We start from the raw sequence: 576716 nt of genomic DNA on the forward strand, positions 1-576716 counted from the left end.
GAGGGTTTGTTTTTTCTCAACCTCCTATGATGACCCTATTGATTCTCCAAGCACAAGAATGCTTAGACTGTGGGTTCCTTAATACAAAGTGACCTTGGCCCATGTCCACCATGAACCAAGTAACAGACAAATAGACAAATAAGCTCATTTGCGTCTGGACAGACTCAAGTTGCATGCGTTAACTACTCTCCTGCACTGGTGTCAGTGTGGGTCTGAGTCTCAGTTCTACCTCTTACCAGTTGTAATAATTTGCGAAGCTTCTTGCTTTATTCATTTTTTGAGCTGCTGAAAGATGGCAGCAGGACCTGCCTGTGTCCTGAGAGGCAGAGCCCGTGTTGTGGACATGTGGCCTGTGCACTTCACAAGGGCCCTGTGCTTTAGAAAGGCACCAGGCTTGGTTCAATGCTCTGCCATCTTGAAATTCTTAGTGCTTTCTGAACAGGGGGGCCTACATTTTTCCTGTGCGCTGGTATCTACAAATACAGCCTATCCTGCTCAGGGGCCTTTAGGAGCTTTAAATGAAATTTTATATGACTGCTTAGCCTAGGGCCTGGGCTACAAGAAGTGCTCGGTGAATGTTAGGGAGAGAGGGGCGCTCAGGAAGGAGGAGAGGGACCCTGCAGTGCCAAAGGGAACAATGTTTCTACCTGCCTTGGGAGAAAAGACCTATGGGTCTGGAAGGGGAGAGGGTCCGAGGAGAGGCCTGGTCGGGGAGAGGTGAGCAATGGCAGAATGCCATCCCCCTGGACTCCAGCAAGAAAAAGCTCTAGCCTGGGGCAGAGGCCCTTCCAGCTCCACGTACATCAGTTACGTGCTGGGTGACAAATCACTGGGCCTCGGTGTCCTTTCCAGTGTTCACGGTGAGGATTAATTCTCCTACCACAACAGCTTCTTTTGTGCTGGATGGACACTGTGTTGTGGTCTCCCCTCTGTGAGTGACCAGGAGCAAGATGGTGCCACCACATCATAAGTGGGCTCTGGAAACAGAGCACCTGCTTGGAGACCCCCTCCCAGCTCCTAATCCCAAGTGGCACCCTTTCTGGCTCTTTCTCTCAGGTCTTAATCTTAGAACCGCAGCTGCGATCACCAGAGTCTAAGTGGCCATCTGTTCTGTTCTTTCTCAGAATTTTTTTTGCACAGTGAGCCCATCATTTAGGGGAATTGTGAACAGAATTTTGAAGGCAGCGGTGACGGGGAAAGGGAAGATGGAGGAGAAGGACTCCATGGACACTTTGCTATACCTCAGAGATTTTCCCAAGAGGAAAATTTCAGGGGGGAATGCAGAGCTATGAGCCCAGGCTGCGATCCCCTGTGAAAGTAGTGAGTGCGCTCAAACCCCAACTTCCTTGTATGCTGTAGCCTGGGCTGTGGAGCAGGTGGTCCCCGACTCTCCTAGAAGCAGATCCCGAGAGCCACCAGGGGCCAGAGAAGCAGGACAGGGCCGGAGCAATGGCTCCTGCAGGTGGGTGGGTGGGTTTAAGAGCTGGTCTCTGAAGAATGGCTATGACCCAGAAAACCCACATAGAGGGATCTTGAAGTGGATCCTCTGGAGAAATGAAGCAGATGAATGGCAGAGCCACACCCACAGGGGTGCTCGGGCCGCCGTAGCAGGGAAAAAAGAGAAGGGAGTGAAAGAAGTGTGGTTTGGGATACCAGCTTGGACTGACATGATGGGAGACAATCGCCCACCTCTCAAGCCTGTTTCCTCAGGAATACAGGAGTCCAGTGCTATCCACCTCACAACAGGACTGTAAAGAACTAATAGGCTAGGGCCTCCCCTCGTGGGCAGGCGGTTGAGTGCAGCGCTGTGAAGCTGTTTGCAGCCTCTGCAGCGCTGGTTTGATTCCTGGCCAGCCAGGAAGCTACCCACATGGCACGGCAGACCTCTTCTGTCTCCCCGCTGCTCCCCTCAGCAGTTTGTTTCGGTAGATCTGCCTGTTCCGTTCCCTGCTGTGTCTCTGGTGAATCCTCTCACCCTCCTGTACATTTGGTCTGTACTCCAATTGTTGTATGCATAAAAAAATCTTAAAAAACAAAACACTAATAGGCTAATACCAGGGGATTTAGAAATGATGTGGACTAAATGAACATCAGCCGGTGACCTGGCTTGCTGGTGGCCCAAGAGAAGCAGCATCTTCTCCTTCCCCCTCAAGAGTTTCACTTTTTTCTGCGTGGTAAGGAGGAATTTTTCCTCTAGTCAGGAGAGGGTTAAAGGCTGGGCTTAGGATTTCTGCCCCAGTCACCTGCCCCCACCCTTGTATCTGCACCCCAGAACTGATTGACTTGCTCCTGGCCCTTCCTGGAAGCCAGGCCAGACCCAGGGCTGCCAGAGGGAGAAGCCCCTCCTTCAGGCCGCCTCCTTGTTGGACAAGGGAGGCACACTCTCCGCTGGCCGGCCTCCCTGAGCCTGCACATGCAGACACGCAGACATCACCTGCAACAGACCACACTCATCACACCTTTCCCGGCCATCCCGCAGCGGACTCCCCAGATGAAGCGCACAGATGAGGCCCACATCCACACCCTCCAGGAAACCAAGGGCGCACGCGGGCAGCGCACGCAGCAAAGGCCCAGCAGACCCTGAGGAAGCCGCCCAGAGAGAAGCCGCCCAGAGAGAAGGGCCCCAGGCTGCTCACGCCGTTCACCACGCGCTGGGGGCTCACCACGTGCCAGGTATTGTTTCAAGCCTTTTCCAAAGAAGAGTTTAATTCTGAAAGCAGAAGCAGCTACTGTCTCCCCTACCCCCCAGTTTTACCGACGAGGAGGTAAAATAAGATGCCCGAGGCCACGGAGGGCCCGGTGGGGCCATGCCCGGAGGCCACCTGACGCCCCAGCCTCGCGCATCCCGCAGACGCGCTGCTCCGCGCCCCGCCCGCCCCACCCCGGCGCTGCTCGGCTCGCTCGGGAGAGCGGCCCCCACCCGGTCGAGGACGCCGGGCGGCCCTGCGGGAGCGGTCAGCCCGCTGGGAGGACGCGCCGGCCGGTGAGGGGAGCAGACATTCCGGCGGAGGCCTGGGGGCGGCGGGGGGGGGGGGGGGCGCGAGCGCCGCGGGGGGCCTGCGCAGGGGCCGCCGCGGGGCGGGATTCGCGCAACACGGACGGTCCCAGCCGCGAGCCGCGCCCGAGGGGGGCCGCGTCCACCGCCCCGCGCAGCCGCAGCTCCAGGGGCTGGAGAGGGGGCGGCCGCCCCGACCGCGCCCCGAGGCCGCCCCGGGCCTGGGATCCCGGGGGACACGGTGCCTGCCCACGCGCCCCCGCGCCCCACCCCGGCGCGCCCACTCCTTGGTGTGGCTTTTACGGGAAAGCAGCGGCCGCCCGGGTCGGAGGGGCGTGATTTATGGCGCGTGGGGCAGGCTCTGGGCTCCAGGGCGAGACCCCAGCGGGCGCTGTGGAGGACAGAGCTTCTTCTCGGAGGTCGGGGTTTCCTGGGGACGGGGGTTCGGCTGCCGAGAGAGTCGCCACCCCGAGGGCCGCATGCGTTTCCGATTCTTTGTGCGCTGGTTGGTTTGGGAAATGAAGCCGAAGTTTATGAAAAATCGTTTGCTCTGAAATGGGGTGCGCATTCGCGGCGGAAACACGCCTAGCCGGAGCCGAGCCGTCCAGGGGCAGAGGATGGGTCGGATCCGGGTCAAATCCCCCCGCCCCACCCCCCGCGCCCCAAATGCAAGTCAGGGCTCGAGTCGGGACCCAGCGAGAGTCTTCGGGGTACGCGTCCTGGCGACACCCACCTACAGCTCCAACTTGGAGAAGTTTTGCGCCGGCGGGCGGGCGGGGACGTGTCCCGGGCGTCTCCCAGCCTCGGGGGGCGCTCCCCAACCTCCCTGCAGTTTGGGGCGCGATCACAGAGGCCCGCGAGGGGGGCGGTCTTGTTCCAGCGGCCCCTCTTTCTCCCGGCTCCCCGGGGCCCGAAGAGCGGGTCGCAGCACACGTCACGCAGCAGGCGTTGCACATGTGTGTGCAGGAGCCTTTCCAGAGGGGCCCGTCCGCACGCCCGGGTGTCCCCCACCCTCCCGGGGGCGTCGGGGGGGCCGGGAGGCGGCTCGGAGCGGCGCGGGCCGCGGACCCAGCGCGGCGCGGACGGAAGGTCCAGCCGGGACGGCCGGATCCGGGGCGGGAGAGGTGCCCGGGGGGTTTCGGGGAGGGGGCTGCGCCCCATTGTTCACTCCGGGCCAATCAGGCGCTGCCCCTGCCTTCCGGCCAATCCCCGGCCGCTCCCGCCGGCCGCCACCCCGCCCCGCCCCGCCCGGCCCGGCCCGGCCCGGCCCGCCCGGCCGCCCCCAGCCCCCCGCCTCCCGCGGCGAACCCGCAGATCTGGGGAAGCTTCGTGACGCCACAGGTCCCGCCCCCGGCTCCGGCCCGGGCTGGTGCGTGCTGACGTCATGCTGCGTGCGGGCCGGTGCGGAATCGCTCCTGCAACTCCGCGGGGCAGGAGTTAGTTAGCCAAGAGCCAGGCTGGGCGCGCGACCTGGGCTCCCGACCTCGGCCGCACGCCGCGCGCGCAGCTGCCCTCTGCATGGTGGACATCATCCTTCGCCATCCTCTGCGGGGTGCCATGGGGGACCCCGCCAAGAGTAAGTCTGTCTCCGTCTGGGTGGGGGGCGTGGGCTTCGTATGCATTCGTTTTGATGCAGATGAAGGGTGAGTGGATTCTACAAGTGGCGTCTATTTGACAGGACGTTGGGGGGAGCCGGAGCGCATTGCTTTCGTCCTGCAGGACGGCCTGGCCCCCCCAGATCCTGCTGTGCTAATTTATAACTGGACACCGTCGCTCCGGCTCGCTGGACCGCTCTCGGGCTGGGAAATAGGCTTCGCTTTTGCGCTAAGGCAATTAGGCTTGATTTAAGGATGTGGGTTTTTTGTTTGCTCGCTCGTGGGCCTTTTGGCCTTTGCAAAATGGGAGATTCCTCTGTCTCCACCTGGGGTATTTAAACCGAGCCACGAACGCCAGCGAGGCCGAGCGAGACGACGCCGAAGCCGGGTGTGTCGGGCCGAGGCTGCGGGAGAAGGTGCCGGCGCGCCGCGCTCGGGGCTGCCGCGGTGCGTCCGCAGTGCCCGGCCGCCCGCCGCGCTCCCCTCGCGCCCGCACGCCGGCTGCTTGGCCGCACGACGGGCGGATGAAATGGCCGCGTCTCGGCGGATGGAACAGCGGAACATGGGGGCGGGGGGCAAAAAGCCTGAACAAATTCGGATTTCGCGTCTCGTTCCATGCGCGTGGACCTTCGGGGCGTCCACCTCCTTGTCCTCGCGGCCGCGGCTCTTGGAGGAGCTGCCCGGCCGGCGCGCGCGGCGGGGCCGGGCGGCCGGGTGCGCCCGGGCCGGGGCGGCCGGGCCTGACGCGAACCCCGCGCTTGCCCGCAGAGAAGCCGGGGACCGCCACGTGCGTGGGCTGCGGGAGCCAGATCCACGACCAGTTCATCCTGCGGGTGTCCCCCGACCTGGAGTGGCACGCCGCCTGCCTCAAGTGCGCCGAGTGCAGCCAGTACCTGGACGAGACGTGCACGTGCTTCGTGAGAGACGGGAAGACCTACTGCAAGCGGGACTACGTCAGGTGAGGCCCGCGGGGTGCAGGCTGCGCGCCCGCCGGAGGGGCCCGGCCGGGGAAGGTGGGCGGCCGCCCCCCCGCCCCGAAGGCGCCGCGGGGTCTGCCCCCCAGCGCCCCGGGAGCCCGCAGCCGCCGGCCGCCGAGGCGAGGCCCCTCCGGGTCGCGCTGACGCCGCCGCGCCTCGGGCCCGCAGGCTGTTTGGCATCAAGTGCGCCAAGTGCCAGGTGGGCTTCAGCAGCAGCGACCTGGTGATGCGCGCGCGGGACAGCGTGTACCACATCGAGTGCTTCCGCTGCTCCGTGTGCAGCCGCCAGCTGCTGCCGGGCGACGAGTTCTCGCTGCGGGAGCACGAGCTGCTCTGCCGCGCCGACCACGGCCTTCTGCTGGAGCGCGCCGCGGCCGGCAGCCCGCGTAGCCCCGGCCCCCTGCCCGGCGCCCGCGGCCTGCATCTGCCAGGTAAGCGTGAGCGCGCGTGCGGGCAGCGCGGGGTGCAGAGGCCTTGCCGCGGTGAGGGGGCCGCCGAGGGTGGAGCAGTGCGCGGGGGCGCGGGCCCGGGTTCCTGCGTGGCCGGCGAGCATTGCGCGTGGTCGGCGTGAGGCCGGCCTGTGCGCGCGTGTGCACGAGCCAGGGGATGGTGGAAATGTGTGTTCTTCAAGGCCAGGAAGGTGTGGAGCAGGGGTGCGGGCCACAACAGGGAGCTGAACTAGTGCCTGCCTGGGTTTGCAGGGGGGTTTCAAGTGCAGTTGCCAGAGTGGAAAGAAAGGGTTGCCTGGGGATAGGCTGCAGGGATTATGGCTGCTCCGGGCCTAGGGCCGGGCCTGGGCGCTGCCGCCAGGATCCCCAAGGTAAAGGTGGTCCTGAAGGCGACTCCTGGACAAAGAGCTGGGGTCTGCGGTCGTGTTTTGAGGCCCAGTTTGTGGAACAACTTTGTCAAGTGCGCCCCGCTGGAGAGGGGAGGGAGGCAGAGTGGCCTGGGAGGTCAGGAAGACACCTGGGGGATGCTCTGCATCCTCATCAGGGGCCACGCAGAGGAGGGGGCCGAGAGCCCAGTGGGGAGGGCGTGGGTGGTGCCCTGCCGGGCAGGTGGGCACGGACCTCACGCACCGGCCTCTGGAGCAGGGCAGGCCTCGGGGCCCGGGTGGTCTGGTCTCGCGCCTTCTCTCAGTGTCTCCCCTCCCGGCTCCCTCTCCTGTAGTGAGGAAATTGGGCTGAATGAGCTGTTTGTAAATATTTATCCAGGCCTGGGGATGCCGGAGGGGCATGTAAATTAAAGCGGCGCGGCCGGAGTCCGCGGGCTCGCAGCCCCGGGGCTGGCCGGGTGTGCAGCGGCAGGAAGCTGGGGTCCGGCCGCGCGGTCTGCCGAGGAGGGGCTCCCTTTTGTTTGTTGCGGGTTGTGGGACGCGGGAATCAGGCCTGTTTCTCCCGGGTTGAGAGAACCAGAGGTCCCTCTAGGGGAGCAGGCGCGCCGGGGCGCTGGCCCGGGAACGTGGCGCCCGCGGGAGGACCCTGGGGGGCCAAGCCCCAGGGCGGGAGGGAAGGCGCTGCCCTGGCTTGCAGGCCCTGAGCGCCCCGGGCGGGTTCTTCGCCACCCGGGGCCTGGTGCTGAGCGAGCGGGTGCTGAGCCAGGGGGAAGAGCCCGCGCGGCCCCGGGGCCGGGCGAGAAGCACCCCCCGAACCCCCGTCCCCCCGGTGCCCGAGCCGAGCGCCGCTGCGGGCCCGCGGACCCCCCATCCCCCCGGGGTCCCGGGCGCGCCTCCTTCCTCTTCCTCTGAGACTGCGACTTCCTCCGGAGGGTTCCGCGGGCCCCGCAGGCCCGAGGCGGGCTCTCCCAGTTCGGGTGGCTGGGGGAGGCCCCCCGGAGCGACCGCCCGGCCTCCGGGGCCTAACGCGGGGCTCCCCCGCCCCGCCGGCGTTCCGGGGACAGCGACGCGGGCCGCGCAGGGGGCCGGGGGCGACGCACGCGCACCCCTCCCCGGCCGGGGCGGACGGGTGGGCAGAGGGGAGCAACGAAACGAAATCCACGGAATGGGGAGACGCGAAGTCGCGGGGCGCTCGGCCGGGGGCGGGGGGCGGCGGCCGGGCTCACCTCTCGCCCGCGCCCCCCCAGACCCGGGGTCGGGCCGGCAGCCCGCGCTGCGCCCGCACGCGCACAAGCACACGGAGAAGACGACCCGCGTGCGCACGGTGCTCAACGAGAAGCAGCTGCACACGCTGCGGACGTGCTACGCGGCCAACCCGCGGCCCGACGCGCTCATGAAGGAGCAGCTGGTGGAGATGACCGGCCTGAGCCCGCGGGTCATCCGCGTCTGGTTCCAGAACAAGCGCTGCAAGGACAAGAAGAAGTCGCTCCTCATGAAGCAGCTGCAGCAGCAGCAGCACAGCGACCGGACGGTGAGCGCCCGCGCGAGGCCGGGGGGAGGGGGGGGGACGTCGAGGCCCGGCCGCCCCCTCGGCGCGCGCTTTCCTGGGCGGGCTCGGGAGAGCCAAGGGCGCTGGGTTCCCCCAAGAGCGCCTGGGGCGTCTTCAGAGAAGGGCTCAGAGTCGGGGGCTTAACGCTCTTGTTCTTGCGTCGGAAATCGGGACTTCTAGAATCTCCCCGGCGCGCGGGGAGCCCCGGGCGCAGGGTTGGGGCCCGCGCGGGGAGGGCCGGCTTGCGGGCCGGGAGGGAGGGGCAGGTCTCGCATCCCCTGTCTGGCCTCCTCAGCACCGAGGCTGGCCTGCGGCCCCGCGCCGGGGCTCCAGGGTGTCCTCGCTGGGGAACCCCCGTTCACCCGGCTGGGGCCAGCGTGTGGCCCCCCAGCCGTCCCCAGCCCCGAAGCGCGCTGCAGGGCGCGGGGCCCAGGGTTCAGCGGGGGCAGCAAACTCCAGGCCTAATTCCCTCCGCCCACTTGTGCTTCCTCCAGAGCCTGCAGGGACTGACCGGGACGCCCCTGGTGGCGGGCAGCCCCATCCGCCACGAGAGCGCCGTGCAGGGCAGCGCGGTGGAGGTGCAGACCTACCAGCCGCCGTGGAAGGCGCTCAGCGAGTTCGCGCTCCAGAGCGACCTGGACCAGCCCGCCTTCCAGCAGCTGGTGAGGCGCTGCCCGGGCTCCGGGCGGGGCGCCGTCGCTGCGCGAGTGGGAGGGGTGTTCCCCGGGCGCGAGGGGGTGAGGGGCCGCGCCAGGCTCGGGAGAGGAGCGGGGCTGGCTTGGCGGCGCCCTCCAGCCGCTCATTCGCGCGCAACCTGGTGTCCCCGGAGGAGACCTGGCGGGAGACGGGGCGGGAGGAGCCCCCGGGGTCCCCCGGGTCAGCTGGGCGCCCGGAGGCCTGGCCGGCCCCTCCCGAGGCCTCGCCCCCGCCCCCGCCGGCGGCCCGTCCCCCAGGGACACCCCGACCGCGTCTCCACCGCCCCCTCCGGGTCTCCGCCCCGCAGGTCTCCTTCTCGGAGTCCGGCTCCCTCGGCAACTCGTCGGGCAGCGACGTGACCTCCCTGTCCTCTCAGCTCCCGGACACGCCCAACAGCATGGTGCCGAGCCCCGTGGAGACGTGAGGGGCCCCTCCGGCCCGCGGACCTCGCATGCCCCCTGCATGAGACGCACCCACGCTCAGGCCCGCGGGCCCCGAGAGCGCGCGCGCCGGCCCCGTCGCCGCTGGCCCTGGGAGAGGGAGGCCGGAGGCGGCCGGCGCGCCCCACGTCCAGGAGACCCGACGGCCCGGCCCAGGACCTGTACTTTTTCAAAACCAGAACTTGGGGTTTCCTAGCGTTAGCTCTGCCCCCTCCCCTGGAGTAGCCCCCAGCCCGCCGGCGCCCCGGGCACGTTCCCGCGTGGGCGCGGGGCTCGGCGGGCCCCCAGGACGGGGAGGCGGCCGCGAGACCCGGAGGAGCCGCCGCGGGGCTCCCCAAAGCGCATGATGCCGGACAAAAGTAGAAACGAGACTTTGCTTGAAAATGTTTTAAATTATCATTCGACGGCGGACAGTGTGACTTTGCCACCCAACAACCGTAAGTTATTGTTATTTATTGTGCGAACAGCCAGTTGATAGCGGGACGAATATTTTGCTCTTAATAAAATAAAACCCAAAACAACCCGACGCCCGCGGCTCCTGTGTCCGCGCCCGCGCGCCCGGGGTGTCTGCGCGCCGCCCCGCCGCTTGTGCTCGCGCCTCGCGCGCCTGCGGGTCCCCGCGCGGGGGGCCGGGGGGGGGGGGGCTGGGCACCACACGGGGGGCGGGGAGGGGAGGGGGTTGGGCACCGCGCGGGGGGGGGCGGCCGGGGCGGGCTGGGCACCGCGCGGGGCGGGGCAGGCTCGTGGGACGCGCGGCCCCGCCCCGGCTCCTCCCCGGGCCTCGCGGGCGCTGGCGGGCGGGGTGGGGCGACCCTTTCGCGCGGGAAACCCGCGAGGCGCGGCATCCCCGGCTCCGGCCGCGGGTCGGGCGCGCTCCGGCGTCTGGTTTTCCCTTAAGCCGCCTCCGTCGCGAGCCGCCCCGGCCGGCGTCCCCCAGGCGCGGCCGCACCCCGCGCCCCTGTCCGGCCGGGCCCTCGGGCCTCGCGCGCGCGGCGCCGTCGGAGGGAGGCCGGGGCTCCTCCCGCTGCGGCCCGGGCCGGGGCCTGCCGACCCGGGGCGGCCCGTCTGGCCCCTGCCGTCCCCGGACCCGGCGCGCGACGCGACCCGCCCCCGCGCCCACCGCGCGCGTCTAGACGGAGGCGGGCGGCCGCTTATCTGCTCTGGCATCACCTGCAAGCGATCCCGGGCCCGCGCCGCGGCCGCGCCCAGAGCCAGTCTGGCGTGTCCTCGGTTTATTTTCTTTCCGGGCCGAGCCGGGCGGGCGGGCGGGCGGCCCCTGGACGTGCCTGCCCAGGTCACTCGGTGTGACATTTCAAACCCGCCGCTGGTTTTCCTGAAAACCGGCTTCAGTGGGCGCAGGAAGCGCCCCGAGACACCGAATCTCCAGCAGCCCCGGCGAGCGCGGCCCGAGGCTCAGGTTCCGCCCCGGCCGGCCGTTAACCCCTGGGCGGCCGGACCCCGCCGCTGAGGACTCCCCGGGGGTCTCAGCGCCCCGGCCTCTGGGGAGGCGCCCCGCGGTGTCCGCGGGGCCCGGGGCTGGTTTGGGGAGAGGGCGGCGCCCCAGGGAGGTGCCGTCTAAGTCAGGTCGAGAGGAATAAAATGCGCCGAGGGGCAGCTGGGGCGCGGTGGGGCCTCGGCCCGTCCCGGGACCGCGGCGACCCGGAGGCCCCGCGCGTTCCCCGCAGAGCCGGGCGCGGAGCCCCCCTCGCGGGACGCGCCGGCGGGGACTGAGAGCAAACGGGGGCGGGTGGGAAGGGGGAGCCGCGTCCACGGTGCCCCCCGAGCCAGGGGAACGCGCTCCTGCCCGGGAACTCGCGGCCGGCGCTGGAGCCGGAGGCGCGGACGCGGGGGGCTCGTGAAGACCAGCCTGGCCGCTCGGGTGCGGGCCAGGCGCGCCGAGGCGTCCTTCCCTGGCGCGGACCGTCCCCTTCCGATCAGAAATGGAGAGGTTCCTTTACTTTCTGGCTGACGACTGTCTTGGGGACTAACCTTCCGAGAAACACTACTTTCCGAAAGTCTTGGTGGATCTGGAATGTTGGGTTTTGTTATGTAAAAAAGGAAACAGTGGGTTCTTGAAGACAAGATTTCATGAATGGTTCATTAGTCTGGATTTTTTGTTTTCGCAGACCGCAGCATTTGGATGCTGCCATTAGAAACATCTCCCTACCTATTTACACTTCATGTCTTCATCACCCATACATCAAAAATCGAATTCTTTTTTTTTTTTGATAGTTATGAGTGTCTGCGTTTGAATTTTGGGAGATCACCCAGATCACTGAGTCCTAGGACGCCGACATTTATCTGTTTTACTCTACAAAACATCAGAAGCTCTTCTGTACATTCTTCTCGCTGCCCAGAGGGGCGCATCGTGTCCCATGGGGGTTTCCAGCGCAGGGGACTGACTTTGAAGCTGTATTGCAGGGGTCCCTGGTGAGGTGTCAGATCTACGCTGGGCTAGTTCCATTAATAAATATCGGTTTTACAGGTTCCCGGGTTATCTTGAAATATCTTCTATAGTACAGGAGGGATTTACTTATAAATTAAATTACCTGTAACAATTACACGTGTTGTATTTTATGCTTACTGAACTTTTAAAGCGAGATGCCCAATTGTGCAGTAAAGTCAGTTCAGTAAAAGAGGCCACAGGTGGACAATGGGAATTAGTTACTTAACTAGATTAAGATTAACGAGAGTAAGATTTTTCTGAGAAGATTTATCTAATAATTTGGATAGCTCGGTGTCATTGAGGCAGGAAAGGGATTCCCAGAGAGGGACGGGTTTACGGCTATTTACCACAAAATTTAATACACATTGAAACGCTGCAAAATTCCGGGAAATTCAGAGTCCCTGTGGCAGCATTCCCACCGAACTTTAATATTTAATGGATTGTGGGACAGAAATCAGGCTTTTAGTTTTGAATATGAAATAGCTTAAAGTCAGGTGGTTGTTGTTTTTTTTTTTTCCAGAGCCACAAATACTGGGTTTAAATGACACATTGTGCAAAATTGTTCTCCAGAAAACGCGCGATTCTGCCACTGATGCCCAGGGGAGGGCATGGACGGCCACACATGCAGTGAGCTGTGCTTCCCCACACGACACTTTCCCCCAAAGAGCAAGGGAATTAACTGAATAGCTGCGCGCTGGAGAGAGAAAACCATGAACGAATAATAAACTATTTGCAGAGAAGTTCCAATGGGTTGTGATAAAAGCAGGAAATTCAGAGTTTACGAAGCTGATGAAGGGGAGATTAGGAGCTTTTAAATATGGGTCTGATTGATGTAAAGGTAAACTCTCGGCAAGATCCTGGGGTCCGCGGCCTTAACGAGGCCTGCGCGGCCAATCGCGGAGCGGCGCCCTGTTGATGGAGCCGGAGCCCGCGGGGTGGGCGCGGACGGCGCTGGGCTGAGCGCGCTGACGGGAGAAAGGGCAGGAGGAGACTCCGTGGGAGCCAGATGTGGGGTCGGTGTGCGAGGGGCTCCAGAGATGGAAAGAAACGCCCTCGCCTTCCCCCAGCCCCCCTCAGCGAGCGCGCGGGCGGCCGGGAGGGCGGCTGGGTCGGCTCCGGCGGGCCGGGCCGGGCCGGGCCGGGCCGAGGCGCTCGCAGCGGAGGGGAAGGGCCGGGCGGGGGCGGGAGCGCAGGAGCCGAGCCCACCCGGGAAGAAGCGGCTCTGCGGGGGGAGTGAGCGCCCGAGGCGGGGGCCGTCGGGGGGAGGCGCGGAGCCACCCGCCGGGCAGCCCCAAGGGGAGAACCCGGCGTTCCCCGGGCACAGGGGGGCCGCGGGGCGAGGTCCGGCCCTGGGCAGCCCGGGCTCGGGGCGCCGCACCCCAGGGCCCGGCGCGGCGGGGGACGCGGCGGGGGCCCTGGGCGGGAGCAGCCCCCGGCCTGCTGCGGGGCGCCAGGGGTCACGAGCCTGCGGCTCCCCGCCCGGCCGAGGGCCCCCTGCTCCCGCGCGGCGGCGACCTGCCGGCCTGGCCGGATTCCGGGTGCGAGAGCCCGGGAGGCGGGGGTTGGGGGGCGGGTGGGGGTGTCCCGGCCGCGCGGGACCCGGGGCGCGCAGCTTGACGGCCGGCTTGGCCCCGAGCTTGGGGAACCCCCGAGCCACCCGCCGGGGACCGAGCGGGGCTGGGGTGCTGGCGGCCCGTGTCTAGCGAGTGGGGAGGCGGGGTGCAGGCGCTCCCCTGGGCGTCACGCGCCCGGGCCCGCGGGTTGGGAGCCCCGGGGAGCTGCGCTCTGCTCCCGGGTCCACGCGGCCGCGCCCGAAGGGGGCCGGAGACCCGTGGGGGGCCAGAGACCCGTGGGGGGCCGGAGACCCGTGGGTGCGCGCCTGGAGGAGCCGGTTCCTGCCGCTGCCTCCCATCCCCCCGCCCCGAAGCGGCGGACGCGAGCCCTGAGCCCGGCTCCCCGCGGCTCCTGGGGGGCGGGGGTGTCGAGCTTGCTCCGCGCCCCGGGGGCACCGGCTCCGAGGACCCGCGCCGGGGGTGGGGGGGGGGAGACGACCTGGGGTCGCGGCCCGAGTCCGGAGACGCCCAGTTCCCGCCGGGCCCCAGCGGCACCGCCCCCCCTTCCCTCCCCCCCCCCGCCTCCCACCCGCGTCTCCGCGGAGGACGCGGCACCCCGGGGCTCCCGAGCCCCGAGGGGCGAGTTTCCCCTCGAACAACACGCGGACGTCCTGCAGTTCCCGGTTTTGCCCCCAATAATCTTGACCCGACGGCCTTTCAGACCGACCCTGGCCGGTCTCGCTGCGGTGAGGTCGGGGCTCGCCTGACAGACACGCCCCGGCGCCCCCCCCCCCCCCCGCCGTCGCCTCAGGCGGGCCCCGGACCCCGGGGACAGGGCGCGGGACCCCGGAGAGAGGCCGCGGAACCCCGGGGACAGGGCGCGGGACCCCGGGGACAGGGCGCGTACCCCGGGGAGAGGCCGCGGGACCCCGGGGACAGGGCGCGTACCCCGGGGAGAGGCCGCGAGACCCTGGGGACAGGGCGCGGGACCCTGGCCGGCAGGGCAGCCCGGGTGCGCGCTGGGGGGACGCGCCGTGGCGGGAGACTCGGGGCGACTATTCGACCAGACGCTCTGGACTTGGGGCTACGTTTTCCTTCCAGTTCGTGGCGCCACAACAAGAGTCATCTTTGCAAACAGAATAAGTTATTTTATTACAACAACAAGACAGACGTGCTTATTTTATGCCTAACTTCACCCGGCTTACACGGTGTCATCAGAAAACAGGTCACCAAACCCCAAAACATTGTGCATGAATGAAATAAACTCAACCTGCAAAATTAGAGCGTGGAACATGAAAGTATCTACAGTCATTATAAATAACGCGGAGCGCACCCCGTATCTACAGAGCAGAGGGAGTAGAAACATAGGAAAAGTGAGTTCAAGGAACAAGTAGAACATTTGCTTGAACCATTTAAAATATTGAGGGTATCTGAGTACAGAACCAACCAAAACATTTATTTTTTCTCCCTTTTTAAGAAAAACTGCCGAGCTTCTTCCCAGGCCTGCTGAGGAAACCTGTTAGCCAGTTCAAGATAGTCTTGGGAGTCAAAGCATTTTCCTGACCAGAAAAAAAAGAAAAAGAAAAAGAAAAAGTTAAGTAATTTGATTAAAAAATTAAAAGTTAAAAAAATCAAAATTATTTTGCTATCTGAATAAAAATGAAGACACGCACTTCAAATAAACCAGATATAGTTTATGTAAACAAAGTACTGATCTCTGTACTATAAAAAATATAGACCTTAATTACAATCTGTTTTGTGCTAACATATTCAGATATTACCCCACGTGAAACATTATGAGGAAAATGGTTTTGGATTCCCGAGCAAGAAAATAATCAGGAGAAAATAGGTATGGTGAGCAAAATAAAATGACATTCATGTATTTTTTCCTTAGTTAGCCTTGCAAGAGCAAATGGGTATGTAAACTTGGCATTTGTTTTCTAAAACAGTCTACTTCATTTCAAACATGATTTTAATTTAAATATAACGTAAAGCCTGCTCTGAGCTGGCATTCAGCAGCCCATCTGACAAAGCAGCTGGGAGGGCTGGGAGCCCTCCTGGCCGCGGAGGTGGGCGAAGCAAATACTCTGGTGGCCCCGGCAGGCAGGAGCAGCAAGTGCGTGGAAATCAGCAGCTTCCTGGGCACTAAGAATGTAGCGCTACCAGGAGTGCTCTCTATCCACTGGGAAGGCACAGGTTCACCTGGGCAGTGGACTCGAACATTGTGAAACATTTTATGGGGACTCAATCTAAGTAAAAGGTGCACTGATGTCCAAGGTGCAAAGTGGAACTTAGTGAGAACTTTTTTTTTAAGCAAGGAAGCACATACTATGAGCTGTCACCAATATAGTGATGGCTCTTAATGCACAAAGCAGAAACCAATTTCCCATTGGCTGTCCAGTGAGTCCAGCCACTGCAATTGGGGAAAACATGCAACTCTGAGAAAGATGGTCTTTGGGGAAGAAAGAGGGTCGAACCACCCATAGGCCTCAAGCCAGGGCAGAGGGCAGCCTCCGGGACTCTGCATCATATTTAAAATAAAAAAATGTTTTATAAGAAATAGTTACAGATGATGCTGATTTTATTTCACGAGCCTCCGATAGTTTTTTTAAAAGCTGTGACCAGTTCTGGCTCAGACACATGGTACCGACTGGGATGGGACTTGAATTTCTAGTTTGAAAAGAGCTTTCTGTTTACTTCGCTCAGTACCCGAGAGTAAATAAAACAGGACACTTTTTCACAATTTTATTACAGTTTTAGTTATATTCCATTCTATGTACTTTTCAACACCTGTGTGGTGATGATAACTTTGTGTGTGTGTCTGTGTGTGTGTGTGTGTGTCCAGTGTGACCCTGTCCAAGTCAGGAGTTCCTGGAGAGTGCCCAGGGAGGGTCTGCTGAGAGTGGGCCTCTGGTCACTTAAGGGCTATCAAACTGATGGAAGAACTGGATAAAATCTGAATTAGGGTTCCATTAATCAGAGATGCTGCAAGGATAGCCAGACAAAGAGCAACTTGTACTTCTCAAGTGCAAGCTGGGCAGTAGAATATTTAAAAAGGTAAACATGCATTTTTAACTTCAACATCTCCAACTCTAGTCTGACTAGAGGAAATACTGCAGCAGGAATGCTATAGGATAAAAAGTATTTCTAAATCTTTTGTTCTCCAAATTCTGCTGAGCTGATGACTTTTCTCCATGTAAAACAATTTTATATTTTCTTTTTTTTTTTTCAAGATTTATTTATTTTTATACAAGAACCGAGGTACAGGCCAGATGCGCAGGAGGGTGAGAGAATTCACTGGAGACAGAGTGGGGAACAGAACAGGCAGATCTACTGAAACCCACTGCTGAGGGGAGCAGCCGGGGAGGCCGGAGAGGTCTGCTGCGCCATGTGAGATTCTTGTTGGCCGGCCAGGTTAGAACGGGCGCTGCAGAGGCTGCGGACAGCTTCACAGTGCAGCGCTCAACTGCCTGCACCACCAGGGAGGCCCCAATTTTATATTTTCAATAAAAAATTCAAGTATTTAAATTTAGGTAGAAAATACAGGCTACTTTCGGTGACAATTTTATTTTGAAGATAGACAGGGAACCAAACCCATGTGATTTTAGACTTATGTGCAAAATGTAGCCAGTATTAATGATCTGTCTCCTGTGTTACAAAGCTGCTCTTTAGTAATTATCTGGCATTTATTATATTGTGTATGAGGTGAGTAAAAATTACATGGAGATGTTTTGTGCTTTCCTTTCACTTCTGTAATTTTCTCTGCATATCTTGGTGCACTCATGCTCGATGACAAAATTGATTTCTTTATTCACCGAAGTATACTTGTATACAAATCTCAAATATTTTAGGTGATGTAACAAACCGATTTCTTTAACAGCTCCAGAAGGTGAGGTGAGAAACATGTCTGTTCAACGGACAAACACACATTTCATCTCAATAAAGACATACCTTTTGGCTGATAAGACTGGTTATCTGCCTGACCTGGAGTCTGTGCAAAATCCTGTGTGAAACAAAAAGGTGTTTTTATACCAATGCTATGAATAGACGATTTCGCTCAGGGCTTTAAAAATGCTTCTGAATTTGGAGACAACGATTTTTAAATGAGTTCAAATATAAAAACTGAAAAAGATGTTATGCTGTCTAGGTTCTTACAAAGTCGAAGAGAGTTAACTTTTAAATCTTGCTGTCTATGAGGGAAACTACAACTTTGACATTTTTAAAGTACAACATATATTCTGCAGTTTAACCTTAAAGTCTGATAATTTTACTTTTAAATGGAAAGTGAGAGAGTATATAATGTGTAAATTTTCAGAAGTCTATGACCAACTACCAGATCCTGATCTTTTAAGATATAATTTTTATTGAGCTACCATTATTTTACATCTTTATTCATTTTTTTCCCAGTAAAGAATTTCTCCCTTCAGGTGTGCCAAAAATATCGTTTTCTGGTGACTTAGTAATCTAACACACGGGGACAATGCAGAACCATTTCATTAAAAAAAATCCAATGCATACTTATTCATTCCTTCAGGCACAATTATTTATAGAAAAAAAGTGATTTAACTCCACTAACCTAACACACTATCCCCAATAAGCATTGTAAGATGTTCTCAGTGTATGTTAAATCTTTAAGCTACATTAAGTGTGCTAAATGCAGTGGAAGAGAATAGGAAGTACTTTGAGATCAATACCAGATGAAAACAAGTAATGTACATGATCTTTATTTTAGCTTGTGATATTATTTGTATTTTTAAAATACACATAGTTTTAAAATTTATTTTATTTATGCACTGGGGTGTAGGCCAGAGGTGCAGGGGGTAGAGGATTCACCAGAGACAGAGTGGGGAGTAGAACAGGCAGATCTACTGAATACGCTGCTGAGGGGAGCAGCGGGCGAGACAGGAGAAGTCGGCTGCGCCATGGGGGTCAGCAGACTGGTGGGCATTGAACTCATGTGGCAGTGGCTGGTGATAGCTTGATAGCACTGAGACTCTACCCCTGTGCCATCAGGGAGGCCCTCTATTGTTTGTATTTTTTAATAAATTGCTTTCCAAGCAGCTGAAAATATAGGGGCTAAGTTGGTACAAATGCAAAACGGTCTCTGCGTAGCTCTCACTGCCTGGTTGAGTTCTCTGCTCACGCCGTAAGAAGTGAACCTTACCTCCTTGGCAGTTCCTGTCCTTTCCCGCCTTAGTTTTCTCCACAGCACTTAACACTATCTGACATGCTATTTGTTGCCTTTATTTATCTGTTTCTTGTTTGATTCCCGATACTTTAGTAAAAGGTCTGTGAAGGCAGTAATTTTTATTGTCTCATTCACTGCTGTATTCCGTGTTTAAAGCAGTGCTCAGTGCACTGTAGGCCCTCCAAAAATTATCCATTGAATGAAAGAATGAATGATCGGAATTTAAAAAGATCAGTCTTAAAATCCTTTATAATGTATCTTCTATTGATTTTATCCTAAGGCTCTGAAGAATTCTAAATGCCCACATGCTGGTTATATTAGACTTTAACCAAGATTTAGTCTAACCATGGGCATATTTGAAAGCCCATACCCTACCTGTTGTGAATGTCTTCGAAACTTTTTTTAGGAAGAAGAAAAGGAACCCAGACTCAAAACAGAACAACTAAGCAGAAAATGAAACATTTCTAAATAAAATCGATGTAGTTGTGCTGGTCATCTAATATGAGGACATTTTACCACTAGTTGCTTTCTCAGGGGATGAGGGCTCAGGGGGACCTTTAGCCATCCCTGCTGGATGGTACCACACCCTTCACCAGTGACAGATGCACGTCGGCCAGAAGAGGGAATGATACTAACACAGAGCTCTGCTTTCTGTTTCGTTATTGTGAACAAAAGCACTGTCTATTAATTACATGTGCAAATGGAACAAAAACACATTGGTTTTATGGTAGAACATTTGGGAAAAAAATGGAAGATTTTCAGTAAATAATGATTTACAACTACAAAGGAATCTGCATTTTAGCAATTAGCAAATGTTTAAGAATAGCCAATTTAATTGTTCTATTGTCAGCTGACTGAGTTAATTTAGTTGCGAAAATACTGCTTTGCTTTGCTGCCAATCTAGTTCTGATCTCCATCCCACAGAATTTAACTGGATCAGAAAAAAAGGACTATACTTACAAGTTTTAGCTTAAGAAAAAAAGCCATGTGTTCTTCTGATACACACATCTGTGCATATATATGAATCACATACGTAAAAAAATTTACAAATAGGCTAAACTTTTAATTGACTATTTTAAGCAATTCTTACCTATTTCATACAGCTAGACTGCAAGCAGGATGAATATAACAATTAAAGCCTTCCATCAGTCTGGCAGTCTTTTAAAGACATTTCTTTAGTGTGGGCTCACCATGCCATTAACTGGAAAATAATGTTTCTTAAAATCCTCCAGGTGAAAATTATACAATATTTAAACCCCAATCCTACTGTTCTGATATTTTAGAAATTAATTTTGAAGCACAGAAATATGTGAAAAAATTAAAAGGTAGCATTGATGGCAAGACTAAACTACTGGCTCACTTTCACTCACCTTAACATATAAATAAAGCCAGAGAATTGGGCATAACATGGAAGGTACCTGGATGAACGTGGCCAGTAAAACACAGCTCATCTCCTGCTCCAGAATGATCTTGTTCTGACGGTTGTTGTAACAAGCAGCAATAAGCGAAGGGAACAGCACTTTGATCAGCCGTGGGTCGCTGAAATACTGGAAGGGCAACTGGCAGAGCTTCTGCAGCACCGTGGGGTGGCGGCCTGACTGTACGATGACCTGAGACAGAGGAGGAGCCTCAGGTCAACTGCCAACAAGCCCCGACCTCCCCACACAGTGTCAGCAAGAACCCTGGGGAACAGGCTGAGGGAGCATTACGGCGAAAAAGGGAAAAAAAAAAAAAAAAAAAAAAAAAAAAAAAAAAAAAAAAAAAACTAACTCCTCACCCGAGCTAAATTAAAGTGGTATTTGAAAAGAGAAAAGAAAGAAATCTCATTTTCTAACTTGTGAAAAAGATTCCAAAAGTTCGACAGCCATTTAAAAAGTACTATAATCCACGGTCAAGGGTGCAGCTGTCGTGGATTGAGGAGGCCGACAAAGTGCCCTTGGGACACACGCTGCCGCAGCCAGCACCTCTGCACACGGCTCGCGCTGGAGAAAGGTGCCCTCTCCCGCGGCCCTGCCCGCGCAGCCACCCTCAGAGGGCTCCCGGGCTGCGCTGCATGCGGATCTGTTAAGTCTGTCCAGTAAGCCCTGGAAAGAAAGGGGACGGGAGGGGGACGGGAGGGGGACGGGCACAGTTTCAGCGAGCACAGGCTCCCAAAGACCCTTTCTTTGCCCGCGCTCCTTATCTGCGTTTCCATCAGTGCCACTGAGTCTGAAAGGAGAGTTGTTTAGATAAATGAGACCGTTGTCTTGAAGCAGTCTAGGTTTACAACTGTGTACATTTTTAGAAATGGGGCAATGCAATTAATGGGCTTGCAGAGAAGGCCTCCTAATTTACTCCCCAGGCCTACACGATAAACTCAAAAATGTCAAAATCAGATCTGTTTCAAGTAACCTTGATTAGACAGTTCTAATATGAAAGAGCCGGTGACCCAAACCCCACTTCTTGGTATAGGAGGATGCGCAGAGAAGGCTAGGCGCACTGTGAAATCTAAGGTCAGGACTGTAAATTGTACTTGGAAAAACACAATTTTACAGGTACACACCCAGACAGGACTGCATTCAAATTAAAACCAGAAGGACAGAAAGAAACAGCAGAGGCAGGAGAAACATAAATTACAGGGATTTACAAGTTTTCAAAGTACTTTTAACAATACTTTAAGAACACACTCAGATGATAATGCAGCTTGGTTTAAGAACAAAATCAACAAAGTAATAGTTCACATATTTTAGTTCAATAGCTAAAATGACATCAAAAACCTTTAGAGAATGTTGATAGGGACTTGTTAATACCTTCAAATCCAGCAGGAATTTTAAAGACTTGCAGTGTGACAATTCAGCACATGGCTATCTGCTGCCATTTCTGACATTAGCTGAGAAAAATATGCCCTATCATCTACTTTATTGATAAAGCATTTATTTAAATCTTTATTTTAACCATTAGCCACAGATTTTGTAGCACAGCCAAACGATCACTACTTTAGGATTTATAATGATGCCATTATTTTAAGTCTCTTCCCTCCCCCACCCCGGCCCCGACCGAATTTTTCTTTGGCGCTTCATTGTTAACATGCTATTACTGCTACGGTCACTGATGGAAAGGCTGTTACTTTGGCCAGAGGCTGCCACAGGCACAGTGTCAACTCCAAAGTGGCAGCGCTGCCTCCTGGTAAGTTTGCACAGAACATGAGCGCTTACACTACCCAGAACTTACACTACCTGGACTCTTGAGCCTCATTGGGGTGAGGTAGGGCTCCTCAGAGGCCTGTTTGGGCCCTTGCTAGCAGAGCTGACCATCAGTTGCCAGCTGAACAACTGAGTTCCCAGAGGTCATCAGCAGTGTTGCGGGATGACCTGCTGGACGTCACTGCTTTAAAGTCCCTGAACTGCATAAGACAAATGTGGATACAGGCAGGCGACTGCTTTGGGGCCAGGAGTCCTGTTCACATACTGCTCATGACTGGACTTAACCAGGCCACAATGGAAGTGGTGGCGAGAGCAAAAGCAGGATAGCTGGTCAGGAGCCTGCATTACTCAGACTTGGTGGGCAACAGCAGTCCCGTGGCACACAGGGTGCAGGTGGTAGCTCATGGCCTGAGCGTAGCGGAACGGTCAGCTGAATTAACCTCAGAATTTGTCCTTGGGGCTGGGTAGCCAGGCTGGCATGCCAACAGCCTCACCTGATGGATGTGACCAGGAGAGAGTTACGTGAGAGGCTTTAGATGGAGTGGGGGCTGAGAGCAGGGCCCAGTTTTATTTCATCTAGTCACTCACTCCCAGACCTGAGGGTGGTCAAATGTCACCTTGGACTACTCAAGCTTTCCAAACTGAATAGAAAGGCAACAGAGCTCAAGGGATGTGAAAAGTTTTGCTGAATGAAAGTGTACATAATTCAGGGAAATCTTGTGTTTACAATATGGGGTTTTGTATTTGCCTAGTATGTCAAAGGTTGTCCAGGAAAAGGGCTGCTGATAAGTCAGAAGGTGGGCTCCTCAGGCTGACCAGGACATGTCTTCCTGGGAGCACACAGATCAATGCTAAAATAGAGGGCCAGCCCATAGAGTCCCCTCAGAGCACTGCACCAGGGAAGGGAGTGGTCTGGCTACTGATTTCTTTGGTGGTGAACATCATCAGATAGAGACAGTAGGCAAGAGCTGGCCCCATAATAATGAGCACATGCCTCTCAAATGATTTCCACCTTTGGATGCAGAGCAGAGCTCCAGGGAAACCAAGGGGACTTTCAGCAACATTCAGATCCAAAGAGACTGAAACTGAACTTTCCACTTGCTCTTCGGTGCAATTCAAAGCTGGAGGGGTAGGAGATCTCTATCCACCAGCTAGCTGTAAAACAGTGATAAAATAATGACAGTGCCCAAGATAGCACCAAAGGACTTGTTCTAGGTGCGAGACAGGTCACAACACAGAGGTGTGTTGTGTACAACTGCAAGACCACTCAGGCTCAGTGGTCAACAATAGGGTTTACTGAACAAACAGGAGACTGGGGAAAAGGGAAGTTTCCAAGGCTAGACAAGGTGCTGCTGTCTCACCCCAGATAGTATCTGCAGTGTCCAGAAGTCCCCAACATAGGCCATTCATAGAAGGTGAGGTGACACTGCAGCAGACCACAGCCATAATCTGAAGGCTGGGCCAGATGCTTGACCCACCATGATGGACTCAGCAGCACCAGGAGGTGGTGCCAGAGAACCAGAGGCTGCGGTCAGCTCTTTGTGAACTGTTGGTATACATCAACAGCAAACAGTTCTTTGAGACACCAGGCTGAAGCCGACAGAGCTCCTTGCAGACGATATCAGAGGTAGGGCTGGAGGCATGTGCAGCAGTTGATCTCTGTAAAAATCTGTGGAGGTCTGAAGGTCTAGAAGCCCACAGAGGTCTGGTGAATCCTACGGAGGTTGTTTGCTCCATGCTTCTCTCTCTTCTGAGGCAGCCTGCTGAATCCTTCTTTGAATGCTTCCTCTCCAAAGGTGGGTCCATGAATCCTTCTCTCTTTGGAGGCCGGGGCTGACTCCTTCTCTCCTGGCTGCTGACTGACTCAGGCTGGCTGTTGCTCTGCCTTGTATCCTCTTCAGGGCCCCTCACCCTACAAGCCTGATCGGGTTGTTTCAATCCGAAGTATTTGATTGGACTGTCTGCACCAATCAGCTTCCTTTCCATTCTCAATCTGAGTAAATTAACTCAACGTTCAGTAACAGATGGGTCCCGATTGGCCCATTCAGCTATAACCTGATAGGTCCATTTAGGATCCTAGACTCAGACGTGAAAGGGAGAAGCCTGGCCCCTGCCTAGACTGGCCTGCACTGAGGTCAGGGCAGGCTTATGGGCTGAGAGCTCTGGGGGGGGGGAACACCCGCAGGCAGCAGGCCAGACTGGTGTTTCAGTCCCATAGAGCCGCGTTGCCCCACAGGGATCTAGTTACAGAAGGAGGGAGAGCAAAAGATCCCCCACTTCCTCTTCTTTTTAGCACTATCAACAGTTCTGGGAAGAAGGGGTGTAGAAAAAGGGAAAGTGCATGTCTGGCAATGTGTGCTGCAGGTTGGTGGAAAGAGGGTCGGAGGCCAGCAGGCTGGCATTAAATGGGATCTGGAGCAGACAGATGGACACACTGTCTCTTCCATCCGCGGACTCTTGGCCACCCACTGGGCTTTCTGGTGGCTGGCTGTGCTTCCTGCAGGGGGAAGCATACTGAGGCACAAGAGTCACAGTGAGCTCTAACTCCAGCAGACATTCGCTGAGTGCTCCTGTGGATAAGGAGCTATGGTTAAGGATGGGCAGAGAAGGGCCTTCCCTTCACACACCAATGACGGTGCAGCACGGTGTGGAGGTGCCATCATAACTCTCAGGGAGATGAGACTGTACACACAGGACAGGGACGCAAGGGAGCCTGGGCAATCAGCAAGGGAAGGATAGTTCCTGACTGAGGTGAGAATGTAGAAACTGAACTGAAAAGGTGGGCTGGACCTTCAAGGCTGGATCACATCTAGGCACTGGGAATTGAGACAAGCAGCTCCCAGACTGAATACTGGTCTGGTCTAGTCTGCTTAGGCTGCCAGAACACAGTATCATAGACTGGGTGGCTTAAACACAGAAAGTTCGTCTCACAGTTCTGGAGCCTACGAGTCTGAGACGAGGACACTGACTCTGTGGGGTTCTTGCGCAGTTCTTCTTGTGGCATGAGATGCTGTATGTTCACAGGGCCTCCCTCAGTGAACGTGCCTCTCAACCGCTTCTCATCTGGCCACCAAACCTACTGCGTTAGACTCTACCCTTAGGACTTCTCTTAACCTGAGCACCTCCTGAATGTTCTGTCTCCAGTTACAGTCATGCTAGGGGTTAGGGCTCAACATATGAATTAGGGGGACCCAGCTCTGATCTCTTGTTGCCATTGGGCAGATGATGTTTCATTGTAAAAACTATCTTTGCTAACTAGGTGTATTTCAGAGTGGATGGCTTTTCCTGTGACAGCTGTCTCTCAGGGCCAGAAGACATCCATCTATGGGCTCAAGGGTGCTGGTGTTAGGCCATATGGGCTGTAGGCCTGGCTCTGACCAATTAACCAACTTAAGTCTCATAAAATAGGGGTGAAGGCAGTCTTCAATGTTTAGATGGGGACCACATGAGGCCATGTCTGCCACCCCAGTGTGAAAATGTGAGGTATGAAGTTCAGTTAGCACACCAGCCCTGCTGCCCTCTCCTCTGCCAGAATATGGCTCTCACCCACAAGCCCCCTCCCAGCGCAGAGGCCTAATGCATGCTTTCCATAATCCCACCCAACTCTCCACAAGGGCTGCTCATTAGAATGGGGTCTGGGAGCAGCAGGTCCTGCTCTCAGGCTGAGACTCATTGCCACTCAGCCACGGCTGCACACTCCCCCTGGCCCTGCCCGCACAGGAGAGAGCTATGCAAACAATGCTGGGGCTGCCAGCCAGGGTCTTGTGGTGGCGGGGGAGGAAGTGCATACTGACAGCTCTGAAAAGAGAATCCCAGCATAAGTATGTTCCAAAAAAACACAGGTAAGTGGTACAGAGAAATAGGCTTAGCCTATGTGAACGTGCGTGTGTGTCTGTTGTGCTAGACCTGTCAATCTGAAAAAAGAGCAGGAAGGGCCAAAGCTTATTAGCTTATTAGTGTTGCGAGCTCTGAATGCAGACCCAGGATGAGCTTCCCTCGAAACACTTAAGTAAAATCCTTATGCCTAGGAAGTTTTCCCAGTGAGCACTGCCAGAGACAGCCTGTCCCTTCCACCTACAGGCACGCAGCAGCTACCTAAGTGCGTGTTGTCTAATCCCTCGTCCCCAAAGGGCAGGGGTTGTCTTTACTGCTGTGTCCGCCATTGCTCTGCCGGAGGGCTAGGCCCATCAAAGTTCCTGGAGTGAATGAATCCAAGTAATAGACGGTTTCTAGCTGACGAACTCACCTGTGCCTTGCTTGGGGGAGAGCCGAGTTAAATCTCTTCTCACATTCTGGCTTGGAGGCCTCAGTGGTATCTCCACATCTACTTCCTTGTTAGAGACTTGTGTCTCCTCCAACTTATTTGTTGAAATCCTAACCCCAAAGTGAAGGCATCAGGGTAGCGAGGACTCTGGGAGTGATTAGGGCATGAGGTGGAGCCCTTGTGAGGGGTCAGTGCTCTTATAAAAGAGGCTCTTGAGCCCCTCTGGTCTTGCTCTCCCATGTGAAGCTGTGATGAGAGGCTGGTGGTCTCGAGCTGGATGAAGGCCCTCCCCAGAACCAGATTAGGCTGGCACCCCGATCTAGGACTGCCAGTCCCCAAACGTGAGAACTAAATTTCTGTTGTTTACAGACTATATAATCCATGATACTTTGTTGCTGCAACCTGAGTTAAGACATCCCTAAAGAACGGATTTTGTGATGAGCTGTCTGTTACTCGAGAAGGAAGCTGGGCTTGGGATCTTGGGTCCCTGGGATGCCTGGCTTGGTTATCAGGAGGGGTCTGGAAAAGACCCTTCCCCCACAAGGGTGGTCTCGCATTTGGGATGAGGTAATCCAGTCTTTTAGGACACGGCATTGCAACACTCAACGTAGAAGGATGCCTGTCACTGGGCCAACAATATTCAACAGTCTATGAAGCCTCCACCCACATTATGAGTGGCAAGACCTGTTCTGGGGTGGGCAGACAGGGATGAGAGGAAATCAAACACTCAGAAACTCTGAGACTTGTCCTAGGACTCCCCCCTACCCCCACCCCTCCGCCCCCAGCCTGGTGGAGCTGGGCCTGGAAAGCTTAGGACTCTGCTGGCTCCTCCATCCCCGGTCAGGCCCACCCACGGTTGTGAGACTCCCGAGGTCACCCTGTCCTGGGCAGAGGAGCTCTCTGTTGCTGGCCCGAGTGCATTCCTGTGACTGGCTGCTAGCCAGCTTCTTGTGGGACTTCGCCAGCCCAGATGAAGATGAGGATGACATACTGCCACTCTAAACACACTAAACCAACCGACACATGCAGATTAAGGCAACACAAAAGGCCTTTCTTCAGAAACCTATATTCTGCTTGGCTGGGTATCAAATAACCAGTCCTTGGGTATATGCTGGGCTGTGCCAGGAGTTTGTCTTAAACGATCAGATGCAAGAACTTGAAAGAGTGGGCTGGTTGGTGAGACTCACGTGAGTTAACTGCTAGAATGTGTGACCCCCAAGAGGAGCACTTTCTTGTGCTGTTCTTCCAGTCGGCTGCCTGCTGGGTTTTCAGGGCTGACAAATCTGGTTTTATGTTCTAGAAAAAATACTATCACGTATAACATATTCACAGTGATAATCCCTGGTCTGACCTGAACAGTTTTCCCAACTGCTCAATTTAAAGAAGGAACAGGGCAAGTGGAGGTAGGGTATTTCTGTTAGAATTGCCATCAGCCTGGGGGGTTTTCAGATTTCACATCTGTAGAAGGACAGCGGCTACACTCCATAGGGTCTGGAGGAGAGTGGCTAGGAAGGCCTGTGGAGAGTCCACCGTATTATATAAATGGAGAACAGCACATTTCGCCTCACCCAGAGGGCCCCTTTCCTGCAACTGTGACCACCTGGAAGGCAGCCAAGAACCAGGAAGTGAGCAAGCAGTTCTCGGAGCAGACAAATTAGTCTATTCATCAAATATTTACTGAGCATCTACTCTGGCCAAGGGTGGTGTGAGGCCCTGGGGAGGGGCCAGGGAACAGTTCAGGCATCCTTGCCCTCACAGAGTGTCCCGTCTTTCCATAAGCTGGTGACAATTCCTCATAGGAAGTTCTGCAAGCTCTGACCCAGACACCAACTCACAGTTGGGAAGTGGGTGTCCAGTCTACAGTAGACTGGAACCAGCAAGTTAGAGGGAGGCTGACTGAGACAGGATTCCCTCCTGCCAAGTGACAGGAACAACAGAGCAACAGCAAGCAGCGTCAGCTGACACTTGTAAGTACGGGGCTGGAGATGAAAATTGTTTTAAGCAGAAACGAGAATTCACAAAGTTGCCTGGAACTATTTGGTGTGTGGTGAATATGCGTAACCTTTTCAGCTGGTCTGAGAGCAGTACCGCTTTGGAGTAAAATATCTTATTCATGTTAACCTATTACCTTTACTTGTAACTCTACACTTGAAAAAATTTACTTCTACACACGCGATAATCCTCTTGTGCCTAACACTGCACTAGGTACTCATTTCTTAAGACATCAAAAAACAGTTAACATGTGAAGTAGAATTTCAGTCGAAGAAGGCAGGAAGCTAATATTGAAAGAATGTTAACAAATAGTTAACAAATGTTAAATAAACACCGTGCTTTAAAGGTTAAGTTTGGAGAGCTGCAAAATTTACTTCTATGGGAACAGCCCATTCCCTGTCCATACCAAAAACTAGAAAAATTTTCTATAGAAGCTTCTTGTTCATCTCCCCCCCCCAAATCTATCTGTTTTTGTCTGTCTGTATAAATGTCTGTCCATTGGCCTCTCATCTCTCTCTCTCTTAGATATAATCATGGTGCCTTATAGAAAAAAAAAATCTCTCTAGAACTCACATTCAAGAACATAAAACAAAATGGTCAAGCCGTTTACCTTATTATACTCTGAATCCTAGTGATTTGCTAAGAATATCCCCCAATTTTCCCATTATTTAGGAGCTCCATCAGCATTTTGCTTTATTTCTTTTAGCCATCCCCCTTCAGATTTCCCTCTGGAAAATTTCTAAATCCTTTCATGGCTGGGGCCCCGGTGTCCTGTCTGCCATGGACCAGAAGACACGCTCTCGGCCCTGCCTGGTTTCAGATATGTGAGAACCGTTCTCCAGGCTGTAAGCTCGCTCCAGATAGGAGCTTGGGGCCTTTTCTTCACTGTTGTATCCCTAGTGTCTGGCATCACGCCTAGCACAGTGCCTGACAGAGAACAGGTGCTCCATAACCACCTGGGTAATGAATACCTGAGGATGGCTCTGGTTCCACACCTGGCTCCAGGGCCTACACCTCCCACCCCAGAGCCTACACATCCCTGGGCTTTCCGGGTTCTCAGATGACGCTGTCTTGGTTTGGATTTGCAAAACAGCTGACTGGGGACTTTGGTCAGTTTCTAGCTAATGCTGCAGAGTCTTGGTGCAAGAGTACGGAAAGCAAGGGTGGCTTCCTTCAGCAGGACTGCTGAGCCAGTGTGTCAAGCCCAAGGCCAAGCGACTGCCCTCAGTCAAGTGTGATGAGGTGAGTGGAGTGTGGAGCCACACAGAAAGTACACAGATAGTTAAATCAACCGAGGTAAATTTCTTATGCCTAAGGATTCTTGCTTTGTTTCATTCCTTTTCTTGTCAGAGACAACATGTCCTCAACAGAGGGGCAAAAATAGGTGTCTAGACATCTAAATTTATTAAAAGAGACAGCCAAAAGAGTCTGTAAATCACTAGAACAAAGAATATTTTTCTAGCAAAGCAGAAACAAAGCAGTTGTCGCATTCCTCTCTGAAAACTGGTCTTGCCACAATGTGAGGTGGTCAGCCCAGGGCTCCAGCCGAGCCCCTCTGTCCACACTGCTTCTGACAAGTGTCACTGCACTCGAAGGCCGGGCCCTGGATATGACTGATACGACAGGAGGGGTCTTGAGCCTGTGACCTCCAGGAATCATACAAAGAAAATGGCAAGCCCCAAACACACATATCTTGTTTCTCAAATCTCATGCCTTGGGGGCTGAGTAAGAAGGATGGCGAAGCCGCTTTATTTAAATATCACAGGAGAACAATTTGAAGAGTGTCGACATACATAATCAAATCAAATTCAGAGAAGAGAAACACAAAGATTCCCTGGGCCAGCACTGTAGACACATTCCTTTCCTCCCAAACTTGCTTCTGTCATAAGACAGATTTCTAGGCTGAGATTAAATACAGAGATCTAGGCAGGCTGTGTGGGAGGTAGATCCTTTAAGCACTGGCCTTCGTCCCGGTGGTCCCCTAGACTCATGCTATTTAGCACTGGCAGGGGACAGGGAGGAAGGAGGAAGAAGAGGTGAGGGAGGAAAGCCAGGAGTTGGGGTCTCGGCTCTCCCAGGCTTGGGGAACCAGGAGATCCTAGAGAAACAAGGCTCTCCTTGCATAGTAAGGGGTGAGCGGCTGTCCTGCCGTGTCGCTCCAAGGAGACTGGTAAGAAGGTGCCTGGCTCTGCTTCCTGTGGGAAATAGGTTGTGTGTGCGCTTGGCACCAAGAACAGAGAGGTGAAAAGAGGTGTCTGGGCAGACTCCTCCTCCAACAGCACTCTGCTCCTGCAGGGGAGAGCAGTGCTTCAGAGCCTGGCCTCTGCCACAGCCCCGGGGTGCAGGTGCGGAAGTCCCCACTCTCCACACACTGGAGTGGGCTTTCAGACACAGCCTGAGCATTTTAGCTGCCTGCTGGTAATGTGGAGGGGCTCCTCGGCATCCCTGACAGGATCCTTTCCCAAGCTCTTGGCCTGGCCCCCCGGACTCTCCACTGCTTGGGCCCAGCCCACTTCTATTTTTTTTTTTTTTTTTTGGAGAACAAAACAGGCGTATTTATTGAAATACACTGTTTTTTTTTTTTTTTATAAGTTCCCTGATGGTGGAAAATGTTTCTTATCCATCTTTGTGTCAGCCATAATGTGACTTTGTGTCTCTGATCACAGTGACTTGAACATAGTCAATGCTAAATAGTTGTTTTTTTTTTTTTATAAATTTTATTGTTATATTCCCCATACAATTGCAGCCCCCCCATTCTGACCCCAATCCCTCCCCTCCCGCCCCCCACCCCCCAAAAAGTGTCTCTGTCTCATAGTTTTTTGTTGATTTTGATTTTCACTTTCTTATATTCATTTTCCTGGTCCCTTATTTAAGTTTTCTAGATTCCTGCTATGAGTGAGACCATCCGGTATTTTTCTTTTTCTTTTTGGCTTATTTCGCTGAGCATGATCCCTTCCAGCGCCATCCATGTTGCTGCAAATTGCATGTGTTTATCTTTTTTGAATGCTGGGTAATATTCCATGGTATATATGTACCACATCTTCTTGATCCAGTCATCTATTTTTGGGCATTTGGGTTGTTTCCAAAGCTTAGCTATTGTAAACAGTGCTGCTATAAAATAGGGGTGCAGGTGCCCTTTGGAATTGATGTTTCTGTGTCCTTTGGGTAAATACCTAGGAGTGGAATTGCTGGATCATATGGAAGCTCTATGTTTAGTAGGTCCAGAAATCTCCACACAGCTTTCCACAGTGGTTGGACCAGTTTGCACTCCCACCAACAGTGCAGAAGGGTTCCTTTTTCTCCACACCCTCGCCAACATTTGTTGTTGCTAGTTTTTTTAATATGTGCCATTCTCACTGGTGTAAGATGGTATCTCATGGTAGTTTTGATTTGCATTTCCCTGATGACAAGTGATGTTGAACATTTTTTCATATGCCTGTTGGCCATTTGCATTTCCTCTTCAGAGAAGTTTCTTTTTAGCTCTTCTGCCCATTTTTTGACTGGATTATTTTCTTTGTTGTTGTTGAGTCTCATCAGCTCTTTGCAGATTTTTGTGATCAGTCCTTTATCATTAGTGTTGGGTGCAAAAATGTTCTCCCAGTTGGTGGGGTTTCTCTTTGTTTTTGTTATTGTCTCTTTTGCTGTGCAAAAGCTCTTTAATTTGATGTAGTCCCAGCTGTTTATCTTTGCCTTCACTATCACTGCTTTGGGTGATGTGTCTGTAAAGATGTCTTTGATGTGCAAATCACGTAGTGTTTCGCCTATATTTCCTTCTATATATTTTATGGTTTCAGGTCTTACGTCTAGTTCTTTAATCCATTTTGAGTTGATTTTTGTGTATGGTGTGAGGTAGTGGTCAAGCTTCATTCTTTTGCATGTAGCGACCCAGTTTTCCCAGCACCATTTATTGAACAAACTTTCTTTGCTCCAATGCATATTCTTTGCTCCTTCTTTTCTTAAGCTCTTGTTCCCCCGCTACCTCCTCAGCTCCGGTTAGAAAGAACAGCTTGCAGTTCTGAGTTGACCCCCTATTTCACATCTCAGTGCCTTTCCTCATGGTTTTTCCTATGCTTACCAAGCTTTCCTCCCTCCAGTCCACTTTGAGGTACCAGCTGAAGTGTGACCTCTACTATGGAATATTTGAGAGGAATTTCCCGCACAGATTCAGCTTGTGCACTGTCTGTCCTCTGTCCCCCTGGATGTCAGACCCTCCTAGGCAGGGGCTCTGTTTGTTTGGCCCCACAGTGTGCCAGGGGCCACTGCACGTCCGTGTCTGCTGAAGGATGAGCCTCAGCACCAGCGCTGCTCCCAGCCTGTGGCTCCCACAAGGGCAGGGCCTGGGTTGGACTCCTTTCTGCCTCTTCCAGCACATGGTCTGACAGGTCGGGCATTTAGAAGTTGATGAATGAGAGAAGGAATGAGTGATGGATGCTCGTAGAGTCAAAATTCACAATACTGGCATCTCCCTGAGTACAAGTTACCTCTGTCCTCTGTTCTGTGTTAGAAATTCTTTGTCCTTCCTTCACATTGTATAGTCTATGAGAAAAGTCACCTTTAAATGCAGCATGTTTTAAGTTCCCTTCAGACACATCTTACAGCAAAAGAAGGTTGAACTAGATTACCTCAGATACCTGGCTAACCCGAAAAGTCACAGATTCTATACTCTGTCAGGAACTATACCTAAAAGTGTTGTTTCCATTTTTAATTTACATTTGAGAAAGAACACTGTCTACAGAACACAGACCTTGGAAATTATAAATATACATCATACCATCATAAATTTGAGGGACTGTTTAGGATTTTCTGAATATTTACATTATCTATATCTCATCTACCACAGAGAAGGAGAGTGGGAGGAAGAAAGCTGGTCACAGAGAGCCCTAGATGATGTGTCAGGAGGCCTGATGCCAGCGACCTTGAGCAGGCCCTTCTCTCTGGCAACGATGGGAGCTGGACTAGATGATGGCTGAAGGTCTGTGGACTTGATTCTGATAGAATCCTGTGCAACACGAGCTCACTTACATCAACACCCTATGCGGTCCATATCTGCACAGATACTGTACCTCCACATGGGGAGAAAAAGCTTAGACTATGTTTTACTTAAGAGTGAAAAAAACTACCACACAAAATATGCTTCTCCCAAATTTTCAACTAGCAGCTACTCTGATTTTCTAATGCAGCTTCTTTGAGAGAACACACACATGCAACTGAGAAGCAACAGGATGTGTGAGTGGGGGGTTGGGCAGGGGATGGACAGTATTAATAATGCCTTAAAACACAAATAGTCCAGGTGAACTTTGAACCTTTCCTGTGAGGAGAACTTGGGTCGGACCTTCCTCACCATGGCGTCTTTGGGTGGTGTGAGAGGAGCAGGGTTAATAACAGAGCAGAGGCAGCCAGGGAGCCTGGATAAATTCCATGGAGCGTTTATAGGCTCACCAGCACTAGTCTACGACAATTTTATTTAATCATAAAAATATAATAGTCGTCAAATCTTTTTGTAGTTTCAGTTTACTGCTTTCTCAAGTGAAATAAATGGTCTCTCAGATTTCTTTTGCTTTCATCTCTCTGCCCTAAGTACAGTAGGATAAGGTTCCAATTAAGGCCCATTAAATGTTCACATTGATTCATGCGTCCCCTTTTCCAGTTTCTCTTCCTAACACAGTCTCAACGCACCTCTGAGTTATCTGTCGTGTGTTTTCAGTTTAGCAATTGCCCATATAGAGGAGAAAGATTTGGGTGTGAGGTCTCCCTCCTACTTCTGCAGCCTGTGGTGAGGACTGGACATTCTCCTTCACCATCCTCCAGGCCAGCATGTGCTTATCCTGTGTGTCCAGGGGCAAGGCTGGCCCCTTGGGAAGGGAGCCAGCAGCTGGCCAGAGTCGGTGTGACCTCCCAACCCCGGTGCTAGGCCGTGTTGGTCCCGCGTGTTAAGTGGCAGCCCAGGAACCTGACAGGAGGAGCCCGTGGCACTTCTACATCTTTAGGGTTCACCGAGGAGCCTGCAGGTAGGGGACACACGGAGGAGAAACATGCTCCGACAGCAGAGGTGGTCTCTCTGAGGAGGAATCTAGAGTCAGAGGCGGCTGGTTGCATATTCCAGGGCTTTTCCCATTAAAGAAAGAAATCTGGAGGCAGAAAATGATTTCAACATCCCAGCTAGCATGCTTCTAGCTGAGGGAGTGCGCAAATCCTACTGCGTGTCCTAATTTAGCCTGTTAGCAGTGTTGTCCCTACTTTATAATGAGGAAATCGGTGGCAGGAAGTAAGAGGCAGGCCTAGGACCACAGAGCCAGTGGCTGCCACAGCTGAGGCCACAACTTAGGTCACTTGGCTCAAGTCCATAATCCTTTTTTCAAGCTATAAAAACACACCACTCATGGCTTAAAGCGGAGACCAGCCACTGACGGCCGCCATGATGGACCTCAGCTCACCGCTGCGGCATGTGAGGGCAACCAATGGCGCATGTTCTCGAAGGGACTGCATGTGAAAAATTGAAGAGGCACATTTTGAATGCCTCAGAGAAAACTTGCTACTAAAATAAAGAGTATGGTGACTTGGGGTCTTTAAGTGTAGATTTACTCTCGTGTGGTCTCTTAGCGTGGGGTTACCTACCAAGAAGCTTTATTTATACCAAATCGTAGTGAGTGAAGCAAACTGGGGACATGTGTAATAAGGATGACATTTAATTTTCACAACTTCTGGTCTCCGGGCGCCAGCTGGGGAGAGCTGCCCTCAGGATCGCCAGCCCAACTGACCACCTTGGAGAGGGGATGGGCTGGGAGAGGACCTCAAATCCGTATCCCGCACCTTCCCTCAGACATCGCTGTTTCCCCTCCCGTGGCATGTGCCACACCTTAAACAGGGTCATTCCTGCGGGATCTCTAAGCCGCTGGGAAGGTTCTATTTTTTTTTTCTTTTTTTTCCTTTTCTTTTTTAATTTGGGAAGTTTCTTATATAAGAGACTCAAAGATAAATAGCCTATGAGTACTAAAGAAATGTTTCCTAAATTTTTAGCTAGAATAGAAGTCAGTTCAGGAGGTTTGGTTAGTAAAACAAAAGCGCCTGCTGCATCTCTCAAAATCAAGGGCCAGTGTGGCCTTTTCTGCAGTCTACACCGAAGGGGAGTTGCTGCATTATCTCAACATCTGACCACTCATTCAGCAAACACAGTTTAGGTAACTGCTATGTGAAGAGACACTGCCTTCAAGGTTCTCACATTTCGTGGGAATGGGAGGGTGGGGATGAGACAAACACAATAAACATCCAAGGACTGTAATGTGTTCACGGAAAGAAACAGAGAGGACACGGGGCCGTATACCCTAAGAGTTACTGTGGCCAGGGAAGATCATACTCAGGACATCTGAAGAAATGAAACACCTTTGGAAGCCCCCAAACCATGCTGCTTTCTGAGGGCAAAGTGTTCTAGGTAGACAGCAAGAGCAAATGCTTCGGACAAGGGGTGAACGGCAGGGGTGGGGTGGGGTGGCCCATGACACAGCAAGGATGCCAGCGTGGCGAGTGGGCTATTTATGATGACTGTGCTTAGAGATGAAAATGATCACATTCATCTACTTATGTCGATCTGGCCAAGACCGCCCATGTCGTCTTAGAATCCACGTCCATCCTCTGTCAGAGCGCCCGGCCTCGCTCTTCCATGGACAGGAAGCCAAAGCCCAGGGAAGGGCAGGACATGCACAGAGGCACAGGGTGCGGCTGTGGGGGCCCAGCGATCCTGACTGCACTGGTGTTTGCATGACGGTGAGGGAGTTACACGAAATTCACGATCTCATAAGAGATGTGTTCTCTGTGGGAACAGATTAAGTCTCTCCTGTCCATCACAGAGTGACCTGTTAAAAAGGTACTTCTATGACTGAAAGGCAAGGCAGAAGAAAATCAGATTTACTGTTGGTCATGTGTTAACAAAGCCGTCCTCTGGCCTGGTTGGCTGCTGTGTTCAGAGGGAGATTTCTAAGCAAGCTCAGGCTGGCGGAGTTCAGCGCACAGACCTGGCAGCAGCGTTCATGTGTGACCTCCTCAGAGTGCCTGGGCTGGGCACCCCGGGGAGAAGGAGCCGACAAGCTTAGGAGGTGTCTCCCTATGTGTATTCTCTGTTCTGCCTGGCCTTGGGGTAGAGCTCAGCGGGGGCCGAAGAACTTCCAGTTACCTTGCAGCTAAACCAAGGCCTCCACTGGAGTATGAGAGATTCCAAGTCCCATGTGAGCGGAAGCTAAGTGGCTAGCCTTCCACTTCCAAGTTTGCTGTTAGATTTCAGGACAGTTACTTTACTGAAGAGTTCTGAAGCTGAGTTCCCTAAAAACGAGAAACGGAGAAGACCAGTCTTGGGCAGTTTATCAGCACATTTGTGCGATAAATGTTTAGGCAGAAGCTATTTTAAACTAGGTAATCTATTGTTCCAGTTTAGGGAAAAAGACGCTCCCCTCCCATTTTTCTTTGGGATTGTAATATTGAAAGTAACTATAAAATGGCTATACTGTTGTATTCTTAGGCAGTTTCTTAGTATTTCTTGCATTTTTTTATTTTATGAAAGGAACTGCAACTGTCACACAAAGAAAATGCAAAAACAAGAATACTGTGTTACAGATAGAAGAGGCACTGCCACCCCAGGAGACAGCCTGGGAGGCCCCGTGGCAGCTCTGTCCCTGCACTTGGCCAGGGTGGGAGAGTTTACCTAGTGGGTGTGACCTAGGACCATCTGCCTGTGAAGAAAACAAAGAGTCAAGAAAGAATGTTTGGGCAGGAATTAGGCCTCCTCTGAAAGTTCCATAAGCTGGAATGAGGTTCTGGAAAACTGCCACTCTTAAAACACAACTGCTCCCTCACCTGCAAATGGTACAAATGGTACACAACTAAGAATCAGCCCTGTTTCTGTGTGGGGAAATGTTTGCAGTGAGTACTGTATCTACATTTTAGGAACTTTTCGTCAAAGGTTTCCTTACTAAGGAAACCATTCAGGTTTCCTTACTAAGTTATCAAATGATAAAAGACCTAGAAAATGCATATCACAGCTGAGGCAGAATTAGTTTCCTGCGCCCCTAATGTCCAGCTCTCTGGCCTGTTCTGTTGTCCCTAGAAGCATCTGGGAGCCTCTGGGACAGAGCAGAGCAGATGATTACATGATCTGTGTAGATTTCTCCGCAGAGAAGCTGATGGGGGAGGGCAGGCCCCAAGGGCCCTTCCTTTCAACTGTCACACAGACTCTTGCTGAAAAATGAAATCTATCGGTCCTTCCAAATGAAAAAGTCACTCACTAACTAAAATGAATATGCAAAGGTGCTTATTCCCAATACAGTAGTATGCAGGCAGTCAAATCATCTGTCATTTGAGTTAATTTAATTATCAGACCTCATTTAATTATCCAATATAAAATGTAAATAAAGTGAAGGGCTGACAGCACATACTAATTATGTTCATTATAATAATTAAATGGGAAGGAGTTTAGAAAGAGTCATGAAAATGCCATAAAACATAGGGAAGCTTTTGATTAAAAAAACATTTTAATTAGAAACTGCAACCCTATAGGAAACAGGTGACTGGTGCCTCCAAGGATGGGACATTACTTTTATTACCCAGGTTTCTCTTCTGAACTCATCCTTGCTGTCATGGGGCTCAGTCCTCCCAGTTAATAGACTAAATGCTGGCAAATAAACAGTGTCAATCAACCCTTTATGCAAATCAGCTACCTAATAAAATAGCCTGGGGTTGCAGCAGAAGTTCAGATCTCTTGTCTTGTAAAGAAAGATACAAGCTGTTTCCCCAGTAGGAAATAAAGAATCCCTGTGGGCAAACAGATCTTGCAAATTAACGTGACTTCTGACTAATGATCAGCAACATTAAATGAATTGAGCATTATAATTTCTTCTCTGATTTAGAGAAAGTGGTGTCAGGATAAATAAATTCACTTTCATAAAAACAGAAATGAGGTAAAAAGGGCACTAGCTAAACTGCCCATTATGAGGATGGGTTCTGCTGGTTCTTACTTAGCAATTCCTTTTCCTTTGCTAAGCCTCGGTTTCTCCACGTATAATGTAAGGGAGCCAGACTAAATATCTCAGAGCCTTTCCAGGACTCCATAAATCTGTAACTGAAGCTGGACAAGAGCTTAAAACAAGTTTTTAGAATAAATAAAGCATCTTTTTTTTTAATTATAGAAAACTCCCCAATTCTACTGGGAAATGAACAGTTGCCACCCTCAAAAGTTGGAGGTTCCTTCCTTCCCCTGTCCTGCCAGGATGCCTGCTGGGCAGGGAGCTCCCGGGCCAAGCAGCCAGGACACCCTCTGTGCAGCCAGAACAGCAGTGCTCAAGGTGGCATCACCAAACAAGGTCCCCGGATCACTGTGTGTGCCTGTGCGTTTATCAAGATAGGGGAGCTAAGGAATAGTCTGCTTTTAAGAATCAGCTGCTATAGAGGCAGGCAGCTTCTGCAGCTGTCTGGTGCTGGCAAAATCTGGAAGAGAGTGAGGAGGCCTGGGACAACCACAGAATGGCTTGGAGTCGCCCAGCAGGCTGGAGTGCCGTCTGTCTGGTTCCAGTCCTGGCTTTTCACTTCTCACAGATTGAATGACAGGGCTCACAGGCCAGGACAATCCAGGACAATCACTTCTGTTTTAAATTTTGTATTTTTTATTCTATTGTGGTAAAAACATATAACATAATTTACCATTTTAGCCATTTTTAAGCTTACAATTCAGTGGCATTAAGAATATTCACAATACTGTGTAATCATCACCACTATCCATTTCTAGAACCAATCTACCTCCTTATGAGCAAAGATGCTCATGCCTTGAGGGAAAATGATTTATCTAAGCTACTGTCAGGGCTGGGGCTTTACTTGCTAGACTATGGTTCATGTGCATTTGTAAAACACATCACTTATCTCTTCCCAGGACTTTTAGGATCTTCCTGACAAAGGCACACATCCATGTCCCCAGAGGTTCCAGACAGCATGCAGAAGTGCAGATGGAGCTTCTCAATGTACTGTCTGGGTAAATGGGTATCATCTATGCGGCACACGCTTCAGAGTTCACTGGTAGATGGGGTCTGTGACACATCTTTTTTAAAGATGTATTTATGTATGCACACAAGAGCTGGGGTACAGGCCAGAGATGTGGGGGGTGAGAGGATTCACCAGAGACAGAGAGGGGAGCAGAACAGGCAGGCTGACTGAAATACACTGCTGAGGGGAGCAGTGGGCGAGACAGGAGAGGTCTGCTATGCCATGTGGGTAGCTCCCTGGCTGGCTGGGGGATTGAACTCATGCTGCAGAGGCTGCCGATAGCTTCACAGGTTGCGTCTTAACCCCTTGCGCCACCAGGGAGGCCCACATCTTATTTTCTTAAGCAATGTGGAAGGGAAAGTGCCATCGGTTTAACTTTGTTAAGACCTGGGTTCTGGCCCTTGTCTTCCAGCGATTCTTTAGCCTTCGAGAGGGGATCACTTCACCTCTCTGAGTCCTAATTCCTCACCTGTCTGTGAGGTAGGAATAATGTCTGTACTTACAGTCTCACTTAAATGCTAGTGAGGTCCAAGAGACAACAGGTGGGAAGAAGAGTATAAAGACTTCTACAATAATCAGGAGTTTTGCTTAAAAACAGCATCTCCATAAGGTGCAGAGTGTCAGTTTCTGACAGAAGAATTACTATCATTTCTACCAGTTTATTATTTCTTCTCTACTTTTTATCATATTCTTTCTTCTCATAGATCATTGCATTTCAGCAGCTGCCTCAGGTCTGAACTGGCTTTGCTGAACTTCCACCAAGTCAGAAGAGGCAGTCCAGTGTATACTTAATCCCTCTGGGAGGTAAGGAGTCAAAATAGAAAAGTCTGGCTTTTCATACTTTTCTAATTTCTTCTTCACAGTGAGCTTACCTCTTAACAGTGGTCTCTGGACTCCACTGTATCTTCTTCTCCAAGGAAAAGTCTCTGGTCTCTGTGTATAGCTTGTATGGCTTCATGCTCTCTGCCCATTTAATGCGCTTTTTTTCTTGTCCTGACATGCTCAGTCATTACTTCGGCATCAGACTCAAGTCAGTTCTAACATGCCATCTCCAAACACCAGTCCCCCAGCCCTGTCCCCCATTCACTCTGGTGAACCCAGAGATACTTAGAACGTGTATTTTATCTACAGGAGAGGATTAGTCTATGATCCTGTTATAGCAGAAAAACTCTCTGAAATCCCTCAAAGTTCTGATTTAGTCAATTCATCACAACAGATTTGGTTTAGACAAATCATCCCTAAATAGGAATGTGCTAAAGGAACTAACTTATGTTGTAGAACTGCACACAGCAGAAAAGTACCACACGTGCAAACGGCGTACCTCTTTCCAAGGGCAGCAGACATTGTCTTAACACAGAGCAAACAACTCAAGTATCAAAGTATACAAACAAGTTAAATATAAAACAAATTAAGTATAAACCAGTATGCTGTTAGGTAAACCATGGGCTGTCCACATAAGATAAAGTCACGCAGCCACTAAAAATGACAGAGTTACCGCGACATAACTGTCCAGTGTATAATGGGGGACACGAGTCCATGTACAGTATGATCTTAGCTCTGCGAAAATATTCACAGAGGCTGATGTAGGTGAAATGGGAAAAGGTACACATGTTTAGTAGTAAGTTCTGGGGAGATAACTGATAAAGTTAACACTGTATCATACATTTGAAATTAGATTTTGAAAGTTCTTATAAGAAAAATAATATAACTATGTGAGGGGATGGACACTAATGACAGTTATTATGATGATCATTTTACAATATATACGTATACTACCTTATCCTGTTGTACACTCAAAACTAATACAGTGTTATGTCAATTATACCTCAAAACCTGGAAAAAATAGTCACAGAAAAGGGGCTGTAAGGGAGCTTGCCAAAATAGTAGCAGAGGCTGTGTGAGAGGGTGAGCTCATGAGTGACTGTGATTCCAACGTGCCTATTTCATGATATGTGAGGGACTCTTTTGTAATCATAAAAATAAAAACAAACTTTTAAATGAAATTAAATCTAATTTTTATGTTTACATATGACACTTGTTCTGGGAGTGGCCTGCATAAAATTTTTTTTCAATATTTGAATCATGAGAATCTCTCTAGAATGGACTGTGTGCTTTCAGCCTTCTTGGAGGGAATGCCCAGAACATGCTTCCATGACTAGTCAGGGTCAACATCAGGTACATCGACAGGAACTTGAGAAATAACATTCATGGCTAGTGTTCCTTGGGATCCAGTTGGCTATGTTTTCTGAGTTCTTGGGTCTACAATGTACTTTTTAATCCTCTTTCTCCTCATCGGGAAGAGAAATCCAGCTCCTTGTATGCAGCATCTCACCTTGTACTTGGCTTTGACACCACAGTCATCTCTAGTCCTTCTCTTACCCTGGTCTAGTTAGCTACAGGCTAACAAGCCTCGTAAGCACATTAGTTAGTGATCTGCCTAAAATAAAAACTGGTAAGTGCAGAATGTTGGGGGCCTTTTTCTTATCTATACTCCATACAATTAAGATTGTTGAGTAGGAGGTTTTAAATAAATGAGGTTGTTGGGAATTACTGTTTGATGAGTTAGTTATGCCATAATTCTGGTTTTAAAAATAAAGAGCAACAAGGTGCCTTGTTGTTATGATTTTTATAAAATCTGCAACACAGATTTCCCAACTTCTTAAAGCAGCAAAACCCTACTTACAGAGGCAATCTTGCCCAGAAACCAAATCATCAAAATAGTTAAAAGCAAAATCACTCCAGGTGACTCACTGGGGAGAGGCTCTGCCTGCCCTTTCAACGCCTGTCCGGTGCCATCTGGCAGCCTCCAGGGACTAGCAGAAGCCAAGGGCCAAGAGCAGCTTCATAAAGCACCTGATTCTAAAGCTATTTGCAAAGTGACGCGAGTTGAAAGATACAAGCTGCCTCATCCACAAAAAAAAAAAAAAAAAAACACATGGATAGCGCATCAGAATCTACGTGGCCAGGAAGTGGATGCGTTGTGTGGCCTAAGAATATTACACTGTTTTCTTTTCATAGCTCTGAAAGGAGACTTAGTGCTAACCCAGTACCGAGCAAATCTCTTTGGAGAGAAGAAATCAGAGACATAGTCACAAGCCTGGTAAGGGCCTCGCTCAAGAGAGATGGGTTCCAGCAGGCCAGCCTGCCTTTTCTCACTCCAATACCTCACACTCTCAGTGCTGGGGAGCGGCTGCAGGAACTTTCCGGGGCCTCTTACCTGGTTATCTGAGTGGTTGACGGTGAAGTAGCCCACACAGACGATGACCTCATGTAGGAGGCTTTCACAGGAGACTTGGCTGCAGTGGCCTAGCAGGGAGCTGGCGATGTGCCGGAAGGCAAGGGACAGGCCCTCTGCCCCTACAATAGACTGACAGAGACAAGAGAAGTTAGAAATCCCAGCTCAGGGAGAAGCAGCACTGCAAAGCACCAAGCAAGCCTGGGCCCTGTGTGCTTTTCTGCCATGTGCTGCAAATATTTAAGGAATTTCTGAGGAAGACTAACGATGAGTTCAGGGGTTCTTGTCCTCATCAACGACCATATTAAATGCAACAGTTAAACTGAAAAGGGACAGAAAACAGAGCACAGCACACCAAATGCCTGTACTACCTGTGCCAAGACATTATCCACCCAAAGCATGGTTATCTATTGCGTTTTTAGTAAGTTAAATTTTCTTGTTGTACAAAGTCTCACTGCAGAAAAGTCAGAAGAATAAAAATATTAAAATTCACCTGTAAATCTACTATTTTGCTAACTTCTAATATTTTTGTTTCTGGAGAAAATATTTTCTTGCACAAAGGGATAAAAATATAATTCTAATCATTTACTTAAATATCACACAGAAAAGAAATATAAATAACAACTGGTTATTCAAGTAAACTGCTCTGTAAACTCAAGGCTCCTGAAAGAATGTAAAAACAGTAATACCACCCCCCCCCAAAAAAAAAAAGAAAACAAACCACCACGAAGCCCCCCAGAGACGAGGCTTCTGGGATCCTTTCTCCAGACAGGCCAAAGGCTGTCGGTGGCCGGTGACGGGAGGAGGGCCTGAGTCTGTCTGTGCAGCCTGAAGTTTCTATTTAATAAACATGTCAAACAGACAGAGCGACAGGAGGGCAAAGGGGAGAGGCGAAGCCCGAGAATACACTCTGGAATGAAGCGCCGCTGCCGGCCTGTGGGAAAAGGCAGAGTTTAAAACTCATCTCTTGATTTGAGGTCTTGGTAGGCTTGATCCAGGTCAGATTTACTGCAGCTTGCAAGTTTCAATGAATTCACTTGCCTAACGGCAAAACACATGCCTTTCCGGGAGGACTGAAACAAACGATGGCTGAATTCGGAGAGGACCTCTGCCTCAGTTTCGTGGTCTTGAGACAAAATGTTTCTCGGGCTCCAAAGAGACTTCAGGAAGGCTTTGCTCCTTTAAATCAAGGAGTGACACGTCTCGGCTCAGCCCTTATTTAATTAGCTGTGTCCAGCATGCTGTGACCCAGTGCCCTCTGTTTAACCTTCACTGATAAGAGCAGGTCAAGGGGCATGTAAGTTTGAATATAAAAATTAAAGCAATTTTTCAAGGAAACGATATTTCCTTTTTTAGCCAGAATTAATTGCCAAGTCAGTACATTGATTTGTTTCTTGAGACCACCTTCAATTGTAAAAACTGTCAAAGTGTGTGCAATATACAATATCCCTGATCGCAAGGCCATCTGTGCCAGTATGAATTCAGAGTGAAATCAGGCTCTTGCTGAAGGGAGAAAAAAATTCTGACAGCCTTATTAGTATACAATGAAAGAAATCAGCTAAGAGAATACTTTTAACAGGCAGCCTTTTGTTCACACCGCATGATAATTCTCACAGTCGGAGAGCACGCAGGTCTGCTGAGCAGCCCTGGGTGCTGGTGTACCGGGAACGCTGATTCAAGTCTTGACTTTGACTCAGCACCTGCAAGAGCGTTCTTTATCTTCAAAAGCTGAGTGCACACACATTTCTCAAGGGTGTGCTATGTGCTAGGTAGCTCTGTGCCTTTATGTAATCTCACTGAATCCTCAGACTTGTAAGGTAGGTTTTTTAAAATCTTCATTTTATAGATGAGAAACTGAGTCTTAACGGTTCAAATGACTTGTCTCCGATGGTCCAGCTTGGTAGCATGAAGGCTCCACGCCTGACCGCAAGTCCAGAAGTCTGATGGAGACGGTCCATAAGAACTTTGAGCTCTTGTGATGCATAGGGTTCAGCTGTCAGTATGTACAAAGTCCTGTATAACATTTACCTCATTTCAATTTTCTTCTTCAATTCCTTTTATTCTCCTGTCTTCAATTCACAAATTGTCTCCCAGATTTATCTGAGGTCAGGTCTATGCTGTTTCTAAAATCTCTATTCCTATCTTTTATAAATGTAGCCCCTGAAACTTCACTGTGGACATGTAAGTTGTTTTGAACTAAAACATGAATAGTCTCTGGCCATATCTATCATAAAAATAGTTCTTTTTATTCAAAACTCACCCATTGCTTTGAAAAACAAATCCTGTGTATCTGTACTGTATTTACTTGAACATTAAATGTTTCTTTGGATGTTCGTCTACGTTAATGATGTCTGTGTGATAGATGAGCTGCTCTAGCTTGCTAAACAGAGTGTGTTCCAACCAATGACTACAAATCTTTGTGGTACCCCATTGAAGGGTGGGGTGTAGGACTTCTCTCCTTCAACCTGGAGGGGAGGCTTATGACTGACTTCTATGTGACTTCTGAGGCTAAGTCATAAAGTCATCCAGCTTCTTTCTGATTCTCTTGAAATACCTGTTTTCTGGAAGCTTCCACTCAGGACCCAGACATCACAACGTTTTGAGAAGCCCTAGTCTCATGGAGAAGCCTTTGTAGATGTCTGGCCCACAGTCCTTGTGAACCTAGTTTTTGAGTCAGCCCAGGTATCAAACACGAGAAAGACGGTGACTCCAGGTAACTTCACTCCCCACCTCTTCCCTCACCTTTTATTCAGCCTCTAGCTGAAGCCCCCTATCATGCAGTTGTGACAGGCCATGCTCACTGTGATGAGCCTTGTCTGAATTTTGGACCCACAGGATCTGTGATCATAATAAAATAATTGTTGTCTACTAAGTATTTTTTTAATGCATAGAAGCAACTGGAACAGTTAAATCACCATGTATAAACATCCCGATGCTCTAGGTTTTGGGCATTTGGGTCCCCACACAAGGTAAGGAGTCAGGGAAAAGCATGTGCTGGATCTTGTGCACCAAAAAGGTGGCAGCCAGGAAAGGTACATACAGGTTTTTCTGGCCCATGTGCTGGGTACCTGAGAACAACGTCTGGAGAAAGTAAGAACACTGCTAACAAAACTGACTAAAATAAAGGAAGACAGGAGAGTCAGAAAAAAAAAAAAAAAAAAAAGAACAGAGACAAAAGAGAAGAAAAACCAGAAAGGAAAGAAAAGAGAAATGTGGGGTTGAAGGAACAGAGAAGATGTTTCCAGACAGAACCCAGTGGATTTGGGTTTTCATAAAATACAGGCGTATGTTCAACCCAGAGGCAAGAACAACTGGCATTTTCTGGAGCAGAGGTCTCCTGCTTCAGGGATGGCAGTACACTCTCAGACCTCTAGCCATTATACAGTTACCACCTTAGGCTTGCTCACCTGCTTTGGAAACTAAAAAGCATTAACCCTAAAGAACAGATGTCTGCTTTTGCACTGAATAAACTTCCACTACAAAGTTGAAAGATACTGAATAGAATGACACAGCATATTCATTTCCTGGTGTGAACAGAATGGTATGAAGAACTGCACCCTTGTCATCAGCTACCAAACAGAAGCGGTTCCTCCAACTCCAAGTGACCAAAGACCGCCAATTTCATACATTTGTATCTCTGTAACCTTTTCTCTCTGAGAAAAGCAATTTGTATAAATTATGGGTTCATCATCTGCCAAGTTTGTTCCTTTTTAATGAAATCATTTGACAGTTAATAAACTGCAAGAGAAAGTCTCTTCCTTGGGGCCTGCTCTGTTCTAAAAGTTCAGTGTTTCTGAAAATTAAATTTCCTACATGGAAAACAAATTGTTTCTAAGCAGACAATCTGATGTTATAGCATAGAGTAATTTTCTATCATCCCCTATAAAAACTTAATTAATGGGGGTTTGTACACTTAACTATGCATGTACTTTATTTATTTTTTTAAAAATAAATTTTATTTTTATATTCCCCATACAATTGCAATCCCCTTATTTTGACCCCAATCCCTCCCCTCCCCGCTCCCCACCCCACATAAAGTGTCTCTGGTTCATAGTTTTTTGTTGGTTTTGTTTTTTACTTTCTTATAGTTATTCATTTTCCTGGTCTCTCTCTTTTTTTTTTTTTAATAGAGGCATGTTTTTTATTTATTTATTTTATTTGTTTGTTTGTTTGTTTATACATGCACTGGGTACAGTCAGAAGCGCGGGAGGGTGAGAGAATTCACCAGAGACAGAGCGGAGAGCAGAGCAGGCAGAAGGACCGAAGGACACTGCTGAGGGGAGCAGCGGGCGGCAGGAGAGGTCTGCGAGCCATGTGGGACCCTCCTGCGGTGGCCGGGGAGCAGCCGGGGATTGAACCGGCGCGGCAGAGGCTGCGGGCAGCTTTGCAAACCAGCGCTCAACCGCTGCGCCACTGGGGAGGCCCCATTTTCCTGGTCTCTTATTTAAGTTTTCTAGATTCCTGCTATGAGTGAGACCATCCGGTATTTTTCTTTTTCTTTTTGGCTTATTTCTATGCATGTACTTTACCTGATCAGTTAAATCATGCATAGGAAGTCATACATAAAAATAATTTATCTAATTTTGATTCTATTTATATGAGAAATCATTTCTCTAACATTTAAAAGTTGATGGAATGGTAATACCTTTATCTAAAGAAATTGAGACAGAAGGTTTCTTGACAAGCAGCAGAGTGGCATGGGTTCTGTTTGGGATCCGAGAATCGAGGGTATCAGTCCCGGCTCAGCCCCATGTAACCCAGGGAAATTACTGAATTGCCAGCTTTTCCATCTGTAAAATGGGCCTAATAAATATCTTGCAGGGTAGTCATGAGAATTCACTGGTAGAGCATAATACAGTCCCAGAAGATAGCAGCTTAGTGAATGGCATGCACCGTTTAATATTAGCAGTTGTGGTGTCAGTGATTCCCTTCATCGTACTTTAATGCACAAGAACAAATCCTCATCACTGGTACGCCGAAATATTAACTCTTGGTTGGTCAACACCACACTAGCTAAAGCTGAGTACCTGAAAAGCGGGCAGATCAAGAGCCGCAAAGCTGTTGAAGAAGCGTAGGCTCCGAATGGCCACTTGCACTGTATTGTGAGCGTAACTCTCCTTGGGGCTGGCGGTGCTGGGGTCCGAGACGGCGCCGTGGAAGAGCACGCAGTAGAGCATGTGCAGCACCCCAGCCAGGTCTGTGGCCTGAAGAGCAGCTGTCAGTCCCGTGCTGTCCTGGTGATTATCATCAAATATGCTGTATGACCTGACAAGGAAACATTCAACTCTTTCAGAGAAATCTACTTAAAGGATGTTTGCATTTTTATAGGTCAAATGGAACAAGACAAGCAGACCGTTAAAAGCAAACCATCTGAGTTGTGTAATAAGGTAACAAGAAACCTCCAGGAATAAATGCAGCCCCCGCACCCGAGTGCACCGTGGCTTGCCCTTTCCTTCCCCAGGGAGACCAGGCAGCAGTGGCAGCTGAGCACTCTGCAGCCAGGGTGGAAGCTGCCAATACCCTCCCTGACCTCTGCATCCTGGGCAGCCCCACTTTGTTTAGATTCTAGGTCTCAGACCACTGGACAGTGTCCATGAGGGCTGTTGTGACTCAGCGATCGCAGTACTATAGCTTCCTTTCTGGACACACAAAGGGAATCTTCTGGGGGTGCTACCCGGAAAGCATGTGGCCTCAAAGACCCAGTATATGATGGGGAGGCACTTCAGTAGTGCCTTTGAAGACACTATCCCCTCATCCAGGAGTATTGGCGAGAGATAGCAGCCGCCAGGCTCCCAGGAACAAGAAGGTATTGGATGAACTTGATGCAAGTCAGCATGAAGTGAGTTTAGCCAGTGTGGAGGGAAGTACTATGGACAAGAAATAATGGCAATAGCAAATTAATTTCTGAAATCAACAGCAAACCAGCAAAGTTTTGTTGAATCCACCGCACTCCTGAACTCAGGTGGACACGAAGCATCAAGTGAGCAAGAGCTTGCAGTTTTAGTAAATGTGGTTGTCAAGTGTTCTTTTGTTCTTTCCCCCCCACCCCAAACTGCACCCAGACGTCTCTCTATGGAGGGCCTCTCCCTTTCTCTTAGCCAACATGCTGCAGGTGGAGTGGCCTCCCTACTCACTATGCTCAAGGGTGCATATGCCTAAGGTAAGCTGTGTATTTTCTTTCTCTGGCTGTTCATCATGGTTCTAGAATGAAAAATGTCTCAGTTAGAGTTTGTGGGATGGAGGAAGACTTACTGAAATGCTTAGAAGTCCCTGCGTTTTCTCCACTGGGTTTGAACCTGAAAAATGCAAGGTCTGCACCTGCTACAGCCACTTGCTCTAACTACCGCACATACCCTCTGATCTCTGTGTTTTCCCAAGTAGGTCGGTCACCTTCCTCCCAGGTCATGGCTATTTCTCAGGAAGGGAAGATGCAAGCCCTTGCTCAGTGACTCCCTGTAATGTGATCTGCAGAACACTGAGCAGAAGGCTTTGTGTTCTGGCATGGGATGAAACCCTTCCCTATTTTAGCCCCCACTCAGTCCCCCACCTTGCCTCCTCCTTGTTGTCGCTGCTTTCAGCTGGAATCTGGAATGGGAGGGGAGTTTCAAGATGTAGGCTGAGCTCATTAGCTTGCCTGGAAGCACTCAGAGTTATCACCAATTCAGTAAGAATTCAGAATTACTGGCCGGCAAGTTTCTAATATCTTGTCTAATTTTCTAATACTTATTTTTAAACAAAGGGATTATTTTATTCATTTTAATTTGCTAACAGCAAAGCAAAGTGGAGTTTTATTCATAACCAAGGTAAGCATTCTGGACGTGCACTGTTTGTGATATGCTAACAATGTGCTAAGATGACCTTGTATACCTTGTTTTCCTTCTCAAGAAAACAGCTCTCTTATGAAATACTGTCATCTCTTTATATGGCGGGCTCTGCTAAATACACTCTTTTTTTTTTTTAAGATTTATTTTTGCATAGAACTGGGGAGTGGGCCAGACGTGTGGTGCACGAGAGGACTCACCAGAGACAGAGTGGGGAGCAGAACAGGAGGATTTACTGAGCTACACTGCTGAGGGGAGCAGTGGGAGAGACAGGAGAGGTCTGCTGTGCCATGTGGGTAGCTCCCTGGCTGCGGTGATAGCGCTGAGACTTAAACCCTAGGCCACTGGGGAGGCCCCTCTATACTCACACCTTTAACCTCATCTCATTCTTAGTGTTTCAGAGTTGGTGGAGAGTTATTCTCCTCATTACATAATGAAGCAGCTGAGACCTAGAGAAATTAGTGGAGATGTTTTAGATGATTCGTATTTGTCAGTAGCAAACACAGGGACACCAGTGAGGACTCCTGTCTTAAGGGCAGAACCTTGTCCAAAGACCAAAACATCCAGGCCAAACATTCATGCCTTTTCTTAAGTCAAATCTTGGGAGTGACTGAATATTGCTAAATAATGTGTCTAGAGACTATCCTGTAATCTTGTATCATCGCTTATCTTATGAGACTCAATAAAAGCAAAATGTTGAGGAATGAACTTTTATACAAACTCCACGAGCTAATGTCAGTTGGCCCTTCCTTCTGTTATAGCCGTAAGAGTTAGGGGTCAGACTGGGACTAGAGACGTGAGTTAGATTAATGTGTCTGAGTTTACTATAAAGGTTCCAAAAAGGGTTCTGTGTTTGTTTAACGCTGACTCCCTGTTAGAGCCCAGGATAAGTCAGAAGACACTTCTCTCTCAAGCTGGTTTCTAATAGGCTTTCAGAGCCTTGGGGCGAGTGACACTACCACCAGTGATTGAGGACACTGATTTCCCTTCTTACTGCCTTTGTTGTTTTTAAAATGCTTATCAGCATATTCAAGTGCAGATATTCAGGAATAAAACGGCAGCATTTAAGGAATTTTTCAAGCATTTATTAGATGACATACATTCATTGCTATTATTTTTTCAGAGGAATAAATGTAAAAATCTTTAAAAAAAAAGTGAGCAAAGGCCATCATAATAGTTCCTTCTCTCCACTCTATTATGTAGGAAAATACTAATCAGATTATAAAACAACATATCTGAGGGTCTTTTACAATATTCTCCGGATGAAATAAAAATGTTGATTCAAGAAAGTTAAACATCTAAGAACTCAGATGTGGAAATGGTTCAAAATGCACCTAATATATGCACATAATGCTTCATGGAAAAGACCATTCATTTATAAGTGAGTAGAGTTTGTCAAGAGGAGTGGAGGCCAGAGGGCTTGTCTGTTACATTTGGCTTCCAGAGAACTAACACAGAGTTGAAGAGACTTTAGAGAATGTTTACTTTTGAGTTAGCCTGAAATATAGATAATTTGTCCATGAGCAGATCACAGGCTCCTGTTGGTCTTGTCAGTTATAATCACTTTAAGCCTAAATGTTTATAATAAAAAAGTAAAAGACCTTATTCATATCAGGCATGGGGTATAATGTTTTCTTTTAAAAATAACATGAAGATATGAAAAATCTGATGTGGAATTTTGTATTATTATACGCTGAGATTTTTCTCAATTTTAGTGGATTTTAAAGTGTTTTTGTTTGGTCTCTAGGAGTAGAGATCTTAGTAGTATATTTATTTCCTTTCATTAAAGACTAGATTCAATTAGGAAAAACTGTAACTGGGCTAGCAAGACTAGAAATCCTGTGTTGCTTAAAGGAGAGCAGTCTCACACAAAACAAGCAGTGATTTGTGTGCGCCTGCGTCCTGTGCCATCCATCCGTCTTTGGTGCTTTAAATCACTGACATACCAGGCCGTAGTTAGCCCCAAGCAGCTGTGCTGGGCCTAGGTGATAGGACAATCCCTTTTCCCGGTATGCTCCTGGCTTGTTGGTTCCATCTCCGGGTGCCCTGATTCCTGGCTCGGTAACACCAACCTTGACAACCTTCAGCGCTGGTGTCTTCTAGACTGCGCTTGGACTTTGGTTTTGTTCATGCTTTAGTTCTGGAAACTTGAGGCATCCTGTGAGCACCTCCCATTTTAGTGCCTAAATCCAAGAGCACTCCACTCAGGGGTCTGCACAGTGCTGTGAGCTGGATGGCTGATTCAGTGACATCACCATTCATTAGGCTTTCTGGGGAGCACCAGGGCGTACTAGCTATTAAAAAAAAACAAAAAAACCCAAAGTGCTGTGCCCCAGTGACCACCCAAGATATGTCCAGACAGGAAGAATAAGCCCCTGACCTACAGGAGCAGTGCCAGTGTCCCTTTTATATTGCTGCCATGACAAATGACCTCTGCTGCTGGCTCAAAACAGCACAAATCTATTTCCTTACAGCTCCGGAAATCAGAAACCCCAAACAGGTATCACTAACATAGAATCTCTTCTGGAAATTCCAGGAGAGAATTCATTTCCTTGCCTGTTCCAGCTGTTAGATTATGACTACATTCCTTGGTTAGAGTTCCTTCCTCTCTCTTAAAAGGCAACTCTCTCCCCATGACTTTCCCGCGTCCCTTTTTCTCTTCCAAGGACCTTTGTGATTATATTGGGCTCAGTGGATAATCCAGGATACCCTTCCCATCTGAGGTAACATGAATTCTGGGTATTCAGATATAGCTATCTTTGTCAGGACCATTCTATATCCCCCCCCCCATTTTTATTGTGGTAAAATAATACATAACAAAGTTTAACATCTAAACTATTTTTAAGTGTACAGTTCAATGGTCTTAAATAAATCATCATGTCATGTAACCATCACCATCAACCATCTCTGTAACTCAGCAAAACTGAAATCCTGGTGGCGCAGGTGGTTGAGCGCCGCACTGTGAAGCTGCCCGTAGCCTCTGCAGCACCGGTTCGATCCCGGCCGCTGGAGAGGGTCCCACATGGCACGCAGACCTCTCCTGCTGCCCACTGCTCCCCTCAATAGTGTACTTCGTCAATCTGCCTGTTCTGTTCCCCGCTCTGTCTCTGGGGAATCCTCTCACCCTCTGCACCTCTGGCCTGTACCCTGGTTCTTGTATAAAATACATAAATTCTAAAAAAAAAATAAATAATACCTTCCCATTCCCCCTCCTCCTATCTGCCTCTGACAACCACATTTTACTTCATGTCTCTATGAATGTCCTTACTAACTCTAAGTACTTCATGTAAGTAGAATCTTCGTATGGTATTGACTTTTGGTAACAAGCTTATTTCACTTAGCATAATGTCCCAGCTTCGTCCATGTTGGAGCATATGGAAGAATTTCCTTCTTTTTTAAGTTTGAACAATAGTACATTGAACGTATATACCACATTTTGCTTATCCATTTACCCACAGATGGACACCAGGGTTGCTTCCATGTCTTAGAAATGCTATAATGTTTTCCATTGCAGCTGTCCCAGTTTACGTTCTCATCAACAATGCACAGGGTTTCCAAACTTCTCCAAATTTCTGCCAGCACTTGTTATTTTCTTTTAAAAAAAAATTTTTTTTTTGATAGCAGATATATTAGAATGGGTGTGTAGTGGCATCTTATTATAGTTTTGGCTTGCATTTACCCATGATAAATGATGTTGAGCATCTTTTCATGTGCCCATTGGACATTTGTATATCTTCCTTGGTGAGACTTCTGTTCAAGTCCTCAGTCAATTTTTTAATGGGATTTTTTTTTGTTGTTGTTGTTTAGTTTTAGGAGCTTTTCATAGTTTCATGAGGTAGTAATCCCTCATCAGATATTTGGTTTGCAAATATTTTCTCCCATTCTTTAGGTTGTCTTCTATTTTTTTTGATAAGTAAATTAAAACATTTTCATTAAGTCCAATTTGTCCTTTTCCTTTATTGCCTGTTCTTCTGGCATCATTTCTAAGAAATCATTTCCAAATTTTAAGTCATTAAGTTTTTTCCCTGTATTTTCCTTGAGAGCTTTATAGTTTTAGGTCTTAGAGTTAGGCCATGATTTGTTTCGAGTTAATTTTTATATATGGTGTTAGATAAAGGCCCAACTTGATTCTTTTACACTTGGTTATCTGGTTTTCCCAGTACCATTTTGTTAAAAAGATTGCTGCTCCCATTCAATGATTTCGGTGATGATTTTGGCACCCTTCTCCAAAATCATATGAACATATATGTTAGATTCTATTTCTGGGTTTTCTGTTCTGTTCTGTTCTGTTCTGTTCTGTTCTGTTCTATTCTATTCTATTGGTCTGTATGTCTGTCCTTATTTTGTAGTATTCTGGAGGGCATTGTTTTGCCCACCACAGTGGGTCTATTCATTCATGCAATCGATAATTATTGGGGACCAACGTTCTGGTAAGCACTATTCGAAGCACTGGGATTCTGCTAAAATCTATGCCTCTTTAAGTTTTATCAGAAAACGTTTTATCATTTAAGCCTTCTTAAATATTATTTAAGAAGAACTCTACAGAAAGTAAGGAAGGAAGCCATATGGATATGTAGGGAAAGGGTAGAGGAGTATCAAGTTTCAAGACTTGGAGCTAGACACATGAGTAACATGTTCAAGAAACAGGAAGAAAGCCAGTTTAGGTAGATTAGGCTGAGTGATTGGAATAATAGGAGATGGTGTCAGAGAGGATACAGGGAGAAGATCAGGTAGGGTCTTATAGACCTTTGCAAAGACATTACATGGATTTCAATGAATGAGACTGGGAGTCATTATAAGATTTCAAATGATGTAATCTGACTTAGATTTAAAAGTAATCACTATACCTAATTGGTCGAAAAGTTTTTAGAAGAGCCAATGCAGAGCAGGGAGACTAATTAGAATGCTGCTCCAGAGAGGTCATGATGAATGAAATAGGAAGGTAGCCAGGGATATGGTGAGAAATGGTTGAATTGTGAACATATTCAGAAGGGAACGCCAACAGGATTTCCTGATGGATTGGGTGTCGGTGTGATGGAAAGGAATAAAACACAGGTCAATGATTTTTGCCCTGAGTAGTAATAATTACAGAAATGATGAAGACAGTAGCTAGAGCATGCCTGGGGAAGAAAACCAGGAGTTCAGTTTTAAACTTGTCAAATTCAAGATGCCTATTACCTAAATAGAAATACTGGATTTAAAGTTGGTTAAGATGAACTTCTCAAGGGTAGGAATTTTTGTCTGATTTGCCCACAGGTTAGAACAGTGTCTGGTCTGTAGTAGCTACTCAAAAAGTATTTGTTGAATGACTGAATAAATATACAAGCCTGAGACAGAGGAGTGGCCTTCAGATTATTTGGGTGCCATCAACACATAGACAGTATTTAAGTCAGGAGTTCACGTATTGAGTAAACACAGACGGTAGTCTGAGGATTGAGCCCCAGGATACTGTGTCTAAAAAGTGGGAAAAGAGAGGCCAGGGAGGAAAATTGAAAAATAGAAACCAGTGGACTAGGAAGAAAACTGGGAAGTGGGTATCCTAGCAGCAAAGTAGGATAGTGTCAAGGAGGAGGAAGCAATCAAAAAAAAGTTTACTAGATATAAATGAGGACTAAAAAAGTTATAGAAATGATGGTTAAATCTTATTTTTAGATTGTAAAAAGCTAACTGCATATGTTTAGTATGAGTCGAGTTCAAAGATAAGCAGGGAAAAAGTAGTAGTATGTTAGTTGTTTACCAGTGCAAATGAGGAAACAGTGTTGTTTGATTATCAACTACAATAATTTAATTGCCACTGAATTAACAGCAGTACAATGTAAACAAAACCAAGGTCGATCTTCCTCTAGTGTGCCATGTAGCTGCACGGGAAGAAGTGGGTCCAGAGCTGGGTGCTGTACGGCATTTAGGATACTGATGCGTCAGAAAGTTCCTGGGAAAGTGAGTTTTGTGATAAAAGAACCTGGAAACAATATCACCTGAGGAACATTCAAAGGAACAGGAGGTTTAACTCAGAACTCGAGGACATGAAGGTTTCAAACTGAAGTGGTATTATGCTGTTATAGACCTCATTGGAGAGACATTAAGTGAAAGCAGCTTTTAGATAAACTTATGGAAAATTTTCTAACCATTAGAACACCCAAAAGTGACTGGCTGTTGGGGAGGTATTACATTTTTCTCCATTTTGGATGAAGTAGAGGATCGCATCCACTGAAGTGGCAGAGGGCACTCAAAATACTAGTGGGCATGGGACAGGATGATTTATAAGATTCTGTCCAATTTTGGGAAGGGATAACAGATGTGAATCTACTCTGAAAATCAGTTTCCTGTACACAAACATGCACGCACATGTGCGCACGTGCATACACATACACATTTTATGGATACAAGGGATGTCAAAAACAGTTTGTTTAATGCAGATATAATTTGGAGCTCTGTTGACGGGATTGGGGATGGCTTAGTGGTGATGTAAGCACAAGAGAAAAGAAGACGGGATATGGGCGGTCCTTCTTCCTATGTTAAGAGTAGCCCAGGTGGTGGAAGTAGGGAAAAATTGGTTAAGGGGGTCAAGAAGTACGAAGTACAAAATTCCAGTTGCGGGGCTATAACGAACAGCATGGAACTAGTTAGTAAGACTGCTCTGTGTCTTTGAAAGCTGCTGAGAGAGTACATCTTCAAGAGTCTCATCAGAAAAAATTTCTTTTTTTTTGGGTAACTATATACGGTAGCAGATGTTAACCACACTTATTTTGGTTATCCTTTCACAATATATACAAATATTGAATCATTTTATTGTATACCTGAAACAAATAGAATGCTGTATGTCAGTTATACCTCATCAAAAAAAAAAAAAAAAAAACAAACAAACCAAAAAACAGGCTTGAGATGCTCTAACATAAAATTGAATAAGCCCAAGGGCCTTCCTGGTGGCGCAGAGGTTAAAGACAGCACTATCAAGTATCACCAGCGCTGAAGCACCAGTTTGATCCCTGGTCAGCAAGGGAACAGCACACATGGCACAGCAGACCTCTCCTGTCTCCCCTGCTGCTCCCCTCAGCAGTGTATTTCAGTAGATCTGCCTGTTCTGCTCCCCACTCTGTCTCTGATGAAACCTCTCACCCCCATACCTCTGGCTTACATCCCAATTTTTGTATGCATAAATAAATAAATCTTAAAAAAAAATTGAGTAAGCCCAAGAAATGGGGATCTGGCATAGATGAATGATATACACTGGTATCTGCTAACTCTGTCAATGAACAATTATTCCCTAAGTTCTGATTTTGATTCTAACCAGGTGCTGGGTACCTGGAGGGGAGTTCCTAGGCATTTAGTCTCTTTCCTTAGGGAAATATTTCCATGTGAAGACATAAAACATGTACACAGGACAAGGGAACTAATGGATTGGGAGTTGATAAATATCAAGTAAGAAATATAAAAACTAGGTGCCTATTTCTGAGGTTAGCATTCCTTTGTTTGAATTGGACAGGGTTGGGATAGAAAGGTAAAAGACAAAGGTTCTGGGTCTTCAAATCATGACTACAATCATGACAGAATAAGGTAGCTAAGAACAGCTAACTTTGGGTGAGTGTCAATGAGCTCACCATTTGACATATTAAATTATAAGTTCCTTGTAGAAATTGCCAGTAGGAATTCCACAAGCAAATGTCTATCAGGGCCTAGTTATAAAAACGGCTGTATCCTTATTTGCTTCTAGCTTGATTTCCTTTTTCCTACTATTTTCTTTTGTTCTAATTTCTTCATCATTTAAAAAAATAATTTTTGTAAGTCATCTCAAATCTTTTTGGAATACGGTGGGGTATGTTATGTATATATTACCTACCTATTTAATACATATGTATACATACATGCATATTTACATATAACACCTTAGGCAAATGACAGATGAGTTAGCCCCCAACTATCCCTATCCTGTCCAACACTGTGAGAGAAAAATTATCAAGTTCACGTTTATGTGATAAGGAAACAGGTTTTGAGAAGCTCTCTGCCAATGGTCACAAAACTAAAAGAGCAGGAACCACACTCATCATATGTTCTAGACTCCTAAAATTGTTTCAACACTATACTACACAAGGGTTTTCCTGCCCCCTCAAAGTCCCTAGAGTCAATGGGAGTCCAATGGCAAGTATATCCTGGAGATTCTGCCTAAGGCTGGCAAGCTTACACATGATGGTACTGCCAGTCTTTTTTTTTTTTTTTTTTTTTTTAATAGAGGCATGCTTTTACTTATTTATTTATTTCTTTGTTTGTTTTTTTGTTTATACATGCACTGGGTACAGTCAGAAGCGCGGGAGGGTGAGAGAATTCACCAGAGCCAGAGCAGGGAGCAGAACAGGCAGAAGGACCAAAGTACACTGCTGAGGGGAGCAGCGGGCGGCAGGAGAGGTCTGCGCACCATGTGGGACCCTCCTCCGGTGGCCGGGGAGCAGCCGGGGGATCGAACCGGCGCCGCAGATGCTGCGGGCAGCTTCGCAACCCAGCGCTCAACCGCTGCGCCACCGGGGAGGCCCCGGTACTGCCAGTCTTATTACTTCATTATATCCTCTCCCCTCCAGGAGTGGAAAGTCCCTGCAGGCTGTACCTAAACCTTGGCCTGTGGGCTAGGGCCCAGGCAGCTGCCTTTTTTGGTGTCTAGCCTATGGTAGATACACAATCTTAATTGTCGCAATCAATGACATGCCCATCTTCTTGTCCCTGTAAGTTGACAAGGACTGTATTACCTGTTGGAATGAATTGTTCAGGAATCTCTATACTAGCAGTTGTTCATTTTGGATACAAAGATAGTAGAGAGATTCCTGTTCCTGTATTCTTCTCACTTTCCAGATCTGAAGGATATAGACATTCTTCCTTATCATTTGAGCAGCTGTTATATTTCCTTGAGCAAGGAGGGTGGCTGGGAGATAACTCATGAGGAGAAGTTGAGCCATAGAAAAGGTGCTCAACACAGGTTACTTCCTTTAGTTCTACTTGCTTAGGCCTATTAGGTTTACTACCTTCCCCATCTTGCAATACCAGGAAGCTTTTTGTCCAAGGACAGGGCCTAATGACAACCAAAGATATAGGAGTTAGGAGTGAGTGATGATGCCAAGTACCAGATATGAGACTTCAAAGAGAATAGAAAATGGGTAAGAACAAGATACTGGGAGCACATTTATCTTTAGGGCAGGTTGGAATGTGGCAGATGGTATTTTCCAAACATAACTACAGCAATGCTTCTGGTCCAAATGCTCTTCTAGACCCTTTGCAGTCCCTGCAAGGAGGTGAAGTGCATTTCTCCCCACTAGGGAGCTGGGTGGAACTTTGTGACTGCCTGGACGCCCAGAGCTCAGCGGAAGTGATGCCGCAGGATTTGAGGTCATACAGGGTGGTACTGTTCATCTGGCTCCTCCCTTGTCAGCATGTTCCTTCCTGGAACCTGCCCCCATGCTGTGAGGAAGTCTACCTTAGCCCATGTAGGAAGAGCACTCAGAGAGCTTCCTGGCCAACAGGCAGCATGAATCACAGGTCTGTGTGAACAAGTGCTTAGATGATTCCGGTCTCTGGCCTTCAAGCCTTCCAACCAAGGCCCCAGACATTTTGGAACAAAGATAAGCTATTCTCTTTGACTCGTGACTGAATTCCTGATATAGCATCTATGAGACTAATAGATTGCTGTTACAAGCCACTAAGTTTGGAGGCAATTTGTTATACAGCCATAGTAACCGGTACAAGAAGAAAAGCAAAGGTCAACGTGCAGGACAGTGAGGCCAGAGAACTTCAGGGAGAAGGGCGGGATCAGAAGATTCTCTATACTGCCAAGGGGCACAGAAGACGAGTACTAGTGGGCAGCAGTGAGGAGACAGATCACAGCTTGGTATAAGAACTTTTTCAGCATTAAACTGATGAATGGCTTAACAGGCTCCTAAAGCAAGTAACGAGTTCCCTGTCAATGGAGATAATAAAAATATCGACTGGATGAAGTTATTGAAGATATTCAACTTTTTTTTTTTTTTTTTTTTTGGGACCCTCGCCAGCGGCCGGGGAACGAACCAGCACTGCAGAGGCTGCGGGCAGCCTTGCAGCCCAGCGCTCAAATGCTGAGCCACCAGGGGAGGCCCGAATCTGAATAAAATAACGGACTGTTATTTTGGTCCTTTCTATTGAACAGAACGTGACAACAGATTAGATTTGGGGTTCCAGAAAGAGAGATGAGAAGAGACAAAGACATTTGAAGCCCGATACCAGGGAGGCTAGTGATACATATGTAAAAAAGAGAAATGATGAAGGTTTAAAAAGAAAGAATTCTTTTCCTTACATTCGTCCCTTGCCTGAATGATGGTCACGGTTCCTCTCACCTTCTATCTCCTCTCTGGAGAGGAGACAGACATGGTAGTGACAGATGCTCCCAAACTGTGAATGTTCTTGGCATGTCAATTCCCTGATAAAGGCTTTCAACGACACCACTGCTCCTGGAGTATGGCAGCAAACCTCTTCACAGGGCTCACACAGTATTTTTACGTTTATTGTTTCATTTGACTCGAAAAATGACTATGTCCATCTCAAAATTCAGTTAAAGACAAAAAATATATAAAATAAAAAATTTTAAAAAAGAATCTGTTCTTTATCTTTTTCTGCGCTGATGTCCTTGCTTAAGCTGTTTTCTCAAGTCTGCACGTTCCAACCTTTCCTATCTTTCAAGGCCCAAGTTACATGTTAGCTGCTCTGGAAAGCAGCTATTTCCTACCATCAAGAGTGTCTGCTCCCTCCTGTGGACTCCATCAGTGCCGATGTGGTAATAGTAGTCAACACTTATTAAGCACTGACTATGTGCCAGGCAGTGTGCCAAGTGCTTTCCATGTGCTTTATTCTTCCTCAGCCCTTCTCCTCACGTCATACCATGGTCATCTGTATATGCCTCTTCTTCCCCTACTGACTTACAAGGTCATTGAGGACACGACTGACAGATGAATCATTTCTGCTTTCTCCCCAGCCTAGCACAGGGCCTGGCACAGAGCAAGTGCTACATAAATATTTGTTTAATGAATGAATGAATAATTTAAGCAGGCAGAGTTAAGTTTACCTATGATCAAACAAATGGTTTTCAAGTACCCTTAACCACTTGAGAGCCACTCATTTATATCCACATAATTAATGGGCTAAATTACTACATTCTTATCTTTTCATGACACAGATTTCCAGGGACCTTGGCTAGAATTAACCTGTTAATATGGATTATGGATATGAAAATGAAAATCACAAACACGTAAAACAACATATTTCTTTTTTGGTAAAAATATCGTAGCTTTCAGAAGCCTTCTTCAATCAGAATCAGCGAGGTTTCCAAGGTCCCCTCTTTCTTCTGTGCATCTGTGAGGGCTGTAAATCCTTGCTGTGAATCTACCGCTACACGGCCTCTTGCCTTAGTGCCTTGTTGGGAATACAGCAGGTGACTGCTGATGAAGTGAAAGAAAGGCCTGTTTGGCCACGGTTTGTGTCCCTCATTATCGTTCTGCTTCTACTGGCATGGTCAAAGAGTCAGACCCGAAAGACTCTCAGTGAGCACCAGCAAGTAGGGCAGTTGAGCTGCTGCTCTGATATCTGAAAACTATCCTTTTCTTTTTACTTCCATAGGACCAGGAATGGAAAACTGGGAACAGTAAGCAACAGGCATTTCTGAAGTCCTATTCTAGATGACTGAATGTTGTTTAAGTGATTAGGAATTACAGTTTCTGAACAACTCCCATATTAAAATTCTGGAGTAATCTTAACATAAAACCAATTCTTTCACTGGCAGATTACAATTTCAATTTTTACTTAAAGAGATGCAAGTAATTGTTCAAAATCAAGTCAGGTACAAAAATCATCAGTTAGTGCTTTCCTCTCCCTTGTTGAGGCAAAGATTAACAGCATCAATTCTGACTCCAAAATCATCTCTCAGAAAACCTAGGCAAAAATGAGAAGATTAAGGGCAAACGGAGAGTAGTACAGAGGCAGACCTGCTATAACAACAATCACAAAGGCTGGGCCCCCGGCAGACTGTGAAGTGTTTACACAGAGCCCTGTGCTATCAATTAGTCCACTTAATTATCTCAGGATCTGCCAGCTCACAAGAGGCAATTCTGGAAGGCCCTCTGGCTCCTCTTTGTCTTTTATTCCTGTTGGTGACAAAAGGGCTTTGAGGACAAGCCTTCCTCGACTCTCTGGCTCTGGCTGCCTTGTCCTGGAAGCCAAAACAGGCATTATGGGAATTACTCACCACGTAACAACCACTGCAGAACCCCTCTCCCCTAGCCACAGCTGTGAACTTGTGCAAACTCTACTTAACACATGGACAAAATGCTTTCAACAGATCCCTGCAGTTTAGAAATAAAATTTCTATGAAGAAATGAGAAGTGGTATGAAATGACTGATAAATATTAGAAGTAAACAATTTTGAAGAGGCAGAAAAACTCCCTGGGTCTGGTGGTCCAGCGACGGCCAGGAAATGCTAAAGAACGGAGGGTGAGGGAAGAACGGCATCAGAGTCATTCTCACGATGCTGCTAACATCCCCTGGGCAAATTAAGCCTGGATATTTTTTCTAGACTAATCCGCTTTTGTGGACTATGAATAGAAATTTGCTGAGCAATTGAGGCTGGAGACTTCCCACTGGGACAAATGGATTAAGAATTGTTAAAAACAACCAAGAGTTAATCATTGATTTATTCAAAGACCAGTTCTATTTCAACAGAGACAATTTTACTGTATTTTTAAAACATGTATGTATATGTGTACACACACACATACACATACCTACTCTGGACTACTGGGATAATCCTTAGGCATGTCTAGGACTAAACTCTTATTTCCCAAGTGTTTCTATTCCCTAATTTGGCCACTATGCCACACACCACTCAAAGTTATAAAAAACTGGAGAGCCATTTTTTTTCTCCAGATTCCTCTTCTGTTCCCCTCCCACAACACTGAGCTGTGTGTTGTCTATCCTTTAGACTTACTCCATCGCTTCTCCATTGCCACTGATCCCACAGGTCCTCACTATTACTCACTTAGATGGCACAAGAGCCTCTTTATTATTCCAGAAGGAATAATAAAGCCCCTAGGCTCATGCCATTCCAGACATTTCTACATTTTCAGAAGTGATTATTCCATAACTGAAAATTGATTCTGTTATTCTGTCTCAAACGCTGTCAGTGCCTCTCTGCAGCTCTGGTATCGCTCATCAGGCTCTTGTCTCCCTTTTAGTATCCCAAGAGCTAACATTTAGGAAGCTCGTTCAATACCGTATCTCCTGTCACTCTTCTCACCCTGGTGCGCAGTTATCTCAAACTGCACATGACACAACATCCTGCACTTCTAGATCTCTTACTTCAGGTTGCTCCAAAGCAGATCCTGAAACAAAGCAGATCCTGCATCCTTTGGATGCGAAGAGTTTGTGAGGAAATAGAAAAAGGAAGAGGGGTGAGGACAAAACCAGGTAAAGGTGTGTTAGTAAATGGGTTACTACAAGGCCTCGCTGAGAAACTGTACAGAACATGCCTCAGCACCACACCACTGGGGTTAGCAGCAGTAAGATGCTACCCATCAATTTATTGCTGGAGAGTCCTGCCTGGAGCTGCTAACACCCCTGTACTTCTAGCAAACAGTTACTTGTTCAGAAAACATCCTCAGGCAGAAAAATACAGGAAGCCATTGGCAGGCAACCTCTAGATGGTGAAAAGCACCAATAACACCCGCCTTATGCAGTGCACATTTTATGCCCTTTTCCTCCACTGAATTCTTTCCTCCTCTTATCTTTTGATGCTTTAAGGTTTAGTTTAGGATTGAAGCTCTTCTTTGCCCCCACTGGAAATGCTTCATCTCCTGTACACATTTTCTCCCACTGCAACTTCATATTGCAGCCATTACTGTACAGTCTGACTCCAGACTGGGCAGTATCTCTAGTACTTACCTTGGTGTCTGGCATAGGGCAGATGCTCAATGTCTAACAGACAAGGATATGACTGTATGTATCAAAGAGAAGAGGCTCCTGTTCCATGTATGTAAATGAGAAAATCTTCAAGGAAATGAAACACATCCCATATTTTGAATAACATAGAATCAAGTGTGTATGAGGGAGCACTGCATCAGGAGGCTGAGCCCGAATTTAAGTTAGTTTGGCTCAGCAGCTTTCTCTATGAAAATTAGTGTCTGTGAATGACCTTTAAGTTTCTTACATGTTTCACAGATTTCAATAGACCAAACCTGTATGGAAGTGAAAGTTGAAGCTTCCTGTACAATAACTGCACAGGGAAACACATGCATGATATTTATCAGTGCTCATGGAAAGAATAGAGGTGACGAAGACTTAGATCATCGCTGCTGTGTATACAGAGCCAGTGTTGGAAGTGGTTTCTGTGGGTGAGAGGATCACTTCCAGGAAGTGGCCTGGCCATTGCACAGGAGCTGGCTGGGGCAGCATGGCAGCTCCAAGCTGACAACAGCCAATGGCTCCAGGGGACCTGTCACTGCTGCCAGCCTCTGTGCAGTGCGATACACCCAGTTTCACTCAGATCACAGACCCAAAACATTCACTTCCAAGTTCTCATCTAATTCCTGGATGGCAGAGTCTGTCGGCACTTCCAGAAGAAAACAAACTAAGTAGGCACTGAATATAGGCCATGCTTGGCTTCCTTGACACTTCAGGCCACCTTAATCCTCCTAGGAATGTGACTGGGCTAGAGGGATTGGGTAAGACTAGGTGGGGTAAGAAAAACGGACTAAAAGGTTAGGATTATACATTTTAGAAAACCAATTCTCTCACAATTTTCAGAACACAGTCACTGGCATTCTGTGTACACTAAATATAGATGGATATTTCTTTAAGCAGGAAGACCTTAAAAGTTTCAAATAATTCATTTTTTTCCTTGACAAGATGCTAAAAAAATACCTAATTTATGCTGTGCAATTTAGAAATTAATTCTAAGAAAATTCTTTGGTGGAACATCCCCTATATGCCTGTCAGAAATGTCATATTACTATCAGAAACACTAAATTAGCATTGCGAATAATTCTTGTTTGGTGGGTTGGTAAGAAAAGGACACAAGGGAGGATTTCCCTTGCCCTTCCTACAGAATTTTCACTTTTGAAAAGAGTCCACAGGGTGGGGTGAAGGGTCCAGACAGCCACTAGGTCAGCAGTATTCACTGGCCCATTGGCTATTGTCGTGCGCATGGGTCATATGTGAGTTCAGATTTGCTTTTTGTGGATGGCTCCCTTCCCTTATTCATGGAGGTACTTTAGAGGAAGCGACAGAAGGGAAAATAAATAAACCCAGGAGGCTGTAATTAAAAGCACATGGTCACGGACACTATGAGGCTGTGCTGTATTGTGTTGTGCTGAGGGTTTGGCTTGATCTGGTCTAGGATTTGTCACTGACTGGCTGACTCGATTCCTTTGGTTCTCAGCGGAAGAGAAACAAGATGACCTCAAGGTTTTCTACCAGCAATAACAGGTTTATGACACCATTAAGAAAAACAGACTCTGGCAGGAGTGTGTACCCAGGAAAAATGAGAAATGGAAGCCAAGTCCTATTGGGAAGCCAGCAGGACAGAGGAAGGACAAAGAGGAAGAGGCCAAGAGCAGCGTGTCTCTATGAAATGACCCTATTTCAGGCAAAATTCAAGAGATACTTCAAAAGTTGAGTCTAAAGTGACATCACGTAGAGACCTTACCTTCTGGTGACAGCAAAGCAGAGTGTACACATCCCATGTAAGAGACCTGAAGCATGCTGCAGAAATTCAGTCATCTTGGGGTTGTCATCCACTGGGCCTTGCACAGACAGGAAGCAGCCACAGAGCTTGTCAATCAGGCCTATGTTCACCATGTAGCTAATGTGGGGAGAAATGTGTGTTACTAATCTGTGCAGGCCACAACATTTCACCTTCAAAGATAAATCTTACCAAACATAACACAGGTTTATGTAAAGCACCTCAAGTAGTAATTTCCTTAGATTTAATCCTGAGTGATCACTATTTCTGTAAGTTATTCTTTTCTATCTTCTCTCTTCTGGTTATTTTGATGCTATTTTTTTAAAGAAAGATTAAGGAAAATACTATCTGATGGTCGTTACTGTTCTAAAGAATCTGATGATAGTTGCAATGATTCATAATGACCTCTACAGTCTTGAAGAGAAGTACTTTTGAAAGTATGAGGGAGTCAAATTCACCAGAATCCAGGAATTCTGAAAATAATATATCACCCAGATACTCCTGTTTTCTTAAACTTCTAATGCTAGTTGTAGGTTCTCTACTTTTAAAAATTCTATCACCATTAAGAATATAACAAACAGTGGGGATCTAATGCTTTCTATTATAAAAAGTACCAGTCCTGAGAGTTGCCAATAACATTTAAGAAGTTATTTTCATCTTTTCAGTCCATTAAACAGTTTTCTCTAGTTCTTTCTTAAGCTGGACCAGCAAAAGTAGCTCTTTTATTAGTCCACAAAACAACAATCATTGAAAGTAATATTTCAACACTGTAAACGACCTTGTAGATAAATCTGCTATAGCTAGAGATTTTATGCCTTTTCAGTACTACTGCCTTAGGAAAAGGATAAGAATACAAAATACACCAGCTCTGAAAATCAAACACGTAAACTTTGAGTATTATATGCTAAGGAATTGATACTTTTGCTCCTCAGTGGATTAGAATCCGTATCACTAGTCATTTACCAGTACATCTTTTTGTAAAAGGAAGGAAAATCTGATGAATAATTCATATTTGGAGCTTCTTACAAGGTTAATACCTAAAAGGTGCACGATACACCAGAAGATGTATCCTGAGCTACCGAGCATCTATTACCATTTTAAAATTGGGAAGTATGAAATGTTGGCCACCAGACCTATTCTCTTACAATGAAGGAAACTGAGGGACATACACATGCATATAATAAGTCTTACTATAAACTGACTTAATAGAATTAGACCTTTAAAATCTACTTATATTGCCACAGAACTTTTCAATTTAGAAAATGTTTTTATATTAATCATCTCAATCAATTACCCCAAAGATCCCCGAAGGGAGGCCTCAGTGACAGCTTTGGTGTTTGACTGCCCAGCACATTCTATTCTCCTATTCCTGGGGTGCTGGCTGGTTTGTTTAATATAGAGCCTCTTCCCCCTTCCCCCACCCCACTGAAGGCAGGAGCAACATGCCTCAGGAGAATCAAGAGTGTTCATTATTTTGGCTGTCACAGAGTTCCAGGAATGGGTAAATGACCTCACTACTAACCAGTATCGTCTATGGGATTAATATATGACCCTAGGAAGAATCTCTCTCCACTGGGGAAATCTAAACTAAAAGGGGTGAGTTGGGGCTTCCCGGTTACATGGAGAACATACGTTTATAAAATGAAGTCAAGCAGAGAAAGCAGAACTGAGAAAAGAGATAAAGCCACAGGGGATAACTAGAGCCTTAGCATCTGGCTCCAAACTCTGACTTTTCCACTGACATAAGCCATTTTACCATCCTTTTTTTTTTTGTCTTAAGTTATCTTGACTTATGATTCTAAAAGGGCTCTAACCATAGAAAGCAGAAAATTATTTTTTCTTATTAGTAAAGTAATAAAGGCTCATTACGGTAATTTATTTAACATATAGTACAGAAAAAAAGAAGAGGCAGCATAAAAATTGTCCATAATTTCACCAATGATAACCACGGTTTGATGTTTCCTTTCGTGTTTTTCTATCTCTACAACTCTTTTTGTTTTCCCTTGCAAAGCCTTACACAGTTTTTCTCAATCTAAATTTTGCTGATTATATCTGTGTGGTGTCATTTAATATATTTTTTGAACTATGTATTTCCTGTAAAATACTATAGATTCTAGAGGTCTGATTACATACATAAACATCACTTTTTAATGGCTGAATTACAATATACAGTGAAATATTTCTGGAATTTTTGCTAGTTTTCAATATTCACCATTACAAACCATTTGTGATATTTGTGGGAAATAAGCTAGTTGTGTACAATTTATAAATGTTTGCCAAATTTCAATTGCTTTCTAGCAATACAGACACACACACACATTTTCTTTATACATTCATCTGTCATAGGTGGACTTGGAAACAACTAATATAAAGAACATATTAGTTGTTTCCAAGTCTTGGTTACTATAAATGACAAAATTAAAATGGGCGTACCGATACCTTTTTGAGTTAGTGATTTTATTTCCATTGGATACACATCCAGAAGTGGAACTGAATAATTTTATATTAATTCTATTTTTTATTTTTCGAGGCACATACTGTTTTTCATAGTGGTTGTATGAATGAACATTCCCACTAAAAGTGCACAACATTTTCCCTCCCATCCTTGACAACATATTTTTTATACACGAAAGGCATGTTTTATTTATTTATTTATTTGTTTGTTCGTTTGTTTATACATGCACTGGGTACAGTCAGAAGCGCGGGAGGGTGAGAGAGTTCACCAGAGCCAGAGCGGGGAGCAGAGCAGGCAGAAGGACCGAAGTACACTGCTGAGGGGAGCAGCAGGCGGCAGGAGAGGTCTGCGCGCCATGTGGGACCCTCCTCCGGTGGCCAGGGAGCAGCCGGGGATCGAACCGGCGCTGCAGAGGTCGCCGGCAGCTTCGCAACCCAGCGCTCAATCGCTGCGCCACCGGGGAGGCCCAACATTTTTATTTTTTATTTTTTTCACAATATTTGCTTCCCCCACCCCCTCAGGTGCAGTCCCCATAGAATTTCCTTCCCCAATGCACCCGTGCACCATCACCTCAGTCCCCTGTGCTCCTCCTTCCTCCCTCTGATCCCTCTCTCTCCTTCTCCCCTGCAGGATGTCTCTGATTTATAATGGTCTGTTTTTGCTTTGTTGTGCTTTGTACTGTTGTTACTATTTTTTTTTTTTACACTGATATCTTATCTGGTTCCCTTATATTCCTGCTATAAGTGAAACCATCTGATATTTTTCTTACTCCTTCTGGCTATTCACTGAGCATAATTCTTTCTAGCACCATCCATGTTGCTGTGAATGACATTAGTTTATCTTTTTTGAAGGCCAAATAGTATTCCATTGTGTATATATACCACATCTTCTTGATCCAGTCATCTATTTTTGGGCATTTGGGTTGTTTCCAGGTTTTACCTATTGTAAATAGTGCTGGAATAAACATAGGGGTACAGGTGTTCTTCTGAATCACTGTTTTTGTGTCCTTTGGGTAGATCCCTGGGAGTGGAATATTGACATTTTTTAATCTCATTTTGTGACACAGCCATTCTGACAGGTGTGAGGGGGATCTCATTGTGGTTTTGAAGATATATCCCTATGGGTTTTTTTTTTTTTTTTGTGGTGAGATCTTAAAAGTTCCCAACTATCACTGTATTGCTGTTTATTTCTCTTTTTTTCTGCTAGTATGTTCTTTGGGTTCTCTGATGTTGGGTGCTTAACTGTTTACCATTGTGAGAACTTTGTTGATTGACCTATTTATCATCTAGCTTAAAAATCTAGTTTATTGGATATAAATATATCTACTTCTGCTTTCTTCAGGGCAACATTTTTTGGAAGCAAATTTTCCAAATATCTTCATTCTCAGTCTATGCCTATCCTTAAAATTAGAGTGAGTCTCTTGTCAGCAGCACAATTTTTGAGCTGTCTCTCTATGTCTTTTGACTGGAGAATTAACTTACATTTAAAGTAATAATTGATAGGTAGGAACTAACTATTGCTACTTTGTTAATTGCTTTTTTACACAGTTTTGTAGCTCTCCTGTTCTTTGCTTCTTCCTACTGTTTTCCTTCTTGATTTGATAAATTTTTTTGTGGCAGTATGCTTTGACACATTAATCTTTTATGTGTCTACTACATATTTTCCTTTGTGGTTAACGTCTGGCTAAAATAAATTTATAACATCCTATTTTAAGTTGGTAACAGCTTTGATAGCATAAAGGAACTCTATACTTTTACCTGTTCTCCCACTTCAGGTTACTGATGTCACAATTTGCATCTTTTTAATAGTTTGCTTTCAGTAACAAATTACTATAGCTACGGTTATTTTTAATGCATCTGATCTTTAACTTACAGAGTTGTAAGTGAATTATGTACCTCCACTACAGTAGTAGAGAATCTGATTTTGATTACATATTATATTATCAGTGAGTATTACTTTTCCAAATGTCTTTTGTGATGTCACTTATCAACTGTTTGTTTCAGCTTGAAAGCCCTTTAGCATTTCCTGTAAGGTAAGTCTAGTGATGATGAACTTCTTCAGCTTTTGTTTGTTTGGGAAAGTCTTTATTTCTCCTTCATCACTGAAGGAACAGATAGCATTCTTGGGTGACAGTCCACGCCCCACCCCGATATTTGGAAGACTCCATTGGAGAGGGCCATAGGTTGGGCTTCACAATCAGGTTGCCTGCTGGCTGTGCTCTGCTTTGGGCAAGGTAGCTGCCTGGGTTCTTTGATTGGAAACGGCCTCCACTTGTACCCAAGAGTTGGCTAGGACTAGAAGCCATGCTCCTTTTTGAGATGGGGCTAATAGTTATGCTCTGGAGCTGCCCAGGGTTTCTATTTCAGTTTTCCTGGCTATGCAGGGTGACAGGCTATGAGCAACAGTCAGGTAGGGCTGCTGGCCCTGCCTAAGCAGGGCTGTAGGACGGGCTTTGTAGCTGCCTGGGTTCTCTGATTAGATTTCCTGGTAGTTAGTACTGGAAGTTACACTGAATAGTTGGGCAGGATTGTGAATATTTGCTTCTCTGCCTGGGTGGGGCAAAGGACAGGATTTATGACCAGATGGCCCAGTGACTAAAAACCCAAATGAGGCAGAATTGCCAACTGAAATTCTGGGCCAGACAGGGCTATGGGCTTTACTATGCAGATGGGCAGAACAGCTGCGAGGCTTTTCTACTTGGGTACCACTGCATCAGGGACCCATTTTACAAAGATCTGAGCGCTGATGCCGCCATCCCTGCCTTCCTTTCTGCCTTTCTATTTGATCACCAGTGGTTGAGCCCTGCAGATTCCTACAGAAATCCCCATTAAGTGTTTCTCAAGCGGGTCTCCTGCAATGCCAGTGGAGCTGGATGTCCACACTGGGCTCTTCCCATTTGAGAAACCATAGGGATGAGGGAGCACCTCTCAGTGCAGCACTGTGCTGGCCTGGGGGAGGGGCTGTGAGGTCAGAATGCAGCTGCTCCTTTCACACTTCTAATGTGCTCCTTCTTAGTCTCTGAGGTCCAAATGTGGTGCTTCAATCTCACACACCCCTGAATTCTGAGATTTTCACATTGAGATTTGGGTTATAATCCCAAAATACAATCTTAAATGCTGAAATTCCAAAAATCAAAATACCTGAAGTTTAAAATTCTGTTTAAAATTCTTTACAAGACATGGATGGCGCTGGAAGGGATCATGCTCAGCGAAATAAGTCAGAAAGAAAAAGAAAAATACTGATGGTCTCACTCATAGCAGGAATCTAGAAAACTTAAATAAGGGACCAGGAAAATGAATAACTATAAGAAAGTGAAAATCAAAATCAACAAACAACTATGAACCAGAGACACTTTTTGGGGGGTGAGGGGTGGGAGGGGAGGGATTGGGGTCAAAATGGGGGGGGGTTGCAATTGTATGGGGAATATAAAAATAAAATTTATTATTTAAAAAAAATAAAAAAAATTAAAAAAAAATAAAATTCTTTACAAGATATTTACTTACATTTTTTAAAGGGGGATTTATTTGAGAAAGTATAAAAATATGACAACACTTCATAAGTCACTTAATGCAATAAAACACATATCAAGAGAAATTTTATCTTTCACAAATGCAGATGTAATCTCTTACTGAGGAACTGTCAATGTTTTTATAAACACAGAGTATGCTTACACACAAAGTCAACACTGTGATTATGCACTTTTATGGATTCAAATTTGCAAAAGTGCATAAAATGAATTACAACTCTCCAAAAGTCTTTATATAATTTATACCTCCACTATTGGAAATGATCCTGAGGTAAAATACATAGCATAGTAAATTGTAAAAAATAAATCACTACAATTGAAATTAGTAAAAAAAAAAAAAAAGACAAACTTAAAGAAGAACAAATAAAAGAAAAACTAAAAAGAAAAATGACATAGGAAAAAGCGTATTACAGGGATGGGCAATTTGCACGGAGGTAGTCCATAAGAGGTGGCCATATTTCATGACCATTAACTGCATTTTAAAGTTTTGCTGCTTCTCCCCCCTTTAAGATGTGGCTCTCCATGAGTACATTTTCACATTCATCTTTGACGTGATGCTGCTCTTTTTGAAACTCCGCTATGGTTTGACAGGCATCTACAAGAGCATTTCCTTATTACACTTTCCATCTTCAATGCCAGGCTTCTGTGTTGTTCTGGGGATGTGGTGGTCTGTTCTGCACGTACTCAATTACAGACCATGGAAGTGGTGGGAGTAATACAGCCATGCTGTTTGTCTATTTGTCTTTCTATCCTACTGTGCACATATACTTATTTTTGAATGTGTCAGGAACTTCACTGATTTCTTCAGGCAAATTCAAGTTTAAGTTATTAAAGCTACTGGAATCTCATCATGATTTATTTTTATTTTTATGAATTAAGACCCTTAATATAAATTTTTTTTTGATTTATTTTTATTTTTTTTATTTTTTTTTTTAATTTTTTTTTTTTTTATAGAGGCATGTTATTTATTTATTTGTTTGTTTGTTCGTTTGTTTGTTTGTTTGTTTATACATGCACTGGGTACAGTCAGAAGCGCGGGAGGGTGAAAGAATTCACCAGAGCCAGAGCGGGGAGCAGAGCAGGCAGAAGGACCGAAGTACACTGCTGAGGGGAGCAGCGGGCGGCAGGAGAGGTCTGCGCGCCATGTGGGACCCTCCTCCGGTGGCCGGGGAGCAGCCTGGGATCGAACCGGCGCCGCAGAGGCCGTGGGCAGCTTCACAACCCAGCGTTCAACCGTTGCGCCACCGGGGAGGCCCTTGATTTATTTTTAAATGAAAGTTTTCATTGTTGCCAGAATCCCATAGGGGATTATGGTCAGTCCACTCATCTGAATTTCCTGCCACAGTGGGTTAAATTGGAGAAAGTAAACCTTATTGGTAACACCTTGAAAGCTGCCTTTAGAAACCTTGAGTTTACCTAATTACAAATTGGTCATTATGGTTTGGAGGTTCAATTGAAATCCCTTTTTTTCTACAAAGTTCACTAACTCTTCAAATAATATTTATAAAATGCTTCACCTTTTCCAGTCATTAATACTTAGATGAGCAGAAGAGTTCTAGAATTTTTGGATCCAAAAGGCACATGAATTACATATAGCTTATAGAAAACAATGGGGACAGTTTTGAAAGTGTGAGCCATTATTCAAATTGCAACATCTATTAGTTTTTCTATGCTGGATTTGGTGGTGAGTATACGAAGTCTTTGACTTGTTTGACAGTTATATCACTGACCAAAAAATAGTTCCCACGTAATGTGTTTTGTAACACTGGAGGAACCTCTATATCAGCAAGTGTCTTTGGGCCAGAAGTTTGCTGAGGTTGTCAGATTGTATTTTTTCTCTAATGAAGGGAATTCTTGAAGACAAGCAAAACATTATGTGGAAAGGAGCAGAGGTCATACACAACCGACTAATTTGGCAGGAGAGAGTTCTAGTATTTTCTATCTGTTTTTTTTCACCTCTTCTCAGGTTTCAGGATTTCTACACTTGGGACTGTGATTTTGGGGATTTCAGACTTTGGGAATTTTGCCCCAATTTCAACATTAGGGATTATGGTATTCAGGAATGTATGTTTGGGATTATAACTGACATTGTTCACAATGGGTATCTTCTTTATAGATAACTCTGCTAGTTGGTCTTCTTGTGAGGGGACTGAAGTAAGGAACAACTTATGTCATCATCTGTTCTATGACATAACCAGTTCCACAGATCTTGTAAATAGAGGATTACTACAGAGAATCAAATCAATACTGCTTTTGACAACCAGGAGCATCACCTGGAGCGTTTGCCTTCCATGTAATAGTACAGCACGGTTACTATACTATTGTATTTTAGCATATCTCTCTCACATCTTAGCAAAGTTCTGGAGGATAGAAGGCCAGATCAAGGTCAGCAGGGTTAGATTCCTCAGAGGCATCTCTTTCTGGTTTCTGGATAGCTGCCCTCTGGCTGCTTCTTAACATGGTAGTCTCTCTGTGCATGTGCCTAATGTTCTTAAATATGGAGTTTTTACAACTGAAAAAAGTTCATAACTCCAAAAGAAAAATGGGCAACTCACAAAATAGTAAAAATGGCCAGGGAACACTTAAAAAAATCATCGTTAATATAAAAATGAAATATTATTTTCACCTTTTAGTTTGGCTAAGACTCAAAAAGAATGATGATAACCAATACTGTCTAGGTTGCGGGTACAACATTTTTATGTAGGCAAATTTGGCAATATGAAGTAAGACCCTTAATATAAACTTTTTCGAGGCAGGGCTCCATAAATTATTAAAGCGCACCCCACTGAAGAGCACAGGTGCCGTTTTCTTCTAGCCCTGATGAGGCCCTGATGAGCTACAGTTGTGGTTCCCTGGAACCTGCCAGCCCAGGAGCTTGCCCTGACTTCAATGCTAGTCCAGTCTGGACAGCGGCAGGGCTTTTCCCCTTTTATATCAGGCTCCAGGATATTGGAAATGGGCTTAAGAATGGACCGATTTGATTGCAGCTTAACCAGCACCAATCAAACAGCTGGGTTTGGCGCTCTACCCCTACTTGGATTCCTAGTGTTCAGTTACAAAGTCTAACTGGTGCTGCTCCCCCAACACTTCCTGTGCCAGTTATGCAGACAGAGGATAGTAAAGGATCATAAACCTCCCAGTATGATGGGAGCTCCCATGGACACCAATCAACTAAAAGGACCAACTAGGTTGAAAAGGTGGGCCCCCTGGAGAGTACTGAAGCCAGGCTCTAACTGGCTTGTGTAGAGTGTGGAAGAGGGTTTGAAAAGGAGAGAGCCGGAGAGGCAGTCGGATTCACCTGGAAGACCTTCACTGAGCTGCAACACTGAACCCTAAACTCTGGGACCATGCCTTCACAGATCTGAACTCAGAGACTCAACTCTGACGCTGCCTGCTGAAAGACACCATAGGTCCCATGCTGGGTGTTCGTAAAGGAGTCAGTTGCTGTAGGCTTTAAGCCAGCATCTCTGAGAGCTATAACACTGGCCCCTGCCTCTGACACACCCGGCACCACCCGCTGGTGCTGGTGCCTTTGGTGCCGTCTGGTCTGGTGTCCAGTGCTGCCCGGCCTGGCCTTTGATGGTTGTTGCTGTGGTGCCAATTCTGCCGAGAACTTTGAGACCTTTGTCACCTTCAACCTTTGAGACCTTCGAGCTCTTCCTGACCTGAGAACTTCGTGACTCAACCTTTAAACCATTCCTACTGCTTCTGCCTCTGCTAACATTTTTCTCTTTCCTAACTTCTCTCTTCTTTGTAAATAAACCCTGTTGTTGCTGAACCTTGAGCCTGAGCTGTGTCCTGCAATGGCAGGAGTAAGCACATGGTGAGACCCACCAACTGTGACATTTTGCACACGCCCCCACCCAAAGCCTTTCATGGTTAACTTTGACTCAGAAATTCTACTTTCAACATTTATTCAAAGAAAATAATCAGTTGCAGGGATAGGTAAGTGTACAAATATGTTCTCCACAGTTATCTGTAATAGTAAAAAACTAAAATAAAACTATCTGTAATAGCAGATTACTTGAAGCAAATCATTGCCATACAATGAAAGCAATCAATGCCATATACTTGGAAAGCCACCAAATATTAATTTTCAAGTTTCTATTGATTTGGAAAAATGAATTAAAAAATCATGTGGCAAAGATATGCATACATATTACAATATTTTTAGAAAATAACCACGTATATGTGCACCAAAACCAAAACCATAACGAACCCAGTGATTTTCTTTGGGTAGTGGGATTAAGAAAATTTTTGTTTTAAAAAATATCCAGGGTGTTCTGTTTTCTAAGTTACTTCTCATTGGGCACATACCACTTTTATAATTAGGAAAAAGGTTATTTTGAAAAGGGAAAGAGGGATAGGGTGGCTTCCTGCTATTGCAAGAAAGTCTGAACAACTTATAGTACCATCAATTAAATGAAGCTGATAAACTGAGAGAGGTCTATAAGGCAGAATCAATATCTGCTAAAGATTCAATTGTGAGGTCTGTGAGGAGACTTTATTTGACAATGATCAACTGATGGATTAAATAACTGAATTGAGTAATGGTGCCACTGATAAGGACAGAGGACACACAAAAAGGAGCTTTTTTGGGTAGAAAGATTATGCATTCAGTTTTAAACTTCTGGAGCCTGATGTGCCTGTGGTATATCCTGATACCTAGGTAGGTGGCAATGGTCTGTTTGTCAGAAAAATAGTAGGCTAGAATACAGCTTGATAACTTCTTGAACATATGCCTATGCTTGATAATTTTTGATTGATTTCCAGAAGGCTTGTATCAGTCTCCTGGATTTATCTATTTGCCTCTTGGTTAAATAGTTTGATTTCCCTGTTTTGAGAGACAAAGATCAATTTCTAATTGGACATGATAAAAAGAATTATATTACAGTAAAAGATCACTAATAGTCAAAGCAATCTTGTGAAAAAAAGAAAGCTGGAGCATCACATGTTATTTCAAACTGTGTAACATGTGTAACAGTTTCAAACTTATTTCAAACTATTACAAAGATATAGTAATCAAAACAGTATGGTACTGGCATAAAAACAGACACATAAATGGAACAGAATCAAGAGTACAGAACCCATCCATACATGTCAACTAATATTTAACAAGGGAATGAAGATATTCAACGGGGAAAGGATAGTCTCATTAATAAGTGGTGCTTAGAAAACTGAATACTCACTTGCAAAAGATAACTTAGGGAAATAACTCCATGATTGGTTTTGGCAATAGTTTTTTGGATAGTAACCAAAAACACAAGCAAGTAGACCAGGTCAAATTAAAAGGTTTTTGCACAACAAAAGCAACCACCAGCAAAATGAAGAGGGTAGGGCCTCCCCTGTGGCGCAGCGGTTGAGTGCTGGGCTGTGAAGCTGCCCGCAGCTTCTGCAGCGCAGGTTTGATCCCTGGCCACATGGTGCACAGTCCTCTCCTACTGTGCCCGCTGCTCCCCTCAGCAGTGTACCTCGGTTCTTCTGCCTGTTCTGCTCCCCCACTCTGGCTCTGGTGAATTCTCTCACCCTCCTGCGCTTCTGACTGTACTCAGTGCTTGTATAAATAAATAAATAAATCATAAAAAAAAAATGACAAGGGTAACCAACAGAATGGGAGAATGTATCTTTAAAGTACATACCTAATCAGGGATTAATATTGAAAATATACACTGAACCTTTAAAACGCAATAGCAAAGAGCTAAATTAGCAAAATCCAGTTAAAAAGGCAGACATAGGACCCAAATAGATATTTTTCTTAAACACATAAAAATGGCCACAGGTACACAAAGAGGTGCTCAACAGTAGTAATCATAAGGGAAATGCAAATCCAAGCCAAAATGAGATACTACTCTCACACATCACTGAAGTTATCAAAAAGATGGTAAATAACAACTATGTCGTAAGAGGGGCGCTCCTCTACCCTCTTCGTGGGAATGTAGACTGGTGTTGCCACTATTGAAAACTATAGAAATTAAAAACAATTAATAAACCTACCATATGAACCATCAATTTATTTTGGGTATATGTCTGAAGGAAATCAGTCACTATTTCGAAGAGACAGCTGTACTCTCATGTCCACTGCAGCATTTTAAAAGCCAAGACAAGGGAACAACTCAGGTGTTCACCAGCGGGTGAGTGGATATAATAAAAGTAGGGTGTGTATATATTTGTATGCATACATATGTGCATATACATATATCCACACACACACAACAGTACTCTTCAGACATCAGAGGGACGGAAATCCTGCTGTTTGTAATAATATGGATGATCCTGGAGGGCATTATATTGAGTGAAGGAAATTAGACAATTATTACAGGAATTTATTTATATGTGGAATCTGAAAAAGTCAAACTTGGAATAGACGAGAACAGAATTGGGCTGGAGTGGAGGGCTGGAGGGAGGCGGGTGATGAGAAGGAGATGTCAAAGGGTACTAATAAGTTCTGGGGTTGTGATATAAGGAATGGTGACTCTATAGTCAACAGTCCTGTACTGTATACTTGGAAACTGTTAAGAGAGTAGCTCTTTAACGTGTCACCACACACGAGGTATATGTGAGGTGATGGTAGTGTTAATAACCTTATTGTGTAATCACTTTATAATATTGTGTAATCACTTTATAATATGGATATCAAATCATCACATTGTACACCTTAAATATACACAATGTTATATGCCAACTATACCAATAAAGATGAAAAACAGAACTGTCTCTTCAGAGTTGGCCCATTTCCCGAACAAATTTCAAATAGGCATTTTAGCTTGTTTACTGCTATCCTATAAACCATGTTGCTTTCCTAGAACTATGCTAAACACTGTGACTGCCAATCTTTTCATTTTATAGAAAAAATTCTGACGTTTGATAGCCAAATGATGCTATTTGGATATTCTGTAGTAGGTGTTTTTATTTTTGTTTTTGTGTCCCACGACCTGTGTGTGTCTGGCACAAAGTGAGCACAGATGATCACACTTTACTCTGGTAAATATTTCTGAGAATCCTTTAGATCTAGAAACTTGGCTGAATCATGTAAGATAGTAAGTGCTGTCATGATCTCATCTCTGTCAGAAAACTTCCACCTCTCCTCTGCCAGATGAGGAAAAGGAAGAGACAAAGTCAGGGTGGTGGCCTGTTCCAGGTCTACCTCAAGGGTGTGGGTCATCAGATTTGAGAGATGGTTTCTGCGTCTACTTAAGGGCCTCACCAAGCCAACTAACAATGCATAATCTCTAAGAAAGCAACACTCAGGTAACGCATTTCAAGTCAGAGAAAGAGGTTTGTTTTGAAGTACTGTAATTGTCCATCATTCTTTTTAAGTTATATGAGTTATTTGCTTTGGCAGATTTTCACTTGTTTTCCTCAATACCTTCCTCTTTTAGGGAGAATCTGGCAACTATAATAATTTATATGAAAATGTAGATACATTCTCCTGGAATGGCCACTGGAATTGCACCGAAGCATCTGGCCGGGTCTTCTGCCTCATCAGAGCTGAGGCATGTGGCTAAGTTGTCTGGATGATAAGAACTCAGTGTGCTGCATCCCACGACAGCCCAGGGGACAATGCAGGGCAGGAGCATTCATCAGCAGAAAGGACAAGGTTCCACAGTGACCAAAGGATATAGGGAAATTGAATGAGATCAAGTAACTAAGAGAAAGGCCAGGGAGGGTAAAAGTCAAGTGCTGTAAGATAAATGGCTGTGGACCCAAAGGGCCTAGTACTCTTGGGCAATAAATATGCTTGGGGAGAGAGGGCAGGCAGATGGAAGGGATAAGTGAACAAAGTAATCAAGGGTAAGAAAGATACTGAATGAAACAACTGCTCCCAGGAAAGCGCTACATGAAACCGAGTGAAATTTATGAACTGAGAAAAGAAGCAAATGCAGAACAAGGCCTTTTCTTTCTCCTATTAACCTACCAGAAGCTTCAGATAGGAACAAACTGCATGGATTGTAGAAGTCAGGCATCAGTGCAGAGCGCAGAGGAGCTGCTGATGGCAGGGCAGGTGACTGATTAATACCAGATGGAATCTTGTTGGGAAATTAAATGTCCTATCTGATTCGAGATTCATGAAGGAAAAAAAGTTCTGATATCCAAACAGGAATAAATTTCCCTGGAGAAAAGCTGACCTAGAAGGAAGCAGGGCTGACCTTGAACAGGTGTCAGAAATTATGACATCTGTGCAGTGGAAAGCACGCAGGTGGCTGGGAATTTAGCTGGGCCTGAGTTCCAGTCTCAACTCCCCTACCCACTTCTTAATTTATTTACTACCTAACCTTGGGCAAAACACTTAACCTCTCTGAGCAATCTCCTCATCTACAAAGTCAGAATTAGAGACCCTACACTCGACAGTGCTGCAACGCTTCTTTCTCACTGCTTTACACATAATGGCTGCTCCATGGATGGTAGCTATTATTATTGCTTTAAATCTGAACCAAATTTATAACCAGAGATGACCTGAGATAGGAAAATTCACAAACATTCCTTGAGTTGGAAGAGTCAATAGCAAGAACATTATAACAACTTGGATACAACATATTCTAAAAATCAAATATCTAAATATTCAGATTAACTATACCGCGTCTCCTTAAGAGGATCTTCCTTCTCTCTACAAAATGTGGTATATTTTCTATCAGGAATTTGAAAATGTGCTGTGAGAACCATCACCATTACATGGGTCCTGAGGTTTAAATGATTTTAATATAATAATTTTTTAAGCAAAGAAAACAGTTTCAAGAAATCTCTACTTTACCTGATGAGGTCCTGAATACGACTGTTAAAAGCATCACCTTGTGAGGACTTGTTTTTCATTTCCTGTGTTGATATTTTTGGTGTAGCTGGCCGGCTGTTTCCATCTGGTTGATTGGCAATCAAGCAGCCAAAAACCACAGCACTGACTTTGAGAAGTCCAGTTGTCAAGCCTTCAAACACTTGCTTATTTGTATTTCTTCCTAAAATAGCATTATTTTCATCTGGAACATAAACCTAGATGAAAAAAACACCACAGTAATTGTCTTTCAATAAAACCACCAAAAAGGGGCAGAGATGATATGACACATTTCTGGAATTATAAATAATTCTGAAATTCTAAAGTGGCTTTCTGAATGTTCAAGTATTGGGTCTGCAATCAGTTCCTGGGTGCAACTGTGGATTTTGTCTGTACTAGCTGGGTGACCTTAAGCAGGTTACTACTTCCAAGCTTTAGTTTCTTCATTTATGAAAGATAATGGCACTTGTGAAATGAGGAAATAATAGACTCTAATAAATCAGCATGTGTAAGCTCCTAGAACAATGTCTGACACATTGGCAAGTCCCACAGAAGAGCTATCTGCTACTATAACTGCTATGATGACGCCAACCATTATGTAGTAGTACATCCTCTCGCACAGAGAATGGCAAGTACAATGGCTAGATATGAAATCACCAGTCTGGAAACTGTGCCTTGGCCTGCTGCATGAAACTACACTCTTCTCAGGGAGAGGTGGACTGCCTTCTGAAGCCTCATTATGAAGAAAGTGGCAAGGAATAAGCTAACGGTGGGAAGGACTGACCTGGATTTGGGACTTGGTGGGGGGTCCGGGCTGGGGATAAGATGGCACCGTATTTAGATGCCAGTTGCTTCTCTAGCAGAGCACATGATTTTGAGCAATAATTTCACATTTCCGAAACTTTGTTTCTGTATCTGCCTGTCTTGTAGCACCACAATGATGTCTGGGGACATAGTTGGTAAATAATTATACTTCACAAATGCACTTACTTGGTTTAGCCACCAGCCCCTGCCTCAATCTCACTCTTTGTCTACACCATTTACATCAAAAGATAGGGAGCTTGAATTCTAAAGGAGGAATTTTATACGCAAAAGCAATATTCCTTTTTTTTTTTGGTTGACTTACTTTCCATGAAAGTCTCTTTTCTGGGAATAGCCTTATGACTGCTCACCATAAGTTATTTCTGACCATTGAACCATTTCTCAGCCAAAGTAATTATAGCAGGTCTTTCTGCAGTGTGTGCTCCAATCAAATGATGAAAGTTTCCTTTGGAACACTGTATTAGCTATCAAATAGTCACAAAAACTATCCAGATTGTGAGCAGCATAACCTGGGCTATCCCAGAAAGTGGTATCAGGAGTGGAGTGTGAACCCAGGATTTCTATGTAAGTCAGGATGACTTAGGTTATACTGCAGTGAAATATTTGTCAAAAACCTCCGTGAATTTCAAGCAATATAGGTTTTTCTTTTTTTAGGCACTTGTGGGCTACACTGGATTGTGCTTAGAAACCACACATCTCTTGTCTCCTTTGCCTGTGTGCTGTCTGAGTTTTCCACAGATTTTTCTTTTTCTTTTCTTGAGGCAGAGGCAACATTAGTTTACAACATTGCATAAGCTTCAGATGTGTATTTTCTCACCTCATGAGCTGTATATATCACCCGATTGTCTAGTCACCATCTACCACCAACGGGTACCCTCTGCCTATTCCTTCACCCAGTCTTCCCTTCTGGGCACCACTGTTTTGATGTCAAACATTGCTTGTTTTTGTTTTTCAAACAAAGTTTTATTTTTCATTCAAATGACAAGTCCATCTCAGGCTCTAGGGCTCTCTTCTGCATTCTTATTGACCTTACTCTGGAGCCCAGATGACAAAGCAGACCCCGTTCAGACAACACTGCCTAAAATAACTAAGAAGACAAATGACTTAATCCACACTGTCCGACAGCTGCACTAGCCACATGTGGCTATTGAACAGTTGGTTAGCATGACCTAACAATTAAGTTTTTAATTTTAATTAGTATTAATTTAAATATAGGATAGTATAGCTACAGTGGCAGAGAGGAAAAAAGACCTCCATCAGGTCTTGTGTAAACATTAAGTATGTTATCTGAAAGTGATACATATCAGTTTTGCTCACAAATTATTTAATTTTTTAAATTTTAACATTTATCTAATTTTTTTTTACATTTTTAAGACAGTATTTGCTTCCCCCCACCCCCTCAGGTTGAGTCCCCATAGAATTTCCTTCCCCAAGGCACCCATGCACCATCCCCTCAGTCCCCTGTGCTCCTCCCTCCCTCCCTCTCACCCCTCTCCCTCCTCCTCCCCTGCAGGATGTCTCTGGTTTACAATTGTCTGTTTTTGCTTTGTTGTGGTTTGTACTGTAATTATTATTTTTTTTTTACACTGATGTCCTATTTGGTTCCCCTATATTCCTGTTATAAGTGAAACCATCCGTTATTTTTCTTTTTCCTTCTGGCTTATTTCACTGAGCATAATCCCTTCTAGCTCCATCCACTTTGCTGCGAATGGCATGAGTTTATCTTTTTTGATTGCTGAATAGTATTCCATGGTGTATATATACCACATTTCTTGATCCAGTCATCTATTTTTGGGCATTTGGGTTGTTTCCAGGTTTTACCTATTGTAAATAGTGCTGTAATAAACATAGGGTTACAGGTGTTCTTTCAAATCACTGTTTTTGTGTCCTTTGGGTAGATCCCCAGGAGTGGAATTGCAGGATCGTATGGTAGCTCCATTTTTAGTAGACTGAGGAGCCTCCAGACAGCTTTCCACAGTGGTTGGACCAGTTTGCACTCCCACCAGCAATGTAGGAGAGTTCCTTTTTCACCGCATCCTGGCCAACATTTGTTGTTGCTAGTTTTTTTGATACGTGCCATTCTCACTGGTGTAAGGTGGTATCTCAGTGTAGTTTTGATTTGCATTTCCCTAATGATAAGGGATGTTGAACATTTTTTCATATGCCTACTGGCCATTTGCATTTCCTCTTTGGAGAAATGTCTTTTGAGTTCTTCTGCCCATTTCTTGACTGTTCACAAATTATTGGCCAGAACTAATCATAGTCCAGTTCAGCCACATACAGTCCATCTCAACCACACAGGAACCAAGAAATCTGGAAGAGGAGAGAATCAGAACACCTGGTCCACAGCACTACTGACTGCACAACACTGATGCTTCTATTGCGACTATAGAAGTATTACTCAAAGCTAAGTACTTTAGTAAAATGTGATTATATTTACTTTCCTTGTACACATTTCAAATTCAAACATCTCAGGGACTGTTGATTCTTTTCTCTTCTCCCCATCACTCCCCTCCAATGAGGAATTCTTCCTGAAACTCGTCATCCTCTAATCTGAACTGGTTATTCTCTAAGACTTCTACACATCTCTTATTTTGAGATTGCCACTTATCTTCATCTGAAGAATTCCTTTTATAACTTCCTGGGTTAGATTCTCCAATTTTTTGGATTCCATGTCTCCTTTTTCTTTCTTCCTAATGTAATTCATTTTGTTATAGGATATATTTCAACAATTTTATAACAAAGGGATATGGGAAGACAAATTTTGAGACCTTGGATGTCTGATAATACCTTTGTTCCATTATTACACAAGATTGATAGTTTAGCTACACAGAAAATTCTTGGTCGGGAATCATTTTCATTCAGAATTTGGAAGGATTGCCCCAACGCAGTCTCCACTCAAAGCATTGCTCTTGAAAGTCCAGTCTACTGTAATTCCTAATGTTTTTGTAAATAATGTGTTTTGTTCTGTCTGGAAACTTTTAGGAACTTCTTATCCCTGATTACCTGGTAAATATCTTACATTTTTTGTGTGTGTGCAAGCAAAAACTCTACTAGTCTTTTCAATCTGAAAGTGATATATTTAGTTTCTGGGAAATTTTTTCCCCCCATTCTTTCTTTGCTAATGTCGTGGTCTCCCATTCATTTTCCCTGTTGAATTTTGGCCTTGAATTAAGGCCCTAATTTTCTTATGTAGTTTGCTTTTGCTTTTCATCTCTTTGTATTTTATCCTAATTTTTAGGTGATTCCTTAACATTACTTTTCAGACCTTTCATTGAGTTTTCCATTTCATCAATTATATTTTTAATTTTCAGGAGCTCTTTTTGACTCTCTGTATGTTTTTCTTTTTGTGGTATCTTATTTTTGTTTCATGGCTGCAGTATTTTCTCATCTCTATGAGGTTACATTTTTTGAAAAAAAAATTGTTATTGTTTTCTGCATGGCCTGTTTCCTTTGAATTCTTTTCCTATATTTCAGGTGTAGATATTTCTCAGATACATGGTAATCTTGGTCTTTCTGTTCATACTTAAGACTAATATACAGATAGATTAACCAGTATATCAAAATCTGGACATATACTCTGTGTGGTGGGTTAATTTTTGATGACCCTAAGAGATCTTTTTTGAGACCCAGAGATCTTTTCCATCAGGCAATGTCAACTGTCTAAATTTGTAGGTCTGTTTTCCTGCGACACTCAGTTTCACCGGAATGGAATCCTGCATCTTCCAAGTCTGCAGTGTATAATACGGCCTGTCCATTTTCTCAGAGGTTCATAGGAGAAGGGAACTGAGTGTCTTACTGTTTAAGGAACAGAGTTTCACTTAATCATTTTGTTTTTGTCTGATTTCTGTTTGGCCATACTTGGTATCCCTAAGTCCCAATTAACTTTAGTCAATGTCCTATGTTCTGCCAGGGTAGGGGTGGGCAGTCTCTTCACTGTTTATGTAGACTGCATGTACAAAAGGCAGTAACTACCTCTTATTTATACCTTCAACCAATCCCCTTTTTTCTAGTCCCGAATGTGCCCTTGTTTTCTCAGTTACCTGAAAACTAATTCTTAAAGTCTTCTAGGGTTCTGAAGGCTAGATTAATCTTGTATTAAGATTAACAAGGGGCTTTATCCCCAGTGAGACAAATTTTCTTCTGGCATTCTTCCTCCCATTTATTTACATTTTAACTGTTAGGTATTTATCTTTTAATCATCTGCTATACAGATTAAAAAAAATTTGTTTTCCATTCTTTCCATTTTTCTTGACTTGAGGGATATGACTTTACCTATTTACTATAATATTAGTGGGGCCTCCAAACAGAATGCAACTTATGTATCCAATTAGCCACCTTTTAAAAATAACTCAATAAATCTCTTAAAGACACTACTTTTCTTCTTCTTTTTCCACCACATATATGGTCAAAGCATCAGAATGATCGTCCTCTGTCATTCAGACCCTATGGACTCAGAGGTTACACATAACTGTAACAACCTGTGGCTTATTGGTTTACAGAAAAACATAAAAAAAAATAGAAAAGAAAAGTGCAGACCATTTTATAGGCAGGCAGTAGCAAGATGTGACACCAGTTCTGGGGCACAACAGAAGGCAGATGTAAGAGTGCAAAAGGCATGCAACGTGAGACTCACCTTATCTTTATTAGTTAGAATGACTCATTTTTACTTCCTCTGAAATCATTTACTACAAATTAGTTTAACGGTTTAAATCCAAAATAACTTCCTTAAGTTATTAAGAAAAGGTTAAATTATGAACCACATTTATTTGGGAAGAGGTAGTGGAGAAAGAAAGATAAAAGCTAATGTTTATTAGGTTTTTCCACTATGCTCAGTGCTTAAGCATTTTCCTTATACCATCACATTTAATCCTTACATATTAATAAATCAAAGTTCAGAGATATCAAGCAATGTGCCCAATTTCACAGCTATTTAATGGAAGAGCTGGAACTTGAACCTAAGGTTATCAGACTTCTAAGGCCTATATGCTTTCTCTTACCCCTCACTTACTTCCTCCTGTTGGGCATCTCTTTTACTGAGGATTCTGGAGAAGCTCTGGTGGATGGAGGTGAAAATTGGTCACAGGCCACACAGTGCCTTTAGGATATCTTTTTTTATCTATATGTCTAAATGAACAAACAAACAAACAAACAAACAAACGAGGAAAAAGGGGAAGCAGCTATACTGCGAAGGATCTTCTATTCAGAACACTATTGTCTTTTGTCTAGTTTGCTGTCAATGTTACTTGCCAGAGGTAAAAAAAAAAAAATTATTTTTTTTAATTTGGGGAAAAAAACCCTCCTTAGTCGCTCACTCTTTGGGACACTTAGTAGATGAAATGCACACCTAGAGTTCTGACACATATTACAGAACAACACTTGCATTTGAACTTCTGTCTGGCACAGTTCCTGGGCCAAGGGCACACTGCAAATTGAGGGACTTGTCCTTTAGGAGAGCTGTGCAAGCATCTTCCCAGCCTCCTGCTCACTGCCCTGGTCTACTGCACACCTGGCTTACTGGAGTCTGCAACACATTCCATTCTGGGGTGGGTAGTCTGTGGAGTGCAGGGGAAGGTTACCTTCCCAGCATGCAACAGGGCTTGTAACTACCACCTGCTGGCATGTTCCATGCCTGGCCTGGGGAAAAGAGAAGCTATGTAGGTTTGGCTCTCCTGAATCTGTCACTCCGGAGGCAGAAATCTAAAACCACAATAGCTCTTCCATGGTTGAAAGGTATTTCTTCAGTAGATTTCTTTAGAATATATAGGTGTGGTCATTATCTTACTTTTATAATGATTACAAGATGACTTCCAGTATATAATCTTATTGCAAAATTCCACCTTCTTCTCAAAATTTATTTGACTTCCTTAAAATTATACTTCATACAGTTTTAGATTCTAAAAAGAACCTTAGTATAATTTTTTTTTTTCATTTTCTATATGAGGAAATCATGGTCAGAAAAAGACACTTTGCTGAAGATAATGAAACTGTCAGGGCTGAAATAGGTACTGTGCCACTTTTCTAAACCTACTCCCAGAAGAAACAGTACTTATAGTGCTTTAGTAAAATTTAGTATAGTTAAAAGTTATCACTTTTGAAACAAAACAAGTTCACATCTCCTTTCTCCCTACTACTGCCATTCCCCAAAATGGTTCAAAAACTTGCCATATTTTTGCAATATAGAAAGATATTTTTATTATTGGTATAAATCTATCTTTCTGTAGTGTGATTCTGTAAGAGAGAAAATTAATTTGGCAATTGGTGGTAATTCTAGCTAAGCTAACTAATTTCTAACATTCCGGAGTTGGGTAAACACACAGGGTGTTCAAAATGGATTGATTATGAATTAAGCTTACTGAGAACCAACAGGAGATTGTTCAGAAAATTCCTGTTAAGACAATGTCAGAGTATAAAAAATCAAAGGCAAAAAACTGTGCAAGGGCTTTAGCAGCAGACAGAGGTACTGACATTGATGGCAGCATTTTATTTCCTTTAGCTACCAGTCATTAGACATACAACAGCTTTTTTTGCCACAGATTTTATAAAACAGCTATTCTTATAATATATTATGCTTAAAAATAGAACTCATGAAAGGTATTCACCCTGATGATTTATTTGGCTTGAAAGCATAAAAAGAAATTACATAGGAATGGCCAGTAGTTTTTTGACATTATCTTTTTTAAATTCCAAAAACAATATTATGTTGATATTAAAGATTACATTCTATCCCAAATTTATTTTATGCATTCAAAATTCTAATACAATTTCTGAAAACTTTATAGTGCATGCCTTAGTGGTCAAGATGCTTGGAAATTTGTTGTAAAAGCTGAATCATATCATTTTTCTGCTTAGAACATTCCCTGGTATCTTAGCTCCTGCAAAGCAAAAATCCAAGTCCTCATAACTATCAATAAGGCCCTTCCTGATCTGTCTCCTGCCCCAATTACCTCCTTAAATTTATATATTCCATGCTGTCTTTTGCTCTGCTATTTCCTCTCACTGAAATATTTTTCTCCCAGATATTTTCATGACTCATCCCGTTCCCTTTCACCTTCCTCGAAGTCGCTGTTCAAAAGCCACCTTGTTCATAAGCTTTTCCAGACTACCTTTTAAAGTAACATTCTTCTCCCCCCGATTCACTTTCCTTTTCCTGTTCACTCAACTTTACTTTTCTTCTAATTTACTTTTCTTCAAACTTTACTTTTCTTCTATGGTCACCCCTTAAAATATTATATAATTTTTTCTTTCTCCCAAGTAGAATATAAGCTCCACGGGGGCAGCACACTGTTTTATTCATTGCTATGTTCCTGGCACCTAAGACAACCCATACTGGGGCATATCTTTGCAGAGATAGCTTTCATTCTTTCTTGGAAACTCAAACCATGCCATTTGCAAATATGCCTAATGGGTACCAGTATTGTGAAATTGTGTGTGTGGCTTTGCTTAACTATTTCTTGACCTCTCCATTTCAATAGCGACATTAATAGTGCAAGTCACCATAACTCTCCAGACTACTCTGATTATTTAGTCACTTTCCATCCATATTTGCCCCCTCCAATCTACTTTACTATGCACAACTGATTATACCTGACACCACTGCAAAGTATAGCACTATATTTATGATTAGTCACAAACTTTAACCTGACCTACAAAGTCCAGCATGCTCCTGCCCCAGGCTAGCTCACGTGTCCAAATTGACTCCCTTGCTCACTAGGGTCGACCCTTAGTAGACTTCCTTTGATGCACTGAATTCTAGAAGGTCTTTTTTTTCGCTAGAGCTTTTTTGGGAGCTACTCTTATCTGTCTGAATCATTCCCTTGTCTCCCCATTTTGCCTAGCTAATCATTCTTTGGGATTTAGCTTAAATCACTTATTCCCTATTTCAAAGAGGCCTCTTTTGACCTCCCTGACTTGGTTAGGTTCTGTTTATATTCTAGTGTCTTGTACTTCATCTTTGTAGCATGTAACACAATAGAAATTACACTGTTAACTGCATGATGACTACTTCTCTTACCTGGTAAATGTAAACTCTACGATGATTAGGACAAAAGTATTTCATTCACTGTTCCACCCTTAGTACCTAATGTACAGTTCCTTATACAGTATACATGCTTCATGTATATTTTCTTTAAAAAAGTCTAAACAATTATATAAAAATGGGGCTATCATTTGTCCCCACATTATAGGTAAAGAAACTGAGTTTTAGAAGTGAAGAAGTATCTTCAAAATCAGAAATTAATTATGGAGTTAAAATTTGGATCCAAGTAGTTTGATTCCAAAGCTTGAGTCTATTGCCATCCAAGGTATATGAGATACTTTATAAGAGGTATCTTTCTTCCTCTACATTTTTATGTCTTTTTTTGGCATGGTAAATTCACATAACATATTACTATCTTGGGGGCCTCCCTGGTGGCATTATCAAGCTATCACCAGCCATTGCAGATAAGTTTAATTCCCAGCTAGGGAGCAAACCCACATGGTGCAGCAGACCTCTCCTGTCACACCACCTGCTTCCCTCAGCAGTGTATTTCAGTAGATCTGCCTGTTCTGCTCCCCACCAGGATACACCTGGTGAATCCGCTCACCACCTCCCCCAGCCCCCCTCAACCTCTGGCCTACACCATAGTTCTTGTATGCATAAATAAAAAAAATACATCTTCTAAAAATGTTACCATCTTGAAATGCTTTTGGGTGTACAGTTCAGTGGTATTAAATACATTGACACTGTTGTGCAACCATCACCACTATCCATAACAATAACAACTTTCACTGTATAAAACTAAACTCTATGTCCATTGAACAATAACCACCCCCTTCCTCACTCCCCAGCCACCATTCTACTTTGTCTGCATAATTTTGACCATTCTAAGTACCTCATGAAAGTGGAACAACAGTACTTAGACACAGAAGAGACGGAAAATTCTTAGATGCATAAAACCTTCTGAGATTGAATCAAGAAGAAATAGGAAACCTAAACAGACCAATTACAAGCAGGGAAATTGAAAAAGTAGTCAAAAGCTTCCCAAAATACAAAAGTCCAGGATCAGATGAATTCTACCAGACCTTCAGAGATGAACTAATCCTTCTCAAATACTTTCAAATAATTGAGGAAGAGGAAATGCTTCCAAACACATTTTATGAGGCCAATATCATTCTGATACCAAAATCAGACACACAGAAAGAAACTACAGACAGATATCCACAATTCATATAAATGTAAAAATCCTCAATAGCATCTTAGCAAACAAAATCCAACAATATATTAAAAAGATCATATACCATATTCAAATGGGATTTATTTCAGGTTCACCACATGCAAATCAATCAATATAATTCACCATGTCCAAAAATGGAAAGATAAAAATAAAATGATCATATTTATAGAAAGCATAGGATAAAAAGAATTCACATAAGGAGGTAGAAGGAACATACCTAAACATAATAAAGACTATATATGACAAATCCACACTGAGTATCATAGTAAATAGTGAAATATTGAAAGCTTTTCCTCTATGATCAGACACAAGACAAGAAGTCAACTTTTACTACTATTGTTCACATAATGCTGAAAATCCTAGCTAGAGTAATTATGAAAGAGAAGGACAGAAAAGAAACCCAAATTAGGAAAAGGATGTAAAGCTCTCACTATTTGCAGACAACATGATAATAGATGTAGAAAATCCTAAAGACTCCTAATCAGATTAGTAAAGTGGCAGGTTACAAATCAATATAGAAAAATCAGATGTATTTCTATAAGCAAACAAAAAACTAGAAAAGAAAGAAATGAAAAAATAATCCATTTGTGACCACATCAAAAGAAATTAAATATCAAAGAATAAACTTAACAGAAGTGAGAGACCTGTGTAATAAAAACTGTAAGGTATTAAAAGGAATAGAAGAAATGAAGAAATGGAAAGCTATTTACTGCTCATGGATTAGAAGAACTAATTGCTAGAAAGGCTCATGGATTAGAAGAAGATTACTAGAAAGGTCATTTTACACAAAGCGATATACAATTTGGTACAATTCCTATTGAAGTTTCAATGGCATTCTCTAAAGAAATAGCAAACATTATTGAAATTTGTTGGAACCATGAGAGGCCCAGAAGAGTAAAAGAAATACTGCCAAAAAGGGAGGTTTCACAACCCAAATGCCCAAAAATAGATAACTGGATCAAGAAGAAGTGACATATACACAATGGAATATTACTCAGCAATCAAAAAAGATAAATTCAGGGGAGGGGCGGAGCAACATGGCAGCGAGGAGACGCTGCGAGTAAGATCTCCCATTAAAAAAAGTTAATAAGGGGCCTCCCCAGTGGCGCAGTGGTTGAGTACTTGGTTGCGAAGCTGCCCACAGCCTCTGCAGCGCCAGTTCGATCCCCGGCTGCTCCCTGGCCACTGGAGGAGGGTCCCACATGGCGCGCAGACCTCTCCTGCCGCCCGCTGCTCCCCTCAGCAGTGTACTTCAGTCCTTCTGCCTGTTCTGTTCCCCGCTCTGGCTCTGGTGAATTCTCTCACCCTCCGCGCTTCTGACTGTACCCAGTGCTTGTATAAATAAATAAATAAATAAATCTTTAAAAAAAAAAAAAAAAGTTAATAGGGAGGAAAAGCAGCAGGTCCCAGTGAGAACTGGGACACGGAAGATAAACGGACAACTCTAGCAAACTGCCCGAAGAAGAAAGTGGCCATAAAAGAGGACCAGAAGGGAGGAAAGCGCAGAACCCTGCTCCCCTCCCCCACCCACAAAGTCAGCACTCTCCAACCAACAGAGAGGAGGAAAAAAACACACTAAAACGACCAACAAGAACAAAACTGCGCAGCAAGCGGGACTGTGAGTGGAAAGGAACTATTGCAGCCACCACACCCCGAGAACGGGAGCTGTGGAGAACCCTGCAGGATTTGCCGCGGCGGTGAGCCATCGGCTCCGGGCGCCATTAGAGAAGTACAAAGACCCCGGGAGACCTGCACACAGCCCGGGCTGCCTGTAAGCTTGCGCGGAAAAACGGCGTGCTTGGCGCGCTTGATAAGCAAACGTGGATCGGGATCGTGGCTGCCCAGGTCCCCGCACCTGCGACCTAGGCTTGCGGGGAGACGCGCGGAGGCCCTCACTGAGGTGAAAGTCCCTCACTGAGTAAGCAGGAACCAGGCGCCCAGGCACGGGAGCGGGGTGCAAAAGGCGCCATTCCCACGCCACTGAACTGGGCTACAGCCCACATCCTGGACCTGAGGGCTTTGGAACTGAGACCCGGAGCACGAAATTCAGGGCGTGGGTTCTCCACGATGGTGGGGCACAAGGCAGACACAGCACCCCAAAGCCGTTGAGGTTTACCCTACCATTCTCGCTCTGTTCCCTGTCCCATGGGGGTGGGGTGGGTTGAAAAACAGGCCCCCAAGGACAATAGGAGAGATCTCTGGCGCCACCTAGCGACCAGAAAAAAAGTCACTAACACCCCATAGAACAGGGAAATTTCTTAAGAAAAGACTTCTTGAAAAGGGCAGAAGGCTTCTGGAGGACCCAGTAGCCAGCTGGGAAGTTAGCCCACGCCAGGCCCCTTCCGACCAGCAGTCTGAGCCCACAGAGGGAGCGGGAACCCACGTCCGGGGCAGACCGGGCACGCAGAAGAGTGTGCCTCAGACCGGATGTAAAGGGACTGCGTCCCGCTTCGCCATTTTAGAACAGGGACATTTCTTCAGTAAAGACTGCCTAAAGCCAGCAGAAAGCTCCCCCAGAAGCCAGGGATGGTTCCTGGAGGAGCCAGAGGGGAGCGGAGAAGTTCACCAAAGATGCCGGCCAGTCCGAGCAACACAGTGTCCCAATGCATATGACAAATTAGAAAACAGACAGTAGGGAGTAGAAGAACCACATGCAACCTAACAACTCCTCAGGAAAGAAGCACAACACAAAAAGAAAACCACCCTCCAGATTGCAACGACAGTAACTTGGAAGAACTAATGAGCCTTCCAGAAAGAGAATTTAAAATTGCCATGATTAAAAAAGTGACAGAAGTCATAAAGGAAAACAATGATCAGAAGAAGGAAATTGAGTCCCTAAAGAGGGAAAACAATGGTCAGAAGAATGAAATTGAGTCCCTAAAGAGGGAAGTAAAAGAAATGCAAAAGATCAAAGAATTAATGGAGGAACTAAAGAACTCTGGAAAAGCAATGAAAGCAGAATAGATGAAATGGAAGAACGAATAAGTACTCTTGAAGACACAGAAATAAAAAGAACCAAAACAGAAAAGGAAAGAGAAGCACGAAGGAAAAAGAACGAAGCAAGACTTCGGGAACTATCTGACTCCATGAGGAAAGGAAATATAAGAGTTATAGGAATTCCAGAAGGAGAGGAGAGAGATATAGGAACAGAGAAAATATTCCAGGAGATAATTGAAGAGAACTTCCCAAATGCGAAGAAGGAGCTGAAAATTGATAAACAAGAAGCAAGAAGAACACCAAACTTCCACGATGAAAGGAAAAACACAGCAAGACACATAATAGTAAAGCTCCCAAGAATCCAGGACAAGGAAAAAATAATGAAGCTGACAAGAGGGAAGACACAGATAACATTCAAAGGAAAACCAATCAGGCTGACATCAGACTTCTCCGAAGAAACACTACGGGCAAGGAGAGAGTGGAGGGACATAGTCAACAGACTCCAAGAAAACAGATGCCCACCAAGAATACTCTATCCCGCAAAGCTCTCCTTCCTCTATGAAGAAAGAATAAGGACCTTCCCAGACAAAGAGAAACTCCAGAATTTCATTACGACTAAACCCCCACTCCAAAAAATACTACAAGGAATCCTAAAGCCAGAACCTCAGAGGGACGAATAACAACGAAAGAAGACCAAAAAAAAAAAAAGTTATTAAAAGAATAAACAAATAAAATCAAAGGAAAGACAAACACAATGGCAAATACAGATGCTAACACATCAAAATTAACTCTAAATGTAAATGGACTAAACTCTTCAATAAAAAGACACAGAGTTGCAGCCTGGATTAAGAAACAAAACCCAACCTTTTGCTGTCTTCAGGAAACACATTTAGCTACAAAAGATAAAAATAGGCTCAAAGTTAAAGGATGGAAAACAATCCTACAAGCAAATGGACCAAAAAAGAAAGCAGGAACAGCTATACTTATATCAGATAAAACAGACTTCAAACTCAAAAAAATAAAAAGAGACCCCTATGGTCACTACATTATGATCAAGGGGACAATACTTCAAGAAGAAATAACACTCATTAACATATACTCACCAAATGAAGGAGCACCAAAATATATCAGACAACTCTTGTCCTCTCTGAAAACAGACATCAGAGAAAACACATACGTAGTGGGAGACTTCAACACACCACTATCAACAATGGATAGATCAACGAGACAAAAAATAAGTAAAGAAACTAAAGCTCTAAATAAGGACCTAGAGCATTTGGGCTTAACAGACATCTATAGAACACTAAACCCCCCCAAAAACGGAGTACACATGTTTCTCAAGCGCACATGGATCATTCTCCAGGATCGATCACACCCTGGGGCACAAGACAAACATCAACAGATACACCAAGATTGAAATCATACCAACCATCTTTTCTGACCATGAAGGCATCAAACTAGAAATAAACCATAAAAAGAAGGCAAGGAACTATCCTACCTCATGGAGATTAAAAACCACACTACTGGAAGACCACTGGACTAATGAGGAGATCAAAGAAGAAATTAAAAAATTCTTTGAATTGAATGACAAGGAGGACACCAATATCCTAAATGTATGGGATGCAGCAAAAGCAGTAATAAGAGGAAAATATATAGCAATAGAAGCACACATCAAAAAACAAGAAAGAACTCAAAGAAACAACCTAATCTCGAAGCTCAGAGATCTAGAAAAAGAACAACAACAAAAAAACCCCAAAACCAGTAGAAGAAAAGAAATAATAAAAACCACAGCAGAAATAAATGAAATTGAAACTAAAAAAACAATCCAAAAGATCAATGAAACCAAGAGCTGGTTCTTTGAAAAAAATCAATAAAATAGACAAACCCCTAGCCAGGCTCACAAAGGAAAAAAGGGAGAAAGCACAAATAAACAGGATCATCAATGAAAGAGGAGAAATCACAACGGACACAGCAGAAATCAAAAGAATAATCAGTAACTACTATGAACAGTTATATGGAAACAAGTTCAACAATCTAGAGGAGATGGACAAATTCCTACAACTCTACAATCACCCAAAGCTAGATAAAGAAGAAATAGAACACCTAAACAGACCAATTACAAGCAGCGAAATTGAAATGGTAATCAAAAACCTCCCCAAAAACAAAAGCCCAGGACCTGATGGATTTACAAATGAATTCTACCAAACATTCAGAGATGAATTAGTGCCTATCCTTCACCAACTCTTCCAAAAAATTGAGAAGGAAGGGACAATACCAAACACGTTCTATGAAGCCAACATTACACTAATACCAAAACCGAATAAGGACAACGCAAAAAAGGAAAACTACAGGCCAATCTCCCTAATGAACACTGATGCAAAAATCCTCAATAAAATTTTAGCTATCAGAATCCAACAATGTATCCATAAGATAATTCACCACAACCAAGTAGGATTCATTCCAGGGACACAAGGATGGTTTAAAATCCGAAAATCAATTAACGTTAGCTAACATATCAACAAAAAGAAATATAAAAACCATATGATAATATCAATAGATGTTGAGAAAGCTTTTTTTTTTTTTAAGATAATAAATTTTATTGTTATATTCCCCATACAATTGCAGCCCCCCCATTCTGACCCCAATCCCTCCCCTCCCGCCCCCGCCCCCCTAAAAGTGTCTCTGGTTCATAGTTTTTTGTTGATTTTGATTTTCACTTTCTTATAGTTATTCATTTTCCTGGTCCCTTATTTAAGTTTTCTAGATTCCTGCTATGAGTGAGACCATCCGGTATTTTTCTTTTTCTTTTTGGCTTATTTCGCTGAGCATGATCCCTTCCAGCGCCATCCACTTTGCTGCAAATTGCATGTGTTTATCTTTTTTGAATGCTGAGTAATATTCCATGGTATATATGTACCACATCTTCTTGATCCAGTCATGAGAAAGCTTTTGACAAAGTGCAACACCCATTCATGATAAAAGCCCTTGAAATTCTTGGGATACAAGGAACATACCTCAACATCATAAAGGCCATCTATGACAAGCCAACAGCCAGTATCATTCTCAATGGTGAAAAGCTGAAAGCAATTCCATTAAGATCTGGAACAAGACAAGGATGTCCACTCTCACCACTGCTTTTCAATAAAATACTGGAAGTCCTAGCTAGAGCAATAAGACAAGAGAAAGACATACAAGGAATCCAAATAGGAAAAGAAGAAATCAAACTATCACTATTTGCAGATGATATGATAATATACATAGAGAACCCCAAAAACTCCACAGAAAAACTAATTCAACTCATCAATCAATTCAATAAAGTGGCAGGATACAAAATCAACACGCAAAAGTCAGTAGCCTTCCTATACACAAACAATAAATCTGAAGAAGAAGAAATAAAAAAAACCATCCCTTTTATTATTGAAACAAAAAAAATCAAATATTTGGGAATAAATCTAACAAAAGAAGTAAAGGACCTATACAAAGAAAACTATAAAACACTGTTAAAAGAAAGAGAAGAAGACACAAAGAAATGGAAAGACATCCCCTGCTCATGGATTGGAAGCATAAACATTATTAAAATGGCCATCCTACCAAAAGCAATATACAGATTCAAAGCTATTCCAATCAAAATTTCAATGTCATTCTTCAAAGAAATAGAACAATTATTGATGAAATTCATATGGAATCACCAAAAACCCTGAATAGCCAAAGCTCTCCTGAAAAAAAAAGAAGGAAATGGAGGCATCACACTCCCAGACTTCAAACTATACTACAAAGCCATAATCATCAAAACTGCATGGTATTGGAACAAGAACAGACATACAGACCAATGGAATCAAATAGAAAATCCAGAAATAAACCCACAGATTTATGGTCAACTAATCTTTGACAAAGGAGCAAAGACTATGCATTTGAGCAAAGAAATTTTGTTCAATAAATGGTGCTGGGAAAACTGGGTTGCTACATGCAAAAGAATGAAGCTTGACCACTACCTCACACCATACACAAAAATCAACTCAAAATGGATTAAAGAACTTGACATAAGACCTGAAACCATAAAATACATAGAAGGAAATATAGGCGAAACACTACGTGATTTGCATATCAAAGACATCTTTACAGACACATCACCCAAAGCAGTGATAGTGAAGGCAAAGATAAACAGCTGGGACTACATCAAATTAAAGAGCTTCTGCACAGCAAAAGAGACAATAACAAAAACAAAGAGAAACCCCACCAACTGGGAGAACATTTTTGCACACAACACTAATGATAAAGGACTGATCACAAAAATCTGCAAAGAGCTGATGAGACTCAGCAACAACAAAGAAAATAACCCAGTCAAAAAATGGGCAGAAGAGATAAAAGAAACTTCTCTGAAGAGGAAATGCAAATGGCCAACAGACATATGAAAAAATGTTCAACATCACTTGTAATCAGGGAAATGCAAATCAAAACTACCATGAGATACCATCATACACCAGTGAGAATGGCACATATTAAAAAAACTAGCAACAACAAATGTTGGCGAGGGTGTGGAGAAAAAGGAACTCTTTTACACTGTTGGTAGGAGTGCAAACTGGTCCAACCACTATGGAGAGCTGTGGAGATTTCTGGACCTACTAAACATAGAGCTTTCATATGATCCAGCAATTCCACTCCTAGGTATTTACCCAAAGGACACAGAAACATCAATTCCAAAGGGCACCTGCACCCCTATTTTATAGCAGCACTATTTACAATAGCTAAGCTTTGGAAACAACCCAAATGCCCAAAAATAAATGACTGGATCAAGAAGATGTGGTACATATATACCATGGAATATTACTCAGCATTCAAAAAAGATAAACACATGCAATTTGCAGCAACATGGATGGCGCTGGAACAGATCATGCTCAGCTAAATAAGCCAGAAAGAAAAAGAAAAATACCGGATGGTCTCACTCATAGCAGGAATCTAGAAAACTTAAATAAGGGACCAGGAAAATGAATAACTATAAGAAAGTGAAAATCAAAATCAACAAAAAACTATGAACCAGAGACACTTTTTCGGGGGTGGGGGCCGGGAGGGGAGGGATTGGGGTCAGAATGGGGCATTTGCAATTGTATGGGAGAATATAAAAATAAAATTTATTATTTAAAAATAAATAAATAAAATAAAATGTCATCTTTTAATACTAAAAAAAAAAAAAAGGATAAATTCATGCAATTTGCAGCAACATGGATGGAGCTGGAAGGGATCATGCTCAGCGAAATAAGCCAGAAAGAAAAAGAAAAATACTGGATGGTCTCACTCATAGAAGGAATTTAGAAAACCTAAATAAGGGACCAGGAGAAAGACTAATTATAATAAAGTAAAAATCACAATCAACAAGCAACTATAAACCAGAGACACACTATGGGGGGGTGGAGAGGAGGCGAGATTAGGGTCTAAATAAAGGGGGTGGGAATGTATGGGGAATACAACCAAGATGAAAATGCATACATTGTGTAAAAATGAAAAATGATGTAAAAATATATAAAGTAAAATAAAAAAAGGGAGGTTTCAAACTACACTACAAAGCTATAGTTACAAAAATAGTATGGCGTTGGAATAAAAACAGAGATGCACAGAGTAATGGAATAGAGCCGAGAGTACAGAAATAGACCCATTTTTATATGGACAGTTAATCCATAACAAGGAAATTATGAATGTACAATGGAGAAATGAAAGTTTCTTGAACAAATAGTGTGGGGAAAACAAAACAACCATATGCAAAGGAATGAAACTAGACCACTATCTTCTACTATATGCAACGATTAATGACTTGCACACAAGACATGATACCATAAAATATGTAGAAAACATGGGCAAAACACTCAAGACATTGGCTTCGGAGATATCTCTGGGGGACTCTAACAAATGCAAATATAAACAAATGGGACTATGTCAAACTAAAATGCTTCTGCAAGGCAAGTAAATTGTTAATAAAACAGATACCTCACTGAGATAGAGAAGTTATTTGCACATCACAAATCTGACAAGGGGCTAATATCCAAGATCTAAAAAGAATGTATACAACTCAGTGACAACAAACCAAATGACTCAACCAAAGAGTGGCAGAAGGGCCAAAAAGGCACTTCTCTGAAGCGGACATACAAATGGCCAACATCCCATCATCATTTATCATTAGGAAATACAAGTAAAATCAAATACAAGTCAAAACCACAATGCCACCTCATGTTCTAGAGAATGGCTCATATAAAAAATATCCAGAAAAAACAGGTACGAAAGGTGTGGAAAAAAGGAACACTCATACAGTATTATCCAGCTCCTATGGAAAACAGTATGGAGGCTTTTCAATATACTGACCACATGATCCAGAAATTCCACTCCTAGGTATCTACCTAAAGAATGACAAAATCTTTTTAGCTTTTTGAAACTATACATTTATATTTTTTGGCAAATTAGAGACAATTTCTACTAGTATTGCTTGAATTACCTTTCTAGTCATGTTCTCTTCTTGCCTTTTGTGAGTACATAGATTCTCCCATCTTCATCACAGTCCTGTTTGCAATAGCAACATTATGGAAATAACCTAAGTGCCCAATGACAGATGAGCAGATGAGTGGGATAAGAAGATGTGAGATATATATATATATATAGATATATAGATATATATAATATATCTATATATATATATCTATATATCTATATATATATATATCTATATATATATATCTATATATATATATATATACACAATGGAATACTACTCAGCTAAAAAAAAAAACAAAAAAAACCAGACAACATGGATGGAACTGGAGAGGATTATGCCAAGTGAAGTAAGTCAGAAGGAGAGACAAATACTGAATGATTTCACTCATGTGGAGTTTAGAGAAACATACCAAAGGAACAGACAAAACTAACAACAACAACAACAACAACAACAACAAAAAACTCTAGAAACTGAAGCTACCAGAGATGGAGCGTAAAGGGGTGAGGAGACAATGAACCATGGTGGAACATTATAGGCACTTCTATGGGGCATGTGTTGTGATAACGTAGGTGTTAACCTTTACCTCTAAATTACATTCCTTATTGTAAACCAACATTACCTATAAAAAAATCTTATCACTGAGAAATTTATATAAATGGAATCTTTCAATATGAAACCACGGAAGACAGACTTTTTTACTAGGCAAAATGCCCATGAGATTAATCCAAGTTGCTCTACCAAGTTGCTGTACAAAGTTTGTTCCTTTTTTTACTGAATAGTACTCCCTGGCATGGATTACTAAACTTAACTATTCCCCATTAAAGGACATTTTGTTTGTTTCCATTTTTGGCTATTACAAATGAAGCAGACCACATATATTTAATGTGATTACCGATGTGCTAGGAATTGCATCCATCATTTTATTGTTTGTGACATTTATTCTATTTTTGACTTTTAGCTTTTTGAACCTACACATTTATATCTTCTGAGACATATTTGGGACAATTTCAGCTATTATTTTTCAAATACTTTTTTTAACCATGTCTCTCTTTCCTCTCCTTTTAAAAACATACCTATTTTTTTTTTCTTTTTTACATATAGAAGAACAACTAGGGAATAGGCCAGAGGTACAGGGGCGAGAGGATTCACCGGGGACAGAGTAGGGAGCAGTGCAGGTGGATTCACTGAAACACACTGCTTAGGGGCGCAGCGGGTGGGACAGGAGAGGTCTGCTGCACTATGTGTGGGTTAGCTCTCTGGCGGGGGATCAAACTCAGGCCATAGAGTGATAGTGCTGAGACCTGACACCTAATCCACCAGGGAGGTCCCCTCCGCCCCCCACTTTCCTCTCCTTTTTGTACTGTGACAATATAAATATTAGATCTTGTTTCAGCTCTGCCATTCCGTAGGGCTGTGTTCGTTTGTTTTTTTTCCATCTCTTTTCTATATTGTTCAGATTGGGTAATTTCAATTGTTCTGCTTTCAAATTCATTGAGCCCTCCCTTCCTCTTTATTCTGTTAAGCATATACACTGAGTTTTAAAATTTTGGCTATCAGAGTTTTCACTTCTAATATTTCCATTTAGTTCATCTTTATATGTGCTATTTCTTTGCTAAGACTATTTCTTCACTTGTCTATGCATATTTGTTATAGCACACTGAAGCATTTCTATGATGGCTGCTTTAAGATAAATGTGAGATAAATGCAGAATCTGCTGACTGTCCTTTCAGATAAAGATTTTCCTGGTTCGTGGTATGATGAGTGGTTTATCTTGGACATTCTGGATATTATGTGTGAGACTCTGGATCTTATTTAAACCCTGCATTTTGGAATGTTTCTTTTGACACTGTGCTGGCAGGGGTGAGAGGATGCTACCTTTCACCACTGGGGGATGAAAGTATAGGTTCCTCACTCATACCTCCTTCCCCACTAAGATGACCTCTTGGTGGAGAAGGGTGGCCATTATTGTTGGATGAGAGTAGAAATTTAGTCCCCTCATATTAGTTTGAGTGGACAAGGCAGGCTCTGCAGGAGGGCAACAGGATTTGTTACTACCAGGAGATGGCAAGTCTTGAATCCCACCTGGTCCTGTTTGACAGCACTCTGGTATGAGAGAGAAGGGAGTTTCGCGTTTTCAAGGCGAAGATTCAGGCTCTCAATGTCATCTGTATTCACACGGAGGGATGGGGGTTCTCATTAAAGTTGGGTGGGGATAAAAGTGCCAGCTTACCACTCAGTTTTCTCTGAAACCACCATGGTGGAAAGGCACTGCATGAATGCTTAACCCCTTCTTAGGGTCTCCAGTTCTTCCAGAGGATAATACCCACTGTCACTGCAGACAGATTTTCTTGTAGTAATAACAGTAGTGGTGAAAGAGGCAATAGTGACATCAATAGAAGCTAACATGGGTGTGCTTGAGAATACCATGTGAACAACTTCTCCTGGATTATCTCACCTAGCCCACATAATACTACGACAGAGCAATATTGCTATTACCAGACAAGAAAACTAGATTTTGGGGAGTTTAAATTATGGGAGAATCAGGATTTTAATTCAGGCAGTCTCACTGCTGAGCACGAGCCTTGAACTACTTTATTATTCTGTAGTGAAGACTAATCAAGATGACATATGAAAGTGCTTGAAAATTAGAAAGCACTAAACAAGTGTGAAAGAATTTTTATTACCACTTTCCAGAACACTCTGACAAGTGCCCATGATTAGGTAAATGAAAGTGCAGGCTTCATTCAGTGCTAATGAATCATTAAAACATTGTTTTCCATTGTAAGTTTCCAAAGTCTCATTTTTAGCACAATTAAAAGTTTTAAAGATAGAACCTAAGGAAAATACATGCACATACTTTTTTTCCATGGGTAGTTTTACATGTTGCACATCTAGAAATGGGATCTTGATTGTGATTTAATCTCTCTAGGTAGGTTTGAGTGGAAACTTAATAGAGACATGCTATGGAAAATCACTTGCCATGCTAGCTTCTTTATAGAAAAGAGATTAATCTGCGGGGGGAGACCCCTTAACTTAAGGAGGTAGTTACATGTAGGCTATAAAGTAGATGAAATCATATGAAAAAGGGAATGCATATCATCCACATCTCATGCACCCTTGAAACGACAGTATCATTCTCTGATCTGCATGACGCATTCATTAGCTTACCATGACTTTCTTTTATTTAACAACCATTTTTTGAATACTGAGTCCTAATAATAAGTTCAATAATGAGTCCTCTCTAATAAGTTCAATGGTTGACGACAGAGGCACAATCCTGCCCTAAAAGGTACATAAGTAAATAAAATGTAATTAGAATTCCATGTGGAAAGTACAACCCCAGAGGGAAATTCACAGGACTGTGAGGCCTGGCTCAACACACACGGCACAGAGGAGGTGCTCCTGATGGAGTCTCACAGCAAGAGAAGAACCTGGCTTGGGGGCAGGGTGATTTGGGGCAATACAGGACACAAGAAGAAAGAGCATGAAAAGATATGGGAGAGCGTGGACATTGTGGGGGCTGCAGGTGCTGGGTGCAGCCAGAGCAGCAGGCATCACAGTGAGTCACACATGCCTGGAGAGCATCATTAAGGAGTGATTGGTAAGCAAATGAAAGATTCTTTTTAGAAAGAGAACTCTTGTCATAATATGTAAGCTGCTATGGAAGAGTTAGAACCAAAGGCTGCTGTACTGTTACAAATGAAAGTAGGAATAATCTGATTAATAGTATATTTGGGAAGTGGGTGCGGGGAAGAATGATAGAACGAATGGTTGAAAAAGATTTCCTAGGTTTCCTGGCTTAGATGGCAGTGACAGTGACGAGGATGGGGAATACAAGAGAAGGAGAGGAGGCCAGGCCCAGTTCTGGGCGTGCTTAACTTTCTGGGTAGGGAGATGCTGGCGCAGGACTATCAGCACAGGGATAATAGTTAAAGCCGTAAGACTGTCCATGAAGAGTGCAAGGCTTGACAGGAAGGCTAAGGAAAGTTTCAAGCGATTTTGAAAACAACATTTGCGAAATGGGGGAGAGTCTGAAAGGAGATTTTACACAAAGCAACGGCCGGGAAATTCCATCGTGCAGGTCACCAGTGCTCTGGTGGAGGCACTGTGGGCGGAATGGTGCGAGAAAAAGCCACACTACAGTGGGTAGAAAGTGAACATGCAGGTGGAAGCAGAAAGAACAGATGCAAGCAATAATGTAAGATGTCTGGTTGTTGCAGAAGGCACGTGAGGTATGACCAGAAGCCCGCAAGCTATCATTTCTGTGCTACTGGAAGCAGAAGTGCCTAATGACAACACTACACTCAAGCTTGACAGTGCTGCAGGTTTATAAGTGCGAATTAATTTTTGGCAGCCTGGACAAAAACATGCAGGAATGAAATTCTTAGGAGAAAGATTAAAAAACTGCTAGACCCAGAATGGTTAATCTGATCCAACACAGATGACGGTTTTTCCTGTAAAAGTTAGGCAGCAGTTAGTCATTTTCAAAAACATGATGTGCTCTTCATTTTTTTTAAAATTGAGGTTGACTTACAACATTGCATATGTGTGATGTTTTTCTAAAAACACTTATCAACTCTCTATTAAGCTGTATTAAATGTAAAATTTAAAAAAAGGGTTTTGGTTTCTTTGAATGAGGAATGCTCTCAAGAATGTTGATCTCCCACATTAATTTGGGGAACCTATTCCCTTAAGTGACATTTCTCCCTGGATGCAGTAAATCTCAGAGGTGGCAGTATAAATGATAGGAAGTTGTCTTCTGCATTCCACACCTTAGAAGAGCCTCATTGTCCTAGGAAGCCATGCTAGGAAGAGAGTTCAGTTCAAATTAGTGAATGTTGTTCCAATGTCAGGTGTGAAGATAGAGTAATGGGTTTGTGTATGGCTCCCCAACTAATTTTATCTGTGGCATGCTTGAATTATTTAACCTCTGTGATCTGTTATGTCACCTCAAACTTGAAAGGGCTGTAAGAGAGAATCTTTAAAATTCTTTACGGTTCTTGACATTCTATGTCTTTTGTAATCTAAGGTTGCTGAATTAACAACCCTTCTTTTCTCTCTACTTGGTGATTTTCAAGTGTATGTGGAAAGTTTCCTTTCTATGCCTTCTGCTCCAGTCACTCAAACCACTGTATTTCTTCCTACCTAATTACAACTTAGGTTTGGCTTCCTATACTATCTCCTCAATGCAGGCTCCAACCTTTCTCCCTCCTCTTAACTCTAAGAACACCTTATCTTTACTTTGCTTATGGCACTTTTTGTTTTGACATCCATGCCTTATTTTACTAGGCCAAAGACTGGCAAACTTTATACAAGGGTGGATGCTTTGCAAGTCACTGGCTCCATCAGAAAGGCTCAGCTATCATTATGGGAGAGAGAAACCATACATAACAAATAAGTGTGTCTGAGTTTCAATAAAACTTTATTTACAAAAACATGGTGGTTTGGCCAGTGGGTCCTATTTTGTTGGTACCTGAGTTAGATTTTCAGGTTTTCTGAAAATAAGTTTTATATTGTATCATCTCTGCATTTCTTGTGTTGCAGAGTATAATATACTCTTGCCTGAAGCAGGCACAAAAATAAATTGAATGAATTACGTTTGCTTAAAGTGTGAGGAAAAGAAATCAGTTACCCTTCCCTCAATGTTATTCAAATCAAGAAAAAATTAGAGAATGGATACAAAAGCATATGGAGACTGTATAGTTCTTAGCTCCCCTGCTTGTTTCTCCCTTAATAATCCAATCACTGCCTTTATATTGGTGTCTTTTTGACAGAATATTATTTTCCCTTCTAAATCTATCACCAACTTTATAATGCCAAAGATAAAGGACCCTTCCGCATATAAACAAAATCATATTTCCCTCAATTTTTTGTTTTGAGAAATACCAAGATGTCAGATAAAAAACAAAGATTACTATGCAATGAGCAGACTCTTTTATTTGAGCCACCAATTGAGATCATTTTGCCACAAAAGCAAATAAAAAAAAATAACTCTTTATTGTAAACCACACCTATTTTAAGTGTGTATTTTATCGACAAATATATGTACCCTTCTAAGAACCATCACGATGAAGGTACAGAACATTTTCCTCAGCCCCCCAAAGCTCCCTTGAGCACCTCTGGAACCAATATTCTCCTCTACCCTAGAGGCTCCAGACAACCAGTGATCTTTGTGTCATTATAGATTATTTTGCATTTTCTTGAATCTTAAATTACTAGACTTATAAAATAGGTAGACTTTGGATCTAGCCTTTTTTTTTTTTCCACTCTGAATAATGTTCCATGAATTTTGAATAATCTGTCCATGTTACTGGATGTTACAAGAACTCATTTCTTTTTATTGGTAAATATGATGTCATTGTTTAGTTATACCATAATTTAACAATTCACCTGTTGATAGATGTGTGTATTTAAGGATTTTAGCTATTTATGAGTAAGTTTGCTATGATCATTTTTGGACAAGTCTTGTTTATGGGAAAGTGTTTTCATTTTGATTGGGTAAATAGAGGAGTGATATTGCTGGGATGTAGGGTAAATGTACATATATAAGATACTACTGAATTTCAATCTCTTTTAGAACAGAGATTTCATTAACCTACAGTGTCAAGATTCTAGAGAAAGCAAGTTCTCTTCCAAGGAACAAAACTACATACTGAAGTGTGGTCTACATTGAGATTCTCATTTGCTGCAGTCAGAGGTGTTAATGAGACCTAATATTGCTGTGTTTCCCTCTCCAAACAGACTCCTTTCACAGGTGAGAATGAACTGAGCAAGAGCAGAGGCTGACCATAAAAAATGCTTTCAGTCCATTTCCCACATCTCATAAAACACCAAATGAAGTGGGAGAACAGAATCAGAAACTGAGCTGTGTATATGGCAATTTTAATGTCTTGTATCATTGTTTTCTTTCATTTACTAGAAAAGCCAGAGGCCTCCAGCTTGATATCCTGATATACTGAAGCACGAACACAAGAGTGCTGGGATGTAAGCTGCAGGAGGGCAGGCAGAGACTGCATTATTATACAATACTGGGAAAGGCCTACACAGATTGCTCTCTATTCACCTTTCCAATTTCTACCCAGGCCCCCCTACACCTGACCCATCTGTGTTCTCTTTTCCTCTCCATTCCATCTCCTTTCTCAGCTCTCCTGTCTCTTTCTGGGTTCTACTTTGGACTTCTTTTTATTCCCGCTCTCCTATTTTTCTCCCTGCAGGTAGAACATTCTATCCTAGGACATCTGGAATACTAGGGGGTCTCATCTGAGTACTCGGAATGCCACCTTTTCTGGAATCTCTATTAAATAACAACAAATAAATAACAAATAAAATGTATAGTATAAAATGTACAGTCAACCCCATTAGGGAATTTTCATAATGAGTTAAGGAACTGTTCTGGAAACTCCCTTGCAAGTTTTTTGAGATTAAATTTATCCCTTTTTTTTTACAATGGTCATTTGTGAACAGTGTTAGATCTTTTCCCTAAGTCGGAGTTCCCGTAGTTCTCCCACCACCTTAACACCCATGATCCACCACCACAGTGCATCGTGCTCTTCCCTCCCGTGTTTTGTCCCCTCTCCCTACACCTCCTTTGCTGTATGCCTCAGATCTATGGTCAGCTTTTAAGTTTTGTCTTTTTCCTGACCTTTTGTTTAGTTTCTTTATATTCCATATATAAGTGAAACCATCAATGCTTATCTTTTCCCTTCTGGTTATTTCACTGAGCACAATCCCTTCCAGCTCCATTCATTTTGCTGCAAATAACATGAGATTATCTTTTTTGATTGCTGAGTAGTATTCCATTGTGTATATGTACCACAGCTTCTTGAACAACTTATCTGTTTTGGGGCATTTATGTTGTTTCCATATCTTAGCTATTGTAAATGTGCTACAATAAATATAGGGGTGCAGATTTCCTTTTGAATTAATGTTTTTGTGTTCTTTGGGTAGATTTCTAGGAGAACTGTTGGGTCATATAGTTGATCCATTTTTAGTATTTTGTGGAACCTCCATACAACTTTCTATAGTGGTTGGGCTAGTTTGCATTCCCACCAGCACTGTAAGTCCTTTGCAAGTATTTTAAATGTTTCAACTATAGATATAAAGTATAATAGAAGCTTCAGCTTCTTTTATAAGAACAATGATTTTTCAAATAAAGAAATCTTTTAAAGTTCAAGTCCATATTTAAAGCCCTAAAAACAAACTCGGTATTTAAATTACACTGAGACCAATGCATAGAGCCAGTGGAAAAAGGTAAATTATTCCAGGTTTCTAGAATTTATTTCTGTACTTCCTTAAAATACATATATGCTTGTGTGTGTATATAATCTCAAACTTCAGAAAAGTTAACAGTTTGGAATCATACTGCATCAAGTCATGTCTCCTGTTTCTCCCTCAGAACTTTCATGATTTTGAAAAACTTCAAGATTACAGGTTATTTTGAAGACTGTCCCACAATTTGGTGTGCCTATTGTTTCTTCCTGGTTAGATTCAGATTAGTTTTTTTTTTTTTTTTAAAGCAGGACTATCCCAGAAGGCCATCAGTGGCAGACAATTCAAACTTGTTCATTATTGATCATGTTTGTTTTAATCCCTTGATAAGGAGTTGTCAAGTTTTTCCACTAAAAAGTTACTCTTTCACTGTAGGAAATGTACTGTTGAAAATATGTAAATATCTTGTTCTGTCCACACTTTGGTTTTTCTTAGGAAATAGGTACAATATAAATATTTCATAAACAAAATAAATATTTTTATTTTATGAAATAAACAATTATTTTTATTTTGTTTGTGAAATAAACAGAATGAGAATTGGAACAAGATGTGACATACAGTTCTTTCTGTTTAAAATGATACATCAATGGGCCTCCCTGGTGGCGCAGCGGTTGCGCGCTGGGTTGCGAAGCTGCCCACGGCCTCTGCAGCGCCAGTTCGATCCCCGGCTGCTCCCCGGCCACCGGAGGAGAGTCCCACATGGCGCGCAGACCTCTCCTGCCTCCCGCTGCTCCCCTCAGCAGTGTACTTCGGTCCTTCTGCCTGCTCTGCTCCCTGCTCTGGCTCTGGTGAATTCTCTCACCCTCCCGTGCTTCTGACTGTACCCAGTGCATGTATAAACAAAACAAACAAATAAATAAATAAAACATGCCTCTATAAAAAAAATTAAAAAAAATAAAATGATACATCAATTATCATTGGTATCTATTTAAAATATAGACTATTATTTTCCAAAAGGTAGCAGTACAGTGGGCACATTCTTTCCTCACGTTTGAAAACTGAGCCACAAGTAAGTTTCTGTAGGGCACATGCTCAGGCCAGGTCATGTCTCCATCACAATCCCCATCCTGCATCAGCAGACTGTCATTTATGTCACCCAGACTGCTTGCTGCTAGCACTCATTCCTTTTCCCCTGCCTTCACTTAACCTGCAAACTTGACATTCTTTTATTTCTCTAAATAAGGAGTACATCACTTATCCTTCAGGTCTCAGTTTATTTATCAGCTCCTTGAGGAATTTTCCCTGAATCCTGCCTTTAACAGCACTCTGCTTGACTCACCAGAACCTTAAAATGTATTGTATTTCTTTTGGCTTCTGAACTAGATTAAATCTCAAACAGACTGAGAAGGCGAGTTTAATGTCTTAATTAAAAATTTAATAATCTGAGGCCTCCCTGAAGGCCTAATGGTTAAGTCTCAGTGCTATCACTGAGGTCACCTGAGTAGATCCCCAGCCAGGAAGCTACCCAGATGGCACGACAGACCTTTCCTGTCTCGCCCGCTGCTCCCCTCAGCAGTGTATTTCAGTAGATTTGTCTGTTCTGTTCCCCACTCTGTCTCTGGTGAATCCTCTCACCCGCTGCTCCTCTGTCCTACACCCCACTTCTTCAATGCATAAATAAATAAATCTTTAAAAAACTTCACATTTTAACTTAACAATACCAATACATTTAATTTACGTTCTGTTCTTCCATCCTAAGTAACCACTATCATAAATTTTATCATTCCCTTGCTTAAGTATGTTTTTATCACATGTTAGTGTCCCTAAAAAAGAATTTTGCTTGTTTTCACCCTTAATAAAAATGATTTAAAAATTGGTGAATTTAATAATATTTTTAGTATTTTGGTTTCTCAGTTATGACAAATCAGCAAGCAATTATTTTTCTTTACAGTGACACTCCTCATTCAGTGAATACTAGCCTTGCTGAGTAAAGGATTCTGGGCTAGGTTTCTTTTTAAGTATAAAAAGATATTTAGAAATATCTCCATCTAGTCTCTTGGGGCTTGTAACATTTTTACTGAAAAGTCCACTGACAGTATGAATGGTGCTCCCTTTTATCTCTTGATTTTTTTTTTTTTATTTGTCTAGCATTAATTTGTTTGGAACTCTCTGGGCCTCATGGATCACAAGGTCTGGTTAGTTTCCTAGGTTGAGATGATTTCTAGTATTTCTTCAAATAAACTCTCTAAGCTTTTTCCTTTTTCTTCTACTTCTGGGACCTACCCTGGTATGGTTATTTTTTCTTTTAAAATTGTCCCAAAGGGTTCTTACACTATGTTCATTTCAATATTCTTTTTTCTTTACATTGTGTGTTTTCCAACATTGTGTTTTCCAGCTTATTCTTTCTATTGCTTCTATTCGCCAGCAGTTGAATAGTGTTTCTTAGGTCCCTTATTTTGAATTGTAGCTGACTCATATTTTCTTTATCTTTACTTTGTTGTTCTTATACACCCTCCATTGTTTCTTTGAGTTTCAGAAGCATTGTTACAAGTGCTACCTTGCACTACTCTTCAGTTATCTGCAGTTCTGCTGGGCTGAGTATCCTCTCAGGGTTATATTGCTCTGGCATTAGTGGTATGTTCTTCTGTCTTCTCATTTTTAATTTTTTTTTAAATTTTTTTTTAATAGAGGCATGTTTTATTTATTTATTTGTTTGTTTGTTTGTTTATACATGCACTGGGTACAGTCAGAAGCGCGGGAGGGTGAGAGAATTCACCAGAGCCAGAGCAGGGAGCAGAACAGGCAGAAGGACCGAAGTACACTGCTGAGGGGAGCAGCGGGCGGCAGGAGAGGACTGCGTGCCATGTGGGATCCTCCTCCGGTGGCTGGGGAGCAGCCGGGGATTGAACTGGCGCCGCAGAGGCTGCGGGCAGCTTCGCAACCCAGCGCTCAACCGCTGCGCCACCGGGGAAGCCCTCATTTTTAATTTTTTGAAAAATTTTAATGAAGTACCATTATTTTACTACCTTGTTAATTTTTCCACAATATAGGATTTCTTACCTCAGGTGTGGGCACCACAATTCCCCCATCACCACAGTACCCACAGTCCTCTACCCATAGTTCACTGCACTCTCCCCATGTCTTCCCTTTCCTGATCCCTTCCCCTCCCACTGTGGGCTACTTCAGATCTACAGTCAGCTTTCCAGGGTTGGTTTTAAAGTTTGTCTCTGTCTGGCCCTTTGTTTTGTTTCTTTATATTCCATGTATAATGTAACCATCTGCTATTTATCTTTCTTTCTCCTTCTGGTTTATTTCACTTGGGCTAATATTTTCCAATTCCAACTATGTTGCCACAAATGGCACAGGTTTATTTTTTTGATTGCTGAGTAATATTTCATGGGTTGTTATAGGGGCATATCTTCAGAGTGTTGTCTTTGCACTTGTTAAAAGAATCTGAGTACCAATATTGGTGAGGGGGAGAGGGAGGTGGGTATAAAAGATACCAAAGAATTACCCTCTGTAGAATCCCACTGTGCTGTGGGTAGCAGAGTTGTATGGTCAAGATCCAGTGATGCCAGCTCCTCGGTCTTAGCATCTCTTACTGTCTATGTGCACTTGGACTCTAGACTACTTATAAGCACTAGCTGCGGTGCTGGGCATGGACTGTAGTTGCTATGGAGTCACCAGCCAGGAGCCGTTCTTTTCCAGCACAGACCCTAATCCTGTGGTGTTTGCTGCTGTTACTGACAGGTGCTTGAGTGCTTGTTTGTTCAAATGTTTTTTTTTTTTTTTTGGGGGGTTTTAGTCCTGGGGTGTGGGGTGGTGAGTGTTTTGAATATCTCTGTCTGGGCTTCGAGTAGTAGCCTCTTTTATGGGGAAACCAACGCACTCTGGCTTACTTCTCCCTGCCTGTCAGGCTGCAGTTGTTCTATGAGACTCAGACTCAAGCCAATAATCTTCACCCTACAATCCAACCCTTGCAGCCCTCCAACAGTCACCCCATCATCCCGTGCAATCCTGATTTTCAGGCATGTGCCCAAATCAATAGCTGTAAAGGCCTTTGCATAACAGTTGCTCCTCCCTTTCATAGGTCATATTACCCGTTTATCATTATTGAGTTCATTTAAAATTTCTCCAAGCCCTTTCCACTTTGCCACTGTCCCTACTGTGTGCTGTGGTCATCCACATTTTCCCTCAGGTTTTTTTTTTTTTTTGGGGGGGGGGCTTCATTTTACTGCAATTTAGTTGTGAGTATCTGGAGGAAGAGTCTGGTGTCTGCAATCTGCCACCATCTTCATGGTCTCCCAATTATTTTTCTTGAACTATCTTTGTGTGGTTTTGTTACCAACATTGTACCAGCCTCAAATAATGAACTGGGAAGACCTCTTCTTTTTTTTCTTGCTGGAATAATTTAAAATTGAAATCTGCTCCTGGAATGTTTGCTAGAAGTTGGCAATAAATTCATGTATGTCATGTGTTTTCTTTGTAGAAAGACTGTAAATAACCAATTCAATTTCTTTAGTGCTTAAAGAAATGTTCAGGCTTTCTACTTCTCTTTGAGTTGATTTGGTGAGTTACACTTTTATAGGAATTACTTAAAATCATTTAAGCTTCAGGAGCACTGGTATAAAATTGCTTGAATTATTCTCTTAACTTCTTAATAATTTTTTTAATTATCTCCATTGGAATTTGTTTACAATACTGCATATGATTTAGAGATACAGGTTTATGTCTCTTGAAAGGACGTTAACACACCCCAGCCACCCTCAGGGCACCCACACTTCTCCCCTCTTCTGCTCTAGACGCCCACCCTCCCCTCTGGCATCTCAATGTGGATTTCTAGGGCTTGTATTAATTAAGTTTTGACTGCTTTTTTTTTTTTTTTTGGTTATTGTTTCCCTATATTCCACAGATGACAAATCATCATTTTCCCTCTGACTTATTCTGCTTAGCATCACATCCTCTAACCCCATCTATGCTGCTGAAATTGGCAAGATCTCATCTCATCCACTTTATAGGTGAGTAACAGTCGATTGTGAGTGTGCATCACATCTTCTTAATTCTCTCATCTGTAATGGGTATTTAGGTTGTTCCCATAACTTGGGTATTGTAAATGTTGCTACAGTGAACACAGGCGTACACACACCATTTCAAATGATTGTTTTTGCTTTCTTTGGGAAGATATCTTGGGGCACAAATGAGGGTCATATTTTTAATATATTGAGGAACCTCCATACTGCTTTCCACAGGGGCTAGGCCAGTCTACACTCCCACCAACAGTGTCCAAGGGTTCCTTTTCTCCACATATTCACCAACACTTGATATTTCTGGTCTTTTTGATATCGGCCATTTTCACAGGTGAGACGCGGTATCTCATTGTGGGTTTTTTTTTTTGTTGTTGTTGTTAGATTTATTTTATTTATTTAGGCATACAGGAGCTGGGGTGTAGGCCAGAGGTGTGGGGGTGTGTGTGTGGGGGAAGATTAGCTCCCTGGGTGGGACCGAACTGGTGCTGCAGTGGCTGCAGATAGCTTCATAGTGCTGAGACTTAACCCTTTGTGCCACCGGGGAGGCCTCTCATTGTGGTTTTGATTTACATTTCCATGTAACTGATAATGAGCATTTTCCATGTGCACATTTAGCTTTTCTGCCCAGTTTTTTATTTTATTTTTTATTAAGTGGTATGAGTTCCTTGTAGATCTTGGCTGCTAGTCCCTCATAGGCTTATGAGGTGCCAGTATCTTTTCCCATTTGGAGGAGGTCTTTTTGTTTTAATGTTAGTTTCTTTTGCAGAAGCTTTTAGTTTAATACAGTCCCATTTGTTGCTGGAGAGTAGGTGGAGATAAAGGAACCCTCTTCCACAGCTGGTGGGAATGTAAACTGGCCTGTCCAGCCACTATGGAAGGTTCCTCAGAACCCTAAAAAGGTATCTACTATATGACTCAGTGATTCCACTCCTAGAAATACACCCAAAGGACATAAAAGCACTAATTCAAAAGGAAACCTATACTATGGTTATTGTAGCACTATTTATAATAGCCAAGATATGGAAGCAACCCAAACGCCCCCAAATAGACATATGGATCAAAAAGTTGTGCTGTATTTACACAATGGAACATTACTCAGTGATCAAAAAAAAGACAAACTCATGTCATCTGCAGCAACATGGATGGAGCTGGAAGGGATTATGCTGGCTGAAATAAGTCAGAAGGAAAAAGATAAATATTGGATGGTCTCACTTATATGTGGAATATAGAGAAACCAAACAAAAGGTCAAGAAAAGGTCAAAACTAGCAAGCTGACCATAGAATGGAGGCATCCAGCAAGGGAGGGGAAGAGAGAAGGTCAAAACAGGGGAGGGACGAGCACAAGGCAATATAGTGATGGTTAGGGGTAGTATGGAGGCAGGAGAACTATTGGGACTACAATGATATAAGAAGAAAAATTAATTAAAAAAATAGTCCCATTTGTTTATTTTTGTTTTTGTTTCCTTGCAGTTGGGAGACCCACCCCAAAGACATCTCTGCAAACAATATCTCCGAATGTTTTCCGTATGTTTTCTTCTATGTGTCTACTGCTTTCATGAGTTACATGCAACCTTTAATTCATTTTGATTTAAATTATGTGTATGGTATAAGATAATGATCTAGTTTCATCCTTCTGCATGTAGCTGTCCAGTTTTTTCCTAGCATCATTTGTTGAAAAAACTGTGCTTTGTCCAGTATACTTTTGGCTTCTTTGTTGTAAATTAGCTGTCCATTTAAGTGTGGTATTATTTCTGGGCTCTCAAATCTATTCCACTGGTCTGTGTCACTATTTTATTCCAGTACACTGAACCCAGGCTCTTAGGAGATCCACAGCAGCAGTGGCCTGGAGCAGCCACAGGATTCCCTGTGTTATGTCCTAGCCCCCTTTTTTTTTTTTAAAAGATTTATATATTTCTGCATACAAGAGCTGGGGTATAGGCCAGAGATGTGAGGGGTGAGAGGATTCACCAGAGAGAGTGGGGAGCAGAACAGGCAGACTGACTGAAACACACTGCTGAGGGGAGCAGCGGGCACAGCAGGAGAGGTCTGCCGCACCATGTGGGTTTCTTGCCAGCTGGCTGGGATCGAACCCGTGCTGCAGAGGCTGCGGACAGCTTTGGAGTACGGCGCTCAACTGCCTGTGCCACCAGGGAGGCCAGTCCTAGCACTTTGCAAGGTGGCTCACACCTGGGTAGTAGCTATAATTCATGAAGATTTAAATTGTATCATATATGTTCTGTAATCTGTTCTGTATGTATGAGGTAGTGTGGCATACCTATGTGGTATATTGTAGGCTGTTTCATGTCTCTGCCTGCTGCTGGCAAAGGGAGAATAGCTGGAACAGCCTGGCTGGGTGTGCCATTTTGCTCTTTGTGCCTCCTGCCCAGCAGTGAAAAAGGGGTAAAGGGTCTGTTGGTGGGGTGGGGAGGGAAGATCAAGGTTAAATAAATTTCAGTGCAGATCCACTGCCATTAAGCCCTGGGAGCCCATATTAAAACACAGACACACACACACACACACACACAGACAAAATTAGGTTTAATAAACTAGAGTCACCTGCAACAATCAGATTTGAAAAGCCCAAGCTACTTATAGAATATTCTCTAACCAGGCAATGCTATAACACACATTGCAGCATATTTGTTCGATATAATCCACAATACATATGACAACATTGAAACTAAAACGGCTGCAGATCTAGAATGTGGCTGCATAGTGGCTGCGCTTCCTAACATTGGAAGTGCAATGTTAGGAGCAGGGTTGTGTATTGGATTTGACATAGATGAAGATGCAATGGAAATATTCAATGGGAATATGGGGGCTTGAGATAACAAATGTTGACATGATTCAGTGTATGTGTGCTCACTATCTAATAGAATGTTGAAATCACTTGGTATAGTAATTATGAAACCTTTTGGGACCAAAAATAATAAAGAGATAGTTTATGTGAAGACTGTGGGAAATGCCAAGACTAGCAGTATAATCTTAACACCAACCCTTTAAAGAACATATTATAAAAGAAAGCTGCAGAATGGAAAATCAAGTTATATATTATTATATAGCTGCAACATGACTTGCCAGCATAGCATCATACACATTTCATTAAAAACAAATAAGTGGACATGGAAGTGGACCTAATTTGGTCTTCCCTTCCAAAGTATTCAAAGAGAAAAGCAGCCTAAGACCTAATTATTAAAGTGAGTGCAAGATTTGTTTACTACAAAAATAAAATCATGAATTTGACATTTGTTTTTGCCCCAGCATGTGGTCTATTTTTGAGAATATCCCATATACACTTGGAAAGAAATATGCATTCAGCTTTTTTGGGTTGTTACACCCTATAAATGCATACAAAGCCCATCTTGTCTAACCCCTCACTTAAGGGTATTTCCTTTTTGATTTTCTGTGTTGTTGATCTGTGTACTGAAGGAAGTAGGGTGTTGAAATCCTTGACTATTTTATTGCTGTCAATGTCCATTTTGGTTTTTGTAAAGGCACTATCTATATTTTGAAGCTCCTTTATTTGATGCATACATACTGATAAGTGCTATATCATCTTGATGGATTTGATCCCTTAATCATGACAAGATATCTACCCTTTGGTTTGTTACCAATTTAACCTGGACATCTACTTTGTTTGTATAAGTATGGCTCACCCTGTCTTTTTTTAGGGTGAATGGTGGGGGTCTTGTTTGTTTGTTGGATTGTTTACCAACCATTTATTGGGAACCTATGTTTATCCTGGGCACAATGGTGGGCATCCTAAAGAGTAGAAAGTTGGAGTTTGTCTTCTGAACCAACCAGCCACACATTTGAATTAGAAGTCCAGTCTATTTACTTGTAGGGTGATTATAGATATAATTGTGGACTTCCTTTTTGATTTAGATAATAGAATTTCTTTCACTATTTTTTGTCCAGTGTTGGCAAACGCCTTGCCTCTCCCTCTCCCTCCCCCTCCCCCTCCCTCTCCTCTTCGGAAGCCTATATTTCTCCATATCTGAAAAGAGAGTCTTGTAGGACATAGTGTACTTGGATGACAACTGTTAATCTCTGAATATTTTGCATATATTATTCTAGTCTCTCTTTGCCTGTACTATGTCTGCTGAAAAATCTGTCATAAAACTTTGGAAGCCCCTTTATTAGTTACCTGACATTTTTTTTTTTTTTAAATCTTTGGTTGCTTCAATGATCTTTCATTGTTTTGAACTTTAGGTAGTTTTACTCCTATGTGTCTTGGTGTAGGTTTTATTGCAATAGATAATAAGATATTCTTCTGGATTAATGAAATTGTATATTTAGTTTTTTCCTTAGGTTTGAAATTTTCCTTTTTTTTTAGTTTACAGCAATTTTATTTATTTATTTATTTATTTATTTATTTATTTATTTATTTATTTATAAAATTTCCATCAAAATTTAATGTGGTTCAGATTTTGGCACAGAAAGAACATATTTTTCTCTCTACATTGTCAGTGTTCCTGAAAATATTTTTCCATTCTTTTCTAAAGATGAACCCTCATTTGTTTTGCCACTTCATTTAGAGTACCCTTTTAAGGATCAACTGCTAGCCATGACCCAAAATGTTAGTAAGCAACAGATTACCTTAAATCATTAAGAAACCTATACATAGTCCCCATTTAGATAACCTTAGTGTTATACAAATTTCCTAACCCTAAACATGAAACATAATGAGGAAGGAAGTTACATTTATGAACTAATTAGTTCATAAATTAGTTTATTAGTTTACAGCAATTTAAATACTATATATGATTCAGAGGTATAGATCACATCTCCTCTGATGCATGGAACCATACTACCTACCACTAAGGCATCCATCGTCCTTAGCTATAGTCCATTGGGCCACTTCCCAACTTTGCTATCCCCCTCTCTCCACCTCTGCCTAGGGTTTTTAATTGGTTCAGTTTTGTCTGACCCTTTGTTTTGTTTTTCTATAGTCTACATATAACCAGACTCCTGACTTATTTCACTTAACATTATTCCCTCCCGTTTCATCCATGTTGCTGAAAATGGCATTATTTCATCTTTTTAAAAAATAGCTGTGTATATATTCACAGCATTCCATTGTGTATATATACACCACCTTCCTACACCACTCATCTGTCCTTTGGCACTTAAGTTGTTACCATAACTTGGGTGTTGTGAATACTGTGGCAATAAACATTGGCGTGCATATATACCTTTGAATTAGTGTTTTTGCAATCTTTGGGTAGATACCTAAGAGTATAATTACTAGGCCATGTGGTAGATCTAGATTTAATATTTTGAGAAGTCTCCATACTGTTTTTCATAAGGGCTGGACTAATATAACACTCTTGCCACTAATGAATGAGAAGAGAGTTCCATTATCTCCACATCCTCACCAACACTTGATGTTTCAGTGCTTTTTGCTGAATCTCACAGGTGTGAGAAAGTATGGCTGTAGTTCTGATTTACATTTTCCCGATGACTGGTGAGCATTTTTTCTTGTGCCTGCTGGCTCTCTGTTTTCTTTGGAGAAGTGTCTATTTACCTCTTCTGTCCAGATTTTGATTGGGTTATCAGCATTCTTTTTGTTGAATTGAACAAGGTCTCTATATACATATCCTTATATGAGTTCCTTGTTTGATGTATGACTGCAAATATTTTCTCAATCCAGTAGGATGTCTTTTTGCTTTAATGGTATTTTTATTACTATAACTGTTTAGTTTGATGTAATTCCATTTGCTTTTATTTGCATTTGTTTCTCTTGCTGTTGGAGATGAATCCACAAGGACATCACATTGTAGTCAATGTTGTGGAGTGTTTTATATTTTCTTCAATGTATGCTATGGTTTTAGGTCTCGCATCCAAGTCTTTAATCTATTGTTTTTCAACATTTTACTTTGGATATTTGTTTATCTTTGGAGTGTAGGTGGGTCTTCTGGAGACAGCAGAAAGTTGGGTTTTGTTTCCTAGTGGATCCGGCCACTCTATTATATGATTGTTGAACTCAGTCCATTTATATTTAGGGTGATTATTGGTATATGAGGATTTGATATTCCCATTTGTCTTTACTTTTCTTGTTCTATCTAGTTACTTATTCAGTTTTTTTCTTCTTCACTTTTATTGAGATAAAAACGCCTCTTTCAACATTTCTTGTAGGGGAGGTCCAGTGTTGAAAATTCCCTCAGCTTCTGCTTTTATGGGTAGGCTTTTATTCTCCCTCATATCTGAAGAAAAGTCTTGCAGGACAAAGTATTCTTGGGGTGCAATTTTTATCATGAAGTACATATCTCTCCTTGCCTGTAGGTCTTTCTCCAAGTCTGATATCAATCTGTTGTGATTTCCTTTATAGGCTACCTCCTTTTTTCTAGCCACTCTCTTTATTCTTTTTTTGTCTTGAACTCTTAGTAGGTTCATGACTATATGTCTTGGTATGGCTACATTTAGATAACCAGGATTTCTTTTAGTTTCATGGACTTGTATATTCCCAGGTTTGGGAAGTCTTCCTCTACTATTTCTGAGTTAGTTGTCTGTTTCCTCCTTTCATTTCCCCATCTGGAATACCCATTATCCTTATGTTGTCTTTCATAATGGAGTTCTAAAGATCTCAAAATATTTCATAATTTCTCTTTCCTCATATTTCTTTTTTCTTTCAACTGATTTTTTTTTCTTTTTGCATTATGATCTTCAAGGTCATTAATTCCATCCTCCATTTGTTCTAATCTGCTTCTACAGCTTTCTGCAGATTTTTTAATCTCTTGATCTTTTTGTACCTGTAACTTTGTTACATTCTTATTTAAAACTATCTCTATTTACTCTCATTAATTGTATTTCTCATGACATTAAGTTTTTATGTGTTTTCTTCAATTTCTTTTAATTTTTTTTATCATGGTCATTTTGAACTTTGCCTGATAGAAAGGTAAGATCTCCCGTATCTTTGTGGTTGGATTTTGAGTATTGTTCCCTCCTTGTGGTGTCATTATTTCCTTGAGTTCTCAATATGCCATTTGTTGTGCTATTTTGTTTGCTGATTTTTGTTTTAGATCTCCCCAGGTATTTTGCTCTGTGCAGCAGTAGCATGTTGTGAACTTCAGGGAAAAATTTAGAGAACATTCTGGGAGAGAGTGGTACCACCCTAGGTGCCCCAATTGGCAACAAGCTAACAGGATGCCCTTTTTTGTAGGCCATGATCTCTATGGCTACTTAGTTTCTGACTATAATCTGAACACAGGTCCAGAGGACATGTAGCAGGGAGGGATGGGTAGATTTCCCAGATTTCCAAAACCTATTGTCCAGGAGCCAACTGTGATATTCCTGGTGGGTCTGCATTCTCGCATGGAGCAGAGAAGTGCAGGAGTAGGGAAGCACCAGTGTTCATGAGAGGCCTTGGTTTGCACCTGTGCCTACTGCCCAAAGTAGACACAAAAAACTTGCTTGGCACACTGTGTTCACTGTCATTGCTTAGTTTCTTACTACACACTCAGGGAAGGCCTAGAGGTGACATAGGGGGAAGAGATAGGTGGCTTCCTTGGCTCTGCAAGGGCAGGCACAGGCAACCCTGGGAAACAAGTCATCAGCCAGGAGGTTGTCCTGTGTTTAACATTTAAAGAATTATGTTCTCACAGAGCAATATGCACTTTCCATTTGGGGTTTGGAAGAGTCCAGGGTGACTTTGTGGGGGTAGGGAGGGTATCCCTCCTGGTGAATTGGTACCATTCCTGACTTAGTTTTTCTCAGTCTTTTCTAGCCTTTCTGATGGTATCTGTCTCTCCTCCCAGCTGATCTTGGTCCTCATATCTCAGCTCATTCCAGGAGTGGCTGTTTCTTCCAGACACCTATCTCCACCATATCTGAAGGAAGTAATGACTCAAGCATTCTGTCCATCTACTGTGATCCTTTAGTTTTTACCATTTCATTAAATAAGCTCTCCATTCTTCTGTCTTCCTCTTTTGGGATATAATTCTCATCTAATGTTTCTTGAGTCATATATTTCTCAAAATGTGTCTTCACTTAATTTTTTGCATTGTATTTCTCATTCTTCTTCTAACTTGGTACTTTGTGCATCATGATCTTCAAGGTCACCAATTCGATCAACTATTTCGTTTTTTCTGTTTTTTATAGCTTTCTCAAGAATATTTTAAAATCTTATCCATTGAGCATTTCACACCCTCAATCTTTTTATGCTCATTAATTTTATTTCTCAGATCATACATTTTCTGAATTTTGTTCTTTTTGACCAGCTTTGCCCAGTTCTCTTGTACCATTCTCACTAGCCTTTCTGCATTTTCTTCTATCTCTTTGATTTTCTCCGTCATAGCTATTTTGAAATCTCCATGTGACAGGGAGATAAAAATCTTCCATGTTCTTGTGGTTGGATCTGCAGCATTGTTCTCTTCTTGTAACATCATATTCCCTTGGGGTCTCAAGATGCCAAGTGGTATATATTTTTTGGTCTATCAATTTTGCTGCTTTAGATTTCTCTATTTTATAAAAATATCTGTAGCAGTACCTCAGATTTAAACTTCTTTTACTTTGCCAGCAGGTGGCACTATGGTTTTATTTAGTTTTGTTATTTGCTGGCCTCTATTTTCTTTCCTTTTTTTTTAAAAAAATATTTATTAATTTATGCATACAAGAACTGGGGTACAGGCCAGAGATGTGGAGGGTGAGAAGAATCACCTGAGACAGAGTGGGAAACAGGCAGACTGACTGAAATACACTGCTGAGGGGAGCAGCACAAGAGACAGGAGAGGTCTGCTGTGCCATATGGGTAGCTCCCTGAGGGATCTAACTCATGCTGCAGAGGCTGTGGATAGCTTCACAGTGCTGTGCTTAACCCCTTACACCACCAGGGAGGCCCCGGCCTCTGTTTTGTCTTATAGATCCTTCACCTCCTTTGTTAGGTTTACTCCTAGGTATTTTTTTTTTTTTTTGAGTGATTGTAAATGGGATACTTTTCTTAATTTTTTCTTCTAGCCCACTGTTGCATATTGGAAGACAACTGATTTTTGTGTATTGATTTTATGGCCTGCCACTTTAATAATTTGGTCTATTGGTTTAAGTGGTTGTTCTCTGGAGTCTTTAGGGTTCTCTATGTATATTATCTTGTCATCTGTAAATAATGATAACTTCTTTCCCAATTTGGGTTGCTTTTGTAGATTTCTCTTGCTTAATTTTTCTAGATAGGATTTCCAATAGTTTGTTGAGTAGCAGGGGTGAGAGTTGACATCCTTCTCCCCTACTGGAGCTTAGTGAAAAGGCTTTCAGTTTTTCACCATTGAGAAATATTCTAGGTGTAGGATTGTCATATATGGCTTTTACTATGTTAAGATATGTTCCATTTAGCCACAGTTTTTCAAGGATTTACATTATAAATGGATGTTGAATCTTAGCAAATGCTTTCTCTGCATCTATTGATATGTTCATAAGGTTTTTATCTTCCTTTTTATTGATGTGAATTATGTTGATGGATTTTTGGATGCTGAACATACGTCTCTGCTGTTCTAGATCTGAGACTTTACAGTCTGTGTGCCACCAGAGTACTTCCTAAGATCAGCACCTGTCCTGAGGGATGGAGGAAGGGTTGCATAGTCTAGCAAACTACTTTGTTCTTTTCTAAAGACCCAGCCTGTGGGGAGCATCCCTGCTCATTTGAAAGGGTTTCTCTTCAGTCAAGGATGCATGCTTCTACTCCATTTAGCTTTCCCCAAATCAGGATCCTGACTGAGCTGGTAGCTCTATGTGTATATATCCCCTCCCTCCTTCACACTGCAGTATCTAGCCTCTTCACTCAGCTATTGTTTAGTGAAATGTGACTTTCTTCTCTATTGCTTCTCTCTCAAGTTTATGTTGTCTTCACAGTTTTGCCCCAAGCCATGGGACGCCCTTGGTATAGTGTCCTCTGTTTAACTATTAGTGATTTGCTCAAGAGCAAAGTAAGGATCCTCCTCAATACCACCTTGGCCCATGTCTCCTTGTGTAACTTTTGAATCCTTAACACAATCTGTAGCTAAATTTTCTTTTTTACTTCTTATATTATCTGTGACTATTTTTTTCCATTGATCATTTTAGCCAGAGATCTGTCTTTTCAAATTTTTTTTATGAATAACTACATTTTGCTTATACTATCCAATGTATTTTCTAATTTTCCTTATTATATTTTCCTTTTCCTTTTTCTAGATCAGTTCGGTTGCTCTTTTAACCAGATCAAGTTAGATGATAAACCATTTTTGACAGTTTTCCCCTTTAATGATCGTTGTGCACATTTTATGTAATTATATATACTGGGTTTATTGTTTTCTATTTGTTCTTTGTTGTGCTATACTATTGCTCCTTTCTTCTTTTGACTTCTAAGCTATTTCCTAGTAGTAGCTCTAAGGAATTACAACATACCTTGTTAACTTTTTATAGTCTACTTAGATTTGATGAAAAAATGTAGAAATTTTGTAATCTTCTAGCTTTATTTTGATCCTCCCAGCCTTACTACTATAGTTACCATATGCAGTAAACCTACAAATGTTATACTTACAAGATGTTAAAGGTCTTGCTTTAAACAATCACATATATTAAAGATTTGAAGAGGGAAATAACCACTTCTCATATTCTTCCTTCTTTCCTGCAGATGAGGTTTTCCACTGGGTATCATTTTTCTCCTATCCAAGTAACTACTATTGCATTTCTAGTAGTGTGAGTCTGTTTTCAACAAATTCTCTTTGGCATTTTTCTATTGCGTAAATGTATTTATTTATTCCTGATTTTATTTTGCTGGATATAGAATACTGGGTTGACCTTCATCTTCTTTTAGCATTTTAATGGTGTTCACTGTCTTCTGTTTGAGGATGAGATGTCAGACACAATTTGAATCAACCGCCTACAAGCAATGTGGCTACTTTCAAAGTTTTCTCTTTATATTTGGCTTAGCATTTTGACTATGATTTACATGGCTTGATTGTCTTTGCATTTATCCTTTTGGGAGTAGCTGAACTTTTTGATTTGTGCATTTATGACTTTCACCAGCTTTGGAACATGTTTACTTACTCTTTCACAATATTTAAAAAAAATACTTTAAAGACTCATTGTCTATTATCTTTCTGGATCGCCAGTAACATTTACATAATACATTTGCTATTGTCCCACAAGTCCTTGAGGTTCTGTTTCTTTTCTCTCTCTCTCTCTCTCTCCTCCCCCACCTCTTTGTTTAGAGAAAAAAAAATTATTAGGGAGAATAGGAACAGAAATAAAGTGGGACTCCCAGGCCGATGGAACCAGGCCAGTGAGGGGCAAGGAAGTTGTTTCTTTTCTCTCTTTTGGTGTCCCCTCTCATTCTTCGGACTGGATAATTCATACTGATATAACTTAAAGTTCAATGACTTTTTCCTCTGTCACTCCATTTATTAAGTCCATGTAGTAAATTGTTTATTTTTTCACTTTTAATTATTTTTCTTACGTCATTGTAGTCCTGATAGTTCTCCTGCCACATCAACCATGATTTACAGTTCTCCAAGTTTTCACTAATCTTAATATATTACAGAACTATAGCACAATTACCCAAGCCAGAAAGTTACTGATAACAAACAATAAAGTTATCAAACAACTTGTAGAATTTTGCCAGTTTTCTCACTCACATTTTGGGGCAGTGGGGAACAGGAGCTAATCTAGAATCCCATACAGACTTTTTTGCTCAGGTCTTTCTAGTCTACTAGAATCTGTTTTTTCATTCCTTGTATTTGATCACTTATTTGGAAGACTATTCAGTTTGGGTTTGTCTGATGTTTTCTCCTAATAATGATTATGAATTTTGGCAAGAATACTACAAGTGATATTCTAAATTTCTAAGTACATAAGATCTGCGGTTAAATGACAATATGCTCATTGTGATGAGATTTTTGTGACTATTGTAAGATGTGGTCAGTTCTATTCTTTTGCAAGTGGATATCCAATTTTCTCAACAAAATGTGTTAAAAAGACTATCCTTTTCTCATTGGGTAGTTTTTTCTGATTAGATAACCTTGGTCCAACATAATATACATGGCAAAGGTTTTTTCTGGGCTCTGTATTCTGTTCCTTTGGTCTAGGTGTTTGTATTTAAAAGTCAGTACCACATTGTTTTGATTACATTTGTAGTAAGTTTTGAAATCAGAAAGTGTGAGGCCACTAGCTTTATTCTTCTTTCTCAAGATTGTTCTGAGTGAGATCTAGGAGATCATGTGCCAGCCCACATAGATCTGAGGCTGGCAAACCCCACGCACCTGCACACCCCTTTGGAACTGAGTAAAGGTAGAGGGAGGACCCAGCAAACAAAGGTGAGCAGCGAGATCCAGGTGAATGCCCTCTGGCCCGCACATGGCTGTTGAAGGCCGCGACCCCCTGTGAACCCACGCACCCCATCTGGAATAGTGAGTAAAGCCAGGAAAGCAGAAGGAGGACTCAGCCACCACAGGGAGCAGCAACTGCTTGGGAGAGTGCAATTCTGTCCCCCACACAGTGTTAACCTGCATGAATCCCTATGTGCCTGCACTGACCCCACATGGCACTGCAGGTTAAGATGTGTATGTAGGGGAAGAGACCAGCAGCATACAGAGACTTGGTGAACTCCTAAGCTAATGCCCATTAGCCCATCCACAGCATCGCAGTCCTTGAGAAGTCTGGCGTCACAGTGCAGGACTCAGCCTGGCCACCGGTTCCCCCATGTCCCAATATGAGTACTCTGAAGAGATGCCCGCCAGCATCAGTGGCCCAGTGCATGGAACAAGTTGGAGAGTAGACGACAGGGAGAAGGGAAAATACAAACAGCCAAGCAAGCCCTCTGGGGAATGACACTCCACAAAATGAAAATCAGCCCCCAGAACTCAACGACACTGACATGAAAGAATTTCTCTGCCTGACAGAAAAAGAATCACCACGATTAAAAAACAAAAAGAAGAAGAAAAGGAAAAGAGTGATGTTAGAAATACAATTAATGAACTGAAGAATGAAATTGAGTCTTTCAAGAAGGAAATGAAGGAAATGCAGGAGGAGTTGCTAAAGGACTCTGGGAAAAGCAACGAAAACAGAATTGATGAAATGGAAGAATGAATCAGTACTCTCAAAGATACAGATAGAAAAAGAACCAAAAAAAGAAAAGAAACGTGACTTACAAAGAGAATGAAGAAACATTTGAGAAATATTTGATGCCATGAGGAAAAGAAATACAAGTCACAGGAATCCCAGAAGGTGGAGAGACAAAGGAACCAAGAACGTATTCAAGGAAATAACTGAAAAGAACTTCCCAAACATGAAAAAGGAGATGAAAATAGACATACAGGAAGCTAGAAGAACACCAGATTACCACAATGAAAGGAAACTATAGCAAGACACATAATAGCGATTGACGTGGATATGTATATTATTTTGGGTTATTATTAACATCTTGAAAATGTGAAGTCTTTTAATCCATGAAAAACTAAGTCTTTTCAACTTAGGTGTTCTTTATTCTTTCAAGTGATATTTTGTAGTTTTCTATGTACAAGTTCTTTTGCCTTGGTAAATTTATTTTCATATATCTTAATATTTTTATATAGTTGCAAATGGAATTATTTTGATATTTCTTTTCTGTCTTGTTTGCTGTTAGAGCATTCCTGAATTTTTTATGTTGAAACACAACTAATTTTTGTATCTTTACACTATATCCTGCAACATTGCTGGATTCATTTATTAGTTTCAACAGGCTGTTTTATTTTTTTATTTTTGGTGTGGAATATTTCGTGTCATCGGCAAGTGACAATTTAACTTCTTCCTTTTTGATTGGATACATTTTATCTTTTTTTTTTGTAGTTGTTGCTGAGCTAATACTATTCTGAATGGAAACATTGAGAGTGGACATCCTTGTCTTGTTCTTGATGTCTAGTTTTTCACAATCGAATATTTTTATTGTTGTGGGTTTTAAATATTACAGCCTTTATTATATTGTGGCAATTGCCTTATATTTGTACTTTGTTGAGTGTTTTTATCATGAGAGGGTGTTGAATATTGTCAAATGCCTTTTATGCATCTATTGAATTGACTGTTATTCTGTATTTTGATAATGTGGTGCATCACACTGACTGATTTTTATGTTAAACTAACCTTGCGTACCACAAATAAATCCCATTCATTGGTCTTAATATATTATCCTTTTAACATGCTGTTGAATTCAGTATTTGCCAACAGTCTATTGAGGATTTTTAATTTTATTTTTTTAATTAATTAATTTTTTTTGGTGGGACCCTCACTGGCGGCCGGGGAATGAACCGCCGCTGCAGAGGCTGTGGGCAGCCTCGCAACCCAACGCTCAACTGCTGCGCCACCAGGGGAGGCCCTATTGAGGATTTTTTAATCTACTGTATATTCATCAGTTTCCTGCCCTTGTTATCAAAGGAATGTTGAGCACATACAATGAGTTTGGGAGTCTGTCCTCCTCTTTAATTATTCAGAAGAATTTTAGAATATTGGTGTTAACGCTTTTTAAAAATTTGGTAAATTCACCAAAGTAGTCATCTATTAGTGGGCTTTTCTTTATTAGTTTTTTTTTTTTTTAAATGTTGGCACACTTCCTTTAGTTATAGGTCAGTGCAGGTTTTCTATTTCTTCATGTTTAATTTCTTATTAGGTTGTATGTTTTAGGAATGTATTCATTCACTCTAGATAATTTGTTGGTGTACAACTGATCATAGCAGTCTTTTAATGCCCTTTTAATTTTTTGTCACATCTGTTGTGATGGCTCTTCTAATTCTGATTTTACTTATCTAAGGCTTTTCTTTTTTCTTAGATAATCTAGCTAAAGTTTTGTCTATTGTGCTGATCTGGAAAAAACCCCAAATATTGGTTTCATTAACATTCTATTACCTTTAATTCTGTTCTATTCTCTTCTTCACCCAGTTTTACTGAAGTATAACTGACAAAGAACTGTTTATATTTAAGGTGTACAGTATGTATACATTACTTAATGACTAGCACAATTGAATTAATAAACACACCCATCACCTACATGAATTTATCCGTCTTGTAATTTTAAGTTTATACCCTCTGATTTACATCTCTTCATTTCTTCTACCCCAGGCCCTGGCAACCAATGTTCAAAACCAAATCGATGAGTGTCATTCTTTTAGATTTCATTTATGATTGAAAGCATGCACTATTTGTCTTCCTGTGCCTGACTCATTTCATTATTATAACACTCTCCAGGTTAATCCATGTTGTTGCAATAGGAGGAGGTTTTCTTTCATTTTCTACAGCTGGAAAATATTTCATTGTAAATATTTTTTTTATCCATTTTCTATGGATGGACACTTTGGTTGTTTCCAGATATCACTATTATGAATAATGCTGTGATGAACATGGGAAATATAGATATCTCTTTGAGATACTGATCTCATTTTCTTTGGATATATACCCTAAAGTGGCATTGCTGGATCAAACGATATTTCTATTTTTAACTTTTTGAGGACCCTCTGTACTGTTTTCCATAGAGGCAGCACCAATTTTCATTCCCAATGACAGTGTACAAGTGTCCCTCTTCTCCAAATCGTCACCAACATTTGTTTTCTACTGTATTTTTGTAACAGTCATCATAACAAGTGTGAGGTGATATCTCATTGTATTTTGATTTGCATTTCCCTTATGATTAGTTATTAATGCTGAGTAAATTTTTAAAAACCTGTTGACCATTTCTATATATTCTTTGCAAAAAATCTATATAGGTCCTTTGAACATTTTTAATTGGATTTTTTTAATTGAACTATGTAAGTTTCTTATGTATGTTGGGTGTCAACCTCATATCAGATACATGATTTACAATTATTTCCTCTCATTCTGAAGGTTGCCATTTCACTTGGTTGACTGCTTCCTTTGCTAAACAGAGTTTAACTTTTTTCTTTGTTTTCGGTACCTTTGGTATTATAGCCCAAAAATATCATTGCGAGGACCAAGGTCAAGGAGCTTTTTCCTTGTGATTTCAGCCCTTATATTTAAGTCTTCAATCTATTTTCAGTTAATTTTTGTGTATGGTGTAAAATAATACAATTTCATTCTTTTGTATGTGGCACCCACTTTTCTCAATAGCATTTATTGTGAAGCTATCCCTTCTCTTTTGTGTACTCTTGACATCTTTGTCAATTAGTTGACTACAGATGTGTGTGTTTATTTCTTATGCCAGTATGCTTTAATCATAATTATTTCCCTCCTTATTCCAACTCTGGATGGACCTTTTCTTTTTGTAGTTCCTTAAAGTATAAATTTATATTGTTTATTCAAGATCTTCCTTTTTTAATGCAGGTATTTGTAGCTGTAAACATTCTTCTTAACACTGGTTTTGCAGCATCCCATATATCTTGGTGCATTATATTTTTCATTTGTCTCAAGATTTCTCTTTTGATTATTCTTTGACTTTTCAAAAGTGTGCTATTTAATTTTCATGCATCAATGAATTTTCTAGTTTTCCTTCTGCCATTAATTTCAACTTTCATTTCACTTCATTGAGGTAATAGCATATATTTAATATGACTTGTATTCTTAAATTGGCTGGCTTGTTTTGTGGCCTAACGTGACCTATCCTAGACTGTGCCCCATGTGTGCCTCATAGTAATGTGTATTCTGTTGTTGTTCTGTGGAAATGTCACGTGTGTGTTATGTCTATTTAGTCTACAGTGTTGTGCTCTTCTTTTCCTCTATTAATTTCCTCTTTGAATATTAATACATTACTGAAAGTGGGAATTGAAATCCCCCACTAAGTTATTGTGTTGCTGTATTCTTTTCCCTTCAGTTCTTGCAATGTTTGTTCTGTATATGTATTTATAATTGTTTTATCTTCCAGGAGAATTTACCTTTTATTATTATATGATATCCTTAATCTTGTATTGATGGTTTTTGACTTCAAATGTATTTTATGTGATATTATATGGTTTTATGTATGGTTACTCCTGCTCTCCTTTGGTTATGATTTGCATAAACTATCTTCTTCAATTCAATTCTTTTGCTTCAGTTTAAATCTAAAGTAAATTTCTTGTAGATTGAGACTATATAGTTGCATTTTGCTTTCTGATCCAACCAGCCACTATATGCCTTTATTGGTTGAGGAGTTTGACTCATATTTAAAATATTTATTGATAGACAGACTTACTTTTACCATTTTATTAACTGTTTTCTGTCTTATAGCAATTTTGTCTCTTATTCCTTTCTTGTTATCTTCCTTTGTGTTGTTGACTTTATTGTAGTTAACTTGCTTTGACTTTCATTTTCTTTTGTGTATCTCCTATAAGTATTTTCCTTGTGGTTACCACTGGGCTTACACAAAACATTTCAAAGATATTCTCCTGTCAATATTTTGTTATTGATGTCACAACATATTTTTATATGTTGGATCCATTAACATATTTTTTATAGTTATGTCTACTTTTTTAATTTCTATACCTGAATTAAAAGAGATACACAGCTCCCTATTACAGTATTACATCATCCTATATTGGTCTATAAATTTACCTTTATCAGCAAGGTTTATATTTCCATATGCTTTTGTGTTGCTGTTCAGTGTCTTTTTCTTTCCATTTGAAAAACTCATCCAAGAATTTCTTGTAAGATATGTCTAGTGGTGAAGAATTCTCTGTTTTTGTTTATCTGAAAAGTTTTTTACTTCTTCATTCTCGAAGGATAGTTATTCTGGATATAGTGTTCTTGGTTGGCATTTTTTTCTTTCAGTATTTTGAATATACCATTTCAATCTCTTCTACCCTGCAGGGTTTCTGGTAAGAAATCTTCTGACCTTCTTACTGGAGTTCCCTTGTACATGACTAACAAGCTGCTTTCCTTTTGTTGTTTTAAAATTCTGTCTTTGATAGGCTGATCATAATGTAGCTGTGTGAATTTCTTGGGTTCATCCTACTTGGAGTTAATTGGTTTTCTTGAATCTGGATGTCTATTTCCTTCCCCAGAGAGTTTATTTCTTTCTTTATTTTTTGCCCTCTACTCTATTTCCTTTTGGATTACCATACTGGTCCACCATATAGGATACCAACCAACACCTATAGGGTACTGTATAAGTTCCCTAGACTTTCTTCACTTCCTTTCATTCCTTTTTCCTTTTTGTTCCTGAATAATTTCACATGACCTGCCTTGGAATTTGCTGTTTCTTTCTTCTGTATAATCAAGTTTGCTCTTGTACCCCTTCAGTTAAAATTTCAGTTAAGTTATTGTAATCTTCAGCTCCAAGATGTGCTTGGTTCTTTTTCACATTTTCTCTTTGCTTTTATTCTCATTTTGCTCACTTTATTCTCAATAAAATGTATCACTTTATTGATGGTTATTTTGAACTCCTAGGTAATACATATATAGTTATGCACTGCTTAAAGATGGCGGTAATTCTAAGAAATGTATCACTAGGTGGTTATGGCATTGTCAAACATTATAGAATGTGTTATTATCCACAGTTCTTACTTTCACTGGCATAGCAATTCAGAAGGGCATTTTGGAAGAGGAGCTGAGTCATCTATGACTTCCTATTGCTCTTGTAGTACCCTGCCAGTGTGTGCTACAATTTCCTAGGCAATAGTAATTTTGGAACCACCATTGTATATGTGGTCCATTGTTGACCAAAATATCATTATGTGACATATGACTTATCCTGTTTCATCTGGATTGGTTTCTGGAGATTTATATTGTTCCTTTGTATGGACTTTGTTTCTCTGTTTCTTCGTGTGTCTGATAACTTTGTGTTAGAATGTACACATATGGAGAAATAGGTATTTAAGTTTTTATATAATGACTTTATAAAGAGGAAGAAATCATCCAGCTTGGCTAATAAGTCTGGGAATCTCTGAAATCTTTTGAAAAGGGATGAACTTCTCTTTGGTCTGTGTGAGCAATCTGTCAGTTAGAAAGGCTTGTTGGTTTCTTTTCAGGAGATAGTAATCTCTTGCTCCCTGTGGTGTCTTAGCTCAGTATACTACCATTACACTACTTACTATATTCAATCTACAGACCTATCCCAGTCCTAAACAGGGACTTCCTGAATTGTTGGCATCATATCCCAAGCTTCTCTAGAACTGGAATACAAGACGACTACTATTTAGTGAGAGAATAAATGAATTACCTCATATATTTCAATAAGAGTGTTTGATCAGAGGTGAGTGCACAGTTAGGATGGATGACTCTGTCTTTAACTCTTATTGTATATTCCTTTATATTTCAAATACCATTCTCTTTCATCACTCGTTCTGTTCAAACTACACTAATGATTCCTCTTTCACCATTATTACTACACAGATACATTTCATGGAGTAAATTCTTCCAGATTATGTGCATGGGACAGTAGGAAAGCAAGTGATTCGTATTTTAAAATTTCACTTATTATTTTGAAATAATTTTAAACTAACAGATAAAGTTGCAAAAATAGTAACATTCTCTTGACCTCATATCCTTAATAGTAACATCTTACAAAACACTAGTATAATTATTAAAAGTGGAAAATGAACATGGAACCAGCAGACCTTAAGGGAATTTAAATAATATCCCAATAATGTCCTTACTTTGGTATAGGATCCCACATCACATTTAATTAATATCAGATCTCCTTAGTCTCCTCTGAGGGAATGTGTTACCATTCCCCAATATTTCCTGATCTTGATATTTTTGAAAACTACCAGTTAGCTATTGTGTAGACTGTCCCTTGATTTGGGTTTGCTAAACACAAGTATGACAGTTGGCTCTGTAACCTACTATCTATGCGGCCTCGTAAAGTGGGATAATAACACTGATTTTATGTTTTAAAAGTTAAATGAGGCAGTTTCTGCCTTTCAACTATTTCTGAAAGAGTATTTTATTAAAATGATTTACCCATATTTTAATGCCTCCCTTTTTAAACAAAATCATATAAAATTTGCCTTCAAGTGATGGCTCAGTTTTATTACTATTTTATACCTATATGTCATAGTGGGTAATAGTTTTAATTCTGAATCTTCATTCTTTCTTGCTACCGTTCCCTCTCATCATCAGTACGGCTGCTGCTAAGAAATTCCCTTTCTGATTTTTAGCTTGAGAAAAAAGGGGATCCATTTTCACTCATATATTTATCAAAGATGTACAAATCTACTATATTAGGATCTTGGGGAGACTAATGTTATCTCCTGTCCTCACAGATTTTATGGTTAGTAGGGGAAAGGACAGTAGTTAATTATAGTTCAACATGTTTGAACCGTTCAATGTGGTCAATTCTATGGAAGATGCAATGTCTTAGGAGCATATAAGAACACCTAACCTGGATTTGGGGGAAAAATAAGGCTGGAGGTTTCACGGAAAAGGTGTCATTTTTTCTCAGCTAAGGTCTACAAAATATGTAGAAATTAACCAGATAAAAGAGGAAAGAGAGCAAAAGCTTCAGGAAGAGCTATTAGAATTATGTGCTGAGTAAAAGCAAATCAGTTCTGAAAAATAAATCTCCTGCGTTGTAAACTTGCAGCTTGAGAGAGATTTTGTGCCAATACCTCAGGGGCTCAGAAACTTCACCAGGAAACTTCTGGCCCCAGAGCTCTGTTCTGGAGACTGCAGTTGACAGACCTACACTTTTGGATATTATATTAAGCTTACCTCTCTCAACATCTGTGAACTGAAGTAAAATTTAAGGCTACAATTGGCTGTTTGCTCCCATCCCAAAAGTATAACAGAAGTGTGCCTTTCTAACAGAGGAGTTTCTTGCTTTTTAAAAAAATTTAATATTAATGGCCATCAAAAAGTGCTTTTTAAATTTACCTTTTCAGCTCAGATGGAAAGCGAGGTTCTGAGGCTTTCCCAGCTTCCCCCTTTTACAGCACTCATTCCTGTGGTCTCAGAGCTGGGCTTTAATTCCAGTTGGTTCCAGAATCCCAGTCTAAGCACAGAAGTTTGTGATCTTGGCAAATGTTACAAGTATACCCTCTATTAAATATTGGAATTAAGGAGACTCCAATATAAGCTTTTTTCAAATTCAGAGGTTTCTCTGCCAGTTCCTATTTTACACTCCCAATCATCTTCTATTTTTTTTTTTTTTTTAAATCTGAAGAATAAGCTGAATTCTTTAAGTTTTCTCCACAGGGAATATATGTCAAACCTTAACTGCTTCTAAGTCAAAGCAACAATATTACATACCGTCAACTGGTGTATCAGGAGGTCCATTAAGAAGGTAATCTTGTTACTAAACAGAACATTGGTACAGTTTTCTGAACAGTTATTGCAGGTGAGGTTGTAAACATTGATTGCATTGCAGAGAGACCTAATAGAAGGAGAAAAACACCATTTATAAAAACCTGAGCAACTCTTCTCTAAAGAACTTAAAGTACATTAAAAGAATGGTATGAAAACAACAGTCATGGGATAGAAGTCACTTTAAAAAGCCAAGCCAAATATTACTAGGTGCAAGGCCCATCTGCTAGGTATAAAGTTTATAATTTTTACCCAAAGTCCAATGTTCATTAGTACCTAATACCTCTTATTAAGTTCCTAGTTGCAGCAGAAATGGAAATGTATTTACTAGTCTATCTGATAATGTTATAATAATCCAGGTTAGATATCACCCAGGAGATTGGGGGTCTAGAATTTTTGACTAATACCCAGAAAAAGTGGTTTCAAAGCTTCTGTTGCCAGATCTCTTAGTTGAATCCAGAGACAAATGCTTGAAGGAGGGAGAACCCACATGGAAAAGATGGAGTCTCTCCCTGTAAGACAATCACTACAGAGTTCTGAAGTGTAACCACCACACCTGCCTAGAGGTTGTGTGGATGGATGTAACTCAGAGTGCTCACACAGGAGGAGCTAGAAAGTGCAATGGTCTAAGATCAAACTTGGGCCAAAGAAATGCTTTTCTCTTAGGGCTTAAAAAAATGTATGCCATTGTTCAGAGAAACTCAAAAAGTGGAATCTAGGTATCATACAGAAACATTTTAGAAATGCAAAATCTCAGGTTCTACCCCAAAGCTACTAAATAAGATCTCTGTAGGTCAAGGTTTTTTTTTTTTTTTTTTTTTTGACAAATCCTGCAGGTAACTCTATGCACTCTCAAGTCAGAGAACCACTGTCCTTAGAATAGTGGCTCAATAGCTTGACTGAACATTGTAGTCACCTGTAGATGTTTAAAAATTAGACACTGGAGATGGTAGCTGGGGAATGAGCAGTTTTAGACATTTTCATGTTTCAAAAGCTCTATGGGCAATTCTGATGTGCAGTCAGAGTTGAGAACCACAGATCGAAGGACCACTCTGTAAACATTCATTGATTCATTGATTCATTCAACAAATATCTAAGTATTTATGATTTTCCAGGTTCTGTGCCAGGTGGAAAAGAGAAGTGAGACTTTTCCCTCATGGAACTGACCTCTACTGGGAAAGATTGGGTTAGAGAGCCCCTGTTGCACTTGTAATCACCTGTTTTTCTGATATAGTTGTATCTCATGTAACAACTGGTAGTTAATAACTGGTAGTTTTTGAAAACTGGCCTCAGAATATGGTTAATGATAGAGACAACAGAATAAGGTACACCTATGTTAGAATTCTGCACCTGTGATTTGATAACTGAGCAAGTTACGAATTTAACATCTTAGCTTCCATTTTTCTCACCTATAAATCTGGGATAATACCTAAGTTTCATATGGTGGTCAGGAGAATGAAATGAGGTAACAGATGTAAAATACTTAGGACAATGCCTGGCACATAGTTAAATACTCAGTAACTGATAGCCTTTATTAGGGTTATTAATTTTATTATTCTTGCTATGAATGAGGTACAAATAAAATGTTAATAAACTGAATCCAATTAAAACATGCCACAGAAGCTAGTATCTCCAGGATAATAAAATGCAGTGCTCTCCAAAGTTTTTCATGGTAAAATGACACAGATATTGAGAAGTTGTCTAAGTCCGTTAAGCTGAAGGGAGCCAGGAGGTGCCTTAACTGTATCTGGTGTCACTCAATACTTGAGGACAATACAGAAAGGTTGATCATATGTAACCTATTTATGACACATTGGTTGGAAGCTTTTCCTAGAAAATCATTCAAAAATGCAAATTAGCACCATTTCATTTATTAGAAAACATCTAGATTTTGCAAGTGCTTTTTTAAAATGTAATAAACAAAATGTATTTATGATTATAAAAATAATTGTAATAAATTTGGGAAAGAGGCACAAAGTAATAGTAAAAATTTACCAAGAGATAATTTGGCATTTGTATTTCCTTTTTTTCCCAATTCTTAAAATATATGTTCATTTAACAAATATATAATGAATACTTCCCTATGACATCTAATATTTTTATGAACTCTTGCCTTTAATCTTTAAAAGAAGCTACAGAATGCTTTCTTATCAGAAGTTTAAACCATAGAAAAATAAAATCAGAGTTGTTCTAATGAGAGCAGGAGTGGGAGAACTCAAGACCCTACTCTGTTCCTGACTCTCAAAGGGCCCTGAAATTTTTGCTTAGAGGTGGCGTGTGTTTCCTTGGAATACAGTAATAATTACTGAGCTGTGATACAATTAAAAGTCACTTGTGACTTTTTGATTAGGAATGACAACCACAGTATAACATGCATGAGAAAGCGCTCACGGGAGAAAGCATCTTCCTCTTTCTTATGTGCCCAGCTACTCAGTTCCCCATCTGAGAAATCACCATGGTTACTAGTTTATGTACCCTTCCAGAGATGGTCTATGCATATATAAGAAATTCCCCCCTAAACAAAGAATGTACAAGGTTTGGAAATGTGAGGCAGCAGCATCCAGGATCTAATTTTCAGTGTCCAGATTTCAAGAACAAGTGGGGTAACTTGTGCTACTTGATTTCATTTCCCAGTCTCTGATCTGCAGCGTCAAGCACCCCTCTTGGTTCCCTGGATGTAAGAGACAGTGTGTGGCATTAGTGGCTTTCTTTTCTAATCTGTCAACCTCAAAAGGAGCAGTGCCCCCAGTGGACACATCCGATACCGTTTTGGAGACAACACAGAGGCCTACTACCTTTTTCAACAATTTTATAAACATCTAATATCTTATTCTAAATTCTTTTTCTGAGTTAAATGCTTAATCTGAGAAATACTGCATGCCTTTAAAAAGGTAGAACAGTATCTTTTCATATGCATATATAATTTTCTTTCTTTCTTTTTTTAAATTTATTTATTTATACAAGCACTGGGTACAGTCAGAAGAGCGGGAGGGTGAGAGAATTCACCAGAGCCAGAGTGGGGAGTAGAGCAGGCAGAAGGACTGAAGTACACTGCTGAGGGGAGCAGCGGGCTCCATGTGGGACCCTCCTCCGGTGGCCGGGGAGCAGCCGGGAATCGAACCAGCGCAGCAGAGGCTGCGGGCAGCTTCGCAACCCAGCGCTCAACTGCTGTGCCACCGGGGAGGCCCTGCATATATAATTTTCAACTTATCCCTTATTATTGTCAACATTATACATAATGCTATTTTAATAATCGAGAGTTCTGAGTTGACAATCATAGGAAGAAAACTCCTATTTGAAAAGAAAGGAAACTGGAAGGCTATTGGGTATATCATAGGATGTGGAAAACACAAGTGTATAAAGTAACACTGCCTGGACAAATACCAAATCACACACCATCAAAATGATGTGCAGCCTAGGACCATATGGCTGCAGCTTGAACCAAGAATGTGACTTTGGACACTAATGTAGCTGCCTCCACCTGTCAAAAGAATAGTTTGGGATATCCTTGCTGCTTTGCTTTACTTCATTAGAGTCTATGCAAATGTTTGGAATGAGTATGCTGGGTTGTGAAGACTTTGTCACATGCCTATATTCCAGACAAGATGAAGACTGGGAAGTAAACACCTGGCATTATCAGGTTCTACAATGGAAGGACTGCCTTGTACGCTTGGAAACTCTGCAAACAAGGTATGTTCAACAGCAAATATAGGATATATGCACAGTATAACCTATAGTCACAAAAACTGCACTGAACAAATCATTCTGCTTCCTTAGGACTTTATATCCTTAGTAAGATTAATATACAAAATTACAGGTCCCTAAAAACTGTGAAAATGGGGATATTACATTCAGCATGATGTATGACACCTACAGCTCTATAATAATATATTATTTTCTCTGGTTTTGATCTATAATTTTCACGGTCCTGATTTTTGATATCTATTTCTCTTGGTTTTTTTTTTAATAGAATCTTTACAACTTGTCTAAAACTGTTTGTATAATATCTCATTAGTAAATACACATAGAAAGCAAACAACATGTAGTGTCAGAATTTGTCCTAATGTTCTCTGTGCCTTAAAGAAAACAAATTAACTGGTAAAGGATAGATTGTGCATCAACATCATCTCATGCTCAAAACATCTCTTAAGAAACTTCCACAAAGAAACTTTTTCATGAGAAAAAAGGTACAAGGACTGAAAATCTCAGGGTCAAGAAAACTTGTTCACTCAGTAAAACTTGTTTGAAAGACAACCTCTATTTGAAGAGCACCTGTCTTAAAAAGATCACCTCTTTGAACCCAACTTGGGTGGTCTGCCCAAGCGCTTTCCCTGTAATTTAAGACTTAAATGACTGGAAGCACTTTTTAACATCAAACAGAAAGCCTCAGATTTTAAAACTATCTTCTGAGAAGACATTAGAATCTGTCTATTCTGTCAAAATACACTGCGGTTGAGTGGAGATAAAGGCCCTCTGCCCCAAGTGATCACGACATGAGTGAATCTTCTATTAGTAATCTTCTCACTGAAAACGTTTCCCCTGAAAACCGGAGCACAGAAAAGGCATCACAAGCTGGCAGTAAGGACAGGAACATATTTATGTACCACAAGGTACAAGAGAGTACACAAGCCCGGCCCGCCTCAGACAGTGAATGCAGTCCTTCGGGCACGGTGAAGTAGTTACCCAGAAAAGTCCCAGGAGGTTAAAACTGGAAATGATTTGATAATATAACCGAAGACTTGTCAGAAAACACTCTTCACCAGAATCTACTGTTTTACCCTGGAGTCAAGAGAACAGGCATTTTAAAACAACCGCCATGGGCATTTCAAAAGCAGAGCCCTGATACATATTATAATTCATCAAATGCCTTTAGTATTGCATTAGGTATTTAATAAATGCTATACAGTTTACACATGGGGGACAGCAGAAGGTTGTAAGTTGCTGTAGAAGAAATTCTGTGCCAAGTAGGCACAGGAAGTACAGATCATATCAATACAGGTGCGAAGAATAACTTGGAATTTTCTTCAACTAATGTTTTCTCCTCATATAAGTAAAGGATTGGCCTGATGTAGATAAGTATTGAAAAGGAGAGATTTTCACAAAACACAGAGGGTGGTTAGCAAATAGAACAGAATTAGCTTGAAAAAATAATTTAGACTGACCCAGAAACATAGATTGGGATTATATCAGTTCCTTAGGGAAGGAAGAAGTGAGTGCTAAAACCAGAGCCCCAGAACACATCACAATTTTTAAAAGATGCTTGGTTTGCACTAAGCAGTTAGTTAATAAATGAAACACATTTTACATGCACTGTCATTCACAGATTATACTTTATCTTTAAAAAGTTCCACACTAACATAACTTTTAAAGATATTATGAAAAGAACTGGAATGTTCTTGTTGCTGTACTTGTGTAACTAGAAAAATCCAACTACAGTTAGAATTCTAATGACCTAACTGAAGCCACCGAGTGAGTGGCCCGTCCAGAGTGGCGTCTCTCTATCTGCAGGCTTGAAAGCGGCATGTGTGATTCTAGAGGCTGAAAACAGACTCGTGCCAAACCACTGAAAACTCCGGACTAAGCTACTTCGATGTGAGGTCCCAGTCTGAATCATCCTTTTTGGGGCCTGCACCATGTATAGCACAAAGGTGGCTGAGCACACACATGTTTAAGAAAGGGACAAATGGCTTCCTTGTTTCAAGCTGAAACACAAGAATGGACAACTGTGGAAAATAATTAGTCACATTTCCCACACTTCTCCTTTTTAAGTACCCACAATAATAACAGTAGTAACCATACACCCTGCTTAAAGATAAAATATCTTGTGACAATGTACTACTGGTATTTCCACTTCACCTTCAGGACTAAGGGATTTTTTCCCCTTTAAATTTTAGATGATAGTCTCTTCTTTTTTTGACACTGAAAATCCTGGTCCTCTAGAGCAAAGAGGATGATAGAATTAGAATACTCCTAATTATTCACTTGCCTTATGCTATATTACAATACAGATTCGAAATAGCAGTACTAGCGGTCCCAGCAGGAGTTAAGATCACACATTGTGGCACATATTATGGTAACCATGCCTCATCTTCAATGAGGATGTACTAGATATGCTTTCAGAACACAGTCATTTCATACTACATTCTTCTACCTCTCCTCCAGCTAGCTAGTGATATGCTTGTTTGAAGCTTATTCTCACCTGAGGAAGGTCTGCGGGCATATATTCCAAGTTCCTGCATGTTGATAAGACATGTGTGTGCCTTTTTAATGGAAAATTAATTTTGCTGGATAAAATTAATTTTGTGTGGCCTATGTCTTCTTTTAGGGAGTATAGTAAGAATGCTACTCTATTTTCTTCTGAAATAAAATAGTTACGGAAAGTTTGATGATAAATTTTCTTTCTTTTTATATACCATGTACTTTTTGTTCTCTCAATATGCAATTTTAAAATTGAAGTATAATTTGGGCCTCGCTGGTGGTGCAGTGGTTGAGTGCTGGGTTGCGAAGCTGCCTGCAGCCTCCGCAGCGCCGGTTTGATCCCTGGCCACCGGGGAGGGACCCACATGGCGCGCAGACCTCTCCTGCCGCCCGCTGCTCCCCTCAGCAGTGTACTTCGGTCCTTCTGTCTGCTCTGCTCCCCGCTCTGGCTCTGGTGAATTCTCTCACCCTCCCACACTCTGACTGTGCCCAGTGCTTGTATAAACAAACAAACAAACAAATAAATCTTTTAAAAAAACTGAAGTATAATTTATACACAGTTTATACTCACTCTTTTCAGTGTATAGTTTTGACAAATATATTCAGTTGTGAAAGCACCACTACTATAAACTACTATCTTCCCAGCATCCTTGGATGGCTCCTTTCAGTCAATTCCTCTCTCACTCTCTGACACTCATGTATTGTCTTCATATAGTTTTGCCTTTTTCAAAATATTCTATAAATGGAATCATTCCATATGTCACCTTTTGAGTCTGACTTCTTAGAATAATGCATTTAAGATACAATGCATTTCTTTTAATGTTGCTTTTTGTTTCTGAGTAGTATTTCATTGCATAGATACCTTGTAGGTTGTAGGTGCTTATTCACTCACCAGTTGAAGAATATTTTGTTGTTTCCAGTTTGGGGCAAATATGAATAAAGCTGCTATAAACATTCATTTATAACTTTGGTGAGAATATAAATTTTCATTTTTTACCCAGATATTCTGGGCCACATATTTAACTTCATGGGAGGTGAGAAGATTCACCAGCGACACAGTGGGGAGCAAGCCAGGTGGATTTGCCAAAATACACTACTTGAGGGGAGCAGTGGGCAAGACAGGAGAGGTCTGCTGTGCCATACGGATTAGCTCCTGGGCTGGGAATTGAACTCAGACCGTGGTGGTAAAATGCTGAAAGCTAACCCATAGGCCATCAGGGAGACACTCAACTACTTTGTTCACATTATCAAATTTTGTTTTTTAAGCAATTCTAATAGGTCTGATTAAGTATCTCAGTGTGGTTGTAATTTGTATTTCCTAATGATGTTGAACATTTTTCCATACATTATTTGCTATTTGTATCTCTTCTTTGGTGAAGTATCTGCTCAGAGCTTTCGCACAGCCATTAACTTTTATTCTATGATGTATGCAAAGCACCCAAAATACTTCCTAGTCGCTAATATTTTAAAACAAGTAAAATCAGCTCTCCTTGCAAACACAAATGATAGTATCACTTTCATGCCTCAGTTCATATCGGCAGAAAGTAGAAAGACACTAGTGTATATTATTGAACAAATGAATTTCAATTTATAAAGCAACATGAAATATGTATAGACTATTTTTTTAAAAGATTTATTTATTTATTTATACAAACACTGGGCACAGTCAGAAGCGTGGGAGGGTGAGAGAATTCACCAGAGCCAGAGCGGGGAACAGAGCAGGCAGACTGATGAAATACACTGCTGAGGGGAGCAGCGGGTGGCAGGAGAGGTCTGCGCGCCATGTGGGACCCTCACCTTGAGGCCGGGAATCGAACCGGCGCTGCAGAGGCTGCGAGCAGCTTCGCAGCCCAGCGCTCAACTGCTGCGCCACCAGGGGAGGCCCTACGTATAGACTATTAACAGAAAGAATGTACCTGATTATGTTTTTAAAGATTTAATTGTGGCAAGAGAGAAAATTTTACAATGGAATCTCTTTAATGATGTCCCCTAGATATGTTAACCAAACAGATTTTAGATCTACAATAAAGATCAGAATAAAATATACTGAATTAAAGTAAAGAAAAATATTGAAATATAGTACTTGACTATGTATATGTCAATCTTCTAAAATGCTATTTTATTGATGAAATTAGAAGCTAATAAATTAGTACAATTAGATGAACAAGTTTTGGTTAATAAGAAAATGTCTTCTAAGCAAGAAATCTGTGTATAGAATGATGCAAAAATTTAAAAAGGGAAAAATTGTCAATTTTGACATCTTTTGTAGCCACAGAGAAGGTAGACTTGTGACAGAACTTGAGAGAGTTTTATTTTTTTGCAGTTGACACTGGGACATTTGGATCAATGAGACATGGACAATTTCTCCCACTGGCACTGTGATGACTATTGCAAACTTACACTGCTTTCCCTGCCTCCTGTTCCATCCTTCCTGGTTGTAGGTGGGTATAGTGGAGACAACATCCAGGAATAGTCTTGAACAATCAATCTTCATTGTGGGCATATAAATTATAAGCAGCCTACATCTCAGTTTGCATCAGAAGTCAATGTAATAAAAGCAAATGATTATTATACTGCATATCATACTCTACATTGCAACATTTTAATAACACCAAAATTAATTTTTAAATGAAATAATTTACCTAATTATAGTGATGCCTCAGAGCAGAGAGAGAGAAATCTTATAGATGTATTATTTCAAGGATCTTTGTTTAATTGGTCAATTTGGTACAAGTAGAATAGACTAATTATTCCACAGAGACACTTTTGAATTTTACAAACACACACACACACACACACGCACGCACGCACGCACGCACGCATGCACGCGCACACACTCAAGTACCAACCTAATCAGACTTTCTATAGTTGGAAAATTAACCTCCCACTGAGAAGGTGTTATGTTTCAAAGATTACAATAATACATTTAAAAATGTAGGATGAGCATCAAATTAATACACTGATTTTAAACTCCAGTTAAAAACACTATTTTTAATGCTAACATAAATCTGTTAATACATAAGTTATGATATGTTTTTAAGTTGGATCTGGTTATGTAATTTTAAATTCACAATTAAACATGCTGGCTCTGAGAAGACCCCAGGTGGTCTGCAGTGTTAAATAGCAGATTAAAGTTGACACAACTAATTTCTTTACTTTAATCTTATTAGTGGCACAACAGCTGTCAACTGTAACCATCTCTGTGTAGCCTTTTGAGATATAAACAAAATGCCTCAATACAGCAAGTGGCAAAGAGTATTTATCAATCACTATAGCTAATTATCTTGTGGAACATTTTTTCCCCCCTGTTTTGTCTTGTGGAGAGTTATTTACTTTTGGTAAACCCTGATCTAAAAATAGGTATCTAAAATTATATTAAAATAATCCTGTCTAGAAATAAGAAATTGTTTATTAACAATGGATTGTATTCTAAATTTCACCCACATTGGTAAATGCCACTTTACTAACATTTACTGAGGGCCTATGACGTAATGTACATGAGGTGACACATGGGTTCTGATCCTAGCATATCCACACATGTTACTCATGGGAAGTAGATCCTGTGATGAATTTATTTGGTATCTGCCACCTGATCAAATTCTGAAAAGGATTTTAAAGTAACATGGAAACATACTTCTTTTCTAGACATCACTGCTATATCTTCTCTGAACATTGTTTCCTACATGCAAATAGTAGTGTTAGTTCATCTTCCTAACTTCTATCAGTTTCTTTGTCCTTTGCCTGTTATGTGGGAAAATGATTCCACAACCATTTTCTGTGCCCACACCAATAAACTGCTACTAAAAAACTTCAACAAAAAAGCCAAAATCTATCAAAGAAACAGTACCTCTCACACCACAAGTAAAAAACTAAATAAGCAAAATAACAAAACCTCCACACCCAAGAAGTACAGGAATAATGACAGAAAGTTTTTATGAGAGCAATGAAATATTTTATTTTTTTAAAGATTTATTTATTTATTTGTTTGTTTGTTTATACAAGCACTGGGTACAGTCAGAAGCATGGAAGGGTGAGAGAATTCACCAGAGCCAGAGCAGGGAACAGAACAGGCAGAAGGACCGAGGTACATTGCTGAGTGGAGCAGCGGGTGGCAGGAGAGGTCTGGCGCAATGTGGGACCCTCCTCCAGTGGCCGGGGAGCAGCTGGGGATCGAACCAGCGCTGCAGAAGCCGTGGGCAGCTTCGCAACCCAGCGCTCAACCGCTGCGCCACCGGGGAGGCCCAATATTTTATTTTTTTAAAGCAGTGAAAATTAAATGTTCACAATTCAGAACCAATTAACACAGCCATTGTCCCTCTATAAAACCAACCATGTAAGAAATCCACCCAACACAGGCTCAGACTTTAAACTGAAGAGCATTTTCTCCTTAAACCTTCAATAATTTAACTTCTTGTTGTGTGATGTAAAGTAACTAATTGACAAGCCATATCTTCCCATTCATGATGGAGGTTTTTTGAAGACAAAAATCGTATGTCTCAGAACAGAGGAAATTTATCAAATACTTGCAGACTAATATATGGCTCTTTGATGAAACCAAGCAGGTAGTTAAGGTAAAGAAGAACAAATACTAGAATAGGATCTTATTTGCCAATCTGATGACTGAGGAAAAATCGTTCAGTCTTCTTAAGCCTTAATTTCTTCATTGACACAATCTGATCAACTGGTGAAGACATGCCAGAGACTCTACTAAATATAAGTACTATATTTATAAGACAGTTTTACCATTCTTGTATATTTGATAATGCCATGTGTTTTTGCAGGGGTGCAGAACAAGTCCTTTGCAAAGGCCTCTCTTGTTTAATTATCTTATACCCACAATACTAAACAAAGTGCTAAGTATATGCAGTAAGCAATGTGTGTTAAATGACTGAAGTCCATACCAGAATCTGCCCATCACTGACAAACCTCAGCCACCCTCCAGAGAGCATTTCCAACCATAGGTCTACCCACCAGTGCCTCAAGAACTAGCACACACCCCATCCTGGGCTGCACAGCATCTTACCCAACAACAACAACCCTCAGTTACCATTTGGGAGCAATCCCCACCCTGGGTAACTAGTGTAGGCCCCACTCGGGGCCACGAGGACCCTGACAACAGCAATAATCTCCAGTTGCCCCACTGGTGAGCACCTGGCTAAGCATGGCAGGCATAGAGACATGCCTAACAGACATGAAATACACACTGGTCAGGTACTGACAAAAGAAACTGGCAGACAGAATAACACAATGAATGGCCACAGAAGCCTGAAGGGGAATATAATACCATAGTAGGAGAACATAACCCAGACACTAACCACAAAGACATGAAAGATCTGTTCCTCCTATCAGATACAGAATTCAAGCTTGGATCACAAAGAAATTCAAAGAACTCAGAGAAGATGCAGGAAAGCAGATCAAGGATATACAAGAAAATTCACAAAAACAAATGAATGTCCCGAGAAACAACATCAATGAACAAAAGATCAAAAGTGATACACAAAGAAGGAAATAAAGGAATTGCAGGATGAAAAAAAGATTAAGAGAAGATGAAATATAATATAGGAAGCTATAGATATTTTAAAATTTCTTCTTTGATTTGCTCATTGACCCAGATGTCATTTTGTGTTGGTCAGTCAGTGGCCACGAACAAGCAAGACAGAAAAAGAAAAAGAGAAACAAAGAAAAAAGAAGGTATACTTCATGAACTATCCTACACCATGAGGAAGGGCAAAATAAGAATAATGGGTATCCCAAAAGGGGAAGAGAGACAAAAAGGAACAGAGAACAATTACATGCAAACACATTCAACCACCTAGGTGAAATGGAGAGACCCTTAGAATTATACAATCATCCAAGACTAAATAGGAAAGAAATAGAAACACTCCCAGAAAACTAAAGTCCAGGACTAGATGGCTTCACAAGTGAGTTCTACAAATCTTTCAAAGGCAAATAATACCTATCATGTTCAGACTCTTTCAATAAATTGAGAAATAAGAAATACTTTCAAGCACATTTTATGAGGCCAACATTACACTAATACCAAAACAAAACAAAAACAACACAAAAAAGTAAACTGCAGACCAATCTCCTTAGTGAACACAGATGCAAAAATCCTTAATAAAATTTTAACAAACTGAATCCAACAATGTGTTAAAAGGATTATGCATCATGATCATGTGAGATCATTACCAGGAACAAAGGATGGTTCAGCTACCAAAAATCAATTAATGGAATTCACAACACCAACAAAAAAGAAAATAAAAACCATATAGTCAATAGCAACAGATGCTAAGAAAGATTTTTATAAGATTCAACATCCCCTTGAAAAACTGGGCATAAATGGAACATAACTTAATAAAAGTAATAAATAACAAACCCACAGCTATATCACTTTCAATGTTGAAAAACTGAAAGCCTTTCCACTAAGATCTGATATAAGACAAGGATGTCTACTCTCACCACTACTATTTAACACAGTACCCTTGCTAGAGTAACTAGGCAAGCAAAAGCTATAAAAGGAATCCAAATCAGGAAAGAAGTAAAGCTATCGTTATTTGGAAAAAACGAATTAAAACAATAAACCAGTTCAGCAAAGTTAGGCACGCTACAAAATCAACACACAAAACTCAGTGCTTTCTTATATGCAAACAATGAGGGAAAAAAGTTAAGAAGCCATCCCTTTTACAACCTCACCAGATTAATAAACGAATAAACAAACAAACAAACAAACAAATGCCTGGGGAATAAGAAATTAGAAGACACAAAGAAATGGAAAGCTATTCTGTGGTCAGGGATCAGAAGAATCAACACTGTCAAAATGCCAATCTTACCAAAAGCAATTTACAGATTCAACACAATTCCAATGAAAATATCAATGGCATTCTTTTTTTTTTTTTTTAAAGACTTATTTATTTATACAAGCACTGGGTACAGTCAGAAGCGCGGGAGGGTGAGAGAATTCACCAGAGCCAGAGCGGAGAACAGAACAGGCAGACTGACGAAGGACACTGCTGAGGGGAGCAGCGGGATCGGCAGGAAAGGTCTGTTGCACCATGTGGGACCCTCGCTGGCAGCTGGGGATCGAACTGGCGCTGCAGAGGCTGCGGGCAGCTTCGCAGCCCAGTGCTCAACCGCTGCGCCACCAGGGGAGGCCCTCAATGGCATTCTTTAAAGAAATAAATATTACTGAAATTTAAATTGGACCACAAAAGACTATTTAGTGGTGGTATTACACTTTCAGGCTTCAAAGTGTACTATAAAGCCACAGTAATTAAAACAGCAAGATACTGGAACAAAAACAGACATACAGACTAACGAAATAAAATTAGAACCCAGAAATAAAACCACACATATAAGGACAGCTGATCTGTAACAAAGGTGATAAGAATATACATTGGAACAAGGAAAGCCTCTTCAATAAATGGTGTTGGAAAAACTGTAATGCCATATGTAAAAGAAGAAAACTAGACTGCTGTCTCACACCGTACACAGAAATCAACTCAAAATGGATAAAGGACTTAGCTATAAGATATGAAACCATAACATACATAGAAGAAAATACAGGCAAAACACCCCATGACATAAACTTCAGTTATATCTTTGTGGCTTCAGCAAGGCAAACAAAAAGAATATTAACAACTATGACAAGCTAAAAAGATTTTGCACAGTGAAAGAGAGAGCAACCGAAAGAGAGAGAGAGCATACTGGTGGCAGAAAACATTTGCACAGCATACATTTGACAGGGGACTTATACTGAAGATATCCAAAGAACTGATACAACTCAACAAAAAGAAAACAAACAATCTAATCAAAAAAGTAGGCACAAGAGCTAAATAGACACTCTCCCAAACAGATAAACAGATGGCCAGCAGACACATAAAAGTGTTCATCATCACTTATCAGGGAAATGCAAATCAAAACCACAATGAGATACCACCTCATACCAATAAGTATGGCTCACATTAAAAAACGAAACAAAACAAAAAACAAGTGCTGGTGAGTGTAGAGAAAAAGGAACCCTCTACATTGTTGGTGGGAATGCATGCTGGTTGAGCCTGTGTGGAAAGCAGTGTGGAGGTTCCTCAAAAGACTAAAAATGGATTTGCCATATGACCCAGAAATTCCATTCCATGAACACAAAAACACATTCCAGGAACACAAAGAACATGAAAACACTAATTCAATAGGAAACCTGCACTCCGATGTTAACTGCAGCACTATTTACAATAGGCAAGATACTGAAACATAAGGCCCCAGAACAGATGAGTAGCTAACGATGTGGTGTATATACACAATGGACTACTACTCAGCAATTAAAAAAAAAGATAAACTCATGCTATCTGCGGTAACACTGGATGGAACTGGAAAGGATTATGCTAAAAGAAATAAGCCAGAAGGAGCAAGGTGAATACTGGATAGTGTCATGTATATGTGGAATACAGTGAAACCAAACAAAGGGTCAGACAAAGACAAACTTTAAAACCAAACCCCTGAAAGGAGACTGTAGATCTGAGGCATTCAGGAGGGGAGGAGAAGACAGAGGGGAGTGAAAGAGAAGGTGGGAGAGGAAAGCACAATAGATTATGGGGGAGGGCTAGGGGTGCTTTGGTGGTGGGAGAGCTACAGTGACCGCATCTAAGGGGAGAAATGCCATACTTTCAAAATATTAACAAGGGTTAAGACAATGGTACTCATTAAGAAATTCATTAATTAAAAATAAAGGTGATCAAAGAGACACAACAACTTGAAAAACACAGAAAAGAAAAACACTCTAGTTCATAAGGTCTTAAGAGACAGGGTTCAGATCACACATCAGCAAAGCTGGTGTTAACTGTAATGTGCCCATTCTAAATCCCAGCTGAGCTGAATCCATCAGTGAATCACATTACCCTCTTTCAAATTCTATATACAGGTACTTTTGGCATGAGTTCTAGAACTAACCAGGTGGGAAAGTGACTATATTCATATTCACAGAAGTAAATTAATATATAAATGTATAAGTAAATTAATATATAAATATATTTATAGAAGTAAATTTTAGTCCAGAAAACACATATACTGAGGTATGTATTTGTATAATGTAATTTCTGCTCTATGGATCTTAAGAATCCAAGTCTGCGAAGATGATAAAAGAGATGACAAAGTTAGGAAAGTGTTCATAATTTTCAAAGAGTTTCAGAGTGTTTCATTAAAACTGCTGTTTTCCAATGTCAAGAACATCAAGGGATTTGGCCATGAGTTTTACATCAATTGTTAATGCATTGACACATCACCATAAAAATACATTTCTGTTTCTATAAAAGAAATTAAGAAATTTGGACTCACTTAACAGACATTAGCTTGATAACAATCTTTGCTGAATGAATAAATTTGAAAAAATAGGGGAGATGTGAATGCATAGTAACTCAATTGTCAGTGCAGAGAACTGTTTATATGAATTTTGATTTTCTTAAGGCAATAATAAATAGCTAGGGTTAATGAAAACAATCCTCTGATGTGGAGAAAAAGGAACTCTCCTGCACTGCTGGTGGGAGTGCAAACTGGTCCAACCACTATGGAGAGCTGTGTGGAGATTCCTCAACCTGCTAAAGATGGAGCTTCCATATGACCCAGCAATTCCACTCCTAGGTATTTACCCAAAGGACACAGAAACATTAATTCAAAAGGGCACTTGCACCCCTATGTTTATAGCAGCACTATTTACAATGGCTAAGCTATGGAAACAACCCAAATGCCCAAAGACAGATGACTGGATCAAGAAGATGTGGTACATAAACACAATGGAATATTACTCAGCAGTCAAAAAAAGATAAACTCATGCCATTTGCAGCAACATGGATGGAGCTGGAAGGGATCTTGCTCAGCGAAATAAACCAGAAAGAAAAATACCAGATGGTCTCACTCATAGCAGGAATCTAGAAAATCTAAATAAGGGACCAGGAAAAAGACTATAATAAAGTAAAAATCAAAATCAACAAGCAACTATAAACCAGAGACACATTGGCAGGGGGGTGGGGGGGAGGAAGAGGGAGCAGGATCAAAACAAGGAGGGGTGGGAATTTTATGGGGAGTATAACCAAGATGAAAATGCATACATTGTACAAAAAATGAAAAAAATTATGTAAAAAATATATATTAAAAAAAAAAGAAGAAAACAATCCTCTGGAGAAACCATTAGTGTAAAGGAAACAGCAAGCAATCTAGAGATTCAATACATTGTGAATAATGTCCCAGGAGCGATTTAACAATGACAGGTCAAGTTACAGATTCTGTTAAGTCAGTAAGTAACTATTGCTATTACTTGAGAGCTTTGCACATGGAAAGGACATGCCTGAGGACAGACTGGGCTAAGAAAAAGTCTTAAAACTGCTAATTTTATCAGAAAACATGGATCCATCCTTTACCAGTGCGGTTTTGGTAAAATAACTTAATCCCATCTATTAATAGAATGACAATTATGCATTTCTTTTTGGGGGAAAGAGAGGAGCAAGAGGCAATGCAAAGTCCTGAACTTTGTGTAAGGCACCTGAGGACGACATGCTGTGGGATAGATATTTAATAATATAGGGAGACTCAATGGCTTCCCTTAGAGGAACAAAACTAATTCCAAAAATATTTCCCCTGAAATGATATAACCCAAATGCTTTTCTTCCTTCTGTTAATAAGTGCTATAAAATGACTTCACTAACAAAGCCTCATTTGTCTTTTCCACATGATGGACCTTCTTCCTACAGTTGAAATGGCACTGTGAAATGTAATAATAAAGACCTAGTTTTTAAAAAAGCATCATCTTGACCTTCAGGATTAGTTTCAGAGCTGCATATTGCTGCTAGGGCTTTTTGAGAGTGGGCTTGGAAGGAGAACTATTTTGTAATCTTCTTACCTTTTAAACGTCTTAACCTCATATTCAAAATAGGCAATTTCAGAAAATAATTGGCAAAATGATTAAGTGCCACATGAACAAACTTGTTATTACCATGTTTAATGATGGTCCGTTATGATCAAGTCTGAGACAGCAGAGTCTAAGGAAACACACATTTCTGTTGTTTGTAAATATAAGACGATGTACTGGGATTCGACTAAGTTCTAATTCTAAAATTAATGACAAGATAAGCATTTTTAAAGCCAAGGGCCACTAAGAAAGAGTGATAAAGAACATGAGTAGCACTGCTATTTGTTTTTATAGGAATGTTTATAGTTCTTGAACAATACATACATTTTCCTACCTTTGATTCCGAAGATAAGAATGCACTTTTACTTTTAAGTGTGTTTACCTTAGATCCTGGGACAGCAAGTTTAATGCACATAATTTTCTACACAGATTTTCCAAGCTAGGGTTAGAAGAAGAAAGTAAAGTTCAGCCAGTCCCAGCTTGTACCCTTGAGAACTGAACTTGTAGAGTGTGCATTTTCTCTTTATTTCTACTCTACGCTGTGGGCACTTAAATTCATTCTTTTCTTGATATGAAAGAATTCAGAAAAACAACTCTGAGGTCACATGAAAGGCTTCACAGCACATTTTCAACTTTGTGTAAGTTTAAAAAAATTTATATTTACAGGTATTTGTGTTTAAAGGTATCATGCTCTTTTGTTTGGAGGGGACAGAAATTCATTCAAAATATTTCAAGTAAAAAAATCCATCTATTGTAAGACTACCAGGAACTTCCATGTATATTCAGGAGAAAATGAACTACCAGGCCTCAGGAGGGTGGGAAAAATGCCCACCAGGTGACCTGTACTGCTCTCATTTCTAGCCCCATCTCACTCGCTCATGAGGCAGTTCTGGTCTCCTTTTTTTCCCAAATGGCTTTTGTTAGGACTGCTAAACTCAACAGTAAACCCAGCCCTGCAATGGCCATCCCAGAAGTTACTCTACATGATTTTTCAATTCAAATACCGAAGAAAAGATAAGATGGGGTTTTACAACTTTTTAAATGCCTATTCATGATTAAGAAACCTGAATGACCCAGGCTATGTAACAGGGGGGTCCCCCCAGGTAAAGGGGAGATGCCAGGTTCCCTGCCCCACCCAGGGAGGGTGCAGCTGGAGGGTGGAGAAAAGCTGGAGAGGAGACTGACACTAATTGTATTAAAATTCTTTTCCATTAAAGATCTTGTGCACTAGAGTATGTTTTGTCTTGATGCAGCAGATGGCAGAATCCATTTAGAGGGGAGGTTTGGATTCTGGGGTGCCCCTCATTCTGCCCTGTAGCAGTTAGTTTAACTTTTTGGGCTAGATTTTAAGTTCCAGCTGGCTAGTGGAGGGACAGATACCTCAAGTCAAAGGTCTATTCTTGGATTAATCAGGGGCTGGCCATTGAGGGAGCATCACATGGATATAAAAGAACACGGGTGCGATGTCTAAACGTGCAGTGTTCATCACAACCAGAAGAAAAGGACACCAACAGCAGTGAGGCTAAGATGAATATAAAGTAAAGTAAGTCAAGAAGGGAGATGAAAGGGTAATGGCTCAGATGTGACTGTGTCTAAGCCCACAGAAACCACTATTTGATACAGCGTTCCCTATTCTTATGTCCATCTATGAGAGAAAGAACTCACTTATGCAGTCAAACAATACTTACTAAGATGCTGTATGATTTACAAGTAATGAATCTGGGTTTCTTATCCCAAGAAATTAAAATCTATTTAGGGAGATGATAGCACAACAAACTGAGTACCAGATAATACAGTCATTAATAAAGTGTTGAAAGACCTATTCTCCAACCTGACATTTTCCCTCCAATGATTTAGATGAAGATACATTATGTTCTAAAGATCAACTTTAATGTTGGCACAAAGTTAAAGAAGCTAAATTGCAGGCCAAATCAGGATCCAAAAAAGGATCTTGACAGGCAGGGTTAAAATTTACCAGGATGAAGTTTGGACTTAAGGTAAAAGAAGCAAATGTCCAAGTAAAATTAATAGAGCATACCTTCTTAGAAGCCAAATAACAAAGACTTAGGGCTTTAAAGCTCAGCAATTAAGTACTGTGATGCAGAGTCAAAACAATAACAATTACAACAAAAATCACTGATATTAAATAAGTGTTTGCTTTGCAGTAGGCACTTAATAAACATATGTACTTTCAATTCTCCCAACAGCCAATAATTAGCCCCACCCAGTTTGGTAGTGTTAACCACTTTACTGAAGCTCTGTTATACAGTGATTTGGCTGAAGGTGAAAAGCAGAGATTTAAGTTCAGATCTGACTGCAGAGTCTGTATATTTTTCCACAATACCAAGCTGTCTGCTTTGCTTCATGTTGATGAAACTATTTCTCTGGAAAAAATTGTGTCCAGAGGGACACTGTAAGGAGATAAGCAAGACTGAGAGAGAAAAAATAGGGCCAGTTAGTTCTCCAACAGAACAACCTAGAGTGACCTGGTGCATTAACAATTTGGCCCTGTTGTTGCCCATGAGTGTTTGTCAAGAACAGAGAAGACCGAATAAGTAAAGGCAAGCAGGACAAGATCGGTGCAGTGGTCATTTTTAATAGGTCCAAAGATTCACTGGCTTCTTTGTGCTGCTGAAGAGCGTGTGGGATGTGGAATACCAGCAAGTGGTAGTTTTCAATTTTATTATCACTGCCCCTATGTAAATATACTATAAAAACACAACAAAGTTTTGGCCACAGCTCCTAATCACAACAGACCCATTTTCTTATTTACATAATATAGGGAATTCTTTATGCTCAAAGAAAATGACAAACCACCATTCACTTCAAATATTAAAAACTATGTTAAATAATTATTATCAGCATAAGTTGAAAAGAAGGAAAGACTACGTCATCCATTCTTTCGGGCTTGCATTCGGTAGTGAGTCAGGAGGTGGGGCAACATGCGCCATCCAAAGGCAGATACATGTGGCTTGAAAGAGGCTTGCTTCAAGTCAACCTTTCTTAGCACAGAAGACAGCTCTGGTGGAGCACATTTGTTAAGAAGTTTGGTTTTGGAATAGCATGCACCTAAGTCCTCACATGATAATTTGGAAAGGATTCAAGCAGGTTTTTTTTTTTTAAAGATTTATTTATTTATGCATACAAGAAATGGGGTGTAAGTCAGAGATAAGGGGGTGAGAGGATTCACCACAGAGAGTGGAAAACAGAACAGACAGATAGACTGAAATACACTGCTGAGGGGAACAGCGGGCGAGATGGAAGAGGTCTGCTGTGTCATGTGGGTTAGATCCCTGGCAGGCCAGGGATCAAACTCACGATGCAGCGGCTGGCGATAGCTTGATAGCGCTGTCTTTAACCTCTGCGCCACCGGGGAGGCACAGATTCAAGCAGATTTACTGACTTTCCCTGATTCTCACAAAAGCAAAATCACCCACTACAGCTTCAAGACAGTTTCAAAAATTTAAATTTTCAGAAACATTTATAATTCTTAATTTCACATTTAAAAATTTCTGCTGGAACAAAAATTCACTCACAGAAAGATACCTAGGAATAATTAATTATAGTGTATATTAATGAATTAATTAAGGCATCCTTCAAGTGGAAAAGGAGAGGGGCAGAGTGGTAAGAAAAGAGGACCAAGGAGCTTAGGGTCACAGGGGCGATGAAATATCAGCTCGTAGTCACAGGTAATCTACACAGTAACTGTAGATGATCTACAAGGTCACTTATTAGAAATTGGCCAAAATGCCAGAAAATCTCTGCTTATCACTGAAAAAATTAATTAATGCAGGAGAAAAAAACTCAGTTCCTGAGGTAGAGTCATGAAATGCCACGGGGGAAGGGAACAGCGTGCTAACACAGGAGCCCTTGAGGGATGAGAGGAGGGCCTGGGCCTGCAGAGAGCCAATGAAACACACAGGGTCAGGGATATACTTCCAGGAACTCAGGAAGCATGCCATGGAGGGGGTGTGCCAGGGGCCTGGGGGAGTGTGTGCAGGGATTAGGGAATGCTCAAGGCCAGGGCAGGAGTCCATGCAGGAGTGCAATTAGAAAAATCTGAGGAAAAAACCATCTGAATTTAGTCGCTGACTCATGACTACCAGTGTGCTCTACGTGTATATCTTAGTCTGAAATAGCGGTAGAGCTCCTCTTGTCCTTCTCTTTGTGAGCAGCAGAACATTTTCATAACTCATCCCGCAGCACTGAGAAGCAGGGTTAGCTTAGAAATCAGAGTCACGATCTTGAGCTGAGTCAGTGCCAGAAGCCCACCATCCTGCGTGCTGGCTTTCTTAGTCAGTGGGGCCTGATAAAAACACACATCTGCTGTCATACGGTCAGATGAGGGAACAAACTGTAATCCTGGCACCGTGGCTGGCTCGTGGGCATCAGAGGAGCACTGGTCTGGTCTTCAGGGCTTCCAAAGTGAGTGTGCAAATCTTGCTTAGGCTTTTTATGTTTTTATTTTTATTTATTTATTATTTATTTTTTTTAAAGATTTATTTATTTATGCATACAAGAGCTGGGTGGGGTGTAGACCAGAGGTGCGGGAGGGTGAGACGATTCACCAGAGACAGAGTGGGGAGCAGAACAGGCAGATTGGCTGAAACACACTGCTGAGGGGAGCAGCGGGCGAGACAGGAGCGGTCTGCCGCACCATGTGAGACCCTCGCTGGCCAGCGGGATCAAATCGGAGCTGCAGAGGCTGTGGACATCTTCACAGTGCAGCGCTCAACTGCCTGAGCCCCCAGGGGAGGTCCTTTTTTTTTTTTTTAGAAACTGTGGTAACCTCTTCCCCAAATGAGAGGCACAGATACCCCTCAGAAGCACCAGAACAAGTTCTTTACCACGATATTACAAGCAGCTTCTGGGAGACAGGTATTCAATCTAGGTTACCAGCCAAGGAAGGTAGAGTCATGCATTTTGAGACTACCAGAAAACAAGCAAAACAACAAAAACAAACAAAAAAACTATAGGTCCATTTAAGATGAATGGCATGAATTAGGAACAGTTACCAAAGCACTGCTCCCCCAAATCAAATGGCATTTCCTTTCTTATCTCAAATATCTGTTTTATTCTTTCCTTCCTCCCTCCCTCCCTGTCAATGAACTTACACGGAGTGACGACAAGATGCCAAAGCCATACACTGCCAGTGAAGTCCATTTTGATCAGGAATACCAACTGTCTCGGGGTAGAAAACCCCTGTGTGTGTTGGAACTGCCCGACAGCGAGTTCTGGGCTACAAAGAGACATCCTGACTTGAAGGATAGCTGTACTTTCTGCCTTTAGGATCTACCTTGTCAGAAGAGCAGAGGAACGCAAACTCATTTCAGAGCTGCACTTGAAATGTCTCAAGTCCAAGGCAAGCAGATAACCAGACTACTACTTTACAAACTGTCACCTAACATTTAACATAACACTTTGAGGTTAACAAAACTCTCACATACATTACTTCAACTGATCTCCACGGCAGCAATGCCTGGTGAATATGAGTATGATTATTGCTGTTTAACAAATGAAACAGACGAAATGAAATTAAGGCACTTGCCCAAAATTTCCCAGCTAGTAACTGGCAGGGGTAAAACTGAATCCATACTAGCCTAACTCTGAAACTGCTGGTATTTCCATTTTACTAAAATATCTCTCAGGGAAAAAGAAAACATATTCTTGGAATTTGTTTTTCTGTTGAATCCAATGAAGAACTTTTGTTGGGGTAATTAAACATTTAAAAGCTTTCTGAGTGATAAAAACAGACTTTTATCAAAATCTCTCATTTAAACTGTAAATATGAGTTTCTATAAAGTATCTAGAAGTTGTGCAAGTTACACATGGACAGGAATACAATAGTTCTGAAATAACACTGCCTGCTACTACCTTCCAGGTGGTCGAGGAAAGCAGATCTTAGGTCTAATGGCTCTGCAGGATCCTATGACAAAGAGCAATTTGTAGTAAAGACCGAAAATGCAATTCAGTTCCCAGTTTTTTGGCTGGGGCCCTGGACTGGGGCAGTCCTGGCCTCAGACTGCGCTTCCTGGATTCAGGGGCATCCAGTTTCATAGCTCAGGCCTCTGCTCATGTGCTTATTCACCTCTTTTCTATACGCAACACACAAAGTGAGCTTCCCCTCACTTCCATGCATTCCTGCTCATTTTCTGTAAACTGTTAGAACTGCCCAGGAATTTATCAGTTCTCCTTGATTTAGGATTAGAGAGACCAAAGAGATTTTCTCTATAAGGCTTTTAGGCTCAATCTGAGTTGTGTAAGCGACATCCAGCACCTCTGTTTTTCTCCCCAATGAGGAGCATAAGCGTTTGCTATTTAAGCCTGAATACACATAAAAATTTTTGTGGACCCCCATATGGAAACCATAGGGCAGAAATGATTCACAAATGAAATGTGAAAGACAGATGAAAAAACTATACTTACTTAGGAGGAATCCGTGAACCTGTGCTCACATTTGCGGTTGGGACCACAACTTGAAGAATGTGTTCAAGGGCTGTTAATCCACCAGCAACTTGAAATGCAATCTGATCTGCCACATTCTAGACAGAAATAAAAATATAAATTAGCCCAATTTCGCAGGCATGAAATTATAGCCAAATGAAAAATTTAGTTGTACTCTGAAACATTCTATTGGTTGAATTATTCTACAAATATTTACTGAATACTTAGTGCTAGGAATTGTAGGTCAAAAGTGGTGTGCAGAGAATACACGACTGCTGTCCCCTGTGAAGCTACATTTTAGTGGATGAGACCAAAATTAAGCAATTACAAATAAAATAATTTTAATTGTGATAAGTATTTTGAAGTAAATAGAAAGCTGTACTGAGAATAAAGGGGAAACCGACTCTACACTGGGGAAAGGGTCAGCAAAGGCTTCTCTGAGAATGTGGAAGTGTTAAGACGGGTAAAAGGGGAAGGGATGATGTGGTCCAAGCAGAGGAAAAGAGAATTTTATACAGAACTCTTCAGCATTATTATAAAAACAACCAGATTATTTTATAATTAACATTACCACCTATAAGACAAATTGACTTCTACAGTGTTTCCTCTCCCAGAACATTTTTCTTCAGTAATACAAAATAATCTAATATTTTTAATCACATTTAATTAATACTCTTTTTTAAATTACTTCAGCTCTTTTAGGAAAATATTAAGCAGCCACTATAATACACACACACACGTATATAATATATAGTAGCCACTATAATAATCAATAATAATCAAATGACTATGATTATATCTATACAAATACGATGTCTGAGTTGAATATGATTTTGGAGGGAAGGAACTTCTCCAAGTTCTTTGTCTTCCTTTGGCAGGGGGAGAGGAAGCATAAAGTGTATTAGTTTTTAAGATGAAGATACCTTCATCTTCATGTAAAAATTGAATTGAATTGAAACCTGCTCTGGGTTGACTTTACAACTCCCACCCACAATTCTTATACTTAAGTCTCAACCCTTAGTACCTCAGAATGTAACTGTCTTTAATAAAAGAAAACATACACACATACACAAACAAAAAACAGTAATAATAAATAAAAAAACCAAATTAGCAGGCAACTATAAATCAGAGACATTCTGCAAGGGTAGAGGAATCAAAACGGGGGCAGAAGAGCACAAGTGACTATGGTGATAGTTTACGGGTGAACTGGTGGTGGGAATTTTGTGGGGAATATATCTGAAAGGAGAAAGCATACAAGCATAAATGAACAATGATATAAAACTACGCATATATGTATATATGTATATTGTGTGTGTGTATGTGTATGTATGTATGTATGTATATGTCATTAAGTTAAAACAAGGCTTGTTAAGGGGGCCCTAATCCAGCATGTCTGGTGTCCACATTAGAAGAGGAAGAGATGCCAGGGGTCATATGCATAAAGGAAAGGTGCGGGAGGACACAGCAAGAAGGCTGCAGAAACCAAGGACAGAAGCCGCAGGCAGAACTAAACCCGTTAACACCTTAATCTTGGATGTCCAACCTCCAAAATACGAGAAAATAAATTTATGTCATTTAAGCTACCCAGTCTATGGCTTTTTTTTTTAATTTCACTCCATTGCAGACCAATATTTTTGTAAAATGTAACACAAACAAAAGACTGAAACATTAAAAATAAAGAAGTACTAAGTAGGAGACCACATTTAAATATATGCAAGAAACATAAAATTACTGTTAATTTGCTAAAATCTACTCTTGCTTTGTGCAGTTCCCTCCCATGTTCTTGTGACAGTGGCGCTGGCTCATGGACTACAATTTTGAGGAGTCCTGCTCTGAACGCCTGCAGTGCAATAAGGATGATATTTTCCAGAGTAAGCATGATCACGTCACTCCTTGTTAATGCACTTGAACGTCTTCTTCCTCACTGTCTATAGAATAAAGTAAGGCCCACACTGCTTAGCATAACTCTTCAGATATGCTCCGTCTCTAACAGCCTCCTTCCTGCCTTCTCTCTCATCCCAATCTCCCACGTGGCCCAATGCTCCTGTAAACTCTGTGCTTCTGCATACACTGTTTCTCCCCAGAAGAGATGATCCTCAAGCTTTTCAACTTTGTATTCCCACTAAGCTGAGCTGTTTGAGGTTGGGGACCTCGTCTGTTCCATCGCCACCTTCCCAACACTTAAGCGGCGGGGACTGCACTCAGTAAATGCTGTGTCAGTGGTGGCTGGATGACAGTTTTGGGAAAGAAAGCTGATACTTTCATATGATCTTACTTGTGAAAACACAGTCAATAATTTCTCTGGAATGATCCCAGGATAACATCTTTCATTCCTGTGTTTGTGCATGCCTTATAGCATGGTTTTTCACTAGAATTGAATTTCATGATCAAAGAAAGAAGTTTCGTTTTTCAAGATTGAGGGACATGTTCACCTTGAGTCTCCCTAATAACGAAAAGAAAGGAACTTAAAGTCTTTACTTGTGCTCCATTTCAATATAAAGTCTTCACATATGGATGTCTCTCAACTCAGAACAAAGTACATCATGCTTCAAACTGAGCAGATGCACAGATTGATGCAATCTGTCTATAGAAAATGAGAAAGAACTAGGTCAGCGCTGTGGAAGTCGAGGGGAGAAGGACTGAGTAAAAGCAGACCAGTTTAATGTATACATGTACGCCTTAAAAACAAAACTCAAAGCCTTTTATGCGGTGCCAACAACATGGATGTGACCTCTTGAAAAACGTTAGACATAGGCGCTAATAGACATTAAGCAGGAAAAATAAGCTAATTTCAGGATGATAAAGGCCATTCAAAGCCAAATTTTCACTAATGTATTATTGAAACTGAAGTTTTAATTTATCACTTGCAGTTTTTCAAGGAAATAAAGCCAAAAACAAAACCAACAGTAAAATTAAAAAAAAAAAAAAACCAACTTATAAATCTCCCATGGAGTCAAGAAGGGTCCTGCCTGGTTCTGTGTACTTCTGGATTATGGCTGCAACAAGCCACTCTGGGCCCTCCCATAAGCATGGCCACGTGGAAACATTACTTGGTTTACTAACTTCTCCTGCATGTCCCACATCAATCCCTGTTCACCCATCCCCTCTGCCTGACCTCAGAGCCCCAGCTGCTCCACTGCAGCCTCCTCCAGAGTGGTGGCTCACTCACCTCTGCAGTCCCGCGCTGGCGCACCAGGAATGTAAATATGTGACAGGTGATTGACTCAACAAAAGGGTGACCAGATGAAAAGATTCTTTTGGACAGAAAAATGTCCCATGAGAAAAGACAGATGACGTAAGGCAAAGACTATGAACACCCTCCACTGGCTCCATTCCCCCTCCCCCTTCTCTACCTCAATGTGGAAGAAAAGACCCTTTGCTAGTCTAAGACCTTCTCACCTCAGGGAGGCAGAAAAGGATACAAGTTTGATGATGAGCTGCCTAAACGTTGAAATGAAGAGAAAAACCACCTTCTTAAACATGTGGTACTAAACACTACATTCAAATAAAAATGGAAATAACTTTCATACAACAACAATCCAAGTAAACTTACAGGAAGCAGAGAGCCTCCCATCTCCTCTCCCCACCACACTCACTGCTGGGACAATCCTTGGGGCCTCCGGTACACACTGCTCTCTCTACAATCCTGGCTGTTTGAGCATCACAGGGAGAGTACAGGCTCCTCAAATACGCTGTCTTACACTTGTTTCTGTCCCTGTCAGTGTCTAGATAAAAGCAAGTAGGCTACAAAGGCTAAACCGTAATTATTCTCTCTATTCAAACTGCTACCTCTCAACTTGTAGGGTTCAGCCTTTTAGACCCAGATCTAATGTTGCTTCTTCCAGAAAGTCTTTCCTGATCTCCTCAGCTAAAGTCAAAGTCCTTTGTGCATACTGAATTGTGTCTGTCTTGTGGCCCTGATCACTTTTCACATTATTCCAGAGCTATTTGTACTCATGTGCCAGATTGCAAAGCTTAAACTCTCCTAGCCCTATGTCCTCGGTCAGGGTTAAGCACGGGGCACACACACTGTGGGCAACAAGTTTGCTCAACGATCGAAGATATCTCATTATAAAAAAGCAGACTAGGTACCTTTCCTTCTTCGTCTTATCCCTTTCCCAAACATTATGCCTTCAAATAGGTGAAGCTGAGATTCTCAGAGTTTTATTCTGATTGGAGTGGGGAAAATGCTTGTAAGAGGAAATGTATAGTTTTACTTATGTACCTGGCATAGCACCTTAATAGCTCAGCCTTCCTCTGCTCCCTCCCACTGAGCGTTGGACAGCTAATAGGATTAGCTGCTCCATTCTAATAACCCAGCTTAGTTAAAGGCCAGCAAAAATGACAGTTTCAATCTGAATTACATGGCCTGGGAATCCATTCAATTATTAACTAGAGTAACTGTTATTACCTCTCCCAATCAAAGGAGAGGCAGCTGTTGATCTCTGGTGGCCTGCAAAGGCTGGTGGCCTTTGTACTTGACTTCTCTGTAGTCAGTAATTATGTTCTTTGTGATCAGGGAGGAAGACCTTCCCAGCCCTTTAGAAAGAGGTGGCAGATGGAGAAAATTGTTTGCATGTTCATTAGCAGGATAGGCTACATTTGTTCTGAGCATCCGTGACACTTTAAGACTTGTTTAGAGATAATACAAGGAGGTTTTGGGAAGTCCATATATTTAGAACTCAGCAGCCCAATTTATAGAGATGAGAAGATCCTAAAGTGAATTTTTTAGGGTTGTTTTTCCCACAGGGGAAACTCTCTCAATACCGAAGACATATATCACTACCTCTCCACTGACTTTACCTGGTAATGTTGGCCTAGAAGAAGCAAGTATAATGAGCTGGTTCTGTTGTGTGATTTTTCTCTTCTAATGTCAACTTCTTCATATTCCCATAATCTACATAAAGTCTAGGCTTGGTTTATAAGCTACAGACACCCACATTTGAGGGACTCAGGTTCTGGGGTTAAGGATACCACCGGGGTAAAAGTATACGTCTATGGGAATGCTGTGCAAAAAAGAGTAAAATCATAACACACAGTTTGAAGATTTGGTAATAAGGTAAATGGGTCTGAGAGAGGCTAGAAAAGCTTTCCTAAGAAGAGAGGCAAAACTGCTTTGTGATGCTAATTAGAACTTGGGCCCTCTGGAAGGCTCTCCCTGAAGGAACTGAACTGTGCCATTTTTGACCTGTTTGAACTAAGTGAGACCAGGGCAGGATAAGGAGTGCTTGGGGACGGTGCAGGAGTTAAAGGAGGAAAGCAGGGCATGACACCGTACGCTGTTAAGAGATAGGTGAGCAAAGATTGGTTTACAGAATTCATTACTGCTATGCAACAATGTTCACAAAGTTATTTTGATTTCCTTCATCCTCAAATTCTGCAAAGCTGCCAAGTGGCAGTTGTTGGGCCAGGTCCAGCAATCTCAATCACAGAGAGAGATTAAAAATAGATAAATGCAGGACAGGGAGACGGGTGTCACGAGGGGATGTAAAAAGAGCTGCATGCACAGATGAAGTGGTTCCTTTGACTAGCTCTTCAGGAAACAACAGGTGTCAGTGTGGACAGTTTTCTAGTTATTGTGCGAAGAAATTAAAAGACCAAGGATCTATATAAGTGAGGTTCCTTGTGCAATCCCTTCACTCTTCCAGCTTTCTCAACTTCCAGGCGGCCCGCTGGTTCCCAGCAGAATATGAAGGGTGAGACCTTAGAGCTCAGAGGCTCTTCATAGAGACAGCAAGGGCAGGGAGAGACTGTGTCCTCTGCATTTGATGCTCTCCCCATCATAATGCTTGCAGCTCTTCTCTGATTTTTTCTATTATTTAACTGTAAATTATCATACTGATTATTTAATCATAAAATACGCTGTGAGCTGTCAGTTGGGATTATATTTATACGGGAGTCTAGCAAAAGATAGGTACAATAATATTTGTTGAATTAAAGAATAAAAGTACAGCCTAATTTCTGGGCCTCTAATACCAGAAATTCTCTTAAGAAGAGGGAAAATTCATGAATCCAAAATGAGAGAGAAAAGATTTAGAAACATCCACTTGTCTGGCAAAGTCAAGGCCAGAGTACAGTAAGCTAGAAACTGGAAGCTGACAGGCCAGGTCTTGGTGTTAGGCTTGTCTAAAGGGGACAAGCCCAGAAAGGACAGATCAGGGATGCGAAGGCTAATTATCTTTGTTTATTACTGGTCCTAACTCATTTTGGCATCATATTTTTTCACTCTATTCTCAAGGCAAGTAGTCTCCAGATACTTTTATGCCCTTAAAGAAAGAGGGAGACAGCAGTTTTAAGGAGTAAAAATAAACTTAAGTAGTGAACCAGGAAACCAAACTTTTACTTTTTTCAAAGTGACACCCTGAAGGTCTGAGAGTGACATGTTTGCCACATGGCAGGTCCTGGGCTATTATTTTAGATAAGCCCTTGCAACAACTTTGTGAGTCTGGAATTATTACCCATTATAGGAAATCAGAAATATATGTAAGGAGAGACAGTTACTTGCCTAAGATTTCATAGCTAGTTAATGGCATAACTAGGTGGATGGAGTCTAGGTTTATCTGAACTCTGTATGACGGACCTACAAGGAATGTTGGAAAATCCAGTGTGTGGTATAGAATTGTGTTTGACTTTTAGCGTAGTTATTATTAAACACGCCAATTTTATAAAATCTTGAACTAGAGCTATTTAAAATTTTTATACCAAATATTATTTTGAAATAATTTTGGATTTACTGAAGGGTTCCAAGGATAACAGAGTACTTGTACGCCTTAATTCAACTTTATCTCAACTTAACATCTTGTATAACCATGGTACATTGACTTATAAAAACTAAGAAATCATATTAAAACTGTACTATAACTGAACTACAGACTCTTAACTGGATTTCTCCTACATTTTCCACTGAGATCCTTTCTCTGTTCCAGAATCAAATCTAGAAGACCACATTACTTAATACTATTATGAGGACAAGGTGAAGTTACTTTTAGATTAGAGAAGGGATCCTGAACTCTCTTCTATTAGCATTCATTAGCCCCCCCCCAAAAAAAAAATTCTTGAAATGATCCAGACTCAGAGAATGTAAAAGAATGCCAAGTTTGACCAACACAAGTAAGTGAAAAAGGAAATGAGGGCTAAATAGACTCTGAGGGACTGAAATATGAGCAGTTCTTTGAGGGGTGGTGTAGCTCTTGCAACAGTCAGGAAATGGGGAGAAATGTGCACAGCAGGGGGGGCAAGCCTTGGGTGAGGAGGAAAGGAATGTGGGGCCAGAAGTAGAAGAAACTCTCCCCACAGCTCCACTCCCAACTGGCTTCAATACTTTCTCAGTTAGGACGGTCTTTTTAAACACTTTCCTTTCTAAACATCGGTGAAATCTCTGTAGGCTTTGCTTCCAACTTCAGCACAGAACTGCTCTAGAGTATGCCTTCCTCGCTTGGGTCCAGGCTAGAATATTTATTGCAAGTATTTTTCAAGATGCAGCAAGGTTAACAGCTTTGTGATAAGGTACTAGGAAAGTCAAGAACAGTTGTTTTAGAAATGCTCCTGCTAGGAAAGCACTGGGTCTGCTTAATGAAAGAAGGAAAATGCTAGTGATAGGCACTGTTTTCTCAGGTGGATTATCTGGAGCATCCACTCTGGTTCAGAAACCTTTCCTCTGGCACCTAAAGGTACATACGGGAAATGGAAATAAGAAAAAAGGACAAAACCTGTTACTTATGAAACTGATACAAAATGTGGCAAGGAAATAGGCAAAAACGATTAGTCCTTGAGATCTGGGACTTAAAGATGATCGTGGTGACTTCTATTTTTGTCATGGATGAAAAGCGACTGGCAATGCAAAGTTTCTGTTCTCCTAAAATGTCTCAGACTATACCTTCTTATGTGGACAACAGTGTTAAAACCGTTTTAGGCTATCTGGTCTGTCGTCATCATTTTACCACAGCAAACATGATCAAATGTTAGCCAAGTGTCGATGCCGCCTTCCTGAATTCTAACTTCAGAGCAGCTCTCAGGGAGTGAGAACAAGACTTTTACTAAAGGTGAACTAAAATGTTTTTTTTAAAACCCTGATAATTCAAGGCAAACAAAACTCAGAGGCGTCATTAAGTCCGGAGAATACCAGATCATCACAGACTCTTGTTTCTTTATAAAAAAGTAATATAATTCCTTTTATAAGGAATATTCAAATTTATTTTAAGAAAAATTCAACAATCAACTTATACTGTCTTTAGTTTCAATTCTGAAGTAGGTTTTGTTTTTATTTTTATTTTTTTTACTTCCCCCCCCCCCTACCGCCCCCTGAACTAGGCTTTATTTTTAAGCAAGCATATGTATCCATATCCTCCCAATATGGGGACATAAAATCACCATGTGGAAAAGAAATGTAAAGATCATGAAAAAGACTGCAGCTCTGAAGACATTCGTATGTCAACATTAAATGGCATACAATGCTAGGAGGCCTTTTTAAAGCAGGGAGGGGGAGAGGTAAAGGTCTGAGAAAGACAGGCAAAAAAAACATACGGTACAGGAGGAGTCATGCAGAAAGACCAGTGAGGATTGCTAACTCAGTGGTATAATGAGTTGCAAAGTAATTCTTCCCCTAGTAGCTATAGCCCAGAACAATTACTGTCCTCAACTGTGAGTTCTTTAGGGGCACAAATTGTGTGGTATTCATTGCAGAAACTGTTAGCACGGACTGAACCCCAACTCTTCTACTTGTTAGCCATCTGACATCAGGCAAACTGCTGATCCTCTTGATGCCCAGCATTCTTATTCATAAATGAAGGTACATCATTTCCATCTCAAGTAGGTGTTGAGAGGATAAATAAATTGGTGTGCAAAAGTAAAGCGTTCATCATCTTTATAATTTCGTCCCCTTTGTCTAGCAAGGTATTTACCGTATTGTTATCAAACAAATATTAGTTTCTACCACGTGAAGATTGTTGCTTTTTCTAGACTTCACATTTCATTTCCAGTTTATTTCATAGTACTACCCACGACAGCAGACTCTTCCTGTTCTTGAGGACATACATCCTGGGGTTTTTGTGAAATGTCTATTGCACTAAAATGGTTTCTCTCATTACTGCCTACATTTAGCTAAGAGTCTGCCTTCTCACACTGGCAGTCTCACCTCAACATCACTTCCTCAAAGGGGTGTTCTTTGACTTCGAGGTTGTATTCCATCTTCCTATCACAACCCCGAACAACTCTTTACTTCCTCAATCATTTTCTCAAACACCCATCCCTCTTTCTTTCCATTACTTGCTGAAGTGTCAAGAAAGGCACAACTTCTATTTGCTTAATTATTACTGTTTCTCATGCGCTTGGCTTATAAAGAAATCAGTATCTGTTGAGCACGTATATGCGTGCGCTCTCTCTCCCCCTCTCTCCCCTCTCCCTCCCTCTCCTTCCCTCTCCCTCCCTCTCCCTCTGTCTCTCTCTCTCTCACATCCCAGGCATTCTTTCAAATGCTGTCTTGCAAGCACTATCTCACACAATACTCACCACCACAGTAAGAGGTTGATGCAGTAACTATTCCCATTTACAAGAGAAACTTACAGCTCCGAGAAGATAAGTAACTTGTTCAAGACTGTGTCACTGGCTAAGGGCTGAAGTAGGAATCAAAAGCAGGTATGACAGACTCTAGAGTCTGACAGAACTAGGGTCAGTGCTGGGAAGTTTCCCTAGACACCATAGCACTAGATACATAATAAACTTTCAAACTTCTAGATTAGACATGGCTCAACATTGTTCCTAAGACAAAGGTTACTGATGATATGACACAGAAAGGACTCATAGAACCTAAGGATTTCAGGCTAAGAAGGAATTTGAAAATGATCTAATTGCCTTAGGAAAGTCAAAAATGCTAGATGAAGTGAACATGTGCCAGAGACTTTATCAAGGTGGCCATTTGGAGTAGTTTGGCAAATGTCATGTGCTCTGTAATCCTGCTAGATTTTTATGATCTATTTTACAACTTGTCTTAGATTTATAAATGAACAGACTTATATTTTTAAAGATTTATTATTTATACAAGAACTGGGGTACAGGCCAGATGTGTGGGAGGGTGAGAGGATCTACCAGAGACAGAATGGGGAACAGAACAGGCAGACTGACTGAAATACACTGCTAAGGAGAGCAGCAGGCAAGACAGGAGAGGTCTACTGCGCCACGTGGGTTGCTCCATGACCGGCTGGGATCGAACCCGCACCTCGGAGACTGTGGACAGCTTCACAGGGCAGCGCTCAACCACCTGCGCCACCCGGGGGGCCCCAGACTTATTATATTAACTCAGCAATCAATCTATCTAGTACTCAGAAAATAGAAGGTGCTTTAGGAGGCCAAACCTAAGGGTAGCAAAAAACAAATCTAAGATAACTGACACCCGTACTTTGGATTTTGTATTCAAGAAATACATGGTAATAAATAAACTACAGCGGGCCTCCCCGGTGGCGCAGCGGTTGAGCGCTGGGTTGCGAAGCTGCCCGCAGCCTCTGCTGCGCCGGTTAGATCCCCGGCTGCTCCCCGGCCACCGGAGGAGGGTCCCACATGGCGCGCAGACCTCTCCTGCTGCCCACTGCTCCCCTCAGCAGTGTACTTCGGTCCTTCTGCCTGCTCTGCTCCCTGCTCTGGCGAATTCTCTCACCCTCCCGCGCTTCTGACTGTACCCAGTGCTTATAAATAAATAAATAAAAATAAATCTTAAAAAAAAAAAATAAACTACAGCCTCTTTTATTTTAGAATTCATTTTCTGGCTTCCTCAGGTCCTTAATAAAGCACAGTAAACTTGGGATACAAGCAAAACAAATGAAAGCAAACACAGTAACTCACAATGAGTGAGTCATTCTTAGTATTGCAACACTTCGCGACAACACACACCAATTTCTCCCTCTCAACAGACCGACTTTGTGATGTAATTCCCAGAACTAACCCCTTCTTGGTTAGCCAAACCCACCAAGTTCGTTACTTCTATGAAATAAGCTGTTTGGCTCAGAGAAGCATTAGTCTTGAATGTTCAGGCATTAGTTGTCTCAAGGCAAGAAGTAACAGGAAGACAAGTCACAAAATCCACTCAATTAATTGTCTGCCAACGATATGGCTAGTACTTGGTAAATGTAAGAACTATAGCAGCACAGAGGACTGGAACCTGCCCTCAAGGACCTCACATTCAACTAGAATAGAGAGATGTTAAGACAAAGGGGGGGAGCATAGTGTGATGAGTCCTGTGGGGGATACAGGATGCACCATGGGTTTACATGGTAGGAACCTAACTTGTCTGGGTGAAGATCAGGGGAATGACAGGGAGCACATCCTATAGTAGGGGGACACTGGAATTAAGCCTTGAAAGACAAAAAGCCGTTCAGGTTTAAGTATTTAAGTGATGAAGGTGAATACATGTTTGCACAGGCGGGAGAAGGGGGAAGGAGGCAAATGGACTCAGCAGAAGAGAGCAAGGCATGTGAAGGGATGATGTGTACAGAGCTAAAGGGAACAGAATCCACTGAAAAAAAAAAAACAACAAACCATTGAAAATGGTTAGAGTGTGACATGAGTTGGGGGGGGTGGGGCTGTTGAGAAATGATGGTGGAGAAAAGATTTTTCAATGATCTTGTATGCAAAAGATACAGAGTGTGAATCTTATTCTAAAGCAGCGGAGTCACCAAAAGGCTTTAAAGCAGAGAGTGACGAACTTATGTTTCCACCTTTGGAAGCATAACCTGAAAGCTATATGGAGGACAAACTGGAGGAGGTTAAGATGAAAAGGAAAGAACTCAAATAGGGAACCATTATATTGGGATGTCGGAAAAGCCATGATGCATTCTTGCAACAAAAACAGAAAAAATACATCATGACTTTTCTGACAACCCAGTATTTCAATTGAGATACAATTACAGACCCAACACCACCAATGATAATTCAAATAGAAAGGTAGGATGGATAGCTAAAACCCGTATTTACAAGAAAAAGCAACAGGTTTTGCTACTGATTAGATGTGGAGCCAGGGGAAAAAAGAAGTCAATTTATTAATCATCTTTTCTATTTAAGGCATAAGGGATACAAATTGGTGTGGTACAGATCAGAATCTCCGCCATGAAGGATCTTAGAACTCAGTTGGGTAAACTAGGTATAAAAAAGAATCTAACAATTTTCCAGATAACATTTAAGTGCTGTAGGGTAGGTAAAAAGTATCAGGCTTTTCTGCCCTCCCACCATCAGGATAGATGAAGGAACCCTGCAGTCCCGAATGCATGCCTGATGGCAGCACCTGGAATAGGGTGTGGGCAGATGTAGATGGGTTTCACTTGGGCTGAGACTGGGCTTTTAAGGGAGGTGTCAAGGAGACGCCAGCAGGAGCAGAAAAGCCGAGAGAGAAGCAGAGCCATGATAAGAGCAGAGAGAACGTTGAAAGAAGGCCGGAGAGCCCAGAGTAAAGACTTGCTGGGGGCTGGGAGGCCTGCCAGCCTCCTGGTCCCCCAGCGCCCCTGCCTGCCCTGTACCTGGTAAATCCCAATAAAAGCCTGCAAAAGCCACCGAGGGCTCCAGGACTCTCTCCTCCTTTACCTGGTCCACTGGATCAGAAAACCTGCTCAGTGGCGGCCCATTCCTGCCCCTACAAGTGCTAAATGAGTATTCGGAAATCAGAGCACTGAGGCAGAGCAGGAAAGGAAGTATTCTCATGCATTCTACTCATAATGCCAAACGAAAAACTTTAAGAACATTTGACTTTTTAGTAGATAACCTTGGTGAGTAAAACAGTAGCTCAAACTGGATACCGCTACAGAGAAATGAAAACTGGACAGATTTCACAGCATTTGTCATTAGTTACCTACCTATCACTGTTCAATAACATTAATTACATGGAAAAGACAGAGTGAAATATAAAGGAGAAAGGAAAAGAAAATACAAGATAGGCCGCCTTTTTCTAGGAAAGGCAATCTTTCCCCCAAAAGGAAATAGCATATAAAATAGCATATATTATTGGTTTTCATGTACTCTGTACAAAAGTCTACTTTCTCCCTAATTTGCAATTCAAGGATTCCTATGTCATTACCATAGAGTTACCACTATTCTCTAAAGACCTTTACCCTGCTGTAAGGGTAAATCAGGTAAATTTTCTTAAAAATTGCAAGTGGCACTTACAAGTAGCTACTGATTTGGTATCTCTGCTCACAGCTACCCCAGGGCTACCCCAGAGGCCACTGTAAACTGCACCAAAGCACAGACAGCATGAAACAGTTCAAAGAGGAGGCTAAAATCTAATGATTCCATTGTATTTTCCATGCACTAGTCAGCATTAGGCTCAGAGGTAGAACATATGTGAGCTCTGTTAGCTTTTGCTACTCACAGACACAAATGCACCTTCTCAGAATTTACATTTTATTAAGTAAACTGATTTCTGAAAGTCATCTTTTCTCTAGACTGCAAGAAACAGAATTAGCACATTTCATTTGGCACATGAGGGATGGGGCCAAACAATCAGTAGCTGCAGCTACTGGTTATGTTATCTCTCTCTTTTTTAAAGGACAGTAGACTTGATAGAAAGAACTAGGGGTTTTCAAGGTAAACTGGAGGGTAAAAACCATTAAGTCACAAATTTTTATTAACAGATAAGCTTCAACACCTTCTATATACACAAAGATGTAAGGGTAAATCAGGTAAATTTGCTTAAAAATTACAAGTGGCACTTAAAAATTAATTTTCATAATCTTTTCTGGCACCAAGTTGGTACTTATTTAGGGAATTTAAAATGAATATTTTTGTACTAAAAAGCACTGCTGAGTCTACAAAGGAATGACTCAGAACACTGCAGTCCCTAAATAGAAGAAGTAACAAAACGAACAAACTGCATGAGACCATGAGCCACACAGACTGCTCTGCCCCGCGCACATTGCAGCGGAATGAAAATTGCCATGTGGGGTATGACCATGCAAGGCAGACATTGCAGTTATTTAGAAAAACTACATTTTAAAAGGTAGAAGCAGAGCCCTGGCTTTGCCAGTGGCTGGTATGGACACAGAAGTTCCAGAGACACCACTTTCCCTTTTCCGCTCCCCTAGCTCTGGGTGCTGCTGCAGCAGATGGAGAAGCTTCCCACAGTTACTACTCTCTGGGTACACAGCCCCTTTCTTTATGCTTCTCTAATCTGTTCAGTAATTTTTGTAATGAAATCTTCCTTTTAAATGTCTCTCTTCTTGAAATGCCTATAGTAGTTACTATTTCTCTGACTGAATGTCATCCAAGACATTAATTCTTTAGTACAGTCTGCCTACTGTTGCTTAACATTTTCATTATTTATTCAACAAATATTTATCAAGCAACCATTATATTCTTGTGTTAGGTCCTGGGACAGATAAACAGACATATCTACACTTTTGTGGAGTTTATAGTCTTATATTCTAGTTTGGTATATTAATTTCTAGTCACAAATATGTAAAGATTATAAACTCAGTGAAAGTTAGATCCCGAGGTACTATTCAAATTTTTCCTGGTGAATGCTTTAACCAGAAAGAATCTCTAAAAGAAATTTATCACTTTAAGTTAATCAATGTATACAAAGTAAATTTTATTAGTTAATAAATCAAAGTGGTAAGAAGTGTCAACCTTTCCTGGTTGTCCTTTAGTAACCCATTGTGTCCCTGATGTTACAATTAGGTATCACAAAAATATAGATGATATAACTTATGTGAAGTATATTCGTAGGATACACAAAGCTATACAAACAAGATCTCACAGAAGCTGGGAGATTCATCACAGATTTACCCGAGTCTGCATTTGAGTTAGATAAGAAATTTATTAAATTTGTTTCTATGGCACTTGATAAAAAGATATTAGATAGGTTCAAAAAGTCCCCTATCAAATGGACCCAGTGGTCTAATGTGTCCCCAGACACTAGATTACCGATTTGTTTATCATTGTCTTGACTATAATACTGTCAGTGTATTATTCATAAGTACATTATGCATTTTACTGCTTGTCTTAGAGATTTTAATTCAGAAAATACTTTGTGCCAGCAAGAATTTAGTGACAAGGATAAAAAAAAATCTCATTTTTTTACAAGTGATTTACATAGCAATTCTATTGATCAAAATGGACTATTAGTGTATATAAGTATATCATAACATGATTTGTCAATTACAAGGGGTTTTCTATTCTGAAAAATTCAAACTGCTTTGTGAGTAACTTTAATTTTCTTATAATTGCCCAAATCTATGAAAAACAACAATTTAGGTCAAGAAGCATGAACTGAATACACATAATCCAAACTACCATAGAGTGCTTCATCCAGTATAACTTATTCTAGTTTGAATTTGGTGTAGAGCTATTTCTTCAATCATTGTATAGCCAGCGTTTAATGGGTAGTGAGTCAGCTTAAAGATTGCTGTTTTTTAAGTCTTTTATCAAGCAATGGTTGTTTTTTATACATAATCTCACTTCCAAGTTTTACTTTTGGAAGGGAAACTAGTAAAATGATAATTTTCTAATTGCTTAAATTGAAGCTCATTTAAACATATAACTTACAAGATGTGAAAACCTGGACTGTACAGAGAAATACGTGGTTGAAACACATACACAAAATGTGAAACTTTTATTTGTAACCTAACACAGGGTAGGAAATAAGTATTTCAACCAAAAGGTAAATGTTAGCAAAATGCTAGTGGGAGTGATGACTAAGGGGTGTGGAGTTCTTTCTGTGTGCTATGACTATGCTCAAAAATTGATTGTGGATGGCTGCACAACTCTGCGAGTATACTAAAAGCCAGTGAAATGTACACTTTAAATTTACATGCTGTATGAATTACACCTCAATAAAGTGACTATAATGTTAACAAAATGGTCTAATTAAAAAACACAAAATTTATTGACATACTGGTTACCTAAACATTTACAGCAATTCCAACCAGATGGATTAACTTAACTTTTGGGCAGTTAAATGGCACACTGCTTTAAGTAAACATGATACATAAAATTCAAATTAGAATGACACTATTTTATAGAAATATTTTCTACTTTCCAAAAGATTGAGACTCAGTTGATAGCACTGGAGTTATTAAAGATTTTAAGTTATTTAAACTGGAATCTTAAATAATAGATCAGAAATATATATCTGTACAAAATGAGCAAAATTCAGACTAAGACAGAAGTCTCTGATATGTTTCCTTCTCTCACACACATTAGACTGAGGCCCAGAAGTATTGAGTTACTAGTTTTCAGGACAGTCGCTGATTAACCTTTATGGGAATCTGATAGGACCAACCAAAAATCAAAAGAGATTCAGCATCTGTGTGCTTCAGAAAATATATGATAATATAAACAACCTTAAACACCCGAATTTTAAAGTTAAGTGACAGTCAGGGATTCATTCATTCATTCATTCAATAAATATTTTCAGGCCTTCATCCAATGCCAGACAGTAGATGTGTCTGTACAGACACAGGAAGACAACTCACCAAACTCCCTGGGTTGATGCAATAGTGAATGTTCAATCAGAGGCCTCCAAGAACATGGAATAGGAGAAATCATTGCTCGCTGGTTTTTTATGAACATACATGCTTTATAGATGAAAAATCACTATTACAGCATGTTATGTATACTGGTGAGGATGATATACTTTCTATGTCAGTGTCTTAGTCATGAAAAAAGGGGGCATAAATCATGTATCAAAAACCCCAATTGTTGTGTATGATTAGGGTGAATTCACTTAACCTCGCCCACCTTAGTTTCCTCATATATGCCATTAATTCTTGACTCTGAAACTGAAGTGACTGTCAAGGCTGAAATAAGACTATGTTAAACATGGTGGTTGTCCTCTTTGATATTCTGCAGTCTCCCTATGATGTAAATTTATGCTTTTGCTCAATTCTTGAAAATTCACAGGGGTTAAGTGTCGAATACTATTTTTCTTCATTCTCTTCTGGAACTCCAGAAGCCCCTCAGTCCACATTCAGTGACTCTTAACCATTCTCTTACCCTTTCATCTGTTTACTCCAAAATACCTTGATACTATCTTCCAAGTTTTAATTCTCTCTACTTCCAATCTAGATTTTATCTGCAGTTAATTTTTAATTTCAAAAACTGTATTTTGATTTCCTATATTTCTTAGTTCTTTTTAATATTATCTATTTAATTTCTGTCAAAGTTTCATACTTTCCTGTTGATTTGAAATGAGTGCTTTCATTTATCCCTTTGAACATACATATAATTAAAAAATTCTTTTTCAGGTATTTCTGTAAAATTTATTTCATCTGTTATAAATTTAATGAAAGTATTGTTTCATTAAAAACATTTTTTGGCTGTCTTTCCTAACATTTGATTATTTCATGGTATGATTTTTGTTTGAAGGCACATTTTGTTTTAGTCTGTGTATTCCTTTATGCCCCTTACCTAGCAGCTTCCTAGTTGCTTCCCCTGGGCATCCAGGGCTCCAAGTCACATAAATGGCAACTCAGAGGTAGGAGCTCTCCTGCAGTGATCCTGGAGCTACTGTAGATTTAGTAACAGAGCTGACAGGTGGCTTGGTTCAATTTCTGGTTATGAGGCTGTGTGTTCTCCTCTCCCTAGGCCTGGAAGCTCCTATGAGCTGATGTACTAGGCAGTGGCCAGAGGCAGTTTTATGCAACCTCCTTTCTTGAGTGGCAAAGTTCCTACCCCAAGTTCTGAACTTAAGATGTGAACATGGCTTTATTAGGGGCATATGATCCTTCTGTAGTCCACAGGAGCCTAATTCTTGTCACTATAGTCAACCTCTGGACTGCCAGTGTTACAGAGTTGTGGCTTCTGTCCTTTTTATGACTTTGTGTTTCTATTCATTCTGTTTGTAATCCAAAGAAATTTCTATTTTTTTTTAAGATTTATTTATTTATTCATACAAGCACTGGGTACAGTCAGAAGCGCGGGAGGGTGAGAGAATTCACCAGAGCCAGAGTGGGGAGCAGAGCAGGCAGAAGGACCAAAGTACACTGCTAAGGGGAGCAGCGGGCGGCAGGGGAGGTCTGCGTGCCATGTGGTACCCTCCTCCGGTGGCCGGGGAGCAGCTGGGGATCGAACCGGCGCTGCAGAGGTCGCCGGCAGCTTCGCAACCCAGCGCTCAACCGCTGCGCCACCGGGGAGGCCCTCTATTTTGTTTTTGATCTATGTCCCCTTGAGTTTTCTTTAAAAATTTTATATATATATATATATATATATATATATATTTACTGCTAGGCATCTGAAGCACAAGAGATGTCTCAGTGCATAAATTTACTATGGCAACATGACCCAACTAATCTGGAAATCTCGGCTTTCCTCTTGGCTTACATGGCAATCACTCTTAGTGTTTTCTCCATCACTCTCACTAACATTTCATTTGCCTTTGAAGACCTGTCTCCTTGTGCCTAACACAGTGATTAGCAAACTTTTTCTTGAAGGACCAGAAAGTAAATATTTTAAGGCTTACAAAGAGGCAAAATCAAGGCTATCATAAAATGCAATTGTTAATAAATGTAGAGGATATTCTTGAATTTGTGAACCATTAAGAAACTGGTCAGCTTTGGTCCGTGGGGCACAGTTTAACGATCTCTGCAGGAAATGATATTGCTCAGGATGCTCTCTTTTCTACCCTTTCCTTACTCTAAGATTATCATTCCCTTCTTTCCCTTACTTTTCACAGCTAATACTGATTGTCTCTTACTTTTAAAATGCACCTATTTTTTTATCCCTAGCACTATCAACTTACTTTAGTCAGCCACCATTTCACTTAAATATCCAAAATAACCTCATAGACTTTTTTGCTACAAGATCTACTGACCACAGCGAAGCCTGAAGGATCTTTCCAAAAGAAACAGCAAACCTAATTGCTTCACACATTGCTTGAAATCCTCCAGTGGCTCCCCATTTCTATCCTGTGCTTCATTATCTGATCTCTCTATCTCTCAGCCTTGGTGCTTACTCTTCCCCATGCTTGCTATATTCCAGTTACAATGAATGACTGACTAGACTACCACACACTCTTCTGTGCTTCTCTGGGTCTTTTGCAAATGCTAATTTCTCTTCCTGAAACACTTTGTTAAAACTCTTGGATCAAGAAGATGTGGCATAGATACACAATGGAATACTATCCAGCAATCAAAAAGATAAACTAATGCCACTCGCAGTAACAAGGATGGAGCTAGAAGAGATTATGCTCAGTGAAATAAGTCAGAAGGAAAGAGAAAAATATCGGATGACTTCATTATAGGAGGAATATAAGGGGACCAAATAAGGCATTAGGAAAAAATAGTAACAATAAAAAACAACAAAACAAAATAAAAATACACAGACAACTATATAGGGAGACATTCTGTAGGGGAGGAGGAGGGAGAGGGATCAAAACGAGGGTGGGAAGAACAAAAGGGACTATGGTGATGGTGCACAGGTGACTTGGTGGTGGAAATTCTATGGGGACTACACCTGAGAAAAGAAAGCAAACATTGTAAAAAAATGAAAAATGATGTAAAATATATACAAATACATGAAAAAATAGAAAAAATCACCTGTCAAATCTTAGTTTCAATGAAACCTAAAAGTCTCTGAAATCCATTAATAGATTACGTATTCTCATAGTCCCTAGTATATAACTTTTATTCATTGAGTGATTCAACAAGTATTTCTTAAGCACAGACAAAAATCCCTACTTCATGAAAGTTATAGTCCATTGGGGTAGAAAGTCATTAAAAAAATAAATAAATATGTTAAGTGGTGAAAAGAACTACAGAGAGAAAATTAGGTAGAGAAGAGGCACTAGGGGCTCTGGAAGGAAAGGCGGCTGCAATTTAAAATAGGGTGGTATGGGCCTCCCTGGTGGCGCAGCGGTTGAGCGCTGGGTTGCGAAGCTGCCTGCAGCCTCTGCAGTGCAGGTTCAATCCCTGGCTGCTCCCCGGCCACCGGAGGAGGGTCCCACATAGCGTGCAGACCCCTCCTGCCACCCGCTGCTCCCCTCAGCAGTGTACTTCGGTCCTTCTGCCTGCTCTGCTCCCCGCTCTGGCTCTGGTGAATTCTCTCACCCTCCCGTGCTTCTGACTGTACCCAGTGCATGTATAAATAAATAAATAAATCTAAAAAATAAAAAAAGAAATCTTAAAAAAAAAATGGGGTGGTAAGAGAAGGCCTCCTAAGATGGCACTTGAGTAAAAGACTTGAAGAAGGTGAGGAATAAGCCATTCAACTACATGAAGGAAGAGCTTTACAGACAGAGAAGAGTAAGTGCAAACGGTTGAAGGCAGAAGAATGTTGACACATTTGAGGAACAGCAAGGCCCATGACGCTGGAGTACAATCAGTGAAAGGGAAAAAAAGTAAGAGAAAGAAAAGATGTAAAGAGTAGGGCAAATCTATAGCTTTCTAGGCCATTGCAAATACTTTAGCTTTTGGTACAAAGATACTGGGAAGCCATTGGAGGAGGCTGAGTGGAGATGCAATATAATCTGACTTATCAATCACTCTGGATGCTATGTAGTGAGCAGACTGAAAAGTAACTAGGATGAAAGCAAGGAAACTGGTTATTGTACAACTGCCTTTTTTACTTACCTATAGTTAGCGATTAGACAAAAAGATTGTGGGCAGGATCTGACAGTTTAACCATTTTTATTTGCTGAGAAAACGATCTACCTTTTTTTTTTTTTTAAAGATTTATTTATTTATTTACACAAGCACTGGGTATAGTCAGAGCGCGGGAGGGTGAGAGAATTCACGAGAGCAGAGCGGAGAGTAGAACAGGCAGAGTGACGAAGTACACTGCTGAGGGGAGCAGCGGGCACGGCAGGAGAGGTCTGCGTGCCATGTGGGATCTTTTCCGGTGGCCAGGGATTGAACTGGTGGCTGGGGATCGAACCAGCGCTGCAGAGGCTGCAGGCAGCTTCGCAACCCAGCGCTCAACTGCTGCACCACCAGGGAGGCCGGAAAAATGATCTACTTCTTAAGGATCTGTTTTTTACTATGGTAAAGAGGAGACTATTCACATAGTATAACGAACTATCTTTATGTTTCAAGACCACATGACTCTGATTTTCAATGACTAAAGGAACCTGCTCTCAGGCACCCTATTTATTTTTTGGTCACTGTACTCTTTTAAAGGAGGAATGGGTACTGCTACCTTCTAAACCATGTTCTGAGCCATTCAAGTACAAATTATCTAAATGTAGTTTCATAATAAGAAAAATTTAATGGTAGCATGTACTGGATTCCACTGTCTAGAAAGATCTGTTCCAAAGACACAATGGCAAATTTATCAACCCTTTTGTGGTCATACTCATGAGGATCTTGGTCTTACGGTTTTTCCAAATAAATGGTCATAGTGAGTGTACCTGCACATAATTTTGCACCAGGGGAACTAGAGAGCATCTGTTTCCTGTGAACGGGCCATGGATCTGGAAATCATCACCATCATATTAATTCTGTAGCATGGTTTACAAAACAACTTACAATGCTGGGAAGGGAAAGGAGAAAATAACCAGAAGGCATATTATAATTAAAGAACTTTAAAGTTATGTGTGTGTGTATATATCTATATCTATATATATCTACATAAATATATATATATATGACATTCAACCCAAATCACAAAGAATATAGTTAGAAATCAGCTTTGGACTATAAAGAAGAAAGCAATTATTTGATTGAATAAAACAAAAACTTTAAAGTTTTTAAATCTCAGAATAAAACAGTTGGTTATAAACACATTTGCCTTCAAGAATACTAATATTTCTCTTGAGTATATTCACTCAAGAAAAAGTTGAGGGCACTCACAGTCTGCAGTAAAACCTCCTAGAGAATTGAATACAGTTGATAAAGGAAATCAGAAGATCAAAGGCTTGGGAAGAAATGCCTGTCTTCCTTACTGGGCTGGAAAAACACTCCAGAAAGCTATCTTTCTGAAGCTGAAAGGCGACTCTTTCCAAGAATGCATGAAGACAGTCCTGATACTCTCTGATGAGCTAGGCAGTCACATCCAGGTGCACATGTGTGAGAGCAGAGGCAGCTGGCTTCTGTTAGCACACAGAGGTGAGTAATGGCACAATGGCAGTAAACTGTCTGTTTCCATCTATTTGCTGTGAGAACTGATGTGTACCTCAGTTTCCTCACTGGGAAAATGGGGGCCAATACAAGTAACAGGGCTTCTGTGAGGATTAGAGATATGTTAAGATATGTTAAAAACTTAGATTGGAGCCTGACACAAAATAAAAGTCATTTACGATTCTTAGTCTGCACCTGTTTAGTCACATTGTGCAGAGATGGTTCTTGCACTTCCCACTACTTTTGGCTCCGAGGAAAGGCCGCCTTCAGTGTACCCAGGACAACCAGTGGCCTGTTGACCAGTCTTTAGCAAAGTCTCATGAACTGGGTTGTGTCCACATTCTTTTTATCAGCATATTCTTTTTCTGTTAGAATCAGGACATGGTAGAAATCCACAACCCCCAGCAGCATTACACATCTTCTTTTTGATGAAGTTGACAGAACAGAAAATCTGTCTTCCCTGCCCCTCTACTAGTTACACGAGTCTCCTTGTACTCATTTTTCTCTTACTTGGTCCATCAGTTTTGATTTACCCTCTGTAAGACGATCTGCTTATATGAGGAATGAAGTGCAGAAGATTCTTTGGAAACTACGCAGTCTGCAAATACAGGCATAATTACTATTAAAATTATGGGATTGGTGAAATGGTGCATCTATTCTGAGATTTCACCAATTTCTGAGTAGGAAAGTTTCAAATTCATATTTTACTTTCCTATAGCTGTGTTTGAGGCAATGAGAGGAAAAACATCAAAGATTTACTCTGGGGTCTCCCTGGTGGCACAACGGGTTGAGCGCGGCGCTGTGAAGCTGTCAGCAGTGTATGCAGCATGGGTTCGATTCCCTGCCGGCCAGGGACAATCCCACATGGCGCGGCAGACCTTTCCTGCCTCGCCTGCTGCTCCCCTCAGCAACGTTTTCGGTCCATCTGCCTGTTCTGTTCTCTCCACTGTCCCTGGTGAATTATCTCACACTCCCCGCGCCTCTGTCCAGTACCCCCAGTTCTTGTATAAATAAATCAATGTTTTAAAAAAATAAAATTTACCTTGAATGATATTGTCTTTGAATGATATAACCATCCTCTTTAATCAAATAATAAAACCCCTAACCCCTTTCATGACTATATAATCTTTTCAGCAAAGGAGGGAGCTACAATTTATTTTTTAAATTTTTGTTTTTAAATATCCTTGTTTACTTTTTCACAATATAGGATTTCTCTGCTCAGGTACAGCCACCATAGTTTTTCCTCCACCACCACCCTCCACCATGCTTTCTTCCTGCCTTGTTTTCTACTTTGCTCCCCAATCAGCCTTTAAAACAGTTCCACCCAGAAAACAGTTTTGGCACTCTCTCTAATCTAGCCCAATATTGGAGAAGCTTTCAAAAACTACTGCTTCATAGGGCCTCCCCTGGTGGTGCGGTGGTTGAGCACTGGGCTGTGAGGCTGCCCGCAGCCTCTGCAGCACCGGTTCATTCCCTGGCCACCGGCGAGGGTCCCACAAAAAAACAAAAAAACAAAAAAAACGAAAAAACTACTGCTTCATAGATAAAGAAATTGAGGTTAAAAGCTGTCATTCTCACGGGCACCCACAGATCCAGGCAATGGCAGATCTGGGACAAGAGGCTGAGGCCCCTCATTTCTGCAGCACTGCCTTTGCTTGCACGAGATGCCCCTGACTGCAAGGGGAAACACACGATTGTATGCAAACTCCACTAATGTTATTTTTCCCATCACTTATTTTCTTCTTTGTTTGATATATTTTTTCTCTTTTAAGTCACAGGTTAATGTTGACCTTTCGTGCATCACTTATCTATCTCTCATTCATTATTTTAGTAGCCTATGGCATCAAGGACTGAGTTAATCACAGGTTTTCTAAAGGAAAGTATCTTGAACATGATTTTCAAGAAAAGACAGACATAGCGAAGCAGAAGAAATGAGGTCTATTACAGATGCAACATCACAAGGAAATGCGGAGGGAGGCCATAATTGCTGGGTTTCTAGTGTGGGTAATGATCCTAAATTAATAATTCAATACTTATTCAGCACTTACTAAATGCCAAACTCTGCTTTGCACTAGTGGCACATGGTAAAATAAAAAGTCCTTACATTTTAAGAGCTTACAGTTTTTAGAAGTGGAGACACACAAGAAAATCAATAATCATGTAGTAGAAATGACAAATTACATTATGCAGCTATGAGTAAGTTGGGTAAGAAAATTAAAATCAGACAGGGGTAAGGGTTTCTGATGCTGAGATCACTGAGAATTAGTTTTGGAGAATGACCAGGGGAAAACTTTGGGGAGTGGTTGGTTTGGAGGGGAAACAGCATGTAGGCAGTCAAGAAGAAAGTATGTTGCTGAAAATACAATATGCCAATATTTACATACATACACATCATTGATGGGCATAACTTAAGCACTATGACTGAGTAAATGCCTGAAATTAAGAAACAGGCTATAATTTGGCAGTGACCACTCACACAACCACAGCACAAGCAGAGGGACACTCTCCTCTTCCTTAGAATTCCTCCACCTGTCTACCTGTCAGCACATTTTTCTGACCAAACCTAGAGATGATAGGAAAGAATCACCACAGGAAACATTCTGCACATTGGTTTCCACATTTCACCTCTGGCAGTGGGTCGTTAACCAAAATAACAGTATCATTTTCAATTGTGGAATGCCTTCTTCTCATCCTTAGTCACTATAAAACACATTTTTGGAAAAGACTAGTTCACAGTTTTTTCCAAATATATATGACAATTAGTATGAAAATTCTGTGCTATTCATCTTCTTATGCTGCAATTGGTCACCAGAGTGAGCAGGCCTGACAGTTTGTAGATTAAAATGTAAACACTGAGCTCGACTCAGTTATGTTGAGGCCAACCATTTCTGACAGTCTCCACAGCATGATAAACACCGTCTGTCTACAGTTCCCCTGTATTTGAAAGTTACGACAAACATTTTGCTGAAATGTAAACAACTGACATCATGAATGGTGAAGTAGTGGGCTGCAAATTTATCTAAAATCAAGAAAACAAAAATCTTGTTTGACACTAGATAAACCATTAGTGGTCACCAAGGGAGCAGCTTTGGGAGGTCATAAGTGTTGTCATCAGTATTCAAAAAATATGCATCACAGATATTGTCACAAGTTAGTTGAGGCAAGAATAAGTAACATGAAAGAAAAAAGAATTAGAAAACCACTAAGGGTAAAATCTGTTAACCTTAATTTCTTCTTTTTTAAATGATTCTAAGTGGAAGAGTATCAATAAAATTTATAATTGTATTTTTCTATAAAATTTAATGAATCTCATTTTTTAATTTCCTCAATTGCATGGGAGATAATTTTATTACTTTTTTGCACCGCTTTCCTGAAAAATTATGCAAGTCTAGTGCATAAGTTATGTGAGATTAGTCCAGTTCTTTTGAAGACGCTAAGCTGTCTTTTAATTAAGATGGCATTGCAGACCAAAGTCTCTCATTTTATAATTATAAATTATAATGCCAAATTATGATTATGTTAAAAAATTATAAGGTAAGAATATTGCTGATTAAATTTTATGTCATTCTGTAAGTGTTTATAATTCCTACATCTGTATTCCTGGGCTACATATACTTAAAGACTAATAATAACTTTCAACGTGGACACATACTAAAAATTTTTAATTTCTAAATATAAGTGCTTGAAAAATGGAATGGAGGTCACTTCTATACAAGGTAAGAAATCTATGAAGCCTGAAACTTGGCTTCTTATAGTAAACAACGAAGATAAATTATTTTTTACATTCTATATGAGGCAATTCACATTGCACTATATACAAAATGAACACCTTAATTTCCCCAATGATTATCATTAATTTTCTTTAGTCATTCTGCCAATACTTTGAATGTGCAAAATGCATTGCAAAGATCTCTTTTTAGAATGGAGAAGGGAGATATTCCTACTATGCAAATGAAAACAGAAGAATCTGAGAGTCTACCTTGATCACATCAGCTAAAATAAAAACTGACATAGTTTTACTTGTTCTGTAGCATTATATTTAAAGTCAAAACTGTTAAATTCATTTTATAAAACATGCGATAATAAAATTAAAGATAAAAAACATGATTTGTTTACCTGGTCCAGTTCTTCCTACTGGTTAGCTCAGTCTTGTTTTTCATAGAGTATTAGTTACACATTAAGGCCTGGACAGTTTCTTTTAAACTACCATGTCTGTGTCTGAACACACCCGAAACTAGGAAAAGAGGGAGCTCAGCATCACAGCCCAGTTCTAGCTTACTTCTTGACCCCATCTCCACCTGCTTCTGTTCCTTCCAGGTGCAATCTTGCTGCTTTTTCTTCCATTTTTGTCCTGCCTTAAGGTTTTTTACATTAGTCAAGATGTTCTGCCCCATTTTCACACCTTAGACCAAGGCTACATTACAACAGCCTCAATGAAGTACTTTACAGTAGGTTTGGTTCACCCTGGGACTATATTAACTTTTTTTCATCAAGGACCTGGCTCCAAAGTCTAGAACCATATGTCATGGATGGTCTGGGCTTTAATCCCAGTGACAGGACAAACATCTAGTTACTATTTTATGAAATGAAGTCCACACCCTTCAAAAGTTATCTATTTATTGATGTAGCTTAGTAACTCTTAGAGGCAAGAAAGTCTTTCAAAATATAATCTATAAAGCTGTGCATTTTGGTCTCTTTTTCATTCTGTCCTCAAAGAAACTGTAACATGCATCTTAGCCCTTTTTATATAAAACATTTATATAGAGAGCCATTAGTTACTCTTTGTCCTCTTTAGTTAACTGAATAATCTCTCTCACTCATTAACTTTGTGGTTTCTTCAGTAAGTTTTTACTGAGTATCTAATACTATGTCAGACTCTGGACTAAGTAAGTTATAAGGACAGACACAAAAGGATCCTCAAGGACTCTACAGTCTATAAGAAGACAAAACACAAATGAACTATTCCGGAATAGATCTGATTCTCAGCCCTGGCTGCATCTCAAAATTATTGGTGGAGGGCCTCCCTGGAGGAGCAAGGGGTTAAGTATGAAGCTATGGGGAACCACTGTAGCATGCACCTCTGGCCTACACTCTAGTTCTTGTATGCATAAATAAATAAAATAAATATTAAAAAATTATTGGTGGAGGTTTTTACTTAGTAAGACTGGGGGGGGGTGTCAAGGCATCTCTTTTTAATTTTTATAAGAAATGTCAAATACAATGCAAAAGGAGAATCACCCAGTCATCCACATTTACTTTTTTAAAATTCCTAAATCTGAGGCACAGAGTTGAGAACCACTACAATACAGAAATGATGAGCCACGAGAGGCAAACGTGGGCAGATGGAGTTATAAAGGAAGGGCAGCTTGTTGTGGTGGTGAGGACAGACATGTGTGTATAAGCGAATGGATACAGAAGGTCAGCCTGCTAAGAAAGGCTTTTGAAGGATATGACATATAAACTATGTTCTTTCAATGATGGAATTTCCAGTTTTTAGTTTTGTCATAGACATTAATAATTGGAGAAATGGGGATATATCAGGGGCACTCCAAGGTTACAGCTGTCACTAATACAGCTCCCTTTCCTGGTTTAGCTAAGATTCCGAATGGAGAAGGGATTAGATCCCGTTCCTCTGCTCAACTGAACAGCACTTCATATGCTTCAAGGTTTTACCTAGAGTCCTCAAAAAGATAGGAAAAGCTTCTCATAAAAGGCTGTATGCAACACATTAATTTTGTAATTTTACTTCTAGAAGTGTATCCTATAGAAATAAACTCAGCAAGATTTGAAAAATCACAATTTTAGAAATTGGAGAGTATAGGGTAAAATCAAGAATTGTTTTTCTTTTTTTGTGATTGCAATGTCAAAAACATATCTTGGGGACGGAACAGGTGAGAATTCAAAGTAACCCATAATTAAGAAGGTTTTCAAACAAAACATCTTTTGAAATGGTGTCCTAGGACATTGATGTTTATCTCTGTCTCATTTATATTGGGATAGTACCTATAGTAAAAGGTAAAGCTCAATATTAACAGAAATATAGGTCTTAATGTGTGTTGTGAAATATGCTAGAGAGTGATGACAAAGTAGTTCTATGGAAATGAATTTAACACTTATGATTATAGAGTGATTGGTTTACTATTCCCAAAATACGGTCATGCTATCTTTTTCTAGTTTTATTCTGGTAGTAGATATTCTAGTTTTATTCTGGTAGTAGACTTGAAACATCAACACACTTCATTCACATACTCCACAAACAAAATAATGAAAGAGTTGGCCAAAAACCTGCCAAGATCATGTCTAACACTATGGTTCTTTTATGAAAATTTGTAAAAATGGCAAAGAACCTTGTAAACTTTGTAGGCTCAATAGCTACTTAGTTGTATAAATTTTAAAAACTACTCTGAAAGAATATGTCATGAAAGGAAAATACATTTCATAGGCTACAGACTACTTCTGTAATTTGCCAGAATGTTGTAACTTCTTGTGTGAATTATGTGGAATTGTAATACTCAATATCTCATTCACACGGTATTTCCATGACAAAATGCGAATGGCCAACAGGCATATGAAAACATGTTCAACATCACTTGTAATCAGGGAAATGCAAATCAAAACTACAGTGAGATACCATCTTACACCAGTGAGAATGGCACATTTTAAAAAAAACTAGCAACAACAAATGTTGGCGAGGATGTGGAGAAAAAGGAACTCTTCTGCACTGCTGGCGGGAGTGCAAACTGGTCCAACCACTATGAAAAGCTGTGTGGAGATTCCTCAACCTACCAAAGATAGAATTTCTATATGATCCAGCAACTCCACTCCTAGGTATCTACCCAAAGGACACAGGGCACCTGCAACCCTATGTTTGTTGCAGCACTATTTACTATTTATGGAAATAAATAGTATTTATTTACTATTACTATTTATTTACTATTAGTATTCATTTACTATTTACTATTTATGGAAAAAACCCAAATGCCCAAAAATAGATGACTGGATCAAGAAGATGTGGTACATAAACACAATGGAATATTACTCAGCAATCAAAAAGATATAATCATGCCATTTGCAGCAACATGGATGGAGCTGGAAGGGATCATGCTCAGCGAAATAAGCCAGAAAGAAAAAGAAAAATACCAGATGGTCTCACTTATAGCAGGAATGTAGAGGACCCAAATAAGGGATCAGGAAAAAAACTAATTATAATAAAGTAAAAATCAAAATCAACAGGTAACTATAAACCAGAGACATACTGCAGGGAGTAGAAGGGAGTACGATCAAAACATGGGTGGGAAGACCGCAAAGGACCATGGTGATAGTTCATGGGTGAATGGGTGGTGGGAATTTCATGGGGACTACAACCAAGATGAAAATGTATACATTGTATAAAAATGAAAAATGATGTAAAAAGTACATAAAAAATATTTCCATGTAAAATTGTCTAAATTTTTTTTTTAAGTCAGCTCTGCCACTTACTGATGAAGCTGGCCAAATTAGTTTCTCTGTGTTCCAATGTGTTTGTTTTTAAAATGGAAACATTATATTACACTATAGAGTTACGGAATGAATAAGTTAATGAGACAATAGCAGAAAGTGTTAGGAGCATAAATGCTCAATAAATGCCAGGGTTTTGTTGTTGTTGTTTAGCAACAAACGTTTCCCAACTTTAAAATGCCCCATGGAGGATTCACCAGAGACAAAGCAGGAAGCTGTACCCCAGCTCTCATATGCATAAATAAATCTTAAATAAAAAAAAAAGAAAAGAACTACTTCCTAGGCAGCTATGAGAATTTAAAAAAAAATTGCCTCATGGATTAACAATTCCTAGTTTTGGCAAGAATGAGTGGAAGGGGACCCATGGAAACCATGGTATACTATGACACTCTTAGCTGATCTCCACTTAGCCAAAATGATGGCCTAAGGAGACTCTGGCTAATGGACACGCCCCATTTCCTCTGCGAAACCCACAGGTTGAAGCCTACAACCCAGCGATCATTCTTATCTGCATGTGTCACTGTGAATAGTTTCTGTTCCCAAACAAGATTTAGTCAATTGACTTTTTATCACTTTACATGATTTATCTAATGTTAAGTACAGTAATGGCATATTAGGAAAAAGTTTCTATGAAAACTAAGTTGAATGTTTCAGAAAGATTCAAGAATAGTAACCGCTACTGAATACCACCAGCAAATCAGGTGTAAGAGAAGTGAAAGGACTAGAGATGGGGAGGAGGAGGGCAAGTGAAAAATCTAGAGAACAGATCATGAACTCATTGTCTTACACTTAAAAATCTGAAAGTGGAACGTGTATATACTGCATTCTAAGGGTCACTTGAAACTGAATGAAATTCTAAAGAGAACTATTTACAAAGAAAAACCCTGTTGCTATATCAGAAGACTGGTGAACATACATACACTTACAGGTTTCACATATTTAGGTATCATTTATCATGTTTCCCTTGGTTTAACTCTGCGCTTACCTGACTAACTTCTGGTCCCAATTATATTGACTAGGGAGGTTAATACTTTGCAACATGTCTCAGGGATAATTTTTGTTTTTCAATCAAAATTTCAATTCCACATATAGTAATTCTGTCATGGAAATTCAGCCCAAGACTACAATGGCATAGTGTAAAGGAATATCCGCTAAAGGAAGCGCTGTTTGATAAAACAAAATACCAAAAACAATCTAACAAATATCCATCATTAAAGAAGTGGTTAAATTTGTAATTGGTACAACTATTCCATGGACTACCACACAGCCTTTAAAATGAATTTCATGATAAAGTAAAAGAAAATTTCTTTTCATTGTATTTCCTTTTGGATAGTTTGATTTTGGGGGGAAATGTGTAGACATTTTTTTGAAGTTAGAAAATTAAAACCACCTAATTAAAAAGGAGATAATTAGATAAATCTTCATGAGCTGATGTGGAATATTATTTGTAATAGCCTACTAAATGAAAAGACTAATAATACACATAGCTTGCTATCTTGAGAAAAAAATGTGTATGTATACATGCACAGAAATACATACAGACAAAAAATATGGAAGATTATTTTTCAAAATGGTGACAAGTCTTATGTCTGAGGAGAGGGACTAAGAAGGAAAAATAAGAAAGGTTTTCACTTATACCCTTTATAAATTTCTATATTCTTTAATTTTGCTTTTAACAGTGAACATGTATTACACTAATAATCATTTTTATAAAAGGCTTTGTGAAACCGAGGAACCCCCAAATAGAGAATTAACCAAATAATTATGGAACTATCATATGACAGAATACTGGATGGTAATTAAAATTGTATTTGTAGGGCCTCCCTGGTGGCGCAGGGGTTGAGCGCTGGGCTGCGAAGCTGCCTGCAGTCTCTGCAGCACCGATTCAATCCCCAGCCAGCCAGTGAGGGTCCCACATGGTGCACAGACCTCTCCTGCCGCGCCTGCTGCTCCCCTCAGCAGTGTATTTCGTTGGTCTGTCTGTTCTGCTCCCTGCTCTGGTGAATTCTCTTACCCTCCCACGCTTCTGACTCTACCTGGGTTCTTGTATAAATAAATAAATAAGTTAAAAAAAAGATCCATCCCTAAAAAAAAAAATATATAATCGTATTTGTAAAAAAAAAAAAGAGAAAATATGTCAAGTTTTATACATTTCCCATAACACACATTATTGTAATAGAATAAAACAGAAGTGTCTTATTTTATAATTAAATATTTCCAAATATATATATAGTTTTTAAAACAATGGTAGTAGCAATTCTTAACATCTTTAAGTTGAAAGGAGGTGCTATAATCAACATATATTTTCTGAGGGTAATACTGTATCCATCCCAGACCATCAGCAGAGAAAAATCAATGCAACCAACTCAGACATTAGAGACTTGTATGGATTTGCTCCCTCCCTACCCTCCTATGATGGTATATTTTTGTTCTCTTTAGGGGAATTCAATTAACAATATGAGTCTCTTCCTTTGTCAGTGATGGACACCATTGACATTCTCCTCACCACCAAAAGACATGTAAGATGGGCTTACTGATTCCCTGACTTGCTAGTTAACGGGAGAATTACTGCCCACTCCCATAAATGACTCTATGTGCTTCTTGTCATAAACACAGTGACAGCTCCTGAAATCAATCTTCCATGACCTTATTGATCAGGACACTTAGAAATAATGAGACTTCACTGGTGGCAGAGTAATGCTTGAAAAAAGAAAAAAAATACTCCAATGAGGGCTTGCCTATTAACACTGCCAAATTTATCTTTCTTTTGCCCTTTTCCTGTTACAGACACTCACCTAGAAAAATATATGATAAAAAGTGAATAATTTCGTAGTTCGAGCTCTTTTTCTTAATACTTACTGGTAACATCAAATTAACAAAATAAAGATATAAATACAGTTTTTGATCACTGTCCTCCTACCCTTATAATAGCCATACATATTTTTCTAAATAAGGGGAACAACTGGGTTTTTCTGAGAGTAATTACAAACTTAAAGCTACTGAGGAATAATCTGAACATTCTAGAAGGGAGAAATTTGAAAAACTTTTACACATCTGAATATCTTCTCCTTATATGATCTGGATATAGGGTGCGTTTGAAGTACATAAGTAGTTTTAGAGTTGAACACAACATAGAGATCTTCTTTTTTTTTTTTTTTAAATAATACATTTTATTTTTATATTCCCCCATACAATTGCAAACGCCCCATTCTGACCCCAATCCTTCCCCTCCCGCCCCCCACCCCTCAAAAAGTGTCTCTGGTTCATAGTTTTTTGTTGATTTTGATTTTCACTTTCTTATATTCATTTTCCTGGTCCCTTATTTAAGTTTTCTAGATTCCTGCTATGAGTGAGATCTTCTAATTCACTCTTCTCTCATAAAGAAATTGTAGCTCAGCAAAGGAAAGTTGCTAGTCTAAGGTTACACCCAACAGAACTAGGATTAGAATCCAGAAATCATCTCAAGAGACACTTCACAGTTTTCTACTCAGTGAGAGGTATAGGTGGAATTTATCTGGATAAAGAAGGAAGAATTTCAGGGTATCTAGGACAGGGTTAATAAACACAATCATGTTTATTCAAAATACAGACTTGCAGAAAAGAATCACACCATATGTAAAGCACCTGGCATGCTGCATGTCTATGATAAAAAGAAGCATACTTCTGAAGAATGTTTCTATGATTAACAACTTTCTGGTAAAATGCCTCTTGATTTTTAATACCCAAACTTGACAGAACATATTTAGCTCTTATTACAATATTTTAAAGTTTATATATATTCAAAAATACTTATGTATATACCCCAAACTCAGAAATTTTAAACACAATATATGCATTTGAATTGTACTCCAAATTGCACTTGTAGGATGTTAGAATCACATGTAGACACACTTAAAATAATTCCTCCAGTATCAACAAAGGGGATGTATGTTATGCTATGGCATACCAAGCACAACAGCAACAATCATCTAGTTATTAGGATGTTTTAAACATTTTATCCTAATGAGCGTCTATTATTTATATATGCCTTTTACTATTATTGATACATGCCTACTATTATCTGTATACGCCATATATTACTTATATATGCCTTTTTCTTATTTAAAACAGAAAGTAGGCTTTCATTAGAATCCTCACACGAATGGATTCATTTCAGGGATGGATTACTGATGGTAAGAGGAAGGTTTTCAGTGGAGGCTGCTTGCCACCTCTGGGTACAGTGCTACAGTTTGCACCAACAACAGAAGGAACTGCGTGCTATACCTCTCACTCCTATCAAAGTTGAGATCTGGAAATTGGATGTATCTGCTGCTACCCTTACTGGAATGGACTCTTTGTAGAGCTTCCTTTCTTACCTCCTAGACTCTGATTCAAAATCTGATTCAAACTCCGATTCAAAATCATCCGCCTGTGCAAGAGCTGCAAGGGAGGCTAGAAAAAGGTTTCTGGGTTATATTTTAAGAACACTTTTATTTATAAGGCAGGAAATTCCCTAGTACCACAAAAACTAAGACCTAAATCTCATGACTATGGATTAAGACACCAAAATCATTTTCAAGCAAAGAAAACACAGATAAACTGGACTTCATCAAAATTAAAACTTTTATGCTTCAAAGGACAGTATCAAGAAAGTAAGAACATAATTCAAACAATGGAAGAAAATATTTGCAAATCATACTGCTGACAAGTGACTGATATCCAAGATATATAAAGGACACAACTCACCAATATTAATAAATAACCCAGTGTAAAAATAGGCAAAGGATTTGTACAAATCCTCAATGAAGACATACAACTGGTCAATATCCAAATGCACATATTCCACCATATCATTAGGCATCAGGGAAACACAAACAAAAGCCACAATAAGATACCACTTCATAGTTACTAGGGTTTCTGTATTCAAAAAGACAGATATTAACAATGAAATGGATAAATGAGTATCTTCCTACCTTGCTAGTGGGAATGTAAAGTGGTGTAGCTAATTTGGAAAAGTTTGCCAGTTTCTTGAAAACTTAAATATACAATTCATTATACATCTAAGCAATTCCATACCTAGACATATAACCTAAAGAAATGAAAACATAACCATGACCAGATCTTGTCCATGTTTACAGCAGTATTTAAAATAGTCAGAAAGTAAAAACAAACCAAATGTTTATCAATAAAATAAAATGTGGTACATCCATTCAATGGAATGTTGTTGTGGAAGAGTCTGGATAATATGCTAAGTTAAAGAAGCTGGTCAGAAAAGTTCACATATTGCATGGCTCCATTTACAGGAAATTTTCAGAATAGAAAATCCAACTGGAAAGAAGCTGATTAAGTGATTGCCTAGGATGAGGTTAGATGCAAATGGCAAGTGACAGCTAAATGGGTCTAATTTTGGTGATAAAAATGTGTTAAAATTGACTGTGGTGTAGGCTGCACAACTATGAATGTACAAACTCCCACTAAATTGATGATTTTAAATAGGTGAATATTGTGGTATGTGAATTATGTCTCTAACATATATGTGCCTGAGATACATAAATGCGTTTTTATTTTATTTATCTATTTATTTATTTATAAAGATTTATTTATTTATACAAGAACCAGTGTACAGGCCAGATGTGCGGGAGGACGAGAGGATTCACCAGAGACAGAGCGGGGAACAGAATAGGCAGATTGACGAAATACACTGCTGAGGCAAGCAGTGGGCGAGACAGGAGAGGTCTGCCTCGCCATGCGGGATTCTCGCCGGCTGGCCGGGATTGAACCCATGCTGCAGAGGCTTCGGACAGCTTCACAGCGCGGCACTCAACCGCCTGCGCCACCAGGGGAGGACCCTACTACCTGCATTTAACCAATGTTATTTTTTCAAATTACCAGCATTCAGAATATTGAAATATTTCATATTCACAAAATATTTCATATTCATATTTCATATGAAATATTTCATATTCACAAAAGTATAGAGAATAACATAATCAAAATCTATATGCCTACTATCTGCATTTAACAAATGTTATTCTTTCAAATCTGATTTATTTTTTTTAAATGTTACATAAATGGTAGCATAGTGTAAAGAGACTTTTAAAATTTGCCTTTTGTATTTACTAGATTTTTAAAGTAAATTTTTTATTTAAGTATATATACAGGAAGTACATAGATTGTAAGTATACAGCTTACAAAGTGCATGTACTCTTTGCCTCCATTCATTTAAACTGTCAGAACTTAGGTTTTATGATGTAAGACTTTCTTGCTTACTATCATATTCTCAGTACCCAAAGTGTTCATTAAAGTATCTTCAATAAATGAATCAATAAACTGATCCACAATATTCTATTAGATGATGACCTGCAATTTTTTGGTTCTATTAATGGCACTCCCACTACTGATGAACATCTGGGCTGTTTTCAGACTTTTGCTATTCAAATGATAGTTACAAGACGCATCTCTGTATATGTTTCACTGCATACAGGTATAAGAGTTCTTCCAAATTATAAACTGGAAAATACAATTTTTGGGTGAAATGGAACATACACAGCTTCAACTTTGTTAGATCTTACCAAACTGTTCTATAAAGTAGTGTCTGAATTTAAACTCCCACCAGTAGTATATGAGGGATTCTTTTCCCCACATGCTTTCCAACCCACAGTATTTTGCACTTTCAGCTTTTGCCAGAACAGGAGTGACTTATCTGATTTATACTGATATATCTTATTAACTATTTAATCTGATTACAGATTAAAATTACATAAATCTGAGGTTAAGCAACTTTCCAAATATTTAACAGACATTTTGGATTCTTTTTTAATGACTTCACTTCATTTTCTAATGGATTGATTTTTTTTCTTACTGAGTTGTAGGATGATTTTAATATATTTTTCTAGTTGTATATGCTACAAATATCACATTTTCATTCTTAGCATGTAAGTTTTTTTTATGACATAGTACTTTTTGAAGAATTTTGAAGAATTTTATTTTTTACTTTAATGTAGAAATTTAATGTCATATAGCTTTAATTAAATGTTTTTGGATCAGAAATTATTTTTAACTGATATAATAAAGATATATTACCTTCTCATGTATGAAAGTTCCACTTTTTCATATGTAGGTCATTAAGTTATTTTGAAATTAATTTTTATATATGATGTGAGACAGGGGTCATACTTACTCAATACTCATACTTCTGTTTATTAATTGATATGGAAAAATAATTGTCCTACATCCATTTACTAATGGGTCCATTCTTTTTCTACTAATGAATATGCAACTTATGTCATAAACCCAGATTCTCTCTCATACATATGTATATATACACACATATACACAAAACAGTTTCTGGGCAATGTGGCTAATAGTATCCATGACACTTCAATGTCCTTTTAGAACACTGGCTCCTGTTTACCCACTCAATCCCCACACTACCCCACCCTTGTCATGTAGTACACTTCACTTTTCTGGATTAGGCTAGAAAAAAGTGGGTCACTTTGACAGCATCCCACATAGCTGGGAAAACAGTGCCTACTAACAGCCTCTTACTTCACCCCCCAAGAGAAATCACAGGCTGAAAAGTTCTCTCCTAGCACTGATTTGCTTGTCATTGCCTTGGAGAAGTGACACTGGTAAAGTGAAAGTGTTCTTATCTTCTTCAGTGCATATACACATGTTTGTTGTTTGTTGTTTTTTTTTTTTTTTTGACACCTGGACTTCCAGAAGGGTTCACACATCTGTGACTGACTGCCTAAATTGGTGTTCTTTGGGGGTGTAAGAGGGTAGTAAACCCCTTTCCCACCATGTTGATATCACCACCTCTCAGCTACGTTTTACTTAAAATTCATTTGTTTATTCTCATCTTTATTTTTCTTCTAAAGGTCTTTTAGTATGATATTGTAATATTCCATGAAAAAGTTTACTGCAGTTCTAATTGGATTTTGTTTATGATCTAATTAGTATGAATTTGACTACCGATGTCAAGTTGCTGACCATGAATATCCTATTTCCAGTTGGTTAAAAATATACTTTTAATAGTTTTATAATTTTAACCATAAAAGTCATCTTTTTTTTTTTTTTTAAAGATTATTCCTAGACAGACAAGTATCTATAGTAAGAATAACATTAAAAGGCTTCCCTGGTGATGCAGGAGTTACGTCTCAGTGTTATCACGCTATTGCTGCTGTGGCCTGAGTTAGATTCCTGGCTAGGGAGCTAACTCACATGGCACAGCAGACCTCTTCTGGCTCACCCGCTGCTTCCCTCAGCAGTGTATTTCAGTCGATCTGCCTGATCTGTTCCCCACTCTGTCTCTGATGCATCCTCTCACCCCCTACACCTCTGGCCTATACCTCAGTTCTTGTATGCATAAATAAATAAAAATAAATCTTTAAAAAAATAACATGAAAGATTTATTTTCTTTTGTATATTTCTAATTGTTGGTTACTGATCCTGGATATCAAGATGTTTTTGTCTTTGATTTTAAGAATTTGTTGGTTTTCTTGGATTGTCAATACAAAAACATCACTAGGAAATACACAGAACCTTCTTTTCTTTCCTGCTTATCTTTTATTATTCAGGTATGAATTAGGGCATTTTGTCAACATAACCCACAGATATCAACCAATCAGGTTTGAGGACTGATTTTAATCAATCTATGTGGCTTCACTGGTAAATACCAGTCAGATAACAGCACTGCTTTTTCTTGATGTATTGGGCTCACCTAATCCTCTACATCAGTGCAATGTTTCATCATTAAATATGGTATCTGTTGTAGGTTTTGGTAACTACCTTTCAGAAAGCTCTTCTTAAGGTTCGAATTTTAATTTATGCCTTTTGATCTCATCGGTATTTTTGCTCCTTTAATTTTTTATTTTACTTTTATTATTTTTAAAGATTTATATATTTATGCATGCAAGAGCTGGGGTACAGGTCAGTGATGTGGGGGGGGTGAGAGGATTCACCAGAGACAGAGTGGGGAACAGAACAGGCAGATCTACTGAAATACACTGCTGAGGGGAGCAGCGGGCGAGTCAGGAAAGGTCTGCTGTGCCATGTGGGTAGCTCCCTGGCCGGGGATCGAAATGGTGCTTCAGTGGCTGCAGATAGCTTCATAGATTGCGTCTTAACACTCTGCACCACCAGGGAGGTCCTTCTTTAATTTTTAAAAAGACGTTTTATATTAATTTGTTTTTAGATGTGATATCCTTTCATTCCTCTACTAAATACTATTTGATTATGTTGTTTCTAAATTTTAATTCTCACAACTGAATGAGTTAGATATGCAATCCTACCAACAATTTTTAAAGGAGGAAACTGAAGTCTGTAAAAGTGAATAATAAAGCAACTACATGGCTTTTTTGGAATCTGAATTCAGGCCCCTAACTTCAAATCCTGATCTATTAATGGCTGCATTATATCATGTCAACATCTGTTAACTGCCTGCTGATTGCAGGAGTTTAACATAAATTGTTTCATTTAATAGTCACATAATCCTTTGGGATGTGTCAACATTGTACAATTTGCTGAACAGGAAACCCATAGAGATTAATCAATTTGTCCAGGATCACACAATATGGAGGCAGCAGATCCTTGATCCAAGCTTATAATACTGCTTTCATCTGCTTCCTCAAAAACCTTTCCATTGACAGTTCAATTGTCACCCACATCCCATATAACTTTCAACAATCCCATTTCTTCATAATTCCTGAGAATAGAGGACAAGCTAGATAACTGAACTTATTCTAAGCAGAATTCTAATATTCTATGTCAGAGAAAGTGAATTTCCAAGGATGTGTGTGTGTCTATAAAGGGTTTATACCTAGTAATAATCTTTAAGGTTTCATAATTATATTTTTAGTATAATTATTTATATACAGTTTAGGTTTTGTACAAAGAAAAGAATACCAGTTATTCTGCATAATATACAAGAGGTGCAGAAACAGTAACATAAGTCATGTTGGTATGTTAGGGTGGATTCCTTGCTAGTATCCAAATTATAAATCTCACAAAAATAAAACCCAACATTTTTCTTGTTAAAACTTGTGTATCATAGGAAATTTTTACTCATGACTTTTGAAATGATGGCCTCAGCTGATTTGTTTCTTCCCTCCTGAGATGCTTCCAATTACATTTTGTTAACTCTCTTTATAACTTCCTCTCTTCTAAGAATCATACTTGTGAGTAAAACTACAATCATTATATCTACAAGGAAAAAACTGAGAATTTTTAATATATTTGTTCAACCCCCCCCCAACAAGTAGGCCCCCTCTAACTTTGCTCCCACCCTCACTGTCTTCCCCCTGGTAACCTCAATTTTACTTCTATTTTGTCTTTTCTGTCCATCTGCTTTGTTTCCTTATATATTGTACATATAGGTGATTTGTCTTTCTTCTGACTTTTTTCACTTTGCACAATCAACTCGTATTCCTTCCATTTTGCTGTAAATACCCAGATTTCATATTTTACTGCTGAATAGTATTCCACTGCGTGTGTGTATGTGTGTATAGGTACATACATACACACACACACCCCGTGCATTTTTATCTGGTCAGCTAGGTGGGCACTTAGCTTGTTTCCATATCTCAGCCATTGTAAATAATGCTGCAATAAAATAGCGGAGCATGTAACATTTCAAGTGAATGATTTCGTATTCTTTTTTTTAAAGGTTTATTTATTTATGCATACAAGAGCTGGGGTACAGGCCAGAGGTGTGGGGGGTGAGAGGATTCACCAGAGAGAGTGGGTAACAGAACAGGCAGATCTACTGAAATACACTGCTGAGGGGAGCAGCAGGCGAGAGAGGAGAGGTCTGCTGCGCCATGTGGGTAGCTCCCTGGCCTGCTGGGAATAGAACTTGTGCTGCAGAGGCTGTGGACAGCTTCATAGGTTGCATCTTAACCCCTTGCACCACCAGGGAGGCCCTGATTTCATATTCTTTGGATATGTATACCCAGAATTGAAATTGTTGTACCACAAGGTAGCACTACCTTTAGTTTGCCGAGGAAGGTCCATATTGTTTTCTAAAATGGATGCACAAATTTGCATTCCCACCAATATCATCTTATGGTTTCTTCACACCTTGACAAAACTTGTTACATCAGTCCTTGTGATATATGCCATTCTCACAGGTGTAAGATACTATCTCACACCTACTAGTTTTGATTTGCATTTTCATGTTCCTGTTTGCCATTTGCCTGTCTTTTTGAGAAAAGTGTCTATTAAGATTTTATGTGTAAAAAAAAATTTACCCATTTCAATGGGGTTAATTTTTGTTACTGTTTTACTAGAGTTGAACGAGTCCTTTATATGCCTTGAGTATTGTTTATTTGATGTATGATGTGTAAATAACTTCTCCCAAGAGGTAGGTTCCTCTCATTCTGCCGATATTTCTTTAGCTATGCAGAAGATTTTTAATTGGATGTAGTCCCAATGTTTATTTTTGTGTTCATTACCCTTGCCATTGGGGTCAAGTCCCCAAAGTTACCTCTAACGTTGATATTATGGAACATATAACCTATGTTTTCTTCCATTATAGTTTTAGGTCTTACATTCGGGTCTTCAATCCATTTTATTTTTGCATATAAATTTATAGAGTGATCCAGTTTCATTCTTTTGCATGCAGCTGTTCAATTTCACCAAAAACATTTGTCTAAGAGATTTTCTTTACATGTTAATAACTCCTTTGTTATAGATGAAATTTTGATATATTATTTCTTGGCTTCCTATCATGCTCTATTGATCTGCCTGTCTATATTCTCATATTGTTTTAATTACTGTTGTTTATAATATAGTTTAAAACCAGGAAACCTGATGCCTCCAGTTTTCTTCTTTTATCTCATAATTGCTTTAGCTATTTTTGGGTTTCTGTGGTTCTATGTGAATTTCAGTGTTTGCTTTTTTTGTTAACTCTAGTACCTTAAAAATGCCTTTGGAATTTTGATAGGGAATGCAATGAATGTGCATATTGCTTTTGATAAGATGAATTTTGAATGTCCATGAACCACCATCCATGAACATGGAATATTGTTCCATCTCTGCATCCTGTTTATACCTCTTGACAACATATTGTAGTTGTCATTGTGTAGGTGTTCCAACTCCTTTGTTTAATTTACTTGTAGGTATTTCATTCTATTTGATGGCATTATAAGTGGAGTTATTTTCTTAATTTTTTTTTTCTTCTCATTTGTTTGCATACCGGAATGCAACAGATATTTGTATTTTATATGGTAGCCTGCCACTTTACTGTACTCATTTATCATTTCCATTTGTTTTTTGGTGAAGTTTTTAGGATTTCTATATTAAGTTACCTGCAAATAATGATCATTTTATCGATTTTCCAATCGGGATTCTTTTTATTTCTTCTTGTTTGCCTACGTGCTCTGGCAAGAACTTCTAACACAAAATTAAACACGACAACCATGTCTTGTTCCTGATCTTAAAGGAAAAGCTTTCAGATTCTGACCACAGAGTATGATATTAACTGTGGATTAGTAGTATATGATCTTTATTATGTTAAGGTATGTTTCTCCTATACCCATTTTATTGAGTTTTTATTATAAATGGGGATTAAATGCTGCCAAATGCTCTCTCTGCACCTACTGATATGTTCATATGCTTTTTGTCTTCTCTTTTGCTGATGTGCTATATAATTGATTATATCTGTATATGTCAAAACTACTTGGTCATGGTGAATGATCCTTTTAATGTATTGTTGAATTGAATTTCCTAGTATTTTGTTGAGACTTTAACTGTTTATCAGAGACACTGGTCTGTAATTTTCTTTTTTTTGGTGATGTTCTTATCACCTTTTGCTACTGGGGTAATGCTAGCCTCATAAAATGTGTCCAGAAGCATTTCCTCTTATTCAGTTATTTTGAGAGTTTGAGAATAGGTGTGAGTTCTTCTTTGAAGATTTGGTAGAACTTGTTAGAAAATCTTCAAAATTCTTCAAATTTCTTTGAAGAACTTGTTAGAAAATCTATCTGTTTCCGGCCTTCTGCTTGGGGAGTATTTTTGGTTACTATTTCAATTTCCGTAATTGTGATCTGTCAAAGTTTTTCCTTTTTTTTTTTTTTTTTTCTGGTTTGATTTTGGTAGGCTATATTGTTCCAAAACTGCTATATTTCTTTTCTCTGTTATAATTTTTCCTCTTTCATTTCTCATTATACTTACCAAAGTTTTCTCTCTTCTTTGTGAGCTTAGCCATAGCTTTATTGATTTGGTTTATCTTTCTGAAGAACCAACTCTTGGTTCACTGATCGTTTGTACTCTCTGTTGGCTTATAGTTCATTTGTATTCTCTCTGATTTTTATCATTTCCTTCCTTCTACCAACTTTTGGCTTTGTTTTGCATTCCAATTGCAAATTTTAATTATACCTAAAATAAGATTTTTCTTATTTGCCGATGTAGGCCTTTACTGATATTACCTTTCCTCCTACTACAGCTTTTACTGCATTCTGATAATTCATACCTTCACCTGAGTTTACCTCCAAGTATTTTAAAATTTCTGCTTTAATTTCCTCAATGACACAATATAATGATTGAGAAGCATGTTTAGTCTCTGCATGTTAGAGGTTTCCCAATTTTCTTTTGTGGTTTTATTTCTAGTTTTATAGTGTTCTTATCAGAAAAATTATTTGCAAGTGTCCATTAAGCTCACCTGGTCTATTTCATCATATAAGGTTATTGCTTATTATTCTCTGACTGATCTGTCATTGGTTGTATGTGAACCATTAAAATCCCATGTTACTATTGTAATATGGTCAGTCTTTAGTTCTATTAACAATCCTTTTTGTATTTTGATACCTAGTTATTTCATGGAGACATGTTAGTGTTATGTCTGCTTACTGTATTAAACCCTGAATCACTGTATATAATGTCCATCACTGTCTCTTAATCTTTGTAAGCTGTAATCTATTTTATCTGCTGTAAGTATGGCTATACTTAAAGTAGGCTAACCTACTTTCTTAGGTTACATTTTCTTGTAGTATTGTCTTCCAACCTTTTATTTATTTATTCTTTTAAAGATACAGTCAGAATCTGGGTATAGTCAGAAGCGCGGGAGGGCGAGAGAATTCACCAGAGCCGGGAACAGAACAGGCAGACTGATGAAGAAATACACTGCTGAGGGGAGCAGTGGGCACAGCAGGAGAGGTATGCGTGCCATGTGGGATCCTCCCCGGCAGCCAAGGATCGAACCAGCGCTGCAGAGGCTGCAGGCAGCTTTGCAGCCCAGCCCCCAACCGCTGCACCACCAGGGGAGGCCCCCAACCTTTTATATTGAAGCAGCTCCATCTGTCTTCAGAATGTAGATGAATTTTCACAGGCAGCAAATGTCAGAGTCTGGTTTTAGATTCGCTCAGCCACTCTATGTCTTCTAAATGGCAAATTAAGATCCTTTAGGGTGATTATTGAAATACAAAATACAATTCTTTGTTGCCACTTCACTGTTTTTTGAGTGCTTTTGTAGTTTGTTTTATATATTTTTTTCTCCTATTTTCTCTTTTCTTGTGCTTTGGGATCAACCTTGTGTGTTATGTTTGAATTCCCTTTCCAATTTCTTAAATGTTTCTTTTACATTTTTGTTCTGAGGCTCTATACTTATAACCTTTTGGGCAGAATGATGTAAAGCTTGTTTTAATGGTCCACATTTCTCAATTATCTCCACCCACCCTCAGTCACACTGTATATTTAACTCTTTCTAGGTTAAATAGAAACCTAGGTTAAACCTCTTTCTAGGTTAAACTTCATAGGATTTGCTTCAGTATTTCTTACAAGGCTATTTTAGCAGTGGTGAGTTCTTTTAATTTTTGATGGTCTATATGGCTCTTTATCCCTCCCTTATATTCTGAGCAGGATAAATTACTCTTGGTTGAAAATCCTTTTCTTTCATCACTTCATTTTTATTTTATATATGTATGTTTTTTATTTTCAAAGTTATTTTATTTACTTGTCAACTGAGGTAATTTTGATTTGTATCATTGTTTGTGTTTCAGAAGTATAGGACCTCCCCCTTCAGGTGTTATAGGCTCAGTTCTACAGTTGGCTTTCTAAAAATGGTTATTACTTTGACTTTATCTGATCCTTTGATTCTCTATATCCCACATCTGACATCAGCTGGCATTTGTTTTCTCCTTGTGACTTATATCACTTGCCACATATCTCTCCCCTCTGTTCCATCCATACTCTTGCAAAATGGCAAGAGTTTCTTTTGTAACAGCTGAATAGTATTTCACGGTGTGCATATATATATATATATATATATATATATATATATATATACCACATATTCTCGATCCACTTGCCTGTTCTGAAACATTTAGGTTGTTTCCATATCTTGGTTATTGTAAATAATGCTGCTTTAAACATAGGAGTGTAACTTTCCTTTTGAGTTAGTTTTTTTGTGTTTTTTAGATAGATACCTAGGAGTGGAATTGCTGGGTCATGTGGTAGATCTATTTTTGGGTTTTTGAGGAATCGCCATACTTCTTTTCATATAGGCTGGATCAGTCTACATTCCAACACACACAGTGTAAAAGGGTTCATTTTTCTCCATACCCTCGCCAGCACTTGTTGTTTGTTGTTGTTTTTAATATGGGCCATTCTCCGAGATGTGGTATCTCATTGTGGTTTTGATTTGTATTTCCCTAACGATAAGTAATGATGAACATTTTTTCATATATCTGGTGGCCGCCTGCATGTCTTCTTTGGAGAGGTGCGTACTTAGCCCTTCTGCTTGATTTTTGATTGGACTGGTTCTTTTCTTTATGTTGAGTTGCATGAGTTCTTTGTAGAATTTAGGTATTTTGTCAGATGTGTGGAGTGCAAATACTTTCATTCAGTAGGGTGTGTGTGTGCGCACGCGTGTGTGTTTTAGTGAGTTTCTTTCACTGGGCAGAAGTTTTTTAGTTTGACTAGTCACAGTTATTTATATATATTTTTTGTTTTTCTTATTGTGGAGATCAACCCACAAAGATATCTAGGATGCTTATATTGTGGACTATTTTATATTGTTTTCTTCTATGTTTTTATGGTTTCAGGTCTTACATCCAATTCCTTTTCCCATTTTTGAGTTGAATTTCATGTATGGTGTGGGTAATGGTTTAGTTTCATTCTTTTGCATGTGGCTGTCCAGTTTCCCCGACACTACTTATTGAATAAGTTTTCCTTTTTCAACTTATATACTTGGCTTCTCTGTCTTAATTAACTGTCTATATGGGTATGGGTTAATTTCTGGCTCTCATTTCTAGTTCATTAGTTTGTGTGTCTAGTTTTGTTCTAGTACCATACTGTTTTAATTATTATGGTTTCATGGTATAGTTTGTGGTGGTACAATACCACCATTCTTTTTTGTTAGTATTACTTTGGTCTTTTAGGTTCATGAATTTCAGCAATGTTTATTTATTTCTGTAAAGATGCCACTGAACTTTTAATAGGGATTGTACTGAATCTGTATATTGCTTTGGGTAAGATAGTCTTTTCTGGCAATGGTAATTATTCCAATCCATGACTGACCAGAGATCTTTCCATTTCTTTGTGACTTCTATATCTTTTAGCAATGTCTTATAGTTTTCTTTGTATAGATACTTTTCACCTCCTTTGCTAAATTTACTCCTAGGTATTTATATCTTTTGGGTACAGCTGTAAATGGGATTGTTTTAGTTCCCCTTTTAGCTCATTGTTGCATATAAGAAGGCAAAAGATTTTTGTTTTTTTTTTAAATGGAATTTAGTCTTTTTGTTTTGTTTTGTTTTGTTTTTAAAGATTTATTTATTTATTTGTACAAGCGTTGGATACAGTCAGAAGCGCGGGAGGGTGAGAGAATTCACCAGAGCCAGAGCGGGGAGCAGAGTAGGCAGAAGGACCAAAGTACACTGCTGAGGGGAGCAGCAGGCAGCAGGAGGGGTCTGTGCACAATGTGGGACCCTCCTCCGGTGGCCGGGGAGCAGCCGGGGATCAAACCGGTGCTGCAGAGGCTGCGGGCAGCTTCGCAATCCAGCACTCAAATGCTGCACCACCGGGGAGGCCCAGAAGGCAACAGATTTTGTATTGATTTTGTAACCTGCCACTTTGCTCACCTGATTTATTGTTTCAATTAGTTTTATAGTGGAGTCTCTAGGGTTTTCTATCCATATTGTCTACAATTAATAATACTTTTATTTCTTCATTCCCAATTTCTATTACTTCTACATCCTTCTCTTGCCTAATTGCTCTAACTAGGACTTCCAGCACTAAGTTGAACAGTACTAGTGAAAAAAGAACTTTCTTGTCTTGTAACAAGTCTTAGTGGAAAATCTTTTTTGAGTTTTTCACCATTAATCTTTTGGACTGTCATTGTAGACTGTTACTGTTTGTGATACCGTATATTTCTGCTTCAAATTTTATTATTTCCTTCTTTCTATTTGTTTTTGGTTTTGTTTGTTCATCTTTTCCAGTGCCTTCAGAGATAAGATTAATTGAGGTCTTCCTTGTTTTTTGATGTGGAACTGTATTGCTATATATTTCCCTCTTAGTACTACTAATTTGTATACCATAAGTTCTAGAAAGTTGTATCCTCATTGTCATTTGTCTTGAGGTATTTTTTTAATTATTGATATCCTTACTAACTCATTCAGTAGTTTGTGGTTCAGTCTTCATATACTAAAGGTTTTTCCTGCCTTCTCTTTGTGGCTGATTTCTAATTTGATACTATTATGTCCACAAAAGACATTTGGTATGATTTAAATCCTTATGAATTTGTTGATAGTTATTTTGTGACTCAATATGTGGTCAATCCTGGAGAATGTCCCATGCGCACTCGAGAAGAATGTGTATTCAGCTTTTTTGGGTTGATGTGCTCTATAAAAGCCTATTAAGCCCATATGATCTAACTTTTTTGTTTAAGGCTATTGTGTCATGTATTTTCTATCTGATTGATCTGTCCTTTGGTGAAAGTGGGGTGCTGTTATCCCTGGCCACTAATGTTTTCTCCCAATGTCCTTTACAGATTTGACAGTAATTGCCTTATACATTTTGATTCTCCTTTGTTTGGTGTGTTTATATTGATGTTTATATTGTTTTATGTCTTCATGATGTATAGTTTCCTAATCATTATACAGTGCTTATCCCTGTCCCTTGTTACTTTGTGAACTGGAAATGTGTAGAATCTGAGGTAAATAGCTGCCCTTTCCTCCGTTGGGTCTCATTTGCTTGTAGAACTGTTTTCCGACTCTTTATCTGAACCTGTGTTTATTTTGGGAGCTTAGGTGGGTTCACCGAAGGAAGCAGAAAGTTGGATTGTTTTTGATCCAACCAGCCATTCCATGCCTTTTAATTGGTGGGTTCAGTTTGTTGACATTTATTGATTATTGCTATATGACTATCTGCTATTGCCATTTTATCATTAATTTTGAGTTTCTATTTCCCTGTTCAGTTCTTTGTGGAGTGTATTTAGATGGTATTTGATTCAGAAGAGAACTGGGGAGCATCCCAGTTGGATATGAGGCTGCAGCTTTTGTCTCTACTGCCAAATTGCCCTGGAGCCACCACTAAAATGTAGACCTATTTAATTTTTGTGTCTGGCTTCCTTCTTTCAACATTAGATTCCACAGAATCATCCATATCATTACATGTAACTTTAGTTCAGTCTCTTTTTTCTGTAATTTTCAAATGTATGTGTACACTACAGTTTATTCTACTGTTGAGGGGTTTGGGGACTATTTCCAACTGCCAGATAGAGAGATACACAGGGCTGGGTCCAGAACAAAGGAGCTTGTCCTTATGGAGTTTGTGATCTGGCACACTGGCACATGTGGATACACTCTGTTTCACCAACCTGGAAGCTCAGCAAGGAGTCTTGAGGTCCATGGGCATTCTGATAGCACTAAGAAGAGAGACTCATTCTTCTGTCATCACTTTAAATATATCATATCATTCCCTCTGGTCTGCAAGGTTTCTGCCAAGAAAACCACAGATAATCTTATAGGGGTTCCCTTGTATATGATTTGTTTTTCTCTAAATGCTTTCAGTACTTTCTCCATTACCTACAGCTTTTAGCACTTTAGTATGTCTTGGCATGAGTTTGCTTGGGTTTATTTAGCTTGGAACTTTAGCCTCTTGGATCTGGGTATATGTTTCCTTCTCCAAATTAGGAAATCTTTAGCTTCAAATAAGATTTATACCCCCTTTTCTCTCTTCTTCTTCTGGGAGTTTTAGATGCTGATGTTGTTCCTCTTGATGTTATCCCAAGGGCTTTTACACCATTTTCATTGTTCTCCATTTTGCTGGTCTGCTTGGGTGTTTTTCTCTGTCCTGTGTTCCAGCTCACTAATTCTACCAGCTTCATCTTCTCTATTGTTGAGCTCATCTATTGTATTTTTCAGTTCAATTATTGTGTTCTTTAGCTCTATTATTTCTATTTGAAGCTTTCTCATATTTTATGCCCTTGTTATAGTTCTCATTTTATTCATTAATTATTCTCCTTATTTCACTAAGTGTAGTTAGGGCTATTATTTTGAACTCTTAGATAAGTTATCTACTTCTGTTCATTGAGAGTTTTCTTTGGGGTTTTATTTTGTTCCATCATTTGTGGTGTATTACTCTGTTTCTTTAATTTGTTGGAAACTATGTTGTACGGTAAGTGAAAAATTATCAGGCTTTCCCACCCTCCCACCATTAGCATTAATGATGGATCCCTGTGGTCCTACATGTATGCCTGATGGCAGACACTTGGAGTAGGGTGTGGGCATGCATAAGTGCGCACACGTGGGCTGAGAGACTGGGCTTATAAGGGCAGTGTCACAGGCAACGAGCGGACAAGAGCAGCAGAACTAGAGCAGAACCAGCAGAGACCATGAGAGAATGCCAGAGAACCCAGAAAGAGTGAAGACTTCCCGGGCACTGGGAGCCCTGCCAGCCTTCTGGTCCCCTGGCCCCCCCACCTGCCATGTACATGGTTGCCTCACTATATGTAAAAACTCAATAAAAGCCTGAAAAAGCCACCAAGGCCTCCAGGACTCTCCTTTACCCATCTGCCCAGATTATAGAGAACCTGAACTATGCCTTCCTGCCACTACATATGTGAACATCTATAGGTTGAGCTAAACAGCTTCCTTGCAGGAAGCGCTTGGGAGCATGGGCTCCGGGCACACCTGCCTGATGGTGGACACCTGGTGTAGGGTGTTGGCATGTGTAAGTGTCCACAACAGGGTCTAGAGGCTGAGAATATAAGGGTGATGGAAGATGGCAGTGGAGAATGGCTACAAGAGAATGAGTGATGGCTGTGAGAGAAAGAGACCATGAGAGAATGTCAGAGCATTCAAAGAGAAAGAATACAGATTTGCTGAGGCTGGGAGGTCTGCCAGCCTCCAGTCCCCTGGCCAACTTGCCTTGCCAGCCTGTGGTCCCACAACAAGACTCTCTTATCTGCTCCATGCCTTGCTGGCACTACAGATGCCTATGAACTTGTTTGACTGAATTCTACTGCCAGCATATGGTGGGAACTGGGGAAGTAGGATGTGTAGAGTTTACATAGGAGAGTAACCTCTTTGAGAGTATGAAGAATTCAAATCTCGCAAGGGTTGTGGGTGAGATTTGCAATGACCCTCTGCTCTAGACCAGTTGCTCAGTCAGAACTTTCTCAGTAACCTTGAGCTAACATGCCCTTCGGTTATGGTCCAGCTCTTGCCTGCTGCCTCTGCAACCTGGAATTTTTCACTGCAGGCACGAGCAGAGTGATCTGGAAACTATGGATCCAGACAGTGGGAAAGTCATAGTCCCAATAGCAGTCACTTGTAGATAATGGGTGTGTTTTTCCTAAGGTACATGGTGCCATCTATAAGACTGCTTTCCTTGCATCTGTCTCCTAATCCTCATGGGGGTGGAGTGGTTGTGGCTCCAGGGAGAATTATGGTCAGGAAGAAGTTGTGACCCAGGTATGTTCCAGCAATTTCCTTAATCTAGCTTTCCATGGAAGTGCAAGCTCCTGCTCCCAAGGCCTGGGGATTTCAAGCTCTGACTAGAGATAGCAAGCACAATAGGTGAAAGTTACCAGTGATTGCCCCAGGTGGGAGGGATATAACTGTTTTTGCATAACACAGGAACCATAAGCAGAGAGGAGCTGCAGATGTGAGGGGTCACAGGTGGGTCTTGTTTTGCTCTCAACAAGTTCCACTAATTGGACCTTCTCCAAAGGCCTGAACTTTAGCTGCCTATACTTGGAGGCTGTAGGGTCCAGCTGACTGCCAGTATCTGTAACGACTCTGATGGCCTCAGGTGCCCTCACTGCAGTGATGTATGGTGTTTCACCTCCAGTTTGGTTCCTAGATTGTGTTCTTTTTTCTTTTTTTTTAAAGATTTATTTTATTTTTACAAGCATTGGGTACAGTCAGAAGCGTGGGAGGGTGAGAGAATTCACCAGAGTCAGAGCGGGGAGCAGAACCGGTAGAAGGACTGAAGTACACTGCTGAGGGGAGCAGTGGGCGGCAGGAGAGGTCTGTGAGGCTGCGGGCAGCTTTGCAACCCAGCGCTCAACCGCTGCGCCACCGGGGAGGCCCCTAGATTGAGTTCTATTGGATGATATCAGCCCTTACTGAAATCTATCTGCTCCATCCAGTGCTCAGTCACTGATCTTTGGTGCTGAGAATCCTGTTCTCCAGAGGAAGGCCCCTCTACTTTCCACACTGGTTATTTGTGTTCCCCTCGTTAATGATGTCCCCTAGCTACTAAGATCACCAATATGTGTGTAAGCCTTCAGTCACCAAAGAGAAAAGATTCCTTCTAACCCCTTTGGATAGCAACACTTGAACAGCCAACTTCCAAGTGAAATGTTACAATTTTTCCTACCCCTCCACCCCCATCATTACAGTTTTCTTCTGTGAGTGAGAGGCTGAGCTCATCCTCCAGTCCTTCAATCTATTTCAGAGATTGCTGTCTGTAGGGTAAATGATTGTCAGGTTTTTCTGCCCTCTTGCCATTAGCATTGATGATGGATCCCTGTGGTCCTGAATGCATGCCTGATGGTGGGCACCTGGAGTAGGATGTGAGCAGACGTAGGTGGGTACACCTGGGCTGAGACTGGGCTCGTAAGGGTGGCGTCATGGGGATGCCAGCAGCAGAGAACACCAGAAGAGAACAAGAGCAGTGGAATGAAAGAGAAGCAGAAGAGAGAACGAGTCCATGAGAGAACATAGGAGAGCCAAGGAAGTGTGAAGATTCGCTGGGGGCCAGGAGGCTGGCCCTCTCCTCCTGGGACCCAGGTACCCCTGCCTGCAGTGTACCTGGTAAACTCAAAAAAGGCCTGAAAAAGTCACCAAGGGATCCAGGATTCTCCTTTACCCTGTCTGTTCCGATCATAGAGAACCTGCTCTGTGCCTTCTTGCTGCTATACTGTCTTTATAGTTTATTGTATTCAGGGGAGAAGGTAAACCTGGAGGGGAGGTGGTGAGACTGGCATCTTTACTATTCTGTCAATTTGCTGGAATTCCCTTAGTATTCCTCAGCCTGCTAAAGATGGAGCTTTCATATGATTCAGCAATTCCACTCCTAGGTATTTACCCAAAGGACACAGAAACAGTAATTCCAAAGGGCACCTGCACCCCTATGTTTATAGCAGCACTATTTACAATAGCTAAGCTTTGGAAACAACCCAAATGCTCCAAAATAGATGACTGGATCAAGAAGATGTGGTACATATACACAATGGAATATTACTCAGCAATCAAAAAAGATGACTGGATCAAGAAGATGTGGTACATATACACAATGGAATATTACTCAGCGATCAAAAAAGATAAGCTCATGCAATTTGTAGCAACATGGATGGGGCTGGAAGGGATCATGCTCAGCGAAATAAGCCAGAAAGAAAAAGAAAAATACTGAATGGTCTCACTCATAGCAGGGATTTAGAAAACCTAAATATGGGACCAGGAAAAAGACTAATTATAATAAAGTAAAAATCAAAATCAACAAGCAACTATAAACCAGAGACACACTACAGTGGGGGTGGGGGTGGGAGGAGGGAGTAGGATCACAAGGGGGTGGGAACTGTATGGGGAGTATAACCAAGGTGAAAATGCATACATTGTGCAAAAGCGAAAAGTGATGTAAAAAATATATAAAATAAAAACATGAAAAAAAAAAAAAACTTATGCACATGAAAAACAAAAATTAAAAAAAAGTTTAACCTTGAATGAATGGGTACAAAAATTAATTTCATTCTTTACCATTATGTGATTTATTAACCAAAAAAGTTTAATATTCTATACTAATTGAGGAGGAGAAGTTTTCTACATGCCTTACTTCATACAAGAGGTATCTGCCATGGAGGCTACTAAAACAGCCATGGCTGATCTGAAGACAGCTGACATTAAGGTCCTCATACGGGCAATTTCTCATTTTTTCAGTGTCAATATTTCCGAGAATCTAGACCTATATAAATGTGTTTGGAAACAGGAAGTGTTTACTCCCTTCAAGCAATCACTTACTAAGGCGAGCCCAGAGCAGAACACTGCCAGAGAGCAGGGCCATGATGGAACACTGTCAGGATGCTCTGGGCAGAAGCCGCAGAAAGCACATCTCTACACCTGAGAAGTGCAATCACTCACGTCACCTGCTGAGTAGAAAGGGTCTCATGCACAGCATTATCTACTTACTGTTTTAAAAAATTATAACAGCAGTGTTCTGAACATGTAGCTTTCTCAGTGAAGAAAGAACTCTGTTGAATTTTATCAGTTGCATCATCATTAGAGGTTAAGTCATTCATAGTTCCACTTTCAGGTCTGAAACATCATTTTTATGGTACTTCTTATCTAATGCAGTAATTGACATGACATGCCATGTTGAAAATCTTTATATATTATTTTACCACAAAGTGTTTTAGAGACTATGTTTCGTTTCTTTTTTTTTTTTTTAAAGATTTATTCATTTATTTATATAAGCACTGGGTACAGTCAGAAGCATGGGAGGAGAGTAAGAGAATTCACCAGAGCCAGAGCGGGGAACAGAACAGGCAGACTGAAGTATACTACTGAGGGGAGCAGCAGGCATGGCAGGAGAGGACTGTGCACCATGTGGGACCCTTGCCGGAGGCCGGGGATTGAATCGGTACTACAGAGGCTGCGGGCAGCTTTGCAGCCCAGTGCTCAACTGCTGCACCACCAGAGGAGGCCCTAGACTATATTTCTTTAAAATAAATATTAAAATAGTCTTACACAGCTATGAACAAAAATGTGAGTATGAAAAACATTTAAATTATTTTTTTTGCCTCTAATGTTTGACTAAACTGATATGCTAGGGAAATGTGCTTTTGCATCTAACAGGTTTGAGTATCCTCCAAACACTGTTCTTAGTGAAAGGTGGTTAATCACAAAATATTGGCATTTACCTTGCTAGATGAGTGGTGAACATGGTTTTCATTTTTCATGCATAGATGTCTCTGGGATTTTGCTGTAAAGTGAACTGTCTTCTAATGTTTTATAGTTGTAATCAATGAAATACTTTTCTAAATGAAGGCTTGCACTATACAGAACCAGCAAAGATAGACCTCATTCTCTTTTTAACTAAATGCTCTTTGTGTGATATTTTTCTAAGCAGAAGATGACACACAGCTGTTACTGAAGTTTTGCAACATGGCTTGATATAAAACAGGTTGATCTTTAGTTACACAACCAATTTAACTGGGACAGTCATTCCCAAAACTAATGCTACAGGTATTATTTTAATATTTTTTCACCATGTTATATATTTCTTTTGACAGTATGATTTAAAGTGATACTAGAAGGACTATCTCATTGAAAATTAACAAGTTAGGCTATTAAGACAAGTCTTTCTACTGAAAACAACTAAAGGATGAATACAACACTTCTAATAATTTTTTAAAGAGTTAAAGTTACGAGACAGAGAATTGCAAGTAAAAATCCAGGAGAAGATAAAAATCAAGAAACAGGGCCTTGGGGCTCCCTGGTGACGCAAGGGGTTAAGACACAACCTGTGAAGCTGTCCGTAGCCACTGCAGCACGAGTTTGATCCCATGGCTGGCCAGGGAGCTACCCACGTGGCGCAGCAGACCTCTCCTGACTCGCCTGCTTGCTCCCCTCAGCAGTATACTTTGGTCAGTCTGCCTGTTCTGTTCCCCACTCTGTCTCTGGTGAATCCCCCTACCCCCCACGACTCTGGCCTATGCCCCAACACTTGTATAAATAAATAAATAAATCTTTAAAAAAAAAAGGAAAAGAAACAGGACCTCCCTGGTGGCGCAGGGATTAAAGTCAGGGCTATCAAGCTATCTATTCCCAGCTAGTGAGGCTTAAGCTTGATCCCCAGTAGGAAGCTGACCCACATGGCACAGCTGACCCACATGGCACAGCAGACCTCTCCTGTCTCACCTCAGCAGTACATTTTAGTAACAAATTAGGCTATTCTTTTGTTACATTTTTTGTTACATCTATTGTTTTGTTACATTTAGTAACAAAACAGGCTATTAGGCCTGTTCTTCTCTCTACTATCTCTGGTGAATCCTCTCACAACCTCCCTCCCATACCTCTGGCCTGCACCCCAGTTCTTGTATGCATAAATAAATCTTTAAAAAATCAAGTAACAAGTATACTCCTCAAAGTTACTTTTGTTGATCCACAGGAAACATTTACAGAGCAATACAAAGTAATCAAGACTCTGAAAATGTTTTATCCTCATGATAAGCATGAAATTTAAGTCAGTCTCCCAATCCACAGAGATGTAACCTGTGTTCAGGACACCCAAATGGCCAAAGGAAAACCAGGCCTTAACCTTGATTAAGATGGTTCCAGAAATACTCATATTCTTAGTATTTACCAAGAACAAATAAAAATGCTTCTAGAAGAAACCATCATATTAGGCTACCAGTTCTTAAAATTACTGAACTACAATAACCACAAAACAAATCACCAAGGATTTAAAAGAATGAGGTACACCCAGGTGTTTATCTTCGGCTTCACTATTACTGCTTTGGGTGATGAGTCTTTAAAAATGTTATTATGATGTATGTCTTGTAGTTTTTCCCTATATTTTATTCTATATATTTTATGGTTTCAGTTCTTATGTCCAGTTCTTTTATCCATTTTGAGTTGATTTTTGTGCATGGAGAGAGGTAGTGGTCTAGTTTCATTTTTTTTGCATGTGGAGGTCCAGTTTTCCCAGCACCATTTATTGAACAAACTGTCCGTATTCCATTGCGTATTCTTTGCTCCTTTGTCAAAGATTAGTTGTTCATATAAGTGTCGTTTTATTTCTGAGCTCTCTATTCGGTTACAACAAACTGAAAAGCTTCTGTACAGCCAAAGAGACATTAACCAAAACAGAGAGACACCCCACTGATTGGGGGAAAATCTTTGCACTCCATTCAACTGATAAGGGACTGATCACAAAGATATACAAAAAATTCACATGGCTTAACAAAAACAAAATAAACAATCCAGTCAAGAAATGGGCAGAAGAACTGAAAAGACATTTGTCCAAAGAGGAAATGCAAATGGCCAACAGGCATATGAAAAAATGTTTAACATCCCTTATCATCAGGGAAATGCAAATCAAAACCACACTGAGATACCACCTTACACAGTAAGAATGGCACATATCAAAACAAACAAACAAACAAGCAACAACAAATGTTGGCGAGGATGTGGTGAAAAAGGAACTCTCCTACATTGCTGGTGGGACTGCAAACGGGTCCAACCACTATGGAAAGCTGTCTGGAGGTTCCTCAGTCTACTAAAAATGGAGCTACCATACGACCGGGCAATTCCAGTCCTAGGGATCTACTCAAAGGACACAAAAACACTGATTCAAAAGAACACCTGTACACCTATGTTTATTGCAGCACTATTTACAATAGGTAAAATCTAGAAACAACCCAAATACCCAAAAATAGATGACTGGATCAAGAAGATGTGGTACATATACACAACAGAATATTACTCAGCAATCAAAAAGATAAACTCATACCATTTGCAGCAACATGGATGGAACTAGCAGGAATTAGGCTCAGTGAAATAAGCCAGAAGGAAAAAGAAAAATATCAGATGTTTTTCCTTATAACAGGAATATAGGGGAACCAAATAAGACATTAGTGTAAAAAAAATAGTAACAGTACAAAACACAACAAAGCAAAAACAGACAATTATAAATCAGAGACATACTGCAGGGGAGGAGGAGGGAGGGGAGCAGAGGGAGGAAGGGAGGAGAACAGGAGACTATGGTGATGGTGCATGGGTGCCTTGGGAAAGGAAATTCTATGGGGACTCAACCTGAGGGGGGGAGGGGAAGCAAATATTGGTTAAAAATAATAAAAATAAAAAAAAAGAATGAAGTACAAAGTCTCTACTCTGAGTACAACAGAATGAAATTAGAAATCAGTAATAGAAAGAAATGGAAAATTCACGTCTGTGGACATTCATCAATGCAGTCTTGCACAATTAATGGGTCAACGGAGAAATCATAAGGGAAATCAGAAAATATTTTGAAATAGAAAACACAAAATAACTAAACTTATAGAATTCATTGAACTTAAAAGTTGTAAATATGTGCACTGAAAAGACCCAAAATCAGTAATTTAACATTTTAAGGAACTAAAAAAAGAAAAGCAAACTAAACCCTAAGCTAATGGAAATATTAAAGATTGGAGTAGAGGTGAACAAAACATCAAAACAGTAGAGAAAATCAATGCTGAATTTTTTAAAAGATGAACAAAATGGACAAATTTTTAGCTAGACTAAGGAAAAAAGAAATGACTCAAATGACTAAATTGGAAATCAAAGTGGGGATGTTAACCAATGATCTTACAGAAGCAAAAAAGATTATAATAGCACACTATAATCAATTATGTGCTAGCAAGTCAGATAACCTAAATGGAATGGACATATTCCTATAGACATAAGACATTAAAGCTAATTTAAGAAGCAGCAGAAACCTGGATACACCTGTAACAAGTGAAGAGATTGAATCCGTAATTACAAAACTCCCAAAAATCAAAAATTCATGACCCAAATCTCTTGACTGGCAAATTTTGCCAAATATTTAAAGGAAAAGTAATATCAAACCTTTTCGAAAAACTTTTCAAAGTTTCATCAAAACTTTTCCAAAAAAATAGGAGCTGCATGAATACACCCTAACTCACATTGAGACCAATATCATCCTCATACTAAAGTCAGACATAAGAAAAAAAACTGTACACTAATATCCATCTATAGATAAAGGTGCAAGAGTTCTCAAAAACTCCAACAGTTAGCACTCAATGAAAAATTAACAGGTTAAAAGCAAACAAGATATCAGATAACGTGTAAAAACAACAGACAACACACCTTTCAAGAAATAAGATACTGAAATTACAAATAAAGAACATAAAATAATTATTTTTCTGTGCATAAATTAATAAAAGATACACTTGAAAACATCTTCAAAAGTCAAGAAATGTTTTTAAAAAGTCATAGCAGATTTTAATAATACAGGCTTTCTAGCCATGAGAAATAAAATACTGTGATTCAAAGTAAGAATTTGATGGATATTTTTGGGAGCATATCAGAGAAAATAAAATGAGCCTAAATTAAAAAACAGAAAAAGCAGAAGATACTCGTATATTTACCAACATGATAGAGAAGCCACTGAGAAAACTGTTATTTTCAATAAAATGTGCTAAAAAAAAAAAAAGCAAACATCCATATGGTAAAAGAGAAATAAAGCCTCTGCCTCAGTCTCTAGCCTCACATCTACAAAATTCTAGATGACTAAGAGACAAAAAAAAAAAAAAAAAAAAAGGAAAAGCTATAAAACTTCAAGATGAAAATATAGAAAACGATCTCTACTTTGGAGTGGGCCAATAGTTTATAAAGAGCCAACTTAGCAATAGTTACCACAAAATATTGATAAATTTGTTCACATTAGGACTAGATATCTTTAAAGCATTAGAACATTGTGGGACTTGTATCTAGAACATACAAGTCAATTAAAAAAAAAAGAGCAAAATAGCTTAAAAAACATACTGGAAAGAAGAAATTCAAATGTCCAATAAGTAAGAATAGTAATCGAAACATATCTGCCAATAAAGATGCACATAAAAACTACAGCAACAACACCCTACATACCTGTAAGATCAGCAAAAAAAGTCTGATAATATCAAGTATTAGAAAAGAGTGGGTAACAGAACTTTTATATTCTGCTGTAGGAGTGCCAAATGGTATGCTCTTTTGGAAAACAATTTAGCATTATCAAGAAAAGTTAGTTATACATATCCTATGACCCAGGTATTTCAATCTCTGGAGAAATTCTTGCACATGGGTGCAAGGAGAAATGTTCAGAAGCAAAATTTTCATAAAACTACCTAATTGCCCATAATTCATGGAATAGATAAATACCATGTGGTAAATTTGTACAATGACACTGAATATAGTAAAGGAAAAAAAATCTCTACAACAACATAAATTCTTAATTACAAATTTTTGATAGAAGCAAGATACCAAATTATAGAAAAGTATGCCATTTATATAAAGTTCAAACCCAAACACGTTTAAACTACTGTATATTATTCAGGGATGGATTCCCATGTGAAAAAACCATGAAGAAAAATCAAAGAATCTTAAAAAGGAGATCCAGAAAGAAAAATAAATATTTAAAAAGAGATATAAACTATTAAAAGAATACAAAAAAGAATGAAATAGAGACAAATATAGAAAGTGCTTTAAATAGAATTAAACTGGCAGAAGAGAGAATTTCAGAAATAGAAGACTCAAATGCACAAATCACACAATCAGAAAAAAGGAGAGAAACAAAACTTAGGAAAACTGAAGAAACACTATGAGAAATAGCAGATTCAACTTGAAATGGGAAAATAAGGATAATGGGTTTTCTAGAAGGTAAAGAGAAGTAAAGGGAGCAGAGATCCAATTAAGAGAAATAAAAGCTGAAAAAAAAATTAAGAGAAAGATATAAATTGCAAAATAAATGGTTGTAGGGAGGAGGATTCTGGGATGCTGGCAATGGTCACTCTCTATTTCTATTTCTTTTTTAAAATATTCTATTTGTTAACAAGTAATCACTGGGTTATTTGTCGACGTAATTATTTTGTACATATATATGATATTAATTTCTGTGTATTTTATTACATAAAACAGATTTTAAAAATTGAAAATAGTTCACATTTTTCATAATCAGAATTGAAATGATCACAAATTGTGTGAAACATATTCTTATAAATTAGCACCACTAATAACCATCACTGATTTTTTTTTTTTAAAAAATCATCTGCTTTTAAAACAATAGTTCTCAACCAGTTTAGTAAAGTAGCAGGATACAAAATTAACACACAAAAATCAGCAGCCTTCCTATACACAATCAAGCTGAAGAAGAAATCAAGAAAACCACCCCTTTTATAATTGAAACAAAAAAAATCAAATACTTGGTAATGAATCTAATGAAAGAGGTGAAGGACCTATGCAAAGAAAATTATAAAAGCATTGTTAAAAGAATAGAAGAAGACACAAAGAAATGGAAAGATCCGTTGCTCATGGACTGGAAGAATTAACATTATTAAAATGGCCATCCTAACAAAAGCAATTTGCAGATTCAAAGCTATTTCAATAAAAATTTCAATGACATTCTTCAAAGAAATAGAATACTGATGAAATTCATGTGGAACCACAAAAAACTGTGAATAGCCAAAGTCCTACTGACAAAAACAGAGAATGGCAGTATCACACTTCCAAACTTTGAACTATACTACCAAACCATAATAATTAAAACAGTTTGGTATTGGAATAAAAACAGACACACAGTCCAATGGAACCAAATAGAAAGCCCAGAAATAAAGCCACACATATATGGACATCTAATCTTTGACAAAGGAGCAAAGAATGTGCAATGGAACATGGACAGTTTGTTCAATAAATGGTGCTGGGAAAACTGGACCACCACATGCAAGAGATGAAACTAGACCACTACCTCTCACCGTGCACAAAAACCAACTCAAAATGGATAAAAGATCTGGACATAAGATCTGAAACCATAAAATACAGGTAAAACACTACAAGACCTGCATCTCAGTAACATCTTTAAAGAAAGTGAAGGAAAAGATAAACAGGGCCTCCCTGGTGGCACAAGGAGTTAAGAAGCAACTTATGAAGCTATCCACAGGCACTGCAGCACAAGTTCAATCCCTGGCCTGCCAGGGAGCAACCCACATGGTGAAGCAGACCTCTCCTGACTTGCCCGCTGCTCCCTTCAGCAGTGTACTTCAGTCAATCTGCCTGTTCTGTTCCCTACTTTGTGTCTGGTGAATCCTCTCACCTCCCACACCTTTGGTCTGTACCCCAGTTTTTGTATGCATAAATAAATAAATCTTTAAAAAAAAAAAGATAAACACTTGAGATTACATCAAACTGAAAAGCTTTTGTACAGCCAAAGAGACATTAACCAAAACAAAGAGACACCCCAGTGATTGGGAAAAAATGTTGGCATGCCATACAACTGCTAAGGGACTGATCACAAAGATATACAAAGAACTCATACGACACAATAAGAACAAAGCAAACAATCCAGTCAAGAAGAGGGCAGAAGAACTTAAAAGACACTTCTCCAAAAGGAAATTCAAATGGCCAAAAGGCATATGAATAAATGTTCAACATTCTTTGTAATCAGAGAAATGCAAATCAAAACCACAATAAGATACCACCTTACATCAGTAAGAATAGCACATATCAAAAAAATTAGCAACCAATGGTGAGGATGTGGTAAAAATGGCACTCTCCCACATTGCTGGTGGGAGTACAAACTGGTCCAACCACCATGGAAAACTGTCTGGAGATTCCTCTAATTACTAAAAATGGATATACAATATAACCCAGCTATTCTACCCCTAGGGATCTACCCAAAGGACACAAAAATATTGATTCAGGAGAATACCTGTACTCCTATGTTTACTGCAGCACTATTTATAATAGGTAAAACCTGGAAATAACCCAAATGCCCAAAAATAGACGAGTGGATCAACAAGCTGTGGTATATATACACACAATGGGATACTATTCGGCAATCAAAAAAGATAAACTAATGCCATTCACAGAAACATGGATGGCGCTAGAAGGAATTATGCTCAGTGAAATAAGTCAGAAGGAAAAAGAAAACTATAGGAAGGTTTCACTTATAGGAGGAATACTGAGGAACCAAGTAAGACATCAGGGGAAAAAAACAGTAACAAAACAAAACGCAACAACAAAACAAAACATACAGAAAATTATAAACCAGAGACATCCTGCAATGAAGGAGGAGGGAGAGGGATCAGATTAGTTATATCAAGTAGTTTGATGGGACTGTTCAATTGTTAAAAAAATATAAGAATAGTTTTCACAAAGAAGACACACAGGCAACAATTTACCATCTAGAAACAGTGTGTTTTTAGCAAGGTAAGCCTTATGATCTGAAAAGTAATATAAACTATTTTGGAATCATTATTACCTAACTATTATCATTATTATCTGCCTAATCATTATTATCATTTTATCTAACTGATAGAAATAAACATGTAATAAAATGCACAGATTTAGTTTTTCAGTTTGGTGAATTCTGTCAACTGCACACAGTTTTGTAACTACCACCTGAAAACAAAAACACAAAGACTACTTCCTTCCATTTCCTTCTTTCTTTTTTGAAAATGCATATCCTATATAACTTAAACATGTCAGATTATTGAAATAATAATTTCTTGTAGTAGTCTCTGAATATATGAAAAACATTTTCATTTTACTTTGGGCCATATATGGTTGTCATACTAGCTATATAGAGTTATTTATCAGCTGCTATGAGAAACAACTATGTAAGTTGAGAACATACTAAGTGGTCAAAAGAAATTGTTAGTATTGAATGTTTTCCAGTTCTGCTCAACTGAAGAATTCCAGCTGGAAATAAAAGAAGCAAAAACCCAATGAAATCATGAGGTCTGGCTTGAGTAAGCAGGGACTAGTAGGATGTGAACATAATTTTTTGAATACAATTAGGGATTAGTGGTCTATCTCTTTTGAGTTGGGGCATGCATTAAATAGACCTAACACTCAAGTTGGCAAAAAGCAGAAAAAAAAAAAAAAAAAAAGAATGGGTTGGGGAAGAGTTTGTAATCTTTCTACCCACCAAAGTTATCTGTTGATAGGATTTTGCACAATGAATTTCAAAAAGACTAAATCATGGTACACTTTGCTATAGGCATCACAAACTCTATTGTGATTTGACAACTCTCAATTCAGTTCAAATTAATAATGCTGCCAGCTATGTGGCTTGCTTACTTAGGTCCAAGTGATTCACAGCTGAATCTCTATTTAAATTTGGCAGTATTCTAAAAGTGACAGGAAAAGCAACTGGATAAATTCCATGTCCAATCCATCTGCTTTAACTGTTTACTTACAGTAACAACATACAAATGTCTCATGTTACTGATAAACCACAGAAAGCTTCTGGGATGCTGTAACTATCCAAACTTAAATGTAATGTTCATCATCTCTGAGTAATGAGAAAAGTCAACACAAATACAAAACATACTCCAATCAAATTTAATAAAATGGCAAGAAATAAGGGAAATGCCTTTTCATAGTCAAAAATGTTTTAAATATGCATTTAAAATACTTAAACATTTCTGCAACAAACAGATCTTTGGAGAATTTATTTTAACTTGGAAATTAAAGAATATAACCTGAATACTGTCTAACTAACAAAGACTAGAAGACACATAGATGAAACTCCCTAATTATACCTTCAACTCTCCTCTCTGAATAATCTCTCCTGATTTTTTTTTAAAGATTTATTTATTTATTTATACAAGCACTGGGTACAGTCAGAAGCGCGGAAGGGTGAGAGAATTCACCAGAGCCAGAGCGGGGAGCAGAACAGGCAGACTGATGAAATACACTGCTGAGGGGAGCAGCGGGCGTGGCAGAAGAGGTCTGTTGTGGACACAGCAGAAATCAAAAGAATAATCAGTAACTACTATGAAGAGTTATATGGAAACAAGTTCAACAATCTAGAGGAGATGGACAAATTCATACAACTCTACAATTACCCAAAGCTAGATAAAGAAGAAATAGAACACCTAAACAGACCAATTACAAGCAGCGAAATTGAAATGGTAATCAAAAACCTCCCCAAAAACAAAAGCCCAGGACCTGATGGATTTACAAATGAATTCTACCAAACATTCAGAGACGAATTAGTGCCTATCCTTCACAAACTCTTCCAAAAAATTGAGAAGGAAGGGACCATACCAAACACGTTCTATGAAGCCAACATTACACTAATACCAAAACCGAACAAGGACAACACAAAAAAGGAAAACTACAGGCCAATCTCCCTAATGAATAGTGATGCAAAAATCCTCAATAAAATTTTAGCTATCAGAATCCAACAATGTATCCATAAGATAATTCACCACGACCAAGTAGGATTCATTCCAGGGACACAAGGATGGTTCAACATCCGAAAATCAATCAACGTTATCCAACACATCAACAAAAAGAAATATAAAAACCATATGATATTATCAATAGATGCTGAGAAAGCTTTCGACAAAGTGCAACACCCATTCACGATAAAAGCCCTTGAAATTCTTGGGATACAAGGAACGTACCTCAACATCATAAAGGCCATTTATGACAAGCCAACAGCCAGTATCATTCTCAATGGTGAAAAGCTGAAAGCAATTCCATTAAGATCTGGAACAAGACAAGGATGTCCACTCTCACCACTGCTTTTCAATATAATACTAGAAGTCCTGGCCAGAGCAATAAGACAAGAGAAAGACAAGGAATCCAAATAGGAAAAGAAGAAGTCAAGCTATCACTATTTGCAGATGATATGATAATATACATAGAAAACCCCAAAAACTCCACAGAAAAACTAATTCAACTCATCAATCAGTTCAGCAAAGTGGCAGGATACAAAATCAACACGCAAAAGTCAGTAGCCTTCCTATACACAAACAATAAATCTGAAGAAGAAGAAATAAAAAAAACCCATCCCTTTTATTATTGAAACAAAAAAAATCAAATATTTGGGAATAAATCTAACAAAAGAGGTAAAGGACCTATACAAAGAAAACTATTAAACACTGTTAAAAGAAATAGAAGAAGACACAAAGAAATGGAAAGACATCCCCTGCTCATGGATTGGAAGAATAAACATTATTAAAATGGCCATCCTACCAAAAGCAATATACAGATTCAATGCTATTCCAATCAAAATTTCAATGTCATTCTTCAAAGAAATAGAACAATTATTGATGAAATTCATATGGAATCACAACAAACCCTGAATAGCCAAAGCTCTCCTGAAACAAAAAGAAGGAAATGGAGGCATCACACTCCCAGACTTCAAACTATACTACAAAGCCATAATCATCAAAACTGCATGTTATTGGAGCAAAAACAGACACACAGACCAATGGAATCGAATAGAAAATCCAGAAATAAACCCACAGATTTATGGTCAACTAATCTTTGACAAAGGAGCAAAGACTATGCATTGGAGCAAAGAAAGTTTGTTCAATAAATGGTGCTGGGAAAACTGGGTCGCTACATGCAAAAGAATGAAGCTTGACCACTACCTCACACCATACACAAAAATCAACTCAAATGGATTAAAGAACTAGACATAAGACCTGAAACCATAAAATACATAGAAGGAAATATAGGCGAAACACTACGTGATATTCACATCAAAGTCATCTTTACAGACACATCACCCAAAGCAGTGATAGTGAAGGCAAAGATAAACAGCTGGGATTACATCAAATTAAAGAGCTTCTGCACAGCAAAAGAGACAATAACAAAAACAAAGAGAAACCCCACCAACTGGGAGAACATTTTTGCACCCAACACTAATGATAAAGGACTGATCACAAAAATCTGCAAAGAGCTGATGAGACTCAACAACAACAAAGAAAATAATCCAGTTAAAAAATGGGCAGAAGAGCTAAAAAGAAACTTCTCTGAAGAGGAAATGCAAATGGCCAACAGGCATATGAAAAAATGTTCAACATCACTTGTAATCAGGCAAATGCAAATCAAAACTACCATGAGATACCATCTTACACCAGTGAGAATGGCACATATTAAAAAAACTAGCAACAACAAATGTTGGCGAGGGTGTGGAGAAAAAGGAACTCTTCTGCACTGCTGGTGGGAGTGCAAACTGGTCAACCACTACGGAGAGCTGTGTGGAGATTTCTGGACCTACTAAACATAGAGCTTCCATAGGATCCAGCAATTCCACTCCTAGGTATTTACCCAAAGGACACAGAAACATCAATTCCAAAGAGCACCTGCACCCCTATGTTTATAGCAGCACTGTTTACAATAGCTAAGCTTTGGAAACAGCCCAAATGCCCAAAAATAGATGACTGGATCAAGAAGATGTGGTACATATACACCATGGAATATTACTCAGCATTCAAAAAAGATAAACACATGCAATTTTCAGCAACATGGACGGCGCTGGAAGGGATCATGCTCAGCGAAATAAGCCAGAAAGAAAAAGAAAAATACCGGATGGTGTCACTCATAGCAGGGATCTAGAAAACTTAAATAAGGGACCAGGAAAATGAATAACTATAAGAAAGTGAAAATCAAAATCAACAAAAAACTATGAGACAGAGACACTTTTTGGGGGGTGGGGGGTGGGAGGGAAGGGATTGGGGTCAAAATGGGGGGGTTGCAATTGTATGGGGAATATAAAAATAAAATCTATTATTTAAAAAAAAAATTCCCTTTAGGACTCATGGAAAAACAAAAAAAAAAAACAAAAAAAAAAAAAAAGAAGAAGTCTGTTGCACCATTTGGGACCCTCGCTGGTGGCCAGGCATCGAACCGGCGCTGCAGAGGCTGCGGGCAGCTTTGCAGCCTGGTGCTCAACCGTTGTGCCACCAGGGGAGGCCCACTCTCCTGATTTTTATGAGAAATATTTTCATTATTTTTATAGCTTTACTACCAGTATATATGTTCCAAAACTACAAGCACTTTTGTGAAGTTCTATTCTTGAACTTCACATAACTGGAGGTGTAATAGTGTGTAATTTTTTATGTTGTTTTGCTCACTAAACTTTTTGAGATACATCCATGTTGTTACTATGAAATGTAGTTCACTTGTTTTTATTTTTCAATAATATTCCATGATAGGATTATACCATATAATACAAATACAGCCATTGATGGATAGTTGGGCTATTTCACACATTTGGTAATTATAAACAATGCTGTCACTGAACATTGTGTATTCGCAAATATATATGCTTTAATTTCTCTGACTTAGAAGTCAAATATGAGATGCAGCCTACAATGGAAAGCTGCTTTCTAAAGTGGTAGTACCAACTTCTATCACAAACTGTGTGTGAGAATTATCATTGCTCTGGATCTTTGCCAATACTTGGTATGTTCAATCTTTAATTTTTGTCATTCTGATAGGTGACTTAGTACACACTAAGCTTTTAATTTGGATTTTTCAGATTAGTAAAGAGAATGACTATTTTTGCATTTACTTCTTGGTTATTTAGATTCCTTCTTTTTGAATACCTATCCTTGTTACCATTTTCCTACTGGGTCACTGTTTTTTTCCTCTGAATTTATAGAAATTTCTGACATGTTTAGGGATTCATCCTAAACAGCAAGGAAAACAAGAGAATAAAACAGCTGGGACTACATCTGTAAAAAACTTTTGTATAGTAAAAGAAATCATAACTAAAATGAAAAGACACCCTACTGAATGGAGGACAATATCTGCACAACATACATCTGATAAAGGGCTGATATCAAAGATATAAAAAGAACTCATAAAACTCTACAAAGACAAAACAAATAACCCAATCAAAAAATGAGCAAAAGAACTAAACAGACACCTTTTCAAAGAAGACTTTCCAATAGCCAGTATTACATGAAAAATTTTTCACAATCACTTATTATTAGAGCAAGGCAAATCAAGGCTACAATGAGCTACCATCTCACACTTGTGAGAATGACCAATGTGGAAAAGATCAGAAACAACAAATGCTGGTAGGGATGTGGAGAAAAAGCAATCTTCCCACACTGTTAATGGGAATGCAAACTTGTCCAGCCCTTATGAAAAGCAGTCAGCTTGTCTCAAAACAATTAAAAATGGAGCTGTCATTCGACCTAGTAATTCCACTCCTAGGTGTCTATCTATACCCCAAATTTGAAAACACGAATTCAAAAGGAAACTTGCACTCCCATATTTTTGCAGCACTATTCATAATAGCTAAACTATGGAAACAACTAAGTGCCCCAGAAAAAATGACTGGATCAAGATGCAGTATATATACACAATGGAATACTACTCAGTTATCAACCAAGATAAACTCATGACATTTGCAGCAGCATAATGGAGCTGGAAAGAATAATGCTAAGTGAAATAAGCAAGAAGGAGAAAGATCAATACTGGATGGGCACTAATATATGGAATATAAAGTAACTAATAGATAAGGACATGCTTAAAAACTAATAACCCTTATTGGGCCTCCCCTGGTGGCCCAGTGGTTGAGCGCTGGGCTGCAAAGTTGCTGCAGCCTCTGCAGCGCTGGTTCGATCCCCAGCTGCCAGCGGTTCCATCCCCAGCCGCTGGCGAGGGTCCCGCATGGTGCGCAGACCTCTCCTGCCGTGCCAGCTGCTCCCCTCAGCAGTGTACTTCGTCGGTCTGCCTGTTCTGTTCCCTGCTCTGGCTCTGGTGAATTCTTTCACCCTCCTCCTGCGCTTCTGACTGTACCCAGTGCTTGTATAAATAAATAAATAAATCTTTAAAAACAAACAAACAAAAATAACTAACCCTTATTTAGGTTTTTCTAAATTCCTACTATGAGTGAGACCATCCAGTATTTTTCTTTTTCTTTCTGGCTTATTTCTAAGGGACCACTAAAAAAACTAATTATAATAAAGTAACAATCAAAATCAACAAGCAACTATAAGCCAGAGACACACTATGGGGGTGAGGGGGGCAGGGAGGAGGGGGTCGGATCTAAACAAGGGGTGTGGGAATTGCATGGGGACTACAACCAAGATGAAAATGCATACAGTTGTGCAAAAATGAAAAATGATGTAAACAATGCATAAAAAAAAAAAAACCCAACTAACCCCTGATAGCTGACTACAGAGTTGAAGCACTAAGGGAGGGAGGCCACTTGGGAGGGGTGATAACTGAGAGGGAGCAAGCACAGTGGTCTGTGGTGGTGGGATATGGGTGAGCTGGTAGTGGGTGCTGGTAATTCATGATGGGGGTTGCCTCAATATTAACTCAGTTAAAAATAACTAAAAATTTAAAATGTATGTGTTGCGGTCCCACCAATCTTCTGAATCCAAAGGCAACAACCAGTGTTTCTGATGCCTATTAAGGTTTGAGGACCAAGGTTATAACAAACTAAAACTAAACAATTTAAAACTAAATTTCATTGTGAACAGGCACTGTTGACATATTAGAAATGTTATTCCCAAAGTAAGTAAATAGTAATATTTAATCAGTATAGCATTATTCACAAAATAGAACATATTTCCCCTTAATTTTTGCCAGTGCTTTTTTTTTCATATAATCATGGAGAAGTGACTCACAAATCATACATCAAAAATTAGCATTTGAATGGATATTTATAAATTCAATTATGTTCCATTTTTCTTTTTCTCTAACAGCATCTTAATTATAGCAATTTTATAATAAGCTTCGATGCCTGATATAACAAATATCCAGCATCATTCTCTCTCAATATTGTCTTGGTCAGTTTGGATTCTTTGAAGTTCCATTTAAAATTTTAGATTCTACATTTCAACTTCCACAAAATAATGGCTTAATTTCATAATATATTTTAATTGGGATTGCACAAATCAAGTGACAAGAAAGGCACATACTACAGTGAGTTCAATCTATTAATATGATATTTAATTAACAGCACCATACTCTTTTTTCAGTGATTGTTATTTTCCCAGTCACACAGATGACTTGAACTTGTGCTGTGGTACATGCAATGACCAGCGTATGTCCTATCTATTCTCCTTCCAGTGCCGTCCTTTACAATGCTATCCCAAGACATTTGTTTGTAAGGTCAGAGTCCTTACAATTGGCAGTCCTAGATTCCAACACACCCTCTCCCTCTTTAGTTCTAAGATGTCCAAATTACTACTCAGCTTCTCGTTTTCCTATTTTGGATCATCAATTGTGCTCAGTTCCAAAAGGCCATGTTCCCAATCTTGGCCCAATAATTCTTTACTACTTTGTCAACAATTCTGTTCCAGTTCATAGTTCATCTAGCTTTATTAACTGACTATTCTGAATTACCAATACTGTCACTATTGTTAGATCCATTACCATAAATACTTTCAAGTGTGTCTTTCATTTTCTTAAAAGATAAAAAGCACATTTATATTATCTGTGACCGGTATTTACCAAGTCCAGCAGTATTAATTTCAGTTGGTTCCACTCATAATGACTTACTTTTGTGTTTTTTTGATTGTAGCCATTTGTTTGTATAAATCTGACAGAACTTAACTGAAGCCTAGGAGAAAGATGTTTTCTTCCAATGAAGACTTGCAATTTCTTCTGCCAGGTTCCTAGGTAAACCACTCATCAGTCAACCTGTGACTATTTTAAATTCATCTCACCATTTGAAAGAATACAGTGATGTGAATTTGGGCTGCAAATCTACTCCAGAATTGCATTATGGTTATAGCGTCTATATGATGCCAAGGTGCTTTCTCTTTAGTCTTTGATGGTAGGGGTGGAAGGGTTTATGATTATGATATGAAGGGAAATACTCCTATTAAGACTTTATATATAACCTATTCAGCCCGTAGGCTTTCACGCTTGTCCCCTCACCCTTCAGGCTTGTAAAATTGTGAGTCACATTTGCCAGCCTGGAAAATGCTCTTGGGGCATTCTTCATATGCACAAACTTCTAAATTCTTGATTTTTGGGTAATTCTTTAATTTCTTTTTAGTTCTTTGATGCTTTTAAAGAAATTACTTTTGGGGGCCTTCCTGGTGGTGCAAGGGGTTAAGTCTCAGCACTATGAAGCTATCAGCAGCCACTGCAGCACAAGTTTGATCCCTGGCCAGGGAGCTACCCACATGGCACAAAAAAACCACTCCTGTCTCGCCCGCTGCTCCCCTCAGCAGTGTATTTCAGTAGATCTGCCTGTTCTGCTCCCCACTCCGTCTCTGGTGAATACTCTCACTCCCTGCAACTTTGGCCTACTCATCAGCTCTTGTATGTATAAATAAATAAGATAAATCTTAAAAAAATAAATTATTTTTCATTTTTTCCAGCATTTTTAGGTGTTTTTGTTAGTAGAGTTTGTGTATAACCTAGACCACAGTATTTCTTACAGAAGTGGCTAATTCTTGTTAAATGTATGACTTACATAATAAAGCTTTTAAACTTTTTATGTCTGAAAGAATCAGAGAACCCCATATGACAGGGGACCTAAGACACATAGTATTATAAAACCCAGCTCTCTTTTTGTGCCTCACGAGTTTAACCCACTAACTCTAACACAGGCTCAAAACTTCAGAAAAAAACTATGAAGGAAAACTGTGTCAAGGGAATAATAGAAAACCTCAGTGTACTAAGGTCAAATTAAGAGGTTAAAGACCTCAAGCTTCATCTCTCACCATGCCTCAATGAGTGCCTGCCCAAGTCCCTCCAGCTCCACCTTGTCATTTCTAGGTTCTCTGCAAATCCTTCATTGGGTACTTGGCTTTGGCTCTAATGATTTTGTTACTCCAGGCAGTTTTCCAAACAAAAAGGAATGGTTATTTACAATTCCTAGACTAAATCATAAATATCATCAGCTGAATTACACTGAAATGTCAGTATAAGTCTACACAATGAAATTTCACATAAAGTGAGTCTGTTTTGGCTAGGTAAAAGGGGTTTTAGTTATAAAAGTAGCAAAAGGATCTTATTGTAGCTAAGTTTGGACTCTTAGGTGGTCCCGAAGTGTATACTCTCGGGACAGTATTACAGCAAGGCTTCTGATACACACCATTTAGACTGGGAGCCAGACAGCATTTTTCTCCCCCAAGTTAGAAGGAATCAGTGGTATCCTAGTAAATTGCCCCTCAGTGAATGAAATGACTTTACTTAGATTTTCATACTAAATGCCTTTCTTAAATCATTTTGCATTTGTCTCAAAAAAATCTGTGATTACTTCAATCTAAAACAATAATCATGAAATAAAGCACACATAGTGGTATCTTCAAGCAAATACCTGTTAACCTGTTAGTTCAAAGTAGAAGTAGCCTTAATCAAAACAAAATTTATCAGTATGTGTTAACTGTTTAAAAATCAGAGATTTTTCACAGGAATCACCATGACCTAAAATACATTCCATAGAGTATGTGTTTGACATGACCAGTTTCTGAATTCCTTAAGGTTAAAAAGGGGTGTGTTTCACAGAAAAACAATCTAATGGCTTGGCCACAATGCCACAGTGAAGCTGCTGCTGTCAGCGCCTACAAGGAGTTGTATTGTCTGATGCCAAAACACAGCTGAGCACTACCTTGAACACTGGGGCATTCACACGCCTGAGAATCCACAATAAAGCATGTGCCCAAGGCCAAAGCAATGATCTGGGTATGGTCCTGGAAGCAGCTGCATCAATGCCACATGGGAATTGGCTAGAAATACAAATTCATGAAACCCACTTCAGGTCCACTGAATCAGAAATCCTAAGGTGGTGCTTGGCAATCTATGTTTCAGTAAGTCTTCTAGGTGATTATGATGCAGATTAGAGTTGGAGACTCCCTACTTTCTCTAAAGAAATTCTTGTTCATTTGCTCTGATGTATGATTGAGTAGCGTTCTCTCTCTCTCTTTCTCTCTCTCTTTTCTCTTTCTTCTCTCTCTCTCTCTGTCTCTCATACACACACACACACACACACACACACCCACCCAATACACACTCATATCCAATCCAGAAAATGAATTTCCATTGTTAGGAGAATGGATAAAAGAATTGTAACATTCACAGTGAAGTACTCACTATGTAACACAATACATAAATGACAAACAGCTATATTTATAAGCTTAAATAAAATCTACAACCATAACTTTAATTGGGGGAAAAAAACCCACGGAAGTCAGTCTGCTGCATAATATTTTGTAAAGGTTAAAAAACAAGGAAAACTAAGTAATTTATTATTGAACAATGCATTTATGTGATAAAGCAATGAAGCCAGTTTTTTTAAAAAGGGAAAGGCTACCCACGCCTTTAATTTGGTCCAGTGTTACCCCTCAGAGCCGCAGAGGCAGGGGTGCGGGTAAGGAAGGCTCACACCGGGAGCCATAAATACTAGGAACAGCCAAGTTCTTAAGGTGGGTAGTGAGTTCATAGCTGGTCACCATCTTTATGTCATGTTATCACTGGATTCTTTTCTATATATCAAATATTACAAAATAAATTTTAAGCCCAGAAAACAAAAATAAATGCAGCTTAATAAACAAAGATGATCATTAACTTAAATACAAAATAGAAAACACTGGAGAGATGTACATGATGTAAACCATGATAGGCCCATTTAGTTACAAGAATTTTTAAATAAGTGGGAAAATATTTGTAATAAAATTATCCAGATAAAATAATTTTTTAAATACACAGTAAAAGGATTATAAGGAAATACAATAAAATCTTAATACTGAATATCACAGGGAATTTCACCTCTTTGAACATTTAAAATTTCCATGGTGAATAATATTATTTTAGAAATCATTAAGGATTTTTTAAGCTGTCATTGGAAAAAAATGTCAATTTTTCTGCTGGAAATAGGAAGGATATTGATGTTTTCTGAATATCTGGTTGTGATTTATGAGCTTTATAATTCAGACTTTTATTTTTGCCTTAAAATTGTGTATCTATTACTATGATTTCATTTAAAATTATTTCATGTTGATGTGCAAAAAGCTATGACTGAGAAAACCATGACCTGAAAAACATTTTTTTTTGCCATTGAGGACTTTAATTAAAACAACTGAAAAAAACTTCAATTTCATTAAGACAAAAGGGAAAAATATCCACCGATGGGTGACCATTTGGAAATACAGAAGAAACACATATACTGAGAGTCTGCCTCATAGTTCTATAATTCTGTCATAGTTAGAAAGAATCACAAAGATGAAGACCAGACGACACAGATTAGATACATACCTCTTTTTCCAGTATTCTAGTGATCTCGCCAAGGGTACGATCTAAAGCAGAAACTTTCGTGTTTGCCCATGAGCCACTGTCTTGTACTTGAATTTGTTTTAGAAGATCTTTGGCTAATCGCTGAAGTCTTCAATACAAAATGAAAGGATGACATTAATACGTTACACTGTAATACCTCATTTTCTTAAACATATTGAAAGAAAAGGTATTTTGATGATTGTATAGGAAATTACTTAACAGTACCCAAGGGGAAGCAAATGCAAGCTACGCATCAGGCTGGACCTACTTTATTCAGGAACACCAATCTAGTCCACAAGGCATAAGAGAAAGATAGTGGACAGAATTGTCAATCCACAGAATTAGCTGGAACAATGGCTACCATGTTCTGTGTGACGCTTAAACCAGAACAGTATTGGAGATGAGGAATGAGTAAGAGGATGACAGCACAGGAGATGAATGTAAGACCCTCAGGAGGTGTTTATGTTTTGATTTAAATCTTCAAGATAGGCTTGGATATGATGTTCTAAGAATTGAAAACTCTCAATGTTTAATTCCCTGTGTTCTAATTTACAGACAATTTGGGGATTCCCTGCCTCTGCTGAATGTCATTTGTTGCAGTCCCCTTCCCTTTTCCCTTGCTTGAGCATCCCATCTAAAGATACTCTCCCAGATTTTTTTTTTTTATCATTTTTATCCATAAGAATATGTTTCACTTCCATTTTTATATATAATTCCATGGGCCAAAATACAATCACTTTCTTGTAATGATGCTAATCCCCTGTTTGTTGTTCTGTTTTACTCCTACTGTGCAAATGCCAGTAATAGTAATAGTCAGTGATGCATGTTAGTTCTCACTGTGGGCCAGGAAACATTCTCATTACCTTGCATACGTTAATTCATTTAGCTGGATTAATAAACATCTGCCAGTATTTTCCACTGCTGATAAGAAAAAGTCATACCACACTAAAGATTGGTATGACTACAGATCTAAGATCTTACTAAATCCATCTGCTCTGTTCACTTATTCTTACAATCTCTCCATGAAGATTTGCTTCACACATCCCCCAATCTCTCCCAAACTCCACCCATCTGTTTATACCACTAGGTTTCACTGGAAAATCTTTCATTTTACATAGAAAATGGAAGCTCTTGGGACATGAAAATCCTCATTTTCTACCACAAATTTACATGTCAATCTGCATTTCACCCATACTCTTTGCTTCTCCATTACAACCAAAGACGATGAATTTCTCCCAAGTAGGGCCATTCCTACCATACAGGCTCTGCACGCATGAGGACTTTCTGATCTAAATTCATTTCTTCTTCCTGCTTCAACGGTCTTTACAAATACTCTTCATTTATTCCTTTTGAAATGCTTCCACCCCCTTCATACTATTTAAAAATTCCTACTTTTCCCTTCTTAGCTCAAGCCTTACTTCCTCTGATTTGACTCTTCTGCCAGTCATCACAAGTCTCTCCTGTGCAGAACTTTACAACAGAATGTAAAGCAGTGACAGGAATGCTCTTTACTGCCCAACACAGTGACTGCTAGCCAAATGTGGTCACTATGTGCTTGAGATGCAGTCAGAATGACTGAGGAACTGAATTTTAATAATTTAAATTTAAATGGTCCTATGTCGCCAGAGGTTACGATACTGGCTGGTACAGAAACGAAGTATTAACTTCATGTGAATGGGATTTCATCTACCCACTGACTGCCTTATCCATTCCACCTAACATACTTCCTCTTAAGTGCACTCGACAGACATGAAATAATGGTCTAAGAAGAAATTTCTTAATTTTGTAATATTCATAATTTCATAGGTTTCAACATATTTTATGTACTTGACCCTTATTTAATCCTCTCAAAAGTACTGTCAATTGGCATTATCCCCATTTGAAAAATGAAGAAAGTAAGTTTCAGTGAAATTTGGTGACTTTTTCAAGGTTTTGCAACTGGTAAAAGCTTTTAATGGACTTGAAACCTAGGGTTTTGATTTTCAAATATCATATTTTTGTTTCCAAACCTATTAGTCTATTCAAATAAGAAAGTTTTATTCACAAATGAATAATTTTCTAGAATACAATCTCACCTAAAAAAATTATTTTTGTAAGACTAAAACTTTCTCAAAGAATATAACAGCAAATGTAGTTCAAAAAGGCAATGGTAACACCAGTTTAAACCTGAGCTACCCATATGAAGTTTTACTTTGACAAGTCAAAGACTGAATACAACCAAAAATATTTATGCTTGGTTTCTGGCTCCAGTACATATCACATATGTAAACCTGTGGGGAGGGCATGTAACTAGTCTGAATCTCAGTTTCTTCATCTTAAAAGTGGAGATAATATATGTATTTTCCTTTCATAGCTTTTGAAGATCAGAGATATGTAATGTACTTAAGACAATTCAATAAAGTAAATATTCACTAAAAACCACTATTGTTGGGCCTCCCCTGGTGGTACAGGGGTTGAGTGCCATGCTATGAAGCTGCCTGCAGTCTCTGCAGCGCTGGTTTGGCTGGCTGGCTGGCAAGGGTCCCACATGGTGCGGCAGACCTCTCCTGCCTCACCCGCTGCTCCCCTCAGCAGTGTATTTCGTCAGTCTGCCTGTTCTGTTCTCCGCTCTGTCTCTGGTGAATCCTCTCACCCTCCCGTGCATCTGGCCTGTACCCTGGTTCTCATATAAATAAATAAATAAATCTTTAAAAAAAACAAAACAAAACAAAACAAAACCTTTTGTTATTGACAGGATGTCTCAATCTAACAAAAGGAAAAATGGAATATAAAAAGACAAAAATAGAATAATATATTTTTCCCTTCTAATCGAATATGGGCAGCAGTCCTATCCAATTAAAGTTACTGACCTTATCATGTGGAACAATATTGGCAGTGAATTTCATTGTGTGACAGATAAGAAGTCACTTCAGCTTTTGGCTGAATAAAGCCTGCACACCATGTAACTAAATATCCAGCCACAGCAATGGATGCATATGAATCTAACAGTATTCTTACCAAGAATGCTCACATTCCACTGAAAATCAGAGGTACTTAGGGAGGCACAAGGACCATTCTAATTCACAGAGTATAAGAGGTTTGTATTTCACCCTGAGGTAAATCAAATCTGGGATTCATATGAACCTACCCTTCAAGGAAGAATGCCAAATCAAGGGGATGCTTAGGTAACATGAGCTAAGCCTCTGTTTCATTCCCTGCTTCCACAGAAATATAACAAATAATATAGCCTCTCTGAAGCAAAAAGCATCTGACTTTGATTCATACTATAAATTATTATACAGGGTCACAGGAGTCAAGCCCTGAAAGCTGTATTTCCCTTACAGGGCAATAATGGGAGCTGTTTAGAAAGGGTGCAGTTTTTAACATAAAAATTGTTATTTGAGTCACTTCTGGCAGATAATTTTTCTAGCATGGAAAAAAAAAAAAAAAGTGGAGGCTTTGAAACTCCTGGCCTAGAACATGAGAAGTATATGTCAGGTAAACAGCTTTGTGGTGAAGGCTGTATGGTCAGATATTTTTTCTCAACACTAGAACAATTTCCAACAACTCTAAGTTCAAACCTGTTACTGGTAAATATGAAATAGAAATGCATCTTTGTAAGAAACATTCACTTTCATTACAGTAAAGTTTTGGGGGTTTTCCTTAGGATCACTATGGACTATTTGTAAAAGTGTAAGAAGGGACTGGGTCTCCGTTGTTGCTTGTGGAAGGTATTGCCTCAATGTTGACGGCTACTGATTGATAAGGATGGTGTTTGCAAAGGCTGGAATGGCTGTGGGTATTTCTTCAAATAAGACAACAATAAAGTCTGATGGGTCCTCTGACTCTTCCTCTCACAAGATTTCCCTGTAGCATGAGATGTTGCTTGATAGTATCATATCCATGTTAGAATTTCTTTCAAAGTTAGAGTCAATCCTCTCAAGACCTGCTACCGTGTTCTCAACAAAGTTGATGTAATACTCTAAATCCTTTGCTGTCATTTCAAAATGCTCACAGCATTTTCACTAGGAATGGTTTCCATGGGAAGAAACCACTTTCTTTGCTCATCAGTAAGAGGTAACTCCTCATTCATTAGTTTTATCTTGAGACTGCAGCAAGTCAGCCACATCTTCAGGTGACACTTCTGATTCTCTTACTTTTTCTACCGCACCTTCAGTTATTTCCTCCACTGAAGCCATGGACCTCGCAAAGTCATCCATGAGGGTTGGAATCAATTTCTTCCAAACTCATATAAATGTTGATATTTTTGCTTCATCCCATGAAATCATGAATATTCTTTCTTAATGGCAACTAAAAATGGTGAATCCTTTCCCAACGTTTTCAATTGACTTTACCAGGTCCAAAGAGAAATCACTATTTGTAGCTTCTTTACCCTTACAATCTATAGTCTTAGTTGATAAGACATGAAAGTCAAAATGACTCCTTGAACCTGGGCTGCAGAATGGATGTTGTGTTAGCAGCATGAAAAATACTCATTTCTTTGCACATATCAGAGGTCTGGAGAACTGGGTGCACTGTCAATGACCAGTATTTTTTTTAACTTAAAAATTTTTTTTAAAAAGATTTATTTATTTATTTATGCAAGCACTGGGTACAGTCAGAAGCACGGGAGGGTGAGAGAATTCACCAGAGCCAGAGTGGGGAACAGAGCATGCAGACTGACGAAATACACTGCTGAGGGGAGCAGCAGGCGCAGCAGGAGAGGTCTACATGCCCTGTGGGACCCTCGCAGGTGCCCGGGGATTGAATCGGCAATGCAGAGGCTGTGGGCAGCTTCACGGCCCAGCGCTCAACCGCTGTGCCACCAGGGGAGGCCCAGCAGTATTATTTTGAAATAATTTTTTTTTTTTTCTGAGCAGTAGGTTTCAGTAGTGGGCTTAAAATAATCAGTAAACCATGCAATATGCTGTCATCCAGGCTTTGTTGTTCCGTACATAGAGAATAGGTAGAGTAGTTTTAGCATATTTTTTAGGGGTCCTAGATCAGAATGGTAAGCAAACAATGGCTTCCATTTAGAATCACGGGTCTCTCACTTCTCCAAAGAGGAAATGCAAATGGCCAACAGGCATATGAAAAAAAATTCAATATCACTTATAATCAGGGAAACGCAAATCAAAACCACAATGAGACACCTCCTCACACCAGGAAGAATGGCACATATCAAAAAAACCAGCAACAACAAATGTTGGCGAGGATGTAGTGAAAAAGAAACTCTCCTATGTTGCTGCTGGGAGTGCAATCTGGTCCCACCTCTATGGAAAGCTGTCTGGAGGTTCCTCAGTCTACTAAAAATGGAGCTACCACATGACCCAGCAATCTCACCCCTAGGGATCTACCCAAAGGACACAAAAATATTGATTCAAAAGAACACCTGTACACCTATGTTTATCGAAGCACTATTTACAATAGGTAAAACCAGGAAATAACCCAGATGCCCAAAAATAGATGAGTGGATAAAGAAGATGTGGCATATATACACAATAGAATACTATTTGGCCTTCAAAAAAGATAAACTAATGTCATTCACAGAAACATGGATGGAGCTAGAAGGAATTATGCTCAGTGAAGTAAGTCAGAAATAAAAGGAAAACTATCGGAAGGTTTCACTTATAGTAGGAATACAGGGGAACCAAATAAGACATCAGTGTAAAAAAAAAAAATAACTGTACAAAACACAACAAAGCAAAAACAGACAATTATAAACCAGAGACATCCTGCAGGGGAGGGGGAAGAAGAGGGATCAGAGGGAGGGAGGAGCACAGGGGACTGAGGTGATGGTGCATGGGTGTACTGGTGAAGAAAATTCTATGGGGACTACACCTGGGGGTGGGTGGGGAAGCAAACACTGCTTAAAAATGAGCAATCATATAAAAAATATATAAATAAAAAATAAATTTTAAAAATTTCTAAAAGATTAAAAAAAATAATAAAATAAAATCACCAGTCTCTAACAAGAGTCACCTTGTCATTTCAAGCAAGGCACTGACTTCTGTGTTGCTATGAAAGTCCTAAATGGGATTGAGGCATTCTCTAATATAAAACTGCTTCATCTACACTGAAGAATATGTTGGCTAGTGTAGTCATCTTCATCAGTAATCTTAGTGAGAATTTCTGGATAACTTGCAGCTTCTAGAGCAGGACCTGTTATTTCACTTACACTATGGAGATGGTTTCTTTTCTTATACCTCATAAGCCAACCTCTGCTAGCTTCAAACTTTCCTTCTGCATCTTCCTCACCTATTTTAGTCTTCACAGATTTGAAGAGTTAGACCTTGCTCTGAATTAGGCTCAGGCTTAAGGGAATGTTGTGACTGGTTTGATCTTCTATCCTGACCATGAAAACTTTGTCCATATCGGCAATAAGGCTGTTTTGCTTTTATCATGCATGCGTTCACAGCACTTTTTATCATGCATGCATTCACAGAAATAGCACTTTTTATTTCATTAAAGAACTTTTCCTTTGAAAACCAGTTGTGAAAGTGGACATCCTTGTCTTGTTTCAGATCTTAATGATATTTCACCATTAATGAATGAGGATGTTAGCTGTGGATTTGTCATATGTGGTTTTTATTATGTTAAGATATATACCTTTTATCCTATTTTTTTTGAGAGCCTTCATCATATATGGATGGTGGACTTTATCAAATGCTTTCTCAGCATCTATTGATATAATCACATGGTTTTTAATTTTTGTGGTTGATTTAGTGAATTACATTGATTGATTTTTGGATGCCGAACCATCCTTTTGTTCCTGGGATAAATGTCACTTGGTTGTGATGTTTAAATTTAATTCTTTTGATGCCTTACTGGATTCATTTTACTAAGAAATTACTAAGGATTTTTGCATTTGTGTTCATTAAGGAGAGTGGCCTGTAGTTTTCTTTTTTTGTGTGTCTTTGTTTGGTTTTGGTGTTAGTGTAATGTTGGCCTAGTAATGTTGGCCTACTTGGTAGCTTTCCTTCTTTCTTGAAATCCTGAAAGAGTTTTTGTAGGATAGGCACTAATTCATCTTTGAACATTTGGTAGAACTCATTTGTAAAACCATCTGCTCATGGGCTATGGTTTTTTGGGAGGGCTTTGATTATTGTTTCAATTTCACTGCTTGTAATTGGTTTAAGTTTTCTATTTCTTTGTCAGGTTTTGAGTGTTTGCATAGTTCTAACAATTTGTCCATTTCATCTGGATTGTTGAGCTTTGAAAATCATGATCTCTAATTATCCTCTGGATTTCTGCTGTTTCCGTTGTAATTTCTTCTTTTTCATTTATAATGCCACTTATTTGGGTTTTCTTGCTTTTTTTCTTCGTAAGGCTTGCTAGGAGTTTGTCCACTTTATTTTTTTTTGAAGAGCCATCTTTTGGGTCCATTGATCTTTTGGATTGTCTTTTCTATTTCTGTTTCATTTATTTCTGCTTGAATTTTTATTATTTCCATTCTTCTACTGGCTTTTGGATTTTTTGTTGTTGTTGTTCTTTTTCTAGTTCCTCAAGACAGGAGATTAGGCTGATTCTTTGGGTTATTTCTTGCTTTTTGATGTAGGCCTGCATTGCTATATACTTTGCTCTTTTTTTTTTTCAAAATATGAAAGTATCCAGAACAAATCTTTTTTTTTTAATAGAAGCATGTTTTATTTATTTATTTATTTATTTGTTTGTTTTGTTTATACATGCACTGGGTACAGTCAGAAGCGCGGGAGGGTGAGAGAATTCACCAGAGCCAGAGCGGGGAGCAGAGCAGGCAGAAGGACCGAAGTACACTGCTGAGGGGAGCAGCGGGCGGCAGGAGAGGTCTGCGCGCCATGTGGGACCCTCCTCTGGTGGCCAGGGAGCAGCCGGGGATCGAACCAGCGCCGCAGATGCCGCGGGCAGCTTCGCAACCCAGCGCTCAACCGCTGTGCCACCGGGGAGGCCCTATATATTTTGCTCTTAATGCCACTTTTGCTGAGTCCCATATATTCAGGTAAGTTGTGTCATCTTTGTCATTTGTCTGAAGATATTTTTTTATTTTCTTCTTTGATTTACTCATTAACCCAACGGTTTTTCAGTAGCATGTTGTACACTCTCCATATAATGGGGAAGCTCCTTGCTTTCTTTTCATACTTGACTTCCAGTTTGATGCCTTCATGGTTAGAGAGGATACTGGGTATGATTCCAATATTCATGTATTTGTTGTTTCTCTGTGACCTAATATGTGGTCAGTCTTGATGAATGATCAATGTGCATTTCAGAAAAATGTGTACTCCATTTTGTGGTGTGCAGTGTCTTTTCTTCTTTTAAATAAAACTTTTTTATTATTTTACAACATTGTTCAGTTTTCAACAATATTTGCTTCCCTCCACCCCCTCAGGTGTGGTCCCCATAGAATTTCTTTCACCAGTGCACCCGTGCACCATCACCTCAGTCCCCTGTGCTCCTCCTTCCTTTCCTCTGATCCCTCTCCCGCCTCCTCCCCTGCAGTATGTCTCTGATTTATAATTGTCTGTTTTTGCTTTGTTGTATTTTGTACCGTTATTATTTTTTTACACTGATGTCTTACTTGGTTCCCCTATATTCCTATATTCCTGCTATAAATGAAACCACCTGATATTTTTCTTTTTCCATCTGGCTTATTTCACTGAGCATAATTCCTTCTAGCTCCATCCACGTTGCTGCAAATGGCATGATTTTATCTTTTTTGATTGATGAATAATATTCCATTGTGTCTATATATCACATCTTCTTGATCCAGTCATCTGTTTTTGGGCATTTGGGTTGTTTCCAGGTTTTACCTATTATAAATAGTGCTGCAATAAACATAGGGGTACAGGTTGTCTTTTGAATCATTGTTTTTGTGTCCTTTGGGTAAATCCCTAAGAGTGTAATTGATGGGTCATATGGTAGCTCCATTTTTAGTAGACTGAGAAACCTCTAGACAGCTTTCCAGAGTGGTTGGACCAGTTTGCACTCCCACCAGCAATGTAGGAGAGTTCCTTTTCACCACATTTGTTGTTTTTTTGATATGTGCCTTTTTTTTTAAGATTTATTTATTCATGCATACAAGAACTGGGGTACAGGCCAGATGTGCAGGAAGGTGAGAGACAGAGCAGGGAACAGAACAGGCAGACTGACCGAAATACACAAGTTGAGGGGAGCAGCAAGCGAGAAAGGAGAGGTCTGATGTGCCATGTGGGCATCTCCCAGCAGGCCAGGATTGAACCCATGCTGTAGAGGCTGTGGACAGCTTCTCAGCACCATGCTCAACTACCTGCACCAGCAGGGAGGCCAATATATGTGCCATTCTTACTGGTGTTAGGTGGTATCTCAATATGGTTTTAATTTGCATTTCTCTGATAATAAGGGATGGTGAACATTTTTTCATGTGCCTATTGGCCATTTGCATTTCCTCCTTGGAGAAGTGTCTTTTAAGTTCTTCTGCCCGTTTCTTGACTGGATTGTTTATTTTGTTTTTGTTCAGTCATATGAGTTCTTTGTGTATCTTTGTATCAGTCCCTTATCAGTAGAATGGAGTGCAAAGATTTTTCCCCCAATCAGTGGGGTATCTCTCTGATTTGGTTAATGTCTCTTTGGCTGTACAGAAGCTTTTCAGTTTGATGTAATCCCAGGCGTTTATCTTTTCCTTGACTATCTTTGCTTTGGGTGATGAGTCTTCAAAGATGTTATTGCGATGTATGTATGTCTTGTAGCGTTTTACCTATATTTTCTTCTATATATTTCATGGTTTCAGGTCTTATGTCCAGTTCTCTTATCCATTTTGAGTTGATTCTTGTGCATGGTGAGAGGTAGTGGTCTAGTTTCATTTTTCTGCATGTGGAGGTCCAGTTTTTCCGGCACGATTTACTAAACAAACTGTCCATGTTCTACTGCATATTCTTTGCTCATTTGTCAAAGATCAGCTGTCCATATAAGTGTGGTTTATTTCTGGGCTCTCTATTCAATTCCATTGGTCTATGTGTCTGTTTTTGTTCCAATACCATAGTTTTTTAATTATTACTGCTTTGTAGTATAGCTTGAAGTTTGGAAGTGTGATACCTCCTTTCTCCTTTGTTTTCATCAGTAGGGCTTTGGCTATTCGCAGTTTTTTTTTTTTTTTTTTTTGTGGTTCCATATGAATTTCTTCAGTATTTGTTCTATTTTTTTTGAAGAATATCATTGAGAATTTTATTGGAATAGCATTAAATCTGTATATTGCTTTGGGAAAGAAAGCCATTTTAATAATGTTAATTCTTCCAATCCATGAGCAGGGGATGTCTTTCCATTTCTTTGTGTCTTCTATTTATTTTAGCAGTGTTTTATAATTTTCTTTGTATAGGTCTTTCACCTCTTTTGTTAGGTTTATTCTGAAGTATTTGATTTTTTGTGTTTCAATTATAATAGGGATGGTTTTCTTGATTTCTTCTTCTTCAGATTGATTGTTTGTGTATAGGAAGGCTACTAATTTTTGTATGTTGATTTTGTATCCTGCTACTTTATTGAACTGGTTGATTATTTAGAGTAGTTTTTCTGTGGAGTTTTTAGGGTTCTCTATGAATATTATCATATCATCTGAAAATAGTGATAGTTTTACTTCTTCTTTCCCTATTTGGATTTGTTGTGCATCCTTCTCTTGTCTTATTGCCCTGGCTAGGACCTCCACTGGAAGAGCAGTGGTGAGAGAGGACATTCTTGTCTTGTTCCTGATCTTAAAGGAAAGGCCTCCAGCTTTTTGCCATTGAAAATAATATTGGCAGTGGGTTTGTCATATATGGCTTTTATCATGTTAAGGTATGCTCCTTCTATCCTGAGAATTTCAAGGGCCTTCATCATAAATGGATGTTGGACTGTCGAATGCTTTCTCAGTATCTATTGATATGATCATGTGATTTTTATTTTTCTTTTTGTTGATGTGTTGGATAACACTCATCGATTTTCATATGTTGAACCATCCTTGTGCCCCTGGGATGACTCCCACTTGATTGTGGTGTATTATCCCTTTGATGCATTGTTGGATTCTGTTGGTAAGGATTTTGTTGAAGGTTTTTGCATCAGTGTTCATTAGGGAGATTGGCCTGTAATTTTCTTTTTTTGTGCTGTCTTTGTTTGGTTTTGGTATTAGTGTAATGTTGGCTTCGGAGAATGTATTTGGTAGTATTCCTTCTTTTTCAATTTTTTGAAAGAATTTGTGTAGCATAGGCATTAATATATTGCTGAATGTTTGGTAGAATTCATTTGTGAAGCCATCTGGACCTTGGGTTTTGTTTTTGGGGAGTGCTTTGATTGTTGCCTCAATTTCGCTACTTGCAATTGGTCTGTTTTGTTGTTCTATTTCTTCTTTGTCCAGCTTTGGATGATTATATTGTTCTAGGAATTTGTACATCTCTTCTAGGTTGTTGAATAGGTCTGCATATAAGTGTCCATAGTAATCTCTGATTATTCTTTTGATTTTCCTGGGTCTGTTATGATTTCTCCTCTTTCATTTATAATCCTATTTATATGTGTTTTTTTCCTTTTTTTTTTTTCTGTGAGCCTGGCTATAGGTTTGTCTATTTTATTTTTTCAAAGAACCAACTTTTGGTTTCATTGATCTTTTGGATTTTTTTTTTATTCCCATTTCATTTATTTCTGCTTTGATTTTTATTATTTCCTTTCTTCTACTGGCTTTAGGGTTTTTTTGGTTGTTCTTTTTCTAGCTCTTTGAAATGTGAGATTAGGTTGTTTCTTTGAGTTCTTTCTTGTTTCTTGATGTGAGCCTGTATTGCTCTATATTTTCCTCTTATTAATGCTTTTGCTACATCCCATACATTCTGGAAAGTGGTGTCCTTGTCATTCAACTCAAAGTATTTTTTAATTTCTTTTTGATCTCATTAGTCCAGCGGTCTTCCAGTAGTGTAGATTTCAATCTCCAAGAAGTGGGAGGTTTCCTTGTTTTCTTTTCATGATTTATTTCTAGTTTGATGCCTTTATGATCAGAGAAGATAGTTGGAATGATTTTGATCTTCATGTATCTGCTGATGTTTATCTTGTGGCCCAGCATGTGATCAATTCTGGAGAATGATCAGTGCATGCTTGAGAAAAATGTATACTCAGATTTTTTGGGGTGCAGTGTCCTATAGATGTCTGTTAAGTCCATGAGTTCTATTTCTTTATTTAGGGTTTTAGTGTCTTTGTTTATTTTTTGTCTTGTTGATCTGTCCATTGGTGAGAGTGGGGAGTTGAAGTCTCCCACTATATATGTATTTTCTTTAATGTCTGTTTTCAGAACTGATAATAATTGTCTAATATATTTTGGTGCGCCTTCACTTGGTGAGTATATGTTGATGAGTGTTATTTCTTCCTGGTGTATTGTCCCCTTGATCATAATGTAGTGTCCATCTTTGTCTCTTTGTACCTTTTTATAATTTGAAGTCTATTTCATCTGATATAAGTATAGCTGTTCCTGCTTTCTTTTTTGGACCATTTGCTTGTAGGATTGTTTTCCAACCTTTTACTTTCAGTCTATGTTTATCTTTTATGGTTAAATGTGTTTCCTGGAGACAGCAGAATGTTGACTATTACTTTTTAATCCAGCCTGCTACTCTATGTCATTTTATTGATGAGTTCAATCCATTTACATTTAGAGTTAATATTGATACGCTGGCATCCGTATTTGCTATGTTGTTTGCCTTCTTTGTGATTTTATTCGTTGCTTTATTCTGTTCTTCTTGTTCATCCCTCTGTTGGTTTTGGCTTTAGGACTTCTGTAGAATTTTTTGGAGTGAGGGTTTAGTTGTAATGAATTTCAGGAGTTTCTGTTTGTCTGAGAAGGTCCATGTTTTTTCTTTAAAAGGGAAGGAGAGCTTTGCAGGGTAAAGTATTCTTGGTTGGCATTTGCTGTGCTGAAGTTTGTTGAATATGTTACTCCATTCTCTTCTTGCCCGTAGTGTTTCTTCAGAGAAGTCTGAACTTAACCTGATTAGTTTTCCCTTTTAAGTTATCTGTTTCGTCCCCGTTGCCAGTTTCATTGTTTTTTTACTTGTCTTGGACTCTTGCAAGTTTTACTATTATGTGTCTTGCTGTAGTTTTCTTTTCATTGTGGTAACTGGGTGTTCTTCTTGCTTCCTGTATGTCTATCTTCATCTCCTTTTTCATGCTTGGGAAGTTTTCTTCAATTATCTCCTTGAATAATTTCTCAGTTCCTTTGTCTCTTTCCTCACCATCTGGAATGTCTATAACTGTTACATTTCCTCTCATCATGGAGTCTGATAATTGTCAAAGAATGTCTTCATACTTCTTCCATTGCACTTCTCTCTCCTTTTCTCTTTTGGCTGTTTTTATTTCTGTATCTTCGAGAGTATTGATCCATTCTTCCATTTCATCGATTCTGTTTTCATTGCTTTTCCCAGAGTTCTTTATCTCCTCTAGTAATCTTTTCATCGCCTCCATTTCTTTTCTTTCCTTTCTTGAGGTCTCAATTTTATTCTTCAGTTCAGTGATTATTTGTCTCAAACCATTTTTTTTTTTCATTTTCTTTCTGCTTTTTAAACATGATGATCATTAATTCTCTATTTGACAGGCCAAGAAGTTCTACCATATTATTGTTGAGTTCTGATGACTATTTTTCTTTTTGTGGTGTGTCCTCCTCCTGCAGGCTTGCTTGGTTATTTATATTTTTCCTTCTCCCTGCTGTTTGCTTTCTAATTAGTTCTAAGTATTGGGACGTTGTGCCACTGGTGTTGGCAGGAATCTTTTTCGGGTGCTCCTTCAGTGTTGTCAGAAACTGTTTACCAGACTGTGTCCAGGACCGTATGCCAAACCCCACCAGGGGGTTGATGCTGTGTTGCTGGGCAATGTCCCTTACAGTTCCCTCCCTCTGTATTTACTCAGTTCCAGCAGGGAATCAGCTAGTGGGTGACATTGTTCTGGTTACTAGGTGGTGCCAGAGACCCGTACTTGCTGAACTGTGCTTTTTCCCAGTGGTTCTGAGAAAAGAAGGGGGGAGGGGAGCACCTCAACAGAGGGGCTCTTTTTCAAGCTGGTGGTGCTGTGTCTGCCCTGTGTTCACCTGGTGCTGTGCCCACAGCTGTATGGATCCTGTGACCTGAATTCTGTGTGTAGGTGTCAGTTCCAGTGCTATCAGATCCAAAATGTTGGCTGACACCCTGTGCAGTGCCCACTGTTATGATGTGTCCCAGGCCCGGATCCTGCGCCTGGCTCTCAGTTCCAGAATGGGGTCTTGCTCCAAGCCTTGTTTCCTTTCTTACCCCCATTTGCATGGCCCATCCTCTCTCAGAGCTTGAGGGTAGTTTTGGGATCCCTGCCTTCCCACTATCAGGAAGTTGGTGATTTTGTTCTGGTCACTAGGTGGCACCAGAGATCTTTCCTAGTATCCTTCCAGAACTACGCCCCCCTTCCCCCTCCGTGGGTCCCTGAGGAATAGAGTGGGGGTGGCATGGAGTGCCTCAATGGCATGGGAGAGCTGTGTCTGCCCTGTGCCCCACAGTCGTGGGGATTCCAGGCCCTGAATTTCATGCCCCGGTTATCAGTTCCGAAGCCCTCAGATCCAGGATGTGGGCAGTAGCCCAGTTCAATGTCCACAGAAACAGAAATGGCACCTTTTGCACCCTGCTCCTGTGCCCAGGAGCCTGGTTTTTGACTACTCAGTGAGGGTCATTCACCTCAGTGAAGGTTCCCATGTGTGCATCTCCCCACGAACCTAGGTCGCGGGCACGGGGACCTGGAGAGCTGAGATCCGCGCATGCTTTTCGAATGTGCATGCTTTTCTGCAAAAGCTTACCACTGGCCTTTGGCTATTTGCTGGTGTCTCCATGGAGTCCTTATCTCTTCAGTGTCTTATAGATGTCTATTATGCCCATGTGGTCTAGATCTTCATTTAGGGCTTTGTGTCCTTGTTTAATTTCTGTCTTGTTGATCTACCTCGTGGTGAGAGTGGGATGTTGAAGTCTCCTACCACATGTATATTTTCTCCAATGTCTGTTTTCAGAGATGATAGTAACTGTCTAATGTATTTGGTGCTCCCTTGTTTGGTGAGTATATTGATGAACGTTGTGTCTTTCTAGTGTTGTTATCCCCTTGATCATTATATAGTGTCCTTCATTGTCTCGTGTCACCTTTTTTGGTTTGAAGTCTGTTTTATCTAAGTATGGCTACCCCTGCCTTCTTTTGGGGACTATTTGCCTGTAGAATTGTTCTCCAACCCTTTACTTTCAAATCTATGTTTATCTTTAGAGCTTTAGTGTTGTTCCTGGAGGCAGCAGAAGGTTGGATTCTGTTTTTTAACCCAGCCATCTATTTTCTGCCTTTTTATTGGTGAGTTCAGTCCATTAAGGGTGATTATTGATACATGGAAGTTTGTTATTGCCATTTTGGTGGTCATTTTGTGGTTCTATTCACCACCTTGTTCAGTTCTTCCTGCTCACTCCTCTGTTGGTTTGGATTTTAAGGCTCCTTGTAATATTTCTTGGAGTGGGGTTATAGTTATAGTGAATTTCTGTAGATTTTGTCTGAGGAGGTCCTTATTTTTACCTCATAAAGGAAAGAGCTTTGCAGGATAAAGTACTCTAGACTAGCACCTTCTGTGTTGGAATTTTCTGAATATGTTGCTCCAATCTCTTCTTGTCCATAGTGTTTCTTCAGAAAAGTCTGATGTCAGCCTGACTGATTTCCTTTATAGTTTACCTGTTTCTTTCCCTTCATCAGCTTCATTATTTTTTCTTTGCCTTGGCCTCTCAGTAGCTTTACTATTATGCATCTTGCTGTAGTTTTCGTTATAGTAGTTTGGTGTTCTTCTAGTTTCCTGTATATCTATTTTCATTTCCTTCTTCAGGTTTGGGACATTCCCTTCAGTTATTTTCTTGAATAGCTTCTCAGTTCCCTGGTTTCTTTGTTCTCCTGGGATTCCTGTAACTCATATATAGGAATATGTATGTATGCATATATATAGCAATTCCTTTCCTCTAGGTGTCAGATAATTTCTGAAGTGTTTCTTCATTCTTTCCTTTGTTCCTCTCTTTTTCTTTTTTGACTCATTTTATATCTGTATCATAAAGAATAATGATTTGTGGGGCCTTCCTGTTGGCACAAAGGGTTAAGAAATCTGCAGCTACTATAGCAGGAGTTCAATCCCCAGACAGGGAGCTGAACCACATGGCGCAGAAGACCTCTCCTGGCTCAACCACTGCTCCCCTCAGCAGTGTATTTCAGTCAATCCGCCTGTTCTGTTCCCCACTCTGTTTCTGGTGAATCCTTTCAATCTCCACACCTCTACCCTACACCCCAGCTCTTATTGCATAAATAAATAAATCTAAAAAAAAATACTGATTTGTTCTTCCATTTCATCTATTCTATTTTCATGACTTTGTCTAGAATTTTTTAATTTCTCTGTTGATCTTTTAACATCCTGCGGTTCCTTTATTTTCTTACTTAAAGATTCATTCTCATCTTTCAGTTTGTTGATTGTATTTCTCAGTATTCTGTTCCTTTTATGCTTCTTTTAGTTTTTTTTTAATTAAGGTGATTCTGAATTCTTTACTGCCAGGGAGAGAAATTCTTCCATTTTATTGTCATGGGATCTGGAAGCTGATTTTCTTTCTGTGGTGTACTGTTCCCAGGATAGCTTACTTGACCAAGTATATTTTTCTTTCTCCCTATTGTTGCTTTAGTGCTTGTTCTAGTAGGGCCATGTGGCCACTGGTGTCATTGGGCATGACCCTGTGTGTTCTTACCAGAGCGTGTATGGGTCTGCCTGGACCTTAGGTTGCTGTTGGTGGTGGGTGGAGGTGAGGGTGGGTCCTCTTGCTGCTCTCCCTTCAGTCACACCAACTGGCCACTTCTGATGGTCAGTAGGATTTCTGGGTGCTGTTATAGGCCGTGACTAGATTTGCATGCTCCCTGGGCCACTGTGGCATATGGGCAAGTTTGGGGGCGGGGATTCCCATGGTCCTGTTCACCAGATCACTGCTGGCCGGCAGGATGTCCCACTACTCTTACTTGGGCATGGGTGAATCTGCATGCTGTCTGGGTCACTGTGGCAGCTGGGTGGGGGCTAGGGCTCATATCATGTCGTGTGGCTTTTATCAAACAGACCAACTGGGGTATCCAAAGATCCCTGATGTACAGCCTGGCAACACAAGGCTCTGGCTGTGGCCCTGTCTGCCAGCAGGGCAGTAGGCTGAGTGGGATTCACTTCCTGGTGTAGCTGGAGATAGCTGAGAGTCCCCAGTGTAGGACATGGCAATGCAAAATTTTAGTCATGACCTGGTCTGCTTAGAGGTGTGGGCCAGCTGAGTGGTGTGTCCTGGTGCTTGATCTTTCAAGATTGTTGCTCACAATCTTGGAAAAAGCACAAAAGCTGTATCTCAGGATTCCCTCTGCTCTGCTCTAGAGTGGTGGTTCTGGTGGCTGCTCTAGAGGTGCTGGTGGCTGGTGTTGTGGCCCTGTTTTCTAGGTGGCAGAAGGCAGAGTGGGATGGCTTCCCAGTGTGGTGGTGGTTTACTCCTAACTTGTAGCTCAGGACAAAAAGAGAAAAGTAGAGTTCTGTCCCATCCCGAGGAGTTGGCAACTGATGCTGAGGTCTGGTTTGGGCATCTGGGGGTATCTGGGAGTTTCAAATGTATGGTGGGACCCCGGGGGCTTCGAGCTGGGGCCCCAGTCCTGGCTGGGGGTATTTGCTGGCTTGGGGGGATGGGCTTCCTGAGGCCTGAAGAAAATGGACTCTTCCTTTTGCCCCCTTTGTGGATTTTGGGTATCTTGTAAAAGTTCTGGTGTCATATAGCCAGTTCAAAGCATCTGGGTTTTGCTGAGAACTTGTTTCAGTTTTTTTTTTTTTAACGTTGTTTCATGGAGAAAGGTTGATTCCAGTCTATTCCATATGTATGTGGAGCTTCCACATGTTCTTTAAAATGATTCTATATCTCCTTTTTAAAGGTTGTTATTTTATTGCAATTATATTACATTTATAGGGGAACTTATAGAAAATGTATTATATGTGTCGTCTATAAGGGAATTTAATTTGTCTTTTATATAAGTCTTTGTATTTCTTGTTAACATTTTAAAGTTTTATTTCTATAGAACCTTAATATTTCTTGCTAGTTTATTCTTGAAGTTTACTTTTTTATTACTATTATAATGATGTAATGTATTGTCAATGATTTGAATGTCCTGAAGAGATCTTCTCAGAGCAAGTACCAGCACGGACTTGCCAAAATCTGTTCTGTCAGAAGAGGGTCTCTATACTTCAGCACCTTTGACATTGTGCACTAAAGAATGTTTAACAGCATTCCTGGCCTTTATGCATTGGATGCCAGTAATACCCTGTCCCCATGTTGTGATAACCAACATGTTATCACATACCCCAAACAGAGCAAAATGTCTCCTGTCAAAACAATCCCCGGTGGGATACTACTGTCTTAGGAGACTTAAGTTCTAAGTATCAGATACAAAGTCCATGGTCACAGGCAAACAATGATGGTTCAGATAAACCTTGGTAACATGCAGAAGGAGAAGAGATGGAGAGTGAGAACGATGGATATAATACTCACTTTGCCTTGTAAGGTGAGTCCGAGCCAGAATTTGATGTTTCTATTAAACTCTCATATTCCTTGGCCCTGAAAAGAAAAAGTTTTATCACTGTTATTTTGATGCTAATTTCTGTAACAAAATAAAATCTTGGTGGTGTTTTCTTCTCCTAGGACCAGGAACACCTTAATTTTAACACTCTGCTTTCTGAAACTGTTTCTTTAAAATACTATCAATAGTATCCCAAAAGACTGAAAAACACTTATTTTCACACAAGACAGAGAACAGATTCTTAAGAACACTTCTAAGTTTGCAGACCTAGTATACGATGGTGCTCATTTTCTGAAATATTGAAGTCAGTATAATTAAATTTGAGGCCATATTAAGTTTCTATAAGAGAGGTTGGTGGGGCCACCCTGGTGGCGCAGCAGTTGGCACTGGACTGTAAGGCTGCCCGCAGCCTCTGCAGCGCTGGTTCGATCCCCGGCCGCTGGGCGAGGGTCCCACATGGCGCACAGACCTCTCCTGCCGCCCGCTGCTCCCCTCAGCATTGTACTTCATCAGTCTGCCTGTTCTGTTCCCCGCTCTGGCTCTCGTGGATTCTCTCACCCTCCCGCGCTTCTGACTGTACCCAGTGCTTGTATAAATAAATAAATAAATAAATCTTTAAAAAAAAAAAGAGAGAGAGAGAGGTTAGTGGCACATTAACTATATACACCTTCAGAGATATGTAATGCAAAAATAAAGGCAAAGAAAAGTCATGCAATGTTAGAAGTAATTTCAAAGGATGTGGAAATAAGTTGACCAGCCACTCAAAGATTTTAGTTTGGTTTTGTTGCTTACATTGATTAAATGCCACAGGTCTGAAAAAAATCAAAAATAACACTTCACTGTCATTGTCTAGCTAGGTTCCAGTTTGCCTGAACTAGTAATTGGGAGCCATCTAAAGGTAATCAGCCTAATAGTCATTTAATCTGTCAATTTCTCTTTTTGGATGAAAAAGACATGTTAATTCATGTTAATTTAAATTGTAAATTCCCACTCAAAGGGACCTAGTCTCAAAGAACTACTCCACTGATTCATGAAAGAATAAGTCACAAAGTATACTCATTCAGACAGCAATGACAGGTGAGAAAGTTAACATTGCTTCATAAAAAAAAATGATTTATAAAAAAAAAAGTGAAGGATGCAAATGACACAGACCTAATGAGCGAAAAGCAACTAGCACAGGTTATGCTAAGGAATGAAGGAAGAACTAAATTAGATTTAAACATTAAACATGTATTGTTTCAGCCTACACACGTTTACTGCTATCAGCCCCAAAATATTAAGGCATATCAAATTGGGGAATAACCACTCTGTAGGTGCAAGTAATTGAGGCCTTATTCAAAAAGTACTTAATATTTTCCAACCATTGTCCCTGGAGCCATACATTCATTGCCATAGTCTACAAACCTTAATATGGCATTATCCTCATTTTATGAAGAAGAAATTGAGATTTAGGAGAAGACTGTTCTATCAAAACACACATTTCTTTTTCTTTTCGTTTTTTTTTAAAAAAGATTGGGGAGTGAGAGGATTCACCAGAGACAGAGTGGGGAACAGAACAGGCAGACTGACTGAAGTACATTGCTGAGGGGAGCAGGAGAGTCAGGAGAGGTCTGCTGCGCCATGTGGGTTGCTCCCTGGCCAGCCTGGGATCGAACTGGTGCTGCATAGGCTGCAGATTGCTTCATAGTGGGGTGCTTAACCCCTTGAGCCACCAGGGAGGCCCCCAAACACACATTTCTTAGAACTTAAAGTAAGGAGGACTAAATCCATTCTACTACTCATGCACATAACTAGAAATTCATCATCCAATTTTTCTTAAGCTTCTTAATTCACTTTTAGCAATCAATTTAATATTTATTTCCAAAGTTCCTACTCTATATAAACTAGACTATAAGAGATACTAAGAGGGAGGGAGGAATGGATGGATAGATGGATGGTTGGATGGATTATAGATAGACGATAGAGATAAATTTGTGGGAATATTCAAGAATTTACTCTCCAAAAGAGAAGGAAGAGCACTGAAAGATATGTAATTCTACAGAGCAGAGTAGGTGACAGATGAGCACTGTCACAAGTACTCATTTCCAGTTATGATGGCAAGCTAAGTTTCCTGAAGGACATGCAACATGTGATCGCTTGAAAAATAGGTAGCCATCTCAACACAAGAACAGAGGAAATGGCATTTTAAGCTGAGAGGAGTGAGTAAACGGTGCTGAACAAGAAGGAAAATACAATTTATGCTGAGGGAACAGAAATTCTGTCACAATACTTACAATTTATTTCTTAGACAAGGACCTACTTTAATAAGATTAAAAATTTTATCATTTTAGTATTGTATGCTGCAGCCCTCATTTTCAATCGCCAAGTCATTTTGGTTATACTCTTTCTCAGCCATAACATGGGATACTTGTTTATTCGGTTTTATTTTTTGTTGGCCTTTCACATTTACTGATATTCTCAAAGAATTAGTTTTATCAACATTTATGTTTTTATCTTTATAAAGCTATAAGGTGCATTATAAGTAGCATGCATTATTTGTTAAATGAAAAACTTGAGTTGTTGAGGTTATTTTCACTTCAACTGGTAACAAAATTTTTAAAACTGAAGTTTTCTTTCTGAGCTAAGTGTTGAACATATCTTCTAAGTATCATGCTCTTACTGTCACAAATTTTAAGTAGTTTTTGATTTCCATTTTGAGTTACTCTTAAAAAATTCTTATTTCATTGTAACAGTGTTTTCTCTCACTTCTTGGCTTCAAAGTGTTAATATTTTTGGTCTTTGTAATTTTTATTTTCATTGTTAGAGTCAACTTTACTTAAGTATAATTTATATATAATAAAAAACTTTAATTTTAGGTGTATAATTTGATGAGGTTTTACTAAAGATATCCAAAACCAAAATTGTAAGACAGAACATTTCCACCACCCAACAAAATTTTCTTGAATCTCTTGTAGTCAATCTTGTACCCAATTCTCTTGTTCCTGGAAGCCATTCATCTGTTTCCTACTATCATTTTCTGAATACCAAGTTATTACAATCACACATGCCTTACTGTGTCTGGATTAATTCATTTAGCACAAATCTCTTGAGATCATTTCATATTGGATGTATTACTGGTTCACTCCTTTTGACTGCTTGGTATCCAGTCACCAGCTACATATTTCTCTTTTTTCCAGATTTAAGCTATTATAAATAAAGTTACCATGAACATTGGCATACAAGCTGTTGCAAGGGCAAATGTCTTATCCAGGTTTCTCTTGGATAAATATCTAGCAGTGGGATTACTGGGTCATATGATAAGCATGTACTTAACCTTCAATTACCAAAATACTTAAAAAGTGATCATTCCAATCTGTATTTCTATCAGCTAAGTATGGGAATTCCAGCTGCTTAACCCTTAAAGAGTGTCTTGTTTAGGGCGTCCCCTGGTTGAGCGCTGGGCTGCGAAGCTGCCCGCAGCCTCTGCAGCACCAGTTCGATCCCCAGCCACCAGAGAGGGTCCCACATGGTGCGCAGACCTCTCCTGCCATGCCATGCCCGCTGCTCCCCTCAGCAGCGTATTTCATCAGTTTGCCTGTTATGTTCCCCGCTCTGGCTCTGGTGAATTCTCTCACCCTCCTGCGCTTCTGACTGTACCCAGTGCTTGCATAAATAAATAAATAAATAAATAAATCTTTAAAAAAAAAAAATAGTGTCTTGTTTACAGTCACAAATCAGAGACATACTGCAAGGGAGGAGGAGGGAGAGGGATCAGGAGGAGGGAGGGAGAAGAGAAGACTATGGTGATGGTGCACGGGTGCCTTGGGGAAGGAAATCCTATGGGGACTCAACCTGAGGGGGTGGGGGAAAGCAAATATTGTTCAAAAAAATTAAAAAAAAAAAGCAGATGGTGGGGGCCTCCCTGGTGGTGCAAGGGGTTAAGATACAACCTATGAAGCTATCTACAGCTACTGCAGCACAAGTCGATCCCCAGCCAAGGAGATACCCACATGGAGCAGCAGACCTCTCCTGACTCACCCGCTGCTCCCCTCAGCAGTATATTTCAGTCAGTCTGCCTGTTCTGCTCGCCAGTCTGTCTCTGGTGAATCCTCATACCCCCACAACTCTGGCCTGTACCCCAGTTCTTGAATGCATAAATAAATCTTTAAAAAAAGTGTCTTGTTTAACTTCTTTATATTTGTGAATTTTCCAGATGTATTCGTTATTATTAATTTCATTTCCCTGTAGTCAGAAAAATACCTTGTATGATTTCTATATTTTAAAATTTATGAAAATTTGTTTTGTGGTCTAATATATATGGAAGAATATGTGTGGGAGAATATTCCATGTACACTTGAGCAGAGTATGTATTGTGCTGTTTTGGGATGCAATGGTTGCATACATCTATTGGGTCTAGTTTATAATGTTCAAGCCTTTTATTATCTTGCTAATCTGCAGTCTAGTTACCCTAGTTATTACTGAAAGTGGAGTACTGAAGTCTCCAACTATTACTGCTCAAGTATAATAAATTGTTGAACATATAAATTTAATAGTCACATATAACTATGTAAACATCAAAGACAATTATATTTGCTTTCTTGATAGTCAACATTTTTGCTTAAAGTTGTCTTCTAATCTTCTAATCTATTCTAAATTTTCCTCCACATTACCTTTACAATATTTAACAATGATTATTTTAAAAGATTATTGACATTTACTCCCACATTAATGCAGCATGATTTGCATGATATTTAGTCACTGGAGAGAATGACTTAGCAACTTAATACTAGTAGAAAGTTCATAAAAAATGTAACTGACAGATGATGTCTTTTTTTTTTTTGCAATAGATCAAGATCTGAGCTAATAATTATAAGTTTCAATCTCTGCTTTCCAAAAATAAATATCAAATTCCACTTTACTTAAAGCCATATTCTAAGGTACATACTTTAAAATAAGGAATTACCTAACCAAAACAGACTCTAAATCAAATTATCAATGTCCCATTCCTATTAGTGAATATTTTGGGACATGATAATATACTCTTTCAGATATCCTGAAAATATGACCAGGATTACATGTTAAATTCAGTCTGAAAAGGGCCTCCCCTGGTGCGCAGGGAGTTGAGCGCCGCGCTATGAAGCAGTCCACAGCCTCTGCAGCACCAGTTCAATACCGGCCAGCTGGTGAGGCAGACCTCTCCTGTCTCGCCAGCTGCTCCCTTCAGCAATGTGTTTCGTTAGTCTGCCTATTCTGTTCCCTGCTCTGTCTCTGGTGAATCCTCTCGCCTTCCCACGCATCTGTCCTATACCACGGTTCTTGTATAAATAAATTAATTAAAAAAATTCAGTCTGAAAGATCTTTCAGACCATGAGACAAAGGCTTTTCTATTTATAATCTATACAACATATTAGGCGACAAGCATTATTACAAACATATACAAAAAATATAAATAGTGTTACAGAAGTAAAGTTTCTTCTTAGAATTAAAACTCCTGTGTCTCATTTTTCACTTTAGTTTTGCCAATATGTAATATACCGAAATAATTTCAGTTCAGAGGAAAGCAAATGAAATTTGATTTAGTACCATTATTTCTTTCTCAGTTTCTCACATATTCATTGTTTCACTGATTCATTCAACAAATATTACTGAGTATCCACAATTTATCTAATTTATACTAAGAATTAAACATACAGTATATATTAACAAGGTTGATAAGGTAACTGTTCATGTACATCTTACATGAACAGCATAGAGGAACAGTATAGAAATAAATAAAAATTAATTTAATGATAGTATCTGAAAATAATAGCGGCTATTAAGAAAATAGAACAATTAATACAAAGAGACTGGATATATAAGTGTGTGTTGAGGAGTTGTGGGATTTACAGAAGGCATAATAAAGGAAGATCTCTGAAAAATAAGCATTTAAGCATAAGACAGCATGAAATGAAGGAACCAGTCCCAGGGACATTTAGAGGAAGCTCAGGTTGGGTAGAGGGAACATCAAGTGCCAACAACCGAGATATATGAAAAAAAAAGAGAACGGCAGCAATGGAAGAATGGATACAGAAATTAGCTTATTTGTAATATTCTACTTCATAAAAAATGCTTTCTTGAAAATCACATGAGCTGCATTAGCACCAAACACAATGGCTTTCCCTTTGTATTCAGTCCTGTGACTTTTCGCTGCCTTCTGCAAGCCCTTACTTTTTTTCCATTTAATATTAACTATTCTCAATAATTGCAATTTAATGTTGAATGCTAATATATAAGTTTAGCTTTCAAGTCCAAATGTCAAACTCTTCAAGATCTTTATTTCACCTTTCACACTGTCCTTGATATCTTTAAAAATAAACTCATTCTTACCATTGTATATTCACTTTACCACATTTCTCAGTAGTATCTATGTTTGAAATTTCAAACATACCTTCATTTACTTTTTTCAAATAATCAATATTCCATCCAATATAATTTTATTAAAATACTTCTTGAATACGTCCTTTTTAATCTATTTTTAGTCATGCCTATTAGTAAATGCACAATTAATGCATGGCTGGATAAGTAAAATAAACTCCTATTCACCCAAGTTCTCAACCTTTTAGTTCTACCACTATACCACATGTGACATATCTTTCCAAATCACTAAATTCCTTATATTACTCCCCTTGTTACTATAGCTATAGTGGTTCCTTTCCCATTAACCTGTCAAGTAACATTAAGAATCTCCATAATTTGGGGCCTCCCCGGTGGCGCAGCGGTTGAGCGCTGGGTTGCGAAGCTGCGCGCGGCCTCTGCGGCGCCGGTTCGATCCCCGGCTGCTCCCTGGCCACCGGAGGAGGGTCCCACATGGCGTGCAGACCTCTCCTGCCGCCCGCTGCTCCCCTCAGCAGTGTACTTCGGTCCTTCTGCCTGCTCTGCTCCCCGCTCTGGCTCTGGTGAATTCTCTCACCCTCCCTCCCGCACTTCTGACTGTACCCAGTGCATGTATAAACAAAACAAGCAAACAGACCAGCAAACAAATAAATAAAGCATGCCTCTAAAAAAAAAAAAAAAAAAAAAAAAAAAAAAAAAAAAGAATCTCCATAATTTGAGTCTATATTAATCCTCCAAGTTTGTATTCTCTGACACTAGCATTTGCATTTTACAAATTTGGGTATGCACACTCCACTTTTGAGACTTTTTATTTTTCCTGTGACTCTGAGAGATTTTCCCAGTTATGACGCTGCCACCAGGGGGCAGCATAGCTTGATTAATATCTACACAGACTATCAGATGACGAAGAATAGGAAGATAATTTTTAAAAAATTAGCACTATAACTATAAATCAGAGACATTCTGCAAGGAAGGGGGAGGAAAAGGGACTAAAACAGGGGAGAGCAGAGCCCAAGGAACTACGGTGATGGTGCACGGGTGAATTGGTGGTGAGAATTTTACAGGGAATACATAATGATGTAAAAGATATATTTTTAAAAAAGAATAAGATACAACCATTCTTATAAAAATAAATTTCAATTAAAAAGAATAAGTAGACATTGAACAGGCTTAAAATGGAAACAATGTCTACCAGTTCTAGGATGCCCCTTAAAGAGCTCAAGTCAACTTACTGTAGCCTTAGCCACATTATCTCTATCTAAGCTCCTATCTGCCCTACCCCCAGGCTTTACTGAGATATAAATGACAAACAGCATTATGTAATTTAAGTATACAATGTGATTTGATACACATATATACTGGGAAATGACTACCCCAGTCATGTCACTTAACACTTTTATTACCTCACATAATCATCATTTTCTGTGTATGGGGAGAACATTTAAGACATACTCTCTTAGCAACTTTGAAGCATATAATACATATATAATACAATATGGTTACATTCTGGACATCCTATGCCCAGAAATTATCTGTACCCTTTGGCCAACATTCACCTATTATACTAAGCATTAAACATACAGTATATATTAACAAGGTAACTTGATAAGGTAACTGTTCATGTACATCTTACATGAACAGCATAGAGGAACAGTATAGAAATAAATAAAAATCCTCCAAATCTGAGGCCATGGTGACCACCATTCTACTCTCCATTTCTGAGTTCTACTTTTCTGCATTAAAGACGAGTGCGGTCATACAGTTTATCTCTGACGTCTCTTACTTCGTAGCATACACTTGAGAGCTATCCATGTTGTCATGAAAGGAAAAATTATCTTCTTTTTTATGGGTGCCTCTATTTTATTCGAAATCACCACCATATACTTAACATTTTCTAGAGTCTTCCTCACTCCCATTGGGACGTCCACATCATCTATCTCAGATTTCCTTTCCTATCCATCTCCTCCACCACATGTCTGGGTTAAGCATTATGGTATTTTATTTTAATCCTTACCAAACTATAATCAAATTACATTGTGTGAGGAAGTTTCTGTTTTGCTTTTAGCAGAGATGTTTAATTTGCTTAACCATCTGACCGAAATTTTCAGTGTCCACTATAAAAGGAAATCAGGATGGATATGATTCTGATATTAATGGAAATGATGCTCTATCAGCAGAATGAAAACATGAGAAAATAACTGCAAAAACATCCTCTTCTGCAGCCCATGCCATCCCTCTTATATCCTTATCCCTTTCTTCCTCCTGCTCCATTAACCTTAAAATCCTAAGTGCATTTATGTCTGCTAGCTTTTCTAAGTATTTTACTTTGTAAAAATTATCTATTAATGTCTAGTATTTGTTCTTGTCATTCTGATCTGCTTTCATACATAAAATTCTCTCAAAACCCCTCCATTCTACTGTAAATTACTGGTTTTCATTTTTCCTAATAACTTGAATAGTATTTCATAGAGCATATATGTCACATCTTATTACAATCATCTATTGATGGGAAAGAAGTTTTTTATTTGAAGTGTGATCTTTGGAAAGTCATATTTCGTGAGCCTGTTTTCCTTACTTGTGAGAGAAAAGAATTAGCTAAATTCACAGGGACATTTCTAGCTCTAAGAGTCCATGATTTCCCATAACAATAGATATCAAATAGGTGGTGAAATTACAAGCACTTGAGAGCTTGTTATAATGTTGATTCTAAAACCAAATAAATCAGAATCAACAGGTGAAGCCCAGGAATGTGGTATTAAAGAAAGATCCCAAATGATTTTGACATAAGTGGTCTAAATTTCCTTAGCCTGTGTTTTTAGTATTTTAATGATATTAACAAAGCAACCTAACAGTTATCATTTACTGAGTTCCTTCTTGCATAATACCCAGCATGATATGATACTGAAGTATCTCAGAGACTTTGAGAGAAACACAAGGTCAAAAGTTTTTCTCTCATTCTCTTATAAGTATACAATAGAGTTGAACATACATTATATATAGAAGATTTGACAGCTCTTTTTTAAAAATTTTTATGTTCAATTTTTTTTATTTTTGGTTTTTTAATTTTGTGTATTTTTTTCATCAGTTTTCATTTTTGTACAATGTATGCATTTTCATCTTGGTTATAGTCCCCTTACAATTCCTTGTTTTGATCCTACTCCTTTCTCCCCCATCCGACACCCTTGTTTTGATCCTACTCCCTTCCCTCCTACCACCCCTATAGTATGTCTCAGGTTTATAGTTGTTTGTTAATTTTGATTTTTATCCTATTATAATTAGTCTTTTTCCTGATTCCTTATTTAGGTTTTCTAAATTCCTGCCATGAGTGAGACCATCCTGTGTTTTTCTTTTTCTTTCTAGCTTATTTCACTGAGAATGATCCCTTCCAGCTCCATCCAAGTCGCTGCAAATAGCATGAGTTAATTTTTTTTTTTTTAAAGATTGATTTATTTATTTATATAAGAACTGAGGTATAGGGCAGATGTGCGGGAGGGTGACAGAATTCACCAGAGACAGAGCAGGGAACAAAACAGGCAGACTGACGAAATACACTGCTGAGTGGAGCAGCTGGCGAGACAGGAGAGGTCTGCTCACCATGTGGGACCCTTGCAGGTCGGCCGGGATCGAAACAGCGCTGCAGAGGCTGTGGACAGCTTCACAGCGCAGCACTCAACTGCCTGTGCTACCAGGGGAGGTCCACATGAGTTTATCTTTTTTGATTGCTGAGTAATATTCCATTGTGTATATGTACCACATCTTCCTCATCCCACATCTATTTTTGGGCATTTGGGTTGTTTCCATAGCTTAACTATTGTAAACAGTGCTGCTATAAACATAGGGATGCAGGTGCCCTTTTGAATTAATGTTTTTGTGTCCTTTGGGTAAATACCTAGGAGTGGAATTGCTGGATCATATGGAAGCTCCATATTTAGCAGACTGATGCTCTACAGTGGATGGACCATTTTGCACTCACACCAGCAGTGCAAGAGAGTTCCTTTTTCTCCACATCCTCACCAACAAATGTTGTTGCTAGTTTTTTTAGTATGTGCCATTCTCATGGTGTAAGGTGGCATCTTATTGTAGTTTTGATTTGCATTTCCCTGATTATCAGTGATACTGAACATTTTTTCATATGCTTATTGGCCATTTGCATTTCCTCTCTGGAGAAGTTTCTTTTTAGCTTTTCTGCCCATTTAAAAAAATTTTTTTAAAGATTTATTTATGCAATCAAGAACTGGGGTATAGGCCAGAGGTGTGGGGGGTGAGGATTCAGCAGAGACAGAGTGGGAAACAGAACAGCAAGACAGACCGAAATACACTGCTGGGGGGAATGGCGGGAGAGTTAGAAGAGGTCTGCTGCACCATGTCGGTTATTCCCTGCCTGGGGATCGAACTCATGCTGCAGGATCAAACTCATACTGCAGTTGCTGCAAATAGCTTCATAGGTTGCGTCTTAACCCCTTGCACCACCAGGGAGGCCCCTCTTATGCCCATTTTTTGACTGGGTTATTTACTTTATTTTTGTTGAGTCTCGTCAGCTCTTTGTAGATTTTTGTCATCAGTCCTTTATCACTAGTTTTGGGTGCAAAAATGTCTCCCAGTCGGTGGGGTTTCTCTTGGTTTTGGTTATTGTCTCCTTTGCAGTACAGAAGCTCTTTCATTTGATGTAGTCCCAGCTGTTTATCTTTGCCTTCACTATCACTGCTTTGGGTGATGGGTCTCTAAAGATATGTTTGAGGTGCATGTTATGTAGTGTTTTGCCTATATTTCCTTCTATATATTTTATGATTTCAGGTCTTATGTCTAGTTCTTTAATCCATTTTGAGTTGGTTTTTGTGCATGGCGTGAGGTAGTAGTCAAGCTTCATTCTTTTGCATGTAGCGACCCAGTTTTCCCAGTACCATTTATTGAACAAACTTTCTTTGCCCCAGTGCATATTCTTTGCTCCTTTGTTAAAGATTAATTGACCATAAATCTGTGAGTTTATTTCTGGATTTTCTGTTTGGTTCCATTGGTCTATATGTCTGTTCTTGTTCCAATACCAAGCAGTTTTGATTATTATGGCTTTGTAGTATAGTTTGAAGCCTGGTAGTGTGCTACTTCCATTCCCTTCTTTATTTTTTTTCAGGATAGCTTTGGCTATTTCGAGTTTTTGGTGGCTCCATATGAATTTCATCAATATTTGTTCTATTTCTTTAAAGAATGTCATTGAACATTTTATTGGAATAGCATTAAATCTGTAAATTACTTTTGGTAACATGGCCATTTTGATAATGTTAATTCTTCCAACCCATGAGCAGGGGATGCCATTCCATTTCTTTGTGTCTTACTTCTTTTAACAGTGTTTTATAGTTTTCTTTGTATAGGTCATTTACTTCTTTTGTTAGATTTATTTCCAAGTATTTGATTTTTTTTTTGTTTCAATAAGAAAAGGGATGGTTTTCTTGATTTCTTCATCTTTAGATTTATTGTTTGAGTATAGGAAGGCTAGTGATTTTTGTGTGTTGATTTTGTATCTTTCTAATTTACTAAATTGGTTGATTAGTTTGACTAGTTTTTCTGTGGAGTTTTTGGGGTTCTCTATGTATAGTTTCTTATCATCTACAAATAGTGATAGTTTTACTTCTTTCTTCCCTATTTGGATTTGTAGCATGTCTTTCTCTTGTCTTATTGCTCTGGCTAGGCCTTCCAGTATTATATAGAAAAGGAGTGGTAACAGTGAACATCCTTGTTTTGTTCCAGATCTTAATGGAAGTGCTTTCAACTTTTCACCACTGAGAATGATATTGGCTGTGGGCTTGTCATATACCACCTTTATGATGTTGAGGTATGTTCCTTGTATCCTGAGAATTTCAAGGGCCTTTATCATAAATGGGTATTGTATTTTGCTTTCTCCTATTGCACCTATTGATATTATCATATGTTCTTTTTGTTCATGTGTTGGATTCCATTGACTGATTTTCAGATTTTGAACCATCCTTGTGTCCCTGGAATAAATCCTACTTGGTTGTGGTGAATAATCTTATGAATACATTGTTGGATTCTGATACCTAAATTTTATTGAGGATTTTTGCATCAGTGTTCATTAGGGAGATTGGCCTGTAGTTTTCTTTTTTTTTGTGTTGCCCTTGTTCAGTTTTGGTATTAATGCAATGTTGGCTTCATAGAGAGTGTTTGGTATTATCCCTTCCTTCTCAATTTTTTGAAAGAGTTTATGAAAGATAGGCACTAGTTCCTTTCTGAATGTTTGGTAGAATTCATTTGTAAATCCATTTGTTTTTGGGGAGGGTTTTGATTACCATTTCAATTTCACTGTTTGTAATTGGGCTGTTTAGGTGTCCTATATCTTCTTTATCTAGCCTTGGGTGATTGTAAAGTTGTGGGATTTTGTCCATCTCTTCTAGATTGTTGAACTTTTTTGCATATAACTGTTCATAACAGTATCTGATTATTCTTTTGATTTCTGCTGTGTCTGTTGTGATTCTCCGCTTTCATTTGTGATTCGATTTATTTGGGCTTTCTCCCGTTTTTCCTTTGTGAGCCTGGGTAGGGGTTTGTCTATTTTATTCATTTTTTCAAAGAACCAACTTTTGGTTTCGTCAATCTTTTGGATTTTTTTTTAGTTTCTATTTCACGTATTTGATTTTTATTATTTCCTTTCTTCTACTGCCTTTAGGGTTTTTTTGATTGTTCTTTTTCTAGCTCTTTGAGATGTGAGATTACACTGTTTCTTTGAGTCCTTTCTTGTTTGTTGATGTGAGCCTGTATTGCTATGTATTTTCGCTCTTGTCAGCTTTATTATTTTTTTCTTGTCTTGGATTCTTGGGAGCTTTACTATTATGTGTCTTGCTGTATTTTTCCTTTCATCATGAAGTTTGGTGTTCTTGTTTCTTGTATGTCTACTTTGCTTTTGCTGCATCCCGTACATTTAGGAAATTGATATCCTCCTTGTCATTTAACTCAAAGTATTTTTTAATTTCTTCTTTGATCTCCTCATTAGTCCAGTGGTCTTTCAGTAGTGTGGGTTTCAATCTCCATAAGATAGGAGGGTTCCTTACTTCTTTTTATGTTTTATTTCTAGTTTTGATGCCTTCATGGTCAGAAGAGATGAATGGTATGATTTTAATCTTAGTGTATCTGTTGATGTTTGTCTTGTGGCCTGGTATGTGATTAATCCTGGAGAATGATCTGTGTGCATTTGAGAAAAATGTATACTCAGATTTTTTTGGGTTTAGTGTTCTATAGATGTCTGTCAAGCCCATGAGCTCTAGATCCTTATTTAGAACTTTAGTGTTGTGGAAACAAAAGATTGTTTCCTGGAAACAAAAGATTGGGTTTTGTTTCTTTATCCAGCCTGTGACTCTGTCTTTTTATTGAGGAGTTTAGTCCATTCACATTTACAGTTAATATTGATATGTTAACATCTGTATTTGCCATTTCGTTTGTCTTTTCTGTGGTTTTATTTTTTGTCTTGTTTTGTTCTTATTCATCCCTCTGTTGGATCCGGTTTTAGGACTCCTTGTAGTATTTTCTGGAGTGGGGGTTTAGTAGTAATAAAATTTCAGAGTTTCTGTTTGTCTGGGAAAGTCCTTATTCTTTCTTCAGAGAGGAAGGAAAGCTTTGCAGGATAGAGTATTCTTGGTTGGCATTTGCTGTCTTGGAGTCTGTTGACTATGTCCCTCCACTCTCTCTTTGTCGGTAGTGTTTCTTTGGAGAAGTCTGATGTCAGCCTGATTGGTTTTCCTTTGTATGTTATCTGTTTCTTCCCTCTTGTCAGCTTCATTATTTTTTCCTTGTCTTGGATTCTTGGAAGCTTTACTATTATGTGTCTTGCTGTATTTTCCCTTTCATCATGCAAGTTTGGTGGTGTTCTTGTTTATTGTATGTCTACTTTCAGCTCCTTCTTCATGCTTGGGAATTTCTCTTCGATTATTTCCTTGAACATATTCTCTGTTGCTAGGTCTCTCTCCTCTCCTTCTGGGATTCCTATAACTTTGATATTTCCTTTCCTCATGGAGTCAGATAGTTCCCGAAGTCTTTCTTCAGTCTTTTCCTTCGTACTTCTCTTTCCTTTTCTGTTTTGGTTCTTTTTATTTCTGTGTCTTTGAGAGTACTTATTCACTCTTCCATTTCATCTATTCAGCTTTCACTGCATTTCCCAGAGTTCTTCAGCTCCTCCATTAATCCTTTGATCTCCTGCATTCCTTTCACTTCCTTCTTTAGGGACTCAATTTCATTCTTCTGATCGTTGATTACTTTTGCCATATCATTTTTGACTTCTTTCAGTTTTTTAATCATGGAAATTTTAAATTCTCTTTTGGGAAGGCTCAGAAGTTTTTCCAGCTCACTGTTGTTGTAGTCTTGTGGTTGATTTTCTTTTTGTGGTATGTCTTTTTCCTGAGGGCTTGCCTGGTTGCTTGTAGTTTTTTCTTCTCCCTGCTTCTTGTTTTCTGATTTGTCCTATGCGTTGGGACACTGTGTCTCTGATACTGGCCAGCATCTCTTTGGTGAGCTGCTTCTGGGATGTCGGAAGCTCTGACAGTTTTGGTGAGGTCCAGAGGTGAATCTCCCTATCTTAAAGATGGTGCGTCTGGGGAAGCTCCCATGTGTGCACGGTCTTCCCCAGCAGTTGCTGGATCCCCCTCTGGGCTAGTCTCACTGCAATTGCAGGGCTTGGCTCCTGTGGGGTTTCAGCTCACCTCTGACTGACAATCTAGCTCTTAACTAAGCACTCCCATTAACAATTGCAAAAACAAGCCAACTAAAAAAAAGAAAAAAAGATTACATACTTAGGAATAAACTTAGCAAAGGAGGTGATGAAGGACCCATACAATGAAACCTGTAAGACACTGTTAAAAGAAACAGAAGAAGACACAAGGGAATGGATATTTCCTGCTCATAGATTAGGAGGACAAACATTGTTAAAATGGACATCCTACCCAAAGCAACATATAGACTCTATGTAACCCTTATCAAGGTGCCAACACACTCTTCAAAGAAATACAACAAATAGTAATAAAATGCACATGGTACCACAAAAACAATGAGCCAAAGCAATCCTCACCAAAAAAAAAGGAACAGTGGTGGTACCACACTACCAGACCTGAAACTATACCACAAAAAATACATTAATTAAAATACTATGGTACTATGGTACTGGAAGAAAAACAGACATGGAGACCAATGGGATTGAACTGAGAGCCCAGAATAAACCTACACCTATTTGGACAATTAATCTAAAACAAAGGAGCCAAGGGTATATACTGAGGAAAGGACAGTCTCTTCAACAAATGGTGTTGGGAAAACTGTACAGTCACATGCAGAAGAATGAAACTGGATCAACATCTAACACCTTATAAAAAAGTTAACTCTAAATGCATTAATGACCAGGATATGAGACCCAAAACTCTAAAATATACTGACGAAAAATACATAAAACACTCTAGGACACTGACTTCAGAAATAGGTTTGGTAATTGGTCTACAGAGGCAACAGAAGTAAAGCAAATATACACTAATGGGATTACCTCAAGAAACTATCAGTAAAACAAAAAGACATGCTAATAAATGCGAGAAAATATTTGCATAACACATCTGACAAAGGGTTGATACCCAAAATACACCAAAACCTCACGGAACTCAACAACTCAAAAACTTACAAATCAGTAAAAAAAAAAAAAAAAAAAAAAAAAAAAAAAAAAAAAGGTTGGAAAAGCTAAATAGAGAAGTCTCCAAAGAAGACAAACAAATGGCCATCAGGCACATGAAAAAATGCTCATCATCACTTACCGTCAGGGAAATGCAAATCAAAATCACTGTGAGATACAATCTCATACCTGTGAGAATGGATCACACCAGAAGGCCAGAAATAACAAATGGTGGTGAGGATGTAGAGGAATGTGGATTTGTCCAGCCTCTATGGAAAACAGTATAGAGGATCCTCAAAATATTAAAAATGGATCTACCATATGACCCACCAAATGGACTCCTAGGTATCTATGCAAAAAACACTAATTCAAAGGGATATGTGCATTCCTGTGTTCACTAGAGCCCTACTTATAAAAGCTAAATTTTGGAAACAGCTTAACTGCCCAAGAGCAAAGGAGTGGATCAGAAAATATACACATAATGTAATATGATTGATCTATCAAAGAGGATGAACTCCTGCCATTTGCAACAACCTGGATGGACTGGAGAGACAGTGCTAAGCAAAATCAGTCAGAAGGAGAAAGACAAAACACAAGATGGTCTCCTTATTTGTAAAACACAGAGAAACATAACAAAGGGTCAGTCAAAACCAAACACTTAAGAGACTCTTAACATCTGACTGCAAAACTGAGGCAACCAGAGGGGAAAGGTGGCAGGGTGGGAGTGGGGGAGGCAAGGACAAAAGGTATAGGGCGGTGGATTGTTGGGGCATTGGTGGTTGGCAGAGTGTGAAAGTATACATTCATGAGGTCTGAACCTAAAACCCCTAGAGCAAATAAAACAAAACCTACTTTACCTTAATAAACTTAATTTGGTAAGAAAAATAAAATGACAACTAAGTGTTCCGAAAAGAAAATAAAATTAAGAATATAAATTTAAAAAAATAAAATTTTTTCACTGTTTTAACTTCTAATACTATAAATATAGATTAAGTATGGTATTTATAAACAAAAACTCTTTAGAGTTCTCTATAATTGTTATGACTGCCTGAGAATTGCTTTTGTTGATATAATCAAATTACACATGCTGTTATAACCTATTATTTCCTGTCTAAAAAAGTTTCAAAGTTCTGCATGCCCCCCACAATAAAACCTATTTACTGGCATATAAGAACATTGCTATTTTGAAATTTTTTAAATTGCTTTGTTCCACTTTATTTTAAGCAACACAACTCCATAAGAGAATATATGCAAATATATAAAAATAGAAAAGATTTTCTAATTTTTGTTGTCAAAACACACATACACATGTTCGTGTTTTCTTTTAATTTTTTCTCTATATAAGCATGAATCACAAAAATAACTTGTATACTCTACATCTACAATTTGTGACTTATTTTCACATTATGTTTCACAAGCACATGCCATGTTTTTAATTCTTCTGAGAGCATCATGTACCATACTCAGTTGTTTCCTTATTACTAGATACAGAAACTGTTATCCAAATTTTTGTTCTTTGAATACCAATACAATGAACATTGATAGATTGTTTTATAATCTTGCTCATATTGGGCATAGTAAAAGCTCAATAAATATAATACATTTTTTGTGTTTATATATTTATTATCACCATCATCACTATTATCAGCAATTTTCCATGACTAACCTCAGTTATAACTTAGTTTATTCTCCCAGGAATTCATCTAATACTTATGCTTATCTTACTGTTGCTACTTTGGATACTCTTCACATATAATGGTTATTCATGTAATAATTTACCTATTTTATATATTGTAAACTTTATAAGGGTATACTTTATCTCACTCACCTTTGCACACAAATAACACAACTATTCAAATATATAAAGAATATGAATTTCTGAAGTAAATAACCAAGACATAGAAAAAAAATGCAAAGCATCAAAAACAGATTTAACACTCAACTTTGACATTAGGTTTACATTAAAGCTTGAAATCAGGGCTTCCCCTGGTGGCGCAGGTGGTTGAGTGCCATGCTGTGAAGCTGTCTGCAGCCTCTGCAGTGCCAGTTCAATCCTGGCCGGCTGGTGAGGGTCCCACATGGCGAGGCAGACCTCTCCTGTCTCGCCCACTGCTCCCCTCAGCAGTGTATTTCGTCAGCCTGCCTGTTCTGCTCCCCACTCTGTCTCCGCTGAAACTTCTTACCCTCCCGCACATCTAGCCTGTACCCCGGTTCTTGTATAAATAAATAAATAAATCCTAAAAAAAAAAAAAACACCTTGAAATCAGAATTCTGTAATAGTTAAAGTCCTATGTCTTTTCTCAGTCTCTCCTGTGCTCAACTTAGATCTCCATCTCCATCGTTAGGCCCACTGGTCAATTCTGATCCAACCCTAACACAATTCAATTCTCAGACAATATAAATTCTTGCATGTCTGTATATATATATATATCAATACAAAAAATGCATATGAACTTTCTCATATATTCATTTGTATGTATGTATACATATTCAAATCTACGGATGTATAGATATAAACGCATATACACACGATTCAAATCCTCCCATTTTGCTCCACGCCCCATTTGTGAAAATCTTCTTGATAGTCAATTATACTCACAAAAATGGAATCTGTTAGGCTAGTGATTACTAGTGGATATCAAAGGTGATGTCTAAGAGTGTCAACATAGCACACAAAGGTCTGGTTATCCACATTGAAAGCCTGTGGATTGAAATGGCTCTAACTAGTAGTTCCTTCCCTTCCCCATTCCTACCTTCATGTTAACTATAGCTCAGTGACAATCTATTCCATAAATGTAGGTTCTAGTTTCATCTCTTCTTCTTTTGTCCTAAAACTTAGTCTACTGATTACAGTTTTAGCACCAATCTTGCTTTTCTCACTGCTCTCAGCCCAATGATGGATCCTTTCCAGCTAAATTCCAGCAATAACCAAAGCTCTGAAACCCATAGAACCCTTCTTCAGAAAAGATCTGTCTGAATCTCAAAAATTTCAAGGAACCACATGCACTCTTTATGATTCTTCATTTACATATATGTCACATAGAACACTACTAATTGGTCTAGACCACATACATACAGTTTAAACCACCTGCTAATTCTGTCTTTGCTATTATACAACTGGCTGGGGAGAGACCAAATAATTCAAGTTTTAGCTTATCTTGAGACAAATGCCTGCAGCCTTACCTTCACTACCTATCCTATGAATTTTGGAACAGACCACCATGCCTTGAGTCTGACTTCTGATTTATGACGGTAATACTCGGTCCATTTCTCTCTTTTGAAGGGGCCAAAGAAATCCCAGTAATATGAATCACTAAAGTCATAATCCAATTTCATTTAATGCTTTAACAAATGTTTGTTGAAAACCTACTAATTGCCAGCAGGAATGTAAATGCAAAAATCCTCATGAAATTTACCTCCTGATAGGAGAAGAAGAAAGAGAATGTGGGGAAAATTATTAAAATATACAGTACTACAGATGATGGTGAGTACGACAGCAAAAATAACACTGGTAAAAGGGAATGCTAATTTCACTTTTGGATTTGACAGTTTTTGTATTCAGTCATGACAGAGTAACAACTGTCATACTGACCTTTCTGTTATAAACATCTATAAAAATTCCTAAATTATATATTAAGTTGCTGTATTTCATGTATAATTATTTCCTATAAAAAAGGGGAAAAAAATGACTGCCTCATTGTTCTGCCTAAAGGTACATTTCAAACAGTTGTATATAGGAGAAGAAGAATAACAAAAAGAATTTAAGTCTAATAGACATGGAAATATTTAAAAACTGTGAGAGCAGAATAAAAAAAGAAGAAGATATATGTGCAGATAAAATCCAGAAATCTCTTCAGAGGTCCTACAGTCTCTGGCTATAATTGTCAAAGGCATGGCAAAATTTCTGACAGCTGGGGAAAAAGCAACAACTAGGGAACAATATGCTAAACAACTATCAAAGCTTGCACAAAACTGAGAGATCTTTGAGTTACAAATACTATAACTGGTAACAACATAATAGTTATTCACAAAGGTGAGACTTTATGGTTAGGGTCAATCTAGCACTCTAGGACCACCTAACAAAGTTTAAAAACAAAATGAGTTAAAAAAAAGCTCACAGGACAAAAATAAAATTATACATTTTGTTATCCAGATACCTATCACCGCAACACTTGAACTGTGTAATAAATTGGTGAAAATAAAGAAAATAATAGCACAAGTAATATGCTCAGAAAAAATGTCAGTAAAAAATTAGAGAGAAATGACAAATATAATGGACTTCAATCAATCTCATGAATATGTTAAAGAAAATAAAGGAAACTATACATAGAAAAAAGAACAAATGAAAACAGAGAAGTTGAAACTGTAAAAAAGAACCAGAAGGAACCGGTAGAGATGTAAAGTGCAACATATGAATAAAACATACACCGGAAGATTTTAATAGAAGATAAAATATAGCAGAAGTGAAGATCATATAAGACAAAAGAACTATGCATATTGAAACCAAAGTTAAAATCACAGACTTGTGAAACAACATTAAACACTTTATCATCAGTGCAATTCAAATTCTAGTGTTAGAACTATGATAGTTCTTTTTATTATACACAAATTTACCAACCTAATGTCATCAAATTTATCAATCAATTTTTATAGGTAATGTATTCCATTATATTTTCATAATTTCTCTATTCTGAAGTTATAAATCTTTTTTCAATGCCCAAAACTTTGCCCTTTACATTTCAACTTTTATTCTCTATAGAACTGATACTTTAATAGCATGGACTAGCATTCCATACTCATTTTTATATGAATAATCAAATGTCACAATACATTTTATTGCTCACTCCATATTTTTATGCACAGACATGCAATATTTTCTTTCTCATAATCGCATTTCCATATATGCAAAAGGACAAAATGCCTTAAAGTGGGGAATAATCACAAAATCAGTATTTCCTTAACAAAGCACATAGCCAAAAACAACCCCCCCCCCCAAAAAAAAAAAACCAAATTCTAGAAAAGAAAGAGTGGGGCAGAAAAAGATATTTCTGAAGAGAGACCAAATTTTCTCTAAATTTTGGGGAAAATATAAACTCACAAATATCAATTTTTAATGAAAATCAAGTGTAAAAAACACAAAGTAAGCACACCCCACTCAGTGCCTCAAGAACAGGATCAGGCCAGAGACTGGGCAATACACAGCTTCATTATGTATCAAGGATCTTCAACATTCCCCAATAACTCTCTGATAAACATCCCTGATTCTAAGCCCAGCCATCAGCACTTAAGCTGCAGATGAACACACCACTCTGGGCTGTACTGGGGCACTCCCTTCAATGTTGGCGCCCAGCAACACCCAGGAAGGGCACTCTGTGCTCAGCCACCAGTCTAAGAACAGAAACACACCCCAGTCCAAACTGCATAGGGGCTTATCCTTCAGTGCTGGCTCACCAGGGAAATGCACCCCATTCAGTTCTCAGCAAGTAGTGCTTTGGAAGCAGATGCAGTCTAGGCTATGCATGGACTTGTTCTACATTAGAGATATTCAACAACCGTAGGGTAAGCACCTCTGACTCCAGGCCCAGCACCAGCTCCTCAAGAGCAAATGCACACCCCAGTCTAGTATGCAAAGGAGCTTGCCACTCACCACCAGGCCCCAGCTGCAGCAGGAAGTACACCCCTATCCAGTGCTCAGCTGCCAGCACCTCAGGAGCAGAAGCACACCATAGTTTAGGCTGCGCGGGGCCTCAATCTACATGAAGGATCTTCAGTAATCATCCACTCTCCTGGCCACCAGAAAAAGGTGGGACAAGGTCACAGCAACTCAGCCTCTTGACCCAACAATCTCCCAGCCATTTTGGCCAATGAAACCAGTCCTGCAAGTGCTTGAGGGAAGGCCCTACAGCACTACCCCAGGTACTACAAATCTCCAATAGCTTTACCCATCATCAAGTAAATGCCCAGGACAGTGAGAGATAAGGAATCACATATAACAAAAGCATCCAAATACAAATAAACAATGAGAAAGGGAAATATAAATAGCGGAGCAAGTCCTCAGAGTAACAAAAAACAGAGAGGAAACAAACCCCCAGAACCAAACCACAAAGACATGGAAGAGCTTTTTCACCTGTCAGACACAGAATTCAGAATCGCCATGATTAAGAAAATAAAATAACTGAACAATAAAAATCAATAGAAGTTGCATAAATTAAGAGGATAAAGAGATTACTTTGAAAATTTATATGCAAACACAAACAAATTCAGCAACCCAGGTGATTGGACAAGTTCTTAGATTTATACTATCATCCAACACTTTATATGGGAGAAATGGAAACCTGAACAAACCAACCAAAAACAAAGAAGTAGAAACAGTAGTCAAAATTCTCAAAAAAACCAAAAGTTAGCAGGAATGGCTTCACAAATGAAATACATTTCAGTAACATCTTTAAAGACTCATCCCCCAAAGCAAAGAAAGTCAAGGAAAAGATAAATACCTGGGATTACATCAAACTGAAAAGCTTCTGTACAGCAAAAGAGACATTAACCAAAACAAAAAGACACCCCACTGATTGGGGAAAAATCTTGGCACCTCCATCCAACTGATAAGGGACTGACCACAAGCATAATCAAAGAACTCACATGACTGAACAAGAACGAAGTAAACAATCCAGACAAAAAAAAAAATGGCAGAAGTTAAAAGACACTTCTCCAAAGAGGAAATGCAAATGGTCAATAAGCATATGAAAAAATGCTCAACATCCCTTATAATCAGGGAAATGCAAACTAAAACCACAATGAGATACTATCTCACACCCTTGAGAATGGCACATATTAAAAAAACTAGCAATAACAAATGTTGGTGAGGATGTGGTGAGAAACAAACTCTCCTAAACCGCTGGTGGGAGTGCAAACTGGTCCAACTACTATGGAAAGCTGTAGGAAGTTTCCTCAGACTACTAAGAATGGAGTTACCATATGACCCAGCAATTTTACTTCTAGGGATCTATCCAAAGAAAGAAAAACAAAAGGATTCCTGTACCCCTGTGTAAGACTGCACTCCTAGGTAAGACTTGTAAACAATCCAAATGTCCAAAAACAGATGACTGGATCAAGAAGATGTGGTATATATACACAATGGAATACTATTCAGCAATCAAAAAGATAAACTCATGCCATTCGCGGCAACACTGACAGAGCATGAAGGAATTATACTCAGTGAAACAAGCCAGAAGGAAATGGAAAAATATCTGATGGTTTCACTTAAAGGAGGAATATAGAGGAACCAAACAAGGGATCAGAGGAAAAAATAGTAACAATAAAAAACACAACAGAACAAAAATAGACAACTATAAATCAGAGACATTTTGCAAGGGAGGGGGAGGGAGAGAGATCAAAATGAGACAGGAAGAGTACAAGGGACTATGGTGATAGTTCACGGGTGAATTGGTGGTAGAAATTCTATGGGACTACACCTGCGAAAAGAAAGCAAACATTGTAAAAAAAAAAAAAAAAAAAGAGCAATGAGGGCATCCCCGGTGGCGCAGCGGTTGAGTGCTGGGTTGCGAAGTTGCCCACAGCCTCTGCAGCGCCGGTTCGATCCCCGGCTGCTCCCCGGCCACCAGTGGAGTGTCCCACATGGCGCGCAGACCTCTCCTGCCGCCTGCTGCTCCCCTCAGCAGTGTACTTCATCAGTCTGCCTGCTCTGCTCTCTGCTCTAACTCTGGTGAATTCTCTCACCCTCCCGCGCTTCTGACTGTATCCAGTGCTTGTCTAAATAAAGTATAAATAAATAAATAAATCTTTTAAAAAAAGGGGCAATGATGTAAAATATTTATAAATTACTAAAAACTCCAAAAACAATATTACCTCAATAAAACTAAATAAAAACAAACAAAATCAAGTGAGTTCTACCAAACTTTGAAAGACAAAGTAATATCTACCTTGCTCAAGACTCAAAAAATCAAAATAAAGGAATTCTCCTAAACACATTTAATAATTACAATAATATCAAAAGCAAAGGAAACACAAAAAAAGAAACTTACACCAATATCCCTAATAAACACAGATGCAATAAATTCTTAGCAAGCCAAATCTAACAATGCATTAAATATTACATACCACGAATAAGTGGTATTTATACTAGAATCACAAGAATGGTTGAATATCCAAAAATGAATCAATGTAATACCACAACAACAACGGGCGGGGGAGAGGGGGACCCACGCATCATATCAACAGATGCTGAGAAAGCATTTAATAAGATACAGCCTCCATTTATGATGAAACTCTCAAAAAGTTGGGGATAAAACAATGTACCTTAACATAGTAAAGACCATATATTATAAACATACACTAGTATTCTTACAGGTGAATAACTGAAAGCCTTTCCACTAAGATCTGGTACAAAAAAAGGATGTCTACTCTCTACGCTACCATCAACATAGTACTGAACTGCTAGCCAGAGCAATTAGGCCAAGACATCAATAAAAGGAATTCAACACAAGAAAGAAGAAGCAAAAATATCATTATCTGTGGATGATATAATATAGAAAATCCCAAAGAATCCAAGGAAAAAAAAATTTGAAATAATAAACCATTTCATCACAGTAGAATACAAAATCAACAAAGAAAAGTCAGTTGCCTTCTTATATTCCAATAATGAACTACAACAAGAAGAAATTAAGAAAGTCATCCCATTAACAATCTCACCAAAAATAAAACAAAATAAAAACTTGAGAATAACTCTAACAAAGGAAATGAAGAATCTATAGAGGGAAAATTATAAAGCACTGTTAAAAGATCAGAAGACACAAGACACAAAGAAATGGGAAGATTTTTGCTGCTCATGGATAGGAAGAATCAACATTTACAAAATGGCCATATTACCCAAAGCAATTTACAGATTCAATGAAATCTCATAAAAATCCCAACAGGATTCTTTATAGAACAAAGATTACTGAAATCCAAATGAAACCAGAAATAATCTCCTCATAATAAAAGGGGGGAAATGGAGGTATATCACTACAAAGCGTGGTACTGAAACAAAAAACAGAATACAGATCAATGAAATGGAATTGAGAGCCCAGCAATAAAACCACACATATATAGACAATTAATCTATGAAAATAGAGCAAATACTGGAACAAGGAAACCAGCTCCAAAAAATGGTGCTGAGAAATGGACTGCCACATGCAAAAGAATGAAACTAAACCACTATCTCACCTCATGCACAGATACCAGCTCAAAATGAATAAAATACATAAAAGTAAAACCTGAAACCACAAAATACACAGAATAAAACATAGGCAAAACACTCACACTCAAAACACTCAAAACTGACATAAACTTCAGAAACATCTTTGCAGACTCATACTTAGCACCAATGAAAACAAAGGAGGAAACAGTCAACTGAAACTATATCAAATGAAAAGGCTTCTACATAGCAACAGAGACAGAGACCAAAACAAAGAAATACCTTAAGGATGGGCGAAAATATTTGAACACCAAACACCTGACAAAGGACTGATACAAAAGATCTACAAAGAGCATGTAACTAAAAAACAAACAAACAAACAAAACCCAATCAAAAAAGGAGCTAAATAAACACTTCTCCAGAGAAGACATACAGATGGCCAACAGACTTGAAAAGAATGTTCATCATTAATTATATTAGGGAAATGCAAATGAAAATCACAATGAATACCACCTTACAACTGTGAGAATGGCCCATATAAAAAAAAAAAAGCAAAACAGAAATAATGTGCTGATGAGGGTGTGGAGAAAAAGCAACTCCCCTAAAGTATTGGTGGGAATGCATACTGCTCCAGCCCTTATGGACAGAAGTGTGGAGATTCCTGAAAAGACTAAAAATGTATCTACCAAATGACCCAGCAATTCCACTCCTAGGAGTCTACCCAAAGAACACAAAAACACTAATTCAAAAGGAAATTTGCACTCCTATCTTTGTAACAGCTCTATTTACAATAGCCAAGATATGGAAACAACTTAAATGCCCCAGAACAGAGGAGTGGATCAAGAAGCTGTGGTGTGGGAACTCCCTGGTGGCACAAGGGGTTAAGCGTCAGCACCATGAAGCTATCTGCAACTACTGCTGCACAAGTTTGGTCCCTGGTCAGGGAGGTGACCCACATGATGCAGCAAACCTCTCCTGACTTGCCCGTTGCTCACCTCAGCAGTGTATTTCAGTAGATATGCCTGTTCTGCTCCCCTCTCTCACCCTCTGCACCTGTGGCCTGTACCCCAGCACTTGTATGCATAAATAAATAAATATTTTTTAAAAAGGAAGTTCTGGTGTATATATTTACAATGGAATACTACTTCCCAATTAAAAAAGATAAACTCTTGGCATTTGTGGCATCATGGTGGAACTGGAAGTGAGTCAGGAGAGAGATAATCGAGATGGTTTCCCTTATATGTGGAACACAGAGAAATCAAACAAAGTATCAGACAAATACAAAGTTTAAGATCAACCCTTGAAAGCTGACTATAGACCTGAGGCATTCAGGAGGGGAAGGGCAGAAAGAAGAGGGGAGTGAAGAAAGTGGTGTAGTGGAGATTACAATGTATTATGATAGAGGACTATGGCTACGGTGGTCGGAAAACGGTGATGACACCTGAGGGAAGAAATCCTATATAGTGAAAAAATAAAAAAGGATGTAAAATAAAAAAATAGAACAAAATAAAAAAAGCTAATATAGTTCATCACCAAAACAAAAAAGAAAACCTTATCAAGATGCATTATAATTGCTTAAAATCATTTTGGTAAAATACATATCCAGATTAGTTAAAGGATAAAAAGAAACATTATGAATAATAAAGAGGGACAAGAATATGTGCTGCCTTTTCTTGGAAAAAGCCCAAGTACAAGACAACAGAACATTTTCAAACTGAATTTAGAAAAAACTGTCATCATACAATTCAGTATTGAGAGAAAATATCATTCAAAGAGTGATACCAGCAGCACAGCTGAGAGATATTCTTTCCATTTCAATTTACACACCCAGTACATACAATGATCCATCCATTTGCATCCAAATTTGGTGGGCTGGACTGAGGTGAATGTAGCAATGGCATGGATGGGAGCCTGCAGCGGGCCACAAGACCACACCATAAAAGTAGAGGGTAAAGCAGAGGGTGCTTTTTTGTACGTGTATATGTTCTTAAACTTAACATGTTCTCAAACTTAACAGCCAGTGAGTACTGGTTAGATGCTAAGAACTTGTAAAACAGTGCTGTCCTTAGAAAACAAAAGGAAGGCTCTTAATAACAACCTGCTGAAGTACTACAATCAAAACAAACAAATCCTTACCTAGATATTTGTAATTCAAAGATAGCAACAGAGACACTTTATAAAATATGATGAAAATCATAGCAACATGGTATGATAAAAAGTGACAATTCTCTAGCAACCAATCCACAGACAGAGAAAATTGAGAAACTTCAAAATAGTCGTTATAAGAAATTTATGAACTACAAGAAGACTTAAAAAGGCAATACACTGATCTCAGGAGTACAATTAATGAAACAACACAGTAATTTCTCATAGACATTAATTTTTTAAAAACCAAATCAAAACAGAATTTCTTGGAACTTAATAAAATAATGAGATGAAATATTAGAAATCACTACAAATAGAGATCAGACAGAAGAGAAATAAGCAAGCTCATGGATAGGAATTTAGAAATGATTCAGGTAGAAGAGAAAACTAAGATTTATAAAAACAAAAGGAACCTCACAATAACTGTCAGATTCCAATAAACAGGACAACATAAGATTGTTTTGCCAGAGGTAAAAGAAAGCAAAGAGCATACTTAAAGAAATAATATCTTGAGAAATACCCAAGCCTGGGAAAGAAATTGGATATACAAATGCATGAAGCCAAGAGAACACCTTATTATCTCAAGAAGACCATTTCCAAGAAACATCACATTAAAAATGTTAAAATTATATACAGAATTTATTTTTTTAAAAATTTTATACAATTTATTTATATATATTTTACATCATTGCAAATTTTTGTACAATGTTTACTTCCTCCTCTCAGGTATAGTCCCCACAGAATTGCCACCAACAATTCACCTGTGCACCATAGTTATAGTGCTGTGTGCTCTTCCCTCACCTGTTTTTATCCCTCTCTTGCCGCCGCCCACCCCCTTAGAAAGTCTCTGATTTATATAGATCTGCTAATTTTTTTTATTTATTGTTATTATTTTTTCCCTGATCCCTTACTTGGTTCCCCTATATTCCTCCTATAAGTGAAACCATCTGATATTTTTCTTTTTCTTTGACTTGTTTCACTGAACATAATCCCTTCTAGCTCCATCCATGTTGCTGCAAATAGCATGAGTTTGTTTTTTTTTTTTTTTGATTGCTGAGTATTATTTCATTGTGTATATATTCCACATCTTCTTGATCCAGTCATCTGTTTTTAGGCATTTGGGTTGTTTACATATCTTACCTTTTATAAATAGTGTTGCAATAAACATAGGAGTGCAGGAATCCTTTTGAATTAATGTTTTTTGTGCCCTTTGGGTAGATTCCTAGGAGTGGAAATGCTGGGTTATATGGTAGCTCCATTTTTAGTAGTTTGAGGAACCTTCACCCAGCTTTCCACAGTAGTTGGACCAGTTTGCACTCCCACCAGCAGGGTAGGCGAGTTCCTTTTTCTCCATATCCTCACCAACATCTGTTGTTGCCCATTCTTTTTTAATACATGCCATTCTCATTGGTATAAGGTGGTATCTCATTGTGGTTTTGATTTGCATTGCCCTGATTGTAAGGAACGTTGAACATTTTTTCATATGCTTGTTGGCCACTTGCATTTCCTCTTTGGAGCAGTGTCTATTTAGCTCTTCTGCCCATTTTTTGTCTGGATTGTTTACTTCTGTTTTTGTTGAGTAGTGTGAGTTCTTTGTAGACTTTTCAATTCAGCCCCTTATCAGTTGTATGGTGTGCAAATATTTTCTCCCAATCAATAGGGTGTCTCTTTGTTTTGATTATTGTCTCCTTTGCTAAACAGAAGCTTTTTAGTTTGATGTAGTCCCAGCTGTTTCTCTTTTCCTTCACTTTCTTTGCTTCTGGAGATTAGTTCTCAAAGATGTTTCTGAGGTGTACCTTATGGAGTGTTTTGCTTATATTTTCTACTATATACTTTTTGGTTTCAGTTCTTACATGCAATTCTGTTATCCATTATAGTTGATTTTTGTGCACAGTGAGAGGTAGTGGTCTAGTTTCATTCTTTTGTATGTAGTGATCCAGTTTTCCCAGCACAATTTATTGAACAAACTGTCCTTGTTCCACTGCATAGTCTTTGCTACTTTGTGAAAGATTAGATGCACATAGATGTGTGGCTTTATTTCTGGGTTTTCTGTTCCATTCCATTGGTCTGTGTCTGTTTTTGTTCCAGTACCATACTGTTTCAATTATTACGGCTTTTTAGTATACTTTGAAGTCTGGAATCTGATAGCTCCATTATCCTTCTTTTTAGTCAGAAGACCTTTGACTATTCGAGGTTTTTTGTGGCTCCATATGAATTTAATCAATATTTGTTCTATTTCTTTAAAGAATGTGACTGAGATTTTTATTGGGATTGTGTTGAATCTATAAATTGCTTTTCACAGGATGGCCCTTTTACTAATGTTAATTCTTCCAATCCATGAGCAGGGGATGTCTTTCCATTTTTTGTGTGTCTTCTATTTCTTTTAACAATGTTTTATTCTTTTCTTTGTACAGGTCACTCACCTCCTTGGTTAAGTTTATTCCCAGGTATTTTACTTTTTTTTTTTTCCATTGTAAATAGGATGATTTTCTTAATTTCTTCTTCTTCGGATTGATTCACTGCATATATAGGTAGGCTACTGATTTTGTGTGTTGATTTTGTATCCTGTTCCTTTACAAAACTGGTTTATTTTAATTACTTTTTTGAGCTCTATGTTTACTATCATAAGATCTGCAAATAGTGATAGGTTAACTTCTTCTTTCAGTATTTGAACTCCTTGTATGTCTTTCTTTGGTCTTATTGCTCTGTCTAGGACTTCCAGTATTATATTCAAAAGCAATAGCAAGAGTGGATATCCTTGTCTTGTTCCTGATCCTAAAGGCCTTCAGCTTTTCAACATTGAGAATAATATTGACTGTGGGTTTGTCATATATGGCTTTTATCATGCGAAGGTATGTTCCTTCTATCCCAAGAATTTCGAGGGCCTTCATCATCAACGGACGTTAAACTTTGTAAAATGCTTTCTCAGCATCTATTGATACGATCCTATGGTTTTTATTTTTCTTTTTGTTCATGTATTGGATCACATAAATTGATTTTTAGATGTTGAACTATCCTTGTGACCCTAGAATAAATACAACTTGATCATGGTGTATTATCCTTCTGATGCACTGCTGGATTCTGTAGGCAAGGATTTTGTAATGGATTTTTGTATCCATATTCATTAGGGATATGGCCATTAGTTTACTTTTTTGTGTGTTGTCTTTGTCTCCGACTACATATACATTTTCTCTGTCAGTTTTCAGAATTGGTAATAATTGTCTGACATACATTGGCGCTCGTTCATTGGGGGAGTATATGTTGATGAGTGTTGTATTTTCCTCATGTATTGTCCCCTTAATCATAATGTAGTGTACATCTATGTCTCTTTTGACCTTTTTCAGTCTGAAGTCTATTTCATCTGATATAAGTATAGCTGTTCCTGCCATCTTTTTTGCTTGTAGGATTGTTTTCCAACCTTTTGCTTTCAGTCTATGTTTATCTTTTGTAGTTAAATGTGTTTCTTGAGGACAGCAGAGAGTTATATTTTGTTTTTCAATCCAGCCTGCTACTCTGTGTCTTTTCATTTACCTTTACATTTAGGGTTAATACTGATACATTGGCATCTGTATTTGGCATTTTGCTTGTCTTTTTTGTGATTTTATTCCTTACCATATTCCATTCTTAATGTTCATTCCTCTGTTGGTTTTGCCTTTAGGACTTCTTGTAGTATTTTTTGGAGTGGGGGTTGAGTAGTAAGGAATGTCTGAAGATTCTGTTTGTCTGAGAAGGTCCTTATTTTTCCTTCACAGAGTAAGGAAAGCTTTGCAAAGTAAAGTATTCTTAGTTTGCTGCGATGCTACATGCAAAAGAATGAAACTTGACTACTACCTCACACCATGCACAAAAACCATCTCATAATGGATTAAACAACTAGACATAAGACCTGAAATCATAAAATATATAGAAGGAAATATAGGCGAAACAGTACATGGCATGCACCTCAAAGACATCTTTATAGACGCATCACCCAAAGCAGTGATAGTGAAGTGAAAGATAAACAACTGGGACTACATCAAATTAAAGAGCTTCTGCACAGCAAAAGAGACAATAACCAAAACGAAGCGAAACCCCACTGACTGGGAGAAAATTTTTGCACACAACACTAATGATAAAGGACTGATCACAAAAATCTACAAAGAGCTGATGAGACTCAACAAAAACAAAGAAAATAATCCAGTCAAAAAATGAGCAGAAGAAACTTCTCCAAAAAAAAACTTCTCCAAAGAGGAAATGCAAATGGCCAACAGATATATGAAAAAATGTTCAACATCACTTATAATCAGGGAAATGCAAATCAAAACTACAATGAAATACCACCTTACACCATGAGAATGTCACATACTAAAAAAAACTAGTAACAACAAATGTTGGCGAGGTTGTGGAGAAAAAGGAACTCTCCTGCACTGCTGGTGGGAGTGCAAACTGGTCCAACCACTATGGAGAGCTGTGTGGAGATTCCTCAACCTACTAAAGAGAGAGCTTCCATATGCAGCAATTCCACTCCTAGGTATTTACCCAAAGGACACAGAAACATTAATGCCAAAGAGCACCTGCACCCCTATGTTTATAGCAGCATTATTCCAAAGCTAAGCTTTGGAAACAACCCAAATGCCCAAAAATAGATGACTGGATCAAGAAGATGTGGTACATATACACAATGGTATATTACTCAGCAATCAAAAAAGATAAACACATGCAATTTGCAGCAACATGGATGGAGCTGGAAGGGATCATGCTCAGAGAAATAAACCGAAAAGAAAAAGAAAAATACCAGATGGTCTCACTTATAGCAGGAATTTAAAAAACTTAAATAAGGGGCCAGGAAAAAGACTAACTATAATAAAGAAAAAAATCAAAATCAACAAGTAACTATAAACTAGACACACACTACAGGGGGGGCGTGGGGAGAAGGGAGGAGAGAAGGTATTAGGGTCAAAATAAGGGGGATGGAATTGTATGAGGAATATAACCAAAATGAAAATGCATACATTGTGCAAAAACAAAAAATGATGTAAGAATTAAATAAAATAAAATATATTAAATAATAAAAAAAGAAAAAAAACCAAAGCCTTGAGGATGACACAAACATAACCTTGAGGGTGTTTACCCCCACTAGACCTGTATTACAAAAAATAGCAAATGTAGCTCTACAAGCTGAAGCAAAAAAGACAAAAATGCATTAACGTAATGAATACAAAAAAATTAGGCCACTGTAATATTTGAAGAATAGCATATAAAACAATTATAGCATATAGGTTAATGTAAAGAGCATTACAATTAATTAGAATCACTGAAAAGTAGTAATGAATTCACAGTATTAAGAATTAATTTGAGAGCAAAAAAGAAAGTGGGAAGTTTAAAAGAATTTTACGTAACTTTATTAGGCAAATGAAAATTCGCTATCAGCAGAAAAAAGATTATTTTATCTACATGTCATTATCTGTAAATCTCACAGTGACTGCAAAGCAAAAATTTACAGCAGAGACACGAAACATAAAAAGAGAGATGAGTAAACTACATGAGTTTATCTTTTTTGATTGCTGAGTAATATTCCATGGTGTATATGTACCACATCTTCTGGATCCAGTCATCTATTTTTGGGCATTTGGGTTGTTTCCATAGCTTAGCTATTGTAAATAGTGATGCAATAAACATAGGGGTGCAGGTGCTCTTTGGAATTGATGTTTCTGTGTCCTTTGGGTAAATACCTAGGAGTGGAATTGCTGCATATGGAAGCTCTACGTTTAGTAGGTCAAGAAATCACACAGCTCTCCATAGGTTGGACCAGTTTGCACTCCCACCAGCAGTGCAGGAGAGTTCCTTTTTCTCCACATCCTCGCCAACATTTGTTGTTACTAGTTATTTTAATATGTGCCATTCTCACTGGTGTAAGATGGTATCTCACTGTAGTTTTGATTTGCATTTTCCCTATGGATGGAGCTAGAAGGGATCATGCTCAGCGAAATAAGTCAGAAAGAAAAAGAAAAATACTGGATGGTCTCACTCATAGTAGGAATTTAGAAAACCTAAATGAGACCAAGAAAAAGACTAATCAATACAAAGTAAAAATAAAAAGCAACAAGCAACTATAAACCAGAGACACACTACGGGGGTGGGGGGGGGGTTGGTGAAAGGAAGGACTAGAGTCAAAATAAGGGGAGAAGGGGGTGCAATTGTATGGGGACTATAATCAAAATGAAAATGCATACATTTTGCAAAGATGAAAAAAGATTTAAGAATTATATAAAATAAAATATTTAAATAAAAAAATATAGACCAAAAAAAGAATGAGTAAATCCCCATAGAAAACCACCAACTAATAGAGGCAGACAGCAACAGAAAGAAAATGAAGCAATGGAGAAACAAATAACCAGAAGCAAAAGAAAAAATATCAGTAGTAAATCCTTACATATTATTAATGACCCAACACGAAAATGGATTAAACTCATCAATCAAAAGGCACAGAGTAATTTGACAAATTACAAAGAAAAAAAAGCTAAACTGAACCCCATTATATTCTGCTTATAGAAGACATGTTTCAGTTCTAAAAACACAGAAATTCAAACTGAAATGATGGAACATGATATTCTAAGCAAACAGAAGCCAAAAGAAGATGGAATTAGTCACAGTTTTATCAGATGAAATGGACTGGAAGCCTGAAAAGAGCCAAAGAAAGTAATTATTAACTATAAAGAAGACAATATATCAAGAAGATATAGCAATCATATATGCTCCAAACACCAAACTATATTAAGAAATAATAACAGATCTTACGGGAGAAATAGACAATACACTAACAGTAGAGGACTTTAAAGTTTTACTATCAGCAATACATAGATCATCTAGACAGAAAAATCAACAGGAAACATGAAATTGAACCACATTTTAGAGCAAATGCACTTAACAGATAAACAGAATATTTCATCCAACAGTAGCAAAATATATGCCGTTAAAATGTATATGGAATATTCTCAAGGCTAAATCACAGGATAGTCACAAAACAAATTTTAGCAAATTTAAAATTAAAATCATACCACATAACTACTCTGATCACAAAGGTATGAAATTAGAAATCAACCAGAGGAAAGTGAATATATCTATAAATATGTGGAAACTAAACAACAAACTTCTCAAGTATCAAAAACAATAAACTTCAGTGTCAAAAAATACAACAGAGGACACATTATCTTGAAACAAATAAAAATGAAAACTTGAGCAGTCCTAAAATTTGTGTTGCACCCCAAAAGACACCAAGTAACCAAAGCAATCCTGATAAAAGAGACCAAAGCCATGGGTATCATACTTCCTAATTTCAAACTAAACTATAAGCTATAGTAATAAAAACTGTATGGTACTGGCACAAAATATACACACAGACCAGTGAAATAGAATAGAGAGCCCAGAATTAAATACTGGCATAAATGGTTAACTAACATTCAGTAAGGGAACCAAGAAGCACCCAATGGGGAAAGGATAGTTTCTTCAATGAATGGTGCTAGGAAACTGACAAACACATGAAAAACAATGAATCTGGACCCCATTCATTCAATATTCACAAAAATTAATTAAAAATTAATCAAAGAATTAAATACAGGTCCTGATATCACAAAACTCCAGAAGAAAATATGTGGAAGTAGTTCATTAGTATTGAACTTGGCAAAGATTTATTGGACATGATGCCAAATGCAGCAAAAATCAACAATAGACTACATCAAATGCAAAAGTTTCTGCACAAGAAAAGAAAATTAAAAAAAAAGAAGTGCCAGTCCACAGAGTGGGATAAAATTTTTGCAAATGTCACATGAGTGGTTAATATCTAAAATATATATTTATATAACTTAATAACTAAATAAACAATCTGATTTAACAATGGGAAGAAATAAACATTTTTTCCAATGACAATATAAAAAAGGTAATAGACACATGAGAAAATGCTCAATATCACCATCACTGGGGACATGCAAATAAAAACTACTATGAGAAAATATAGCCTCACGTGTTAGAATGGCTATCATCAAAAAGACAAGAGACAGGGCAACAGGTGCTTTCAAGGATGGAGCATAAAGAGAATGCTTCTATCATGGTGGAAATGTAAATTAGTCCAACTACTATGAAAAACAGTTTACAGTTCATCAAAACATTAAAAACAGAACTTCAGTGATATCCTGGACTTGAGTTGGGGAGGGTGCAAGAGTGAGCAGTGGCCTCAAAACCTTTTGTGAAATGCTGCCAGAACCCTCCCAGACCAATGAGACCCCAAACCTATGTCAAGGAGAGTACCAGAGCAGCCAGAGGTCTTGCAATCTTCTGCAAGACAATGCCAGTGTCCGCTTGAACTGGCAGAGGCCTTGTGACTTTCAGCAAGACCCTGCCAGTTCCTGCCCAGACCAGTGAGGTCCCAGACCTGAGGGTGCCAGACCAAGCAAAGATCTTGCAACCTTTCAAGAGACCCCAGCAGTGCCTGTGCAGATCAGCAGAGCTGTTGGAACTTTCTACAATTCTCCACCAGTGCCCACTCCAGACCCACCTGTACAAGGATGGAAGAGCAGCCAGAGGCCTGTGATCTTCTGCAAGATGCTGCCAGCACCAGCACACCTCTGGCCTCCTGACCTCTGGCGAAATTCTGCCAGTGCCAACCCACACAGGTACAGGGCTTATGACCTTCCCCAGAACCATGCCAGCTCCCGCCCGCCCTAAATAGGCTTAGTGATCTCCAACAAGATGCCCCCAGTACACAAACTGACTGGTGAGACACTGGATATACATCAGGGAGAAAGCCAGAGTTGGCAGAGGCCTTATGAGCTCCCATGAGACCCTGCCAGCTGCTCCCCCAGGTAACTGGGACTGACCTCACTGCATGCCCAGATTTGCATTGGGGTGGGGGTACCCCACCAGAAGTCCTACTCACGGGTCCTAGCCAGGACCACCAATATGCTGTACACCCATCGCACACCAGAAGGAACCCTGCCTGAAGGGCTGATCTCTGATCCCAGCTATCCCAGTCAGGTCTGCTACCATACTGTACAACCCAGATCTGCTCTAAGGAAACACCGAGCTATTGTATCCACCTCCTGGTAAAAGCCCACAACAGAAGGAAAGGAAGACTCATACCCATTAGAAGCTCCATTCACAGCAGAGCAAACCCAAAAGCAAACAATGGAGTAAAGAGAAAAAATGGACAAAAATTCTGGGGCAACAATACTCCACAGAAAGAAAACCTATCTCCATAATCTAATAACACAGACATGGGAGAGTTTTCCTTCAAATCAGATGAAGAGTTCAAATTTGTCATAATCAAGAAAATCAAAGAAAGAAAATTCATTGAAAAAGAACAGAGATAGGGGCCTCCCCTGGTGGCGCAGCGGTTGAGCGCTGGGCTGAGAAGCTGCCCGCAGCCTCTGCAGCGCCGGTTCAATCCCCAGCCAAAGGCAAAGGTCCCACATGGCCCACAGACCTCTCCTGCCACGCCCGCTGCTCCCCTCAGCAGCTTACTTCAGTCAGTCTGCCTGTTCTGTTCCCCGCTCTGTCTGTGGTGAGTCCTCTCACCACCCCCCTCCCCTGCATCTCTGGCCTGTACCCTAGCCCCTATATGCATACATAAATAAACCTTTAAAAAAAATTTTTTTAAACTCCCCCCCCCACCATGGTGCAGCAGTTGAGCGCTGGGCTGCAAAGCTGCCCTCAGCCTCTGCAGCACCAGTTTGATCCCTGGCCACCGGGCAAGGGTTCCACATGGTGCGCAGACCTCTCCTGTCCTGCCTGCTGCTCCCCTCAGCAGTGTACTTCGTCAGTCTGCCTGCTCTGCTCTCTGCTCTGGCTCTGGTGAATTCTCTCACCCTGCCGTGCTTCTGATTGTACCCAGTGCTTGTATAAATTAAAAAAAAAAAAAAAAAAAGAAAAAAGAACAGATATAAATGAGAAAATGCAGAAAAGGAAAAGCTATAAGAAACAAAACCAAAGAAAAGAATATCTACATTGAAACTTAAAATACCAGCAGAACAGCAGGATATTGAAAGATCAACAGAATAAAAATTTCTGGCAAAAAGTCATGAAATTAGAATGGACCAAATAGAAGAATGAATCAATCATCTCAAAGATGAAGATATGGAGGGGGAAAAAAAAGATAGAAAATGAGAGATACAAAACAACAAATAAACACTTTGAGAATGATTTGGCACCATGAGGAAAGGAAATATCTGAGTCATGGGAATCCCAGGAGGAGAAGAGAAAGAGAAGGAAGCTGAAAAATTATTTAAGGAAATAATTGAGGAAAACTTCCCAAACTTGAAGAAGGAAATGGACATAAACATACAGGAAGCTAAGAGGACATCCAACTGCATAAATAAAAGGAACTTGACAGCAAGACACATAGTAGTAAAGCTCCCAAGAGTCCCAACAAAGAAAAAAATAATGAAGCTGCCGAGGGGATAGAAACAAATAATCCATAAAGGAACAGTGATTAGGCTAATATCAGTTGTCTCTGAAGAAACACTAAGAGTAAGAAGAGAGTGGAGTGACATTCAAATATCTAAGAAAAAAAAAAAAAGCCAGCCAAGAATACTTTATCCTGCAACATTCTCCTTCTTATACAAGGGAAAAATAAGGACCTTCTGAGACAAACAAAATCTTTGCAAATTAGCAACCATTAAGCCCCCCTCCCAAGGACTATCACAGGAAGCTTCAAGACTTGAAGCAAAGGGAGGAATGAACACAAAGAACTGGACAAGGAATTGAACAGAAACAATAAAAGATGACAAATGGCATTAACAGGCTTCCAGATATCAATGACCACTCTAACACCAATGGACTGAACTCACCAATAAAACGACAAGAGTATCATGTTGGATTAGGAAAGAAAATCCAACTTCTGCTGCCTCCAAGAAATGCACCTAAGTTCTAAATAGAAAACATGGGTTGGAAAACAAATTTACTAGCAAATGGCACCCAAAAGAAGGCAAGAACAGCCATACTTATTTCAGACAAAACAGTCTTACAGCTACAAAAAAGTGACAAGAGAAAGGGAGAAATACCATATAATGATTAAGGGGAAAATATATCAGGAAGACATAACGCTCATCAATATTGAATCACTAAAGGAAGGAGCACCAAAATACATTACTCAATTACTTTTGAATCTGAAAATAATTACTGGAGAAAATACGTACATGGTAGGAGACCTAAACACTCCACTCTCACCAATGGACATATTGAGAAGACAATAAAAAATAACAAACCAAAAACAGGGACATAATAGCCCTAAATAAAGATCTAGACTACATGGGCATAACAGACGTCTATGTGACACTGCACCTTCAAAACCAAAATACACATTTTCTTAAGTGCCTATGGATCATTCTCTAGTATCAACCACAGACTGGATCACAAGACAAACATCAACAAGTACATGAAGAAGGTTGAAATCATACCAAGTATCTTTTCTGACCATAACTGGGAGAGTAGATACCCCAGGCAGAGAATGGGCTGAGGGTTAGCCACTCAAGGCACAATGGGGCATTCTATGGTATTATGAATTTCCCTGAAGGAGCTTTTCCCACATAAGGGCATGTGCCCAGCCTGGGATGAAGGGAACTCCATAAATGGCATGAGCAAGAGAACCCTACCCCAGATGAGTTAAGAGACACAGACTGAGCCAGGCCAGGATTCATCATAGGTCCACCAGCAGAGAGAATAACTGGGGAGAGAACTACTGATACCCTGGAAAGAATCAAGCAAAAACCTGCAGCTCTAGCCCCCTGGAAGCAGTGACACAGTGGCAGGGGGAGAGTGGGTGGAAGGCGGTGACAGCCATAGCCAAATAATAGGGCCTACACCCCTCCTGGGTGTCGCCTGCCTTGAGTGTCATGCTGAGGGGGCCTAGCTGTGATCTACAAGTTTCACAGATAATGATACAAGGCAGAAGAAAGCTTTTATACCTCAAAAGAAACCATTGCAAAAACAAAAAGGCAACTACAGAATGGGAAAAAATATTTGTATATCACACATCTGAAAAGGGGCTATGTTTCAAAATATAGAGTACTTATACAATCCAACAGAAACAAGAAAAGACAACCAATCAAAAAATGGGCAAAAGACCTAGACAGACACTTTTCTAAAGACATTCCAATAGACTATCAATATATGAAAAATTGATTAACCTCACTTAGTATACAGGAAATGGGAAATGCAAATCAAAACCACGAGATATCACCTCATTCCTGTGATAAAGGCCCACATCAAAAATAATGGAAACAACAAATGTTGGCAAGGATGTGGTGGAAAAGGAACTCTCACCCACTGCTGGTAGGAATGCAAGTTGGTGTGGTCTCTATAGAAAATGGTATAGAGATTTCTTAAGAGAATAAAAATGGAAATTCTATATGATACCATAATACCTCTATTAGGTATTTATCCTAAAAACATGAAAACTCTAATACAAAAAATTTATGTACACCTATGTTCATAGTGGCACTGTTCCACAACTGCCAAATCATGGCAAAAACTTGTGTCCTTCAAGAGACAAGTGGGTAAAGTATGGAATACCACCAGCTGTTATAGGATACTCAGTGTATCTGTATAAAGCTGTATAAAAACATGAAATAATGTCTTCTGAGACAAAACGGATGGACTTCAAGGTGATCGTGTTAACTGAAATTAATCAGAAAGTAAATGATAGGTGTCAGAGGATCAGATGGTTTCACTCATCTGTGGAATAGAAATAACCAGATGGTAATACCCGCAAAATACAACAGAAATAATCTTGGACTTAGTAAAGAATTTAATGGTTACCAGAGGAAACAGGGAGGCAGGAAGTAAGGGGCAGGGGAAGTAGGAGATGGGGTATGAGCACAGGTGGCTTGGTGGAGGGTGAGTGGAAAATGTACATGTATAGAAGAGCAAAAATAGAACTTTAAAATTAAAAAAAAATACTGAATGGTCAAAAAAAGCACATGGAAAGATGTTTAATATATATCATTCATCAATAAGGAAATGCAAATCAGAACCTCAATGAGTTACCCCACTATGCTCCCAACAGAATTAGGCTAAAGTTTTAAAAACCAACAATAACAAGTACTGGCAAGATTGTGGAGCAAAACTGTATGAAACAAATTTCTGTTGTTACAGTAAAAAAGAAAAAAAAAAGACTGGAGGAACTTTAACTTTCCCAGATTGCTGAAGAAAGTGCAGAATAGTATAATTACTATGCAAAACAGCATGGCAATTCCACTTTTGCTCCTTATCCAAGTGAAACGAAAAGCATGTATACATCAAAGACTTGACAGGAGCTTTCTTTCTAAATGACACAATTAGTAAACTCAAATGTGTAACAAAAGAGATTAATGAATAAAAAATTGTGGGATATGCACACAATGGGTATGTTCCCCAATAAAAGGAACTACATATATGAAACCACACAAATAAATCTCAAAAACAATATACTTAGTAAAAGAGGCCAGCCATAAAGGAATTTTATTTCATTTGTATGCATTTCTAAACAAGAAAAGCTAGCCTATAATGACAGAAAGCAGATCAGTAGTCACCAAGGTCCAGGATGGTGGGAGTGATTAAAAGAGGCACAGAGAAATACTGAAGGGTAATGAAAATGTTCCAAATTTTGACAGGGGTGCCAATTAAATGAGTATCTACAAAATCAAATCAAAATTTGACAAACTATACATTAAAGGTCTCCCCATTTCACTAAAGTAAATCATACCACAAAAAAGTCAATATATAGGTATGTATGCATAGAAAGGATATGTATGTATTCCCTGAGAAGGTTCTCACTGACAACTGACGTTTGAGCAAAGACCTGAAGGAGCTAAGGGAACCAGTTATATGGCCACATGTGGGAAAATTTGTCCAGGAAGAAGAAACCTGTAGAACAAAAACCATGAAGTTTGGAGAAGTGACATGATAAGACTTAATATCTTAATAAAGGTCACTCTTACAGAGTGTTTAGAAGACTGCAAATAGGAAAGGGTAGAAACAAGACTATTTGTAAGGTACTCCACAATCCAGAGTGAGATTGTGAAGATAATGAAGATTGGTCTGGGGGAAGCAGGTAGTTTAAATTCTACAGTTTAAATTCTGAGTGTATTTTATTTTATTTTATTTTTTTTTTTTTTAAAGAGGCATGTGTTTTTATTAATTTATTCGTTTGTTTTGTTTATACATGCACTGGGTACAGTCAGAAGTGCGGGAGGGTGAGAGAATTCACCAGAGCCAGAGCGGGGAGCAGAGCAGGCAGAAGGACCGAAGTACACTGCTGAGGGGAGCAGCGGGCGTCAGGAGAGGTCTGCGCGCCATGTGGGACCCTCATCCGGTGGCCGGGGAGCAGCTGGGGATCGAACCGGCGCCTCAGAGGCTGCGGGCAGCTTCGCAACCCAGCGCTCAACCGCTGCGCCACCGGGGAGGCCCCTCTGAGTGTATTTTAAAGCAGAGCTAACAAATGCAGTTGGACTGGATGTAAGGTATGGAAGAAAGAGAGACTCAAGGATGATCAAGGGTTTTGGCATATACAAGAAGAAAGATAACTATTTACTGAGACAGAGATGATCACGGGACAAGCAGGGTGGGAGCGATGGGAGAGAGAGCAGTTGATGATTTTGGACATACTAAGTTAAACAAAAGAGAAGACAGAAAATTGGTAGTCACTGGCAAACAGAGAATCACTGAAGTCCCAGAACTGTTGAGCCCCCCAAGAGAATGTGCACATACAGAAAAAAAGAGGTTCAAAGAAGGGGCTATATATAGCATTTCAGTCTCAGGTCAGCAAGTTCTTAACATAAACTTGAAATAAAGGTCAGTAGTAACCTGAACTTCACTGTGAAATTATTTTTAGAAACTTGGAGGGACTTCAAAAAATAAAATTAAAAAAGCCTTTCCTATTCTTTACTTGAATGAGAACTCTGAAATTTTTTATGATTCTCTAAGATGAAATGGACACCTTCTTTGATTACATTCTAAACTTGGAAATTATAGAGATAACCACATCATTTATCATTATTCTAGACCTGTATTTCTGTAATCCCTTGGGGAAAGCTCACCACCTTTCAGACATTTAAGACTCAAAGCACAGTAGGTTCACACTAACTTCCCACAAACAGCGAAGGCCCGTCTCCCAGGGAGGAACAACTGCATCCTCATGCCAGACTCATCAGTCATTAATGCTGCTCTGAGCCCGTGAGGTGACGAGACACCACAGAGCTCTCTGACGCTCAGATGTCACTTTGGAGGCTAATGATAAACTACAGGTCTCACAACTCACTTTCCATTATAAGGTATTTCTTGAACTTCTTTTGGTTGTGACAGGCAACCAAAATGATTAAATCGAGTCGTGGTATTTGACACGATAGCCAGGAGACTTCTATTTGTTGATTGCTATTGATTTTTTTTGATACTTCATTTAAAAATCAATAGTTGGAAAGAAAAATAGGCTTGGTTTACACATATTTAAACACACTATTGTATGCTGAAGGAGGCACAAGTTTGGCAGGGCTTTAGCATCCAATTATAAGAAGAGCTCTTAACAGGTGAAAGCAAGGGCTTTAGATCGATATGTCGTTTTCATCTCAATCAAAGAAAGTGGCTATAAATTAGGCTCATCAGTGTTATTTTCAAGGATTTCTTGATGCAACAGCTTTAAACTTTGGTTGGGGATCTTCCTTGGATTTACATTAAAGATGGATACATCACTAAGAGTTTCTGTTTTGTTTTAAAGTATATTTGTTGTACCTGGAATTCATCCGGGCTTTTATCTTTTTGACTTTTTTTTTACTTTTTTGCCGCTCTTCTCCATCTTTCATAGGTTCTTGTGATGCTGCACTTTCAACGACAATGTCAATGATATACTTCTTTAAGGAAAGATGCTCCTGAAAGATAAATAAATGAAATAATAATGATGATATTTGAAAAATAACACAGTATTGCCACAGACTATAGTGAGTATAAAAGATTACACTGATCAAACTAAAAGTCATCTCTTGGAAGTACTGGTTTCCACAACTGCCTTGGAAAACATTGAAGAAATGGTTTTATTTTCATTGACTCGTCAAATCTTTGCTGCATATCAATATAGCAAATGCTAAGGAGATAATAACATAACCCCTCTTCCTTGCAGGCATGGTATAGGAGAGGTAAAATACACTCACAAATATTTAATACCAAATAGTAAGTGCTAATTACAGAGTTAGATTGCTATATAAGCTCTATAAAAGAGGGAACTAGACACAGAGCAATGCGGGTGGGAGGAGGAAAGATTTCAAGAGGGAAGCACTATGTCTGCATGGCCTGAGGGATGGATTGCATTTGAACACGTGGACATCGGGTATATATGTATTTGTTTGGACTGGCAGTGGGAAAAGGTGAAAGGAAGAAGAAAGGAAAAGAACATTTCAGAAAACACAGGCAGAGAGGAGAGAGTAGTATTGTTACTGACAACTGAGAATTAGTTTGGCCGGATCACAAATGAGAGTCTGGTCCCATTTCCTTATGGCTCATCACCGTACTCACCCCTTCCCCTCACTCTTCACACCTCCAAGACAAAACCCCAACCTTAAGTCAAACTCCCTCACTACTTTTGTGTCCATACCTAAGTTTATTTGTAACTACAAATCTCACTTCTAATGTATGACATTTCACCTCAAAAGGGATCTAGTATTGCCAGGCAGTCAAGCAACCTCAGACTAAACTATTTTGGACTCTCCTCTCAAATGTCCTGCATCCTTAAGCCATTGCTCATTTTCTCTCCCTAACATTCTTTCCTCATATTCCACACCTTGTTCACTTTGCTTCACCCACAGCAGACTGAGGAGTTGTGTCCCTCATAGCATGTAGCAGGGATGCTGCTGAATCAAGCTTATATGAGCTGTTCCTTTAGCCAAGAAAAACTGAAAGGGACATTCAGTTATCTGCCGTCTCCTAGACTGCCTACTTCGTGGGGCTTGCCTAACATTTTCTGTTAGTATCAAATATCCACTTTCAGTCCTATAACAGAATAAAAATTGTATAAGAGCAAAAAATTTGTCTGTTTTGCTCACTGATGTTTCTGTGTCTGGTACTATGCCGGCATGTGGCAGGTATTTGATAAGTATGTATTAAATGGATAAGTGGAGGGTAAAGTAATGCAAGCTAATAATAGTATTGATAGTAAAATGGTAAACGTCATCAAAATTTCCAGTTGTAAGATAAATAAATTCTGTGGATATAAGGTCTACCATGTACAGTCAACATTTGAACAGCATTTGAACATCTGAAAGTTGCTAAAAGAGTAGATCTTAAAAGTTCTCATCACAAGAAATAAGTCTGTAATGTATGATGATGGATGTTAACTAAACTTATTTTGGCAATTAATTCATAATACATTATGATATACATGTAAAACTTACACAATGGTATATGTCAATATACCTTAATAAAAAGGGCAAAAAGTAGTATTTATTAGGGTTTCCTGCATAACACACATTGATCTAAGTACTCTACATTTTATCACTCATTAAGTCTTTCAAACTATACTAACAAGACACTTACGAGATAGTTTTTATTGTTCCCATTTTAACTATGAAAAAACAGACAGTTATAGAACCTTCCCAAAATCAGAAGGTTAAAGTCATTACTGAACAACATTGCAGGAGAGAGCCCAAATTTAAACACAAATAGTATGATTAGGGAGTCCACACTCTGATTTCTTTCTTCAAAAAAAAAAATGTTTACTGAAGTAATATTGACTTAAACCATACAGTTTCCAGAGGAACAATATTATAATTTGACATCTGAATATACACTAAGATTGTCACCAAAAGCCTAGGTTCCATCCACCACTGTACAACTGATGCCCCTGACCCGATTCATCCATCATCCCCTGTTCTTCCTTCCCCTCTTGTAACCATCATTTTATCCTTAAAATGTGAGAGTTTGCTTTTGCTTTGTTTACGTGCTTTGTTTCTTCATCTTCCACATGAATGAAATCATGCAAGACTTGTCTTTCTCTGACTTACTTAGCATAATACCTTCTAGGTCAATCTATGTTGTTCAAATGGTAAAGTTTCATCATCATTTAGCTGAGAAGTAGTGTACTGTGTGTATAACACATCTCATTATGCGTTCATCTACTGACATGTACTTCAGGTTATTTTCACATTTTGACTACTGAACTTACTGGCATGAACATAGGAGTGAATATATCTTTTCCAATTAGTGGTTTTCTACTCAATTAGTGTTGTTCTACCTAGAAGTGGAAGAAGTGAAAGTGGATATATTGTTATCCTTGACATCTTGTGGGCTCTCAATCCTCTCTGACATGACAGTGTCAGTTTACATTCCTATCAGAAGCGCGTGAGTGTTATGTCTTCTTCATATCCTCATCAACACCTGTTTCTTGTCTTTTGTTATATAAACCATTCTTACAGGTGTGAGGCATCTCATTGTGATTTTTGCTTTGCTTTTCCCAAATGATAAGGAATGATAAACATATTTCCACATTCATGTTCCTGTGGCCATCTTTTTTTGAGAGGTGACTACTCAGATATTCTTGACTATTCTTAAAAAATATGATTATTTTTATTATTGTACGGTATGGGTTGTGAGTTTATACGTATTTTGCATATTAATCCCTGTCAGATGTATGATTGCAAACATCTTCTCCCATTGTGTTGCTTTTTCATTTTGGTGATGGTTTATTTCACCTTGCAGAAGCTATTCATTCTGATATGGCCCTGTCTATTTTTACTTTTGTTTCCTGTTCCACTGGAGTTGGATCCTCAAAAAATTTCCAAGGTATGGGGAACATTGCCAAAATGAAAATGCATACACTGTGCAAAAATGAAAAATGATGTAAGAATTTTATAAAATAAAATATTAAAAAAAATTTCTAAGGTTCAATTATAAGTTTATCATCTAGCTTTCTGCCCATGCATACAGCCAAGTAAGCACTGTAAAAGTCTCTGCTTCCATTCGCATCATGTCTAAATCAGACTTTTCCAAGGAGCCGGAAGAGCTGTGGAAGATCTTCACTGCAGTTTTAAGATTTGAAACAATTGATGAGAGTCTGAGAAGTCATTTTGATCAGTGGGTAATGGTCATATTGTGTGATGATGAGAGATCCAAACACCAAGCAATCCAGAGGCTTTGGGTTTGTCATTTAGGCCACAGTGGGAGAGGTGGATGCAGCATGAATGCAAGGCATACAAAGTGGATGGAAGAGTTGTGGAACTTAAGAGAGTTGTGTCAAGAGAATATTCTCAAAACCCTCCTGCCTTCTTAAGTGTAAAAAAGAAGCCTGGTGGTGGAATTAAAGCAGACACTGAAGAAAATCACCTAACAGATGATTTTGAGTAGTACAGGAAAACTGAAGTGATTGAAATAATGTCTGAATGAGGCAGTGGCAAGAAGACTTTGCCTTTATAACCTCTGATGACTGTGATTCATAGACAAGATTCTTATTCAGAAATGTCATTGTTGTGAATGGCTACAACTGTGAAGTAAGGAAAGCCCTATCTGAGTAAGAGATGGCCAGTGTTTCATCCAGAAAAAGGTTGAAGTAATTTTGGAAATTTTGGTGGTGGTCATTGATGTGGTTTTGGCAGGAATGACAAGTTTTGTCAAGGAGGAAGCTTCAGTGGTTGAGGTACCTTTGATGGCAGCCAAAGTGATGGCAGATATGGTGGCAGCTGGGTTGCTATAATGGATTTGATAATGATGTAGGCAATTATGGAGGTGGTGGAAGCTATAATAATTTTGGCAATTACAACAAACAATCTTCAAATTTTCATCCATGGGAGACCACACAAATGCTGACCTAGATCTGTGAGACCCCAGAGAAGGAGCCAGAGCAGTCAGAGGGCTTGTTACCTCTTGTGAGACCCAGCCACTGACCACCATGACTAGATGAGGCCTCCAAGCCTCCCATGAGACCATGCCAGGGCCTGTGGACACAAGTTACAGGCCTGGTGAGACACCTGACTCACATCAGGGAAAGCTCAGAAAGGCCTGAGACTTCCTGACCTCTCAAGAGACATCCTACTGACTGGGGAATATTTGCACACCCTACATCTGACTGATATCAGGGATCGACGAAGAGCTCATACAACTCAGCACAAAGGAAACAGCCCAATCAAAAATGGACAGAATAGCTAAGTAGGCACTTCCCCAAAGACGACACACAGATGACCAAAGGCATGTGAAAAAAAATGTTCATCATCATTCTCATGGAAATGCAAATGAGGATCACAATAAGGTATCACCTCACACCTGTGAGAATGGCCCATATGTCAAAAACCCACTAACAAGTGCTGGCAAAGGTGTGAAGAAAAAGGAACTTTCTTACCCTATTGGTGGGAATGTAGACTGATCTGCCCCCTGAGGGAAGAAGTGTGGGGGTTCCTTAAAAGACTAAAAACAGGTTTACCGTATGACCCAGCAGTTTCACTCCCAGGGATCTATCTAAAGCACACACAAAATTAATTCAAAAGGAAATCTGTACTCCTATGCTTATTAGAAGCACTATTACAATAGCCAAGATACAGAAACAATCTAAATGCCCCAGAACAGATGAGTGGATCAAGACGATGTTGTATATAGATACACACAATGAACTCAATGATCAAAAAAGATAAACTCATGCCATTTCTTGCAACATTGGTGGAACTGGAAGGGATTATTCTAAGACTCATGAGCTAGACGGAGAGAGAAATATTTGATGATTTCACTTATAGGAGGAATCTATAGAAACCAAACAAAGGATCAGATGGAAGACAGACCACTGAAAGCAGAAAACAGACTTGAGACGTTCAGCGGGAAGTGGGAAACAAAACAGTGGGGAAGGAGAGCACAGTGGATTAGGCAGCAGAGGATAAAGGGCTCCACTCCGGTGGTGGGAAAACTTTGGTGACTGCACCTGAGGGGAGAAATTCCATATTGTGAAGAAATAAACAAATATGTTTAGAAAAATAAAAACTCAATTAAATAAACTCATGCCATTTGCAGCAACATGAATGGAGCTAGAAGGGATTATGTGAAGTAAAAAAGGTCTGAAGGAGAAAGATAAATACTGGACTGTGTCACTAATATGTGGAATATAAAGCAACCAACCTAAGAGTCAGATGAAGAGAACTTCAACACTAGCACTTGACAGTTGACTACAGAACTGAAACACCCAGGTTGGGGAGAATCAAAGAGAGGGAAGGAAGCACCATGGACTGCGGTGGTGGATCTATGGGTAACTTGGTGGTGGGAGCACTACAGTTGAAGTACTTGAAGGAGATACCCAAATAATATCTCAATTAAAAATCAATGAATTTTTTTTAAAAGATTTTTTTAAAAACAAAAGAAAAAAATTTTGGTCCTGCAAAAGGAGTGCATTTTGGAAGCAGAAGTTCTGGCCACTATGGTGATAGAAGTCAATACTTGACCAAACCACAAAACCAGAGTGGTTATCACGGTTTCAGTAGCAGCATTGCCATGGCAGTGGCAGAATGTTTTAACAACTGCTAAGGAAGAAAGCTTAGCAGAGAGGTGAACCAGAGAAGTGACAGGGAAGCACAGGTTACAACAGATTTGTAAAGTCAGCAAAAGAGTGGTGGCAGGGCCCGGCTGCTACAAAGAAGACATGTTTTAGACAATACTCATGTGTATGGGCAAAAACTAAAGGACTGTATTTGTGACTAACTGTGTAACAGGTTATTTTAGTTTTTGTTATGTGGAAGTGTAAAACATCCCAACAATGGGTTTTAATGTAGATTTTTTTTTATATTCATGTTGTTGATTGCTAAATATAATGGTCTGATCATGAAACTGAATGTTTCTTTTAAAAAAACAAATCAGAGTTTATTAGCTCTATTTTTTTGTATATATATTTCATGGGTTCAGGTCTCACAGCCAAGTCTTTAATTCAATTTGAATTACATTTGTCTATGGTGTAAGACAGTGGTTTTGTTTTAATGTTTTGCATACGGCTGTCAGGTTTCCCTAGAGGTAATGAGTGGAAAATGAGTTTGAGCTGTACAACTGTGCTCATTATAAAACTTTTGAAATCATAAACCAAGCAAATATACCCCAAAGCCAAAAGGAGAAAATATTTTCTCACAAGTAGAAGCAATTACTTTCTTTGGTAAATTTGACTGTTGGAGAGCAGGTCACCTTTATGCTTCGATATTCATCAAAAGCAAGATTTCAGTGAAAAGTTTAAATATATATGAATGCAACTTAAAAAATTAACCCAAGTCTCAAATCAAATAAAAGTACACAAGCAAAGAAAGAAAACCCTCTTTCCATATCCATTAAGATACTTGGTACAGGGCCTCCCTGGTGGCGCAAGGGGTTAAGACGCAACCTGTGAAGCTATCCGCAGCTTCTGCAGCACAAGTTCGATCCCCAGCCAGGGAGAAACCCACATGGCGTGGCAGATCTCTCCTGTCTCGTCCGCTGCTCCCCTCAGCAGTGTATTTCAGTCAGTCTGCTTGTTCTTGTTCCCCACTCTGTCTCTGGTGAATCCTCTCACTCCCCCACACCTCTGGCTTGTACCACAGCTCTTAGATGCATAAATATATAAATCTTAAAAAAAAAAAATACTTGGTACAAAGTAAATAATGTGAATTTACAATTCAGGTTACCATTTCTTGAATATCTCCTACTGATCATCAAAGGGCTTAAATCATTGCATACATTATTTTCTATAATCTTCATGACCCTATAGAACACATGGCAATATTTTTGCATTTTGTAGATGATAAACAAAGGATCAAAGGGTCACAAAGTTCAAGGTCAAAAGCACAACTGGATATTATATAATATCAAATTTTTCAGTACTCCTCACCTATTCCCACACTTTCACTAACACTGCTCAAAGAGCCTGAGTCTCTGGCACATAATTTCTGTCACTGGACTAAGAAAAAAAAGTATTCTAAATGACATCTTCAATTTTGTGAATGGCCCAATTATACTATTTCAACTAGTATGCAAATGTCATTTACATATTTAATAAAATCCATTAAGGATCTTTATACACAAATTTCCATACTCTATACTGAAAATTCTGATTCTACCTAAAACTATCAAGAATCTTATCTCCTTAAAATATATTTACATTTATAAACACCCCAATATACATAATCATGCAGTAAACATTAATGTTAACTTTTTATAACTCTCAAAACTAAAAATAAATTATCACATATTTTTATTTTTGTTTGACTTATTTGTAGCTCTTTTCTTAATATAAAAGAAAAATTAATATGTGAATAGAAAACAAAAATAAAATAGAAAACAAAAATAAAAAAAATAAGTCTACTATAGTTCTAATACCTAAAACTAATTGAGTAAATCCTTCCAGGCATCTTCTGCATGTTTTATGAAAATGTGACATACCATAAACAATATTTTAAAATCTGATCTCTCATTTAATTTTGCAAATAAATTCATATTTACTAAGTAATATTCTACTACATAATCTACTACAAATAATAATAGCAACAAATAATCTAAGAGTTAAATATTTAAAGACTCCATCTATTATTCCTGGAGATCATGTCAAGGAATTGAAGTTACTGGGTCACAGATTACATGTTTTTTTAGGCTTTCCAGAAGTATCCCCAAATTGAACAATCAAAATAGGAATTAAATTATATCCCTACCAGTTACTTACCAGTACCTAATATTTGTGTTTGGTTTGCAAATCTGCCAACTGGTTAGCTGAGAAACGAGCAGTGATGGGGGCTAGGGAGAAAGGGAGGGCACCAGAGCTAGACCAGGGACCTGGGTGTACACACAGCCTGCGCTGCATATAAACACTGTGTGATTAATAACCTGTTTCCTTTGAAATGAAACTCAAGTTTTGAACTAAGAATGCTCCCCTTTGATACCTGAAGTGTCAGACATCGACACCATCAAGAGAACAAAGGTGTTTTCCCAGGATCAGGAAAACAGGGTCTACCTGGATCAAGATGACCAAGGAGGTGAAAAAGTGTGGGGACAACATGATGAAACCAGGGCACCAACAGTGATGGGCTGCTGTGGTGGCAGATTTGCTTATGACTAACTGTCTTTGTTCAGCTCACTAGAAAAAGGCCAGCTTGAGACGAGATGTTAGAATGGGTCTTTAGGGTTCTCTCAGATTGCTGGCTTTCTCCAGACATTGAAGTTTACGTTATAGACTCAATTCCCGTCTGTTTATTGGCTTCTGGCAGAGACAGGTAACCTGACCCTGGCATTTTCCGGTTACATTTCTGATGAGTCCACAGGGTCAACAGCGGGACTCTCTGGGTGAATTACTGCCGCTAGCCTGGGGGGCTCACTAGTGCTGCCTGGGCCAGGGGACCCCCAGGCCCCAGGTAAAAAGAAAACTCCCAAGCAGCACTACCAAGTGATTTCACCTGGGGACTTTTCTTGGCCTTGTTCCCAGCACCCTCTGTCATAATAGCTTAAAAAACCAAATTGTCCCTCTCCCTGGTTTCTCTAGTTTTTCTGGTCCTGTATCCCAGGTTATGTGGGCAGTTTGGTCTCAGGTCTGAAGGTACCTTCCTGTTCTGTTGTCTGAACTGCAAGAGCTCTTGTCTGTTAGAATGAGTGGCAGGTTACACAGCTGCTGGTCTGTGTGAATACCTTCTCAGGCTGGGGTCAAACATTCTGCACCCAAACTGAGAAAGGCACAGAAATAGTGAAAAATTAGCTAAAACATCGCATCTCTTGTTAAGGAATTGCATGAGAGTACAAAGAATGACAATGGACGTGCCTTTGCCTCTGAAGTGACAGGGGGGCAAGCAAACAACTAGGATTGAGTAAAGACTGCATACAGTCTGGAGATCTGGTCAGCAGGTAAAATGAAAAAGAAACAAAAAAAGAAAGGATTATGATTTGGTTATGTCAGATTGGAATTCCATCCTTAGGAAAACTAAAACTGCAATATTTTTTGTACTGAATCCTGATAAATTATTCTTTCAGTACACTTCAGTAGCTTTCCAAATCTATTGAAAAGTGGGGTTTTAATAATGGAGTTACAATCATCTTAAAATCTAGAAAATAAAGAGGTAGGGTGTATTCTGTTATATAATTACCAGTCAATTATGGTTATTCTGAAATACCCTATAACACAAAATCAAACAAACAGCCTTGTGAATTGCTTGGCAATCAGATTTGAATTGTGGTTATTTTTAAGTTTTTTGCTACTCAGAGAACTTACCAAACTTTGTATTCAAGAATTTTAGAGATGAGAAACTGATAGTACTCTGAAAATACAAGTTTGTCACGGAACTGAGGAAAATTAAAAAGCTATGAAAACTGGACTCATGAAAACTGCGTTCTTTTATGAGCAATCTGGAATATCTGTTCTTCTGTCTCTCACCCCAATATGTAAAAGTCTCACTAACTATTCTAATTCCACATGTCAAAATGCCTCCTTCCATAAATCCAGTAAAATTCTTTTTTTCCTCTTTAATAGACAATCGGAAATACGGGTGTTTGGAATGCTATGTTTTCAAAAATCAGACTGATCTCAGAATCAACAAGAAAACAAATAGCCTAGCACCTGTTTAAGGGGTATAGCCAGTCCTTCATGAGGATAAACAAGGTAATCCCTTGACAAGCCCAGGAACCCCAGGATGTCTTGGGAATCTTGAAAGGTGAGGAATTTACCCAAAAATTGGCAGGCAAAGTATGATGGTAAGAACTTAGTATCATCCCAAGCCCCAAGAGACTGGCTGTTGAAGAGCTCTCAATTTGAGATTTTTTTTTTAGTATGTTTTTCTCTCTTTTTTATTTTTATATTCCCCATACAATACAATTGCACCCCCTTATTTTGGCCCCAATCCCTCCTTTCCCCACCCACTCCCCATAGTTTGTCTCTGGTTTATAGTTGTTTGTTGATTTTGATTTTTTCTTTCTTATAGTTATTCTTTTTCCTGGTCCCTTATTTAGGTTTTCTAGATTCCTGCTATGAGTGAGACCCTCCGGTATTTTTCTTTTTCTTTCCGGCTTATTTCGCTGAGCATGATCCCTTCCTGCTCCATCCATGTTGCTGCAAATTACATACAAGGAATACATATAGGCAAGGATAGTGATAGTCAAACTATCACTATTCGCGGACCATATAATATACAGAGAACCCCAAAACCTCCACAGAAAAACTAATTAAACTCATCAATCAGTTCAGTAAAGTGGCAGGATACAAAATCAACACACAAAAATCAGTAGCCTTCCTATACACAAACAATAAATCTGAAGAAGAAGAAATCAAGAAAACCATCCCTTTTCTTATTGAAACAAAAAAATCAAATACGGGCCTTCTGGGTGGCGCAGCGGTTGAGCTCTGGGTTGCAAAGCTGCCTGCAGCCTCTGCAACAGCAGTTTGATCCCTGGCTGCTCCCCGGCCATGGGAGGAGGGTCCCACATGGTGCGCAGACCTCTCCTGCCACCCGCTGCTCCCCTCAGCAGTGTACTTCGGTCCTTCTGCCTGCTCTGCTCCCCACTCTGGCTCTGGTGAATTCTCTCACCCTCCCGTGCTTCTGACTGTACCCAGTGCTTGTATAAATAAATAAATAAATCTTTAAAAAAAAAATCAAATACTTGGAAATAAACCTAACAAAAGAAGTAAATGACCTATACAGAGAAAACTATAAAACACTGTTAAAAGAAATAAGACACAAAGAAATGGAAAGACATCCCCTGCTCATGGATCAGAAGAATTAACATCAAAATTTGAGACTTCTTATAAGGAGTTCCAACCAAGCAAATTAAAAAGTCTGTAAAGTACTTTCTGTTCCGGCTGAATTTATGCAAGTTCGTTGAAATTAGACTTCATTTACAAATAAATTACTATAATTATTTGATAAAATTCAAATAATTTGATAAAATTGGTGTAAAGGTGGAAAATAAATTGTTTCAGTACTGTATCGTTTTGGGGAATCAAGTTCTTGTCCTCTGGAATGTTTTGAAGATCTTTTATTTTGCTTGTTGTGTGTTTGTTTTAACCTGTAACCTAGACTATATCCCAAATTTCTGTATGACTCTGAAAACTCAGAATTTTACATTCAGCCTGGTGGGGGTAAAATAATATCTTCTTTCTGGGCAATCTTATATTGCACCTCTTATTTCTGTCACATGACCACAATAGCCTTAAAAAATCCCATCAACAGCTGTGGTGCCAACAGGTACAGGCCTTTCATGACAAGAAAACCCCCAATGACGACCTGATTCAACTGAAAGTAGTCAGATGACAACACTTAATCTCCCCACAGAAATGAACGGCTCAACCTGACGGTGGGGAAAATCACAGAGCACTCTCTCTTGCTTTGGAGAAAGACACTCTCTTCCCCCCTCCAAGTTTCTTCAATCTTAAACAAACCTTGTAGATATAAGGGTCATAACTAACAGCGGGGAATGGCAGGGACTAGGGCGGAATATACCACAGCTAGTATAGGAATCTGCACATGCACACAGCAGAGCCTAAGTGCAAACACTGTGTGATTAATAATTTGTTTTCTTTGAACTAAAATTGTTTTGAATTGAGGTGTCCTGCCCCAGTGACACCTCCGAAATGTCAGACATTGACACCTTCAGAAAAACGGGATGTTTGCCCAGGCCAGGAAAATAGGATGTACCTGGATCAAGATGACCAAGGAGGTGAAAACAATGTGGGGACAAGATGAAGACCCGGGCACCAACCATGATGGGCTGGTGTGGTGGGAGGTTTGCTTATGATTAACTATCTTTGTTTAACTCACCAGAAAAAAGCCCAGTTTCAGATGAGATGTATCAGTGTAATCCCCATAGAAAGAGAAGACTACTCCAGGTTCCCTGTATCACCCAACGAAGAGTAGAGCTGAGAAGGTAGAAAAGACCAGAAGGCTATGGGAGAGGAAGGAAGACGACTTGAAGGAGGTGCATGGAACAGAGAGACAAGTGAAGAAGAAGCTATACTTGCTTCTCAGCCTTGGACTTGTACCAGGGACTTGGGGAACATGGAAGGAGACACTTGAAACGGATGTGGGTGAGACACCCATAGGGAGGCTGACAATAGCAGCCTTTATCTTGACTTAGATTTTGATTGTGTTCTTCTCCTTCCAGATTTGCTTGGCTCCTTCTGCCCCTTTCCTATGGGTGCCCGCCAAAAGGCACCTGTGTGGTCCTGCTTTAGGACAAACCTGTTTGGCTGGGTATTTACCCATAGCCTGGGTAATTCTGGGTGTGTAATTGGAAAATATTTTAACTATATTCTTTCTCTTCTCTGTATTGCACACTAATTCTATTAAAGTTCTTTTCTATTGAAAGTCTCATGCACTGAGTATGTTTTGTCTTTATGCAGCAGATGGCAGAATCCTTTAGAACAGGCAGGTTTAGGGGTGTTAGGGTGCTCCTCATTCTGCATGCTAACAATGTCAGAACAGGATTTTGATAAAATATCCCCGTTTTCTCTGATTGCTGAATTTCTGACAATAAAGTGCTCATTATAAATTCAATTCCTGTTTCTGTTCCATTGATTTCTGGCAGCAATAGGCAGCCCAACCCCAGCATTTTCCAGTTACAGTATTAGTACACTTGACCAGTTGTTAGCATTTTTTTCCTGTGACTGAAAATGTGTCTATTGTCTCAGTTTTTTTTTATAAATACATTTCAAGTTTTCATACATTTGCTTCTACAGTTTACACTGTTTTTCCTTTTTATAAGAAAACGATCACATTTTGGTGATTAAAAAAGACACAGTGTTAGATGTGACACAGTATAATTAAAATTGGGGTACAATTTAATACGGTTAATAAAAGGCCCCCACTCCTGGCCTAGTAAATGGGTTTGGGAGGCTGGAATAGATAAGGGAATTGATAAGTATGCCTTAGGGACAAGGCCATAAGAATGACCACCATGACCAGAAAAAAACATCCCAGCTCCAGGAATGCAGAAGCAGAGGCCAGGACATGTTTCTATGTCAAAGGCCAGCACTGGGGAATAGACATTTCAGCAGATAAACTGTGCAGCTGGTACCCCAAGTTACAAAGCCCATGAAAACAGAGTATAAAAAGAGAGCCTCCAATTCTCCTTCATGTGCAGACCTCTCCTGTCTTGCCCACTGCTTCTCTTAGCAGTGTATTTCAATAATCTCGCCTTTTCTGTTCTCCACTGTCTCTGGTAAATCCTCTCATTCCAATGCCACTGGCCTCAACCTGGTATTTCTCCCCACTACAGAACCTAACACCTCTCCAAAACAACATCAGTATCAGTCATGAAAAGACTTATATTATGGAGAGTCTGAGAAGATGAAGGTAGTGGCAGCTAAGTTCAGTTCTTTCTTTTCTTTTTTTTTTTTTAATATTTTTTTTTTTTAGAGGCATTTTTTTTTCTTTATTTGTTTGCTTGTTTGTTTTTGTTTTGTTTATACATGCACTGGGTACAGTCAGAGGCGCGGGAGGGTGAGAGAATTCACCAGAGCCAGAGCAGGGAGCAGAGCAGGCAGAAGGACCGAAGTACACTGCTGAGGGGAGCAGCGGGCGGCAGGAGAGGTCTGCGCGCCATGTGGGACCCTCCTCCGGTGGCCGGGGAGCAGCCGGGGATTGAACCGGCGCCGCAGAGGCCGCGGGCAGCTTCGCAACCCAGCGCTCTACCGCTGCGCCACTGGGGAGGCCCTAAGTTCAGTTCTTTCTGAATCATCACGTAAAACATAAAGAACAATTAGTAAGCCAAAGCAAAACCCATAGAAAACATTTACAACAAAACAAACTGACAACATATTTTCATAACCCTCCAAAAGAAGTATGTGAGGACAAACCACCAAGAGATCAGCTGGGTTTCAGTGTCTTTGAAGAAGAAATAAGAAAGTTAACAGCAAAATGAGTAATTAATTTGAGAACAGTAAAAAGGAACCATTTTTTCACTGGAAGGTTCCATAAGCAACTCTGAGAAAACCATTTAAAACTGAGAAGGTTTTGTCTACCTTAATGGCAGGTGCCTGCATTAAGGTGTGAACAGCTTGGTGACAGACAGCCCCTATGAACTTGAAACTGAGCCACAGGGACAACAAATTGATAACAGAGATAAAGGGAAAAAATGCCTAGATCAAAGCAGGAGACAGAACCAGAAAGCTTCAGAGTAAACAAATCTCCAATAATTTCACTTACAGGTGGAATAAAAGAAACAGATGAAACTCAAACCAAACAAACCACTGAATTCTGACTGAAGGACTGAGGTTCCCAGAGGAGAAAATGGGTGAAAAAAGGGGTGAAGGGAGCCCAATGAGCTGTGGGTGGAGGATTATTAGTGTTTTGGTGGTAGGCATGGCATGATAACATACATTTGAAGAGGTATGAACCTGTACTCCTAAAATACATACTGTGTTGGAAACCAATGTTACCTCAATTTAAAAAAAAAAGATAAACAGAACTATATTTAAACCTATTTCAAAAAACAGGCAAAAGAAAAGTATCAAGGTCAAATACTAAATTACCAATTGAAAAAGAAAATAAATCTAATAGCCCCACTAAGAAAAATGCACACCAAAAAAACCCTAGACAGAATAAATCAAAATGTCACTAACCGTTTTTTACATTAAACTAAGCTCAAACAAATACAGAAAATAGTGCAATACATGAGAAAATAACATGAACCACCATCTTAAAAACTCAGAATTTAGAGCCTCCCCTGTTAGCGCAGCAGTTGAGCGCTGGGCTGTGAAGCTGCCCGTAGCCTCAGTGGCACCGGCTCGATCCCCGGCCACTGGCCGGGGTCCCACGTGGCTTGCAGACCTCTCCTGCTGCGCCCACTGCTCCCCTCAGCAGTGTACTTCATCAGTCTGCCTGTTCTGCTCCCCACTCTGGCTCTGGTGAATTTTCTCACCCTCCCGCGCTGCTGACCATACCCAGTGCTTATATAAATAAATAAATAAATCTTTTAAAAAAACCCAAAAAACTCAGAATATAGGTTATAAAACTCAAATAAGATTGAAAATGAAAAAAAAGCATTCAAAAATGAGATAAAGTAGAACATAAGTGTGAATAAAGACAATAAATAATGCCTCAGACAAAAGGTGGAAAGAAAAAAATTTAAATAAAAATAATTTGAGAATAAGTGAAATATGAGGATAGTAAGGGTGCTTTTGAAAAAAGACTAAAGCAAAGGAAAAGATCAAATATTAAAAGCTCTAATATAGGAAAAGCTTCCTGAAAATAGCATAATTAAATAATGAAAGAGTACATCACATGCCTGAAAATACTAATGTGGCTAGTACCAATATATCCTAATAAATCTCTGGTATTTAAAGAAAAAAGCAAATGAAAAAATTTAGATAGTATCAGTCATTAGAAAATGAATTAATGTATTTAGAACTTTCAAAGAAAAAAATATACTTATATCTAGTATAACCTTCAAGTATAAAGAACACAGACAAGCTATCAACATTTAGATACTCAAAGGATATTATTCTCTTTAGTCCTTCCTGAGGAATCTACTAAAAAACAAACCTTAGAAAGACAAGCTGTAAACATTTAGACACTTAGAGGACATTATTCTAATTAGCCCTTCCTGAGGAATCTACTCAAAAAACAAACTTTAGAAAAACAAAATGACTCAAGAGAAATAGATATAAAGACTACTGGTGATTATTACACGTGCACTTAGAAAGACTAAAATGGTGGTTAAAAGCTAGGAATGTAGTATGTAAGGCTGTTATGTCAGATTATTCATAATATTACCATAAAAGTTGATGAGTTGAATGGGGAAAATATGAAATAAAACTATTCTCAGTAATTACATCAATGGTGGAAGTACTAGCCATGTTTTTCTGAGTACTGTAGTGTGTACTTTGTGATCAAGTAAAAGAGATTTGTGGACATTATAATTCTATCATTCCCGGTGTCCTTGAGAAGAATGCTTGGTATGGAGAAACAAGAGATACAGTACACAAAAGGTGAAATAATATCCCCATAGTGTTGAATCTGAAGTGTAAAAATTCATGAACACTTTATCTATAAATAATGCATACAAAATATATATATGTAAGTATGTTCACACACTCACACGTATCACGTACATTTAAGATCTTTTTTCCTAAATCCCTTCACAATGACCAACCCAGTACCAAAGAATATTCTTGGCTGTGCTTTTGAAATACCATTTCTCAGTAGAAATGGTATTTCTACTGAGGATTCTCTTAGCAAAATAGTGGCTCAAAAGTCTAAATATCATGCCATGCCAAGTAGGAGGTAACTACTTGAGAGCAAATTTTAAGAGGTTTTCACTGAGTAAAGATGTCTATTTTGGAACTAAAAACATACCACTAAATTTTCAGATAAAGAACCTAATAAAGTCTTAATGAAAATAAAGGCATTTACAATCAATAACTTATTGAGAATTATCTGAATAGGGCAAAACAAGAGTGTCTCCACTAGTAAATTCCTATGCAAAAAAAAAAAAAAATGTTTCCTTTATTCCTTCCACATGAAACTGCCTTACTGTGAATTCCAAGATAATGCATACATAAAATTTCTACATAAAAGAAGTATACATATTACAAAACTTTGAGAGCACAGTCAAACATAGGAGTTTCAGGTATAAATATGTATCACCAAAACCCTGTTTCTGATGGTCCATGATCCAACTGAAACACAGCAGCTGTGAAATAATCATCACAATTGCTCCAGTCTGTTTATACCACCAAAGGCCACCACTGTGTAACACCTAACAGCTGACACAAAACAGACAGATGAGAAAGTACTCTGGGAGTATAAAGGTAGCCACAGTTCTAGTCATCCCAAGCTACCATTATCTGGAGTTTAAGGGTTTCTATCTTTTATAAAGCAATAGTTTAAGATATGTAAGTAACTTCTTAAAAGCAGTATGTACCAGTTACAGATAACATCCAAGCCATATAACAATTAACACTTAAAATATCAACTAGAAACACTTCATTCTAATCCCCAAATAAACAGATGCCAAGAGAAAAAAAAGTGGCCTTAATTATTACAACTGTAAAATTGGGGAATCATCGTAATGCACACAAAAATTAACATCTGTTACAATATATAGGCTCTAAGGACTCATGCAGAAACATGGCTTAAATGGATTTTATATTTTTATTAGCTTAAACAGCATTATGAGAGAAGTCTAGGAGTTACAGGATAAAGTATTATCAAAAACCAAATAGCTTAAGTTTCTAAAGTGCAGGTATTTGCTACCTTTTTATAATAGTATTTTACAATAAAGCAACTGTTCAAAAGAAAAGATTCATGGAGAATTTTATATAGGTTTAATATATTGTTCCAAAGACATTAAAGTCTACAAAGACCCTAAAAAAATTGTAGTTCTTTAAGTTCTTGCCCTGAATCATTGACTAATGATAAATATCTCCAAAACAGTATTCAGTAAATGAAAGCCAATATAAAAGAGAATGTAATTATTAGTACTGAAAGTGGAATAGACATGTAACATCAGAAATACAAGAATGAAAAAGAGGAATATCAGGAGTAATATTTCAAAATTATTAATGTGATTATCTATTTTACCTTTCTTAATATATAGCCTCAATCCAGCTAGTTAGGCAACTGGAATTTGTTCTAAAGTAAATGTAAGAAAAACACTCTAAAATAATGAAGTTTAGATATATGTTCCAAAACAACAGGAAGCCATAGGCTATTAATATTTCAAGCCAATAGGTTACTAATATGGCCAAGCTATGTCGTCAGTAAAAAGCTTGTTACTTAGTTCTCCCCAAAGAACCTTCTTATGAATTTTATGTGACTCCTCTGGTAAATACAGTGGGCCAAACAGGGGTCAGAATGGAGATGATGGCAAAGACTCCAAGATATTTAGGCAAAGAGGACTGAGGTGTGGTGTACTCAAGAAGAGATAAATGGCTGGAGCTGTAGTGGAGAACAGAATTAAGGGTTCACTAGCCATTCTTCAGTAATGGCAGCTCAGAGAACACTAAGGAAACAGGTAAAGAAGGGATCACATTGGAAATCAGAGAACCCATAAGACATTCTGAAAAGAGATTCAACTTTTCCTTCTAACAGGGGGCCATGTTAGTTATACACATTCTTCCAACACACACAGATGCCATGTTCAGGAGATAAGCAAGTGTATAGGGACCAAAGGCTGTCAATTAAAAGAGACTGGGTTCTAACTAGATAAACTAAATCCAATAATTTAATATTGGATCAAACTCAGGTTCAAAACAAACTAGTTACCTAGTTTAAATTTAATCCTTGAATCAGTTATGGATAGATATTCCCTGTACATCCTAGTTAGAATGTAAGCGAAATTTACTACCATAAGAACTCCAAACGTTAGAAGAAAGAAATTACCATTCAGCTTGTGTGCTACAATACACTGAATACACACACATTCTCTCTCACTAAAATTTCCTATTGAAGGCATTGGAAGCTATGTCCTATAATATAGGGTAAGATTATTTCTCTAAACATACTCCATGGCGGGGTATGGGGAGATTTATACTGAGTTCTAGTTTGTTCATGTGGCTTCATTTTCTGCTGAAAGACAAACAACATGTTTTCCTAACATGAATATAAAAGACAGTAAATACTTCTGCTTATAAAAACAAAGATGAGCAAGATAAAGAAACAAATATACATGTTAGAAATTATCTATTATTTTCTGGACTGCCATCAATTTGGGGAGATAGCTACCTCTTCTTCTACCTCAATGACAGGCAGACTCTGACCAAAGAGAGTGGCTTATATTTTGATAAGTATTTTGATGTATTTACATTTTTACTAATTTAAAATCTTATTTTTCTTCAATCACCTAATTAGCATAATTTTTCCAAGTTGAAACACTACTTTGAGAAGTGAAATATCACACTTGGTTGTAAACATCCAAGAAACTGTAGTTAATTTAAGTTCCTCCATGAATGTTTTTTTCATACTTTCATGTATCAAATGAAAAGAAATAATTATTTCCTATATATTTTCTATTCAGGTTACAAATAGTTTCTATAATTCACATGACTTGAAAGCCAAAGAGTCTCGCAAACACATAAATACATGGATTCAAATTAAAAAATAAACACACTTTTTAACTTCATACTCTACACAGGATTAAATATACTTCATGCAGCTTCCACAAAAATCACTATCAGCTCCTTTTGATAGTGTGAAAACAGGACCAGAAAAAGATCAAAGTTTTAATTAAAACTATTTTATTATTTCTCTAGCAATGCTTAAAAAATAAAAATTTGGAATGCATTTAAACTATCACTTTTTTCTACTTTCAAAACTATAATTTTTATCATCTGGATTCTAAGAAGATAAAAGAGAAGAATATAACAATATAAACAAAGCATTGAACCTTTTTTGCTGGGTGGCTACTTATTATGTTTAACAGGCTTAACACAAAATGAGTCAAAGATCAAGAGTAAGTTATCTAATATGTCAAGTACATAAGGTCAAAGGTACAATTTTACTAGGTCAGAGGTGATATAAATAAAATCTTATATGTCAAAGAAGAAGGGTCGCCGACTAGGTGTATATAACACAAGACATCACAAATGACAAGTAATAAGTTTAAGTAGAACAAGTATGTTTACTATAGCTACTGTCACTGATTAAAAATGAAACTTCCTTATGAGTAAATACAAAATTGTCTTTCTATATCACATAACTCACATGCTACATTGCACACTTGTTATCAGGAAGAAGGGGCTATAATCAAGGACAACTACGTGTATTAAGTGAGAACTTAAAGAAGATTTAATTTTTTAAAACAGATAAAGTATTTAAAATGAACATACCAATCAAAACTCAAACCACAACATCAGACTATGCTATAATATCTACAAAGCTAGCACTGCACATTTTCTTTCCAAAGAGCATGAATTATATATCCTTTCGCGGCAACTTCTCATTGAAATAAAAACACAAAATAATTAGATTTTAGTTTACATACTAGCAGTGCTGCAGAAAAAATTAATGTTTTATTGTAAATTAAGTAATATACTTAAGTTTTTTATTCAAAATTTAACTATAAATAAATTTTATAAATGGAAGAATTTCCTTCATAATGGAGATAAATTCTAACTAATGAAGCAATTCAGAATATTTTTCAAAGTTGAATACACACACGTGACTCTAGATATGAACAAGAAGTTTAAGTAAAGGGTGAAGGTAATTATATAAAGGATTCAAGTCTTAAAAATTCCGTAATATTCTCTGTTAAAATATCTGTATGATTTGTGTAAAAAAGCAAAATCTACGTGAGGTTAACTAAACAGATTTTTATTAATAGTACCTAAAGCCATTCTGTATAACCTTTCAGTTCATTTCAGTTCAATTCAATAAGCTTTTCTAAATGCTTTACTATGTGTCAAGCATTATGTCAAAAAAATAAATATACAGGAGTTAAACATAAAGAGACTTCAAATTCCAGTCACAGTGAAGTGGTGTGTTGTAATAGACTAATCTTCCAACTCCAAAGTATGTGCAAAATATACAAAATATCTATTTAAATACATTATTAAAGAACAGTCAACAGAGTTAGGGCTTCAAAGACAATGATCTCTAAGAGACAGAAGCACTTGTGTTATGTTCTATCCTCATTCTAGATTTTTCCTTAAGGATGTAAGTCTATTTTTGGCATGGAAGATTAGTAGTACAAGCTGAAAGTCGCAGTCACACTTTGCTAAGGAGACAGAATTTGGTTCAGGGCATTCAAAGTGGTATAACTTAAGGGGCAAAAATTCTCAAAAGGAAGAAACCACTAAAAGTGAGTCAAAATGACAGTGCTGGGCCTCCCCTGGTGGCGCAGCAGTTGAGCGCTGTGCTGCGAAGTTGCCCGCAGCCTCTGCAGCACCGGTAATATCCAGAAACTCCAGAGAAAACAACAGCTTTGTTCCTTCTACCTAGGTTAATATTAAGAACCAGCCACAGCTTCTCTCTGACAGCATCCAGTCCAGAGCAAAGTCCCATTTCCTGGATCACCCTCTCCCTTCCAAACCACCCAGCTCAAATCCAAATCCTTGAGACCACCTTTATGTGAAGCTGCTTTCTTTTAGCAAATCAGTAACTCCAGTTTTATCCAGATATGTTTCCTGATAGTCTGCCTGGAAAGCACTGACAGAAAGTTAAGAAAAATAGGGAACTATAGCTTCATATAAACATGGCTATAAATCTCAGATTTCAGGATGAGTAAAAGAAGTCAGACACAAATGTACATATACTGTATGATACCATCTGTATGAAGCTCAAAAACAAGCAAGACTAACTGATGGTATTAGTAGCTAACTTTGGGAGGGATGACTGGGACTGAGCATGAGGAGCCTTAGAAAGTGCCAGAAATGATCTCCATCTTGATCTGAGTGGTATATATGCAGAATTCATTAAGGCATATAGTCGAGATTCGTGTTCTCTACCAAAATGTCGTATTTGTTGAACACATACAAGCACCTACACACAAGTTGAGCACCTCTAAGAGATGCTGACACACATGAACTTCTCATCCTTTAAAAATTTGTACTTGCAAACAGAACCAACAAACACATAGATTAAAAAAAAGTGATGCCTTCCATGTTTCAATAACATTTGAATGAGACATATATATAAAATACTGATACAAATCTAAACTGCATGTAAATAATAATTATGAGTAAATTAACAATTCATTTCCAAAATTTTCTACATATTTTTAAAGATACAAAATCAGCAATTTATATTGTTTACCATTTTCAAGACATGCAGCCATCATTAATATATTATTGAAAATCAAAATACCATAGCCTTTTTACAAAAATTGTATAAATAAAAATATTAAATTCCTGTTTCTATATCTCTTGCTAAACTATACATAATTATATTTGCTGTTTAGTATTATATAAATACTGAATTACATCCTATATTAAAAATACTAAAGCATACTAAAATAATGACAATTGTATACAATATATTGTAATAGCTATTAAAAGCTAATATTTTTAAAAAAGATTTATTTATTTATATATACAAGAACCAGGGTACAGGCCAGATTCGCGGAAGGATGAGAGGATTCACCAGAGACAGAACGGGGAACAGAACAGGCAGACTGATGAAATACACTGCTGAGGGGAGCAGCGGGCGAGACAGGAGATGTCTGCTGAGCTGTGTGGGACCCTCACCGGCCAGCCGGGATCAAACCCATGCTGCAGAGGCTGCGGACAGCTTCACAGTGCTGAGCTCAACCGCGTGCGCCACCAGGGGAGGCCCAAAAGCTCGTATAATTTTAAATAGTGACAGAGAACATAGGAATGTGGAATTCTTTATAATAAAACAGCCGATTCTAGTTGTTCAAAGAACATGTGTAAATGAATGAAAGTAAAACTTACCACTTCTTCATCTGATAGCTCACGTCCTTGAATGCTGGTATTCTCTCTCACAGCTTGCTGGTGTTTTTTCCCTTTAATGTGGCTAAAAAGATATACCTCTGAAGAAATCTAAAAACATAAAATGAAAGCAATATGATCAACATGTAATTATACCTAATTTTAAATATTACACATTCTACACAATATTACATGTTCTACACAATATTACACTATATGTAAGTTGAGATCACTTTAGCACTGGGATTAAAAATATTTTCTTTAAAACAAAATTCTGATACTCTTATAAAATGGTCAAAAAAGGCCTGTCTTTTTTTTTTTTTTTTCCCTCCACACCCTCGCCAACATTTGTTGTTGCTAGTTTTTTTAATATGTGCCATTCTCACTGGTGTAAGATGGTATCTCATGGTAGTTTTGATTTGCATTTCCCTGATGACAAGTGATGTTGAACACTCTTCTGCACTGTTGGTGGGAGTGCAAACTGGTCCAACCACTTTGGAAAGCTGTGTGGAGATTTCTGGACCTACTAAACATAGAGCTTCCATATGATCCAGCAATTCCACTCCTAGGTATTTACCCAAAGGACACAGAAACATCAATTCCAAACAACACCTGCACCCCTATGTTTATAGCAGCACTGTTTACAATAGCTAAGCTTTGGAAACAACCCAAATGCCCAAAAATAGATGACTGGATCAAGAAGATGTGGTACATATATACCATGGAATATTACTCAGCATTCAAAAAAGATAAACACATGCAATTTGCAGCAACATGGATGGCGCTGGAAGGGATCATGCTCAGCGAAATAAGCCAAAAAGAAAAAGAAAAATACCGGATGGTCTCACTCATAGCAGGAATCTAGAAAACTTAAATAAGGGACCAGGAAAATGAATAACTATAAGAAAGTGAAAATCAAAATCAACAAAAAACTATGAACTTTGAGGGGGGCGGGGGCGGGAGGGTAGGGATTGGGGTCAGAATGGGGGGGCTGCAATTGTATGGGGAATATAACAATAAAATTTATTAAAAAAAAAAAAAAAGAAAAAAAAAAGGTCTGTCATTGTAACCTACCATAACAGCAATCATTTTCTCTAACTATCAAGGTTAATGTTTCAGTATTGGGCATGTGCCTTTTCTTTTTTGGTCCCAATACCCAAAATTATAGACTTTGACTATCATTAAGCACTCAGCAATTCCATGCTTTGGCAGTTTGCACTGCTACTCCAAAACGCTGATGCTACTTTTGTATTATTTACTTGGCACTAAAAACCATGAAAGAAATCCACAATGTGCAGCAGGTGCTTTAGGATGAGTTTTTAAAAATTGGGAGAAGATATTTTCATAGTTTAATAAACTTAATAAATTCTAATATATCACCATAATACTGATAATGAGAACCTACTAGGACATTGCAAAGAGAACACTGTTTCTTTCTTTCATACGGGGTCAGTTTGGGGGCATAATCAGTATTTGCATGTCGTCCACTGCTTAACTCAGCTGCTTTTTCCTTTCGTTGTTCAATCTGTTCCATGTGTCTTCGAATACTTTCATCATGCTGTAGGATGAAGTCAAAGTACAAGTACATTAAAAATATATATATTTAAGTTATAACGAGAAGTTGAAAAGTTAACATTTATATTAAACCTTCTAAAATAAGAGAATGTCTTAATTCAACAGTAACATGAACAATGAATATCATAATTTATATAAAGTCCTTTAATATCCCCCACATGCACTGTACTGTTTCAAGTGTGACCCATGGAACAATACCGTGGGATATTAATAAGTGTTTTGTGGAAAAGATTTATGGTCAAATAAATTTAGAAAACAGTAAGTTAAAGCTAACCAGGTTTTTGACATGGGAACTTTACAAAGCATCCAGTATGCCACCATTAACTATGATTCAGTAAACCCAGCCTGTACTAAGTGACATGTAAAATTTTCTATTCTTTCATACAACACACTTTTGGGAAACACTTCCTGGAATAGACTAAAGGACACGCTAACCCATATTCCAAGTTTAACCTCATTGAAGACCACACCAACTTAATTTCCAGTTGTTTTACACCTCCAGTGGTCTTCCCAGGAAACAACACACAAACAAACCAAAATTATTATTTCAGACTACTCACTCTGTGCCCATACTATTTCATGAGGCTGGAATGTCATTCCATCCACCTATCCGTTCTATCACTGAACTTATCTTTCTTTCAAGATTCATCTCATGAATTATTTTCTAATGGTATTTCCCAGAAATCTGTGACCATTCATGGTAAACTAAATGAATTCTTCCACACTTCCACAGTGCTCCTGTGTGGAACTTATCTGCTTAGTATTTGAATCTCACATTTGATTACAAATTTCATAAAAGTTAGAATTATGCCTTACTCATGTCTGTATTCCCCACTACTATCACAAGACTCAATATATACATGTGGCATTAAATTCAAATGGGTGATAAAGTTCTAGAACTATGCATAGAGTAAAATATGGTCTCCACATTATGGAATTTACTATGTGAAGAGCCAGTATGTAAATAATTGATATGCAATTTGAAATACTCCTAAATGCTAGAAACTGTAGTATCTACCGATGGTAAAGGTTTTTTAGCAAATATCAATTTATCATAATCTCTTAAGCTACAACTGTACAATTAATAAGCACTGTAATTAAATAAAACAAATTGGAATGACATTTTAATTTATTTCTAAATAGTTAAAAGACTGTGAATATCAGAAGCTAAAGCTATTAATAAATTGCTTGGTAAAAACAAGAAAGGCTAAGATTCCTTTAATCCTTTGCTTTTATTGCTCTGTTATGAAAATGTTTTCACATATTGAGTTTCAAATTATTGTAGCCATATCATTCAAGTATTAATATCCAAAAATTAAGAATGTAAGTTCAAGTTTTCTACAAATAATTCAACAGCTAAAATTTTAATCTCAAGTACCATTTAAAGCCCTAACATTTCTAATTAAAAATATATATAGTATCTCTACCTTCAGCTGAATTTTTTTCTGTAGCTCTTCCATAGCTTCCTGTTGAGCAGCTGTCAGTGCCGCCAAACGTTCCTCCCTGTCTCTATAAAAAAAAAAAACCACAACAAAAAAAAACAGTAAAAACTACATATTTAATAGTTTATATTTTCTAAAAAGTTATTCTTTGCTAAAACTTTTTTTCTGAGTGCCAATTAAGTACCAGATTTATTGTTCAATAAATGTTTGGGAAGCAACAGAGGTTATTAGTTGTGAAAACAGATTTCTGGACCAAGTGTGGGCTTAAATTATAGTCCTGGGACTGTCACTTTAATATGGTATGCTTTAAACATACATTCATCTCCATTCCCTTCAAAAAAGTGATTATAACCACAAGAAAGAGTAGAAAAGACATAAACTGTAAAAACAGGGAATGGGAAAGTAACAGTCACAAAGAAATTTTGATACAAAAGTAGTGTAACCAGGCTTAGGAAAAATGCAGCCATTGAAACTATGTCTGAATGAAAACATAAGTTGTGTGTAATAGACAAAGACTACAAAACAGATATTATAAAATTACTCAAATAATTAAAAGTACAACAAAATAAAGAAAAATATGAAAATGACTGCACAAATAGGAACTCTCAAAAATAAAAACAAATAGTTAAAGAAAATATTTCCAATAAAGGAATTAGGATTCCGAACACAAATGGCTGATACTAGGGGTGAAGCAAGAAAAACACAGGATAGGTCTGGAGCATCTTGCAGTGCTAGAAAGTAAGAAAGTGCTCCAAAAATAAAAAGATGTCAAAGGGCCTCAGGGGCCAAATAAATGAGCTCTCAATGTCCAAGTTGGAAGAATTTGAGCCACAAAATAAATAAAATAACATAGGTTTATAAACCAAAGTATAAAATAAATATACATGAATATACACTAAACTATAGGAATTTAATAAATGGGAGAGAAGAGACAAATGTTGTATACAGAATAACTTAAAGTAATTTATGCAGTAATTCTCTTAAGTTGGTGGCCCCAACTCTTTAGAGTGATCTATACTTAATGGCTAGTTTTGAAGGAGAACAGCATGAAGAAATTTTAAAAGGAACTATATAATGAAGAAATTTGACCAACGCTATCTCAGCCCAGTGATCAAAGTTAACAAAATCAGGAATAAGCCAAGTTGATAGCATGAACTTTTGACATGCTAACAATAGTAGTTGACATTTACTTCTGTATCTTCCTCCCCAAAACTCAAAACATCTGTCTAGTCATACGGAAAAAAAAATCCGACAAATCCCAATTGAGGAACACTCTAGAAAAAAACCTGAGGACAAATCAAAACTGTCTAGGTCATCAAAATCATGAAAAAATATTAGAAAATATTACAAATCAGAAGTGCATGAAAAGAACAGACAAATATCCGAAGAAACAAAGGTCAAAAACACTCCCCAAATATAAAAAACTTTAAATAGTATCAATACAATCATGAAGAGAACCAACCTAGACAAATCACAGCCAAACTGATGAAAGATAAAGTCATACAGAAAAGCTTAAAACAATTCACCATACAGAAGAAAAGCAGTACGACTAAAGGCACATTTTTATCAGAAACAACAGAATCAGAAGATTAAAAATACTGAAAAAGGAAAAATCAAAAACTCTGAATCCAGCAAAATTATCACTCAGAATGAAGATAAACTAAAAATGGTAGCTGATATATAAAGATCAAGACAAATCATTAAAAGTAAAAATCCCTTACAAGAAATATTGAAGGAAGTCTATCTGATGAAAAAGAAATGATGCCAAAGAATAATTCAAATCCAGCATTGGAGGAGGTAGGGGTAGGGAGATAAGTAGACCCAAAATGGTAAATATATGGGTAAATATAAAGAAATGTAGAAATATATTTCTTCTTCTATTGTCCTGATTACTTTGAGAAATACAGGCTTACAAAAGAAAATAATTATAACACTGTTACTGGGTCTATGACAGGTAGATAGACCATATGCCAAAAAAAAAAAAAAAATTAAAGGAAAGGATTCAGAGTTACATTAGAACAAAGTTGCTCTATTTTACTACAATAAGTTAGTTTTAACCTTAAGTAGCTTGTGACTTTAATAAAGATGAACATTATAATAAAGAACAACCAAAATAGGGCCTCCCCGGTGGCGCAGCGGTTGAGCCCTGGGTTGCGAGGCTGCCCACGGCCTCTGCAGCACCGGTTCAATCCCCGGCTGCTCCTCGGCCACCGGAGGAGGGTCCCACATGGCGCGCAGACCTCTCCTGCCGCCTGCTGCTCCCCTCAGCAGTGTACTTTGGTCCTTCTGCCTGCTCTGCTCCCCGCTCTGGCTCTGGTGAATTCTCTCACCCTCCCGCGCTTCTGACTGTACCCAGTGCTTGTATAAACAAACAAACAAACAAACCAGCAAACAAATAAATAAAGCATGCCTCTATAAAAAAAAAAAAGAACAACCAAAATATATTAAAATCAAGAGAAAAATTCAATGATACACCAAAAAGTATTGGTTTAACAAAAAAGGTGTCAATAGTAAAAAGACATATAGTAAACAAACATCAAAATGGCAGACGTAAATCCAATCATATCAATAATTGTATTAAATGGGAAAGGACTACACACTTCAATCAAGCAGCTTAAACAGACAGTATAAACATAGAAATCTCATCTCTATGTATAGCCTATAAAAATATACTTTGAATTAAAAGACCCAAAAGAATAAAAGGGAAGGATAGAAAAAGACATGGCTCAGGCCTCCCTGGCGGTGCAGGGGCTAAAGTCTCAGTGCTATCAAGCTATCACCAGGTACTGCAACATGAATTCAATCCCCAGGCAGGGAGCTAAACCCCATGGCGCTGTAAACCTCCCCTGCCTCGCCCGCTGCTCCCCTCAGCAGTGTATTTCAGTAGATGTGCCTGTTCTGTTCCTCACGCTTGTCTCTGGTGAATCCTCTCACTCCCCCACACCCACACACACTTCTGGCTTATACCTCAGTTCCTGTATGCATAAATAGATAAAATAAATCTTAAAAAAAAAGAAAAAGAAAAAGATATGGCTCTATTTTAAGCAGAAAAATATTAAAGCATGAAATATTTTTTAATTTTTTTTATTTATACAAGAACCGGGGTACAGGCCAGAAGCGCAGGAGGATAAGAGTATTCACCAGAGACAGAGCGGGGAACAGAACAGGCAGACTAACGAAATACACTGCTGAGGGGAGCGTGGGCGAGACTGGAGAGGTCTGCTAGCCATGTGGGTTGCTCTGAGGCCAGCGGGGTTCAAACCGGCACAGCAGAGGTGGCAGACAGCTTTACAGTGCTGCGCTCAACCACCTGCGCCACCAGGGAGGCCCCGAAATATTTTTTAAAGACTAAAGAGGGTCATTTCATAAAGATGCAGGGGTCAATAACCCAGAAATACATTATAATCATGCTCCTAATACTGAGGCAACAACATATATAAAGCAAAAACTGTTGAAACTAAAGAAGAGAAATAGACAATTAGCAATTAGTTTTCAAAGAGTACAATAATCCTTTCTCAAGAATACAACTAAATAGAAAATCAGTTACGTTTATCAGAAGACTAGATTACACTATCAATTTTTCCTCTCTCATTTAAAGAACACTCCATCCAACAGCTGAATACACACACTTCCCAAGAGCACAGAACATTCTCTAATACAATCTACATATAAGGGGATAAATTTGAATACATTCAAAAGGCTTGAGAACATACAAGTATCTTCTTCAATCCAAAGCTTAGAATTTAACAACAGAATATTTGGAAACTAAACACATTTAAATACTCATAGATCAAATAAAACATTACAGTAAGTATTAGGAAATATTACAAGAACTAATACAAATCCTACAAAAAAGTTTCTATAAACAGAACAGGAAAAAAATAATAAATTCTAGGAGGTTTTTACTGCCTTGACATATGATCACATCCATAAGAAAATTAAACAACGTTAAAAATGATTACAGGGCCTCCCCTGGTGGCACAGCGGTTGAGCGCTAGGCTGCAAGGCTGCCCACAGCCTGGGTAGCGCAGGTTCGTTTCCCAGCCGCCGGCGAGGGTCCCACAAAAAAAAAAAAAAAAAAAAAGACTACAGACCATCTACAGTAGACATAACCAAGAACACACAATAACCAGGAAAGCAAGGTTGGTTTCATACCAAATATGAATGAATGTAAAATACCTCATTAATAAATAAAACCACACGATCATCTCAATAAACGACAAAAAGCAGCAGTTCACCAAACTGATACTTGCTACAACATGGATAATCTTGAAGACAATATGATAAGTGAAATAAGCCAATCACAAAACACAAATACCTATAAGCAGCTAGAGAAGTCAAATTCAAAAATAGATTATAGAATGAACTTTGATAAGGGCTGGGTACTGAGAAGAGTGAATGTGGAATTACCACTTCATGGCTATAAAGTTACAGTTTTGCAAGGTGAAGAGAGTTCTGGAGATGGATGATGGTGATGGGAGCATAGCAATGTGAATACTTAATACTTAATGCTGATGAACTGCAAATTTAAATGACTGAAATTGGTAAATTCTATGTTAGGCATATTTTACCACATTAAAAAAGTACAAAATGTTTTTACAAAACAGTTATAAACCTTACAAAAACACATCTTAAGCACCTAAAGAGTAGAAAAGTAATTTAGAAGTATGTTCACAAATTCTAAGATTCATTATCAAAAATAATAATCTCTGTATTAACTTACAGATTCAATTCCATACCAAACTTTTGACATTTTTTTTAATATAGAACTGAGCAAGCTGATTCTAAAACTAACATAAAAATGCTAAAGAGCCAAGACAATCCTGATAAAAAAAATAAAAGGAGCAACAGTAATAGACACTAAGAGTTATTATAAAGCTCTGATAATTGAATAGGTAGAAAAAGTCACCACTGAAGCCAAAAGATAGAACCTACAAACACATCCATACATAGAAATTTGACTTATGTTCGAAAGCTTTGTCAATCAGCAGGAGGAAAATGGTTTTTCCAATAAAATATAACAATAGAGTATCCTACCTCAAACCATACAATAAAATCAATTTTAGGTAAAGACTTCACTTATAATGCAAAACTACATTTTGAAGAGTATCATATGACTTAGGACAGAAAAGGATTTCATAAACAAGATTCACACAGCACAAATCACAGTCTGTTTAGTTCTACTACACTGCTATCAAGAATTGTGTTAATCAAAAGAAATCAGAATGACAGCCTTTGCAGCATGAATTCGATTCCCTGCCAGCCAGGGAGCAACCTACATGGTGAAGCAGACCTCTCCTGACTCACCCACTGCTCCCCTCAGCAATGTACTTCAGTCAGTCTGCCTGTTCTATTCCCCACTCTGTCCCTGATGAATCCTCTCACCACCCCCTCCCCCCGCATCTCTGGCCTGTACCCCAGTTCTTGTATGCATAAATAAATAAATCTTTAAAAAAAATAAAAATAGTCAGGCAGTGGATAAAAAGAAAAAAAGAAATCAAAATGAAAAGGCAAACCACACCTACAAAAATATTTGCAGGGGGCCTCCCTGGTGGTATATGGAGTTAAGCACAGCATTGTGAAGCTATCAGCAACCTCTACAGCATGAGTTCTACCCCATGCCCAGCCAGGGCGCTACCTACATGGTACCGCAGACCTCTCTTGTCTTGCCCGCTGCTCCCCTCAGCAGTGTATTTCAGTCTGTCTGCCTATTCTGCTCCCCACTCTGTCTCTGGTGAATCCTTTCACCCCCCACACCTCTGGCCTTTCCTCCAGTTCTTGTATGCATAAATAAATAAATCTTTTAAAAACATATTTGTAATATATGCACCTGGCAAAGAATTAATATCTACTAAAAATAATCCCTAAATAGCAAGAAAACAGGATCCCAAAAGAGAAATGGACCAAAAACTAGAATTGGCACTTTATAAGAAAAAAAACCTGAAATTTCAAAGGATTTCCATTTTGAGTTCAAGTTATAATTTCTGAAAATTTAATAATTTCTGTATTTGTGACTGTTTCTAAAAAATCTATAAAACTTGACTTGAATATTCCAACACTACAAAAAGTTCATTAGGATCAAAATCAAAAGAGGCAGCACCTTGCTCTTTCCCGGGCTGCATCCTCACGGGCTTTTTCCTTTTCTTGCCTCTGCTGCTCAATTCGGGCTTCTTGTTCTTTCCTCTTCATTAATAATTCTTCTACACGGGCCTGCCGTTCTGCTTCTAAGGCTCTTTTGCGTTCCTAATGTCAGAAATGTTTGAAAAGATAATTTAGTTGATGTGCAAAATTAAAACAATTAAAGGTGACATGTCTTTGACATAGACATATACAAGTTAAATAGATCTCTGGCTAGGTGTACTTCCCAAATTTTAAATAAAAATTATGTATCTGATTTTCATGTCATTTACCAGTGCTGCACATAATTATAAGAAAAAGTGCTATTTTACACAAATAGTATGTAATACATATTCTGTGGGAAACTAGTATGTGATAAACTAATATGTATTTTATGATTAATCACTTCTAAAGGTTTATGTTTAAAAATAGTTCTAGAAATACCAGAGAGTGGTGAAGAAATCATAATTAACAGATTTTCTTTAAGAACTAAGCTTTCATAAAGGAATTAAATGAAGAAACTCTCTGGCAAAGAGAATTGAGGCAATATAACATGGTGGGTTTAAGAAGCAGCACTGGGTCAGATTCTGATGGTGTCTCCTCACTTCATGATTCACTGGCTAGGTAACTCTGGTCTGGTTATAATTGTGCCTTAATTTTGCAGAAAACAAAAACCAGTAGTTCTTTCTGAGGACAGTTTGAAGAGCAGACAAGATAATACATGGAAAGCACTAACCACAAATACCTGGCATACAGCACATTCTCAATAATTATCATCATCATCAAGGCAGAAGATACGTCATCAAAACAGGGTAACCGTCTATGTGAAATAATGTGTCCCATGTTATTTTTGCCTAATAAGATTACTTTTCACCAGTAATTTCCACCAAATTATTAGCTGAATGGACACCTTTCTTTCAATTCAATCCCAGTCCCTGGGCAGTTAACAAAACTTCTCCCCAGACCTTGCTTTTTTTCATATTAGTAGATATGCTGACTGAGGACCCAGTAACCACATATATAGCTCTGGGTGAGTCATCTCACTTTAAAAAGTCACAGTTTGTTGTGAGATATAGGTAATTAATAAAGGAAAACACTCAACAAAGTGTTTAGCACAGAGTAAATATTCAGCAAATGAAAATGACAGCAAAAATAGAAATAAATGCACTTTTAGAGAACACTGAGGAGGGATGCAAATAGTTCTAGTAATTAAGCTTACATGGTAACTAACTACCTACAAAACCAATCTACCCCAGAGGGGAATAAACATTTTAAATTAGTAGGCCAAAAGAAAACACTGTACCCTACAAAAGCATCTTGCAAAAGGAAGGAGTTCCACAAAAATCTGTTAAATAAATGAAGCCTGAGTAAATGTTGTAATGCATTATGACATGCATTATAAATCTATAAACCTATAAATAAAAAACATAAGCCTACAGAAAGAAATTAGAAAAATATCTAGCTCTTAAGCCATCGCAAGAATCTCTCAGGCTCTTAAATGCTTTATAGTCAGGGATGTGTTTATGGCAGCTTAAAAAGGTATTTTACTAGGAATCTCTCCAACCACTCAACCCTCCCCCCACCGCAACCCTGACAATTATTCAAATAATTAGGACCAGAGGCCAAAGCAGAAAATCTAAGAAAACTGAACTTAAAACCAATCAAAAGTATAGAAAACAATAATGGCACCTTGCTCAGAGCTTTGGATTGGCATATGCTCAATAAACGCTTATCAAACAGAACTCTACCTGAACAGCTTCATCACGTGCTTGCTTTTCTTCCTGTCTGCGCTGACGTTCTTCCTGTAACTCATTAAGCCTCTGCTCATATTCCTTCAATTTTGATAAAACGTCATGGCGTTTATTCTGGGCTTCAAGGGTATTAATAAAAGCAATTTCGTTTACCTTCAATAAGAAACAAAGAGAGTTTCAAATCAAATTAATTCTAGGGCATAAATAAGAAATAACTGTGTGTAATAACAGGCTAGAGAGAAGGCAGAGAAGAAAAAATTCAATGACTTACACAGGTCTTTTCTTGCAATATTTACCTCAAAACTGAATAGTAATACAATGTGCATAATAAAGCCTTAGAAACAACTGATTTCGAGTAAATAATAGTCTGATGTTGATAAGAAAAAAATTAAGATTCTTTCAGAGATCATTTTATACCGTTCCATTTAATATCATTGTAATTTGCAACTATACAAATTATATTAAGATTTAAATAGGTATATATTTATTCTAATGAGTCTGAGATAACAAAATTTAAACAAGAAGTCATTTTTCTTCAGTATATATTTAAATTGTGACAGGTATAACATGTAGAAAATGTACACTACATCCTCAATTTCCTATATATATTGCATTTTAACAGCCAAGTTTTGCTAGAGAGTGCAGTTTTTGAGTAAAGTGTAGCTAATGATGAACTGGAGAAAGTTAGTTTTGGTTCAGTTTCTCATTCTGAAGCTGGATTTTAGATTAAATATTGTCAGTACACACCCAAATGGTAACTAAGTAGAAGTGATACATAATTAGCAGCAATGTAGTCATTGTCCCACCATATAGATATAGATCAAAACATCAAATAGTATACCTTAATATATATCACTTTGATGTCAACAATATCTCAATAAAAAATAAATAAGAATAAATATATAAGGAACTAAATGACCATTCTGGAAGAAACAGCAGAATATTCTTAAGGCAAATTCTTTAATACAGTCATGTTTTGCATAACAATATTTCAGACAGCAATGGAAACTTGTATCATAGAGAAAATTAATTAAATAAAATTCTCTATATAAATGTGAGCCCATTTATATATAAAAAGAAAACTGAGGAATTTGTAATTATAGAGCAAAATGTAAATGTAATAAACCAATAAACTATGAAAACTTGGGGGAGATTGGGAAAATGAAAAGAAATAAGTGCTAATTTCCTCTTTTTTTTTTTTTTAGCAAGAACTGTGTCAAAATTGTCAGAAATTAAAATGGAGTTTATTTATTTATTTTTTTAAAGATTTTATTTATTCATTTATACAAGCACTGGGTACAATCAGAAGCATGGGAGGGTGAGAGAATTCACCAGAGCCAGAGCAGGGAACAGAGCAGGCAGACTGATGAAATACACTGCTGAGGGGAGCAGCAGGTTGCAGGAGAGGTCTGCGCCCCATGTGGGACCCTCGCCAGGGGCTGGGAATCGAACCGGTGCTGCAAAGTCTGCGGGCAGCTTCGCAGCCCAGCGCTCAACCGCTGCGCCACCAGGGAAGGCCCTTAAAATATATAATAATAATAACTTAAAACTCTTGCTATTTTTATAATCATAGCAAGATATATAATATATAATATATATATAATATAATATAACTTATAATAATATAAGATATATAATAACTTAAAGATATATAGATATATAATAACTTAAAACTCTTGCTATTTTTATAATCATAGAAGAAATTTATGCAAAGTAATGTCTTTTGTGATACAGTAACATTTATTACAAATTCAATAATTACCTCAATTTTACTAAAATTTTACTTCCCTCTCTTAAAATGAAACTAAAAGAAAGATTAAAACTCATTAAGAAGTATCTAGTATAATTCTGCTTCATGAAATTTTTTATTGTGTAGGCTAAACATTATTTTGAAGAGATGTCTGAGAGTAACCTAAATGGCAGCTATATTTGAGGGTGGAATTTTGAGTTTTGTCTGGTGTATTGTTTGAATTCTTTCAAATGAGAATGAGAAAATTTAATTATAATAATTAATTATAATACAATTTAATTATAATATTTAAACTGTAAAATAATATTAAAGAAAACTAGAGCAATGAAGACAATGGAAAGTCCCTGAAACTTTTAAGCTGAATAAACACACAAATGGTAACTAAGTAGAAGTGATATATAATAAGCAACAATGTAGTCATTGTCCCACAATGTAGATATATATCAAAACATCAAATAGTATACCTTCATAAATACTGTTTTTTAACATATAAACCATACTTATATATACCAACTTATAAACACCAACTTTAACAACTTTTATTTAAAAAAATAAACTGGTGACAACTGCAACTGAAAGGTAAACACACAGAAAAACAGTATCACAGAATCTGTTTTATATGAATAGATGCATGGAAATCAATTTGGGAAACTGGCAGGGTATAAAATCAAAACACAAAAATCAGTTTCCCTCCTATATGTAAACAATGGGATAGAAGAGGAAGACATTTAAAAAGCAATCCCCGTTATATTTTCAACAAAAAATTAAAACCTAAAAGTGAACTTAACAGAAAATATGAAAGATCTAAACAAAGAAAATGGTAAATCACTGAAAGAAACAGAAGACGCAAGAAAAGGAAAAATATTTCCTGCTTGTGGAATAGAATTAACACTGTAGAAATTACCATCATACCCAATGTAATAGACAAATTCAATATAATCCTAATAAAAAATATCAATGGCAAGTTTCAAAGAACTGGATCAAACTCTGTATGAAATTCATATGGACTCACAAAACACCCCCAAAAGCAAAACCAATTCTGACAAAAAAAGAAATGGAGTTATCACACTTCCAGACCACAAATAATGTAATAAAGCTGTAATAATTAAAACTTATTAGGACCAGAACAAAAACAAGCACATGGGAGAGGGGCATCAACCCTGTGAGAGCAACAGTTCTGGTAAACCTCAGCAGAAATCCACCAGCCTCAGCCTGCCTGGAACCCAGCCAGGGATTAATTCAACATAGCCAAAGGCCATACAACACACGTGACATCCTTCTAGTGGTTCACTCAGATGCCCACCAGTCCTAGCCTCCTGGACACCCACCTGGGAAATATACCCCTGGCAGAGCAAACCCAAAAACAAACAATAGGAAGAAAGAAAAATACAAATAATCAAGCAAGCCCTCCTGGAAACAATACACCAAAGGAAGAAAATAAATCTTCAGAATCCAACAACACTGACATAAAAGAATTTCTCTGTTTGATATACGATGAATTTATAATTACCATAAATAAACATATAAGATGCAGAAAGGGAAAAGAAAGCTATGAGAAACATAATCAACAAACAGGTGAACAAGATTGAAATTTTAAATAAGAAAATAAAGGAATTACTGGATGTTAAAAGATAAATGGAAGAGGTAAAAAATTATGGAAAAGGTTGCAAAAATAGAATATTAGACAATAAGGAAGAACAAATTGGTACTCTCAAAGATACAGATACAAACAGAACTAGAAAAATAGAGATACAAAGGAAAAAGAACAAAGAAACCTAATGAGAATTATGAGGAAAGGAAATATAAGAGTCACATAAATCCCGGAAGGAGAAGAGTGACAAGGGAACTGAAAATTATTCAAGGAAATAAATATTATAATTATTTAATATATATTATTATAATAATACTTATTCAAAGCTCTCCCTCATTTATGAGGGAAAAATAAGGAATTTCCCAGACCAAAAAAACCTTCAGAAATTCATTACTACTAAGACCTCATGCCAAGAAATATTACAAGACTTAAAATCAAACTAAAAGAGGACTGAACAGGAAGAACTGCACAAGGTACTGAAAAGAACCATGAAACAATGAACAAAATGGTAATAACAAACTTTCATGTATCAAGAATCACTCCAAACATAAATGGACTAAACTTACCAATAAAAAACCAGAGTAGCATGTTGGATTAAAAAACAGAATCCAACTTTCTGCTATCTCAAGGAACACACCTAAGCTCTAAAGATAAACAGATTAAAGGTAAAGGATTGGGAAACAATTCTATAAGCAATGGTCCCCCAAAGAATGCAGGAGCAGTCATACTTACATCAGATAAAACAGACTTCAAGTTAAAAAAGGTGACAAGAAACAAGGATGGACACTATATTATGATCAAAGGGATGATGCATGTGGAAGACATAACACTCATCAACATACATTCACCAAATGAAGGAGCAGGAAAATACCTTAGACAATTACTATCATCTCTGAAAACAGCCAATGGAGAAAATACATACGTGGTAGATTTCAACACCCTACTCTCACAAATGGCAGATCAACAAGAAAAGAAAAAAAAAAAAAGGAAAGGATATAATAGACCTAAATAACGATCTAGATAGACCACATGGGCCTAACACATCTATAGGACACTGCATGCCCAAAAAAACTGAATACAAACTTTTCTCAAATGCACAGGAATCATTCCACAGGATCAAACACATACTGGTGTCGCAAGACAAACATCAGTAAATATATGAAGATCAAAATCATACCAAGTACCTTCTCAGAAAAAAGGCCATTAACTAAAACTCAACTATGAAAGAAAGCAAAGACTGTCCCCATCACATGAAGACTGAACACCACACTACTGAAAGATCACTGGATACATGAGGAAATCAAGGAAGAAATTTAAAAAAAACCTGGGATGAATGAGAATAGGGACACAACCTTCCAGAACGTATGGGACACAGCAAAAACAGTAACAACAGGAAAGTATATAGCAATATACGCCCACATCAAGAAACAAGAAAGAACCCAAAAACAACCTATCCTCCCATCTTGAAGAACAAGAAAAAGAACAACAAAAAAACAAAAACCAATTTAAAGCACAAATAAATGAAATAGAAATTGAAAAATCCAAAGGGGAAGAAAGGGGCAAAACTCAAATAGGATCACAAATGAAAGAGAAGAAACTGAAACAGACACAGCAGAAATCAAGAGGATAATTAGAGATTATGATGAATCATTGTATGCAAATTAGTTCAACAATTTAGATATGGATAAATTCTTAGAACTACACAATAACCCAAAGCTGAATAAGAAGAAATAGAGAACTTAAACCAACTAATTACAAGCAGCAAAACTGAAACAGTATTCAAAACCCTACTCCAAAACAAAAACCCAGGACCAGACAGTTTCACAAGCTAATCATACCAAATGTTCAAAGAGGAACTAGTACCAATCCTACAAAAACTATTTCAAAAAACTGAAAAAGAATACTGCCAAAATACATTTTACAAAGCCAACATTACACTAATAAAATTTCAATACAGGATGGTGTCACTAATATATGGAATATAAAGTAGTTAAAGTAAGAGAAAGATAAAGCCAAGCTTTAAAACTCTTTTTTTAAATCTGTTCATTTTTGTCCATCATTGTTCATTTTTGTACAATGTTTCATTTCTCCTCTTCAGTGTAATGAAATTCCCACCACCAAGTCACCCATGAACTGTCACCATAGTTTTCTTGTGCTCTCCCTCCCAGCACCTTGCTCTCTATCTCTGATTTATAGTTTGTTTGCTAGTTTTGTCTTCCCCCACAACACCTTGTTTGATTCCCCTATATTCTTCCTATAAATGAAATCATTCAATATTTTCCTTTTCCTTCCTACTTATTTCACTGAGCATAATCCCTTCTATCTTCATCCATGTTGCTGCAAATGGCATGAGTTTATCATTTTTGATTGCTGAGTAGTATTCCATTGTGTATATGTACCACATCTTCTTGATCCAGTCATCTGTTTTGGGGCACTTAGGTTGTTTCCATATCTTACCTACTGTAAACAGGGCCACAATAAGCACAAGAGTGCAGGTGTCCCTTCAAATGAATACTTTGTGTCCCTTGGGTAGATTCCGAGGAGTAGAATTACTGAGTGATAGGGTAGATCCACCTTTAGTATTTTGATGGTCCTCCACAAGGCTTTCCATAGTGGTCGGATCAATTTGCATTCCCACCAGTAGTGTAGAAAGGTTGCTTTTTCTCTACATCCTCACCAGCATTTGTTATTGGGTCAATCTCACTAGTATGAGAGTATCTCATTGTGGTTGTGGATCTGCATTTCCCTGATAAGTGATGCTGAGCATTTTTTCATATACTTGTTGGCCATTTGTATTTCCTCTTTGGAAAAGTGTCTTTTTAGCTCTTCTGCCTTTTTTTTTTTTTTTTTTGGACTGCATTATTTGCTTTGTTTTTGTTGAGTTGTGTGAGCTATTTATAGATCTTTGAAATCAGTCCCCTATCAATTGCATGGAGTGCAAATATTTTCTCCCAATCAATATGGTGTCTGTTTTGGTTATTGTCTCTTTTGTTGTACAGAAACTTTTTCAGTTTGATGTAGTCCCAGCTCTTTATTTTTTCCTTCACTTTGCTTCTGGAGATGAATTCCCAAAGATGTTTCTGAGGTGTATGTCATGGAGTGTTTTGGTTATGTTTTCTTCTATATATTTTATGGTTTCAGGTCTTATATTGAAGACTTATACCCATTTTGAGTTGATTTTTGTGTATGGTGTGAAGTAGTAGTGTAGTAGTAGTGTAACCTCATTCTTTTGCATGTAGTGGTCCATTTGTCCCAGCACCATTTATTGAGCAGAATATCCTTGTTCCATTGCATCTTCTTTGCTCCTTTGTCATAGATTACCTGTCCATATGTGTATAGCTTTATTTCTGGGTTTTCTATTTGATTCCATTGGCTTGTGTGTCTGGTTTTGTTCCAATACCACATTGCTTTAATTGTTATGGCTTTGTGATATAGTTTGAAATCAGGAAATGTGATGCCTCCATTTTCCTTCTTTTTAGTCAGGAGAGCTTTTGCTATTTGAGGTTTTTTAGGCTCCATATGAAATACAAAAATATTTGTTCTATTTCTTTGAAAAAATGCCATTGAGATTTTTATCAGAATTGTGTTGAATCTGTAATTTCCTTTTGTAGGATGGTCATTCTGATAATGTTAATTCCTCTAGAAGGGAACGTCTTTCCATTTCTTTGTGTCTTCCACTATTTCTTTTAACAAAATTTTATAATTTTCTTTGTATAGATCTTTCACCTCCTCTGTTAGGTTTATTCCCAGGTATTTAATTTTTTTTGAGGAGGGTACAATTGTAAATGGAATTTTTTTTTAATTTCTAATTGTTTGCATATAGGAAGGCTACTGATTTTTTGTGTTGATTTGTATCCTGCTACTCTACTAAACTGGTTTATTGTTTTTATTAGTTTTTCTGTAGTTAAAAACTAACTCTTAAAAGCTGACTGTACAACTGAATCACCAAGGGGCTGGGGGTGAGGAAAGGAGATGAGAGGGAGGGAAAAGAACAAACATGGAAGGAACACAATGGTCCATGTTGCTAGATTATGGTTCATTTTGTAGTGTTTGCTCTAAGGTGCTAATATCTGAAGGAGGTATTAAAATATTACCTCAATAAAAAATTAAAAAATAAACAAAGAAGGAAGTGTAAGCCTACACTCCTAAGAAATACATAGTGTTGAAAATTAATGTTAGCTCTGTAAAAAATAATAATGAGGAGAGGCAGTATCACATAAGTACTCATGGACAAAAAAAAAAAAAAAGACAATTTCCAGATAAGATATATAAACAGTCTGTAAGTATATAAGAAGATGCTTAAAATTATTTATTAGTGTAATGATAAATTCCTGGGAAGGTGCAAATTAAAAGAATATGTGAATAAACGTACGTATATCAAAGAAAAGGAAGTTGTAGTCAAAATCCACCCACAAAGAAAACCACAGGCCCCGATAACTTCACGGTAAAATTTTACAAAAAGAAATTAAATAAAAAATCATACCAACTCTATGCAAACTGCTCGATGGAAACTAATAAGGACAATAACCTTCCTAATTCATTTTATGAGGCCAGCATACCCTGTTACCAAAATCAAAGACAAGGTCAATAGCACTCAAAAACTATGATGTAAAAATTATTAAAATTTTTGCAATCATTCCCACCAATACATTAAAAAAACACATCATTAAAACTTCAGAGTCATCTCAGAATTGAGTAATTTCAAAATAAAGCAGTGAAATTCTCTAAGTATATATTAATAATTCTTAAATTCAGTAAAAATGCAGTATAATAAAATCAACATATAAAAATTGGTTGTGTTTCAATATACTAGTACCAAGTCATAGAAAAAGAAATTAAGAAAATAATCTCATTTACAATTGCATCAAAAAGAATAAAATGCCTAGTAATAAATTAAACCATGAAGGTAAAACTCCTGTACACTGAAAACTATAGGACACTGATTCAAAAAAAAAAAAAAAATTGAAGAGAACCCACATAAAGGGATAGTTCATGCTGAAGGACTGAAAACATTAATATTGTTAAAATACCCATACCCTGAGTGATATACAAATTCAATATAATCCCTATGGAAACGCTAATGGCATCATTCACAGAAATAAAACAATCCTATAATATGTATGTAAGCAAAAAGAAACACAAATAGATGAATCAACTGTGAGAAAGCATTCAATACTGGCTGGAGGCATGATGTTTCTTTATTTTTAAACTATATTACAAAGCTCTCATGGTCAAAAGAGTATGGTAATGGCATCTAAATAGACACAAAAATCAATGAAACAGACCACATAAAATCTCATCAGTAAACTTATGCTAGAAAAACTGGACAACCATAGGCAAAAAGTTAAACAAACGATATACAAAAAAATAACTCGAAATGAACTAAAGACACAAACATAAACCCTTAAGCCAGAAGATATTTTAGAAACTTCTTTCTTAAAGAAAACATAGGCTTATATTAAACAATTTACATTGGTCTCAGCTATGAGATTTTGGATCTGACTCCAAAGGCAAAAATAAAGAAGCAGGACTGCAGAAAACTAAAAAACTTCTGCACAACAAAGGAAACAACAAAATGAAACAAACCTACCAAATGGGAGAAGATATTTACAAATCAACCAGCAAAATCTGAAAGGGAATTGTTATTGAAAATATATGAAGAACTCATACAACAGGGTATCAGATACAAAATAATTTGGTTAAGAAAAGGGCAAAGGATCTTGACAGCCATTTCTCCAAAGAAGACATAAATGTGTAATAGAAAAGGCACTCAACATCACTAATGATCAGGGAAATGCAAGGTAAACCACAAAGAGACATCATATCACACCAGCTAGAAAGGCGATTATCAAGTAAGGCAAGAAATAAGAAATGTTGGTAAAGATGGAGAGATATGGTAACCTTTGTGCATGTAGTGTTGGTTACAATGTAAGCTGGCACAATCACTGTGAAAAACAGTATGTACATTCCTCCAAAAATTAAGAATAGAAATAACACATGAATCAGCAGTTCCATTCCTGGGTATTTATCCAAAGGAAATGAAAACACTAAAGAAACCCCATTTTTACAGCATTATTTTCAATAGCCAAGACACTGAAATAACTTAAATGCCCTTCAGTGAATAAAGAGACTACACACAATGAAACACTATTCGTCAGAACAAAATAATGAAATCTTGCCATTTGTGAACAACATGGATGCACCACTGTGTGCATTACACTAAATGAAATAGATCAGAAAGATAAAAACAATACCTTTTGATGTCAACTACACCTGAGTGAGGGAAAAAAATTACAACTCAATAAATGTAGAAAAAGCATGCATCAAAATTCAAAGTTCATTCACAGTACAAAATTTTCAATAAAGTAGGATAAATAAGAATTTCCTCAACCCCATAAAGAACATCTATGAAAAATCTCCAGCTAATGTCATACTGAATAGTCAAAGAATTAATGCTTTCACCTATGACTGGAAATAAGTATGATGCCAGCTCCCAACATGACTGGCCAACATTTTAATGCCATTAATGATTATAACAAAAGGAGGCTAAAAAATTAAAAATATATTCAAGTAAAGAAGAAATAATATTAGAGCTATAAAGATTAGCAAGGTTGTAGGATATAAGGTTGTAGAAAATCCTAGTATACAGAAATCAACCATATTTCTATATACCAGCAGCAAACAATTAGGAAAATTCCTTTTAAGCAAAATACCACTGACAATATCATTAAAAATATAAACTACAGGGCTTCCCCTGGTGGCAGAGCAGTTGAGCGCTGGGCTGTGAAGGTTTGCAGCGCAGGTTTGATCCCCGGCCACCGGCAAGGGTCCCACATGGCGCAACAGACTTCTCCTGCCACGCCCGCTGCTCCCCTCAGCAGTGTATTTCGTCAGTCTGCCTGTTCTGTTCTGTTCCCCGCTCTGGCTCTGGTAAATTCTCTCACCCTCCCATGCCTCTGACTGTACCCAGTGCTCGTATAAATAAATAAATCTTTTTTTTTAAAAAGATAAAAAAAAATATAAACTACAAATAAATTTCATAAAATACATGCAAAGACAAAGACCAAAATAAATTGTGATGTAAGGTATTCTGAATCATGGATCAGCATACTCTATATCACTAAGATGTTAACTCTTCCCCAAATCAATCTATAAATTCAGTGCAATCCAATCAAAATCCAAGCTGGTACTATAATACATATGGAAATGCAAATAATCTAAAGTAGCCAACATAATTTTGTAAAAAAAAAAAAAAAGACACTTCCTGATTCCAAGACCTTTATCAATATAAAGGTACAATAATCAAGAGAGCACTGTTTTAGTCTAAACATAAGTACAGAGATAAAGGAAACAGAACAGAGTTGAAAACAGACACACAAATACATGGTCAACTGCTTTTCTACCAGCAATTCAATGTAAAAAGGATGTCTTTTCTAAAAATAGTGCTGAATCATTAGAGATCCATGAGAAAAATGAACCAACTCTGCCTCATAGCATACACGGATATTAAAAATTCAAAATGTAACACATACTTCATTATAGAATTTAAAACTAGAAAAAACTTCAGAGAAAATCCTAGTGAATTTAAGTAAAGATTTTTAAAAATAGGACACAGAAAACAACATCATAAAAAAGTATAGTAGATGTTATCAATTTTTAAAACTTCAAAAGACACTCTGAGAATATGAAAAGACAGAGAAAATACTTGTAAAGCATCAGTATATTAATATCTAAAATATATAAGGTCCACTCTATTAAATCCTGTCATTTATGACAACTGGCTAAGATGGAGAACATTGTAAGGAAGTGAAATACAAAGAGAAAGGTAAATACTGCAGGATATCATTATATTGGAATCTTTAAAAAGAAAGGGATTTTAGAAATTTTTTTTAATTTTCAAGGAAACAGTAGAAATGTGGTTGCCAAGGGCTAGAGTTGTGAGAAATAGGGAGAGGTTGACAAAAAGATAGACAATTACAGTGTCTAAGGATATAATGTACAACATGGGCATATATTAAATAACTGTGTTATAGAACTGAAATTTGCTTAGAGAGTAAAACTTAAATGTTCTCAACAACACCCTATACACCAAAATGATAAATATGCGAGATTACAGATGTGTAAACTTTTTCAGGCAGAAATTCTTCCACAATGTATAAACTATCAAACCATCCTGTTGTACACTTTACATAACTTAAAATTTATGTCAGTATACCTCAATTAAGATGAAAAAAACTCAGTAAAACAATCCCACTTTAAAAATTTATACAATATTTTAACAAACATTTCACCAAATAAGACATACAGAAAGGAAATAAGCCCATGAAAAACTGCTCAAAAAAATAATTAAAACCACGAAACACTATACACACATATTAAAATAGAATGGCTAAAATTACAACATCTAACCATATCAAACTGCTGAGAATGTGGCTAACTAGAACTCTCATCCACTGCTGTAAGAATGTGTAATAGTTTAACTACACAGGAAAACTGTTTCCGTAAAAATTAAACAAGAAACCTATCATAAGACTCTGACAAAGACTCCTTGGTATTTACCCAACAAAATGAAAGCACACATCTGCACAAAGACTTGTACATGAATTTTCAAGACAGTTACATTAGTAATAGCCAAAAAATAGAAGGAAAACAAATGTCCATCAACAAGTGACTGGATTAACAAATTACGGTATTTGTATCCAATGATATAATTCTCAGCAATGAAAAGGAACTGATATACATAACAGCACAGAAGAAATTAAAAATAACTATGCTGAGTGAAACCAGAGTTAGGGGCCCATACTGTATGATTCTACTCCTACAAAATTTTTAGCAAATGCAAACATCTGTAATGACAAAAAGCAGATCAGCAACACATAACAGAGTAGGAGAAATGTTACAAAGAGGCATGAAGAAAATTTTGAGGGTAATAGAACTGTTTATTATCTTCATGGTATGTATAGTTTCAGAAAGACAATAATTTGTCAAACTGATGCCTACATATGTGTTGCTCACTATGAATTGTATGTCAATAAAGCCACAAAAGTTTTATCTACCTAGGTAGATGGAAAGATAGGTAGGTAGGTAGATAGATGATTGACAACATAGGATTACTATAAGGATAAGATATTGCACCAAGTAATTTTAAAATAACCTTTTAAAATTGATCTGTCAATTCTGGCACAGAATAAAAACTTGATAAACATTAGCTTCCATTACTATTCTGTAACAACTGAAAAGTAGCTGGACAATAAATTCAGTGTTCAAAGAATCTAAGATATACCTTAGCTTCTTCCTCTTGTGCTTTTTTCACAATTGCTTGTAACTGTACCTCCCGTTTAAATTCGGCATGAAGTAATTTCTCTTCCATCATCCTTCGCCGCTGATCTAGTAGTTCTTCCTTCCACTTTCGAACATCCTTCTCCTATATACAGTGAATTATCACAACATTAATTTTAGCACACACAATCATTAAAGAAGCACAATTAGGTAAACAACTTATGAAGTAAATAAAATCTAGAATGAGGGGCCCCAGGTGGCACAGCGGGTTGAGCAGAGCACTGTGAAGCTGTCCGCAGCTTCTGCAGCATGGGCTCAATTCCCAGCCAGCCAGGGAGAAACCCACATGGCACGGCATACCTCTCCTGTCTTGCCCGCTGCTCCCCTCAGCAGTATTTTCTTTGGACCATCTTACTGTTCTGCTCCCCGCTCTGTCTCTGGTGAATTTTCTCTCTCTCCCATGCCTCTGACCTGTACCCCAATTCTTGTACAAATAAATAAATCTTTAAAACTAAAATCTAGAATCAGGAAAGACCTAAAAAAGTGTGAATAATGATTAAGAATCAGATTGCAGCCAGACTGCTTGAGTTCTTAAACTACCTTTGTCATTTGCTGGCTGTGTAAAATGGGCAACTTTTTAGCCTATGTTTCAAATTCCTAATTTATCAAAAGACAATAATAATACTATGAACAACCTAACACTGGGTTGTTTCAAGACTGAGTTAATAAATGTAAAATTCTTACAATAATGTACTAAACACGCCTCAATAAAATTATCAATATTTGCTGTTTTTATTATACTGCACTATAGAGTACACTTAAAATACAAAGCATGTAATATTAATCCTCATAAATCTCAACATCTCCCAAATTCATGAAAAATGAATAATTTTATCACAGAAGTTGAAAAGTGATGAGAAGCCTGAAAAATCACATTTATCTACATAAGAAAAATACTAAGGTATATTATAAGGTATATTATAAGGTCAGCTGATGAACATGGCAGTGAAAAAATGCTACAAGTAAGTTCTCCCACAAAAACAATTAATAGGAGAAAAAGCAGCAGGTCCCTGTGAGAACTGGGACATGGAAGATAAACTGGAGAAGCTGCCAAACTGCCCAAACAGGAATTCTGCAGTAACAGAGGACAAAAAGGAAACCATCATAACACTGCTACCCTCCCACACCCACAAGGCCTGCACACTTTGACTAACAGAAAGGTGGGGAAAAAAAGAACAAACTAGAGATCAAGCAGGATAATGAGCAAAAAGGCAGGCACCATGCCCCATGACCAGGAACTGGGGAACCCTGTGGGAACCTCCACAGAGGTGAGCCAAAGGCACCAGGTAATCACAAACTCAGCACCATTAGAGGAAGACAGAGACTCCACGGAGAGACCTGCAAATAGCCAAAGGCCAACCAGTAAACTGGCATGGAAAAGTGCACGCACTCGAAAAGCATACATGAATCACCACTACCCAGGTTCCCAGCCCACGACCTAGGACTGTGGGGACATGCATGGGAGCCATCATTAAGGTGAATGACCCTCACTGGGTAATCAAAAACCAGGCACCCAGGCATGGGGTCGGGTGTAAAAGGCACCATATTTGTGGGCACTGAACTGGGCTACTGCCAATGGTCCAGATCTGAGAGCTTTAGAACTGAGAACTGGGGTACAACATTTGGGGTGTGGGATCCCCACAACAGCAGGGCACTGGGCAGGCACAACCCCATTCAGTTGAGGCAATCCCCTCCATCCCCCACTCTGTTCCCCAGAGACCAAGGGGGGTGTGTGTGGGGGGGAAGCATAGTTCTGGAAGGATACTAGGAAAGGTCTCTGGTGCCACCTAGTGATCAGAACAAAATCATCAAATACCTGATAGTTGGAAGCCAGGAATTCCAAAGACACCCTCAGGCTCTAAGAGGTAGTGGGCCATGCAAACGGGGGTGAGAAGGGAAAAGAGGTGTTAAGCAAGACTATTGAAGACCCCATGCCCACATTCTGGAACTGGAACTGAGAGTCAGGCATGGGATCCAGGGTGTAGGACACGCCATACACAGTGGGCACCACACAGGGTGACAGGCAGCATTTTGGATATGAGAGCCCTAGAACTAAGAGCTAGAGTGCAGAATCCAGGGCGTGGGATCTGTACAACTGCAGGCATAGTACCAGGTGAACACGGGGCAGACACAGCACCCAGCATGAGCAACAGACCCTGCATTAAGTTACTCTTTTCCCACACTCCATTTTCCAGAGAACTACTGGGGAAAAGCACAGGTTGGAAGTACAGGTCTCTGGTGCCAATTAGTGACCAGAAAAAAATCACCAATCTGCTGATAGTTGGAAGGCAGGGACTCCAAGACTCCCTTCCGGAAGTGAGTAAACACAGATGGAGGGAACCAAAAGGGACAGTGGCCAGCAACACAGCCACAGCATCAATACCCTGGAGGAGTTTTGGCCTAACAGTACTGAACTTGGTCTTGGAAACAGTTTCCCACACCACCGAAGGAGCACCACAAAGAGAGGCCCACCAACGCCAGTGGCACAATGTCCCAACACATAGAACTAATTAGAAAGCAAACAGCAGGGAGAAGGAAAAATATAAATAACCAAGCAATCCCACAGGGGAAGGACACACGACAAAAAGGAAATCAGTCAACAGAACTCAACAACAACAACATGGAAGAATTCTGTGCCTGTCAAATAGAGAATTCAGAATCATCATGATTAAAAAGCATAAAGAAAATGAAAAGGAAAAAAATGATATGAGGCAAATAATCAATGAACTGAAGAACAAAAATGAGACATTAAGAAAGGAAATAGAAGAAATGCAGGAGATTAAAAGATTACTGGAGGAGATAAAGAACTCTCGGAAAAGCAATGAAAACAAAATCGATGAAATGGAAGAACGGATCAGTACTCTAGAAGATACAGAAATAAAAAGAAAAAGAAAAAAGGAGAAGTACAAAGGAAAAAGAATTAGGAAACTCTTCGACAATTACTAGACTCCATGAAGAAAGGATATATAAGAGTTATAGGCATTCCAGAAGGTGAGGAGAGAGACAAAGGAACTGAGAAAATATTTAAGATTATTGAAGAGATCTTCCTAAGCATGAAAAAGAAGATGAATATAGACATACAAGAAGTGAGAACACCCAATTACCACATTGAAAAGAAAACTACAGCAAGACATATAAAAGTAAAGCTTGCAAGAGTCCAAGACAAGGGGGAAAAAAATGAAACTTGCAAAGGGGGAGAAACAGATAACTTAAGGGAAAACCAATCAGGCGGACATCAGACCTCTCCAAAGAAACATCACAGGGAAGAAGACAATGGAGTAACATATTCAACAAACTTCAAGACAGCAAATGCCAACCAAGAATACTTTACCCTGAAAAGCTCTCCTTCCTCTATGAAGAAAAAATAAGGGCCTTCTCAGACAAACAGAAACTTCTGAAATTCATTACAACTAAACCCTCACTCCAACAATTCTACAGAAGTCCTAAAGCCAAAACCAACAGAGGAATGAATAAGAAGAACAGAATAAAGCAAGGAATAAAAGCACAAAAAGAAAAAAAAATGGCAAATACAGATACCAATGTATTGATATTAACTCTACATGTAAAAGGACTAAATTCATCAATAAAAAGACACAGAGTAGCAGACTGGATTAAAAAACAAAATCCAACCTTCTGCTGTCTCCACTTTACAAAAGGTAAACACAGACTGAAAGTAAAAGGTTAGAAAATGATCCTACAAGCAAACAGACCCAAAAAGAAAGCAAGAACAGCTATACTTATATCAGATGAAATAGACTTCAAACTAAAAAAGGTAAAAAGAGACATAGACAGGGCCTCCCATGTGGTGCAGCAGGCTGAGCAGAGCGTTGTGAAGCTGTCCACAGCCTCTGTATTGAGGGTTCGATCCCAGTCTCCCGGTTGGCAGAAGAGAATCCCACATGGTGCAGTAGACCTCTCCTGTCCCACCCGCTGCTCCCCTCAGCAGTGTATTTCAGTCTTCTGCCTGTCTGCTCCCCACTCTGTCTCTGGTGAATCCTCTAACCCTCCCGCGCCTCTGGCCTGTACCCCAGCTCTTGTATAAAAATAAATAAATCTTTAAAAAAAAAAGAGAGAGAGATAGACAGGAACACTACATTATGATAAAGGGGACAACACATCAGGAAGATATAACACTCATCAACATATACTCACCAAATGAAGGAGCACCAAAATACATTAGAAAATTACTATCAGCCCTGAAAAAAGACATTCAAGAAAATGCATATACAGTGGGTGACTTCAATACCCAACTCTCACAAATCAACAGATCAACGAGACAAAAAATAAACAGACAGTAGAGGCCTAAATAAAGACATAGAATTCATGGGCTTCATGGACATTTATAGGACACTGCACCCAAAAATATCCAAGTACACATTTTTCTCAAGCAGGCACAGTTCATTCTCTAGAATTGATCACATACTGGCCCACAAGATACATTAACAGATATATTAAGATTAAAATTATCCCAAATATCTTCTCTGATCATAAAGGCATAATATTAGAAAGAAATCATTCAAAGAAAATAAAGAATATTTCCACTTCATGGAGATTGAAATTCACACTAGTGGAAGACCACTGGACTAAAGAGGAGATCAAAGAAGAACTTAAAAAAATATTTAGTCAGCAAACATTGTTTAAAAATGAACAACGATGTAAATACTATATATAAACAAAAAGGAGAAAAATACTTTGAGTTGAATGACAATGAGCACACCAATTTCCAGAATGTATGGGATGCAGCAAAAGTAGTAATAATAGGAAAATACATAGCAATACAGGCTCACAACAAGAAACAAGAAAGAAATCAAAGAAACAAACTAATCTCACATCTCAAAGAACTAGGGGGAGAAAAACAAAAAACAAAACCCTAAAACTAGTAGAAGGAAATAATAAAAAGTCAAAGGAGAAATAAAAGAAACAGAAATTTAAAAAACAATCCAAAAGATCAATGAAACCAAAAGTTGATTCTTAAAAAAAATAAATAAATAATAGACAAACCCATAGCCAGGCTCACAAAGAAAAACTGGGAGAAAACACATGTAAATAGGATCATAAACGAAAAGAGGAGAAATCACAACAGACTCCGTTAAAATCAAAGGAATAATCAGAAATTACTATGAACACTTATATACAAACAAATTCAACAATCTAGAAGAGATGGACAAATTCTTAGAACGATATAATCATTCAAAGGTAGATAAAGAAGGGTCTCCCCAGTGATGCAGTGGTTGAGCACTGGGTGGGAAGCTGCCCACAGCCTCTGCAGCGCCGGTTTGATCCATAGCCGCTGGGCGAGTATCCCATATGGCATGTAGATCTCTCCTGCCGCCGGCTGCTCCCCTCAGCAGTGTATTTTGTCAGTTTGCCTGTTCTGTTCTCCGCTTTGGCTCTGGAGAATTCTCTCACCCTCCCATGCTTCTGACTGTACCTAGTGCTTGTATAAATAAATAATCTTTAAAAAATCTAGATAAAGAAGAAACAGAATAACTAAACAGACCAATTACAAACAGTGGGATTGAAGCAGTAATCAAAACCCTCCCCAAAAACATAAACAAAAACAGTTTCACAAATAAATTCTACCAAATGTTTAGAAATGAATTAGAGCCTATCCTATACAAACTCTTTCAAAAATTAAAAAAGAGATACCACCAAATATATTCTACGAAGCCAACATTACACTAATACCAAAACCAAACAAAGACAACACAAAAAAAGAAAATTACAGGCCAATCTCGCTAATGAACACCAATGCAAAAATCCTCAACAAAATCCCTGCCAACAATGCGTAAAAGGGATCAAATGGACTTTATCCCAGGACTGCAAGGATGGTTCCACATATGAAAATTGATGCGTGTAATCCAACACATCAACAAAAAGGAGATAAAAACCTACGATCATATCAATAGATACTAAGAAAGCATCTGACAAAGTTCAACATCCATTTTATGATGAAGGCCCTTGAAATTCTCGGAATAGAAGGAACATACCTTAACATGATAAAAGCCATAGATGACACACCCACAGCCAATATTATTCTCAATGGCAAAAAGCTGAAGGCCTTTCCTGTAAGATCAGGAAAAAGACAAGGATGTCCTCTCTCACCACTGCTCTTCAATGTAATAGTGGAGGTCCTAGCTAGAGTAATAAGACAAGACAAAGACATCCAAGGAATACAAATAGGGAAAGAAGTAGCAAAACTATCATTATTTTCAGATGATATGATAATATACATAGAGAACCCTAAAACTCCACAGAAAAACTACTCAAAATAATCAACCAGTTTAGTGAAGTGGCAGGATACAAAATCAACACTCAAAAATCAGTGCCTTCCTTGGGCCTCCCTGGTGGCGCAGCGGTTGAGCGCTGGGTTGCGAAGCTGCCCGCGGCCTCTGCGGCGCCAGTTCGATCCCCGGCTGCTCCCCGGCCACCGGAGGAGGGTCCCACATGGCGCGCAGACCTCTCCTGCCGCCCGCTGCTCCCCTCAGCAGTGTACTTCGGTCCTTCTGCCTGCTCTGCTCCCCGCTCTGGCTCTGGTGAATTCTCTCACCCTCTCATGCTTCTGACTGTACCCAGTGCATGTATAAACCAACCAAACAAACAAATAATAAATAAATAAATAAATAAATAAATAAGACATGCCTCTAGAAAATTAAAAAAAAAAAAAATCAGTGCCTTCCTATACACAATCAAACTGAAGAAGAAATCAAGAAAACCATCCCTTTTACAAAAATTAAATACTTGGGAATAAACCTAACAAAAGAGGTGAAGGAGGGCCTCCCCAGTGGCGCAGCAGTTGAGCGAAGCTGCCCGCAGCCTCTGCAGTGCCAGTTCGATCCCCGGCTGCTCCCCGGCCACCGGAGGAGGGTCCCATATGGCACGCAGACCTCTCCTGCCGCCCACTGCTCTCCTCAGCAGTGTACTTTGGTCCTAATGCCTGCTCTGCTCCCCGCTCTGGCTCTGGTTAATTCTTTCATCCTCCCGTGCTTCTGACTGTACCCAGTGCTTGTATAAATTAATAAATAAACCTTTAAAAAAAAATCTAACGATTAGAGAAATTAAAAAAAAAAAAAGAGGTGAAGGACCTATGTAAGGAAAATTATAAAATACTGTTAAAAGAATAGAAGAAGACAAAAAGAAACGGAAAGACATCCCCTGCTCATGGACTGGAAGAATTAACATTATTAAAATGGTTGTCCTAACAAAAGCAATTTACAGATGCAATGCTAGTCCAATAAAAATCTTAATGACATTCTACAAAGAAATAGAACAAATAAGATGAAATTCATGAAATTCATGTGATGAAATTCATATAGAACCACAGAAAACCACAAATAGCCAAAGCCCTACTGACAAAAACAGAGACTGGCAGTATCACACTTCCAAACTTCAAACTATACTACCAAACCATAATAATTAAAACAGTATGGTAGTGGAACAAAAACAGACACACAGACCAATGGAACCAAATAGAAAGCCCAGAAATAAAGCCCCACATACATGGATAACGAATTTTTGACAAATGAGCAAAAATATGCAATGGAACAAGGACAGTTATTCAATAAACGGTGCTAGGAAACCTGGACCACCACATTCAAAAAAATGAAACTAGACCACTACCTTTCATCGTGCACAAAAATCAACTCAAAATGGATAAAGGATCTGGACATAAGACTTGAAACCATAAAATATATAGAAGAAAATATAGGTAAAACACTACAAGACAAACATCTCAGTAACATCTTTAAAGACTCATCACCCAAAGCAAAGAAAGTCAAGGAAAAGATAAAACACCTGGGATTACATCAAACTGAAAAGCTTCTGTACAGCAGAAGAGAGACACCCTAGAGAATGGGAAAAAATCTTTGCACTCCATCTAACCGATAAGGGACTGATCACAAGGCTAATCAAAGAACTCACATGACTCAATAAGAACAAAGTAAACAATCCAGTCAAGCAATGGGCAGAAGAACTTAAGGCACCTCTCCAAAGCGGAAATGCAAATGGTCAACAAGCATATGAAAAAATGCTCAACATCACTTATAATCAGGGAAATGCAAATCAAAACCACACTGAGATACCACCTTACACCAGTAAGAATGGCACATAGCAAAAAAACTAGCAACAACAAATGATGAGGTGAGGATGAAGAACAAATTGGTGAGGATGAAGAACAAATTGGTGAGGATGAGGTGAAAAAGGAACTCTCCTACATTGCTGGTGGGAGTGCAAACTGGTCCAACCACTACCTACTAAAGTTTCTCAATCTACTAAAAATGGTGTTACCATATGACCCAGCAATTCCATTCCTAGGAATCTACCCAAAGGACGCAAAAACACTGATTCAAAAGAACACCTGTACTGCTATGTTTACTGCAGTAGTATTTGCAACAAGTGAAACCTGGAAACAACCCAAATGCCCAAAAATAGATAACTGCATCAAGAAGATGTGGTATATATACACAGTGGAATACTATTCAGCAATCAAAAAAAATAAAATCATGCCATTCACAGAAATGTGGATGGAGCTAGAAGGAATCATGCTCAGTGAAATAAGTCTGAAGGAAAAAGAAAAGTATCAGATGGTTTCACTTATAGGAGGAATATAGGGGAATCAAGTAAGACATCAGTGAAAAAATAATAACAATACAAAACACAACACAACACAACAAAAACAAACAGACAATTACAAATCAGACACATCCTGGAGGGGAGGAGTAGGGAGTGGGATCCGAGAAAGGGAGGGAGGAACACAGGGGATGGTGCGCAGGTGCACTGGTGAAGGTGGTGATGGTGCGCAGGTGCACTGGTGAAGGAAATTTTGTGAGGACTACCTCTGGGGGCAGGGGTAGCAAACATTGTTTAAAAATAAATGATGACATAAAATATATATAAATAAAAATTAAAAACAGTAAATAAAATGGAATAATCAAATAATAATGCCATTAAAAAAGAAATATTCTATGAAGACACATGACTTTTGCATGCAGTAGATATAAAATAAATATAATAACTACCTTTATTCCTTAAAGCAATAATAAATAAAATAAGTGACAGACTTTTCTGTGCTCCTGCTGGAGCACATCAGATCCAGCACCAATAAGAACGAAGTAGAGAAAACCATATGCTGGCTCATCATGAGTGGGAAAAAAACTGACATTTTACAGTTGAATTTTAGCTACATGTTTATGTGTTTAACCATCTAATAGGGCATGATGTAGAAGCAGCATTGACTTATGAGATAAAGAACAGATCCATAAAGCCCAAGCTCTGAAAATTATCATTCATGTGATACCAGAAAGAGAACCCAAAATTTCTTATAGTTATCACATGTGTAAAATGGGGTTCAGTATCTGTTTGTGTATCTCATAGAATTATTGTGGTTATCAGATAAAACCATACTGTAGAACAGTGTTGAAATAATAATCCATTATACAAAGAGAAGGTGGGATTTGTCATTAAAATTCATTGAAGAGAGACTTTCATTAACAGGAATATCAAACCAGAAAACTGCTGTTTTGCAAAATTTCAAGAATTTATGATTTTGTTTGCATGAATACTAAGGTATTATTATATAATGAAAAAATGTAATTTTATTTGTATGATGAGACACAAGAGGAGAAATTGTGGTTCTGTTAGACCACTACTATAAAGATGAAAATTAAGTTATATCTTTACTGTTGCAGAACCCCATAACATGGACACTGCTTTTCATATTTCATCTTTCCATTCTAAATAATTAAGATAAAACAACAAATCTTGAGATTCAGATCAAGAGAAATATCACAGATTATCTCCCTTTCCAATTTTACTACTGCACTAGAGACTCTTATGCTACTTCAATTTTATGAGTATTCAAATTATTTGGCTCAATTTATCTCCCAATTTTAAAATATACAGTGTAAGTAATGCAAATAATGTTTAGCCTATGCATTATAGTACTCCTTTCAATACCAAAAGGTTACAAAGGAGTTCACCTGTGATTTTGTCATACAGCCAAATGACCAAGCTACCTGGTATTACAGTCTACTTATCCATTCTCCCTCAGTCTTTTCCTCCCATCCTCCCTACCTTTCATGGATTACTTTGTGTGTCAAAGCCAGTTACTGTATCGTAAGAACACCTGACCCACCTATGCCCATGAGCCAAAAAAGGGAGGTCTACAGCCAACTGCCCAAGAGGAACTGAGAACTGACAATAACCGCATGCGTAAGCCTGAAAGTAGATCCTCCTGCTCCAAATGACTGTCTGCCCCAGCTGACAATTTGACTACAAATTCAGACGACTGAACAAGGTTCACAAGTCAAGTCACAACACTAGTTCCCATGGTCACAGAAATTATAGCTGAATAAATGTCTTTCATATTTAGCTGGTAAGTTGTGAGGTCATCTGTTACATAGCATACATAACAATAATACAATACTTACCTGTATCAGCCATGTTTTACAATAAGGATATACACTAGGCAAAAGCCATTCTAGTACTATGCTATTGTTCTATATACTTGCCACATATAACAGTCATAAGAGGTTAATAACTGTGATATGTCATTTTACAAAAAACCAAACAGAATTGCACTATTATTAATTTGTCCAGGGAATATGTTATATGATTAAAACAAGGATCTGGCCAAGTTGGCCATCTCCAGAGACCATATATATTCCTTTCATTGTATCACAATAATAAGAAACTACAATCCTCTTCAGAGAATCTAAGAATCTCCTAAGAATCACTCTAAGAATCTCCTCTACAACTTAAGTTAGTGCCTCACATCGCTCAAATGTGATTACTAAGATTAACAGTTATACTACCAAATCATTTATACTTTGCCCAAGATTCTCCAGGAAATTCCTCAATTAAAACAGCTAAAGCAAAGTGCAGTTTCAGTAACACATTTCAGAAGAAACCCTGTAAGCAAGAAGAGGATGTAATGATGTATTCCATATACTCAAAAATGACAACTGCCAACCAAGAATACTATATCTTGCAAGGCTTTTTCAGAAAGAGAGTGAAATATACACCATCCAGAAAATCAAGCTGAAGGAGTTTGCCAAAATTAGACCTCCCCAAGAAATAAGTATTAAAAGGTGTGCTCCTATTGAACTCAAGGAGAAAAAAGTATACAAAATAATGTATAAGTAAATAGTCATTAAAATAAAGACAGACTGGCAGTAGCAAATCCCCATGTATTAATAATAAACCTAAATAAAAATGTACTAAACTCACCAATCAAAAGGCAGAGTAGTTGTTTAGATAAATATAGGCTCAAAGTAAATGGCTGGAAAATAATCACGCAAGCTAATAGGCAGGGAAGCCATATTTACATAAGACAAAATACACTGCTAATTAAAACAGGTAACAACATTAACATTATATGAAAGAAAATATATTATTCATCAATGTATATGCACCAAAATGAGCATCAAAACATAAAAGGGAACTATTAACAAATTTAAAAGCAAATACTGGCAGTAACGCAATAGTAGTAGGGGAAATCAACACCCCACTTATATCAATGATCGGAACAACTAAGCAGAAAAAAAACAAGAAGACAATAGCCTTAAATGAGGAACTAGACCATTTGAGTTTAATGGCTATTTATAGGACACTGCACCCAATAAAAGATGACTACACATTTTTTAAAGCACAGATGGAATATTATCCAGGATAGAATACATGTTGGGTCACAAAACAACTGTCAATAAATTTATGTAGACTGAAATAATATCAAGTGTCTTATCTGATCACAATATCATTTAGAAATAAACCACAGACCTGGCCCCTCCTAGTGACGTGCAGTCCTTACTCTCTGACCATCTTTGAGACCTGAAGGTTTCCTCTATTCTGTGCTGAAAACACAGTGAGCAAGCCTGGTTTCCAAAGCAAGATGGATTTTTAATAGTGGATTTGTAGATGTCACAAACTGTAGATGTCACAAACCTCCTCCCCACAAACTTTCAGGTGGTCCCTTGGAAAGACCAAAGAAACCTGAGCATCCTCAGCTTAAGGACAGAGGGCAGACATGCCATATTTAGATAGGGAATTCTGTGTCCAGACCTCACCAAAGCTGTTGTGTGGAACTGAGAAAGGGCTGTCCCCACAGTCAGAGGTGTGCTGAAGGCACCCACAAGCCAGGCCCTGCCTAGCAGCGAGTCAGAGCCCAGAGAGGGACCCAGTCACCACCTGCGTAGACCCAGGGCACAGAGAAGCACCCAGCAGATAAGCCATATTTAAGACAGGGAATTCTGAGTGCCTCTGGAGCTCTCCAAAGCTGTTGTGTGGAACTGAGAAAGTCCCAACAGTCAGGAGGTGAGCTGAAGGCCCCACAAACCAGGTCCCACCTGGCAACGAGTCAGAGCCCAGAGATTTAGAGCAGAGTGGGTGATCCAGCCACCCCACCTCCAGGGCAGTCTGTGGGACCTCAAGAGACACCTCTGGAATTAAACAAATACAGAAAGAGGAGATTTTCAGGGACAGCAACCATTAACATATCACAATACCACTGCCTTATTGGACTTCTGGCATAACAGTGTTGGACTCCATTGGACCACCAGTTCCCAACATCCCAGAAAGAGCACACCAAAGAGATGCTGGCCAGTACCAGTGACAGTGTCCCAATGCATAGGACAAATTAGAAACAAGCAGCAGGGGGAAGAAAAATAACAAGCAGCCAAGCACGTCCACAGGGAAAAGAATATCACAAAAAGACAATCAAACACCAGACTGCAACACCAGTGACGTGGAAGAACTTATGAGTCTTCCCAATAGAGAATTTAAAATTACCATGTTTAAAAAACTGAAAGAAGTCAAAAATGATATGGAAAAAATAAGCAACGATCAGAAGAATGAAACTGAGTCCCTAAAGAGGGAAGTGAAAGAAATACAGGAGATCAAAGGATTAATGGAGGAGCAAAAGAACTCTGGAAAAACAGTGAAAGCAAAATAGATGAAATGGAAGAACGAATAAGTACTCTCAAAGACACAGAAATAAAAAGAACCAAAACAGAAAAGAAAAGAGAAGTACAAAGGAAAAAGAATGAAGAAAGACTCCAGAAACTGACTCCATGAGGAAAGGAAATATCAGAGTTATAAGAATACCAGCAGGAAAGGAGAGAGATGTAGGAACAGAGAAAATATTCCAGGAAATTTATTTGAAGAGAACTTCCCAAGCATGAAGAAGGAGCTGAAAATAGACATACAAGAAGCAAGATGAACACCAAACTTCCATGATGAAAGGAAAAATATAGCAAGACACGTAACAGTAAAGCTCCCAAGAATCCAAGACAAGGAAAAAATAATGAAGCTGACAAGAGGGAAGAAATAGAAAGCATACAAAGGAAAACCAATCAGGCTGACATCAGACTTCTCTGAAGAAACACTACGGGCAAGGAAAGAGTGGAGGGACATAGTCAATAAACTCCAAGACAACAAATGCCAACCAAGAATACTCTATCCCTCAAAGCTTTCCTTCCTCTAGGAAGAAAGAATAAGGACCTTCCCAGACAAACAGAAACTCCAGAATTTCATTACAACTAAACCCCCACTCCAAAAATACTACAAGGAGTCCTAAAGCCAGAACCAACAGAGGGATGAAGAAGAACGCAAAAAGACAAAAAAAAAATAAAAATAAAAATAAAAAAAAATTTTTTTGAATAAATAGATAAAAGCAGAGGAAAAAAAATGGCAAATACAGACGCTAACATATCAATATTAACTCTAAATGTAAACGGACTAAATTCTTCAATAAAAAGACAGAGTCGCAGGCTGGATTAAGAAACAAAATCCTACCATTAGCTGTCTCCAGGAAACACATTTAACTACAAAAGATAAAAATAGACTGAAAGTAAAAGGATGGTAAACAATCCTACAAGCAAATGGACAAAAAAAGAAGGCAGGAACAGCTATACTTAGATAAAACAGATTTCAAACTCAAAAAGGTAAAAAATGACCCAGACGGTCACTATATTATGATAAAGGGGACAATACTTCAAGAAGAAATAACACTCATTAACATGTACTCACCAAATGAAGACACACCAAAATATATCAGACAACTATTATGATCTCTGAAAACAGACATCAGAGAAAACACATATGTAAGTAGGAGACTTCAACATAGCACTATCAACAATGGATAGATCAACTAGACAAAAAATAAGTAAGGACACTAAAGCTCTAAATAAGGATCTAGAGCTCATGGGCATAACACCTATCTACAGAACACTAAATGCAAAAAAATCTTTCTCAAGGACATTTTTCTCAAGCACACACGGATCATTCTCCAGGATCGATCACATACTGGGACCCAAGACAAACATCAACGGATACACCAAGATTGAAATCATACCAACCATCTTCTCTGACCATGAAGGCATCTAACTAGAAATAAACCATTAAAAAAAGGCAAGGAACCCTCCTATCTCATGGAGATTGAAACCCACACTACTGGAAGACCACCAGACTAATGAGATCAAAGAAGAAATTAAAAAAATACTTTGAGCTGAATGACAAGGAGGACACCAATTTCCTAAATGTATGGGATGCAGCAAAAGCAGTAATAAGAGGAAAATATATAGCAATAGAGGCTCACATCAAGAAACAAGAAAGAACTTAAAGAAACAACCTAATCTCACAGCTCAAAGAACTAGAAAAAGAACAACCAAAAAAACCCTAAAACCAGCAGAAGAAAAGAAATAATAAAAATCAAAGCATAAATGAATGAAATCAAAACTAAAAAAGAAATCCAAAAGATCAATGAAACCAAAAGTTGGTTCTTCGAAAAAATAAATAAAATAGACACAAAGGAAAAACGGGAGAAAGCACAAATAAATAGGATCACAAATGAAAGAGGAGAAATCACAAAAGACATAGCAGAAATCAAAAGAATAATCAGAAACTACTTTGAACTGTTACATGCAAACAAGTTCAACAATCTAGAAGAGATGGACAAATTCCTACAACTTTACAATCACCCAAAGCTAGATAAAGAAGAAGTAGAGGGCCTCCCAGGTGGTGCAGTGGGTTGAGCGCAGCGCTGTGAAGCTTTCTGCAGCCTCTGCAGCCCAGATTCAGTCCCCGCCTGGCCAGGGATATTCCCAAAAGGTGTGACAGACCTCTCCTGCCTCGCCCGCTGCTCCCCTCAGCAGTGCTTTTGGTCCATCTGCCTGTTCTGCTCCCCGCTCTTTGGTGAATCCTCTCACCCTCCCATGCCTCTGACCTATACCCCGGCTCTTATTGCATAAACAAATAAATCTTTAAAAAAAAAAAAATGTAAAAAAAAGAAATGGGGCAGAAGAGCTAAACAGAAACTTCTCCAGGGAGGAAATGTGAATGGCCAATAGGCATATGAAAAAATGTTCAGCATCACTTGTAATCAGGGAAATGCAAATCAAAACTACAATGAGATACCATCTTACACTAGTGGGAATGGGACATATTAAAAAAACCAGCAACAACAAATGTTGGCAAAGATGTGGAGAAAAAGGAACTCTCCTGCACTGCTGGTGGGAGTGCAAGCTGGTCCAGGCACTGTGGAGAGCTGTGTGGAGATTCCTCAACCTGCTAAAGATGGAGTTTCCATATGATCCAGCAATTCCACTCCTAGGTATTTACCCAAAGGACACAGAAACATTAATGCCAAAGAGCACCTGCAGCCCTATGTTTATAGCAGCACTATTTACAATAGCTAAGCTATGGAAGCAACCCAAATGCCCAAAAATAGATGACTGGATCAAGAAGATGTGGTACATATACACCATGGAATATTACTCAGCAATCAAAAAAGAAAAACTCATGCCATTTGCAGCAACATGGATGGAGCTGGAAGGGATCATGCTCAGCAAAATAAGCCAGAAAGAAAAAGGAAAATACCAGATGGTCTCACTCACAGCAGGAATTTAGAAAACCTAAATAAGGGACCTGGAAAAAACCTAATTAAAGTAAAAATCAAAATCAACAAGCAACTATAAACTGGAGACATACTAGGGGGGGTGGAGGAAGTAGGATCAAAACAAGGGGGTTGGAATTGTATGGCGACTATAACCAAGATGAAAATGCATACATTGTGCAAAAATGAAAAATGAGGTAAAAAAATGTATAAAAGAAAAAATAAATAAACCACAAAAAAAAGTGAATCTCAAGATTGAATGGCACACTACTGAATGCTATTGGGTTAACAGAGAATTTTTTAAGACCTGGAGACTAAGACATAACCTACCAGAACCTACACAACACAGCAAGTACTCAGAGCAAAGGATCATCAAGAAACAGAAGTTCTCAATAACTTTACATCTAAAAAATGAGAACATTAACAAAACCAAAACCCAGTCAAAGGAAGGAAATAATAAAAATAAGGGCAGAAATAAATGAAACAATTTAAAAGAAAATTCAAAAGATCAATAAAACCAAACACTGGTTCTTTAAAAAAATGAACAAAAAGAAAAATAAGGGGAAACTCTAATAAACAGAATCAGAAATGAAAGAGGAGCATTAACAATAGCTATCTCAGAAAAAAAAGGTTCATAGGAGATTACTATAACCTAGAAGAAATGGACAACCTCTTGGAGGTATACAATCTTCCAACACTAACTCAGGAAGAAGCGAAAAACCAGAACAGACCAATTACAAGCATGGAAACTGAAGCAGTAATCAAGAGTCCACAAAAGTCCAGGAGCAGAAGGTTTCATTAGTGAGTTACACAAAATCATCAAAGACTTACCCTACATTACTCAAACTCTTCCAAAATCTTCAAGAGGAAATGCTTCCAAACACACTCATTGAGATAAACTTTTCTTTGATAACAAAAGCAGATAAAGACATGACCCAAAAAAGAAAATTAAAGACCAACGGTTTAAATATAATTCATTACAGTAAGAAAATTTTTTTTAAATTATTATAATTTCGATGGAAAAATCTTCGATAAAAATCTTAGCAAACCAAATTCAACAATGCATTTAAAGTATCATACATCATAACCAAATGGTATTCCAGGAATGCAAGGATGGCTGAATTTATGCAAATTAATGTAATTCACCACATCAACAGAAGATAAAAATCATATGGTCATTAACAACAGATGCAGAGAAAGCATTATTTAAAAATACATCTCAATATAATAAAGGGCTTATATTACACACCCACAGTTAACATACTGATACTCAATGGTGAGGAGCTGAAAGTTCTTCCTTTAATATCAGATACAAGTCAAGGCTGTCCACTCTCACCACAATTATTCAACATAATATTAGTAGTCCTAGCTAAAATAATTAGGTATGAGAAATTTAAAAGAAATCCATGGAAAAGAAGTAAAACAATCACTATTTGTAGAAGACATAATGATATACGTAGAAAATCCCAAACACTCCACTAAGTAACTATTAAAAACAAATCAGAACAGTAAAGTGGCAGACTATACAATCAATATAAATAAATCGGTTGTATTTCTGTACAGAAACAACTGGAAGAGAAAGACATTTACACTTATACCATTTATGATTGCATTTAAAAAGGTAGCTAGCACAAGGGACTATGGCGATGTTTCACGGGTGAATTGGTAGTAGGAATTTTATGGGGACTATACCTGAGAGGAGAAATCAAACACTATACAAAATTGAACAATGATGTAAAATAAATATATAAATATTAAAAAAATAGAACAAGTACTACTGATATTTATATGGAACCAAAAAGACCCTGAATAGCCAACGCAATCTTGACAAAAAAAGAGATATTATGCTCCCAGATTTCAAACTATATTACAAATTTATTGTAATCAAAATACGGCATTGGGAGGGGAAGGGAGACACACACAGATGAATGAAATAGAATTGAGAGCCCACAAATAAATCACAGTTGTATAGTCAGTTAACATGACAAAGTAGCCAAAGTTGTACAATTAAGTAAAAGAAATTCTCTTTAACAAATTGTATTGGGAAACTGGACAGTCACAAACAAAAGAAAGAAACTAGACCAAACATCACAGAATGCACAAAGATTAACTAAAAATGGATTAAAGACTTGCATGTAACACCTAATATCTTCAAATACATCGAAGAAAACATAGACAAAACATTATAAGTCACTGGTGTCAGGGATGCCTCTAGGTCAAAAGCAGGAAAAACAGCAAAATAAATAGTACTGTATATAACTAAAAAGCTTTTGTTCAGGAAAAAAAAAAAAAACCACAAAAACTATCATTAAAAAAAAAAAACATACAGGTAATGGGAAAAAATACTTGTACATCATGCATCTGACAAGGGACTAATATCCAAGATCTACAAAGAACTCATGCTCAACAGAAAAATGAGCAGAAGAGCCAAAAGGGAATGATTTGGAGAAAAAGAAACCTTTTTCTCCAGGGTTGGTGGGAATGTACACAGGTTGGCTCAGATGGGAAACAGTATGTAGGTTTCTCAAATTATTTTATAAAAAGATCTACAATAAGATCCTGCAATTCTACTACTAGGTATTCACATGAAGATGACAAGATTACAGAAATACTAATTTCAAAAGGATATATGCACTCCTATGTTCATGAAGCACTATTTACAATAGCCAGGTGATGGAAACAACCTAAGTATCTTTCTAGTAACCTGGATGGAACTGGAGAGGATTATGTTAAGCAAAATAAATTAGGAGAAAGACAAATACCAGATCATTTCCCTCTTGTGTGGAATATTAAAAAACAAAACAAACGAATAAACAACAGCAAACCCTTGAAATCACACTGAACTGTGGCTACCAGGAAAGGGAGGTGGAGGACAACAGCAAAGGGAGATGGGGGACTCAATGGACAATGTTGGAAGATTATTGGTGTGTGTGGTTTGGTAACACACAGTTACAGAGGTGTGAGCCTAACCTCTAAAACATATAGTATCATAAATCATGTTAAGTTAATAACTAAACATAGCTTAAAAAGAAAAAAGAAAAAGAAGTCTATTAATTTACAGTTATTATAATATCCTATCAATTAAAAACTCACCCGTTCTAACAATTTTTGAAGCTTTAATGCTTTTTCTTCCCGTAACTTTTCCCTCAGCTGCTGTGCTTTCATTTGCTTTTCCTCAAGTTTCTTCTTAGATTCTGCAATTGTTCTATTAATACAAACAAATGGACAGGAGGCACAAATGTTTACATAATAAAGTCAAAAATATTCTCCTTAGTCGCCAAAGTTTATAAAATAAATATACAATATATACAAAACTAATTTGGGGCTAACATTTCAGGAAAACATCATCACTTTTCAATGGTTCTGGAACTGTCCTAAAGTAAAGTGTCTTAAAATGTTATGCAGCAGCGCTACATGTTGAGAAAGTAGCTGGCTTCCTTTCTGTGAATATTCCAAATCGATTCCAAACGTCAGACCTTTTACGAGATGGTGAGGAGAGTTTCTCATGCATGTGAATTCCATGTCCTGGAGGTCTGGCAGGTTCCTCCTCTACAATATCTCCCCAGGATGTATTTTGACGCCAGGATTCACGGGCTGTTCAGAAAAAACAAAACCACTGTTACTGTTTAATAACAGAGTTCTATAAAAATATGTTTTGCAAACAGATTTTTAAAAGGCATCAGCAGTTCCTCTTCCTATTATTTTTATTTTTGCAAAGAAACTACACATAATAAAATAATCTGTTTTTTTACAAACATACACACAATACCTTCATAGTCTGCAAGGACATCATTCCAGTCCATAGACATACCACAGAAAGATACACTCCCACTGCCCACGCTGGCCTAAAAGGTAATAAGGAAAATTGAAAAACAAATACTTGGATACAATCATAACCTTAAAAATTAAACTACATATGGCATTCTCAAATCTTTGCTCATACATTTCACTTAATAAGATGATTCAAAATCATAAAACAGCCATATGCCTGTTATAGTCACAATAATCACCAAGATAAAAATACACCATAGCCTATGTATTTTAAGAGGAAGACAAGACCACTTGCCATTAACAGCAGATACAAATGAAATAATTTTAAGACATGTATATGCCTATTAATATCACTACATAAACTGGCATATTCAGAGCACATATCAAAAGAGCAAGATTACTTGTTAGGCATTACAATTTAATGGAAAAATATCTGAAACTCAAGTTATTTTTATTCCTTAAGAAATCCCTCTTATCAAGATATATATTCTCATTGTATAGTGACAGCAAGGCAGTGTATTTGCTTATTGTTAGAGTAAAATAAGGAAAATTTCTTGAATTCTTTTTCAGTCTCTACAACTATAATCTCAGTAATGTTAAGTTCTAATTTTCCTTAATTTCAAGTTCTTGATTTGTAAAATGAAAATAACTTTTAACTTGTCAACTGAAGTATATATATAAAACACAAAGTAATGGTAAAATGCTAAAAAAAAAAGATGTGCTATTGATTATTGTACAAATCTCAATTACACTCAAAATAATAATGATTTCTTTAATGATTTAAAATAGAACTAGATGAATGCTAAGTCCTTTTGGCCTAAAAATTTTATTTATGAATATAACATTTGAACAATTATGTTAAAATATCTAAAAGCTCACAGAAAAATCACTGTCGTTGTCAGTTTCAATGTTAATATCATTGTTTTCTTCAGCTTCAATTTCTCTAGTTAACTGTTCCTCTTCAGCAATAGCACTAGCAATGGCTTCTTCATTGGCCTTTTCTAGACGATCAGCTAACTCTTCTTTTTTAGCAAGAACTTCTGCCATGGACTACAAAGTTAAAAACAAACAACAAAGAAAAATCATCACTTGACCCAAAATTTAAGTAATCATCTCTTTTTTTATGTTCAAATGATATTCAAGAGGATGCCTAAAATAGCAGGGATCTAGAATTACAAAACCTGGGGTAGTATAGGTTCAACCACCGCCTCGCTATGTGATGTAGAAGTTTCCTAAAACTAGTATCTATTTTATATTCCATAAAATGTTACAATAACCATGACTTACCTTCTTAGACTGCTGTGTATGAGAAACTGTGAAGTTATATAAATAACAGGTATTATTATTAATTAAAAATGTAAATTTCATTTAAGTGCAGAAATTCAAACAATTATTGATCAAATATCTTAAAATGGGAACAAAAAGGAATAAATGCTATAATCATGATGATACTTTTTGAACATATACACTTTATTTTAAAACATTAGAAATAACACAAACAATATCATTAATAAATGTGACATCATTAATTAATAAACACCTACAATAAACTAAATATGTATACTATATCCTTTAAGGGAACACTAGAAAAAAAAGAACTATGGCTAATAAGCTAACACAGGATACAAATTGGAAATATGAAAGAGGAGAGGAAATAAAAGGGGTAACAAAAAAAGGGGGTAACAAAAACCAATAATGAAATTCCATGGAAATAATCTAAACACCTTAATAGATATTGTTACATTGGATAAAAAAAGAAAACACAACAATAAGCTCCCCATAAGAAAACTGCATAAAATATGAGAATACAGATTATAAATAAGAGTTACCTCACTAACACTAATCAAAAGAAACTAGTGGCTGAGTTTATAGCCAAAACAATGATTTCATTACTCATATATAACTTTACTATTTTCAAAATGAAAAATCAAGTATCTGCATATGTCATTATTTCTTAATTTAGAATTTTGTATTACAAGTTAAAATTTCAGTATAAACTTTAATGGAAAAAAGAAAAAACAGATCAACAGATCCACAGTAGGTAGGCTTCATAGTATCACATTTTTACAATATTGTCAGAAGTTGACCATAAACAGAAAGGTTTTCAGCCGCTTTTTGCTAAATTTCTGTTAAATAAGAAGAGTATAAGTTTTGTTTTTTTTTTTACTTTACCCAGCTATTTGTTTTTTTGTTTTTTTTTTTTTTTTACTTTACCCAGTGACAATACTGTATTATGGGAAAACAACAACAAATAACCATTCTCTCTCCACTGCAGCAATTCTCCATGAGCCCTCACTGAGAATCCAAAACAAAGAGTGGTTTCTGTAGAGTGACCCATAGAAGGACCTCTGATGTACAAACCAAATTAAGAAATTGTTTTTAAGCCATGATTTAATTAAAATTCTCTAAGACCTTTAAGGACATATTAATGTTCGCCTTAAAAGCAAAACTTTTTTTCAAGTACATAAATGTGACCCGCAAAATAACCAATGGTTATAATACACAGAAGCTTATTTCCACATGTGATCAAAATTTAAATGTTTAAGGAAGAATTTTTAAAGTATTTTTATGGATTTTTTTTTTTAAAGTATGGGATCTTTTTCCTATTTTAATATTTGATTCCTACAGGATCAATTTGCAAAATAAGTTTAATATGGTAGAGCTATGACAACAAAAAATATAAATGTAACTAATTTCTATCCCATACTAAACACACTACTTGTAAGACCATAATTATATTTCACCACTTAAAGCTTACCTCACTTAAAGGCCTACATTAAAAAAACAAATTGCTTGTAACTCCTTATTAAAGGAATCTAAGTATTTGTCTTTCTTTTTTTTAATGTCTATTTATACATATATAATTTTTACATTATTGTCTTTCTTATTAATGTAAAGCTTATTTTTCCCTTAAACCAGAAGTTATTTCTCTCTATAGAATGTATAATCTGGTCTAATACCATCTGCTGATAGCATCTTTCAGCATAACAAGGCATTAAGTTTTCAAAAAAAAATATGGGTTACAGAGATCATTTACAAAATAAAATTTGAATAGTTTTTTTCAAAAACTTTTTATATGGTATTATTTCTTCTTAAAGTTACTAAGTAACTTCAACATTCCTCCACAAAACAAAAAGTTTAAAGTTACTAAGTAACTTTAAAAAGAAATAATTCCAGGGCCTCCCCTGGTGGCGCAGCAGTTGAGTGCTGGTTCGATCCCTGACCAAAGGCGAGGGTCCCACATGGCACGCAGACCTCTACTGCCGCCTGCTGCTCCCCTCAGCAGTGTATTTCGTCAGTCTGCCTGTTCTATTCCCTGCTCTGGCTCTGGTGAATTCTCTCACCCTCCTGCACTTCTGATTGTACCCAGTGCTTGTATAAATAAATAAATAAATCTTAAAAAAAAAAAAAAGAATTCCATATAAAAAGTTTTCAAAAAAAAAAATATTCAAATTTTATTTTGTAAATGGTCTCTATAATCCATATTTTTTTCAAAACTTAATGCCTTGTTATGCTGAAAGATGGTATCAGCAGATGGTATTAGACCAGATTATACATTCATAAAGTTACTTTTAAACAAAACTAGACTGACCTATTCTAGATTATCTTTAGGTTAAATATTTTAATAATAAAGCAGGAAATAGGAAGAGATAAGCATAAATGAGTAGTCATCCCAAACCATAAACCAATACATTCTAAACCAATGCACATAAATTCTGCAATAGGGATGGTAAATGAATCTTATCCTAAAGATCAACTCCAGGCAAATGGTAGTAGCTATCTAAAGAACTCTGTTAAGATAATTTTCAAAGTCCAACTAGGCACCTTCTCCCAACCTCAGAGTGCTAGAGGTTACAGACAACTTTATTTATTTATTTATTTTACTTATTTATGCATACAAGAACAGGGGTGTAGGCCAGAGGTACGGGGAGTGAGAGGATTCACCAGACATACAATGGGGAGCAGAACAGGGAGATCTACTGAAATACACTGCTGAGGGGATCAGCAGGTGAGACAGGAGAGGTCTGCTGTGCCATGTGGGTTAGCTCCCTGGCCGGGGATCAAACTCATGTCATCCTGGCAATAGCTTGATAGCACTGAGACTTTAACCCTTGCGCCACCAGTCAGGTCCCGACAACTTTATTTTTGTTGGTTTAGTTTCTTAATCCTAAAGAACATCTGATCAAATCGCATACAAGCTCAATGATTTTGAACAAGTTACTTAAATCACAGTCTTATTTTCTTCCTCCATAAAACAAGAATCTTAGCTATATCAAAAAACTACCTTAAGAATAAAATATTACTACGGAATCACATATATAAAATGCATTGTTTAAAAAAGGGCTTTTACTATTATCGAGGTTTATATCTCTTTAGTATATTTACTCAGAATTCTGATAAGTTGTTCTTACCAGGTTAGCAGCACTCACATTTGAAATATCTGAAGGGTCCATTTCACTTTCTATCGGTGCTTTCTCTGCTGAAAGTTTATCCTCAGTTGTTTGCAAAGATGTGTCCACTTGCTGAGTAACTGAAACATACTCTGAATCAATGTGAACAGCAGGTATTTCCGAAGTTCGCATAGAATTGTCTTGTAAGAAACTACTGCCAGTGGTCTTGATATCATCCAATGTACTCACTGTGAACTAACAAAATATATTTGAAGAATGAATGAAAGATAATAAAAACTCTAGAAAGTTGATTATATTTACAAAAGGTATTTAACATGGCTTTTACAAAGACTGTCTATATCAAAAGAAGGCATTTTTCATCAAAATATATATTTTAAGGGTGCTTTACTAAAAAAAGAAACTTTCTCTCTTTAGATAATCTTAACACAGTATGTAAAAGTATCAACTGAAGACATAACACCAACCTCAGCTCTAAAAGAGAAATATACCATACAGAAGTACAGATTATCTGATCATGCAGTCTCATGCAATTCATAGTATTTAGGTTTCAACATCCTGCACACCTCCCTTTAGGAATATTTAACACAAACCAACAGAAATGTGAAAACAATCTAAAATAAATACAACATTGGCACTGGCCAAATACCTATCCATTTCTGCAAAATTTTCTGGTGTAGTTACTAGGAACAGGCCTTTAATTTCAGTTTCTACCAGATTACAGAAAGGTAGGTGTGATATTTTTCAACTATACTCAAAGTAATGAGCTCCAAGTACAAGAAATAAAATGTATATTGGTGAATTTAAAAGTCACTCACATCACTACTTAAATAAATATTATATAAACACTGCAGTAGCCATAAAACCCCCAATTTGATTATTTATATAAATATTAAACGTGGCCAAATGGTATAAACTACTTTAAAAATACTATTATTACTCAGAACTTAAAGTGTCCCAAAGTGTTGATTTTAGCAAAAACATTATTTAAATTGTATCACATTGTTTATGTTGTCATCAACATTATATATACATCAGTCACCATGGTTTATAATCTCCTTGGCAATATTTATATTAGCATTACTGAAGTTTACAATATAGTCAACCCTGTTTGTTAAAAAATCAATACCATTTATATAACAATATCAAAGCTAAACTATAGAGTTGAGAAAAGATATAAATATACTAATTCCATTTTTAGAATAACAGTGGAGAAAACAAGTATTATTAGTTTGGCCACCATAACAAGTGAACTTTTATACTGAAATATTTTAGCAATAGTTTAATTTCTCAAAAAGTTCTATGCATGCATTGCTCCTGCAAAACATGTAAGTTTATTCAATACATAAAACAGCATAACTTTAATACTGTTCATTTAATACAGCTAAAACACACTTTGTAAAACTACCAGATGTTAAATGATTTTTCAGTGATTTTCCTACATTAGAAAGCTTTTTAAAGTTTACACTAAAACAAAATGTACTGATATCAAGGACTCTGCTCCATATTATGGGAAATTAAAAGGCAACACAAGATATTGCTCACAAGGAGCCTCCAATCTCATGTAGGCATAAAACACACATACATTAAAGAATTAGGGAACATGAGGCATAATGTAGGATTAAGAGCCATCATCATTACTAAGGAAAACATGGAAGTAGAGTTACAGTTTCTAATAAAAATAAATATCCTAGAGTTAGAGAATTTTTAAAAACAGATTTTATTCTACACTATTAAATATTACAACTATTTTATGATTTAGTTACTTAAACTATGTAGCAAATCAAAAAATATATTAGTCATTTACATAAAATCATACTAGTTGAACATGAATCTTTACATGAACAAATATCTTTAAAATGTATTCCTTCATCAACTAAGTAACGAAAATATCAGAGACTAAAAAAAGTAACAGGATATTAACTTTAAGAATTGCATTAAATATTAGCAAATTATATCTGAATAGCAACAAGTAAAAGCAGAACAAGTACAAAATGATCCTTATTTTCACCATTTTAAATAAACTAAATGAAGAACACCAGTTTAGTTAAGTAATCGAAGGTAACAAATTTGATTGAGTTGATAATCATGATACCACATGTGACACTAAAGACAAAACACTTATTCCATCAAAAATACATAAGATAAATTGAATAATGAACAAAAAACTGAAGGACATCCCACCAAAAAAATCCTGAAACATAGTCTTCAAAATATTAATATGAAAGACAAAGATACGCTGAATAACTGTTCCTGGTGAGCAATATTAAATAAACAAAACAACAAACCACATGTGACTCTAGATTGGATCTTGGAATAGAGGTTTAAAAGTTCTATGAAGAAATTATTGGGACAATTGGAAAATTCTGAATATGGATGATAAATCAGATATATTAGTTAATGTAAATTTATCTAAATTTATCATTACAGTGTAGTTATGTGAGAATTCCTTTATTTTATGAGATACATGCTATAGTATTTGAAGGTGAATGGTGATGCTTATCCACGTATAGGACACAATATATGTATTTGACTCATAAATAGAGAAAGAAAAGGCAAAAATAAGACATGTGTATCTAGGTAAGGAGTGCAGGAGAGTTCACTGTTCTATTGTTGCAACTCTTCTGTAGATCTGAAATTTTTCACAATAAAAAGTTTAAAATAATGTAGAATAATGAGACATTCCAGCATAAAAAGGCATTAAAGAATTTTCAGATTGTACTACCTGGGTTCTTTCAGCAAGAGGATGGTCACAAGAGTGTAATGAGTCTTTGGGCCGAGATTCTATGGTATTAGAAGGTTCATCTCCAACAAATTCATCTTTTTGTGTGCTTTCATCAGGTAAAAGATGTACATTTTCTTTATCACTGTCATCCTTTGACCTTAATGCATCTCTTGCTAAGGAAACTTTTGGCATCATTACTGTTGATCGTGAACGAACAGGCCTTCCTCTCTGAACAGTCTCCCATCCTTCAGCATCCTTCCGTTCTATGCAATTCAGTGAAGAATATTAATCAAGATTTTTTAATGATAAAAATTTCCAAATAACTAGAAAATAGAAACATTTAGAACCTAATTCCCATTAAATCTAATTAATAAACATAACACAAATTATTGTGCAATGTGTGTTTTGTGTGGGGTATGTGTGTATAATCACTAATCCCTACAACTAAACTATAGGGTAGTTATAATTATCCCTATTATTCAAAAGATAATACTGAAGTTCAGATTAAGATTGGCTCAAAGCTACACAGTCAGATAGAAATAATAAACATTGATATAGTATATACTATGTGACAGCACTTTCTAAGTGCTTTACATACAATAACATATAATCTTCATGAAAACCCATAAGATCAATACTATCATCTCCATTTTATCAGAGGACAGAGAGAGGTTACATTTTTTCCCAAGGTCACAGACCTAGTAAAGATAAAGCCAAGATGCAAGTCCAGTGAAATTGGTTGTGGGGTCCATGCCCCCACTGGTTATGAATCCCCCTCTTTCAGAATTCAAATATAGGCCAGCTTCAAAGCCTAAATTCCTTCCTCTATCACAATACTATACCAAACCTTAACTTTCAAAAAGGCACTTCAATGATTGTAAGTCTACTGAATGTTAGTTGAAGGAGGCCTGGGGAATCTAATCCAATATTTCAACACTTATACAAGGAAATCAAGGGTCTGTGTCCAAAGTCACATAGTAAAATGGCCTAAATTAAGTAAGACTCTCTCACTAAAACGTCTGAAAACGTCACAGCTTGAGGTATATCTGTACATAAGCACAATTTAAGTTTTATAGGCTAGCTATAGTCTTTCAAATTTAATACAAAGATTCCAGTTTTGGTCAAGATGGAGTAGCCATACCTGAACAAAACACACATCAGCACTGAAGATTTTGAGAAATAGGAAAAAGTAGGTAAACTTCTGTGATACCTTACAATTTGAAAAGCAGCACAACAGTGAGTTCTGAGTTTCCTTATTGTTTTCAAATATATTCCAAGCAACACTACAAAAGCCTACAATTCAGAAGCACCACCAGAAATACACAAAATAGGTATCAGCAAAACCTGTCAATAATCTCTAAAACTGTCAATACACCGAACTCACTAATAAAAAGACACAGAGTATCTAGCTGCATTAGACTACTGCCAGAAAGTCCCTAAATACACCTAAGTAACAAGGATAAACATAGACTGAAAGTAAAAGAATGGAAAACAATTCTGCACACAAATGGCACCCAAAGAAAGGCAGGAACAGTCATACTTGTACTAGGACAAAACAGACTTCTAGCTTTAAAAAGTAACAAGAAACAGAGATAAAAGGAAGGTGGAAACAGCCATACTTGTAATTCAGACAAAATAAATTTCTAGCTTAAAAAAGTAACAGAGACAGGGATAAACACTACATAATGATCAAGAGAACAACACATAAAGAAAATGTAACACACATCAATATATACTCACCAAACAATGTGGCACCAAATTAGATCAAACCACTACTATCAAATCTAAAATCAGACACTGGAAAAAATACATAGGTGGTTGAACACTTCAACAGCCCACTTTCACCAATGGACACCAACGAAACAAAATATATAAGGTTGTAATTGCTCAAAAGAAAGAACACAACATTTGGATCTAGTTGACTAGACTCAAATAAAGCCAAATAAATATTTCTGTCAATTGCACATAAATCTTTGACCTGGACTGACACATACTGCATCACAAGACTATATCAAAAAAGTTTGTAAGACAGAAAACATACCAAGTATATTCTATGGCCATAAAGGTACTGAACTACAAGTCAACTACTAAAAGAAAACCAAGAAAATACTTTCATACATGAAGACTGAACAATACACTACTAAATGACTGCTGGGTTAATGAGAAAAACAAGGAGAAATCAAAAAATAAATAAATAAATAAACCAAACCTCAGGACAAATGATAAGGACACAACCTTTCCAAATGGATGAGACACAGCAAATGCAGCAGTAAGAGGGAAGCAGTAATAAGAGGGAAGTAAATAGCAATGTAGGACCACATTAAAAAACCAGAGAGACCCCAAACAACCAACCTTGTTGTTCATCTCAGGGAACTGGAAAAAGAACAACAAAAAAATCCAGAAGTCAGCAGAATGAAGGAAGTAATAAAAATTAGAAAAGAAATAAATGGAATAGAAATCAAAAGACAATGCAAAAGATCAATGAAATAAAAATCTGGTTCTTTGAAAAAAATAAACAAAATAGACAAATCTCTAGCTAGGTTCATTATGAAAAATTGGGAGAAAACTCAAGTAAATGGGATCAAAAATTTAAGAGACATTATTACAACAAACACTGCAGAAATTCAGAGAATGATAAGACATTACTATAAACATTTATATGAAAACAAATTCAACAAACTAGATGAAATAGATTCATAGAATTAATACAATCATCCAAGCCTGAACAGGTAAGAAATAGAAAACCTAAACAAAACAATCACAAGCAAGGAAATTGAAAGAGTATTCAAATCTCTCCCAAAAAACAAAAGTCCAGGACTGCACGGCTTCAAAAATGTGTTGTGCCAAACCTTCAAAGATGCTAATACCTATCATGCTCAAGCTCAAAAAAGAGAGAAAGAATTATTCCAAATACATTTTAAGAGGGCAACATTACACAACTATCAAAACCAAACAAAGAACACAAAAAAGGAAAACTACATAACTATCTAATGAGCACAGATGCAAAAATACTCAATATAATTGTAGCAAACTGAATCCAACGATGCATTAAAAAGATAATACATCATTACCAAGTGGGATTTACACCAGGGACACAAAAATCAATGTAATTCACCACATCAACAAAACAAAAAGCACATAATCATATCAACAGATGCTGAGAAAGGATATGGTAAGATTCAGCATTCATTTATAATGAAAATCCTAGAAACTATCTTAACATAATAAAAGCTAGATATGACAAATCCACAGCTAGTATCATTCTCAATGGAGTAAAACTGAAAACTTTCTCACTAAGATCTGGAACAGACAAGTATGTACACTCTTACTACTACTATTCCACACAGTATTTAGAAGTCCTAGCTAGAGCAATTAAGCAAGAGAATGCACTGAAAGGAATTTAAATTGGAAAAGAAGTAAAGCTATAATTATTTGTAGATGATATGGTAATATACAGACAACCCCCAAAATTCTATGAAAAACCTAATTGAAACAATAAACAAGCTCAGAAACGTGGCAGGATACAAAGTCAGCACATAAAAATCAGTTGCCTTCTTAAGAAAACTATCCCATTTATAATTTCAGCAAAAAAAAAAAAAAAATATCCTAGACATACACCTAACAAGGGAGGTAAAGGACCTATACAAGAAAAACTATAAAACATTGTTAAAAGAAATAGAAGAAGATACAAAGAATTGTAAAGTTATTCCCTGCTCATGGACAGGGAGAATCAATATTGTCAAAATGATACTATATTCCATATGATCTCTGTGAATAATGGAATCAGATAAGAAATGAGTAACAGAAAGAAAACATGAAAATTTCAAAACACTTAAAAATTAAACACATTTCTAAATAATTTATGGGTCAAAGATGAATTATCAAAAAACTTTTAAAATACACAGGTATGAATGAAGCTCAATCAAGATGAATAGTCTTACATTTTTAAAAACACTATTTTTAATTTTTTTAAAGGATTAACACCATTTTACACAAACTATATAAGAAAACAGAAGAGGAAGGAATACTTCCAAGTTATACAGCAATTATTAACCTAGTACAGAAATACACAAAGTCCACACATAGAAACTACATACCAGTACTTCCCATAAATTCAGATGCAAAAATCTTCAACAAGGTATCAGTGCATCATATGCAGCAATGCATAAAATGAATAAACCATCAACAAGCAGAATTAATTTCAAGTATGCAAACATGGTTCAACATTCAAGAATCAATCACTAAAATCTACCTCTGTCAATAGGCTAAATCAGAAAAGTCATAAAGCCCTATCAATTGCTACAAAAAAGTATTTCACAAAATCCACAATCAATTCATTAAAAAAACTCTTGTTAAACTTTAATAATTGAAGGAACTAACTCAACTGAATGGAAAGTCTCTACAAAAAAAGCCCTACAACTAATACATAGTAAATAATTTACAACCAGTGCATTATTTCCCCCAAGATCTAGAACAAAGAAATGATGTCTCTTTGTTGAACCAAGCTCCTTCAACACAGCATGGAAAGGAAGAGAGTATTAAAAAGACAGAAAAATTTCAGTGGCATTTTCAAAGGAATAGAACCAAGGTTATTGAAATTCATATGGAACCACAGAAAATGCCAAAATAGCTAAAGCTCTCCTGAAAAATGAAGGTATTGTACTTCTGGACTTCAACTATACTTAAAAACCATAATAATTAAAACAACACGGTACTAGAACAAAAATATACAAACCAATAGAATTGTCAGCCCAGAAATAAAATCACACATTTATGGAAAACTAATATATAACAAAGGAAAGTGGAACAAAAAAAGCTTCGATGCTAAGAGAATTTGACAGCCACATGCAAAAGAATGAAACTAGACCATTATCTCATGCCATACACAAAAGTCAACTCAAAATGGATGTAGACCCGGATGTAAAACCTGAAACTATAAAATACATAGGCTAAAACACAGGCAGAACACTCCATAGCATAAACTTCTGGAACATCTTTGCACATTCATCTCCAGCAGCAAGGAAAATAAAGGAGAAAATAAACAACTGAAACTGTATCAAACAAAATGCTTCTGTATGTGAAAGAGACATCCTACTAAATGTGAGAGTATTTACACACCACATTTGATGTCATTGAGGCCAAGCAGAGAACTAAGATTCCACCCACCCTAAAACAAGACAATTTGAGTCAGTTTTCCCTTCACTTTGCCCCTCCTTGGTGTCATTAGTGCCTAGTAGCAGCATCTATTCAGATGGTCAAAGTGATGCCCCGATGTTGCCGAATAGGTGTCACAAGGCTCAATTAACAGGAAACTGTATCAGAGTCCCAGAAAAGGAGAGAGGATATAAGACTGAATAAGTATCTGAAAGAACAGCTGAAAACACCCCAAATTTACCAAAAGACATGAAACTCAAGAAACAAGCAATAAATACAAAAGATATTTGTGCTAAAACACAAATACAAAGATATATGTGCTAAAACACATCATAAAAAAACCACTGAAAAGTGGAAACAGAGAAATTCTGAAAGCAGCCATACAGAAAAAATACATTATCAATAGAGAAACTTCAATTCAAATGACAGCAGATTTCTCATCTGAAGTATCTGAGGTGACGGGGAGTAGCACATTTTTCAGGACTGAAAAAATCAATCACAAATTCCATATACAGGAAAGTATACTTTACGAATGAATTGTAAATAAAGGCATTCTCAGATGAAGGGAAAACTAAGAGAATGTATCTCTAGCAAACTTGCCCTTAAAGAATGACTGAACAAAGTCCCTAAAGGAAAATGAATGTATTAACATAAGAACATTTAAAAGGTCAAAAAGAAAAGAACAATGGGATGCTACAAATAAGCTGGATATAAGAAATTATTCCAATTTTCATGAGTTGTTTTTTTTTTAAGATTTATTTATTTGTTTGTTTGTTTGTTTGTTTGTTTATACAAGCACTGGGTACAGTCAGAAGCACGGAGGGTGAGAGAATTCACCAGAGCCAGAGCAGGGAGCAGAACAAGCAGACTGACCAAGCACACTGCTGAGGGGAGCAGCAAGTGGCAGGAGAGGTCTGCGCGCCATGTGGGCCCCGCACAGGCGGCTGGGGCTCGAACCAGCGCTGCAGAAGCTGCGGGCAGTTTCGCAGCCCAGCGCTCAACCACTGTGCCACCGGGGGAGGCCCTTCATGAGTTTTTTTAACTATACTTGACAGAGAAAAAAATATTACAACACTCTCTGATGTACTCATTATAATTAAGAAAATTTTAGCAGTGAAGACAATAAAAGAACCAATTACAAGGTTTCTATATTTCACTTGGTGTTGTAATAGCAAAAACAGTAGGAAATAACTTGCGTATGTTAATGTAATACCTCAGACAACAACTACAAAGACTACACAAGCCAACACACTCCAAAACGCTATAAAATAAATCAAAGTGGAATTAGAAAAAATGTTCATTACCCACAAGAAGGCAACAAAACAGAAACAATGGAAAGACAACCAGCGAAAAAGTAAATCAAATGTCAGACTTAGGCCCTAACTATGAAAATCCATCTTACAAACTAATGGTCTAATATATCAATTAAAGGTACATTATATTCACATATGGAAAGATTCAGCAAAATAAAGATGTAAATTCTTCATAAGCTGATGAACTGTAATGTTATTTCTATCAAAATCTCAGCAACATTTTTTAGACCTAGGGAAGCTTATTCTAAAATTTACATAGAAAGACAACAGGACCTAAAACAGCTAAAAACAATTTCTTTTTTTTTTTTAAAGATTTATTTATTTATTTATATAAACACTGGGTACAGTTAGAAGCACGGGAGGGTGAGAGGATTCACCAGAGCCAGAGCAGGGAACAGAACAGGCAGACTGACCAACTACACTGTTGAGGGGAGCAGCGGGTGGCAGGAGAGGTCTGCGCGCCATGTGGGACCCTCGCCGGCAGCCGGGGATCGAACGGGCGCTGCAGAGGCTGCGGCCTGCTTCGCAGTCCGGGGCTCAACTGCTGCGCCACCAGGGGAGGCCCTAAAAACAATTTCTAAAAAGAGAAGGTGGAAGTAATCTTTCTACATGATGCTGATGCTTACCACAAGGGTAAAGTAATCGAGACCATGTAGTATGTGCAATAGACACGGAAAAAAAAGATGAAGCACAAACCCACCCACAGAGACCTACACAAATATAGTCAACTGATTTTTAACAAAATTTCAAAACAGAATTTCCAACAAAAGGTGGTAAAACAATTGAATGTCCATAAGCAAAAAAGTGAATCTCCATCTCTAAAACTCAGAGAAAAATCATCTGAATCAATAGCTAGTCACTGAGTTCTTTGACACCAAAATCATACTCCATAAAGAAAAGACCTCATGGACCTCACCAAATTGAAAATTTTGCTCTGCAAAAAGACTTTTGGAGATAATGGGAAGAAACAACACTCTGGCAGGAAAAATTCAGCAAAGAACCAATGTTGAGTACATATAATGACCTCTCACTACTCAGTAGTAATAATACCAAAAAAAAAAAATTCTAAGTAGAAAATGAGCAAAAGACATGAACAAACATACTAAAGAGTATATACAAAGGGAAAATAAATGCATAAAAGGTATTCAACATTATTAGTCACTAGAGAAATGAAAATTAAAATCACAATTGAGATGACACTATATACTTAACAGAATGGCTAAGATTAGACTACTACTGCTAATAGAGAATGAATTTGGAGTTAGAGGAGTGCTAAATAAAGGTATGAGATTTCTTCTTTAAGTTTTATTGAGATATAATTGGCATCTAACACTATTAGTTTAAGGTGTACAACATAATCTTTGATAGAGAAATTATTGCTATAACAAGCTTAGTTAATACTATCACTCACCATTTTTTTTTGTAGTAAGGATTTTTAAGATCTAACTCTTAAATTATTATATAAGATACAATATATTGATAGTATTGTTAACAATAAGCACCATGCTGTACATTACATCCTCATTATTTATAACTCAATGTTTATACCTATTAACCACCTTCACCACCCCCCTCCACCACTGGCAATCATCTATCTTCTCTGTTTTGATGAGTGTGGATTTTTTAGATTCCACACGTAAATAAGATCATACAATATTTGTTTTTCTGTCTGAATTATTTTACTTAGAAACTAACATCCCCTCTTTGGCACCCTACTGAATGGGAAAAAATTTTTGCACATAATACTAATGATAAGGTACTGATCACAAAGATCTACAAAGAGCTCACACAACGCAACAAAAACAAAGTAAACAATCCAGTTGAGAAAATGGGCAGAAGAGCTAAAAAGACACGTATCCAAAGAGGAAATGCAAATGGCCAAGAGGTATATGAAAAAATGTTCAACATCACTTGTAATTAGGGAAATGCAAATGAAAACCACAATGAGATACCACCTTACACCAGCGAGAATGGCACATATATATTAAAAAAAAAAAAAAAAAAACACAGGAAACAACAAATGTTGGTAAGGATGTGGAGAAAAAGGAACTCTGCTACACTGCTGGTGGGAGTGTAAACTGGTCCAACCACTATGGAAAGCTGTGTAGAGATTCCACAAGCTACCAAAAATGGAGCTTCCATATGACCCAGCAATTCCACTCCTTGGAATCTACCCAAAGGACACAAATATATTAATTCAATCCCATGTTTACTGCAGCACTATTTACAATAGGTAAGATAGGGAAACAACCCAAATGCTCAAAAATAGATGACTGGATCAAGAAGATGTGGTATATATACTCAACGGAATACTATTTAGCAATCAAAAAAAGATAAATTCATGCCATTTGCAACAGCACGGATAGAGCTGGAAGGGATTATGCTCAGTGAAATAAGCCAGAAGGAATAAGAAAAATATCGGATGGTTTCACTTATAGGAGGAATGTAGGGGAACCAAATAAGGGACCTGGAAAAAAATATTATTATAATAAGTAAAAAACAAAATTAACAGGCAACTATTAATTAGAGATACTCTGGGGGGGGGGGGGGGGGAAGGGATCAAAACAGGAGGGAATGTGTCCTTACACAAGGGACTATGATGTTAGTAAAAGGTTAACTAGTGGTAGGAATTTTGTGGGGACTATACCTGAGAGGAGAAAGCATGCATTGTACAAAAAGGAGGCATTATTTAAAATACATATAAAATAAAATAAAAACAAAAAAAGCATCTCTTCTTTGAAAGTTTCCTGATAGAATGAAATACTGTTTAAAACTTGGATCTAACCATAAACCAGTAAATGGCCAAAAGTATCAGTAAAAATTTTTAAATTTTGTCCCACTGAAGCAAGTCAAGAGGAATATATCAGAATTAAAACAATAACACAGGTCTCTTGAACATTTTAGTATTAGTGATGGAAAAATTAAATTTTTAATGAAACTTCAGGAAAAATTACATTAAAAATCTATTCCCATATTGAAGAATGTTTGTTGAAAACAGAAAATTATGAAATTTAACCATCCAAAAGCTTCTAAATACTTACAGTAATCTTAGGATAGAAGTACACAAAATTCAAAATTATATTTGTTATAATTTTTATACTCTAGAGTTGTATGATTTTTAATATTTTACAATATTATTTATAAATGTCTTTAATATAAAGAGGCATTAAATTCAAGTTAGTACAACCAACAACTGAAAAACTAAAATAATCCCAACCTGATCATGATTTGCTATCATTTTTATTGTACTTAATTCATTAATATTCTGTTTAGGGCCCTTACATCAGTATTCAAGAAAAAAATGAGATATTCTAATGAGGTTTTGATATTAAGGTTATGCTGGTATCATAAAATAAGCTCTACTTTTTTATTTTTTAGAGAATTTCTGTAAGATTGGTATTTTTACCTTAAACATATGTAGAATTCACAGTCAAAGCGATCTTGATCTAAATTTTCTTTGTGGAAAATTTTTGTGGACTCATTTTTTTAATACATGTTTTTAAGTTTTTCTAATTCTTGCTATGCAAATTTTATGATTTTGTATTTCGGGGGAATTTGTCAATTTTATCTAAATTTCTAAATCTAGTATATAATATTATTCCTAATATCCTCCCACTGCCATTTTAACATCTGTGGGATGTCTACCCACATCTCTATTTCATCCCCCCTACTGCACTTTGCCACTTCTCTTTCTTCATCAGTGTTACTAGATATCTGGACCTTTGGCTTTGTTGATTTTCTCTGTTCTCAACTATGTATTTTTTTCCTTCTATGGTCCTAGGCTTTACTTTGTTCTTTTCTAACTTCTTGAAGTAGACAAAAAGTGTGGGTTTTAGGTTTTCTACATGCAATTAAGGTTAACAGAAATTTTCCCCAAAGCATAGCTTTACCTTAATCCCACAAGATTTTAAAAGTTTATTTTCACTCAATTCACATTTTCTACTATTCATTGTGATTTGTTCTCTGACTCATGGTTACTGTAGGGTAAATGATTTTCAGGCTTTTCCGCCATCACCATTAGGATTTGCCTGATGGGGGGTGGGGGGGACCTGCATTTTGTTACATTGTTATATTCAGTTGCATTGTTTACTTCTGTGGGCCATGGTTGCAGTATTGATATATTCACCCAGAGAAGCAGAAGCAGAGAGAGAGAGAACATGAGAAAGGGAGAAAGAAGCCAGAGAAGCCCAGAGTGAAGATTTTCCAGGGACCTGGGGGCCTCCCGGCCTCCTGGCCCCCGGGCACCCCTGCTTGCTGTGTACCTGGTTGTTACACTACATGTAAAAGCTCAATAAACACCTGAGAAAGGCACCAAGGGCTCTAGGACTCTCCTTTACTGCGTCTGCTCCAATCATAGAAAACCTGCTCTGTGCCCTTCCTGGCGCTACAGTTACTCAGATATATATTCCAAAAATATGGGAAATTTATAACTTTTTTTTGATTGATTTCTAATTTAATTTTACTGTATTCAAAGAGATAGCATGTTACCAACCTGAAACTTGTTTAATGGTTGTGCATGTGTCAATTTTAGTAAATGTTCCACATGTACTTAAATATGTATTGGAACTTAGTGGCATGACAATGTATCCTGTATCAAAACTAATCCTCTTCCTGCCAAACACAACTATAAAAGTTTGACAAAAATATATAAACTGTTAAGCCATTAAAAAACATCCAGTATAGGCAAGATTTGAGGGACTACAACTCTTGAGAAAAAAGGATACACATTCACCCTAGAATTTTCTATAAAGACATTTGGAATCCACTGTTCCAAGGAAGTGAGTTCTAGCAGAAACCAGAAGTCCCTTCTGACTAAAAAAAAAAAAAAAAAAAGATATTGGAGTTCAAAGAATCCAAAGTAAAAACTGGACACAGGGGGAAATTGCAAGCATGATATTCAAAAAAAAAAATCTGCATTCAATCTTTCCTTAAGAAGTTTGACAACTGTTAAGCTTTGCATATACAGGGCAAAACTCCAAGACACCCAGCAGAAAGCAGCAGCTGGGATGCTAATGAGCTAAGCAGATATTGTAGCAACTATACAGTACTCAAGAAACAAAAGCTGAAATTCAGGAATGTAGTGGCCTTGGCAAACACCTGAAGTCTTCAGTTGAGACCCCCAAAGGAATGAAGATGTAACTAAAATACATCAACTTTGGGCCTCCCCGGTGGCGCAGCGGTTGAGCGCTGGGTTGCGAAGCTGCCCGCGGCCTCTGCGGCGCCGGTTTGATCCCCGGCTGCTCCTCGGCCACCGGAGGAGGGTCCCACATGGCGCGCAGACCTCTCCTGCCGCCCGCTGCTCCCCTCAGCAGTGTACTTCGGTCCTTCTGCCTGCTCTGCTCCCCGCTCTGGCTCTGGTGAATTCTCTCACCCTCCCGCGCTTCTGACTGTACCCAGTGCATGTATAAACAAAACAAACAAACAAACAAATAAATAAATAAAACATGCCTCTATTAAAAAAAAAAATTTAATAAAAAAAAAAAATAAAATACATCAACTTTAATAAAACCTCAAACCAAATGTTGAAAGAATTAAGGTGATCTGCTTGTTCTTTATCTACTTTCCAGAGGAAAAGTAATCCTTTTAGAAGGAATCCCTTCAATTTTTAATAAACTATGTTAAACATACAATTAAATATTATGAGGCATGCTAAAAAGCAAAAAACAACAACAGGATCAAATAACTAAGAACTCCCCCGAAGTATTAAGTATTAAGAAGTCACAAGTAGTTCAGATAGTTACACTTTACATAGACTTTAAAAATAAAATAGGCATTATTATGGATTAAAAACAAGAGAACAGAAGATTATAGACTAGAAGACATAACAGTAAGAAGTTTCTGGACTGAAGCATAAAAAAAATCTCATAGACAAATCCATTATGCCACATTCATTCAGGTATTTTATGTCTTTATTGACTCTTTGTCTACATAGACTCTCAGTTGTTGAGACAGTTACTTTAAAATATAGTATGACTACAGATTTTTCAATTATTTCAAATTATTGCTTAATTGTGTTTTAAAGATATGTACATATAAATTTAGAATTACTTTATCTGTTAAAAATAACCCTTCAATAAATAAAAAGTATCTAGTATTAAACACTTTCTTTTCAATATTGTACTTCCCACCTTCCAATGTACATGTTTCTCTCAGGTTTGATACCATCTTTTTTTTTACTTTTTCCAGAGAATATACCTCTAATATTCTGCTGAGTGAGAGAGACAGAGTCATCATACTGTTAAGAGTTGCAGAGAAGAAAAAGAACCTAAGCTGTTTCTTAACATACAAATACTACCTTGACCTTCACCTCAAGATACCTGCTCCTACCAATTTCCAACTCCCAAAAGTTCCATGGGGCAAACTGGATTGGTTTAAAGTTTTATCCATTCTGAGGTAGGTTTCAGCTCAGGTTACTCAAATGTCACCTGGGTCTTTCTATTTTCTACTACCCAAAATATGTTCATATTATCTTTCTTCCGCAATTTTTCCTTTAAGTCCTATTTCTAAATCCTTTAATATCATTTTCATAAAATTCAGAGAAAGAGTAGTAAATGTATATCTTCAATCTGTCATCTTTAACAAAAATAATTTTTATAGTCTATCACAAATGTCAATATAGAGCTACTGCTTTATAAATGGCTTAATACACCAAAATTAACCTGCATAACAGTGCACTAAAGCCTCAAAACTGAAGAACAAAGTGGTCAAAAACAAAACCTCCTGATATACTAACAAGGGTATTTTTAAACCTACTTGTAATCAAGATGTTTCATTTCATCTCAATTAAATGGGTCATAATCATGAATAATAATCTGAGGGTACTGCTTTAAATAAAACCATATGTGCTAGTACCACGACATCTTTAAGATTCAAAATTTTGATTTTTAACACATTTCTTTTAGGCTCTCAACATATAGAAGTGAAACTTAGAAAGGAAAAAGTAAACTGTAGAAAGAGAAAGAACTCATGCCTTCATTCTCAATTTTCTACACCTCTATATAAAAAAATCAAGAGGTACAGAAAGTAGATTAAATAAGAAATATTATATGAAATAAGTCAACAGAACTTACTATGACCAAAATGGACAAAAATCTACTTATAATGTAAAAGCGGAAATACCTGTTATGTTCAAAAAAAAAATTCTGAATCTAAAAGCCCCCAAATGATTTTTCATTGAAGGAAAAAGCAGTATTCTCATGCTGCTCCTACAAATTCACTATTACTATTATTCTAGAGTTCAAAGTATCTATAGATGTAAATATATAAAATTCTCTCTAGATTTCTATATAAAAAGATTTTATGAAGGAAATTCTCATGGAACAAGTCCAAGATAGACTCTCAGAATAACAGCCCTTCTATTTACTTATGCACCTTAGTAATTCTGGTGATATCGAACACAGATGTGTAAGCAAAGACATACACAGACATTATATTATGGTACCAAAATAATCCTCAAATACTAATGAAATGAAGTAATGACTTCATGGCTTCCTAGAGGATAGTCTAAATTACCATAAGTCAAAAAGAGCTACAAAAGACATACTAAATGAACTGACAAAAGACGGGCCTCTCCTGGTGGCACAGCGGTGGAGCACTGGGCTGTGAAGCTGCCCACAGCCTCTGCAGCGCCAGTTCGATCCCCAGCCACCTGCGAGGGGCCCACATGGCGTGCAGACCTTTCCTGCCATGCCCGCTGCTCCCCTCAGCAGTATATTTCGTCGGTCTGCCTGATCTGTTCCCCGCTCTGGCTCTGGTGAATTCTCTCACCCTCCCGTGCTTCTGACTGTACCCAGTGCTTGTATAAATAAACTAATTAATTAAAAATAAATAAATAACTGAACTGACAAAAGAAATCACTCTCTTAAAATTTATATAGTACAAACCTGAGACAAGCATGATTCCCATAAAGTTTTATAGAATGCTGAAAAGTAGTTATCTTCACTTTTTAAGATTATTTTATCAATTTTAACTAAGGCAAATTAATATCAGACAGATGATCCAAATAATAAAATACATAATGCTATTATCAACCATTTCAAGTAAAATAAGTATTTGCTTACATATCCACCTGTCTGCTACATAAAAAGATTGATTCAAAATCACTTGCCATTTTTGCGAGAAGACTTCTGCACTGTTAATGGTGGGCAAGACTGAGGTGTTACATCTGAAGGTGCAATTGAGCCTGTATGATGAGCCTTTACCTTGTCAGCCCAACTGACACCTGTGGGAGCCAATCGGGGAGCAGCCATTGTGCCAGGTGAACCCCTACAGAGAAAATGACTACATTAATAAGAAGCCAAATATAAAAGTCAAAATTTAAATATAGTATCTACTACATTTTAAAACTAAATAAATTATGTGTTTATTTACAGACCAAAATGCAATTTAAGGCAAGTATATTCATAAATTTATCATGGTCTAATATTTCACTGAATTAATATATATTGCTGGGAACAAGGATAATACAGAAGCTCTCATTCATATGCTTTAAAGGAAAATTAAATAGGGAATCTTAGAAAATATGCATATATACCTTAGACTTTCTATTTTCATTTAAAACTGTGTATTAATTACATATTAAAGTGTGCATTAAGTTGCCAATCTAGTAATAGAGGTACTATTAAAACAAGTTTATTCTTTGTATACATTTGCTACATAAACTGCAACATAATGCCTCACAGACAATGTCTAATTTTGGTTTCTTTAAAATGGACTGCGAATTGGGCCTCCCCTGGTGGCGCAGTGGTTGAGCGCTGGGCTGCGAGGCTGCCCACAGCCTCTGCAGCGCCAGTTTGTTCCCCAGCCACCGGCAAGGATTAGGGTCCCACAAAAAAAAAAATAATAAAAAAGTAAAATGGACTGAGAATTTAGAGACACCTATTAAACAATACAAGTATGTAATCCTACTCAATTAGTAATACTTTCCCCAATCTTTCATAGTTTTCATAACCACTCCTCATTCAACAACTTTAAAAGTTCACCATCAAAGCTTTCCAAATGCTTATCTTTATCAACTGCCTAAAAACTTGTTCAAAACAGAATCAATAAATTCTTTTTGTACTCATAATTCATAGTTTAAGATTTAAATTATGAGTTAAAATAATGGAGATGACTTCAATAAAAAAAAAATTGGTAACTAAATATCTTGAGTAAGGATATAACAAATAAAAACAAAAATGAATAGACATACTAAAGGTAGCCTATGAGCTATAGTCTCAGCAGACTAAAAGAAAGAGTGTGTTTTGTCTTCACAATATTGTCAATTAATCATAGTGACATGATAATATGCAGATCAGTAAATGCTTCCAAAATAAAAATAAACCATGCACTGTACCATACTCAAATCCTCAGACCGAAGGAACATACTATAAGGGAACTTCCCTTAAAATGGTGCTTGAATATACAAACACTTAGCTTTGTTTTCTTATATATACTTCCCCCTCCTATAGCGTTCAATTATTATAAGGATCCAAAGTCAATCAACCTTCCCCAAAGTAGGGCACTTTATTGTGGGAACAATACATCAAGACGGGAACAATACATCAAGAAAGGAACAATCAGGAAACAATACATCAAGAAGACATAGCACTCATCAACATATACCCGGCTAGCAAATACTATCAGAATACAGAAGGCAATTGCTATCATATCTAAAAACAGACACTGGGGAAAACATATTCACCAATGGACAGGTCAGCCAGACAGAAAATAAATAAGGACATAATAGCATTAAAGAAAGCATTAGATGACATCAGCTTAATATTTTTATAGGGCACTGTACCCAAAAAGTGCTGAACATATTCTTCTCAAGTGCACATGGGAGATCCATGAGGATCAATTACACACTGTGTCACAAGACAAGTATTAACCAATTCATGAAGATCTTCTCTGATCATAATGATATCAAACAAGATATTAACCACAAAAAGGAATCAGGAAAAACCTCTAATACGTGAAGTCTGAACAACACAATACTTAAAAACCACTGGGTTAATAAGGAAATCAAAGAGATCAAAAAATACCTGGAGACAAATGACAGTAAAGACACAACTTTACAGAATTTATAGGATACAGCAATAGCGATACTAAGAAGGAGGGTCACAGCAATACAGGTCCACATCAAAAAAACAAGAGTACATATAATCTTATCTCTCACCTCAGGAACGAGAAAAAGAACAAACAAAACCAAAATCCAGCAGTAGAAAGGAAATACTAAAAATCAGAACAGAAATAAATTTTTAAAATTAAAAAGATCAATAAACCAAAAGTTAGTTCTTAGAAAAACATTAACAAAATAAACAAACCTTTAGGTAGGCTCATCAAAAGAAAAGGGAGAAACAAATAAATAGAATTAGAAATGAAAAATGAGAAATTATAATGGAAATTGCAGAACCTGAGAGGATAAGAGATTACTTTGAACATCAGTATGCTAATAAGAGAAGAGGAGCAAATCCTTGGAATGATAAAACCATCTGAGACTGAATAAGGAAGAAATACAAAACTTGAAGAAAGCACTCACAAGCAACAAAACTGTGAAACAGTGATAAAAACTCCACCAAAAAACAAAAGCCCAGGACCAGCTGGCATCACAAAAGAAATTAAGAAAACAATCACATTCTACCAAACTTTCTTTTTTCTTAAAGATTTACTTATTTATGCATACAAAAACTGGGGTACAGAACAGAGGTGCGGGAGGGTGAGAGGATTCACCAGAGACAGAGTGGGGAACTGAAATGCATTGCTGAGGGGAGCAGCAGGTGAGTCAGGAGAAGTCTGCTGTGCCATGTGGGTAGCTCCCTGGCCAGCTAGGGATCAAACTCAATGGCTGGCAATAGCTTGACAGCGCTGTGTCTTTAACTCCTGAGCCACTGGGGAGCCTGCATTCTACCAAACTTTCAAAGAGGAGTTAAAACCTATCCTGCTCAATCTCTTTCAAACAATGGAGAATGAGGGGACATGCCTAGACATATTTTATCAGGACAATATAATGCTAATACTGAAAGATAATCAACACAACACAGAAAAAAGAAAACTACAGAACAACTTGTCTCATAAACACAGGTGAGAAATTCCTCAAAAAATCCTAGCAAATTGAATCCAACAATGCAATAAAAGGTTAATACATTATGACCAAGTGGGATTCATACCAGGAGCACAAGGATGGTTCAGTATCCGAAAAATCAATGTAATTCACCACATCTATGATGGAAAACCTAAAAACCATATGATCACATCAACAGGTGCTGAGAAAGAAGTTGGCAAGCTTTAACATTCATTTATGAAGAAAAAAAAAAAAAAAACCTGTGGGTAATAGAACATTTCTCAACTTAATAAGGGTCATATGTGGCAAACCCAGCAAAAATCATTCTCACTGGTGAAAAACTTGAGTTTTTCCACTAAGACAAATATGTCCACTTCCACCACTATCAACCTAGCTAGAGAAACTAGGGGGGGGGAAAAGAAAGATACAAATCAGTAATCCAAATAGGAAAAAGAAGTAAAACTATCAATATTTTCAGAAGACGCAGTAATCCTAAAGATGCCACTGAAAAACTAATTGAAACAAAAAATCAATTCACAAAAGTGGCAATTTACAAAATTGACACACAAAAATCACATTTCTTCCAACATGTAAACAATGCACTAGAAGAGAAAAAAATTAAGAAATCACATTTACAATTACACCAAAATAAACACATAGGGGGAAAAAAAGAAACTACAGAAAAAATAATTACGAGATATTGTTTAAAGAAATGAAGGACACAAATGGATAGATAACCTCTGCTCATGGATTGGAAGAGCCAATACTGCTAAAATGACCACCCTAACCCAAATTCAATCCAATACCATTTTGGCATTCTTCCAAAAAATGGAATAAACAATACTGAAATTCACATGGTGGCAGAGGCAGTTGAGTGCCGCATTGTGAAGCTGTCCACAGCCTCTGCAGCATGGATTCAATCCAGGCCGGCCAGCGAGAATTCCACATGGCAAAGCAGAACTCTCTTGTCTCACCCGCTGCTCCCCTCAGCAGTGTATTTCAGTCAGTCTGCCTGTTCTGTTCCCCGCTCTGTCTCTGGTGAATCCTCTCACCCTCCCACACATCTGCTCTGTACCCTGGTTCTTGTGTAAAAATAAATAAATCTTAAAAAAAAAAAGACCCCAAATAGCCAAAATAATCCTGACCAAAAAAAAGAGGAAGAATGGCACACTTCCAGACTTCACACTCTACTACAAAGCTATAATAATCAAAAGAGAATGGTACTGGAAGAAAAGCAGAAGCACAAACCAATGAAATAGAATTGAGAACCCAGAAATAAACCCACACTTATGATAGTTAATCTACAGCAAAGCAGCCAAGAATGTATACTAGAGCAAAGAAAGCCTCTTCAATGAGTGGTGTTGGGAAAACTGGACAGCGGAATGCACAGGAATGAAACAAGATGACTATTTTATAGCACACACAAAAATCAATTTAAATAGATTAAAGATTTGGATGTAAGACTGCAAACCATTAAATACATAGGAAAAAAGCATAGGCAAAACACTCCATGATATAAGTTTCAGAGGTATCTTTGTGGATTCACCTCTAATAACAAAGAAAACGAAAGAGAATATAAATAATTTGGACTGCATCTAACTAAAAAGTTTCTGCACAATGAATGAAACTATCCCTAAAATAAAGATGCCCTACTCAATGGGAGAAAGTACTTTGCACACCATACACCTGAAAAGGGGCTGATAGCAAAGATCTACAAATAACTCAATACAACTTAACAAAAAGAAAACAAATAACCCAATCAAAAATGGCCAGAAGAACTACATAGGCACTGCTCCAAAGAAAACATATGGATAGCCAAATGGAGTATGAAAAAAAAAGTTCAACATCACTTATTGTCAGGGAAATGCAAAATAAAACCACAATGAGGTACCACCTTGGCTATGAGAATGGTTCATATGAAAAAGGCCAGAAACAACAATATGTTGGGGAAGATGTATAGAACTGGTGTACACTTTTGGTAGGAAAGATGGCTGATTCAGCCCCTGTGGAAAACAGTATGGAGATTTCTCAGTATATTAAAAATAGTTCTGGGGGCCTCCCCAGTAGCGCAGCAGTTGAGCTCTGGGTTGCGAAGCTGCCCGCAGCCTCTGCAGCACCAGTTCAATCCCCGGCCCCCGGGAGAGGGTCTCACACGGTGCGCAGACCTCTCCTGCCGCCCGCTGCTCCCCTCAGCAGTGTACTTTGTCAGTCAGCCTGTTCTGCTCTCCGCTCTGACTCTGGTGAATTCTCTCACCCCACCCCCACCCCCCGCACTTCTGACTGTACCCAGTGCATGTATAAATAAATAAATAAATCTTTAAAAAAAAATAGTTCTGCTATTATCCAGCAATTCCACTCAAAATAATACAAACATACTAATTAGAAGGGAAATATCCACTCTCACATTCACTGCAGCACTATTTATAATAGCCAGAATATGAAAAAACCTAAGCATTCAAATAATGAGTGGATCAAGAAGACTTGGTGTACGCACACAATGAAATACTTCTTAGCAATCAAAAAACATAAACTCACACCATATGCAGCAACATGGATGGAACTGAAAGGGAGTGCACTAAACAAAATAAGCCAGAGGAGAGAAACACTGGATGGTGCAGCTTATATGTGGAATACAGAAAGACTAAACAAAGGGTCAGATAAAGCTGCACTTAGAACTACCCCTAGAAACCTACAAAACTGAGAATCCCAGAGAAGGAAGGAGAGGGGCAAAAGCATGAGGGGGAGGGAGCACTATGGACCATGGTGGTGGACTCTGTGTGTCTTGGGAGTGTGTACAGCGTGGTGAGGGAGAGGAGGGAGGGGAGGATCCTATATTTCTAATACAAGAACAAACATGGGGGAAAAAAGATACTGCAAGTCTTATAAACTATTAACTGAAAAAATAAATGAAGTAATTCTTCACCACTAAACTGGCTCACCAAAAATTCTAAAGGGACTCAAATACACAATAATCTGTTGCATTCCTATATGCATCCCTAGTAACAGCCACATCAAGAAGAATATTTTGGAATGCATTTACAAAGGAGTGAATGATATATGCAATAAAAATATGTCACTATTTCAAAATATAGAACAAGACATAAAGATATGGAAAGATATCCCAAGTTCACAGTAGAGGAGAATAAATATCATCCAAATGACCATCCTACCAAAAGATTCAAAGCACTCACTATCAAAATTACAATGATATTTGGCTCTAGCAGGTTAAGCTGTGAACGGAAGGCTTTAGAGTCTGGACTCTTTCTCTATAGCACACTGCCTCCCTGTGAATCTAACAACAAGTTAGGAAGAAGTGTCTGAGAAAATATTCCCCTCTCTCCTTGGCTAAGGAGGGAGCTGAAGCACAAGAGAAAACAAAATAGTGACTGAAAACTGAAACAAGAGACAAGTGTAGGTCTTTTAACTTCTTAACTTACAAGGTGTCAGGCTTATCTATGACTTCTTTTTGCACAGGTGTTTAGTTTCTTGACACATACAAAATACTGACTGGTTTTACTACCACTGGGCAGTTACTCTATGACCTATTGTTTAATGCTGGAACACAGGAATGCTGCCTATCCTGTATTAATAGTCAGGATATAAATAAATATGACTTCTTTAACCACAAAAGAGAAATGATAGTCATTTTTAGACTCGGAATCTGTACCTCAAAAAAATAAAGTACAACGTTTGCCTTTTTTTACAACGTCAAAAAAAAAGAAAAAAGAAAAAAATTCTAATGACATTTTTCAAGAAATAGAACCAAAAAAGCCTAAAATTTATATGGAATCACAAAAGACCCTGAATAGGTAAAATAATCTTGAAAGAAGGAAGAAAAAGATGCATCATATTATCCAATTTTAAAATATAAAGTAACAACAATTAAGACAGTAATAGTATTGGAATAAAAATAGACATAATGATCAATGAAACAGACTGGAGTCCAAAAATAAATCCATACTTATAAATTCACATTTAATTTATGATTAAGAAAGCAGGAGCATACAAATGAGAAAAGATTCTTCACAAATGATATTGGGAAAACTGAACAGTCACATGTAAAATAATGAAACTGGATCACTTTCTACCTCCATACAGAAAAATAAATTCAAAAGGGATTAAAGACTTAGATGCAAGCCATGAAAACATAAAACACATAGTTAATATGTTCTGTGGCGTCAGTGATAGAGATGTCTCTGAGGACTCAACCCTGACTGGAAAGGAAATAAAACAAACAACTGGGACTACACAAAATTAAAAAGTTTCAGCACAGCAAAAGAAAATATCAGAAGATTAAAAAGAGCTTACTGAATGGGAAAGGATAAATGATTAATATTCAATAAGGGCTTAATATCAAAGGTATATAAAGAACACGTCTAATTGACCAACAAAATAATAAACAGCCCAATAAAGAAATGGGCAGAAGATCTAGCAGAAAATTTTCAAAAGAGGATATATAGATGCCCAACAAAGATAGGGGAAAATGTTCATGATTATTTCTAATTTAAACAAATGCAAATCAAAACCACAATGATACCTCATCTCACACTTCTGTGAATGACTTATATCAAAAAGACTGCAAACAACAAGTTCTAGCAAGGATGTGGATAAAGAGGAACCATTACAAACTGTTAGTGGGAAAGTAAATTGGTGGGGACAATTTGGAAAGCTGTGTGAATTGTTATCAAAAAGTTAAAAATAAAACTATCACTTCCAGTTATCTATGCAAAGAATATGAAATTATCAACTCAAAGAGTTATATGCATCACAGTGTTTGCTGCAGCATTATTTACAATAACCTAGGGAAATAATTTAACTGCCCACTGACAAACAGCTGGATAAAATTTGGTCACACACACAATAGATTATTATTCAACTCTAAGATATTTTGCCATTTACAGAAAAATGTGAGAGGATTATGCAAAGCAAATACAGAGAAAGCTTTGATAATTTCACCAATTTGTGTAAGACAAGAAAAGTAAGCAGATAAACAGACAAATACAACAAAAATAAACTAGTGGACACTGAAAACTATGAGTCTACCAGAGGTGAAAAAGGGTGGAAGCTAAAGTGAAAGGGGGTAATGGATGATGGATGCTTTGTTTTGTTTGCTTGTTCTTTAAAAAATAAAAATTTTAAACTTTAAAAATAAAATGTTTATGGGTTGAAAAATTTTCAAATAAAAATATGAAAACACTATTTCAACAAATACAGACTGTTGATAAAGAGAAAGTAAATGCAGAAAAGGACTACAAAGATGAAAAAGTTTCAAACACCTATGGAACATTATTGTGAACACCAGCATAGGTACAGTTAAATTTCCTAGAAAAGAACAGAGAAAGGGACCAAAAGAATATCTGCAGAAATAATGGATAAGAAATTCCTAAATTTGATGAAAAGAGCTGATTTGTCACCAAAAAACACTGAAGTGAGGAGCTAGAATGAGGACATATTCAAAATGCTAAAATAAAAAGATTTTTAAACAAGAATTCTTTTGCACAAGAAAACTGTCCTTCAAAAACTAATATTCTCAGGTAAATAAAAACTAAGAAAAAATATCACTAATAGACCTTACCAACAAAACATACTAAAGTGAGCCCTTTAGACCAAAATGATAGAACATTGGACTGTGACCTGAATCTATGAGGAAATAACAGAACCAGGTAAATAAATACAACATAAATGTATATTATTCTTTATAACACTTTTCTTCTGATTTAAAAGACAACTGCATAAGGGCCTCTCTGGTGGCACAAGGGATTAAAACGCAACCTATAAGGCTATCCGCAGCCACTGTAGCACCCAGTTCTATCCCTGGCCAGGGAGCAACCTACATGGCTCAGCAGACCTCTCCTGTCTCACCCACTGCTCCCCTCAGCAGAGTATTTCAGCCAGTCTGCCTGTTCTGTTCCCCATTCTGTCTCTGGTGAATCCTCTCACCCCCTGCACCTCTGGCCTGTACCCCAGTTCTTGTATGTATAAATAAATATCTTAAAAAGAATTTTTTTAAAAAGACAACTGCATAAAACATTATAAAACAATATTGATAGGATCATAATGTAAAAGGGTATAATTTACATGACAATTTCGTTTATTGTGTGTGTACATACATTTAGATCTTTTGTTGTAAAAGAAATTGCCAGTTCACATTATGAATTATTTAGTAAGCAACAGGTTTATGGGCTTTATTCTCTGGAACACTAATTATATGTAATACATTCCACTGCCCAAACCTTACTCTTCTGGATTTTTTTCCTTACTTTTTGTTCAAACAATTTCAAATATATACACAACATATACATGGAATTTTTAAAATGAAACATCAGTTTGAAAATACTATAGCATATTACTTAGTAGTGATTTCATCTCACCCAAAATTTAAGCTTCTTCGAGCATTTGATGACACACTTATTCTGTCTGTGGATGGACTTGGAATCACATGACGTCCTGGAGACATCTTCTTTACTTCCCATGCCAATGACGTTGGTCTGCCAATTCAAGACATAAAGTAAATTAAAATTGAAATGGAGCATGGGAAAACTTATCTACCAAGTTATTGGTAGATAAAAACGTAATAATCAGGGCTTCCCCTGGTGGCGCAGTGGTTGAGCGCTGGGCTGAGAAGCTGCCCACAGCCTCTGCAGCACTGATTAGATCCCCGGCCGCTGGCGAGGGTCCCACATGGTGCGCAGACCTCTCCTGCAACCCGCTGCTCCCCTCAGCAGTGTACTTCACTGGTCTGCCTGTTCTGCTCCCCGCTCTGGCTCTGGTGAATTATCTCACCCTCCTGACTGTACCCAGTGCTTGTATAAATAAATAAATAAATCTTTAAAAAAACAAAAACAAAAACGTAATGATCAGGTCACAATTTTTCCCTAGATATTAAGAAGAAATACTGTATATTTCCTGCATTACTGTCACATTCCACATGCTCTGCACTTCCATGGATGTCTTAATTTACTCCCTTCATCTAAAAGGCAAACCTTACTAGCTAAAATCCATTACATTCATACATTTTGTATCCTCCATGAAATACTTCCTGATGTAACACCCAAAAGAGATGAGCCTATCCTTCTTTCAACATCTATAATAGTTTTTTTTTTGTAGTATAAAATTTGACTTTATCCTACCCCTAGACTAAAACTTCATGAGTAGTGAAGTGTCATATTTAGAAAAAAAATTTTAATAGCAGAAAAAAATGCCCAATACTGAACAGCAAGTATTTGCTATTAATAGCAAGTATTTGTAAATCTAAAGTAGCAACTTTTAGATTTTTACAAAAATTCAAGTTAAACTAAGATAAAGTTCATGGCTGGTTTCAATGACTACTTTTTAAACAGCTGGCTGCTGTAAATATAAAGACAAGAGTTTATTACCTGCTTTGAGCATCTGTCTTCTCTAGCTTTTCCTGAAGTTGAATCCAGTCAATCAGTGCTTTGAAATCTCTTACATAGTTATCCAGCATCATTAGCACCTCCTAATTCAAAACAAACCACAAACATTAAATTCTAATTCTAAGACTAAAAAGTTTCAGGGGTGAAGTTGAGCTTGAAGAGTACAGAAATTAATTTTTACATTATACCCCTCATGCGGGAAGCAGCAAAACCTACTACTTTTTTATTCTCACTGTTTGGCAAGATAAAAAGAAAGTAGTGAAGCTGAGAAAAAAAGACCAAAAAATGGTATTGGTATTCCCTCCCAAATTATCCCCAAATGCCCTTGATTTTAACCTTTTTTATTGTGAAGTTTAACACAACACAGCATAAAACAAGAATGTATAGAAAACTTATTACAGACACTTTTCAGTTTGATGGAGTACCAGCTGTTTATATTTTCCTTCACTTTCTTTGATTCTGGAGATGAGTCCTCAAAGATGTTTCTGAGATGCTTGTCATAGAGTGTTCTGCCTGTATTTAATTCTATATATTTTATGGTTCAGGTCTTATTACAATTCTTTTATCCATTTTGGTTGTTTTTTGTGCATGGTGTGAGGTAGTAGCCTAATTTCATTCCTTTGCATGTAGCAGTCCAGTTTTCCCAGCATCATTTATTGAAGACACTATCCTTGTTCAATGCATATTCTTTCTTCCTTTGTCATAGATTAGTTGACCATATATGTGTGGCTTTATTTCTGGGTTTTCAATTCAATTCCCTTGGTCTGTGTGTCTCCTTTTGTTCTAATACCATGCTGTTTTTATTATTATGGCATTGTGGTATAGCTTGAAGTCTGGAAGTGTAATATTTCATTCTTCCTTTTTTAAGTTAGGAGAGTTTTGACTATTCAAAGTTTTTGTGATTCCAAATGAGTTTCAGCAATATTTGGTCCATTTCTTTCAAGAATCCCATTGAGCCAGAGACACTCTATGGGGGGTGGGAGGTGGGGAGGGGAGGGATTGGGGTCAAAATAAGGGGGTTGCAATTGCATGGGGAATATAAAAATAAAAATAAAAGTGCTAATTCTAAAAAAAAAAAAATTAGAAAAAAATAAAACTCTGTTCACAGAAAAAAAAAAAAAAAAAAGAATCCCGTTGAGATTTTTCTTGAAATTGCATTCAATCCATAGATTGCTTTTGTTAGAATGGCCATTTTTATAATGTTAATTCTTCCAATCCATGAGCATGGATGTCTTTCCATTTCTTGTATCACTTCTATTTCTTTAACTATATTTTATAATTTTCTTTTTGTAGATCTTTCACCTCCTTTGTTAGGTTTATTCCTAGGTATTTAATTTTTCTTAGTGCAGCTGTAAATGGAATAGTTTTCTTGATCTTTTCTTTTTCAGACTGATTGTATATAAGAAGGCTACTGATTTTTGCATGTTGATTTTGTAACCTGCCACTTTACTAAATTGGTTTATTGTTTTAATAAGTTTTTCTGTGGAGTTATTAGGGTTCTCTCTATCTATGTTATTATATTATCTGCAAATAGTGAGTTTTACTTCTTCTTTCCCTATTTGGATTCCTTGTATGTCTTTCTCTTGTCTAACTGCTCTAGCAAGGAATTTCAGTACTATAGTTAAGAGCAGTGGTGAGAGTGGACATCCTTGACTTGAGCTAGATCTTAAAGGGAAGGCTTTCAGATTTTCAGCATTAGAAATATTACCTGTGGGTTTGTTGTATATGGTTTTTATTATGTTATGGTATGTTCCTTCTCTCCCAAGAATTTTGAGGGCCTTCATCATAAATGGATGCTGAAATTTATCAAATGCTTTCTCATCATCTATTGATATGATCATATGGTTTTCATTTTTCTTTTTGTTGATGTGGTGAATTACATTTATTGTTTTTCAGATGTTGAACCATCCTTCTGTCTCTGGAATAAGTCCTATTGGTCATGGTGTATTAACCTTTTGATGCATTGTTAGATTCAGTTTTTAGGATTATGTTGAGGATTTTTGCATCTGTGTTCATTAGGGAGAATGGTCTGTAGTTTACATTTTTTGTGTTGTCTTTGTTTGGTTATGGTATTAGTGTAATGTTGGATTTGTAAAATGTATTTGGTATTATTCCTTCTTCCTCAGTTTTTTTGAAAGAGCTTTTGTAGGATATTGTCTGTGTTTTTCTTTTAAGTATTTTATGATTTCAAGTTTTAAGTCTTTATCCATCTTGAACTAATTTTTGTGGATTTAAGTAAGGATGTTCATTATCTTATTATTGTTGTTGCTGCTGCAGTTCCTGTTTCCCAGTGCCACTTACTGGAGAGGTATTCACTCCTCCATTATATGATCACGGCTTCTTTGCGAAGATTAACTGTCATTATTTATGTAGGTTTAGTTGTGGAATCTCTATATTCTATTTCATTGGTTTGTGTTTCTGTTTTAGTTCCAGTACTATTCATTTCCAATTACTACTGTTTTATAGTATAGTCTGCAGTCATGAAATGTGATTCCTCCATTTTCCTTCTTTTCTCTCTGGATTCAGGGCCATGTGTCAAACCATATAAATTTTATAATTATCTTTTTTCTTTGAAATGAGCCATGGGGATTTTGATAGGTATTGCATTGCATCTGAAAATTGTTTTAGGTAACGGCCAACAAGCATATTAAAAAATGTTCAACATCCCTTATAATCAGGGAACTGCAAATCAAAACCACAGTGAGATACCACTTTACACCACTGAGAATGGCACATACCAAAAAAAAATAAGCAACAACAAATGTTGGCAAGGATGAGGTGAAAAAGGAACTTTCCTACATTGCTGGTGGGGGTGCAAACTGGTCCAACCACTTTGGAAAGCTGTGTGGAGGTTCCTCAATCTACCAAAAATGGAGGTACCATATGACCCGGCAATTCCACTACTCAGGATCTACCCAAAGGACGCAAGAACACTGATTCAAAAGAACATTTGTACACCTATGTTTATTGCAGCACTATTTACAATATGTAAAACCTGGAAACAACCCAAATGCCCAAAAAGAGGTGACTGGATCAAGAAGATATGGTATATATACATAATGGAATACTATTCAGCAATCAAAAAAGATAAACTCATGCCATACGCTGCAACATGGAGGGAGCTAGAAGGAGTGATGCTCAGTGAAATTAAGTCAGAAGGAAAAAGAAAAATATCGGAATGTTTCACTTATATCAGGAATATAGGGGAGCCAAATAAGACATCAGTGTAAAAAAAATAGTAACAGTACAAAACACAACAAAGCCAAAAACAGACAATTATAAATCAGACATACTTCAGGGGAGGAGGAGGGAGAGGCATCAGGGTGATGGAGGGAGGAGTACAAGGGACTGAGGCGATGGTGCACGGGTGCATTGGTGAGGGAAACTCTATGGGGACTACACCTGAGGGGGTGGGAGGAAGTAAATATTGTTTAAAAATGAACAATGATGTAAAAAATAAAAATAATTATAAATAAATAAAAGTGTCACAGTTTTCAATGTATAGTTCCATTACCTCCTTTGTTAAGTTTACTCCCAGGTATACAATATTTTCTGGTATAATTGCAAATGGTTTTTTTTTTTTTATAATTTCACTTTCTTTAATTCACTTTTTGCATACAGAAATGCAATTGAGTTTTATGTATTGATTTTTATATCCTGCCACTTTATTCACTTATTATTTCTTTGCAAATAGTGATAGTTTCATGCCTTCTTTTCCAATTTGGGTTCCTTTCAAGTGTTCTTCTTATAGAACTACTCCAAGTTGGACTTCTGATACCATGTTGAATAGTAGTGGTATCTTGTTCTTGATTAGAAGAAATGCTTTCAGATTTTCACCATTGAATATGATGTTGGCTGTGGGTTTAGCATATATATGTTTAGATAAGTTCCTTTATTCCCATGTTATGAAGAGTTCTTATAAATGGGTGTTGAATTAAGTGGAATGCTTTTTTCAGCATCTATTGAAAAGATTGTGTAGTTCTGCCTTTCTTTTTGTTGATTAGTGATTGACACTGATTGATTTGCATGTACTGAACCAAACATATATATGATATGAAAATTACTTGATCATGAAGAATGAGTCTCTTATCTTAATATATGCTGGATTCAATTTGCTAAGATTTTGTTGAGGATTTGGTCATATATATTCATCAGAGTGATTTTCTTTTTTTGCTCTGTCCTTGGTTGGTCTTGGGGTCAATGTAATGCTGGACTCATAAATATACTAGGGAGCTTTCCAAACACTTTAATTTTTTTTTTTTTTGAAGAGTTTGAGTAGAGCCAATTAAGCACTATTTGAGGGTTTGATAGAATTCGCTAGAGAAACCATCTAGTCTTGGACTTCAGTATTTAGGGAGGTTTTTGACTACTCTTTAACTTCTCTGTGATGTCTGTTTAAGTTCTCTGTATCAACCTGGTTCAGTTTTGGAAACCTGTACAATTCTATAAATTAGTTCCTTTCTTCTAGATTGTCCAGTTGGACTCATGAAGTAGAGATATTCATAGTAAGTTCTTATAATATGTTGTATTTCTCTTGTAATTTTGCCTCTTTCATTTCTGATTCTTTTATTCGGGTTTTCTCTCTTCTTTGCATAGTGAGCCTTGCTAAGAGTCTGTCAATTTTTTGTTTAAATCTTTTCAAAGAACCAGCTCTTGGTTTCCCTATGTTTTGTTTTCAATAGCATTTATTTCTACTCTAATTTTTATTGTTTCCTTCCTTATCTTGATATTTGGGCCAACTGTTCTTTTTCTAGTTTTGTCAGTTGTAAATTTGAGAATTTTCTTGTTAATTGATGTGGTTCTAAAGTACTAAATACTTCCCTCATATTACCTCTTTTAAAACACTCCATAGGCTCTACTAGTTTGTCTCTCCATTTTTGTTACTCTCCAGATAGTTTTTAGTTTCTTGTTTGATTTCTTCACTGACCCAGAAGTTACTCAGAAGCATTCTGTTCACCATCCATATTTTTTTGTTTGTTCCAGGATTCTTTTTGTGGTTAATTTCTATCTTATATCATTGTGATCAGAGAATATGTTGGTATAATTTCTATTTTTTTTTTTTTGAGACATGTTTGGTGTCCCAGCATGTGATCTATCCTTGAGAATGTCTCATGTGCATTTGAGAAAAATGTGTATTCACTTGTTCTAGGACAAAAGGCTCTGCAAATATCTATTAAGCCCATTTGTTTCAGTACTTCATTTGAGGTTTACTTGATTTGATGAATTGTCAAATTTTCGACTTGGTTTAGAACTTGTATATCTAATCCTTAAGTGATTTATGTTTTTACCTTCTTGTGAAAGTTTTGTTATTAAAATCATGGTGGAGCATTCTCTCCTTATGTTCTCAAAGTTTGTCTAATACTTGCTTTTTCTGCAATTTTTTAAATTAAGATAAAATTCATACACTATAAAATTCACTATCTTAAATTACACAATTCAGCCATTCTTAGCATACGTATAAAGTTTGTGTAATTATCTAATTCCATCACCTTTTCACCGCCCCCAAAATAAAACCCCAATACACATTAGCACTCATTCTTATTCTCTCTCTTCCACAGCCCTTGTAAACTCTTAATCTTTCAGTCACCATAGACTGGCCTATTGCTGACAATGCATTTAATGGTCATGTGGATATTTTCTTTTACTTAGCATAGTCCCCTCAAGGTCCATCCATGTTTTTATAAATGACAAGATTTCATCATTTTTATGGCTGAGTAGTATTCCACGGTGTGTGTATTCTATGTGTTCTTTACCCAATCATCCACAGTCAGGTACATTTGTTGTTTTCATATCTTCACTTTTGTGAATACTGATGCAAAGTTGTCAAGGTTCATCTACCTTGTAGTATGTATTAGTACTTCATTGATTTTTATGAATAAATAATTATTTGAAAAAACACATTCTGTTAATTCATATATCTACTGATGGATATTGGGTTGTTTTTCAATTTTGGGGTTTGTAAACTTTTGGTGTACAAGTTTCCTGTATTATTTCTAATTCTCCTGTATGTACACCTAACAAGGAAATTCACTGGGTGATATGGAGACTTTAAATTTAACATTTAAGGGCCTCCCGGTGGTGCAGCGTTTGAGTGCTGGGTTAGGAAGCTGCCAGCAGCCTCTGCAGCGCCGGTTCGATTCCCGGCTGCTCCCCGGCCACCTGAGGAGGGTCCCACATGCTGCGCAGACCTCTCCTGCCGCCCACTGCTCCCCTCAGCAGTGTACTTCGGTCCTTCTACCTGCTCTGCTCCCTGCTTTGACTGTGGTGAATTCTCTCACCCTCCCGTGCTTCTGACTGTACCCAGTGTGTGTACAAATAAATAAATAAATAAATCTTAAAAAAAAAAAGTCTTTAAAAAATAAATAAATAAATTTAACATTTAATACTAACTACCAAACTTTTCTCACAGCAGCTGCATCATTTTATTATATTCCTATCAGCAATATGATAGATTCCATACCTTCATATTCTCACCAACACTCGCTATTTTCTGTCTTCTTGATTCTAGTCATCCTAATAAATGTTAAATGGTACTTTTTTTTTTTTTTTGCTATTTATCACTTTTTGAAAATTGGGATAACAGTCTATAATTGTATAGGTTGGAGGCATGTGGTTTCTCACCTCAGCAAGAGTACATATCACACCATCCCTGCCATCAAATGTCTAGTCAACATCTACCACCAACCAATCAACTACTCTACTTATTCCCCACATACCTTTTTGCCTCTGGTAATTCACCATATTTTGATGTCAGAGTTAGAATTTCTGTTTTGTCTGTTTGCCTTTTTCTTTATAGTCCATAAATGAGTGAAATCACATGGCAAATATTTGTCTTTCTCCTGCTGACTTATTTCACTTAGCACAGTCCCATCAAGGTCCATCCTTGTTTTCATAAATTACAAGATTTCGTCATTTTTAAGGCTGAGTAGTATTCCACTGTGTATATATTCTATGTGTTCTTTATTCAGTCATCCACTGTAGGGTATATTTATGGTTTCCTTATCTTCACTATTCTGAATACTGCTGCAGTGAACATAAGGGTGTACGTATCTTTTTGAATAAGCAGTGAAGTGATTTTATTATTGTGGTTTCTACTTGCATTTCCCTGAAAACTAAAAATAGGAACACATGTGCATGTTTTCATGTGCTGATATATCTTCAAAGAAGATATACAAATCCTTTGTCCATGGTTTAATTGGATTATCTGTACTCTTTATTTTTGAGATGTTATTTACATATTCTGGATATTAGACTATTATTAGATATATGGTATGAAAATATTTTCTCTCATTCTTAATGGTCTCTTCACTTGATAGTCTCCTAATATAGTCTCCAATATATATAATAAAACACAGCTTTCTTATTTTAAGGAAGTTCAATTTATCTATTTTTTCCCTTTGATTATCAGGACTTTGGGTATCATATGTAAGAAACCTGATTTATTAGTTCAAGGTCACAAAGATTTACATCTATGTTTTCTTGGAAGGGTTTTATAGTTTTGTTCTTACATTTAGGTATTTGATCCATTTTCAGCATTTTTATATATGTGAGGTAGGGAACCACATTCTTTCTTTGTGGATATGTAATTGCTAAAGTACCATTTGTTGAAAAATGCTCTTAGCATCATGTCACAGATGTATGATTTATATTATAGTTCAATGACTATAACTTTATCCTTTTTCCAGTACCAGTAGCTTTACAGTAAGTTTTGAATTCAGGGAGTGGGGGTCTACCAACTTTGTTCTTTTTTTGAGATTATCTTGGTTATTCTGTCCTGTGCATTTCCACATGAATTTTAAGCTTAGCTTGTCCATTTCTCAAAAAATTAGCTAAGTATTTTAATAGAGAGTATAATGAATCTGTCATACCACACTGGGGTATACTACCATCTTAAAAGTGCCCTCCAATCCATGAGTTTGTGTTTCCTTTTATATAGGGCTTTAATTTACCTTGTACTTTTTTAAAAGTGTACATGTCTTGCACTTCTTTGGTAAACTTACTTCTAAATACTTTATTATTTTTTAATGCCATTATAATGGCACCATTATCTTAATTTTATTTTGGAACAGCTCATTGAAAATGTATAGAAATACTGATTTTTTTATTGCTCTTAGATCCTCCAATCTTGCTGAATTTGTTATTTCCCCTAATCAATTTGAATTTATATGCATAGATTTTTTTGGATTCTCTACAGAAAGAACTGTGTCATCTGCAAATAAAGTTTTACTTCCTCCTCTCCATTCCTATTGCTTTTTCTTTTTTTTTTTGTTTCTCACTTTGATATTTATTTTTTAATAAATTTTATTTTTATATTTCCCCATACAATTGCAATCCCCTTATTTTGACCCCAATCCCTCCCCTCCCCGCCCCCCACCCCCCACAGAGTGTCTCTGGTTCATCGTTTTTTGTTGATTTTGATTTTCACTTTCTTATAGTTATTCATTTTCCTTGTCCCTTATTTAAGTTTTCTAGATTCCTGCTATGAGTGAGACCATCCAGTATTTTTCTTTTTCTTTCTGGCTTATTTTGCTGAGCATGATCCCTTCCAGCTCCATCCATGTTGCTGCAAATTGCATGTGTTTATCTTTTTTGAATGCTGAGTAATATTCCATGGTGTATATGTACCACATCTTCTTGATCCAGTCATCTATTTTTGGACATTTGGGTTGTTTCCAAAGCTTAGCTATTGTAAATAGTGCTGCTATAAACATAGGGGTGCAGGTACTCTTTGGAAGTGATGTTTCTGTGTCCTTTGGGTAAATACCTAGGAGTGGAATTGCTGGATCACATGGAAGCTCTATGTTTAGTAGGTCCAGAAATCTCCACACAGCTCTCCATAGTGGTTGGACCAGTTTGCACTCCCACCAACAGTGCAGGAGAGTTCCTTTTTCTCCACATCCTCACCAACATTTATTTTTGCTAGTTTTTTTAATATGTGCCATCAGTTAGAACCTTCAGTACAATACTGAACAAAAGTGAAAGCAGACATTGCTGATTTGTTCCTTATTTAGAAGTAGGATTGGGATGAAGGGGTGGGAGCTTTCATTTTTCACCATTAAGTCTGATGTTACCAGTGGATTTTTCATAGGTTCCCCTTTATCAAACTGAAGAAGTTTCAGCAACAGGAAAAATAACTCCCTATACCCATCAGTCACATTCCTCAATAGTTAATATTTTAACACATTTTCCTTGTCATTCTCTTCATACATATTTTTTTCTGAACTATATGACATTGAGTTGCAGACATGACGCCAAACATTACTCCTAAACATATAGATCATATGTATTTAGCCCACCCCAAGTCACTGTAACCACAAAATACCATCAAAACCACAGAGTAACATAGACATATTACCAATTAATCCATAGACTCCACTCCAATTTCACCCACTGTTCCACTGTTATTCTTTAGAGAAAAAAGACTCTAACACAGGATCCAATCCAGAATCCTACGTATTTAATATTTATATTTATATTTAATCATCACATATTCTTCATGCAGATCAGAAATTTTTAAAGAGTACAGGACAGTAACTGTGTAATATTTAAATCAATTTAAGTTTCAATGAAAATTTAAGTTTGAGCTAAATTATTAAATTTTGGGTATGGCTGAAATACCATATAAGTGATATTATATTCTTATTGGTTAATTATATATGAAGTAGCTGATAGCTACTTATAGTCTTATGGAGTTGTTAAGTTTGATCATTTGGTTGAGGTGGTATCAACCTTAAACACCCCACTTAAAGTTTCTGTTTCTCCTTTGTCATTGGGTGGCGCAGCAGTTGAGCGCTGGGATGCGAAGCTGCCCACAGCCTCTGCAGCGCCAGTTCAATCCCTGGCGGCTGGAGAGGGTCCCACATGGTGCACAGATCTCTCCTGCCACGCCTGCTGATCCCCTCAGCAGTATACTTCGTCAGTCTGCCTGTTCTGCTCCCCACTCTGGCTCTGGTGAATTCTCTCACCTTGCTGTGCTTCTGACTGTACCCTGTGCTTGTATAAATAAATTAATTAATTAAAAATAAATAAATAAAAAGAACAAATTTTTTGTAGGGCAATAATTTTTAACTATGTAAATACTCTGTTCATCAAAACTTCACCCACTAACTTAATGAATGATTCTTGTCTGACTCAAGTATTATTATATATTACTTATATCAATATGGATTCATCTATTCCTATATTATTGAATGATCCATTTAACATGTGTACATGCACACACACAGAGACACATAAATAGACACACACACAAATACCATTCATGCTTCCAAACTCTATTCAATCATCTGGAGTTCATTCAAACTGCCCTCTTCCATATTTTTAAATCCTTTCTCTGAAAATGAGAAATCTTGCTCCCTTTATCTTCAACGTATTAACTTATTTTCAACTCAGGTGGAGTAAATGTTTGCTGAGCAGTCTCACATTGCAACAAGTATAACAACATGTATGAAAAGTCTGGAGAGTTGATCAGGACAGGGTAAAATGAGACCACTTCCTCTGAGGGTATTTCATTTGCATTAAACATATTTTTCTAATTCTTTAAAATTGTTAACCAGCATATCTGGAAGAGTGAATCCTTGTACAGATGTACTACCTGGCAGTAAAGTATAGAAATATGATTGGGATTTAACCAATGAGACTCACTGCCTGAGACTCTTCTCAAGCAAGTAAGCCAAAGGCAAAGTGGCAATGATGCTACTTAAAGAAACAAATACACCATAGCCAGATTTCCGTTGTCCTTAGTTTTAAACTAAAATGTCCTTAGTTTTTATTTAATTTCTAACTCTGATTTATTGGCCTTATTGCCAATTCTGTGAACTATCTAATATCCCTCTGATTAATTATTGTTTCTACTTAAGCCAGTCAATCTATTTCTGTTGCTACCTACCAAAATCCTGACTGACAAGCCATTTTGAGTACCATAATTTAAGGAGACTAGATAAATAAAAAAACAATAAATAAATAGAACACAATAGAATAAGTAAAACAGAATACAATAAAAGCCTGACCATAAAGGAGACCTGAAAATCATATCATAATAGAAACTATAGTAAGAACTGTATGGGTCGATTTGCAAAGACTAAACAGATGGCATGATTGCCACTTTTACATATAAAGGGCTTATCATAAAGGGATCATACTGTATCTTTATAAAAAATAACCTATAGAAAAAGAATGCTGGATAGAAATTGTAGGTTTTCACCTGGTAAAGCTGTATCAAGAGAGAATTAGTTACCGAAGGAAAAATGGTGATAGGTAATTATGTAAGGGATGGTGGATTAGACAACATTACTTATAGTTCTGAGATTCTATGGTTTACTTACCAAAATGCTTGTTAGGATCTCACTATGTGCCAAAATGTTAAATATACTAAAACTAAAACCGGTGCCATGACATGAGGGCACAACGTCAGCAAATGATGCTCTTTTACCCAAGCGAATTAAGCAGAAAATTCTTCTCTTAAATGCCCAATGTAACACTTATCAGTAGTCCTTTCTGGCCTAATAAATTATCATTTACAATCCCTCATAAAGAAAATTTCTATACTCTCTAGTCTGATTTAGAAAATTTCATTCTGAAAATGGGCTATGTAAATAAAACTATGAGCTCAAAAGAGAGCTTCAAATCTCAGGATATTATTTAATGAGCAATTGAGTCATACTCTCAGAGCCAACTGCTCTGTCTGCAGAGTCATATATACAAGAATTCTTAAACCAGCAGTAAGAAAAATAAAAGATATTAGCCAATCCACTATCAAAGTTACTGTTTCCTCAACATTTTTTTTTTCATTTTAAACATTTACTTTCAAACTGAAAGTATCTAGAAGTATCTAAAAGCCACTGAGCTCTACTCCTTTCCTCAGAAAGGGAAGCTGATCTCAAACATAACTATAAATACAGATATGGGTTAATTCATTAAAGTTTCCATTTAAATATATAAAACAAAGAACTCTAAATTACATTCACTTTACCAATGTCATGCCATTCTCACCTTTCTATAAACACATAGTCTCATTTTACTACAAAAGTTAACTTTTAAATACTCCCAGAAAATGACAATCATCATATGCTAGCTAGCTATAAAAATTATCATTTGTTTTATAATTACATCAGTTTCCTATAACTAAATCTTAGATTGACTTTCAGGTATCAGTGGCATTCAGAGATCTCAAAAATAATTTTCACTTATGTTTTAAAAGATGTAGAGATACTCTGAAATTGTTCAGAAACTAAATACACTACACCATCCTAACTTCAGCTATAAAAGTTACATTCTACTTTAAAAAGTCCTCCTAAACAAAGAAGTATTGTTGATTTTCTTTCAAAATTAATCCCTGGTGCCAAATCACTGGTAATAAAAGTCTTCTACAATCAGGAAAAGGAAAAACTTAAAAAATTAGTTGGCTTCCTTTTCTCAATTCTACTAATATAATTCAAATTCTTTAATTAAATTCATTCAACTTAAGCCACCTACATTAGAGCACAGAAAGATTTAATTCAAGACAATTTATTTCAGAAGTTTTCTACTGATTTCCTTTCTTTGTTAAAACAGAAAAAACCCTCTAAAGGGCAAGACTATGAGCAGCTATATTTCTGATACTAGCTGGCACAGAGAAAGTACATTTGGTGGCTTAACCTATTTTAAGGAATGTTTAGTTCAACTTATCAGAAATGATCAGAGTGGTCCCATGCAGCTGTAATCTGAGTCATGTTTTATGAACAAGGGAATACAAACAAGACAAGCAGCTGGAGCAGCCTCACAGTCACTGATGCACATCTTTCTCCCTACAGCTATGAAGGCCATTTTGTCAAGCAGAATGAAACAGAACAAAAGTGGCTCTGAAGGTAATGTTATAGGCATTCAGATAACTACATATAGATGTACAGCTAAAATTACCAATTAGTTTACCAATTGGCTGCAACGGATTCGATTGGTTTGTAATTAATTCTAGTTACTGGCGCACAGAGCAGGATGGTTGGCGCCATCCCTTTGTCCTCCTGACACACAATACTAGTGCACAGGCCCAGGGGCCCAGGACATTAATACATCCTCCAATTCAGCTACAGGAAGGAGCACAATGCTGTACCCCTGTGTTATGAAGTGGTAGAAACATGCATCATATAAGAAGGCAGTAATAAAAATGAACTTTAGGAAAGAAAGTCCTTTCCCAAGATTAAAATAAGTTTTACAAGCATTATTTTTTAAGAAGATCTTATTCCTTTTTTTGATTCAAGCTAACTAGTGGAATAAACAGTTCAAAAGAAAAATCACCTGAAAGCAAAATGGCAAGTAAACCACTTTCAAAATTATCTACTATCATTCATGGTCATCCTTACTCCTCGGTCACTCATTGTTTTCAAATATCTCCCCCCTAAATTTTAATATCAGAAACTAGAAAAAGAAACAATATGGACAATCAGGGCGGTCACTCTTGTGCTCTGTCCAGGTGGCATAGGGGCGCAGAGGAGACCGCTCCATGATATATAGTCCTTTTGCACAATTTTGGAGAGAAAGCCAGGTTTTGAGTCTGTCCCTGTATATTCCCACAGCTTCTCAGAGTCTTGCAGACAATGACTGAGGAGACAAACTATGCAGAAAATAACTTCAACACTCTTTAGATCTAGGTTGAGGCCAAATGAAATTTTGATTTAATAAGTTTTTTATTGCTTGGTTAAGCCCTTAACCTACCATGCTAAAAAAATGAACTAGAAAAAGAATACATAAAATAGTCACCAAATAAAAGCCTATAAAAAAAATCTGCCAATGAAACAATTTTCCTATAGTTTAACCTTACCAGAGTCTTTGCGGATAAAATTTGTAATTGTCTGAGTAGTGATAAAAATATATCACTCCGCTGGCCAATTGTTATCTCAACTCATTTGGAAATTGGCTTAATTAGATGTTTTTCTCTATGGGTATTTCCCACTAAGATAACTCAGAGGCTGAGTTTCTTATGGCTAAGAATAAGTAAATGATGATGCTAAAATTTTTAAAAGGATTCAAAATCAACATACTCAAATTCAAATTCCCCATTGATAGCTATATGGTAACCTCCAGACACTTGCCTAAGACATTTATTTGCCTGAAATACTATTTGAGTAAGTGTTTCATACTCTCCTAACTTGTAGAGGCACATCTGAGAAATCTGATGACAGTCTGAAAGGATGACCTTTACATGATATATGATCTCTCTCTTAGAAATTACAAATAACAATTCCTTCTTTAATAACAGTAAATTTTAACAAGAAGAGTTTTTTCAGGAAACTGAAGTGGCAGTTTTCCTCAAATGCACAGTTAGCTAAGGCCAAAATAGAGAAAATCTGATTGACAAAATTTCCCACACACTTCTGGCATTCATAGAGAATTCATTTAAAAACAAAATAGGTAGAAAGACAAACCCATAGAGGCCCCTAAGTACAATATGTGCAAAAATGAGCACAACACAAAGAAATTAGATGACAGTGAATTTCACCATCCAGGAACTATGTGCCAAACTGATTTAAACAACATCCCCCAAATTCACATCCATCTTCCCACCTTCATCTAAAATCTATAAATGGTGACAACAGAGATAGGAAAAAATTGATTTCTATTCAAAATCTCAGGGACTAGGTTATTTCATTCTATTGCATTATCTCAGTTTTTAAATGAGAAAAACTTAATTGTTTACTTAATAAACAACCTTCAGTTAGAACATCAAACCCTCCCAGATTCTAAGGCAATGCTAGAATCTGGATTGGATCTGAGGATTCTGCTTTCCTAAATGCCTCTGTAATTCTAAGCCCTTAATATAACAGCACATATAGGCAACTTAGCTCTAACTATAAGAAGCCTGGAAATGTCATTAAGACTTCATAGTAAGAGGTTTTAAAAACCAAGATGATAAGTCTATTTTGGACTCAGAAGGGTATGGCGATAGTAGGCCTCCACAGATATTGGCACAGACCTCAGTGAGCTCTGGGACAGGTCCTAGAAGCAGAAGTCAAAGTTAAGCCTCCACACACATTGGCACAGACAGCAGTGCCTTCAGGGTAGGTCATGGAAGCAGCCCCACAGATAGAAACCAGCAGCCATCTTCAGCCAGCCCTAGGATGGGATTTGGAAGCACCAAAGCATGCCACCACAGATCTCAGCAAACATCTCCATATGCTCCAGGGCAGCTTCTGGAAGCAGTCTCACCAGCAGCATTCCTTCGCAGACCTCAGAGCATACAGGAAAGGACCTAGAAGTAGACCTGCCAACACAGACCCCCATGAAAATCCCAGCCAACACCAGAAAGGAGCCCAGAAACAGACCTACCATAGAAGACCTCAGTAAGACCAGATCTCAGTAAAACCAGGGACAGGTCCTAGAATCATCAACACTGATGGCAGGTGCCCCCACAGAAATCAGAGAGCTCGAGGAGTATTCTGCTAGCTGTCTTCACCACAGAAGGCTCCAGCAGATTTCAGTGAGCCCTGACAAGGGTCCTAGAAGCAACCCAAAGTTGGTATCTCTTGGAAAACAATTGAGCAATCCCTACAATTGAGAACAGATGTTGCAGGCCTTGGCAGAGGAAACTAGAGGGTCTGGTTCCCATGAATTGCAGCTCATGCAGCAGTGAACCACAGGGACAATGGTTCGACACATAGTCTCTCAGAAAGGAGTAGGATTTATTATCCCTTATGCAATATAGACTATAAATAAATATATCAATAAGAGAAAAGGGAGGAAACTCTAATAAGTAGAATCAGAAATGATTGAGAAGTTACTGCAGACAGTTCTGAAATACAAAGAAGCTTACAAAATTCCCCAAATGAATAAGAAATAGTAAACTTCCATAGACAAATCACAACTAGGAAAGCAGAAATAGTAATACACATTCTCACAAAAAGCAAATGCCCAGGACCAGATGGTTTTACTAGTAAGCTCTCTCAAACCTTCAAAGATGCACTAACACCTATTCTTCTCATGCACTTCAAAAAAAAAAAAAACAAACAAACAAAACAGAAAGAGCGAATACTCCCAAATACATTTTATGAGACAACATTACTCTGATATCAAAAGCAGACAAGGACATCACAAAAAAAGAAAACTACAGACCAATAACATTGATGAACACAAAGGCAAATATCCTCAGCAAATATTAGCAAATCCAATTCAACAATACAATAATAAGTTTCAGAGAGAGTTACTCCAGGGAGGCAAGGATAGATTAACATAAAAAAATCAATCAATGCAATTTGCCATATCTACAAAAGACAAAAATCATATGATCACATCAAGACATGCAAAGAAGCCATTGGACAAGATTCAGCATGCATTTATAACAAAAACTTTAATAAATAGGGGTAAAGGGGCATATCTCAACATAATGTTGGCAAGGATGTGGAGAAAAAGGAACCCTTTAGCAGTTGTTGGAAATATACACTAGCCCGACCCCTACTGTGGGCATGACAGTACCTCCAAATATAAAAAACAGATCTATCATATAATCCAGCAATTCTACTCATAGTTATCTGCTGAAAAATACAATAATATATAACGCAAAGGGTTATATGTACCCCTATGTGCATGCTCCACTGTTTACAATAGCCAAGTTACTGAAACAACCTAAATGCCTACAACAAAGCAGTGGATTATGAAGATGTCATCAGTCATCTAGGCCATCCCAGGCTTAGAGTCACCACTGTGGGGTGGGGTGAGGACCTAGTGACTTGCCCCTCAACCCAGCACCCTCCCAGCAGACCAGAACACTGGACCCAAGCCTGGAACCACTGCTTCAGGGTGGAGTGGGGTGGGGTCCCAGCAACACATCTTTCAATTTAGCACCCCTTCCCATACATCCTGACCACTGGAACTAAGCCTGGAAATGCTTTGTGATAAGGCATTGCACCACCTCAGATTCCACAAAGCCCCAACCACTATGCACACCACCCAGTAAACATAAAGAACATCAAAAAGGACTCATGAAGAACAAAAACCCCAACAACGGCTGAACAAACTAAAAGAAAATAATAGAGAGAAGGAAAAATACAAATGGACAAGTTCTCAAGGGAGACATACACCAAAAGAGAAAAAACAAATCTTAAAACCAACCACAAAGATATTGAAGACCTTTTATTCTTATTGGATAAGGAACTAAAAATGTCCATAATCAAGAAAATCAAAGAAGGTGATCAATACAAAGTAAACTCAGAAAAAGTTCAGATATATGCAAGAAAATGCAAATGCAAATGAATGCTATGAGAAATCAAGGAACAGAAAATTGTAACTGAAGTTATAAATAAAAGAAAGTAGTGGAATTATAGACTGTAGAAAGATCAGTGGAGATAAAAAGTTCTGGAGAAAGTCAAGGAACCAGAATAACCCCAATGGAATATTGAATCAGTGAGCCCAAAGAATCATATGTGGAAAAAATTAAAGTAGAAAATAAAAGAAGGAAAAAAGGAAAAAAAGAAGAAACATGGCCTCCCTGGTGGCACAGAAGGTTGAGCGCCTCACTGTGAAGCTGTCCGCAGCCTCTGCAGCACCACCTCGATCCCAGCCAGCCGGCAAGAATCCCAAATGGCGCGCAGACACTGCCGCACCAACTGCTCCCCTCAGCAGTGTGTTTTGTCTGTCTGCCTGTTCTGTTCCCCACTCTGTCTCTGGTGAATCCTCTCACCCTCCTGCGCATCTGGCCTGTATCCCGGTTCTTGTATAAAAAATAAATAAATCTTTTTTAAAAAGAAGAAGAAGAATCACTTCAAGAATTATCTGACACTGTGAGGATAGAAAATATAAGAATCACAGGTATCTCTGAAAGAGAAAAGGGAGAGAGGAACTAAAAGACTATTTAAAGGAGTAATACATTGTGCAAAGATGAAAAATGATGTAAGAATTATATAAAATAAAATAAATAAATCCATGAAATCTCAAAATGTTTTACGAAATATCACCAACTCTAGCTGAAACTCATATAATGTTATAATGCAATGTTACCTCAATTAAAAAAAATTTTAAAAAGGTAGTAATAGAAGAAAACCTCCAAAACTTGGAAGGAATCAAACATGCAAATGCAGAAGTTAAAAGAATATCTAGGTGCATAAACAAAAGGAAATCTACAGCAAGACATGTAGTAGTAGTAACCTTCCATAAATCCAAGACAAAGGAAAAAATAATGAAGGTAATGAGGAGGGGGGAAATGGAGAGCCTATATTGGACCCCGATTAGGCTAACATCAGATATCCCTGAAGAAACATTACCTATCTCCAGAAACACCACATACCTTCAGGACAAAAATTCCAAACAAGAATATTCTATCCTGGCCCTCCCCTGGTGGCACAGGTGGTTGAGCGGTGCCCTGTGAAGCTGTCAAGCAGCCTCTGCAGCGCCAGTTCAATCCCGGCCGGCCGGCGGTGAGGGTCCCACATGGCGTGGCAGACCTCTCCGTTTTTGCCTGCTGCTCCCCTCAGCAGTGTATTTCTCAGTCTGCCTGTTCTGTTCACCGTTCTGTCTCTGGTGAATCCTCTCACCCTCCCACACATCTGGCTTGTACCCCGGTTCTCGTATAAAATAAATATATATATATCTTTTTTAAAAAAGTGTTTATTTAGAAAAAAATATTCTATCCTGAAAAAACACTTCTTCAGAAGAATCAACATTGTCAAAATGGCCATTCCACCCAAAGCAATGTACAGATTCAACGCAATCCCAGTAAAAATCTCAATGTCATGCTTCAAAGAAATATCAGTGAAATTCACATGGAACCACAAAAGACCCTGAGTAGCCAAATCACTCCCGACTAAAAGGGGGAAAATGGTGTTATTATACTTCTAGACTTCAAACTGTAGTAGGAAATCCATGCTAATTTAAAAAGCATAGTTCTGACAACCTAATCTCCAAGCTCAAAGATCTAGAAAAACAACAACAAAAAAACCCCAAAACCAGTAGAAGAAAAGAAATAATAAAAACCAAAGCAGAAATAAATGAAATTGAAACTAAAAAAACAATCCAAAAGATTAATGAAACCAGGTTCTTCGAAAAAATCAATAAAATAGACAAACCCCTAGCCAGGTTCACAAAGGAAAAAAGGGAGAAAGCACAAATAAACAGGATCACAAATGAAAGAGGAGAAATCACAACGGACACAGCAGAAATCAAAAGAATAATCAGATACTGTTATGAACAGTTATATGGAAACAAGTTCAACAATCTAGAGGAGATGGACAAATTCCTACAACTCTACAATCACCCAAAGCTAGATAAAGAAGAAATAGAACACCTAAACAGGCCAATTACAAGCAGCGAAATTGAAATGATAATCAAAAACCTCCCCAAAAACAAAAGCCCAGGACCTGATGGATTTACAAATGAATTCTACCAAACATTCAGAGATGAATTAGTGCCTATCCTTCACAAACTCTTCCAAAAAATTGAGAAGGAAGGGACAATACCAAACACTTTCCATGAAGCCAACATTACACTAATATCAAAACCGAACAAGGACAACACAAAAAAGGAAAACTACAGGCCAATCTCCCTAATGAACACTGATGCAAAAATCCTCAACAAAATTTTAGCTATCAGAATCCAACAATGTATCCATAAGATAATTCACCACGACCAAGTAGGATTCATTCCAGGGACACAAGGATGGTTTAACATCCGAAAATCAATTAATGTTATCCAACACATCAACAAAAAGAAATATAAAAACCATATGATAATATCAATAGATGCTGAGAAAGCTTTCGACAAAGTGCAACACCCATTCATGATAAAAGCCCTTGAAATTCTTGGGATACAAGGAACATACCTCAACATCATAAAGGCCATCTATGACAAGCCAACAGCCAGTATCATTCTCAATGGTGAAAAGCTGAAAGCAATTCCATTAAGATCTGGAACAAGACAAGGATGTCCACTCTCACCACTGCTTTTCAATATAATACTGGAAGTCCTAGCCAGAGCAATAAGACAAGAGAAAGACATACAAGGAATCCAAATAGGAAAAGAAGAAGTCAAACTATCACTATTTGCAGATGATATGATAATATACATAGAGAACCCCAAAAACTCCACAGAAAAACTAATTCAACTCATCAATCAGTTCAGTAAAGTGGCAGGATACAAAATCAACTCGCAAAAGTCAGTAGCCTTCCTATACACAAACAATAAATCTGAAGAAGAAGAAATCAAAAAAACCATCCCTTTTATTATTGAAACAAAAAAAATCAAATATTTGGGCATAAATCTAACAAAAGACGTAAAGGACCTATACAAAGAAAACTATAAAACACTGTTAAAAGAAATAGAAGAAGACACAAAGAAATGGAAAGACATCCCCTGCTCATGGATTGGAAGAATAAACATTATTAAAATGGCCATCCTACCAAAAGCAATATACAGATTCAATGCTATTCCAATCAAAATTTCAATGTCATTCTTCAAAGAAATAGAACAATTATTGATGAAATTCATATGGAATCACAAAAAAACCCGAATAGCCAAAGCTCTCCTGAAACAAAAAGAAGGGAATGGAGGCATCACATCCCAGACTTCAAACTATACTACAAAGCCATAATCATCAAAACTGCATGGTATTGGAACAAGAACAGACACACAGACCAATGGAATCGAATAGAAAATCCAGAAATAAACCCACAGATTTATGATCAACTAATCTTTGACAAAGGAGCAAAGACTATGCATTGAAGCAAAGAAAGTTTGTTCAATAAATGGTGCTGGGAAAACTGGGTCGCTACATGCAAAAGAATGAAGCTTGACCACTACCTCACACCATACACAAAAATCAACTCAAAATGGATTAAAGAACTAGACATAAGACCTTAAACCATAAAATACATAGAAGGAAATATAGGCGAAACACTACGTGATTTGCACATCAAAGATATCTTTACAGACACATCAACCAAAGCAGTGATAGTGAAGGCAAAGATAAACAGCTGGGACTACATCAAATTAAAGAGCTTCTGCACAGCAAAAGAGGCAATAACAAAAAACAAAGAGAAACCCCACCAACTGGGAGAACATTTTTGTACACAACACTAATGATAAAGGACTGATCACAAAAATCTGCAAAGAGCTGATGAGACTCAACAACAACAAAGAAAATAATCCAGTCAAAAAATGGGCAGAAGAGCTAAAAAGAAACTTCTCTGAAGAGGAAATGCAAATGGCCAACAGGCGTATGAAAAAATGTTCAACATCACTTGTAATCAGGGAAATGCAAATCAAAACTACCATGAGATACCATCTTACACCAGTGAGAATGGCACCTATTAAAAAAACTAGCAACAACAAATGCTGGCGAGGGTGTGGAGAAAAAGGAACTCTTCTGCACTGTTGGTGGGAGTGCAAACTGGTCCAACCACTATGGAGAGCTGTGTGGAGATTTCTGGACCTACTAAACATAGAGCTTCCATAGGATCCAGCAATTCCACTCCTAGGTATTTACCCAAAGGACACAGAAACATCAATTCCAAAGAGCACCTGCACCCCTATGTTTATAGCAGCACTGTTTACAATAGCTAAGCTCTGAAACAGCCCAGATGCCCAAAAATAGATGACTGGATCAAGAAGATGTGGTACATATATACCATGGAATATTACTCAGCATTTAAAAAAGATAAACACATGCAATTTGCAGCAACATGGATGGCGATGGAAGGGATCATGCTCAGCGAAATAAGCCAGAAAGAAAAAGAAAAATACCGGATGGTCTCACTCATAGCAGGAATCTAGAAAACTTAAATAAGGGACCAGTGAAAATCAAAATCAACAAAAAACTATGAACCAGAGACACTTTTTGGGGGGTGGGTGGAGGGAGGGGAGGGACTGGGTTCAGAATGGGGGGGTTGCAATTGTATGGGGAATATAAAAATAAAATTTATTATTAAAAAAATAAAAAAAAATGAAAAGCATAGTTCTGGAACAACAACAGACACACACAGAATTGATTCCAGAAATAAAACCATACATATATGGACAACTAACCTATACAACTAACCTACAACAAAGGAATGAAGAATATACACTCAAACAAGGAAAGTCTCTTCAATAAATGCTGGGAAAATTGGACTGTCACCTGCAAAAGAATGAAACTAGACCACTACCTCACACCATACACAAAAATAAACTCAAAATGGACAAAGACATGGATATAAAACCTGAAATCATAAAATACATAGAAGAAAACAGAGGCAAAACACTCTATGAAATATACTTCACAAATATCTTTGTAAAATTACCCCAGCATCAAGAAAAACGAAGTGGTATAAAATGCAGGTAGATCAACTCACTCAAGATTTAAAGTTTAGACTAAAGGTTTTCAGCTTAGCACAAAGAGGAACTTGAAGATCTGTAATCAAAGCAATGAGGGACCTAATTCGTGGCTTTTAAGTATCATTATGCCTATATATGGCGAATAGATTGGCAACCTGCTACAAAGTTTCAATTGCAGTTTAGGTTTTTAAAATTGCAGGTTAGATGGAAACAATGTAAATACAGATGTGTGCGCACACACACACACAGGAATACCGCTCAGTGATGAAAAAAGATAAAATTGTAACATTTGTGGCAATACTGATGGAGCTGGAAGGGATTATGCTTGATAAAGCAAGCCAAAGGAGAAAGACTAAAACTGAACGTCACTTATATCTGAAATATAGGGAAATCAAACTTGAAAACCAACCCCTGAAAGCTGATCATAGATCTGAGGCATCCAAGAGGGCAGGGGAGAGAGGGGAAGGGGCCGGGTGGATAGGCAGAGGAAAAGCACAACAGGCTACGGTGAGGACTGTGGGTATTTTGGTGGTAGGAGAGCTACGGTGACCAGACCTGAGGGGCAAAATCCTATACTGTCAAAATATTAACAAGTATGTAAAACAATGGTACTTCATTAATTAAAAAAATGAATAAAAACAAAAACTGCAGCTTGGACTAAAATGATAGTGGATGACAAAATGAAAAGATCAGGAGGTAATTCTGAAAGGGGCTGATTCACTGAGTTTAGTTGAAGGACGGTAGAGGAAGTATCTGCCTATTCAGGAAAGAGGATATATCTCAGGGTCTGGTGTAAAGAGAAACAGAAATAGAGGAGCATATACAGAAATTACTTACAAGAAACTTAGCTAAGAAAGAGGCGAAAATGAGGGGTAGGAGAGCAGATGAAAAGAGAAAGAGTGTGAAGATTTCCTTCCCTTTGCCTTTCTTGTTTAGGGTGAAAGACAGATGTCAAATACTGATGGGAGAGGACACCAGTGAGGAAAATAGAAAATACAGAAAAGGGAAGAATTTCCAGCCTCAACTGTGAGTTTCAAGGCTGCTGGACAACACTGTGGTTTTTCTCAATCAGCCCTCCCGTTTTCTATGATAGCTATTTCAGATATTTCCTACTCTCCACCCACCCAACCCTACACACCACATACTTTTTAAAAATATAAAGGGCAAAGAATCCATCAGGGGAATTTAAAGTTCTTACCACAAATTTCCACCCTGATCTGAATGCCAACTTGAAAAAGTTTTCTCTCAATTATAGTCATTCTTGACCCCTCAGCACTCCTCTCCTTGCATGGCTTTTGAGATAATACTATTATTCTCCTACCTTTTTTCTATATTATTATTCATTCTGTTCCAGACCCTTTATACATCCTGAGCAATCTTCTCCTTTCAACCAGTAATAAAGTTTATTTTCTTTTTAGTGCATTTCACAGCCTTTGAAGCATTTTCTCACATCTCATTTTGATCCTTACTTAAGAAGTCTCCACTCACTGAGACAAAAACATAAGAGGCCGTGTTCACGTTCACTGTGACTCCCTCTGCCCAAGCAGCATCTGCCCCACTCCATCAGACTCTTACATATCCTCTCCTAACCAAGAGTCCCCATAAAAGGCCACTAAGACATCTTCATGTATATCTTCACTAATGTCCACATGTCTTCCCTTACATAAATCATGAGATTCATTGGCATCCTCTTTACTCAATCACTTAATAACGCCCATCCTGTCTCCTTCTTAAGTAAAATAACCTCTAGTCCCATCAAGCACAGCTGACAAGAACTGCTCTAGCAAGCCTAGTATGCTATGAAATCTGCAAGACAAACAGGCACTAGAGCTACATCCAAGGGTAGCCCCAGTATTAGAGTCTCACCTTCAATTCCCCCAAGGCAGAAATGGGAAACATGGAAAAAGTACATTGTATCCCCACACGTTTCCTCCCTAAATTCCCTCAACACATTCCAGAGGCAATGAAGTCAGCAAGCACAGCAAAGGTCTAGGCTCCCCTTCCCGCAGCCACATGCAAAAACCTTATAGACAACTCAAGTCCCATCTCAAACTTCTGTAAGAAAGAGTTAAAAGCTGCCATTTCATTAACTGCACACTCAAAAAGGTACTCTCCCTAGTGCACCCTCTAACTCATGTTATAAAGGAAATATAGTGATGAAGTTAGCAAAATTTTGCTGGAACTTCAGTTCTTAGTCATGCAGTTAAGTAGCTGATGACATAATATAATGGCATATTTTCAAACTTCAAAAAAATGAATAATTTAACCTTTTTTGATTATAGAGGAGGACTTGGTTAGCTAAAGGAAAGGATATTCTAACTCAAATAGGAAATATACTTTTCACTATAATTATATACTTATGTGAATAAGATATTATAGGTGTTATTAACTATTTTACAGGTGAGACAGAGTGAACAGCAGTTAACTAAAACTGAAACACAAAAATCACAAATAGGGATAAATCTTGAATCCACCTGGAAAACGAAAAAAGAAAACAAACTCTAAGTATATATCTCACAAATGGAGTAATCAAATGTAATAACGGAAGTACTTTTATAATGAGAATAGAGGAAAAAAAAAACATAAGAGGATATATACTCCCAAAATACTTAAGCCAAATGATAAACCATCTTTTTTAAATTTTATTTTATATATTTTTACATCATTTTTCATTTTTGCACAATGTATGCTTTTTCATCTTGGTTATATTCCCCATACAATTCCCACCCCCCTTATTTTGACCCTAATCCCTCCTCCCCCCACCCCCCATTGTTTATCTCTGGCTTATAGTTGCTTGTTGATTTTGATTTTTCTTTATTATATATTAGTCTTTCTCCTGATCCCTTATTTAGGTTTTCTAAATTCCTGCTATGAGTGAGAACATCCAGTAGTTTTCTTTTTTCTTTCTGGCTTATTTTGCTGAGCATGATCCCTTCTAGCTCCATCCATGTTGCTGCAAATTGCGTGAGTTTTATCTTCTTTGACTGCTGAGTAATATTCCACTGCGTATATGTACCACATCTTCTTGATCCAGTCATCTATTTTGGGGCATTTGGGTTGTTTCCATAGCTTAGCTATGGTAAATAGTGCTGCTATAAACATAGGGATGCAGGTGCCCTTTCGTTTATCTTTCCTTTCACTATCGCTGCTTTGGGTAATGAGTCTTTAAAGATGTTACTGAGGTGCATGCCATGTAGTGTTTCGCCTGTATTTCCTTTTATATATTTCATGGTTTCAAGTCTTATGTCTAGTTCTTTAATCCATTTTGAGTTGTTTTTTTTGCATGGCGCAAGGTAGTAGTCAAGCTTCATTCTTTTGCATGTAGCGACCCAGTTTTCCCAGCACCATTTATTGAACAAACTTCTTTTCCATTGCATAGTCTTTGCTCCTTTGTCAAAGATTAGTTGACTGTAAATCTGTGGGTTTATTTCTGGGTTTTCTATTTGGTTCCATTGACCAGTATGCCTGGTCTTGTTCCAATACCATGCAGTTTTGATTATTAGGGCTTTGTAGTATGGTTTGAAGTCTGGGAGTGTGATACCTCCAATCCCCCTTTTTTTTTTTTCAGGAGAGCTTTGGCTATTGGGGGTTTTGGTGGCTCCATATGAATTTCATCAATATTTGTTCTATTTCTTTGAAGAATGTCATTGAAATTTTTATTGGAATAGCACTGAATCTGTAAATTGCTTTTAGTAGGATGGCCATTTTGATAATGTTAATTCTTCCAACCTACGAGCAGGGGATGTCTTTCCATTTCTTTGTGTCTACTTCTATTTCTTTTAACAGTGTTTTATAGTTTTCTTTGTATAGATCCTTTACCTCTTTTGTTAGGTTTATTCCCATATATTTGATTTTTTTTGTTTCAATAATAAAAGGAATGTTTTTATTGATTTCTTCTTCTTCAGTTGATTGTTTGTGTCTAGGAAGGCTACTGATTTTTGTGTGTTGATTTTGCATCCTGCTACTTTACAAAACTGACTGATTAGTTTGATTAGTTTTCTTGTGGAGTTTTTGGGGTTCTCTATGTATATTATCATATCATCTGCAAATAGTGATAGTTTGACTTCTTCCTTGCCTATCTGGATTCCTTGTATATCTTTCTCTTGTCTTACTGCTCTGGCTAAGACTTCCAGTATTATATTGAAAAGCAGTGGCGAGAGTGGACATCCTTGTCTTGTTCCAGATCTTAATGGAAATGCTTTCAGCTTTTCACCATTAAGAATGATATTGGCTATGGGCTTGTCATATATGGCCTTTACATGCTGAGGTATGATCCTTGTATCCAGAGAATTTCAAGGGCCTTTTTCATAAATGGGCACTGTACTTTATCAAAAGCTTTCTCAGCATCTACTGATATCATCATATGGTTTTTATATTTCTTTTTGTTGATGTGTTGGATTATATTGATTGTCTCTGGAATAAATTCTACTTGGTCATGGTGAATTATGGATACATTGTTGGATTCTGATAGCTAAAATTTTATTGAGTATTTTTGCATCCGTGTTCATTAGAGAGATTGGCCTGTATAAACTGTATCTTTTTACATCACCATTTTTAAGTATTAGATGAGGAGATTAATGGAGTTGGGTATGAATATAAATTTTAAGCTCACAGATTTCATTTTTTCAGCATAAGTTTTTTACCACCTTGATGCAGTACAAACAATGTAGAACACATCCCAATTCTCATCAAAATCTACTCCATTCTTACAATCTACAACTTATGCAACAAATTTCTACTACTGTTCAACTTTCACAAAACTGTGTGTGGATGAGTAGCAGAGCCAGAAATTAAAAAACTGTCTTATGGCCAAGTCTAGTTTCTGAAATAGTATCAGAGACAGAGGCAAGAGTTTCTGCATTACACAGAGATATGATTGCAATAAGTCAAACTCACTTCTATAAAGAAGTACACAAATTTTTAAAATTTTATTTCTTCAATCTTTTACTTTTAATCAAAACTAAAGACTTCGCTGAGCTGACTGTTTTCTCAGGTAAACTGAGAGATTACCTAGACCCCATACTCATTTTATAGAAGAAATAACCCAAAATTAAGTCCAACAGTGTATTTTCCCACAACATGCTGATTCATTACACTCCAAGCATGATTTGCTTGAAACAGAAAAACTTTCACATGCTGATAGTATAGTATTAATTATGACAAGCAAACTGTAAGCATAGATGATTTCAGTATATATTGCTATTCAATATAGATTCATTCTGAAACCACTTCTGATGAGTAATATTCTTAAGCTATTTGGCTATTTCAAGTTTTAGAGGAAATACAGCTGCTGTCTCAATGTGTAACTTTGACATTTCATCTATTTCAAAAGGTAAATAATGAATTCTAGGGTTTACAGCCATGTTCATGGTAGAAACAGAGGCTATTCCTGTAATATTTCTATGAGATATATCTCTCTAGTTTTCTCAAAATAATTTTATTTACTATAAAATAATATAGTATATAGTTTGTATTTACTAATAGGCCAAGCTTTTTTTTTTTTTTTTAAAGATTTATTTATTTACTTATACATACAAGCACTGGGTACAGTCAGAAGCATGGGAGGGTGAAGGAATTCACCAGAGCCAGAGCGGGGAACAGAACAAGGCAGAATGACAAAGTACACTGCTGAGGGGAGCAGCGGGCGGCAGGAGAGGTCTGCGCGCCATGTGGGACCCTTGCCTGGTGGCCGGGGATCAAACCGGCGCTGCAGAGGCTGTGGGCAGCTACCAGGCCAATACTCAACCGCTGCGCCACTGGAGAGGCCCATAGGCCAAGCTTTTTATTAAACTTTTAGAGACTAATTAATTTGCATGTCTATTTAATATCCTATTATAAATACAGGTTATCTAACATTAGAAAACACACCGTGCAATGATAACCCAGTCTCAACCATGATTGTTTATGGTTAGCCAGCAACCTCACTTTTCTCAGACCAGAGTGAAATAGGAGACTGATAAGTATCTCAATGGAAAGGAGCAATGTCCCATTAAAGACATCAAACATGAAACAAAAGTAAAAAACTCACTAGTGCCACCTACAGTATCAGTAGAGAACGCAGATAAAATTATGTGTGTTTTATCATTAACTAAAGCTTTGTTTCTTGCCCTGGATTATATATCAACACCATTTTCAACTAACTCTTGCACAGAATATGAAAGTACATTGTCAGGTAGCACTAAAGGGAAAAAAGAAAAACCAACCAACAAGAGAACTCCCGGGAAAACCAAGGAAAACCTGAAGACTCCCGCATCCAAAGAGCAGAGAGCAGTGGCTCGGGGGGTGGGAGAGACAGGAATATTGGTCAAAGGGCACACAATTTCACTTAGGAGATGAATATGTTCTGGAAATCTAACGTGCGCCATGGATAGTTAGTATAGTGTTGTATACTTGAAATTTGCTCAAAAAGCCCATCTCGGGCCTCCCCTGGTGGCACAGGTGGTTGAACGCAGCACTGTGAAGCTGTCCGCAACCTCTGCAGTGCCAGTTCAATCCCAGCCAGCCAGCAAGGATCCCACATGGCGCGGCAGACCTCTCCTGTCTCGCCCACTGCTCCCCTCAGCCGTGTATTTCGTCAGTCTGCCTGTTCTGTTCCCCTCTCTGTCTCTGGTGAATCCTCTCACTCTCCCGCACATCTGGCCTTTACCCCAGCTCTTAAACATAATTTTTGTCAATTATATCTCAATAAAGCTGGTAAAAATCTGAGGCAAAAATGCTAAATTTTAGTATGGGGAGCTAAAGAACAATTTCTCACATGAGGTAATAAAAAAGTATACAGAATTTAGTAACACCAGAATAAAGTCATGTTTAGCAAAAATTGGAAAATCTGATTTCAAATATATTAGAAAGCCTGAAAGTAAACCTTACCTTACATTCCACCACACTCTGATCTGATTCACAGGTTACATAGATTTCATCTACTGCCCTGCGAAGATTGTCAAAAAGAAATGCCCAGTATCGAGCTCTCAAATCAATTTTCCGAGGGTGCCTTGTTTTAGTGGGACTCTTATCAAAGTGTTTCTCTCTAGTTGTAGATGGTGTAATTTTACAATCTACTGCAGCATTCTGTGAAATAAAACATAAAAAATGTAAGTAAAATTTCCTCCAGGGATTGGACTTATATATAAGGCACATTTTTCAATATAAATACTTAAAAGCAAGACAGTCTTTTTTCAGTTTTTTAATCACATAACACTTACTAATTCATCTAAATAAAGCTTCTCATCTGAAAAAAACAAATTAATTGACCACTGGTTTCCGTAGTCAATTTTTATTTGTACATATCTGATTGAAGATTAGGATGATTTCAATATTAAACACTGCCTTAGTCAAACAGAAAGTAATAAAGTGACTCCTTATATACTGAACACATGTATGACACATTTACATATATTAACAAAAAATAAATAGCATCATACATTCATTTAGAAGTGAACATTCATTTAGAAGTGGCTGTATTTACTGTCACTTAATTTATCTTAAACCATTTTTTCACTAAAAGTAAAAATTAAAATATAAATGCAGTTTACTAGAAAAGAATGATAAATTAATAAAATCAAGCACCAGCAACAGAGCACTCACAAAGTAACTTTAGTGTTCATATGACCTGTTCATTCCTCAGCTGCATAGGCAGACATTGAAAATACAAGTTTATATTCTATAGCTTTAGACTAGTTTACAAAATCATTCCACCAAAAACATAATTATGTACTTATTGGCATGCAAACCTAAATTAAAATGCATACCTGAAGCTTATCACTAGAAGTACAAAGGAGTTGCATATCTCTCGGTGGCTACTTAACCTGAAAATTACTAACCTATTACTAAGTTATAACAACAAAAAAATTAGTTATAGCAACCAGTTTTCTTTAGGTTGTTTCATGTGTCATTGTTGTTGCTTGTTTAACATTTCATTTTCAAATAAGAACCCCAGAGAGGACAATATCCAAAACAGCAGTCAACAGTGTCCTGTTTTGTTTCAAAGATTTGGCCTACAACATAACAGTGATTCCCATACTTCATAAATCTTTTATAAATCTGATGTAAATATAGAATCTCCACCACCAAAAAGCAAGCAAAACACGCACACACACAAAGAGGGAAGTGGAGAGGGAGACTGAAGAGTTTAAAATGGAGCCGCCCTTCCTTCTAATTCCCCATCCAGAGTAGGGTTGCCAGATTAAGCAAATGAAAATTAGCAATTGTATCTCACAGTCCTTAGTCCAGATACAAATTCTTAACATTCAAAAGATAAAATTTAAAGTAATCAACAACAACCAATAAAACCTTGGCCTACATTGCTCTCCAAGATCTTTCAAGCTTTAGTAGTAAATGATTTGACTGTATATCTCCTCCTTGCACTAAACCAAACTCAAAATCCCATTCAACTAGCACCCATCCCAGAGCAAAGTTTATTCTATTCATTGCTTTACTGATAACTGTAATTTATAGACTTACAGATCCTAAGCCTCATGTAATCTTCTAAACCCTTTCACACAATTTTTAATGTATTATTAAGCTCTACTTCACAGCTCAGAAAAAGAAGGTGCAAAGGCTGGTTTGTCCAAGGTCATCTATCCACAGGAGACCATCTCCAGTCAGAGCTCTGCATTTCACTGCTGACTTCACATTACCCTGCTGCCCAAGGTTCTGGGCAAGCCCTTTACTAGTATTCCAGAACACCTCATTTATCTTCCTATACACAATCCCAAGTTAAAATTAACTCCTTCACAGGACGTTTCCTCCTTCACAAAGTTTTTCAACAGTGGTGAGCAAAGGACTAGTGGCTTCAAGTGAACTGAGACTCTGTTATGGAATTCTCAAAAGTAATTACATTCCTCTTTACCCTTTTATATATTTACCATGTCAGATATCTTGTGTGTATATAAGTTAAATACTATACTACTCTTTCTTATATTATCAAATATGCAATAGAGTTTTCAGGTTAAAATGCTTTCCTTTGTGATTCTGTTATATTAGAGTTCTGAGAAAAAAGGTACAAACTACACCTAGGTAACACCATCTGAAAGGCAAGGTACCACACAAACCTGATATTTAACTCTGACAAAAATAGCTATAATTTATATTAGCATGCTTATTTGTATTTTATCAAGGGTTTGTGAAGATATATCATTAAGTCACAACAAACTAGAGGAAAAAACAGGAAAAATATTATTCCTATTTTATAGATAATAAAACTGCAGTTTAGAAAGATTTAATTTGTTGACAAAGCCAAAAGACTGTAACAGAGAGGGGGCCAGAACCTAGTCTTCCAACTTTTGCTCCAATGTCCATAAAGCATTTCATATTGCATCAAGCACTCAAAAAGTACCCAAGTGTTAGATATGACCAATATAAAAAAGAGAGGAAATACGTTCACAGAAAAAAATGTAAATAAACTAGATAAAATATAGTATTTGTGAAGAAAGTACAAGAGCTACATCAAATTGCAGAGACCTATAAATCAGTATAGAGTTTCAGAGTATAGGCTGTTACCTACCCTGGTGAAATAGCAGCATCCACACGGCATGTTCACTCTGTGCCAGGCTAAGTGCTTTCCACACATTACATATGCATCACTTAGTCTTTAAAGTGATTCTATGTCATAGGTACCATTATTATAATTTTTACAATGATATAGGTACTATTACTACAGAGGAGAAAACTGTTTTAGCAAAATTAAATGATGAACCTAATGCATCACAAGAAGTGACCGAGTCAAGATTGAATATGACGTAAGCAGATCATTGCCATGGCTTACTGTGCATACCTGCTTTCCAAGACAATCAACAGAAGACAAAGTAATCTAAACTCTTAGGGTAAGTTAGAAGATACAACTGAAATCCATGAAGTTATATTGTTTTAATCAGTGATTTCTGAGAGAAAGTCTCTAGTGCCAACCACTTCTTTTCTGATGTGGATTCCCTGTAGATTCCGTTTTTGTCTGTTAGGTCTGAACAAAAACTCTAACATTAAGATAAATAGAAGTGATGATAATAAACATCCTTGTCTTGTTCCTAATCTTAAAGGGAAATGTTTCAGTCTTTCACCATTCAGTATCATATTAGAGGCGGGTTTATGTTAATGGTCTTTATTATATTGAGGTAGGTTTCTTCTATTATAATCTCGTTTACAGTTTTAAATCAATGAGTGTTGAATCTTATCAAATACTTTCTCTGCATCTATTGATATTATATGATTTTTACTTTTGTCAGTGTATTACATTGTGATTTACATATATTAAACCACATCCTTGCATCCTTGGGGTAAATCCTATTTGATCATGATATATAAGTCTTAAAACATATTGAACTCAACTTGCTAGCATTTTGTTAAATATTTTTTGCATTATTTTCATGAAATGTATTGCTCTATAATTTTCTTGTACTGTCTTTGGCTTCGGTATTAGGGCAATACTGGCATAATAAAATATATTAGAGAACATTCCTTCTTTTATTTTTAAAAACTGGCGCAAGATAGGCGTTAGTTCTTTAAAGTGTTGATAAAAATTCATTTGTAAAGTATGTAGTCATGGGCTATTGTTGGAAAAATTTTTATTATGGTTTCAATTTCAATTATTATTAATCAATTTGTTCAATTCATCTGCTTCTTCCTGGGTTAGTCTTGGTAGAACATATTGACCTCAAATTTGTCATCTCTTCAATGTTATCAAATTTATTGCCATGTAGTTGTTCACAGTAATCTCTTATGAGCCACTGTATTTCTGTGCTATCATTCTGTGGTCATTTCTCCTCTTTCATTTGTGATCTCTTTATTAATTATTTATTTCTTTTCTCTCTCTCTCTCTCTCTCTCTCTTTTTTTATTGTTTTTGCTAGCCTAGCAAGAGGCTTGTCTATTTTATTTATCTTCATGAAGAATCAACTGTTTCGCTGATTTTTTATACCTTCTTTTAGATGGCTATTTCATTTATGTCACTCTAATTTTTACTATTTCCTTCCTTCTACTGACTTTGGGTCTTGTTTCTCTCTTTCAACTTCCTTTAGGTGTAGTATCAGATTGATTGTTTGGGATTTTTCTTAATATGGGCCTGTATTGAAATTATCTTCCCCCTTAAGACTGCTTTTATTGCATGTCGCAGATTCTCACTCTTGTTTCATGGTATTTTTCAATTTCTACTTTGATTTTCTTTTTTATATAGCAGCTATTAAGCAGCATGTTGTTTAGTCTCCATGTATTCACACTTTTTCCTCTATTTTTTTCCCTTATACCTGATTTCTAACTTCACAGCATCATAGTCAGAGAAAATACGAGGTATAATTTCATTCTCTGTAGTTTTGACAAATGATTTGCATATATTCTCAAAAATATCCCATGTACACTTTAAAAAATGTGCACATAGAGGTTTTTGTGTGGAGTGTCCTACAGATGTCTGTTAGACCTGTTTGGTCTAGCTCCTTATTTAAGGTTGTTTATTTATTCTTTTTCTTATTGATCTGTCCATTGTAAGTGGGGTACTAATGTACTCTACTATTACTGCATTGTTATTAACATATCTCTTAAGAACTGTAAATTGTCTTATTTATCTCCCCAGGCATGCATTGTTTAAAGGCAACTGAACTGTCTCAGCTCTAAACATAGGAGAATGAGGAGTGTGCTTCTCAAAGTTTTTATGTCCCTTCTACAACTTCACTCAATAACTGTAGCATGGAGACAAAGCTATGGTCAGGACAGAGTTGAGGGGGAATGCCTCCTATATTTCAAGTACAGAACCTTGCCCTGGGGGCTCACACCAGTTGCCAAGGCCCAGGTGCACTGAACTCTGGTTAACTGCAGTATTTACCACTCCAGTTATCTCGGTTTTGTCCTGGGGTTAGGGTGAGGCAGGTGTTTTCCACAATACCATCACCAGCTGCAGAGAAGACCCTCTTTTATATAGAGGCACAGGTGATCCAAACCAGCTTTCTCCACCATTTTGGGTTCCAGCTACTCACATGTAGGTGCCCTAGCATCAAGATAGCAAATATCACCTTATATAGACTTCATGTTAGCAGTGGCTAAGACTGTCTATGGTCTCAAGCTCCCCCAATTAGAGAAATAGGGTATTACTCACTGTATGCCTACTTGCTATCCAGCAGTATATCATCTGATTTTGCAGACATCAATCTACTACTCTGGCATTCTGTCATGTTTCTCTGCTTCCCTACTTCTGTAGGGACACAAGACATACATCAACAAATTCATGAATATTATAGCCATACCAAGTAACTTCTCATACCATAAAGGTGTCAAACTAGAAATCCACTACAGAAGGAAAGCAGGATAATCTCTAACACATGGAGACTGTACAATACACTACTGAAAGACCACGTGGCCAATGAATAAATCAAAAACGTTATCAAAAAACACCTCAGGACAAATGACAATGAGGAGTGTAGGGTAAGGAAAAATGTCAGGCTTTTCTGCCCTCCCGCCATCAGGATAGATGATGGATCCATGCCGTCCTGAATGCATGCCTGATGGCGGGCACCTGGAATAGGGTGTGGGCATAGGTAGATGGGATTCACCTGGGCCGAGACTGTGCTTTTTTTTTTTTTTTTTAAGGGCGGAGTCACGGGGACGCCAGCAGAAGCCGAAAGAGAAGCCAAGAGAGAAGCAGAGCCATGAAAAGAAGAGCAGAGAGAATGTGAGAGAAGGTCAGAGAGCCCAGAGTGAAGACTTGCCCCTGCCTGCCGTGTACCTGATAATCTAAATAAAAAACCCGCAAAAGCCACTGAGGACTCTGACTCCTCCTTTACCCGGTCTGTTGGATCAGAAAACCTGCACCGTGTCCATTCCTGCCACTACAGGACACAACCTTCAACAACATAAGGAAATAAAAAAGAAGTACTAAGAAGGAAGTACATATGGGCCCAATCAAGAACCATGAAAGTTCTAAAATAAACTTATCTCTCATCTCAAAGACATTAAGCAAAAAAGTCAAAAGCTAGTAGATGGAAGGAAATAATAAAAAATAAAGCAGAAATAAATGAAATGGAAATAAAAATGATAGTACAACATATCAATGAAACCAAAAGCTGGTTCTTTGAATAAGAAAAATAGACAAACATCTAGCTTTGAGAGAATCACTAAGAAAAGTAAGTCACTGAGAAAAATAAGGAGAAAACTCAAATAAATACAATTAAAAATGAAAGAGGAAAAATTACAACACACACTGCAGAAATTCAAAGAATAAAAGATTACTATGAATACATGCAAACAAGTTTTTCAACCTAGATGAGAGGGAAAAATTCTTAGAATTACACAATCATCCAAGACTAAATAGGAAAGAAATAGAAAACCTTAAAAAAAAAAAAAAAGCCAGGAAATTGAAACAATGACCAAAACTCTTCCCTTCTCCCCTCACCCTGCCCCCTACCCCAAAGTAAGTCCTGGATCAAATGGCTTCACAAACAAGTTTAACCAAACTTTAAAGGATGAAATAATACCGAAACCTGCTGAAACTCTTTCTAAAGATTAAGAAGGAATATTTCCAAACATACTTTATGAGACCAACATTTCACTAATACCAAAATTAAACAAAGACAACACATACCAAAAAAAAACTAAAGGATTTTCTCAGGAACTTGCCAGACCCTGACCGGACCAGCAGAAGTCTCACAACTTTGCAAGAATCTGCCAGTGCCCATGTGGACCAGAGAGGCCCTAGACCCATATTGGAGAGGGTGGCAGAGCAGTCACCGCCCCTAGGCAGACAAGCAGAGGCCATCAGAACAACCAAAGGACAGAGCCAGTGTCTGCCCAGATGTGCAGAAGCCTCACACCTTTTATGCTACTCCACAAAAGGAGTAGACCCAGACCACCAAAAGGAGTGGGGCAGAGTGTTCAGGGGCCTCACAACCTCTTAGGAGACATTGGAAAAAACACATCTGTGGTAGGAGACTTCAATACCCCACTCTCACCAATGGACAGATCATTAGACAGAAAATAAACAAGGATAGAAAACTAGAACTCTTGGACCTCATAGACATATACAGGGCACTGAACCCCAAAAAGACAAAATACATGTTTTTCTCAAGCACACATGGGACATTCTCCAGAACACACTACATTCTGAGTCACAAAACAAGTATCAGTAATTTCACGAAGACTGAAATCATATGCAGTATCTTCTCAGACCATAAAGACATCAAACTACAAATCAACTATGGAAAAAAAGCAGGGAAATGTCTTAATACATAAACAACACACTACTGAAAGACCACTGGGTCAATGAGAAAATCAAAGAAGAAATTTAAAAACACCTCAAGACAAATAAAAACGAGCACACAACCACACAAAACTAATGGGATGTACCAAAAGCAGTAATAAGAGGGGATACACAGCAATATAGACTGATATCAAGAAGCAAGAAAGAACTCAAATAAACAACCTTCTCTCTCAACTTGAGGAATTAGAAAAACAAGAAAAAACAAACCCAAAACAAGTAGAACAGATAATGTAGTCAATGCAGAAGTAAGTCAAAAAGAAATTTAAAGGACAGCCCAAAAGATCACTGAAACCAAAAACTCATCCTCTAAAAACATAAACAAAATAGATAAACTTCTAGCAAGGCTAATCAAGGAAAGAAGGGAGAAAACTCAAATAAAAAATGAAAGCAGAGAAATCACAACAGATGCTGCAGGAACTCAGAGGATGAGGATAGAGACTATATGAAGAGCCATATGCCAACAAAATCAACAACCTACAAGAGATGGACAAATTCTTAGAATTACACAGTCATGAGACTGAATAGGGAAGAAATAAAAACCCTGAACAAACCAATCAAAACCAAAGAAATTGAAACAATAAATCGAACCTCTCCCAAAAAACAGGAGTCCAAAAGCAATGGTTTCCAAGTGAATTCTACCAAAACATCAAAGAGGAACTAATGCCTATCTTGCTCAAACTCTTACAAAAAATTGAAAATGAATGAATACTTTCAAACAACATTTATGAGGCCAAATTGCTCTAATATCAAAACCAAACAAAGACAACACAAAAAAAGAGAATTACAGACCAGTCTCCTCAATGAACACAGATGCAAAAATCCTCAATAAGATCATACACTATGACCAAGAGAGATTCATACCAGGACCAGAGATTGTTCAACAACATATGAAAATCAGTCAATGTAATTCACCACACCAACAAAAAAAAATTTTTTTAAATATGATCATATCAATAGATGCTGAGAAAGCATTTGCTAAGACTCAACATCCATTTATGTTAAATCTTAAAAAAACTGGGGATAAATGGAACATACCTTAACATAACAAGAGCTACCTACAACAAAGTCATAACTGTATTTTCAATGGTGAAAAACTGAAAGTTTTCCCACTAAGATCTGGTACAAGACAAAGATGTCCATTCTCACCATAGCCACTCAAAACAGTACAAAAAGGAAAGATATAAAAGGAATGCAAATTGGGAAAGAAAAAGTTACCATTATTTGCAGATGACATGAGAGAACCCTCAAGAATCCATGTAAAAACTAACAAACAGCTTAGCAAAGTGGCAGGGTATAAAATCAATATACATAAATCAGTTGCCTTCCTATATGCAAACAATAACATATAAGAGGAAGAAATTACGAAAGCAATCCCATTTAAAGTTACACCCCCAAAAATTAAATACCCAGGGGTGTATCTAACAAAGAAGTTGGAAGATCTATATAATGAAAACTACAAGGCATTATTTAAATGGAAGACACAAAGACATCAAAAAATATTGCCTGCTCATGGACTGGAAGAATTAACACTGTCAAAATGGCCATTGTACCCAAACCAATATTTAGATTCAGCATATTCCCAATAAAAAATATCAATGGTATTTTTCAAAGAACTGAACAGATGCGACCGAAATTCATACAGAATGAAAATGACCCTGAATAGCAAAAGCAATACTGACAAAAAAGAAAGAACATGGAGGAATCACATTTCCAGAGCTCAAGCTATATTATAAAGCCACAATAATTAAAACAGTTTGGTACTTAACAAAACAGACACAAAGACCAATGGACTAGAATTGGGAGCCCAGAAATAAACCTACATATATATGGACAATTATTTTTTAACAAAGGAGCCATAACATACCTTTGAATAAAGATAGCCTCTTCCCTAAACGGTGTTGGGAAAACTCGACAGCTGATTGCGAAAGAATGAAACTAAACCATGATCCCACACCACATAGCAAAATCAACTCAAAATGGATCACAGAGTTGGATGAAAAACCTGAAACCATAAAATACACAGAAGAAAGCACTGGCAAAATATTTCACTACCTAATTTTCAGTGATTCCTTTCAGGATTCATCCCCAACAGTAAGGAAAACAAAAAAGAACATAAAAAGCTAGGTCTATATGAAACTAAATAGTTCCTGAAGAGCCAAAGAAACCATAAATAAAACAAAAAGATACCTGACTAAACAGGAGAAAACATTTGCATACCATACACTGAAAAAGGATTGATATTAAAGATATACAAAGGACTCATAAAACTCTACAAAAACAAAACAACCCAATCAAAAAAGGGGGGAAAGAAAGAAAAAAGACACCACTCTAAGAGACATTAATATGAGCAGCAGGCAAATGAAAAAATGATCACAATGACTTATCATTAGAGAAATGCAAATGAAATACCATCTCACACCTGTGAGAATGGCCCTTATCAAAAAAATGAGAAACAACACGTGCTGGAGAGGATATAGAGAAAAGGTACTGGGAAGGTAAACTGGTCCAGCTCTTACGGAAAGTAATATGGAGGTGTTTGAAAACATTAAGCATGGATCTACCATTCAATCCAGCAATTCTACTCCTATGCATCTATGGCAAAAATTCAAAAACACTAATTCAAAAGGAAACTTGCACTCCCAAGTTTACTGCAGCAGTAATTACTATAGCTAAAATATGGAAACAACCTATGTGCCCCAGAACAGATGAGTGGATCAAGAAGACATGATGTATATACACTATGAAGTATTACACAGCAATCCAAAAAGATAAACTCATGCCATTTGTGACAAGTGAAGTCAGTCAGAAGAACGATAAATTTCAGATGGTGTCACTAATATTTAGAATAAAAAGCAACTAAATTAATAGTCAGATAAAGGTAAACTTAAAAAATAACTCTTGAATGCTGACGACAGACAGGAAACACCACGGGGGGAAAAGGGGCAGGGAGAGGAAAGTCAGAAAGGGAGGGAAGGGCAGTGGTCACTAGTGGCAGAGTATGGGTGAGATGGTGATGGGCACACTATGGTGGGAAACCTAATGGGGATACCCCAGTATTACCTATTAAAAATAAATAAATTTTTAAATGTATTTTTAAAAATGTGAAAAAAATTATTTTCCTAAAAAAAAAAAAAAACTACAGACCTAATGACGGCATAGGGCACAGGCAGCAACCCTCACTAAAATCTTAGCAAGCCAAATTCAACAATAATACACTGAATGGATTACACATCATCACCAACTGGGGTTCATACCAGGAATACAATGATTCAACATCTGAAAATCAACCAAAGTAATTCACCACAACAACAGAAAAGGAAATAAAAATATAAGATCATAGCAATGGATGCTGAGAAGGCATCTGGTAAGATTCAGGATGTAATAATTATGAAAACCCTTGAAAAACTGGGGTTAAATAGAACACATCTCAACATAATAAAAACCATATATGATAAAATCACAGCAAGTGTCATTCTCAGTAGCAAAAAATTGAAAGTCTTTCCACTAAAATCCAGTATAAAACAAGGATGTTCACTGTTGCAAGAAAAAGTCATAAATGGAAACCAAACTAGGAAAGAAGTAAAGCTATCACTATTTGCATGTTATATAAGACATAGAGACTCCCAAAGACTCCATGGAAAAACTAATTAAAATAATAAACCAGTTTAACTAAGTGTCAGACTATAAATGTCGCAAACACAAAAATCAGTTGCTGCCTTATCTGCAAACAGTGATCTATAAAAGAAGAAATTAAGAAAGCCATCCCATTTCATATCTCACCCCCACCCCAAAAAAAGTTAAACCACCTGGGAATAAATGTAACAAAGGGGGTGAAAAGTTGAAAAACACTGTTGAAAGACAGAAGATGACCCAAAGAAATGGAAAGCTATTCCCTACTCAAGGACTGGAAGAATCAAATTGTCAAATATGCCATCCTATCCAAAGCAATTTACAGATTCAATGGAATCCCAATAAAAATCTCATTGACATTCTTCAAAGAAATGGAACAAATGTTACTGAAACATTTGTTACTGATATGTTAATATGCTATTAAAATAGCATGATATGTAAACAAAAACAGACACAAAGTTCCATGGAATAGAATTGAGAGGCCCAATGACAAACTGTTGACAACTAATCTATGACAAACAAGTGAAGAATATATACCAGAACAAAGATAGCCTTTAAATGGTGCTGGGTAACTGGACTGCCAATGCAAAAGAATGAAACTAGGCTACTCTGCCATACCATACATGAAAATCAACTCAAAATGGATAAAAGATTTCGATGTGAGACATAAAACCACAAAATACATAGAAGCGTAGGCAAACACTCCAAGACATACACTTTAGAAATATCTTAGCAGATTTGTTCCTAGCAGCAAGGAAAACAAAGGAAAATGTAAATATTTGGAATAAATCGAATTAAAAAGCTTCTGTACAGCATAATAGACAGTAACCAAAACAAAGATACCTCACTAAATGAGAGAAAATATTTGCACAACATACATCTGACAAGGAACTGATACATAGAGCTCATACAACTCAACAAAAGGACAAAGGAAAACTTATCATGCAATCAAAAAATTGGCAAAAGAGCTAAACAGACAGTTCTGCAAAGAAAACATGCCAATGGTCAACAGACACATGAAAAAAATCTTTATCATCACTCATCAGGGAAATGCAAACCAAAACCACATGAGATACCACCTCACACCAGTGAGAATAGCCCATATTAAAAAAAAAAAAAAAAGACAGAAACAAGAGCTAGCAAAGGTGTGGACAAAAATGAAAAGCCAGGCCTCCCCCATGGCACAGAGGGTTGAGCACAGTGCTGTGAAGCTGTCTGCAGCCTTTGCAGCACCAGTTCGATACCCAACAGGCCAGGGAGATACCCAGACGGTGCAGTGGACCTCTCCTGTCTCGCCCACTGCTCCCCTCCACAGTGTATTTCGGTCAGTCTGCCTGTTCTCCTCCCCACTCTGTCTCTGGTGGATCCTCTCACCCCCCACACCTCTGGCCTGTACCCCAGCCCGCAGCACTCTTATAAATAAATAAAATCTTTAAAAAAAAAAAAAGGGGGAAAGAAAGGAAAAGACTCTTACACTGTTGCCGGGAATGTAGACCAGTCTAGCCTCTATGGAAAGCAGTGTGGAGGTTCCTCAAAGACTAAAAATGGATCTGCCGTATGACCCAATAATTCCATTCCTACATAATCTACCCAGCACTCCTATATTTATTGCAGCACTCCTATGTTTACTGCAACACTATTTACAATAGCCAAGATATGGAAGCAACCTAAAATGCCCAAAATCAGATCAATGGATAATGGATAAACAAGCTATTATACACACACACAGAGAGAGAGAGAGAGAGAGAGAGAGAGAGAGAGAGAGAAATACTCAGCGATCAAAAAAAATAAATTTATGCCATTCACAGCAACATGGATGGAGCTAGACGTGATTGTACTCAATGAAATAAGCCAAAGGAAAAAGAAATATACTGCATGGTGTCACTTACATGGGTAATATAGAGAAACCAAACGAAGGGTCAGACAAAGACAAACTTTTAAACCAACACTTAAAAGCTGATCATGGTTCTGAGGCATTGGGGGTGGAGGAGAGAGGTTCAGAGGGGATAGTGTGGAGCGCACAATGGACTATGGTGGAAGAATACAGGTGCCTTTGTGGTAGGAGAGCTACAGTGACCACACATGAAGGAGAAAACCTACACTGCCAAAATATTAACAAAGATAAAACAATAGAAAGAAAGGAGGGAAGGGGGGGGAGAGTGGGAGAGTAGGCAAAAAATAAATGCTATGTTGCCTTCTAATTTTGAAAATATGGCTCTATTGTTTTTTTAGTTCACAAGGTTATTAATCTGAAATTCATGTCTGGTTTTGTTTACTTCCTGGTATTTTTCCTTAACATTCTGAAATTCTCTAAAATGTATCCTGGTATTAATCTATTTTTATTTATCCTTATGAGTTCCACAGTTATACACTGAAACTCTTTAATTTTTTTTTTTTGATGGGAAAAGAAATGCAGGTTTAACATGACATAATACAAATAAAAAACACCTATAAATTATGACTACAAGTAACTATATTATTTTGTTATCTATTAATAGTGGACTAAATCTTACAACTTTGTTCTTCAAGATTGTTTTGGATATCTATAGATCTTCATATCCCCTTATAAATTTTGGCTTTTCAATTTCCACAAAGAAAAGAAACCTGCTAGGATTTTGCCTGAATATACAGGAAAGTTGGCTGGGAAAAGAACTCACATCTTATAAACCTATATAATATTTATGTTTTCACTCCATGAACACAGTACAATTCCATTTATTTAAGTCTTCTCTAATTTAATGATCTTTTATTGTTTTCTGCCTAATAGTGTCAATCATCTCATATACCTAAATACCTAGATATAACTCTAGGTATACATTCTAGGAAAAAGACTAATCAGTACAAAGTAAAAATCAAAATCAATAAGCAACTATAAACCAGAGACACACTACGGGGGGCGGGGGGCGGGAAGAGGAGGGGGTCGGATCAAAACAACAGGTGTGGGAATTGTATGGGTACTATAACCAAGATGAAAATGCACAGTTGTGCAAAAATGAAAAAATGATGTAAAAATATAAAAAATAAAAAAATTTAAAGTGGGGAAATTTTAAGAGGAACAATGAGGAGCAACATGCCAGTCAGTGGGTGGTGCTCATAGCCAACTCAATAGTTGGGGCGGGTGGGGCAGGGAAAGGAAGGACTAGAGTCAAAATAAGGGGGGGAGTGCAATTGTGTGGGGAATATAACCAAAACAAAAATGCATACATTGTGCAAAGATGAAAAAAGATGTAAGAATTATATAAAATAAAATATTTAAATAAAAAAAAATACACTAGGGCTCTTTAAAACTCAGAAAGTGGGCCTCCCTGACAGTGCAAAGGGTTAAAATGCAACTTATGAAGCTATCAGCAGCCACTGAGGCATGGGAACGATCCCCAGCCAGGGAGCTGCCCACATGGCACAGCAGACCTCTCCTGCTGCACCTGCTGCAACTCAGCAGTGTATTTCAGTCAGTCTACCTGTTCTGTTCCCCGCTGTCTCTGATGAGTCCTCTCACCCCTCCACACCTCTGGCCTGTACCCCAGTTCTTGATTGCATAAATAAATATATCTTTAAAAAATAAATAAATCTCAGAAAATAAGGAAATTTTTCAAAATTATTTCTTTAAATATTTATGCCAACTATTCTCTACTTTTAGAAGTCCAAGAAGGCTTGTACTAGAATTTATCAATCTTAAAATTCTTCCATTTTTTCCTACTTTTTAGTTCTCTGAGCTATGTTCTAAATTCCCTCAGTAGTATTTTAAATTTTAAATTTCTAGCATTTCTCAACAGTTTATTTTTATCTATGAATGTTTAAAAGTGATATCCATTTACATTTGATTTTATAATTTCTCTTTTTGCTTTATAGTCTGTCCTTTGAGGAATTAAGCTCATTTATTTGAAAGTCCTCCCTCTTTAGAAAAATGCCTTTTATTTTATTACCTCAGGAATAAATGCCCTCATTTGCCTCATTTGTGGAACAGGTTGTTTATATTTTATGACACTGTTTCTTTGTGTGCTCTGATACTTCAAGGGTTTATTTTGAGTCTGATTTTCTTCTATTTTTTTCACTTTACTAACCCTCACCCCATATGTACTAGTTTAGGGTTACCATCATCTGGCCCCCTTATAGTCCCACTTCCAAAGGTCTTTTATTGTGGCTTTAAAACTCCCACCCTACAATCCTAAATCAGAGGGTCATTCCCTTTTACTGCAGGATACAACCCCAGACTGACTGTTGCTATTTTTGTCTCCTAGGGCAGAATCCTGCACAAGCCTAAAGTTTTATAATTGATCTATTTTCTCAACACAATCAGGTCATTTTAGCCTCCCCTCCACAGAACTTGACATTTAAAAAATGTGTGTCCTCAAATCCACTTAGCTGTCAATGTATGTGTTTGTTTTATTTCTGTTCCACAGAGATGTTCAACTTATTACTGAAAATTCTCTGTCTTTTTTAATTACAACAAAGATATCATTGATGGTTCTGTGTATGAGGAGTTAAAGAGTATTTTTTTGAGAACTCACAATGACATCTTGATTATAACCCATGTTTTGCCTTCTGTGTTTGTGGTTATATATAATCATTTGGTATATTTAATAACATCAAATTATAATAATATAAATTAAAAAAACTCAGAGAAAGTAATTATGGATTAAATCCCTGACTATAACTAGACAAAAAAAATTTTTTTAAATAAGGTACATTTGTGTTCTCTAAAATGTTAGTAGGGCAATTTGAAAATGTATAGAGTCAATGTATCTTTACTAAAGTACACCTAAAGGCATCATGAAACAAAGGAAGTCACAGAAGAACTCACAAATATGGGATGTGCCGCAGAGGAGTTAAGAGCATAAACTGGAAATTGATGGGCTGTGTTCAAATCTCACCTGTGTTAACTTACTAGCAAGTTATCACTCGACTATTTTCTCATTTGAAAACAAAGATAATAATGCCTACATCAAAGGACACTATAAGAATTAAATAAGTTAAAGGGGGTGGAGCAACATGGCGGCAAGGAGATGATGTAAGATCTCCCATTAAAAAAAGAAGTTAATAGGGAGGAAAAGCGGCAGATCCCAGTGAGAACTGGGACACGGAAGATAAAAGGACAACTCCAGCAAACTACCCGAAAAAGAAAGTTGCCATAAGAGAGGACTAGAAGGGAGGAAAGCGCAGAACCCTGCCACCCTCCCCCACCCACAAAGTCGGCACTGTCTGACCAACAGAAAGGAGGAAAAAAACAAACTAAAATGACCAACAAGAACAAACTACGCATCAAGCGGGACTGTGAGTGGAAAGGAACTATTTCAGCCACCACAACCCGTGAACTGGGCTGTGGAGAACCCTGCAGGATTCGCCGCGGAGGTGAGCGAACGGCTCCGGGCGCCATTAGAGAACAACAGAGACACCCGGAGACCTGCACACAGCCCCGGGCCAGCCGGTAAGCTTGCCCGGAAAAGCTGCACGCTTGAAAAGCAAATGCGGATCGTGGCTGCCCAGGTCCCCGCGCCTGCGACCTAGGCTTGCGGGGAGACTCGCGGGGGCCCTCACTGAGGTGAAAGTCCCTCACTGAGTAATCAGAAACCAGGCGCCCGGACACGGGAGCGGGGTGCAAAAGGCGCCATTCCTGCGGCCACTAAACTGGGCTACAGCCCGTGTACTGGACCTGGGGCTTTGGAACTGACACCCTGGGCACGAAATTCGGGGCGAGGGTCCTCAACGTTGGTGGGGCACAAGGCAGACACAGCACCCCAAAGCCGTTGAGGTTTTCCCTACCATTCCCACTCTGTTCCCTGTCCACGGGGTGAAAAAAAACAGCTCGCAAGAACAATAGGAGAGATCTCTGGAGCCACCTAGCGACCAGAAAAAAAGTCACTAACACCCCATAGAACAGGGACCTTTCTTCAGAAAAGACTGCTTGACACCGGCAGAAGGCTCCTGGAGGAGCCTTTGGTCAGCTGGGAACTTAGCCCACCACAGGCCCCTTAAGACCAGCAGTCTGAGCCCACAGCGGGAGCGGGCACCCGCGGCCGGGGGCAGACCTTGCGCACAGAAGAGTGTGCCTGAGACCGAACGCGCAGGGAGTGCATCCCGCATCGCCTTTTTAGAACAGGGACATTTCTTCAGTAAAAACTGCCTGCAGAAGGCTACCTCAGGAGCCAGAGGTGAGCGGGGAAACTCGCCCATGCCAGGCCCCTTCTGGCCTGCAGTCCAAACCCAGAGGGGGAGCGGGAAACCACCGCCAGGGCAGACCAAGCGCACAGGGGAGTGTGTCCCCGCATCGGCATTTTAGAACAGGGACCTTTCTTCAGTAAAGACTGCTTGAAACGGACAGATGGCTCCTGGAGGAGCCAGAGGGGAGCGGAGAAGCTCACCCAAGATGCCGGCCAGTCCCAGCAACACAGTGTCCCAATGCACACGACAAATTAGAAAACAGACAGTAGGGAGTAGAAGAACCACACGCAAGCTAACAACTCCTAAGGAAAAAAGCACACCACAAAAAGAAAACCACCGCCCAGATTGCAACGACAGTAACTTGGAAGAACTTCTGAGCCTTCCAGAAAGAGAATTTAAAATTGCCATGATTAAAAAAATGACAGAACTCATAAAGGAAAACAATAATCAGAAGAAGGAAATTGAGTCCCTAAAGAGGGAAAACAATGGTCAGAAGAATGAAATTGAATCCCTAAAGAGAGAAGCAAAAGAAACGCAGGAGATCAAAGAATTAATGGAGGAACTAAAGACCTCTGGGAAAAGCAATGAAAGTAGAATAGATGAAATGGAAGAACGAATAAGTACTCTTTTTTTTTGTCTTATTTATTTATTTATTTATTTATTTATTTTTAATTTATTTTTTTTATAAATTTTATTGTTATATTCCCCATACAATTGCAGCCCCCCCATTCTGACCCCAATCCCTCCCCTCCCGCCCCCGCCCCCCTAAAAGTGTCTCTGGTTCATAGTTTTTTGTTGATTTTGATTTTCACTTTCTTATAGTTATTCATTTTCCTGTTCCCTTATTTAAGTTTTCTAGATTCCTGCTATGAGTGAGACCATCCGGTATTTTTCTTTTTCTTTCTGGCTTATTTCGCTGAGCATGATCCCTTCCAGCGCCATGCATGTTGCTGCAAATTGCATGTGTTTATCTTTTTTGAATGCTGAGTAATCGAATAAGTACTCTTGAAGACACAGAAATAAAAAGAACCAAAACAGAAAAGGAAAGAGAAGTACAGAGGAAAAAGAACGAAGAAAGACTTCGGGAACTATCTGACTCCATGAGGAAAGGAAATATAAGAGTTATAGGAATTCCAGAAGGAGAGGAGAAAGATGTAGGAACAGAGAAAATATTCCAGGAGATAATTGGAGAGAACTTCCCAAATGTGAAGAAGGAGCTGAAAATTGATATACAAGAAGCAAGAAGAACACCAAACTTCCACGATGAAAGGAAAAATACAGCAAGACACATAATAGTAAAGCTCCCAAGAATCCAGGACAAGGAAAAAATAATGAAGCTGACAAGAGGGAAGAAACAGATAACATTCAAAGGAAAACCAATCAGGCTGACATCAGACTTCTCTGAAGAAACACTACGGGCAAGGAGAGAGTGGAGGGACATAGTCAACAGACTCCAAGAAAACAGATGCCAACCAAGAATGCTCTATCCCGCAAAGCTCTCCTTCCTCTATGAAGAAAGAATAAGAACCTTCCCAGACAAACAGAAACTCTGGAATTTCATTACAACTAAACCCCCACTCCAAAAAATACTACAAGGAATCCTAAAGCCAGAACCTCAGAGGGACGAATAACAACGAAAGAAGGCCACAAAAAAAAAAGTTATTAAAAGAATAAATAAAATCAAAGGAAAGACAAACACAATGGCAAATACAGATGCTAACATATCAATATTAACTCTAAATGTAAATGGACTAAACTCTTCAATAAAAAGACACAGAGTTGCAGCCTGGATTAAGAAACAAAACCCAACCTTTTGCTGTCTCCAGGAAACACATTTAGCTACAAAAGATAAAAACAGACTCAAAGTTAGAGGATAGAAAACAATCCTACAAGCAAATGGACCAAAAAAGAAAGCAGGAACAGCTATACTTATATCAGATAAAACAGATTTCAAACTCAAAAAAATAAAAAGAGACCCCAACGGTCACTACATTATGATCAAGGGGACAATACTTCAAGAAGAAATAACACACATTAACATATACTCACCAAACGAAGGAGCACCAAAATATATCAGACAACTGTTGTCATCTCTGAAAACAGACATCAGAGAAAACACATACGTAGTGGGAGACTTCAACACACCACTATCAACAATGGATAGATCAACAAGACAAAAAATAAGTAAAGAAACTAAAGCTCTCAATAAGGACCTAGAGCATTTGGGCTTAACAGACATCTATAGAACACTAAACCCCAAAAAAACGGAGTACAAATTTTTCGCAAGCGCACACAGATCATTCTCCAGGATCGATCACATACTGGGACACAAGACAAACATCAACAGATACACCAAGATTGAAATCATACCAACCATCTTTTCTGACCATGAAGGCATCAAACTAGAAATAAACCATAAAAAGAAGGCAAGGAACTGTCCTACCTCATGGAGATTAAAAACCACACTACTGGAAGACCACTAGACTAATGAGGAGATCAAAGAAGAAATTAAAAAATTCTTTGAATTGTATGACAAGGAGGAAACCAATATCCTAAACGTATGGGATGCAGCAAAAGCAGTAATAAGAGGAAAATATATAGCAATAGAAGCTCACATCAAGAAACAAGAAAGAACTCAAAGAAACAACCTAATCTCGAAGCTCAAAAATCTAGAAAAACAACAACAAAAAAACCCCAAAACCAGTAGAAGAAAAGAAATAATAAAAACTAAAGCAGAAATAAATGAAATTGAAACTAAAAAAAACAATCCAAAAGATCAATGAAACCAAGAGCTGGTTCTTTGAAAAAGATCAATAAAATAGACAAACCCCTAGCCAGGCTCACAAAGGAAAAAAGGGAGAAAGCACAAACAAACAGGATCATAAATGAAAGAGGAGAAATCACAACGGACACAGCAGAAATCAAAAAACTAATCAGTAACTACTATGAACAGTTCTATGGAAACAAGTTCAACAATCTAGAGGAGATGGACAAATTCCTACAACTCTACAATCACCCAAAGCTAGATAAAGAAGAAATAGAACACCTAAACAGACCAATTACAAGCAGCGAAATTGAAATGGTAATCAAAAACCTCCCCAAAAACAAAAGCCCAGGACCTGATGGATTTACAAATGAATTCTACCAAACATTCAGAGACGAATTAGTGCCTATCCTTCACAAACTCTTCCAAAAAATTGAGAAGGAAGGGACAATACCAAACACGTTCTATGAAGCCAACATTACACTAATACCAAAACCGAACAAGGACAACACAAAAAAGGAAAACTACAGGCCAATCTCCTTAATGAACACTGATGCAAAAATCCTCAATAAAATTTTAGCTATCAGAATCCAACAATGTATCCATAAGATAATTCACCACGACCAAGTAGGATTCATTCCAGGGACACAAGGATGGTTTAACATCCGAAAATCAAGCAACGTTATCCAACACATCAACAAAAAGAAATATAAAAACCATATGATAATATCAATAGATGCTGAGAAAGCTTTTGACAAAGTCCAACACCCATTCATGATAAAAGCCCTTGAAATTCTTGGGATACAAGGAACATACCTCCACACTATAAAGGCCATCTATGACAAGCCAACAGCCAGTATCATTCTCAATGGTGAAAAGCTGAAAGCAATTCCATTAAGATCTGGAACAAGACAAGGATGTCCACTCTCACCACTGCTTTTCAATATAATACTGGAAGTCCTAGCCAGAGCAATAAGACAAGAGAAAGACATACAAGGAATCCAAATAGGAAAAGAAGAAGTCAAACTATCACTATTTGCAGATGATAGATAATATACATAGAGAACCCCAAAAACTCCACAGAAAAACTAATTCAACTCATCAATCACTTCAGTAAAGTGGCAGGATACAAAATCAACACGCAAAAGTCAGTAGCCTTCCTATACACAAACAATAAATCTGAAGAAGAAATAAAAAAAAATAATCCCTTTTATTATCAAAACAAAAAAAATCAAATATTTGGGAATAAATCTAACAAAAGACGTAAAGGACCTATACAAAGAAAACTATAAAACACTGTTAAAAGAAATAGAAGAAGACACAAAGAAATGGAAAGACATCCCCTGCTCATGGATTGGAAGAATAAACATTATTAAAATGGCCATCCTACCAAAAGCAATATACAGATTCAATGCTATTCCAATCAAAATTTCAATGTCATTCTTCAAAGAAATAGAACAATTATTGATGAAATTCATACGGAATCACAAAAAACCCCGAATAGCCAAAGCTCTCCTGAAAAAAAAAAAGAATGGAATGGAGGCATCACACTCCCAGACTTCAAAATCTACTACAAAGCCATAATCATCAAAACTGCATGGTTTTGGAACAAGAACAGACATACAGACCAATGGAATCGAATAGAAAATCCAGAAATAAACCCACAGATTTATGGTCAACTAATCTTTGACAAAGGAGCAAAGACTATGCATTGGAGCAAAGAAAGTTTGTTCAATAAATGGTGCTGGGAAAACTGGGTCGCTACATGCAAAAGAATGAAGCTTGACCACTACCTCACACCATACACAAAAATCAACTCAAAATGGATTAAAGAACTACACATAAGACCTGAAACCATAAAATACATAGAAGGAAATACAGGCGAAACACTACGTGATATGCACATCAAAGACATCTTTACAGACACATCACCCAAAGCAGTGATAGTGAAGGCAAAGATAAACAGCTGGGACTACATCAAATTAAAGAGCTTCTGCATAGCAAAAGAGACAATGACAAAAACAAAGAGAAACCCCACCAACTGGGAGAACATTTTTGCACCCAACACTAATGATAAAGGACTGATCACAAAAATCTGCAAAGAGCTGATGAGACTCAACAACAACAAAGAAAATAATCCAGTCAAAAAATGGGCAGAAGAGCTAAAAAAGATACTTCTCTGAAGAGGAAATGCTAACGGCCAACAGGCATATGAAAAATGTTCACCATCACTTGTAATCAGGGAAATGCAAATCAAAACTACCATGAGATACCATCTTACACCAGTGAGAATGGCACATATTAAAAATACTAGCAACAACAAATGTTGGCGAGGGCGTGGAGAAAAAGGAACTCTTCTGCACTGTTGGTGGGAGTGCAAACTGGTCCAACCACTATGGAGAGCTGTGTGGAGATTTCTGGACCTACTAAACATAGAGCTTCCATATGATCCAGCAATTCCACTCCTAGGTATTTACCCAAAGGACACAGAAACATCAATTCCAAACAACACCTGCACCCCTATGTTTATAGCAGCACTATTTACAATAGCTAAGCTTTGGAAACAGCCCAAATGTCCAAAAAGAGATGACTGGATCAAGAAGATGTGGTACATATACACCATGGCATATTACTCAGCATTCAAAAAAGATAAACACATGCAATTTGCAGCTACATGGATGGCACTGGAAGGGATCATGCTCAGCGAAATAAGCCAGAAAGAAAAAGAAAAATACCAGATGGTCTCACTCATAGCAGGAATCTAGAAAACTTAAATAAGGGACCAGGAAAATGAATAACTATAAGAAAGTAAAAATCAAAATCAACAAAAAACTATGAACCAGAGACACCTTTTGGGGGGTGGGGGGTGGGAGGGGAGGGATTGGGGTCAGAATGGGGGTTTGGGTTGCAATTGTATGGGGAATATAAAAATAAAATTTATTATTTAAAAAAATTAAAAAAATAAACATAAAAAAGAATTAAATAAATTAATATTTGTAAATTTACTTAGTACCAGCTAAACATATAATAGTAAATATACATTTGTTAAAGAATTAAATTTTTACATGAAGATATAACACACAAACTTCAAAAACTGGAAAAGCAGATTTTACAGCTGAAAAGTCATTAAGTAAAAATTTGTATATGCCATACCTGTTTAGTACTTTTATGAGTGCCTTGTATCGTCCTCTTAGATTTTCCACCAGTTTGACATTTAGGTTTTCCTTCAATGTAAGAATAAATAGATAAATACATAAAACAACAAATAGATAAAATGGAACTATACAAATCATTTAGGCCTACTAATACATAATCTTCTGGAGAATAAAGAATAGTACATGGTCAATATGAACTACAGAACCAAAAACAAAATCAAATTTCCAAAATCCCAGACATATTTTATTGAACAGGAATAAATCAACTTCTTTAAAAAGGCAGATATTCTGACAATTTAAAAACAAGATCGAGTTAATGATACTCCTCAACACAGATCTGGAAAATTCTTTTTTGAAAGCAAATTTTATTTCAACAATAAAATTAAAAATATATTTTTTACCATACAAAACCTCAATGTTTTGTTTCATCTGACTGATGGAACACACAGTTTCATTTTGAAAAGGGAGATTTTTAATGCTTTGTATTTTTGCACTCAAATACATCTTTCACACTTTTGAAAAAAGAAATACTAATTAGTATTTTGCAATTATTACATTCTTGAGGACAACTCAAAACAGGAATAAAATTTTCCTTTCTGCAAAACATTAGGGACCAGGTTCCCAGAGCAGTAAATAGCAACAGTACAAATGAGTGATAGCACACAGGTAACGAATAACACACATAGTAGGCCTCCATCACTGTTCTACCTAAGGTGAAGGCAGAAAACTCTACACTCACCTATAGCTCTTTGTTCATCTTTTCTGTATAGAGAACAAAGGACCAGCAGGTTTTGTAGAATAGCCAGCTTAGAACAAGTACCAGAGGAAACAAAACAAAGAACAGACCAAATCCAAAAGACGCATATATATTTTCTTTCAGAGAAATAACAAGCTTCTGAGGAAAATTTTAGCAGGAAGGAGCCAAATTTAAATTCTATGTCAATTATATCTCAATTTAAAATAAATAATAAATTTAATTTTCCCCTCTAACAGTTTTAGTAATTGAAAATAACTGCTCTCCAAAAATATCCAGGAATACTGACAAAGAAAAGCTACAAAGGGAGAACTGATCCAAACAGATATTTTGAAAATATTTTGTACACTATAACTAGTGTACAAAATATAATTAAATCAGTGTGGTTTCACACAAGCTGGAGAAACAGGCTAATTAAATAGAATACAAGTACATACGGAAATTCAATCCATATGTAGTAGATTAACTGGAGTAAAGACAAATTTTATAATAAGTGATGCTGGTGTAACTTGACACCCATATGGAAAAAGATAAAATTAGATCCATACCTCATACTATAGGTAAGGGTAAATGAAAAACAATTCCAAGATCTAAATGTAAAAATATAAAATATGAGACTGATAATGCTACCTCCTACACTATCAAGGTACCCATGATTACTAGATAGGAAACGAGAAAGTAAGTGGGTAAATAGAGTAAAAGGGGCCAACTAGATAGTGAAATATACAACTGAACTCTAAGTAGCAAATAAATGTTGTATATACAACTTTCAGCATATTCTCAATGACGCACACCTGAAACTTATACAATGTTCTAATGCAATGTTATTTCAGTTTTTTTTCCCTAAAGATTTATTTATTTATGCAAGTACTGGGTACAGTCAGAAGTGCGGGAGGGTGAGAGAATTCACCAGAGCCAGAGCGGGGAGCACAGCAGGCAGAAAGGCCAAAGTACACTGCTGAGGGGAGCAGCGGGCGGCAGGAGAGGTCTGCGCGCCATGTGGGACCCTCCTCCGGTGGCCGGGGAGCAGCTGGGGATCAAACTGGCGCTATAGAGGCTGCAGGCAGCTTGGCAACCCAGTGTTCAACTGCTGCGCCACCAGGGAGGCCCTGTTATTTCAGTTTTTTAAAAATTTGAGAAGGGCCTCCCTGGTTGCGCAGGCAGTTGAGCGCTGCACTGTGAAGCTGTCCACAGCCTCTACAGCATGGGTTTGATCCCAGCCTGCCTCGGAGCAACCCACATGGCGCAGCAGACCTCTCCTCTCATGTGCCTCTTATTATGCCCACTGCTCCCCTCAGCAGTGTATTTCATCAGTCTGCCTGTTCTGTTCCCCATTCTCTCTCTGGTGAATCCGCTCACTGTCCCACACATCTAGCCTATACCCTGGCCCAGTTCTTGTATAAATAAATTTTTTTTAAAAATCTTAAAAAAATTTTTTTGAGAAAATAAAAATAAAATTTTAAATAAAATAATAATGTAAAAAAAGTATGAAATAAATTCAAAGAAATAAAATAAGACATGGGTAAACTCCGGCACAATATGAAACACACTCTGTATAAGGTATTCTAAAAGAATAAGAATGGTTTAGAAGGGATAACTAGAATAATAGTCTCAAATTATTTAAGCATCAAAGTAGTGATAGACTATAATTCATTAAATAAAAAATCATGAGTACATTCAATTTTAATACATACATACTTCAATCATCTCAAATGACTTTGAGAATACAACTTTTAGAAGAGGCAAATTATCTACCATGTAATTTGACTCTATGTATCTAGTTCATGTTTCTATTATTTTGGAAAATAATTTTATTTGAAAGTGTGATTATTCCATGAATATAGGTCTGAAGAAGCACTCAGTTCCACATTGATTATTTTAAAATAAAAAAATTTAATACATACATACATGCATACATACAAAGGGGGGGGAGAGGGAGCTCTTCCTTACAGCATAATGTCAATTAACAAACATAGAAGGATCAATGTGGTGAGGAAACCACCATTTTGCAACCACTGAAGTAATGTCTTATTCAGCTAAGACTTATCAATGGAAACTAAAAGTAGTGGGTGGACTGTTTCAAGAGAAACAGGATTATTTACAATCTTAAACTGTCTTACCAAAAGTTACTTATTAATTACAAGGGAAAAAAAATTACTTAGCCAAGTGACTAAGGTTGACATCACTAGTAACAAGACTATCTACCTCATGTGCCTCATATTATGCACTGAAAAGGACACAAAATAAATTCTACAGAAATCCCTCCAAAGCCCCTCCCTTGGTGGCGCAGGCGGTTGAGTGATGCGCTGTGAAGTTGTCCGCAGCCCCTGCAGTGCCAGTTCCATCCTGGCTGGCTGGCGTGGGTCCCGCATGGCCCGGCAGATCTCTCCTGTCTCACCCGCTGCTCCCCTCAGCAATGTATTTCAGTCAGTCTGCCTGTTCTGTTCCCCGCTCTGTCTCTGGTGAATCCTCTTATCCTCCCGTGAATCTGGCCTGTACCCCGGTTCTTGTATGTATGGATAAATAAATAAATCTTTAAAAAAAAAAAAAAAGAAAAGAAATCCTCCAAAAATACATTACTGACTATAGGCAGCCACTGCAGCACAAGTTCAATCCCAGCCAGGGAGCTACCCACATGGCACAGACCTCTCTTGTCTGGCCCACTGCTCCCCTCAGCAGTATATTTCAGTCAGTCCACCTGTTCTGTTCCCCACTCTGTTTCTGGTGAATCCTATCACCACCCTGCACCTCTGACATACACCCCAGCATGTGTATGCATAAATAAATCTTTTTTAAAAAATACATAATTGAATGTAAGCACAAAAAGACACCATGCACATCTAGTGTAAAGAATATACTATAATCTTCATCTCTGGAAATTGTCAAAGTGAGCGCTCTTTGGCACAAGAGCTCTATTGAGTCTATTGTTTCTGTATCCCTTTCCAACCTTCTAAGATCACCAGGATCCAAGCAGGGCTCACACTGCTCTTAGCCATTAAGGTGAAGGGACTGAGGAAAAAAGATCATTTTTCCAGTTCAAATAATAAAAATGAAAACTAAAGAAATACATTTACCTTTCATTTTAAAAATCAATAAAGTCTATCTTATGGTAAATAATTTTTATAACATTTTTATGAGAATAATTCAATAAAAGAAAAAATCTAAATCTTCTATAACTTAAAAGAAAACTAATCAGTAAAAACAATCCCAATTTCATTCCTATGTGAAAGAATAAAACTAGCAATAACACTTTCATAAAAACATACACATATTAGAAAAGACAAAAAAGCAATAAAAATATTTCTTAATATACACTAATTTGCACATGAGTTCTATTTGCACATAATTTTCAGTTTATCTACTGTTCAGGACTAATATGCTCTTGTAATTTAGAAAAAAGAAACTAATTTTTTTTATACACACCATCATCGTCTTTGCTTTCTAGTGGAACACTCCAGGCTATAAGGTTTCTTGCTGTTCGACCTTCCTCTGCAACTATTCTCCTTACTTTGTCATGACTATTGGATCTCTGGAATGAAGCCTATGTACAGAAAAGAGAGTATTTATTACATTATAGATTAGTCAATATATGGACTATATTTTGGCAGATAAATTCAGTATTTGTCACATTTTCTCAGAAAGGAAACAAACTAATTTGGAGTCAGAACACTGGCTAAACAGAGAGAGCGTAACACACACATCTTAAGTTCGATAAAAACTAAATTTTGTTACTTAAACTATTTCCAGAATAAATGCAATATAAGGTTCTTATATGTCCTAAAGAGCGCACACCTTGCTGTTTACCCATTTCACATATCAATAGGCCAAAGATCAAAGTGTGGAAGAGCCCAGTTTTTATAAACATGCTACGTATTTCCCCTGAAAGTTCACTACTACATAAAATATTTTAGAGAATTTTTCTCCCAAAGGTAATGCTAAAGTAAATTTCCACTGCATATTTTTATTTCTAAGTTACTGGGATCTAAGCAGTTTCTGCAACTGACATATTTAGATGGTAAATTTTAACACTCAAACTATTGCACATTAGTTTCAATTCAAATGGGTGAATCAAACATATAAGAGCAAAATATGAGTTACGAATATGAAAGCAAGTCTCCAAAGTCATCCCCATTCCCCTTATAAATCTCAACTGCTGGTGTTCATGACTTTGGTGGTCATCTTCCTTTGTATCTGGCTCTTTAACTTGCTTTTTAACCAGTTGGATGAGGTGGAAGCGACAATGTACAACTTCTAAGACTAGGTCACAAGAAGTTTTGGATTCTCTTCTGGATCCTCACTCTTGAAACCCAGTTGTCATGCCATTAGATGCCCAAGCAACCAGTAGACTAGGTGAAGGTAACACTCTGGTTGGTAATATACTGGCAAACACCCAGTTGACAGATAGCATCCACTGTGCCATCATGGATGTCCCAGCCCATCAAGTGCTTAGATAACTGGGGCCACCCCAAACCTCAGTCAGAAAAGAAACACACAGTAACAGACCAAAGATAGGTGAGAGATAATGGGAACCATATGGACACATCACAGTTTATGTCTGTGTCTCTCTGTACAGAGATACTCAAAACTATGAGTTTATACTGACATCTCTGATTTCAGTCCTATACCTCAAATTCATTTTAACCTCCCTCCTTTCTTTATAATTGTTTTTTCCAAAAGTAAAAAACTCACGTCATTATCTAAACTACATTTACCTATATGCTTGATTCTAACATACAGAATGTTTTCAGAATTGCTATCACGTCTCTGTGAGAAACACATTAACAATATTACAGCATTTCTGTACAATTCTTGTCTTGCCTTACAGTATCCAGTCAAGTATCAGATTCTGTTTTCCAAGATTAGGTAGTTACCCCTTTTAGTGTGGTGACATTATTCACAAGTAAATTATTACTTTTTCTATGCCATTATGGGTTCTCCTCACCTATTTGTTGATTTTAAGTGCTGTTTATTTGGGGAGTATGTGACAGAAAAGTAACATTATTCTCAAACAAAAGGCATTTATTAATAAATCGTATGAAGAAAAAAATCACTAGACTCTAGGCCAGGGGTAAGAAAACTTCTGCAAATGGCCAAATAATATTATTTTTTTTATTTTAGGCATGGCAGGTCATATGATCTTTGTGGCATCTATTCCAATGTGCCATTTTGTGTAAAAGCAGACAAGCAATACATTAACAAATGCGAATGATTGTGTGGTGAAAAAAACAATGAAATAGACACACTTTTCATTTTAAAATAAATTAAAATCACACAAAAACTTACAAATTAGCACAAAGAATCCCCAAAATACCCTCACATATTTTTTCTAAAACATTTGAGAATAAACTGCAGTGATGATACTCCTTGCCCATAAATACCCTAGGATCCTCTCCTATATAACTATACTACAATTATCAAAGTCAGGCATTATCAATGATACAAATTATCTAAATTACAGAGGAATTAAATTTCACCAACATCCCCCTCATCTCTTTGACATTACAAAATAACAAAAAGGGGTTAAAGCACCACAATACCAAGCAACCCGCAGCCTCTGCAGCATGAGTTCCATCCCTGGCCAGGGAGGTGACCCACATGGCGCAGCAGACTTCTCCTGACTCCCAACTACTCCCCTCAGCAGTGTATCTCAGTCCATCCACCTGTTCTGTTCCCCACTCTGTCTCTGGTGAATCCTCTCACCCCCCACGTCTCTTGCCTGTGCCCCAGTTCTTGTATGCATAAATAAATCTTTAAAAAATAATAATAACAGGGGCCTCCCCGGTGGCACAGTGGTTGAGCGCTGGGTTGCGAAGCTGCCCGCGGCCTCTGCGGTGCCGGTTCGATCCCCGGCTGCTCCCCGGCCACCAGAGGAGGGTCCCACATGGCGCGCAGACCTCTCCTGCCGCCCGCTGCTCCCCTCAGCAGTGTACTTCGGTCCTTCTGCCTGCTCTGCTCCCTGCTCTGGCTCTGGTGAATTCTCTCACCCTCCCGCACTTCTGACTGTACCCAGTGCATGTATAAACAAAAAACAAATAAATAAATAAACATGCCTCTATTAAAAAAATATATATATATATAAATAATAACAAATAAGCTCAATTCCTCCAGAAGCGCCACAAATTCCAAATAGGATGGATAAGTGCAAAGAAAACTACATCTAAGCACAGAAAACTTATAACCTGATAGAAAAAATCTTAAAAGTACAGAGGAAGAAAAAAACTCACTTTAAAGAAGCAATAATAAGACTGATATTTTTGTACTGTCTGAGAAGTAAACATTTACAATATATTAACGAATCATTTGACATAATAGTTGGTCAAAATCCTGACCAAATCTCTTGAGTTCAAGAGAATGGTGAATAGGAAAATGGAGATATTGAATACAAAAATTATTTTCTGAATTTTGAGATAAAGGAGACTATAGAAAGGAAAAAGTGGAAAGAGTACATTTTTAAGATGGGTGCAACTACTAACTTTTACACTGATGGGAATGATCCAGCAGAAAGAAAAACTGCATTATGAAGAGAAAGAGGAAATAACCACAGGAGTTAAATGTTGGGTTTTAGTATATACAAATGACTGTCCTGCCCAAACTATTAGAAAAATAGACTGTTCTCGCCTACCCTAATAATCTGTGCTATAAGGTTAACGCAAATTTTCCTCTCCAGAATTTAACTTTTTACATCTTCCAAATAAATACCTCATTCCCTGACTTAACTGTGGCTATCCAAATAGATCTATTTACCTGACTCTCATGTTTTTACCAGCCCTCACTAGTTCATGACCACTGTCCCAGTTCCATCCTGTGAAAAATTCTTGAATCATCTCTCTTCTATTCCTGTAATTTTCAGTCAGTGAAATACCATCAAATCTCCTCTGGCTTAAACACACCTTCCAATGATTACTAGCTCTATATAAATTACACTGGCATTTGTCATTAGCTTACCTAAGCATCATTTGCTTATTTGTTTTGACTTCTTGGGCTCTACCCTTAAGACACTCTACTCAATCAGAGGTAGTTGCAGGTGTTACAGTTAACATTTTAATTCATTTTGGATTTTTCCCCATGGAATTGAGAGATCCAACTTCGTTCTTTTACCTGTGATCATCCATTTTTCCCAGCATCATTTGTTAGAAAGACTTTCTTTTCTCCACTGAATGGCCGTGGCTCTATCATCATAAGTAAGCATTGATAAATGCATTAATTTATATGTGAGCATCTGTTCCATTGAAAGATGTGTCTATTTTTATGTCAATACCATATTATGTTAATTGCTATTGGTTTCTAATATAAAGTCAAAGAATATGATGACTCATTCTTCTCCAGGCTGCTTTAACTATTTGGTTGCGGTCTGTTATGGTTCCATATCAATTTTTCTATTATTCTATTTCCTGGAAGAATCTTACTGGACTTTTAATAGGGATTGTGTGAAACATATACCCAATATATCACTTTTGTTAGAAAAGTCATTTTGACTATATTGATTCTTCCCATCCATGAGCATGGAATGTCTTTCCATTTCTTTATGTCTTGTTCTATATCCTTTAGTACAGTTTTGTTATTTTATAAATACTTCACCTTCTTAGGTTAACTCCCAGGTACTTCATTGTGTTTAATGTGACAGTGAATCAAATTTTAACTTATTTTTCTTCTCACTCATTATTTATATATTAAAAAGCAACAGAGTTTTGTATGTTGAATTTTGTAACCTGTCATTTTGCTGTATTAGTGTATCTGACAGCTTTTTAGTTAAAATCTTTAGAGATATATATATATATATATTTGTACCATATCGTCTACAAATAATGAGTTTCACATCTTCTTTTACAATCTGAATTCTTTTTATCTGTTGCCTGATTGCTATAGCTAAAGCCTCTAATACAAACTTAATAAAACTGGTGATACTGAACATCTATGTCTCATTCCTAATCTTAAAAGTTTTCCATTTTCCACCATAAGTATTATAATTGACTATGGCACTTATTATATTGAGATAGGTTCCTTTTATTCCCATCTCATTAAGTTTTTATCATAAAGGGCTGCTATATATTGTCAAATGCTTTCTCTGTGCCTACTGACATCATATGATTATCCTTATGTTGTTGTAATTTACTACAATGATTGACATCTTAAACCATCCTTGCATCCCCAGGATAAATCTCACTAAGTCATGATACATTATTTTGGTAATAATCATCTAATCCAATTTGCTAGTATTTTGTGTAACGTTTTCTCATCAATAGTCATAAGGGATACTGGTCTATAAGTTTTCAAGTGCTATCTTTTTCAGACTTAGTATTAAGGTAAGGTTGGTATCACAGGTATACTAGAGAACAATATACTTGGATTTTTATGAATAATTTTAGTGAGATGGCAGAAACTCTTCTTCAAAGGTCTGATAAAATTCACTTGTAAAGCTCTCTAACCCAGGGCTTTTGGTTTTGGGGAGATTTTGATTACTGCTCTGATCTCCATGATTGTGACTGGTTTATTCAACTTTTCTATTTCTTCCCAGTTTAGTCTCAGTAAACTGTGTTGTTCTAAAAATCTATTCCTTCAAGATTGTGAAATTTATTATCATATAGTTATTCTGGGCAATCTCATGATTTTTTTATTTTAATTTAATTTTATTTATTTTTACATTATTTTTCATTTTTGCACAATGTATGCATTTTCATCTTAGTTATAAGCCCTACACTATTTTTCCTCTTTCATTTCTAATTTCATTTTTAATGGCTTTTCTCTTATTTTGTTAGCCTAGCTAAGAGTTTATTGATTTTTATCTTCTCAAAGAAGCAATTCTTAGTCTCACTGATCTTTTGTATGGTCTCTTTTATTTCTCTTGCATTTATTACTGCTCTAATTTTTATTATTTCCTTCCTTCTCTATTTAACTTTGGGTCTTGTGTGTTACTCTATTTTAAGTTGGCTTACATATACCATTAAGTTGTTTATTTGGGATTTATCTTGCTTCCTAATGTGGACCTGTATTGCAATTATCTCCCCTCATAAAACTGGTTTTCTGTACTTAAAAAATTCTGATAACTTGTGCCCTTATTTTCATCAGCCTGAAGATATCTTTTACTTCTGCTTTAATTTCCTCTATTTCAGTAACTATTAAGCAGTATATGGTTTATTCTCTGTGTATTTAACAGCTGATTTCTATTTTTATGGCATTCTAGTCAGAAACAGTACTAAGCATGATTTTAATCTTTGTAATTATTAACAACTTACTTGTGTCCTCACATTGGGTCTATTCTTGAGAATATTCCATATGTACTTAAAAAAATGTATATGTTGTGATCTGGGGTGGAATGTTCTAGAAATGCCTGTTCAGCCTATTTCGTCTAGCATCTTATTTAAACAACTGTTTGCTTATTCCCTGTCTTGTTGCTATGCATATGGTTGTAAATGGAGTGATAAAATCCCCAAGTATTGCTGTGCTGGTGTCAATATCTCTTTATTTCTATTTATAAGTACTTTATATATTTTGGAGCTCCATCATTTGGTGTAATTCCATTTATAAATGGAATTTCTTTTTTATGTATTATGCCATTAATCATAAAGTTCACCTCTGTCACTACCTTTTATCATTGGAAATCTGTTTTATCTGATAAAAGTATAACTGTTCCTACTTTTTTATTACCATTTGCCTGTAGGATTATCTTCTAGCCTTTAACTCAACTTGTGCTTGTCTTTGGTGGCAGGATGAGTTCTAAAAACAATGCAAGGTTAGACTTTATTTTGAAATTCTTTCAGTCACTCTATACCTTTCAATTGTTTAATTCGAGCTATTTATGTTTAAGGTGAATGACTGGGACGTAAGTGTTTATTGACATTTTGTTACCTGGTAGTTTCTTAGCTTGTCTTTTCATTTTTTTGACATCATCCTTTTATGTTTGGTTTAGGTTCCATATCCATTATCTTATGTGTAATGTCTATTAATTCTTGTTTGAGGGTTATACTGAGGTTTGTAAATGACAGTCTGTGTTTTTGCCCCATTCAATGGTTTGATCTCAAACTCGCTCTACTGAAATATTTTTTCTCTCCTCCTCCTCCTCCTCTATTTTATGAAATTTAGGTCACTTACCTCTAGATTAGTTTTGGTTCTGCTTTATAACAGCCCTTCTAGTACTTCTTTAAAGTCAAGCTTGGTGTTCATATATTCTTTTCATTTGTTTTTCTGTGAAGTTCTTTACCCTTCCTTCTATTATACATTGAATGACAGTCTGGCAGGATAATGTATTCTAGGCTGAAAATATTTTTTAATATGTATATTTATACTTAACTGAGGTAATATGGGATACCCCTATCAGATACTACTACATCAGGCACCCACCGCCACAGACCATTGTGCTTCCTTCCCTCTTTGTTCTTTTCTCTCCCCTGCTCCCGCCTCTCCTTGGTGCTTCAGTTCTGTAGTTAGCAATCAAGGGCTGGTTTTTCAGTTCATCTTTATCTGACTATTAATTTAGTATTCTATGTTCCACATATTAGTGACATGACCTAGTATTTATTTTTCTCCTTCTGACTTATTTTACTTAGCATTATCCTTTCAAGCACTATCCATGTTGCTGCAAATGGCATGAGTTTATCTTTTTATTTGAGTATACGTTAAATATTTCCTGTCATTCCCTATTGTTTGCAAGGTTCCCACTGAGAAGTCCACAGATAACTTAATAGTTGCTTCCTTATATATTACTCTTCTTTCTCACAATATTTTTAGTGTTCTTTTCTTAACATTAGCTTTTAACAGTTTAATTACAACATGTCTTGGAGTATCTGACTGATATTATTTTCTTTGGGATTCTTTGGGTCTCTTGGATCAGAAGATGTTATTCCTTCCCAGATTAAGGTGATCCTCAGCTATTATTTCTTTAAATAAACTTTCTTTGCCTTCTTTTTTTAATTTTCTTGGATTTCCATGAAACATATTATTTCTCTTTAAATTACCCCAGAGGTCTTACATTGTTTTTATTATTCTTTTTTCTCTTTGTTGTTCTGTGTGTTCTCCCCAACTATAAATTCAAATTCACTGATTCTATCCATTACTTGCATTTGTCTACTACTAAGACTATAGTATTTTTTAATTTAGTCACAATATTTTCAATCCATTAATTCTATGCTACAAAATTTATTTGTAGCAAGCTCACTTGTCTGCTATCTTTACTGTATTCCTAATTTTGATCAGCCCTTTCTATTCTTAATTTGAGAAGCATGTTATAACTGTTATCTTAAACTCCTCAATGGGCAGATTTCAGTTCTGCTGGAATGAGACTTTTCTCTGAATCTAATTGCTCCAGCATTTATGGTATATTTTTCTATTTATTCTTATTTTTTATGGGTGATAATAAGGAGTGCCCCTTTTTTGTTGTGCTAAGAGTTAGGCTTCATATCCTGTTTACAAGTAGCTGGGTATAATCTCAAGTTTTTTACCCAGGATCTTTAGGCATATTACAGGCCAAGGCATCTGTACCAGTTCAGATGACTGGGGCACTAGTGTCACTGGGGGAAGTAGTTAGGAACTGGGGCAGTAAAGCACCAAAAAGTCACCTCCACTGAGCACTAAGAGTTCAAGCTTCCTAAAGTGGTGCAGGTACTGGAATTAGATGGTAGGGATCCACAGTGATCCCTTCCTCTAGGTCAACTCCTCATCCAGTATGCCTCAAATAATCTCATACCAGCCTCAACCTCTAAGGTATGGTTTAGCAAAAGATAGAGCACCTGGACAGGATTATAGTTAAGATAGGATCATAAAGCAGAATATGTTTCCTGCCTTGCAGTGGGGGCATCTGTTGTTAAGAAATTGTATGGGGAATATAACCAAAATGAAAACGTATACATTGTGCAAAAATGAAAAATGATGTAAGAATTATATAAAATAAATTATTAAAAACAACAGAAAGATTTAGGTGCTCTGAACTCTAGTTAATGACAGTATACCAGGGTTTTGGCCCTGGATTGGTGGTAAGGCAGGTGTTTTGCATAACAGAGCCACAGGCTACAAGTATAGCTCCTTCAGTAAGAAGACACAGGTGATCCCATCTAGTCCTCCCCACCAGTTCTGGTTCTAAGCATGCTCAATGAGGAGTCACAGGCTCAAGTTGACAATCACCATTCTGCATCCTTTTTCCTATAGGTCTCTAGTGGGATACCCTCCATCCTGTATACCTTCTTTGCACTCTCTTCTCCAGCATAGTTCCTAGCTTTAAAGTCTCCAATGTGAGTGAGTCCTTCAGTTAACAAGAGCAGAGAATCTACAAAGAGCAGCCACCGTGCCCTCTCATGGATTGTACGGCTCCCATATCATTCCAAATACAGTTTAACTACAGTTAAACTATCCCCCTGTACTGTGCCATCACTACTGATGCATACAGTAGTCATCCATTCATCATTTAGAGGTCATTTTGTTTAGGTGAAATTTGATTGTAAACACATGGAGGAATCGAGCACAGGACCTTCATTCAGCCAGTACTGTGCCAGACTATGCATTGTTTTAACCAAGAAGTATCACTATTCCTTTCAGGTTAGATGAAAAAATTTAAATAAGTAGCCAACTTTTCAGTTCTTTTTTCAGATAATTCCTCTTATGCAATCTTAGCAAAATTTATAGAGACATATCAATATAGAGATATATAAAAAGATATTAGAGCATAAAATTAATTATTCTATACATGATATTTTAACTTGAAATTCTTCATAAAGTAATGAGTTTCCAGAGCAAAATATAGCAATATTGTAGTAATGCTATACTAGAAAATTTTAAATCTAATAGTCCTTTCTTCTATATACATTTCAGTTCTACCATAAATTTTGCCATATTATTTCTTTCAAACTTAGCATTCAAAGAAAAGGTAAGCAGCTCATTACTTGGTTCTCACTCTTAACACAAATACTTCATATGAAAATGAAAAAACTGTATACCCAACTTACTACAATATCTCACCAAAAACATCTTTCAATTAAAAGCACAGATGTTTTCTGTAATATAAGATAAATGGACACTTCAATAACAACTGAAATTTAATTGTTTGTTTTTCTTAGAAAATGTCAGTGGCATCTTAAGTACACTAGTTTTAAACATTACAATCTAAGTTTTAGGGCTTAAAATTCAATAACATACTTTAACTGTTATAGGTGCTATGTATATGTTCAAGATAATGTTTTATTTCAATGAGTTTTTCACCTAGGTTTTTTCCTTCCAGGAGACAAAAATGTACACATTTTCATCTAAAGGCAGAGAGTGCCACCTAGTGCCACAAAGAGATTTTACAGAGGTCTATTCAAATAGTAAATGATTCAGGCCTCCCTGGTGGCGCAAGGGGTTGAGCACCTCACTATGAAGCAATCCGCGGCCTCTGCATCACAAGTTTGATCCCTAGCCAGCCAGGGAGAAACCACATAGTGAGGCAGACCTCTCCTGTCTCGCCCGCTGCTCCCCTCAGCAGTGTATTTCAGTAGATCTGCCTGTTCTGCTCCCCTCTCTGTCTCTGGTGAATCCACTCACCACCCGACACCTCCTGCCTATACCCTAGCTCTTGTATGCAAAAATAAATAAATCTTAACCAAAAAAAAAAAAAACAACCCAAATAGTAAATGATTCAATAAAAAGCATAAGAAAGTTTTTATGCTCAATTAGTACACGATATAATCTAATAAAGCAAGTGTTTAGACAGTTCACCAAAGAGCACACGCATTTCTGAGACTAACTCCCAGATTAGGAAAAGAAATTTTAACTTATCTCGCTCCTGGATTCTAAAAAAGAAATCTATATAATTCTTCTTTTAGCAACTTTGCCCATAAACCTGAAATAGTGCCAAACACTTAAGTGTTTAGGCATGAAGGAATATGATCATTTCGAATATTCTCATAGCTCAGGGAGAAAGTAATATGCACATACTTATATGTGTATGCATGTATATATGTGTGTATATATATGTGTATTTATTTTTAATATGGTCTATTTTATATACAAATAGAAAACAAGAAAGACATATGATAAAGGAAAAGAAACAAAATTAGCGATTGGTAAATCTAGTGAAAGATTATGAGAATTCCTTATACTCCCAATGCAATCTTTCTTAAATATGAAATTAGAGAAAATAAAAATTACTAAAAACAATGTTAGTAAAGGAGAATACTGTCATGATCTTTGAATTCCTAATCATGACACAAAAAGTAGTAATCTTAACGAAAAACTGATAAGCTGAAGTTCACTAAAAGAACAAATTCTATTAAAAATAAACACAATTAAAAGATTGAAAAAAGCAAGTAACACAGAAGATACATGCATAAAAGTGACAAAGGCCTTGTACCTAAAGAACTCCTTAAATCAATTTAAAAAAGAACAACCCAATGAAACTTAAGTAGACACTTCACAAAAGATAAAATAATTGACCAATAGCCATAGGAAAAGATACTCAAAGGTAGTCATCAGAAAGAATAAAATTTTAAAAATAAATAACTACTGCGTTTTGGTGAAGAACAAGACTATGCCACGTAACGGTGAAGATCTGGGGCACCTCTCCTCACACGCCACTGCGAGATGACTGAACCTGGACAAGCACTGTGGCAATCTGGCTTCATCTACCATGTACAGTCCAGCCCCGTGACCTCTCTAACCGCATGTTCATCATTCCTCCTGTTGCCATGCTCCACCTTCTGACTTTCATTCAGTTCTCCACGGGCACCAAGCTCCGTTCTAATCCAGGGCAGCTATACAGAATTTTCTCAATCTAGAATGTTCTATTTCATAATTCACATCTTTTGGTTTCCTCATTAGCATTCATTCCCTACATATTCCTTTCCTATAGTTCAATTTTTATTGGCATTCCTTGTGGTTCTAAAGAAGTATATTTCATCCAGTGTACGACCTTGCCTGTTCCACTCCCCTGCTATAATAAGTATTCACGGGTGATCAGTACAGAACAGTCTTCAGATCTTTTCCTGAAATGTTCAAGAAAAGACTCGCTTTTCTACTGGCCATCTGTAAGTGAATATATGTGGGTTTCCAGCACCCCCTTGTTCTCGGGATATAGTCTTGGTGCCCAGAGGTGCTGCTGGTCAAACTAAAATGTAGAGTCAGGCAGAGAGCCTCTCACCAGGACATAAGTCTTTATATGAGGATATCTGCTGTAAACAGCAGGCAGACATTATGGACAGATTATTATAACCAGCTAGACCATCTTGACAGGAAGTTTAGTGTAAACAGGGAGGAGAGATAGGATGTTTTGATCAGCAGCAACAATGGAGCCCCCCAGACAACAGCCCCTATTCATGCTTCCCTAGCTTTTGCCAGTCATTTCTCCATCCCTAATACACATCTCTACCACACACATTCCTCCACGGACTTGCCCACCTTTCCTGAATCTCGTACCCAATAAATGTGAGACTGGCCAGGGGAAATGGACCGCATCTCCACAGTGTAAGCCCCTCTAGGTCTCTCCCTCTCACTAGCTGGGACTTAGAATTGTCTTTCCTCTGTCCCATGCCGCTCCCAACGCTGCCGCCCTGCAAGGCAACAAATATACAGCTCCTAAATCTACTGCTAAACAATCAGGGACCATAAACAGAACAAGCCTGAAGAGAATGGCAACAGAACAGAAGACAGAGTCATAGGAAGAAAAGCAATGTAATCCTTGGTGACAGCACTGAGCCACTAGGCCAAGTTTTGGCTGAAGCCGACTATACTTGCTACTGAAAGCATCTCAACTAAGACAGTGTTCTTCTTAGCTCAACCAGAGTCTAATGGCCTTCCAGACTCTCCCCATGTCATTAGTGGACTTCCAGTTCAATCTTTCTCCCTCTGGAAAGTGAAGTACCAACTTAAAAGTTTCAATCTCAGAATAGTGTCCTCAAACCCCATATTTGGACGGGAACCCTTTGAAACCCTCTAACCAATTTATACTCCTTGGTAGCACATATCACAATTGTATTTAAATTGCATTATTACATATTTACTGTCTGTACTCCCACTAGACTGTAAGTTTCTGGAGGAATGAGTTTTACTCATCACTCTATTGCCACTGCCTAGTAGAGTGCGCTGGACATAAACAAATAGATCATGGAATGTAAAAACCTGGTGTGAGAAAGAAATCAAGAACAAATAATTGACATGATAAGTATATCATGAATAAAGGAACACCACCATTGGAAAATGAGATATTCAACATAAATTTTGCCCCATGAAGCATAAATTCTTTTTGGTTTTACAATTTTGGATGAAATCTTTAAATCATACTTCCCTGACTTCTAAAACAGTCTACTAAAGGAACTTCCTCCTATACTTCTGGTAATGACTCTGGGAGCCAACTTTATATAAAAATCATAACATGCCTTCAGGAATGAAAGAAGCTCAGGGGATAGCTGTAGTAAAATAAACGGAGCCAGACCAAAGTGTTTTACAGTTTTGGAGCTCTTTACAGCCTCATGATTAGGTAGACCACAAAATCTTAATTCTTCTTTATTTTCTCTTTTTACCTGTCAAGCTATCAGCTGTCAATTCTTATTTACTAGAATGGAGCAAAATGTACTATTGTTTTCTGAACAAGGAACTCAAGAATTCTAAGAGTACAGTGACACACTTTCAGTGTATGGATTATCTGTAATGGGTGATCACAGGTACATTTTACTTTCAGATTTTTGGTCACATTCCTTAGCATAACAAGTGGCAGATAAGTGGCACTTCACTATATACCTTGTCCATTACAGCTGTTTAAAAACAACAGAGTGGGATGTGGGTGGGAGAGGGGTGATCGGGCAGATGCCAGTGGAGCTAAGCAAGTACAATGAGCTGTGCTGGAGGACTGTGGGTAACTTGGTGATGGATGTACTACAGTGCACCCATCACTAAAATAAAACAACACAGAAAAGCAGGAAATGCGGTGCAAGTGTAAAAGAAAAAAAAAAAAAAAAAACCAGAAAAAACAAGTCTAAGACTCTGTGAAAAAATACTGGTTAGCAGAGGGAAGGGGGAGCAGTTGGGGAAAGACTGGCAAAGGCATTAGTATGGTGGTTTGGTAGAGAATGAATGCAGCATATGCACACATGGAGGAATAAAAATGCAAGCCCAGAGTTACACAGATAAGTAAACTATTAGCAGATTAAAATTATTAAAAAATGAAGCTCTCCAATGATCTAGGATATATTACTAAATAGGGGGAAAAACCAAGGTTTTGTGATAACACAATTTATAATCACAAATATATATGTGGTCTTCATTCCCATTTCTGGCACAGAGCTCCGAAAACCTTGGAATTGCCTATGTGATAAGAAGGATAAAGGTATCTTTTGTATTGTACAAGGTGACTTCTGGAAGCAACTCATGATCGGGCTAGTGCCAGTGGAGCTAATCATGTCATTAGTAGACTTTCAGTCCAATCCCCCACCCTCTGGAAAGTGAAGTGCTGGAGACTGAATCAATCACTAATGGTCAATGAGTTAATCAATCAGGCCCATGGAATGAGCCCTCCATGAAAACCCACAGGGGACTGAGAGAGCTTCCAGGTTGGTGAGCATGTGAAATGCTGGGGAGAGGGCTATGTTGGGGAGAGGGGTGTTCTGGGGAGAGCAGTGTGCTGGGGAGAGTCTGGAAGCTCCATGCCCATTCTCCATACCTTGTCCAATGCATCTCTTCTATCTGGATGTTCATCTATGTCCTTCATTATCTCTCTTTAATAATAAACTATGAATCTAATAAGTAAAATGTTTCTGACTTCTGTGAACTGCTCTAGCAAATTAATCAAAACTGAGGAAGAGGTCATGGGAACCTCTGATATTATAGCCAGTCAGTCAGAAGTAGCAACCAGGACTTGGTTGGGACTGGCATATGAAGTTCAAGGTGAGGTGAAGGAACCTCCAATCTATAGCTAGTCTGCCAGAAGCACAGGTAACAAACAGCCCAGGCTTGCAAAGGGTATCTGAAGTTAGGTGGGCAGGCTTGTAGGACTGAGCCCTTTATCTATGGAACCTGATGCTCTCTCTGGGTAGACAGTGTCAGAATTGAGGTGAATTGCTGGTGGGCCTCCCCTAGTGGCACAGGCAGTTGAGCACTGCACTGTGAAGCGTCAAGCAGCCTCTGCAATGCCGGTTCAATCCCGGCCAGCCAGCAAGGGTCCCACATGGAGAGACAAACCACTCCTGCCTTGCCCGATGCTCTCCTCAGCAGTGTATTTCTTCAGTCTGCCTGTTCTGTTGCCTTCTCTGTCTCTGGTGAATCCTCTCACCCTCCCACGCATCTGGCCTGTTCCCCAGTTCTTATATGCATAAATAAATAAATCTTTAAAAAAAGAAAAAAAGAGAATTGTTTGCTGGTGTGTGAGGAATGTGAGGAACCCCCCGACCCTGCACTCTCCGCCCCAATAAACATCAAAATTTCATGGTCAGGACAGCAAAAAAAGAGTATTAGAAAACAGTGTCTCTGGATGACTACTATAAAATAACAAAACAAGTATGGTGTAGATGTAAACCAGGTAGAGCCCTCTGCACTGTTGGGAAGAATGTAAAATGGTGCAGCTGCTATGGAAAACAGTATGAGGATTCCTCAAAAATTTGTAAAGAGAATTATCAGATAATCCAGCAATTCTATTTTGAGGGATATATCCTCAAAAATATTGAAAGCAGGGTCTCAAAGAGATATTTGGGGTAGAGGAGGGACCAGATGTTATGAAAGGAGAGTCCCTGTTTCACTCCCAGGAGGGTAATCTGAAAGTTAAACAGACTGGCACTGTCACCAAATGGTGCCATGACTTGGGGTGAAACTGGAGCATCTTTAGGACATTGGAGACAGCACAGACTGCACAGGAGACAGTGAAGAGATTCATGCTTCACTAAACAGAAAGCAAGAGAAGACAAGGACTGGATCCCGAGAAACAAGTCCTCAAACATTTTTTAAGCCCTCAGCTTCTCTGGTCTGTGTTGGTATGAGTGCAGATGAGACTCCAGTGAGAGCACTGTAAAATCATTTTAAATCATACCTATAGCCTTAATCTTCTTTCTCACCTGACTTCCACAGGAGCCTCAACTCTTGCTTCTCTGTAATCCAGCCTCCACATTGCAGCCAGAGTAGTATTTCCAAAGCAGAGACATGACTGCACCATTTCCTATCCCTGCTAGTAAGATCCCTCTACTGCATCTCTTTGCTCTTAAAATAGAGGAAGATTTTTCAGAAGAACTCCCTGCATACCACATAGGTTAACCTCTGATTCTCCAGCGTATTTTATATCATGTACCCCCCACAATACCACACCCTTGTACACCCACTATATCCTCCACTGCAGGCTTCTGGAAACACTGCCCACCATCCGGGAGGACTTATGCCATTTGTCTTTCCCTAGCTTTTACCCTTTCTTTAGGTCTCAGTTTTACTGCCACTTCCACAAGGTGTCTTCCAAGAACGCCCAGGTATCACCATAGGAGTCCACGCCTTTCCTACATGGCTCTTACCATTACCGTAATTGTGCATGTGTCTATGTAGCCTATAATTTTTCAGTACCTCTGAGTTCGGGATAAAGATTTACTTTGGTTTTCATCAATACTTAGGATCATACCTGGCACACAGTAGGCACTCAACAAATATTTAATATGGGAAAAAAACAGATATTTGCACGCCCATATTTGTAACGGCATTATTCACAAAGATAAAACATGGTAGCAACCCTGTCCATCAAGAATGGATAAGCAGGGCCTCCCTGGTGGCACAAGGGGTTAAGACACAACTTATGAAGCTGTCTGCAGCCACTGCAACACGAGTTGGATCCCCAGCCAGGGAGCTACCCACATGGAGCAGCAGACCTCTCCTGACTCACCTACTGCTCCCCTCAGCAGTGTATTCTGGTCAATCTGCCTGTTCTGCTCCCCACTCTGTCTCTGGTGGGTCCTTTCACTCCCCACACCTCTGGCCTGTACCTCAGTTCTTGAATGCATAAATAAATAAATCTTTAAAAAAAAAACTGGATAAGCAAAATGTGGCATATACATACAGTGCAGTATTATCCAGTCATGAGTACATTATGGTAAGTTAAATAAGCCAATCATTAAATAAGACAAATGCCATTTGATTGCACTTATATGAGGTTCCTAAAGTAGTCAAAATCAGAGACAAAAATAAAACAGTGGTTGCCAGGAGCTGGGGTAAAGGAGAAAAGGAGTTATTGTTTAATAGGTACAAAATTTTAGTTATGCAAGATGAAAAAGGTTCTGAAGATGAAGGTGTTGATGGCAGCACAAGAATGTGAATAAAATACTTAATACCACTAAGTACTTCAAAATAGTTATGATGGCAAATTTTATGTGTATATTTCCACAATTTTTTAAAAAAACTGGAAAAGAAAGGATTACTCACAGGTAAGAAATGGAAAGAGATGCAACTTAATACTTCTCTAAACGAATATTTTATAGTTTGACTTTTACCATGTGAATGATGTACATAATATTAAAGCAAAGTTAAATTAAAAAGAACAGTGAAATTCAAAAAGCTGAGGAAAGTGGAATAATTTTCTTCTAGATATTAAGAGAAACGTCTATCAAACAAGACTTAACAAAACTCAGATCATTTAAATTAAAACAAGAAAAAAAGATCGTCAGGCAAATAAGGACGTCTAAAAGGTGCTTACTACAGGAAATTTTGAGAATATAAAAAGCAAAAGGAAAATGACCCCAAGTAATAGATACGGAATATAAAAAATTAGAAAAATTTTAATGTCTTTAAGACCAAAGAATCGGGAGTGCGGCAGTGTGGGTGGGGAGGGATGGAACAGGAAGGGAGAACACAGGTGGGGGCACTCCTGCCAGTCCTCCCAGAACCTCCACTTGCCCTGGGCCTTCCACTGTAGAAGACACCACTTATCAAAACCCTTAAGGCCCAGAAATAACCAGTAACTGATGCAATGAACAGAGACAGAGAGGGGGGATTCGCCAACTAAACTGAGTCCAGGCCAGACAATTAGGGGATGAGAAGGAAAGAAGCCACAGTCAAAAAAAATCTGGCTTTTCTTTTTTAAGAATGACCACCCCAAACCTCCCAAAGAAGGTGTCCAGGCATACTGGGTTCCCCCATGTGTCTGCATTCCCTCTTTCTCCTGAATCTGCTGAAGAAGGTACATAGAACGCCCTGAAAATCTTGTTAGAAAAGTAAAGCATGGGGCCTCCCCTGGTGGCGCAGCAGTTGAGTGCTGGGCTGCAATGCTGCCCGCAGCCTCTGCAGCGCCAGTTCGATCCCCGGCCGCCAGCGAGGGTCCCACATGGCGCGCAGACCTCTCCTGCCGCCCGCTGCTCCCCTCAGCAGTGTCCTTCGTCAGTCTGCCTGCTCTGCTCCCCGCTCTGGCTCTGGTGAATTCTCTCACCCTCCCGCGCTTCTGACTGTACCCAGTGTTTGTATAAATAAATAAATAAATCTTAAAAAAAAAAAGGCAAAGCAAAGCAAAGCATGGGGAGGGGACCTCTCTGCTCTGGCTTTCCAGACTTTCTCCGCGTCAGTCTCCTCCCAGATTCAGAGGCTTCCCCGCTCAGTGTTCACCCTGCCTGCCAGAGTGTGGCTTCGTAAGAGTCGGCTGGGCCCTGGGTAGGAAAGCAGGTCGAGCTATTGGCATGGATGATTTGTAACTTTCAAGACTAAGACTTAGAGAAGCTGGCTTCCATGTGTATTCTCATCTAGGTCCCGCAAAGGTTAGCAGCAAGTCTAGGTGGATGGAAATGGTTCCCGGGCTAGCACGTAAAGCAGTGCACTCACAGTTGTTCACTTTATCACTGTTCTTTTTTTTTTTTTTTTTTTTTTTTAAATCGCTGTTCTTTACAACTAAGGTGCTCTAAGAGCATCTTATATGTGATAAATATTACATCCAAAAGATAACAGATGAAAGTGAGCAAGAGGGAGGTCAAAAAAAAATGAGTGTTGAAAGTAGCTGAATCACTTACCATCATTCTTTAATTTCCTTCTGTGCCAAGAAGCTCATTTACCACATAAATCCATGGGGTGTGACTCCTACAATAAACACATATACGTACCATTAGTCACAAAATTGTCAGAAAATTTTATTGATACATAAAAAGATACAAATCTCATCCCCACAATTTTCTCATTACACTAAAAATTAATACAAACCACTCTTTTATACTGTCTGCTTGGATATAAGGTAGCACATTTTAAATACTCTATGCTGAATAATACCTCAATGCTCTAGAAAAAAATAAAATGGAATAAAAACATGGTTGATTACATGACTAATTCAGGATGTCACAAGACTTCAAACTTTTTTTTTTACTACAGTTTTATAAGTACACACTCACTGTATCTTGACTTAGTTCCAAATGTTTAACTGAAACAAAAGTTACATTGTCATATTTATCCCTATTGTATAAGATACACTCTTAAAATTTCTTTCTCTATTCTATTTCATTTGTAAATGCTGTTTCATTATGACCCATTAATGAATCCTAACCTAGTATAAAAGACATTATGTAACCTTTCCTTCAGAACTTCAAGAATCTTCATAAAGGGCCTCCCTGGTGGCTCAAGGGGTTAAGCACTACACTATGATGCAATACGCAGTCTCTGCAGCACGAGTTCAATCCCCAGCCAGCCAGGGAGCAATCCACATGGCGCAGCAGACCTCTCCTGACTCGCCCCTTGCTCCCCTCAGCAGTGTGCTTCTGTCAATCTGCCTATTCTGTTCCCCACTCTGTCTCTGGGGAATCCTCTCACCCCCCGCATCTCTGGCCTGTACCTCAGCTCTTGTATGCATCAATAAATCTTTAAAAAAAAAAAAAAAGAATCTTCTAAAATGAAATTTTATCAACCGTCGTTATCAATTACATAAGGCACTACATTAAAACAGACCCTACTTCTCAGAGAACCTATTTATTGTAGCCAAACTTTTACTCAAGGAAATCTAAAGCAGAGAAATTATTCAACAGATAAAACAAAAAGGGGTAAGGAAGTCACTATAAAAAATGATCTGACCATGTAAGAACAAGCACCAACTAAACCAAACCTTCTTCTGGGATAAAAATGTATGTCATCTATCCTTTGTTAAGTGAATGAGGTTCTTGTAAAATGTAGCACCTCAAAATGTGAGCACACAAAACTTGTATACAAGTATATGTAGCAGCATTATTCATAATAGTCAGAAAGTATGAACAACCCAAGCGTCCATCAATTAATGGATAAATAAAGCGTGGCATTCATACAAAGGCACTAAGTACTGATACATACGGGACCTTGAAAAATGATGCTAAGTGAAAGAAACCTATCTACAAAAGACTACATATTGCATGATTCCATTTATAAGTAATGTCCAGAATCGGTAGATCTGTACTCAAAAAATCAGTAGTAACCTAACATTAGTGGGTCGGAGAAAAAGAGAAATGCCTGCTCATGAGTACCAGGTTTCTTCTGGGGATTATGAAACTGTTATAAAATTCACTATGGTGATGCTTATACAACCCTATGAATATACTAAAAACCATTTTCTAAATGGATGAGTTGTATTACGTATGACTTTTATCTCCATAAAGCTGTTACAATCTTAAATGCAGAGCGCCTCTGCTCGCAGCTCTCTAATGCCTCTCCATCTAACTCAGAGTAAAAGCCAAAGTCCTCACATTTGCCTACCACAACCTCCGCCTTCTAACGCCCTGTGCCTTTCTGAACCACAACATGTCCGCCTTTCCTCCCTGGTGTTCCTCCCACTCCAGTCACAGTGACCGCTTAGTGTTCCCTGTGTGCCAGTCACACTCCCGCCTCAGGGCTTTCCACTTGTTGGGTCCCCCACCCCAAACACTACAAATTTACCCATCTTTGCTCACATGTCATTTCCTCAGTGAAGCCTTCCCAAGCACTCTATTTAAATTTATCATGCCACCCATCACTCATCACTGGTATCCCCACCCACCCTGCTTCTCCTCCCCAGCACTTACTACCTCATATTACTCACTCACTTGGCTGTACATCTTTCCCCACAAGAACATAACCCCAAGATGTTCTTTGGTTGTGGCACTGCTATAGCCCCAGAATACAGGTCAGTGCCTGGCACTCAGTAGACATTAACCAAACACCTATTTACTAATATGAATACTAATAAAGAAATCCTACATAATAAATAAAGCCTATACCAAACAATTTTTGCTCACCATGTTCCTTTGCACTCAACCTCTACCTACTCAAAGCCTAGCAATTCTTGAAGGTAAGCTCAAAAGTTATCTTCATGGGGGTCTCCCTGGTGGCACAGCGATTGAGCGCTGGGTTGTGAAGCTGCCCACAGCCTCTGCAGCGCCGGTTCAATCCCCGGCTGCTCTCGGCCACCGGAGGAGGGTCCCACATGGTGCGCAGACCTCCCCTGCCCCTAGCGGCTGCTCCCCTCAGCAGTGTACTTTGGTCTTTCTGCCTGCTCTGCTCCCGGCTCTGGCTCTGGTGAATTCTCTCGCCCTCCCACGCTTCTGACTGTACCCAGTGCTTGTATAAATAAATAAATAAAAAATTTTAAAAAAATTTTAAAAAAATTTTAAAAAAATTTATCTTCTCAAAAAGTGGGAAAAAGTATAACATAATGGAAAGAGTACATAAAGGCTACGGAATCTTGAGAGGTAATTTAAACTCATTAAGTATCAGTATTTTCATCCATAAAAATGAATGCTAGGTATTTCTCCACAGGAAATAAAACCATATTATCTACACAAAGACCTATACATGTGTTCACAGCATCTTTATCCATAATATCCCCAAACTGGAAACAACCCAAATATCCACCAACAGAAGATATAATCAAATTGTGGTATATCCATATAATAGTATACAAAGGTGCAAATCACTGAAAGACACAACAAAATGGATATCACAGACGGTAAAAGAAGCTGGATCAAAAAAAGATTATGTGTTAATAAGTCCACTCATATGAAGTTTTAGAATGTGCAAAACTAATCTTAGGTGAGAAATACCAAGAGGACTGCTTTGCCTGGAGGGGAAGGACCAAGCATGGGCACAAAGGAATTTTCTGGGAAGATGGAAATGTTCTATATCTGGATCTCAGTAGCACTTCACAAGAACATATAAATTTATCAATACCTTTCAAAATGTCCTCTTAAATAAGTCGGTGTACTTTTAAACCTCTATAAAATTGATATAAAGGAAAGAATATATACCTTGGGGGTGGCAGGAAGTATGTGAAATGAAGGCCATCCAATCTTTGGAGTTAGATGTGCAACATATCCACCAAAATCAGTAAGGCACAGTGGAAAAGCACACAACTCAATCCCATTCTGCCAATGATCACAGTTACTAGTTCTATAACCTTGAACACATCATTTAATGCCTCAGAATTTCTGTTTTCTAGGCACTATATAGAGTTAAATGGTAGCATGCTAGAGCCAGTTAAAATATCTGATACAGATACCAAAATAAATTTTAATAATTCATAAAATCCAGCACATAGTAGATGTTCAGTGTTACCTGCTTTCCCCTCATTTCTATTAAATATGTCTCATATTTCAAGATCTTTCCCCAACTTAACATGCTGTCTTGCAAATGGTAGGTAAAAAATACAAGATTTTGAAGGAAGGCAAGCAGCTGGTTGGGTTGTTCATAAAGAAAAATTACACTTGCCTCTCTTTGGTCATTCCAGATCAAATATTAAAGCTATATACTCTACTGAACTGATTTCAATAAAACCTGTTCTGGTCTAGATCCCAAAAATTCGAAAGAGCGTAACTGAAGTCAGACCTGACTTCATACTCCAAGACTACCACTTAAAAATCTATGTTATCTTTGTGCAAGTCACTTAACATTGAACCTCAGGGTGCACAACTGAAAATAGGGCTAAAAATAGCTACCTTGTAGGATTATTTTCAAAATCAAAGAAATTAAATGTGAAGCACCAAACGGCATACACCCAGCACTCAATAATTGGTATCTGAACACCTCTAGAATTCTGGACAATCTTTTCTTTGCATTTTCCAGATTTTCTGCTATATAACTGCACTACAATTTCAACTTGAAAAGATTCCTGTGATTTAAATTTACTTCCAAATTACAGATTAAACTCAACTTTGACTCTACAATATTCAAGTCAGAGATCATTACCTCCCAGGGCTTTTCCTCCCCGAGGAGGAAAAAAAGACTCAACGGCTGGACCGCTAACTCTTAAATCCTACCAAATACAGATTTACTCCAAATACTTACATCACTACATGGCTTGTGCACTCATACCAATTGGGAACATGACCAATCATTGGTGCTATCTCTGAACCAAAAGTCAGTGGTACTTAGGATACATGAATTTTAAGTTAAATTCAAGACAGTTCCAGGGACACTTGGGCAAACAAGTATTATAGTGACTACAACATGTATGTAGATTGTAACTAGGGGATGTATTGTCACAGTAGAGTATTAAGCATGAAAAAGCACTTCTGGAGTGCAATACACGTAAGAGTGACAGCAACATCTATGCTTCCATTACATCAGGTCAAAATCATTTCATCTGACCACGACATGCAAAAGAATAAAACTAGACCACTACCTCTTACCATGCACAAAAAACAACTCAAAATGGATAAAAAGAACTGGACATAAGACCTGAAACCATAAAATATATAGAAGAAAATATAGGTAAAACACTACAAGACGTACATCTCAGTAATATCTTTAAAGACTCATCAACTGAAGCAAAGAAAGTCAAGGAAAAGATAAACACCTGGGATTACATCAAACTGAAAAGATTCTGTACAGCAAAAGAGACATTAACCAAACAAAGAGACACCTCACTGGCTGGGAAAAAAATTTTGCAATCCATACAACTGATGAGGGACTGATCACAAAGATATACTAAGACTCACAGAACTCAACAAAAAAAAAGTAAACAATCCATCAAAAAAATGGGTAGAAGAACTTAAAGGACATTTATCCAAAGAGGAAATGCAAATGGCCAACAGGCATATGAAAAAATGTTCAACATCACTGATAATCAGGCAAATGCAAATCAAAACCACACTGAGATATCACCTTACACCAATAAGAATGGCACATATCAAAAAAACTAGCAACAACAAATGTTGGCGAGGATGTTCAGTCTACTAAAAATGGAGCTACCATATGATCCAGTAATTCCACTCCTAGGGATCTACCCTAAGGACACAAAAACAGTGATTCAAAAGAACACCTGTCCCCCTATGTTTACTGCAGCACTATTTACAGTAGGTAAAACCTGGAAACCACCCGAATGCCCCCAAATAAATGATTAGACCAAGAAGATGTGGTATATATACACAATGGAATACTATTCAGCAATCAAAAAAGATAAACTCATTCCATTCACGGCAACATGGATGGAGCCAGAAGGAATTATGCTCAGTGAAATAAGTTAGCAGGAAAAAGATAAATATCGGATGGTTTCACTTATAACAGGAATATAGGGGAACCAAATAAGACATTGGTGTAAAAAAATAATAATACAAAACAAAAACAGACAATTATAAATCAGAGACATCCTGCAGGGGAGGAGGAGGGAGAGGGATCAGAGGGAGGGAGAGAGGGAGGAGCATGGGAACTAGGTGATGGTGCACAGGTGCATTGGTGAAGGAAATTCTATGGGGATTACACCTGAGGGGGAAAGGAAATATTGGTTAAAAATGATGTAAAAAATAAATTTTAAAATAACCATTTCATCCTCATTTTAAAAATATGTATACAAATGCATAACAATCACATGAAAAGATGTTGAACATCTTTAGTCACTGGAGAAATACAACTGACAACCATAACAAGATAAACTTCACATCCACTAGATGACTATAATCCAAAAGATGATAAAAATGTTGACAAGAGTGTAGGAAAACTGGAAACCTCATACACTACAGGTGGAAATATAAAATGGTAGAGTTGGTTTTATAAACAGTATGGCTGCTCCTCAAAAAGTCAAACATAAAATTACCACACAACCCAACAATTCCACTCCTAGCCATATACCCAAGAGAAATGAAAACATATGTCCACACAAAAACACATACACAAATGTTCTTAACAGCATCATTCATCACAGCCAAAAAGTAAAACAATTCAAATGTCTACCAACTGATGAATGCATAAAACATAATAAAGCCACCAATGGAATACTACTCAGTCAAAAGAGAAATGAAATTTCTAAAGAAGTCCAAACTACCTAAACAGGGAAAGGAAAAAGAGGGAAAAGGGAATGAATATTAGAACACAGGGGATTTTTAGGCAGTGAAAGTACTCTGTATGATATACATTTGTCCAAACCCATAAAATGACATGAGCAGGAGTAATCCCTAATATAAATAGGCTGGGTGAGAATGATGTGTCAATTAAGGATTATCGATTATAATATATGTACCACTCTGGTGGAGGATGTTGATAATGGGAGAGATTGTGCATGAGTTGGGGCAGCAAGTATGTGAGAAGTCTCAACATCTTCCTCTCAATAAAAAACTGAAGTCTATTAATCCCCTGCTCATGGATTGGAAGAAATAACATTAAAATGGCCATCCTACCAAAAGCAATTTACAGATTCGAAACTAGTCCAATAAAAATCTCAATGACAAAAAAAAAAAAAATCTCAATGACATTCTTCAAAAAATAGAATAGTGATGAAATTCATATGGAGTCACAAAAAAACCTCAAATAGCCTAAGCTCTCCTGACTAAATCAAAGGAGAATGGTGGCATCACACACCCAGACTTCAAACTACACTACAAAATCATAATAATTAAAACAGTGTGGTACTAGAAAAAAAAAACAGACACACAGACCAGTGGAACCAAACAGAAAGCCCAGAAATAAAGCCACACCTACATGGACAACTAATTTTCCACAGAGGAGCAAAGAATTTGCAATGGAACAAGGAAAGTTTGTTCAATAAATGGTGGTGGGAAAACTGGAAATCACCATGAACAAAAGAATGAAACTAGACCACTGCCTCATACCATGCACAAAAATCAACTCAAAATGGATAAAAGAACTGGACATAAGACCTGAAACCATAAAATATGTAGAAGAAAATACAGGTAAAACACTACAAGACATACATCTCAGTAACATCTTTAAAGAGACATCCCCCAAAGCAAAGAAAGTCAAGGAAAAAATAAACAACTGGGACTACATCAAATTATAAAGGTTCTGTAGAGCAAAAGAGACATTAAGTAAAACAAAGAGACACCCTACTGATTGGGAAAAAAAATTTGCACTCCATATGACTGATAAGAGCCTGATCACAGGGCCCCCCCTGGTGGCACAGCGGTTGAGCGCTGGGCTGCGAAGCTGCCCGCAGCCTCTGCAGTGCCGGTTAGATACCCGGCCACCGGCCAGAGTCCCACATGGTGCACAGACCTCTCCTGCCGCACCCGCTGCTCCCCTCAGCAGTGTTTTCAGTCCTTCTGCCTGTTCTGTTCCCCGCTCTGGCTCTGGTGAATTCTCTCACCCTCCCACGCTTCTGACTGTACCCAGTGCTTGTATAAATAGATAAATAAATCTTTTTTTTTTAAAAAAAAAAAGAGCCTGATCACGAAGATACACAAAGAACTCACAGGACTCAACAAAAACAAAGTAATCAAGACAGTCAAAAAAAAATAGTCAAAAGCACTTAAAAGACATTTCTTCAAAGAGAAAATACATATGGTCAACAGGTATACGAAAAAATGCTCAACATTCCTCATAACCAGGGAAATACAAATTAAAACAATGAGATACCACTTTACACCAGTAAGAATGGTATCATTAAAGAAACAAGCAACAACAAAAATTGGTGAGGATGTGGTGAAAAAGGAATTCTCCTGCACTGCTGGTGGGAGTGCAAACTGGTCCAACCACTGTGGAGAGCTGTGTGGAGGTTCTTCAGTCTACTAAAAATGGAGTTACCATATGACCCAGCAATTCCATTCTTAGGGATCTACCCAAAGAACACAAAAACAAGAGCATAAGGGACTATGGTGATGGTACATGGGTGAACTGGTGGTGGGAATTCCATGAGGACTAGACCCAAGATGATAAAGCATACATTGTATAAAATGAAGAATGATGTAAAAAATATATAAAATACTAAAAATAAATCAAAGGACACAGAAACAATAATTCAAAAGAATACCTGCACCCCTATGCTTACTGCAGCACTATTTATAATAGGTAAGACTTGGAACCAATCCAAATGCCCAAAAATAGACGAGAAGATCAAGAAGATGTAGTATATATACACAATGGAGTACTATACAGCAATCAAAAAAGATAAACTCATGCCATTTGCAGCAACATGGATGGAGCTAGAAGGGATCATGCTCAGTGAAATAAGCCAGAAGGAAAAAGAAAATTACTGGATGATTTCACTTACAGGAGGAATACAGGGGACCAAATAAGGGTTCAGGGGAAAAAATAAAAATAAAAAACAGACAATTATAAATCAGAGACATACTGAAGAGCAGGGGTAGAGAGAGGGATCAAAATGAGGGTGGGAAGAGCACAAGGGACTATGGTGATGGTGCACAGGTGAATTGGTGGTGAAATTCTATGGGGACTATGCCTGAGAAAAGAAAGCAAACATTGTAAAAAAAATAAATAAATAAATAAATAAAAAGAACAATGACGTAAAATATAATTTTTAAAAATTAAGTCTATTAAAAAAGAAAGAGATGAAGTGCTGACACATGCTACAACATGGAGGAACCTTGAAAGCATTACACTACATGTAAAAAACAAATACAAAGACCCACATTGCATGATTCCATTAATGTGAAATGTCCAGAGTAGGCAAATCCATAGAGAAAGTGGAATGGAGGTTATCGGGATCTCAAACAGAAGGCAATGTGAGGAAGAAGAAAAGGCTGCCAGGCACAGAGTAACTGCTAATGGTTATAGGATTTCATACTGGAATACTGAAAATAATCTAAAACTGACTGTGATGAAGGCTGCACAATTCTGTAATGTATTAAAAACCACTGAAGAGTACACTTTAATAGTTAAATTTAATGTATATGAAATATATCTCATAAAAACTATAGGGGAAAAGAACACCTAATTCCTGATCCAGAATTTCCAAAATTTAGTTACAACTTTAATATCTGCCATAACTACCACCTATAGTGTTACTTATTTTCTTTAAATAGACCTACAGGCGTGCGTTGCTTAATGATGGAGACATGGTCTGACAACACATCATTAGGTAATTTCTTAGTTGTGTGAACGTCATAAAGTATATTTACACAAACCTAGATGACAGCGCCTCCTACATACCAAGGTAATATGATACACAGCCTATGGTTTCTAGGTTAGAAATACGTACAGCATGTAAATGTAGTATCTTGTATCTAGACATAAAAAAGATAGAGTAAAAGTACAGTGAAACAATAAAATGATACACCTGTACACTTACCAAGGAATAGAGCTTGCAGTACAGAAAGTTGCTCTGGGTGAGTCAGGAAGTGAATGGCAAGTGAATGTGAAGGCCTAGAACATTAGTGCATACTACCCCAGACTTTAAAAACATCGTATACATAGGCTACACTACATTCATCAAAAATATTTTTCTTTCTGCAATAATAATCTTAGCTTACTATAACTTCATACTTAGTTTTTTCAACTTTTTATAACCTTTTAATTTTTTGTAATAACATTAGCTTAGACTAATCACACTGTACAGTTGTAGAAAATATTTTCTTTCTTTATATCCTTATTCTATAAGCCATTTTCTACTTATTTTTTTGTTTTGTTTTGTTTTTACTATTTAAACATTCTTTTGTTAGGCCTCCCTGGTGACGCAAGGGGTTAAGATGCAACCTATGAAGCTATCTCAGCCACTGCAGCACTGAGTTGATCCCTACCCACATGGCGCAGCAGACCTCTCCTGCCGCGCCCGCTGCTCCCTTCAGCAGTGTATTTCGTCAGTCTGCCTGTTCTGTTCCCCACTCTGTCTCTGGTGAATCCTCTCACTCCCCTACACCACTGGCCTGTGCCCCAGTTCTTGTATGCATAAATAAATCTTAAAAAAAAAATTTGAAAACCAATCTTTTAAGACATAACCACACATTAGCCTAGAGATACACAGGGTGAGATCAGTGGTATCACTGTCCTCCACCTCCACACCATGTCACACTGGAAGGTGCTCAGGGGTAATAACTGGCATGGCTCTGTTCATCTCCTATGACAACATTTATGATAAATATCCTAAAGGATATCTGGCCTGAGGTTATTCTTGAAGAGGGGTCACTCCTCCTTTGAAAATTATTTCCGGTGGTCTGCTTGTTTTCTTTCTTTCTTCCTTTTTTTTTTTTTTTTTTGGCACATATTTGCTTGTAAGCAAATGAAGCACCATAAATATTCCTCTCTATTCATGAAAACCTTTTACTATTGGGGGGGCCTCCCCTGGTGGCGCAGTGGTTGAGCGCTGGGCTGCGAAGCTGCCCGCAGCCTCTGCACCGCCGGTTCAATCCCCGGCTGCCAGGTGAGGGTCCCACATGGCGCGCAGACCTCTCCTGCCACGCCTCAGCAGTGTATTTCGTCAGTCTGCCTGTTCTGTTCCTGGCTCTGGCTCTGGTGAATTCTCTCACCCTCCCGCGCTTCTGACTATACCCAGTGCTTGTACAAATAAATAAATAAATCTTTTAAAAAAATAAAATAAAAGGTATATTCTCCAAACAGTACTGTTTGGCTCACACAGCAACTCAGGAGGGCATCTTAAAAAATGACCTGGCTCACTGATGACTTATTATTCCTGTAACACATAGGCATTGAATGCTTACTGATATGTTTGAAGGCCTTGACTCCCTCCACGCTAGATCAAAAAGGCTTTTAATTAGTAACCTGCAACAATGCTCCCAAGCAAGACTGTTATCCTGTCCTTAAAAGTCTTGATTTCTGGCATAATTTGGCCTCCTTTTGGATAAAAGTCCTTTCAGGCATCTGTTTCCAGATAAGGAAGTTTCATTCACATGGAATATGTGCTCTGGCAAGTAATTTTCCTCCACAGTCAACTTATCTAGAGTTTCTAACTATGTTTCAGTTGCCTTTACCTCAGCACTCACTTTCACATTATGTAGTGAGTAATGATTCTTGAACCACCTGCAACACCCCAAGCCAGCAGCAAAGTCAACACGTGTGTTCAGCCTTTTCATTCAATAACCAAACAAACCATCTGCTTTGTTTGTGATCATTATGGTGCTGAGAGTGTTATGCTGCTGTGTCTGGCCTTCCACGGAGGTGACTAGGAGTTTCTCCATATCTGATATAAGCCCGTCTCAAATTCATGCTAATCTCGTCGCTTTCAATGAAGCAGATCCTTGAAGGGCTTCCATCACTTTGTTCTGGTTCCTCAAGATCGTAGCTATGATGAGATGGGACATGCCTGACTGGCAAGCAATAACATCACTGATTTTCCATTCTCACAGTCCTTAATCACTTTTAATTTCATTTCCAGGTCAATCACTCAACATGGCCTCTCACTGGCAACAACAGTTGATTTTGTATGCCTAAAGCCATTATGAACAAGATCACATAAGATTAAATCCAAGCACAAGGGAAAATGACACTATCAAGAGACATGGTTAGCATGAGATGTCTGAGACTATGTCAGTATAAAACACTACAACATTCCAACATCACCCAACGATAGGAGTTTTAGGGTCACCGTTGTATATGTGGTATGTCATTAGCAAAAATGCCATTATGCAAAGCATGGCTATATTTTTTCTCAAATGTTAAAAGATTTATAATGCTATCATAAATGAAAATCAATTAATACAAAAAATGGATATGGCAAAATATTGGCAGTACTACTCAAATACATTAAATCTGAGAAACTCTGGGCTATAGTAAAAAAATTAAAAAAAAAAAAAGTCACAGAAAATGGACCACAAAACAAGTGGGTAAACCGGGAATGAACACTAGGATTAACTGAGTCCAACATTTCTCAACATGCTGCTGCCTGTGATGAACTAAAGTCTACCTGTCTTATCCCACTATGCCATCCCAGAATGTCTGTGGAGATAGTTTATAGTTCTAGAAATGGAAATGTGAAGACTGGCTCAAGTGCCAGGACAGGCCTGCCTCTCTTTTCTTTACCTAAATTTGAGTTCACAGATTCTGAAAAAGAAAGTAGGGCAGACCCAAAATAGTAAGAAGCCTGCCTGTCGCAGCACTGTAAAAAACAGAGCCCCAACTAGCAGAAGGCAGCCCAATACATCCATGCATTGTTCTCGTATTTACAAGTAGAAAATTGGGGTTTGCAATTACAACTCAAAAATTCACCTGTGTTTTTGCCTTTTCTGAAATGTAAGAAAATCTGAGTTCTTGCCTTTCTGAATCTGGTCATTAAACAAAGCTGTTATGAGAATACTCAAAAAAACTATTAGTACTGGGGCCTCCCCTGGTGGCGCAGCGGTTGAGCACTGGGCCGCGAAGCTGCCCCCAGCCTCTGCAGCGCCGGTTCAATCCCCAGCCTCAGCAGCGCCAGTTCAATCCCCGGCTGCCACCCGGCCATTGGAGGAGGGTCCGGAGGAGCGCAAACCTCTCCTGCCAGCCGCTGCTCCCCTCAGCAATGTACTTCTCTCCTGCCAGCCGCTGCTCCCCTCAGCAATGTACTTCTCTCCTGCCAGCCGCTGCTCCCCTCAGCAATGTACTTCGGTCCTTCTGCCTGCTCTGCTCCCTGCTCTGGCTCTGGTGAATTCTCTCACCCTCCCGTGCTTCTGACTGTACCCGGTGCTTGTATAAATAAATAAATAAATCTTTAAAAAAAAAAAACTATCAGTACTTTTTTCACATCTTTGCTAAGTGGAAACTAAAGTGAATTGCGGTAAAATATGAGTTTTGTTTTTATTTTTTTTTCCAGCATACAGACATTTTATAACTCCAAGTTGTTTAATGAGGTTTTCAATTCTGATCACACCTAAATATACTGTCATGAATACATCAACCAAGAGGCATTTATTTTCTCATGAATTAGACATGCTCATTGAAAATACCAAACTACCTCTCTCTTTTCCAATACTATATGAAAAGTAGGTCTTATACATACTGAAATCTTTACATATGAAATAGGATGTCTGAAATTTGCTTCAAAACAATGGGGGCAGGAGAATATTATAGGACGAGATTGTCCATGCATAGATAATTGCTGAAACAGAGACTGGTTCAAAGCAAATTCATTTTATTATTCTATTTCGCATATGATTTCAAAATCACCTGTAATGAACTTACCACTTTAAGAAGTTATTAAAAAGTATTAAATATTTTAGCAATTTCATGACTCTTTAGTATGTCATGTCACAAAATAAAAAGGTATTTCCATAAGTCACTTCCTTCTTATCTTTCAGATTGGCTCCACCAGTAGACTGTAGATCTTTCAGCTGTTTATGTTCTATAAGACCTGCTGCAAAAGCCCAACACATTTCTAAAAAGGTTACCATTCCAGCAAAAAACTAGAAACAGATTTTAATTAGAGATTTTAATTTCTGTTATACAAATCACTTGTAGTTTCCACTCCTACAATTTCAGAAATTCCAACTTCGCAAGGTATCAGACTATACCAACAGAAGTCTGCTTATGTATGAACACCATCATCACTGGCTAAGTGTGATTCCCAAAGAAGTTTTGTTCCTCTTTTAAAACTAGGCTGTGGTTGGGTATGAAGGTGAAAGACAGAATCTTAACCCCTTCATCTTATTTATCTTTAAAACATTCCTGTAAAATGATTGAATGAAAGTCCTAATAGAATCAGTATGAAATCAACCTTAACAGTGATTCTTAAATACCCATGAAGCCTTTGGAACCCAGAATCCAGATTATTTATAAATACATGTATATTTATAATGTATGCCTCCATGCATAATTTGCCAGGTCGATCAACGTATACCATCAGGTGGCTAAACTACTGAGCATTTTCTAAATGCAACTCAAGGGAGTAAGCCATTTGTTGAGGGCCTACTATAAGCCAGGAGCAGTTCTCAATGATTTACAGAGATCTCTTTGATAACGCTATCAGCAAGTTCCTGAGTGGATAACAACATCTGTAGTTCACAAATGTGGAAATCCAGACTCAGAAAAATTAATATGCCAAAGGACAAGGGGCAGTGTTGGGATTCAAATCAGATCAGTCTGCCTCCAAAGACGTGCTATCACACTTCCTCACACTGATAACTTTCAAATCATATTAAAAACAGAACCTCTGATTAAAACATTAATTCCTGAGAGGACATTATTCAGGTCATTTCTATTCATCAACCTGCACCCAACTCATTTTGAGGAAAAGCCAGTCATGGGATTTTGAAAAATACCAGGGCCAGAGCACCCACAGAAACCCGAGTGGAAGGGGCCCAGACTGTCCCCCTGAACTCTGAGGGCTGTTCCGGGTGGGCCCCGCTCGCGGGTGGCCTTGGGCGTGCGGTCGCCCCTTTGCGCCTCCATGTCCCGGTTCACAAAAGGGCTTCACGCCTGGTCCATCTTTCTGCTCCGACGCGTTCCGAGCACTGGGCCGCGGCTGTCGCGAGGGCGCGGGAGAAGCGTCCGCGGGTGAGGCACCCTCGGGGGGTCCCCCCACCCCCGGCCGGGGGACGGCCGCAGGGGGCCGCCGCTACCCCGGGAAACAGCCAGGCACGGGTAGGGGGGCGCAGCCCCCAGCAGCCCCCGAGGCCACTCCTGGGGGCCCCTCAGCAGCGGCCCCGACGGCGGCAGGTGCGGGCGAGGCCCGCGCCCCGCGGCTCCCCCGTCCGGCCCCCGCGGTTGGGGCGGGGTGGGCCGGGCCGCACGGCCGCTCAGGTGTGGGCCCGGGCCGGACCCTGCCCGAGGCCGCGGCCGGCGTCCCAGGGGGCAGTGGGGGGCTCGGGGCGCGGCGGGCTCGGGGGGCGCGGCACCTGTCGGGGAGGCCGGGGCGCCTCTCTCGCGCCCCGCGCGCCGGGACGTTCCAGAAGCCGCGACGCGCGCCGGCCCGGCCCGGCTAGGGGGTGCCGGGGTCCCACCGGCCGGGCACCCCAGCTCCGCCCGCCCCCCGGGACCCTCCCCGCCTCGCCCCGGCCTCGGTCCGCCCGCCGGGCCGCGCAGCGGCTCCCCCGCCGCCATCTTGCCCGGCCCCGCCACGCCTCCGCCCGGGCCGGGGGCCGCGGACGCGCCGCGCGACACTCACCGGCTCCGGCGCGGCCGGGCGGCTCCGGCGTCCCCGGGAAGGGGCGGGCGGGCCACGTGACCCGGGCGCTCGGCGCCGCGTCCGCCGCGCAGGCGCAGCCCGTGGGGGGGGCGGTGTCGGGGGGAAGCCGGGCGGTGGCGGGGGCGGAGTCGGGGGGGGCAGGGGCCGCGGGGGGCGGAGTCGGGGGCGGAGTGAAGGCGGGGGAAGCCGGGGGGCGGAGCCGGGGGGGAAGCCGGGGGGCGGCGGGGTCGGCGGGGGGGCCCGGTGCTCCCCCTCCGTCCGGGGGCAACGTCCGGGAGCCCAGCGCCTCCAAGGCCTCAGGGCTCGCTGCCCACCCGGGTCCGGCGCCTGCTTGGGGGGCCCCATCACCGCCGCCAGGCCGCAGATTGAGGTCCGCCCCCCAAATCTGAACCCCGTCAGCTCTGCGAGGAAGCGCGCAGGGCTCGGCCGGGCAGCTCACCCTCCGACCGAAAGCCTCTGCGCCCCGCTTCTGGGCCGCCCTTTGAGGGCGCCAAATGCCAACACTTGACAAGGGCGTTTTCTCTGCTTCAAATACTCAGTCCTCACAGGAGTTCAGGGGAGTGTCCAGCGCGGCTCCGAGGGAAATGACTCAGCGCGGGCCACAATCACAGGGTGACTGCCCCCCACTCCTCTCCGCCCAGCTCGGAAACTCAGTGGTACCCCAAAAAAGCGGGAGGCGTGGACTCCAGTGCCCTTTTCCTCGCTGCTGGACTCCAAGCTCTGTGAGGCCAGGATTTATTGGCTGTATCCTGGCTCGTTCCCCCTCTTACCTGTTTTGAAAACCTTTTCACTCACTTAATAATTTTATTGAGCACCCACCATCGTCAGATGCTCTTCCAGATGTTTCAAATTTATAACAAATTAGATTTTTTTTTTAATCCCAGCATTCCTGGAGCAGTGTGAGAGACAAAGCAACAAGTAAATAAAATAAGTTACACGGTAATAAAGAGGCGGTAAACACCAGAGTAAACAGAACAGGGTAAAGCCCATGGAACTGAACTGCAATCTCATGGCAGGTGCTCAGGGCTCGTTCCTCTAGGGGTTGGCCCAGCTTTCCTGTCCCCCTCATTCCCACACAGATTTACACACTCCAGTCTCACCCGTGAAATCCACCAAACTCCATTTCAACGCCCATGTTCCTTCTCCTCTCTTCAGACCTCCCCTTCACAGCTACATTGCTCCAATTACAGAGACAAGGATGTCCCTAGTTCCTCAGCTAAGACTGAGGTCTGGATTTACTGCGCTCAGGCTTCTGTCTCACCAGCCCATGGAAGCCATTCTTCCCACAGTTACTAGGGCTCTCCCTGCTGCCTGTGCTGTGGACACTATCACCATGACCTAACTTAATTTCTCTGTATCAGTCTACACGCTTTCCTCCTGCACATCCAGGATGTTTCCTTGTCTTTCTACTCTGTTGATCTCACCTCCCTGTCTAACAAAGCTGTCCATCTCTTTTGAAGTCTTACGTTATTTCTCCCATCCCTTAAGTGTTGATACCCTGAGGGGTAAAGCACACACCCTTCTTTTACACAGGACACGCTCCCTTTTGTTGATTGCTTCATTTTCTGTAACTTTAGTTGGCATCTTTGTGCTGTAGATTTCCTAGTGTATATCTCCAGCCAAGAGTTCTACTCCTGAGCTCTAGATCCAGCGGTTAATTGTCCCTTCACCTTCACTTGAACGTCTCAAAATCAACAGGACAAAAATAAAAACCACTCATTATCTTTCTTATATACATATAAAACAGCTTTATTGATACAAATCACCCATTTTAAGTATATAGTTCGATGGTTTTTAGTACACGTACAAGAGTGCAACTATCCTACCGATATTTACATCACCCCAAAAGAAGACTGCACTCATTTACAGTCACCATTTCTTCTCTGTTCCTTCAGTCAAACCACTAATCTACTTTCTTTCTATAGATTGTCTACTCTGGACATTTCATGAAAAGGGAACCATACAGTTCTACAGATTGTGAGAGGAGCATTGAAGAGCAATATCTGAACCAGAGGGTGGTGCTCATAGCTACCTGGATGGTAGAGGTGGCGCTTTTCAGACTCCACCCACTAAGCAGAGGTTGATAGTGGAAGGGGTCAGAGTTGGGGCTTTTGGCAGTTAAGCCACTGGGGGTTGGCAGTTAGAATGACTGGCGCTTTAGCAATTGTACTTTTGGACTTCAGCACTTATTTGCTGGTGAGGAGGAGAGCTGGGAAGAAGCCACCAATTTGGCACATGTGGCTTCTACTTGCACCTTGGTCGCGGCTCAGTGGACACTCTCTGGGGTAGGACAGATAGCATCTGTTTGATGCCAGTCTATATACCTATACATTCTCCACTCCCTTTTCTCACTCCCTGTGTAAATAAATCCCGTTATTATTATGTGTCTTCTTGTGTCTTCTTTGGGGTCCTGTCCCACATTCTCAAATGGGCAGGTAAGGACTCACCAACTGGATCAACCTCATTACCCCCGCTTCGTCCTGTTTCAACTTGGCACCTGACACGGGGCCAGATACCCATGGTTGGCCAGCCCATACTTGCATTGGTCACCATAAGCCATTACAATTAGTGGATGTGATGTAGATTTTTCTGTTCTAATGTAGTAGTTGGTTTTCAGTAAAGTTTTTTCATATGTGTGTTTTGAGTTCAGTGAGTGTCTTTAGTTCTGGCAGCACCCGCTCTGCTCGCCTCCTCTCCCTGTTGTTCCCTTTCCTCCCCCTCCTTCCACTCTACTTCTTCTTATCTAAGTTTTGGTTTGAGAACTCTGATAAGGTCTGGTGTACGGAAGGTAGTTTTTGTTTTATAAGAGATTCTGTGGGCACATTGTGTGGCTCGTTTTCAGCCTCTGACATAAAACTTGTACCTCCGGAGGTCCACTTTGATAAGCACTTTACACAACATCATTTCTGGTTCAGGAGGCATTGAGCCTTCTACTCCAGTCAAAAAGTGAACTTGGACAAATTCTGGTGGACTGAGAAAGCTCAGTTGGAGGAATTTCATACTTTCATGTCCCTCTACAAATTATGTTTAGAAAAGGCAGGGGCCTTGGGCCTCCCTGGTGGCACAGGTGGTTGAGTGCAGCGCTGTGAAGCTATCCACAGCCTCTGCAGCACCGGTTTGATCCTGGCCAGCAAGGGAGATACCCACATGGTGCAGCAGACCTCTCCTGACTCGCCCGCTGCTCCCCTCAGCAGTGTATTTTGTCAGTCTGCCTGTTCTGTTCCCCACTCTATCTCTGGAGAATCCTCTCACCCTCCTGCACATCTGGCCTATACCCCAGTTCTTGTATAAATAAATAAATCTTTAAAAAAAAGAAAAAAAGACAGGGGCCTATTTGATGGCACAAAGAAGCAGGTAGCAGCCTTCCCCTCACCCTGACAGCTATACGAAGGAGGGCCAGGAAGAGGAGAGCCATCACTTACTGGCAATGTTGAACCATCAATAGAGAATCCTTTCAAGAAGCAATGCCCCTCCTGCAGCTGCTGCAGATACTCCACAGGCCTCAAACCCCACACCCTAGGACAGGATGAAGATCACTCCTCCTCATACCAAATGTGGCAACCAGCTTGGCCAAAGGAGCTGCCCCAGGGTAGGGCAGTTTTCTCTTCACCAACTCCCAATGGGTGGATTGAACGAACTGGAGCTACTTGCTAAATACTATTGGTCACACACCCACTTTTCCACCAGGAACCCCCTGAAGTGGAGAAATTCTGTCCTACCATCCTGGCAAGATCATAAAAGGATGGTTAATTTGTTTGCCTCTATTTCACTCTTCCAATGTCCTATGTGGTAAACATACAAACTATGTTACACACGCAATTAATGTCAGGTGAGTGGCACATGGGTCTAAGGAAAGCTAGTGGAGAGGCCCATCATCTCTACCAGGAGAATCTAGAAAACCTACCACCAGAGAAGCTGTTGCAATGGTATACCCTCACTGGGATCCCAGTGATAAGGGAATGGACAGACTAGGACACTGAAAGGTGTACCTACTAGTAGGACTGAAGCAGACAATGCCTAAGCAAAAGAGTTTTGCTAAGATACTGGAAATTCGGCAAAAGGCTAATAAGGAGCCGTCTGAGTTTCTTGAAAGGACTGTCTAAACGTATAGTACTTACAAAGGCCTAAATCCAGGTGCTACAGAAAATGCTCAGATAATTAACATAGAGAACCCCAAAAGCTCCACAGAAAAACTAATTAAACTAATCAATCAGTTTAGTGAAGTGGCAGGATACAAAATCAACACACAAAAATCAGTAGCCTACCTATACACAAACAATAAATCTGAAGAAGAAGATATCAATAAAACCATTCCTTTTATTATTGAAACAAAAAAAATCAAATACTTGGGAATAAACCTAACAAAAGAAGTAAAGGACCTATACAAAGAAAACTATAAAACACTGTTAAAAGAAATAGAAGTAGACACAAAGAAATGGAAAGACATCCCCCTCCTCATGTATTGGAAGCATTAACATTATCAAAATGGCCATCCTACCAAAAGCAATATACAGATTCAATGCTATTCCAATTAAAATTTCAATGTCATTCTTCAAAGAAATAGAAAAAATATTGATGAAAATCATAGGAGCCACCAAAAACCCCAAATAGCCAAAACCCTCCTGAAAAAAAAAGAAGGGAATGGAGGCATCACTCTCCCAGATTTCAAACTATACTACAAAGCCATAATAATCAAAACTGCATGGTATTGGAACAAGAATACACACAAGGACCAATGGGACCAAACAGAAAACCCAGAAATAAACCAATAGATTTATGGTCAACTAATCTTTGACAAAAGAGCAAAGAATATGCACTGGAGCAAAGAAAGTTTGTTCAATAAATGGTGCTGAGAAAACTGGGTTGCTACATGCAAAAGAATGAAGTTTGAATACTACCTCACACCATGCACAAAAACCAACTCAAAATGGATTAAAGAACTAGACATAAGACCTGAAACCATAAAATATATAGAAGGAAATATAGGTAAAACACTACATGACATGCCCCTCAAAGACATCGTTATAGACGCATCACCCAAAGCAGTGATAGTGAAGGCAAAGATAAACAGCTGAGACTACATCAAATTAAAGAGCTTCTGCACAGCAAAAGAGACAATAACCAAAACATAGAGACACCCCACCAACTGGGAGAACATTTTTGCACACAACACTAATGATAAAGGACTAATCACAAAAATCCACAAAGAGTTGATGAGACTCAACAAAAACAAAGAAAATAATCCAGTCAAAAAATGGGCAGAAGAGCTAAAAAAAAAACTTCTCCAAAGAGGAAATGCAAACAGCCAACAGGCATATGAAAAAATGTTCAACATCACTTGCAATCAGGGAAATGCAAATTTAAACTACAATGAGATACCATCTAACACCAGTAAGAATGGCACATATTAAAAACACTAGCAACAACAAACGTTGGCGACGATGTGGAGAAAAAGGAACACTCCTGCACTGCTGGTGGGAGTGCAAACTGGTCCAACCACTATGGAGAGCTGTGTGGAGATTCCTCAACCTACTAAACATAGAGCTTCCATATGATCCAGCAATTCCACTCCTAGGTATTTACCCAAAGGACACAGAAACATTAATTTCAAAGAGTACCTGCACCCCTATGTTTATAGCAGCACTATTTACAATAGCTAAGCTATGAAAACAACCCAAATGCCCAAAAATAGATGACTGGATCAAGAAGATGTGGTACATATTCACAATGGAATATTACTCAGCAATCAAAAAAGATAAACAAATGCCATTTGCAGCAACATGGATGGAGCTGGAATGGATCATGCTCAGGGAAATAAGCCAGAAAGAAAAAGAAAAATACCAGATGGTCTCACTCATAACAGTATGTGATCAATTCTGGAAAATGATCCATGCGAACGTGAGAAAAAAGTGTACTAGGATTTTTTGGGGTGCAGTGTCCTATAGATGTCTGTTAAGTCCATGAATTCTGTGTCTTTATTTACGGCTCTAGTGTCTTTTTTTATTTTTTGTCTCGTTGATCTGTCCATTGGTGAGAGTGGGGTGTTGAAGTCTCCCACTGTATATGTATTTTCTTTAATATCTGCTTTCAGAGCTGACAGTAATTTTCTAATACATTTTGGTGCCCCTTCATTTGGTGAGTATATGTTGATGCGTGTTATATCTGCCTGATGTATTGTCCCCTTGATCATAGTGTCCTTCTATGTCTCTTTTTACTTTTTTTAATTTGAAGTCTATTTCATCTGATATAAGTATGCCTGTTCCTGCCTTCTTTTTTTTTTTTTTTTTTGGTTCATTTTCTTATAGGATTGTTTTCCAACCTTTTACTTTCAGTCTATGTTTATCTTTTGTGGTTAAATGTGTTTCCTGGAGACAGCAGAAGGTTGGATTTTGTTTTTTAATCCAGCCTGCTACTCTGTGTCTTTTCATTGATGAGTTTAAACCATTTACATTTAGAGTTTATATTGATATGTTGACATCTGTGTTTGCCATTTTGTTTGTCTTTTTTGTGATTTTATTCCTTGCTTTATTCTGTTCTTCTTGTTCATTCCCTGTTGGTTTTGGCTTTAGGACTTCTTGTAGAATCTTTTGGAGAGGGGGTTTAGTTGTAATGAATTTCTGGAGTTTCTGTTTGTCTGAGAAGGTCCATATTTTTTTTTTTCGTAGAGGAAAGAGAGCTTTGCAGGGTAAAGTATTCTTGGTTGGCATTTGCTGTGCTGAAGTTTGCTGAATATGTTACTCCATTCTCGTAATGTTGCCCGTAATGTTTCTTTGGAGAAGTCTGAAGTTAACCCAATTGGTTTTCCCTTATAAGTTATCTGTTTCTTCCCCCTTGCCAGTTTCATTATTTTTTCCTTGTGTTGGACTCTTGCAAGCTTTACTATTAGGTGTCTTGCCATAGCTTTCTTTTCATTGTGGTAATTGGGAGTTCTCGCTTCCTATATGTCTATATTCATCTCCTTTTTCATGCTTGGGAAGTTTTCTTCAATTATCTCCTTGAATAATTTCTCAGTTCCTTTCTCTTTCCTCACCTCCTGGAATGCCTATAACTCTTACATTTCCTCTCTTCATGGAGTCTGATAATTGTCTAAGAGTCTCCTCATACTGCTTCATTTGCAATTCTCTCTCCTTTTCTCTTTTGGCTCTTTTTATTTCTGTATCTTCAATAGTACTGATCCGTTCTTCCATTTCATCAATTCTGTTTTCATTGCTTTTCCCAGAGTTCTTTATCTCCTCTAGTAATCTTTTTATCTCCTGTGTTTCTTTTCTTTCCTTTCTTAAGGTCTCAATTTCATTCTTCAGTTCAGTAATTATTTGTCTCAAATCATTTTTTTCCTTTTCATTTTCTTTCTGCTTTTTAATTAGGATGAAAATTAATTTTCTATCTGATAGGCCAAGAAGTTCTTCCATGTCATTGTTGAGCTCTGGTGACTGTATTTCTTTTTGTGGTATGTCCTCCTGCTGGCTTGCTTGTTTATTTATATTTTTTCTTCTCCCTGTTGTTTGCTTTCTAATTAGTTCTATGCATTGGGACGTTGTGCCACTGGTATTGGCGGGAATCTCTTTGGAGTGCTCCTTTAGGGGTGTCGTAAACTGTTTACCAGACTGAGACCAGCACTGGTAGGCCAAAACTCCACCAGGGTGTTGATGCTTTGTTGCTGGGCTCTGTCCCTTACAGTTCCCTCTGTCTGTATTTACTCAGTTCCAACAGGGAATCAGTTAGTTGGTGATTCAGTTCTGGTCACGAGGTGGCACCAGAGACCCGTACTTGCTGACCTATGCTTTTTCCCAGTGGTTCTCCAGAGGGGAGCACCTCAACACAGGGGCTCTTATTGAAGCTGGGTGCTGTGTCTGCCCCGTGTTCACCAGGTGTTGTGCCCGCAGCTGTATGGATCCCACGCCCTGAAGTCTGCACTCTAGGTCTCAGTTCCAGGGCTATCAGATCCAAAACACTGGCTGTCACCCTGTGCAGTGCCCGATGCTATGGTGCATCCCACACCCTGGATCCTGTGCCTAGCTCTCAGTTCCAGGATGGGGTCTTGCTCCATGCCTTATTTCCCTCCCTACCCCCGTTTGCGTGGCCCACCCTCTCTCAGTGCTGAGCGTGTTTTTGGGATCCCTGGTTTCCAACTATAGGGTGTTGGTAATTTTTTTCTGGTCACTAGGTGGCACCAGAGATCCTTCCAAGTGTCCTTTGGGAACTGTTTTTTCACCCTGTGGGTCGGGGGAACAGGGTGGGAATGGCATGGAGTGCCTCAACGGTGTGGGGGTGCTGTGTCTGCCTTGTGCCCCACCGTCGTGGAGATCCCACGCCCCTAATTTTGTGCCCCGGGTCTCAGTTCCAAAGCCCTCAGGTCCAGGATGTGGGTTGTAGCCCAGTTCAGTGTCCGCAGAAATGGCACCTTTTGCACCCCACTCCCAAGTCCAGGTGCCTGGTTTCTGATTACTCAGTGAGGGCCATTCACCTCAATGAAGGCTCCCGCACGTCTCCCAGCAAGCCTAGGTAGCAGGCGCGGGGACCTGGGCAGCCCGGATCCACGTATGCTTTTCAAGTGCACCGCTTTTCTGCACAAGCTTACCTGCTGGCCTTGGGCTATTTGTAGGTCTCCTCAGAGTCCGAAAATATTCCTTCTTTTTCAATTTTTGGGAAGAGTTTGAGAAAGTTAAGCATTAGTTCATCTTTGAAGGTTTGGTAGCATTCACTTGTGAACCCACCTGATTTTGGATTCTTGTTTCTTGGGATTACTCTTTCTATTTCCTTGCTTGTGATTTGTTTGTTCAGGGTTTCTATTTCTTTACTATTAAGTTTCAGATGATTGCATAATTCTAATAATTTCTCCATCTTTTCTAGGTTATTGAATTTGTTAATGTATAGATGGTCATAATAGTCTGTAATTGTCCTCTTAATTTCTGCAGCATTGGATGTGATTTATCCTCTTTCAGTTTTTATCCTATTTATTTTAGATTTCTCCCTTATATTCTCAGTGAGTCTTGCTAAAAACTTGTATACTTTGTTTACTTTTTCAATGAACCAGCTTTTGGTTTTGATGATGCTTTGGACTGCTTTTTAATTTTTACTTCCTTTACTTCTGCTTTGATTTTTACTATTCCTTTCGGATTTTGTTTCTCCTTCTTTTTCTGATTCCTCAATTTGAGAGATAAAGTTTTTTGCACTTGTTCTTGTTTCTTGATGTGGGCCTGTATTGTCATATATTTTCCTCTTAGTACAATTTTTACTGTATTCCATATGTTTTGAATGTTTGTGTGCTCATTCTCATAGTCTCAAAGTATTTTGTAATTTCTTGATTTACTTATTAAGCCAGTGGTCTTTTAATAGTGTGTTGTTCAGTCACCACATATTAAAAGATTTCCTTGCTTTTTTTGAAAGTTGATTTCTAAGTTTAATATCTTTATGGTCTGAGAAGACATTAGGTATAATTTCAATCTTTGTGAATTTGCTGATATTTTGTGTCCCATTATATGTTCTATTCTGAAGAATGTCCCATGTGCACATTGAGAAAAATGTATATTTTCAGATTTGAGGGTGTAATTCACTATAAATGTCTATAAGGTCCATGAGTTCCAATTCTTGATTTAAGGCTGTATCCCTGTTTATTTTCTGTCTGGTTGATCTGTTGTTTGGTGAGAGCGGGGTGTTGAAGTCTTCTACCACAAATGTGTCTTTTCCAATATTTGTTTTCAGGATTGAAAGTAGCTGTCTAATGTATTTTGTGCTCCTTCATTTGCTGAGTAAATATTGATGAGTATTATGCATTTTTGGTATATTGTTCCCTTAAACATTGAATACTGTCCTTCCCTGTCTCTTGTTACCTTTTTAAACAATTTTTTCTAATATTAATGTGACTGCACCTGCCTCCTTTGAGTCCCATTTTGATTGTAGGTTTGTTTTCTAAGCCTTTACTTTGATCCTGTGTTTGTCTTTGGAGTTTAGGTGTGTCTCCTGGAGACAATAGATGGTTGGATTCTGTTTCCTTATCCTACTATATATTTTGTGTTTTTCAGTTGGTGAGTTCAGTCCACTTACATTTAAAGTTTTTTTAATCTCTTTTATTTTTTTAATTTTTATTTTTTTTAAGATTTATTTATTTAAGGGGCGGAGCAACATGGCGGCGAGGAGACGCTGCGAGTAAGACTCCCATTAAAAAAAGTTAATAGGGAGGAAAAGCAGCAGGTCCCCAGTGAGAACTGGGACAGGGAAGATAAACGGACGACTCCAGCAAACTACCTGAAGAAGAAAGTGGCCATAAAAGAGGACTAGAAGGGAGGAAAGCGCAGAACCCTGCTCCCCTCCCCCACCCACAGAGTCGGCACTCTCCGACCGGCAGAGAGGAGGAAAAAAACAAACTAAAACAACCAAAAATAACAAACTACGCAGCAAGCGGGACTGTGAGTGGAAAGGAACTATTGCAGCCACCACACCCCGTGAACGGGAGCTGTGGAGAACCCTGCAGGATTCGCCTCAGCGGTGAGCGAACGGCTCCAGCGCCATTAGAGAACAACAGACTCAAGACCCGCACACAGCCCCGGGCCGGCCGGTAAGCTTCCGTGGAAAAGCAGCGTGCTTGGTGCGCTTGAAAAGCAAACGCGGATCGGGATCGCGGCTGCCCAGGTCCCCGCACCTGCGACCTAGGCTTGCGGGGAGACGCACGGAGGTCCTCACTGGGGTGAAAGTCCCTCACTGAGTAAGCAGGAACCAGGCGCCCAGGCACGGGAGCGGGTGCAAAAGGCACCATTCCCGCGCCACTGAACTGGGCTACAGTCCGCGTCCTGGACCTGAGGGCTTTGGAACTGAGACCCAGGGCACGAAATTCGGGGCGTGGGTTCTCCACGACGGTGGGGCACAAGGCAGACACAGCACCCCAAAGCCGTTGAGGTTTACCCTACCATTCCCGCTCTGTTCCCTGTCCCACGGGGTGGGGGGAGGCGAAAAACAGCCCCCCCAAGGACAATAGGAGAGATCTCTGGCACCACCTAGCGACCAGGAAAAAAAAAGTCACTAACACCCCATAGAACAGGAAATTTCTTAAGACTGCTTGAAAAGGGCAGAAGGCTCCCAGAGGAGACAGTGGCCAGCTGGGAAGTTAGCCCACGCCAGGCCCCTTCCGACCAGCAGTCTGAGACACAGAGGGAAAAGGTACCCACGGCTGGGGCAGACTGGGCGCGCAGAAGAGTGTGCCGGAGACCGGAAGCGCAGGGACTGAGTCCCGCGTTGCCATTTTAGAACAGGGACATTTCTTCAGTAAAGACTGCCTGAAACCAGCATAAAGCTCCCTCAGAAGCCAGAGATGGCTCCTGGAGGAGCCAGAGGGGAGCGGAGAAGTTCACCCAAGATGCCGGCCAGTCCGAGCAACACAGTGTCCCAATGCATACGACATTTTAGAAAACAGACAGTAGGGAGTAGAAGAACCACACGCAACCTAACAACTCCTCAGGAAAAAAGCACACCACAAAAAGAAAACCACCCTCCAGATTACAACGACAGTAACTTGGAAGAACTTCTGAGACTTCCAGAAAGAGAATTTAAAATTGCTGTGATTAAAACACTGACAGAAGTCATAAAGGAAAACAATGATATGAGAAAAATAATCAACGATCAGAAGAATGAAATTGAGTCCGTAAAGAGGGAAGCAAAAGAAACACAGGAGATCAAAGAATTAATGGAGGAACTAAAGAACTCTGGGAAAACCAATGAAAGCAGAATAGATGAAATGGAAGAACGAATAAGTACTCTTGAAGACACAGAAATAAAAAGAACCAAAACAGAAAAGGAAAGAGAAGTACAAAGGAAAAAGAATGAAGAAAGACTTCGGGAACCATATGACTCCATGAGGAAAGGAAATATAAGAGTTATAGAGATTCCAGAAGGAGAGGAGAGAGATGTAGGAACAGAGAAAATATTCCAGGAGATAATTGGAGAGAACTTCCCAAATGTGAAGAAGGAGCTGAAAATTGATATACAAGAAGCAAGAAGAACACCAAACTTCCACGACGAAAGGAAAAATACAGCAAGACACATAATAGTAAAGCTCCCAAGAATCCAGGACAAGGAAAAAATAATGAAGCTGGCAACAGGGAAGAAACAGATAACATTCAAAGGAAAGCCAATCAGGCTGACATCGGACTTCTCTGAAGAAACTCTACGGGCAAGGAGAGTGGAGGGACATAGTCAACAGACTCCAAGAAAACAGATGCCAACAAGAATAATCTATCCCGCAAAGCTCTCCTTCCTCTATGAAGAAAGAATAAGGACCTTCCCAGACAAACAGAAACTCTGGAATTTCATTAAGACTAAACCCCCACTCCAAAAAATACTACAAGGAATCCTAAAGCCAGAACCTCAGAGGGACGAATAACAACGAAAGAAGGCCAAAAAAAAAAAAAGTTATTAAAAGAATAAATAAATAAAATCAAAGGAAAGACAAACACAATGGCAAATACAGATGCTAACATATCAATATTAATTCTAAATGTAAATGGACTAAACTCTTCAATAAAAAGACACAGAGTTGCAGCCTGGATTAAGAAACAAAACCCAACCTTTTGCTGTCTCCAGGAAACACATTTAGCTACAAAAGATAAAAATAGGCTCAAAGTTAAAGGATGGAAAACAATCCTACAAGCAAATGGACCAAAAAAGAAAGCAGGAACAGCTATACTTATATCAGATAAAACAGACTTCAAACTCAAAAAAATAAAAAGAGACCCCAATGGTCATTACATTATGATCAAGGGGACAATATTTCAAGAAGAAATAACACTCATTTACATATACTCACCAAACGAAGGAGCACCAAAATATATCAGACAACTGTTGTCCTCTCTGAAAACAGACATCAGAGAAAACACATACGTAGTGGAAGACTTCAACACACCACTATCAACAATGGATAGATCAACAAGACAAAAAATAAGTAAAGAAACTAAAGCTCTAAATAAGGACCTAGAGCATTCGGTCTTAACAGACATCTATAGAACACTAAACCCCAAAAAATCGGAGTACACATTTTTCTCAAGTGAACACGGATCATTCTCCAGGATCGATCACATACTGGGGCACAAGACAAACATCAACAGATACACAAAGATTGAAATCATACCAACCATCTTTTCTGACCATGAAGGCATCAAACTAGAAATAAACCATAAAAGGAGGCAAGGAACTTTCCTACCTCATGGAGATTTAAAACCACACTACTGGAAGACCACTGGACTAAAGAGGAGATCAAAGAAGAAATTAAAAAATTCTTTGAATTGAATGACAAGGAGGACACCAATATCCTAAATGTATGGGATGCAGCAAAAGCAGTAATAAGAGGAAAATATATAGCAATAGAAGCTCACATCAAGAAACAAGAAAGAACTCAAAGAAACAACCTAATCTCAAAGCTCAAAGATCTAGAAAAAGAACAACAAAAAAACCCCAAAACCAGTAGAAAAAAAGAAATAATAAAAACCAAAGCAGAAATAAATGAAATTGAAACTAAAAAAACAATCCAAAAGATCAATGAAACCAAGAGCTGGTTCTTTGAAAAAATCAATAAAATAGACAAACCCCTAGCCAGGCTCACAAAGGAAAAAAGGGAGAAAGCACAAATAAACAGGATCACAAACGAAAGAGGAGAAATCACAACAGACACAGCAGAAATCAAAAGAATAATCAGTAACTACTATGAACAGTTATATAGAAACAAGTTCAACAATCTAGAGGAGATGGACAAATTCCTACAACTCTACAATCACCCAAAGCTAGATAAAGAAGAAATAGAACACCTAAACAGACCAATTACAAGCAGCAAAATTGAAATGGTAATCAAAAACCTCCCCAAAAACAAAAGCCCAGGACCTGATGGATTTACAAATGAATTCTACCAAACATTCAGAGACGAATTAGTGCCTATCCTTCACAAACTCTTCCAAAAAATTGAGAAGGAAGGGACAATACCAAACACGTTCTATGAAGCCAACATTACACTAATACCAAAACCAAACAAGGACAACACAAAAAAGGAAAACTACAGGCCAATCTCCCTAATGAACACTGATGCAAAAATCCTCAATAAAATTTTAGCTATCAGAATCCAACAATGTATCCATAAGATAATTCACCACGACCAAGTAGGATTCATTCCAGGGACACAAGGATGGTTTAACATCCGAAAATCAATCAACGTTATCCAACACATCAACAAAAAGAAATATAAAAACCATATGAGAATATCAATAGATGCTGAGAAAGCTTTTGACAAAGTGCAACACCCATTCATGATAAAAGCCCTTGAAATTCTTGGGATACAAGGAACATACCTCCACATTATAAAGGCCATCTATGACAAGCCAACAGCCAGTATCATTCTCAATGGTGAAAAGCTGAAAGCAATTCCATTAAGATCTGGAACAAGACAAGGATGTCCACTCTCACCACTGCTTTTCAATATAATACTGGAAGTCCTAGCCAGAGCAATAAAACAAGAGAAAGACATCCAAGGAATCCAAATAGGAAAAGAAGAACTCAAACTATCACTATTTGCAGATGATATGATAATATACGTAGAGAACCCCAAAAACTCCACAGAAAAACTAATTCAACTCATCAATCAGTTCAGTAAAGGGGCAGGATACAAAATCAACACGCAAAAGTCAGTAGCCTTCCTATACACAAACAATAAATCTGAAGAAGAAGAAATCAAAAAAACCATCCCTTTTATTATCGATACAAAAAAAATCAAATATTTGGGAATAAATCTAACAAAAGAGGTAAAGGACCTATACAAAAAAAAAAAAACTATAAAACACTGTTAAAAGAAATAGAAGAAGACACAAAGAAATGGAAAGACATCCCCTGCTCATGGATTGGAAGAATAAACATTATTAAAATGGCCATCCTACCAAAAGCAATATACAGATTCAATGCTATTCCAATCAAAATTTCAATGTCATTCTTCAAAGAAATAGAACAATTATTGATGAAATTCATATGGAATCACAACAAACCCCGAATAGCCAAAGCTCTCCTGAAAAAAAAAGAAGGGAATGGAGGCATCACACTCCCAGACTTCAAACCATACTACAAAGCCATAATCATCAAAACTGCATGGTATTGGAACAAGAACAGACATACAGACCAATGGAATCGAATAGAAAATGCAGAAATAAACCCACAGATCTATGGTCAACTCATCTTTGACAAAGGAGCAAAGACTATGCACTGGAGCAAAGAAAGTTTGTTCAATAAATGGTGCTGGGAAAACTGGGTCGCTACATGCAAAAGAATGAAGCTTGACCACTACCTCACACCATACACAAAAATCAACTCAAAATGGATTAAAGAACTAGACATAAGACCTGAAACCATAAAATATATAGAAGGAAATATAGGCGAAACACTACGTGATTTGCACATCAAAGACATCTTTACAGACACATCACCCAAAGCAGTGATAGTGAAGGCAAAGATAAACAGCTGGGACTACATCAAATTAAAGAGCTTCTGCACAGCAAAAGAGACAATAACAAAATCAAAGAGAAACCCCACCAACTGGGAGAACATTTTTGCACCCAACACTAATGATAAAGGACTGATCACAAAAATCTGCAAAGAGCTGATGAGACTCAACAACAACAAAGAAAATAATCCAGTTAAAAAATGGGCAGAAGAGCTAAAAAGAAACTTCTCTGAAGAGGAAATACAAATGGCCAACAGGCATATGAAAAAATGTTCAACATCACTTGTCATCAGGGAAATGCAAATCAAAACTACCATGAGATACCATCTTACACCAGTGAGAATGGCACATATTAAAACAAAAAAAAAAAAAACTAGCAACAACAAATGTTGGCGAGGGTGTGGAGAAAAAGGAACTCTTCTGCACTGTTGGTGGGAGTGCAAACTGGTCCAACCACTATGGAGAGCTGTGTGGAGATTTCTGGACCTACTAAACATAGAGCTTCCATATGATCCAGCAATTCCACTCCTAGGTATTTACCCAAAGGACACAGAAACATCAATTCCAAAGAACACCTGCACCCCTATGTTTATAGCAGCACTATTTACAATAGCTAAGCTTTGGAAACAACCCAAATGCCCAAAAATAGATGACTGGATCAAGAAGAAGTGGTCCATATACACCATGGAATATTACTCAGCATTCAAAAAAGATAAGCACATGCAATTTGCAGCAACATGGATGGCGCTGGAAGGGATCATGCTCAGCGAAATAAACCAAAAAGAAAAAGAAAAATACCGGATGGTCTCACTCATAGCAGGAATCTAGAAAACTTAAATAAGAGACCAGGAAAATGAATAACTATAAGAAAGTGAAAATCAGAATCAACAAAAAACTTTGAAACAGAGACACTTTTGTGGGGGTGGGGCGCGGGAGGGGAGGGATTGGGATCAGAAAGGGGGGGTTGCAACTGTATGGGGAATATAAAAATAAAATTTATTATTTAAAAAAAAAATAAAAATAAATAAATAAAGTAGTGACTTAAAAAAAAGATTTATTTATTTATTTATACAAGCACTGGATACAATCAGAAGCATGGGAGGGTGAGAGAATTCACCAGAGCCATAGCGGGGAACAGAACAGGCAGACTGATGAAATACACTGCTGAGGGGAGCAGCGGGCATGGCAGGAGAGGTCTGCGTGCCATGTGGGACCCTCGCTGGTGGCCGGGGATTGAACAGGTGCTGCAGAGGCTGCAGGCAGCTTTGCAGCCCAGCACTCAACTGCTGTGCCACCCGGGGAGGCCCCACTTACATTTAAATTTTAAAGTTGTTGCTATTTTATCCTTAATTTTTTGAGTCAGTCTATTTACTTATTCAGTTCTTTGGGTATGTTCCTCTCTTCAGTATTGTTATGTAAGCTCATTTCAGTATTTGCTGGAGGGTGGTTTAGTTTTTGCAAAATCCGTGAGTTTATGTTTGAAAGGTCCTTTTTCCCTCATCATATCTGAAGGAGAGTCCTGTAAGATAGCATATTCTCAGCTGGCAGTTTTTCTCTGTGTATTTGGAAGACATTATTCCATTCTTTACTTGCTTATAGTGTTTCTTCAGAGAAGTGTGATGTTGAACTGGGTTATCTGCTTCTTCCTTCTTGCCAGCTTCAATATTCTTTTTTTGTCCTGAACTCTTGGAACTTTCACTATTATTTGTCTTTATGTCAATTCCACTGTGTATAGGTAGCCAAAGTTCTGAGTTTGTACATTGTACATTTCCCCCTTCTTTAGATTTGGAAAGTTTTCCTCCATTGTTTCTTAAAATACATTCTCTATTCCTTTCTCTCTCTATTCCCCTTCTAGCATTCCCATTATTATGTTACTCTATTATGTTTCTCTTTCCTTCTCTGCCTGAATTATTTGCACATATGCATCTTCAATTAATTTCACTGACTCAATATTCCATTTGTTCTATTCTACTTCCGTGGATTTTCCTGAAATTTTCCTGTATTTCTCTTTTTTAAATCCTAAAGCTCCATTTTTATCTTATTTAGAACTTCATCTTCTGCATCTTCATCTTCTGTCTTCAATTCACTGTCTTTATTTCTAAGGACTCTCATTTTGTCCTGAGTTTTCTTCCATTTCTTTGAAGTTCTTTTCCATTGCAATTCTAAACTCAGTCTGTGCTAGGGATAACTTTTCTCCATGTTTATGAATTGGGGTTTTGGAGATTCGTACTCTCTTTGCTATACTATTTCCTTGAGAACTTACATTGCCTTTTGTTAGGTTCTTCTCTTCAGTATTAGCTTGGTACCCAGCTGCTAGATTTAGAACTTTCTCTGAGCATGATTTCTCTCTCCTCATTGGCCAGGGGTCACATCTATCTGTGTGAGCAGCTGCTTTGGTCTCACTGGACGTTGCAAAGCCTCTGGCCAGTCTGCAAGTGCTTGTGGGGACTTATGGGAAGTGATGAGGACTCTGGCCACTGTGGCTGCTTCCCTGGTGCAGATCCAGAGTTTCACTGGTCTCAATAGGTGATGGTGGGATATTGCATGTGGTTGTAAGGACTCTGGTCATTCTGGCACCTTCTTTGGCATGGGGATGGTTCATACCAGTCTGTATGGGCATTGACAGGGTCTCATGGGAAGTTATAATGTATCTGCCAGTCTGTGCTGATGGGTCTTGCAGATGGTTGCAACTCCTCTAGCTACTCTGGTATCTTCCCCAATGTAGGTCCAAGGTCTCATAGGTCTAGGTGGGCTGTGGCAAGGTCCCACGGAAATCTGGAAAGGCAGGGTCTCATCGAAGATTGCAAATCCTCTGCCAATCTTGCCAGGCTATGGCAGTGTCTTGCAGGAGGTCACAAGACTGACTGCTCTATTACTTTTTTATTTTGAATGTCAGGATGCTGAGTCCAAAGCACTCTGCAAAATTTCTGGACTGTACTTTCCATAGGGGTTTAAGAATTCCCCAACTATTTGGGGGAAAATACCGACAAGCGATCTCAGAAAAGCCCAATTGAAATAGTGCATCCTCCTACAGTCTGTGCATGATTTACTACTTGTCAGCCCTGACTCTGAATCTTGTCTGGAGAATACCACATTAAGTTTAAAACATTTGGCAGAATGTGGGTACAAGGTGTGTCATCAGAAGGCTCAAATAAACAAGCAAAATGTGGTATAGTTGGGATTTGAGATTAATAAAGACAAATTAAGCCTCATCACTCAGAGAAAACAGGTGATTTCAGCTCTTAAAGTGCCCAGCAATTGAAGGCAATTGTGTGGGTTTTTTCAGGTATGGCTGGGTTTTGTAGAATTTGGATCCCCAAAATTCAGCTATTAGCAAAAACTCTATATAAAGTCTTCAAAGGCCCGGGCTATAAATCTTTGTTTTGAACTCTCGGATGTCAACAAGACTTTGATAAAATAAAAGCATGTTAATCTTAGCAATAGCCTTATAGCTGCCAGCCAGTTAAGAAGACTTTCCCACTCCATGTGCACAAGAGACAGGGAATTGTCCTAGGAGTGTTGGTCCAATTATTAGGACAAAAAATGCAGCCCATTACATACCTGTCCCAAGAACTGGGTAACACCACTAAAGGAAGTTCTCTGTGTCTGCAGGCTATAGCTGCCACTTGTAACCTTCTGCATGGAACAAAGAAATTTACCTTAGGTCATTTCTTCACTGTGTATGTGCCACAGCAGGTTTTAACATTGCTAGAATAGAGAAGTGGACTTTGGTTGACTTTTGGGCACATGAGAATTATAAAGTAGTTCTACTAGATAATTCTACTATGCAGCTGCAAGTCATTAGCTCTTTAAATGCAGCTCTCTTGCTCCCAGTGCATGCAAAGAACCTTGAGTATGACAGCTTAACCCATAACTGTCTAGAAACTTCTGAAACAGTGTATGCTAGCTGACCAGATTTTTCTGATCAGCCCCTGCCAGATACTGAATGGGAACTATTTAAAAAACAGAAGCAGTTTTATGGAACAGGGCAACTGATATGCAGGACATGCAGTGGAGATTCTTCAGGGCCCCACAGAAGCAACTCTAGGCACTCCCAGAAAAGGTATTTGTGAAGAGGGGTCAACTGTTAGCCTGGACCAGAGCTCTGGAACTCTCTCAAGGCAACAGGGTGAACATATACATTGGATTTAAGTATTATATCATGATTTTACATGCACATGGTACCATATAGAACAAAAGAGTCCTCTTTATCCCCAGCAAAAAAGATATTTAACACCAACTAGAGATCTTGGTTTTACTGAAAACAGTTAGCTTTGCCATCAACCATAGGGGTTATGCATTGTCCCTGCCACCAGGGAGATAGTTTTGAAATTATACAAGGCAGCAGAGAAGAGCACTGTGGACTAAGGCAACATGATTATTTTGCTCTCTGTAAGTATTCATCCCCTCAAAGATTTGTTTCAATTTGTTCTGAAATCTACTGAAGAAGCTGAGGAAAGGGCACATGAATGGAGACTTACTAACTTTGACCCTACCTCCACTTGGAAAATGAGCTGACATAATACTCCTCTCAGATACCCACATACACCCTTGGTGTTGAAACATCTACATGTTGGATCTCACTATGGGACAGATGCTTTGCCAGAGACCATGTATCCATATTTAAGGACCATGAATCCATATTTGAGGGGCTCTTATTTGCAAAGAGTGGCTCAGTGGACACAATGTTGCCATTCATGCACCATGCATAACTCCAAGACTACTTACACCCTAAAACTACTAGGATTCCATATCAGGACATATGCCTTTTTGAATATTAGCAAATTGATTTTATCCAAATGCCCAGTGCTAACTATCTGTATCTATTAGTCATTGTGGATACCTTCTTGGGATGGGTGGAAACATTTCACACCAGGAAACCTTCAGAGGTTGCCAAACAACTTTTCACTTTGAATTGCCCAACTCTACTCAGAATGACAGTGAACCTGTGTTTGTTTCAGAAGTTATTCAGAAAGTAGACAATGCCTTACAGATTACTTGGAAACTACACAGTACCTAGACACTGTGATCTACAAGAGAAGCTGAGGAAAGGAATCATTACCTAATGAAGCCCATGGTGAAACTATGCCAAACAACACACTTGTGTTGGCACAGTTATTGTTTATCACCCTCCTTTTGAAAACAGCAGCTCCTAAAAGTGGGCTACGTTTAAGCCCCTTTGAAATTGTCTTTGGAAGCCCATTCCAAACTTACAATTTTGAATACTCCATCAGACACTGACCAAGAAAGTAGATCAAACTATATGTAGAATATACCCAGGAAGTTTTAGCTGTAACTCATAACTTTCCACTCACTGGGATCTCTCTGCCTCCAGAAGTACCACTGCATCTTATCAGATCTGGTGAATGAGCCTTTCTCAATATCTGGCAGAGTGGGGATACGCTTGCCCAGCTGTCAGAATAGCAGTATGTTCCTTTTCATGTTTTGCTAACCACTTGAAGATTTTGCTATCCCTTCTTTAAAAAAAAAAAAAAAACTTGCTGGTATAAATCCCTGGGAGCATCATTCCAAAATAAGAAAACCCTGAAAGTTGATGACGTGGAGACCAAAACCCAGTGAACCTGTCAAATTCCTGAGATACTTATTTAAGAAAAATACAAAAATTTAAAATTTTTTTTCATCTTCTATTGGAAGAGACCACAGGATTAACTTTTTAGTGAACACTGGAAACCCTAAGATGATGAACCCTAAGGCCATGAGCCTTGGTAATTGCTCCTTAACTTTTCACCTTCTGAAGTCTAAGGTATGAAAATGGGATCTGAAACCATCTGACCTCTGCTGAGAACACTCTGCTTTGGGAATTTGATTTTGATTACATGGTGAAAAAATCTGGTTTTCATTTTAGCTTTTAATTTTTGACTTGCAAAGTTTTTATTTTTGTGAAGTTTTTTTTAATATGGTCTTTTTGTTTGATTTTTTTCCCTTTGTATATATGTGGTTCAGGTAAACAGTCTGTCTGCTTCAATGTGAGTATGCAGGCAGTGGTGAAAAGAATGTAGCCTCAGAAAACTAAGGTTTGGGGCCTGCCTGGTGGCGCAATGGGTTAAGACACAACCTATGAAACTACCCGCAGCCTCTGCAGCATGAGTTCGATCCCCGGCCGACCAGGGAGCTACCCACATGGCACAGCAGACCTCTCCTGTCTCACTGGCTGGCCCCTCAGCAGTGTATTTCAGTAAATCTTCCTGTTCTGTTCCCCAATCTGTCTCTTGTGACTCCTCTCACCCCCCACACCTCTGGCCTGTACCCCAGTTCTTGTATGCATAAATAAGTAAATCTTAAAAAAAAAAAAAAAGAAAACTAAGGTTTGTCCTCACAAGTAAGCAGAGAGAAAGCTCTATATCTTTGCAGACATGTGTAAAACTTCATTTACATAAAATAGTTCATGCGGGTTAAATAAAAAATACTAAGGGTGTTCCTGTGTCTATATGTTGTATGTCTGTATCTATCTAATTGTTTTGGGCCTCCAGAAATTGGTACAGGCAGTGCCCATAGAAATTATAAGCTCGAAAATATAATGGTATCTGGTATCCGTGCTTCTGGGGAAGTGAGGCCTGGGATAATCTTCGCTTAATGAAAACTAATTTGTAATTTAATGGTTAGGTTTTGAACATATGTATATATATATATATATATTTGAAGCTGCTATGAAATGTATTTTTTTTTCCTTTTTACCTATGTTACTTGTGTTGGGCATGTGCTGTAGAGAAGAGGCAGTTTGAGGTGAACTGCTTAAGTCTTTAGACATCAGATAAAATGGGAGCTGGGAAATTGAAGGTTTTTTGAAGTTTAAGAATTTCAGTCATGGAATTCTAATAAGTTAATGTTTGGTAGAGGAAAATGTTTACTTCTGTAATGAGATATAAGGAGATGTGAAGGGTCTAATCCTGTTAGCTTTGTGCTAGTAGTCTAGTCAGAGCTTTGATTTCTTAAAATGTCACTGTTGAATAATTAAATGTTTTCTCTAACATGTATGAGGAACCTTGCCAAAAAATCTAAATAAAAAAATGCAATCTTTGACTTGAGCAGAGAAAGTTTTGTGAAACCTCAGCAGAGTGCCTGACACACTCCATAATATTTTTCCCTTTCTTTATGGGGAAAATAGTGACAAGGTTGACCTATTTAATATTTATCTGGTAAATTGGAACTTAATTGGAAGCCCTGTTGTTAGACAAACATTTCACCTTATCATATACATGCTATTAATATTGGTGTTCTAAAAATTATTATGCGAAACTTCCTAAATATCTGATATGTTCTGATATAATATTGCCAGTCAATTCTGGTTGTTCTCAAACGTTGTAAGTTATAATATGAACAAATTTCCTTGTCAACTATGCTATTATCAGATTTTTAATGTCAGTTATTGCAGATTTTAACATATATGGAAACTGTTTCTGAAGAAATTAATAGGAGGAAGACCTCAGTAATATTTTAAGACGGAACTCAAGATTGAGCATTTTCTACATAGGACTGAATGAACTTAATAAGATTTTGTTAGAAATATTATTTGTTTTATTTAATTCAAGGAAAATCCCTTTTAAAAAAGTATTGGCAATATGATCACATCATTCAGATTTTGATTGGAAAGTGGAGACATTCTGGAAGTCGACAATGAGCTGAGGAAAAAAAGAGTCTGCTACCTTGCTGCAGGGTTTTAGAGACCTCGGAGGAGAGTCAGAAAGCTTACTTCCATTGGCAAGTCTGGAGATCCTAGACAGAAAGGCCTTGGGAACCCTGAGAACAGGAAACCTACTGAAAGGTACAAATGTTGCACATGGAGTCAGAAATGTTGCATGGCTCCTGAGCCCTGGATGTAAAGTCCCAACAAAGTAACAAAAATTTTACTTGTTTATTCTGTCCTATGCCAAAATAGATCAAATAGATAGAAATTAGATTAGTTTACTAATGTATTTTGCCATTCTATTTGATATATTGGGATGAAAAGAAAGAGAAAATTATTTTACTAAAAGCATTTCTTAATATTTTTGAGATTTTTTTCTTTCTTGGCTTCCATTATTCCAGAAATGGAGGACTTTGTCACACTAGCTATGCATGTATAATGCCTCATAATTGATTGCTATTTATTTTGAATACACTGCAATCCTGGTGAAAGCTACCTTCCTGAGACCACACCCAGGCATCCATATTTCATCAAGATAGAAAAAGTCTCAAAAATTGAAAGTGAGATTTACAATAGGTAAGCTATGGAAACAACCCAAATGCCCAAAAATAGATGACTGGATCAAGAAGATGTGGTACATATACACAATGGAATATTACTCAGCAAAATCAAAAAAGATAAACTCATGAAATTTGCAGCAACGTGGATGGAGCTGGAAAGGATCATGCTCAGCAAAATAAGCCAAAAAGATAAAGAAAAATACCAGATGGTCTCACTCATAACAGGAATTTAGAAAACCTAAATAAGGGACTAGGAAAATACTAATTATAATAAAGTAAAAATGAAAATCAACAAGCAACTATATATCAGAGACACACTATGGTGGGGGGAAGGTAGTAGGATCAAAACAAGGGGGGATGGGGGCCCTTCCTGGTGGTGCAGGCAGTTGAGCTCAGTGCTGTGAAGGTGTCTGCAGCCTCTGCAGTGCCGGTTCGATCCCTGCCAGCCTTGGAGGAACCCACATGTTGAGCAGACCTCTCCTGTCTCGCCCGCTGCTCCCCTCAGCAGTGTATTTCATCAGTCTGCCTGTTCTGCTCCCCACTCTGTCTCTGGTGAATCCTCTCACCCTCCCGTGCCTCTGGCCTATAACCCAGTTCTTGTATAAATAAAATAAATCTTAAAAAAACAAAACAAAACAAGGGGGGTGGGAATTGTATGGGGACTATAACCAAGATGAAAATGCATACATTGTGCAAAAATGAAAAATGATGTAAAAATATATAAAATTAAAAATTAAAAAAATTGAAAGTGGGGAAATTTTAAGAGGAACGATGAGGAACAACATGCCAGTCAGTGGGTGGTGCTCATAGCCGACTCAATAGTAAGTCAAACTTTCCAGATTCCATCTCTTGAGTGGAGTCTAATGGGAAAAAGGGCCAGAATTGGGGCATCTGGCAGCTAAGTTGCTAGACCTTTTGACAATTAAGCCACAGGGACTTTAGCAGTTAAGATGGCTGTTTGGCAGTTGCACATCTGGGGCTTCAACAGCACTGCTAGTGGAGATGTGTCTGTGGAGAAGCTACTAGTTTGTCATGTATAAATTTTCTATCTTTCTCTCTTATTCTCTCTTTCTCTTTCTCTCTCTCTGTCTCTCTCTCTCTCTCCACTCCCTTTCCTCACTCCCTTTGTAAAGACATCATGTTATTGCTTCTCACCATGTCTCTGTTTTGGGTTTTTTTTTTCCTGCATTCTTTAATTTGCAGATGAGGACCCATCAACAAGGTCAACCCCCATGACCCAGGTTTGTCCTATTTCAGTAATGTTTTACTGACTACTTTCACCTTGCATAGTGTTTTGAAGGTAAAACCATGGTGTAATTTGTACATCAATACTTCAGTCCCTTTATGATTGAATAATAGTTCATTGTATACATACCACTTGAGTTGAAAGAAATTTAAGTTATCTCCACTTTTTGGCAATTATAACCAATGCTATGAACATTCATGTATAAGTTTTTATAGTATATGATTTGTATTTCTCTCATATGTATCTAAATATATAGAGATATATGGGTGTATATATCTAAGAGTGGAATTGCTGCATTATATGGTAACACTATGTGTAATTTTTTGAGCTACTGCCAGGATTTACAAAACCAATGGCACCATTTTACATTTTTCTAGAAGTGAATGAGGATTTCAATTTTTCCATACCTTGTCAACACTTGTTATTATCTGCTTATTTTATTACATCTAACCGACTAGGTGTTAAATGTTATTTTATTGTGGTTGCGACTGGTATCTTCTAATGACTGATTATAATCAACATCTTTTCATATGCATTTTTATCTTTTCTGTATGTCTTTGGAGAAATGTCTATTTACATCTTTACCCATTTTTTTTTATTGAGTTACCATTTATCATCTGTTACAAAATCTCTTCCCATTATTGTTCTACCAAATAATCTGGAGGACTTTCACAAAATGTCCTTTCACTTCTCACAGTGATGGCAACCTCCATGATATGACTTTCTCTGGCCAATAAAATGTGAGCAGAAGTATCAGGCATAAGCAGAAGCCAGATAGATTCACCATGTCTAATTTTCTGTACACCATGAGCAATTTGTTTCATAAGTTGTTCCATCAGCCTGTGTTTCAAAATAGAGATGACATGAAAGACAACTAAAGTTGATCACCAGCAGATATGTAGCATTTGTTTTCATGCATCACTTAGATGCTTGGCGACATTTGTTAAAAAAGCATAAACCTACATGCTAAAGGATACACTTGGCCTATATGCTATGTGACCGGCTCCATTATCCCTCTAAGGTCCTTGATTGGCATTCAAGACCTTGAAAACCAGCCTTATTGATCTCTTAGCCTTATTTCTAGGTTATTCCCTCAATCACTCTATACTCTAAACAAAACAATATATATTGAGAACCTGGAATTCATCTCTCTCTCTCTCTCTCTCTCTCTTTCTCTCTCTCTCTCTCTCTGTGTGTGTCTCTCTCTCTTCCCCTGCCTCTCACAATTCCTGCCTTTTCCTCTCCTTCTCTCTCTTCATCCCAAGCCCTGGCTCTTTGTCCAAGTTGTTCCTTATTACTAGACTAATAATAACAGCTATATTTGCCTATCATTTTCTATATGTAAAATGCATATGTGGTCACATTTCCTTTCACTCTACCCTGAGAATTGGGTCATGTATCTCATTTCACATATCAACATGTGCTTTAGATTTACTCTTCCTGGAGCACCCAGATGAGGGTAGAATAAAACCCTTCTTTGAGTCATTATGCTATAATAATAACTATAGGTAGCTTTTACTGAACATTTACTAAATGGCAGACATTATGATGAAGCACTGTGAATGAGTTATGCTTAATCTATGTAGAGAAATTACATGCAAGAGTGATGCCAGCATTATGATGGCATAAGGCACTTCCCTACTTCCTTTGTTTCTAGTATTTAAAATCCAACTGATGGATCAACTATGGATTAGTGACAGTTCCATTGTTCACCATACCAGGATACCAGAAATATTCATGCATTTGTGCATGAGAAGGTGGGTAAATCAGGTATTGTGGAGATAATTCAGTCAAGGAAAGCAGAGACTGCTGAATGACCAGCTTGATCTAAGGCTCTGGAGAGTGGATTACAGAGGCTCACAGAGACCCCACACTCTCGGAACAAGTGAATGTCAGAGCAACTGAGGAGAAACAGTGCACAGACCAGAAACCCAATGAAGAGGGAACACAAAAATTCCCTCTCCCACCCTGCAGTATCAGAGTCAGTATCCCACAACCAGCTGACAGAAAGACTAGTTCTATTCTCTCCTCACCCCCAATTTCCACTGATGTAGTAGTAGAATCATAGCATGTTGGTTACCCTTATCATCTTCTCCTGGTTGCAAGTGGTGATGCACAGCAATAGCCATAATAGCCTCAGCAATAAGCAGAGACCAAAAATTAAAGTCAGAGCTCCATCTACTGTGGAAAATAAGCAAGACATCTAACTATAAAGCTGCTGAAATTATCAATAAATCAAGTAAAACCAGATTTAAAACAAACAGGGGTGGGGCAAGATGGCAGTGCAGGGAAGATGCTGGGCTTATCTCCTCCATATACTGCCAATAAGATTGCAGCACCAGAACAAGGTCAGTAAGTCCTGAAGGAAAAATAGATTATTATAACATACTCTAAGAGTAATGTCCATAGGAGGGGACCTGAGTGGACAGTGGAACAGGCCAAGCAGGCAGCCCACCTGGGGAAGCAGGTGAGGCTCAGTAGACAGGTGAACCTCCATGGCCTGGCAGGCCCTGCAAGCAGACCAGCAAAACCGGCAACCCCCTTTCTTGTTAATCCTCAGCAGACCTCAGTGAGCCCCCTTCAAGCCCCAGGGTAGGTCCCAGACCTGCAATAGCAGGCCCCCACAGACACCTGTGAAGACCTTTGAGAACTCCAAGGAGGGTCCAAGAAGCAGCCTGTTGTAGTAGCACTCAGATAATTCAGCAAGCTTTAGGAGAGTACCTGGAAGCAGATCTGCCAAGTGAACCCCCTCTACTCTCAACAAGCTCTGGGGAAGGCACTAGAATCCAGTCCACAATAGAAGGACTTCCTTCCCAAATCTGAGAAAACCCAGGATCTGTTCTGGTACCACCACCAACCACATTGGTCATAAGCCCCTCACAGAATGCAGCAACTACTAGGAGGGTCTTGGATGCAGCCTTCACCACAGTAAATCCTAGCATATGTAAGGAAGTTCTTGGACAGGACTGGGAAGCAAATGTACTATCATAGGCTGCCATGGACCCCAGAAGGCTCCAAGTGAGGGGAGAGGTTCTAAAAGCAGCTCAGAGCCATAGGTCCTGCAAGCAGTGGAGCAGCTCTACAAAGGGGAGCTGACATACTAGGTCTTGATAGAGATAACTGCATGGTCCGGTCTCCACATGCTGTGGCCCTTGGAGCAGTGAACCAAAGGGACACCATTCAGACACATAGTCTCTTGAATAGGGATAGGATTGATTATCCCTTAGTAAGCAAAGACCAGTACAGATTTCAACAAGGTTGACACTGCAAATATTCATACTGCATTGATAGCAGATAGGTGGAGAGAAGAACGTATAAAAATTTATCTCAAGTAGGGTGGCAGGGAAGTCAGGTCAGCCAAAGGCCCTGCAGAGAGGAGGGCAGATATTATGTGGAGCATATTCCCTTGAAAGAAAGGGAAACTTCATGGTGGAGGGCCACACAGACTAGGTCCCCACTAAAGATAAAAGCAGAGCAGACATTATGATCTCTACTTCCTCTTCCCACCCTCTAGGACTGGTATTTAATTCCTGAGGTGCACTGAGAGCACAGAGACTGCCAAATCTCTCATCCTAAACTCAAGAGAGGAGAATTAATGGGGGTGCCACAAACAAGAGCCAGTCCCAGCCAATTTTTCCATAACAGCATTAATATCCCTCCAAGTCCCTCCCAACCCTTTGCACTCAGCAACTACAAAAGAGAACTGAGTATTCAAAGAAGTCAGCAAAGACCAAAAAAAATACATTAATTAAAATGCTAAAGAATTAAAAACAGTAATACAATAGGGAGACCCCAAGTAGCTTACCTCCTCCATATACTGCCAACAAGTTTGCAACAGAACAAGATCAATACATCCCGAAGGACAAACAAATGATTATAACACACTCTGAGTAACGTCCGGAGGAGGGGACACCAGGAAAGGGTGAAACAGGATGAGCAGGTAGTTCTTGTAATTTATGACAAAGTGATTAGACTCATTTCCAACCCCCCACCCCCTCCATTTTGGGAGGGGTAAGGGTTAGGGGCAATGAAGGTCTGGGCAAAGAGGTAGCAGCCTGACTGGAAGGCACAAAAAATTAGGCAGTCATGAATATGCTCACAGCAACATTGAATGAGTCCTGTGGAAGCCTGCTATTGCAGGTCTGCTTCTGGGACACACCCTAGGGCTTGAAAAATACTTGCTGAATTCTGCTGAGTGTTAACAAGATATTTTCCTATCAGACAAAGAGTTCAGAAGTGCTCTAATAAAGAAACTCAAATAGAAAAAAATTCAGGGAGGTAAGTAATAGAAATACAAAAGAACTCAGAAAAGAGAGTCAAACAGATTTTAAAACTTCAAAAAACACAAATTAATGAAGCTGAAAACAAAATTATTGACAAAAAGCCGGAAATTGAAGCTTAAATAAGAAAAAACAAAAATTCAGGAAGTAAAGTATTGAATAAATAAGATCAAGAACTCTAAAGAAAGGTATGGAAGTAGGATAGGTCTAATGGGCCAAATTTGTTGGTCACTCAAATCAGTGACCTCTAAGATAGTAATGCATTAAAGATTCAGGTAGAGGATGGGAAAGAAATGAAATGTTAAAAAAAAAATGAAGAGGAAATTCAAGAAATATCTGACATCATTAAGAAAGCAAACATAAGAATAATGGATATTCCAGAAGGGAATAAGAGAGGGAGGAGAATACAGAGGCTATTCAAGGAAATAATAGAAGACAACTTCCCACACCCGTGGAGGAATTAAATATACAAGTCAACAAGCCTAAAGAACACTTTGCAACCTACATGAGAAGAGACCTAAACCAAAGCACATAATAGTGAAACTAAGAAGAGATCAAGACAAAGAAAGAGTGTTGAAGGCAGTTAGGGGGAATGTATAATGGTAGTCTCATCAGGCTTAATCAGACTTCTCAGCAGAAACTCTACTGGCAAAGAGAATAGAATGGCAAGATATGTCCAAAATACTTGCAGATCAAAACTGTCATCCAGGAATACTATATTCTAAAAGTCTCTTTCAGATATGAGGGAGAAATAAAGGCTTTCCTTCCAGGGACCAGCCTCCGGCAAAATGTCGTGTCAGGGGTTCCTGAAAGGATGAGACGGCCTCGGCAAATACGAATGATCTGAAACTTAGGGACTGAGGGGAAGGGAATGAGAAGACACCGACACTTGGTGAGGTGCTAGTATCTTCTCCCGAAAGGCTCAGCAGGTTCTTTATTTATACATTTTTTGCAAGCATTGAGATTACATTATCAAGTGCATAGAAACAAAGCAGAAACAATTAGTGCATCTCTTTTTCCGTGCTCTCAGCAAGAAGGCAACCTTCAAGGTTAAAAAAAAAAAAACTAAGTCTTACACTAAAATTCATTGTTTCAGCTAAACAATAACCTAAGACAATTGATAGCCATCGGAACATCCCCATCAGCTAAAGCCTAAGCAAAGAAAGAACTTTTCTTATTCTCTTGGCCTTCACACCAGGGGCCGGCTGCTACTCAGCTATCAGAACTTCCTCTACCTAGAAACTCCTTAACGCAAATAGCTTCATTTAAAAACTTTCCCAAGAAACTTCAAGGGAAGGCAAAAGAAGGACCCACTATAATTATTGTATGGTAATGCTTGTCAGGCATGTTCAACAAACCATCTCCCATTGTCAAGTGGACCAAACTGCCCAACAACTAATTTCTTTTTTTTTTTTTAAATAATAAATTTTATTTTTATATTCCCCATACAATTGCAGCCCCCCCATTCTGACCCCAATCCCTCCCCTCCCGCCCCCACCCCCCTAAAAGTGTCTCTGGTTCATATTTTTTTGTTGATTTTGATTTTCACTTTCTTATAGTTATTCATTTTCCTGGTCCCTTATTTAAGTTTTCTAGATTCCTGCTATGAGTGAGACCATCCGGTATTTTTCTTTTTCTTTTTGGCTTATTTTGCTGAGCATGATCCCTTCCAACCACCCATGTTGCTGCAAATTGCATGTGTTTATCTTTTTTGAATGCTGAGTAATATTCCATGGTATATATGTACCACATCTTCTTGATCCAGTCATCTATTTTTGGGCATTTGGGCTGTTTCCAAAGCTTAGCTATTGTAAACAGTGCTGCTATAAACATAGGGGTGCAGGTGTTCTTTGGAATTGATGTTTCTGTGTCCTTTGGGTAAATACCTAGGAGTGGAATTGCTGGATCATATGGAAGCTCTATGTTTAGTAGGTCCAGAAATCTCCACACAGCTCTCCATAGTGGTTGGACCAGTTTGCACTCCCACCAAGAGTGCAGAAGAGTTCCTTTTTCTCCACACCCTCGCCAACATTTGTTGTTGCTAGTTTTTTTAATATGTGCCATTCTCACTGGTGTAAGATGGTATCTCATGGTAGTTTTGATTTGCATTTCCCTGATGACAAGTGATGTTGAACATTTTTTCATATGCCTGTTGGCCATTTGCATTTCCTCTTCAGAGAAGTTTCTTTTTAGCTCTTCTGCCCATTTTTTAACTGGATTATTTTCTTTGTTGTTGTTGAGTCTCATCAGCTCTTTGCAGATTTTTGTGATCAGTCCTTTATCATTAGTGTTGGCTGCAAAAATGTTCTCCCAGTTGGTGGGGTTTCTCTTTGATTTTGTTATTGTCTCTTTTGCTGTGCAGAAGCTCTTTAATTTGATGTAGTCCCAGCTGTTTATCTTTGCCTTCACTATCACTGCTTTGGGTGATGTGTCTGTAAAGATGTCTTTGATGTGCAAATCACGTAGTGTTTCGCCTATATTTCCTTCTATATATTTTATGGTTTCAGGTCTTATGTCTAGTTCTTTAATCCATTTTGAGTTGATTTTTGTGTATGGTGTGAGGTAGTGGTCAAGCTTCATTCTTTTGCATGTAACGACCCAGTTTTCCCAGCACCATTTATTGAACAAACTTTCTTTGCTCCAGTGCATAGTCTTTGCTCCTTTGTCAAAGATGAGTTGACCATAGATCTGTGGGTTTATTTCTGCATTTTCTATTCGATTCCATTGGTCTGTATGTCTGTTCTTGTTCCAATACCATGCAGTTTTGATGATTATGGCTTTGTAGTATGGTTTGAAGTCTGGGCGTGTGATGCCTCCATTCCCTTCTTTTTTTTTCAGGAGAGCTTTGGCTATTCGGGGTTTGTTGTGATTCCATATGAATTTCATCAATAATTGTTCTATTTCTTTGAAGAATGACATTGAAATTTTGATTGGAATAGCATTGAATCTGTATATTGCTTTAGGAAGGATGGCCATTTTAATAATGTTTATTCTTCCAATTCATGAGCAGGGGATGTCTTTCCATTTCTTTGTGTCTTCTTCTATTTCTTTTAACAGTGTTTTATAGTTTTCTTTGTATAGGTCCTTTACCTCTTTTGTTAGATTTATTCCCAAATATTTGATTTTTTTTTGTTTCAATAAAAAAAGGGATGGTTTTTTTGATTTCTTCTTCTTCAGATTTATTGTTTGTGTATAGGAAGGCTACTGACTTTTGCGTGTTGATTTTGTATCCTGCCCCTTTACTGAACTGATTGATGAGTTGAATTAGTTTTTCTGTGGAGTTTTTGGGGTTCTCTACGTATATTATCATATCATCTGCAAATAGTGATAGTTTGAGTTCTTCTTTTCCTATTTGGATTCCTTGGATGTCTTTCTCTTGTCTTATTGCTCTGGTTAGGACTTCCAGTATTATATTGAAAAGCAGTGGTGAGAGTGGACATCCTTGTCTTGTTCCAGATCTTAATGGAATTGCTTTCAGCTTTTCACCATTGAGAATGATACTGGCTGTTGGCTTGTCATAGATGGCCTTTATGATGTCCAACAACTAATTTCTAAACAAACAATTTTTCGTGCTATTTACTTACAGTATGCTGATACATATAATTTATTGCCTAATATACTTTCTGATAAATTTTTCTCTATGACGAAGAACAAAAAGCAAAGGATGCCAGATCTTCAGCCCCACGGTGTGAGGCCTTTTCTCTTAGCTGCTTGTCAGTATCCTATCTGGCTGGAGCAACAAGGCCTCCTGCAGCACTTTCCAAACAAACAAAAGTGGAGGGAGTTTGTAAACACTGGACTCCAGCCCCACACAAAAAAATCTGAAAGGAGCATTCTTATCTAATTCAAAGTGAAGAAAATCCACCAAAACAAACAAACAAACAAATAAATAAATAAATAAGAAGTTAGAACAAAAAAAAGTCATGATGGTAATAGTAAATACCCATATGTCAATAATCACTCTAAATGTAAATGGACTAAACTCACCTATCTAAAAGAACAGAGTGGGTTGTTGGATCTGGAAAAAAAATGGCAACTTTCTGTTTTCTAAAGGAGACATATCAGAGTTCCAGAGGTAAACATAAAGGGGTGGGAAATAATCATACAAGCAAATGGGAACCAAAAAAGGAGAGAACACTATAATTGTATCAGAAAAAAATAAACTTCCAGTTAAAAAGGTATTAAGACACAGGGAAAGACATTAATAGTGATTAAAAGATGAATACATCAGGAAGGTATAACACTCAAAAGAATAATCACCAACATATATGTCAACTATTAACAAACCTAAAAACAAACATTGACTACAGCACAATAGTGGTAGTGATCTTCAACACCCTACTTATATCAATGGCCAGATCAACCAGACAGAAAAAGAAACTGGGAACAATAACTTTAAATAAGGAGTTAAAATAGATGGATCTACCTGACATTTATAAAGCAATACAGCCCCAAAATTCTGAGTATACATTCTTCTTAAATGTACATGGAGTTTTTTCCAAGGTGGACCATATGCTGGGTCACAAAACTAGTGTAAAAAACTCATGAATATTATAAGAACATCAAATATCTTCTCTGATCACAATGGTATAAAACTTAACTTACTACTACAAAATCAGAGAAATAATTCAAAAATACCTGAAAACAATAAAAATGAAGACACAACCTACAGAAACTATGGTACATGCAAAAGCAATACTAAGAGGGATGTAATAGCAATACAGAAGAATTTGTACTGAGCTCATGAAGTGCATGACAGCATGTACACTACAGAGGCACAGGTCTGAAACACCAGCGAGAAAGGATAGTAATGATTCTGAAAACATGAATCAAGCAGTCACCCTCCAGTGCATTTGCACCAGTGATTGGATACCTCCAGGATCCTCCCATACCATTTGTCTAAGCAGATACAAGGTCAGATCTCGGGACCTACAGAATCTTGGAAAGGCAAAAATATAAAATCACAGTGTCCCTTGCTAGAAAAGTAGAAATATACTTCAAATCTCTAAGTTACTGCTACAGGTACATTTTTTTAAAAGTGGAGAAATCTAAAGCAGTAAATGGTCAGGCAAAATAATACATCATATGGCAACTTAACCTCAAGGGAATGCAGTATCACAAGGAGAGAACAACTCTCCAGGATCCACCACAAAGACATGGAAATTTTTATCCTCCTATGAGACACAGACTTTAAAATCTTAGTAGAGATGATCAGAGATGGAGGAAAACACAGAAAACCAAATCAAAGAGATACAAGAAAACTCCAAAAAGCTAATCAAAGACTACAGCAAAATTCGGAAGAACAAGTGAATGGTATAAGAAATAAAATTAAAATGCAAAATAGAATGGAGGTCTTAAATAAGAAAATAGTAGATATTCAGGTGTTAAAAAAAAACTCAATATATGATATTAAAAATTCTGGAGAAAGATATGTAAGCAGACTAGAACAAATGGAGGAGTATCAAAACAGTGACCTTGAAGATAATGCACAATGGGTCCTGGTGGAAGAAGAAAAAATATGGAAAAAAAAAAAACCACTTCAAGACCAATCTCACTGCATTTGGAAAGGCAACATAAAAATAATGGGTATCCCAGATGGGGATGAGAGATAGTGCGAAACAGAGGTCTTATTCCAAGAAATAATAGAGGAAAACTTCCCGAACCTGGGGGAGGGATTTAACATACAAGTCCATGAAGTCCAAGAAACTGCTTATTTAAATATAATGAGATGTATTCCATGACACAAAGTAATGAACCTAGCAAAAATTTAAGAGAGAGAAAGACTATTGTAGGTGACTGGGGGAATAAAAAGAGGTAATCTATAAAGGTATTCCCATTAGGCCTACATCAGACTTCTCCGAAGAAACCATACACGCAAGGGAGGAATGGAAAGACATTTTCAAAATTTTCAAAGATAAAAACTACCAGCCAAGTGGGAATGCAAACTGGTCCAACCCTTATGGAAAGCTGTATGGAGTTTCCTCAAAACACTAAAAATCGATCTACCATATGACCCAGTGATTCCATTCCTAGTAATCTACCCAAAAGGATACAAAAACATTAGCTTGAAAGGAAGCTGGCATTCCCATGTTTATTGCAGCATTATTTACAATAGCTAAGATATGTGAATATTTCGAATGCCCCCAAATCAGATGAATGGATCAAGAAGTTGCAGTATATATACATAATGGAATATTACTCAGCAGTCAAAAAAGATAAGCTCATGCCATTTGTGGCAACATGGATGGAGCTGAAAGGGATTATGCTAAGTGAAATGTCAGGAGAAAAAAAGATAAATAACAGATGGTTTCATTTATGTGCAGGCTATAGAGAAACCAAACAAAGTGTCATGGAAACAAAAGACAAAACTTGCAAGCTGACCATAAACCTGTGGCATACAGCAGGAGAGGAGAAGGGAGAGAGATCAAAAAAGGGGAGAAGAACACACAAGGCATTTTGGCAATGGATCACGGATGCTATAGTGGTGGGATAATTACAGGGACCACACTGGAGGAGAGAAGTCAAATACTATCCAAAAATTAACAAAGATACAATAAAATAAATATATAAAGCTCTTTAAAAATTTTTATTATTGAAACTATTACCAAAAAAAAAGATAAAAACTACCAGCCTAGGATATTATAGCCTGCAAGACTATCTTTTAGATATTTCAGACAAATAAAGACCTTGCCAGACAAACAGAAGCTGAAGGAATTTGCCGACACTAGACTTTCCCCACAAGAAATATTGAAAAGGAGTTTTTCTATTTGATTTGAAGAGAAAACAATTCACAAAAAATTGAAGATGAAAATAGAACTAGAAAACCAAACTAAAATGACAGTAACAAATCTTCAGTGTCAATATATCACCTAAATGTAAATGGACTGAACTAACCAATTAAATGACAGTATGCTCTAATCACAGTGTAGTCTCCAGGAAATTTGATAATCTGGACATCCTATAGAACATCACTCTGATCCACTACATTGGTAACGCCTTGCTGACTAATTTGGTGCACACAAAGCATTAAGTATTCAAGATACTTTTGTAAGATATGTGAATACCAGAGGCAAAAAAAGGACAGTTAGGATGTCCCCATATAGCATTAATTTTTAACCACAGGCAATTTTGTCCCTTAAGATACATTTAGCAGCCAATGTCTGGAGATATTTTCTGTTGTCACAATAGGAGGTAAGAGAGTTGGTGGCTGCTGGCATCTAGTGGTAGTGGTGAAGATGTTGCTAAATTGTGCTACAATGCACAGGACACTTTCCCACAGCCAAGAATTATCAAGTCCAAAATGTCAAGACTGAGGCTGAGGATCCCTGCCTTAAAGTGAATTACATATCTGTGTCTTAAACAACCTAATGCTGATAAAGAGGCACATTTTTGGTGGGCCTCTTTGAAATTAGGGGGCAACATATACCACACTTGGGTACATTTATCTGAACTATGTACTGAGAAACTATGTGTTCCTGGAAAACAAACACCTGCAGCAAGATCAGGCTACTATGAAAACCACCTTGCTTTTCAAGCCCTATAATCCAGAAGATCCAATGTGTCTGTGGCAAATGGTGGTGCTGTATGAACCCTATGGCAAACCCCAATAGGACATCCAAAGCACAGAACCCCAGGGTTTTGACAAAATGTCATGCTCTCCTCTGCTGAAAGAGCACTGGATTCTGGTAGATACAAGATCTTGATAACATTGAGATTAATGTGATCTAAACTGCCCATTGTGAAGTGTCTGTCTAAGATTGGGTAAGCAACAAACCACCATCACTGAAAAGTAGTACAAAAAATATTAGGTTTGTGCAGATTAGTAGGACACATATCAGCTATAGGAGCAGGTGTCTCAGAGCCTACAGCCTCATGAGGAGTTCTCTGTAACCAGCTGTTGTGAGGCAGGGGAGACTTGGATCTAGTGTAGAGATGGGTGTCCACATGATGTTGGCTTCAGCTGGAGTGGACTACTAGAGTATTACCATTCCACTTAGTAGTGGCTCTGAAAGAAAATGGAGAAAGGTAATACTGTCACTGGCAAGAACTGGGTAGGTTCATTGTTAGTTCTCACATATGAAAAGATAATTTTGGAATCTTTGGTTTTGGTAGATTTTTACAGGCCTTTAATGCTAAATCTCTGGCTGTCTCCTCCCTGTCTCAGAGTCATGGCACCTATAGCCCCTCACCCCTCGGCACATGTGTGCACATTTACACATGCACACCTACACATGCACATTGCACACTTGCATTCTTGGGTCCAGGTGTCCACAATCACAGGAGTGCAGACTGCAGGTGCTAGCCATAGAGGCTAATGGCAGGAGAGTGTAAAAAAGCCCAATTTTCAACTCACTTACCCTACAACTCAGTTACCCTACCCAGATGAGTATTTTGCCTGGAAGGAGACATGACCTGATGTACAGACCTCCTTTGGATCATAGATTGTAAATGGTTCTGTCTGTCGGTGAGAGACTTAGAAAGAATAATACTGGAATATTTGTAATAAGGAAATCTAGGGAAGAAATATATGGCTCGATATCTCAAAAACTGGCCAATAGAATGAAGACTTATCTAGTGGTAGTGGTCACAGCAGCAGGAATGAAGGTATCCATATGCTATTAAAATTCCTTAAAAGTGGGCCTCCCTGGTGGCGCAGCGGTTGAGCGCTGGGTTGCAAAGCTGCCCGCAGCCTCTGCAGTGCCATATGCCCGGCTGCTCCCCGGCCACTGGAGGAGGGTCCCACATGGCGCGCAGACCTCTCCTGCCGCCCGCTGCTCCCCTCAGCAGTGTACTTTGGTCCTTCTGCCTGCTCTGCTCCCCGCTCTGGCTCTGGTGAATTCTCTCACCCTCCCGCGCTTCTGACTGTACCCAGTGCATGTATAAACAAAACAAACAAACAACCAAACAAATAAATAAATAAATAAACAAAAAGTATAATATATAGTTATGGATACCAAGATATGCTGCAATGCAGTAGAATTTATAATAGTTGAATTATAGGATTTGCTAACAATAACTTAGGGTCCATTGGATGAACGACTCCTTTTTTACTTTGGAAAAGGAATTGGGGGCAGGTAGTTTATTTGGGAGAAGTTGTAAGGCACCCTAGAAACAACCTGGGGTGAATATTCTCTCGTATGTGATTTATTGAGCATGCACTCAGAAGAGACAGGTAAGGGAGGACGGGGAGCAGTATAAGAAAGGAGCTGTGCAAGAATGGGGTTTTATTTTATTTTATTTTTATACTTTTTTTCACTTTTTTTTCTATTTTTATATTCCCCATACAATTGCAACCCCGATTTTGATCCCAATCTCTCCTTCTCCCCTCCAAAGAGTGTCTCTGGTTTATAGTTGTTTGTTGATTTTGATTTTTTTTTCTTTCTTATAGTTATTCTTTTTCCTGGTCCAGATTTAGGTTTTCTAGATTCCTGCTATGAGTGCGACCATCCGGTATTTTTCTTTTTCTTTCTGCCTTATATCACTGAGCATGATCCCTTCCAGCTCCATCCATGTTGCTGCAAAATGCATGCTTTTATATTTTTTGAATGATGAGTAATATTCCATTGTGTATATGGACCACATCTTTTTTTTTTTTAAAAAAAGATTTATTGATTTATTGATTTATTTATTTATTTATTTATTTATTTATTTATTTATTTATTTATTTATACAAGCACTGGGTACAGTCAGAAGCGCAGGAACCCGCGCGCAGAGGCCGCAGGCAGCTTCGCAACCCAGCGCTCAACCGCTGCGCCACCAGGGGAGGCCCTGGACCACATCTTCTTGATCCAGTCATCTATTTTTGGGCATTTAGGTTGTTTCCAAAGCTTAGCTATTATAAATAGTGCTGCTATAAACATAGGGGTGCAGGTGCTCTTTGGATTTGATGTTTCTGTGTCCTTTGGGTAAATACCTAGGAGTGGAATTGCTGGATCATATGGAAGCTCTATCTTTAGTAGGTTGAGGAATCTCCACACAGCTCTCCATAGTGGTTGGACCAGTTTGCACTCCCACCAGCAGTGCAGGAGAGTTCCTTTCTCTCTACATCCTCACCAACATTTGTTGTTGCTAGTTTTTTTAATATGTGCCATTCTCACTGGTGTGAGATGGTATCTCATTGTAGTTTTGATTTGCATTTCCCTGATTGCAAGTGACGTTGAACATTTTTTCATATGCCTGTTGGCCATTTGTATTTCCTCTTCGGAGAAGTTTCTTTTTAGCTCTTCTGCCCATTTTTTGACTGGATTATTTTCTTTGTTTTTGTTGAGTCTCCTCAGCTCTTTGTAGATTTGTGTCATCAGTTCTTTGTCATTAGTGTTGTGTGCAAAAATGTTCTCCCAGTCGGTGGGGTATCTCTTTGTTTTGGTTATTGTCTCTTTTGCTGTGCAGAAGCTCTTTAATTTGATGTAGTCCCAGCTGTTTATCTTTGCCTTCACTATCACTGCTTTGGGTGATGTGTCTGTAAAGATGTCTTTGAGGTGCATGTCATGTAGTGTTTCACCTATATTTCCTTGTATATATTTTATGGTTTCAGGTCTTATGTCTAGTTCTTTAATCCATTTTAAGTTGGTTTTTGCATATGGTGTGAGGTAGTGGTCAAGCTTCATTCTTTTGCATGTAGTGACCCAGTTTTCCCAGCACCATTTATTGAACAAACTTTCTTTGCTCCAATGCATATTCTTTGCCCCTTTGTCAAAGATTAGTTGACCATAGATCTGTGGGTTTATTTCTGGGTTTTCTATTCAGTTCCATTGGTCTATGTGTCTGTTCTGGTTCCAATACCATGCAATTTTGATTATTATGGCTTTGTAGTATAGTTTGAAATCCATTCCCTTCTTTTTTTTTTTCAGGAGGGTTTTGGCTATTTGGGGTTTTTGGTGGTTCCATATGAATTTCATCAATATTTTTTGTAATTCTTTGAAGAATGACATTGAAATTTTAATTGGAATAGCATTGAATCTGTAGATTGCTTTTGGTAGGATGGCCATTTTCAGAATGTTGATTCTTCCTATCCATGAGCAGGGGATGTCTTTCCATTTCTTTGTGTCTACTTCTATTTCTTTTAACAGTGTTTTATAGTTTTCTTTGTATAGGTCCTTTACTTCTTTTGTTAGGTTTATTCCCAAGTATTTGATTTTTTTTTGTTTCAATAATAAAAGGAATGGTTTTCTTGATTTCTTCTTCTTCAGATTTATTGTTTGTGTAGAGGAAGGCTACTGATTTTTGTGTGTTGATTTTATATCCTGCCACTTCACTAAACTGATTGATTAGTTTGATTAGTTTTTCTGTGGAGTTTTTGGGGTTCTCTACATATATTATCATATCATCTGTGAATAGCGATAGTTTGACTTCTTTTCCTATTTGGAATCATTTTATGTTGTTCTCTTGTCTTATTGCTCTGGCTAGGACTTCCAGTATTATATTGAAAAGCAGTGGTGAGAGTGGACATCCTTGTCTTGTTCCAGATCTTAATGGAATTGCTTTCAGCTTTTCACCATTGGGAATGATACTGGCTATGGGCTTGTCATATATGGTCTTTATGATGTTAAGGTATGTTCCTTGTATCCCGAGAATTTCAAGGGTCTTTATCATAAATAGGTGCTGTACTTTGTCGAAAGCTTTCTCAGCATCTATGGATATTATCATATGGTTTTTATATTTCTTTTTGTTGATGTGTTGAATTACATTGATTGATTTTCAGGTGTTGAACCATCCTTGTGTCCCTGGAATAAATCCTACTTGGTCGTGGTGAATTATCTTATGGATATATTGTTGGATTCTGATAGCTAAAATTTTATCGAGGATTTTTGCATCAGTGTTCATTAGAGAGATTGGCCTGTGGTTTTCTTTTTTTTTTGTGTGTTGTCCTTGTTCGGTTTTGGTATTAGTGTAATGTTGGCTTCATAGACCGTGTTTGGTATTATCCCTTCCTTCTCAATTTTTTGAAAAAGTTTGTGAAGGATAGGCACTAATTCGTTTCTGAACATTTGGTAGAATTTGTTTGTAAATCCTCTGGTCCTGGGCTTTTGTTTTGGGGGAGGTTTTTGATTACCATTTCAATTTTGCTGCTTGTAATTGGTCTGTTTAGGTGTTCTATTTCTTCTTCATCTAGCTTTGGGTGATTGTAGAGTGGTAGGAATTTGTCCATCTCTTCTAGATTGTTGAGCTTGTTTGCATATAACTGTTCATAGTAATTTTTGATTATTTTTTTTGATTTCTGCTGTGTCTGTTGTGATTTCTTCTCTTTCATTTGTGATCCTATTTATTTGTGATTGATTGATATTCAACTTCTTCTTGTTCTTTGCCTTACGTTTTCAACTTCTTCACTTTTTTCTTCTTAATTCACCTTCTACTTCTTTCTTATTCGCTTTCTTCTTCTTCATCAACATTCTTCTTCTTCTTCTTCCTGTTCTTCTTCCTGTTCTTCTTCCTCTTCTTCCTCTTCTTCCTCTTCTTCCTCTTCTCCTGGAAGGACCTAGAGCTCATAGATTGTCCATCTTCTTCTTCTTCTTCCTCTTCCTCTTCTCCTTCTTCTTCATCTCCAGCTCTTTCTTCTTCTTCTTCTTCTCCTTCTCCTTCTTCCGTTTTTTTCTTTGTGAGCCTGGCTAGGGGTTTGTCTATTTTATTTATTTTTTCAAAGAACCAACTTTTGATTTTATTGATCTTTTGGATTGTTTCAATTCCATTTCTTTCTTTCTTTTTTTTTTTTTAAATGCTCGCCATCTCTCTTTTTTTCTTTAATATTTATTTATTTATTTATACATGCACTGGGTACAGACAGAAGCGCGGGAGGGTGAGAGAATTCACCAGAGCCAGAGCGGGGAGCAGAGCAGGCAGAATGACCGAAGTACACTGCTGAGGGGAGCAGCGGGCGGCAGGAGAGGTCTGCGCGCCATGTGGGACCCTTCTCCGGTGGCCGGGGAGCAGCCGGGGATCGAACTGGCACTGCAGAGGCTGCGGGCAGCTTCGGAACCCAGCGCTCAACCGCTGCGCCACCGAGGAGGCCCACAATTCCATTTATTTCTGCTTTTGATTTTTATTATTTCTTTTCGTCTACTGGTTTTGGGGGGTTTTTGTTGTTCTTTTTCTAGTTCTTTGAGCTTTGAGATTAGGTTGTTTCTTTGAGTTCTATCTTGTTTCTTTTTTTTTTTAAGATTTATTTATTTGTTTGTTTATACAAGCACTGGATACAGTCAGAAGCATGGGAGGGTGAGAGAATTCACCAGAGCCAGAGCAGGGACCAGAACAGGCATACCAACAAAATACACTGCTGAAGGGGGCAGCAGGTGCGGCAGGAGAGGTCTGTGTGCCATGTGGGATCCTCGCCAGTGGGCAGGGATGGAACCAGTGCTGCAGAGGCTGTGGGCAGCTTCGCAGCCCAGCTCTCAACTGCTGCACCACCAGGGGAGGCCCTCTTTCTTGTTTCTTGGTGTGAGCCTGTATTGATATATATTTTCCTCTTATTACTGCTTTTGTTGCATGCCATACATTTAGGAAATTGGTGTCCTCCTTGTTATTCAACTCAAAGTATTATTTAATTTCTTCTTTGATCTCCTCATTAGTCCAGTGGTCTTCCAGCAGTGTGGGTTTCAATCTCCATTAGGTAGAAGGGGTCCTTGCCTTCTTTTTATGGTTTATTTCTAGTTTGATGCCTTTATGGTCAGAGAAGATGGTTGGTATGCTTTCAGTCTTGGTGTATCTATTGATGTTTGTCTTGTGTCCCAGTATGTGATCAATCCTGGAGAATGATCCATGTGCACTTGAGAAAAATGTGTACTAAGATATTTTGGGGTTTAGTGTTCTATAGATGTCTGTTTTGCCTATGAGCTCTAGGTCCTTATTTTGAACTTTACTGTCCTTACTTATTTTTTGTCTCTTTGATCTATCCATTGTTGATAGTGGTGTGTTAAAGTCTCCTACTACATATGTGTTTTCTCTGATGTCTGTTTTCAGAGATGATAATAGTTGTCCGATATATTTTGGTGCTCCTTCATTTGGTGAGTATATGTTAATGAGTGTTATTTCTTCTTGAAGTATTGTCCCCTTGATCAATACTTGTTCTCTTTTTACATTTTTGAGTTTGAAGTCTGTTTTATCTGATATAAGTATAGCTGTTCCTGCCTTCTTTTTTGGTCCATTTGCTTGTAGTATTGTTTTCCATCCTTTCACTTTGAGTCTATTTTTATCTTTTGTAGTTAAATGTGTTTCCTGGAGACAGCAAAAGGTTGGGTTTTGTTTCTTAATCCAGCCTGCCACTCTGTCTTTTTATTGAAGAGTTTAGTCCATTTACATTTAGAGTTAATATTGATATGTTAGCATCTGTATTTGCCATTTTGTTTGTCTTTTCTCTGCTTTTATCTGTTTATTTAAAAAAAATTTTTTGTCTTGTTTCGCTCTTATTCATCTCTCTGTTGGTTCTGGCTTTAGGACTCCATGTAGTATTTTTTGGAGTGGGGGTTAAGTTTTAATGAAATTCTGGCGTTTCTGTTTGTCTGGGAAGGTCCTTATTCTTTCTTCATAGAGGAAGGAAAGCTTTGCAGGGTAGAGTATTCTTGGTTGGCATATATTTTCTTGGAGTCTGTTGACTATGTCCCTCCACTCTCTCCTTGCCCTTAGTGTTTCCTTGGAGAAGTCTGATGTCAGCCTGATTGGTTTTCCTTTGTATGCTATCTGTTTCTTCCCTCTTGTCAGCTTCATTATTTGTCTTGGATTCTTGGGAGCTTTACTATTATGTGTCTTGCTGTATTTTTCCTTTCATCATGAAAGTTTGGTGTTCGTCTTGCTTCTTGTATGCCTATTTTCAGCTCCTTCTTCATGTTTGGGAAGTTCCCTTCAATTATTTCCTTGAATATTTTCTCAGTTCCTATGTCTCTCTCCTCTCCTTCTGGGATTCCTATAATTCTTATGTTTCCTTTCCTCATGGAGTCAGATAGTTTCCGAAGTTTTTCTTCATTCCTTTTTTTTCACACTTCACTTTCCTTTTCTGTTTTGGTTCTTTTTGTTTCTGTGCCTTTGAGAGTACTTATATGTTCTTCCATTTCATCTACTCTGCTTTCACTCTTTTCCCAGAGTTCTTTAGCGCCTCCATTAATCCTTTGATCTCTTGAATTTCCCTCACGTCCCTCTTTAGAGACTCAATTTCATTCTTCTGATTGTTGATTATCTTTCCCATATTATTTTTGACTTCTTTCAATTTTTTAATCATGGCAATTTTAAATTCTCTTTCTGGAAGACTTGTAAGTTCTTCCAAGTCACTGTTGTTGCAATCTGGTGGGTGATTTTCTTTTTGTTGTGTGTCTTTTCCCTGAGGACTTGCTTGATTGCTTGCAGTTTTTCTTCTCTTTGCTGCTTGTTTTCTAATTTGTCCTATAAGTTGGGATACTGTGTTGCTGGTACTCGCCAGCATCTTTTTGGTGTGCTCTTTCTGGGATGTCAGAAACTAGTGGTCTAATCGAGTCAAAATCTGTTATGGTCCAATTTGTTATGTCTGAATTCCGGTAGGGCAGTGGCACTATGAATATGTTAGTGGTCGCTGTCACAAAGAATCTCCTCCTTTTGTATTTGTTTAATTCCAAGGTGGGTCTTGTGGTTCCACAGACTACCCTGCAGTGGCAGGATTGCCTGCTGGGCTCCAAATCACTGGAGCCCCCTCTGGGCTCAGACTGGTATCCAGAGGGAGCCAGGCTTGTGGGGGTTTTTCAGCTCACCTCTGGCTGTGGGGGCAGCCCTATCCCAGCTCCACGCAGTCTAGGTGTGTTGCGGGCCTGCCAAGGTCCCTGATCTAAAATGGGGAGTTAGGAAGGCACTTCTGTGTGCCAGTGGTGGTCTGCCCCAGTGGTGACTGGATCCCCCTCTGGGCTCTGGTGGCCAGATAGGGTCTGGCTTGTGGGGGCTTTTCAGCTCATCTCTGGCTGTGGGGGCAGCCCTTTCCCAGCTCCACACAGTCTAGGTGTGTTGTAGACATGCAAAAACTCCCTGATCTATGTTGGTCTTTTTAAATCCAGCCTTTGGTCAGTCAACTCTAGTGCCACTCTAGTGCTTCCTGCTTCTCCCCTCCTCCACAGGCTTCCTGAAATCCTGCAATTCAGTCCCATGTCTTGGACTGAATTTCACAAAGCTGCTTAGGATGTTAAACACCTCAAGACCAAGGCCAAGAGCTGAGAGACACTGTTCATCTACAGTTGCTACTAACAGACAACTATGGGTGACATGAACTCCTTGGGATGTTGGACTTCAAGCACAAGAACAAGTGGGATGCCTAGAATGAGCCAAAAGGGACTTCCCAGGACAAGGTCTTGGAAGCTTATGTTGACAAGGTAGAAAACTGGAAGGAAAAATATGGATGATAAGAGATTAAATTGGATTGCCAGTCACACATTTCATCTAAACTTTTATAATGTCTTGTTTTTCTAATACTGTGGGTTATGTGAAATAATGAAAATAGCCAGTTAAACCATCTCCTCAGGACTGTCCAGAATATGGCTCTAACAGATTAGGGACTGAAATTGTCACTGGTCTTCACTAATTAATTTTTGTCTGTGGATCAATTAAGAGTTCATTTGTTACTTAGAAATGTGTATAAAAAGTGAAATAAAATCCAGCCATTGTGGGTCCTCCCCGGTGGCGCAGTGGTTGAGCGCTGGGCTGCAAAGATGCCCGCAGCCTCTGCAGCACAGATTTGATCCCCGGCCGCCAGGCAAGGGTCCCACATGGCACACAGACCTCTCCTGCTTCACTCACTCTCCCCTCAGCAGTGTATTTCATAAGTCTGCCTGTTCTGCTCCCCGCTCTGGCTCTGGTGAATTCTCTCACCCTCCGCACTTCTGACTATACCCAGTGCTTGTAGAAATAAATAAATAAATCTTTTAAAAAAATTAAAATCCAGCCATTGTGGTGAATGTGTGCAATGGTATCTCATTGTGCTTTTAATTTGGATTTTCCTTTTGAGGAAAGGAAGCAACTTCTGTTTATTGCACTTGTGAGTATCCTTTTCTGATGGGTATTGTTTCTCTCTTCTTAATGAGTTGTAGAGGTTTAATATGTATCCTGACAGACTCTCTTTGTCAGTCATATGAACTACAAGTACCCCAGTCCTTGGCTGTCTTTTCAGATTTTTGATGGTGTGTTTTAATACAAATAGTTTTAATACAAATAGTCCTTCTAATTTCTAGAAGTTTTGTTGTCCTAATTGTAACATTTGGAATTACAACTCACATGGAATTTGTTTTTGTAAAATAAGGGTCAAGTTATTTTTAGCCCTACTTGGTTATCTAATCAACCCAGTAATATATATTGGAAAGAAAGTCTTTGTCTCCTACTCTGGAATGCCAATTTTGTGATAATTCAAGTAGGCTTATATGTGTGAGGTTGTGTCTAAATATCTGTTTTGTGTCATTACAGCACTATTTTATTTTTTCCCCACCATATCCCTTATATCCCTTTCCTTCCCCCTCACTCTGAACCTCAGAGCCCTCAGGATGTTAATTGGTATCCACTGGTTTTTATTAGTGTTTCACATTGTTGAATTACCTGCTGTGTAAATATCCAGTATTTGTTTTTATCATTCTAACTTATTTTAAAGCATTATTTAAATAACTGTAGCTTTAAGTCCTAACTTCCTATAGGGTAAATCTTCTCACATTGTTTTCCTTCTTCAAGAATGAGTTGACTCTTTTGGGCTCATTTCATTATCATGTGAAATTTAGAGTCAGTAGTCAATTCCACAAAACAAAACTGCTGGAACTTTGATAGGAATTACATTGAATGTATAGACTAATTTAGGGGAGAATTCTCATCTCTACATAACCGAATCTTCTAATTCTTGAACAAGGTATATTCTTTGTGTTTTTATATCTTTTTAATTCCCTTTTTAAATTTAGGAGAATATCTCATAGCCTCGTAGGCAAAATTTCTTAAACACAAAAACATTAGCTCTCAAATTAGTTGAAAATTTTCTGTTCATAGAACTTGTCCATCTTTCCTTAGACTTCAAGATAGATATTGATTTTTTTTAGAATTATTTCAAATAACATTGCTTTTATACTTATTTTTTAAAAGAGTTATTTTTATTTATGCATACAAGAGTTGGGGTATAGGCCGGGGGTGGGCAGAGGGCTGAAGAGGATTCACCAGAGTCAGAATGAGGAGCAGAACAGGAGGATCTACTGAAATACACAACTGAGGGGAGCAGTGGGAGAGAGAGGAAAGGTCTACTGTGCCATGTGGGTCAGCTCCCTGGCCAGAAACCGAACTCATGCTGCAGTGGCTGTCCATAGCTTCATAATACTGAGACTTTAACCCCTTGCCTCACCAGAAAGCCCAGCATTCCTTTTAAATCTCACTTTCTAATTGATGGTTATAGCTTCTAAATTAAATTAAATTCCTTCATCTTACATGTGGTAATATTAAAAGATTTATTTATTACTTACAATAAATTATATGTAGATTCCTTTTAATATTTTTGTACGCCTAGCAATGCCACTTGCAAATATTGACAGTTGTATTTCTTCCTTCCCCTCATTATTTTTTGTTTCACTAGCTAGGACTTTCAGTACAATATTGACTAGAAATGAAAATATTGGGCATCCTTATCTTTTTACTAGTTCTAGTTAAAAAAAATCTAGTAATTAATAATTTTAGAAAAAATGTATTTGAAGAGATTTATCCTCAGGTTAATAAAACACTGAAGGTGAGCCTCACTGGTGGCCTAGGGGTTAAGTTGCAGTGCTATTGCTGCTGTGGCCTGAGTTCCATCCCTGGCCAGAGAGCTAACCCACAAATGGCACAGCAGGTCTCTCCAGTCTTGCCTACCACTCCCCTTACCAGTGCATTTCAGTAGATTTGCTTGTTCTGCACCCAACTCTGTCTCTGGTGAATCCTTTCACTGCTCCACACCTCTGGTCTACACTCCATTTCTTTTATGCATAAATAAATAAAATAAATAAGTCTTTAAAAAAAACTGAAAGAAAATTAGTGCCAACTTAAAATTTGATAACCAGTGAAACTGTGCTTCAAAAATGAATAAAAGACATTTTAGACAAACAAAAATGGAGAAAATTAATTTGTAGAACCATCTTACTTTATTTTATTTTTTTTTATTGTTGCTAAAACATCAGTGAAGGATGTTTAAGTCACTTTGAAGAGCATGCAAAAGACAGCCAAGGGGTAGGAAAGGTACTTGCAATCCATATAATTGACAGTGTAGTCAGTTGGAATATAATTGAACTTTTTCATCACTATATAAACAGTGCTCTTGAAATAGAGACCCCCTTTATTTTTTAATTTTTTAATAATATAATTTATTTATTATGTATAGTTTACATCATTGTTCATTTTTGTACAATGTTTGCTTTCTCCTCTCAGGTATAATTCCCACAGAATTCTTACCACCAATTCACCCCTATGCACCATCACCATAGTCCCTTGTGCTCTTCCTTCCCCTGTTTTGATCCCTCTCCCTCCCCTTTCCCTGCAGAATGTCTCTGATTTATAGTTGCCTGTTAATTTTTTTATTGTTATTCTTTTTTTCCCTGATCCCTTATTTGGTTCCCCAATAAGTTCCCCTATATTCTTCCTATAAGTGAAACCATTTGATATTTTTCTTTTTCTTTCTGACTTATTTCACTGAGCATATTTCCTTCTAGCTCCAGCCATGTTGCTGTGAATGGCCTGACTTTATCTTTTCTGACTGCTGAATAGTATTCCATTGTGTATATATACCATATCTTCTCGATCCAGCCATCTATTTTGGGGCGTTTGTGTTGTTTCCATATCTTACCTATTGTAAATAGTGCTGCAACAAACACAGGGGTGCGAGTATCCTTTTGAATTAATGTTTTTGTGTCCTTTGGGTACATCCTTAGGAGTGGAATTGCTGGGCCATATGGTAGCTCCATTTTTAGTAGTTTGAGGAAACTCCAGACAGCTTTCCATAGTGGTTGGACCAGTTTGTACTCCCACTAGCAATGTAGGAGAGTTCCTTTTTCTCCACATCCTCGCCAACATTTGTTGTTGCTAGTTTTTTAATCTGTGCCATTCTCACTGGTGTAAGGTGATATCTTATTGTGGTTTTGATTTGCATTTCCCTGATTATAAAGGATATTTAACATTTTTTCATATGCTTGTTGGCCCTTTGCATTTCCTCTTTGGAGAAGTGTCTTTTTAAGTCTTCTGCTCATTTTTTGACCAGATTGTTTGCTTTTTTTTGTTGAGTCTTTTGAATACTTTTGTGATCAATCCCTTATCAGCTGTATGGAGTGCAAAAATCTTTTCCCAATCAGTAGGGTGTCTCTTTGTTTTGGTTAATGTCCCTTTTGCTGTACAGAAGCTTTTTAGTTTGATGCAATACCAGCTGTTTATCTTTTCCTTGACTTTCTTTGCTTTAAGTGATGAGTCTTTAAAGATATTACTGAGATGTATATCATGTAGTGTTTTATCCATATTTTCTTCTATATATTTTATGGTTTCTGGTTTTATGTTCAATTCTTTTATCCATTTTGCATTGATTTTTGTGCATGGTGTGAGGTGGTAGTCTAGTTTCATTCTTTTGGATATGGTGGTCCAGTTTTCCCACCATCATTTATTGAACAGACTGGAAAGATATAACCACTTTAAAGGAAATACTAAATAGAGTACTTTAGGCAGAGGAAAAAGATTTCAAATGAAAGCACAGAAATGGAGGGAGAAATGAAGAGCACAGGAAAATGTAAATATTGGGTAATTTTAATAAATATTGTTTGGAATATTTATTTAGAATTTTGGAATTATTTGAGATAATATCATGTGGAGTTCAGTATATAGAAGTAATTATAATACATAATAACAAGAGCAGCAAAGTATATGGTGTAATTAAAAGGTTCTAAGTTCCTGGCATTGCTCCAGAGGTGTTAATATTCCTAATTTATATTAGAAGAATTTTGATTAATCAAGGATGCATGTCATTATCTCTTTGATAATACTAAAAGAACAATAAAGGAATGTATAACTAGCAAGATAACAGAAGATAAAGTAAAATAATAAAAAGAAAAGTAATTTTTAAGAGACAAGAGAGAGAAAAGGAATATAGACTGTATTAGATGGGTAGAAAAGAAATAGTAAGATGATGGGTTTAAACCCAGATCTTTCCATCACTATATAAAATATAAATGGAATAGGGCCTCCCTGGTGGCACAAGGGGTTAAGATGAAATCTTTGAAGCTGTCTGCAGTCTCTGCAGCATGAGTTTGATCCCCGGCTGGCCAGGGAGCAACCCACATAGCGCAGAAGACCTCTCCTGATTTGCCCTCTGCTCCCCTCAGCAGTGTACTTCAGTCAATCTGCCTGTTCTGTTCCCCCCTCTGTCTCTGGTGAATCCTCTCACCCCCCCGCACACTGCTGGCCTAAACCCCAGCTCTTATACGCATAAATAAATAAATCTTTAAAAAATAAAATAAAATATAAATGGAGTAACTACTCCAAGTAGAAGGCAAAGATTTAAGATTGAATATAAACCTTTGACTATATGGTGCTTCCATGAAAAACAACTTAAATAGAAAAATACAATGAGGTTGAAAATAAATAACTAGGAAAATGTACACCTTCAAATAATAATTAAAACCTAAGTGTGACAGGAAGACATAAAAATTATAAATTTATATGTCCTTAATAACATTCCCTGAAAATATATACCAAAATTTGAGAAAACCTAAGGTAAAGAAGTATTCAGCAATAGCAGGATTATGAAACATCTCTCTAATTGATAAAATATTAGTATAGCTATAAAAGATCCACACTACATAGCAAATGAACATTACCTAATTGACATATATAGAAAATTATAATCAACTTCAGAAAACAGATTTTTTTTCCCCAGTACACATGGGTGGGAACTCTTGAGAAGGAGATATGGCATCAGGATTCCGAGATGTGACCATTTTATAGAATAAATAACCGATACAAGCATGTCTTTCTTTTCCCCTGTACATTTGTATTGCAGTTCCACTTTTCCATTAAGTGAGTGCCAGGCAGGAGTCTGTTAAAGCCAGAGTATGAGAGATACCTCTCCTTCACATTAGGAATAAAAAATGAGAGTAGGGACCAGGAATCATATTTTGGAGGTGATGCAAAGATCTCTTGTTATACTCAATTTCAAGCTAGATTACGTATTCCAAAAGGTGAGATGGATCCAGGTGAAGCAGCATTTGTGGTGGGAAGTGAAAACATGAAACCAGAAATGTAGTATAGAAAATAAGGAAAAAGCATATCAGGCAGAAATGGATTGATACAGAGAAACTTCTGAGATTATGTAGAGTCCACATATGTTAATTCCATATACAGAATTTGTTGAGGATTTTTAGGGGATCCCCAAACCTTGCAGTTCATTCTGGGCTATCTCAGCCTTTTTGAACTATTTCTTTAATAGCTTCCTTTGCATCCTACTTTTGTATGAGGCATAGTGGCGAGAGTAAATATAATGCATACAGAATAACTCTGCAATGCAGGTGTTAATAAGAATGGGATTTGTGATCACTTTTTTCTTTTTGCTCATTTGTATATGCCATTTTTTCCTAAAATAAAAAAGTATGCATTGCTTGTGTATGCCTCTGTTTCCACACTACATTATGGTACAAACCTCATTTAAAACAGAAAGCAACCTCAAAACCCACAGACCTGATTTTGACTCTGAATCCAAAACAAAGCCCAAATCACCCACAAGTCCCTGAAGAGCATCTGTGCAATCACAGTGACTGGGTTTTGTCTTTGTGAGTCAGATCTTGAACACGTGGTATGATGAGAAAGCAATGCCAGGTTTCCTCCTACAAACATGCAAAACCTACATGCTCAGGAAGGACTGTCTTGTGATGAAATTACTCTGCTTCTATTAGTTTTGGATTTACTACCATAAAATTTTCTTCAGAACTGACTTAGTAGCACCAAATGTAAATCAATTTCATTGTATTTTGTAGAATACTCTTACTTAGTTCGGTCTTATTCCTCTTAAGCTAAATTTCTTCCTTCCTTCTTTGTATTTTTTTTACTTTAATCTTTAATGTATTTGACTAAGATTTCAAGAACCTATTACTGAGGACCAGGCGAAGAGTGTGGGAAAAGGTGCTGAGACTTCATAAGCCCTGGGACTTCGGAGGCAGGGGTGGGAGGGAATTGGAAAGTGTGAGTGTGAAGCCCAATGGCAGAGTGACATAATTTAACACTCCATTCTGGGGTGCTTTTGAATGTGAAAGGGGAGATGATTAATAATGATGCCAGGTCAACCAGGACATATGGTCATCCTGTGGGTATAAGGAACAAGTCAAACAAGGTATTCTGACTAATATCTCTCCATTTGGGCTTCCTAGGGCCATAAATATGAATTATCAGATGTAGAGGATGAACTGCTTCTGTTTGAGGATGCCACAATCTTTACCTTTGATGTTTGGAACAGATCTAGATTTAATTTAGGAAAATGGTATTTCATAAGAAAGTTATATTGATTTTCTTGTAATTACTTCTAATGGGTTAAGGTTGCGTGATAATTTACAAGCTTTTGTAGACTCCTTAGAAATAGAAATATTTTATGGATTTTATAATCAACCTTTATATTTTCTGTCATCTTCCAAGACTTCATGATAATACTGAAATTTTCACATTTCCTTCTCTCTTCAAAAGACCAATAAAAAATTAAGCAGCCAACAAAACCCCTTTAATTATGTGATCAGTTTGTCTAAGTTGTCCCTTCCTTTACTGTCCTGTGGTCTATTCTTTATTTTGTGTTTTCCAACTTTGGAAAAATCTGCAAGTTCATTGAGTTTGTTGGCTTTGCCATTTAAGTTGTTTACTGTGATAAATCACATTCATTCCCATGGAGACAGAATGAATACAAATGTTCACACCATATATGTTAAGCATTATGTTGTTTTTGCATTACAAACACTAAGCTAAAAATAAGAAATCTACAAAAGCCTTCTTTTAAGTTTCAATGCCAACTCCATTATCTTGAGTACATCTTAAAGATCACTAAGTAGCTGAATTCACACATTTCACACTAATGTATTGAGTTCCTCTTATTAGTAGGGAAACAATGAAATACAGGCAAAATCACATAGTTTAGAACTCATGGCTCCCCTTTTTTTGTGGTAATGTCAACAAATAGTCATAGTAGATTGTGCTAAATGCTGTAGCAAAAGTTCGTACAAATCACAGTGAGGGAAAAAGAGACTAAATGATGAACAATTGATTCTTCTTAGAGAAGAACTCCTTTAAGAAACACTTGTGTTGAGCCTGGAAGGTTGAGTAGAAATTTTCCAGGAGGAAAGAAAGAAAAATAAAACTTTTAAAACCTTTTCTGTAGGTTATTTCTATCACAAAACTTATCAGGCAGGTCTTTAGTATTCCATTTTTTACAGTTAAAAAAATGAAGTCATTTGTTCAAGATTCCATAGTAAGTGAACCAAGGAGACTGAAGCCATAAACTCTTGATGTGTTTGATTCCAAAGCTGTTTGTATTCTTCTTATAACTCCACACTGCTTCCCATCAGGCCAGAGTGCAGGTGACTAGCAGTTCTAAATGCTGCATAATGCCCTTTATACAAAGTTTGAGAACAGACAGAATTTATCTCTGAAAAGTGGTCAGAACAGTAACATTTGGCAGAGGTGATGTCTGAGGAGCAGGAGGGAGCTCTTCGGATGTTAGGCAGTTTTCACAAATAAAAACTCATTGAGTTGTATACTTAAGACTGTGAACTTTATGTAATTTATACCTCAAAAAAAAAAAAATGTAAGTAAAGGGCCTCCTTGGTGGTGCAGGAGTTAAAGTCTCAGTGCTATCAAGCTATTGCCGGTCACTGCAGCATGAGTTTGATCCCCAGCCAGGGAACTAACCCCCATGGCACAGCAGACCTCTCCTGTCTCACCTGCTGCTCCCCTCAGCAGTGTATTTCAGTAAATCAGCCTGTTCTGCTCCCCATTCTGTCTCTGGTGAATCCTCTCACCATTCACACCTCTGACCTACACTCCAGTTCTTGTATACATAAATAAAATAAATCTTTTTTAAAAATGTAAGTAAAGACAAATTTGCTGTTTGTATGACTTTCACAGGTCAGGAAAGTTGATTTCTGTGTTATTTTACTGCTTTTTTTATTGAAAGGCTACTTATTTTGACACTTAAATTTTCTATGAATAAAATGGATGAATTGTATGAAATGACAGTGGATCAAGCTTGCCTCTCCTTGCTAAGGTCTTCACTGTAACCTGCTTCCTAGAAATCCTAATTTTTGGGATCATCAAATGTGGACTTTAAGAGATGAACTGATGACTAGAGACTTTTTCAGGAGCTGACACATAATCTTGTTGAGACTCTGATGAAAGTAAAACTATAAACTTCCTTCCCAAAATACACATGCATATAAAATTTGGCTTGGGATTTTATCACACACTTAGAACATACTTAGTGGCACAAAGATCTCAAATTCAGAATATATGCTGAATAAATGTTCAGTTAAACAGCACTGATGTATGAGAAAGGGGAGTACTCAATTAAAAATATATTTTTTTTAAGATTTATTTATCCATTCATACAAGAACGGGGCACAGGCCAGATGCATGGGAGGGTGAGAAGATTCACTAGAGACAGAGCAGGTGGGCAACAGAATGGGCAGACTGACTGAAACACACTGCTGAGGGGAGCAGCAGGCTAGACAGGAGAGGTCTGCCGCGCCATGTGGGACCCTCGCCGGCCGGTCAGGATCGAACCGGCACTGCAGAGGCTGCGGACAGCTTCACAGTGCGGCGCTCAACCGCCTGCACCACCAGGGGAGGCCCTAAAAATATTTAATCTTAAAAAAAAAAAAAAAAATCCTCTGAGTGAATCTACTCCTTTTCATAGGGAAGAAAAAACTAGGCCCGAGGAGGTAAAGCAGCCTGTTTAGGGCCTGACACTGATGTCATTCGGGCCTTTGACTCTTTGGACATCATAAGATTCCTTTGGCCTAAAAAAATCTCCATTTGTGGAGCCCCAGCATTCAGAAGAACTTCCAAATGCCTTGTATCTGTGGCCTGAGGAAAATCCCTCTGCTAGTTAGAGATGTCTCTACTCTAGGAAAGTGCTGAGCCAGCAGCTGTAGACTTGAAGTCAGCAAAAGGACAAGAGCTTTGCTATGAAGATGCCGTTCCTTCACATTATACATCAAGAACACCCCTGTTGTGTCGTAAGATGCTGGTGGACTGAACCAGTGATAAGCTGTATGGACCAGCCTCAGGTCTGCGGAAGCACACTCCAGCATAAAAAGAAATCTTTTCTTTTCTTTTTTTTTTTAAATTAAATTTGTTTTCTTACCTCATTGTTCATTTTTGCGCAGTCTATCATTTCTCTCCTCAGGTGTAGTCCCCATAATTCCACCATCACGGCACCTGTGATCCATCACCACAGTCCCTTGTGCTCTTGTCCTCCCCTGTTTTGACCCCTCGCCCTGACCTCCTGCTGTAGCTGCAGATCTGTGGTCAGCTTGAAGTTTCATATTTTTCCTGACCCTTTGTTCTGTTAGAAAGAAATCTTTATAAGCCTCAGTTCTTGTGCTTTTCGTACAAACAGAAAATGTCTGACTCTGCAGGTGACTAGTTTTGATATTATATATAGCATTTGTCCTTTTTTATTAACCAGAATGTAGCCTTTATCTCTGCTGTATAAAGAATTAAGTATCTCCTTCTGTGATACCTGCAAAACTGTATATAATTGAGGCATCTGAAGGGTGGACCAACACTCAGAAATCTGATACTGCCTCTACAGCTTTGAATCCTCTGAATGTATCTCTTGTTAACCTGGGGAGTACATGAGGGTGGGAGGTGGGCACCATCCCTGTTCTTCCCTGGCTGAGCTGCCTGTGCACTGAGGGGAACCTGAACCGTGCTGCAATGCCCTCTGTGCCAGTGTGGAAATATTACAGAAGGTGGTGTCTTTCAACTTCAGGCTGATTTGGCTCCCCTCAGACTTGCAGAAGCTGACATGCTATCTCAGGACCACAGACCTGTCCAAAGCTGAGAGTTAGCACCTACAGCCTACTATTCTGGGAAGTTCACTCTGCCAAAGACCTTTGCCTTGAACAACAAACTATCTTTGCAGTTGAGTTATGTAGTTTGAAAAAACTAGAGACTTAAACAACAATGATTTAAGAGCAATACCTTTGAGGAACTTTCTGCGGGCAAGACCCCGAGCCTCTCTGACCAACCCAATATTGTAGACTATTAGAAGTAGTGGATCTCTCCAGAAACCAGACTTGGAGTATAAATGACATAGTGGTGGACCTGACAGGTCATGCAACTCAACCCCAAGATATCTCACATCTTAGTAAAGATATTTGTCTTTACCTTGAAGTTCTTCACTTGGAAGAGAACTGTCTTGAGCTCAGCTTGCACAAGATATTCTCAATTATTCCTAGATCTGTCTGTGGAAGGTAAAAGAAACTCCAAGAACTAGAAGGCTTTGATAAGTAGGAGAGGTTCATGGCCACCAAGAAGCTTGCATGATGTTTTCTAGAAGCACAGTTACAGGACACAGATTTGCAGTCTGACTGAATCAAAGGTCCCTGTAATTGTCAAGGGTATTTGCATTGGGAGATGACACCCACATTATATTTCACTCTGATCTTTTTTTCTATCCAGGGCTCTCTCAAATAAGCTAAGAGGAATCAAAGGGAAGGAGGAGTCTTCCACTTTGAGTGATGGATAAGTTATAGGACAATGTTGATCAGGGTAAAGGACCAATGTTGATCTTCAAAACTGTCAGCTAACCAGGAGCTGGTTGCTACTTGTGCAGTGAAGGAATGCTGCGGAAACAGCACTCCACCCGGTTATTTGAAATTCCACCTTTAGTTTCAGTGTGTGAGCTTTCATAAGGTCAGTTGCCATTCTATCTCTGTGATAACAGCTCATATTTTTATGAAATTCATATAATTGGTGAGAGATTTCTATGGTTAATTGAAGCCTTTATTATTGTATCCCAGTCCATCAGTTTGATTGCAGTGTTTTGACTTGGAATTTAGGATGTACATAAATGCGACAGGTTTATATATATACATATATATTTATTTTACATCATTTTTCATTTTTGCACAATGTATCATTTTAATCTTGGTTATAGTCCCCATACAATTCCCACTCCCCTTATTTTGATCCTAATCCCTCCTCCCCTGCCTGGAGTGTGTCTCTGGTTTATAGTTGTTCGTTCATTTTAATTTTTACTTTATTATAATTATTCTTTTTCCTGGTCCCTTATTTAGGTTTTCTAAATTCCTGCTATGAGTGAGACCATCCGGTATTTTTCTTTTTCTTTCTGGCTTATTTCGCTGAGCATGATCCCTTCCAGCTCCATTCATGTTGCTGCAAATTGCGTGAGTTTATCTTTTTTGATTGCTGAGTAATATTCCATGGTGTATATGTACCACATCTTCTTGATCCAATCATCTGTTTTTGGGCATTTAGGTTGTTTCCAGAGCTTAGCTATTGTAAATAGTGCTGCTATAAACAAAGGGGTACAGGTGCCTTTTGGAATTAATGTTTCTGTATCATTTGGGTAAATACCTAGGAGAGCAGTAGCAAATTCTTAACTACTGGTTAAGAATTATTGGTAGAGGGCTACGAAGAGTTAAAACCATAAACTCAAAGATTGTAAGTGACAAAGTTTTTTTATAATGAAGATTTCCATGAAACTTTGTTAGAATGCGTCTTATTTCTGGTAATCCTGTCCCCTTTTTGTATATGTAACTGTACTAATTACCTATCAAAAAAACCCTTGTGTTTACCAAGTTTATTCTGAGTGGGAGAATATCCTAAATAAAGAATTTTTAAAAAAAGATTTATTTATTTATACAAGCACTGGGTACAGTCAGAAGCACAGGAGGGTGAGAGAATTCACCAGAGCCAGAGCGGGGAACGGAACAGGCAGAAGGACTGAAATACACTGCTGAGGGGAGCAGCGGGCGCGGCAGGAGAGGTCTGCGCGCCATGTGGGACCCTCGTAGGTGGCCAGGGATTGAACCGGCGCAGCAGAGGCTGCGGGCAGCTTTGCAACCCAGCGCTCAACCGCTGCACCACCAGGGGAGGCCCCAAAATAAAATTTTTAAGAAAAAGTAAATATCGGGCCTCCCTGGCGGTGCAGGCGGTTAAGCGCAGCACTGAGAAGCTGTCTGCAGCCTCTGCAGTGTGGGCTCGATTCCCGGCTGACGAGGGAGCTACCCACGTGGCACAGCAGACCTCTCCTGTCCCGCCTTCTGCTCCCCTCAGCAGTGTATTTCAGTCAATCTGCCTGTTCTGCTCCCCACTCTGTCTCTGGTGAATCCTCTTGCCCTCCTGAGCCTCTATGAATTGTTTCAAGGGTGATTTTTCCAGTGAACATGCTCTATGCTTTCTACCTGGGATCCCATGAGAGCTGGCCATAGCTCCCGCACTTGCTTCATGGAGACCAAGAGGTGCAGGCTGAATTCAGGTCATTTACTTTTTTCTCACAAATTGCCTCAAAACCCAAAGCTGAAGTTAAAATGCAATGACCTAGTGATGAAGAATTTTTTCTTTTCTCTTTGTTTTCCTGAAATCCACCCTGAAATGTTGCCACGTTTGGCGTCCGAAGCAACGCGTTGCTCCGCCTTCACCTCTGCAACTCTGGGAAGTCTCGTCGCACCTGCTCCCGGCTCTGCACACCTGTCAGGGGCCCTGGTCAGCAACGGCAACAGCCCCGCGCGATCCGGGACACGTGCGCGATGGGCGCCCCCCACTTCTTCATCTGGGAGGGAGTTCCTGGCCACGTCCAGCGGGGCTGGGGGGGGGGGGGGTGGCGAGGATCCGCGCCCTTGCTGGGGCGGGACACTGGCCCCCGGGCCTCGAGCCGCCGCCTGCAGCCTCCGCAGCAGCGTCCCGGGGCGGCGCGGGGCCCACGGGGTGCACGGGGAGGGGCGGCCGAGGCGCGCGGTTCCGTCCGGGGGACAGTCCCGGGGGCTCCCCCCGGCGGTCGGCTCGCGCTCCGCGGCGGGGCGGGATGGGGGGCGCTGGACCCCGGCCGCTGGCCCCGCCCCCGCGGTCCCCTTGTCCCCGCGCCGCGCCCGTCTGGAAACGCGCGGCAGGTCCCAGCCCGGGATCTCCCGGCCCCGCCTGCGCGCCGCGGGCACCGGCCGGGTGGGGGGTCCGCGGGGAAGGCGGGGGTGGGGGGTGGGCGGTGGGCGGTGTCTCGTCTGCTGCGGGCAGCGTCGGCCCGGACGCACCGTCTCCCCGACGTCACCTGCATTTCTCGGTGAATTTCGGGCCAGAGCGAGGACGCCGGGCAGGCCGGGCGGGGACGGGCCCGGGGCGCGGGGGGCTCGGGGGGCTCGGGCTGCAGAGTCCGGGCTCGCGCGCCCCGCCCCGCCCCGGCGCCAGCCCCGCCCCCGCCCCGCCCCGCGCCGTCCCGGCCAATCAGCGCGCGGGCCAGAGCCCCGCCCCCGCCGGGGCCTTAAACGCGCGGGCCGCGAGCCGCGCCCCGCAGTTGCCCCCGGGCCTCCCGCGCGGCCCCGGAGAAGCGGGCGGTGCCCCCGGCGTCCCGCGCCCCGCGCCCCCCGCCCCCCGCGCCCGCCCGCCGCCCTCCCGCGCCCCCGAGCCCGCCGCGCCCGCCCCCGCGCGCTCCCGGCTCCCGTCCCCGCGGCCGGCGCGATGCGGCTGGGCCCGAGGCCCGCGGCGCTGGGGCTGCTGCTGCTGCTGTGCGCCGCGGCGGCCGGCGCGGGGGACGCCGAGGACCCGCCGCGCCCGCAGGGCCAGCACCGCGCCGACTACGACCGCGAGGCGCTGCTCGGCGGCCAGGTGAGGCCGCGCCCGGGCCGCCGCCGCGGGCTTTGTCCCGGACAAAGAGGCCGGGCCGGGCCTGGGCGGCCTGACGGAGGGCCGGGCGGGGCTCCGCTCCCTCGCGGGGGACCCCGGCCCCCCCGACCCCCGGCCGAGGGGGGCGCGCGGCCCGGGAGCCCCGGCTGAGGGGAGCGCGCGGCCCGGGACCCCCGGCTGAGGGGAGAGCGCGGCCGACGCGCGCCCGGGCGGGAGGGTGGAGAGGGCAGGGGTCCTGGGGGGCAGGTGTGGGTTACCCCGAAATCCTCCTGCAAGGGCGGGGTCTGGCAGCCCCGTTGCTCCCCGCGCGTTACCCGCGGCGGCGGGGCCCGACCCTGCGCTTTCCTCGCCCCTGAAGGAAGAAGCGGACGAGTACGTCAAGCTCGCCCCCGAGGAGCAGCAGAGGCGGCTCAAGGCCATCGTCAGGAGGATCGACCTGGACGCCGACGGCCTCCTCGCCGAAGGTAGGCCCCGCGCCCGAGCCCGCTGTGGCCGGCGGAGCAGACTCGTCGCTGCCGCGCGCCGAGACCAGTCCCTGTGGGAGGGAGACCCCGGAGAGGGGGTGGTTAAGCTTGGGTATCTTGAAGGGCATCGAGTAAAACTGGCTGCCCCAGTAACAACAGCACCATCCACCCCCACACTCACGCACAGGCCGCACCTTGGACAAAAACACCTGTTCCTCACCTGCTTTTAATCAAGGTCAGCATCTGATTCTTTCAGAGAAGTGTGCCAAATTCAGTCTTCAGGCATTAAAGGATTTATTGCTCTTTTGATATATCCCTCATTGGAATTTTAAGAATTTGCTTCTTTTAAAGTAAGGAGAAAAAAGCCTGTTGCTTGTGAATTATGTTTACCACAAAACATCACATATAGTAGGGCCTTAGATTCATCTTGTCCAATTCTCTTATCCCAGCAGTGAGTGCCTTTCTCAAGTGAGTGGTAAGGCCTGGACTAAAATCCCAATCTTTTACTTATAATTCAGTTTTTAATATTCTTCACTTAAAAAAAATTTGAATGCTCTTAGGTAGGTTCTCTAGTTAGAAATGACATGCACAGATTATTTTTTTAAATATTCTAGATAAATTGCTGTGTACCAGCTTCTCCTCATTGCTTAATTCAAGTAATGAACCCTATCCACTTTGCAGGTGATCCTCAAAAAAAAAAAATTCTCTTTTGCTATAATTCGTATTGAAAGGCTTAGCATCTAAAGAATGAAGTTACTTGAGAAAGAATTGCAAGCTGGTAAATTTAAGATGTGTTGTCAAATTATTCACGTTGGTATCTCATGAGCACTAAAGTTTTGATTCCTGCCACTTCAACAACAACAAAACGTTTGGACTAATTTTCCAATAAGAAGTAGTCCCTCATTGATTGTACTAGAAACACACACAGAACAAGTTGATGTGGAATTTTATTGTGGTACCTGTCTGTAAGGTCCCAGGTGTGTTCTAGTATTTGATAGTGAACTTTAAAAAAAAAAATAAAGTTAAAGGAATTCAGCCCATATCTTCATATAGATGACAAACAGACAAACAAAAAAACCTTGAGGTAAACTCCAAAATCACAAAGCTGAAATGTGAACCCCCATTTCTGGTCCCTGTTCTACTTTGGCTCCCATTATGTTATACTGGGTCTCTTTAAATAAACTACAAGAAATTGGGCCTCCTCTGTTGGCGCAGCGGTTGAGCACTGGGCTATGAAGCTGCCGGCAGCCTCCACAGCATCAGTTCAGTTCCATCCCCAGCTGCCAGCGATCCCCGGCTGCCAGCGAGGGTCCCAAATGGCATGCAGACCTCTCCTGCTGTGCCCGCTGCTCCCCTCAGCAGTGTATTTCGTCAGTCTGCCTGTTTTGCTCCCCACTCTGGCTCTGGTGGATTCTCTCACCCTCCCATGCTTCTGACTGTACCCAGTGCTTGTATAAATAAATAAATAAATCTTTAAAAAAAACTACAAGAAACCCCCATTTTACTTGAGGACTATTTAGGGAATTTTACTAATTTGTACTTTAAGGGTCAGGACTGGGTCAGGTTATTCTTAGTGGAAGGACTTTGGGTTTCAAATATAAGCTTGAATCTAGACTCTCCTATTTACAAAGTGCGAGTCCTCAATTCCATACCTCAATTCTCTGAACTTTAAAAAAGTAAAATATAATTGTTTTTTATTGAAGATTAGAGACAGCACGTGTAGAGGACCTGATGTATAGAAATTGTTCAGTACACAGTTGTCATCATAATTATTCTGTCTTGAGTTAGTGCCTTTACTTTTTAATTTATCTGACTCCCCCAAACCAATACAATACCATTCTGAAAATTGATCAGAATATTAACTTGAAACCAGATGGTATTCTGCTGCTGTCCTTGCAAAATATTCATGTTCTTCTCTCCCCTTCCCCACTTTTTCTTATAATGCAGTATAGTGAAAATCGTCATGAATAGATTTTTAAAAGATAACACAAAAGTGGACATTTGAGATTTTGAGACTTTCCCCCGATATCTTAAGGTACCCGGTTAAGAGAAATATTTGTGCTTCCTGAAAAATCTAATAGTTAGCAAAGGTTAGTTGCAGTTTTTTGGATGATATTTTTTAAAAGTCAGATGCTATGTTGGCCAGTTGGTAATTCATGTAACAATTCTTTCTCTTTTTTTTTTTTTTTAAAGATTTATTTATTTATTTATACAAGCACTGGGTGCAGTCAGAAACGCGGGAGGGTAAGAGAATTCACCAGAGCCAGAGCGGGGAACAGAACAGGCAGACTGATGAAGTACACTGTTGAGGGGAGCAGCAGATGCAGCAGAAGAGGTCTGCGCACCATGTGGGATCCTCACCCAGGGGCCGGCGCCTCCAGGGAGGCACACAATGTAACAATTATTTCTTAAGCCAGGCTCTTTCTAGGCATTTGGAGTACCTCAGTGAACAAAACATACCACAAATTCTCTGTACTTGAGGAGCTTCCATAGTATTTAGATCCCGTATTAGAATATTCTTAGACTCCAAACAGCTCAACCTTCCTCCTACTCCTAGTTCTGTGAATACAACTAGGAAAATTATCTTTGCAAGCAAGGAAGATGTTTTTCTTCTTTTAAAGAAAGTTTAGAAATCCTCTCTTCAAGTATCAGGATTGCTGTCACATTTTGTTGTGTTCTGGGAAATTCTCATAGGTGAACTCAGCTTATGGATTCAGATGTCTTTCAAGCATTATGCTATGCAAGAAGCAAAACAACAGTTTGTTGAATATGATAAAAACAATGATGGTAGCGTGTCATGGGATGAATACAACATTCAGATGTACGATCGTGTGATCGACTTTGACGAGGACACTGCTCTGGCTGATGCAGAAGAGGAGTCTTTTAGGCAGGTGAGTGGATGTGCAACTGCTCTTCCTTCTGACCATCTCAGTGCCTTTACCTTTCCGCATGAATGAGCGCAGGGGCTCTGAGCTTGTAGACTGTATTGCCTCTTTAGGCAATTGCCTGCTCCATTTCCGTGATCATTTTATGGTTTCCTATTTAACAAGATTTAGGGCTCTTATTCTGGACAGCCTAAAGTATCCTTCCTTCTGGTGTTCTCAGCTTCATCATTTGCCTTAATTTTCAGAATTGCTTTTTTAATGTATATTGAATATGTATCTCAATTTTTAAATGTTTTTACTGAACACTCTTATTTAAGAATACTATAGAGGCCCATTCCCGGTTTTAAACATAGTTTAATAAAATAACTAAATCAGAGTTTTTTTAATTGTAGTAAAATATGTATAACATAAAATTTACCATTTAACCATTTTGAAGGGTGGAGTTCAGTAGTATTAGCTATTAGGTACAAACGTATTATGCCACCCATCTCCAGAACTCTCTTAATCTTGCAAAGAATTCTTCATCTAAGCCCCTTAAACAGCTCTCAATCCCTGTCCTCCAACCCTTGAAAACCATCATTCTACTTTCTGGCTCTGAATTTGACTACTCTGGGAATATCAGTGAATTCATGCAGATTTTTTGGTGACTAGGTTATTTCACTTAATGTAATATCCTAAAAGTTTGTCCATGTTGTAGCCAGTGTCAGAGTTTCCTTTTTTAAAAACTGACTACTGTGTGTGTGTGTGTGTGTGTGTGTGTGAGAGAGAGAGAGAGAGAGAGAGAGAGAGAGAGAGCCACGTCTGTGTCATCTGTTGCTGGGCACTTAGGTTGCTTCAACTTTCTAGCTATTGTGAATAGTGCTTCTAAGAATATGAGTGTGCAAATACCTCTGAGACCTTGCTCTTGATTCTTTTGGGTATATACCCCAAATGGAACTGCTGAATTATATAATTCTATTTTAAATTTTTTGAGGAACTGTCTTCCACAGAAGCTGCACCATTTAAAATAACTCATTTTTTAAGACTTAGTATCACTGACCTTTTGTGTATCATGGTTTAGTTTGTTGAATATAAATGCTTAAGCAGAACCAAGGAAACTAATTTCTATTTAGGGATTTATTAAATAAAGACTTAACTTAGTAATTGTGAGAGAAACTTTTCAAGACAGATAACTTGAGAAGCTTGAAAAGCTGCTATTTCAAACACTTGTATTTCAAAGGTAATTTTTAAGATTTTTTTAAAAATATATTTTAAACACCTTTTTTACAAAATACAGCAGGTCTTCAAATAATGTTATTTTGTTGTAACTTAATGACAGAAAAGATCGTTTCCTGGCTGAGGCCATAATCTAGTAGAATTTTGCAGTTTTTCCCATGTCTTTGTTTGTTTTTTCCAGGTACCCTAGTTTCCTCCCATAGCCCAGAGATATGTGCATGCAACTCACTGGTGTGTCTCTAGTGTTCTAAGTGTGGGTGTCTGTGAATGTGCCCTGTGAGGGAAGGGCATCCCATCCAGGGTTAGGTCCCACCTTTTGCTTTGAGCTTCTCCGGGTAAGGTTTTGCCACCTGAGGCCCTGAACTAGAATAAGTGGGCTAGAAAATGAATGAATGAATGAATGAATTAATACAATTTATTATTTAATGTTTAAAGTGTTTTGGTCTTTATTTAGAAGTTTGGTGATATTTTGGTGACCAAAAATACATGAAAATTAACTCTTGTTTATATCAGGTTTTAGCCTATGGTAAAACTGGTTTTGTAAAACTGGTTTTGTTGCATTTCATTTCACTGAAAATTCCAGAGAACCCATCTGTGAGGTTAAGTGAGGACTTCAGGGGTGCTTATGATATGTGATACACTTGAGTTTCTTTTCTTTCTTTCTTTTATTTTTTTTTTTAAGATTTTTTATTTATGCATATAAGAACTGGGGTATAGGCCAGAGGTGCAGGGGGGTGAGAAGTTTCACCAGAGTCAGAGTGGGGAGAAGAACAGGCAGATCTACTGAAATACACTGCTGAGGGGAGCAGCGGGAGAGACAGGAGAGGTCTGCTGCACCAAGTGGGTTAGCTCCCTGGCTAGGGATCGAACTCATGCTGCAGTGGCTGGTAGTAGCTTGTTAATGCTGAGACTTTAACCACTCTGCCACCAGAGAGACCGCACTTGAGTTTCTTACATTCCTTAACTTATCCCATGATTAATACCTGCCTTTTAGTTTTTATTTTACCCATATTTTTTCATTGTACCTGCTGTTCGTTTTGGAGTCACATTGACAGCTTGCGTTCTCTAGGCCATGACTGGCTCAGAGTTGGTTGTTTCTCTGTAACTATGGTGCATGTGCCACCAGTGTGAGATTAAGAGCTCCAGCCTGGAGCCACACTGTGTGGCCTTACATGCAGCTATACCACTTAACAGTTGTGCAGATTTGGGTACATTGTTAAGCCTCCTTATGCCTCAGTTTCCTCATGTCTAAAACTGGAGATAAGAATAGTATGGTGAAACAGTATTAAGTAGTGGCAGTTAGACAGGTCAACTGTTCTATGACGAGTTAAAAGAACATTGTTAAAGAAAGCATGTGTGATTCACATTAACTACATATTTAATATTAAGTAATTGAATCAGCTTTTAGAAATTGTTTAGGCATTTGTTAACATCAGGTTTTGATGTTAGGATTTTTCCTTTTTTCTCCTTGTTAGGGTCTGCCTTCACTTAAAGCAAACTGAAGAGAGAATGAATCAGTCTTCACTACTTAGTGCTAAAAAGAAAGCAAATGATGATAATGAAGTTTGACATTTATCTATCTACATACGAGGTGTCCCCCTTTTAGTATAGGAATGAAGTTATCTTAAAAGCTTCATTTGAGTTCTGACACATATAAAATCCAATCAAAGTAAGATATTATGACTTCCCTGCCAGGAAACAACACTAGATTTCAGTTGTGCCCCCTCCCCACTTTTTTTTCTTTTGTCAAAGAAAAGATTTAATTACTATCCCACAAAAAAATAAGATCTGGTTCTAATGCTCTGTTTCCAATCTGGGTACAGAGTATGTGTTGATGATAAGACTCTACTTTTTTTAAGAATAAATAATCTGTATTTCATAGGCTAAAGGAATAAATGGTTTCCTAAAATGAACACTCTTCAGTGGGAGTCCTGTTGGTCATTCTTTGACAACCTAGGGATATGTCTCTACATGAAGTTCTAGAAGTATTTTATTAGAATTTGTTATACATAACCCCCCTGAAGTGGACTTGATGTAGAGAAACTGTACATTATTCTTTAAAATAAAAAATTGGAAGAAGAATGACTGTCTTAATAAAAATTAAAAGCTAAATATTAGACCATAAATAAAATTATTATAAAAAATAATTGGACACCTAAATAAAATTAAAATTTCTTATATGTACCCCTATTTAAAAACAAAATGAGTTTGATGCCTGAATTTATCTTATTTTTTTAATACGTTTCCATATACAGAATAGAGATAAGCTGACCTTCTCAGGCAATGAAGTGCCTGAAAAAGCATTTCTTTATGACATGAACAATTGTAGTCAGCACTTTTAAGCAGGATAATTAAAGTTTGGGGACCTACCTGGCAAGAGTTCAGTTGCTCTGATTTTTAAGTCAGCTGCTGAATGTGCAAGTAGAAGCAGTATTAATTTATGTAAGATGTAATCTTGCATGTGGCTAATCAGAATTTTAAAACCTAGACTTTATTCTGATATCACAGGTTATGTTATTTCCTCATGTAAAATCATTTGTCTACCAAAAGATGGCAGTTTTGTTCTTTGCAAGTTTCTGTTACTATATAAAAATGGTTATGATAATTTCTGTCTTCATAAAACCTTCACTAGAATATAAGGTTTTTATACAGGAGAAAAACTGTTGAGGTTTTGTGCAACTGACAATTCTTTTGTTGTTATCTTTTAGAAATTAAAAAGAAAAACTGTATTATCTTCTTTATGTTAATGAGTTGCTCTTGAACTGTATTCTTCAAATAACCATGGATAAACTGCTTTTTAAAATCATGTTATTTCACTTTATTTTAAAAATTTGAAAAATGTGAACCAGTAAACTGTTTTCCTTCTTTTTTAAAAAAAGAAACCTCAGCCTGTTGAAAGGGACCCTTTCTTTCCATAGGCAAACTTGGCCAAATTCAGCTCCCTCTGCTGAAACATGGACCTTTCTGCTCCAAATTGAAGGGTTCTTTCATAAGGAAATCTAAGCACTTAGTCTTTTGAATAGTGGTTTATTCAAAAAGAACTTGATTGACTCAACAAAGTACCTCAAGTTCTTGTTTGTCTACTTTCCCCCATGTTAAACCTGACCATAAAATGCAAATTATTTTGGTCAAATTTAAAATTATGAAACATTAACTTGAAAGCAGTTATTTGAAAGCAAGTCCCGCCCCCATCCCATCCCCGCTCCCATCATAATAGGGTGAGTATAACTAGCTAGAGGAATGTGAATGTTTAAAAGATGAATTCTTTGGGGGAGAGATGAGCCTTTCCACTCTCATTCATTGTAAAAGAAACTAGTGTTTTAGTAAGTGACTTCTACCTGACCTCTAGTCTAAAAATCTGAAAAGAGCCTTTTAAACAATGAAACACATAAATTAAAAGCTTTTAAAAGTTGTGCTTTTAAAAAATGTGCGATTTAATACTTAAGTTTGTAAGGTTATTCCCAGAAATTCTCAAAACAGAATTTATTCACTGAGCATTCTGCCACTTTAGGCTTCTAAGGCTCTTGATTACAAAATTACCTTTTTGAGAAACTCATTAAAAGCAGTGTTGTCCCTAAAAGCTGTTACTAATTGTGCATATTTGGGGGTGGGGGGAAGGAAAATGCGATAAAGTAGAGAAGGGTATATTTTTTTCCTCCTGCTTAGTATCTTTTTTTCCCCTACCACCATCCCTAATATCCCCTTGTCCTTTTCTCCCTCCCTCTCCTTTTTAACCTCAGAGCCCTCATGGTATTTATTAATGTTTTATAGTTTTTTTAAGTATTTTACTTTATCAAATCCTCGTTGCCTAAATGTCCATTAGTTATTTTTGTCATTGTGACTTGCTTCACTCTGCATAATTCCTACAAATTCCCTTCATTTTGGTCAAGATGACTACATTCCATAGTGTGGGTCACATCTTCTTGACCCAGTCCTCTTATTGCTGGGTATTTAGACTGCTTCCACATCCTCGCTATTATGAATAATGCTGCAGTAAACATTGTAGAGCATATATTTTTGTGTTGATTGTTTCATATTCTTTGGCTAGATGCTCAAAGGCGGGATTGCTGGGTTGTACAAATTACTTCCCATAATTGCTACACTAGTTTGCATTCCCACCAACAGTGTAATAGGGTTCCTCTCCTCCCCCACCATCTCTAGCACTTGTTCTGAGGGGTCTTTTTAATATGTGCCATGCATCTCATTGTGGTTTTTAACCTCCATCTCTTTATCAAAAGTAATGGTGAACATTTTTTCATAGAAAAGAGTATATTTGTTGAACCTCAGGATGGGTCCATTTTGGACTTTTGATGTGTTTATATCTGAACATCCAGAATTATCATTACAAAATGCTTACTAAGAATAGACTTCCAAATATCATATACATGTATCAAAAGTGTTTTCACAAGACAATTATTTTTCTGAAATCTTTAAACCTGTTTTTGAAAAGTAATTTCCAAAACCAGAAACAGTTGGAGAAATGGTATACTAAGAATTTACATGTAGTCTAAAGACATATAGAGATGGTTAAAGAAGATGCTGTGTGATACTGTAGACAGAACAGGGAGAATGCAAGATCAAGTGCTTTCATGACATCTTGTAATCTCAGCTTTTTATTGTCAACAATAGTAATATGTAACATTTAGTATTTAATACTTAAGGTTTACTAATTGCTCTTAGGGAATCTCATCCCAATTGCTTAATAGAGTTTTTGGTCCCAATTTTATAATTGGAGAAACCAAAAAAGATGAAGCAATTGGCCCTCGGTAGCACAGATGGAAAGTAGCAATGCTGGAAGCCAGGCCTGAGTCTGACCCTGGAGCCCGTGTCACTGCTTCACCACATCTAATACATGTTTGTTATTTGCCCTCTTGAGCTTCATAGAGGTGATGTGACGATAATGTAAGATTATGTATGGGAATGTACTTTACACTTCACAGTTTGTGTTTTTCAAAGCATTTTTAATGATGTTATAGATGAGACCTTTAAACATGTCAATATTTAATTTTCAAAGCTTCATTTAAAGGACAAGAAGCGATTTGAAAAAGCTAACCAGGATGCCAGTCCTGGTTTGAATCTTGAAGAATTTGTTGCTTTTGAACATCCTGAAGAAATTGATTACATGACGGTAAGGAAGATAAAAAACTAGGAAAATTAGTGACCAAAACTTTAAAACCTGTTTTTACTAAGTCATTAAAATGAATTCTGTAGCGATTTTAAGAGACCGGAAGATGTAAAGCCGACAGGCCCCCTTAACGTTCGAAGTGGGCAGGGAGGTTTCTGGTGGGGAGGGCCAGCACAGTGCTTATTAAAGGGCTGAGGGCTTTCCAGATCACTGATCTTATGAGCAGCCATCTTCTCCTGGCTGTTTTCTCTCTCACAGCCACATCACCTTCAGCACGTTCCTTGTCTTTATGTAGCTTGCAGATTTTTCTGTTTCTTCACTAGAGTGAGTACTTATTTTAAGACATCACTTGTAAAAGCTTTCGGACTGAAAAACCTCTCACTTTTGGAACGCTTTTCATGGTGAGGCACAGCTGCTAATGCTGATAACATTTCAGCGATTTCTCTTATCCATTTAGTACTTAGAGGAAGATGTAGCTCTTTAAAAATTGTGTTGAACTCTAGGTTTAACTCGGCAAACATTGATTGAGTCCGTACTATGACTTTATAAGCTTCTTGAGAGCAGAAAGTGTCATATTTGGAGGATAAAGATTAATATAACAAATGGAATTTCAAAATAGACTAAACATTTATGTTGAAGTCCATTGCCTGGCATCAGCCCCCACTGTGTGGCTTGAATCCCTGATACTTCAGGGAGAAAAGATGGAGCTTATTATTTAATGGATCATGGTGGGAGCTGTTGGCCATGAGTAATAAAGAACGGGTGCATTGTTCTCCAATGCAAGACACTGCCACTAGTGCCACTTCTCTTGCCATTGTGAGGCTTCTGATTTATCACTTGGCACAAAACATATGACCTAGTTTAAGAGCAGTGCTGGGCACATTTGGTTGAAGTGCCAAAGTTTAGTTGAGCCCTAGAATGGCAGGCAGAGGGTGCTGGCTCTTGATTCTCTGGGGAATAAGGAGCGATGGAAGACAGGAAGGGAATCACAACTGAAGGCAGTGAAATAATTTAGGCATTATGTGAGATGGCACTGGAGTATGATTTGGCAATGGAATAACAGAGACTTGAGCAACATTTTAAAGAAAGTGTGAGCAGGAATGTTGACTCACAAGTAAGTTGGGCAGGGAAGAGCCAGACATGAATGAGAATTTGAGCTTGTGTAACAATGATAAAATGGTAGTGCCGCTGACAGGATGTAATATGTCTAGAGAGAGAAGAATGCTCTTGCATTGAGTTAGAGGTGATGGCAGCACATAAGATACGTAGCCATAAAATGGTGTCTCATTCAGAGTTGCTTCATTAATCCCTGTTTATCTCAGTGGGTTTTTGTGTAGTTTTCCCCTTTTTAAGAGTGTATTTGAGGGCCTCCCCGGTGGCGCAGCGGTTGAGCGCTGGGTTGCGAAGCTGCCCGCGGCCTCTGTGGTGCCGGTTCAATCCCCGGCTGCTCCCCGGCCACCGGAGGAGGGCCCCACATGGCGCGCAGACCTCTCCTGCCGCCCGCTGCTCCCCTTAGCAGTGTACTTCGGTCCTTCTGCCTACTCTGCTCCCCGCTCTGGTGAATTCTCTCACCCTCCTGCGCTTCTGACTGTACCCAGTGCATGTATAAACAAAAACAAACAAATAAAACATGCCTCTATTTAAAAAAAAAAGAAAGAGTGTATTTGATAGAGGGTGCAAGATCCAACTAAGTCATTCTACTTTGGATTGAAAGTCAGAATTTAAGTGTTTTAACCATACAGTATTGTTGAAATAAGTTTGTTGTTTCCCGAGAGGTATAGCTTTCCTGGAAAGATCACATTTGCTCATACAAAATATTGAATTATAATTTCAGAAGATTCTCAGATCTTCCCTTTAAAATAATCTTTTGATCTCCAGGTTAAGATTCTCTGATTTCTGTATATAAAATCTGTAACATTTGATTTCGGGGGAAAAAAACAATAACTTGTATCTAAATCCAGTTTCATACAGATCTAGATAAAGCACATGAATTTGGCTAGAATTAGAGACTTTTGAGAATATATCTTCATTCAAGTAGTGATGCTAGAATCCAGATTGAAAGGATTTAGGGAGGCCACAGATGGTGAGGAAATGAGAGCAGCAGGTATAACCTGTGAGAGGCTTGCAAGGAAGAAAAGAAACTGTTAAGGAGTGCAGCAAAGTTGTGGGCACTTGAGTATGTTGGTTTTTTTTTTTTTTCTTTAAAGATTGATTTATTTATTTATACAAGCACTGAGTACAGTCAGAAGCGTGGGAGGGTGAGAGAATTCACCAGAGCCAGAGCAGGGAACAGAACAGGCAGACTGATGAAATACACTGCTGAGGGGAGCAGCGGGTGCGGCAGGAGAGGTCTGTGCGCCATGTGGGATCCTCACCGACTGCCGGGGATCAAACTGGAGGGGCAGCTTCACAGCCCAGTGCTCAACTGCTGCGCCACAAGGGGAGGCTCCACTTGAGTTATGTTTAGAGACTGAGAAGGAGTTGATGGAAATGAGAATCAGAGCCTTGGGCGGGGCCAGAAAGGGTGAAAGCAATCAGCAAGTGAGAATGTGGGAGCTAGAAAGGCTGCTGATGACTTTGCCCTAGAGAGGGAGTACTAGCTTTTACTCTTAAGATCGAAGAGAAGAATAGCCAAAAAATAAAGGTCATTAAATGAGAGGATGCAGTGTTGGCTAACAAGGAAGCATTTCAGGAAACTGTTTCAAATTTGGAAAAATGGAGAGTCTTTGCCAAGAGAGTGTTGGAGAAGATTGAAGTAAGACTCAAAGACATTTCAAAAAACAACTGTAGAATGTGTATGTTGGGGAAACTGAGGCAGAAATGGACTTTCAAGCTGTTGTGAGAGCCCACTGAAATGTCAGGAATTAATTTATAAGGGCTAGGTTTATATTACATCTTTTTCTTTTAGAGTTTATGATTCTGAAATAAAAGAAGGTGACATGAGTCTGATGTACAGGGTGGGGGTTGGCATAGTAAGAACAGAACACTAGAAGATGCCAGGAGATACTAAGGGAGGTACCACCCACTGGCTGTGAAACAGGTCGTGCAGGGCCAAGTGTAAATAGAGGGGTAGTGTTTGGGTTAAAATATTTGGTTGGTAAGAAGTTTAGATAAGAGTGAAAGTCAGATTTAGGGTGGCACATGGAGGTAGATTGGTGGAAGAGGAAGCAAGGAGGTGGAGGTTTTAGGGGTTCAGATCAGGAGATTAAACAGTTACAACTGCAAAGATATCTTAAGGGTTCTTTTGGGGTTGTTACTAGATTGGAGGGAAAATAGGGTTAAAGAAGACAGGATAGTTCAGAGATATCATTCTTGAGGAAAAGAATGTGCAGAAAATAGGAGTGTGAGTTCAATGCCAGGATTGTAAGAGAGGGTGAAAGTGGAGTTCTCAATACCAAAGCTTAAGGATGTTAAGTTTAAAGCCATTAACATTTAGAGTTTTAGTCTTGCTTCTTATTCCAGTGTTTAGGAAGGTTGTCTTGCAAGCGTGAATCACCAAGAGGATTATTCCTAAGGGAGTTCTATGGTAGGGTTGATTTGCATGGGATTGAAAATTTTGTGACTGTTTTTTTTATGACCATGCAATAGGAGTTTGTCATTCAAGAGGCTTTAGACGAACATGACAAAAATGGTGATGGATTTGTTAGTTTGGAAGAATTTCTTGGTGACTACAGGCGGGATCCAAGTAAGTAGTAGTCTGGGCAAGTGTGGCGGTTGGGGAGGGGGAGGTGGGAACAGAATTTAGGAAGAAAATTGAAACAGCCTTGATCATTTAGAGTTCTGTTTAACAGAGGAAACGGAAACAAAAAAACCTATGCCTGATTTCACTTGTTCTGCTGACTTAAATACAATATAGTACAAGTGAAATGATTTATCACTTATCTGAGAATGCTGGTGGTTCATTTTAGTTCCATGTCCAGATTCAATCATTTTTCTTCCTTTCCAAACAAATATAGTTACCAATTCAAAAGAGTGAGAAAGTGAAAGTTGATAGTTTTTAACAAAATATATACCTTTTGTTAAAAATAAGTGGATCTTAAGAGCTTGCGTATACAGCCCTTTCTATAAGTAGCTCTTTTCAGAATTGTTGTTTAAAAGCATCTTACTGCGAATGTTAATTTTTTTGAGATAAGTGATTCAGAGGCTCAGGATCACACCCACTCAGATGAATGTCCCCACACCACACTCCCCATTGTCCATTGCTCCCCGTCCCCACCTTGCTCCTCCATCCTCCCCATCTTATAGCTCAAGTGAATGTCACTTTAAAATTATACAGGGGATTATTTTGTAAGAACCCTTAGGAAGCTTTGTATAGTCACATGATGTATATAAATGTTAATCTGCTCAAATTTGGGAAAGCCAGCCAAACAAGTAGCAGCAGTTAACAGAATAGTTATGATTATATGCATCAGTTTAAAAACTCTTGAATTGTTCAGACTTATGAGTTACTTTTGTAATTACTATATAGTTTGTACCTATTTCGTGGCTTTTCTGTTAAGTAGATCTGTTTCATTGGCTTCCTTTATGTAGTAAGCTTTAAATTTACTTCTCTTATTCTAGGGCTACAAGCTTTTTATTGGATATGTGTGATGTTCTTAAGTATGTATATTTGTGTTTTTTACATATTAAAGCAGCAAATGAAGATCCAGAGTGGATACTTGTTGAGAAAGATCGATTCCTAAATGATTATGACAAAGATGCCGATGGCAAACTTAATCCCCAAGAGCTGCTGTCTTGGGTGGTACCCAATAATCAGGGCATTGCACAAGAAGAGGTGAGTGTTACTGAGTGACTATCTCCCCAAATTTGGTGCAACTGGTACAAGAGGAAGTTTAGAATTTTAAGCCAAAGAAAGAAGTAAGAAATTACTTATTTAAAAAAATAAATAAATAAAATCAATGCATTGCTGTTTATTTTTTTCTCTTTTTTATGGTGGTCATACTACTTTACAGCACTGTATAGGGTTCAGGTGTATAGTTTCTTACTTCAGCAACTGTAGGTATCATTCCGTCCCCACTGCCAAGTATCCAGTCACCATCCACCACCAACTAACACCTATTCCCGCCACACCTTCCCTCTGGTAATCACCGTCCTACTGTCAAGCCTCTTAGTGTCTATTGTGCTTTGTTCGCTTATTGCTTTTTTTCTACAAGTAAGTGAAATTAAACAATACCTGTCTTTCTCCTCTGACTTAATTCACTAAGCACGATCCCCTCAAAGTCAATGGCAGGGTTCCTTTTTTTTTAAATAACTGAGTAGTGTTCTATTGTGTGTATATATCTCTTCTTCTTTATCCAGTCATCTGTTGATGTGTATTTCAGTTGTTTCCAAATCTTGGCCCTTGTAAATAGTGCTGCAGTGAACATAGGGGTGCATATGTCTTTTCAAATTAGTGTTTTCTTATAATTTGGGGAGGTACCCACAAGTGAGATTATTAGATCATGTAGTTTATATTTTTAATTTTTGAATAATCTCTATTCCGTTTTCCATAGAGGCTGCAGTCATTTACATTCCTCCCAGTTCTGCACAAGGATTCCTTACCCGCACTTATAAATGTCCATTTATATCCTCTGCCCATTTTTCTATTTTTTTTAATTGAGGTAGCATTGGTTTACAACATTGCATATGATTTAGGGGAACAGGTTCACACCTCCTCTAAGGTATGTCACTGCACCACCACCCCCATCAAGACACAGTCCTTTACCATCCCTCTCTAGTCTCTACCCATTTTTTAATTAAGTTGTATGTTTTGCTATTTCTTGATTTAAATCTATGAATATTTAGGTTGTAAGAGTGACAAACGAGTTAAGACTGCATCATATATTAATTTGATAGTTAATAAATAATAGATAATAAAATTTTGTATGTACCTAATGCCTCTAGGTGGGTTATATTAATTTTGCTTAACTTTGAGATATTTGAAAGAAAATTGAATGAGTGAGAGGCAGGACCCAACAGAAATTAAGGAGATAATGAGAAAAGCCATAGACACCCAGTTATAATATGTAATACTTTGGTATATTTAGACATTAATAAGTATTTGACACACCCGAATGGTTTTGACAAATCAAATCACATTTAAATGTGAAACATCTTACTGAATAATCGTTTGGTTTTGTTTTGTTTTAAAGGCTCTTCATCTAATTGATGAGATGGATTTGAATAGTGACAGAAAACTCTCTGAAGCAGAGATTCTGGAAAACCAGGACTTGTTTCTTACGAGTGAAGCCACAGATTATGGCAGACAGCTTCATGATGAATATTTTTATCACGATGAGCTCTAATTCATGGGTATATCTGAGTAGAGTACTGGCTTCTTTTATAATTTGTTACCAGCTTTACTTTTGTGATACAACATTATGTTATATTTTACACTCTTAAGTCTTATCACAGTCAAAATTATCTTAAGGTAGAATATAATTTTGGCCTTTTAGGAAAAACAAAAACCAAAAAACTGATAATTTATTTCAAAACATCAAAGAGATAAAACAGTTCTGTGCCATATGACAACAGTCTTTCTTAAATATTCATTCTATTTAGTACTGTATTGTGGAATATATGAGTTCTATTTCCATACTTGAAAAAATGGAGGATTTTAGACATGCCTGAACAATATTATTTAAGTAGTAAGTGACTGCGCTATTAATTTTTGTTTAGTTTTAAGTAGACTTAATTTGGGAACTGACAGAAAGGAAATTGTTTTTAGATTTAGCATTTTGTTTTAAAACCTTAAAAAAGGAACCTTTAGAAGAACTTATATCTCACATATTAATGTTGAGAAGTTCTGCTTAATTTTAAAGTGGTTTCTATAAAAGGTTTTATTGTATGAAATAGAACTTTATATTTTTGCATATGTATAGATAGTAATTATATTTAATGTGTAACTATAGCATTATGGTGTGTGGAATTTGACATTGTCCAGAAGTCTTTTCATTTTTGACTGATTAAAAATGAAATGTCCTATCTTTTTATATGTTTGTTTTTTCTTTTTTAATCTTCCAGATAAACCATGAATTTCACATAGGTTTTGTTGTGTTACCCATTCCTGGTTTCACATATAGGAGAAACATAGGGAGACAATACAAGGGATCAAAAAAGGAAAACAACTATAAATTGGAGGGAGAGGGATCAAAATGGAAGGGAAGAGCATAAAAGTCTATGAGGTGGTTCACAGGTATCTTGGAGGTGGTAATTTTATGGGATTACACCTGAGAGGAGAAATCAAACATTGTACAAAAATGAACAACGATGTACAAATATATAAATAAAAATTTTAAAAGTTAGCATTCTACATTCAGTGTGATATCATGAGATACAAAAATTTTTATGACATTATTAGTGTTCACCAATAGCTGTGTGGCTTAAGTTCCTGGCATAAAGAAATTTTACTCACTCCACAACTTCCTCGCAGGTAAGCAATGGCTAGTGGTGACCAGTTGAATGTGAGTGGAAGTGGTGTGTGTCACTCCCGGACTTGGCCAGTGACAAACCCACTTCTTTTGTTAATGGCATTGCAGGGGAAGCCTAAGTTTAGAATGGGAAAATCAAAGTGACCTTGATTTCTCAGGGACTACAGAAAGTTCAGCTAGACTCTCAGTTGATTTTATATGATTGAAAAATAAACTTCTGGGGCCTCCCTGGTGGCGCAAGGGGTTAAGCTGCAGCACTATGAAGCACCCTGAGTTCGATCCCTGCCAGGGAGGTGAGCCACATGGTGCAGTAAACCTCTCCTGACTCGCCCGCTGCTCCCCTCAGCAGTGTATTTCGGTCGATCCGCCTGTTCTGCTCCCCACTCTGTCTCTGGTGAATCGTCTCACCCCTGGTACTTCTGGCCTGTACCCCAGTTCTTGTTTGCATGAATAAATAAATCTTTAAAAAAAGAAAAAGGAACTTCTATATGTTAAGCCACATATTTTGGTGTGTTTTGTCTAAACCACAGCAGAACTTACCCTACTGAGTGAAGATTTATAAGCTTACAGAGAAAATCATCTATATTCTATATATTCCACCAATTCAAAATAGAAGTGCTTTATCTTAAGGTTTTTATTTGGGCTTACTTTTAAATAAGCTTCTTTAAAAATCAAAGCTTTTATTTTGATCCTAACAGAATTAGGATAATTTGAATTTTTTCCTTATAGCATGAGAATAAAAACAGAATGAGGTTTCTGAATTTTCTCATTCTGACTGAAGGATTTCATCACTTACATTGTTTGACTTAAGGTGCCACTTAAGATAGAAAAGCTAATGGGATTTGCACAAATCAGTTTATATGTGATTCTGATTGAGGAAATTCACAGGACAGAATGACTGTCAAGTTAGTGATAGGAACTTAATGGAAGCCAGGACTGAAACTGCCGTGACTTGTTTGCCTTAGTTCCCTTTGGAGTTACATAGTTTTAAAAATAGACTTTAAAAAGCAGGGTAAGCTCACAGCAAAACTGCAAAAAGTACAGTGATTTCCCAATACATGCTGCTCCCCATATATGTACAGCCACCCACTATCAGAATCCTGGACCAGAGTGGTGTATTCACTACAAAAGATGGACTTCCTTCACGCGTTACCACCCCAGGACCATTGTTTACATGAGAATTCAAGCTTGGGGTGTATATGTCCTGTGGATTTGTACAAATGTGCCATGACATGATCCGCTGATACAGTATCAAACAGCAGTTCCACGGCCCTAAAATGCTCTGTTCACCTCTTTGACCCTACTCCATCCCCAATCCATGGCAAACCCTGAACTTACAGGCACCCTAGTTTTGCCTTTTCAAGAATGTCATCATGGGACTTTTCCAGATTTCCCTGCAGTTTTAAATATAAGAATAAATTGATAGGGGCCTCCCTATAAATTTTAAATTATAGGGAGACTATAATTTATTGTCTCAGCGCTATCACCACCAAGATGGCTTGAGTTCAATCCCCGGCCATGGAGCTAACCCGCATATGGCATAGCAGACCTCTCCCGTCTCACCCTCTGCTCCCCTCAGCAGTGTATTTCAGTGGATCTGCCTGTTCTGCTCCCCACCCTATCTCTGGTAAATCCTTTCACCCACCTCATCCCCTCCCCCACACCTCTAGCCTACACCCCAGTTCTTGTATGCTTAATAAATCTTTACCAAAAAAAATTTTAAAAGAATATATTAATGTTTATGATTTTTGTGTTAAAATATTTCCTTGTGAGAAAATCCTACTTAAACTTTCAATGATATCTTTTCCATTTGGAAAATTAAAACTTAGGAAAGCCAGTTAAGTCAAAAGTTTTAAACAGTGTAATAACTAATGTGCTTCATTTCAACTTTGAGTTTTTGTGGACTATTTTGTCAGATTTCCTGGCTGATACAAAATTTTTTACAACTGATAATGTGAGTGGCTCAATTATCTAAGGGTTCTAGAGTAGCTACTAAAGCATCTCCATTTTATTTAGGGAAAAATGAATCTAAATACAAAGAAAAACAAGTACAAAGAAATACTTTGAGTTGGCTATAGCTTGACTTCAAATTAATCACACCGCTGCAAAAAGGAAACCATTTGAATGTATAGAACTAAAGTGGTTAAAGAGATTTTTAAAAATCACACAACCCTTTTTTTAAATTTTTTTTATTTTTATATTCCCCATACAATTGCACCCCCCTTATTTTGACCCCAATTACTCCTTCCCCCGGCCATAGTGTCTGATTCATAGTTGTTTGTTGATTTTGATTTTTTTTTTCTTTCTTATAGTTATTCTTTTCCCTGGTCCCTTATTTAGGTTTTCTAGATTTCTGCTATGAGTGAGACCATCCGATATTTTTCTTTTTCTTTCTGGCTTATTTCACTGAGCATGATCCCTTCCAGCTCCATCCATGTTGCTGCAAATTGCGTGTTTTTATCTTTTTTGAATGCTGAGTAATATTCCATAGTGTATATGTACCACATCTTCTTGATCCAGTCATCTATTTTTGGGCATTTGGGTTGTTTCCATAGCTTAGCTATTGTAAATAGTGCTGCAATAAACATAGGGGTGCAGGTGCCCTTTTGAATTAATGTTTTTGTGTCCTTTGGGTAAATACCTACGAGTGGAATTGCTGGATCATATGGAAGCTCCATCTTTAGCAGGTTGAGGAATCTCCACACAGCTCTCCGTAGTGGTTGGATCAGTTTGCACTCCCACCAGCAGTGCAGGAGAGTTCCTTTTTCTCCACATCCTTGCCAACATTTGTTGTTGCTAGTTTTTTTAATTTATGCCATTCTCACTGGTGTAAGATGGTGTCTCATTGTAGTTTTGATTTGCATTTCCCTGATTACAAGTAAAAATCACATAATCTTTAATCTTGGTTTCACAGACCCCAAAAAAGCACTCTTCTTTTTTTGGGGTTTCCAACAGAAGGCATCACTATTTTGCTCTGTTGCACCAATAGCAGTGGTTGGTTAACACAGGTTAAGAGCACATCCCATTGGAAGGATACAGTAAGAGAAAAACAAAGGTCTCTTGTGCCAGCAGCCAGCTGTTTGAATTGCTACTTTGTTGTTATAACTAATGACTTATTATAAGTGAGGGATTTTGGGAGACTAATGAAAGAGGATTGCATTTAATTATTGGTTGCCCCCCTCGTGGTAAGGAATGGGAAGCTAAGCTAAACAGGCTAGTTATGATGACAGTACTGACAGTTCCTTCCATCCTATATAATTAGTCTATTGTGTCTACTTCTTCAGCCCTTCCAATTCATATGCCCCAGTAGCTCGCAAAACTCTCCCAGTTGCCAAACAATCCACAAAAGCAAAACAGTAATTACTACATGCTCAGAAGGGGGAAGAGGCAACAATGTCCTGATATTTAATAAAATTTCATATGTGGCAACAAAAAGAATAACCGTTTAGCTAGAAGTCAATATTATCCCACAATGTTTGTTGTTTGAATGGAATATAAACTTCTTGAGGGTTGCAGTGCCTGGTATGTGGTTAGCACACAGGAGAGATTTACTGAACAAACTTAGAAATGAAATGGTACAAGATGAGAGAGAAACCAGCTAACATAACTGGTTTGTTTCTGTAATTGTATTTTTTCCCCTTATGTCTTCATCTGCTTTTGCCTTGTGGTTACTATATTCTTTATCTCTTCGGATATTTATATACATTTATTTTCAGTTATCTTGTTAATTCTAGTTGTAGCCCCTTTGTTCGTCTACAGACTGCCTCGCTGTGGTTTTGCAGACTTTGAATTTACTAGTGAGAGTTATTTTCATGAATGGCTGGTGTGCCCAGGATGACAGAAGGGTCCCTCATTAAGTCCTGTGAGTTTTAGTTCTAGACTGGTTTGTGTTTGAATCTATAGACTGAAGTGTTTGGAGTAGCATTTAGTCACCATGATGACCAGAAGCCCTGGTGTTCATTTATTGAAAAAGGTGATTTTATGTGACTAAAAACTAGGAGTGTATAATAAAGCAAAAGCTTTATAAAATGGGGGACTTCCTGGTGGCCTAGGGGTTAAGTCTCAATGCTATCACCTCTATGGCCTGAGTTCGATCCCTGGCCAGGGAGCTGACCCACATATGGCACAGCTGACCTCTCCTGTCTCACCCACCACTCCCCTTAGCAGCATATTTCAGTAGATCTGCCTGTTCTTCTGTTCCTAACTCTATCTCTGGTGAATCCTCTTGCCCGCTGCACCTCTGGCCTGTACCCCAGTTCCTCTATGTATAAATAAAATAGAACAAATCTTAAAAAAAAAAAACTATGCAAAGTGCATAATACAATCTTATATGCTTTTAAAATAAAAATTCAATGTGCAGATTGTGAGGAAAAGTCCCATTACTGGTTGGATTCATTTGCACTTATTTCTTAGGCTGCCATGAGGACAGAGCAAACCAGAGACCAGTTGTCAACTAAATGGCCTAGCTGGAATTCTTAAGATTCCTTAGAAGAATAATGATGGGGACATGCCAAAGGACACCAGAGTAGATTTGTAAGGGTTCCCTTTGGTCACATAGAGTGCAAATGAACCATCAAAATAAATCATGAAAATAAATTACAAATGTTTAAAATAAAATAAGAATCTATGAGTCTGTGACATAAAGTAATGAATTCAATTAAGTTAACAGAAAGGGAACTCTTCCATACAGCAAGATGCCAACTAGTAAATGTGGATTGAGCAACGGCATTAGAAAATCATCAGTGGGTGCCAGAACTAGTGGATGAAAGCTTGACGAGGAACACTGTAGTTTCAAAGCATCCCTTCACAAATTGCTTTTTCATTACATAGAGAAAAATAGTAACTTTGAAATCTGGTGGACATCTCCTTAACCCAGTGGTCAAAGCTAATGTCACTAATACTGCGATGGATGGCATGGCATGTTTCCGCAGCCTCCTAAAATGCCTTTTTCTTTTGGTTTTCATGGTACCGTGTTCTTCTGATTGTTCTTCTACCTATTTAATGAGTACTTTTCAGATACATGGGCTTTTCTTCTATCACCTGGGGTTTATCTCTTGCCACACTGTGCTCAGACTGTTTCCACTAGACCAGAGCTTGAAAGAAATTCTCTAAGACCCCCAAATCCATATTGAAGGAGCTTGCATGTCCATAGTTGGTCAGATATGGATACTTGAACTTTTTGTGGGTTGAAAAGTCCATGAAAGTAGGATTATTATCTCACTTGTGAGGACTGCCTGCCTGTGGCCACCACAGTAAGAGGCCCTGGAGTTAACCCCTGTGGTGACTGCAGAGGAGAGAATGGGAGATGTTGAACCAAGAGTTGGATCCCCCTTAGAGGGACAATGTGAGAGGGGAAGGTGTTGGAAGACCCATTTTGAACCCATATGGGTACAGCAATCAAGCAGAGTGGTACTAGCATAAGGAGACAGGCATGTGAATCAGTGGAATAGAAGTGAACATTCATAAAGAAATACACATTTATGAATAAGAAGGCCAAGACCAATCAATGGGGGAAAAAGAATAATCTCTTCAGCGATGGTGCTGGGACCACTAGATGTCCACATGCAAAAGAAGGAGTCTGACCCCTTCCTCACACCCTATATAAAAATGAACTCAAAAAGGATCATTTGACTTAAATGTAAGCATTAAAACCACTAAAATCATACAAGTTGTATGAGTGAAACTTTGCAACTTTGGCTTTTGATAACCCATCAAAAGCACAAGTGACAAAGGAAAAAAACAGATAAAATAAATAAAAATTTAAAACTTGTTCATGAATGATGTGTAAATCAAATACCTGGTCAGCAACTTATAGATAGGATGTATATATTTAAGACTCATAACACGATTGAAAAAAAAAAACCCAAGATAATAGATCACCCAATTAAAATATGTGTAAATTATCTAAATAGACATTTTTCCAAGACCTGCAAATGGCCAATAAGTGCATGGAAACGATGCTCTAAATCAAAAATCAACAAGGAAATTCAAATCAAAACTACAACAATAGATCACTTCCCAGACACTAGGTTTATGTATAATTGAAAATTGACAAACATTCACTCAGAGGTGGAGAAGTTGGAGCTGTGTACTCTTCTGATGGGAGCATAAAATTGTGCAGCTGCTTTGGAAAACAGTCTAACATTTATCCAAAAGGTTAAGGTTAGAATTACCATGTGACTCCACAATTCTAATTCCTAGATGTATAGCCAGAGGAAATGAAAGCATATATCCACACAAACCTTGTGTAGGAATGTTCATAGCAGCATTATTCATAATAGGCAAAAATCATGGAATGAATTCAAATGTTTAACAACTGATGAATGGATAAACTAAAGGTAATATAGTCATACAAAGAATGAGTATTTGGCACAAAAAAGAATGAAGCCCCAATTCATGGTACAGTGTGGATGTGCCTTGTGACATGACACTGAGTCAAAAAAAACCCCCAAAACCACATATTGTATGATCCCATTTATGTGACCCCTACAGAGACAGACTAGTGGTGGCCTGGGCTGAGGGCAGAGGGTACAGAGAGTGACCTCTGAGGAGCACGAGCTTTCTTCCCTGTGGATGAAATGTTCTAAAATTAGATCATAGTGACGTTTGCACAACTCTCTGAATATACAAAAAACTACTGAACTGTAGACTTCAAATGAGTTAATTTTGTGTGGATTATATAATAAACTCATTTGTAATAGGAATATGAATTTCCCAGCAGACAGCCGCTGCACAGACCAATGCACAGCCCTCAGAGTTAGTCTCTGCCTGTCTAGCTGTAGACTCACAGCATGACTCTGCAATGACAGAATGCTACCAGCCACCTGAGTGGCAAGAGCATCCTCCCCAAGACAGTCAGCCCACCCCACTCCTAAAAATACCCTCCCCTCCTGCCCACTCAGGTCCCAACACCAGAAAGGAGCCTGGAGCAGGGAGAGGGGAAGCTGTGTCCAGCAGCCCTTTGTAAGACATTCCTGCACAAGAAATAATTGTCCTTTGTGCCACGTGTTTTTGCGCATCTCAGCCTAGAACCAACCTCCATTTTAAACAAAGTAATTTTCAGATATTTCAATTGCACACTGAATTTCCTGAAGTTCAACTACAGTCAGTTACAGGGAGGTTTCTTTTCCAGAACTTTCCCAAGAGTTGCTCACCATTTCAGGAAACCAGTCACAAATGACATAGCCTTTACTGCTGATCCCAATAGCAGCCCCTGATTGCCTTTGGCCCTGGTCCATTCAAGGGGCGAGCAACTGTCTGTGGACCTCCCATGTGCTATCTGATATAGTAATGCCCAAGTATTTACACAGGGAGGTGAGACTCTTCAAATAAATTACCTTCCTTCTGTTTTTCTTCCGTATTACAGTAAGGGCATTACACTTAGCAGTCAGGCCCCTCAGGAAGTAGTCAGCATGGTAAGGTTTAGGGAACCAACTGGGTCAGTTGGAACAGCAGGAATTCACCACCTGCTACCGGGAAGTGACCTAGTATAGGGTAAATGGTTTTCAGGTTTTTCTGCTCTCCCACCATTGGGATTGCCCTGCCTGATGGGGGGTGCCTGAACTTGTTACATTGTTGCAAACTGTCTTATTTACTTCTGTGGGCCATGGGAGGACTATTGCTATAGTAAGGAGATAAGCAAGAGAAGAAGCAGCAGAGAGGCAGGAGAGAGAAAGAGAGAGAAGCTAGAGAAGCCCAGAGTGAAGACTTGCCAGGGCCTTGGGGGTCTGCCGGCCTCCTGGCTCCCCCCACCCCAGCACCCCTGCCTGCCATGTACCTGGTTGCTACACTACATGTAACAGCTCAGTAAAAGCCTGTTAAAGCCACCGAGGGCTCCAAGACTCTCCTTTACCCGTCTGCCAGATCATAGATAACCTGCTCTGTGCCCTTCCTGCCCCTATACCCAGAAAGGGAGAATGTTAGTGAAGCCCTCCCCTGCCCCCTGATATCTGGGCTGAATAACATCCCCTCCCCAAATTCATACATTGAAGTGTTAATTAAGGTTAAGTGAAATCATAAGGGTGGGTCCCTAATCCAACAGGACTGGTGTCCACATAACAAGAGGGAGATGGACAGGCCCAGGGAGAAGGGCTGGTGAGGACTCAGTGAGAAGGGGGTCCACCTGCAAGCCAAGAACATGGCCGCCTGAAACCTAGACTGTCAGTCTCCCGATCTTGGACTTCCAATGTTTAGAAAATAAATCCCTGTTGTTGAAACTCTGGTATTCTGTTATAGCAGCTCTACCAGCCTAGCACGTCTCCGCCCTGTGCCCTCACCCTGCCCCATAGCGATGACTGTAGGACTACAGGTTCCCCCTGCTATACAAAAGTAGAGCACACCTATGAAATGTCTCATAAACTGAAATGGAGTAAAGAAACAAATTCCATCGGGCCTCCCCTGGTGGCACAGCGGTTGAGCACTGGGCTGAGAAGCTGCCCGCAGCCTCTGCAGTGCCGGTTCCATCCCCTGCCACTGGGCGAGGGTCCCACATGGCACGCAGACCTCTCCTGCCGCCCGCTGCTCCCTCAGCAGTGTACTTCGGTCCTTCTGCCTGTTCTGCTCCCTGCTCTGGCTCTGGTGAATTCTCTCACCCTCCTGCACATCTGACTGTTCCCAGTGCTTGTGTAAGTAAGTAAATAAATAAATAAATCTTAAAAAAAGAAACAAATTCCATCAATGTATATGAAAGTGTTTGTTTTCCCAGACTCCAAAAACAACCTACCAAACCACACCAAATAGCACACAAGATATAAAAGCACACTGACATATAGTAAAAGCAAGAATGATGTGATAAATACATGGGCTGATTGTGTGATGCAAAATATCATTGTGTAATATGAAAATCTATGTTTATAATAGATATTTAGCTATCTTTTTGATTTTGCATTTACTCTTTGTCATGTTTACCCCCCTTTTTTTTTTTCATTGATTGCACTTACACTCCATTTTCTTAAATATTTAATAAACAAAGATTCTAACTCCAAAAATAAATTAAAAAATCCATGGGCTGTATAAAGTGGTGCCTGGGCCAAGAGCCTGTCAGGGCCACTCTGGCTGCTTACTCTGCATGATGCCTCTAGAATGGCTGTTGTGAATCAGCCCTGGACACTATTTGGTCTGTATGAAGGAAACAGGTACTAGTGGAAACAGGTACTAGTGCAGGCCTTTTTTTTTTTTTTTTTTTTTTTTTTTGCAAAATCGGAGTGGCAAAATGCAAAATCAAAAAGGGAAGGTGATACCTGTATAGAGAAATGCTCATCTGTACCCCAGAGGGCTAGAGGGTAAATGCTTCACGGTCCTCCTCTTGCCATGCCATCTGCGGAGCTCAGTCCCTCTGGGCCCAGAGCAGGGGTTTGGAGAGTACATGGCAGCGGAGGGACAGCTTATATTGACTTATTTACTTTTTAAGATTTATTTAGTTATGCATACAAAAACTGGGATGTAGGCCAGAGGTGCAGGGGGTGAGAGGATTCACCAGAGACAGAGTGTGGAGCAGAACAGGCAAATTTACTAAAATACACTGCCGAGGGAAGCAGCAGGCGAGACAGGGGAGGTCTGCTATGCTGTGTGGACTACCCACCTGGCTGGGGATCGAACTCGGGCCATGATAGTGCTGAGACTTAACCCCTAGGTCACCAGGGAGGTCCCTATATTGACTTTATAAAATTGTGTATGTAGATAAGTCATACTATCTATAAATTTCATTTCAAGATAGTAATGCAGCTATCAAGGTAATTGTTAGAACAAGGAAGAATTAGGTCTACTTCGGGTTGAAAAATCCGCTGCTCGAGCCACCAGTGCCTCTAGGGAGGAGGGGAACTAGGCTTTGACTAGTCATTAATTTTAAAATGAAATATCATGCCTCTAACACCGCGTCCTAATGTGAAGCAAGGGAATCGTAACCACAAAAACGATGGGCAGGTTTGGAACCTAAGATATCCTTCAGGAATCCACTTCCCAATGGGAAAGATGGATTTAACTCAAAAGCTTTCTGGGGGCAATTATTTCCTCAAAGTGTCAGCTACACAAAATTGCTTGTATAACTTTTCCAAACAATAATACGGTCTTGGTGGACAGTAATATAAATTCACTATATTTAATATTAAATCATTTATAATTAGCATTTGTGGAAAGGTAACAGATCATAAGAGGCTAGCCCGATTCTAGCATACTGACAAAGGAAACTTTTTACTGATCCAGAAAGTAAACATAACAAAATGCAAAATGAATGAAGTGCCCACCGATGCACTGCACTTTGGCCATAAGGCTGGGAACCCTCGGGTTTCTCACAGCTCGCTGCCTCTTTCCTAAAGTTCTTCCTTCCTCTGCACTCTGAGGGCCAGGTCTCTCCAAATGTGTCACGCTAGCACGTGGGTTATTTTCAGTTGAGGTCAAAGCCCTGCAGCCTCATGAGAAACATTTACCATTTCCTTAACTGCCTAGAAGAATAAAAACAGAAATAAGGTTTTTTCCAGAAATAATCTGAGAACCCCTCTATATGGTACGCAGTGACAGAGCATCTGGTCTTTGTCATTAAGTCCCCCTCTCCTCTCTCCTGGAAGCCCGGATCCTATCCCCTTAGCTCAGAATATACCCTGATTTTCCCCATTGGCTTTAGAGTCCACATCCATAGAGATTCTTCTTCTTTAATTCTTCATAATTAAATTTATTCTTTTCTTCTATTAATTTGTCTGGTGTTCATTTCATTGTCGACCAGTCCCAGAGTAGCTCAGAAGGGTAAAGGGAAGTTTCCTCCTCCCAGCCCCATAATTTCATTAATCCATAACAAATAACTGTTTCCCAAGCTAGTCTCTCGCCCACCCTGTGAACTCTCTGAGGCAGGGACTTGGTTGTCAGCTGCTTTATAGTCCCTCAGTTTCTGGCAGACACGCAGTAGGAGCTAAATATTGTCTTTGGTTGGTTGGTTAATTCTTTTTCCAGTGTGAAGAGTGACACCAGTGAATTTCAAATTTGGGTACATAAGGATCATCTTAAGAGCTGTTCAAAACACCCACGCCCATCCCTCCTCCTCCTTGAGATTCTGATTAAGGGCCTCCCTGGTGGTGCAAGGGGTTAAGCACAGCACTGTGACACTATCTGCAGCCTCTGCAGCATGAGTTAGAGCCTCGGCCAGCCAGGGAGCTACCCACATGGTGCAGCAGATCTCTCCTGACTTGCCCACTGCTCCGCTCAGCAGTGCATTTCAGTAGATCTGCCTGTTCTGTTCCCCACTCTGTCTCCCTCTCACCCCCCACACCTCTGGCCTGTATCCCAGTTCTTGTAAGCATAAATAAATAAATCTTTTAAAAAAAAAAAAAGATTCTGATTCAGTCCATCTGCTGTGGGTCCAGATGATTCTAACATGTAGCCTGGGTGAAAGCTTGGTCTAGTTCAGGATTTTTCTGTCTTGGTCCTATTGACATTTGGGACTGATGTCCCAAATGGGGGATAAGAGATGTTGTGGGGTGCGGCTGCCTCTGCCGCTGAACGCCAGTGAACTTACTGGAAAGAGGGAGGCTTTCACTCGGACACATAGTAAATCCGAGTGAATAAGACCCACTTCCCCTGTGCGCTGGACTGGACAGTCAATGACGGGTAAGATGGGGGGCAGACTAAAGAAGGCACTGGCCAGCCATATGTCTGCGACTCCTGACGACCTAAGACAGGCGCAGTCCCCGAGGGGCTTCGTTATAATAATCTTTGGCGTTCAAATCAGACAAGTGTTTAAAGGCCTGTAAGCCTAATCCAGGCGTTAAGCCCGCAGTAAAAAAAAAAACCCTTCTTTTGGTTGAGAACATGGCTGCTGCCTGATGGAGTCACCAACAAAACGGTTTAACTATTAACCAGTTGGTCATTGTTCCTGCATAAGAAGCAACATAGCAACCAGTCTATAATTATACTATTTTCTTACCTACTTTACTTTTTCTATTCTGTGTGAAATCAATTTCAGGAAATGCATGATAAAGAAAATAGTGTGTGGCAATAGTAGTTTCAAAATAATCATAATACTTCTCACATGAGATAATACCACAAAAATTAAAATGCTTATGTAGAGAATATATTGTTCGTGATCGCTAAAAGTCAAATGTAGCCGTAGTTAAATATTAATGCTTTCTGATAATTTGTGGTCTTGGGAACAAAACAAGAAAAGCTAGCTTAAAGAATGCTGTTCTGTGTAATCAAAAATAATTGTGTAGATTCAGTACCCTGAGATTGTTTATTGTACCATGCCATGGAACATCGATCACATGTACATGAATGATGAAGTAGATGTCTTATGTATTACTAAGCATCTCATGCTAAGAAAAAATTAACTTGTGTGAAATCATCTATTGTTAAAAAGGTATAAAAGTGTATGATGATTTTGAGCACATTACACTCAGATCTTCACTCTTGAAGTGTGTCTGTCTGTCATTTCTGCACCGAATCCTTGACCGCCTAGCTCAGTCTCTCATCCCTGGGTCAGCCTTGCTAATCTACCACTGCACCGGTTGGCGGCAGGTGGCGCCCAACGTGGGGCTCGACTCACAATTTTTAGAGACGTTTGATAGACTCTGGACCTGAGAGAAGGTAAATTAGATTCTGAGCAATGGCTACCTATTTTCTCTTTCTTTCTTTTCCTCATAATAATCAGTCAAGGATAGGTTCCTCGCCGGAGTGGCGGGCTCGCTGATAAAGGATCATCAGTTTAAGAAGGCCAGGATAAAAAGAATTATGTGAGTTTGCATGTGTGAGTGGTTGTAATTGTTGGCTCCACGGCCTCAGCTACGGAGTCTGAGTGAGCTGCACCCGGATTCTCGCGGGGCGTCATACGGCATAACGGTCATCTGTTCCTTGGAACAGCCTGGTCCGGGATTTATATGGACAGACCTTAGCTGAGACGTCCCTAAGTTCCCGCGAGGGACGCGAGTCGGACAGCACCAGTGAGTGGCCCAGTGTATTTATTCCCAGCATCATGGGACAATCTCAAACTAAGAATAGAGACCTCTTTCTCTCTATCCTGGCCTATATGCTCGAAGGAAGAGGATTGAAGGTAAGTAAAAAAATCACTTGTGGAACTGTATGAGTTCATTTAAAAGTCAGCCCATGGTTTCCAGAGGAAGGGAGTTTATATCTCGAAAATTGGAAAAAAGTGGGCAAAGAAATAAGAAAATTTTATGACCAGCAGGGACCCACGGAGGTCCCCCCACAGGCATTTTCCCTTTGGGTCCAGATTCGAGACCTACTAGCAGACAGTACTGAGGCTGATTTATGGAAATAAGAAAATGTTAGTGAGCATGAGGCAGTGTTGTTTGCCTCTTGGTCAGCAAAAAAAAATAATGTGACATGATCTTATAAAAAACAAATGCTTCAAGCCTTTTTGGGGAGGAGGCTAGGTTCACCCTACTAGAGGTTTCCCCTACCAAAGTTTTGCCATTTATTCTTTTAAAATAAATAAATAAGGTATTTCTAAATAATAGTATTTAAAGTTCATTTACTATTGCTAAGGTAATAAAAAATGATTAAATATAACTATATAACTAAAGGTTTTTATAAAAATACTATAAACCCACTGCAGCAGATGGGTGGGGGCTGCCCCTGGTCTCAACAAGCAGCTGCCTGGACTTTTTCTCCAGTGTTGGGATCACTGGCAAGTCTCTACTGCCTTCCTGCTATGGGGGACTGAACTGTTTTGGTTCATTCTAGGAAAAAAGTTTTATTTCCCTGTGTTTTTTCTAATTTTAAAGTCTAAATTGTCTAAGGTAAAAACCGCTGAGTTACTTTGGATTTGCTAGCAAGCTATAGAAAATACTTATTGGTTGAATAAAAGTTTTTAAATTTACTTATTGGACCTGTAAAAGGTTAAGTTTCTTGTTAAAATTAATTAACCTAAAAAAATTTAAAATAATAATACAAACATATTTGAGCTAAGTTCAAACCTCAAATTTTGATAAAAGCCTAAAAACAGGCAGACTGTAAAAATTTCCCTCTTCTCCTGTTATCAAAATAGCAGTGTTCTTTTCTGTTTTAAAATATGCTTGCTCTCAGTATAATAAAACACTGACAACCTAAAGCCAAAAAATCACTTCTTAAAAATATAAACTCAAAAAATATTCTCTATCTAAAAAAGTTAATAAAAACTGCCTAATGGTTGTGGTCTCGAGCCCAAGGTCTTTGGTAATAATTAAAATTAAATACTTATTCTCTGCACAGTTTTTAGCTTTTAACTCATTAAAAAACCTCAGTGGTGTCACAAAAATTAATAAAATAACTCTCTCTTAAAAAATATACATATGGCCAAAATTTTAAATGTATATCAAGAGATCTCTGTATCTGTTTGTCTGTCTTTGTGTTTTGTTTTGTGTTGTTTTATTTTGTTTTGTTTTTTATATCTGAAGGACTAATTATAAACGGCGCCTATATAAATTCTCATAAAAACAAATCTTATAATCACGATCAAAAAAAAAATTTTATTTTTGGTAAAAAAGAACTAGTTCAAATTTTATAATATAATTCAAAGCATATATGCCTTAAAGTTATGTTAAGTATTAATAATTTGCTTTATTTAAATGTGTTTATTTTAAAAAAAAAGTCTGTTATAAAAGGTACTTTTGTCTTTCCTATTAAGTCACCTGTATGTAAAAAATGTACAAAGTATCTATATGGTGCTCTAATTTTTTTGTTTCTTTTTATTAATTTGTCTAATGCTTGTTTAATGATGCTAATTCACCCATATGGTCCCTGATAAATTATTTTTTTATTTTTTTATTTATTTATTTTTTTTTTTATAGAGGCATGCTTTATTTATTTGTTTGCTGGTTTGTTTGTTTTTGTTTATACATGCACTGGGTACAGTCAGAAGCGCGGGAGGGTGAGAGAATTCACCAGAGCCAGAGCGGAGAGCAGGGCAGGCAGAAGGACCGAAGTACACTGCTGAGGGGAGCAGCGGGCGGCAGGAGAGGTCTGCACGCCATGTGGGACCCTCCTCCGGTGGCCGGGGAGCAGCCGGGGATCGAACCGGCGCCGCAGAGGCCGTGCGCAGTTTCGCAACCCAGCGCTCAACCGCTGCGCCACCGGGGAGGCCCTGGTCCCTGATAAATTAAACCAACACCTTGGTTCCTCCTCTTCACTGACTGAAACCTGAAAAGTCACAGACCACCTACTTCTTCACCACTTCCAATGGGACTCGTGCTTACTCGAACTTGTTTCGTCTTCTTGCTGCTACTTCCATCGTCCATTTCCGATGTCCTGAACATTCTTTTAATGACTCTATCATACGGGCCTGTGTGGGTCCCCCCCACACCCTCCTTGTCGAGGGCCCTGGACACTTGTCAATCACTTATCATCAAAATGCCTTTCATGTCAATTGTTCCGGTTATATTCTCACTAATTGTATCTCCCCTGTTACTTCGTGGTCTACTATGACATTTGTTATTGTACCTCCTTATGCTTTCTCCCTGTTAAATTGGAGCAGCCTTGGTACGACGACACTGGGGTTTATACTCTTTAGCTTGTTGAACTAGGTTGCTACTCTTATTTTAGGCATTACTGCACTCATTGCTATTATTGGTTCTGTGGTTGCCTTCACTACTGCTCTCATACAACAAGTTCACACAGCCTCCCATGTTAATGAATTGTCTCACAGTGTTACAAAGGCTTTAATTGTTCAAGACCATATTGATAAAAAATTTAAGGCTCGTTGAAATGTCCTTAAGAAAACTTTACTGTACATTGGTAATCAAATTCAACATATTAAGACCCATCTGACCACTATATGTCACTCTAATTTAATTTGTGTTACTCCGCATGTTTATAATTCTTCCTCTGTTTCTTGTAACAATGTTAAAAATCACTTGTTAGGAGTTTGGGAAGATACTAATATTTCCCTGGATCTTCAAGATTATATTAAGGCAATTAGTTTAGCTTATTTCCTCCTCCTCTCCGGCCGAGATTGCTAATTCCTTTCTGGCCTCCTTCCAACATTACACCACAAATGCTACTTGGTTCCCCTCTTTCATTAGCTTTTGCATTTCCCTACATCCACGCCATGAAGCTTAAATTTAAAAAAAAAAAAAAAGGGGGGAACTGTGGCCGCCTCTGCCGCTGAACGCCAGTGAACTTACTGGAAAGAGGGAGGCTTTCACTCGGACACATAGTAAATCCGAGTGAATAAGACCCACTTCCCCTGTGCACTGGACTGGACAGTCAATGACAGGTAAGATGGGGGGCAGACAAGAGAAGGCACTGGCCAGCCGTATGTCTGCGACTCCTGACGACCTAAGACAGACGCAGTCCCCGAGGGGCTTCGTTATAATAATCTTTGGCGTTCAAATCAGACAAGTGTTTAAAGGCCTGTAAGCCTAATCCAGGCATTAAGCCCGCAGTAAAAAAAAAAAACCCTTCTTTTGGTTGAGAACATGGCTGCTGCCTGATGGAGTCACCAACAAAACAGTTTAACTATTAACCAGTTGGTCATTGTTCCTGCATAAGAAGCAACATAGCAACCAGTCTATAATTATACTATTTTCTTACCTACTTTACTTTTTCTATTCTGTGTGAAATCAATTTCAGGAAATGCATGATAAAGAAAATAGTGTGTGGCAATAGTAGTTTCAAAATAATCATAATACTTCTCACATGAGACAATACCACAAAAATTAAAATGCTTATGTAGAGAATATATTGTTCGTGGTCGCTAAAAGTCAAATGTAGCCGTAGTTAAATATTAATGCTTTCTGATAATTTGTGGTCTTGGGAACAAAACAAGAAAAGCTAGCTTAAAGAATGCTGTTCTGTGTAATCAAAAATAATTGTGTAGATTCAGTACCTTGAGATTGTTTATTGTACCATGCCTTGGAACATCGATCACATGTACATGAATGATGAAGTAGATGTCTTATGTATTACTAAGCATCTCATGCTAAGAAAAAATTAACTTGTATGAAATCGTCTATTGTTAAAAAGGTATAAAAGTGTATGATGATTTTGAGCACATTACATTCAGATCTTCACTCTTGAAGTGTGTCTGTCTGTCATTTCTGCACCGAATCCTTGACCGCCTAGCTCATTCTCTCATCCCTGGGTCAGCCTTGCTAATCTACCACTGTACCGGTAGGCGGCAGTGGGGGGGCTGCCAGACAGGATGTTCAACAGCATCTTTGGCCAGATTCCAGGAGCACCTTCACAGTGTAATAGATGTAAATGTTCTACATGCGATCAAGTGTTCCTGGGGACAAGATCGCCGCATTTGAATTCATGGGTCTAGCTGCTCTGCAGATTGCTTCAGAGACTGATTTCGCAGGCCTGTGATTTTGTTTTCTGTGTCTGCTCTGACCAGAAGTTGCGGCTCTGTCTATCGAAGCATTAGGTGGACTCTGGCCATTCAACTTGACTGACAGGGGACAACTCTGTCTCCTTCTTCTCACTCCTCATTAGAGGCCATGGCAGGATCAAATTATCAAGTCTTTCCACTTCCTTCCAGCTCCCCTACTTTTTGTTTGTCTGCTTTACCTAGCAACCAGTGGGAATTGGAGTGTTTTATATCAGATACGTTTATTGAAATGAATGTTACATTTCCCATTTAATTAAGAACAAATGAATTAAATTGCTTGATGGTGAAGATTGCATTGATTCCCCACCTCCACCTCAATAAATCTGAACTAAGCTCCCAGGGGACATACTAAAGTAAGGCCTTACATTGTTAGGATTCCACAGTTACATAATCAATTTCAGTGTGGAATATGACTAGAACAGACAGAAACACTGCCTTTTTATGAGAGGAATTTAAAAGTGGAGATGATGGATTTAACAATTTGACTTTCAAAGAGAAAATGCCTGTAAGAATTTAAGAATGTGAAAGGTTTTTTTTTTAAGTGTACGCTAATATTAAATCAGCTAAAAAGAACTGTTTCCAGTTTTGGGGTGTATGATTTTAAATAAATCTGTAATAATCAAAGACACTTTCAACCTCTTCTCACCTCCTTTCTTCCCTTCCTTTTTCCTTCCTTTCCTTCTTCATATTTTCCCCTTCTTTTTTTTCTCCCTCCTCCTTCCTTCCAACAAGCATTTATTGAGCTCTTGATGGTGACCCCACAGGCAGTTGTGTTGCCCAGAGGTTACAAGGTCAATGGAATGCCCTGAGGGTGTGAAATAGGCACCAGGTTGTGAAATTCCTAAGGAGGCAGATTCTGCTCAGGAAGACAGGGTACACAGAGCGTGAAAAAGTATAGGCGCTGAGCCTACAAGCAGGAGGCAGCCTAAAATGTTCAATAAAGGGGCCTCCCTGGTTACCGAGGGGTTAAGTCTCAGTACTATCACTGCAAGGGCCTGAGTGCGATCCAGGCCAGCGAGCTACACGCATGGCGCAGCAGACCTCTCCTGACTTGCCCGCTGCTCCCCTCAGCAGTGTATTTCAGTCAGTCTGCCTGTTCTGCTCCCCACTCCGTCTCTGATGAATCCTCTCACCCCCCACACTTCTGGCCTGTACCCCAGTTCTTACATGCATAAACAAATATAAATAAATCTTTAAAAAATAATAATACATAAAATGTTCCATAAGAAGGGGAGGATGACCCAGCATTCCTAGGTGCGTAGTTACATGTGTGCTAATCTTTAGCAAGCTACCTGTGTGTGTGTGTGTGTGTGTGTGTGTGTGTATTCAACAGATAGAGGCCCCTTAGCAGCTATATTTAGTATAAAAGACCCTAGACATGTGCTCTCAGGAGTAACCTGGTTTGGGTTCCCCCTCCCTGTCACCAAAGGGAGCTTTTGTGCTTTCCTATTGCCTGAATAAACTTTCTAAAACTCACTCCTTGCTGTCCATGTCTTTGATTTTCATGGCAAAGAGCAACAATTCAGTTGAGATCATGCAACAGTAGGAAGCAGAAATAACTAAGAAAGAAACAAAATGGGGGCCTCCCTGGTAGCACAAGGGTTAAGATACAACCTATAAAGCTGTCCGCAGCCTCTGCAGCACGAGTTCGATCCCTGGCCAGGGAGATACCCACATGGTGCAGCAGACCTCTCCTGTCTCGCCCACTGCTCCCCTCAGCAGTGTATTTCAGCAGATCTGCCTGTTCTGCTCCCCACTCTGTCTCTGGTGAATCCTCACACCCCCTGAGCCTCTGGCCTGTACCCCAGCTCTTGTATGCATATATAAATAAATCTTAAAAAAAAAAAAAAGAAACAAACAAACAAAATGGCCAAGACTGGTGCACTGCCCTTGAAGAACTAAGAGTCAAATCAGAGGAACAGGCTTGTAAGGAGGCAGAGTAGAGTGGGAGGTCAGTGAGGTGGGTCCAAGCGCATGGGCCTAGAGTAAGTGAGTTTGGTGAAACCGCCCCACTTTCTAAGACAAAGCCCTCAGAGTCTTCACTCCTCTTTCTCACGCTATCTTCACCCAACCTCTCCTCACCCTCCTGCCCTGCTGCCACTTGGTCATCTCTAGGGTGGACTAATGCACCCACCCCACTGCTTGCTTCCAGCTTTGACTTCTCTTCCCCTTCTCTATCATCTCTTTTCTACAGTGGCCAGAGAGCAGAAGCCCCCAACACACCCCGTCCCTACCACATTGCTCTTCATTCAGGGTGAAAGGCAGGCCTTACAACAGCCACAAGGTCCAGTGGGACCCAGTTCCAAACCCCCCTCCCCGCCCCTGCCCCCGTGCTATCTCTGACCTCGCTCTGCTATTTCCCGTTTTCATGCTGCTCCCTTCACACTGGACACCGGACACCCTTATAATTCCTTAAATATTCCAGGCACTCAGCATGGCACATTCCTGCCTTGGGACTTTGCACTC

The 576716-nt window shown here is 38.9% G+C and overlaps 3 protein-coding genes across 4 annotated transcripts; 2 read left to right on the forward strand and 1 right to left on the reverse strand.

Moving 5' to 3' along the window:
• Window positions 1-4513: 4513 nt before the first annotated feature.
• ISL2 (ISL LIM homeobox 2) lies at window positions 4514-9071 on the forward strand (the record flags this gene model as incomplete). Its single annotated transcript, XM_084241237.1, has 6 exons — window positions 4514-4571; window positions 5359-5548; window positions 5736-5998; window positions 7650-7933; window positions 8446-8613; window positions 8955-9071. The coding sequence occupies 6 exons, from the start codon at window positions 4514-4516 to the stop codon at window positions 9069-9071; spliced, it is 1080 nt and encodes a 359-aa protein (XP_084097363.1).
• Window positions 9072-14541: 5470 nt separating this feature from the next.
• On the reverse strand, window positions 14542-389828 carry SCAPER (S-phase cyclin A associated protein in the ER; the record flags this gene model as incomplete). 2 transcript variants are annotated; one of them, XM_084239451.1, is made up of 27 exons in its annotated part: window positions 14542-14645; window positions 17038-17089; window positions 19693-19884; window positions 41949-42098; window positions 46994-47231; window positions 64491-64646; window positions 79257-79489; window positions 133067-133190; window positions 156636-156751; window positions 230329-230455; window positions 248856-248921; window positions 291954-292090; window positions 314500-314607; window positions 315902-316054; window positions 317499-317580; window positions 323614-323756; window positions 325379-325534; window positions 338006-338146; window positions 357041-357152; window positions 357424-357541; window positions 357717-357792; window positions 358598-358768; window positions 362149-362364; window positions 364853-365115; window positions 379427-379584; window positions 388732-388848; window positions 389737-389828. In XM_084239451.1, 27 exons carry the CDS (start codon window positions 389826-389828, stop codon window positions 14542-14544), a joined length of 3801 nt encoding a protein of 1266 aa, XP_084095577.1. The 2 variants fall into 2 exon arrangements, with proteins under 2 accessions (XP_084095577.1, XP_084095576.1); XM_084239450.1 differs by having other exon boundaries at window positions 362131-362364.
• Window positions 389829-539654: 149826 nt separating this feature from the next.
• Window positions 539655-555814, forward strand: RCN2 (reticulocalbin 2; the record flags this gene model as incomplete). The annotated part of the gene is made up of 7 exons (XM_084241238.1): window positions 539655-539823; window positions 540200-540305; window positions 543000-543196; window positions 549420-549533; window positions 553119-553215; window positions 554162-554304; window positions 555662-555814. The coding sequence occupies exons 1-7, from the start codon at window positions 539677-539679 to the stop codon at window positions 555812-555814; spliced, it is 957 nt and encodes a 318-aa protein (XP_084097364.1). The 5' UTR covers window positions 539655-539676.
• Between the last annotated feature and the right edge of the window lie 20902 nt (window positions 555815-576716).

This window comes from Talpa europaea (genome assembly GCF_964194135.1).
Source record: "Talpa europaea genome assembly, chromosome: 8".
Lineage (NCBI taxonomy): Eukaryota > Metazoa > Chordata > Mammalia > Eulipotyphla > Talpidae > Talpa > Talpa europaea.